This window comes from Dunckerocampus dactyliophorus, chromosome 5, assembly GCF_027744805.1.
Source record: "Dunckerocampus dactyliophorus isolate RoL2022-P2 chromosome 5, RoL_Ddac_1.1, whole genome shotgun sequence".
Classification (NCBI taxonomy): Eukaryota; Metazoa; Chordata; class Actinopteri; order Syngnathiformes; family Syngnathidae; genus Dunckerocampus; species Dunckerocampus dactyliophorus.
This window is the reverse complement of record NC_072823.1, coordinates 291,714-822,242: the sequence shown is the minus strand read 5'-3', so window position 1 is coordinate 822,242 and position 530,529 is coordinate 291,714. Positions and strand designations below refer to the sequence as shown.

The 530,529-nt window shown below is 44.4% G+C and overlaps 17 protein-coding genes and 1 pseudogene across 58 annotated transcripts; 5 read left to right on the top strand and 13 right to left on the bottom strand.

Annotated features, from left to right (window-relative positions):
• Window positions 1-95,121: 95,121 nt before the first annotated feature.
• Window positions 95,122-185,807, bottom strand: cntn1a (contactin 1a). 3 transcript variants are annotated; one of them, XM_054775482.1, is made up of 25 exons: window positions 182,231-185,804; window positions 180,526-180,765; window positions 139,339-139,480; window positions 137,925-137,963; window positions 127,467-127,593; window positions 125,745-125,926; window positions 125,563-125,658; window positions 124,114-124,320; window positions 122,172-122,271; window positions 119,958-120,139; window positions 119,760-119,884; window positions 119,446-119,563; window positions 116,445-116,592; window positions 115,570-115,697; window positions 114,266-114,438; window positions 111,302-111,425; window positions 109,833-109,994; window positions 109,617-109,766; window positions 106,904-106,974; window positions 105,812-106,046; window positions 104,357-104,460; window positions 102,287-102,476; window positions 102,084-102,196; window positions 101,087-101,243; window positions 95,126-99,623 (listed from the first exon to the last, which is right to left on the bottom strand). In XM_054775482.1, the coding sequence occupies exons 3-25, from the start codon at window positions 139,391-139,393 to the stop codon at window positions 99,547-99,549; spliced, it is 3,063 nt and encodes a 1,020-aa protein (XP_054631457.1). In that variant the 5' UTR covers window positions 139,394-139,480; window positions 180,526-180,765; window positions 182,231-185,804; the 3' UTR covers window positions 95,126-99,546. The 3 variants fall into 3 exon arrangements, with proteins under 3 accessions (XP_054631458.1, XP_054631457.1, XP_054631456.1); XM_054775481.1 differs by lacking the exon at window positions 180,526-180,765; XM_054775483.1 differs by lacking the exons at window positions 101,087-101,243; window positions 102,084-102,196; window positions 102,287-102,476; window positions 180,526-180,765 and having other exon boundaries at window positions 95,122-99,623; window positions 182,231-185,807.
• A 1,189-nt stretch (window positions 185,808-186,996) lies between these two features.
• On the bottom strand, window positions 186,997-297,361 carry LOC129180975 (neuronal cell adhesion molecule-like). 22 transcript variants are annotated; one of them, XM_054775469.1, is made up of 31 exons: window positions 297,165-297,361; window positions 296,404-296,520; window positions 252,475-252,531; window positions 231,104-231,258; window positions 229,182-229,287; window positions 227,298-227,491; window positions 226,895-227,017; window positions 224,791-224,961; window positions 224,552-224,608; window positions 219,392-219,503; window positions 219,128-219,312; window positions 218,933-219,067; window positions 217,489-217,632; window positions 217,297-217,408; window positions 217,031-217,197; window positions 215,011-215,158; window positions 213,991-214,118; window positions 212,376-212,405; window positions 211,828-211,929; window positions 210,440-210,640; window positions 210,301-210,371; window positions 210,011-210,236; window positions 209,817-209,932; window positions 209,544-209,748; window positions 207,489-207,611; window positions 206,812-206,988; window positions 205,398-205,517; window positions 203,629-203,787; window positions 200,803-200,934; window positions 199,969-200,047; window positions 186,997-190,849 (listed from the first exon to the last, which is right to left on the bottom strand). In XM_054775469.1, exons 4-31 carry the CDS (start codon window positions 231,195-231,197, stop codon window positions 190,603-190,605), a joined length of 3,864 nt encoding a protein of 1,287 aa, XP_054631444.1. In that variant the 5' UTR covers window positions 231,198-231,258; window positions 252,475-252,531; window positions 296,404-296,520; window positions 297,165-297,361; the 3' UTR covers window positions 186,997-190,602. The 22 variants fall into 22 exon arrangements, with proteins under 22 accessions (XP_054631444.1, XP_054631433.1, XP_054631443.1 ...); XM_054775458.1 differs by having other exon boundaries at window positions 296,404-297,361; XM_054775468.1 differs by lacking the exon at window positions 252,475-252,531.
• On the bottom strand, window positions 254,049-256,864 carry LOC129180978 (tigger transposable element-derived protein 4-like). The gene has a single exon (XM_054775485.1). It carries the CDS (start codon window positions 256,189-256,191, stop codon window positions 254,626-254,628), a length of 1,566 nt encoding a protein of 521 aa, XP_054631460.1. The 5' UTR covers window positions 256,192-256,864; the 3' UTR covers window positions 254,049-254,625.
• A 349-nt stretch (window positions 297,362-297,710) lies between the features above and the next one.
• On the bottom strand, window positions 297,711-326,922 carry LOC129181311 (calcium-independent phospholipase A2-gamma-like). Of its 3 annotated transcripts, none has more exons than XM_054776359.1 (10): window positions 326,753-326,919; window positions 325,427-326,569; window positions 322,076-322,225; window positions 320,709-320,860; window positions 315,071-315,165; window positions 314,393-314,564; window positions 312,571-312,628; window positions 312,240-312,434; window positions 301,001-301,196; window positions 297,711-299,957 (listed from the first exon to the last, which is right to left on the bottom strand). In XM_054776359.1, the coding sequence occupies exons 2-10, from the start codon at window positions 326,510-326,512 to the stop codon at window positions 299,695-299,697; spliced, it is 2,367 nt and encodes a 788-aa protein (XP_054632334.1). In that variant the 5' UTR covers window positions 326,513-326,569; window positions 326,753-326,919; the 3' UTR covers window positions 297,711-299,694. The 3 variants fall into 3 exon arrangements, with proteins under 3 accessions (XP_054632334.1, XP_054632336.1, XP_054632335.1); XM_054776361.1 differs by having other exon boundaries at window positions 325,427-326,427; window positions 326,753-326,918; XM_054776360.1 differs by lacking the exons at window positions 297,711-299,957; window positions 301,001-301,196 and adding an exon at window positions 304,665-304,991 and having other exon boundaries at window positions 326,753-326,922.
• A 209-nt stretch (window positions 326,923-327,131) lies between these two features.
• dnajb9a (DnaJ heat shock protein family (Hsp40) member B9a) lies at window positions 327,132-330,173 on the top strand. Its single transcript, XM_054776362.1, has 3 exons — window positions 327,132-327,536; window positions 327,844-328,067; window positions 329,227-330,173. Exons 2-3 carry the CDS (start codon window positions 327,851-327,853, stop codon window positions 329,646-329,648), a joined length of 639 nt encoding a protein of 212 aa, XP_054632337.1. The 5' UTR covers window positions 327,132-327,536; window positions 327,844-327,850; the 3' UTR covers window positions 329,649-330,173.
• A 644-nt stretch (window positions 330,174-330,817) lies between these two features.
• On the top strand, window positions 330,818-348,735 carry dnm1l (dynamin 1-like). 3 transcript variants are annotated; one of them, XM_054775388.1, is made up of 18 exons: window positions 330,818-331,052; window positions 333,544-333,688; window positions 336,722-336,768; window positions 336,868-336,939; window positions 337,405-337,491; window positions 337,563-337,725; window positions 338,318-338,438; window positions 338,500-338,655; window positions 338,727-338,933; window positions 339,010-339,130; window positions 339,210-339,365; window positions 339,628-339,717; window positions 339,778-339,870; window positions 339,961-340,014; window positions 340,157-340,330; window positions 341,120-341,229; window positions 341,391-341,550; window positions 348,667-348,735. In XM_054775388.1, the coding sequence occupies exons 1-18, from the start codon at window positions 330,951-330,953 to the stop codon at window positions 348,697-348,699; spliced, it is 2,091 nt and encodes a 696-aa protein (XP_054631363.1). In that variant the 5' UTR covers window positions 330,818-330,950; the 3' UTR covers window positions 348,700-348,735. The 3 variants fall into 3 exon arrangements, with proteins under 3 accessions (XP_054631363.1, XP_054631361.1, XP_054631362.1); XM_054775386.1 differs by lacking the exon at window positions 348,667-348,735 and adding an exon at window positions 341,903-342,233 and having other exon boundaries at window positions 330,820-331,052; XM_054775387.1 differs by lacking the exon at window positions 348,667-348,735 and adding an exon at window positions 341,903-342,233 and having other exon boundaries at window positions 330,821-331,052; window positions 338,524-338,655.
• tnnt2d (troponin T2d, cardiac) lies at window positions 342,277-349,691 on the bottom strand. The gene is made up of 13 exons (XM_054775391.1): window positions 349,617-349,691; window positions 349,216-349,282; window positions 349,053-349,078; window positions 349,009-349,011; window positions 347,689-347,710; window positions 347,552-347,612; window positions 347,367-347,483; window positions 347,226-347,303; window positions 347,035-347,145; window positions 344,671-344,783; window positions 344,501-344,591; window positions 342,518-342,555; window positions 342,277-342,445 (listed from the first exon to the last, which is right to left on the bottom strand). The coding sequence occupies exons 1-13, from the start codon at window positions 349,684-349,686 to the stop codon at window positions 342,400-342,402; spliced, it is 843 nt and encodes a 280-aa protein (XP_054631366.1). The 5' UTR covers window positions 349,687-349,691; the 3' UTR covers window positions 342,277-342,399.
• Window positions 349,692-353,977: 4,286 nt separating this feature from the next.
• On the bottom strand, window positions 353,978-380,232 carry cald1b (caldesmon 1b). 5 transcript variants are annotated; one of them, XM_054775380.1, is made up of 16 exons: window positions 380,118-380,231; window positions 368,919-369,017; window positions 366,487-366,612; window positions 366,123-366,420; window positions 362,252-362,953; window positions 362,129-362,164; window positions 361,475-361,530; window positions 361,104-361,353; window positions 360,916-361,041; window positions 359,619-359,662; window positions 359,463-359,535; window positions 358,480-358,596; window positions 358,282-358,410; window positions 357,176-357,232; window positions 356,959-356,996; window positions 353,978-354,524 (listed from the first exon to the last, which is right to left on the bottom strand). In XM_054775380.1, the coding sequence occupies exons 2-15, from the start codon at window positions 368,990-368,992 to the stop codon at window positions 356,961-356,963; spliced, it is 2,124 nt and encodes a 707-aa protein (XP_054631355.1). In that variant the 5' UTR covers window positions 368,993-369,017; window positions 380,118-380,231; the 3' UTR covers window positions 353,978-354,524; window positions 356,959-356,960. The 5 variants fall into 5 exon arrangements, with proteins under 5 accessions (XP_054631355.1, XP_054631357.1, XP_054631356.1 ...); XM_054775382.1 differs by having other exon boundaries at window positions 361,104-361,350; window positions 380,118-380,167; XM_054775381.1 differs by lacking the exon at window positions 380,118-380,231 and adding an exon at window positions 377,011-377,097.
• On the bottom strand, window positions 377,034-387,451 carry bpgm (2,3-bisphosphoglycerate mutase). 2 transcript variants are annotated; one of them, XM_054775390.1, is made up of 4 exons: window positions 387,316-387,451; window positions 386,088-386,704; window positions 383,502-383,684; window positions 377,034-377,120 (listed from the first exon to the last, which is right to left on the bottom strand). In XM_054775390.1, the coding sequence occupies exons 2-3, from the start codon at window positions 386,686-386,688 to the stop codon at window positions 383,509-383,511; spliced, it is 777 nt and encodes a 258-aa protein (XP_054631365.1). In that variant the 5' UTR covers window positions 386,689-386,704; window positions 387,316-387,451; the 3' UTR covers window positions 377,034-377,120; window positions 383,502-383,508. The 2 variants fall into 2 exon arrangements, with proteins under 2 accessions (XP_054631365.1, XP_054631364.1); XM_054775389.1 differs by lacking the exon at window positions 377,034-377,120 and having other exon boundaries at window positions 380,331-383,684.
• Window positions 387,452-388,332: 881 nt separating this feature from the next.
• On the bottom strand, window positions 388,333-392,207 carry LOC129181328 (troponin I, slow skeletal muscle-like). Of its 2 annotated transcripts, XM_054776398.1 has the most exons (4): window positions 392,076-392,207; window positions 389,062-389,151; window positions 388,726-388,899; window positions 388,333-388,660 (listed from the first exon to the last, which is right to left on the bottom strand). In XM_054776398.1, the coding sequence occupies exons 1-4, from the start codon at window positions 392,199-392,201 to the stop codon at window positions 388,574-388,576; spliced, it is 477 nt and encodes a 158-aa protein (XP_054632373.1). In that variant the 5' UTR covers window positions 392,202-392,207; the 3' UTR covers window positions 388,333-388,573. The 2 variants fall into 2 exon arrangements, with proteins under 2 accessions (XP_054632373.1, XP_054632372.1); XM_054776397.1 differs by lacking the exon at window positions 389,062-389,151 and having other exon boundaries at window positions 392,076-392,193.
• A 5,366-nt stretch (window positions 392,208-397,573) lies between these two features.
• Window positions 397,574-409,045, bottom strand: LOC129181571 (troponin I, slow skeletal muscle-like; annotated as a pseudogene).
• Window positions 409,046-418,425: 9,380 nt separating this feature from the next.
• LOC129181944 (interleukin-17 receptor A) lies at window positions 418,426-425,810 on the top strand. Its single transcript, XM_054777744.1, has 10 exons — window positions 418,426-418,560; window positions 418,645-418,895; window positions 421,630-421,748; window positions 421,822-421,942; window positions 423,160-423,207; window positions 423,280-423,434; window positions 423,901-423,975; window positions 424,063-424,135; window positions 424,879-424,974; window positions 425,076-425,810. Exons 2-10 carry the CDS (start codon window positions 418,706-418,708, stop codon window positions 425,792-425,794), a joined length of 1,596 nt encoding a protein of 531 aa, XP_054633719.1. The 5' UTR covers window positions 418,426-418,560; window positions 418,645-418,705; the 3' UTR covers window positions 425,795-425,810.
• Window positions 425,811-426,145: 335 nt separating this feature from the next.
• On the top strand, window positions 426,146-438,788 carry zgc:136858 (uncharacterized protein LOC678543 homolog). 7 transcript variants are annotated; one of them, XM_054777740.1, is made up of 19 exons: window positions 426,146-426,258; window positions 426,553-426,613; window positions 426,680-426,794; window positions 426,974-427,148; window positions 427,233-427,344; window positions 429,237-429,343; window positions 429,390-429,528; window positions 429,606-429,726; window positions 431,816-431,901; window positions 432,086-432,201; window positions 432,273-432,350; window positions 432,419-432,482; window positions 432,558-432,652; window positions 435,011-435,139; window positions 436,548-436,662; window positions 436,737-436,874; window positions 436,941-437,107; window positions 437,168-437,250; window positions 437,315-438,785. In XM_054777740.1, exons 2-19 carry the CDS (start codon window positions 426,556-426,558, stop codon window positions 437,508-437,510), a joined length of 2,094 nt encoding a protein of 697 aa, XP_054633715.1. In that variant the 5' UTR covers window positions 426,146-426,258; window positions 426,553-426,555; the 3' UTR covers window positions 437,511-438,785. The 7 variants fall into 7 exon arrangements, with proteins under 7 accessions (XP_054633715.1, XP_054633716.1, XP_054633717.1 ...); XM_054777741.1 differs by having other exon boundaries at window positions 432,291-432,350; window positions 437,315-438,783; XM_054777742.1 differs by having other exon boundaries at window positions 429,402-429,528; window positions 432,291-432,350; window positions 437,315-438,782.
• A 4,345-nt stretch (window positions 438,789-443,133) lies between these two features.
• cnot4a (CCR4-NOT transcription complex, subunit 4a) lies at window positions 443,134-461,251 on the top strand. 3 transcript variants are annotated; one of them, XM_054777366.1, is made up of 13 exons: window positions 443,134-443,381; window positions 444,325-444,560; window positions 445,158-445,355; window positions 449,043-449,129; window positions 450,699-450,800; window positions 450,877-451,002; window positions 451,177-451,301; window positions 451,386-451,592; window positions 453,536-453,593; window positions 453,666-453,921; window positions 457,008-457,547; window positions 457,669-457,893; window positions 458,903-461,251. In XM_054777366.1, the coding sequence occupies exons 2-13, from the start codon at window positions 444,387-444,389 to the stop codon at window positions 459,241-459,243; spliced, it is 2,439 nt and encodes an 812-aa protein (XP_054633341.1). In that variant the 5' UTR covers window positions 443,134-443,381; window positions 444,325-444,386; the 3' UTR covers window positions 459,244-461,251. The 3 variants fall into 3 exon arrangements, with proteins under 3 accessions (XP_054633341.1, XP_054633340.1, XP_054633342.1); XM_054777365.1 differs by having other exon boundaries at window positions 457,005-457,547; XM_054777367.1 differs by having other exon boundaries at window positions 457,044-457,547; window positions 458,903-461,250.
• A 7,504-nt stretch (window positions 461,252-468,755) lies between these two features.
• LOC129181813 (potassium voltage-gated channel subfamily A member 1-like) lies at window positions 468,756-478,245 on the bottom strand. Its single transcript, XM_054777453.1, has 2 exons — window positions 477,977-478,245; window positions 468,756-477,639 (listed from the first exon to the last, which is right to left on the bottom strand). The coding sequence occupies exon 2, from the start codon at window positions 477,438-477,440 to the stop codon at window positions 475,962-475,964; it is 1,479 nt and encodes a 492-aa protein (XP_054633428.1). The 5' UTR covers window positions 477,441-477,639; window positions 477,977-478,245; the 3' UTR covers window positions 468,756-475,961.
• Window positions 478,246-482,357: 4,112 nt separating this feature from the next.
• Window positions 482,358-483,785, bottom strand: LOC129181358 (shaker-related potassium channel tsha2-like). The gene has a single exon (XM_054776473.1). The coding sequence runs from the start codon at window positions 483,783-483,785 to the stop codon at window positions 482,358-482,360; it is 1,428 nt and encodes a 475-aa protein (XP_054632448.1).
• An 18,776-nt stretch (window positions 483,786-502,561) lies between these two features.
• Window positions 502,562-503,497, bottom strand: LOC129181074 (galanin receptor 2a). Its single transcript, XM_054775753.1, has one exon. It carries the CDS (start codon window positions 503,495-503,497, stop codon window positions 502,562-502,564), a length of 936 nt encoding a protein of 311 aa, XP_054631728.1.
• Window positions 503,498-507,714: 4,217 nt separating this feature from the next.
• On the bottom strand, window positions 507,715-510,034 carry LOC129181548 (parathyroid hormone-related protein-like). Its single transcript, XM_054776893.1, has 3 exons — window positions 509,749-510,034; window positions 509,530-509,649; window positions 507,715-509,196 (listed from the first exon to the last, which is right to left on the bottom strand). Exons 2-3 carry the CDS (start codon window positions 509,631-509,633, stop codon window positions 508,812-508,814), a joined length of 489 nt encoding a protein of 162 aa, XP_054632868.1. The 5' UTR covers window positions 509,634-509,649; window positions 509,749-510,034; the 3' UTR covers window positions 507,715-508,811.
• Window positions 510,035-530,529: the final 20,495 nt, after the last annotated feature.

The window sequence follows — 530,529 nt, the reverse complement described above, 5'->3', positions numbered from 1 at the left end:
AAGACCTCACAGAACATTGTTGGGGCAGCCCTCCCCTCACTGCAAGACATTTATAAAACTAGAGTCCTACGAAGAACACACAACCTCATCAAGGACAGCACACATCCACAACACTCATTATTCACACTCCTACCGTCAGGCAGACGCTACAGGAGTTTGAAGTCCAGGACCACAAGGCTGGCAAACAGCTTTTACCCACAGGCCATCAGGCTTCTCAACGAAGCACTCGCACACGCCGCACGCAACACACACTCATAGCACTTTATTTATTTATTTGTATTATTTATTTGTATTAATGTCTCTTCTGTTGTCTGTTAGAACCATGATAATAACAAGCCTACTAGTGCTGTACAACTTTTATCCGCAGTCCGCAGTGCCCTCTACTGGTCAACATTATTATTTTTTTTCCCTTTTTTTTCCTCTACTGGTCAACATTCAAACTGGACGCCAACCTGTCTATAGAGGCCACCTGTCTATAGCAGCCACTTTTGCAGACTCCCTCTAGTGGCCGCTATAGACAAGTTTGACTGTATTTATTATTTACTTGTATTAGTCCTCTGATTAATGTATGTATTTATTATTATTATTTATTGTTATTAGTCCTGTTATTCATGTATGTATTCATTATTTTTTATTTAATTTGAACGCACTTCAAGGCCAAGTTTGAAGCCAAACACGACGCTTTAATTTGGAAGCACGTTGTCATGAGCTGCAGCAGCATGGGCATGTCCACCATGACCTGACCTTGATTGTTATGGCTGACAGGGAGTTGAAAATACAGTAATTGGCTGAACAGCAACTTACTGCATATTTATAACGTGGTGGACACCACGGGTGTCAGCGGTAACGAGCCATCGCTGCAGCAAATCGCCAATCAGCAAACCCACATTTCAGAGAAAATCCTCATCCACTCCCGTCTCCCCTCAAACTGCAATAATTGCCCCACCCTTGCTATGATTGTCTCCACCGTGGAAACCCCTCTGATGAGCAGGAAGCCCCCGCTAACGAGTCGTAATTGTTAACAAATTGGCCTCCCAGCCGACGGCGGGCTGGAGCGCAGCTCATCAGCCGGCTACCGGGCATCCTGTCCCAGGAGGACGCCCATAATCCGATTTTCTGGCCTTTCATTTTTGCTTGACGGCCCGGAGGTGAGCCAGACGTAGAGCTACATCACACAGATCCATTCCACACCGTGGATGTACAAAAACATCCTCATCCTCAAGAATCAACAAGGAGTGGAGCTTTGTGCTGTTGCTAGGTGATTGCCAGCCCAAATTGGAGCCCGTTTGGCAGATGTCCAAATGCTGATGCTGTACGCTGGACTCACCAAAGTCTTTGGAAGTCAAGCAGCCCAAAGAATCCCCAACCCGAAATGAAAAAAGGGACAAGCCCATATTTCTATTTCACTTCAAGTTTTGGGGAATTTTCCAAGATTCCTTTTTTCCCCAAGATTGTGCTGTAGAGTGCACCGCACTCATTCGATGACATGCAAGAGAGGAATCATGTTGACCACAGCAGCACACATGGGAACTATGGACATCATCAATATGCATGATGTTTTTTCATTGTAATTTTCTTGTTAAAATCTCCCCTTGTTCTCATGGATCTTGTGTATCGTCTCGTCTCGTGACACCCCTACTAAATCAGGTAACTATGGTCAAATGGAAAATGAGTGTCATTTTTCAGAATGTTATGACGAATAACGTGACTTATTATTTGCCCTTAAGTGCCATCATTATGCTCAAATGTTACCCAAAGCATTAAGTGGACCATATTCAAATCATATCCGGTGGCAGAAGGGATTGACTTTGCGTCACTTGGCATGAAATGTTAGTTTTATGATCCTGGTCAACCTATTTTGAATGGAAATGTAAGCATGCAACTTCAAAGCGATTCCATGCGATTTTACTGAAGTGGATAAATACACTTGATGATGTAAGATTATGTTTCATTTTTAATGAGAACATATCATTTATATGTCATGCTAAAAGAGGATAAATCTGAGGTCCAGTATCGTTTGCCATAACTTGGCTGCTTATGGGAAAAAGGTGAAAAAGCCTCGTGGAACGAACAGAATGGAGAACTTTCTGGCTCTGTGTGCGCTACAAGGCTCTATGCAATAGAGATTTCAGTCTTCCCCAAAAGCTCCAGCGGGTCATTGCTTGTAGACAATGTGCTCTCCGGCCACAAAAAGACAAGAGACGGGAATGTGCTGACCCTAACCCGATATCAGTTATTGGCGGGGAAAGTCTTGGTGGCGCAGAGGAATGAGCGTTACGCTGTGACGGGGCAATCGGTGACCCCTGAGATTAAGATGCTCATCAGTCACCCAAATGGTTCATCTCATCATCTGCCGAGCGAGACCGATACAGGAGCCTCTGCCTACGGTCAAAGCCCAGTGACGGATGCTCTTTGGAACGTCATGAGAAGGCATCAAAGCTCCTGACGGCCATAGATCTTACACGCACACAGATGGAATTCATGGAGCAGTATTTTGGTTTGGAGTTTTTTCTGCTTTTACTTTTCCTTGTTAAGGGTCGCCATGAAAGGTTTTGACTTCTTTCTCACCCCCGACCCCCAAGCGAGTCAGCGCTTTTCTCCCTGTCACTCACACACACACACTGTATTTTATTTTTGTTATTATTATTTTATTTAAGCATTTTATTGTTGCACTATCATATTGACTTATTTCATTTTATTATTATTATTATTTTGTATTATTTTAGTGTTTTGCATTAAAAATACAAGGTCTTTTTCAAAATATTATTCTATTATATAATTGTATTGTAAATGATTTGTGAGAACTTCTATAGCAACGTAGAAGTTGCGTGAGTGACTCACGCCGCACCTGCCTCTCTGTCCTGGCAGCTCAGTACAACATGGCTACAGAGAGCCTATGCCAGGAAATGTAAGGAGAAGAACACAAAGACCTGATAGTCACCGCATGTACACCATTTATTGTACCATTCAATGGTCTTTTTTCTGACCGATACAGATAACTTTCTGCTTCTCAAGATACCGACAACTAATCACTTTTTTATATCTACTTTTCAAATGTAGATGGAAGTGTAGTTAGAGCACATGTGATGATAAGAAGGACTGCAACAAATAAGGATTTGTTGATGTGTCCTAATGAAATATGATGACATCACTACTACCAGGAGAACCAGAGGATAGAGGGGGAGGAGCCACCTGCTGTGTGCTTGATGTCCCCCCCCCGGTGGTGCAGTAGTGCACGCTGCTGGCTCTTGTGCAACAGGCTAAATGTTCCGGTCCCGGCCACAGCTCCAACACAAGCCCAAATAAACAGCTTAGTTTAGCTTCTTTTTACACTTGCATGAATGTGATGAGCACCTAAGCATTGTTCAATACATACTTGTACAGGTTACCATGGTGACAGTTTCCAGACCATTTCCATGGTTTGATATGGAAACGTGTTGGATTTTTGTTTTGTTTTCTTTTGTTATACAGTAGTTAACTTCTTTTTACACTTGCATGGCCATTATGAACACTTAAACATGCCTGTAAGGTTTACCGTGGTGACAGTTTGACCCTGGAACAGACTATTTCCATGGTTTGATATACAGTATATAAGCATCGTTTGCTTTTTGTATTGCTTTCATTGTTTTACTCTATTGTGCTTAACTTCTTTTTACACTTGTGTGACAGGAATGTTGAAATGCGACTTCAGACTTGTGTGCAGCGTTGACGATAGTGAGAGTTTTACCCTGGAACAGACTCCTTCCATGGTTTTATATGAGACAGAGCCGTTAGGCAGGGACATTTGTGCTTTTTAGGATTCCGAAAGCAACTTTTCCATCGACTAACAAGCGAGACCACAGCAGAGGAGACCGACTTGGATGAGGAAAGGTACGTCAATATCAAATGGAACGGATGCAAAGCTCAGGATTAGAACAGAAAAGACATATTTATCTCAACACTGGCTTTCCGTAACCTCGGCAACAAGACAAGGAAGCCCCTTGAAGAGCAGGAAATGTCATAAATAAGACGACGTGGGAAGGTGAGTGAGGAATAGCAAGCATTCCCACCGATCTGCGTACGTAAACGCTTTTAATCGGCCGCGTCGGGCAGGTGGAGGACTCCACAGTAAATACTAAAATCCTGCTCACGTCCTGACCCCATCACCCGTGCCCCGCCTTCCGGGTAGCTGCGAGTCATTCAACAAGCCCCCCCCCCCCCCGAGTAGATCAGCACCGGATGGCAGCTCTGACAGGAGTTGGTCCGGCTGCGTCCGCACACAAGCTCACAGGTGGCGCCTTCAAAGAGGACGCGGTGCATCTTTAATTCATGTGGGAACACGAGCGGAGATGGAAATAGAGCAGCACTGCATAACAACACACCTGATACACCTTGCACCACTGCTTTTTCTTTGGCTTTTTATCCACAGATGGGTACGTGTGATGATAACCATAGCACAGGAAATGGAACTCATTGCAAATAGAAACGCACCTCAGCAATATCATTTTGTAAAATAATTGTAAAATGCATTTCCATGTACACATGACTAGTTCCCTAACATAAATACACTGACTAGCAGGGCTGTGTCAAGCGCTCACCAGATTAAAACGTCTCCTTCAGAAATAAAATGTCTTGTGGGACGATAATGAAGAAATAAAGGAATCACACAATCAATGGAAATGAGATGGATAATCAATATCTTGCCATGTGCATGTGTGTCTGGCAGAAAGGAGTTCACTCTGTGCATCGCTTTCAGCACCTTGGCACGTTTGTTCCATAGAACAACAGCATGAACGGAGTGAGCCCTTTTGTCAGTCATACAGCCTCAGTGGGTGAAGGCGGGGCCGCCAGCATACACACAGCGTGCAGAAGAGTGTAACGTAGCAGAAATAAAATTAGTAAATTGCAGTATATTGTCATATGTTCTTGTGTATCTCGTGAACTGTCTTGTGACACTAATGTATATTTAACAGCGCTACCTCATTTCTTTCTTTCATTACGTGAAATGTTTTCGTGTAATTAACGCATGTGCACCAGAGCGAGCACGCCTTTGTTGATCTGTTCATAAGCAGAGTTGAGCACACAGCACAGTGAAGCACAGTGAAGCACAGGGGAGCACAGTGAAGCACAGTGGAGCACAGTGAAGCACAGGGGAGCACAGTGGAGAACAGGGGAGCACAGGGGAGCACAGTGGAGAACAGGGGAGCACAGGGGAGCACAGTGAAGCACAGTGAAGCACAGTGAAGCACAGTGGAGCACAGTGGAGAACAGTGGAGCATAGTGGAACACAGTGAAGCACAATGGAGCACAGGGGAGCACAGGGGAGCATAGTGGAACACAGTGAAGCACAATGGAGCACAGGGGAGCACAGGGGAGCACAGTGAAGCACAGGGGAGCACAGTGAAGCACAGTGAAGCACAGTGAAGCACAGTGGAGCACAGTGAAGCACAGGGGAGCACAGTGAAGCACAGTGGAGCACAGTGGAGAACAGTGGAGCACATTGGAGCATAGTGGAGCACAGTGAAGCACAATGGAGCACAGGGGAGCACAGAGGAGCACAGTGAAGCACAGGGGAGCACAGTGGAGAACAGGGGAGCACAGGGGAGCGTTCCCACACCGTCACAGAGTCTCTAACACTTTGCTAACTTCATTCTGACTTGAACACATCAACAGCAGTACAATTCCAACACCATGTTATGTACAGTATGTTCTGCATCTCTAGTCCCTTCATCCTGTCATTACAACAACACCGGACCCATTCATGGACACATCACAAAAACGGCTTCATAATGTGTGTGTGTGTGTGTGTGTGTGTAAATAAACAGCAAGTTAAAAAAAAAACATGAAGTTGATATTCTTATTGCTCACTTCGTAACTCTTAATTCGGATTTGCAAGGTTTAGGTATGCTGGAAAATACAGTGAAAAGAAGTACATTTTTTTTTTTTTCACCTGTCCTGTCCAGCCTTTAAAGCAGATAGAATTGTAGATCTAAATGCTGTCAAGTGCTCAACAGATTTACTCTGCCAGGGAGAAGTGTGATATACACTTCCCCTGTCATACAAAATTTATTCGACCTTGATGCTTGTTATAAAGCACATTTGGAGCGACCGGACCGGAGCAGGAGGGGACAGAGAAGAAGAGAAAAGGAAACAGGGGGGGGGACGAGAGGGGGACAAAAACAAAAAAAGAGAGACAAGAGACAAGGACAACAGCAGCAACAACAACAATAGTGACAGAACAACAGAAACATACAGAACGACATCAGCAAATAAATGTCTGTGACAACTATAAAGACGAACAAGGACATAAGGACAAAACAATATCAACAACCACAATGACGAAGCTGTCAATGACAATCAGACATAATAGTAGTCATGAAATGATGAACTATGATAGTGATCACAATGACAATACCGCATTGAAACAGTCACACATAATTGTAGTAATGAAATGATTATCCATGATAGTGAACAGAATGAAAAGTACTGTAATGCACATCATTGTAAAAAAAATAACCAAATATATATATATATATCTATATATATCTATATATATATAGTCATACTGCTGATATCACCGTCGCTGTAATAAAACCAACAACATAATAACACCCTGGTTAACTCAGTGAGTAATGTGGGGAAGTACGTATGTACTGTGAGTGTGCATATGTACAGGTATCTCTGTATGTGAGGAAGACTTCATATATATGTAAAGGTGCAGAAATGTGTGGGCGTGTAATTGTCACTGAGAATGCATGAAAGGAAAGGGGCCGCCTCCACCTCCCAGAGAGCCCCGCCCCAAATAGCCAGGCCGGGCCCCGGCCGCCAGAAGGTCACCAGGCCCATAGGGGCAGGCAGCACAAAGATCAGCGCCCCAAGAGCCAGCCCAGAGGGCCCCCCCCCCCGGGAAGACCAGCAAGGGGCCGAAGAGAGGTAATCCCAGCCAAGGACAGGGCGCCAGCGGGCCGGCGGACTGCCAACCCCTGAGACCAGCGAGAGATCACACCCCACAAAGGCAGACGGGTACCGGGGGCCACAAACCGGCAGGCCCAGAGACGCCTCCACAACCGGAAAGAAGCCCGCCCGCGCCGGAAGCGCCAATTCCCGCCCACCGCCCCCCCACACCCCCAGGGAGCGGAGCCCGGCCCGCCCCGGGCCAACCCCCGCCCGACCCCCGACACAGGGCCGCCCCGCCAAGGGATGCAGGAGGCACACCCTCCACCCACCCGGCGGAGGCACGGGCAGCAGAGATGTATCACCCAGCACCCGACCCCACGGAGCAAACCCCTGTATGCCCCCCCCCCCGCCCCCCCAAAAATAAATAAGTAAAATAAATAAATAAATAAAAGTGCACACACGCACGCACATACACACTCCTACGCACATACACACCCCTACGCCCCTACGCGCACACTCATACACACACCTACTTACTCAAGCGCGCACACACACACACACACACACACACACACACAAACACAGTGGTCGACTGCCCGACACTCGGAAGCCCCACCCTATCCCCCGTTGGTAACCCAAGGAGCAGCGGAGCCGGGGACCCCGGGGTCCCAGACATACGATCCAGAACCCAGGCGCGGAGAGCGCCGACCGCCGGGGAGCAGGAAGACACCAGGCCACACTCTCCCAACGGTGGGACGCCGCCAGCAAGGCAGACAGGGGAGCCAGCGAGGAGGAAAGCGGGAAACTGAGCAGGCAGGCGGGAAAACGGGCGAGCAGCCAGGCGAACCACCACAAAGCGCCAACCGACACCCGCGGGCCAGCAAACCCCGAAGAGGGAGCGGGAGCACCACACCCCAAGCCGCAGGGAGGCCAAGCACCAGAGCCGAGAAGGCGAGACCAGCAGCAGACCAGCCGACGGCCCCCACAAACCACCAGAAGCCAGACCAGCCACACGCCACCAGAGCCGACAGCGCACCACCCGCGAACCGGAGCCCCACCCCCGACAAGCCCACAGACAGACCGGGGGAGGCGAGGACACAGACAGCGGCCCGGCAGAGCACAAAGCGCACCGGCGACAAACGCCCAAGCGCCCGGCAGAGCACAACCCCCCCCAGCGGGCCCGGCCCCAGGGCACCCGCCCCCCCACCCCCACCCCGCCACCCAGGCACACAGTACCCGCAAGCATGACCAAGCCCCAACCCACCAGCCGGCCCGGAGCCCCAGCAGCCGCCACAGCGCAGCAACCACCAGCCGCCACGGCGGCACACGGGCCACCCGCAGCACCGGCACCGCCCCCCGGAGACCGCCGAACCCGCCCCAAGAGCGCAGAGGCGCCCGCAGCACGTGTCAGTCCAGGGGAAGCACCGCAAGCCGCCCCCCCCGGCGCAAGCCCCGGCATCGACAGGCCCCAGAGGGCCACCCCAGGGAAGGGCAGGCAAACCAGACAAGGGCACCCCACAGGCCAGGCCGCCCCGGGCGAGCCACCGCAACGGCCAGGCCCCCGGCCACACCGCCGACCCTGGCGGGCAGACGCCGAGGTGCACGAGGCACCCCAATCCAGCCCGCCCCACCCGTGTATGTGATAAGGTGTGATTGTGTCTATAATGCAATTAAAAAAATTAATAAATAAATAAAATAAAATAAAAGAGGATGGTGTATCTGTGTGCATGTATATGGTGTGTATGTGGATGACAGCTAATGGTGCAATTAAAATCGGGGGACAGCTGCCGCTCGGAGGGCCCCTCACCTGACCAGCCCCCCCAAACCCTAAGTGTCTACTCTGCGATTAAAATTGGGGGGCAACAGGTCAGTGGCACGGCAGGAGCAAAGGAGCCCCGCAAGGCAGCTCCCCTCCCCAATCACGCCCGACCAGAGGCCACCCCCCAAAGTCCTATAAATATGTGAGGTGGTGCAGTGGCACAGGAAGGACGGGGGCCCCACACCCCAACGCCGCCCAAACCGAGCAGGGGGGGACCAAGGACACACCACAGGCCCTACCCGGCCCGCCAGGATGCCCAGTCCGGCCCACCCAACCCCCAGAGGCGATACCCCCAGCGCCCCCCAACACCGGAGCCCCACCGGAGGTAGCGTCCGCAGCGCCACCCCCAAACCGCCAAACACCACGGACCAGCCACACGCCCCAAGGCAGATCCGACCGCCACCAGGACAGCAGGAACCGCGCCCACGCGCCCCCCGCATACCACCACGGCCGGCAAGGGAGCTACACCACGACGACCACAAGAGCACCGGACCCCACACGGAGCGGAGCACGGCCACACCCACGAAGCACGCAGGCCAGAGGCGCCAGGGAGGGACAGAGAAGCAAGCACCGCACGACCGGGCCCACGAAAGGAGCGGCCCCCGCCCGGCGCCCAAGCAGATGCCCCCGCCCGCCCCGCCCCCCGCCACGCCGTAGACCGGCCACCGCCTCACTCCCCGCCCATCCACCAACACGCCAAGGGAGAAGCCCCGAAGGGAGGGAGACAACCGCCGGCCCGGAAGCAAGAGACCAGCCAGACACCAGCAGGCAGCAGGGACCGCCCGCCAGCCCCCTGCCAGCCCCACCCCCAAGCCCCCGGCCAAAGCCACCCCCCGACCGCCCCACCCCGGAGCAAGCATCCCCCCGCCGATCCCGGGAAGCACCACGCAGATGGACACCACGCCGCCCGCTCCCACGCGCACCAAACGGCCCCCACACGGCCCACCCACCAAGCCACAGCGGCCCCGTCCCTGAAGGGAGAAAGCAAGGGATCCCCCCCACCCCAGCACCACGCACCCCCCACCCCGAGCCCAAACCGCACATCCGCGACCCCCACCTCCGCGCCCCCAGTCACCCGGGGGACAGCCACAGGCGCCGGAGGATAACAGGCAGCTCCCACCTATCACACATACACCACACACATAAATCGGTAAAATAAAATACTGTAAAATAAATAAAATAAAGTAAAAAAAATAATAAAAAAGGGGCAACCCAAACCACCCTCCCACCCAGGGGAGATAGCCCCGCAGGGGCAGCTGGGCTCAGGTACCTGCGCCCCCACCAGGGGGAGAGGCCGGCCCCCACACCCCACACCGGACGGCCCCACGCAGCAGCCGAGCAGGAGGGCCCAGGGCAGACCCCGCCCCACCCCCAGAGGCAAAGGAGGCGAGGGAGAGCCAGCGCCACCAGCTGCACACGGGCCCCTCCAGCAGCAGTAGGCGCCCGGCACCCGCAGGATGCAGCACCCCGCCCACCCACCACCCCGGAGGTCAACCAACGCCGCCCCCTGGGCGGCCCCCCCGACCCCGCCGCCGCCCCATCACCCGACCCGGACCCCTCCCCACCCCCACCCACCAGCCCCCCCAGGCAGGCAGCCCAGCAAAGAAGACCCGGAACACCAAGCCCGCCACCGCCCGCCCCCGAGGTACCAGGCCCACCCAGCGACCAGGACCACACCCAATGCCAGATGAACGAGACCCCCAGGGGCAGAGACAGATGCCCTCACCCCCTAGAGAGTCAGGTCAGGGAATTAATTATTGGTGCTGAAATTGAAATTGAAACTGAAATTCTGACAAAGAAGTACATTAATCATGCATTACGTGATGTCTTTGAACGCAACTCCTCATTGCTCATAATAACACGCTATAAAGTGTGATTCAAATGTTCTTGTGATGAGTGGAGATGGGGTTGGGACCCCAGAAGCAGAGGCAGGGAGCCTTAGACGTAGTTCAACGCTTTAATGCAAGTGTGCAGGCAAAATTCCAGAATAACAGAAAGCGATGGTGCAGAAAAAAAGGCAGAACGAGGAATCACCATGAAAATAGTCCAAGAAACACAATAGCAGGAGCTGGCTGGGTAGCTGGGTAACAGCTGGGCTAGCCTGGTTAAAAGTAGAAGCTAGGCGATGACTGGTAGCGTGGTAGGAGTCCACGTTGGGGCAGGTAGCGGTTGTCAGAGCCAAAGAACCAGCAGCGTCCAGCTGTAAGCAGTCAGCTTAAATGGATGGCGAGTAATCAGTTACAGGTGTGCCCAGCGTCCCCGCCTCCAGCCCGCTCAAGGTGTGACTGCAAGGGAAAAACACTGGCCAGGAGAAGGCAGGAACTAGAGCAACATAGAGCACGAAGACAGATCACTGACGAACGTGACAGTTCTGCTACAATGAAAGAGACTCGTGTTAGACTTGGTAGATTTGTACACTTGTGTGGTGTCTTTTAGCATGATTGACATGTTGAGTTCATTTGGAGCTGTAAATACATCCAAATATATCCAGGATCATCCTGGCCTGTCATTTAGCTTCCTCTTCATGAAATACAGTCAAAATGGTCATACTTCTGACAGTTTATAATGGGGATTAATCATGATTAAGTCATTGTAAAACTCATTAATCTGACTAAAAAGTGTAATCATTTGATAGATTGACTTTAAAATAATTATAACAATAATAATAATAACAACAACAGCCATAGCATGCCACTACATAAAAATGAGTAGTTTTGTTTTATTTTGTTGTACTGTGTTTTACTACACACATGCTAGTTAAAGGTTTGTGACCGGAATTAATGAAGTGAAATTAATTAATCAAACAAGTTTTAAAATCTGAACAACCTAGAAGGCAACCAAGCCGCGTCTGTCACAAGGGGTGGAGCCACGGGTGTCGTGGCGGATCCCAACGCAGAGACAGGAGTCCAAAATAAGATACAAAAAGGTTTAATAACAGAAGGTGACCCGATAAAGGGAAAAATACAAACAAGGCAAAAGTATCAACAGAAAACGCTGTCAGCAAAAGGCTGACAGGAAATAACTATGATACAACAAAGAATTACTACAGGCAAACCTGAGCCGGAACAACAGTAGGTATACAAGTCCATAAGCACGACGAAGAGCGGTAACGAAGTGGAGCCAGAAAGCAGGAAAGCAGGTAAGGAGGCGGACAAAGCGGAACAGGTAACAGGGGGTAGCAAGGAGCACAATCTGGCACTGGCTCCTCATTGCCGCTGGGTATATGAAGGGTGCTTGATGAGATTGACAGCAGGTGTGTGCTGGGAACTCCACCCGCACCGGGTTGGAACCCTCTACCCCTTTTACGGGAGTCCAAAAAAGCCTCCACAGTGTATGCTGGCTGACCATCGATCATGCGCGGCAGGGGCGGCGCCTCGGCCGGCGGGCACAGCTGACTGGAGGAAACTGGTTTGGTGCAGGAGACGTGAAACACCGGATGTGATGGTGGGAGCTTGAGCCTGACGGAGGGGGAGCTGATGATGGCCTCGATGGGGAAGGGTCCCACAAACTTAGGAGCTAGCTTCCTGCTGGTTCCTGCTAGTGGCAAATCCCTAGCCGACAACCACACCTCCTGGCCCACCTGATAGTGCGGTGCCGGAACCCTATGGCTATCTGCCAGGCGTTGATTACGTGCCGCTGTCCTCTTAAGTGCCGCAATAGTCTCCCGCCAGACTCTTCGGGTGCGGCGCAGGTGGGCCTGAACGGATGGAACTGCAACATCCGACTCCTGTGAAGGGAATAGCGGAGGCTGGTAACCGTAGGCAACCTTGAACGGTGACATACCTGTGGCCGAGCTTATAAGGGTGTTGTGGGCATATTCTACCCAGGGGAGGTGGGAGGACCATGTTGCCGGATGCCGGTGGCAAACACATCGTAACGCCGCCCCTAGGTCCTGGTTGGCCCGCTCTGTCTGTCCGTTGGTCTGAGGGTGATGTCCCGAAGATAGGCTGACAGATGCTCCCAAAGTCTTGCAAAAGGCCATCCACACTCGGGACGTGAATTGAGGGCCCCTGTCGGAGACAATGTCCAGTGGTATGCCATGAATACGGAACACGTGTCTCACCAATAGCTGCGCTGTTTCCAGGGAAGAAGGCAGGCTTGGCAGGGCAATGGAGAAGCGGTCCACTAAGCTCAAAACAGTCTTGCCTCGAGAGGCGGGTAGTCCGGTAACAAAGTCCAGACCAATGTGGGACCAAGGGTGGGATGGGATGGGTAGTGTCAGAAGCAGTCCAGTAGGAGCACGGTGAGGAGTCTTGCTTCTGGCACAGACAGAGCAGACTGACCCCAGGATGACAAGCCACCTTGGACGAGTGCCCCCACTGTATGACCTCAGACCTAAGATCATGGGGAACGAATAGTCTTCCTTGTGGACAGCCTTGAGGTGGTTCCATTCCGTTGGTGGCCTTGGAAACCCTTTTGTCCACCTCCCACTGGACTGCCCCCAACACCCGAGCCACAGGTATTATGGTTTCCGGTGCAGCCTCCTCCTCCGTGGTACCAAAAGTCCTGGACAGCGCGTCGGGTTTGATATTGCGTGAACCGGGTCTGTAGGTAATGGAGAAGTTGAATTTGGTGAGAAAAAGAGACCACCGGGCTTGACGGGCATTGAGTCTTCGGGCAGTCCTGATGTAAGCAAGGTTCTTGTGATCGGTTATGACCATGAATGGAAGAGCCGCACCCTCCAACCAATGACGCCATTCCCGCAGCGCGAGAACGATGGCCAGCAGCTCTCTATTGCCCACATCATAGTTACCCTCTGCTTTTGTGAGGCGACACGAGAAGAATGCACACGGGTGACCCTTTTGGTCGATTGGGGACCACTGCGACATGACAGCTCCCACTCCCGTATCCGATGCGTCGACCTCCACAAGAAACTGTAAAGCAGAATTGGGATGAATTAATACGAGTGCGGTTGTGAATAAACTCTTAAGATGCTTCAACGCCTCCTCCGCCTTGGGGTTCCATACAAAAGGTATTTCAGAAGATGTAAGCCTGGTCAGAGGTTCAACCTTGCTGCTAAAGTTACAAATAAATCGTTTGTAGAAGTTAGCAAAGCCCAAGAACCTCTGCAAATGCTTCTTTGTTGTAGGAGTCGGCCATTCGACCACCGCCTGGATCTTAGCGGGATCGGCACGTATCTGGCCCTTCTCCACTACATACCCCAGGAAGGACACGGAGGTGGTGTGAAACTCGCATTTCTTTGCTTTGACATATAGCCGATTCTCGAGTCGCTGGAGTCTCGACTCAGACTGTCCAGGAGTTCATTGATGCCCTGGTTCAGATCTGGGAGGAGATCCCCCAGGACACCATCCGTAGTCTCATTAGGAGCATCCCCCCACGTTGTCAGGCATGCGTACAAGCACGTGGGGGCCACACAAACTACTGAGAATCATTTTGAGTTGCTACAATGACATTTTAGCTAAATGGACCAGTGTGCTGCATCATTTTTTCACTTTCATTTTTGGGGTGTCTTTGATTTCCCCCCTCTATAGGGTGATCATTTTCGTTTCTATCAAATCATGTGGCATCATTTTGTTACTAATACATCACCCACTTATTATCAGGAAAGATATTCAAGATAATTTATCCCCCAGTTTAGATCTGATGTGTTGTCGAAGTGTTCCTTATGAGCGCTTGTCTTCAATCAAATGTGAGCTGAATGAAAGTGTTGAGTTCATAATTGCAATGTAAACGTGATCTGACGAAGGTATTTATGAGACAACACAAAAGGATTTATAGCAAGAGTGGGCGGGGCGGAGGCATATGTTAGCGTCACGGGCCATTTGTCAAGGAGGAGAGCCTCCACTCGTGTGACGGTCCGGCAGCGGGGGTTTCATTAAGGATTTATATGACGTATCATCATCATTCACGACGATTAAGCTCATGTTTTTTGTGTCTCTCGCCCTGATTGGCTGTTGCTTAACAGCAGAAGACAACAGGAGATGTTTGCTGCTCCTCCTGCAAGCTTTCACTCTTCTGTGGTGCAAAACAAAAGTCATTAGGATACAGCCAGGTGAGACCTCTGCCAGCCAACGGCAGTCGTTTGGGTGGAATCGCCAGTGGTGAGCAACGACGGTCATGCACCTGAAGCCATCATGTTTGTGCGTCCTGTGGACGGGGGAGACAGATGGTTTGAAAGAGGAGTGAGGGAGGCCATCTATGTCAAGGATAGGAAACCATCTCTGAACAGAGGGGGAGGTCTGCGACACCATGCTGACCTTCCATCCCATCCTAGAAGAGTCCATCATTTAGCCTCCAACAAATAAACGCCACACAGCCACCTTGGTTTCAGGCACGTCCAAGACCGTCCTTACTCAGCAGGGCGATTTTAAACATAACGACTGGCGTTCAGGAGACGCCTTATAAGAGGGGGGAATACTGTTACGATGGTGTTTGTCGCTCTGCTGCCGCCTTCTGTCTGTTTGCTCTCTGTGCAGCTTCAGCTGGTGTGGGTGGAGTTCCCAGCACACACCTGCTGTCAATCTCATCAAACTAAATACTTTGGATCCGAAACCACCCCCTCAGACTAGAGCTGTCCTATCTAGTGCTGCAGCACAAACTGATGGCGGCCACACGTCTTCTAAGACAGCAATTCTCAACTGGTGGGTTGCACGCCAAAAGGGGGTTGCAGAGTCATTGTCATTGGGTCACAGGTCTTTGCAATGGCCCGATGTCCGTGAATGCACCTCTTGCTACGTCACCACGAGGTTCAAACTGAAGATATTTGAGAAGTTTGAGTAGAAAAATGTCCACCATTTTGATTGCTGCTTGTCACTGGGGGGTGACCTTGGGCTCCGCTGCCAAAGCAGCTGGGAACCACTGAACTAAAACAAGCTGAATATTCCAGGTGCCGTGGAGTCAATGACCAGCCACACCCTCATGATGCCCTGCGCCAACGTACCCGTGCACCCTGTTCAGTAAATGCAAATGAAGCACGGCGCCCCTGAATGTGCACCTGAGAACCCCTGTGTTGTTCCGCGTCTTCACTGTGCTGCTCGTCATATCGCTCGTCATTGATTTCATACGCCCTCTCAGAGTGCTCATCAATAACTCATCAATACACGTTATTGTGCTCGCGAAGAGGAAGACCCCCACCCCAGTCATTCAGGATTACCTTGAGGCTTGATTGACAGCTGCTGGTGACATCACGTCAGTCAGTCAGTGTGTGAATGACGTGACTGGCGTGACATGATTCACCCCCCAGGTTATCATATTTTACATTTCAATACGGAGCAGGAAAGGAAAAGTGCACTTTTTTAGGAAAGTTGCCCATCATCCACAATCACGAACACACGTCTTTCTCTTTTCCGAAGATGTTGTTGGCGCTATTTGGAGGGTTTTTTCCAGGAGGCTTTCTAGGCGGAATAGGCGTGTCCCATTACGGGCATTCTTAGCTGCCTCTTTTGTTCTGTTTTTATATCTTTAGCACACAACAGAGGGAAACCAGAGTGACGTGTGTTCATGGCTCACAGAAGGATTGTGGATGATTGGCAAAATTCCCCAAAACGTGCACTTTAATATTGCATAAAATCACTAACCAATCAATAACAATAATTGATACCAGGCAAAAACTTTAGCTCAGCCAATAAAGAACTCGTCATCAAGTTCACACGATAGAAACTGAATCACCGCCTACACTGACACGTATTATCACCTTCAGTGACTAGCGGTGGCCGACTTCTTTTTACACTTCCTGATCCTGGGGGATGCCCTGCTGGGGGTCCCTTGGTAGGTTGAGCATCGGGCTGCCAGGGTGTGGGGTTTCCACAGGTCTCCTACACTCTTGGGGGGCCAGGGTGGTGTGGGCTGAGCCCTCGGATCCCTCTGGAGTGTGGGGGCGGTGTGGCACTCCCAGGGGGAACTAGCACTGCCTCTCAGCCACCATGGATTATGTGACTTCATGTCCATCCGTTTTCTGCCACTTGTCACCACTAGGGTGGCGGGGGTATGCTGGAGCCTATCCCAGCTGACTTTGGCCAAGAGGCAGGTTACACACTGGACTGGGATACTTACTATTACAAATATTATTGTTATTAGCATCGTTTCTGTCTTTACTATTACATTATTATGACAGTAAACGTAGGCGCAATAACACAGACACTTTAACTATAGTTACTGCATTGTTCCCCCCTCCCTTCTCTCTCCCTGTCCATCCCTCCAGGTTGTCCAACTAGGTTACATATCCGGTCCTGAGGTTCTTCAATGGTTTCGCACAACCACACCCCTACTGTTGACTATGTGGCCCATCCAGCACTACAGAATCAGAATCTGATGCCTTCTCTTCCCTAATATCCCCTGCTCAGACTCTGATCACAGTTATTGATGTGCCCTAACGCCATCTTGTCTCTCTTGTTTGTCTGTGGTCCTTCTATCCATGTTCTGCTTGGTTGTCTTACAACATTAGCCAAGCAACTGGAACAGGAGGTGTAAAGCAAAACCATCACACACTTCACTCATCCTGCATGGACAGGACAGCTTCAAGAAACAGGCCAATAATGACAGACAGGTCTTTAATGACTCATTTGATGACTAATTCCATCGCGGTAGTGCAACATCTTGAGGCAATAAGGAAAGCAAATAAAAAAGCGCTGACACAACACATTTAAATGACCATCATGCTATCTTTACATGCTAATAAAAGGCATGAAAGTGAAACAAAAAGGGCTTTTTTTCCTTTTTGCAGCAAGGCTGGAACTTGGAAGTTAGATGCTTTGTTGTGTATGAACCTTCTTCTGGGGTGCATGCAGAGCGCAGCCTCGTACTTATTTCTCCTTCTTCTATCAAACCGTGTGGAGAATCCTCACATGTGACATCACCAGATAGGTCTCCGTTTACCAGCAAAGGTGAACAGGGTCACTTGTGTGATGCGGAGTGCGTAGAAAAACAGTATATAATGGTTCCCAAGATGCAGAAGACAAAAGTTGTTGTAGGTCAGGCTTTAATAGTCTCTGTTACAAGTAAGAACAAAAAACAACGGTGCAATAAGAAAAATCAAAAGGGCACCGCAACAAAAATGGAATAACTGTACCAGGCTTGAAGGAGCTACGGGACATGTAGCAGAACTGCTCGGGAGATGACCTTGGAAGCGTGGTGTAGCATAGTGATCCTGAGGAATAGCTGAGTGCCGAAAACAGCAACAGGTGAGTATAAGTAGGTTTGTTAATTGATGAGCAGCTGCAGCACATCCCGCAGCTCCGCCCAAGGCAGGAGTGACCAGGGTCTAAGTGCAAGACATCAGCATAAGTAAATGCAAAACAGAGTAACAGTAAACAATGACCCAAACATACCAGTAGTGTCACAGCAAGGTGTGACAACTTGAGCGGGAACCCATCCTTCAGGCCACACCACCCAAACGTGTTACTCACAAGATTGGGTCCTCCTGGACTTTTAAGAAAAGTACAATGAAAATATGACTTTTATTTAATTGTGTCACCAAACAACGCAGGTGCATTTTGAAATGTTTATTGTCCCACAAGTGGAGACTAAATTACGTTGTCAACATTTCTGGACACCAAATAAACCACTTAAGTCAAGATAATATACAATAAATAATATTAATGCTGCAAGATGCAGCGTGAGAAGAGCCACACATTGTGTGCTGATAATACAAGTGGCAAAGGATCACAGGCTTGTTTCTCAGCCAGATTAGTGTGGAATGACGAGGATGCCCGTGGGGCAGGAATCTTATTTGCCGTCCTGCTGATAAAACAAGAGCAGATGACAAGCAGGAGAGAGGGAACACAAGCACGAGAGGAAGATGTGTGTGATTTCACATGCCGGTGCTGCCTTGGCACTCCAATTTATGGCATGGGCGCTGATATTTTGTGATAAAACACACTGCTTCATATTGTCTAGCACAACACAGCCTTGCAGTGTCTGCAGCCACTTGGCTAACAGGCTAAAGCTGAATGGTTTCCATTTAGCATCCTGGCAACGTTTGACTCATTTTGACAAGTGACAGCACAAGCTAACCAAGCAAAATGAATACCACCTTCTTTTTAACCTTCTTGTGACCAATGAGAAGTCCTGTCCAGCCAAACAATGCTTCTAAAAACAGGAAATAGAAAAGTTTGCAAAATGCAACAGTAACCTTTAAAGGAAAAGTGCACTTTTTTGGGAATGTTGCCCATCATCCCCAATCCTTATGTGAGACACGAACACACGTCCTTCTCTTTCCTGTGCCTTCTAAAGATATAAAAACAGGTAAAAAGAGGCAGCTAAGAATGCATGTAATGGGACACACCTATTCCACCTATGAAAACACCTCCAAAAATCTCCAGCAAAGTTTAGTGGTTTTCTATCCATGCTGTGAGTGTGTAGTAAAGCTACATTCATCATAACGTGGAATACTTGGAGTATTTTGGGAACTCTGATTTCACATAGCAACATAGAAAAGAACGCTACACCTAGCATCAAAAACAACAACACAGCTCCAATATGTAGCATTACCTTTGGCTAATGTGTGGTGAAGCTAGTCGCTAGCAGGCTAGTAGCTAGCCGCTGTGGTGTGGTGAGGTGTCACTACGCCAGTAAGGTAGTTCTTGGTTAGCTCTTAATGTTCATAAGAATAAGGAGAAGAACCCTGGATAGTCAACTGTCATACAATTCCACACTTGATGTGCTTCCTTTCACCTCGGAAATCTTAACCTTCCCTCACTAACCACGCCGCCACTATCCTTATCCATAGCCTGCAACTCCCTCCTTTCTGGTCTCCCCCAGAAGTACCTCCATAAACTTCCACTGGTCCAGAACTCTGCTGCCCGGATTTTGACCAGAACGCCTTCATTTGGTCACATCACCGCCATCCTACAGAAACTTGACTGGGTCCCGGTCCAGCAGAGAATGGACTATGAACTCCTTCTGCATACCTGCAAGGCCATACCGAACCTCAGCCCTCCGCACCTGACTAACCTCCTCCACATCGCCACCCCAGCTCGCTCCCTCACATCCTCCTCCTCCATTCACCTCACTGTGCCCTCTGGTTGCCGCAGCACCTTGGCGGCTGAAAGCTCAGCTCCCAGTCATGACCATCCAAAATATGGACTCACTCCCCATCTTCATATTGCATACTCACTTTGACCCGTCTATGTTGTTTTATCTTTATCATGTGCAGCGTCCTTGGGTATTCACCAATGAATGTATGATTATTACTAATAACAATGTCACTGCAGCTTGGTTCATAAGCAGCTCACATGATGGAAGTGGAGCCTTGTTGGCGCTTTTGGAGCTTTTTTCAGAAGGCTTTCAAGGCGGAATAGGTGTGTCCAAATGAATTGCTTCCTCCGAAGCGCGAGACGAGCACACACGACATTTTATGTCGTACAGCGGATTGTATTCTCGTGCTGTTATGACTTTTGCCACAACCTCATTTTCCCCAAATTACAACTTTAGGTTTTTTTTCTTTAATATTTCAACTTTATGCTACTAAAATGATATTATTCCGGATATTATGACATCATCATCATATAACAAGGACTTTTTCTTGTTAGATTACAACTTTTTATGTAAAATAGTTGAGGTAATATTACTAATATTTTTTCTATTTCTGCTGTTTTTTTTTTTTTCTTCCATCCATGTTCTATGCTGCTTCTCCTCATTAGGGTCGCGGGGGCATGCTGGAGCCTATCCCAGCTGACTGGGGTGATAGGCGGGGTACACCCTGGACTGGTGTCCAGCCAATGGCAGTGCATTACTCACATGGGGGTGTCAAAAAGTTGATACCTGAAATATCTAGATGGTCAGCGGGGTGACTGGAGAGTGACCAAGGGTGCCACGTAGCGCTGCCACTGGCGCTGTGGGCCAAAAAATAAATAAATGACAAGACAGTCATTTAATGAGCACGTGCAGGAGCGCTACGTCTCCGCCCATGCAGGCGTTCCTCTAGCTTGGTGCGATGCAAAGTGGCAAAATGAGACGAATGCAAGGAACACCATACCTCCTTTCCTTGATCACCAATGGTTGATTTGTGAACATTGCCCCCCGCCCGGGTTCAATCTGTGCTATGAGGCGGAAACTATTCCCAGAAGGCGGCCGGGGGGGGTGTTAATTCATCTGTGTATAAACTGGCAGGGCAAAGCACCCCAACCTTCTCTTCGCCAAAGTAAACACGGGGGAACACTGACCTGTCTTGTCCCCAAACCTTGAGAGGGAGTCCATGAAACCCCCAGCGAGACCATCCCACGGCGCTTTGTAGTGTTTGTGTGTCCCCCCCCCATGGTCCGACATCCATCCAACACTCCAAAGTGACTTATGCCCTCGGTGGATGGCGGCAGGTCTCCACTGATGGGGCTCACCCCCACAGACAACACGTCGGCCCAACAAAGGCCTGCAGATTTGTTGCCCCCGTGAGCGATGAGGACGCCCCACGGGCTGCGACATGAGCGCCATCACGCAGGAGGAATCAATAAAAGACACATGATCCCATTGAAAGAGCAACGGTTATGTGGCGACTTTTCATCCACTTTATTTTTCAAGCTGCTGCTGGACTTCACTCGTGTTTTCATTTGAGTCAGTCTTGTTTCTAACGGGACGGGAATGTTGTCAACTCCTGTTTCCAAGCAATGCAGCGTGTCTCAGTCACATGAAGGGGTTAACTTTTCCAAGTATCTTCCTTGTGATTTGCTGTTCATAAGTGACCATGAAGCCCCAAGCCGCGTCTTCTAGACTGCAACTCCCTCTCCTACACTGTCCATGTCCCTTTTCTAGTTTACTGCCTCCTTTCTGCTCTTTACACATTCGCTATCTGCAGCTGTGAGAAAACACACAGCATGCTTACCTTGCGTTCTTTCATGAGCTTCTCCTCTGGAGTTCACCATCTTGTATGTGCCTTGCAACCTTAAACAACTTCAGAAAAAAGACAAAAAAAAACATACACAGCAACATCAACATCAATGGTGACACTTTGCTGGAAACTGAAAACATTTGCTGCATGCTTTGGATGGGAAAATTAGCACCATCTGCTGGACAAATATATCTTTTCAAAAAATGAAAATGTGAACGCCAACAGGCAAACTTAACAAAAGAAAGCATTGCTTTATGTTAGGATAACTGTGGGAAGAAAAATGACATTTTTAACGGTTTTCAAGAAGACATTTGTTCGTCATGAGGAACTAATGCGCCCATTTTTGTGTAGCTTTACCATTTGTGACTCATTTGAGGAACACACATGACAAATATGAGTATCCTCTGGATTATGAATACACTCAAAATAGCCCAAATAGCTTGAAAATAAAAAGAAACTTAAACGGTTAGTTTTGTTGGGACAGTGTGTGTGTGTGTGTGTGTGTGTATGCGTGTGCGTGTGTGTGTGTGTGTAAAAACACCAATCGAATAAATCCCAGTGAAGCCTCACTTAAGTCTGCTTAAAAGTGGGACACAAAGAGGAACAGCCGTATGGGAAAAGTGGCCTTTCTTGGAGGAGGTAATCATGCTCCAGCTGCTCTGTGCATGCAAATTGCTTTATTCGTCCCAACTCAGCAATTCCTCCCCCGTCCCTGTGCAGAGTCATCACTACTTTTGCTACACGTAGACAAGACACAGGAGAGGTAGTCAGTAAAGCAAACGTATCCCTGAGGCACATGCACACGCAGCCAGCATCCTCGCCCCGTTCTGCACCTCGCGTTGCTGGCAAAGACTGAAGGAAGGAAGGAAGACGTGTTTAATGCATCTTGTCCCACTGCCTGGAGTGCGGCCACAATGTCAATGAAAGTGATCTAAGAGGCGGACGTGCGATGGTGGAGATGGATGGGCTTGACGCTCATTCTGATATGAATCTAATCTGTTGACTCGGGGTTAGATTTGCCGTGGGTCTTCTGCCAGCACCTTGCAGCTGTGCTAACACAAGCATTGGCATTTTTAGCCACATGGAAAGCACCCATTGCAATGCTGGATCATTGATATCATGATGCATAGGTTGAGATTTCCATCATTGTGATATCAAACATCTCGATTATGAAATATTTAACCACAAATAATTCCCTTCTTTTACTTATTTGGCTCTGACAGGACAGATATCATCACTATTTAAGTCCACCACCATAGTGCCCGTACCCAAGAAGAGCAACGTGACCTGCTTGAATGACTATCGCCCTATAGCACTCACTCCTATTGTTATGAAGTGCTTTGAAAGAATAGTCATCAAAAAGAACATCCCGGCAACTGTGGACCTTCTACAGTTTGCATATCACCAGAACCGGTCCACGGATGATGCAGTCAACACTGCCATTCACACAGCCCTTTCTCACCTACAGGGCCAGAACACATACGTCAGAATGCTATTTATAGACTATAGCTCTGCTTTTAACACAGTCAGCCCCCACAAACTCACAAATAAGCTCCTTACACTTGGCCTGCCACCCTCCCTCTGTAACTGGGTGTTTAACTTTCTCACAGGCAGACCCCAGTCAGTCAGAGTCCACAATCGCACATCCAGCTGAGGAATTGTGAGCACTGGGACCCCACAGGGGTGTGTGCTGAGTCTGCTCCTCTACACGCTCTTCACCTACGATTGCGTGGCCTCCCAGAACAACACCAGCATCATTAAATTTGCGGATGACACTACAGTCATCGGCCTGATCACTGGTGGTGTTGAAACATCATACAGAAGAGAGGTGGCGGACCTCATAGCTTGGTGTCGTGATAACAATCTCCTTCTCAATACAGATAAGACCAAAGAGATGATCATCGACCCAAGAACAAGGGAAAAGGAGCCGCATAAACCCCTCTTTATTGATGAGACTGAGGTGGAGAGGGTGAAAACCTTCAAGTTCCTTGGCACACACATCAGCGAGGACCTCACCTGGTCTCACAACACCCAACAAATTCTGAAGAAGTCCCAAAGGAGACTGTACTTCCTGAGAAGACTGAGGAAATTTGGCATGTCCACCACAATCCTGAGTTGCTTCTACAGATGCACTATGGAAAGTGTCCTTACCGCCTCCATCACTGTTTGGTACGGTAACTGTACAACACGTGATAGGAAGGCACTCCAGCGGGTGATCAAGACCTCACAGAACATTGTTGGGGCAGCCCTCCCCTTACTGCAAGACATTTATAAAACTAGAGTCCTACGCAGAACACACAACCTCATCAAGGACAGCACACATCCACAACACTCATTATTCACACTCCTACCGTCAGGCAGACGCTACAGGAGTTTGAAGTCCAGGACCACAAGGCTGGCAAACAGCTTTTACCCACAGGCCATCAGGCTTCTCAACGAAGCACTCACACACGCCGCACGCAACACACGCACACACTCATAGCACTTTATTTATTTATTTATTTATTTATTTATTTATTTGTATTATTTATTTATTTATTTATTTATTTGTATTATTTATTTGTATTAATGTCTCTTCTGTTGTTGTTGCTTAATTTATTGGTATTTATGTTTCTTATGTTCTTATTCTTTCTTGTGTTTTCTTTCTTTTCTTGGGAGAATGAACAGAATAAGAATTTCATTGCATAGTAGAACTGCTGTTTTACCATGCACATGACAATAAAACTCTTGAATCTTGAACCACATGAATTTCGATAAATAACTGGACAAATTGAGCTCTTCTATAACATATGACTGGTAGTGTGTATATATCGAGTCATGGAAAAAAATGATGGGATCTCCCTGATTAATCCATTGTAATGTCTGGTACAAATAAATGTACATTTGTTTGGACAAATATGATGATGATAACAAATATATATCATAATAAGGGCTGATATCTTGCAACTTCCATGCTTTCCTTGATAGTAACCAAAATCATTCAAGTTCTTACATGAATAGCTCTAGCATTGTACTGCCCAACAGTGGAACTCGTATGAGATATTTTTGTTGTCATTGTTATATTTGTCCAAGCAAAGGTACCTTTAGTTAAAAAACAAGATAAATAAACAAGAAACTGAAGAAACAAGGGTGGTCTAATCATTTTTTCCATGACTGTATGTGTGTGTGTCTGTGTGTGTGTATGCATGTACAGTATGTGTGTTTATATATTATTATTATTATTAATATTGTTTTTTTCCTGATGTGGGCTGGGAATCCCAGGATGGTTTGTGATGGAGGGCTGGTGGTTCTGCTGCATCAGAGCAGCTGCTTTATGTTTTATGGCAGTCAACCATTCCAGCCAAATCCATGGAAAAAGGTTTGGTCAGCTGCTTCAAATCCCCAATATAACGGCGTTAAAGTGGAGATAATAAAATGAGCTCATTGTAGCCCAGAGGCTCATTGGTCCTTTGCATGGATTTCTATGACTTTTTTGAATAGCTGTGATCATCCCACACCTTCACATTTAGTCCCCTTTGCACTTTTTCCAAAACATCTTCGGAGGAGCAGGTAGCATCAGGTGGCCTGTGGAACACTTTGACCTTTCATGGCGCTGTAGAGTCCAGGCCATCAGTGCAGTCCCGTGTACGTTACTGGGAAGAGTCAACACGTTAGCCAAAGCGTTATTTCCCCTTGTTCAGTGCATAGCGTGTCTCTTACGTGACGGTGATTGACACGCGTAGAATGTTGCCTTCATTAGGCAGGCCAGAAGAACGCCCCCGTGACCCCACGCCGACCCCTCCAACACAATTACAAACCACAGGCCCGGCTTTTATTGATGGCCGTCACCGGCGTGAGCCGTCCGCTCTCATTGGCTATCGCAGCCGCCTGTCGGACACGTGCTGAATGATGGACGTGCACGCATGACGAGTGAAACAAAAGTGGCTTATTGATTTGGGATTTGGATACTTGAGGCTCCGCACACTCTTTGAATAAACAAGTCATCGTACATCACGGGAGCAACAGAAAATAACGCTTTTTAAACACTGGAAAAAAAGAACTGCCTGCTACTTCTTCTTCTTTTGTTTCCTTCAGCGTGTTGCCAATACGCCAGCGCTCTATTGATTTTTTTTTAATGCCTCATCTTGTAAAATGAAAACTGAAATTGCTCTACTCCCCCTACACACACCTACACACACACACACACATCTACACACACACACACCTACACACACACACACACACACACCTACACACACACACACCTACACACACACACACACACGTCCATCTTTCTTTCAGGTTGAAAGAAAGAGTGGACCTAGATGTTTATTGTTTCCACAGCAAGCACACGTCTGCAATCCAAATGGATGCAGGGGATATTTTCTACCTCTGCCCCCCCACTTTAATAAGCTTTTGTCACCATGCTCAGTAATGGAGGGTGCTGCTCCATAAAAGTGGCCCATGTGATTAGTAAATTGTGCTTAATTAGATGGATGGTGGGGCCACTGGCAGTGAATGATGGGGGGGCGGGGGGTGTCAGCCTAGGCTTATAAAGGCAGAGTGCTCTGTCGTCACCTTGAACAGACTCTCATTAAGGGCCATTAAAATTGATCAGACCAAGACAAAGCTCTGTTCAAGCCTCCACACACCTTCAACACTTCAGTTAAAATAAAATACTCTTTCACATTAAATCCACATAAAATGCATTTGCAAGCAACAGGTGGCGCTGGAGAGTCCATTTTAGCCAAACTGAAGCATATAATAATAATAATAATAATAATAATAATAATAACATAAAAACAATACAAATACAATAACCACATTTATTATTATTATACAAATAATAGTTAATATGAAAGTAAAGTATGAATAATACAAATAAAATATAAGAAAAATAATAAAGAATAATAGTAAAAATAAAACAAAAAAAATAATAATAATACAATATAAAATAATAAAAAGTAAATTTTAATTGTAATTATAAAATTAAAAAACTATTTAAAATAAACAAAATATAATCATGAAAAAATTTATAATAAATAATGAAAATAAAAATTCTAATAAAAATAATATATAAAAATATAATTATAAAATAATAATAATATGAAGCAGGATTCACATCGTTTTCTTGTAATCAAGATTCAAGAGATTCAAGATTCAAGAGTTTTATTGTCCTGTGCACAGTAAAACAGCAGTTCTACTATGCAATGAAATTCTTATTCTGTTCATTTTCCCAAGAAAAGAAAGAAAACACAAGAAAGAATAAGAACATAAGAAACATAAATACCAATAAATTAAGCAACAACAACAGAAGAGACATTAATACAAGTAAATAATACAAATAAATAAATAAATACATAAAGTGCTATGAGTGTGTGAGTGTGTTGCGTGCGCCGTGTGCGAGTGCTTCGTTGAGAAGCCTGATGGCCTGTGGGTAAAAGCTGTTTGCCAGCCTTGTGGTCCTGGACTTCAAACTCCTGTAGCGTCTGCCTGACGGTAGGAGTGTGAATAATGAGTGTTGTGGATGTGTGCTGTCCTTGATGAGGTTGTGTGTTCTGCGTAGGACTCTAGTTTTATAAATGTCTTGCAGTGAGGGGAGGGCTGCCCCAACAATGTTCTGTGAGGTCTTGATCACCCGCTGGAGTGCCTTCCTATCACGTGTTGTACAGTTACCGTACCAAACAGTGATGGAGGCGGTAAGGACACTTTCCATAGTGCATCTGTAGAAGCAACTCAGGATTGTGGTGGACATGCCAAATTTCCTCAGTCTTCTCAGGAAGTACAGTCTCCTTTGGGACTTCTTCATAATTTGTTGGGTGTTGTGAGACCAGGTGAGGTCCTCGCTGATGTGTGTGCCAAGGAACTTGAAGGTTTTCACCCTCTCCACCTCAGTCTCATCAATAAACAGGGGTCTATGTGGCTCCTTTTCCCTTGTTCTTGGGTCGATGATCATCTCTTTAGTCTTATCTGTATTGAGAAGGAGATTGTTATCACGACACCAAGCTATGAGGTCCGCCACCTCTCTTCTGTATGATGTTTCAACACCACCAGTGATCAGGCCGATGACTGTAGTGTCATCCGCAAATTTAATGATGCTGGTGTTGTTCTGGGAGGCCACGCAATCGTAGGTGAAGAGCGTGTAGAGGAGCGGACTCAGCACACACCCCTGTGGGGTCCCAGTGCTCACAATTCTTGAGCTGGATGTGCGATTGTGGACTCTGACTGGGGTCTGCCTGTGAGAAAGTTAAACACCCAGTTACAGAGGGAGGGAGACAGGCCAAGTGTGAGGAGCTTATTTGTGAGTTTGTGGGGGCAGACTGTATTAAAAGCAGAGCTATTGTATTGTATTGTATGTACTTTATTTATCCCACAGCGGGGAAATTTACTTGTTACAGCAGCAAGCAAGCAAGACAAGTAAAGAGAACAGTAAAGTAAAGTAAAGTAAAGTAAAGCATCGTGACTACAACATGGTTCAGGTGGTGCAGGTGTTGTAGAGCCTGACAGCGATCGGTATGAAGGACCTGCGGAACCTCTCCTTCTTACACCGTGGGTGTAACAGTCTGCTGCTGAAGGAGCTGCTAAGGGAACCCACAGTGTCATGTAGCGGGTGAGAGGTGTTGTCCATGATGGATGTCAGCTTAGCCAACATCCTTCTCTCCCCCACTTCCTCCACGGAGTCCAGAGGACCGTCCAGGACAGAGCTCGCTCTCCTGATCAGTCTATAGTCTATAAATAGCATTCTGACATATGTGTCCTGGCCCTGTAGGTGAGAAAGGGCTGTGTGGATGGCAGTGTTGACTGCATCATCTGTGGACCGGTTCTGGCGATATGCAAACTGTAGAGGGTCCACAGTTGCCGCCGGGATGCTCTTTTTGATGTGGGTCATGACTATTCTTTCAAAGCACTTCATAACAATAGGAGTGAGTGCTATAGGGCGATAGTCATTCAAGCAGGTCACGTTGCTCTTCTTGGGTACGGGCACTATGGTGGTGGACTTAAAGCAGGTCGGTACAGATGCTTGTGCAAGCGACAGGTTAAATATGTCAGCAAGCACATCAGCTAGCTCTGATGAGCAAACCCGAAGTGCACGTCCTGAGATGTTGTCTGGCCCTGCTGCTTTTCGTGGGTTTGTTTTGTTCAGAACCCTGCGCACATCAGCTGATGTCACCATGAGAGGTGAGTCCTGTGTGCTCCCCAAGTCCAGCCACCCTCTCTGCTCATCAGGAGTTTGGGTGTCAAAGCGGGCATAGAACTCGTTCAGCTCATCTGGAAGTGTGGTTTGGCTGGACGTGGCTACGCTACTCTGCTGTCGATAGTCTGTGATGTGCTGGAGCCCCGCCCACATGCGCCGAGGGTCTGAGGTGGAATAGTAGCCCTCCAGCTTCTGTCTGTACTGTCTTTTGGCCTCCCGTATGGACCTCCTCAGGTCATATCTGGCCTTTTTGTAGTCATCAGCGGTGCCCATGACAAATGCAGTCGAACGAGCACGTAGCTTAGCCCTTACATCACAGTTCATCCACTGTTTTTGGTTAGGGTATTTTCTGTAATACTTGGTGGTGGTAACAGTCTCTATACATGTGCTAATGTAGCCAGTAACAGCAGAAGCATATTCATCCAAATCAACAGTACAATCTTCCCTCCCCGCTGCAGTTTTAAACACATCCCAGTTTGTGCAGCCAAAGCAGTCCTGAAGTACTTGATCAGTTTCTTCATTCCACACTTTAACTGCTGTACTTACAGGGGGAGCTTGTTTAAGACGTTGTCTGTATGTTGGATAAAGGAATATAGAGATGTGGTCAGCCTTTCCAAAGTGGGGTCTTGGAACAGCCTTCAAAGCACCTTTCATGTTGCAGTAGACTTGGTCCAGGATGTTATTTTCCCTTCTGGGAAAGCTCACATGCTGGTAATATTTGGGGAGGACAGTCCTGAGGTTACAGTGGTTGAAATCGACAGATATAATAAATACAGCGTCCGGGTGTTTGGTCTCATGTTTATCAATGATGTCATGCAGGAGGCCTAGTGCGTTAGCTGTGTTAGCTCGTGGTGGGATGTAAACAGCAGTTAAATACACAGCGCTAAACTCACGAGGCAAATAAAAAGGTCTGCATTTCACCATCAGCAGCTCAATGTCCTGCGAGCAGTGCTTTTCCATCGTCTGTACGTCTGTGCACCACCGTTTGTTTACGTAAACACAGACGCCGCCACCTCTGTGTTTACCAGACGCTAAAGTCCGATCTCCCCGGTAAGCAGCAAATGATTCCAACTGGATCGCCGAGTCCGGTATATCCTCCGTCAGCCAGGTTTCTGTGAAGGTGAGGACACAGCATTCCCTGATCTCACGTTGAGCTGTAATCCTTGCTCGTAGTTCGTCCATCTTGTTTTCAAGAGAGCGGACGTTGGCTAGCAGCAGGCTTGGTAGCGGTGGCCTAGTCGCTCTAGCTTTTAGCCTAGCATGCAGGCCGGCTCGCTTGCCTCGTTTACGCCTCGGATGCTTTGCTCGCCGGGTATTCAGCTCACCGGGTCCGCAGGCTGCTGCGTTCTCCCGGCGCAGAAGAAAGGCAAAGTCTGAGAGGCTAAATGAAAGTTCATGGTGAACCCTGCCGATGTTCAAAAGTGTCTCTCTGTTGTAATGTACTGCGTGAGTGCGTTGAATGTCCAAAATGAACAATAAAATAGCAAAAAATAGAAAAACACGGGAGAGTGTCACAGAGATGTCTCCCACGGAGGGCGCCATCTTGGATGATTCAAGTCCACTGAACAGCTTTAAATGGTACAAAAGGTAAGTGGTGAAGTGGCAGAGGTTAAAAAAGAAGGTAAGGTTACCGAAAGGTGAAAAAGAATGTGTATTTCAGAATGATACTGTCTCAGGGACCACAAAATGGCTCAACAATTTAAAGCTGTTGTGCAGAAATGGAGGTTGATCAAGCCTTGGCAGTCCTACAGGTGTTCCCAGTTCTGGAGTACTTACTGCCTCCTCTGTCTGCATAAAAACAGTGTTGGGAACACATGGTGGTAGGCTACTACACCCTGGTCAACATCAGTTGAGCAGCATTGTACTGCAGAAAGTCATGTGTTGCTCCAAGAATGGCAGGAAACAAGGCAATGAACAACGGAAGAGAGACACCATCTGAACACTTCAACATGGAGCTTTGGCCTCCACACAAATTGAAGTGCTCTAAAACTTTTGACCGGTAGTTTACATATACAATTGCCTGGGGTCCCGAGATTTCCAGGTGCCCCCAAACGTCTCATAAAAAGTGATTATTGATTTGTTTCTTCAATCCCAACTGCATACTATACAGTTTTAGTCTTCATTCACATGCTGAAACTACATCAAAATGCGTACTCTTCCATAAGTGCTTGGACCGCTGGCCCTCCCTTCAACACGGCTAAGAAGCAATGTGAATTCAGATGCTAATTGCACCCCCCCCACGGAGCATCAGGGGTTAACCTAAAAGGCAAGGCCAAAGCATCACCGAGGGAATGCCAGTTTGCACCAAAAGCTTTGCTAATCCATTTAAGAGACACTCTCTCATGGATTAGCCAAAGATGTGACCAGCGTCCTGCACAAGAGGGAAAAAGTCAACAGGATCAAGCAAAGCTCATTTACGTTAATCCTGCACTCCTTTTTTGTAGCAATTCAGCTGAGATGTGTCCAACAGTGGACTTTCTTTCTGCTTCATTACGGAAGTGAAGTCGCTGGATGAGCGCTTCACGGAGATGCCAGAGCCTGACAATCGCAGCCGAGTGATAGATGACCGTCTGGAAGGGGGCGAGTCTACATGTGGTTGGGAACACGGCAACGGTATGGGAGGGGGCAGCCCTTCAACTCAGAAGTGGAGGTAACGGAGCTTGCGTCGGCCCCGATTAGACCCAAAGCGCTCTTGGCAAATGAATTCCAAAAGCGTATTTGTTTGAAAAGCCATCCGAGACGCTAAGAGATAATGAAACGATCCGTAGACACGGCGAGGCGCTCCCATTGTTGCCACAATTAAATCAGTCCTTTGCTTACAGGAAGAACAATCAGTGTTTGGTGTCTACAGAATTGCTCTCAGTCACACGTTGTTGGACTCGTGCAAGACTGAAAGGGCAGCAGAAGGCTGAAAAAAAAACAACAATAGATGGGGGTGGGAGGTGGTGGTGGGTGGGGGGTTGTGAATGGACGAGATTGAAGATGAACTGGGGAGTGAGAGGTGGATGGCTGCACGGACGGATGAGGAAGATGGTTTAGAAGCTGCAGGTACACTACATGCCCATTTGTATTCCCCCCCATGGGGCGAGGCAGCATTTGGAGGATCAAAATCAAATCTGAATCTGATATCTGCTAATCCATGACATACACAAGCGCCCCCAAACAAAACACACCCACAGTGAATAAAAGCCAAATGAAAACTAGCCTGGGTTTTCATCATGAATCTGCTCTAGAACTTCCTCCCAAAACTGAATTGTACGAAAAGCCTATCCACTTTTACAGTAATACAAATCCATTTCTCACACCCAAAATATCAGCACAAAATACATTTTAGAGAGAATATAATAAATAAATAAATAAAGTGCTATGAGTGTGTGCGTGTGTTGCGTGTGGCGTGTGCGAGTGCTTCGTTGAGAAGCCTGATGGCCTGTGGGTAAAAGCTGTTTGCCAGCCTTGTGGTCCTGGACTTCAAACTCCTGGAGCGTCTGCCTGACGGTAGGAGTGTGAATAATGAGTGTTGTGGATGTGTGCTGTCCTTGATGAGGTTGTGTGTTCTTCGTAGGACTCTAGTTTTATAAATGTCTTGCAGTGAGGGGAGGGCTGCCCCAACAATGTTCTGTGAGGTCTTGATCACCCGCTGGAGTGCCTTCCTATCACGTGTTGTACAGTTACCGTACCAAACAGTGATGGAGGCGGTAAGGACACTTTCCATAGTGCATCTGTAGAAGCAACTCAGGATTGTGGTGGACATGCCAAATTTCCTCAGTCTTCTCAGGAAGTACAGTCTCCTTTGGGACTTCTTCAGAATTTGTTGGGTGTTGTGAGACCAGGTGAGGTCCTCGCTGATGATCATCTCTTTGGTCTTATCTTTCGTCTTATCCGCAAATTTAATGATGCTGCTGTTGTTCTGGGAGGCCACGCAATCGTAGGTGAAGAGCGTGCAGAGGACTCAGCACACACCCCTGTGGGGTCCCAGTGCTCACAATTCTTGAGCTGGATGTGCGATTGTGGACTCTGACTGGGGTCTGCCTGTGAGAAAGTTAAACACCCAGTTACAGAGGGAGGGTGACAGGCCAAGTGTGAGGAGCTTATCTGTGAGTTTGTGGGGGCTGACTGTGTTAAAAGCAGAGCTATAGTCTATAAATAGCAGACAGTGAGCAGCTGCAGACCAATAAACTTGTATTTTGCCGTTTAATAAATGAAATAGAAAAATCCAATTGCTTCCAGAAGTGTGTTGATTGGGAAATCTTTGAAGGTGTACTGACGTGTACCATGTTTGACTCCCAATGCTACAAACGCACTACGGTGAGTTTGAACGGTTTTGTTTCTTTGTTGAAACCAGAAATGAATGCTGTGGCTGGAATGTGAGACGGGCTGGAACACCGAGCGTGGACCCTCAGGGTGCTGCCACGCCGCCAAACTGACTGCGGGAACCGGAGTGGAGGTGTATGCATGTATGTGGTGCTGTGTGTGTGTGTGTGTGTGTCACTCGCCACCGATGACGGAGCCACTCAGTCACAATATCATGCAGTGTACCCCAGGGGTCAATACTGGGGCCAAAACTGCTCAACCTATACATTAATGACATGTAAAGTTACGAAAGACCGAAAGCTAGTATTACTGCATTTTGTTGTGGAGGAAGTACGCAAGAGCTAATAAAGTCACAGATGATAAAAACCCAAGTAAAACTAAAATAACGCTATTTGGTAATAGCAGACAGGATGTCTACGTGCAAGTACAAATGGACGGCGTGGACATTTACAGAGTGAAGGAAAACACTTTCCTAACCGTTATAAGAGACGACAAAATCAGCTGGTAATGCCACATTCAAAATACACATGCCAAGAAAGCTACATTTGTTCTGGACCAAAAATCACTACGTACTCTTAATTGTTCTCTGGTTTTACCAAATCTAACTTACCAGTGCTGTGTGGAGATAACCAGAAAAGTACACTTCACTCGCTACCTGTACTACACAAAACATCCGTTAGGATAATCCATAATGCCGCTTCTAGAGAACATACCGTACAAAGCCTTTATTCCTAAAATCACTATTATTACAATTCACTGATCTGGTAAACCTTCAAACAGCTAAAATTATGCATAAAGCAAACAATAACCTGCTACCCAAAAACATAACACAATTCTTCAACAGAATCTGTTCATCCTTTTCATGGACACAATTTCTAGGCGTAGCCAAGGCGTCGAGGGAGTCCAGTTCGGGGGCCTTAGAATCTGGTCTCTGCTATCTGCAGGTGATGTGGTCCTGATGGCCTCATGGGGCTGTGACCTTCAGCGTTTACTGGGGGGGTTTGCATCTGAGTGTGAAGCTTCTGGGATGAGACTCAGCACCTCCAAATGTGAGGCCATGGTTCTCAGTGGGAAAAGGGGGGGTTGGGAATGAGGTCCTGCCCCAGGTGGGGGGGTTCAAATATCTCGGGGTCTTGTTCACCAGTCAGGAAAGGTTGGAACGTGAGGTTGACAGGCGGATCGGTGCAGCGTCTGCAGGAATGGGGTCGCTGTACCGGACCGTCGTGGTGAAGAGAGAGCTGAGCCACTTTACCCCCCACCTATGTTCCCACCCTCACCTATGGTCATGAGCTTTGGGTCGTGACTGAAAGAAGGAGATGGTGGATACAAGCGGCTGAAATGAGTTTCCTCCGTAGGGTAGCTGGACTCCCCCTAAGAGATAGGGGGAGGGGCTCAGAGTAGAGCCGCTGGTGGCAGACCTCACAATAGCCTCACAATAGCTCTGCGTTACTTTCTGTCCTGTTGTATCGCTGCACGCTGCCACCTGTCCATTGTTGTGTATGTGTTGTGCTCCACAGTGTTTACATGCGCAAGAGAAGACCACTTCCCAGCAAAGCAAAGCAAAGCAAAGCAAAGCATGATGAGAAGCAGTTAAGATAGTTGTTGTTTATTCTACACAAGTATTGATACTTCTTACCTACTTGTTGCAAGTTAAGTTTCTGTGTGATGATTTTAGCAGTCTTTTATGACACCTTATGTTTAGTAATGACCGATTTGTGGTGGGTCGATGAGCTCATTATGAGTCCACTTATAGCTAATGATCAGCTTCTGCCAAATAAAGAGCTAGTGCTTCCTCACCGACTCGTGAGCTGCACAATATTTAAAGAATTTGTAGGAGTTCTGAAGTATACAAGATGTCATGAGATGAGATTAGAACATGGCCAGAAATTAGCCACACCGCTGTGTAAGCCGCAGGGTTGAAAGTATGGTACACTTGTAGCATGTACATATTGTTTCTGCAGTCATTCTCCAGCTTCGATGGATGCATAGCATATATACAGTATATATATTGATGCAAGGTGTGGCTAGCAGTTACCATAGCAACACAAATGCCACCTAGCTGCCCTGTGTACCGCGTTGAGACATTTTGAAAGGTTAATAAAGAAAACTGCTGGCTGCATTTCATCCACGAGGCCATCTAAAGCGCATGTAAGGCATGAGATTGTTGTGCTTGTCAGTCGTTTGCGTAAACAGTGTTAAATATGGACATTCAGATTGGATATCGGCAGCACTGTTGAATGGAAGAGAGGGAATGTTTGGAAGAAATACGCTTCCACATGTCAGCCGGTAGCCTGAGATGTCACCACCACAAACAGGCTGTCCAATGACTTCACACCCGATCTTTTGTTTCTGATAATATTATCCCAGACTTGTTCCTATTGATCGTATGGCTGTCTCGAGTTAGCACACAGCCTACAACTTCCCATTCCTTGCCATTGCCCCTGCAAAAAGGCCACGTTTAATGCTTCCCCCAGACTACCACTGCTGCTGCTGTTTCCATTAGCCGTTTAACAGCCCCTAAAAGGAGGGATTTATTTCAGCAAATTAACTCCGGTACAACACGACTGCAGCATGGATCATAAAGTTTAAGTCAATACAAGAAGGGGATGGCGTGGTTAGAGGAGAAAAACCCGACCTGACTTATTCCTGCCAACTCTATCCAGGCTGCTGAGCTGCGCCTGATAGAATGATGTTATTCTTCATGCTCCTCCAACGAGGATCCTCCCCGCCCGCCGTCCCACGCTGGCCATTTGCTCATCAGCCTATTACCTTGAATAGACATTGGAATAATTGGCTATTTCACAGATGTAAGGCTTGGGCTGGCAGAGGGTAAAGGCCAGGCAACCAGCCTGTCGGCGTCCTGCAGGCGACTCATCCATCAGTTATCATCCGGCACAAGGAAACCCACCGCAGCCCTGAGCCAACACGGGTTAAAGAGCACTTTTTTAGCCTTGTTTACACTTGCACGCACTTTGTCCCCACAGTGGTGTGCACTTTTGAGTGCCAGTGAGTAAATTGGTGGTGTGAAGGTGTGAAGGATGCGTAAACTGTGCGGGGCTGCGTGCCAGTCCTGGAAGAGAATCTGTAAATAAATAAATGACATAAAGAAATGGCTACAGCGAAATGCAAGTAGTGTAAACGCTGCTTTACCGTGCTAAGACTGAAGTGTTGGCTCTGAAAGCCTTCAGTGGATGTGGAAAACATTTGCTCCTAAAGACCAAAGTCACACCTTCATTTTGCATACACCCTAGTTTTTGTATGATAAAATAACATATTATTATTGAATTATTTTCTGATATAATAATAATAATTTTATATCTAATATTTTTTTTATTATTCTTGAATTGACAGTATTTTGCAAAACTTCTAAAAAACATGTTTTTAAAGACGACGCATTGTGTTATTAGTATCAACAGTTGACCTGTTTTTCCTTACGTTATGCCTTTTGCTCTGTTTTTTAACATTTTTGCTGTTTCTTTTCCATCCATCTTCTACTGCTTATCCAAGGTGGGATTGCAGGGTCAGCAGCCTAAGCTGGGAAGCCCAGACTTCTTTCTCCCAGGCCAGTTGAGAGACATAGTCTCTCCAACGTGTCCTGGGTCTTCCCCAAGGCCTCCTATTGGTCGGATGTACCCTGAACACCTCCCCAGGGAGGAATCCTGACCAGATGCCCGAGCCACCTCCTCTGGCTCCTCTCAATGTAGAGGAGCAGCGCTTCTACTCCGAGCTTCTCCCGGATGACAGTGCTTCTCACCTTATCTCTGAGGCAGAGTCCAGCCACCCTACGGAGAAATCTCATTTCGGCCGCTTGTACCCGCCATCTTGTCCTTTCGATAACTAGCTGTTTCTTTTTACATTTTATTTCTACAGCGTGCCACAGGCGATGACAAAGAAGCCCCGTGCTGCTGACGGCCCCTGGGAGCTCTTTGGACACCCCAGCGTTTGTTGTTCTTCATCGGCTGTTCTTCAGTCAACACTGCGAGCAAACACAACCCTCATCAACCATGTTTAGCCTCCAGTCGTGAGTGAACAACGGTAATCAAAGAGCAAAGGGGCTGTTACTGTAGCTGGAACTAATCCATGCGCTACAAGTCAATTGATCCGAAATTGAAGGCATTTGTAGAGGTGGGGGCACACACAGGAAATGATGTACCACCAGCCGACCAATCATAGCCACAGCATGAACATTTTTAAGGGGGGGTACAAGTCACCCTACACAGAGAGACGGAACTCCCAACGGAAATGCAATAAAATGCAGACCTGAGAGCAGCGAAGCAGTGCCATGTGGGAAATGTGCATACATGTTAGCAGGCCTGCCACACCGCAAGTAGAAGGATCAATCTTCCGTGAAACGTTACTGCATTCATTCCCCACGTCCAACATCGTGGAAGTGAATTTCATGCAAGCATTGCTCCATACTGCACCGTCCTTTGCATTCAATGCGTACGATGCAAAGGCTTTGTTTGAATATGAAGTGAAGTGCAATATGAATGCACTTCACTCAAAAAATGACAGTTGGGTGTGCGGTATTCCTGGCACCTTGTCAAAATCAGTTTTTGATTAAAACGACTAAAAAAACAAATACTCCCACCTTTTCCACTCAGCCAAACCAATGGGGTTTGCATGTGGCTAACACTTGTCCTGAAGACAATATTTTATTTTGAGCAGCTTGCAATTGATTTAGGTGGTCAATCAATTCCCTATGAAGTCATTTTGATCCATCCCACAGCTGAACACACAAGATCACACATGATACACACAAGTACATCAAGCACTTACCTTCTGTTATGTTGCTATTAATAGCGGCTAACATGTTTTCACAGCGTTTAGAATGTTACGTACGTGTTGCGTCTATGGGCGATAAAGGTTTTATGTTGGGGAATTCTTTAAAAACGGGTTGTGGGCTTTCTGAGCTCTGCAATATGTATGCTGTGGCTGACACACTCATCTAACTCTTGGACTTTATCAATTGTCAAGCTTCTGCTGAAGGTAGAGAGAAGAAAACCGCATGACAGGTGGCGTCTAAATGTAGCCTCGGTGGACAGAATGAGCCGGTTGGCAGGCTGTAGGATTGCTTCCTCCTGAATGCCAACCAAACAGCTCATCTGGAGAAGGTTTCTTATTATTCTTCATTCTCATTCACTGTGATGTTGCTTTGCATGTGATAACTTCAACCCGAGACACGTTTTCACAGCACATCGGGCACATCGGCTTATGCACCTTGGTCTTGCTGGACTTTAGCTGAACATGGAGGAAAGTACTTCATTGCGCTCAAACAGGTTGATTCCCTATTTCATTGCACCAACTGATGCTAAAACATGCTGAAGACGCCTTGAGGCTTGGCACACATTTTGGTATGCCAGCCAGTAATTGGTGGTCAGCAGGTGTGATGGATGTGGAAACTGTGCATTTTGAAATGTTAAAAATGTGTGAACTTGTCCCCAAGGCAACGCAGGCTGTGTGCAAACAATGCCGGAGGTGCGTATCAATGGGTTAACGAGTCAGGGGGGAATTCACATCATTTCTGCAACCTCCTGGAGCTTCCGTGTGAACTTCATTGTGGTAAATTCTTCTTTTCCACCTCCAAGGCACTCAAAGCGCTTTGATGCTGTTAGCACGTTTACCTACTAGTGACACAGCACCAGGAGCAACTGGGGGTTCAGTATCTTGCCCAAGGACACTTGGAGACGATCGCGGGAGGACGGAAGATCGAACCCGCAACCCTGAGATTGGGAGACGACCACCTGAGCCATGCCGAAGAAGATGCGGAATGGAGAGGCGACGGTTTTGTGGCTTCCTTTCCAACAAAACGAGGTACAAGTCATGTTCAGTGTTCACTTGGCTAATCATCTGTCATTATTTTCTGCATGTAAAACTACAATGATGGTCTGTAAAATGTGTTTTGCGTTAACATTTTTGGGATGCATGTGATTGACATGATCTTCTATGGAACATTTGCTTTGGTTAGAGTCCGTTTTGGTTTGAGTCGGACCTTCTGGAACTAATTCATCTATTTTCCTTCCCATAGCCATTTTTATGATTGGAAATGCTTAATTTGAATAAGAATTTGCTTATACATGCATGTTTTGGCTAATTATATTCAACCACAAAAAAACGTGATCGAGTATAGTGTATATACATATACATAACCTTCTCTTTGCTGCAATGAGAGCTTCTTCTCTGGAGTTCAACATCTTGTAGGTTCATGAAGCTAGGGGTGATGCTTGCAATAACGTGGCGTCACGCAGGACAAAGCGTGTCCAAATTATGGCACGACTTCTTCATGGATGCGGGGAGAGGTGGTGGCAACGCAACCTCGAGACGGTACTTCCTGTAACTTCGGTGTAAAATACTTGTGCCAGAGCGTGCCATTCCTTGCCAATGTGCACCACTTTCAGTGACAACCTGTGTGCCAAGTGTGCATTTTACTGTGTGCAAACAGCGTGCAAACTAGTGTTCACGCTTTTCCAGCGTACCACCCAAATAACACACATTGCCACAGTGAAAATGCCTGCAAGTGTCAAGGTGGCATTAACCCCACAAAGGCACAACACGATGAACTGAAAATGCTTTATTTCACCCAAAAAATGCAGTTTTAGCTCGGTGTGGGCCAGCTACCGGTTTAAAGGCATCATATGAAAAAGTCCCACTTTCAAAACCACGACATGTTTCCATCATACTGTTCCTGCAGTATGAGAGAAGGTGGGGGTCGTGTGCAGTTTCATGAGATTAGAATGCCAGCATAAATTAGCAGCATCGCTGTATAAGCCGCAGGGTTCAAAGCACAAGAAAAAAGTAGCGGTGTATATGTATGGTGGAAATTAGGATATTCATTCAAATTTAAAGCTAAAATCTAAAAAATAAAACATATGTTTTGCAAAACATTTGTTCGGTCTAGCAGTTTTAACAGAGTGGAAACCTAACCGTAACCCCGGTTCTTTGATTCCTCCAACGGTGAAATAATTTTGAGTCCAAAAATCAGTTTACTAATTGACTGTATTTGTAGTAAATACAAGTAATTGTAATGCCAGCACTGGAGAGAACGGCCAACCACTCAGCCAAGGTCCAGTAAAACATAAAAAAAATAAAGCAATCACACAAACTTACACACAAACAAAAAGACAAACAACATATATACCAGTACATTTAAAAGTGAACATCCAAATAACTAGAACTCCCACTTAATTGCCATGTGCAGAGGCTCTCTCAGGCCATTCTTATTTTACAACATTTCTTGTTTGTCGGTGTGGAAACGGGCCGCATGCTATCCATAAAAGGCAACGACTTTCTCTCTGCACTCGCTCCATCTCGCTCTCGCAGTAAAAAATAAAAAGAAATGGGGAGAGTAAAGATGGTGGAGAGGCGCCTTGTGATTGGCTGGCAAGCTGGCCGGCCGGGGTCCCTGCTGACAGCTGGTGATAGGTGTCATCTATCACCTATGAAAAGGCCGGAGGGCTCACCACACCAATCACACAAGCGCCAGATGTTATAGGCGAAGCACCGCACACGTCGCCACAAAAACACCCTCGCACATAAACAACACACAAACATGGAAACGCACGCACACGCACGCTATTGTTATTCACACAACAATCGGTAAAACACAACAGCTCCACTTGCAAAGTCACCGAGGACAGGAGAAGACCAGACAAAGAAAGCCATAAAAGGAAGGACCACCGCGCTCACCAGCAATTAAAGATACAGCTTCTCATGTCCCCCGCCCCCGCCCCTCCACACCCCGAGGGAGCAGACATTATGAGTGCACCTGTCAAGCACCCGCGTGTCTCTTCACCGCCTCATCGGATGCACACGCGAGCAGTAACTCTCGATTAGTCGATGCAGGAAGCTGCAGCTTTTTAAGATGAAAACACTTTACAGATGCCATATTCGACTTGGCGATTTTCCAACTATGTCTCAACCGTCCTGCCGGTGAATGCTGGAAGCATGTAGCTTTAAGCCCAGGTCACCACCAGTCCAACGGGCTCCTACTAGCACACAGCTGGTACACATGTGTGACGTGCTGATGTTAAAGAGACGTCTCGGTGCATGCCTATCGCACATTTTGCTGGTATGACATTTTTTCATATGTTTTCATCCGTCTGTGTGTCGTGCTCCACACGTGCACCCCCATACGTGATTAGTGCAGCCAACACACCTTCAGATATCTCCTACATGCTCCATGTGCGTGGAGTACATCGGTGGTGTGTCGCCCGCACGGTGAGAGCGATCCACCACATGAATAGTGGGGCATATTGTTTTATATGCTTTATTTTAGGGGTGCTCCCATCGATGAGTATTGGCCAGTTCCCTTTAAAAAGCAAGTATCGGCATATCACCTTCACCAATCACCTCCGCCCCCATTTCATTATCCAGCCTATAGCGACCGTCTCCCGCCTACGTTCCCTCCACAAAGCCAAAACAACAACAACATGTCTGCCGTGTGGGACTTCCTGTCGTTGTCAGGGTGATGGAAGTTTTGTACTCTGCAAAACATGCCACGGAAAATGTCTCAGCGGGGTGGCACCTTAAAAAGCTTTCGTTTGGTGCGCCATTTGTGGGGCGGGCACTTGGCACGATGTGGTGATTTTTTGGATCTCGCAATGTGATCATCGGGCGGGGGCGGCTAATTAGCCAAAACGCGGGACACGCGCCCGTGTGTTCGTGGCAGTCGGAGGTCTTAGGCGGATAGCACGAGAAGTGGTTGGACTAGTCAGACTGGACGGCTGGCCGTCATCGGTGGTGGAGGACACCGGGTTTGGCGACTCCCCGGGGGTCCTGCTGGGGCGCTTGCATCCAAAGTCTTTTTAAAGAATCCTCTCAGTTTCACCTGTGATGTTGAAAAAGTAAGTGAATATGTTTTTGTCATTATTCCCCTTTCATATCATGCAGTATAGCCCAGGGGACGTGAGCCCCCCCATGACCACACGAGGCGCTCGCAAGCCTGCTCTTCATTCAGGTTTTCAGTGAATAATGTGAGAACGTAAAACAAGCATATCCACTTTGTTTGGCTTGAAATCAGCTATGAAAAGAAATGTTGCAAAAAACAGTCATTTTCTTGGTCTTGGCCATTTCCGTTTTGTAAAAGTAACAGCTCTCACAAGACCAAACCTTGTAAAAGTAAAAGTAAAAGTAAAAGTAAAAGTAAAAGTAGCAGCTCTCACAAGACCAAACCTTGTAAAAGTAAAAGTAAAAGTAAAAGTAAAAGTAGCAGCTCTCACAAGACCAAACCTTGGCACCCTTGTTTCTGCAGTTTCTCGTTCATTTGAATGTCAGATTCAACTAAAGGTGCCTTTGTTTGGACCAATATAATATAATATAATATAATATAATATAATATAATATAATATACAGTAGTACCTCGCATAACATAAACCTCCTTTTACGTAAATTCCACTGAACATAAAGAATTTATGTAAAGTTTTTGCTTCGTATTACAGAAGAAATTCAATATAACATAAAGCGTCAAGTTGGTGCAAGTTCAAAATTGATTTGTTTAGCGCTTGGTGACGCCTTCTGACACTTCACGCTCTCATTGGCTGATTATCGGGGCACCGCCTCCGCTCTCATCTCATTGGCTGACTCCCTTCAATCTCCTTCCTCTTCGTAGTCCTCCTGAAACTAACTTAAACAATTAAGTTAAGTTACAAATTAAAATTTTGCACACAGCATTATCGTGTAGTGCGTGTGCGTTTGTCTGTGAGACCAGCTGACTCTTAGACTCTTTAAGGCTAGTCCTCCTCCTCCTCCTCTCTACTTGTGTTCTCCTGAACGGTAGGATTGTTTTTCAGTTTTATTCATTTACAGTAATCTTATTTATTAGCTTATTTTATATTGGAATGTTACTCTACTATGTTTATGCTAATGTTTTCTTATATTTTCCCACCATATTTGGTGGACTTTGAATATTTTGAAGGGCCAAAGAGGTGAGTTTGGGAAGATCTTGGAATGGATTAGGCTATTTACATGTATTTTACGCTTCGTATAACATAAAAACCCTATAACATAAAGGTTCTCGGAATGGATTATTTACGTTGTAGGGGCGTCTACTGTATAATATAACGATGACAACAAACATACAGTAGGTCACACAGTAAGACTTACATTGTTGTCAGTACAATGCTAGAGCTATTCATGGAAGAACTTAAGTGATTTTGGTTATCATAAAAAAAAACCAAACAGGGAAGTTGCTAAATATCAGCTCTTATGAGCTATACAGTGTTTCTTATTATATTTGTCCAAAGAAATGCACCTTTAGTTGGACCAGGCATTCAAATGGATCAATATACTCAACTGAAAGGTGGTCTCATCATTTTTTCCCATGACTTTCCGTTCAGAAATTGAAAAATAGAATAACAAATATCACAGCACGTGAAGTCACGGAAGCTCTGTGGTAAGAAATTGTAAGTGGAGAAAGTGACGTAGGTGTTGCGCATGTGCAGACCAATCATGTTTCCTGTACGGATCTTACGTGGTCGCTTTGCACAAAGTACAGCTCGCACGTACTTCTTGCAACCTTCATATGAAGCCCGCATGGAATGCAAGGTCAGTACTTTTATTGCAAGTATTTTATTGCAACGTTGGTCTTCCAACTTCCATGCATCAGCTGTACCGATGAAGCGAGCGGCCTCAGGGTTGGTGCGTGGTACGCACGTTCACTTCCAGGTTGTACGTCGGGTGTGTGCTGATCTTACTCCTTCATGGTCACCACAACTACGCTCTCCAAAAAAACAACAAAAAAACGCAGCAATTTGGGGAAGAAAAAAAAAATTGCATAGCCAAAACATTATACATCTGGTTGTGACATAGGCTTTAACGCTAACAAGCTTTAACGCTAACGAGCTTCAACGCTAATGACCTGCGCTTGTGGCCTACAGAGTGTGTGTCTCCAATAAGTGCAATTGTGTAATTTAAACACAAACTCTGCACTTGTCCAACATAATAGATGCCATGTATCAAATACTACGTAGTAACACGAAGGAGTGGGGCAGGAGGACGCCAATGTTAGCAACGCTAGCACAGCTGGAATGCTAAGGAGCCAACATTCCAAGTGAAGCTGCCAAATTTAAAATGCAAAGTGGTGAGGGACGAGTTAAAAAATAAATAAAAGGGGGCTTTTAATGAATGGATCACGATCGGATGTGTTGTGTGGTTCATGTGATCATTTGATACGACACACATTCCCCTTGTGGTTTGCTTCCAAACAAGCCTGCAAATGAAAAGTGTCATCAAAATCCCAACCCATAATTTGATTGATGCCTTGCTTGTTTAATATGCGGCTCGCAAGATGGCTTCTGGTTGTTAGCAAAGCTGAACGGCGGCCTGGTTGTTCCTGCCGCCGTGTCTCTGAAGTGTAGAGGAGGGGTGTCAAGGTAATGGACCTCTTCATGCTGCGTGTTCCTGGCATGGCTGCAAGGAATGAAGGCCGATCCAATTCCTGCCTCTACATTGCCTGCGCCCCCTCCCCCCGGACATCCTTTACAGGGTAACAGACTCGGTAGTGGACTCGCTAACGTTGATTTATCAAGATGGACAGCGATGGCTGCATCAAGAGCAGGTCTGCTGTTGGTGCATTAAGAACATTCACTCCTGATCAAAATCTTAAGACCAGTTGAAAAATGTCTAGAATGATCATTTGGATCTTAATGAGGTTAAGTGAAGTAGAGCTACAAGATGCAAAAACAAGAAGGGGGAGTGAGACAAAAAAAATGTGGAACTTGTAATTTAAATTTAAAAAACACAACTGAACGATGTTGTTTATCAGCTGATCAAAAGTTTAAGACCATCTCTCCAAAAATAATAGAAAACTCTCCAAACCAGAACAAAAAATGTTGTCAGTAGGATTCAGTAATGAGGAGCTCCACCGTTCTTGTTCATCACTTCCAAAATGGCTTTGGGCATGCTTGATGCCAGTGTTTCCAGGAGGCTAGTGGGAACATTGCTCCTCATTCACGAACATCTTCTTAAAAGTCTTCTTAAGAAGTGTACTTAAGAAGGCGGGGGTTGGAAACTGCACCACATTCACGACACGTTCTTAAGTAGGGATAATCGTTGGCACCGGTGTTCTTAGGTTGATGAATGCCAACTGGGATGCCCGTGCATGTGAGGCCTAATTTGCATAGGTCACCGCCTATTATTTCCTATATAAGGTCAAAAATGTGCCGTGCGCAACAGGCAGCTGGAGGCGGAGATGGCAACGCGCAAGGGCAAGACTGAGGAGCAGCTGGACAACAAACAGAAGAAAACGTTCAATTCTACTGAAATAGAGGTGCTTTTACAAGGAGTGAGCGAACACAAGACCACCTTATTTTCACGTGTATCCACCGGTCATCAGGCCATCCAAAAAGAGTCGGCATGGAGCACCATTGCAGGAAACATAAATGTCGTTTCCACGGAGAAACGCACCACCGCAGAGGTTAAAAAGAAGTGGTTTGACTTAAAATAGACTAAAAAAAAAGATTGGACTGCACCGGAGGGATCTGGAGGAAACGGGAGGCGGGCCATCAATCAGAAACCAAACCATTTCGGAAACTCTAGAAAATATTTACACGATCATGATGGAAAAATAAAGTCAAAATACATAGTTTGTGTGTGACAATGTATTTTTTCTGTGGTTACATTTGATTAGACGCTGCCTAATTAATACAGCAGCCCCGTGCTCTGGCTCAAGACGTGGCTGGGGGCGCATGTCGTTATCTGGGGGTGCTACGTGCGCAATAGGCACACCACGTTTCATTGGGATGTTATTCTGATGATCCTGCACACCTGCAAGAACAGAGAGGGAAGCCTGAAGCCTGAAGCAAATAAATCTAATGGTCCCTTTACATTCTCTCTCTGTGCAGCGCACGTCCAGCCAGCTACTTTTTTTTTGATGAATTGGGATGTGAATATATATTTATCCATGGAGTATATTTTACTTGTTTTGACGATAAATCATTGTTGGGATATTTTATTTGCACTACATTTTTTGGGATCAGGTTGCAAAATCCATCATGAGGGCGATTGCCATTGAAAGTGCAAGCTTTGCTTGTGCGTAAGAGTCCTCCTGAGCGTTCGTAGAATTTGTTCTTAGATCTAAGAACTGGGAGTTAAGAACACGTTTCGTGAATGCCAAAAATCTTCGTCGGAAGGCTTTAAGAACAGATTTGTGCGTAAGAACATTTCGTGAATGAGGCCCATTGCTCCAAGTGATGAAGATGGCTTCACCAAGGGCATCAACTGTCTGGAACTGATGGCCATTTTTATCAACCGCCCTTGCCATCCATCCCCAAATGTTCTCTATGGGATTTAAATGAGGGGAACATGCAGGATGGTCCAAAAGAGTGATGTTATTCTCCCTGAAGAAGTCCTTGGTGAAGCCAGCATTGTGAACTGCAGCGTTGTCCTGTTGAAGAACCCAGCTGTTACCACACAGACGAGGGCCCTCGGCCATGAGGGACGCCCACCGCAACATCTGCATCCGTTTGACGACCCCGCACCACCTGAAGCTCCGGTGTTCCACTGAATGAAAAAGCACCCCAGATCATGATGGACCCCCCTCCACATCATCTCATGTGGAATCTCCTTGTCATGCCAGTAACGTTGGAAGCCATCTGGACCGTCAAGGTCACATTTTTTCTCATCAGAGAATAAAACTTTGTTCCACCTTTCAATGTCCCATGTTTGACTTTGCCCCATATACTTTGTCCCATGACTTACACTTTTGTGGCGTTTTTTGTTTTTTAAAGCCTTTTCCGGCAGATGGCGTCTGATAGTTATTGTGCTGCAGTTGGCACCAGTGAGGACCTTCATGTCAAGATTCAAGAGAGTTTTATTGTCATGTGCATAGTAAAACAGCAGTTCTACTATGCAATGAAATTCTTATTCTGTTCATTCTCCCAAGAAAAGAAAGAAAACACAAGAAAGAATAAGAACATAAGAAACATGTATGTATGTACTTTATTTATCCCACAGCGGGGAAATTTACTTGTTACAGCAGCAAGCAAGACAAAGAGAACAGTGTAAAGAAAGCATAGTGACTACAACATGGTTCAGGTGCTGCAGGTGCTGCAGAGCCTGACAGTAAACATAAATACCAATAAATTAAGCAACAACAACAGAAGAGACATTAATACAAATACATAAATTAATTAATTAATAAATGCTAAATAATAATATAATAAATGTGTGCTGTCCTTGATGAGGTTGTGTGTTCTTCGAAGGACTCTAGTTTTATAAATGTCTTGCAGTGAGGGGAGGGCTGCCCCAACAATGTTCTGTGAGGTCTTGATCACCCGCTGGAGTGCCTTCCTATCACGTGTTGTACAGTTACCGTACCAAACAGTGATGGAGGCGGTAAGGACACTTTCCAGAGTGCATCTGTAGAAGCAACTCAGGATTGTGGTGGACATGCCAAATTTCCTCAGTCTTCTCAGGAAGTACAGTCTCCTTTGGGACTTCTTCATAATTTGTTGGGTGTTGTGAGACCAGGTGAGGTCCTCGCTGATGTGTGTGCCAAGGAACTTGAAGGTTTTCACCCTCTCCACCTCAGTCTCATCAATAAACAGGGGTCTATGCGGCTCCTTTTCCCTTGTTCTTGGGTCGATGATCATCTCTTTAGTCTTATCTGTATTGAGAAGGAGATTGTTATCACGACGCCAAGCTATGAGGTCCTCCACCTCTCTTCTGTATGATGTTTCAACACCACCAGTGATCAGTCTGATGACTGTAGTGTCATCCGCAAATTTAATGATGCTGGTGTTGTTCTGGGAGGCCATGCAATCGTAGGTGAAGAGCGTGTAGAGGAGCGGACTCAGCACACACCCCTGTGGGGTCCCAGTGCTCACAATTCTTGAGCTGGATGTGCGATTGTGGACTCTGACTGACTGGGGTCTGCCTGTGAGAAAGTTAAACACCCAGTTACAGAGGGAGGGTGACAGGCCAAGTGTGAGGAGCTTATTTGTGAGTTTGTGGGGGCTGACTGTATTAAAAGCAGATCTTCAGTCTATAAATATCATTCTGACGTATGTGTTCTGGCCCTGTAGGTGAGAAAGGGCTGTGTGGATGGCAGTGTTGACTGAATCATCAGTGGACCGGTTCTGGCGATATGCAAACTGTAGAGGGTCCACAGTTGCCGCCGGGATGCTCTTTTTGATGTGGGTCATGACTATTCTTTCAAAGCACTTCATAACAATAGGAGTGAGTGCTATAGGGCGATAGTCATTCAAGCAGGTCACGTTGCTCTTCTTGGGTACGGGCACTATGGTGGTGGACTTAAAGCAGGTCGGTACAGATGCTTGTGCAAGCGACAGGTTAAATATGTCAGCAAGCACATCAGCTAGCTCTGATGAGCAAACCCGAAGTGCACGTCCTGAGATGTTGTCTGGCCCTGCTGCTTTTCGTGGGTTTGTTTTGTTCAGAACCCTGCGCACATCAGCTGATGTCACCATGAGAGGTGAGTCCTGTGTGCTCCCCAGGTTCAGCCACCCTCTCTGCTCATCAGGAGTTTGGGTGTCAAAGCGGGCATAGAACTCGTTCAGCTCATCTGGAAGTGTGGTTTGGCTGGACGTGGCTACGCTACTCCGCTGTCGATAGTCTGTGATGTGCTGGAGCCCCGCCCACATGCGCCGAGGGTCTGAGGTGGAATATTAGCCCTCCAGCTTCATACAGTACCCACATACAGTACAGTACATCTGTACATGAGGCTCCGTAACACAGCAGCACATGTTGGTACAGCAGCCTGAACAAACATTTGACTGGCACCTTAAGCAGCATCGTCATGCCATCGTTGTATGCCACCTGAAGCTTATGTATACTGCTTTTTCTATAGTGCTGCCACAAGTGGGCAGTATACATAGAAGTACAATATGCTTTTAACAGATACTGAGCACATAGAAAACTTACAAACAAGGCTATTAGCTTGTGCATTTGCGTACAACATTGTCTATAAAAACTAAGAAGATTTCTCTTTTTCAATGTGGTGTTGTTGTGGAGCTGCATAAGCAAGGCCTCTCGCAGCGTGCCATTGCTGCTGAGGTTGGGAGCAGGAAATCAGTCATTCTTAGTTTTGGAAAGATCCTGAGCATTATGGAACAAAAAAGTCAATTGGTAGACCCAAAAACATCATACCTGCGCTGAGCCGGAGGATCCCATTGGCTGTCCATCAAGACACAGGGTGGTCTTCCACCCACATGACAGATGCACTATGGAAAGTGTCCTTACCGCCTCCATCACTGTTTGGTACGGTAACTGTACAACACGTGATAGGAAGGCACTCCAGCGGGTGATCAAGACCTCACAGAACATTGTTGGGGCAGCCCTCCCCTCACTGCAAGACATTTATAAAACTAGAGTCCTACGCAGAACACACAACCTCATCAAGGACAGCACACATCCACAACACTCATTATTCACACTCCTACCGTCAGGCAGACGCTACAGGAGTTTGAAGTCCAGGACCACAAGGCTGGCAAACAGCTTTTACCCACAGGCCATCAGGCTTCTCAACGAAGCACTCGCACACGCCGCACGCAACACACGCACACACTCATAGCACTTTATTTATTTATTTATTTATTTATTTGTATTATTTATCTGTATTAATGTCTCTTCTGTTGTTGTTGCTTAATTTATTGATATTTATGTTTCTTATGTTCTTATTCTTTCTTATGTTTTCTTTCTTTTCTTGGGAGAATGAACAGAATAAGATTTTCATTGCATGGTAGAACTGCTGTTTTACTATGCACAGGACAATAAAACTCTCTTGAATCTTGAATCTTGAATGTGGAGGCTAGCATGCTGTGGAAACAGCATCATGTGTGCTGACCAACCTGTTCAAAGCTCAGGCAGGTTCTTTTCTAGTTTGTGGCAACACTGGCACCTTAACCAACACAGCAAGAGCTAGCATCTATGTTCTATGGACCATATACAGTATGTGTCTGAAATACAGTTGATGATGATGATTTAGCCATCAGGCTATATTTATTTATTTATTCATTCATTCACACAATGGCAGCTTTTTTTTAAGAATACAAGTCAGGGAAGCTCTTACAGTTTTTATCATTTCTTTTTTATCCTTTCAGTACTTGGTTTTATGATTTGGTTTTAGTCTTCTGTGTTGCACTGAGAGGTTTTGTACAATGACAAAGTTGAAGGATGATTTTGATTGAAAATATTGCTAAAATGTACTCGCAGCTCCCGATGACATACTTCTACCTCTGCTTTTTGCCAGTGGAGGGGTGTTCCATGATGTGTTTTTATATCTTGGGAACACACGTTGAGAGCAGCCTGTTTTGGGAATGGCTGTCCTGTCCTACGCACATTTGCCACTGGTTCTGTGCTGTTTGCAAAAATCGTTGCTAAAAAACAAAAACTTAATTAGAAAGTCAATTTGTTGAAAGACATGGAGACATGGCACCCCTAACCCTTAACCCCCACCCCTACTTGGCTGGAAACCCAAATATGAGCACACAAGCAAGTAAAGAGAAGATGTGATTCATGCTAAATATTTATGGAATGCAATCAGATGAAGGTAATTTGTTGAGTAGAAGGCTGGAGCTTACTTACCCCCCAGGGTTAAGTCAACTACACCCAATCTGTCGATGCAAAACATTGGCTTTTGATTTGGGCTTTCATGGCAGAGCAAGCATCTTCCTGGTCAAAGAAAACCAGACACAATCAAGTGTCTTGTTCTTCTTCGTGTTCACGAATTCCCTCCACAATGGCTTCCCGTGGTGAATGTATCTATCATCTCAGCTGCACTGGCTGACTCGTTTCCACAATGGCTGATAAGGATTCGCCATTGACCCTTTCAGTGAAGGCCAAGACCAGACGGTAGGTGTCGGCCATTGGAAGATGGACCTTTGTGTGAAGGCCTGATGCTGTCTTGGTAGAAGACCAAGGGTGAGCTGAAGTCTAGGTCACAAACGGTCGTACGGACTCCGATGGCCGGTCTACATGGAAGAAAGGCAAAAAGCAGGAGAGCAAGTGTGTGTTGTGCTGATTGTGGAGCCGTGGAACGGCCACAGAGGTCCTTTGTCATGTCAAACTAACTACGAGCGCCGTGTTATTTTTTCAGGTTGCCAGACTTACACTTATGTCTTGGTGCGTCGTCCGTACAACCAACGTGTGTCTTTCCTACATTTTGCTTGTGTCTGGTTTGGTCAAAATGTCAATTTTTTTCGTACATCGCACTTGTGGTCTCCATATGTGCGTCGTGCGCCACACGTGCACCTCGCATACATAATTATTGCAGCCAACGCACGTTCAGATATTTCTTATGTGGTCCGTGCGTGGGGGGTAAGTAGCTGGTGTGTTGCCCGTATGGTGAGAGTGCATCCTTCACATGACAAGTGGGGCGTATAAAGCTGCAGGGCTTTGTTTTATCAATGTAGATTTGTTTTTTAAAGGCCCGTACAAGACAGCTGTGATGTGTCAGCACGACATGACCACGCTCCCCCACGACTTATTTCCACCTTGTCAAGCACTGCTTAAGTCTGGGGAACAACAACAGTACACACCACCCACATTGTTCCCGCATGGGTGGGTGCACCAACACTTCCTGCATCTGTGAAGCCGTCGTGGCGTTATTTGGTCGCGCTGCTTAGCTTCATTCATTGCAGTTTCCTCCCACATTCCAAAAACATGCATGTTAGCTTCATTGGAGACTCTAAATGGTCCATAGGTATGAATGTGAGTGTTTGTCTATATGTGCCCTGCCATTGGCTGGACACCAGTCCAGGGTGTACCCCGCCTGTCGCCCCAAGTCAGCTGGGATAGGCTCCAGCATGCCCCCGTGACCCTAATGTGGATAAGTGGCATATAAAGTGGATGTTAAGGTTAACAGACCTCTGCTTAGATTTTTTTGTGGCATAAGTGCTTTGCAAAAAGAGTGATGTTAAATGTTCTTTTGTTTTCATTATTTTGTGCATGTAAAACTATAACTTTTGTCTATAAAATGTGTTTTTTAAAATTTTTGGGTGTGTAACGGTTTAATTACTTTGGTTGGAGACCGTTTTGGTTTGAGTCGGGCCTTCTGGAAAATATTCACCATGTTAACCAAAACAGCACTGGTGTGAAATCTGAAGAAATGGAAAAAGGAAACTCTGCATGACCAGCACAATATGAACAAAGTGTTACTTAGCATAAAAGATGGCATTGCTATCATCCTGATCGTCCTGGCGTACGGTGTGATCTACTGTGAAGGACCTGTGCAGTACTACAAGTACAAGCCTGGACAATAAGAATGAAAAGATACGCTTCAGCCAATCAAGCGTAAAGCAGACACATGACATCATGGGCCATCACTTTGAGCATCATCAGCCAAAGGAAGCATTTTACTGAGAAGATTTGCATGCATTTGCTGGGGAAAGGACAAAGAAGAGGCGACCCACATCACTTATCTCAAAGGAGGAGAAAATTCATTAACAGCTTGTGGCAGCAAAGGGGGGCAGGATTAACAATCCCTTTATGCTGAAATGTAATTGAAAATATGCCCCCCCCCAGTCTCATTTCCCACACAAAAGGGATTGGCTGCGCTTCCTGCTACGTCGAGGTTAGCGGCGCCAGAGACGTAATTCCATTGTGAAACGCGTGCAGACGTCGGCCTGCGACGATAATCAATAAATGAATTAACCACACCATCAATAAAAACAGGATCATTTACTGACATGTGCATGCGTGTTTGTTTTCTCAGGCTGGATGACACAATTCAAGACAATGTAGAGTAAAACCTCCCTGTCTGATCTGTCCAAAAACCAAATGTACAAAAACCACAGCAGTTTTTACCAAAAAATAACAAATTGGACGAATCCGTTCCAGACCACCAAATATATGAACAAAACTAAAATAATAATTCAATTCTGGCTGATCGGCCATGTGTACGCCACTCGAGTTCTTCAAAATGCTGGCATCACAGCTCTCTTTGGCCCCATGGTGGGTTATTTAGAAGTCGCATTCAATAAAAGAAGTGCAAAAAAACCAAGAAATTACCAGGGGTGTCACGAGACACACAGATCACGAGATGAGATGATCACCGAGATTGGGTCTATAAGGAGACGACTTGAGATTTTAACTTTATTTTTAGAAAAAAGTACAATGAAGAAATATATGCCAATATACTGCAATATCATTTCCACTACGTTACACTCTTCTGCACTCTGTGTGTATGCTAGCAGCCCCGCCTCCACCCACCGAGACAAAGAGACTGTATGACTAAGAAAAGGGCTCGCTCCGTTCATGCCGTTGTTCTATGGAACAAATGCATCAAGATGGTGAAACCAATGCACCGAGTGAACCCTCTTCCTGCCTGTTTGGAGGAAACGGGAGATACATGCACACGACAATATGCTGATTATCCACTTCATTTTCATTTGCATTTGCATTCATTTATTTATTGACTATCGTCCCTGGCCTAGTGCCCATGAGATCTTGTGACACCCTTAAAGATTAGACAAAATGTATGTAATGCAGGCTAGCACGTCTTCCACAGCACATCCCATAGGGGGCGCCACACGTGTGATTTATATGTGCAGAAAATGCAGTTAAAGCCAAGCTGGTGTATCACCGGCTGCATGTGAACAGCAGACAATAAAATCAATGAGACTTTAATGAAAGCAAGAAAGGCCAGCAGGTAGAAGAGATATTTATTTTCTTCTTCTTCCTTCATTGGGACTTATGATAGCAATCCAAAATTTGCTTGAAGTGGCCATCCGGCGCACGGGAGCGGTGCCAATGACCTCCATAACGACACACAGAGGAAAATAATGACTCCATTCTACAATTGTTATGATCGATATTTAATAGACGGAGAGGCTCGAGCCTTCAGGATGGCCGTCTGGTTATCTCACAGGCTGGGCTCGTTCTTTACCCGGCTGGCGATAAGGCGCACGCCGACCGACGTGCGACCATTGTTTCTGTCAATGCACGCCGCTGATTCGGTGATAAGGATTTTACCGGTTTGCTAAAGAGGCGACTAAATAGAGGGGGTGGAGCCAGTGAAGCAAAAGCGCTTGTGCGTGTATTTATTGGTCCATGAATCAATACGGCTTTTCTTATAGGCTGCTATGGAGGCCGGGCATCTATCACTTCCACCTGCAGCCTGGGCGCCTTGGCAAGGTCGCTGCTGATAGCCTTGCGTAGCTGTGTGTGGCTGTGTGTGTGTGTGTGTGTGTGTGTGCATGCGTGAATGAAGGGGGATGACAGCCAAGCGATATCAGGAATATAACTCATAAGTCACGGTATGTGCCACAACCCTGATTAGAAGCGGTGATTTAGTGTATCCTCGTCTTTGGGCTCATAAACATCCCACCTCAGGACGCCGCATATGGCGCCTGTTTCGTGTTGTTTTTTTGCACCATTGGCTCTAAAAAGGCATCTCTGTTTTATTACACATCCTTAAGCATTTTTTTTACGTGTTAATATTTTAGAATTGCATTTTTTTACCTTTTACACTTATTTTACAAGAAGCTTTTTGGGTGACTGAATAATTAACTGAAGGCAATAAATCACTGGCCAATTTGTCCACTGATTGAGAAATGGATGTAGCCTGGCTAACTTTTCTAACGGGATGTCAGCCTCAACACACACGAATCCTTCCATTTCTATGCCGCTTGTCCTCACTCGGTATGCTGGAGCCTATCACCTACATACACATTCATGCTATCATTATAAGGCGTTTGTGCTAAATGTCCCCGTGAAGGCCTCACAGAGCCTCATTAAAGACTAATGGCAGCTTGGATCAAAATGATTTGCGTACGTGATATTTAATGAGGAGGATAAAAGCGGTGGCAGTCATCCATTTGCCAGCATAAACAAGCGCTAATGCCCTCCACACAGAATTTTTAAGCACTGGAAAGTGACCTATTTATTTCATGTATTGCTATTTTTAACTTCTGTGTACGACCCATTTCAATTCTTTGACTTTTCGTGCTGGTTTTCACCTTTGGGAATTTTCTAGGATCGCAGGTCCTTTGGGAATCGATGGCAAAGGATTGTGGGAGCATAAAAGACCTCCTCCATCTCTGGAAAAACCCTCCATTGTTTGATGTTGATGCCAGAAAAGCTAGCAGTTATCCAAGGCTGCCTTCGCATTTGTCACAAATCTGCTAGTGTGGTTCATGTGGTCACGTGTGAACGCCATCATCAGAACCCTGGTGTGCACCAAACCAGCACACCTCATGAGAAATGGGAATTGCGGTTCTGTTCACCTGACGCTGCACGGACCATGCAGAAATGAGAAATATGTACGAGTAAACGTGTTGCTCTGCTCCCTCCCTCTGTGTGCGTGGGACACCAGCACCCTTTCAAAGTCTATTTTACAAGCTCTTCCTGAAATCCAAGATGGTAAAAACAGCAGAATAGACAAATAACTACACTGCAAAACACTGCATCCTGTCCCATCCCAAGTCTTGTTCACTCCCAAAATGGTGACAAGCAACATTGCAGAAGTGAACACGCCATTTCTGCAAATACTGCATGATGCCTCACGTAGTTCATACTTGACACCATGTGCTTGACCACGCATTTAAAAACAAATGTAAAATGTGCTTGAATACGTATGTTTTGAGAGATTAGTGTACACCTTCTTTAATGATATCGGACCGATACCAACACTGTATCAGGACACGCCTAAAACAAACAATATCTCGACACAGTAGACCACATTTAGGTTTGGAACACTTTACCAATTACGAATTGTAATACGTCACAAAAGCTGTGAAATCAAGCCTCTATGCAAACGTTCTTTACTGCACAGCCTTTGGTCACATGACAAAAATACCAGTATGACCTTAAGCAACGTGCAAATGTTTTACATTTGTGTCTCAGACCAGAAGTGTGAGCTGCCTTAAAGGTAACTAAAGGTAACTAAAGGCTGCCTTATCCGCTCCAATGAGCCGTGCGGAAATCTGCCCGAGAGACCGTGTGTGACTTTATACTCTTTATACAGCTGCTCCCAAACTGCAGGGGGCGGTGTGTCGAAAACACGCATCTACCATCGTACCAAACTAGAGCGGAAGAAGTTGGCCATTTTTTACTTGACTTCCAACATGGCGACTCTTGACAAGGAATTGTGTTGTATTTCTTTGCTGAGAAGGTGGTCCATCGTCCTTTCAGCGGGAGTGAGTGTCGTTCTTCCCACCACAGGGACTTGATGGACTTGGTGGACCCTGGCAGGAGAACGTCCCTACAAAAGGCATGCCCAACACGGCAAAAGAAAATAAAACCAAACAACTTGGCTTAAAAACAGCTGGTTCCAGTCTTTTTTTCTTCTTAAACAACTGTGTGTCAGGGTAGGCTGCCTCATAACTGCTGCTATTTCTGGACTTCAGCTGCAAGGATCTCCTGCTCGTCTGCCATTTTGTTTTCCCGCGTGTCTCCGTCCGTGTAGTTAGAAAAATTTGGAGGTGCGTGGCACTGGTCATCTCATATTCTCCTTGTACGACTTTACAACCACAAGACAAGCGACAACAAACAACGTTCTCTGCCGTCGTATATTTCACTTTGGTGGAGGTGCGTTCACTATCGCATCAGTCTGCCACCGCCGCCGGCGAGGCACTTCCTCCCCCGACTTCCCTGCCTGGTGCTGTAATTAACTGTCAAGTCGGACGTGGAGGAGAGGCCTGGTGTCAGAGTGTCGGGTTTTGCTTAATTACGAACCTTGGAGGTGTTTGAAGGGAACAAAGAGCGACGCACCCCGGCAACAACTGCGACATGCTGAAACACTGTCTCTGATTAACTTCAATTAACTAAGCTGGGAGGGTGGAAGTGGGGTAACCCTGTGTTTTTCTATGCTAATGTGCTCCCCTGGCTGCCGGATAATAGAAACCTTTGTAAGCTGCATCAGGAAATCAGAGGCTGGTGTTTGTTTCACCTCCTCTTTGCATAGCAGTGAAATGAAGCCTCAGCATGCGATATCATCACTGAGGATATTATACACGTATCTGTCAGTGATATCACTTCATTATACAGCTGTGTGCTCTTATCCTACACATCATCAACTCAGGTAGCTTCCAATTGAAAATACATATACATATATATTATATATACATATATATATATATATATACATATATATATATACAGTATGTCACAAAAGTGAGTACACCCTTCACATTTCTGCAAATATTTTATTATATCTTTTCATGGGACAACACTGAAGAAATGAAACTTTGCTACAATGTAAAGTAGTCAGTGTACAGCTTGTATAACAGTGTAAATTTACTGTTCCCTTCAAAATAACTCAATACACAGACCTTAATGTCTAAACTGCAGGCAACAAAAGTGAATACACCCCAAGTGAAAATGTCCAAATTGGGCCAAAAGTGTCAATATTTTGTGTGGCCACCATTATTTTCCAGCACTGCCTTAACCCTCTTGGGCATGGAGTTCACCAGAGCTTCACAGGTTGCCACTGGAATCCTCTTCCACTCCTCCATGACGACATCACGGAGCTGGTGGATGTTAGAGACCTTGTGCTCCTTCACCTTCAGTTTGAGGATGCCCCACAGATGCTCAATAGGATTTAGGTCCGGAGACATGCTTGGCCAGTCCATCACATTCACCCTTAACTTCTTTAGCAAAGCAGTGGTTGTCTTGGAGGTGTGTTTGGGGTCGTTGTCATGTTGGAATACTGCCCTGCGGCCCAGTTTCCGAAGGGAGGGGATCATGCTCTGCTTCAGGATGTCACAGTACATGTTGGCATTCATGGTTCCCTCAATGAACTGTAGCTCCCCAGTGCCGGCAGCACTCATGCAGCCCCAGACCATGACACTCCCACCACCATGTTTGACTGTAAGGTAAAACACACTCGTCTTTGTACTCCCCACCTGGTTTCCGCCACACACGCTTGACACCATCTGAACCAAATAAGTTTATCTTGGTCTCATCAGACCACAGGACATGGTTCCAGTAATCCATGTCTTTAGTCTGCTTATCTTCAGCAAACTGTTTGCGGGCTTTCTTATGCATCATCTTTAGAAGAGGCTTCTTTCTGGGATGACAGCCATGCAGACCAATTTGATGCAGAGTGCGACGTATGGTCTGAGCACTGACAGGTTGACCACCCATCCCTTCAACCTCTGCATATATATATATATATATATATATATATATATATATATATATATATATATATATATATATATATATACATATACATATATACATATACATATATATATATACATATACATATATATATATATATACACATATACATATATATATATATACATATACATATATATATATATATATATATATATATATATATATATATATACACACACACACATATACATACATATACACACGTATATATATATATATACTGCTCAAAATAATTAGAGGAACACTTGGAAAACACATCAGATCTAAACTGGGGGAAAAATGACCTTGAATATGTTTCCTGATAATAAGTGGGTGATGTATTAGTAACAAAATGATGCCACATCATTTGATAGAAATGAAAATGATCACCCTATAGAGGGGGGAAATCAAAGACACCCCAAAAATGAAAGTGAAAAAATGATGCAGCACACTGGTCCATTTAGCTAAAATGTCATTGTAGCAACTCAAAATGATTCTCAGTAGTTTGTGTGGCCCCCACGTGCTTGTACGCATGCCTGACAACGTGGGGGCATGCTCCTAATGAGACTACGGATGGTGTCCTGGGGGATATATATATATATATATATATATATATATATATATATATACATACAGTATATACGCATACACACACACACACACACCACACACACACACACACACACACAAAATAGTAAGAGTTACGTTTAACAAACGCAAAAGTAATGCCGCATTTAAAAAAAAAAGAACATAGCAACAGTAAAACATGGTGGTGGTAGTGTGATGGTCTGGGGCTGTTTTGCTGCTTCGGGACCTGGAAGATTTACTGTGATAAATTGAACCATGAATTCTGCTGTCCACCAAAAAATTCTGAAGGAGAATGTCTGGCCAGCTTTGCCTTCCGGCTCAGCTCTCTCTTCACCACGACAGTGAGGTACAGCGACCGCATTACTGCAGATGCCGCGCCAACCTGCCTGTCGACCTCACGCTCCAACCTTCCCTCAGTCATGAACAAGACCTCGAGATACTTGAACTCCTCCCCTGAGCCAAGGCATCGTTCCCAACCCGGAGGGAGCAATCCACCCTTTTCCCACTGAGAACCATGGCCTCGGATTTGGAGGTGCCGAGTCTCACCACAGAAGCTTCACACTCAACTCAAACCCCCAGTAAACACTGAAGGTCACAGCCCCATGAGTCCATCAGGACCACGTGGTGTGCAAATAGCAGAGACCAGATCCTAAAGCCCCCAAAGTGGACCCCCTTGGTGCTGTGGCTCTGCCTACTAATTGTGTCCATGAAAGTGATGAACAGAGTGGGTGACAAAGCGGGAACAGGTGGACTTCCTGCTGGCCATGTGCACCAAATGCACATTTCATCTTTTTTAAAAACATCCCATGTGAGAGGAGCTAAAAGAAAGCTGGCAAGAACCTTGTTGGTTTGCTGCCATCACACGCTGGCAGATGGCATGGATTAGCGTAGATGAAAGCAATCTCATCCACGATTCCAGAATCTCATCTCCCTTCCGGTCCAAGTCATCACAGCCCAGCAGAAGTGGCTGGACAACAGTGCATTGTCTCCTCCGCCATGGCAGCCCAAACTAATCAACTCTGGTCTAACCCTTCACGCACCCACGTATTCTGACCTCGTACCATCTCACAGCGCCCCCCAGCCTGATAACCCCCACTGATACTGTAGTCCTCCTCCATGGCAACCTGCCGCAATCTCATTTCTAACTAATGAAAGCCGTCCTCCATGGCATCATCATGATGATGAACAGGAAATGAATAATGGACAGGCGGACCGTGAAGCAAAGCTTGGCTGAGGAGACTGAATGATTGACGTTATTATAGACTGATTAAGGAAGTCCAACACGAAAAGGTCAAATGTGGCGCTGAAAGGACAGTAAGTGCAGCGGACGGGTCAACTAATAGAAAATGTATCCATCTTCATGTTCCTGCGCTTCCCAAACGAGGAGCCGTGCAGTAGCTAACAAATTAATGTACCCAACCACGTGGACGGAGATGAAATCAAAAGGTTCCATTTGGACAAAATCATCATCAACGGGCCCGTGTCCTACCTTCTATTAGCAACATTTCCAGGGTGTTGAAGACAGGCCCGTTTGCAATGTTCTGACTTGTTCTCTAAATTAAAGTTGCACTGATGTCAACTACAATACCACAGCTGATGCAGTGTTCATGTTTTAGCTAACTGCTGCGGTTTTAGGCTGAGTTAGCGTTTTACTTTACTTCTACCGAATTAGCTACTGCAAGTGTTGGAATCAACTGCTACTGAATGACCTCATGGTGCTAATGTTTTACTTAATGGCTTATGTTTTAGCTGAACTACGAGCTATTTTGGCTAAGGCTATGTTTTATATAACTGTACGCACATTCCACTTTCAGGTTCTACGTTGGGCTGCTGGTGATCTTTACTCCTTCATGGTCACCACAACTACCTTCTTCACAAGCAAAAATAAAAGCAGCAATTTGGGGAACGCCACAAATCACACGGCCAAAAAATTGTAAGTCCGGTCGTGACCTCGGCTTTACTGTGTTTAGCTAAATTGTGTTTTACTTAACGGATGCCGTTTTAACTATTGTTTCAACAACTTATAGACTCAAGGCTAAAGTTTTAGCTAACTGCTATTGTTTTAGCTAGTGCTAGTATTTTACCTTACGTTTGACCTGAACTACAATTTCTTTGGGGGAGCGGGGGGTTTCTAGTGCTAGCGTTTGACCTAACTTCGACCATTTTAGCTAGTCCAGGGTGTTTTAACGTACTGCTCGTCTATTAGCTAAATGCTAGTGTTCTAATTAGGGTTGTGTTTTATTAAATTGCCAGTATTTTTACCTGAGTGGTTCTCAACTGGTTTGGCTGCGAGACCCACCATCGCCCCTCAAATTGTGGACATTTTTTGGACACCAACCTCTCAAATGTCTTAAGTTTCTAGGGACTGCTGCCTCGGCACGCACCTTGGGGCGGCGTAGGAAACAAGAGCACAAGGTGCATTCACAGACATCGGGTCATTACAGTATGAATAGTTTTGCTCAGGCAAAGCAGTTCTGCAACCCACCAGTTGAGGAAACCCTGTTTTAGCCGACTGCTCTCCATGATAAGGACATGCACATGTGTCACGGCAAATTAGATGCAGTCATCTACACCCCCCCATGGCCAGAGATGCAGCCTGTTGCATTTCAACATAAGGAGACCTCCCACTGGTACACATAAAAGGCACAGCAATGACAGCATTATTTCTCCCAGGATTTCAAAATGTTCCTGTTTTAAGTCTGTCTGAGCGGCGTCTGCTCGCCATCTCAGGTTGGAAAGCCACACCTCTGATTACCTGCTAATTAAGAGAGGAGGAAGACTCCATGGATGGGAAATGAAGCAACAGGATGTGTGCATCTGTAATGACGCTACGCAAAGTTGGATCACTCTAAAAACAAAAAACAAAAACAAAAACAAAAACTGAAGAAGTCCCGTTTCTGGTGTGGCTGGAGAAGCGTTGGCAGGATGATTGTGTTCATTGATTTCATTGGACGTGAAGAAGGGATGGCTTCCTTAGGCCAACAAAGACGATTGGAGATAAATGCTTGACTGAAGGCCATTCTCCCAGCAGTGGGATGGAATGATGTCGTGATGCCGTCATCCTGCCGTATCTCTTGTGCTACATGAGGCCCTGTGACACACACACACACACACACACTCACACACACACACACGTCCTCTCCATCACCAAACATCATCACCATATTTCGCAGGGCAGCCATTTCCCTCCAGGTCACATTTAAGGTACCCCCGGCTGGGAGAAAAAAATCTAACATTTTGTGGTGTTTCTGCAAACACATTGATCAACTACCTACAGGAACGACAGCAGACAGCATGAGCATGAATGTGATAATTAATAGAGCCATTTATCCACCCAGCAAGGATGAACCATCTTCATCTTTGAAGCCTGAACATGTAGCCCCTCCCTTAATAAACAGCAACACTCGTGGGCATCCCGTTCTGGGTTAGCATCTTGTCAAACAAGTGTTGCTGGTCGTGTCATGACTTGCACCGGTTGGCCCTCCCTTAGCACTACAAACGAGCAGCAAGCGCTGCTGCTAACTGGCCGCCTCCTCAGTTGGACTCGTACTTACGGCCGCCACCGTTAAAAAGCAAAAAAATAAAAAAAATGGAAAAGATATCAAATGAAATACAAATACTAACTTATACCGCAACCTTCAGCCAAAGCATCCGCATTAATGCTCTCCTCCTCCCCCCTCTCCCTCTCGCTTCCTATCAACCAAACGTCGGTGGTCGTTAAAAACATATCCATCTCAATTAGCGCAGTGCATTAAGACGATCCCGCGTGAGGAATTCTGTATTCAGACATCTCCTTTCAGACGTAGGACAGAAAAAAACAGCAAAGCTGGCATGGGTAGGTAATGAGCCTCGATCTCTGCAGATGGTAAATAGGCTCCACCCGCCACTGATAGCCTCATTAAAAAGGATTCTAACATAACATGCATATCGCTAACTCCTATTTGCTGCCCCGGGCACACTTTTCCACAGCGGATGACTTCATTCTGTTGCAGGGATGGCGTTGGAGTTCAAAGTATTGCTTTGTCTGCCATTTGTTTGCTGGCAGGATTAGCAGCTTTTGCTGTTACGGTCCACTTGCATTGTGGACAGGGTGTAGACACGGTGGGAGTAGAACATCATGGCCGCGCACCTTCATCATCCAAAAACCCGAATCACTCGGCCTCAGCAGCAGAGATCTACATGAGTTCTATTGGAGTGCGTTTTTTCAAGAGCACCAAAAGGGGGTGTCCTAACTATTTCCACCCAGGGTGCGATATAGACAGATTGCTAGAGAGATAGATAGACGGATACGCACACACTGAATACACGTTCCAGATGTATTTTAGCTTAGTGCTACAGGTGACAGAGCAAATGAGTCTAATCTAATAATCATGTCATGAACATGATCCATTTCTTTGGACTAAATAAGGAGGACCAATAAAAACCAAATCTGTTTTGACTGCTTTGTCTTTTGAACAGGGATGCTCTGATCAGGTTTTCTGATGCTGATCATCCACGAGTGATGATTACGTCACGTACGTATCTCACGTACGGTTATTCACCAGTTATGTCCAGAAATTGGAAAAAAATGAAAAATAAATATCATGGCAAAGTGACATAGGTCTCGTGCATGTGCAGAACCAATCATGTTTCCGGAAAGGATCGTATTTGTACAACGTACAGCTCGCGTGTAGTTCTCGCAACCAAGCCCGCATGGAACGCGAGATCAGTACTTTTATTGCAAGTTTGACGGACGGTCTTCCAACTTACGTACGTCGCCTCCACCAATGAAGCGAACGGCCTCGGATTTGGTACGTCAGGTGCACGGTGATGTACTCCTTCATGGTCACCACGACTCGGTTCTCCAGCAGCACCAGGTTATGGGAGGCTTTAGCGCTCTGTTGCGTTTTGAGACAGCCGGCAGGTAAACCAGCTGGATCGGATTCCTCCACAGGTGGTATCTGCAAATTCTGTTAACGTGAGCTATGGCTATATGAGCATTACCTGCTACAGCGTCATGCACGTGCACGTGCACGGCCGATGCAAATTAGACGATGGCGACAGATTGCAGTCCTGTGGGAATCGCCGTACCGTATGTGAACCTGTTGTCGGGGAAGCTTTATTTGTCTGGTGGAAAGTCCACAGTGCACCCCACAGCTCACCCAAACTCTGCTGGGATAGGCTCCAGCTTAGCCATGACCCTAATGAGGGACAAGCTGTACAGAATGGGTTTTGGGTTTTGATTTTTATTTGTCATGAAAGCATGTGATGGATGGAGCCTGGCGCTGCACTGTCACCCTCTTTTTTTTTTATCTACACGTGAAGGCCGATCCCTTGGGGTCCACCAATAATCAAGCAGATGCCCACTCTCTAATCCTGCACGTTACTACGGGCCCTCATCCTGTCACAGTTCATGACAGATAAAACATTGTTTGTGGAATAGTTTGCCTGTGTGAGTGTGGAAAATGTGTGTTTTTAATGTTTATGAGGTCTCCCTTCTGTTCTTTGATGGATACGTACTGTGACTGTGTGACTGGCTTGATTGCCGACTTCACCTTGACAGAGACAGCAGAGCAATGGACGTATCCCGTCACTGCAAGATCAAAGAGGTCCAAACTGTCTGGAGGAAGAACATGACCTCCAAATGCTTTTGGAGGAGCTGCTGATAAAAAATTGTGCCATCAATACCAGATTTCAACATGGACATGGAAGGTTCTTTTGCTAGCTCACTGCTTTGATGCTCATGGCAAGCCTCTCCAAGTGGACATGCAAAGCACGGGTCAAGCAACATCTCCTCAAACCCAGAAGGCCTTTGCTGGAATAAACGTCCGTCTTAAGGAACGACGGCAGGTTGTGTCAATGAACGAGTCCTTCAGAACTTGTGAGTTGTTTTTTTTCTACCGCATACAGCATTGGGACTCATGCGTACTTCGTGAATACGTTCACCGACTCATCCCTGCATGCTACTGTGAGCTGAAGCCACGCAGTAAACCAGGTAACATGTCATCACCTGCACCTGCATTTCTACACAAGTATTAACCCCATCCGCTCCTTGCCTCAAATCAACTAACCCGACCTGCACCGTGACCATGACTCCAGTCTCATAGACCCGTGGGTGCTCGACAAAGACCGCGGTTTTGGCTTGGAAGAACTACAGAACCCTGACCTCAACCTCATGAAACACCACTGAGATGAAGAAGAACAGAGATGGAGAACCAGCAAACCCAATCGTATGTCCCACATCAGGAATGTTGTTCTGAATAAATGGACAAACCATCCCATGGCCGTGGAAAGCCTTTTATCAGTACAACGCATCTCAGCTGTCACGTGACAGCGATGGGAAAACTCAGTGGTCAGCCGTGTTCCCCCCTGAACTCTTAAAGACTTTCCTCAGCCGGGCCGTGCAAGCTTGTCTGCACCTTATTGTCACCTAATAAAACCTTAAGTGAGCAAAAATGTCTTTCATAAAGCGTGACGGTTCACCAGCTTTATTATCCTGCTGCTCGACCACGTTCAGGCAGGAGACTTTCATTGGCACTCCATCAGTCTCATCACGCGGCCAATAAAACTTTACATGCCCCATCAAACCAACTATTTATCCCAAAAGTACTTACGCCACTCACACCTTTAGGAACCATGAACGAGTACGTCCACTTCCTTCACTCTCTTTGCCGCCACATTTCAACATGACTGCAATATTGCTAGAGGTCACACAGAAGTGCAGTTTCTTGACAGAAATACTTATTAAGATACTACTTAAAGCAGGGGTGCCTAAACATGTCCCAGTGAGGACCACTTTGATATTTTGGAAAGCAACACATGTACACACGCTAACCACTTCTACACCCCTGATGAACATGTGAAGAGCAGATGGAAACGTGAAGAAAGTACATTTGGCACTGTTGGATCTTAAGGAGGTTCCAAGCAGAGCTTCAACGTGCAGAAAGAAGAAAAGGGAGTGAAACAACAAAGAAGCGTTCAAGTGAAACAGGCTGATGAAAGGTTTAAGAGCGTAGCGAGCGAGAAGTCAAATGTGTAAAAAGGAGTGAGTCATGAGTCGCTGTGCCATTCTTGTTGATGAGCTGAAAGGTGGCTCTGGGCACGCTTGATGCCAGTGTTTCCAGGAGGCTAGTGGGGATGTTGCTCCAGGTGCTGAAGATGGCTTCACCGTCTGGAACTCATGTCTATTTTTGTAAATCCATCCCCAAATGTTCTCCATTGGGTTTGGATGAGGATGGTCCAAAAGAGGCAGCTTATTGCGGCGTTGTTGTTGAAAAAGCCAGTCATCACCACACAGACCAGGGATGCCCCCTGCCACATCGCCACATAGCCACCTGCCGTTTGACGCCCCCGCGCAACCTGGCACATGGCGTCTGATGGTTGTCTGAGTGCGCTCGGCACCGGTAACAACCCTCATCTGGGCCGAGGATGGTCCCGTGTCTTGACGGACAGCCAATGGGACCTCCGGCTCATTTTTTTGGGTCTACCTCTTGACTTTTTGGTTCCACGAGCCTCAGGATGTGTGAAGAAGTTTGGAATGACTGTCTTACTGCGTCCAACCTCAGCAGCAATGGCGCGCTGCGAGAGAGAGGCCTTGCAATCAAAGAGAGAAAGCTTTGTTGCCGTCGCCATCAAGAGATGATGACAGTGTGAACACCTGACACTAAATCACATTCAATCCACATTTTAATGAACATTTTGCTCCTAACGGCTGTGCTCGTCAACTTGGATGATCAGCCTGTTTCACTTGAACGCTTCTTTGTTGTTTCACTCCCTTTTCTTCTTTCTGCACGTTCTCCTGCTCTTCACATGTTCATCAGGAGTGAATATATTTCAAGAAAAAAGTGCATCTCAGCTTTGTGATAAAGTGTAGTGTTGGTGGTGAAAAAGCCAATTGACATCAACTTCACTCTTTGCTCTTTTTCTCCCCATTTTTGCTGTTCTTGAACATTTCATAAATATTTCTACTTTCTTCTTAAATAATCTTTGTACATTTTTCCTAATTACAACTTTTTTCTCTCAATATTTTGACTTTATTCTTATTCTTTATTCTGCTGATTTTCCCCAATCTGTTTTTCGTTTTTAGTCTTGTTAAATGATATTTCATGAACGGGCTGCAAATGGCCCCTGTGCCGCACTTTGGACACCCCTGCCTTAAGTGCTGGTTAGATGAGAAGAAAGCTCATGAAGAAGTCCTCGTCTTTAACGCACGAGCCAACACTGCGAGGACTAATATTGCTTACCTGGCCCATCTCATCGACCAAAGGTTACGCCGCAGTCAGAACAATAGATCAGAAGCGTTATCAATAAATAATTACATTTAAATGTCTCCTAATGAGTCGACTTTGCTGACTGGGCCGACGTTTATGACCTCAGATGAAGCCGCTTGCACAAAGCATCCATAACCCAGAATGTCATAAAAAAATAGAGGGTTAATGGCTCTCAGCGGTCTGACTGCCATGCTGGCAGCATCCTCCATTACACCCTGACCACGTGCTAGCATATTCAAACACGCACATCTTTGCTTTTAGCCGTCCTCTGGTTTGCTTTGCATGGACGTGCTGTTGTTCAACTCGCCTTGCAGAAACCATCTTGGTCTTCATTGCACAGCAAATGAGTGGATTATATGCCCATCCTTAATCCCCACCAGGAATGTGTGATGTAAACGATAGCTGAGAGCAGCGATATCAATTTGGCCTACGGTATTTTAATTGTGTCACGATAATGCATGTTGAAGACACAACTTGGACGTGTCCCGCACAGTTGACAAGTCGCAATGTCATTTAGCGCTGTCGCTAGCTCCTCTGAGTTACTAACCCTCGGTGATATGGCAAAAGTAAACTACATTTCTTTCTAGTATCATTAGCACTAAAAGACCACGAGTAATAGCTAAGGCTAACACAGAGAAGGCATGCTAACCGCTACGCAAGCTTGAATGGAAGGTAGCCAAATGACAAAAGAAGCAGTATTCAGCAAATTTTACCACAAGTGCAACAACGTTGCTATGAACAGGATGTTAGCAAGTAAAGTGCGGCCTGGGGGCCATTGGTGGCCCATGTCTGATCTTTTATTGGCCTGCAGCACATTCGAAAAATATAGAATAAAGAAAACAGCAGCAAAAATGGAAAGTCAAAGTTTGAAGAGTATAAAGCTGTAATCCAACCAAAAAGGTTGGAATTTGATGAAAATACAGTCGTGATATTATGAATAATAATAATAACAACAACAACAACAACATATGTCATTTTAGTAGCATGATGTTGACATATCAAAGAGAAAAAGACATTTTATGAAGTTGTTCTATTAGGAGGGAAAAAAAACAAAGTTGCCAATTTTGGAAAATGATGATGTGGAGTTAAGAATGAAGTCAAAACTTTAATGGGAATAAAATCAGGAATACAAGAAAGAAAGTTTGCAAAAAAAACGTTAGAAAACAGCAGAAATGAGAAAAACAGCTGGAATTTTCTGAGAATCCAGTTCAAATATGAAAGAAATATGAGGAAAAAAGTTGTATTCTAATGAAAGAAAAGTGCCAATTTTAAGAGATGCAGGTTTTTGTTCTTGAAATATATAAGTTGTTAGCGTGTGACAGCGTTCTTATGAGCACTGTGCTTCTCTTCATACCTCACCAACAGGACTCCTCCTCCACCACACCCCCCCCCCCCCGTTCTTATGAGCTACAGTACGTTTGTCATCATCATCATCATCATCATCATCATCGTTCTATTTGTCCAAACAAATGTACCTTTAGTTGTAGCAGGCATTCCAATAGATCCATCACCTGAAGAAACAAGTCATTTATCCATGACTGTATTCTGTCCAGGCTGACTCCCCCCATAGCACACCCATCCCTGGTCCCGGGACACCACAGTTCACGCCAGCCGTTAGGAAATGGGTGTTATCAGGCCAATGTTGCGAAAGTTTCTTCCATCTTAGGCTCCTGTTTCTGTCCCATGCTGACCTTGAGAAAGCCAATCATCAGTTCCAGCATCGATGACTGCAAGGCCCCCCTATATTGGACTCAATCAATCCCTTCCTGCACGCCTCAAAACATGTCCACATTACCCCCCCATTCTCTTCTCTACGCTGGCTGCCAGTTCCATTTAGGGTGGATTTTAAGGTGCTTGTGTTTGTGTTGAAGGCCATCCCTGGTGCTGCTCCATCATCTCCACCTGACCTGCTAACTGTTTACCAGCCAGTCAGGGCTCTGCGCTCCTCTGAGCAGGTAACTCTCGTGGCCCCCAGGTCCGGATATAAGCAACGGGGAGATCGCTTCTTTGCCGTGTTGGCTCCTAGGCTCTACAACGCTAGGTCTACACTCTACAACTCAACTAAATCACAGCTGAAGTGAAACCATCCATGAAACATCCAGGGAGCAGACATAGAGTTGGTAGACAGCTACAAATTCCTGGGTGTTCACCTTACCAACAAGCTGGACTGGTCCGTCAACACCCACGCCCTCTACAAGAAGGGCCAGAGTCGCCTCCACCTGCTGAGGAGACTGAGGTCCTTTGGTGTGTGCAGGACTCTCTTACGGACCTTTTATGACTCTGTGGTGGCCTCAGCCATCTTCTATGCTGTGGGCTGCTGGAGAGGGGGCAGCACGGACAGGGACAGGAGCAGGATCAATAGGCTGATCAGGAGAGCGAGCTCTGTCCTGGACGGTCCTCTGGACTCCGTGGAGGAAGTGGGGGAGAGAAGGATGTTGGCTAAGCTGACATCCATCATGGACAACACCTCTCACCCGCTACATGACACTGTGGGTTCCCTTAGCAGCTCCTTCAGCAGCAGACTGTTACACCCACGGTGTAAGAAGGAGAGGTTCCGCAGGTCCTTCATACCGACCGCTGTCAGGCTCTACAACACCTGCACCACCTGAACCATGTTGTAGTCACTATGTATTCTTTACTTGCGTATCTTGCTTGCTGCTGTAACAAGTGAATTTCCCCGCTGTGGGATAAATAAAGTACTACTACAAATACAAATACAAATACAAATACCTCTTCAAAGTGGCTTTTCACACGTACCGTCGTTAGTGTTTGGAATGAGGTTGCGTCTACGGACCTGATTTCTCTTTTCAGGACTGATGTGTTGCATTGTGTCAGGTGTCAGGCTGCTGGTAAAGCGCTATGCAAGTAAATAAATACATGTGGGATGATTTCCTAAATATCAAAGAGGCAAAAGGTGAACCCTTTTATTTGGACGCCCTTGATGGAGAGAGAAAATGATAGAAAAACTACACTTCAAGGACACTTCAAGGGCACATGCTGGAAAACCACCATGATCCAGTATGATTACGTTACATTCCATGCTTTTATTTTGTCAAACAATACATTGTGATGTATATCTTGATCACAAGAGGCTGCAGTATGGAGGGATTGTATGCCATGTGGCCCCCACCAGGTGAAAATAAAATGTGTATCTCTGCCAGTACAGATGGAAAGGATTCATGTCAAAATCATTGATTTCAATTTGTCCTTCCGCTGGCACAATCACAAAGCCTTTGTTTTGTGTGCCCCCACCATAAATATGACAACTCTACCAGCAGCTTGACGTGAAGCCTGTCAAGAATCCTACAGTAACAAGGGACTTTTTGACTGTTGTGAAAGGACCAGGTCCTGGGCATGACCTTAAATGGCATCCGGCGATGAGGTTATGCGAGTGACTGGAGGAGCGTGACTCTACCTCTTAATGACCGCACGTGTCCAGGAACATTCTGGCCCGGAATGTTAGCACCTGTCTAGGGCCCCAGCCAGGGGTGACTGGCGAAGATAGGAATGAAAGGTAACCATTCGCTATCATATACAACATGTATACCTGCTGATTATGACGCCATAACATACCATTGTTCTTAATAAAAAGAAAAAGATAAATATGGCCATTATGGGCAGACATAGGAGGGTTACATGACGTAAAGGAGGAACTGTATAGTACGATTGTGCTATGCAGTTGTGTATAATATGGTCAACCTCGCCTTGCTAAAGGAGGTTATGTTTATATGTATAAGCCATGGTTATTGCAAGATGGCTATGCTCACCGGAAGGAAACATTTACTTCTTTTATCTGTTATGCTTGCTTAAAGTGCAGTTATGAGAAACCACATTTATGAACACATAAGTTAGATGAACCTTCACCTAGTTATAGTGTGATGCATTGTTAGGGACCTGCACATACACAAACACACACACACAAGTTATTTTGAGGAAGTGCTGCTCGCTGTGGGAAACAGCGACGCATGCATTTCACATATGTTTGATATCACTGCGGGGTGGGAAAGTGACCTTTTTCCACGACCTTTTGTGTTCCAGGAAGAGCTGAAACACATTAATGTTCTGAGACAGTTGGTGCAGTGACACCACGGTTCCAGGAAATGCTGGACCAAGTTGTTGTGAGAAAGTTGGTACAATGACGCCAAAGGGTGGAAAGGTATCAAAACCGCACCCAAGAAAGTTTGGGGCTTTTCTCTTTGTGAGTTGCCAGGATACGTACGGCTGCATCTTCCCAATTGGCTACAACTGTGACTTTGTTCTGCAAACGAAAAGAGTAATCCGCTCTCTCGTCAGAAGAAACACAGACCTAGCAACCAGCAAGGAGCAGGATAGAGAGGTGAAGGTGCCTGGGGACATCGGAGATAGCCGCACATAGATGCAGCTCCTTTTCTTCCTTTTCCATGTGCAACTTAGAGTCTTGCAGGAGACCGAGGAAGATTTACCAAGTGCACATTGATGAGTCTCACCTTTGGGATAAGGATTTTCCCCCCAGCAGTGGACTTGACCAAGGATTACTTTGGACTTTTACTTCTTTATCTGGATGTTGTTGTGGTATGATTGTTGCTCATTTTGGGATGAAACTGAGAGGGTGGTAGCGACCCACCCCTCCTTTTAAACCACTTTGGACATTTCTGTTGGAACATGTTTACAATTTTTGTTCATATGTAACTGGAGCTCAACAATGTTTTAAGACAAAGTAATGTATGATTTTTTAGATTTTACTGCTTTTTGCCCTTGCCAAACTTTCTTATTCAATTTCCTTCATTCACCTTTTCTGTTGTTTTTACGTCTTGTGAGATAAAAAGAGTAAACTGTTTGTATAAGAAACTTCCTCTTAGGTTGTTCCGGTCACACCTTTGTTATGATAAACAGGTCCTTCTGATCGCTAACAGATTGGTAAAATTTCCCAGGTCGATACCAAATACGACAAACCACTATGGAGGAAAGCGACTAAAAGTAGAGGGTCTAGCACTGGGCGCAATCGAAATACGGTTACTCCATTGTGCTTGGACTGGATGTAAACGGGGCTTCCTCTACATATGTTGTGAAAACCTGGGTGAGTTTCCTCCAACCTGACTTAAAAGCATCCTTTTTCACACAGGAGGCTTCAACCCTTTAAACAGAGAAGTCAGAGAGGTAGGTGTGCCTGCTCAGCACACGAAGGGTTAAGGGTCTTGCACCACCTGGTAACAAGGGTTTTAACGAGCCAAGCGGAAACACGCTGCTTCATCCAAATGTTTGACATAAAGGTGTCAGGAAAACACTCCTTCAGCTACGCACTTGCCTTCTCCATTATTCATCAAGGTGTGTGTGTGTGTGTGTGTGTGTGTGTGTGTGTGTGTGTGTGTGTGCTATAAGACATGCAGCGGGTGCAGCACTGCACAGCATGAGTCCACACTGGCAGCACCCAAAGCAGACAAGGGCAAACATACAGTGTGCACGTGTACGTAGAAAGTGTGTGTTCCAAAGCGGGGGGGCGGGGGGGGTGATGCCGTCACGCAGGCAAACGTTGAAAGGGAAATGAAAAGACGACGGGATGAATGCAGCTCATTTCTGCGCCACCATTGCTGCACTCATTTGCACGGTGACCTGGGAAACATGCCGTCGTCTTTCGCCTGTCAAACGTCATCCCTGGGGGGGCGGGGGGGGGCAAACCCAGAAGATTCTGTCACATTGAGAGGCTCACGCAAGCGCGCCACCTTTTTCCTCGATTGAGATTCTTGACCATCCGACCTTCCACCGTCTATGCCAGGGGTGTCAAACTCCCTTTGGTCTGCGGGCCGAATACAGCTTAATTTGAGATCAAGCGGGCCGGACCAGTAAACTCATTGCAAAATTACATAGAACTAACAATAAGCCCACTTTTTTCCTTTGTATTAGTCACTAATACTAATAATTAGTGCAAAGAATGAGTAAATTATCAAAATGTTTATTAACAGAATTTTCCTTTTACATTATGAACAATATATTATGAACAAGAGAATAACATAAGAACATAAATAAAGTATGTGCAATTTTAACAACCCTTTTACACAGTTAAACATATATTTAAGTGTGTTGTACATAAAACTGATCACAGAAATAGTAACAATGTTCCAAAAACATTTAGTACCAGCCTTGTGGAACTTAAAAACACTGTTTTTCAACATCTGGAAAGCAATTTGAACAAATGAATAACTTTCACAGAAATTATTCGTCTTGCTTGGAATTTGCCCCTGAAACTTGACATCGTTTATCCTGCACAAGTGCATCAATATGAGGCATCATGTCCTGAGAAGCAGCCAATTTCAGAATCTCATTCAAATGCTTATGTGTGAGCTTTGAGCGCAGCTTTGTTTTATTAATGTTCATTAGTGAGAAAACTTGCTCACAAAGGTAGGTTGTCCCAAACATGGACAATGTTTTAGCAGCTAGTGCTGTCAATGTGGGATAGCCTGGTAGGAGGTACTTGTAAAACGTGTCCAAGCTTACAGAGGCAAATCTGTCCTTCAGTTCTACATCACACTGCAAATCAATGATTTCAAGTTGCATGGCAACGGGCAAATCAGAAGCTTTGACTGTGAATGGTGAGCGAAAAACTGCAAAATCTGTTTCGAGTTCGCTAAAAACCTGAAATCTTTTCTCAAACTCCATCAACAGCCCTGAAATCTTCTCTTTGTACCGTTTCACGTCAGAATTAACGCTTGCTGCGCACATATCTTTTAAACAGGGAAAATGAGCAGGGTCACCGCTTGCCACCTGCGTCTCCCATAACCCGAGCTTTAACTTGAATGCACGTATGCTGTCATAATACTGTGTTACGATTTTTTTGCGTCCCTGCAACATTTTGTTAAGAATATTCAAGTGCTCAGTGATGTCAACCATAAATGCAAGGTCCTGCAGCCACAGATGGCACTGTAATTCCTTAACAGGTTTACCTTTTTTCTCCATGAATTGTCCGATTTCATCACGTAAATCAAAGAAGCGCTTTAGCACAGCACCTCTGCTTAACCATCGTACGTTCGTGTGATAAGGCACACCATGGATAATGTTACAGTCACTGAGAAAGCTGTCAAATTGACGATGATTGAGACCTCTGGCTCGGATGAAATTAACAGTTCGGACAACCACCTCCATGACGTGATCCATTCTTAGCGATTTGCTGCATAATGCCTCCTGATGCAAAATGCAATGAAATGTCCAAAAATTACCTCCCCCATTTGCGGCTTGTACTTTATCTCTGAACTTTGTTACAACACCTGCCTTTTTACCGATCATTGACGGCGCACCATCAGTAGCCAGGCTTACGGCGCGTGACCAGTCCGCTCCGACTCTGTCCAGCGCTCCAACGACGGAGCTGAAAATGTCCTCAGCTGTTGTGGTGTCGATCATCGGCACCAGCTCGAGAAACTCCTCTGTGACATTCAAAGTCTTGTCAACTCCACGAATGAATATGGCCAGTTGAGCGACGTCCGTGATATCAGTACTCTCATCAATCGCAACAGAAAATGCCACAAATGACCCCACTTTGCGTTTTAGTTGGTGGTCCAAATCTGCAGAGAGTTCCGAAATCCTGTCTGCCACGGTATTTCTTGTCAAGCTTATATTGGCGAAAGCATGTCGCTTCTCAGGACACACAATTTCAGCAGCCGTCAGCAAGCAGTTTTTGATGAACTCTCCATCACTGTACGGCTTTGATGCCATTGCTATTTGGCTCGCAATTAGGTAGCTGGCTTTCACCGCAGCATCACTGGCTTCTCGGCTCCGGGTGAAAACAGATTGCTGTTTCTTCAGACGCGCCATCATTTCATTTACCTTCTGTTTTCTCAATTCTCCATGCAAACTGTTGTATTTTTCACCATGCTGAGTTTCGTAATGGCGCCGAATATTGTATTCTTTAAGCACCGAAACTTGCTGCTGGCACACCAGGCACACGGGTTTCCCATTCACCTCCGTGAACATATAAGAACATGTCCATTTTTCTTGAAAAGTCCGACATTCTGTGTCTACTTTTCTCCTTTTTGACAAAGACATTTTGCTGATGAGGGTGCGAGGCAAACGGAAAAGTAGATAATGCAATTGTCGCCAATAGACGCTGTACAGACGTTCAATTTTACCAGGTTAAGGTGGTCCTAGTTCCGCCGCAGTTTTGCTTTCATGTTGTCTGCACGTACTAAAACACTGCGCCCCCTAGCGGATAATACAAGAACTACAAATTTTAAAGAAAATTAATATTTTTTTTTTATACAATGCAGCTTTCTTCCCCGGGCCGTACCAAACCACCAGACGGGCCGGATCCGGCCCGCGGGCCGTATGTTTGACACCCCTGGTCTATGCCATCATTCTCGTAACCTAAAAGGGACTTTTCAGGGGGTGGAAATTATGAAAATAATCTTTTATTCTGAAGGGGATTTTTATGCAGCAGAGTGTATTCATATTCATATAGGTGGCAACATCTTCAAACCCACTGTCACAGAAGACCAACAATGTTTGCTAGTAGTCCTGCCATCCCTTACGAGATTCATTCAACAACCAGCTCACCGCTCAGTCTCATTTTCGTGGTGTACGGCTCAGCCAAAGCAGAGGAAACAAACGCTTGTCCAGGTAGGTGGTGGACTTGGTCGAGTATATTTTTCATGCAAATAGTAGTCATGCCAAAACATCGTGTTGCTGCTGGATGTTAATAGTGTCCCAGTCATACTGTACATTTCTTTTCCAAAAGAGGAAGGTTTAGGACAACAATGGATGAAGAGAACGAGAGACAGATGAACGCCCACCTGGACTTCTGTCCTATGCAGTGATCATTTCACTGATGACTTCTTCAAAGGAGCACCTTTATAAGCAGCATTTGGCTTGAAAGTACAGTATAAATGTATTTTGAAAAAGGATGCTATTCCACCGGTACAAAGGAAAAAACATCAAACCAAGAAAAACGACCACTACGTTAAATTTGGTACAATAGAGAATAATTCATGTCTTGTTTACATAACGTCTTCTAAACACAATTCCACAATAGCAACAAGGCCACAACACATTAAAGATGTGATATAAACTGACCATTTATGCTCATTGATAAGCGGATTTAAAACAATTGAAGGCTGAGCAACTCCAGAGTAGTTTACAACACATACTGTACATAGATTATAGCCATCTAATTGATCTTATGTATCATGTAATATGAAAAACTAAGACAGGAACAACATCAAATTAAAAGCACTAAATGAATACAGAGCCAGCATCCACCAGTACCAGCCTGGACTTTGTCAGAGAGGTGGATATGATATATGATATATCTCATTGTTCTACATAGACGACAGAAAGAAAGAGTTTATCAAGATGATTGCAGTTTTGGGCTTTTTCCCTGCAAAACTGCGCGGCAGCTGGAGTTGTTTCACGTTTATCACTTCCAAACTTTTCATAGTCTTTAAGGTTACTGCCGACAGACGAGCTCCAACAAACAAACATAAAAACTATGAAGCCATAAAATCATCACTGCTTTCCACCACGGAGATAAAGCGGTGGGGGGGGTTTCAGGAAGAAATCCAACGCTACTCCTGAGGATTGGTTAACCTTTAGGCAACAAAGACGTGTCTGCAGCAGCGTGATTACGGGAGGCAACATCAATGATTACCTGACATCTCCCTTCCCATGACAATAGCTCCTCCAGATTTATGAACACTATAGAACATCCTAAGAACGTGATGAGGTCACACCTCCCACCACCACTCCAAGCAGAGTCTGGCTTTGGATGGATGATAGAATGTTACATCTGCACTTTTACTTTCCAAAGAAAAGCGAGATGCCAACCTCTAAAAATTCTAATCAGGGAGGATTTGGTCTGTCCCCAAAGAAAGCAGCATTGCCAGATTCCCCGTTTCCATCCTACATGAACAACTTTTGTTTGCCTGGCCACTGCTGAAACTTCCACTTGGCATCTTTCAGAGCCTTTACAAGAAAAAAAAACATTGTATAGCTTCTCCACTACAACCAATTTAGCAACCAATTTCGGGCAGGCTTGACTTGGTGGTGTAAATGTGGAGCTTGCCAAGACATGCCGACAGAAATGAAGTGTTTGTGCTGCACTGAGTGGCATACAGTGTCACCATGGATGGAGAGGCTTGGTTTGTATGGCGAGGAGGACACTGCTCCAAGAGACTGCATCACAACAAACAAAGAATTGTTAGCGCTAACAAACCCTGCAGTGAGAGAAACCTTTTTTCCACCTACCCAAAATAAAGACACCACAGACCAGCTGGACCACTTGGACCACCAAGTCACCATGATAGTGATTGCGATACATGGCGCACATATCACATGATATCACAACACAGTCCATCTATCCGTGTAGAAATAAAACATACTTGACACATCATTTGGTTGGCTATTCCTAGTTGTTCATATGCTTCTTCTTGTTTGTCAGTCAGCACACATCGGTGCCCAATCACATCGTTTTGGACGTTACCTCTCGGTAGCGGCATGAGGCGCTGCGTCGCTACTCCAGAAAAATATTTCTTGGTGTTAGCGGCTACGATAACAACGTCGCTGTAGCTGCCTTTATATACAGCTCACTTGTGTAAACACAACATCGGCCTTATTTGGAGGGGTTTTTTTTTTAGGGCTTTATAGGCAAAATAAGCGTCCCATTAAATGCCTCGTTAGCTCCCACATGCTAGCTGTTTCTCTCTTTAGAGCACACAGGAAAGGGAAAGGCGTGTGTGGTCATGTTTGACATAAGGATTGTGGACAATGGGCAAAATTCCAAAAGTGCACTTTTCCATTCGAGTGAGTGAATGCTCTCAAAGGGCTTGTAAATGTTGACAAATGCCATCTCCAGTATGAAATGTAAAGATATGAACAGACAAGTACCGCAGTAGGTTTGACAAGAGCCTAATTGCTGCAGTGAAATGCAAATATGAGCCCCGTAATGGCAACACGATGGGATGTTTCTTCTTGCAATGCAATCAAAGTGTTGCATTTCTGCCCCCGAGCTCAACTTCCATCTTTTTACTGAAAAAAGTCCAGTGTGTGCGAATGGAGAAGTAATAGGAGGTAAATGATGGCTGCCTTAGCCACTTTGCTATTTAGTGCAAATACCAGCGAGGCATGCTGACGGTGTCATGTGCTGTTTAGCTTTCTCCTTCTTGCAGATAATCACACAGTTCAACTTGAGGGCCGTGGAGCTTTTCGCTGGAGTTGTGTGGTACAGAATCAGTACTTTCAGAAAGTCACTGACCGACGTCCGACAGTACCTGGGTGGTGTCCCACCCTCTGCAGGAGCACTCACAGTGACAGGACGAGGGATTTAAAAGATAGATTGAATAACAACTTGCCTCTCCCTGGAGAGTTAACAGACTAATGAAAGGGGAAAGCGCAGATCAGACAAAGCTAATTCTGCCATGGCTCGTTGGCTTCGGAGATGTGCCGTAATTTTCCCCACAGACGCAGATTATGTTTAATGGCTTCTCATCCGCTGATGAAACCATCCCATTCCCAAGCGCAGCAGGTCCGAAATGAGTGAACCATTATTACAAGACATGGGGAGGCGGGTGCGCGTGTGTACACATCGCTGTGGGGTGTCGGGCCTTTGTATCGTGACGGAACACATGCTGAAAGAACAAACGGCGATCTTGCTGGTTAGCAGACAAGAAGGGAGCCTGATTGCACTTCGGTCACTGCAGTCCCAGGCAAACCCCTGCTTACTCCTCCAACCGGGAATGGATGCAAATGATTAGAGTGGGTAAATATGCTTGGCTTTGGCCAATTATTTTTTGTCGTTCACCCCAGGGGTCAGACATCCTCCTCCCCCGATCATGTTTATTTATTTCTCTGTACAAACCAATGTATGAGCTGCTGGTAACAGCATTCTGCACACAATCACCTGGTGATGACAACAGATGAAGGCTGCAGGCTTGTGTGTTGTTCAAGCAAGAATACCACACATACTGCACAATAAATAGAAACTCATCCATCCATCCATCCATCCATCCTCCGCTGCTTATCCAGGTCCGGGTCGCGGGGGCAGCAGTCTCAGTAGGGAAGTCCAGACTTCCCGGTCCCCGGCCACTTCCTCCAGTCCCACCGGGAGCACACCAAGGCGTTCCAAGGCCAGCTGGGAGACATAATCCCTCCAGCGTGTCCTAGGTCTGCCCCAGAGCCTCCTCCCAGCTGGGCATGCCCGGAACACCTCACCAGGGAGATGTCCAGACTAGATGCCTGAGCCCCCTCAACTGGCTCCTCTCCATGTGAAGGAGCAGCGGCTCTACTCTGAGCCCCTCCCCCATCTCTTATAGGGGAGTCCAGCTACCCTACGGAGGAAACTCATTTCAGCCGCTTGTATCCACCATCTCCTTTTTTCGGTCACGACCCAAAGCTCATGACCATAGGTGAGGGTGGGAACATAGATGGGGGGTAAAGTGAGAGCTTTGCCTTCCGGCTCAGCTCTCTCTTCACCACGACGGTCCCGTACAGCGAACTCACGCTCCAACCTTCCCTCACTGGTGAACAAGACCCCCGAGATACTTGAACCCCCCACCTGGGGCAGGGCCTCATTCCCAACCCCTCCTTTTCCCACTGAGAACCATGGCCTCACAGTTGGAGGTGCTGATCTCATCCCAGAAGCTTCACACTCAGATGCAAACCCCCCCAGTAAACACTGAAGGTCACAGCCCCATGAGGCCATCAGGACCACATCGTCTGCAGATAGCAGAGATGAGATCCTAAGGCCCCCGAACTGGACTCCCTCGATGCGTTGGCTGCACCTAGAAATTGTGTCCATGAAAATGATGAACAGAACGGGTGACAAAGGGCAGATAGATACAAACGAATAGAAAGGAACTGGATAATTTTGCGGACATGTGCATGCATGTTTGTTTTCCTCCTCTCACTCTACCAAACAGGCTGCATGATAATAGAGTTCACTCTGTGCATCTGTCTCAACACCTGGGCGTGTTCGTTCTCCAGCGGAATGAACCCTTCTGTCGCCCTCTGTCTCAGTGGGGAGAGGCGGGGCGCTAGCGAGTGTGCACGACATGCTTCCGGTGTATGTTCTGTGTTATGTGATGGAATGTAAAAAACACCATCTGATGTGCAGTTTTTGCTAAAAGAGACAGAGCCCATTTTATTTGTTTACTAGCAATATTTTGTAGGACAATTATCCAGTAAAATGTGTCATCGTCGTGCTGAGATGATATTGTCCATCCATCCATTTTCTATGCTGCTTATCCTCATTAGGGTCGCGGGGGCACGCTGGAGCCTATTCCAGCTGACTTGGGGCGAAAGGTGGGGTACACCCTGGACTAGTGTCCAGCCAATGGCAGGGCACATATAGACAAACACTCACATTCATACCTATGGACCATTTAGAGTCTCCAATGAAGCTAACATGCATGTTTTTGGAATGTGGGAGGAAACCAGAGTACCCGGAAAACCCCCCCACACACGGGGAGAACATGCAAACTCCACACAGAAATGCCCAAGGGAGAATCCAACCCAGGTCTTCCCATCTCCAGACTGTTACTGTGTTGGCCAACATGCTAACCACTAGACCACCGTGCAGCTATATTAGATGATATTGTGAGATGCTGAATTTCATCACACAAGCAGCCAAATTCTTGAACAATTTGTTTTACACCCATCCTTAATATGTTGAAGAACAGCACTGGATTGGCCGGCTAAGAGTGTTGCCACCCTGACAGTGTGAGCAGTCCGAGTTGCTGTCTGCTAACCCCGAGCACCGCCGCTTCTAGCCTGAGGCGCATCAATCAGTGGGCCATCCGGCATGGGATGCTTACGAAACCGCCATCAGACAGAGGCTGAGAGTGTACAAACAACCCAGCGGGCCCCGAGGAGTGCATCCTGGAGACGAGTGCTCTACACAGAGTAAACAGACTCGTAAAATCCACATAGAAGAGCCAATTATGCCAGGAACCTGACATCTCCTCGTAAAAGCTACAGCAGGTCGTAACTATCGGACAGAGCGTGAAATACGGCCAGTTGTTATCACCGCCCATTTGTGGCGATTAAAAGCCACCCCGGAGACCTGTGGTGCTGGGTAAGGAGGGCATTGTGAACGCCTCGCCTCATCATATGGCACAGCTCGGTGAGGCCTCCGCGGGGAGCTCCCAGTGCCAGGCAGCAATCCGCCCTGCGAACCCCTGATTTATCACCAGCCGTCCGGCAGCTAATGCACCAAGGCTCTCCAGGTTGGCCCGCATTAATAGAAAGCGGCTTTATTATCATCCGCGCTGGCATCCAAGACTGAGAAGCGTGTATTATTCATAAGATCCCCCACATTCCCTCATCCAAACATGAGCTACATTATGCAGAGTGCAAATGCAGGTGTGATTCATGGCCTTTTTCTTGTGTACAAACACGCACATTGATAAGATGGAGACATCTTTCCAATCAGATGCAAAGGGAAAGGAAAAAAACACGCAGGGGAAAGTGGAATAAAAATTCAATGAGCAAAATGATGAATCACGCCGCCTCGTCCTCAAAAAGGTAGCTGACTCGAGACAAAGAATAGCGAATGATGGAAGCGCCCATATTCACAAAGGGCGACATCCCCATTGGCTCGGCTCTTTGTGCATTTTCATGCACAATGCAACACTGACTGATGTGCAACGTCTTCCCGTTTGTTCTGGCGTGCATTAGTGCAAGCCACTTCCACCAGCCTGCAAACAATGAAGAGTAAATCTGCTTGAAGCGGCCATTGATGCAGCATGTGTACAAGGGAATACGACGCAGGACAAACACACACTCACTCATTGTCTTCACTTATTTGTCATCCAAAAAAACACACCTGCAATTGTTCTCATCAGTAATCTGCCAGCGTCTGAGGCTCTGCTGGTCCAACGCTATTGATTCCACGGTGCAGCAGCACTCAGCGGCCATTTGTAGTGATGAGGGAAGACAATGGCAGCCAAATCATCGCCAGCATTCATTAGACGGCTAAGAGGAAGAAACCAACTAGTGAGAGTCTATTGGAACTTAATCAACAGCTGCAGACTAATGGGAGGAAAGCAAATTTTTCTCCAGGTTCCTCTAGGGGGTGAAAAGGGGCCGGCGGAAGCTTTTTCAAAAAACTAAAAATCATTCATCTTTAAGTGTGTGCCATCACCAGTCTCAATTATGGCTTTATGTGGAGAAACACAGCAATTCATTTGTTGAAGCCATCCAACTACAGGCAGGGCTACGCACCAGGGTCGTCACTACAGGATAGGAACGACCTGCATGTGTCGTCATGCTAACAACCACCATGCACGAAGGAAAAGAACCCCCAATATATGACACATATTACGTATGCTCATTCACCATTTATGTTCATGAATTGAAAAACAGAATAATAAATATCACGGCACGTGACGTCGCAGAAGCTCTGTGGTAAAAAATTGCAAGAGGAGGAAGTGACATAGGTCTTGCGCATGTGCAGAACCAATCATGTTTCCGGTACGAATCTTACGTGGTTGGTAGGCACAACGTACGGCTCGTGCGTAGTTCTTGCAACCTTCATACAAAGCCCGCATGGAACGAGAGGTATAATGGTGCACTAAAAAGTCAATTTGGTTCGGTTCAGTTTCTTGAAGCGCTCAGTACCACACTTGTTTATTGAGGTGATGGATCCATTGTAATGCCTGGTACAACTAAAGGTACATTTGTTTGGATTATAGAAATATAAGTCATCATAAGAGCTCATAGCTAGCAACTTCCATGCTTTTCCTGAGAATCAAAATCACTCCCAGAACAACACCAGCATCATTAAATTTGCGGATGACACTACAGTCATCGGACTGATCACTGGTGGTGTTGAAACATCATACAGAAGAGAGGTGGCGGACCTCATAGCTTGGTGTCGTGATAACAATCTCCTTCTCAATACAGATAAGACTAAAGAGATGATCATCGACCCAAGAACAAGGGAAAAGGAGCCGCCTAGACCCCTGTTTATTGATGAGACTGAGGTGGAGAGGGTGAAAACCTTCAAGTTCCTTGGCACACACATCAGCGAGGACCTCACCTGGTCTCACAACACCCAACAAATGATGAAGAAGTCCCAAAGGAGACTGTACTTCCTGAGAAGACTGAGGAAATTTGGCATGTCCACCACAATCCTGACTTGCTTCTACAGATGCACTATGGAAAGTGTCCTTACCGCCTCCATCACTGTTTGGTACGGTAACTGTACAACACGTGATAGGAAGGCACTCCAGCGGGTGATCAAGACCTCACAGAACATTGTTGGGGCAGCCCTCCCCTCACTGCAAGACATTTATAAAACTAGAGTCCTACGAAGAACACACAACCTCATCAAGGACAGCACACATCCACAACACTCATTATTCACACTCCTACCGTCAGGCAGACGCTACAGGAGTTTGAAGTCCAGGACCACAAGGCTGGCAAACAGCTTTTACCCACAGGCCATCAGGCTTCTCAACGAAGCACTCGCACACGCCGCACGCAACACACGCACACACTCATAGCACTTTATTATTTATTTGTATTAATGCCTCTTCTGTTGTTGTGGTTTAATTTATTGGTATTTATGTTTCTTATGTTCTTAATCTTTCTTGTGTTTTCTTTCTTTTCTTGGGAGAATGAACAGAATAAGAATTCCATTGCATAGTAGAACTGCTGTTTTACTATGCACATGACAATAAAACTCTTGAATCTTGAATCTTAAGTTATTATAGCATTGTACTGCCAAAAAATGGAACTCTTATGAGCTATTTTGTTGTCATTGTTATATTTGTCCAAACAGAAACAACAAAAAAGGTACCTTTAGTTGTATCAGGCATTAAAATGAACAAGAAACAAGGGTGTCTAATTATGTTTTCCATGACTGCACTTAAAGCCAGCGCTCTCAACAACTGAATAAGGACGTAATCTCATGGCTATAAAAACTCCAATACCAAATGTGACTGCTTTGGCCCAATCAGAGCTGCTTGCTAGAGGTTGTTTACATGCTGAAGTTACTGGATGAGTGTTTCCACTAAGCTGCTTTTCTTTCTTGCAGATGTAACATCCACTGCCACATGATGCTGCTCTAAGTGCACCAACATGTTAGACGTGTTTCCTGCAGCATACCCGATATCCGTGGAACAATTTTGACACACGACTGTGGATTTATCCACTGGCCTTTATCCATCCGTACTTTTAACAGGGAAGCCTAAGTGTTCCCAAGCAGGAGACCGTCGTGAGATGGGAGGGTCTTCCAGCTCAGGCTTCTGGCTTGCATTTGCCGTGATGCCATTTGTCACGCATGCGAGCTACTAGCGTTCCTCCCCTTCAGTCAGTAGTGTCCGACACTCTGAGGCGTCCATGCGGAAACTCGCCAAGGACTTTAGTTCCGTGCAAAGCGCTGAGATGACTCTCGTAATAAATTTAATAGCATAAAATATAACCGAAACAGTACGAACATGCAGAAAATAAACTGTTCAATACATCCATGTGAACCGTTACACCCCTACTTGGAACGCAAGGTCAGTACATTTTGGGGTTTCAAGTGTGTGCGACTGCATGTGAGCCATGCAAATGCACAGAATGGTCAAGCAGAGTCAACAAATGTATTCATATTGGACAGCAACCTGCAGTAATTCACAAATAATGTGGGGGGTGTATGTGTTTTTCCAAGCGCTCCCTGAGCAGCCAAGGGTTATTAAAAGCTACAAGAGGATGCTGACCACTACACTTTGCACCAAACAAGACCCAAAGGAAGCATCTGTGATTTGAAAAGTGTCTGGCTGAGGAAACAGACAAAGAGGGGCTGTAAAAAAGGGAAAAGACTGCAAAACAAATAAAAAAGGTAATGACTGAGCTTGGCCTTTTATTGCTTCCTAGATGAAGAAAGGAATCTATGCCCCGGCTTTACCGAGGACGCTTGCTCGTCCATAATACCACGCTAATGTATTGGTGGAAGGGGGACTACTTTGTGGCTAAGATTAAACAGTGGTTAACTTCCTTTTACACTTGCATCTTACTTTAGAAGAGTACAGTAAGTAGCCATACAACTGTATATATTCAAAGCTTTTTCTCATGGCATGATGCCTTTTGCTCTGTTTTTCCAGAGTTGCACAGTAACATTTTTTTTGCAAACTGATACCAGCTTTGTGCTTCTCAAGGCAGATATGATACCAATAATCAATCACTTTTTATATCCACTTTTTATGTACATGGAAGTGTAGTTAGTGCACACGTGGAGGTAAGAAGAACTGGAACAACTCATGAAGTTTCATGACATTAGCCAGCGTGACGCCACGGAGGTCTCTTGCAAACCTTTTGCACTTTTCAAACGTTTCAGGTGGCTCATAAGGTTTTTTGTGTGCGGGATGTTTTTTTTGGTACCATGCCTTCCTCTGAAAGTGAATGAGAAAAAAGGAGCACTTGATTTGCTCAGCCGTGCAGTATGGGTCATCTCACCTCATTGGGGCATTTTTTTTTACATTAATTGATAATCTGAGATATTTTTATGATCTTGAATTCACTCTTTTATTTTATTTATTGTTTTATGTCGCATGGCATGACTGAGCAACCACAACTCTCAGACAATTTAGCTTGTTGGTGTCCTTCGCAGCAAGCAAACAATGTTAATTAAAGAAGGAAGGGGAGTGTTACTGCATCTGGAAGTACTTCATGCGTGACACCAGTCAGTAAACCTGAGATCAGGAGGAAAGGTGTTGGCGAACGAGACGCATACACAGGAAATAATGGAGCACACGCCGGCCAATCGCAGTCTTAATCAACAGCGTCGCAGCATTTTTTTTGGAAGTGCACATCATGCTTTGCACAGAAACTGAACGTGGCAACAAAATGCGTACCCGAGAGCGGCGAAGTTTATTAATGTGTAAAATGTGTTGGGTGGTCTGCTAAAGGGTTTGATGGTGAAGGTTCATACTGGCCCCTTTTAACGCTAATTGTACAATTTCCTTTGTTTTCACTTCATGATGCCCTCCACTGTGAGGTGTATAAAATAGGATTTTGGTATACTTGCCTACACGCTTGACCTTCAGGACTGATTGACTCCCAATACAACCACACTTTTTCACCAGTTATCCTTAACTTTTTTTGAGTATTACACTTATGACAATATTACACTTTTATCATGCTTCTATATGACAGGGATGCTTTTGAGAACCTAAGAGTAAAACATTTGTCTAATTAGCTCTAATAATAATAATAATAATAATAATAATTCAAGATTCAAGAGAGTTTTATTGTCATGTGCATAGTAAAACAGCAGTTATACCATGCAATGAAAATCTTATTCTGTTCATTCTCCCAAGAAAAGAAAGAAAACACAAGAAAGAATAAGAACATAAGAAACATAAACACATAAACATAAATACCAATAAATTAAACAACAAACCCACCCACCCAAACAAATAAAGTGCTATGAGTGTGTGCGTGTGTTGCGTGCGCCGTGTGCGAGTGCTTCGTTGAGAAGCCTGATGGCCTGTGGGTAAAAGCTGTTTGCCAGCCTTGTGGTCCTGGACTTCAAACTCCTGTAGCGTCTGCCTGACGGTAGGAGTGTGAATAATGAGTGTTGTGGATGTGTGCTGTCCTTGATGAGGTTGTGTGTTCTGCGTAGGACTCTAGTTTTATAAATGTCTTGCAGTGAGGGGAGGGCTGCCCCAACAATGTTCTGTGAGGTCTTGATCACCCGCTGGAGTGCCTTCCTATCACGTCTTGTACAGTTACCGTACCAAACAGTGATGGAGGCGGTAAGGACACTTTCCATAGTGCATCTGTAGAAGCAACTCAGGATTGTGGTGGACATGCCAAATTTCCTCAGTCTTCTCAGGAAGTACAGTCTCCTTTGGGACTTCTTCAGAATTTGTTGGGTGTTGTGAGACCAGGTGAGGTCCTCGCTGATGTGTGTGCCAAGGAACTTGAAGGTTTTCACCCTCTCCACCTCAGTCTCATCAATAAACAGGGGTCTATGCGGCTCCTTTTCCCTTGTTCTTGGGTCAATGATCATCTCTTTAGTCTTATCTGTATTGAGAAGGAGATTGTTATCACGACACCAAGCTATGAGGTCCGCCACCTCTCTTCTGTATGATGTTTCAACACCACCAGTGATCAGGCCGATGACTGTAGTGTCATCCGCAAATTTAATGATGCTGGTGTTGTTCTGGGAGGCCACGCAATCGTAGGTGAAGAGCGTGTAGAGGAGTGGACTCAGCACACACCCCTGTGGGGTCCCAGTGCTCACAATTCTTGAGCTGGATGTGCGATTGTGGACTCTGACTGACTGGGGTCTGCCCGTGAGAAAGTTAAACACCCAGTTACAGAGGGAGGGTGACAGGCCAAGTGTAAGGAGCTTATCTGTGAGTTTGTGGGGGCTGACTGTATTAAAAGCAGAGCTATAGTCTATAAATAGCATTCTGACGTATGTGTTCTGGCCCTGTAGGTGAGAAAGGGCTGTGTGGATAGCAGTGTTGACTGAATCATCAGTGGACCGGTTCTGGTGATATGCAAACTGTAGAGGGTCCACAGTTGCCGGGATGCTCTTTTTGATGTGGGTCATGACTATTCTTTCAAAGCACTTCATAACAATAGGAGTGAGTGCTATAGGGCGATAGTCATTCAAGCAGGTCACGTTGCTCTTCTTGGGTACGGGCACTATGGTGGTGGACTTAAAGCAGGTCGGTACAGATGCTTGTGCAAGCGACAGGTTAAATATGTCAGCAAGCACATCAGCTAGCTCTGATGAGCAAACCCAAAGTGCACGTCCTGAGATGTTGTCTGGCCCTGCTGCTTTTCGTGGGTTTGTTTTGTTTAGAACCCTGCGCACATCAGCTGATGTCACCATGAGAGGTGAGTCCTGTGTGCTCCCCAGGTTCAGCCACCCTCTCTGCTCATCAGGAGTTTGGGTGTCAAAGCGGGCATAGAACTCGTTCAGCTCATCTGGAAGTGTGGTTTGGCTGGACGTGGCTACGCTACTCCGCTGTCGATAGTCTGTGATGTGCTGGAGCCCCGCCCACATGCGCCGAGGGTCTGAGGTGGAATAGTAGCATGTAATAATAACAACAACAACAACAACAACAACAACAATGCAACTAAAATGTCAATTACTGACCTCCTCAAAGCAACACTTTCCTCTTCCCAAATATTCAACTTGCACCTGAAAATATTGCATTTGTCAGTAAATACAGTATGTCCTTGTTGGACAGCACCTTGCATCTAGTGTGGCTTTGCTGCCATCTGCTGGTCACATACATGACAGCACACTGCAGTGAGTGCACGCTAGACTCACGTCGGTGGAAATCCACCTGCATCTCTACTTCCTCTCCAACACAGTGGACTGGAAACACATGAAAGAAATGACAAGTTTATTCTCAGATCCAATGTGGAACTCCGAGGCCAGACGGAGGTTTTGACTCAGTAGTACCACTGGCAGAATGTGTTCCAATAGAGCTGGCCCTCACTTGCTGATTATACACGCACACACGCACGCAGAGCAAGCAGGAAATGAAGGTGAGTGGGAAATGGTGAACGCAGAACTCTTCTCGGGCTTAATACTTCAGGCGCATTCACACTTGTCATTGTTGGTTGGGTTTAAAAGGAACTCTGGTACGTGGGCTCCACTTGTACGGATCTTGTGGTCACACACACACACACACACACACACACACACACAGTACATATATATTACAAATGCAAGGCAGAGGAAGCACTGTACTTGTGAATGTAGTATTCTACATTGGCCACTAGGTGTCAGTGTTCAGTGAGATAGGCACCAGACTCCTCACTAAGGTTCCCTAGGGAACACATTTACTGTGACACTGCACAAGCAGGAGTTTTATGTCCATCCTACATGGCTTATTTGGTCTTACTCTGTCTGTAAACGTGTGCCTGAATACAGTGCACCTTGCTGGGCCACAGCGTTGGCTCCTCCCCCTCTATCCTCTGGTTCTCCTGGTAGTAGTGATGTCATCATATTTCATTAGGACTAATCAACAAATCCTCATTTGTTGTAGTGCTTCTTACCTCCAGGTGTGCCCTAACTACATTTACATCTACATTTTCAAAAGTAGACATAAAATAAGTTATCACTTATCTGTACCGTATCAGTCTTGAGAAGCAGAAAGTTATCGATATGAAAAAAATGATGGCGGTTGTGTTTTTGTAGAATGAAACATGAGAAGGGACTCGGGGGTGTTAAGTGTCGTCATGTTGTGCTTTTGGCAGGGCGCCAAAGGCACCTGGTTTATTACGCAGGCTCACCCCCTCCTTATTCAGAACGTCTCTTCTTATACGACAGGCTCCGTCTGCATGTCATTCATCCCTAATCCTAATCCTAATCTCCTCATTCCAATGATGCTGCACTTCCCCTAAAAAAGGTACTCCGGATATACTCCACACCACACTCAGGTACAGTTACAGGCGCCCCCACTCAAGTGAGCAATGTGACCCCCACCTGAAACAAGCCATCACCACACAACTCAGTGGAATGAGGTCACCCCAAGACACATTTGGTACGTTGCACACCCGCCTGCACATTCCATAAAAGCATTACAATTACTGACCCAACGTCCCATGATCATGTCCCTAACACCCCCTCCTTTATGATTAGGGAACATGCACAGGAGCAAGCAAAGGTCCCACAATGCTCCTTGCTTCACGAGCACAGCGGTCTGGAGCCGGGCCGTGTTCTTTTTCACAGCTCGTGCCTGAAACAACACATCTCCATGCCAACACTCCGGTAGCGCACATCCACTGATTTCACTGCTGATGTCAGCATAAACGTGATTGGCCAAAGCAGCCTCATGCTGGAAGAACAAACACATGGCCAAACCAGTGTCCATCAAAGCGGGGGTAAGCGGAGGTTAAGCACGGACGCGTGCGTCTTCTCATTGTGATTTGAGCTTCCAGTAGCTCGCTAGCCACATGCTACAAAGCATGTGCATTACAGTCTAGCTTCTCATGGAAAACACCCCAACTTGGATGGGACCCATTCTGCTGAAAGCAAAATGACTTTTCTACCCACCTTGTATGTTCCCATAAAGTACCACTTGTCCCGTTTCAGTTTATGACGAAAAGCTTGCAAGAAAATCACATTTTGGTCAATTTCATGGCAGCAGGAAAGTGCTGACTCAAATCTCTCCTGTCGCGTTTCCACAAAAAAGGCTCCAATGTATTTACTTGTTATTATTTTCTGGATAAATGCTTGATTTACACTTTATGAGTAAACACATTCTTACATGCGCTTCAGTGTGATGAACAAACGCCTCCCCGTTTCTAGCTGGTGAGGCTGCTTTTCCCCACACAGTTTAGCATCTTTGGGGGTGTTGTGCTGAGCAGGACGTGACGTGATGCTGACACGTGACACGGACCGTGCTTCAAACTGTGTGGTCTTCAAAGCGTTGTTGGGCAGCACACGAGTAACACACTCCACCTTGCGCAGAAACGTGATGGGAAGCAATCCTTCCCCAAAGGGTATCCAGCAGAAAAACAGAGCAGTAGAAGCCCTGAAGGGAATATCACGGACGCTACGCCATATTTTTCATTTGGAATCAGTGTCTGAATTTTGACCAAAAAAAAGGGAGAATTAACCTGCAAATAATGTGAAGTTCACATTGTGTGTCAAGGCGGAGGGCAGCTCGTTTGCATGTAAACTTCCTCCATTGACTTTTACCTTGAAGGAGGCGTACAGCCATGCTGCCATTAGTTATACAAAGTCAATACAAGTTTTGTGGTTGACTTTGGCGTAAGACATTGAAAGGCAAAAGTATATGCAGTATTGTGGCCACTAGGTGTCAGTAATGTTCCATTATTGAGACATGACATTAACCTCAAGGAAAAGTCAAAAAAAAAGGAAAAATCATCCTCTTTTCTGTGCATTCTAAAGATATACTAGCAAAATGCTGTGTGTGTGTGTGTGTGTGTGTGTGTGTGTGTGTGTGTGTGTGTGTGTGTGTGTGTGCGTGTGTGTGTGTGCGTGTGTGTGTGTGTGTGTGTGTGCGTGTGTAGATTTGGAGTGGAAATAGGAACGAGTGCGCCAGGCAGTCCCTCTGACACTCGAAGGCCAAATGGCAGAGAAGTAAATTCCCAGTAAATAACAACAGAAACAGCAGAACCACTGCAGAAACACATCTGAGGAGCACAGCAACAAATCATACTTCTGCTCAGTAAACATAAGAAGAAGAAGAAGAAGAAGAAGAAGAAGAAGAAGAATTACAAGAATAGCGATGCGTGATTGTGAGACGTGTTTGCAATATTTGGGTATGTTATGTTCTGTAGTTCCACGAGAGGATGAAAGTATGGGAAAGAGCTCTCAGGATGACAGTTAGAGACATGTCAATGAAAAAGCAGGTGCCCCCGGGGGCCCTTGGTGGCCGATGGCGCCTTTTATTATTATGATTATGATTATTATGATTATAGACTGAACATTTTGACACAGCCACAGTGAAAATACAAAGAGTGGAAATAACATCATGCAAAAACAAAAATGACTTTATATATTTTTGAAATGATTGAAAACATTTATCTTGATCAAATCCAATCCCAAGATGAGGTGTAGGTGTGTTTTTGTTTATATAATATTAATAATGACAGCACATAGCTTGACCTCCATCTCTGTGCAGTATATAACACTGTACACTGTGTACAAATACACATCTCATCTAAGTCATGTTGAGTGAAAAAGTCTTACCTGTGATGCTGGGACTTGCTCCGTGTTTCTCCTCATGTCCCTCTGATGGAATAAAAAATAGACTTACAAGTTTTCCATCCATAAAGGTTTCCTCCTGGTTGAAACATCTCACCTGGTAGGAGCCAAAGAGCCGCAGCGCATTGCTGTTCATCGGCATGAAACACTGCTGGAGCCTCCAGAGATCACCCCGCTGCTGATGCACACCCTCCAACCCAGGTGCGTCCCTCTCCTCCGGGGCTCCGCCGGTCGGCGACCGGAGCTCGTCCGCTCGTGCCGCTCGCGTGGCATCCTCGCCGGGTAAGAGCAGCCCGCATCCTCGCTGACACCCCTGGAGAAAATCCGTGTCCTGCTGTTTCGCCCCCATGAGGGATTTTGTCGGAAACACGTCCCGGAACAATCTGCGCGCACAGTGGCGACCCTACACGGAAGTCGGGAGAAGAACGTCGAGTTTGGACACGTGATCTGAAAAGTTTGCACGGTCTCCAATCTGCGCGTTGCTAACTTTTTACCTTGCCTCATCAATTAACCTCCGAATTCCCCCTTATAAAAATGAAAAATGAGTCTAAAGATGTGTGAAGTTTTGCAGTTCGACATTCATTGAACATTGCTTGGTTTTCATGTATTGGACTTACGTCATTGAAATGACGATGGGATAACGTTCACGTGAACTGCAGGAAGACCTGTCACAGGTGTTGAGCCACACCATCCATCTAGAGTCGAGCGTTACGACGCTGTGCCACGTTGGGGCCACTTCAAGCGTACACAGTAGGACATCCATCTTCTATACCCATGCTGGAGCCTACCATTCACACCTACACACCTATTGTCCTATGTCCCAATTAACCTCACCTGCATGTTTTTGGAAACCGGAGTACCCGGAGAAAACACACACACACGAGGAGAACATGTTACTTGGGTTCATCGAACCCAGATCTCCCCGATCTCCAGGCTGTTACTGTGTTGGCCAACGTGCTAACCCCTAGACCACCGGATGCATGTAATTTGCAATGGACTGGTTAACCACGTTCATCAGTCAACCACGTACAGTAACAGATCCAAGTGTGGATTACCTTCTCAAAATCATGCAAATCATTCATTCATTTAAACGCATTCAGTTATCATGTCAAGAAATGCAATCATAATTTGAAAGAAATTGTTAATAGTTCATTGAAGTCATTTGCCGTATGTATTTATTTGAAACCCTGATGGGTGACATAGCAATGTAGAGGACTAAATCAGATGTGGAAATGGTCTTTTGAACAATCAAATAATAAAATCCTGACAATAAATGATGGATAAATGATGGAAACTTTTCTGTTGTTCCCACGTGGCTGCGTTTATGATCGGCCATCGTTTCAAGAGGCAAACGTTCCAGACGAGCCTCAAATGAGTGAAGTCTCAAAAGGACGGTTGAACGGAGGGACAGTTTGACGTACTGCGGTCGCTTGTTTGTGTCTGCGTGTCAACTGGGCTTTGTTGCAGACTTCCAAAGATACAAGAACACAACCGGCACATCTGCCTGTCTCACACGACATGCAGAACAGTCCTGAAATAGGAAAAGGTGTTCACGTGGCATACGTGTGTATTATTTGTCATTTTCACACAGCCTTTTGGTCTTGAAATGAATGTCATGCCACGGCAACAGGTGGCGCACTAACGCTAAAAGTTGGCATTTCTGGAAAACGGAAGAAAAGAACAGTCGTGGTAGGTGGAGGAAGAAGGTGAATAATACAGCATGTGTATTGTATATTTATATTGTATGTATTATTGTATATTTATATGTATTATTGTATATTTATATTTATATGTATTATTGTATATTTATATTTATATGTATTATTGTATATTTATATTTATTATTGTATATTTATATTTGTATGTATTATTGTATATTTATATTTGTATGTATTATTGTATATTTATATTTATATGTATTATTGTATATTTATATTTGTATGTATTATTGTATATTTATATGTATTATTGTATATTTATATTTATATGTATTATTGTATATTTATATTTATATGTATTATTGTATATTTATATTTATATGTATTATTGTATATTTATATTTATTATTGTATATTTATATTTGTATGTATTATTGTATATTTATATTTATATGTATTATTGTATATTTATATTTATTATTGTATATTTATATTTATATGTATTATTGTATATTTATATTTGTATGTATTATTGTATATTTATATTTGTATGTATTATTGTATATTTATATTTATATGTATTATTGTATATTTATATTTATATGTATTATTGTATATTTATATTTGTATGTATTATTGTATATTTATATTTATATGTATTATTGTATATTTATATTTATATGTATTATTGTATATTTATATTTGTATGTATTATTGTATATTTATATTTATATGTATTATTGTATATTTATATTTTCTGTGTGGAGTTTGCATGTTCTCCCCGTGTGTGTGTGTGTGTGTGTGTGTGTGTGTGTGTGGGGGGGGGGTTCTGGGTACTCCAGTTTCCTCCCACATTCCAAAAACATGCATGTTAGCTTCATTGGGGACTCTAAATGGTCCATAGGTATGAATGGGAGTGTGAATGGTTGGTTGTCTATATGTGTCCTGCTCTAAAACAAACGTTTTACAACCCTCCGATTTGTGTGGAGGAAAAAGGGTTAAGATGGTGTCTCTCTTCCGTTCTTTTCCTTTTTCTTGCCATTTTTGCAGCAACAGATGACTTTCCGCAGTACCACTGGTCTGTATTAAAAATCTGGATAGCGCATTGGTCAATGACTTGTGAAGCCACACGGCCGACATATTACCACTCACAAGAACCACATCTCGGACAATGACTTATGTCAGAACTTGTGAACACGCGGTCGACAGTCCGGGCTTTTGGCCGTGTGGTCAGCGCTCTCGCCTCCCATTGCAAAGGTCCTACGTTCGAGTCCCATCGCGGGCAGTGCGAAAAAGGGCGGGTTACACAAATGTAGTCTGCTACGTACGAGATGTGAGTGGTAAGATGGCCTCTCTGTGGCGTCAGCTTGCACAGGCACGTGCGACGTATGGTCTATCCCAGGGGTCAGCAAAGTGGTACCTAGGGGCACCAGGTAGCCCCCCACGACCACATGAGGTGCCCTAAGCCTGCTTTTCATTCAGGTTTCCAGTTAATAATGAAAGAACAGTAGAAAGAAATGCATTCTGAAATACAACATGTGAGTTGTGGACACCAGCATTTTGTTCATGTTCTGGTAAAACAAGCATATTCGCTTTGTTTGGGTTTAAAATAAGCTCTGAAAAGAAATGTTACAAAAATGAGTAGCTCTTGGCCATTTGCATTTTGTAAAAGTAGCTCTCACAAGGACAAACCTTGGTGACCCCTGATCAATCCAGATTTTTAGTACAGATCAGTGAGCACGACAGAGTGTTGGGGTTCCAAGCACTGGTTGTTCATTGGTGGTGCAAATTTGTCATCGTAACGCACAACAACAACAAGCGCACACACGCTAACGTTAGCTTAAAGGGGATACTGTAGCACTGTTCTCCACTTTGACGCAGCATTGCACTTTCTTGCTGCCCTCAGTGCGTCTCTTTTGCTGGGAAGTAAATACAGGACATCCTCATTTTTAAACTGAAGTCAGGCAAAAAAACAAAAGCAGTCTTGCAATCGTTTACTAGACTTTTATTGTTCCTGTCCAGCCAACAAGCCGTTGCACTTTCCATCCCTCATACTTTTCTGGAAAAAAAACAAAAACAAAATGTCTCCTTCTTGGCTGAATGAAGCTTCTGGCAACTAAAGCACAGATGAGGATTAGTTCTCCTCTCTGTGACGTAAAGGGATGCCACGCAGGATGGAATGTATAGCATGCACGTCGGACTGCGGCGAGGTGCAGCTTCCTGTGAAAAAACAACAACTTTCAAGGCAAGTCATGCAATTGGCAACCCTTTCTTTTGCTGCTGCACGGAGGGGAAACCAGGAGAAGCACTTTGTGGTGGATGCTCACAACATACAGCAAGAAGCATCAAGACGCAACATTTTGGTCCTCCGGTTGAGGGACGCCTGTGTTGAAATGATGACAAACAACAGCAGACCACAGCCTTGGCATGAAAACCAAAAACAACACAATGAGCTCTTAGCTGCTGACTCTCTCTCTCTCTCTCTCTTTCTCTCTTGTAGGAAGGAGAAGAAGAAGAACACATGGTAGTCCACCGTTATACGAGCTAGGCATGTTGCTTTATTACGGACAGATGGGCGTGGGTGGCGTTTCCACCAAGCAGCACGCTTCCATAAACATTTGGCATTTGCCAAATTATCCAACCTTTTCTTGGGAGGGGCAGTGTGGTCGTGTTTGCTGACGTGGGGCGGAGCTAGACCACGTAAAGACGAGAGCGGGTAGAGAACAACAAAAGGTACAAGAGCGTGTACTTTCTTGGTCCCACTGCAGATGGTCACCCTGGATCTCCCGGTAGGGTTTACCGTACCAAACCGTACCGAGGTGATCCCAACTCGACTGCACTGCTTGGTGGAAACACCAGCTGATACCACCCTGATACAGCCAAAGCAAAAATGCTTTCAACCCCTTTCACTTCTTCCCCCGACATTACATGTTGATGGGAGCGTTTGGGGGGTGGGGGCTTTTACAGGCTGCATGAAAGGGGCTTTTGCAAGTGGTCGTCCATTCCTGTTAAGACTGATTTGATTTATGCCGAAGAAGCGAGTGTCTCTGTGTGGCGTTATCACCATCCTGTATCTCTGCTCCATAGCAAACACCAAATGATACCACCAAGACACGCTTTCTCTTTGTCTCATACACAGAACCCATCACTACTGTAGTATTACTATGAATTACAAATACTTTCAACACAACAAGAGTGTGTGTGAAAGGAAAAGTGCACTTTTTTGGGAATGTTGTCCATCATCCACAGTCCTTCTGTGAGACACGAACACACGTCTTTCTCTTTTCTGTGCCTTCTAAACATATAAAACAGATAAAAAAGAGGCAGCTATGAATGCAGCTAATGGGACGCACCTATTCTGCCTAGAAAGCCTTCTAATAAAACCTCCAAAAAGCGCCAACAATTTGCATCATGTGAGCTGCACAGGAAGCACATTGCTCCTCATTCACGAACATCTTCTTAAAAGTCTTCTTAAGAAGTGTACTTAAGAAGGCGCGGGATGGAAACTGCGCCACATTCACGACACGTTCTTAAGTAGGGATAATCGTTGGCACCGGTGTTCTTAGGTTGATGAAGCCCTAATTTGCATAGGTCACCGCCTATTATTTCCTATACAAGGTCAAAAATGTGCCGTGCGCAACAGGCAGCTGGAGGCGGAGATGGCAACGCGCAAGGGCAAGACTGAGGAGCAGCTGGACAACAAACAGAAGAAAAACGTCAATTCTACTGAAATAGAGGTGCTTTTACAAGGAGTGAGCGAACACAAGACCACCTTATTTTCACGTGTATCCACCGGTCATCAGGCCATCCAAAAAGAGTCGGCATGGAGCACCATTGCAGGAAACATAAATGCCGTTTCCACGGAGAAACGCGCCACCGCAGAGGTTAAAAAGAAGTGTTTTGACTTAAAATAGACTAAAAAAAAAGATTGGACTGCACCGGAGGGATCTGGAGGAAACGGGAGGTGGGCCATCAATCAGAAACCAAACCATTTCGGAAACTCTAGAAAATATTTACACAATCATGATGGAAAAATAAAGTCAAAATACATAGTTTGTGTGTGACAATGTATTTTTTCTGTGGTTACATTTGATTAGACGCTGCCTAATTAATACAGCAGCCCCGTGCTCTGGCTCAAGACGTGGCTGGGGGCGCATGTCGTTATCTGGGGGTGCTACGTGCGCAATAGGCACACCACGTTTCATTGCGATGTTATTCTGATGATCCTGCACACCTGCAAGAACAGAGAGGGAAGCCTGAAGCCTGAAGCAAATAAATCTAATGGTCCCTTTACATTCTCTCTCTGTGCAGCGCACGTCCAGCCAGCTACTTTTTTTTTGATGAATTGGGATGTGAATATATATTTATCCATGGAGTATATTTTACTTGTTTTGACGATAAATCATTGTTGGGATATTTTATTTGCACTACATTTTTTGGGATCAGGTTGCAAAATCCATCATGAGGGCGATTGCCATTGAAAGTGCAAGCTTTGCTTGTGCGTAAGAGTCCTCCTGAGCGTTCGTAGAATTTGTTCTTAGATCTAAGAACTGGGAGTTAAGAACACGTTTCGTGAATGCCAAAAATCTTCGTCGGAAGGCTTTAAGAACAGATTTGTGCGTAAGAACGTTTCGTGAATGAGGCCCATTATTCTTATTAACATTGTTACGCCCAAGAACTACCTTACTGGCGTAGTGACACCTCGCCACACCACAGCGGCTAGCTACTTCCCTGCTAGCCACTAGCTTCACCACACACTAGCCAAAGGTAATGCTACATATTGGAGCTTGTTTTTGTTTTTGATGCTAGGTGTAGCGTTCCTTTCTATGTTGCTATGTGAAATCAAAGTTCCCAAAATACTCCAAGTATTCCAAATTATGATGAATGTAGCTTGACTACACACTTACAGCATGGATAGAAAACCACTAAACCTTGCTGGAGCTTTTTGGAGGTGCTTTCATTGCAGCCTTTCTAGGCCAAACAGGAAAAATGAATTAGCTGCCTCTTTTTAGCTGTTTTTATATCTTTAGAATGCACAGAAATGAGAAAGACATGTGGATGATGGGCAAAAATCCACAAAAAGTGCACTTTTCTTTTAACCGTCACACCCCTGTCCCGGCATTCCCTTAGACATGCTTTGACCCGCCTCTGTTACTACCTCAAAAGGCAGGAAATTGCCAGGTCAGCTTCATTCCTTCATTCTGTGTCAGTGTTGTTTCTACAAAATAAACCTTATCAGCCACCTGAAACGCGAGAAAAGTGCAAAACGTTTGCCAGAGACCTCTGTGGCGTCACACCGGCTGCTCGCCGCATGTGCCTGAATCCAGTGCACCTTGCTGGGCCACAGCAGGTGGCTCCTCCCCCTCTCCTGGTAGTAGTGATGTCATCATATTTCATCAGTTGTTCCAGTCCTTCTTACCTCCACGTGTGCACTAACTACACTTACATCTACATTTAAAAAGTAGATATAAAAAAGTTATCGTTTATCGGTACCATGTCGGTATCAGGAAGCAGAAGGTTATTGGTTTCAGTATTGTTTTTGTAAAGAAAAAGATACGGTGCATCTCTAGTCCAAACGCTGTGGTCCAAGGCAAAGCATTTAGGCTTCACAGAGTGTCATAAATGAAAGTCCCACCAGGTGCCCTGCCAGGTCATCCATGGTCCAAGAGGCTAATTCAGTCCAAGCATCTGCTTTTGTGCTGCTTGTGCGTCCCCATTTGGTCATTTGACAGCATTTTTATTGTGTTTGCTTGGCAGTGTGGACGCTGTCAGCCTTTGCTTGTGGGTGAGTGAGGCTGGAAGGCTTCGCTTCTGATTCCATCCATTCATAGGTTGAGGCTTTCTTTTGCTGCTGCCGTCTGAAGGTCACAGCTACACTAAGTACACTTGAGGGATACAAGTTTGGGGTTCTTCCACCATCAGGCAGTAGAAATTGATCAGGACTTTTGCTTTGGCTGTATCTACTTAGCAGAGGCTGTGCTACACGTGCGGAAGAAAAGAGAATAAGAAGAAAGAGAAGTCAATGAATCAATGATGAATACTCATAAACGCGTACACGTATCCTTCACAGGCAGATGTGAGCATGTGGGGTTTGTTTGTATCAAAAGCTCTGAAAAGGAAAAGACAAGCCTGTGGTGATTGTGAAGGATAAGTGCAGACATAAGATTTACATAAGGCATTTTTGAATAGTTGACCCCCTGGGTAAAAAGAAGGGATGCCCGCTCCTGTCTACTTCCACTAAGTTCTTCCAGAGCTGGGAGGAGTCGGAACAGGGAACAGAGTGGAACCAAACGATTGTGGAAAGACTCCCGGTAGTCCTTGGAGGGTGAAGCCCATCGAGTGTCCTTCACGTCCCAGGGTGAAGAGAAAGACGCTGCTACATTCAGAGGTTCAGGCAGAGAAGAGCCGCCAGGAGCAGGCCCATTGTGCTGAGCGGCTGGGCGGCCACCACGCTTCCTCCTGGGAGACACACAGCGTGCATGAGTCCACTTCACAACAGCATCGCTGACACACGCTAATCACTTTTACTTCACAGCAGCGCTGCTCAGCTCTTTTGCTTCCAAAAAGAGCATTGTTAGCCCTGAAGTGGCTGCTGTGGTGGGAAGGCAACGTCTGTGCTTGCTGCCACGGCCACAAGCCTTGCAAATCATCTTCAGGAAAACTGGACAATACATCCTAGTTCAACGTTCATCACCTCTTACCATTAATTGATCAATTCATGGTTGAATATGCCCCATTATTAGTTTAAAAAATACTTTTTTAATTAAAAAAAAAACCCAACAAAATATAAAACAATACAAAAAAATGTAAATATTAAACCATTAAAATCAAATAAAAATAACACATATAAAACAAAAATAAAATAAAAATAATAAAAACAACTTAAAAAACAATCATTACAAAAGTGTAAATAAAAACATGTAATACTTGCATATTTTAGCACATTCCATTTATCCTAGACTAGATTAAGCATCAGCAATAAAAATGTCGAAATGAAGCAACTAAATGAACTAAAATACAAATACAAGTAAAAAGAAGCATTCTAATTGTGAATGTGGTACTGTATTCTACTTTGGCCACTAGGTGTCAGTGTTCAGCGAGACAAGCGCTAGACTCCTCACTAAGGTTCCGTAGGGAACACATTTACTGTGACACTGCTGGAGCAGGAGTTCTATTTGCGTCTTAAATGGCTTATTTACTCTTACGTTGTCTACTATATTGGCTAATGCGACTGTAAAGCCATTTAAAGCTGGAAGGATGCTGTCCAGAAAAACAACAACAAGGAACTGCTAACGTGTGAGTCTATGTTATCTTATTTTATGTCTAATATGTTTTATTTTCTCTTATTGTGTCTACTATATTGGGTAATACAATTAGAGGTGACTATAGGGGTGTTATGTCATGTCTTCAGGGCTCTAATAATGCTAAAAAATGTATTTAGAAGATCAGAAACAGGTTTTCTGTGCCACAGCTACGAGAATATTCTATTTATCAAGACTGAATCCTAGCGTGGTGGGGTCTGGTGCCAGTTCACCACCATGAACGAGGGACTTTTTGGGCTTGTTTTTTGGTTTCTGTCTTTCTCTCCATCATGCAGTACACTTGTATAAATGTATAATGTTGGTTACCACTGTGTTATTGACAAAAACAATAGTAGGTTTTATTTGGTTATGTGGTCTTCAAGGCCACAATTTCTGCGAAAAATTAGTGATTCCGAATGTCGTCGCTGAGGGGGGGCATGGTGTGTCCCACTGCCCAACCAGTTCACAACCACTGCTCTACATTATGTACAAAGAATTCTAATGGGTCTTTTTGTTTAGTGTGATATCCTCACTCATTTAGGGGGGTGTTTGGCCCCCCCACAAGGACTGTTGTTTTTTTGTCTCACCAAAATGAGACAACTCGAGGTCCTTTTGCTGTACCTGTGATGAAGATCTGTGACACGGCCCCGTCTCCACCCTCCGTATACGCTCGGACCTCCACCACGTAGGTCTCGTCTTCGTAGAGGGGAAGCTCGATGTGCCGCCTGTTGGTCATGTACAGCGTGCCCGTGGAGTGGCCCTGCGGCCTGTACAGCACCTGCGCAGCATCAGCAAGTAGAAAGCGGCTTCACCCTTGGCGTACTTTGTGGAACACAAGGAGCACCTTGGTGGTCAGCGTGCAGGAAGGATGTGTAAAGGGGGCAGGGCTGCGTGCCGCTGGGCAAAGAAAACTTTGAAATGCTCAAAATCTGTGGCACGCATAATTTCCGTGAACTAGTTTTTGGAACGTGACCCATGTGCCTTTCCACCGCCTCGTGGGAAAAGTCAGGGGGGTAATTCTGAAGTAATTTCTGTTGCGTCTTGGCTCTTCTTTGTGATTTTATAATGCCCGAAGCCAGAAATTCTCTCTCCCACACTGTCCATGCCTCTTTTTTTTAAGTCTAGTTTCCTGCCTCCTTCCTGCTCTTTGCACATTCTCTATCTGCAGACTTACCTTTTTCTGCATGAGCATCTACTCTTGTAGGTCGCTTGCAAATCGAAGAATCAATGAAGCTATGGGGACCAAATAATGCCATGACTGCTTCACGGATGCAGGAAGTAAAGGAAGTACCCACGCAGGAACAACACTACTGTTGTGTTCGAGGCATAAACATGACCTGACAAGGTGTAAATAAGTCGTGCGGGAGCGTGCTCATTTCATGCCAATGCGCACCATTTGTGGTCACCACAACAGAACACAAACAGTGTACAAACTAGTCTTCAGGCGTTTCAGGCGTGCCACATATAAATAAAGAAAGAAATGCCACATATGGCCACGGCACGGCGTGGGACTATGTCTAGGCTAAATGCGTGCGTGTAAACGCCGCTTAAGGCTTCCTATGCAACATCAGCAAGTACGAGACATTTGTCAAACTGCGTCAAGGAGGACTGCACTCACTTTGTAGCCTTCGACCGGGGACTCGTTGGCCAGCGTCTCCACTTGCTCCCACATGATGTTGACCGACTTGCCCTTGAACTTTTTACCGATTATTGTCGGGGCTTGACTGGGAGCTGCAGAAAGGAAGACCTTAAATATGCTGTGCACACACAGCATGCTGCAATTTACTCAGAAGTTACACGGCAGTAGAATTGAGCGCTTACGAGCTCTCCTGGTATGGATCTCCAGGCGATCGCTGGCCGGCCCGTATCCCGCCGAGTTGTAGCCCCGGACCTCAACAAGGTAAAGAGAGTCCGGCTTCATTCCATCCAGTCTGGTTTGGTTTTCCCTGCCGGAGACCACCACCCTGTGGCCCCCCCCTTCACTGTCCTCCAACTTTCTCCAATACTTCACCTGACAGCACACAATACAAGTGTCTACTCAGGTAAGTTATCTTTGTAAGGTAAGTTATCTTCATCAGGTAAGTTATCTTCATCAGGTAAGTTATCTTCGTAAGGTAAGTTATCTTCATCAGGTAAGTTATCTTCATCAGGTAAGTTATCTTCGTAAGGTAAGTTATCTTCATCAGGTAAGTTATCTTCATAAGGTAAGTTATCTTTGTAAGGTAAGTTATCTTCATCAGGTAAGTTATCTTCGTAAGGTAAGTTATCTTTATCAGGTAAGTTATCTTTGTAAGGTAAGTTATCTTTGTAAGGTAAGTTATCTTCATCAGGTAAGTTATCTTCGTAAGGTAAGTTATCTTCATCAGGTAAGTTATCTTCATCAGGTAAGTTATCTTCGTAAGGTAAGTTATCTTCATCAGGTAAGTTATCTTCATAAGGTAAGTTATCTTTGTAAGGTAAGTTATCTTCATCAGGTAAGTTATCTTCGTAAGGTAAGTTATCTTCATAAGGTAAGTCATCTTCATCAGGTAAGTTATCTTCATCAGGTAAGTTGTCACACTACAGGAAAAGGTTACCCACCGTGAAACACATAACGGCTTATTGAAATATGTTGCGATACTACGGTATAAACAAAAAACAAAACGAAAGGCAAAAGGTATAAACCTTTTTGTCACTCAAGTGTAAAATTTACCACTGAAAACACAACATAAGTCTTGGCAAAATAAAAGAGCAAATGTTAAACCATAGCCTTAAAGGCAAATACTTGTCACAAGTGTAAAAAGAAGTTAACCCCCGTAAAACACGTAACACCATAATGTGATTTACTCGTGTGTCCTATGCAAAGAAAAAGCAGACGGGTGAGAGTGCATCCATCACGTGAAGAGTGGGGCATATAAAGCTGCAGGGCTTTGTTTTCTATGCTTTATTGATCTGTATTTGTATTGATCAATGTATATTTCTACTATTTTTCCTCTTCGCTATGTCTCTATTGTAATACGTATGGAAATATATATTTCTATGTGATTCCTGTTGCAATGCATACAGTATTGTTATTTACGTCACATGACGTACACGCCTGTGGTGCGTCTGTGCATGTGCTGCATGAGGTCACGCTTGGTGAATAAAGACCATCAAGTCTTTTAATAACAACCCCCACCATATGACACCTATCACATGTGCTTATTGACCATTTATGTTCAGAAGTTGAAAAAAACTAAAACTAAAACATCACAGCACGTAATGGTGCAGAAGCTCTGTGGTAAAAACTGTGAGTGGAGGAAGTTTGACGGATGTTCCGTGCGTTGGCTGTACCGATGAAGCGACAGCCGTGCGTCCCGGCAGCATCACATTTCGTGCACGTTCCGCTTACAAGTTGTACGTTGGGTGGGCAGTGATCTTTCTCAACACCACAACTACGTTCTCCACCGGCAAAAAAAACCCCCAGCGATTTGGGGGAACGTCCCAAATCACATAGCCAAAAAAAAACGCATGTCTGTTTGTGACCGCATCTATAATTCAACATTTTGTGATATTTTTCCCTTTCAAAATGAAAATTAAAAGAAAATAGGGGGAGGAGCTCAGAGCTGAGCCACTGCTCCTTCACATGGAGAGGAGCGGGTTGAGGTGTCTTGGGCATCTAGTCCCGACGCCCCCCTGGTGAGGTGTTCACAGATAAGCAGAAGAATATGGATGGATGGCGGAAAAGAAAATGTTGCCCCCTATTGGTGGAAATTCATGAGAAATGATTTTTCTGTGCATCATTTCCCAGTCAGTTGGTTGCTGGTTCGATCTTACATCAGTTAGCTTCATCCTTTCAGAAATCACACACACTTTCTACTGAGGCTGCTTCATCTCCATCCTTTTCTAACGCTCGTAACGCCATGCACTGACCTGGTATCCATCGATGTTGCTCTGCGGGATGGGGAACCACCAAACGATGGCTTCTGTTGCTGAGAGAACTTTGCCGTTGACACTTCCAGGGGCATCAGAGGGTGCTAAAATAAAAGGGAAAGGTAAAATGATGTGGATGAAGGGCTAAAACGATGTCACTGATGGGCTGCTTTTGGCCAAATAAGACGTTCAGCAGCCAGTGTTCTCTCAGCGTTGCCGTGGTAACCTGACTCAGTGGAAGTTAATAACCGAATTATCAGGCTGCGGTTCAGCATGCACTTCTCTTGATAATCCCCCCCACCCAAAAAAGGGGGCTGACTTTCAAGAGGGTATTAAAATTCCACACGCATGACAGGAGGTCTCACTCCACGCTGAGAAGCTGACAGTTTGACATTGTTCTATGACACAGGTGTCAAACTTGAGGCCTGGGGGCCAGGTAGGGCCTGCCATATCTTTCTATGTCGCCTGTGAAAGCCTGGACATAACGCACGTCAAAAAGACACTTTTCAAAAAAAGTTTATTGTTGTTTTTGTTCAAATGTTTCATATGTTTATATTAATAAAAATATTTTTTTGAATGTGTATATAAACTTACATTTTTATTTTTTATGTTTCTTAAAATATATTTTACATCCATCTTCTATACCGCTTCTCCTCATTAGGGTCACGTGGGCATGCTGGAGCCTATCCCAGCTGACTTGGGGCGACAGGCGGGGTACACCCTGGACTGGTGTCCAGCCAATGGCAGGGCACATATAGACAAACACTCACATTCATACCTATGGACCATTTAGAGTCTCCAATGAAGCTAGCATGCATGTTTTTGGAATGTGGGAGGAAACTGGAGTACCCAGAACCCCCCCCCCCCCCCCCCCCTCCCCACACACACACACACACACACACACGGGGAGAACATGCAAACTCCACACAGAAATGCCCAATGGAGAATCCAACCCAGTTACTGTGTTGGCCAACATGCTAACCACGAGACCACCGTGCGACCTAAAATATATTTTGTACTATTTCATTATTTTTAATATTGTGAAAAACATTTTTTGTTGTCAAAAGCAATTAAAAATTATTTTTTCATTATTTATGCATATATGACTTAAAATAAAAATGTAAATATATTTTAAATCGTATTTAATTTTGTTTTACTTTTTTAATTGTTACATTTGGTATTATTTTGAATGTTGTGAAAAACTTTATATATAAATTTTTTAAACTTTATATTGAGAAAAAATGTGATACTTAAAAAAACAAAGAGACTTCATCTTCCTTGCTAAATGTATTTGTTGTCCACTCCAACTTAAAATGATGATTTTTCATTATTTACTCATGAATAATGAATATAATGTAAGGTGGCTCCCTGAGGGGAACCATAACTGCCATGCTTGACACCCCTGATGTGTGCCATCGTTCCAACATGACATTCCTCAGCACCAGCACCGCTTACCGTCTTGAGCGGAGTATACCACCGCTGGCAGACTGTAGGGCCCCTCCCCTTTGACGTTGAACGCTTTGATTTTGACGTCAAACTCCATCCAAGGGGGGACGGAGGGATCTTTGTGGACGTAGCGGTTGGCCTGGGGATCCGAAACGGTCACCTGTGTCCACTCGAAGCCACCTCTGGGTTTGAAGGCCACGATGTAGCCAAAATCTGGACCGTAGTAGTACTGCTCCTGGACGGGCTGGGGGAGACGATAACGACATTCAACGCAATTTAAGAACAATACACAATGTGTGTGTGGTACGGTCATGACTGATGATGTCAGTATTTGGCGGCCTCTCGTGGAGAAGCGGAAGATTGCAACTGCAAACCTTTTCAACGTCTCCATTTGGACAAAGTTAGCATGCCTCAGCAACCTCAGGTTAGATATATAGTTTACAGAGAGCTTGTGCTTTTTATTTGGCTTTTTGCAACTTTTTTTGCATCACCACAACCAAAACTGCAAATTGGAACAAATGAAAAGGAACATGATTTATGTTTTAAATGATGTTGTTATCAGGCAGGGAGAGGGTTCGCCCTGTTCTCCATAGAACAACAGCTTGAACAGAGTGAGCCCTTTTGTCAGTCATCCAGTCTCTGTCTCGATGTCTCACAACACCTCGAATTTATACGATAACAAATATTGTATCTTTTATACTTCGGTTGGCCATAAAGCTGTTGTATTTTATTTTTACAACGTTCTTTATGATCTTTTCATGATTAGCAATCATCCCTTTGATATTCACATTTGATTTTCTATGTCTGCATTATTCAAATGCATTCCTTCACCCGCTTTTTGTCTTTGAAGGATTCAGAATTGAACTTTTGTCTATGAATCATCAACTCTAAGCATTTTATTCTGATACTTACTTCGGAGTTAAATTGCTTCGTTTTGGAATATAACTTATATTTGTTTCTAAGTTTTAAGTTCTGCTTCCCTTTTCCAGCCAAGATGTTTTAGTTGATGAGGAGGAGGAAGGAGGTTTTGTTTCTTTACAAAAAGAAAGCACGTGTGTCCAACATTAGACCTTCGTGCCACAAAGCCAATTCCAACCTTACCGTCCACGTGATGGTCAGCTCCCTGCTGGCCCCTCCGCCCCCGCCCACATCCGAAGGCGCCACCACAGGAACTGCAAGGAGAAAGCAGCGGTGGGACACCAGAAGAAGGCAGCAAACGCCACAGCTGGCAACAAGTTCTTCCAGGCTCCTCCTGCAGCAAGCTTCCTCTTCACCACTTCCCACACCTTCATCTCCGTGTGCCACCGAGGGAAGTCCTAGCTAGCTTCGTGTCTCAGTGACTTTCCTCACATGCTTGACGTTCAGCACACGCTTTCTCCAACGCGCTCTTTTGCCGACGTTCACACGCTCTCGTTGGCGTCTGGTGGAGCCTGAGCTGCTGGCATGCTCATCATCATCATCATCATCATCACCAAACGCAAATTCTATGTTCGTCATGAACCAATCGATTCAAACTCGAAGATTTGAACCACATCGGAACTCACGGCTACTGCGTGAACTCCCTCACCAACCGTTAGCTAAACTCATCAAGGAACGCAAGTCAGGCTTCATTCACAGTCCAAATGTTACTCTACTAATATATTACTCTCTACTAGTACTACACGTGTACTAGTACTACAAGTGTACTAGTACTACATGTGGACTAGTACTACACGTGGACGAGCACTACAAGTGTAATAGTACTACATGTGAACTAGCACTACAAGTGTACTAGTACTACATGTGGACTAGTACTACACGTGTACTAGCACTACACGTGTACTAGTACTACATGTGGACTAGTACTACACGTGTACTAGCACTACACGTGTACTAGTACTACATGTGGACTAGTACTACACGTGTACTAGCACTACACGTGTACTAGTACTACAAGTGTACTAGTACTACATGTGGACTAGTACTACACGTGGACTAGCACTACAAGTGTACTAGTACTACACGTGTACTAGTACTACACGTGGACTAGCACTACAAGTGTACTAGTACTACACGTGTACTAGTACTACACGTGGACTAGCACTACAAGTGTACTAGTACTACATGTGGACTAGTACTACACGTGTACTAGCACTACACGTGTACTAGTACTACATGTGGACTAGTACTACACGTGTACTAGCACTACACGTGTACTAGTACTACATGTGGACTAGTACTACACGTGTACTAGTACTACACGTGGATGAGCACTACAAGTGTACTAGTACTACATGTGGACTAGTACTACAAGTGTACTAGTACTACATGTGGACTAGTACTACACGTGTACTAGTACTACATGTGGACTAGTACTACACGTGGACGAGCACTACAAGTGTACTAGTACTACATGTGGACTAGTACTACACGTGGACTAGCACTACACGTGTAATAGTACTACATGTGGACTAGTACTACACGTGGACTAGCACTACAAGTGTACTAGTACTACACGTGTACTAGCACTACACGTGTACTAGTACTACATGTGGACTAGTACTACAAGTGTACTAGCACTACATGTGGATTAGTACAACACGTGTACTCGCACTACAAGTGTACTAGTACTACACGTGTACTAGCACTACACGTGTATTTTATTGTGTACTACTTGTACATGTATTATTGTGTACTATTTGTACACGTGTATTATTGTGTACTATTTGTACATGTATTATTGTGTACTATTTGTACACGTGTATTATTGTGTACTATTTGTACACGTGTATTATTGTGTACTATTTGTACACGTGTATTATTGTGTACTATTCGTACATGTATTATTGTGTACTATTTGTACACGTGTATTATTGTGTACTATTTGTACACGTGTATTATTGTGTACTATTTGTACACGTGTATTATTGTGTACTATTTGTACATGTATTATTGTGTACTATTTGTACACGTGTATTATTGTGTACTATTTGTACACGTGTATTATTGTGTACTATTTGTACATGTATTATTGTGTACTATTTGTACACGTGTATTATTGTGTACTATTTGTACACGTATTATTGTGTACTATTTGTACACGTGTATTATTGTGTACTATTTGTACACGTGTATTATTGTGTACTATTTGTACATGTATTATTGTGTACTATTTGTACACGTGTATTATTGTGTACTATTTGTACACGTGTATTATTGTGTACTATTTGTACACGTGTGTTATTGTGTACTATTTGTACATGTGTACTACTTGTATTACTAGTAGAAATGTAAGTACTGCATAGAAAGAGCCACACATCTCCTCCTTGCCCCAAGTTTCACTGATTCATGGGTTGACAAAGACTTGAGTTCCACTAACTCGCCAGTGCTCGATGAAGTGGCCAACTGGCTCATGAGTGATCAATGAAGACTCGTGTGTTCACTGATTCACAGGTGCTCAACGTCAGCTCAAGTTGCACTGGCTCACGGGTGCTCGAAGACTTGAGTTTCACTGATTCACGAGTGCTCGACGAAGATTTGAATTTCACTGACTCATGAGCGCTTGATGAAGACTCAAGTTTTGCTGACTCGCGGGTGCTGGATGCAGACTTGAGTAGCACTGATTCACGGGGTGACAAAGACTTGCGTTTCACTGACTTGCCGGAGGTTGGCAAAGACTCAAGCTTTACCGACTCATGGGTGCGCACGTGGGAGTTTCTGTGATGAGTGACTCAAGTACCGAATGAGTGGAGCGAGTGACTCGTGAGAGCTTGAGTCGGTGAAAGGAAAGGAGTTTCCCATCAAGGTCGTGACTTGTACTGACTGGTGGTCTTACTTGAGGGCAGGGTTTTCTCCTTCGGCGAGGGACTGCTGGGGTCCCCCGTGCCCAGGGTGTTGGTGGCGATCACCCTGAACTCGTACCCGGTCCAGGGCACCAAGTCCACCACGGCGGCCGTCTCGGCGTTGCCTTCGACATCCGACGGAGCTGCAAAGACGAGGCGGACGTAGCTGAAGATGCTGGTCCTTGAAGGCGTTTATTTGCTGCTCTCACCTGTGCTGGCGTTCCTCCACACTTCCTGCGAGAAGGCATCCCGGTACTGGACGGTATATTTGGAGATGGGGCTGTGGTTGTCTGCTCCGCGGCTCCACTGCAGCGTTACGCTCCTGTCACTCTTGTCCATCACTCGCACCCCCGCTGGGGCGCCGGGGGGCCCTGGGGTGAGCAGCAGAAGAAGACATGATGAGTGAGTGTTGCTTGATGGATAAGAAAATATCAGGCTTCCTCCCCACATGGACGTGCAAGCTTCCAGTACGTCCCCATTAGCATGATTCCAATGAAAAGCATCCCCATGAGGACAATGAGGACACTGAACACACCAGACATGTTCAATGTCTACAAATAGGCCTCCACTGAACCACTCACAGTCTGTACAGCATCACATGCGACTCTTCCCACTAGCCTCCTGGGAACACTCGCATCAAGCACACCAGAGCCACGTTGGAAGTGATGGACAAGAACGGTGGAGATACTCATTACGGAGTCCTGCTGAGAACACTTTTAGTTCCGGTCTAGACTTTTTGGTTCTATTTTGAGCGATGGTCTTCAACTTTTGATAAACAGCCTATTTCCTTTGAATTGTTGTTTTCAATAATCATTTTTGTCTCACCCCCCCTTCTTGTTCTTGCATATTGTAGCTCTCCTTAAAACCTCATGAAGATCCACATGTGCAACATGATCATTCTAGACATGTTTCAAGCGTACGTGCACACACATAAAAGATAACATTTATATGTAAAACAAAAATAAAACCAATAAAATAAAAATGTAGTTACGATTATATAAAAATTCTTTTAACATCACAAGATTTTAAACATATTTAAAAGAGTCGAGCGCCCGTGATTAGCGTGGTTAGCATCCCAACAGGCTTGTTGGTTATTTCTTTAGTTTGTAAAAGTTCCAAGCACTGATTTGGAAGCTGACCCACAGCTGCACCTTCTCCATGCAGTGTTTCTCTTGGATTCTCCTCCCACTGGAACATAAAAAGGTCTTTATAGCAAAGCTGAGACTGAGTTCGGATGGATCAGCCTCAGTCCAAAGCCACAGTCTCAGAAAGGAAGTCACAGACATGAACCAAAACCATTCGGTGGTCAAATCTGGACAGCCCTGGACGCTGGCATCTGGACTGAAATTGTACTTCACAAAGATCTGGAACAATCGTTTCATGCAAGAGGTGAACCCCGATGCACTGTTGGACATCCTGGTAGCATGTGGACACCAAGTTCGGTGACAAGATCATCAGTGTGTCTTCATGCTGCTTCCTCTGCTTGCTTTCACTTACAAACTACTAAAACACAGCAATCGCAACAAGACGCCTTATAAGGAGTCAAGCTTAATCCGAGGGGAGACTGAGGGCAGCAAGAAAATGGAGACTGCGGAGTCCTGTGTAATACTGCATAGCTAAAGCTAACGTTAGCCTACGTCTTCCATGATTCTTTTGCTGGGAGCTAATTTGAACCCACCTCGTACAACCAGGCTCGCCGAGGCGGTGATGTTGTCCACGGGCGTCTGCGCGGTGCAGGTGTAAACCCCGGCATGCTTCAACTGGGCGCTCTGGATCATCAGTTCGCCATTTGAGCTTCCGTTCTGCACAAAACAACAACACACAACACAGAGATGGCAAAGGGATCGAAGCGTGACTCGGGAAGTAGCTTGCATCATCCAGTAACCCAAGGTTCAAATCCCGCTTCCTCCATCCCAGCCAATGCTGTTGTGCCCTTGGGCAAAAACACTTTGACCCTGCAGCACACAGAAATGCTTTTAGAATGTTACGAGAATAAAGTTCAAATATGGCAAGGAAGTCATAATTATGAGAAGAAAAGGCACAAGCAAAAAGCTGAAATGCTTGGAAAATGTAAAGAAGACACAACAGCAGAAATGGAAGGAAGAGCCGTCATTTTGCAAGAAAAAAGGTCATACTCAAACGAGAAAAAGGTCGCCATTTTATGAGAATAAACTTTTAATATTATGAGGAAAAAGTAGCACAGAGTTGACATGTTTGTTTTTAAAGTCATAGTATTACGAGAAACAAACCAAACTAAATAAAGTCTTCATTTCTGGAAAATTTGAGGTTGGGAAAAAGTTCTAATCTTATGGGAATAAAGTCAGAATGATGAGAATTTACAAGCATTCTACATTCTAAGGCAACCCGAACAGTCCAGTTGCCATTGATTGAATGCTTTGAGTTGGGGAAAAAGCACTAATATGATGTAAATATTATGGGAATAAGATGAAAATATGATGTAAATATTATGGGAATTAGATGAAAATATGACGTAAATATGATGGGAATTCGATGAAAATATGATGTAAATATGATGGGAATTAGATGAAAATAGAGAGACAAGAGTCACTGCAATTCCATGTGATGATGTTTCACTTGGTTTTTATCAGTTTCACTGCATCTGTTTGGATTGTCTTGAAGTTAAGTTATTCTTGGTATGACTTGAATTCTACTTTTCATGATCTTCTGTGTTTATTGATGACTTTGAGACACGATGCTGTGCAGCACTGTGGTTGTTTCAAATCTTTGAAGAAATTTGAGGAGAGATTTCATGTGAATGCAGAAGCTGAAGTACAAATGTGTTGCGAGACGACCACGCTGCGGCCATGCCACCCTGCACTGATCAGCAGAACGTTCCACGTACCGGTAATGTTAAATGTAACGTGAGTTTCCACCAACAGGGGGCGACATCGCAATTGCTCATTCATTCCAAATGGGAATGATCACCATTTAAAAAAAAAAGGCCTGTTGACAGCCTAAAGGTCCTCAGTGAGCGCAACATTTTGATGTTGGAACGGTTTGAAGCGCTAGAGAAATGTGGGAGGAGTTAGCGGAACAGCTGAGAATGCAAAAATAGAGAATGGAATGTGTAACGTCACTTCTGGTGTACAAGCTGCTGCAGCTAATATGTGCTCACCTTCTGGTGTCACCACACCTTTGTGTGTCCTGACTATCCCATGTGACCTGTAGATGGGTGTGGCTTCAATACCAGTTCTATAGTCCAGAAATGAGAGAAAATATGTTGAAGGCTGGACTCCCCAACTTAGACTGCTGCCCCCCCAAACCACACCCAAATAAGTGGGAGACAATGAATGGATGGATGGATAGATGGTTGGATGGGTGGATGGATGGATGATTGGATGGATGGATGGATGGATGGATGGATGGATGGATGGATGGATGGATAGATGGATGGATGGGTGGGTGGATGAATGGTTGGATGGATGGATGGGTGGGTGGATGGATGGGTGGGCGGGTGGATGGATGAATGGTTGGATGGATGATTGGACGGATGGATGGATGGATGGGTGGGTGGGTGGGTGGATGATTGGATGGCTGGATGGATGATTGGATGGATGGATGAATGAATGGATGGATGGATGGATGATTGGACGGATGGATGGATGGATGGGTGGGTGGGTGGATGGATGAATGGTTGGATGGATGATTGGACGGATGGATGAATGGATGGATGGATGGATGGATGGATGGATGGATGGGTGGGTGGATGGATGGATGGTTGGATGGATGGGTGGGTGGATGGATGAATGGGTGGGTGGATGATTGGATGGATGGATGGATGGATGGATGGATGGTTGGATGGGTGGGTGGATGATTGGATAGATGGTTGGTTGGATAGATGGTTGGCTGGGTGGGTGGATGGATGGGTAGATGAATGGATGGTTGGATGGATGTTTGGATGGATGAATGAATGAATCGATGGTTGGATGGATGGATGAATGCTTGGATGGATGGATGATTGGATGGGTGGGTGGATGAATGGATGGTTGGATGAATGGTTGGATGGATGATTGGATGGGTGGTTGGGTGGATGATTGGATGGATGGATGGTTGGATGGATGGTTGGGTGATTAGATGGTTGGATGGATGATTGGATGGATGGATGAATGGGTGGGTGGATGATTGGATGGTTGGATGGATGATTGGATGATGGATGAATGGGTGGGTGGATGATTGGATGGATGGATGGTTGGATGGATGGTCGGATGGAAGGATGGCTGGTTGGATGGATGGTTGGATGGCTGGTTGGATGGATGGATGGAACATTTGGAGTACTGACAGAGTCAAGTTCCATTGGCTCGGATGGATGAATGTGTACGTTTTAGGTGTAGTAAATAAAGTTGACTTGTTCTTCTGAATGCCGTTACAGTCGCTTCATCTTTCAATGAGTATCACACCAAGGCGTGATGACTGAGCTGCACTCCTTTCAGGCGTCAAACACCTCAATCTGCATCCTTCCTAAAACGCTGATCAAATAAAGCATTTTCCGAGGGGAACGCTGGCTTTATGGCAGCCAATCAAATGCCAGATCGTGTGCTGCACTCTGCACCAAGAGCTTTGGAATAAAAGCATAAAAGGCGTCGTTAGCTCATGGAGATCATTCATATTTGACTTTTCTCACCGGGGGGCGTTCGTAGTGTTGCCTGTCCTTGTCAAGGTCAATGACGCGGCCGTCCAAGGACCAGATGAAGGTGATGTCCAGCAAGGCGTCATGTGACGCGGCGCACTGCATCCTGGCATTTTCGCCCACCTTGACGTCAGCGTTGGAGGGGGCCAAGGTGATCTTGGTGGAGTCTGGGGATGGTGGGGGCAAGAAAAAGGAGATGGGGGGGTGTTACACACCAGGCCAGTGCAGTAAAGAATGAAGGATGGCTACGTTTACGACGTTCACATCTACAGCAAAGGCAGTAAACCAGATTGGGTCAAGCGCAGGAGGGGGGGACCCATTTCTTGGAAAAAGCATGTCAGGCAAAGAAATCGAGACTTTACGGTGGAAAACCACATCAGATGAAATGAAATGCATGCTTGCCGTGTCAGCACGTCTCAGCGCTGGTGGATGTAGAACGCTTGAATGATAACTGATTTATCTCATTTATCTCAATCAAATCAAACATAAAAAGCTTTCAAAAGATTCTTATTCTGAAATGCTTCATCCAATTTCCTGTGTGGCACCCTGGGAGGGTCTGGTCACTGACACAAGTGGAACGGTTGGATGGCAAAAGAGATTTTTGAAACGTCTCTCACACCACAGGTCATGGCACATAGACTGTTTGCAGATTTACTCTTATTCTGAAATCCTGCGTCAGTGCATGTACTAAATGACATAAGTGGAATTGTTGAATGACGCCAGGGAGTTGCCTGAAATCAGAAGCAATGATTGACACATATGCAGACTTAAGGGGCTCTTATTCTGAAATTTGACATCTTTTCGGTGAAACTTCCTGTGTGCCATCATGGGAGGGTCTTGTACCCTGCAGAAGTGAAATGGGTGAATCATACCACACGTCTGTTAGAAAAGGCTTTTATTCTGAAATGCTACTGCATCACATGCCAAAGAGAGTCTTTCATGAGTTCAGAGCAAGATGAGCGAGTATTCCTGTCATGGTGGAAGCATGGCAGCTGGAGAAACGCTGGCCTTCTTGCAGTAGGCGCAGCGGTCCACAAGGGGGCAGAAAGGAGCTGCTCTCCAGTGAAGCTGATCATTCATCCTGAGAGGTGAGAGGAGCAGCATGACCGCATCACATCCATCTACTCCAAGGCAGCTAAACCCCGCACTCAACATGAAGCCCGTCAGAGCGGCCAGAAGTTGACGTATGGCCGCAAGCGGGATGATTGCCCCCACCGGGGCCGACATCTGTCCAACCGTCGGACTTCCAGACGGGAAGGCATGCGTGTTATCGCGTTAGGATGATCTCATTGACTCACCTGTTACCAACAGGGAGCCCGTGCTGTTGGCCTTGCCGCGGTCGTTCTCCGCAAAGCAGGTGTACCTGCCCTCGTCCGCACGAGTCACGTTCAGGATCTCCAGGCTGCCGTCCTCCCAGATGAAAACCCTGAAAGAAAAACACCGTTGCTAGTCACGCCGCATGTCCAGCACAACCGGCTGAGAGTCAGAGTCCACTGGCGCGGGGGTGGACGAGCTGACATTAACTGAAATCATGCAAATTCATTTATCACAGCGAGTCTGTAACCAATGAGCTGCGATAAACGAGGGATTACTGTATTGGTGATTGAAAGAGGAGCACGTCCACAGTGTTTCATGGATATTAAGCGGGGGGGTGGTAGAAGTGTGTGCTTGTTGTCAAATGAAGTCATAAAAAAGGAGCATGTGAGGATGAAAGTGAGCTGAAGGCTATAAAAAAGCTTTTCTTTGCCTACTTCAGCCTCATGCGTGAAAGCAGCATATGAAGAAGCATACGCTGCGTAGCCGTTTAGCCGCTGCTGCTCCCTCCTTCCAAGCCTTTTAAACCCCTCTGTGGGGGTGGGGAGAAGGCTGGGGGTCTCCGAGCAGCCCCCCCAGATTAGGCTTGTTTTGTCAGCGAGGGGTTTACCCATCCAGTCATCCCGGGCTGATGAGTTGGGGAATGAGCTTAACGTCAGGAAAGGCGCCGCACACGAATCAACAACGCGTTTGTAGCACATTGAGGAGATTTAGATGATCCGCAGCTTATTCAGAGCCCTAAAATCACACATTACGCTAGCAGGGATTCTCACGTGCTGATCCTTTGGCCCACTTGCTGTAGACCCGCGCTGCCCCACAACAAACCTAAGAAGGACGCCACGATCACAGCCTCGCTCACCTGCTCGAATTTCTCAGCAGCTCCGTTTCTTTGCTCCACGACACGCTCGGCCTGGGGGCGGCTTTGGGTCGACATTCAATCACCACCCGCCCGTTTCTTGGAGCCAGGACGTGCTTGACGGGGTTGTGTTCAAATGTGGGAGCGCAGTCTGGTTGGGACAAGAGGAGGGGGTATTGATTATCATGCAAGCTAGCATGAATTATTGATGCACTGCTAAACACGCTAAGACCCACACCTCCATGGAGGCTTATTATAGGCTGGTGGGGGAACCTCAGGCCCAGGAGAGCACCCGACAGGCTCATGTGTCTCCAAGAAGAATGCTATTGTGTATCTGGTCCACTTTCAACATGGACGTTCTCATTCAGCAGCATGAAAAACTTTGAGTGGGCGTGTAGACACCACCAGGCTACGTTCACACGACTTCTTTTTTAAATTGGATTTTTTATGTGGTTGTTCACATTACCACAAAAATGTCACCTGTAAATGTGGAAAGTCACGTGCGTGCGCAAAAGCACGGCGTCACACGCATTCCCGTGTGTTTACGGAAATAAAGATTGCTGCAGTGTGCACGGCGATGATGTGCCATAGCGCTGACCTCATTTACCATCCCATGCTTTGTGCAATACACCTAAAGTGTCTGGCAAATATGAAAAACTAGTGCACGGTATTTCAAATCACAGCATAAGGAATCAAGACATCACGGTTGACCTTTTGTGGACTCGCTGTTTCACAGCATTTTTAAGTGCAATTTGCATGGATTTGTTTTTTAACAGCGTATGAACGTGCATTGTGTTGTGCGTCTTTGTTGTGTATTACAGCGATCTATCTATGGGTGCTCTGGTGTACGTGTCTGTTATTGTATTTACCACCACTACCAGTAGAGGGGGTTGTATACTCACGTGAGAGTTCCACCTGGTCTCAGTGCTGTACCGGCATACTAGGAACCCGCGGTAGACAATAGCTGGATAAAGATAGAGCCTAAATATAGAGCCTAATTTTGGGTCTAAATATAGAGCCTGATTGGCTAAGAGAGAACCTGCCCATTGTGTTCTGGGTCCTGATTGGCTGTAGACCATTGTCAAACAATCTCCTTCGTGCCGTTTCCTGTTGAGGTCATTAGTCTCTAGCAAACTAGCTAACTGCATGAGCTGCTTGCTAACCGCCAATGAACAATAGAAGAAGAAGCTAACAGACTAAATGAATCTTCAGTTCATGGAGGAGGACGATGACAGAAGCAATATGTTTTAACTAGGATACAAAAACAGCACCAGGACGAGGCACGGTCACAGGAGTGAAACGTGCACGAGTCACTTCATCATTTCTTGTGTCCAACCTGCTCGGTTGATCCTTCAAATTCAGAGGCAAGTTTGAACTTTGAAAGTGTTTAAAATGTGAGAAAGTGTTCATGCCTGCCTGAGAAAAGTGTATACAGTGTATGGGGGGGTTTACAGCTTTAGAACACATAGAATCATTGAGAACAAATAAAGTTGGCTACTTCGCTGATTTCACTTATTGCAGGTTATTTTGCGAACCTATCCCCCATGATAAACGAGGGAAGGCTGTGTGTGAAGTAGCAAAAGTATCAATATTTTGGTTTGAGAATCAACTTTGGAGCATGAAGAGCTGGTATCAGAAGTATCGATCAGTACATCACTGGAGTGCTCTCCTTGACGCGTTTGTGGCAATTTCAAGGATTTTGTGCAACAGGAGTCAATATCTCCTGAAAGAAATGATTCTGTGTAGGAGATGAAGAAGGAAGCAGGTGAGTACGTCTGCCCCAAGCAGCGTGTGGGTGGATGTCGAGGCAGGGGTGGTCAGACATGGAAACGTGAAGAAAGTACATTTGGCACTGTTGGATCTTAAGGAGGTTCCAAGCAGAGCTTCAACGTGCAGAAAGAAGAAAAGGGAGTGAAACAACAAAGAAGCGTTCAAGTGAAACAGGCTGATGAAAGGTTTAAGAGCGTAGCGAGCGAGAAGTCAAATGTGTAAAAAGGAGTGAGTCATGAGTCGCTGTGCCATTCTTGTTGATGAGCTGAAAGGTGGCTCTGGGCACGCTTGATGCCAGTGTTTCCAGGAGGCTAGTGGGGATGTTGCTCCAGGTGCTGAAGATGGCTTCACCGTCTGGAACTCATGTCCATTTTTGTAAATCCATCCCCAAATGTTCTCCATTGGGTTTGGATGAGGATGGTCCAAAAGAGGCAGCTTATTGCGGCGTTGTTGTTGAAAAAGCCAGTCATCACCACACAGACCAGGGATGCCCCCTGCCACATCGCCACATAGCCACCTGCCGTTTGACGCCCCCGCGCAACCTGGCACATGGCGTCTGATGGTTGTCTGAGTGCGCTCGGCACCGGTAACAACCCTCATCTGGGCCGAGGATGGTCCCGTGTCTTGACGGACAGCCAATGGGACCTCCGGCTCATTTTTTTGGGTCTACCTCTTGACTTTTTGGTTCCACGAGCCTCAGGATGTGTGAAGAAGTTTGGAATGACTGTCTTACTGCGTCCAACCTCAGCAGCAATGGCGCGCTGCGAGAGAGAGGCCTTGCAATCAAAGAGAGAAAGCTTTGTTGCCGTCGCCATCAAGAGATGATGACAGTGTGAACACCTGACACTAAATCACATTCAATCCACATTTTAATGAACATTTTGCTCCTAACGGCTGTGCTCGTCAACTTGGATGATCAGCCTGTTTCACTTGAACGCTTCTTTGTTGTTTCACTCCCTTTTCTTCTTTCTGCACATTGAAGCTCTGCTTGGAACCTCCTTAAGATCCAACAGTGCCAAATGTACTTTCTTCACGTTGTTCTCCTGCTCAGGAAGGTGCTGTGGTTTCATTTGGAAAATGCTTAAAGAGGTCACGTTCACACTTGCACAGTCCAAAAAGAAGCAGAGTTCATTTGCACTTTAGGAGCTGTTGTGCGTCCATGAGGCATTTCCTGAGCTGGACGTGGTGATGAAAAGTGACATTAACAAAGCTGACAGTGCGACGTTTGACTCACCAAACACACGCAGCTCGGCGTTGGCAAAGACAACTCCATGGTGATTCTCTGCCACGCACTGATACATCCCCGAATCCTCGAAGGTCAGGCTGCTGAACCTCATCTCCTTCCTGTCCAACTGTAGAGAACAACACTTCCATGTAGTGCCAACTGTTTTACTGGCCTTACTTCAGGGGTGTCCCAAGTGTGCTGTTCACTTGGACTTGATGGTTTACGCCTTCTGCTGACGTCACTGCCAGGCGAAGGCCAATGAGTGGCTGTTTGTGTGGCGTACAAGTAAAGTACTGCAAGTAGAAATAATCAGTCAACGTTACCGGCTCTCCGTTCTTCATCCAGCGGACACGTGGTTTGGGTTTGCCTTTGGCCGCGCAGAACATGGTGTAGTCGCTGCCCAGGTCTTTCTCCACGCTCCGGATGTGCTCCACCCACTCAGGAAAAGCTGGAAAATGCGGACGAGAAGGCGTGACCCGAGTTCAAGACGAGGTCAAACAGCAGCATCGGCACCGGATTACCTTCGACGGACAAGAGAGCGCTGTGGTAATCCTTTCCCTTTGAGTTGACCGCCTCGCACTGATACCGACCGCCGTCTTCTACCTGCACGTTGTACAGGTGCAGGTGGGCCCCCGCCGTCCGCACCTCGTGGTTGGGGGGCAGGTCACCATCCAACTTCTTCCAGCGGATCTCCGGCACAGGGCTGGACAAGACACAATAACGGACGCGCTTCATATTCCATAATTATGCATTAGCTACCGCATGACGGACAGAAACATGCTCGTGAGAAGCTACATGTTATTTGACTTGACTTGACTTGCCACCTTTTCTAGCACTTGCATTGCATATTGCAGTACTTGTCTTCTTTTGCTCAAGCAGCGCATGCGACACATCACATGATATTAGTTTGAGGGAAGATCTGCTGCCTGTGCTGGTATCGCTTGGTATTGGCTGAAGTATATCGGTAAGAAAGCCAATATCAAGCACTCCAGTCACAAGCCATAAACATATTCAAAATAAAACTCCTACCTGCGTTCTGCACACAATGATGGGCCTAGTAATAATAATAATAATGATAATAATAATAATACATATACTGTACTTTGTGTAAAATATACTTTGTTCAATTCCATTTAACAGACTAGAAAAGCTCTCAGAGAGTGCAGACCTCCGCCAAGCGCCATAGTTCCTCCCATATTATTGTGATTTACAGCATAAATCTTAGTCCTACATTTGTTTCATCTACATATTTAGATTCCTAGCCCATGAAAACATAGCATTAGCAGTTGGATTCATATTAGTTCAGGAGTTATTCACAAAAATGGCATTTCCGTCATGGCGATTTTCTTCTGGATCTACAGGAGCTCCATAGCTTTTGAAGATGCAACAAATCCAGATTCCACAGTGTCTTGGCATGATATCATGGTTATATTATAATGGCATGATATCATGGTTATATTACAATGGCATGATATCATGGTTATATTATAATGGCATGATATCATGGTTATATTACAATGGCATGATATCATGGTTATATTATAATGGCATGATATCATGGTTATATCATAATGTCATGATATCATGGTTATATTATAATGGCATGATATCATGGTTATATTACAATGGCATGATATCATGGTTATATTATAATGGCATGATATCATGGTTATATCATAATGGCATGATATCATGGTTGTATCATAATGGCATGATATCATGGTTGTATTATAATAGCATGATATCATGGTTATATTATAATGGCATGATACCATGGTTATATTACAATGGCATGATATCATGGTTATATCATAATGGCATGATATCATGGTTGTATTATAATGGCATGATATCATAGTTATATTATAATGGCATGATATCATGGTTATATTACAATGACATGATATCAAGGTTATATTACAATGGCATGATATCATGGTTATATTATAATGGCATGATATCATGGTTATATTACAATGACATGATATCATTGTTATATTATAATGGCATGATATCATGGTTATATTACAATGACATGATATCATGGTTATATTATAATGGCATGATATCATGGTTATATCATAATGGCATGATATCATGGTTATATTATAATGGCATGATATCATGGTTATATTACAATGACATGATATCATGGTTATATTATAATGGCATGATATCGTGGTTGTATCGTAATGGCATGATATCATGGTTATATCATAATGGGATGATATCATGGTGCTTGTTGCATGTTTAGAGCTTCACTTGTTGTCTCCCAATTATGACAATTCTAAAGCTCCCCTATTTTCACATTGATTCCATAATCTGGATGAGTCTTTGATATTTTCTACAACCTGACTGTTTTGTGTGGAGTTCTATGCACAAATGCTGAAAACGGTCCTCTCTCGCAATGTTAAAGAATCCTTTCAAAAATTCCTGGATCCAGACGGTGATCCAAAATGTCATCAGCTCTTCCACATCACTTTTCCCGCAATTCCTGAAAACTGCATCCAAATGGCACAATCCCGATGCACGTATCACAGTGGGGTCTGGAGCCAGTGAACTGTGATGAAGGAGGGGTGAGCGTACGTATACTTGCGCTCATCATGATAAAAGGTGAACATCATCACCTAGAAGTCCTGTGGATGTTTTGTCCAAAACAGAGCGCTATTTGGACTTGCTCTTAGGTCCCCCCACCGGCGCTCATGGCCCAACAAGACAAGGTACTGCTCACTTACTTCCCCAAAGCGAAGCATTCCAAAGTCACGTTGTGCCCCACCAGAGTTGTTGTGTCTGGGAACTTGACCCTGAGGTCAGCCGGGTACTTCTTGTTGGGACCTATGAGGGTGCAAACAACAGCATACTTCAAATAATCACCCAAAAGACCAGTGGAAGGATACCACGGATACATGAATACGCAGCGTACGTGTTGGAATCCCAGCCTTTTATTTCCTAAATGTGGCAACTCATTTTATAGAACAAGTTTAACGTTAATAATGATGTGGAGTAGAAGAGAAAAGTGGGAAGGAAAACCAAGCTCTACTTGAACACGTGCTCATTTATGAACAACAACACAGCAGCAACAGAACCAATGTTGTAGCAGCGCCAAGAAGCAAAGTGCATGGTCAGCATGAACAGCGCTGCTGAGTTGACACGTGTAACACGCGTGACTTTTACACCAACAGCTGAGTGGCAACATTTTGAAGTGCAAGCAGAGCTAGATAAAGCTCCTCACAGCTGTTGATGTAAACTTTTTAACCCGTCAGTGTTATTTGCTTTTGTAGACTTTGTGAGGCATTACCGTATTTTCTGGACTATAAGTTACACTCTTTGTTCCGTACTTTGGCTGGTCCTGTCACTTATATTCAGGTGCCACTTTTAAACCACATAATTGATATTTTTATGTTTAAACGTTGATTCATACTGACAGCCACAAACCACGGAGTGAACATCATCATCGACGGCCATAAGAGGGCGCCGTTGGTTGGTGACGACCGCAGTGATCGGTATCAGCCTCCTGGATGGATACGAATCAGCCATAAATCCTAAGACGAATGCATCGTAGAGACATGCAAGGCTCGCAATCGCTTGGCAGTCCGTCTCTTAAACAACGGGAGAGCTTGGGCTGCCTGCGAAACGAATGTCAAGCATGATCCATAGCTTAGCATGACTGATGTAATTAGCATTAGCACGCTAGCTAGTCACCAGGAAACACATCAGCGAAACATACGTACATTATAGCCATCTAATTCATCTGATTTCTGATGTATTGTGTAAAACTAAGACAGGAACAACATCAAATTAAAAGCACAACATGAATACAGAGCCACCACCCACCAGTAACAGCCTGGACTTTGTGTTTCACAGAACAAATATGCACATTAGCACTCAAGAAGCGCATCAAATCTTACCTTTATGCATTCCCACATAGTATCAGCATTTGGGAGCAAATATGAGGTGAAAGAAAAATGCTAAAAATACAGTATAGTAGTCTATTTGTACAGCGTAGGACATGGTGCGTTCAAGGACCATCACACAACTACTTCAACATGCAAAAACTGGGAGATGTTTCAGTGTATGTTATTTTGTTGAATAAAATAATGGTCATATTTCCAGAAGTGACATCCCTTTACATACAATTTGATGTAGTTCCAAATTATAAGTACAAATTATTTGAAGTGTATTTTGTTGTTTTTGTTCTCATTGCGCCTGAACATTTCCCACGGCCTGGAGGTTGGGAACCCCTGCCTTATAGCATGCTGGGGGTTACACATTTGAAAATAGCGTAACAATGGATACAATTGGCTTCTTTATTTTAGAACGTAAGATTTGTGTCTCAACAAATGGAACTGTTGAATGGAATCATGTGCAGACAAGAATGGAAGGATTTCATGCCCAGCATGAACGACAGTATTCACAGGCAGAGCAGTGAAGTGCAATGAGATCGGGAGCTTGGTGAACTTGCTTGTTCGACTGGCCTATTCAGCCTGTTTTGTGTGCTGTTGCGTAACTGAATAACTTGCCTTTCCACATGAAAAGTTTGTCCTTGGTCCTGAATGCTGTAAAACTCATCTCTAAATAAATGCCACTTATAGTCCAGAAAATACGGTCATTGGAGGATTTAGGTCAAAAAGACAAGCAAGCGGGCAGACACCAGGAGGGCAAATGTGCGGTACTGACGTTCGCTGTGGGGCACCAGGGGGATGTAGTTGGAGAAGACGCTCTTGGAGATGGAGGCGCTGGACGCGATGCACGAGTAGTTTCCGCTGTCTGAGGCCTCCACTTTGGAGATGTAAAGGTTGCCCGTTATCTGCGAGACGAAGCGCCTTTTATCCAGCGGGATGAAGATGGGGAACTCGTTGAGGATCCATCGGAACGACAGGTCGGCTGCACAGACAGGAGAAACACCGTCTGTCAGTCATCAGCCTGATGTAAAGGACCCGCATGCAACGTGACGTCAATACATGCAAAGCGCTGGTGCAGATTAACTGCATGATTCATTTATTGACCTTTTACATTCAAATGGTATCATTCTGCTAGCTGGGGGTGGGATAATAGAGAGAAAGATAGAATTATAGCTAGCCATGCTAATGGGGGCTTAGACTAAATCCATTCAGTTTAAATGGCTAGGAGGTGGAAAAGCATTCAAACAACCCTTAAAAAATGATTACTGCACCGCACAGTAAGCATCTTCCATGGGGGGGTGCCCAATTTAGTTCCACAGAGGTACCGCACAGAACTGTAGCAAAGCGGGGGGGCCGCTTTGATGCATTTTTGTGCATGAAAAAGGCTAAAAGGTGAGTTTATGCTCTGCGATGGGACCAAATGTACAAGCAAGTGACATCACAGCCACTACAGTGCAGGACATTCAGTCATATACTGTATCAGCGCTGTTTCGTGCTGGGACATGGCCTCCTGTTAGCCACAAATATGCATACTTCATCAAGCTTTGCATATGTTTTACAAGCCTAACACTGTCTAAAGTACAAATGTAAGGCATTGGGAAGATGCATTCAAAGACATGATGATACGTAGTGTTGACTGCTGTTACGTTGATGAAACCATAGCTGTGGCAGGAAGTTAAAAACGGAACCTCCTCTACAAGGAACTCTTATATATGTCTTATATACGTGTTCCACTAGTCCCTCCTTTATGGCAGTGAATTGGTTCCAGACCCCACCGCCATAAGCAAATTTATATGAACATTTTTATAGTTATGGCATAGAAAACCTGTTTACGATCTTCCTAAATGAGGTTTTTAACATGATTAGAGCCCTCAAGACATGAAATAACACCCCTATAGTCACCTTTACATTTGCATTACTCAGTACAGTAGACATAATCAGAGAAAATAAGACATATTAGAATAAAGAAGACAACAGAGACGTTAGCAGATGGCTTACAGGAGTTGTTGGTAAACAGGTTTTCTATGCACTGACTACCAAAATATTGTGTTTATAAATGAGGAATCCTACTGGGCAGAACGTGTCATTGGTGTGGAGCCAATGACCGTCCCAAGGTGAGGGACTACTGCAGTGATTTTGACAACATGCAGGGGGCCAAAAATAGACCCTGGGCCACACTTTGGACATCCCTGCCTTCCATCCTCGCCGTCTCCATCCTGCTCACCTGGATGATGTAGAGGAGGGGCACAGAGAAGGACTGCCCCTTGACCTTCTTTCACATGCACAGACTCCCTTTCCTCTGATGAGAAAAGGTCCAAATCTAAGAAGATGAAGTTGAAATCTATGAGTTTTCTATTCCAGCGAGACTGCAGTATGCGTCCCATGAGGCTCCACAACATCGCTTACATCCAAACTGGACCCAAGCCTCTCGACTGACGACTGTCCCATACGTGTTGCTGGCCAAGCAGGAGTACTTCCCCTCGTGTTGGTTTTTAACGGGCTCGTTGATGATCAGGTTGCCTTCCGACAAAGCGTAGTGGTTGTGTTTGGCCGTGCTCGGGTCGATTTCTACGCCATCCAGCATCCATCTACCGGGAAAAGCAGCTGAGGGGTCAGGACGTGAGTGCTTTCAAAAGCATGATAAGGCAGACATACTGGAATTACACAAATGCACTAATACACTCATCTTACCACATTTAAAGGTCCCCAATTCTACAAAAGTGACTTTTTATTGATGAATATGTGACCCTGGAGGCTGGTTATGGGCACCAAATGGTTCTGTTGTTTGCTTTCTTCCTTTTAGGAATGGATTGGATGTCTTTCATGTGCTGTTGGCTGGTTAGGAGTTCATTTAGCAATCATTTAGGTAGAAGTTCCTACTTCCCAACACAATCTAGGAACACTGTCCATCCATCCATCCATCCTCCTCTGTTTATCCGGGTCCGGGTCGCGGGGGCAGCAGTCTCAGTCGGGAAGCCCAGACTTCCCGGTCCTCCAGTCCCACCGGGAGGACACCAAGGCGTTCCAAGGCCAGCTGGGAGACATAATCCCTCCAGCGTGTCCTCGGTCTGCCACGGGGCTTCTCATGCCCGGAACACCTCACCAGGGAGGTGTCCTGACTAGATGCCCGAGGCCCCTCAACTGGCTCCTCTCCATGTCAAGGAGCAGCGGCTCTACTCTGAGCCCCTCCCCCATCTCTTATAGGGGAGTCCAGCTACCCTACGGAGGAAACTCATTTCAGACGCTTGTATCCACCATCTCCTTCTTTCGGTCATGACCCAAAGCTCATGACCATAGGTGAGGGTGGGAACATAGGTGGGGGGTAAAGTGGCTCAGCTCTCTCTTCACCACGACGGTCCGGTACAGCGACCTCATTACTGCAGACGTTGCACCGATCCGCCTGTCGACCTCACGTTCCAACCTTCCCTCACTGGTGAACAAGACCCCGAGATAATTGAACCCCCCCACCTGGGGCAGGACTTCATTCCCAACCCCCCCTTTTCCCACTGAGAACCATGGCCTCACATTTGGAGGTGCTGAGTCTCATCCCAGAAGCTTCACACTCAGATGCAAACCCCCCCAGGAAACGCTGAAGGTCACAGCCCCATGAGGCCATCAGGACCACATCACCTGCAGATAGCAGAGATGAGATCCTAAGGCCCCCGAACTGGACTCCCTCGACGCCTTGGCTGCACCTAGAAATTGTGTCCATGAAAAGGATGAACAGAACGGGTGACAAAGGGCAGCCTTGGCGGAGGCCAACGTTCACCAGGAACAGGCTGGACTTCCTGCTGGCAATGCCAACCAGGCTCCTGCTCCGGTTCTACAAGGACCCAATGGCACGTAGCAGCGCCACCAGTCCCGTACTCCCGGAGGACCAACAGTGATCTGTAAAAAGTGGCTAAAGTACGCAGTAGCGCTTCTCTGGGACTCTGACTTCTGGATAAGAAGGGTGCTGCTATTCTTTGTGATGCCATGATGCATATCAGATGGTCACATGATCCCTGTAGATTGTGTCAAGGTCAACAGACTCATCCTCCGCCTTATTAAACAGCGTAATCATCTTTGCTACATGGAGGAGCAGAGCGTGAATGATGGTGTTGTGTTTACAGGGGGAACATATGTTACTTGTATGTGGCAGGTGGACTGGCCCGTGCACGGCAGCTCATGGTGATTTTGTCGTCGGGCGACTCCTCGGGGTAGATGGTGTCCACCGGCTGCTCCTCAAACACCGGCCCGTAACCTGTGGCTTCATCTGCAGGCAGCAAGCAAAGCGGGTCCCACAAGGTAAACAAGAGAAGAAGAAAAAGCATCAAACGTGACAGATGGCTTCACGCAGAACACGTAGGGTGCAAAAGAACACCACGTCTGGACACAAACCCAAGCTTAGAGGGAAGCAGGAGGAGCACAAGAGTCCATGTTTGTCCACGTCATTTCACCAATGATTGGTCAACTCCTAATCACACATCCACGATGAAGTACCTGCCGACCCTACTAGCGTCTACTAGTACCTGCTGACCCTACTGGCGTCTACTAGTACCTGGCACCCCTACTAGCGTCTACTAGTACCTGGTGGCCCTACTAGCGTCTACTAGTACCTGCTGACCCTACTGGCGTCTACTAGTACCTGGCACCCCTACTAGCGTCTACTAGTACCTGCTGACCCTACTGGCATCTACTAGTACCTGATGGCCCTAGTAGCGTCTACTAGTACCTGGTGGCCCGACTGGCGTCTACTAGTACCTGGTGGCCCTACTAGCGTCTACTAGCACCTGGTGGCACTACTAGTGTCTGTTAGCACCCGGTGCCCCACTGGCATCTACTAGCACCTGGCAGTCCTACTGCTGGCCCTACTTGCGTCTACTAGTACTTGGCAGCTCGTAGGGCCCCAGTAGGGCCGGCAGGTATTGTATTGTATTGTATGTACTTTATTTATCCCACAGCGGGGAAATTTACTTGTTACAGCAGCAAGCAAGCAAGACAAGTAAAGAGAACAGTAAAGTAAAGTAAAGTAAAGCATCGTGACTACAACATGGTTCAGGTGGTGCAGGTGTTGTAGAGCCTGACAGCGGTCGGTATGAAGGACCTGCGGAACCTCTCCTTCTTACACCGTGGGTGTAACAGTCTGCTGCTGAAGGAGCTGCTAAGGGAACCCACAGTGTCATGTAGCGGGTGAGAGGTGTTGTCCATGATGGATGTCAGCTTAGCCAACATCCTTCTCTCCCCCACTTCCTCCACGGAGTCCAGAGGACCGTCCAGGACAGAGCTCGCTCTCCTGATCAGTCTATTTATCCTGCTCCTGTCCCTGTCCGTGCTGCCCCCTCTCCAGCAGCCCACAGCATAGAAGATGGCTGAGGCCACCACAGAGTCATAAAAGGTCCGTAAAAGAGTCCTGCACACACCAAAGGACCTCAGTCTCCTCAGCAGGTGGAGGCGACTCTGGCCCTTCTTGTAGAGGGCGTGGGTGTTGACGGACCAGTCCAGCTTGTTGTTAAGGTGAACACCCAGGAATTTGTAGCTGTCTACCAACTCTATGTCCGCTCCCTGGATGTTCACCAGTGTGAAGTGAGATGTTTTCCTCTGGAAGTTAATGATCATCTCCTTTGTCTTGCTGGTGTTGAGTTGTAGCTGGTTAAGCTCACTCCAGCTGACAAAGTCCCTGATGACCGTCCTGTATTCCAGATCGTTCCCCTCTGAAACACAACCCACAATGGCTGTGTTGTCGGAGAACTTCTGGATGTGACACTGTGTGGAGTTGTGTGTGAAGTCCGAGGTGTAGAGGGTGAAGAGGAAAGGGGAGAGCACCGTACCCTGAGAGGCACCTGTGCTGCAGAGTACTCGTAGACACTAGTAGGGCCGGCAGGTACTATAGCCTTGCAACATTACAAATATTCTTTTGTAGTAACACTGCTGTGTAGTACATGATGTCTCCTGTGTGTGTATTTTGCTCCAGGGTACTGCAGTGAGAGTAAAGTTACTACGTCATGAAGGACTTATCCACGCCTTGAGATGCTACCACATGAAGCATTCTGCCACGTATTCCTCGGGTAGGGTGTTTTTCACATGACTGTAGTGTCTATGATATCGGTGGCGCCCCCTATGGGTTGATGTCCAAATGCTCGCATACGTGTCCTCAGATATCCTTGAGGTGTGAGCATCATTGGACAAATGCTCAGTGATGAGTTCCACACGCTCCAACGTTCTGCTTGATGTCGGCCATGTTTTTCAACCAGCTTGTTCAAATGTTACACACGAGTGCTCGTCACTCCACTCAAGGCACGGGTGTCAAACTCAAGGTTTGACAGATTCACCTCACCATATGTGGCCCGCAAAAGCCTGCAAATCATGCACATCAAAGACACACGTATTTGAATATTTTACTCAATATATCAGTTTATTATATAGATCATATTTTATATATTATCTATGATTTTTAGATTATTTTCATTATTATTTATAATATTGTAAAAATATTTTACTAAATGTTTTGTACTTTTGCTAAATATACAGTATTTATAATAGATTACGTAAAGAGATCATTAAAAAATATTTTTTCCAACAAAAAGACATTCGTTCTTGCTAAATGTATTTTTTTGTAAATTTTGACAGAAAAGTTAACATTTTTTGTGTCAAATCCAATTTAAAACGACTATTTTTATGAGATATTTATCAAACATATGGATTATTGCAATATTAAAGCAATAATAATAATGATTACTACTAGAATAGTGATAAGAATAATGGTTCTTATGCATATAATGAGAATATAATCATATGAATTTCTCTTGGAGATGAATTAATTGTCAATCTCATAAATGAATATCAATTATTGTTATTATTTCAAAAATATTCTAACTAGAATGCTGGAAGTGTCCTGCTGAGTGATGTGGTCCATGGTTTGGCGCCCCCGCCTTGAGGTGTTGTGGTCATTCAGCAACATACTTTAAAGGTGCGGTGTTTGTTTTGGCATCCTTTGCCAAACTTTGGGGTTCAGTAACAGCACCACCGTGTGGTGTATCTGTTAGGAAAATAATAGCACAGGTGACACGGTGGGGCTGCATGCTTTCACTAGTTTTTATCCTTTTGCGTGCAGCGCTTCAGGAGTAGAAGAGTAGCGATGTCACATGGCAACATGTGCTGTTCTTCATGTGAAATAAGCTCTTCATTTCTCTGCCAAACATCAGCAGGAGTTCTTCTCCAGCTTGGTCACATGACACGTATATGCTGCACACCATGTTTGCCATCGTAGATGGTCTACTTGGTGGCACCCTGGGGATGACGTGCACTATTTCGAGGGGGTGTGACACTGTCCACTGTCCACTTCCTGTCGCTTACTGCTTACTCGCAATGTCCCTTGCTGCAAACGAGGCGATGTGGGCTGAGAAAGCCAGGAAAGTCTTCCTGGCACACGGCAGGAAGAAAAGGAGATGGATTTTGATCAAGCGCAGCCATGGACGACCCTCCTCCTCCTGCAGGGAATCAATAATTTGCAGGTAGAAGAAGAGGAGAGCCATGAGCACTGCTGCCGTTCCAACTCTTTTACTGCAATGTGGGATGTGACAGATGGCGGTGGGGGTTGAGGTGGGGGTTGCGGGGCCTGCTGGTGTCTCCAGGCCTTACGGGCCTCCTGCATGGTCCATCTCCAACTTGCGTCTGAGTCACCTCTGTCCTCTCTGTAACCCACACAGCCCCCCCATTTGCACATTCATACTGTATGCTTGCCTGCAACACCACAGTGACAACCTGCACTCATTATGGATCCACTACTCAGGCACATACGGACATGCTGTACATAGCTAGCACGCTACGTAGCTGGGTAGCTGGGTAGGTAGGTAGGTAGGTAGGTGGGTGGGTAGCTGGGTAGGTAGGTGGGTAGGTAGGTGGGTAGTGGGGTAGGTGGGTGGGTAGGTGGGTAGGTAGGTAGGTAGGTAGAGGGGTAGGTAAGTAGAGAGGTAGGTAGGTGGGGTAGGTACGTAGGTGGGTAGGTCGGTAGAGGTGTAGGTAGGTAGAGGGATAGGTAGGTAGGTCGTGGGGTAGGTAGGTAGAGGGGTAGGTAGGTAGAGGGATAGGTAGGTAGGTCGTGGGGTAGGTAGGTAGAGGGGTAGGTAGGTGGGGTAGGTATGTAGGTAGGTAGGTGGGTAGGTAGGTCGGTAGGTAGGTAGAGGGGTAGGTAGGTAGGTCGTGGGGTAGGTAGGTAGAGGCGTAGGTAGGTGGGGTAGGTACGTAGGTGGGTAGTGGGGTAGGTGGGTGGGTAGGTGAGGTAGGTAGGTAGGTCGTGGGGTAGGTAGGTAGAGGGGTAGGTAGGTAGGTCGTGGGGTAGGTGGGTGGAGGGGTAGGTAGGTGGGGTATGTACGTAGGTGGGTAGTGGGGTAGGTGGGTGGGTAGGTGAGGTAGGTAGGTAGGTCGTGGGGTAGGTAGGTAGAGGGGTAGGTAGGTAGGTCGTGGGGTAGGTGGGTGGAGGGGTAGGTAGGTGGGGTATGTACGTAGGTGGGTAGTGGGGTAGGTGGGTGGGTAGGTGAGGTAGGTAGGTAGGTCGTGGGGTAGGTAGGTAGAGGGGTAGGTAGGTAGAGGAGTAGGTAGGTAGAGGGGTAGGTAGGTAGGTAGGTAGATAGGTAGGTGGGGTAGTTAGAGGGGTAGGTAGGTAGGTAGAGGGGTAGGTGGGGCACAATCAACCCAAAAAGGGCAAATGTCCTCCGCTAGTCTCTTTTAATGGACTAGATAGAGGGGTAGGTAGGTAGAGAAGTAGGTAGGTGGGGTAGGTAGAGGGTTAGGTAGGTAGAAGGTTAGGTAGGTAGAGGAGTAGGTAGAGGGGTAGGTAGAGGAGTAAGTAGGTAGAGGAGTAGGTAGGTAGAGGGGTAGGTAGGTAGAGGAGTAGGTAGAGGGGTAGGTAGGTAGAGGGGTAGGTAGGTAGATAGGTAGGTGGGGTAGTTAGAGGGGTAGGTAGGTAGGTAGAGGGGTAGGTGGGGGAGGTAGAAGGGTAGGTAGAGGGGTAGGTGGGGTAGGTAGGTAGGTAGGTGGGGTAGGTAGGTAGGTAGGTAAGTGGGGTAGGTAGGTAGGTAGAGGGGTAGGTAGGTAGGTAGGTAGGTGGGGTAGGTAGAGGGGTAGGTAGATAGAGGGGTAGGTAGGTAGAGGAGTAGGTAGGTCAGTCGGTGTGACTGTCCATGTAAAACTGCTGAAGTGAGTCCCACAATGAGTCCTCCCCAAATATTACCAGCATGTGAGCTTTCCCACAAGGGAAAATAACATCCTGGACCAAGTCTACAGCAACATGAAAGGTGCTTTGAAGGCTGTTCCAAGACCCCACTTTGGAAAGGCTGACCACATCTCTATATTCCTTTATCCAACATACAGACAACTTCTTAAAAAAGCTCCCCCTGTACGTACAGCAGTTAAAGTATGGAATGAAGAAACTGATCAAGTACTTCAGGACTGCTTTGGCTGCACAAACTGGGATGTGTTTAAAACTGCAGCGGGGAGGGAAGATTGTACTGTTGATTTGGATGAATATGCTTCTGCTGTTACTGGCTACATTAGCACATGCATAGAGACTGTTACCACCACCAAGTATTACAGAAAATACCCTAACCAAAAACAGTGGATGAACTGTGATGTAAGGGCTAAGCTACGTGCTCGTTCGACTGCATTTGTCATGGGCACCGCTGATGACTACAAAAAGGCCAGATATGACCTGAGGAGGTCCATACGAGAGGCCAAAAGACAGTACAGACAGAAGCTGGAGGGCTACTATTCCACCTCAGACCCTCGGCGCATGTGGGCGGGGCTCCAGCACATCACAGACTATCGACAGCAGAGTAGCGTAGCCACGTCCAGCCAAACCACACTTCCTGATAAGTTGAATGAGTTCTATGCCCGCTTTGACACCCAAACTCCTGATGAGCAGAGAGGGTGGCTGAACCTGGGGAGCACACAGGACTCACCTCTCATGGTGACATCAGCTGATGTGCGCAGGGTTCTAAACAAAACAAACCCACGAAAAGCAGCAGGGCCAGACAACATCTCAGGACGTGCACTTCGGGTTTGCTCATCAGAGCTAGCGGATGTGCTATATTTAATATGCTATATTTAACCTGTCGCTTGCACAAGCATCTGTACCGACCTGCTTTAAGTCCACCACCATAGTGCCCGTACCCAAGAAGAGCAACGTGACCTGCTTGAATGACTATCGCCCTATAGCACTCACTCCTATTGTTATGAAGTGCTTTGAAAGATTAGTCATGACCCACATCAAAAAGAGCATCCCGGCGGCAACCGTGGACCCCTCTACAGTTTGCATATCGCCAGAACCGGTCCACGGATGATGCAGTCAACACTGCCATCCACACAGCCCTTTCTCACCTACAGGGCCAGGACACATACGTCAGAATGCTATTTATAGACTATAGCTCTGCTTTTAATACAGTCTGCCCCCACAAACTCACAGATAAGCTCCTTACACTTGGCCTGTCTCCCTCCCTCTGTAACTGGGTGTTTAACTTTCTCACAGGCAGGCCCCAGTCAGTCAGAGTCCACAATCGCACATCCAGCTCAAGAATTGTGAGCACTGGGACCCCAGAGGGGTGTGTGCTGAGTCCGCTCCTCTACACGCTCTTCACCTACGATTGCGTGGCCTCCCAGAACAACACCAGCATCATTAAATTTGCGGATGACACTACAGTCATCGGACTGATCACTGGTGGTGTTGAAACATCATACAGAAGAGAGGTGGCGGACCTCATAGCTTGGTGTCGTGATAACAATCTCCTTCTCAATACAGATAAGACTAAAGAGATGATCATCGACCCAAGAACAAGGGAAAAGGAGCCGCATAGACCCCTGTTTATTGATGAGACTGAGGTGGAGAGGGTGAAAACCTTCAAGTTCCTTGGCACACACATCAGCGAGGACCTCACCTGGTCTCACAACACCCAACAAATTCTGAAGAAGTCCCAAAGGAGACTGTACTTCCTGAGAAGACTGAGGAAATTTGGCATGTCCACCACAATCCTGAGTTGCTTCTACAGATGCACTATGGAAAGTGTCCTTACCGCCTCCATCACTGTTTGGTACGGTAACTGTACAACACGTGATAGGAAGGCACTCCAGCGGGTGATCAAGACCTCACAGAACATTGTTGGGGCAGCCCTCCCCTCACTGCAAGACATTTATAAATCTAGAGTCCTACGAAGAACACACAACCTCATCAAGGACAGCACACATCCACAACACTCATTATTCACACTCCTACCGTCAGGCAGACGCTACAGGAGTTTGAAGTCCAGGACCACAAGGCGGGCAAACAGCTTTTACCCACAGGCCATCAGGCTTCTCAACGAAGCACTCGCACACGCCGCACGCAACACACGCACACACTCATAGCACTTTATTTATTTATTTATTTGTATTATTTACTTGTATTAATGTCTCGTCTGTTGTTGTTGCTTAATTTATTGGTATATATGTTTGTGTGTTTATGTTTCTTATGTTCTTATTCTTTCATTTGTTTTCTTTCTTTTCTTGGGAGAATAAACAGAATAAGATTTTCATTGCATGGTATAACTGCTGTTGTACTATGCACATGACAATAAAACTCTCTTGAATCTTGAACAATGAATGAGTAATTTCTGTCTGTGAATGGATCGATAACTTCTTGGAGATAATCATCAAGTGAAATATTGATGAGTTTGGTATGATCTATGTTGTTGTTGATGATGATTATGAGCGATGTTGTTTTCATACTATTACTATCATAATGTAGTTTAAGTTGGCGTTGATGTTTGTGTGAGCCAGTCAATCAAGATGATTCAAAAGGATGCAGCTGCAACCTCAACCTCAACGCACAATCAACCCAAAAAGGGCAAATGTCCTCCGCTAGTCTCTTTTAATGGACTAGCTGATCAGGCATCTCACTGTTTTGGCAACACTGGACTGTGAAAGTGTGCATGTGTGGAACAAGCGAGGGCTTATTTGGAATACAGAGAGTGAATCTTCTTCGCCTACGCTAAAAAGAGTAGAGAGCAATGAGCAGCTACTCTCACTTGTATAACTACAAACGTACAATTTTGGGAGAAATTGCGTGTGAATGCTGGCGATGCGACTGTCAGCATGCTAACACACCTAGCATAATAGCGCTTGTGAACATGCTAAGTACCTATGTAAGGTAATACCTGTGAAAATAGCCAAAAATGCTAAGATTTGAAAAACGCTAGCATGGTAACTGTTAGCATGCTGACACCCAGCAAGATAATGCTGTCTATGCAAGTTTTTACCTTTGAAAATGGAAAAAAGGATAGCATGCTAATGTTAACATGCTAACAATGCCAACTGTTATCATGATAACACCGAACATGAAAGCAGTAAGTGTCTATGTAAGTTTATGCCTTTGAAAATAGCAACAAAGTGAACATGTTAAAGTTAGCATGCTAGCAGTGCTAACAGCTAGCATGTTAGCATTGTTTGAGCACTGCTGCCACCAAGCTAGAAGCTTGTGGAGCATTCAAGCATTAACACAGTGGAGCCGATGCACACGAAAGCACCCCTACTGTGTTGCTGTGCGATTACACTACATGGTGGAGCTCTTACTCGACCTCAAAGTTTGACAATATTGGTTGGATTGACTTGAAATTTCTCACACGGCCCGTTGCGCTCTACAAATCACAGCACAGCGGCTGGGAGTCACTGACAAAATAAAAGTCCTCCACATTTGGATTTGCACAAAACAATAACTTGTGGCAGCCGCGCCTTCCACCATGACAAGGTCGCTTTTTCATTCAACACCTGCTGATGAACTGGAGCTCTTAGGGGATGAAGGGGAGCGCATTTTTGCATTGGATGAGAAGACGAGGTATGGACAGACAGACGGGTGGGCGTTCGGTGATAAACATCTCACTCATAGCGCTGCCGTGCGTCTCAGCAGGGGGGGCACCTACACAACGTGGATGACGCTGACTGTGTCATCCACTATAAATACGCCTTCTTCCTGCAAAACCACAGAATATGCAGCAGTTCTCGCACACACTGAAACACCGGCTGATGCCGACTGCAGGGAAACAAACTGGGAAAATGCTTTGCCATGCTACAAGAGAGGGCACAAAGCTCCATGAGCTTCAGAAATGGGTTGGAAAAGGCAGCAGTGAACTTTAAAAGCACCTGGAGACACCAGACTTGGAACGAAACCACCGTCTCATTGAGGTCTTGTTTTGCAGGTGCGTGCTTATGTGTCCAACGTGGCCCTAGATGGCGCAAGAAGTCACAAATATAAACGCTGAATGTGAGAAGATCTCAGTCACTCTTGTGGCCTTGACCTTGAATTTACAGCAGGAGTTGTCCTCTGAAGGCCAAAGCATCATCAAGCTGTCATCTCTGCTTCACCATAAATCATCTTTATGCTACACTTATGTTGTGTTAATTTTACTGACTTGCCTTGGAAGAGGAAATATCCACTCAGCGGCTCTTTAGCTCAGATTCAAGATTCAAGATTCAAGAGTTGTATTGTCATATGCATAGTAAAACAGGCAGTTCTACTATGCAATGAAATTCTTATTCTGTTCATTCTCCCAAGAAAACGTACAAGAACACCTGTTGGGTTGCAGCGGTCGGCAAACTGTGGCCCGTGGGCAACATCAGGCCCGCCAAGCGTCCTGATCTGGTCCACCAGGCATTTCCAACATGGAAGCTGTGGGCAGCAACATGGCTTGCAGTGCTATTGTGGCACGCTTCTGTCGCCAAAATAGTCAGATGCAGTCTGTAGCTTGTACAAACAACACAGCACAACAACACGCACGACGCAAGTCACCTACCTGCCGCACCATGTGGGCGTACAAACAAATATCCCCTCCCAATACCCATGCCAAACAAAAACACCAATATATGCCCGCCGCAAGGCATGCTGGGAAGCTTGTGATACTCTTTCTTTGCCGCATTTTTGCAACATGTGTGGAGGACACACTTGTCAACGAGGTAAACAAGGAGGTGCTAACATGCCCTCGATAGCCAATGTTTTACTGCTCATAGCTCATATTGTTGTATGTATTGTATGTACTTTATTTATCCCACAGCGGGGAAATTTACTTGTTACAGCAGCAAGCAAGCAAGACAAGTAAAGAGAACAGTAAAGTAAAGTAAAGTAAAGCATCGTGACTACAACATGGTTCAGGTGGTTCAGGTGTTGTAGAGCCTGACAGAGGTCGGTATGAAGGACCTGCGGAACCTCTCCTTCTTACACCGTGGGTGTAACAGTCTGCTGCTGAAGGAGCTGCTAAGGGAACCCACAGTGTCATGTAGCGGGTGAGAGGTGTTGTCCATGATGGATGTCAGCTTAGCCAACATCCTTCTCTCCCCCACTTCCTCCACGGAGTCCAGAGGACCGTCCAGGACAGAGCTCGCTCTCCTGATCAGCCTGATCAGTTGTTGCAGCTGGACTCCCCAGCATGCCTTGCGGGCATTCGGAAGTAACAGTTTTAGGCTACGCGTGATGTTTCTGATTTATGTGACGTGTGGTGTTTTGGTTTAACCCAATGTGGCCCGCAAGTGAGAAGGTTGTCCCACCCCTGTTTTAGAGTAAGAAAGGCAGCGAGTGAGTCCACTTACCTCCATAAAAGTCAGCTTCCTCCCCAAGCATGGTGCTATCTGCAACAGCCAGCAAAGACGTCCTGTTAGTCCTGCACGGTTCAAGCACAGCAGCTCCAGCACAGGCTGGTCCAACCTCACAGGTGGGACTCTTTCTTATAAGTCCCCTTAAAGGTCACAGAACAACTCATGGCATGAATATGCAGCAAGAACGGGCGCTGTGTGCCGCATGCTAAGTGATACCACGTCACAATATGTACGTGGCAGGACAGTAACGGCAGATTATGCTACGCTGGGTCACATGATGTGTGTTGTACGATGTCACGGGACGTATACGTGACATGATGCAAACTTCCATCCATCCATCTTCTATGCCGCTTGTCCTCACTGGGGTCGTGGGTATGCTGGAGCCTATCCCAGCTGTCTTTGGGCGGCAGCGTTACATTTGGTTCCATTCAAGCACGTCACGCTGCGCTGCCTTATGCGTGTTGTGATGTTACGTTAGAGCAGGCAAACCCGTGTTCCAAACCGTACGCTCCAGTCTGTCACGTGCTGTTATGATGTGTCGTATGTCACACGGTGCATGTGACTTGTTGTTCTTTGTGTTACGGTAAGTGGTGCTATTATTTTGTTGGGTGGCTAACATCACGTTACCTGAGGCCGAGTGACGTTACGTTATGTCACGTGACCTTGTGGTGTGTTATTTGGCAGTACGTTACATGACGTCATGTGACGGTACTTTGTGCTGTGATGCTGTGTAACATTGTGTTATGTTAGGTTCCGTACGGGGCATAGATACTCCCAACCACGAACAATGAAGTTAGTGCATTCATTGACACCAACGTGACATGTAGGGTGTGATTTGGATGGCTAGAAGAACTCCAGGTAACACTGGTAGTGTGTGTGTGTGTGTGTGTGTGTGTGTGTGTGTGCGCGCGCTTAGCTTTTGTTCAACATCAACATCAACCTCCACCCACCACGATACGTCAAGCCAATGTTCTTTAGGCGCACTAACAACCCCCCCGGCTGCTGCTGTGTGGATGCATCGGCCCTTTAGACGAGACCATGTGTGGGTAAGCTACGGCCCGTGAGACATTTACGGTTAAGCTTTTGAATCCGGCCAGCCCGACGTTGGTGAATGATTGTTCTAGGATTAAAATAGGAAGAGGATTTGCGGTGCTGTTTTGAAACGAGCCTTCTACTGTCTTCTATTGTCTAAATCATTCCAAAGGCTTCTGAAGCAAGAGACTCCGGTACATTCGGGTCGTCACGGTAACCATAGGGACCACGTCACAGCAGCTCCAGGAAGATGAGGCTTTGCAAAGTCACACTACTCTGCCAGAGCAGTGAGAATGCTTTGCAGCCATCCAGGCCGTGATAGTGAAGCAGCTGAGATTGGGATGATTGTCAAAAGGCACACTATCTCGCCACTGACCTGCAGGGTGCCTGCAGAGCAGCAGGAGATGAAGGAGCAGGCGGAGGGGCAGCATCGTGTCCACGTCAACCACAAGCGCCTGAAAGGGGGGCTTCAGCTAGATACTCAGCTGAAGGAACATTAGCAGGACTGCCTGGTTCTCCTGAAGGAGACACAAGAGAAGGAAGGTAAAGAGTTAAAAGTTCAATCTTCTAATCCTACACTGGAATGAAGGTCATCTGGATATTGCTGCAGTCAAAAGCAGGATATAGTTCCATCACTTTTCCTTTTTCAGCAGATAACAAATGAACACATTAGCAAGAAAAATAATCATTTCAAATAATTCATTGAATTTATTTAATCATTTTGTTTTGTCAAAGAAGCTGAGATTGCAGGTGAAAACAATGTGATCAACCTCCTTTTTGAAGAAAGATTACAGTTTCCTGTATGTTCCTGATCCAGGGGCTCTATGATGTTCTCCCAAGCCCATCTCATCTGTGCACCTGGGGCAAAACAGAAACACCTGCATGGCCGCGGTGTTCCAAGGTAGGAACACCGGAACACTGCTACTGCTATCGATGGAGACGCGAGCGAGTCCTAACATCCTTGGCTGAGGCAATCAGCGAGGGCATCCGGTTCAGTCGATGCACCTGAGCTACTGCCAGAGCTGTTCAGTCGGTCAAGGAAGGAGAAAGGCCGCAGAAAACCCCAAAGAACTGCTCTGCTTGTTTGCTAGTCTCGGTCTGAGAAAGGGTGATGGATTTGTGTTGTTCATTTCCCAGGACTTCACCGTATTTTGTTATTGTTATCTGCTGACCTTGTCTACCATATGCTTGTTATGTTATGTATTATCAGGAAGACAGGACACTCATATAACCAAACTAGGCTGCCTGGCGCCTGTTTTGTTAAAACAGTACCTCTGTGTGCGAACGCCACCCCGCTCTCACGCCCGCACAAACAGACTTGGGTAAAGAGGCGTGAGCGAAAGCACCTAGACAGAGTCTGCTGCGGGTTTCGTACGGACGCCCAGCCGGTTGATGCACACTCTGCCGGGGTTGTAGGCTCTCCAACCCAGCGCGTCGCGGTAAGAGCTACATTCACAGTGCATAGCCAATGTTTGAAACTGTAACTGTTTAGGTGCGTTGAATAAAGACGCTGTGTTCAGCCATACCCAGTTAATTGTGGTTTGTTCTTCCCCGAGCTGATCTCCAACGAATCCTGATAAAATAAAAAGGTGTTTCACTACAACAGCTGACCTGGAAAGGCAGCTGAAAATTCCACAACACTTCACCCAGTCCACACTGAGACCGGAGAGCAGTGGGGGCAGGAGAATGCCACTTGGACAGCGGCCGAGATCTGATCTGGATGAGGGTGTCTGTTGTAAGACCCCAAACACTGATGATGTGTCCAAGATGTGAAAAGAACATACATTGCAAGAATGTATTCATAAAACGACTACAGGCTAAATACTCTACTGTAAGTCAGAACACTGCATTTCCATTAGTTCTACTTTTTCAAACAAATAACATTCACAGATTTGAAAGAAAAATGTCTGTTTCAAATGTCCTTCCCCAAGACTCTAGAATGTAACTTGTTTCTTTTTAATGACCAATTGGCACACGTTTACAATCACATGTTTGAAGGCCAAAGCATGTAAAGCATCTACTTGGCCCCATGAGCGTGTCTTCACCACTTCTTCAAGATTCAAGAGATTCAAGAGAGTTTTATTGTCATGTGCATAGTAAAACAGCAGTAATACCATGCAATGAAAATCTTATCCTGTTCATTCTCCCAAGAAAAGAAAGAAAACACTTCTTCTGGCATCGCCAGCATAAAAGCCGACTGTCATGTGTGTGTGCTTATACATTTGTAGTTGTTCACATTTTTACAGCGAACAGCGTTTGCCTGGCATGCCCATATAAGGACGTCCGGGTTGTGTTGATGCAGAGCCATCCAAAGCTGCTGTCAGGGCTCACTTCCACATGACCTCATGACCTGACACGTTGGCATGGTTTAACACGAGAATACCACATTGTCACCGCATTTGTAGGTCAGAAAAAGGGGAAAGCATAATAGGTCCCCTTGAAACTAAATGAAAATAAGAATAATCACAGCAACCCCCGTCCAAAATGATGGATTGGCCAGTCTTGGAGGATCCTCATTTAGTTGTTTCATTGTGTAGTAGTAGTAGTAGTAGTAGTAGTAGTAGTACTTTATTAATCCCACAGCAGGGAAATTCATCTGTTACAGCAGCAAGCAAGATACACAAGTATGTACACAAGTAAAGAATGCATAGTCATAGACAATGCATGCAATGCATAGACATAGTGAATACAAATGGACCTGCGGAACCTCTCCTTCTTACACCGTGGGTGTAACAGTCTGCTGCTGAAGGAGCTGCTAAGGGAACCCACAGTGTCATGTAGCGGGTGAGAGGTGTTGTCCATGATGGATGTCAGCTTAGCCAACATCCTTCTCTCCCCCACTTCCTCCACGGAGTCCAGAGGACCGTCCAGGACAGAGCTCGCTCTCCTGATCAGTCTATTGATCCTGCTCCTGTCCCTGTCCGTGCTGCCCCCTCTCCAGCAGCCCACAGCATAGAAGATGGCTGAGGCCACCACAGAGTCATAGAAGGTCCGTAAGAGAGTCATGTAGACAAACATGACACAAAACCAGCTTTCTGGCTTTCAGAAGTTAAGAAAAAAAGGTGGTAATCAGTAACAGTTACTTTTTTAAAATATGGAATCACTTCATTGTGAGGAAGAAATGATGGAATCCTAAAACAACAAGCAAAAGAACACTTGAATTGGGTCTGACATCAGAACAGCTGGCAGACTTCATGAGGGACCAACAGTACTCTTCATCAACCCGGCTCCAACTATTTTCCTCAATTTCAGTTGGACTGAGACCCAGACTATTTGCAGGTCATGACCATAACCATGACCTTGACCTTATGCATCTTTCTTCAAGGAATGTTTTGACACTTTTTCCTGTACGGCAAGATGCGTTATCATCTTGGGAACTGAATTGATCATCCCCAGACATGCTTTTCATTGATGGGATGAGAACTGTGAGGGTATTTATAGAAGATGTATGACAGCCCCCCCACGCCCCCAGCGCTCTGCCTGACATGCAGCCTCGTATCTTCAATGACTGTGGAAATGTGCACGTTTCCTTCAGGCAGTCGTCTTCATAAAGCTCATTGGAACCAAGGTTCCGGCATCATGATCACCGTGCCCAATGCTGATTCATGATCCATCACTGATTATGACTTTCATCCAGTCATCCACAGTCTGCCATTGCTGTTCCTGAGCTCAATGGAACTTGGTTTTTCCGTTCAGGTGTTGATGATGGCTGTGGTTTACTTTTTCCTTTTGGTGATTTCTTACTGTTTGCTCACAAATGTTGACTCCAGTTGTTCTGCTGTGTATGTTCTGTTTTCAAGACATACTTGTACTGCTGGCCAGTAACGGAAGCACGTCCAGATCAGGAGAACGTTCTGGTAATCCACGTTGTTGTCATTGTTCAGAACCAATATACTTCAGAGCCCCTCCTCCCTCAAACTGCAAACGTGTCCTGTTTTGCTTCTCAAGATTCCACAACATGATTTTGTTTTCTCAAACAACTGAATGATCATCTTTCAAGACTGGTGAGCCCATCACTTTTGCCAGGGATGTCATCATGTTCAGGGAAATAAAACGTCAGAATAAAACGTAGAACAAGTAGAGTTTTGGACTGGAGAGCAACAATGTGTTATAACAATATTAGCTTGACATTAGTAAATTTCCCCGCTGTGGGATAAATAAAGTACATACATTTCAATGACAGCATGGAGATTTTAGAGCTGATGATGGATATGTTGGCTCCTTTCCAAGACAGGACGGCACAGTGAAACAAAGACGCTACCCTTCCCTCCACGCTAAGTCACTAGCATCTTCACACTAACTGCTTCCTGTCAGCCTCCCAGGCTCAAAGCACTCGTACCATCATGACTGACATGTGGACCCTCGCCAAGACACGTTAAGCAGCAGCAAAGCAGCCTCCTCACACAGGAACAGCAAACCAAAACCACCCTGCCAGCCATCTCAGCCATCATGTCTCCCGTGATTAGACGAGACAAGACGATACGATACGATACGATACGATACGATACGATACGATACGATACGATACGATGCGATGCGATATAAGATGGGCTGCACGGTGGTCTAGTGGTTAGCATGTTGGCCAACACAGTAACAGTCTGGAGATGGGAAGACCTGGGTTGGATTCTCCCTTGGGCATTTCTGTGTGGAGTTTGCATGTTCTCCCCGTGTGTGTGGGGGGGTTTCTGGGTACTCCGGTTTCCTCCCACATTCCAAAAACATGCATGTTAGCTTCATTGGAGACTCTAAATGGTCCATAGGTATGAATGTGAGTGTTTGTCTATATGTGCCCTGCCATTGGCTGGACACCAGTCCAGGGTGTACCCCGCCTGTCGCCCAAAATCAGCTGGGATGCCCCCGTGACCATAATGAGGAGAAGCGGCATAGAAGATGGATGGATGATATAATATAATATCAGTCGCTATGGCACAAAAAAACAACAATAAACTACAAATAAAACACTTAAAAACAGTAAAAACGCTGCAGAAAATAATTTAAAAACATTTTTTAAATACCGATATTCCTTTTAAGCCCTACCGAGTGATGGTGACAGTTGTGTTTGGTGAAGGAACGTTTGCTATTTTGACCTTCAACCTTCACTCCAAATCAGCAGACCAGCTGACCCCAGAAGTTTGAAAATGACAGCAAGGAAAACCGTGATAAGCGGCGCTGAAAATAAACATAATCTGAACACCATGAAGTCCTGCGTCGTCATGGCAACTACACACACAGTCTAAAGACAAGCGTGAAGGTCATGTGACCTCATCATGTCCATCCATGTGCTGGAGTGGCGTGTATCCTAGCAACAGCATCCATCCAAAAAAAGCAAACGTTTCAATCCTGTTGTCGTAGCATCACCACCTGCAGCGACCCCCCGCCTGTCCGTGCAATCATGACAGCCCCTCCCTTCAAAGCTGTGCTCCGACTCCCTCCTTGGCTTCCTTCGTCTCCGCCATGGGAGGAAGCGTGTCTCTCGTGCCAGCCATGAATCACAGATGAGCGTAATGGATGCACTTAGGAGATGAGGGGACATGACAAGCAGCCTAGTGTCAGCGTGAGGACACTTGGCAAGGCGGCCGATCCCGTCCATCGCATCAGGACGCTGCCAGTCACTTGATACGCTGGAAGAAGGCAGGCGGCATTTTTCTAATCACGCCCGTCATCATAAACTAACTCAACGCGCCTGAAAGTGACATCCTGTCAAATATGGCCACACCCACCAAGCATTACCCCCCCCCCCCCCCCACACACACACACACACACACACCCACACACACCCACACACACACACACACACACACACACACACACACACACACCATTCCAGTCAATTTCCTGTTAGTTGGGAGTAACGATGTGGAAAATCATGTGGGACAGAAATCCTTTGCCAATTTGTGCTTTGATTTTTGCGGCTTCACTTGAAGGTTTTCCAAAAACGAGGAGTGAATACCGCAAATCATCGCTGTTTCGTGGTTGAATACGGGCTATTATCAGTCCAACAACAGGAAGCGCATTTGACGTACTTTTTGTAGAAATGAAGGACTGTCATGCATAATCAAGTCTAATCCAACCATCATGGATACATTCTAAACAGTTGTTTTTTAACACCGGAGTTAGCTAGTTTTTCATCACTGACATTTTGGACTCGTCACCTGCAGTCTTCTTCAGAGCCTCGCAGTCGTTCCTCCTTTATGGAACTTCTAATATACTATTAAGAAATAGAACATTTTCATCGTTCGGGTATAGAAAATATGCTTTTTAATATTGTTAGATCCCTGTAGACACGACAGAGCACCCCTACCGTCACCTTTACACTGCTGTTGTTCTTTGGTTAAACCACATTGCTAATGTGCACGAGAGACGGCCGCCGCTTTAAACACAGCATGCTAGCGAGCTAACTAGTTAGCCTCATATGGATTTATTCTAAACATAAGGGCCCTGTCACACCAGGACGATTTAGGCAGCGCATGCCTGACGTGATCATTTTGATGGCATACTTCGAACTGCTGATGGGTTTTTTTTTCAATTTTGGGCGTATACATAGCATATTCATTCAACGAGTTCGACGTAAACATGACGTATTAGTAACTTATATAGAACGTTTCTCTAACTTATAGACAACTTATGCCAACGAATGCGTAGCGTGTTGCCAGTGTTCACAATTTATGCCCAAGGCTTGTCACACCTTGACGAATTAGCCAGCTTACGCCAATGTATGAAAAATTTGGCCAATACGCTGGCGTACATTGTAGTACATCTAAGTCGTCCAAAAATTTTGTGCATGCATAAAACTTTTCCACGTATGTCAATGTATGATTCATACGTGAGACCCCTGATGTAGGCTGCATACGCTACCACTCATGGATTTGTGACTCGCTAAGGCATTAATAAAGTTGATAGAAATCAAAACACTGGTCAAGCTGCAAACTTACCTGCAAATGCAAACACGACAGCCTCGATCTCCATCTCCCCTCGCCAAGAAGACAGTTCTGTTGACATATTACGACTTGTGCGTAACTTACAAATAACGTTTGTGAACGGGCGTCAACGATGGCATAACTTATTGCCCGCGTATGCGGGACGTATGAATCATACGTTGACATACGTCAAAATGTTTTATGCAGGCACAACATTTTTGGACGACTTAGACATACTATGACGTATGCCGGCGTGCTTCCGCGTGCTGTTAACATATGCAAAACTTACCCATAACTTATTCGATGTACGCCAGCGTATTGGCCACATTTTTCATACGTTGGCGGAAGCTGGCTAAATAATAGTAAAATAATAGTTTACAGGGACGTCCTAAGAAACGAACTGGGGAAGATGGCAAAAACGTACCACTTCCACATGGAATGGGAGATCTTCCATTCACTCTATCATGTCGGACAAGCCATGGCGACTTCCTGCAGTGTGAAGGTAATGTAATGTAAGGTAGTATGTCATCAATGTAATGTTACTGACTACATATAACTTCCATCCATCCATTTTCTATACCGCTTCTTCCTCATTAGGGTCGCGGGGGCATGCTGGAGCCTATCCCAGCTGACTTCGGGCGACAGGCGGGGTACACCCTGGACTGGTCGCCAGCCAATCGCAGGGCACATATAGACAAACAACCATTCACACTCACATTCATACCTATGGACAATTTTGAGTCGTCAATTAACCTCACCTGCATGTTTTTGGAATGTGGGAGGAAGCCGGAGTACCCGGAGAAAACCCACACACACACGGGGAGAACATGCAAACTCCACACAGAAATGCCCAGGGGAGAATCTTCCCGATCTCCAAGCTGTTACTGTGTTGGCCAACGTGCTAACCACTAGACCACCGTGCGGCCTTACATATAACTTCTCTTTCAATATTTTTGACTAATAATAGTTTATAGTCAATCACAAAACTGCCATCATTTACTCATTCATTCATTCATTAACCGATATGTAGCGAGGGATGACTGCATCTCAATCCCTAACACAGGCTACTGTGCAACCATAACCCACGCTAAGTTAAAACTCAACTCTGCCCCCATTCGGCTCCCCTAGCACTGGAACACTTTTACAGCATCACAGATTAGCATGACTCTTATTGTCTGACTTATTGGCTCTTTCGGGGTGTTATTTCATGTCTAGAGGCCTCTAATCATGTTAAAAAGCGTATTTAGAAGGTCATGAACAGGTTTTCTGTGCTCTAACTACCAAAATATTCCATTTACAGATAGGGAATCCGACTTTGTGGAAATTCACTTATCACGGTTGGGTCTAGAACCAATGAAACACCATAAACAAGGTGTAACTATTTTCCAGTCACCGCTAATCTAATGAATCACTCGGGGGGGAGACATCTGCTGTGGCCCAGCATGGTGTACTGTATTCAGACGCATGCTCTGAGCAGCCACTGTGACGCCATGGAGGTACCATGGCAAACCTTTTGCACTTTTCAAACATTTCAGGTGGCTGATAAGGTTTTCTGTGTGCTGCATGTTGTCCCCCCCCTCTCATCACGGAGCATTTGGTACAACTAGCATGCAATGTCCTCTACAGAAAGTTAATGTTTGTTCACAAGTGAGCTCAGGGGAAGTTAGGATAGGCCGTCAACGTCACAGGCAGGAGGAACAAAGGAGCGCTTGATTAGCTCACCCGTGCAGTACAGTAACCCCCCCCCATTGGAGCTTTCTTTAGATGAGGGAGTATCTGAGCTATTTTTCAAGTTATTGGCTTTGTGGGAATGATGCCATCATTGCCTCATATCTTATTTCGTTATTGTGCCCCCGACTAAAAATGATAACAAATGACTTTGTTGTTTTAATGGGGGGTGTGGGGGCCAAGTCTGAACATCCCTTCACTGACCACCCCCATCATTGCTTCTTGTTACCATGACCCCCTAACCTTCTTATGTTGCTAGGATATGTGAGCCCCCCCAGTAATGTGTGTGATATAACAGGGTAAGATTCTTCATCGGCTCAGCATATCCTGCTTCATAAAGGGGGAGGGGGCCACTGAAGATGGGTTCAAAAGCAAGACCCTGCCCCCACCTCACCCCCATTTCTCCAGTGCTACTTTCACATCCACACTAACATCTGATTTAGAATAATCCCTGGCGAGAAGAAGCCAGGATGGGGTTAAGGCGAGATTGGTCCTAATCAGACTCACTTCTCCCTCGGTACCACACCAACACAACACACCAACACAACCGACACGACACACTGAAACACACAACCTGCACGACACACTGAAACACACAACCTGCACGACACACTGAAACACACAACCTGCACGACACACTGAAACACACAACCTGCACGACACACTGAAACACACAACCTGCACGACACACTGAAACACACAACCTGCACGACACACTGAAACACACAACCTGCACGACACACTGAAACACACAACCTGCACGACACACTGAAACACACAACCTGCACGACACACTGAAACATACAACCTACATGACACACTGAAACACACAACCTGCACGACACACTGAAACACACAACCTGCACGACACACTGAAACATACAACCTACATGACACACTGAAACACACAACCTGCACGACACACTGAAACACACAACCTGCACGACACACTGAAACACACAACCTGCACGACACACTGAAACATACAACCTACACGACACACTGAAACACACAACCTGCACGACACACTGAAACACACAACCTGCACGACACACTGAAACACACAACCTGCACGACACACTGAAACACACAACCTACACGACACACTGAAACACACAACCTGCACGACACACTGAAACACACAACCTGCACGACACACTGAAACACACAACCCACATGACACACTGAAACACACAACCTACATGACACACTGAAACACACAACCTGCACGACACACTGAAACACACAACCTGCACGACACACTGAAACACACAACCTGCACGACACACTGAAACATACAACCTACATGACACACTGAAACACACAACCTGCACGACACACTGAAACACACAACCTGCACGACACACTGAAACACACAACCTGCACGACACACTGAACCTACAGAAGCTGAGGCTCCGGGGAAAGGAGCAATTTCCATTTGGGTTAGGTTAGAAGCCCGCCTGTCCATCTCATGTTCCATCCTTCCCGCACTCGTGAACAGAACCCCGAGGTGCTTCAACTCCTCCCCTTGGGGCAGGATCTCCTCCCCGACCAGGAGATGGCCCTCCAGCCTTTTCTGGGTGGAAACCACGGCCTCGGACTTGGAGGTGCTGATTCTCATCGCAGCGGCTTCACTCTCAGCTCCAACATCTCAGCTGGCATCATAGACATAAAAATAAAGTAGGTATTGAACCCAGCAGAAGAACTTCAGCTTTGAATGGATGATTTACAAAAGCTGCCCAATCCAGCCTTTGCTTGATGAAAACACAAACACAAACACCAGCATGAAGACGAAGCCAACCACACCAAAGTATACACCAAGTATCTTTTTCTCTTTTTAATCTTTGGTCTGGCCCACCAGGTCCAGGGCTGTGAAGGCAGCTCTTCCAATCTCCTTCCTAGAACACCCAGGATTAGCTTTCATGTTGGCCTTTCTTTCACCACAAAGTAGTGCCAACGCTCCAAGTCTGCCTGGTGAATTATTGATGACAACAGTATTGATTCCAAAATGAAGCAGAGATGGAGGGAAGAGCTTCTGTGGGCTGGGAAAGAAGCTCTCCTCCGTCTGCAGTCCTATGGAGCTTGACATCAACGAACAGCCACTGAATGAGCATTCCGTGCCATCTGGGAGGGAGCTGCAGTTAGCTATGCAGGCTTTGTTGTGTCGATGGACCAGTAGTGTTTTGGTGTTTCACGTTTCAAAGAAAGACGACACTGTTCTACATTTTCCTTTTCAGTGAATAACGTCAGAATGCAGGCACAATCCAACCTCGTCAGATGTCTCTACTCTCTACTGCAGCCTTCTTTGGTGCTTCCAGCAAAACCAACCTGAAAGCTCCTAACTGGAGACAAACTCTTCAAGATGTACTTGACCATCAAAGACGCACTGCATCGCTTCCAGCCTCTTAAGGTTGCAAAATATCACTTTCACTTTTGCCCATTAGCCTCTGATGAGTAAAGATGAAAGCAGTGGTACGGAACAATCTGACTGATGTATGACGCCGTTGCCACAGCAACCTCAGATCCTCTGCAGTCAAACATATTGGTGGACCAGCCAGGACACCTGTCATGTTGCTGAGCGTTTACGATGCTTTTACCTCGGTTTCCATCCGCCCTAGCTTTTGTTGAAAATGTTCACTAGAAATGTTTTTCACATCCTCATGTGCACGGAAAAGCAGCATTTCTCGATCAAATGATAAAAAAACGTTATCCATATTTGCATTTGAAAAAGAAAAAATGAACCTTTGTCAAAATTGACAACAAATACTTTTAGCAAGAATGAATCTTTGATTTAAAAAATCACTTAATATACTTACATAAGTAAATAGAATATGCAATATAATATCATATGTATACTGTACATAAGTAAATAGAATATGCAATATAATATCATATATTTACATAAGCAAATAGAATATGCAATATAATATCATATGTATACATAAGCAAATAGAATATGCAATATAGTATCATATATATACATAAGTAAATATATTAAGTGAAAAAAAAATATTGTTACCAGACCGCCGTGCGCATGCATGATAGAGTGTGTGAGGAGGGCACAGGTCGCGGGGAGACGTGCACTCTATGACACCAAGTACTGGGATCGCCACATGTGCCCCACGAAGATGTTTCTGGAGAGACATATTTAATAAGCAACAGTGACGTCATACTTGGTAATTACCTTCCCTCCGTATGACGATTTGCCACTTTAACAACCACACACGTCATTATTGCATCCACGGTCGGCACTGATGAACAAATGTTGATGAAAAGTGACGATGGAAACAAACCACAAACACTTTCAGCGCAGAGCAGAACCCTGCTTTTCACAAAACATCCCTGTTAGCACGGCATTAAAAGGTGTTTTGTGGTAACATTTTTGGCTTTATGGAATGGATGAACTGGATTCCCCGTGATCCCTCGCCATGTCATGGCTGGAATATTCCCATTCCATGTCAATTTTTGCTATAACTTTGCCTTGGCTTGTATTCGCCTGCTTGTTTAGCGTCCAAAACAGCGTCCAGTTTGTTAACGCCACCATCTTGGATCACACACGCAAGACGAAATCTCGCGATGCTTGCACGTGATGGAGCAATGCATTGTGGGTCGTGAGCGCCATTTTAGGGCAACAGTGGTTGTTTCTATGAGCGTTGTAGAGACATACACCACGTAACAAACACACAACAGAGAAAGGCCATGGACCGTACGAGACAACACCTCCCAGTTTTAGGGCTTAAAGAGAAGAGCGTGGTCATTTCAGAGGTATGTAGATGTGACGGGAGTGCTCCACGTGTACACATCTACTCCGCTTGGGTCTCGTCTGACATCCAGAACACTCATTTCTGCTTCCAACAACAAAACATAAGCATTCAGAGTTAGCTAGGCGTGTTCACACAGTCAAACATAGCACACGTCACCACACACCTTATAAGGCATCCTCACCGACACTTCCACCACGTCACTGCCGCCAGCGCTTGGTTTTTGATCATTTCCTACATCAAAGTCAAGGTACGTGTTTATTGGCTCCACAGCGTTCACATTTACTTTGGTATATTCATGCAAACTGTGGTTCATTGTGTCTTATTTTCTTCTCTGATGGTTTTCTGGGTTGCTTTCTAACAAAACGAGGTAAAAGTGACATTAAATGTTCACTTGTCCATTCATTTGTCATTATTTTTGCATCATTTTCTGCATGTAACACTAGAATTATTGTATATAAAATGTGCTTTGTGTTAACATTTTTTGTTGTCTGGAAGGGATGAATTGGATTTACATGATTTTTGATGGGAACCTTTGCTTTGGTTAGAGTCCGTTTTGGTTTGAGTCTGACCTTCTGGAACAGGTTAATGACATTAACCAAGGCACCAGTGTAATAATGAATGATGGCTGTTCACTGGTTGACTATGGCCTATTATTAGTCCAAAAGTACAAAAAGACACGTTCTATATAGTACTATGGTCACCAGGCATCAGTCATGCTGTGATATTACATTACCTTTCACAATGCATGGCTACTGAGCTAGTAGAGCTGAGCTGACATGCCAAGGCTCAGACGGACACAACACGGCTGACACTGAGTGGGAAAAAAGGTTCTCCTCTCATTCCGTGTGGAAGTGGTAAGTATTTGTCTCCCTTGTCCTCCTTGAGGCACTTTCTTAAGTTTAGAATAAGTAAATTGGAGAGGATAAGGAGTTAGCTCACTTGCTTGCTATGCTAGCGCCAGCCGTCTGTTATGTCCCTGCAGTGATCCCGTAGACTGAACAATGGATGACACTACAGTCATCAGCCTGATCACTGGTGGTGTTGAAACATCATACAGAAGAGAGGTGGCGGACCTCATAGCTTGGTGTCGTGATAACAATCTCCTTCTCAATACAGATAAGACTAAAGAGATGATCATCGACCCAAGAACAAGGGAAAAGGAGCCGCATAGACCCCTGTTTATTGATGAGACTGAGGTGGAGAGGGTGAAAACCTTCAAGTTCCTTGGCACACACATCAGCGAGGACCTCACCTGGTCTCACAACACCCAACAAATTCTGAAGAAGTCCCAAAGGAGACTGTACTTCCTGAGAAGACTGAGGAAATTTGGCATGTCCACCACAATCCTGAGTTGCTTCTACAGATGCACTATGGAAAGTGTCCTTACCGCCTCCATCACTGTTTGGTACGGTAACTGTACAACACGTGATAGGAAGGCACTCCAGCGGGTGATCAAGACCTCACAGAACATTGTTGGGGCAGCCCTCCCCTCACTGCAAGACATTTATAAAACTAGAGTCCTACGCCGAACACACAACCTCATCAAGGACAGCACACATCCACAACACTCATTATTCACACTCCTACCGTCAGGCAGACGCTACAGGAGTTTGAAGTCCAGGACCACAAGGCTGGCAAACAGCTTTTACCCACAGGCCATCAGGCTTCTCAACGAAGCACTCACACACGCCGCACGCAACACAAGCACACACTCATAGCTTTATTATTTACTTATTTATTTATTCATTTATTTGTATTATTTACTTGTATTAATGTCTCTTCTGTTGTTGTTGCTTAATTTATTGGTATTTATGTTTCTTATGTTATCATTCTTTCTTGTGTTTTCTTTCTTTTCTTGGGAGAATGAACAGAATAAGAATTTCATTGCTCAGTATAACTGCTGTTTTACTATGCATATGACAATAAAACCCTTGAAGATTGCATTTACTAACATTGACTCATATACTGTGGAAATTCATTTACAACCAATTAAGAACAAAGGAGGGATTACTGTGGATTTATGGTGTGTTCAGAGACCACCAACACGTCAAAGCCTGGTGATAAAACATGTATGCTGGACATTTGAGCTGTATTATCAAATATACCCACCTACAGTGAATGAGGTGTGTTTTCTGTGGAAAAAGGCCTACTTATGGAATTTTAAAAATGAGCTGTTTGTACCAAAAGTCCATGAATTTGCAGGGTTGCACATGCTTGAAAGCAATGAGGTCACATGGCGTCCTGTGCTTACCTTACCAATGCAAGGCTGCCATGCCCGTGGCTACGAGGCAAGATGAGCTACTTAGCAGCACCTCCCCCTGGCCCCCACCCACCCATTCCCACCCTGCCAAGTGTCCTAAATACTGCACTCCATTGTCTGTCCCTGTAAGATGAGCAATGGCCTGGGACGGACGGACGGACGGATGGATGGATGGATGGATGGACGGATCGACTGATGGACGGATGGACGGATGTCTAGCAGGAGGTAGAACTAAAAAGGCCAATCCCCCCAGGAGGACAGGGAGCCATGCAAATGGGAACTGAAGACGCCTCCCACAGTCAGGGGTCTTTTGTCCTCCTTGTCCCAGGCTGTTGTTTAATCTTTTAAGCCGCCTCTTGTCCCCTCCGACACACACCAACACAAACACACACGTCATCATAAGACGTTCCCCCCCCCCCACATAAGCCAAGCAGTGGTCCAGACACACAATCAGCATTTTCTACTTGGTCAAAGTTCACCAAGTTAGTTTTCATTCAATCAGGCCAAACTTATTGAGGAGGGGGGGGTTTCTGAAGTGTATCATGTTTTCTCAGAGCATCCAATGGATGGCAACTGGTTGTCTTAGAAGATGTTTGCAGGCTTCTTCAGTTCATGCTCAAACTAGATAGGACAGCTCTGGTCTGAGATCCAATCTATTTATCCTCTGAGGGGGTCCGGACAGGAACGGTTCTCTTCAGTGGTGTCGTAGACCATCATGCACCGAGCTCACAGACCAGCATGGCAGATCTCCTAATCTAATAATACAAAGTGACTCCTGCGGCTTGGAAACAGTATAGACGTACAATGTTCTCTTTACATTTGGTGGGTGTGGCTTATATTCAGGTGCGCTCCATTACGGTATTTGTTTTCCTGTAGCATGTCAACATGAATGTACATCCTGGAATGACACCTGCCAGGTGCATTTCAGAGCGTATTGTTGAAGAAATGAGATGGGGTGATGCCGCACCGATAAAACTCAGCCGTGGGCCGCAAATGGACCCCGGGCCACAGTTTGGACATACTCGTGATTCATTGATAAGATTGATTTCCTGGGATTCCCCACTAAACTACCACGAGAAGACGTCTACGTGTGCACTTGAACCACTGCAGGCTAAGAACAGATCAGATCAGATGAGTTGATTAGCAGCAAAATTTTAACACGCATGCAGAGCTAGATGAAGCTGCTGGATGCCTCAAATGCAGCTACTGCCATCTTTCGCTATCAACAGTACACCAGGAGGTTGCCTACATGAGACATGGGGGGTTATTTGGGTGACATAGGTTCATTGAACAGAGACATTCATTAGAGCATTTGGAGTAGAAGCTATTTGTATTTGTATTTGTATTTGTATTACTACTTTATTTATCCCACAGTGGGGAAATTCACTTGTTACAGCAGCAAGCAAGATACGCAAGTAAAGAATACATAGTGACTACAACATGGTTCAGGTGGTTCAGGTGTTGTAGAGCCTGACAGCGGTCGGTATGAAGGACCTGCGGAACCTCTCCTTCTTACACCGTGGGTGTAACAGTCTGCTGCTGAAGGAGCTGCTAAGGGAACCCACAGTGTCATGTAGCGGGTGAGAGGTGTTGTCCATGATGGATGTCAGCTTAGCCAACATCCTTCTCTCCCCCACTTCCTCCACGGAGTCCAGAGGACCGTCCAGGACAGAGCTCGCTCTCCTGATCAGCCTATTGATCCTGCTCCTGTCCCTGTCCGTGCTGCCCCCTCTCCAGCAGCCCACAGCATAGAAGATGGCTGAGGCCACCACAGAGTCATAAAAGGTCCGTAAAAGAGTCCTGCACACACCAAAGGACCTCAGTCTCCTCAGCAGGTGGAGGCGACTCTGGTCCTTCTTGTAGAGGGCGTGGGTGTTGACGGACCAGTCCAGCTTGTTGTTAAGGTGAACACCCAGGAATTGCAGAAGATAGCACTGTTTAGCATTAGCACAGCAAGCTTATGTTAGCTTCTTGGGCTGCCAGTCCAAAGAAAAAACAATCCTGGTGTAATTATGAAGGCAGAGGCAGTAAATTGTGTTTATTTGACATTTTAGGCCCTCGTATGGCAGAGTGAGGCTAACATAAGGACAAGAGTCGAGCTTAGGATGAAGGAGTGTTTGTAAACAAACTAGCAAGTAGCACATGTAGAACATCCAGGCTAAAATCATCATCATTCAACTCTTTCAACACCGTTTCACTTTTTTCCCAACTCATTTGCCTAATTTGTCATTTGCTGTGACCTACTAATCTAAAAAGCTCCTCCTGAGTAAAGCCCCCCCAGCAAAGAAAGCTGTCTGTGATATTAGTATATTCCTCCACCAATGACAAATGATGCCATCAACAACTCAAATGGAGGCCAGAAACGCACCCGCCAACATCCATGAGTGAACAATGCATGAACAGCAACGTCATCGCAGCACATGCGGCCGTGATGAGCATTTTATTAGGCACGGTGGGCATAAAGGCCAAAGCGTTGGCATGAATAAAACACGTGTGACATCATGCACGGCAGTAAACTACGTGAAATTCAACCATCAATATCTCATGGCTGCTTCAGCTGCTCTAACGTGAACATGCGAGCATGAAAGCATCAGACGAGACCCTGAAAGTATCACGCTGGGTTATTGTGATATACAACATCATGAACACCTCATCAACGTCCAGCCTGAAACAAGCAAGGAATGGAAATTGACCTTTCACCCCAGCTAGCTATGGTCGCCTGGGTCGGCCATGTTGGGTCATGCCCACAGCATCATCAATTATTTTTGTACTAAAATAAATATAAATAACTACATCAAATATGAATGCATTCATTAAAACATATTTCATCCAATTGAACTCATTCACTCCCAGCCATGGACAACCCCTTCGGTAGCGGCCATTTTAGACAATCTTTCAAGGCACACACATCATTGTGTCGTATGGCTACAGACACATGGAAGCTACCAAAGCAAACATTACACTCCCATCTTTGTTTGTTTGTTTGTTTCTACCTTTCTCTGTTCTTTAGTAATCAGCAGGAGAACGTACGTACGTTTCCAGAAAATATCAGTTCCCAACTAAAAAATGGAGTAAACCATCTTTTTGTGAAAAAGGTGACATCTCAAATATCTAAACAACTATACCAACATAAGCAACACAAAAAACATCCAAGTAACCATTTATTTACAAATACAGCACCATCAACTATTTTCACATGTGAAACTGAGCTGCGTGTACGCGTGCGTTAAATGCGTAACCTTCCGCACGCGGCACTCCTCCACGCTGTCTCACTTCCTCCTTCCTGTCATGCGTGACTTTTCCATCTCTGATCCCTGCCGAGCTCTCGTCCAATGCACTTCTGCCACCTTGTGGCCGTTTTAATGCTTGAAAGTTGCTTTGAGGTGACATGCATTAGTGGGGAGTTGCATCATCATCACCTCTTGTTGCTTCTCGCACAAAAATCCCCATAAAACTCGTAAAAATACAGTCAAACTTGTCTATAGCGGCCACTAGAGGGAGTCTGCAAAAGTGCCCGCTATAGACAGGTTGGCGTCCAGTTTGAATGTTGACCAGTAGAGGAAAAAAAAGGGAAAAAAATAATAATGTTGACCAGTAGAGGGCACTGCGGACTGCGGATAAAAGTTGTACAGCACTACTAGGCTTGTTATTATCATGGTTCATGGTTCATGGTTTTAATCCTGAACATGCATGAGTCAAACAGTAGCACATCACATAGTACAATTCACAATTTTGCATGTCCAAAAAGGAGTAGGAAGAAGCAAAGCTTATTTAATCCTACCCCTCATCAGTTTCACATCAGTTGCAATACATTTATTCACCTCTTGTTCTTCCAAGTGTACTTTGTAGGTCTACATGACAATGTAGTGCAATCATAGCCAAGGTTTTTACTGACTAAAAGGAAGCTAGAGGCTTAATAATAACTGATAGAATATATCCACGACCCACAGAACAAAGCTGTGCTAGTAATGTCTTACGCTTGTTTTTAATATTTTACTTTTTATACGGCAGAGTGTCATTACAGCTTTAGTTCATCAGGAAGTGACGGGAAGTGACGGTGGGCGTCCCGAGCAGGAGAGCTAGGCTCAGTGCTAGCTGTGAGTTTGGAGAGAGTTGGGAAGTGTGTTTATGTTGGCGTGGATGTAAAGTCCTGCAGTGTTCTCCGCTGTTAATAAAGCCATTAAAGTGCATCGGCGACGTGAGTCTCTCCTTCCCCACAACAAGCGGCATTACAGTATTGACCAGTGCACACCAGGAAATAAACGGTGTCATTTCTTACAGGCATTGGCTGGACAGCTATGTAGTGGGGCTTGTTCCCAGCCTACTTTGCGGTAATGTTTTGGTGCAAATGCTCTTAAAGTTACATGTTTGACCAGGAAATAGCAAGCTCAAAAGAAGACGGCTTTTTTATGAGGAACAACTGACAGTTTGTGTGGATCTTGTGAATGATTGTGACTGAGCTAGGACTCAGTAATTAAAGTCTACACACGACGGCTTCATTGATTGAAAAACTAAACTTTTTCGTGCATGAAGCTTTAGACTTCTTCAAAATACATACAATTATTATATTTGTACCCCTCTGCAGGGTTTCTGATCCTATTTGGCATGAAAAAGCCAAAAATCACAACCATTTTCAGCTAAAATGTCAGGAACCTTTGCCTCATTGGACATAAAGATAATAATCCCGCAACCGTAGAAAATCACCCAAAACTTTTGATACAATAGGGATAGAACAACATAATGGGTATGAAATTGAATCATTTTTAATGTTCTATTTGCAGAAACAATTCAAGTATACATTTGAAAAAAAAACAAAAAACAGATCATGTCCACAAAATTATCCAAATTACAAAAATATTGTGGTCATGTCGCAATTAGACATCACAGTCACTTGTTCAGAGTTTGCTTCTTGAAGCTGTCAAATGGCTCACGGTTGTATTCCACAGCTTGAAGCAGGTACCCTCTCTGTTGACAATCTGTAGTCATGATGTTTGCAAAATCGCTCATCATCTTGATTCCCCGCTCAGCAATGTCATTCGCTACTTTCACATTCCAGACATACTCCAGTGCCTTGTTGCAACCATCACGGCCTGACCATGTGGACACAGGTCGCAGGAGCCACTCGATGCCAAGGGTGTCAAGCAGAAGATGACTCTCTGGGCCAATCAGATCCGGTACAGTCGTCTTGGCTGTAACCTGAGGGAACACAGGTCTCCCTCTCCTGAAACTATCTGGCTTCTCAGTGGCGTGCAGCTTAGTGGCAACGTCCTGTTTATCACCATCACTGAGCCTGGTGCTGAAGAGAGCAAATGGCACAACCTCTTGTGTCAAGTACCACCTGTGGTTCTGAAGTTTCTGAAGCACCGCTTCTGCAATTTCTGGGTCGCTTCTCTTGAACTTGAGCATGTCCTTCCTGAATTGCAGATCATTCACGGAGCATCAGCAGCAAACGTTGCAGTCATCCACATTGGCGTGTAGAACAGAGACAGAAAGACATTGAGGCGTTCCAGCTTTGCCACAGTGTCATCATCATAGTGCATCTGTTCTGCAAACATGTACATTTTCATGGAGTAGATATTCCTGGCCAACCATCTGGCCTGATGGATGGCTCCAGGATGACTCCAGTGGATGCCACGAGGAGAGGTCCCACCAAGCAGTATGACTGTCAGCTCTGACATCTCACGATAATCTGCTCTTGGAGACTTCTGAGAAGTCAGTATTCCCTGGAGCAGCTCCCCACACTCCTTCTTCTTCTCCTTCAGCCATCCTTGTCTGATGGACAGGTTCTTGGGGTTGTCTGTTGTAAGATCTGTCCATGCATCCTTGAATGCTTTGAACCATGGATTGTCTGGACTCTTGACCTTTCCGAACAGCTTCTCCCAGGCAGCCCCAACTACAACCTCTAGGATGTGATGTCTACATGCTAAGTAAAAGACCTTTCTATCCAACTGTTGCTCCAGTAGTTTAGCAGCTCCCTTGTGTACACCACTGTTGCTAGACGTTGTATCAAACACAAAGGCAGTCACCACACCTGCAAGCCCCCATGCCTCCAGTAAATCCATGGAGGCTTCTGTCTGAGCCATTCCTGTTGAGCTGTCTATCATCGGTACTCCCAGAAGCTCAGGTGGACCTGAGACAAGCACAGCCAAAGTCTCTGACATGGTCCCAGGGTCACTTCCCAGGACATCTTTCAACATCTTGCCATCCCAGTGGAGAGCAGCGTACTGGGGAGGGTCCTCTCTGAAGGCTGTCATGTATTCTTCACTAATGTGGTACCTCGTCAGCATCCTGTTCCTTCTTGTTGTTGAGGTTGAGATTGGGTTTTGAGAAATAACTGTGCAGTGGTTATATGCTAACAAACACAACAGATTGTAACATTTCATGCACAAACCGTCCTATATTTGTAAGTATAATTAAGAAAATTACATAAGACTGACTGTGCAGCACGTTTCAGTTTCTCCTGTTGAGTTTACTCTGATTTTGTACTCTGTCAACACCCCAAAATGCAGACTTTTTCATTTTTTTTTCACTAAATATCATAAGAAATACTCCTGCAAATGTTTCTATGCATTCCATTGTATCAGTCAGAGTGTAATTACTTTCTATAACCTGCAAATTTATTATTGAAAACATAGGTGGAAATAAGCCTCCGAATGCTGTGAAACCAGCACTTCGGAAAAGGTGTATACATGAGAGCTTCTTGCTTCATGAGGCAAAGGTTCCCAATGTTTTAGAAAATAATGGTTGTGATATTCTGCTTTTTCATGCCAAATAGCACCAGAAACCGTGCAGGGGGATATAAATATAGGAATTGTATGTATTTTGAAGAAGTCTAATGAAGCTTCTACTTGAGTTGGTAATTTGGCCGCTATATGCAGTCAGATATTGACCAAGGGAGACAAAATGGGTGGCCGCTGGCCGCGTTGGACAGGTGACTGCTATACACAGGGTCTATAACATGTACATTTGCTGGGGGGGATTTTTCAGTGGCTGCTATAGGCAGGTGGCCAATCCATAAAGGTGGCCGCTAAGACAGGTTTGACTGTATGTTGTTGGGGTTTCTAAAAAGGTATAAATAACTCTTGGGTATTGAATGCATTAATATTAACAGTATCAATGATGCATTTTATGGCCCATAAAAAGACCCATAAATAAGCAAGCACTGATTGTATTTGGTAGATGGTCATCAATATGAATGAATTGAAGTGATTTGTTTGACAGCCTGAGGTATACTGAGCTAGCAGGGGTGATTTACAACACAGCCAAGCTAATACACAACAAGAGGACAAAAAATTTTGAAAATATCGAATGTGGAAAAATGGTATGTTAAACAATACAAAGACAAACGCGTTCCAATAAAGGAGTCATCTGAAGAATGACAACACATGACTTTGTTTACGTTTCAGACAAACATTCCCTCAAATGACCGACATATTGAAAGCATCAATATTTTCATTTGAGTATCGATTTTAGAGCTTGAAGAGCTGGTATTGGAAGTATCAATTTGTCAGTATCGATCTGCACATCACTTTTGAAACCAATAGGCTTCGCTACACATCTTAAAATAAAGTTGGTCAGTCATGGGAGTGCAGCTTTAATCATTTTGTTTTTCTTCAGTCAACAGCAGAGCTTATGGAAAACTTTAGCGTCTAACTCGCAGCAAAAATAGTATGGAATACAGGAAATGACACATTAGCACGGTCTTATGGCCGTCTTATGGCAGCAAGTGCAAACTCACCTGCTTCAAATACGCCTGCAGGAACGACGGGAAACCACATGTGCATGGAGGTACGCTCTAAGGCTCATTTCAGAGCATACTCGGCATGTTCCTGCTCCCCCCCTGGGAGCCAGGTCTTCATACTGCATGTAGGCCTTCCCCCCCCTGGGAGCCAGGTCTTCATACTACATGTAGGCCTGCCCCCCCCTGGGAGCAAGGTCTTCATACTGCATGTAGGTCAGCTGTGGCATTGAAGGCTGCTCTTTTAGGACGCCACTGAAGTCAGCCGCTGGTGTCCTGCAGCATCGGTGCACAGCAACAATGTTGGCAACAAAAGACAAACATGGTGTTGCTCTCTTAAAAAAAAAAAGCAAAAGAAGTTGGGCGTCTCAGTTGGGGGGGGGGGGGGGTCAGCAGGGATGTTGCTGTGACTGCCTTGTTGCATCTGGGAGGGGGTCATTAAATAGGCCAATGTTCACGCCTACTGAGCACACAACGTATAGCAAACACTGTACGTCCAACAAGAGCAATTTATGAAGCTCATGTTGACTTCCTGCAAAGCAGCTACGTTATTCTGATGTCCCACAAAGACACACAAAACCATCAAATACATCCTCTTATCAAATGCTTCACACCACTGACTTTTAGACGCAAATAACACGAAGTCATTTAGCAGGTTTATGACATCAAATGTTCAATCCCATCAATGCAACAGTAAAAGCTGGATGTATATTTCATAAAATGCGCTTTCACTGCAGTGAATTCCATCTCCAGCCTTCATGCGGCTTCAATTGGAAGTGTGATGAGCTGAAGTAGAAAAGTCATATCAGGCACACTAGTTTACTAGTTTACACTGCAGCCTGGAAAGGCAGGCTGGCCCACAGCAGGGGGGGTTCTTTTTATGGCCCCGCGGCATATTCTAAAAATGACCAAACAAGAAAACTAAAAAACAACAAACAACTGCAGCAAAAATGGAAAAATCAGCAGTAATTTGACAAGAACAATTCAAAATATAAAGAGAAAAATGTTAAGTTATCATTTGACAAGAATAATGTTGCAAGATTATCAGCAACATGAACGTCACTTTAGGAGCATAACGTTCAAATATTAAAGACAAAATTGTTATTTTTTTAAAGTCGTAACATTACGAGAAACAAACATTTCTGGGAATTTAGGCTGGAGAAAAAGTGAATGAAATACGATAGGAATAAAGTGAAAATATGATGGGAATAAATTCATCATTGCAAGAAACAAATGTACAAGACGAAAGGTAAAATAGTTGGAAAATAACAGTAGAAATGGAAGAAAAGACATTTTAAAGTCAAAATATTAAGAGAAAAAAGAGAAAAACTCTGAATATTAGGAGTCAAAATAACGAGCACAGACTTGAAATATGAAAGAAAATATGTTTTTTGTTAAAAGTTGGAACATGATGAGAAACAAACAAAACAAAAGAAAGTCGTCATTTTTGGAAAATTGGGTTGCAATAAAAGTTCAAATATGATGGGAATAAATTTGGGGCTGGAATTTTCAAGTCAAATTATGAAGGGAAAAAGGTTCCCAAAAACCAAAAGCAGAAATGGAAGAACCAGCAGAATAACGTGGAAATACGATGGGAATAACCTTAGGGCAAAAGAATGTATGACAATTATTTCACAAAACAGTAGAAATATTTGAAAAAACAACACAAATGTGAAAAAGGGTCCATGACAAAGCTGACAGGAACGACACGCAGCAGACGTCGTTAGCATGTCTCCATGTCTTTCCTAAATATCAACCTTTCATTTGTCCCTCTGTGGGCCTCGCTGGAGGAAACGTGAGGCTTTGTCAGTGTACTGTACGACACGCCACGTGTCCTTCTGATGATGCATGTGCGACTCACTGAGCCACACACTCGCTATATTAAGCAAAGCAGTATCATTATCAACTCCATTACTCATCATCTTCAGAATCAAGCCTCTTCCCATCAAAATGTAGGTTTTCATACAAAGATGAAGTACATATTTTTGTAAAAAAAGGTTTAAAATCAAGGAAATATACAGAAATAGAGTAGACCCTTGCTCTTTACGCAGGTTACATCCTGGGACCACCAGCAATTGGTGACATAAACCTCCAAACCCTCCTCCAATGGCAGATCAACATTTGCAATAAAAGTGATAGTTGTACTTATTTGATGACTTCCAGCTCCAGAACCCCACCCTTCTCTCTTCAATTATCATTGTTCACTCATGACATGATCCAGGTTTATGCCTCACTTACTTATTCACCACTTTTACAGTGGAGGTGCACGTCATCGGTGTCCCTCAACTATGACAGACAAAATGAGGAAAAATAAATCCAGAAAATCACATTTTAGAATTTATTTGCAAATGATGGTGGAAAGTAAGTATTTGGTCAATAAGGAAAGTTCATGTCAATACTTTGTGGGCAATGACAGAGGCCAAACGTTTTCAGGAAGTCTTCTCAAGGTTTCCACACACTGTTGCTGGTGTTTTGGCCCATTCCTCCACGCAGATCTCCTCTTGAGCAGTGATGTTTTGGGGCTGTCGCTGCGCAACACGGACTTTCAACTCCCTCCAAAGATTTTTGATGGGGTTGAGATCTGGAGACTGGCCAGGCCACTCCAGGACCTTGAAATGGTTCTTACGAGGCCACTCCTTGGTTGAGTTTGGGATCATGATCATGCTGAAAGACCAGCCACGTTTCACCTTCAATGCCCTTGCTGATGGAATGAGGTTTTCACTCAAAATGGCACGGTACATGGCCCCATTCATCCTTTCCTTCACACGGATCAGTCGTCCTGGTCCCTCTGGTCCCAGCTCCCTGCAGGTCATTCACTACGTCCCCCCATGTGGTTCTGGGATTCTTGCTCACCGTTCTCGTGATCGTTTTGACACCACAGGGTGAGATCTTGCGTGGAGCCTCAGATGGAGGGAGATTATCCGTGGTCTCGTATGTCCTCCACTTTCTAATGATGGATCTCTTCACACCAAGCTGCTTACCTAATACAGGTTCAGTCTTCCCAGCCTGGTGCAGGTCTACACTTTTGTTTCTGGTGTCCTTGGACAGCTCTTTGGTCTTGGCCATAGTGGAGTTTGGGGTGGTGGAGAGGTGTCTTTTATACTGATAATGAGTTGAAATATGTGCCATGACTACACATAACAAGTGGAGGACAGAGAAGCCTCTTCAAGAAGAACTTACAGGTCTGTGAGGACCAGGAATCATGCTTGTTGGTAGGTGACCAAATACTTACTTTCCACCATCATTTGCAAATACATTCTTTAAAAATCAGACAATGTGATGTTCTGGATTGTTGGTTCTCATTTGGTCTCATAGTTGAGGGACACCTATGATGAAAATTGGAGACCTCTCATCTTTTAAGTGGGAGAACGTGTGCAATTGGTGGCTGCCTAGTGTACGTCCCTAGCAGGCGGCTTAGGTGTGGACATGTGGACATGGAGAGCACTCGTGTGTGTCTTTTTCGTTTGGGCCTTTTGTCCAATGGATGATGATGATGATGATGATGATGATGATGATGATGCACTTTCTAAGGTCTAAGTACTTGTGAGCAACACTGGAAGCCAGTGATGGTCCATGTCCAGACAGGATGCCGTTAGCGCAGGAGACACAGGAAGACAACTGTCATGGCTGCCAATCAGCAGCGTGCTCCCATCACTTCAAGCAAATGCATTCTTTTCTACATCAAGGGTGGGGGGATACAGTGGAACCTCCAAAGTCAAACCCAACCCACTGAAATAATGTGTGGTGCTCCTCAAGGCTCTGTGTTTGGTGCCAAGCTAACCCAATCCATGAGTTCCTAAGCAACTCAAATGTCTGCTGATTAGTTACTTGGAAACAACAACATCTACGTGGACCAGGGGTGTCCCAAGGTTTTCCAGCCAGGGCCACATAGCGAAGGATGAAAGGATGAATTCTTTGTCGATATGCTCACAACTTCCGTATGTTTCATCGCAGCTTTGCCGTATAGCTGAAAAAACATATTATCAGTTTCACTTTTGCTGGTGGTTTAATATTTCAACTTTCTTCTGAAATAATCTTCTATTTTATTTTGTAGCATTTTTCCAAAAACATTATTCCAAAAACAATACAACCTTTATTTTCTTAGTTTTTCATAACATTATGACTTTAAAGAACATAACTTGTTTTCTTTTGAACATTTCAACTCTAAATGGTATTATTTTCCTCCTAAGATTATTCAATGATAAACTATTATTATAAAACTGCACCTTTTAGTCTTCATATTTTGACTTATGGCTGGTTTTCCCATTTCTGCTGTTGTTGTTTTGAATTTTCCAACTATTTCAATGTTCTTCTTGTCAGTGTTCCTCCTGTCCTTTGGACTTTATTTTCATAACATAAAGTCTAATTGTCCTGATTGTCTAAAAATGACAACTTTGTTTTGTTTTGTTTTGTTTGCCATAATATTATGACTTATAGCAAAAAATAACATCTTTTTTCTTTCATCTTTCCTTGGTGCCTCTAAAATGACGTTATTTTTCCTGATAATATGAGATTCTCCTAAAGTTGTAGCAGTCTCCTACGATTACAACTTATTCCTGTTGACATTATTCTTGTAAAAATACTGCAGATGTTTTCCATTTGTTGTTTTTTAGTCTCCTTGTTAAATGATACTTTTGGAATGTGCCGCAGGCCAGTAAAAAAAACAGCGGTGGGCTGCAAATGGCCCCCGATCTGCACTTTGGACACCCCCGATATAGCTAGCTAACGAGATAGAGATGTAATTAAAGCAAAAAAACACCTTCAAATGAAAATATGGGTAAGATTAAGATAAATAATAACAATGCAAGTGCATGTCTTGGTGTGATTTGTGGTGATAACTTCTGTTGAAGACAAACGTGCTGCTAAGTGTGACGTCTGCTGGTGATGGCGTATTTGCAGCAACTCCTTCCTTCTTGGTCGTGAACGAGCAACGATGCTCCTTTCTGATTTGATGGAGGACATCAATGTATTTGCTTTGCTAACGTAGCCTTCATGAAAGTCATTTCAAGGTCGATGGATGCTGGGAGGGAATGGAAACATGCTATGATCCTGCCCGTGAATGAGTCATTAGGTAAGTGAGGAGATGTAATTGAGGTCACGTGACGCTGCTGCTGCTGACAGGATGTGCATTTAGAAGCTTTTAACCGACGCACATTTGTCTAGCAGACGTTTCTGCAGCACATTAAGAAGTTTAGAGGCTCAGATGGATCCTCCTGAATTGAAAGAGCAGCAGATAATGTCCTCCTGTGCTTCCACACGCGCCCCCAATATGCAAATCCAAGGCTTCCGCACTCATTTTGTCAAATCAATACAGCGTTCCCTCGTTTATGGCGGGGGACAGGTTCCCAAAATAGACTGCAATAAGTGAAACCTGCAAAGTAGCCAACTGCATTTGTTTCCAATGATGTTTATAAGTTGTAAGGCATACACCTCATAGACTTACTAACATTTCATCACATTCTCTCGTTTAAACACTCAAAAAAGTTCAAACCTTCCTTTGAATTTTAACGATCAACCTACAGGTAGAACACGACTAATTATCAAGTGACTCGTGCATATTTCACTCCTCTGGTAGTGCCTGTTCGTCCTGGCGCCGTTCGGCTGCACTTTAGTGTTTTTAGATCCTTGTTAAAACATATTGCTGCAGTACCCCTCCCCTCCTGAACCAAATATTCATTTATTGGCGCAGTCATTGATCAATGGCGCCCTAAAGCAGCGTGACTTCTACATTCTATCAGCACGTCCACTAACCCGATGGTTAGCATCCTCCTCTGCCTTTTGGGTGCACGATGTTTTACAAACATACAAAGACCGCAAGCTAGCTAGCAAGAAAGTTAGCGATGACACAGGAGACACGGCAGGTCGGCACGAATGAGACTGATTGGCTGTAGGCCATTGCCAATCAGGACGCAGAAGACAATGGGCAGTGCAGACCGATGTGAGAGGGAAGAGATAGACTCTCAACTTCCCACAATGCAGTTCTTCTTAAAGAACTAGGCTCGGCCTTTAACAGCTGGAAAAAAAAACGTAAAACTCCATGAAACGAGTCCACAAGTCCATGACGAGTCCATGACGAGTCCATGACAGCACGAGGGAACACTGTACATAGAAACAGAAACACTGCATCTATGTTGTTCACTTCGAGCATGAAATGAAAGGAAAGGACGCGTGCAGGTGATGATAACAGTGACACTGCCCCTCCCCTTGCCATCTATGGTGTGTTCATGTGTGTGTGTGTGTGTGTGTGTGTGTGTGTTGTTGTTGGAAGCCACCTCCAGATGCCCAACTTCTGCAGCCTGACCTTCCACTTCACCAACTGCAATATGACAGCTAGCTAGCGTTAGCTTCCAGCTCATTCAGACCGACTAGTCAATGATCCTCTATATGGCAGGAGGGCTCCGCTGTTTTTGATGACCTACTGCAGAAACACAAGTCAAAGAACCTCCATATCAACTGAGAGCTCAGGACCTGCTTCAGAAATGCCAGTCAAAGATCCTCGATATGACAGAACAGCTCTGCTGTTTTTAAGGATTTACCACAAGTCAAAGATCCTCTATATAACAGGAGGGCTCTGCTGTTTTTAAGGATCTAACGCAAAAACGTGAGTCAAAGTTCATCTATATGACAGGAGCGCTCTGCTGTTTTTGATGACCTACTGCAAAAACACAAGTCAAGTCAACTCCTACAGAACCATGACGCTCAGGACCGACTTCAAAGATCCTCGAGATGACAGGAGCACTCTGCTATTTTTGAGCACTAACTACAAAAAGTCCAGTCAAAGATCTTCTATGTAACAGGAGTACTCTTCAGTTTTTGATGACTTACTTCAAAAAGGCCATTCAAAGATCCTCTATATTCCCAGAACGCTCAGGACCGACTTCAGAAACATGAGTCAAAGATCCTCTATGTAGGAGGATTGCTCTGCTGTTTTTAAGGACCACTGGCAAAAAGACCATTCAAAGATCCTCAATACAACAAGAGCACTCTGCTCTTTTTGAGGATCAACATTAAAAAGCCTGGTCAAAGATCCTGTATGTGGCAGGAGTGCTGTGCTGTCTTTAAGGAACTACTGCAAAACGTCCAGTCAAAGATGGTGTATGCGACAGGAGGTATTGGCTGTGCCAGAAAGTGTTTGTTGGGAAATGTGCAGCCAGGAATGAACAGGAAGGGTTTGCTTATTTTTGGGAGCCTTCTCGCTTGTGAAAAGCCCCATCAATAACCAAGAATCAAGAATCATGAATTAGCAGATTGCAACAAAAGCTGCACGCTGAGAGCCAGGAGAGAGAAAGCAAACGAGCGAGCAGGACTGAATAAGTCCGCCACAGCCCGTCCATCCCAGCGTTTGTCGGAATGCTGCGGGTTCTGACGCTAAAAGACGATACTGCAGACGGAAAGATGGACTTCTGTTGGTGGAGATTCTGTCAGAAGCTGTTAGCGCTGTTGTCACACGTGACGCAGGCGGTCACGTCGCTTGGAGGCGGCGTCACGCAAGCCAGCGCTCCTTGGAGAGAAACCTGACCCGCTTGTCCCGCTTGGAACGCTGAAGAAAGGCCACACTAACGCTCCCTTTGCTTGGGATCCAGACATGTGCTGCCCATGGCTCCCAGCTCCAAGCAGCCACCAACGCCTTCATTGTGGAGACATTGGAGAAATGAAGGAAGACATCCAAATGTGTATCGATTCCCCCCCCAATATCCCTTTTTCCCAGCACTAGCTTTGTCCTAGGGTGTGTGCCATTCATTTTATCCTCTGTTTTGTCTTCCATGCTATGTTTGTTTCAGCTTTAAGAGAAGATAGATATTTTATTGCTGGCCAGGCCATTGCCGTAAGTCTTGTCCATGGCGGTCCTCCACCAGGATTCATTGCACCAACACTGTATTCTTGTCTAGTTGGTGGCAGTTCTTCAGTAAAGCCTGTCTTGGAAGACATTGCTGATACAGACCGCTATGAGAAGGTTAAAAAGGTAAATTTATTGTAAACATACACTCAGTTGCCAATTTATTAGGTCTACCTCGCTAAAAGTAATGTAGCCTAATCCAACAGTCCTGCAATAAATCCTACGTTCATGAAGGTTTTAATGTTCAGGTTTTGTTCAAACTGTTTTAGAGAGGTGTTGATTCAACTCTGTGATCATTTTGGAGGATGTAGTTTGGGCTGTCAGTGTTATTCTGACATTTGTTATTTTGTCTGCCCCATTCATTTCAGTGTTGGGAGGCTAAATAAGCAAAACACCTCTCAGTATAATGCAATCCAGTATAATAAACTATTTGCACACATTACAACAAGTACATTTTCAAAATTGAGACATATTACACATACAAAAACAAAATTTTAACCACAACGATAAATTCTGTGTAGTCTTTCTTCTGGTTCTTCTAAAAATGATTGCTAGCTTGCACATTTGGGATTAAATTGGATTTGAAATTGTTTGGCGAGTCTGAACAGATTCATTTCAGATTGTCAAAGACAAAACATTTCACATTTTTTGCCATCCTAGATTTCATCCTAACTTGTGCTGGCATCTTGGATTTTCTAGCTTTTATTCTGCATTGATGAAGCAAGTCATCCCTTTCCCCCTGCTAGCCTAACAATATATGATTATCAACACAATTTGAAACGGACATTTTTGTCTTCTTGTGTCTCATTTGTGTAGATTTAAGGAGGGGCTGAAGACCCTTGGTGTTCTGGATGCGATCAGAATGCACCCAGACAGTTTTAGACCCTTAATGTGTCACGAACCATCCCCACTCACTGCTGACTTAATGGATCACCTGTTCCACATCCGGCTGTCTGCAGTGGGAAGCAACAAAAGAAGGCAGAGGAACGTGTTGTTCCATTTTGGAGGGACTACCTGCAGGATGTTGAAGGTAATTATTTGCTAGATATGTTAGATATGGCACCGTCTCATGCTTTTGTCACGTTTACAAATTGTACATACAGTATACTGGGCTAGGAGAAAATACATGGACTACTAATTGCAATGAACATTCATTATTCTCAGAGGTTGAATCAAAAGGATTTTGGTTTTTCCCTAACCTTTGCTAATGCCACCATTTGGCCAAGTTGTCAACTTTTGTTCCCATGTTGGGTCTCTCTTTCAGTCTTTCATTTTTTTTCCATTTATCCTTTTTTTTTTGTTTTTGTTTTTTAAGTTTTTTACTCATTTTCCCTTCCTCTATCTTTACTCTTTGCTTCCTTTCTTTTTGCAATCTGTCTCCTCTAGAATTGATTGTCTTTCCATTATATACCTTTTAAATAATTTTATATGCTATTTTTGTAGTTCTAGTAACTTTTCCTTTTTTCTTTCCTCTCCTTAAGTTCTTTTCATCTATCACTTTCATTTCTCTCTTTTCTTTGTCTTACATTCCTTTTGGAGCTTTCTATATGGTACTTTTTACTTTCTGGTATAATTGCTGTAAATTCTCATTGTTGTCTTTGGTGTTTGCTTGCTTGTTTTTCTGTGTGTTAGAGCAAGAGACACTGCAACGGGTGCAAGTGTCATCCCTCCGGTTGGCTTCTCCCCTCAACCATCAGTTGATTTCTTGCATGATCAGCCTGTCAGCTCCAGACGCTGTTTGGCAATGGCAACACCTGCATCCAGTTGCTGCTGCTTGACACATACGAGGATTTCAGGGAGAGTATGGACTTTGCATTAGGTAAGACACAGGGTTTTGGTAGAGAATAATATATGGACTGTGAACATTCAAGCTTAGCCATTTGCAGAAAAATCTTGCATTTGATGCTATTACAGGTAACTATTCCAGTTTGAAAAAAAACAAACAAACACATTTTCAGTAGTGAGCCCAAACTTTTTTTTTTCCAATAACCAATGCATTCACAGGCTGTATAGAATACCTTTTTTTCTGTCACATTCTTTTTTGATCAACTAACTAAAATCGAGGAAAAGGCTTCTTGAGACGTCATCTGTACTTCTGTGAAGAAGGTGTCGGACGTTTCGCTCCTCATCCGAAGAGCTTCGTCAGCGAACTAACAAGTGCTGGTAGCTTAGGCCTTAAATACAGTAAGAGTGGGCGGAATTGGTGTGCCAACACCCTCCTCCTATTGGTTCGTTACACTAAGCCTGGGCGGAGTAGTGGTATAATCCTATCCTGTTATTAACACCAGAACAATAGATGCTAACAAGCCAGTATCAGAGTCGTTCATACCAAATTCAGGGAGCGACACTTCCCTTTTATCGGAGGTGGTAATAACAGGATAGGATTATACCACTACCACAGACCAACTAACTAAAACTTTCAATATATGTGACGAGTGGAGTGGTTGGGAGGTTATTTTTATTTTTATTTTTTTTAGGGTATAGAAGCCCAGTGGTGCAAAAAAAGCTAAATGTTGGTTACATTATTCAGTCTGTTGTGAGATAAACTGTTTAGCTTAGCACTTTGCATAAAAGTACTATATGCAGCCATTTACCATGTATCTGTTAGAGTACAATCCACAGTGTTCTAGTACTCAAGCATCCTTGTTACTGTTCACGAATAAAATTCGCCAGGCCTAAAAATAATTGTATGCCGTGGTTACCATCATCACTCAGTGGGTCTACTGTCTCTTGAATTCTGTTCAGAACTGTTTGATTTGCATTAAAGTTGTTTACTGGAACAACAATATTGTTTTCAGTCTCTAACTGTAGAGGGGTGTCTTCACTGATTTCCAAGGTATCATTTCCTGCTAAAATGTCCTGAATTGCACCAGCAATTGCACTGTTAAGAACCCCTTTCTGCCACAGTTGGAGAGGTGTTTGTCCTCCTTGTGTGGATAATCCATGATTGTTCCACTGATTTCGGAATTCTGCAGCCGCCCTCTGAACTCTTGGCAAGTAGATGTAGTGCAGACAAAACAGATGGAGTTCATCTGTAGAATCCAGTATGCCCTCATTTTCCATGAAGGTGAAGAGGTTACTGAAGTGGAATGAGACAACTCTGTTTTTTAAGAGAGTATGATGGTGTATGTGTGAGAGTATGATAGTGTTTTTAAGAGAGTATGATGGTGTATGTGTGAGAGTATGATAGTGTATGTGTGAGAGTATGATGGTGTATGTGTGAGAGTATGATGGTGTATGTGTGAGAGTATGATAGTGTTTTTAAGAGAGTATGATAGTGTATGTGTGAGAGTATGATAGTGTTTTTAAGAGAGTATGATAGTGTATGTGTGAGAGTATGATGGTGTATGTGTGAGAGTATGATGGTGTTTTTAAGAGAGTATGATGGTGTATGTGTGAGAGTATGATGGTGTTTTTAAGAGAGTATGATAGTGTATGTGTGAGAGTATGATAGTGTTTTTAAGAGAGTATGATAGTGTATGTGTGAGAGTATGATAGTGTTTTTAAGAGAGTATGATAGTGTATGTGTGAGAGTATGATGGTGTATGTGTGAGAGTATGATGGTGTTTTTAAGAGAGTATGATGGTGTATGTGTGAGAGTATGATAGTGTTTTTAAGAGAGTATGATGGTGTATGTGTGAGAGTATGATGGTGTATGTGTGAGAGTATGATAGTGTTTTTAAGAGAGTATGATAGTGTATGTGTGAGAGTATGATAGTGTATGTGTGAGAGTATGATAGTGTTTTTAAGAGAGTATGATGGTGTATGTGTGAGAGTATGATGGTGTATGTGTGAGAGTATGATGGTGTATGTGTGAGAGTATGATAGTGTATGTGAGAGAGTATGATGGTGTATGTGTGAGAGTATGATAGTGTATGTGAGAGAGTATGATGGTGTATGTGTGAGAGTATGATAGTGTTTTTAAGAGAGTATGATGGTGTATGTGTGAGAGTATGATGGTGTATGTGTGAGAGTATGATAGTGTTTTTAAGAGAGTATGATGGTGTATGTGTGAGAGTATGATGGTGTATGTGTGAGAGTATGATAGTGTTTTTAAGAGAGTATGATGGTGTATGTGTGCGAGTATGATGGTGTATGTGTGAGAGTATGATAGTGTATGTGAGAGAGTATGATGGTGTATGTGTGAGAGTATGATAGTGTATGTGAGAGAGTATGATGGTGTATGTGTGAGAGTATGATGGTGTATGTGTGAGAGTATGATAGTGTTTTTAAGAGAGTATGATGGTGTATGTGTGAGAGTATGATGGTGTATGTGTGAGAGTATGATAGTGTTTTTAAGAGAGTATGATGGTGTATGTGTGAGAGTATGATGGTGTATGTGTGAGAGTATGATAGTGTATGTGTGAGAGTATGATGGTGTATGTGTGAGAGTATGATGGTGTATGTGTGAGAGTATGATAGTGTTTTTAAGAGAGTATGATAGTGTATGTGTGAGAGTATGATAGTGTTTTTAAGAGAGTATGATAGTGTATGTGTGAGAGTATGATGGTGTATGTGTGAGAGTATGATGGTGTTTTTAAGAGAGTATGATGGTGTATGTGTGAGAGTATGATGGTGTTTTTAAGAGAGTATGATAGTGTATGTGTGAGAGTATGATGGTGTTTTTAAGAGAGTATGATAGTGTATGTGTGAGAGTATGATAGTGTTTTTAAGAGAGTATGATAGTGTATGTGTGAGAGTATGATAGTGTATGTGTGAGAGTATGATGGTGTATGTGTGAGAGTATGATGGTGTATGTGTGAGAGTATGATAGTGTTTTTAAGAGAGTATGATGGTGTATGTGTGAGAGTAAGATAGTGTATGTGTGAGAGTATGATAGTGTATGTGTGAGAGTATGATAGTGTTTTTAAGAGAGTATGATAGTGTATGTGTGAGAGTATGATGGTGTATGTGTGAGAGTATGATAGTGTATGTGTGAGAGTATGATGGTGTATGTGTGAGAGTATGATGGTGTATGTGAGAGAGTATGATGGTGTATGTGTGAGAGTATGATAGTGTATGTGTGAGAGTATGATGGTGTATGTGTGAGAGTATGATGGTGTATGTGAGAGAGTATGATGGTGTATGTGTGAGAGTATGATAGTGTTTGTGTGAGAGTATGATAGTGTATGTGTGAGAGTATGATGGTGTATGTGTGAGAGTATGATGGTGTATGTGAGAGAGTATGATGGTGTATGTGTGAGAGTATGATAGTGTTTGTGTGAGAGTATGATAGTGTTTTTAAGAGAGTATGATGGTGTATGTGTGAGAGTATGATAGTGTTTTTAAGAGAGTATGATTTATGGCCCAGACAATACTGTGTGTGAGAGAGTATGATTATGCATGTAAGAGGGTATAGTAGTGTTTGTGTGAGAGTATAGTGGTGTACATGTGAGATTATGATATTGCGTGTGAAACCAAGTATGAATTATCTCTCAAAGGGCCTTTCATACACAAATGCACATGTACACGTACACACACACACACACACACACACATGTACACGTACACGTACACACACACACACACACATGTACACGTACACGTACACGTATACGTGACCATTTTACTTTGCTTTCACCAGCAAGCGTGCGTTTGGAATACAGGAAGTGAACAAGTGTATTGCAATCGATGTACAACGGATGGCGGTGGGGGTAAATAAGCTTTGCTTCTTCTTCAATGCACCCAGGAAGGAAGTTCCCAAAATACTCCAAGTATTCCACGTTATGATGAATGTAGCTTTACTACACACTCACAGCATGGATAGAAAACCACTAAACCTTGCTGGAGCTTTTTGGAGGTCTTTTAACAGGTGGAACAGGTGTGTCCCATTACGTGCATTCATTAGCTGCCTCTTTTCACCTGTTTTTATATCTTTAGAAGGCACAGGAAAGAGAAAGACGTGTGTTCGTGTCTCACATAAGGATTGTGGCTGAAAGGGGCGGTCCTTATGAGGAGTAAAAGGGTGGTCCTTCCAGAGGCGGTGCAGGTAAAGCAACAGGCAGTTTGAGGCTTGCTGAGGCCCCCCAGCGCTCTTCTTCCCGTCTCTGCCAAGCATAATAGGATTTCTTAAGCTTTAAATGCACTTCACTCACTCTGTTGCTCCACCAGGAAGCTCAACTGTTGATCCACAAACAATTTAGCCGTCCAGCTGTCCGCAGAGCGAGAAAAGAGGACGCCCCTGAACGTACAATGAGGCTTCCCGGGAGGTCGGCCTCCTCAGTATTCACTCAGCGTGCCATGGCGAGGCCTTTGGGCGCCGTCCTCCACGAGAACTCTGTCGGTAAATTCTCACACATAAATTTCGGCCACATGAAGGTTGAGGGTCAGCAAGGACATTTCTGATTCTTCTGCAAATCCAGCTAGGATGCTTTGATGGCTGCCAGCAAACCAGAAGGGTTCACCATAACAGCATACGTGAAATGACAGCGTTATCGTGCATGGCAGCCTTGAATGCTGATCAAGCGGGCGCTTTGCTCTCTTCTTGTCTTGCACACATGCTGGCATAGCAACAGGCCGTTGTTCAAAGGCCTGGGGGGTGGCTCTCAGCCCACTAAGGCTTCTTCGCCACCTAATTGGGCATCCATCTCGTTCTTTATCCCCGTGGCAGAAAGATTGGGAGCGTGCGGTAAAGCTTGCACAATCCTGCCATGAACACAGACTGAAGGGGATTATCTCCACAACAATGCAGGATATTAGCAGGAATATCAATCTCATCTTTTCAAGGCAGGCTAAATAATGTCTTTTGCGTATGTCAGTCATGTCAGGGAGCAGTGAACCATGCATGATATGATGATATGCACTAACACAACCTGGACATCTTCACCAATGCCTTTCCCATTGCCAACAGAAAATATACACAACACCTGAGAAAAAGGAGCAGAGTGAGGATGGATCATTCTCACTTTGGGCACTTTCACTCTTTCACTTGGGTGTGCAGCAATCCCTCATTTATTGCTGTTAACTAGACTCTTCATGTTTTTCATCAGTTTACAGACGGCACGAGACCTTCCAAACTTTGGACATGTTCAAGGTTTCCAATGTCCAAAGAAATTGGTGGTTCACATGTGTTTACTTTTTTATGCTTTTTTTTACTGTTTGCAACGAGACACGGGCAGAAACTTACCGCTTTGTAGACTTTCATGACTGTTAGGCAGGCAGAACGGTGATCGCACTCCAAAATAATACTACACTCATCCCTTGTTTATCACTGAATTGGTTCCACACCCCACCACTCATAAATGGAATATACAGTAGTTATAGCATAGAAAACCTGTTTACCACCTTCGAAATACACTTTAACATGATTAGAGCCCTCTAGACATGACATATAGTCTATTACCCAATATAGTAGACATAATGAGAGAAAATAAAACATAAATAAGACATAGAAAACATGTTTACCACCTTCTAAATATGCTTTTCAACATTGTTAGAGCCCTCTAGACATGACATAACACCCCTATAGTCACCTTTACACTCCTTTTCCCCAATATAGTAGACATAATAAGAGAAAATAAAACATAAATAAGACATGTGTCAGTACTTGCAACCCCCTGAAACTTGTCTCCATGGATTTTATGTACCTTTATGCTTCATATTCATCTGCATCTTTACAGGTTTCCTTCAGGAAGGACGAGGTTATTATTACGAACGTCCATTTCCTTATGAAGACAGTTTGATTGGAGAACCTTTTTGTCACACAGCTTCAAATCTAGAAGTATGTTAGATGGGAATATCTGAGATATCATGTCCCAAACTATAAATATCTTACACCACATGTGCTCCCCCAACCCCCAAAAAAAGAACCTCATTTCATCACGCCATAAAAACATTAGTGAGGTGGTTAACTGCTTCCAGACCTGACTGTGAAAAACACATTTTGTAAAGTAACAGTTCCGCATGTCCAAACAGGAGCAGGAATATTAATATTAATAATATTAGCCCCCATCCGTTCCACATGACTTGCAATCCGCTTGTTCAATGTTCAAGCGACTTAGTGATGGTAATGCATGGATGACAGCTGATGAGATCATCAACAGAGACGCACTTTGATCCTGAGTGAGTCCAGACAACGTACTACCACAAATGAAGGGGTAGTTGTACGTGCACGGTGGTTCAGGTGTCGTCTTCCGTCTCCTTTATAAACATCAACTGCTCCTACCGTCTCCTGAAATGGCTCATTTTAGTGCATCGTGTGAGTTCCTTACGTCATCCGTGCCACAACTTGAAGGTTTTTAGTGTAGTCTGTGCATGAAAGTGTTTTAGCTTTCATTTGTTCCTAAGATCATATTTCTCCTCTCTTGTTGAGAAGAATTGTTTTACGTTTTTGGGCATGTTATTGTTTGCTTTATGCATCATTTTAGCTGTTTGATAGTTTACCAGATCCACAATAGAAATAAAGGGTTTGTATGTTTGCAGGTCTGCCCCGGGATCTTCTCCTGGACGGGCATGCCTGGTACACCTCACCAGGGAGGTGTCCGGGTGGCATGTGGACTAGATGCCAGAGCCCCCTCAACTGGCTCCTCTCCATGTCAAGGAGCAGCGGCTCTACTCTGAGCCCCTCCCCTATCTCTTATAGGGGGAGTCCAGCCACCCTACGGAGGAAACTCATTTCAGCCGCTTGTATCCACCATCTCCTTCTTTCGGTCACGACCCAAAGCTCATGACCATAGGTGAGGGTGGGAACATAGATGGGGGGGGTAAAGTGAGAGCTTTGACCTTCCGGCTCAGCTCTTCACCACGACGGTCCCGTACAGCGACCTCAGGAGCCAACCTTCCCTCACTCAACAAGACCCAGAGATACTTGAAGTCCCTCACCTGGGGCAGGACCTCATTCCCAACCCCCCCTTTTCCCACTGAGAACCATGGCCTCACATTTGGAGGTGCTGAGTCTCATCCCAGAAGCTTCACACTCAGATGCAAAGCTGCATCTGTGGGCCCAGTCCCTGAACCCCAGAGGTGCCAGTACACACCACACAGGCTCGTCCTGCAGGCAACAAGCGCACCCCCAAAAAAATCCTCAAGCTGCGATGGCTTGGATCGTTAAGGCTGACTGTTGTAACGCATCAAGCAGCTCCAACAGCAACAACACGCCCCATCTCCCTTCAACCCCCATCGCTCACCATCAGAAGCCATCAAGCTAAATAGAGTTTGGTCTGTTTACAGAGACGACCCCAGCAGAGAGATCTTGACCTCCTTCTTGGATAAAAGCAGGCATCTTGGGCTGAAAAAGGTTGGTGGCCATAATTTGGAACCTGCAGCAAGCCCTCACACTCCAGCTGTCCTATCTAGTCTAGGGATGGTACCGGTATTAACGATTAGCCGTGGTGAAACTTGCGACAGCTAGTATTACCATTTCAAACTACAATGAAGGTAAGACCAGGATTGATAACGTCACGGACCAGTGACATGGCTCATTTCCTGGAGAAGCCGCCGTTAGTTACGTTGTGCATCTCTCTGTGGAAAATGGTGCCCACGGCCCACAATGCGTGCCCTTTGGAGCCCTACAAGCAGCAAGCACTCAGAAGAGGGCACGCATGTGCAGTTTGCAATGTTGGCCTTGGCCGGGGAAGCATATTGTGTGTGTGTGTGTGTGTGTGTGTGTGTGTGTTAGACCTCAATGTGTGTATCAGTACTTTTTAAACATTTTTAGTCCAATAGTTACAATAATCACAGTATGAAATGTTCACACCGTGACATCCATAATCTAGTCTGATGAGAGCTGTCCTACCTAGTCATTGAGCATGAACTGATGACACCTGCTCGGATGAGGGGCCCAACGTCTTTTAAGACGACCCGAATGGTCCAACGTCCATCCATTCAATCCATTTTGTGGGTTTCATTTTGAAAATCACTAAAGCACCAAAACGGAGCAGTGAATGGAAGCATGACCTTCAAGCTGAGGTGCGTCCTGAACCACAGCGATGGCGTACCATTGCACCCCTACTGAGCAGTTTTCTTTGCAGGCCAGTTTCAAGCACACAACTGTGGTGTGACCGTCGGCATTGAGTAAGCGGCAGCGCTTGAATGACAAAGTGCAAACGGGTGTGAACAGAGGAGACCTCTGTGTGCTGTGTTGCAGCCAAAGACGTCATGTCACTCTGCCTCCCAACTGTACCATGGGTGCATCTCGCTATTGATTGCCAACCGCACCCTCCATCTATAGCGAGGACGCCAGCATCGGGACAGAGTGGGGACATTTGCAAGCGCGTCGAGCACGAGGACAGCGGCCAAGCGGCGCGTGCCGTGTCTGATGGGGCGCACGAGTCAAGCCTGCCGCACCCCCACTCTCAATTCCACCTCACGTTTGATGGAAAAAAACTTCAGATCCAAGCAAACGCAGCGTGAACAGAACGGCATCATCACATGCGGCTGTAGGCAACCTCTTCATGTATTTTTGTATGAACTCCACAAGATGGCAGTCGCTGCACTTAAAGTATTATGAACAGCTTTATCTAGCTCCGTGTGCGCTTTAAAACGCTGGCAGAGCAGTGTGCTCCTTACATGCCATGACAACACTGGTTCTGTTGCTGCAACGTACTTGTCGGTGGTCAAAGGCGGCTACGTTTTCTTTTCCACTTTCTCATGCACTCCAAATCATGGTTCAAGTTGAAATGTTATGAAGTTTTAAAAGGACACACTCGCTCCTGCAGCCAATAAGGTCAACAAAAGCCCCCGCTTCAATCAGAAAATCAAGCTGGATATGACAAATACCACATTAGGGTTTGGGCCATTTACTATTACTATAACTATTACTATTACTATTACTATTACTTACATTTACATACGGTAATCCCTCATTTATGGCAGTTAATTGGTTCTGGATCCGGCCGTGATGAATGAATTTCATCGATACAGGAACCAATGTTAATAAATGGAATATTACATTGTGATCCTGACGTAGCACTCATTTTTTTAATGACATGCAATCGACCCACGTTAGGTTGGAGATACTCCAAGGAGGAACTTTCCCAATGCTAACATGTGAGTCACTATTGCTTATTGTGTTTATTATATTGGGTAATACTGTAGGAGTGTAAAGGTGACTATAGGGGTGTTATTTCATGTCTAGAGGTCTCTAATCATGTTACAAAGTGTATTTAGAAGGTGGTGAACAGGTGTTCTATGCTCTAACTACCAAAATATTCCATGTATTAAGAATGAATCCTACTTGGGTATGGAACCAATTAAGCAGCATAAACAAGGATGACCATCCACCACTTTACATGACATTTAGCTAGTTTACAAGCGGCTATTTCATACTCGTGTATCCGCCATGTTGTCAATGATGAGATGTTTGTCATGTGAAATACGTGCCTTGTCTTAATGGAGGTTGGGAAACACCGCCATCGATGACTCAGCTATTCCTCAGCCAGATGAGGATTTCGCAATCCAAAGCACAAAAGCATCTTTATTTGTCTCTGCAGCTCAGGCTTTGGCTCCAGGGATGAGAAGGACATGCGGAAAGCCAGGGAATCACCTAAAAGCACTCTGGGATTGTCCTGACTTGGCGTGGAAAACATCCAAATGTTTTGAATAGAAACTGTCCCCTGTCCCCTGAAAAAAGATCATTTGTTATGGCAGTAACAGAGAAGCTTCATAATGCATCAACACCCTGCAGCAGCCAACTTATTACAACATTCACAGACCCCTTTAACCTACTTTCGTAGGTTTAGTCTGTCCTCGGGGCGCACTCGCTTGCCACAGACGAGGATGCATTAGCAGCAGCGGCAGCAGTCGGACCTGCAACATTCATAACCCGACAGGCGGATGTGGAATCTCTTTTGACAGAACGCCGCATTTTGGTTTCTCCTTCATCCATCACACAACAAAGTGACCCAATAAAGGCTGGAATGATGCTCAGTGCAGACACACAAGACCTCCGCCAAGGCCAAACAACCTAAACTTTCAGCATCAAACTGACTCCCCTGGACTCCCCGGCTGATGGGGGTGTCATACAACCTCATGTCAAAACATCCCAACTATGCCTTTAACGGCTTCACAAGGAACTCATGCTAAAAGCTAGCACACAAAATGTAAACACCAGCCTCTTTCATGGCAGCGCAACCTTTCAATCACACTTTAACACTTCAGTGTATTCTTTCTATCTGTCAGCCACATACACTATATGTATATGTATATATATACAGTATACATATGTATAATGTCAGTCTTTTCCTAATACAATCAAATAATAGTCATAATGAATCAATACAAATCCTGTATCGCACCAAAAGTCTTTGGCCGATGCTCCACCCTTCCAAAAACGGACATTCTAGCTGTTGCACTGAGCAGCTTGTGCTAGATCATCACATCGCTGCTTATTTTCATGACCTATAACATCCTAGCACTACAATTTATATTTGACATCCTCCACAAGGCATGTTAGTACATGCGGGTTAGGGTTAGCTAGTACGTGGCTTACTGTGTCCAGCACTACACTATAGGCTACAAAATATTAGAGTAATAAACTTTACGACACTTTGTATCGAACGATGTGCATTGTAAGAATGATCAACTCCAATAATAGTCTTTTTTTAACCTCCACTACCATGTCACCTGGCCTGTCTGCATGTGTTGGTGTGAGTCGGACATGTCACATGTCACGTGACACATCACCTGCAGTGTAGCATCTGCAGTATTCACACTTCCATCAACGTGCCAACATGCCAAGTGTGACCCCACCAGCAGCTGAGCGAGGCTACTTTTCGTAGGCAACAGCGCATAGTAACGACACACGTCGCCACGCACGTCACACAACGTGCACGGATGTGCATCGTGCCGCATCAGCACCAGCCCAGCCCCAGCAGATAAAAGAAATATGTTTCCCTCCTGCTTGCAGGTGCCCCCATCCATGCACCATTTGACGTCTTGTAGCATTCTGCAATGCGGACGAGCGGCGTGCAAAGCTGACACGCAAACAACACTGAACGACACCCCCGACACCCCCTCCGAGCTGAATCACGGCTTCCCGACATGGAAATACTCATCATGAGAACAATCCGAGTGTGTGCACTCCTACCTTCCGTTGGGCTCGTCCTCCACACGATGCTCACATCTGATCCACACCCGCCGCCAAGAAGAGCTGCGGAAGAAACTGGCGAAGAACCGCTCGCTGCTCTCGCTTTGGGTGTCAGGGAGGCGCAGTGACAGGCGGCGCCGCCAGAGGGAGCCGTCACTCCGAGTGTGGCGTTGGTGGTCATTAGCATGGACAGCAAATCTCAATTAAAAAGTCAATCTGTGCGCTGTGAATTCGATGAGTTGGTCCAAGAGCATCTTCCAGGCTGCTATCATCCACGTCCCGCAGATGTTTCCTGTTTTAATAGGCTATCTTTGCATTTTAGATCATATTCCTGCTGCTTGCGCATGTTGGCCGCCATTTTGTCACCAGCTCACCTGAGATCCGGGTGACCGGATTTATCCGAACGTCAATAACACCGATACCAAAGGTAAGTCCAGTATCGAATGGCTATTTAATGTACTATTTGGCTTCTGTGCTTATTTTCACAAAGTGTTTGAGACTTTATTTTTTATGACATTATTCTTAAAATTACAAGTTTCACAGTTTTTTTTTGTTTTGTTGTTAAATGAAATCATCAATGCTGGCTGTGCGTTTACTTGCTATCAGATCGATACCATACATTATAGTAGTAGTACTTTATTAATCCCACAGCGGGGAAATTGACTTGTTACAGCAGCAAGCAAGATACGCAAGTAAAGAATACATAGTGACTACAACATGGTTCAGGTGGTGCAGGTGGTAGAGCCTGACAGCGGTCGGTATGAAGGACCTGCGGAACCTCTCCTTCTCACACCGTGGGTGTAACATACTTTGCAGTATCGCCCACCCACTGTGTGTGTTGCATGTAAACTCCTCCATTTCCTGCTTCTAAAAATAGTAAAAAATATCCATCCATCCATCTTCTATGCCGCTTATCGTCACTACGATCGCGGGTATGCTGGAGCCTATCCCAGCGGTACAGCCAATGGAGGGCACATCTAGACAAAAAGCATTCCCTCTCGCTACAAGTGACAAATAAGTCAAAGATCAAAAAGGACGTCTTGTGTGCTTCTTTTTAAAAAGCTCACATTTTCTCTTCACTTTTGAAAAAACAAAGAATAAAATAATAAAGTTCATCGTCATCAGACACGTCCATGCCGAGGTCGTGGCTGAGTTGTATCAACAACGTCTTCCTTTATTTCAACCTTGTTACTCAAATGATATTTTTCCTCATTTTACAAGTTTATTCTCATGAAAATTGAAACTTTTTTCTCGTTAGAAAACTCTTTTTTTCTCGTAATATTTTGCCTTTACACTGGTTACATTTCTGCTGTTGGTGCATTTTCTATAATTTTCCAAATATTTCACCTTTCTTCTTGTATATTTGCTTCCCCTAATATTTGGACTTTATTCCCCAACCTAAGTTTCCAAAAATTACAACTTTATTCATTGTTTTTTTGAAGTAAAAACCCTTTTTTCTTCTACTAAAATGGCATTTTCCGTCATGCTGTTCCGTTATTCTTGTGAAATGTGGGTTGTTTTCCTCGCTGGATTGCAACTCCTTTCTTCATATTTTGACTTTTGATTGATTTTCCCATTTTTGCTGTTGTTTTTTTAAGTTCCCTCGTTAAACGACATTGTTAGACTGTGCTGCGGGCTGATAAAATCACAGCCGTGGGCCGCAAGTGGCCCCCGGGGCCGCACTTTGAACCAGCTACATTACTTTACAAATACATTTGATGTTGTTTGATGGCGTATTGTTGTCTTTGATCTGACATGTTCCTTTTGCTGACGGCGTTCAGTGCAGCGTTCCCTCGCTCCATCGCGCTTCACCTTTTGTGGACTCGCTGTTTCGCTGACTTTTTTTGGTGCAACTTAAGTGTTTTTTTTTGTTTTTTGTTTTTTTTTTACAGCGTATGACCGCTGGCCCTTTAAGTAGAATTGCATTGTGGGAAGTAGAGCGCTGTGGTCGTGTGCTTGAAGGCGTCAAACGTGTCCTCCGAGGGGTCGAAGATCAAACTTTGTCCAAAAGTATCAAAGAAAGAAAAAGGTACACCAACTTCCAGGGAACGAGTTGGAAGGAACCAAGAGAACCCAGACAGCTTCAGGGCGAGGTGAGGCAATGACGTGACAACCAGCGAGTCCGAGTCTCCCGGCAAGGCTTCAGAAGGCCTCGTTGCTGCAGGACTGCTGAGACGCAGCAGAGGGCAGCAGAGCGCAAATCATGACAGATTGTGTTTTTTGTCTCAAGCGTTGAGATTTCCCACTTGGATTGGTCGGTCCTCAAACGCACCGGAGCTGCTGTGAGATGGAAAGCTGCATGTGATTGCACGTGTTTGAGGTGAGCGTGTACATGTGTGAGGGAACAATGGCAATTGAAGAGAGAAGGGGAGGGTTCCGGAGCTGAAGCTACTTTTAACGTCAACATCAAGCTAGCTGGGGGGTTTGGAGGGGTGGAATCAATGACTCCCCCCGTTTTTCATCATCAGCTGGCGGTCCTGCGTGTCCAGTGGCCACGATGGCGGATGAAAGGATGAGTCATGTGATTACCATGAAGATAAACAGCCAAGCTTGCCACTGCCGAGCTTCTAAAACGTACATTCTGCTTAAAATAAGCTTTTCTAGCGGGCGGGCAGCACCGTGCACACATCATTACCGCCACTAGGTGGCAGTGAAGGCGAGAGGTGGAAAACCACATCATTTAGATCACATTCACGCTTTCATCTTTTATTCAGATGGTTGCTGTTTGGGCCCAAAGAGTTCCTTTTTCCTGAAATAATCTTTGTACATTTTGATTCCATAATATTGTAGGACTTAAGGACTTCCTCCCCCCAGCCTCATTTTCCACAAATTACAACTCATTTTTAATATTTCACCCTAAGCGACTAAAATGACATTACTTTTCCTCATAATCACTTTCCAGATATTTTATAGTCTAAATATTTGAATATTGATTTGTTTTAAGAAATATTTGTAATCATATTTGTAAGTGTTCTTTCCAGTTTATGGCTTCATCCCCATAAATACTTTAAATACTAAATAATACTTAAGATACTTTACATTTCTTATAATCCTTAAAAAATAAATATATTTCATCCCACGCCACTAAAATGACATTATTTTAATCAGCTTTCTTCTGAAATAGTCTTGCTAAATGTTCTTTATTCCTGTAATATTTTAACTTCTTTCCAAAAAACACAACTTTGCTGTTGTTGTCATAGTAGTGCACCTTTAAATCATAACAATAAAATAAAAATAACATTATAACACAAAATAACATCAATTCTACTCAAATAACTCAAAGTTTCCACAATTTCATGTGTTCATTGCAATGAAATTGTGACTTTTTTTCTCTAAATACTTTGACTTTATTCTGGTAAAACGACAGCTGCTTTTTCCTTTCCTGCGGGGGTGTTTTTGATCATCCCGTGATGGTGACTTTATTTTGCTAACTTTCTAACTTCTTCCGTAACCTCGTTGTCATGATGTGTGCTGCTCTGCTGCCCCCTGGTGTCAACTCTTTGCAGCACACCTGCAGTCAGCCAGCCAGCGTCCCTTCTTCAGCTGCAGCAGACTCAGCGCCGGCCGTCCTGTTAGCCTCGAGTATCAGCAGCGCTCTACACTATGGAATCACAGGAGTGCCAAAATTAAAAGGGAACACGTGTGGTAATACAAAAAGAATCAATAATACAGAAATATACAAATGTGGAAGTACAAAGAGTTTCAATAATAAAAAAAATATTCCTGTGGGACCCGCAGCTGTGGGCTGTAGACCCGCCTGACCCGCCTGCTGGCAGGATGACCCGCCCACAGTCATTCTGCCCGTATTTGCATGGTATTACCAAATGCTATGACAATATGCAATACGAAAACGCAATTGAAAAAGACAAATACAAAACAGGAAAAACAACGGCAAATTTGAAAAACAAAGACAATACAGAAAAAAATAAGAGGAAATGGTAAAGAAATATGACTATATTTGTATATTTTTTGTATTGTTGATTCTCTTTGTATTTCCACACGTACTCCCTTTTAATTTTGGCACTCCTGTGATTCCATACTACTTTAGCCTTTTACTCGCTAATACTGCTAGCATATTACCTGCAGCATCTTTAGTTTTATGTTGTACTTTGTAGTTTTGTTGTGTATTTTTGGTACGTTTTCCCACTACGTGGTCACCTTTTATTATTAATAAAACTTTTTTCGACTCTGCATTTGGTATCCAAAACCGGCACGACCGAACCCTAACACTCATTTTCCCCAAATGACAACTTTATTTGTTGTTTTGCGTGTTTTAATATCACGACTTTTAATTTTGTTTGAATATTTCAACTTTCTGGTTTCTGTGTTTTGTTTTTCACAACATTAGACTCTTAGATGAAAATAAGATAAGATAAGATAATGGAGAGCTGGCGGCACGGTGGTCTAGTGGTTAGCATGTTGGCCAACACAGTAACAGTCTGGAGATGGAAGACCTGGGTTGGATTCTCCCTTGGGCATTTCTGTGTGGAGTTTGCATGTTCTCCCCGTGTGTGGGGGGGTTTCCTCCCACATCCCAAAAACATGCATGCTTGCTTCATTGGAGACTCTAAATGGTCCATAGGTATGAATGTGAGTGTTTGTCTATATGTGCCCTGCCATTGGCTGGACACCAGTCCAGGGTGTACCCCGCCTGTCGCCCCAAGTCAGCTGGGATAGGCTCCAGCATAGCCGCTACCCTAGTGAGGAGAAGATGATGGATGGATGGTAGAGGATCTCCAGGCATGCAAATAAAGGCATCATAGCTGGCAGATGAAAGCTTGTTTATTCTTGGAGTTTGATTCCATTCGTGCATGAAAAGAAAGAACACGCTGAGGTTTTGTTGTTAGTCCAAACGTGCATCCTAAATAGAAAAGAATGTGAAATATAGAATGTGAAATATAGAAAGGGTTTGTCTCACATCCAACTTGTGTACACGATGCACAGCAAGACAGGAAGTTCGTGTTTCTAAAGACAGAAGAAGAAGAAGATCATCTCTGTACTGTACAGGACGCTGTCATCATGGTGCTATGAGCACGTTGCAGCATGCACACCCACGGGGGGGGGGGGCTGTCTGTCCAGCCCCTCCAGAATATTTGCCCCAATCCCCAAAGACTTTATTATGCAAAAAAAGAACAAGTCAAACTTGATGCAAGTTAAGCAAAAACAAACAAAGCTCATCCCGTTAAAGGTGTCGTTAGTACCGGTCACTCATCCTGCGTGCGGCGCTTCCGTCCAGGCTGGGCCGCGCAGGCTTTTATAAGTAATGCAGAGCAGTCGCATGTATCGCAAAGCGGGACCTCCGCCAAGGCCAAAGCGCTTGGCAAGTTACGAGTGTCTTGGAAAGCAGCAGTGAATGCATCATGGACATCAGGGACATCAGGGACACACGATGGCAGCGCTCATCATCCCACACGTTTCATGAGCGCCGCTTCAAGGAATGATTTCCCTCCAAAGAGAAGGCTAATAACGCCTGCTGGGTGTGCAACCTTCCTGTCAGCCTTTCATCAAGCACAGCCTGCTTTGTGCTTGCGCCAACACAATACTGGATCGGCACCTTTAGCCAGATTTGCACCAAAACGGATGCTCCGCCTCTTCCGAAAGCGCACCAAAAATGAGTTTGCTGGCTTCACGCACTATCCCGCTAACCACAAAGCACCGTGAAAGCTGCAAATGTCCTACGAGTTGGAGTCCAAGATGCTATTGTTTAAAAGCAGCACAGTGACCCCTCCTTTATGGCGCCTCTTACCCCCCCCCGTGAGAAGAGAACTTTTGCAAGGTAGCATTCCTTATCTAGAAATGGAAGATTTTTGGTAGAAAACCCGTTTACAACCTTCTAAATACGCATTTTAACATGATTAGAGCCCTCGAGACATGAAATAACACCCCTATAGTCACCTTTACACTCCTATTACCCAATATAGTAGAAACAATAAGAGAAAATAAGACAAAAATAAGACTCACACGTTAGCAGTGGGAGAGTTCCTTCTTGTTGTTGTTTTTACTTCCTGTCTCTGCACAGTACTTCCTGTGGTGGCTGTGGTCTCATCGGTGTAACGTTACTGACACCTAGTGGCCAGTGTGGATTACTACACGACATCGTCACTTCATTAGCATCCAAAGTGGCGTAAAAATGCGTCCGTCATCAATGATGCCTTCATGTACTTTTGTAAAAGCATGAAGAAGTGAGGGATTGCATACCTACAAAAGACCACCGGGGGCCAGTATCGCACCACAAAAACCTTCCTTTTCCCCCACACCCTTTACAAGTCTGTTGGGCGGAGTCATTTGACTTGATTTTCGGTTTTGTTTCATCATGTCGGACTTTGGAAGGAATTATTCAGTCCGAGCTTGTCTAATGTGAAGATGGGGTGTCGTGTGTGAAATGAAGGCTCACCCAGTCATTCCAATCAAGCTCCATCAGCACAGATCACATGCAGGTGGGAAGGGGGGGCACATGACATGCCATGCAGCGTCTATACTTAGCATCTCTAGCATGCTCCCATTGCGTTACGTACGCCGCGTACTACAGTAGTATGCTAACGTCTCGCTTTGTTGTTTCAGTGACGACAAAAAGGCCATCAAAAGTTCAATAAAAATCATCAAGTGCCTTATTTTTGCTGGGTAAGCGAGAAAGGCTACACTCTGCTAGCCAAAACGTAACAGCTTCCTCCTCGGTTTGGTTGAAACGTGAGCTAGCTTTCCAAGTGCAGGTCGACATAGCTAACGGGCAAATGAATTAGCAAGCTAACTAGGTAAACATTATGCTTTTGGCTTTGTGGAAGAGTTTGTGAGTAATGCTGCTAACTACAGTAGCTCGCTGCCTAACTAACTTTTACATTGAATAAACCTTTGGTTAACTAGCTAACCGACCAACAAAGTCGTGTTTTGCGTTTTGATGATTTGACAAAAATAGTAAAAGTAAGGTTAGCCAAGGTTAACCAAGAATGCTCCTCTCCAAGGTTTTACAAGAAACTGTTGTAACCCTGCTAACCAACTAGCTGATAACTAACTAGCCAAACCACCAGCTCTTGCCTTGTACTTTTTACGTTGGCACTCAATTAGCGAGAAAAGGTCCTCACGCTAAGGTTCTCTAGTAAGGTGTTTGCGTGATATTTTTAGCTATTGTGCTACCCAGCTAGCTTGCTAGCTAACTGACTAAGAAACAAACCACTAAAGCCACCCATGACGCTTTTATGGGATTAGCAGTCACGTCACTTTACAACATTTATTGGAAAAAAATGTGTTGTTTTTGCATAGTCCTGCTAGCAACTAATAAATGGCTAGCTAACTAGCTTGCTCCCTAACTCACTTTTAGATTTAACTGACTTCGAGTGGACTAACCAAGCTACAAACTGATGCCTGAGGTTTTGATGATTTACCAAACAATAGCAAAAGTAGGACATAAAGTGAGAGCAGTAAACAGTTCTGTGCAAAGTTAGATCACAAATCTTGTGCTAGCTAGCTAACCAGCTTATTAACCAATAAAGTCATCTACACTTTTGTGGGATTAACAGTAACGTCACTTTACATGTTGTGGAAAATAAATGTAGTTTTGGCGTAGCTCAGCTAGCAACTAATAAATGGCTAGCTAACTAGCATGCTACTTAACGCACTTTCAGTGAACTAACCAAGCTACAAACGGATACCTGACATTTTGATGATTTACCAAAAATAGTAAACATAGGATATAAAGTTTTCCCACAAGTGGTTGTGTAGTTTTTGCATAATCCTGCCAACTGACGAGCTGATAAATCACTACTTAACTAAGTAACCAACCAACACGCACCAACTCTTACCATGTAGAGCGTGAAATAACGCCGTTATGAGGTTCTGTGGAAAGCTAGCTCACAAATCCTACTAGCGTGGTGCTAGCTAACCAGCTGACTAACCAAGAAAGTTGTCCATTGTGCTTGTGTGGGATTTGCATTAACGTCGCTTTACAACAGAGCAAGCGATAACTAGCTAGTTAGCTAGCTAGCTCACGAAGCAAGCGAGCGAGGAAGTCTGAGTCTCGGAGGTAATAAAAGTGGATGCTTTGTGTTTTTTCTGCGGTATCGGGAGCTCCATTCCACTCAATAAGCAAATGCAGTTTGGATTGTGTTGGTAAAAAGTGGTCAATATGACAATATTAGCCAATCACGTTGAAGCAAACATGTGATGTCAGCACACTACTGTGGATTGGAAGCTTGTGTTGTGTTGTTGCGGTTATTTGGTGCCAGCTACTGCCTGGTGGTGATGTAATACCTCATGTTTACTGTTCGAACGGAGTAAGAAGGCGTTATTGGAGTGTTCATGAAATGAATCTCGTTTCGGAGTTTGCCCTTTCTTGTTCCCAAAGACAAGATGGCCGTCCTCGGTCGGGCGTGTGCGCCTCACACGAAAGAGTTCAAGGAGTTCATGGGGTTAATCGGGGACGGCGCCTCCGAGCTCTGGGGGCACTCGGCGGCGTCCCGGCTGGCACTCTGTCCGCTATACTGGCCGATAAAGGAGCCGTCCTCGTTGAACTGTCCGTCTCCTCCTTCCCCGTAGTCCACTAAACTGTCGTCACTGTCGTCCCGCTTAACCGTCCCGCTCGATGGCGTGCGGCTCCCTTTTAATGGTTTATGGTCCTCATTGTCGCTGAAGGAGAAAACATGCAGTTAGCGGTGAGATGGACGCCACCAGGACGTTAGCCATGACTCTTTTTGGTCGTTTTTTTTCCTCATGGAGCGCCTGCCAATCACTGCTCTTAGACTTGGAAGGGGCTTCGCTCCATGAGCAAAAAAACCCCAAAACACATCTTTGGTACGAATGACTGGTTTCAGTCAGGCAGACGGGGAACAAACATCAAGCAGATGAACGTCTGGAGTCTGGATTCCCCGTGAAACCAACGTAGACGTGACGTGTCTGCAGCACACACACACACACACACACACACACACACACACACACACACACACACCCCCAAAAAGGCCTGATGGGAATGAGAAGCTGTAAAGAACGCAGCATGGTGCATGAATGATCCATGAAGAGCAAACAGCGTCCCCTCCCAATGATTCTATGTGATTTCAATCTGTAAACCTCGTTTTCTCAGACACGCGTGAACTTTTCCTCACGTCTGTCACGTTGAAACACAACATTCATTGACAGCGTCGCCTTCTGCCTTCGGCCAGCACGTGCGACCGCCAGCAGCAGCGATCATACGACGGGAGAGTGATTGACTTGGTCTACAGCCAATCACAACACAGAACACAATCTCCCTTAGCCAATCAGGACTCATGTTCCTGTAGATTGGCTTCAACAATTGGTTGGGAAGAGCTGGTAATGGTTGGTAATGGCTGGTAATGGTTGGTAATGGCTGGTAATGGTTGGTAATGGCTGGTAATGGTTGGTAATGGCTGGTAATGACTGGTAATGGTTGGTAATGGCTGGTAATGGTTGGTAATGGTTGGTAATGGTTGGTAATGGCTGGTAATGGTTGGTAATGGCCGGTAATGGTTGGTAATGGCTGGTAATGGTTGGTAATGGCCGGTAATGGTTGGTAATGGCTGGTAATGGTTGGTAATGGTTGGTAATGGCTGGTAATGGTTGGTAATGGCTGGTAATGGTTGGTAATGGTTGGTAATGGTTGGTAATGGCTGGTAATGGTTGGTAATGGCTGGTAATGGTTGGTAATGGCTGGTAATGGTTGGTAATGGTTGGTCATGGCCGTAATGGTTGGTCATGGCCGGTAATGGTTGGTAATGGTTGGTAATGGCTGGTAATGGTTGGTAATGGCTGGTAATGGTTGGTAATGGTTGGTAATGGTTGGTAATGGCTGGTAATGGTTGGTAATGGTTGGTAATGGCTGGTAATGGTTGGTAATGGCTGGTAATGGTTGGTAATGGTTGTTAATGGCTGGTAATGGTTGTTAATGGCTGGTAATGGTTGGTAATGGCCGGTAATGGCTGGTAATGGCTGGTAATGGTTGGTAATGGTTGGTAATGGTTGTTAATGGCTGGTAATGGTTGGTAATGTTTGGTAATGGTTGGTAATGGTTGGTAATGGCTGGTAATGGCTGGTAATGGTTGTTAATGGCTGGTAATGGCTGGTAATGGTTGGTAATGTTTGGTAATGGTTGGTAATGATTGGTAATGGTTGGTAATGGTTGGTAATGGCCGGTAATGGCTAGTAATGGCTGGTAATGGCTGGTAATGGTTGGTAATGGTTGGTAATGGTTGGTAATGGCCGGTAATGGTTGGTAATGGCTGGTAATGGCTGGTAATGGTTGGTAATGGCTGGTAATGGTTGGTAATGGTTGGTAATGGTTGGTAATGGCTGGTAATGGTTGGTAATGGTTGTTAATGGCTGGTAATGGTTGTTAATGGCTGGTAATGGTTGGTAATGGTTGGTAATGGTTGGTAATGGCCGGTAATGGTTGGTAATGGCTGGTAATGGTTGGTAATGGTTGGTAATGGTTGGTAATGGCTGGTAATGGTTGGTAATGGCTGGTAATGGTTGGTAATGGTTGGTAATCGTTGGTAATGGTTGGTAATGGTTGGTAATGGCTGGTAATGGTTGGTAATGGCTGGTAATGGTTGGTAATGACTGGTAATGGTTGGTAATGGTTGGTAATGGCCGGTAATGGCTGGTCATGGTTGGTAATGGCTGGTAATGGTTGGTAATGGTTGGTAATGGCCGGTAATGGCCGGTCATGGTTGGTAATGGCTGGTAATGGTTGGTAATGGTTAGTAATAGTTCCCCAACCTGACTGAGCTCCAAGGTTCAAAGATGTTTTCTTTCATATTTCAACGCTGACCTGATTTTTACTCATAAGAAGAAAACATTTGTATTTGTCTTCTTGTCTCTTCATGTTCTCACTCTGTTGACGTACAAATTCCTCCTCTTTTGGGTGCGTTTCTGCCGTTGCTTTCCAGCTGAGGATGACTTCACCCCCATCCAACATCTGGACGTGACTTTGCCAGCATGTCAGCTGCTGCTTGATTTGGGATGACTTCCTTCCAATCTATCTTCAAACCAAATACAACTTTATTTTCATAATATTACAACTTCCTTTCAAACAAGTCAACTTTATGCTAATAAAATGTCAGAATATTCCCAGTCCACTAGAATAGGGTTTTATTTTGGTGAAATGACTTCTCATTTTCAACTTTCGTCTTGTAAAAGGTCACCTGGTCATATTTGGACGTCCTCGCTTTTTTGGAAAGCTCATTTTCCCAAAAAGACAACTTGACTCCTTGTTTTTGTCTGTCAACTTTCACTTTTATGCTACAAAGATGACGTAATTTACCACCTTCGTCTCATCACGGTAGAATTCTTTATTCTTGGAAAATGACTGCTGATTTTTTCCATTTTGGCTGCTGTTATTTTGTTTTTTTTACTTTTCTTGTTGAATAATTTTACAATTTTAGAACTTTATTTTTCTCACCACTAAATATGATGGGAATAACATATGATGGGAATAACATATGATGGGAATAAATATGATGGGAATAACATATGATGGGAATAAATATGATGGAAATAAGTATGATGGGAATAACATATGATGGGAATAAATATGATGGGAATAAGTATGATGGGAATAACATATGATGGGAATAAGTATGATGGGAATAACGTATGATGGGAATAACATATGATGGGAATACATATGATGGGAATAAATATGATGGGAATAAGTATGATGGGAATAACGTATGATGGGAATAACGTATGATGGGAATAACATATGATGGGAATAAGTATGATGGGAATAACGTATGATGGGAATAACGTATGATGGGAATAACATATGATGGGAATACATATGATGGGAATAAATATGATGGGAATAACATATGATGGGAATAAATATGATGGGAATAACATATGATGGGAATAACATATGATGGGAATACATATGATGGAAATAAGTATGATGGGAATAACATATGATGGGAATAACATATGATGGGAATAAGTATGATGGGAATAACGTATGATGGGAATAACGTATGATGGGAATAACATATGATGGGAATACATATGATGGGAATAAATATGATGGGAATAACATATGATGGGAATAACATATGATGGGAATAACATATGATGGGAATAAGTATGATGGGAATAACGTATGATGGGAATAAGTATGATGGGAATAACGTATGATGGGAATAACGTATGATGGGAATAACATATGATGGGAATACATATGATGGGAATAAATATGATGGGAATAACATATGATGGGAATAACATATGATGGGAATAAATATGATGGGAATAACATATGATGGGAATAACATATGATGGGAATAAGTATGATGGGAATAACGTATGATGGGAATAACGTATGATGGGAATAACATATGATGGGAATAACATATGATGGGAATAAATATGATGGGAATAAGTATGATGGGAATAACATATGATGGGAATAACATATGATGGGAATAAGTATGATGGGAATAACGTATGATGGGAATAAGTATGATGGGAATAACGTATGATGGGAATAACGTATGATGGGAATAACATATGATGGGAATACATATGATGGGAATAACATATGATGGGAATAACATATGATGGGAATAAATATGATGGGAATAACATATGATGGGAATAAGTATGATGGGAATAACGTATGATGGGAATAACATATGATGGGAATAACATATGATGGGAATAAATATGATGGGAATAACATATGATGGGAATAACATATGATGGGAATAAGTATGATGGGAATAACATATGATGGGAATAACATATGATGGGAATAAATATGATGGAAATAAGTATGATGGGAATAACATATGATGGGAATAACATATGATGGGAATAAGTATGATGGGAATAACATATGATGGGAATAAATATGATGGGAATAAGTATGATGGGAATAACATATGATGGGAATAAATATGATGGGAATAAATATGATGGGAATAACATATGATGGGAATAACATATGATGGGAATAAATATGATGGGAATAACATATGATGGGAATAACATATGATGGGAATAACATATGATGGGAATAAGTATGATGGGAATAACATATGATGGGAATAAATATGATGGGAATAACATATGATGGGAATAAATATGATGGGAATAAGTATGATGGGAATAACATATGATGAGAATAAGTATGATGGGAATAACATATGATGGGAATAACGTATGATGGGAATAACATATGATGGGAATACATATGATGGGAATAAATATGATGGGAATAACATATGATGGGAATAACATATGATGGGAATAAGTATGATGGGAATAACATATGATGGGAATAAATATGATGGGAATAACATATGATGGGAATAAATATGATGGGAATAAGTATGATGGGAATAACATATGATGGGAATAAGTATGATGGGAATAACATATGATGGGAATAAATATGATGGGAATAACATATGATGGGAATAAATATGATGGGAATAAGTATGATGGGAATAACATATGATGGGAATAACATATGATGGGAATAAGTATGATGGGAATAACATATGATGGGAATAAATATGATGGGAATAACATATGATGGGAATAAATATGATGGAAATAAGTATGATGGGAATAACATATGATGGGAATAACATATGATGGGAATAAGTATGATGGGAATAACATATGATGGGAATAAATATGATGGGAATAAGTATGATGGGAATAACATATGATGGGAATAAATATGATGGGAATAAATATGATGGGAATAACATATGATGGGAATAACATATGATGGGAATAAATATGATGGGAATAACATATGATGGGAATAAATATGATGGGAATAACATATGATGGGAATAACATATGATGGGAATAAATATGATGGGAATAAGTATGATGGGAATAACATATGATGGGAATAACATATGATGGGAATAACATATGATGGGAATAAATATGATGGGAATAAATATGATGGGAATAACATATGATGGGAATAAGTATGATGGGAATAACATATGATGGGAATAAGTATGATGGGAATAAGTATGATGGGAATAACATATGATGGGAATAAGTATGATGGGAATAAGTATGATGGGAATAACATATGATGGGAATAACATATGATGGGAATAAATATGATGGGAATAAGTATGATGGGAATAAAGTCATAATACTGAGGAAAAAAGCACAAAGATGATTTAAGAAGAAAGTGAAATTGAAATTGCGTAAAAAAGGATGAAAGAGTGAAGTTGATATGAAGAATATGTTTTTCATGTGTTCATGTCCACATGCAGTACAGGAAGTACAGGAAATAACAGTACTGCCCACATCCTTTCATGCTGCACTCCGAGGCCCCCACTGGGGGTGCAATTGTGGGCGGGTGTCAAGTGGGGAGACGAGGTTATTTCCTGCAGGTGAACAGTGGTTACGTCTCAAGGGGAGGTTATTTCCTGTGTTCATGCTGAGGGAGGGGTGAGGTGTGTGAAGTTCTGGACACTGAGACAGCTTGATGACCACATGCTGAACGGGATGATAGCCTAGCATGCTTTGAAAGCCAGCACCTTGATGCTTTTTCTCCACAGTGACCCCCCCCACACATGTAAATATTATATTACACAGCCTTACCTCTCCCAAGGCTTGGACCGATCACACGCCAAACATTCCTAGCGACAGGCTCCTAAAAACGTCTCATTTCTATTGAGGAAATAACCCAAACCGCCGCCTTCACCCCGATGGAAGAGCAGAGCGTGACGAGCAGCGTTGCCAGACGTACAATCATCATCACATTTGTAGGATCATTTCACCCCTTTCAAAAATCCCACAATGCAGCATCTCCTTGTGCCGACCGGGCTTTTTATTCAAGTGACCTTTTTGGGGTAATGTTGCCCTTCATCCACAATCCGTCCGTGAGACATCAACACATCTTTCATGTGCACTAAAAAGAGCAAAAAGGGGCTGCTAATGAATGCACGTAACGGGACACACCTGTTCCGTCCAACAAGGTTTAGTGGTTTTCTATCCATGCTGTGAGTGTGTAGTAAAGCTACATTCATCATAACGTGGAATACTTGGAGTATTTTGGGAACTTTGATTTCACATAGCAACATAGAAAGGAACGCTACACCTAGCATCAAAAACAACAACACAGCTCCAATATGTAGCATTACCTTTGGCTAATGTGTGGTGAAGCTAGTCGCTAGCAGACTAGTAGCTAGCCGCTGTGGTGTGGTGAGGTGTCACTACGCCAGCAAGGTAGTTCTTGGGTGTAACAATGTTAATGAGAATAATAATAACAATGTGCTTCATATGCAGCTCACATGATGCAAATGGAACCTTGTTGGCGCTTTTTGGAGGTGGAATAGGTGCGTCCTATCACGTGCATTCTTAGCTGCCTCTTTGTATCTGTTTTTATATGTTTAGAAGGCACAGAAAAGAGAAAGACATGTGTTCATGTCTCACATCAGGATTGTGGATGATGGGCAACATTCCCCAAGGACGTGAAAGGTAAACGTGCATTGTCAGCAATACTGTCCACAGTGTGGACTCATATTTTACTGTACTGGATGGTCCACAGCGACACAAGTCTACCTTGAAAGGTACCAACACTTCCCTAACAATACCATCATTTCAAGCCATTTCCCGTCTGGCAACCCTGATCGGGCCTGGGGGGTGGGGTGTCACGAGATGCAGCAATACACGAGGTCGAGATTTTAACATGACTTTTAAGAAAAGTACAATGAAAGAAATAGTAAAACTATGTTACACTCACCCACCCAGAGGGATGGGCTCACTCCCTTCATGCCCTTGTTCTATGGAACAAATGTGCTGAAAGCAATGCACAGAGTGGACCCTCTTCCTGCCGCATGTTAATAAACCACTTCATTTGCATTTCTTGCGTCATTCATTCATTCATTCATTCATCATTATCCCAGGCCTCGTGGCCACTCTGAAGAAGAAATCTTGTCAGGTTTAGATGTTGTGACACCCCCTGGTTATAATATTTGAACTATCGGGACTGATTATTCTTCCATTCTCATAAAAGTATGACTTCTTTCTCATTCCCTCATTACGTTAGCATGTGCACGTGAGGTTCCTTCATGTTCACGGCAGGGATATGAACATATGACGACATGGAATGAAAACATGACCATGGGTATGCGTGTGTTTCCTGAACGTGGGCCCACATGATGGAAGACAAAGGATATGAAAAGTAAAAGCAGGAGTTAGCGTTAGCTGGGAGTCCCAGCACGCTAACACAGTAAAACCACAACGCACGTAGAAAACACTCAAGCCATATGGACATGTGTCATGTGCTTCACAGGATGCTAACGGCATAGTGAGTGCTACGTGTAACGCTACACGTATTTATGATGGACACAGGAGGTGGGATGGGGCCCACAGGTGCGCGTCATAACCAGCCATTGGTCAGGAGAGATGGGGGCGGGGCTACTATAATAATACTACTACACGTCAACCAATAAGGAACTTGACTTTAGTCCAAATAAAAGACTCATTCACACGCTTCAAACTCTTCCACGTCTGCATCACACGCATCTCATCTCATCTCATCTCATCTCATCTCATCTCATCTCTCACTGAAGGTTTGTATTTATTATCACCTGCTTGCACTTTTCATTTCAAAATCAAAGCATTTTCTTTCCTTAAAGCAAGTGTGTCCATCGTCCACAATCCTTACATGAGACATCAACACGCATGACTTTCTCCTTTCCGTGCCTTCTAAAGATATAAAAACAGATAAAAAGAGGTGGCTAATTACACATGATGGGACACACCTGGGAAAACCTCCAAAAATCTCCAACAATTGGCATCATGTGAGCTGCATATGAAGCACGTTGTTATTATTATTCTCATTAACATTGTTACACCCAAGAACTACCTTACTGGCGTAGTGACACCTCACCACACCACAGCGGCTAGCTACTAGCCTGCTAGCGACTAGCTTCACCACACACTAGCCAAAGGTAATGCTACATATTGGAGCTGTGTTGTTGTTTTTGATGCTAGGTGTAGCGTTCCTTTCTATGTTGCTATGTGAAATCAAAGTTCCCAAAATACTCCAAGTATTCCACGTTATGATGAATGTAGCTTTACTACACACTCACAGCATGGATAGAAAACCACTAAACTTTGCTGGAGCTTTTTGGAGGTGTTTTCATAGGTGGAATAGGTGTGTCCCATTACGTGCATTCATTAGCTGCCTCTTTTTACCTGTTTTTATATCTTTAGAATGCACGAAAAAGAAAAAATGGTGTGTTCATGTCTCACTTAAGGATTGTGGATGATGGGTAACATTCCCAAAAAAGTGCACTTTTCCTTTAAGCATACCCAAAATGAGCTGAGGTACGTCCTGAATGACAATCATGGCGTAACGTTCCCCCCCGAGTGCATGTGACCGGCTTGAGTAGCTTATTAGAGGAAGAGGAGGAGCGTTGGGTGACTTTTGTGTTGCAAGCAAATTCTTGGAATGCGTTTGTGCCTTTTTGTCAAGAAACAACTTTTGTCCTGAGAAGCTAAAGAATGCCGCTTCTGACACGAAAAAGTCCCATCAAAGAGTCAGGTGTGTGCCATCCAGGACGTCCCAAATCCCAGAACAAGCACACATCCTGTGTTTTACTTCCCGTTGTTGTTGCTCAGCGTTTGTTGATGTCACTTGGAGTTGGTGAAAAGACAGGCAGAGTGTCCAGGAAAGACTTGATGGGTCTACAAGGGCTCTGGGGTGGCGGTCAAGGTCGCTACTGACCCTGGAGTGCTTTTACTCTCACCTGTATTCCCCAAAGGTACAGTCCTCATCCTTCATGGGCTGGAACTCTGGATCTGTGTGAGCGTCCTCCTTCTCTTTGACTGCACGGAAAACACCACGCAAAGTTAGACAACGTCCCACAACCACAACATGAAGTTGGGGGGCATGAAGTTGAAATATGACCAAAAACAAGAGCTCATTTTTTTGAAGATGTCATTTTATGAGAAACAAATGAAACAATGAATAAAGTTCCAAGTTTGGGAACATTTGGTTGGAGAAAAAGTTGTAATGTTTCAAGAATAAAGTCCACATATTAAGAGGAAAAAATGTACAAGACGAAAGTAAGGACAGCAGGAATGGGAAAAAAACAGCCGCAACTTCATGAGAATAAAGTCAAAATATTAAGAAAGAAAAGTCACATTCTGAAAGTAGCACTGAGGTCGAAATAGGAAAGAAAAAATATCTTTTTTTTTAAAATGTCATAATAAATTTGACTACAAAAAAATACAGTTGTGATTTTTACACAATTGGGTTAGGTTGTGGTAGGTATGTGAATGAAGTGAAAATATTCCCCCCAAATACGTACAAAGATTCTTGAAGAAAAAAATGGAAATATTTGGAATATAAAGAAAAACCAACAGGAAAAATGGGAAAAAGTGTCTTTTTCTTCCCCATTCTTTCAACTCCCTTCTTACATGATGGAAATGTCACTCATCTCCATCATATTTCACTTCATACATTTTTCCACAACCTTATTTTCCAGCTTTATTTTGTCTCGTTTGTTTCAAAAAAGAAGCTGTTTGCTCGTAAAATGAGATGATTATTTGTCATCATAGTCTAGCAGAGTTCCTTCTACCTGGATATTTGCCTCCCTTGTTCCTCTGGATGAAGCAGATGATGAGGAGGATGAGGATGAGGAGGGCGATGGCACACATAAGGCCAATGAACCAACCCTGCGTGGCGATGTCCACCTGTCTGCTGGCCACGGCTGAGGGAGAAGAAGAAGACGGTGTGTGAGTGGAATGTGAATGAGGAGCATCTGTGCTGCTTCTAGCAGGTTCCTCAATGCAAGTGTTGCTTTAGTCCGTACTCGGCGCTGCGTCACGATTGGTTAACTTAGGAGTTAGAAGCGACACGACACACACACACACACACACACATTCACTGTAGGGACACGTGAACATGAATACAGTAGATCCACGCTCTTCACGAGGGTCACGTTCCACGCCGACCAGCGGATGGCGAAAATGCACGCGTAATTGATACGCACATCAAAACAATGCTAGTTTGATGTTGACCTTCTCCTCCCAATTGGACCATTGTTCCATCCAGTCAGAAACGTACTGGACCACTGATGATGGAAGAAGATGGCAGTGGGAGTCACCGTGCAGCCTTTAGCCCTTCGCCACGTCTCCACAATCCACACTGAGCATCACACATGAACCTCACCTTGCTGCAAGTTTCAAGGCTGGATTGTCATATATTCAGCTATGGTGTGTTCAAGGACTGGCAGATACAGGGGGAAATCTTATTACTTTACTAAAACCCCAAGAATAAAACATTAGTGACCAAACATCCGCAGATGTGCAGGGTGGTGAATGGTGAAGGTGCGGGATCCACTGTACATGTTGTACGCATCTACGTGAGCGCTACCGCTTCTAGACTGCCCCGCTGAGCGACCACGACCATCGCACCCACGCCCACCCGGCATGCCTTCCAACCAGGCTGCGTTCACACTCGTCACCTTGGCTTGGGCTAAAAGGAAGTGTGCTGGTACGGCTCGTCCGCTCCCTTGAAGCACCAAACACCGCTGGTAGAAGGACGCAAGTCAACCCGAATGTGAGCGCTACACGGACATGCGGCAAAACAAAGCGTGAAGAATGTGTGCGGCTGTAACAGCGCTCTTTACGAGCAGACGTCACCACAGGATGTCCAAGGTGCGGCCAGGGGCCATTTGCACTTTTCTATCAGCTCGCAGCACATTCCAAATAAAGAATTTTACAAGAAAAAAGTCAAAATATTAAACGAGGAAAAGGCTTCTTGAGACGTCATCTGTACTTCTGTGAAGAAGGTGTCGGACGTTTCGCTCTTCATCCGAAGAGCTTCGTCAGCGAACTAATAAGTGCTGGTAGCTTAGGCCTTAAATACAGTAAGAGTGGGCGAAGTGTGGGTACCCGCGGTGGGCTTTTAACAAATGTCAAAAGAAGAGAGTAGGGAAAGAAACCCAAAAGCCCACAGAAGCAAAAAGGAGAGGAACTCCAGAGGATCTTATGGCAACACAAAATTCCTACCTATTTCAAACCAGTAAATACCCTGAGACAAAAACTAGTGCATCCTAAAGACAAGGCTCCAAACCAGAAACAAAGCAATGTGGTCTATTCCATCCACTGTAAAGATGAGGAATGCAAAGAGCACTACATTGGGGAAACTAAGCAAATGCTCCAAAAAAGGCTTTATCAACATCGCAGGGACAATGCTAGTGGTCCTCAATCAGCAGTACATCTACACCTTAAAGCTACCAATCACTCTTTTGAGGACAGCGAGGTAAAGATTTTGGCCAAAGAAAACAGATGGTTTGAAAGAGGAGTAAAGGAAGCTATTTTTGTCAAACAACAGAACCCATCATTGAATCGGAATGGTGGTTTGAGGTTTAATTTGGACCCTGTGTTCAGCAGGTTACTGAGACCAAAACCCACAGCTCTTAGTCTTGCAAATGAGGTGGAGCCAGGGCCGAGCCAGAACAATAGATGCTAACGAGCCAATATCAGAGTCGTTCATACCCAATTCAGGGAGCGACACTTCCCTTTGATCGGAGGTGTGAATGGAAGGAGAGGGTTAGACCACAACTCCTCCCAGTCTTAGGGTAAGGAACCAATAGGAGGAGGGCACTGGCACACCAATTCCGCCCACTCTTACTGTATTTAAGGCCTAGGCTACCAGCACTCGATTGAAGTAGAAAGTTGAAATATTTGGAAAATTAAACCAAAATAAAGTGAAAAAAGATGAAAGTGTCACACTCTGTCTCCTGTCCTGTGCTCTTATTTTGGCGGGCTGTGCCTTCTCCAGGGCCTGGTGGCCGTGCAGCTGCAGTCAATGAACATTTGTGGCGGTGAAAAGGCGCTGGTTCACTGTTGCTGTTGCTCGTCGCACTCTCACCGGTGCTGCTACCTACGCACTCTCCATACTTGTTGTGCCGACCTTGGACTGACCTAAATTGTTTTTGTCCACAGAGCCTCCACTCTGTCGCCTTTTGTTCTCGTGCTTTTGATTATCTGCAGCATTAAAGGTTCTTTATCTTTGCATACTGGGGGTCAAACACTCGACAGCCGCGACCGACTCGTGACAGAAAGAGTGAAGCTGATGTGACTTTTTGGGCTCCATGACTAAGCTGAGATGAAATCCAGCTTGTAGAAGAGACGTCGTTCGTGTCCTTTCATCTGTGGCCCTCACTGCAGGACAAAGTTAGGACACCCCCGGCTGGTAAATATTAAAATAAGGGTCAGGGTCTGGTCTGGAACGGAACACCTCTTTGGTCACATGACAAAGTCAGCCGTATGAACGCAAAGTGAAGCGGACCACAGAGTTTGTTGGGTTTTTTCTTTTTGAACGCAGCAAAGCGGGAGTGTGAAGGCAGCCTAACGCAACGTGCAAAGCTCCAAGGGCCCAGCAGAGCGAGCCTCACCTGGCACCGTCACCGTGAGCTCCTCAGAGCGGCGGGGCTCTCGGTCGGCCGCACCTTTGGCCACCAAGCGCACCCTATAGGAGACACCCTCCTTGAGGCCCCTCAGCACAAAGCTGTGAGAGGCGTTCACCGCCTCTTTCTGCCACACCTGGTCTTCACCTGCGGGAGGGACCACCCATTCAACACAACACATGGCTGGGACACCGCATCCTGTCTGTCCTGGAGCTTCATCATGACATGATGGCATCTTGAATCATCCGTCTCCATGCTCATGCGGTATACCGTACGCCCCGCAGCCACTTCATTAGGTACGCCTGCACAATCTCATCTTGAACACTCTCGTTGGACTGCCAAGCCACCGCACGCACTTCACAAACACTGCTCGTGCAAAATAACACTCACCACAACAGAACAATAACACCTTCCTAAAAAAAACTACACAAAATTTGAAAAACACAGCAAAAAGAACCCTAACCCTAACCCTAACCCTAAGAATATGAAGACAAAGAGCTGAGAAGCTGTGATCAGTAACTGATAAAAACACAAAGCTTTGTCCTTTTGTACAAAGAATATACTCAAACTAAACAATTGGAACAATTTTTCCTTTTTGTTTTTTTTAAGTAAAATATTTCAAAATATATATGAAAGTGGGCCCCTGCATTTTTAGATTTTTCCGGATCTGGCCCTCCACAGACAAAGACTGGACGCCCCAGATGATAGTATGTATGATATTATTACAAACGTAATAATCATTTAAAAAAAGACAAAAACTCATTAAAACACAAAGCCTTGTCCCGAAATATACTTTTACAAAAAATATACAGGGGAAAAGTACAAGAGATTTTCACAAATAAAGAATATTCCATTTTCACCAAAACAAAAAACTTTTTTTGTACAAAAACCCATTTTTTTTCTTCCAATAAAATGTTTCAAAATGCATCAAAGTGGGGCCTTGCATCCTCTTTCTATTCTTCAGTATCCAGCCCTTGGGGAAGTAATAATGTTGGAAAAATAAAAAATACAAAAAGTCAAAAATAGTGTGAAGACCAAAAAATCGAGCTGTTTTTTTTTCCATTTCTGTTGTTGTTTTATTTTTAATCTTCCAACTGTTTGAACTTCCTTCTTGTAAATCTTCTTCTGGTAATTATGACTTTATTCCCAGAATAGTTTGATTTTATTCTCATAACTTTTGACACAACCTAATTTTCCAAAAAATGCGGTTTTAGTTGTTTATCAAAAATATTACAACCTAAAAAAAAAGTTCCTTAATACTTTATTTGATGACTAATTTGTTGTCTTAATTTTTTGACTTTATTCTCATAAAATTACTGCTGATTTTTCCATTTTTGCTTTTGTTTTTTATGATTGATTTTTCTTGTTGAATGCTATTTTTAGACTGTGCCAGAGGCCACTGTATACCGTAGATATATGACTTGTAGATCAATGGTGGTGCTGCGTAAGATCATCACTTAGCAAGATGCTGTCAGTGGGATCCCTGCATTACATTTCATTCACATTATTCTTGCCAAGGCTGAATTTTTGGGTGTTTTTAGCTCTTCCAGATTGCACAGGTGTACCTAATGTTGTGGCTTGATGGCGGGGTGGGAGGGGCCACAGAGCAACAAGATGGGTGTTTCCTACCCACCTCCAGTCAGAATCAATAAGCATCCAAATCATGGACATGCTGTGAAGCTGCGGCAAGACAAGAAGCCATCAATGTCATCAGCTCAGGTGGATGCTACGTGAGGAATAATGGTGACGTTGCTTACTGTTGTCCGCTATGTACTCTAAAGAAATGCTTTTCTCCGGGCCCCGGTACTCCCAAGTGATCAGGGCCCCGTCCTCGCCCACGGAGGAATTAACGCTCCCGAAAGGACTCGCCGCCGGGGCTGAATGACACAAAAGAGAAGACAAGCATGAAGTGGACGGGCAGCCGCATGGCTTTTCTTTGCATTCGTCCATCAGGGAAGCAGACGTGATGCGCCAAGGTGGGGGAGGGGCGGCCAATTCCTGCAAACGGCAGGAGGACAAGTGAAGGCAACGCAAGGACACAAAAAGACGATGAGCGGGCATGATAGCGAGGGGGCAAACGCAGCCTTGCCATGCCGGGGTCTGCCTTTATCTTTGCAAGGGGAGGTGGAGCGCATGCGTCGCCAGCGATACCACTCTGGCCCGTGCCCACGTCGTCTTCCACATCGGTCGCGAGCGCTTGGAGAGGAGGCGGAGGCGGGACCGTGAGATGAGACGCATGCTTGCAAACACAAATTCACACGCACGCACGGTCCTGCTGCTTTAAAGATGCCTAGTCTGCAAACAAGTCATACGTGTCCACCACTCCGTCACTTTGCAAGCTCTGGAAAGGCTTCGCTACATGTCTGAAAATAATAATGTAAAAAATACTACAACAAAAAAACTAAAAACAATACTGTATATGACAGTATATTGCAATCTACTCATTTCATTTCTACTACGTTACACTTTTCTGCACTCTGTGTGTTTATGCTAGCGGCCCCGCCCTCCCCACCCAGACAAAGAGACTGCATGACTGACAAAAGGGCTCACTCCGTTCATGCCGTTGTTCTATGGAACAAAGAAAAGCAATGCACAGAGCGAACCGTCTTCCTGCCAGACATGCATGCACATGGAGACAAATTGTGTGATTCATTCATTCATTCAATCATTCATGTGTTTCTTATCATCCAGGCCTAGCACCCACGAGGTATTTTAATGCTGAGCACCAAGTCTTGTCACGTGTTCATCTTGTGACACGCCCACCTTCCATAGCGTTTCATGAAACTGAGCAGCGTTGGGGCAGTCTGCTGCGGGTGAGGTCATGCCTGGGGGGCTGCCGTCTGGGCATTATTTTTGTAATATTTGGGGTGGCATGGCTCAGGTGGTGGAGTGGTCATCTCCCACTTCGTATGGAAGTGTTCTTGGGCAAGATACTGAACGGTGCAGCGTCATCAGGAGGTAAATGTGCTAACAGCGCCAAAGAGCTTTGAGGGCCTTGGAGGTGGAAAACCGTTTAGCAGTTGTGTGTGGGACAAGGGAGGCGGTGCTCTATGTGAGTGCAGTTTGACCCTTCAAATGAGCATCACGGCTTGTCTTGAAATGAAAGCCTTGCGATAAAACAGAGATAACGCAAACATTCTCATCCTGGATGTGATGTTGTTTCTTCCTTACCTTCATCCGTGACGGTGACCGCTTCCTGTGTAACGGCCGGGCCCGCCCCTATGTGCGTTTTGGCATTCAAGTAAAACTTGTAGCGCGTGCTGGACTTGAGGTTGAGCAAAGTGACCGAGGTGTCATTGGCGGCCAGGGCCAGCTCCTCCTCTGGACCCAGCTCATTGGAGCTATTGACTAGGGATGGCGGGTGGGTGCAAGTTGAGAGGGAATGAGGTATAAGTTGAATAGAGGAGGGGGGAATGGATGGATAATGGAAATTTGGAAATGAAGCGGGGGGGGGGGTTCAGGTACAGGAAGCGGGAATGACAAAAAGGTGATGTGTTAATTGGCGTACTTAGCCTCAATGAATGATTTATTCATCCTCTATCATTTACTAGGAGTGCACTACTCAGATGCAACCACAAGAGGCGCTGATGATTCAGCCTCAAGGATGCCAACCCTCCCGATTTCCCGGGAGGTCCAGGTGACATAAACCAGCGCACTTCCTGACAGTACAGTCCTTACATCCTTCACACTCCCCATGAAGGCTATGTCAGACGTCGTACTGATTTCCTGTGAAATGGGGAGGGCTGGCGTCCCTTGCAGTCTGGTTTGCTTTGTGGTCTTCAAGAAGGACAAGATGACTTTTGTGACAGTCCAAGACATGAGACTACATCCAGACTCCTCACCCTCACCTGGCTGGTATTTGAGGGTGTAGCCCATCAGGACTCCATTGCGCTCACGAGGAGGCTTCCAGTCCAGGCTCAGGGAGTCCACGTTGGCGTTGGTGACAGTCAGGGAGGAAGGAGCTCCAGGAACTGCAGTCAAAGGATGCACGGCAGTGAGTGTCATGCGTAGCTGACATGGATGAATGTTGACAAGGGTTATGCTGCACATATCACATGTCAGTCAATTTCACATTCAGCTCAAACAACAAAACTTTTATATTGATGAGACAAGTGATCAATGACTCAGGGTCAGTCAGTCAGAGAGCTGTGGGAGAAATTTCAAATCCATCCACTCTGTGCGGGGCTGTTTAACTCATTCAATCCCAGCCATTTTTCAAAAGACAAGCCCTCCAGTAGGGTGGCCATTTTAGACACACTGAATATTGTGTTGGACGGCTGAAGAAACATGGAACCCACTGGAAGAAAGACTTGAGTCCTGTCTCTCAACAGAAAAAAATAGTTTGTTTCTACCTTTTTGCGTTCTTTAGTAATCAGAAGTAGAACATATGTTTCAGGAAAATATCAGTTCCCAACTAAAACAGGGAGAAAATCAGCTTTTTGTGAAAGGATACATTTCAAATATTACAAATATTTTGTGCTTTTATGACTGCTGCAATATCTAAACAACTACACCAACATAAACCACACCAAAAAGGGGGGGTTGTTTTACATGTATTTACAAATACAGCACCGTCAACTACTTACAGTTTTCACATTTGGAACTAATCTGTGTGTGTGCACGTGCGTGCATGTGCGTGCATGTGTTACAATGTCCCTACAATGCGTAACCTTCTGAAGGTTCCACTCCTCCACGCTCTCTCACTTCCTCCTCGCAGCCAAGGTGTTAACACATGCAGAGCTCTTATCAAATGCACTTCTGCCACCTTGTGGCCGTTTTTATGGCTTACAACTGCAAGAAACCTGACCTCCGTTATCGTGCATTTGCATCATCACCTCTGTTTGCCTCTCGTGCAGAAAAAGGTCAAGATATAAATACATCTTTGGTATTGGCCGAGTTAATAACAGCGCCACCATGTGGTGTCTAATCATTATAGCACAGGCAACACAGTAGGAGTGCATGGTTGACACGTTTTCACCCTTTTGTGTGCCACGCTTCAGACGTGGAGGAGTTACACAAATGTAAAGTAACACAATGGAGCCCTAACATAAAGATAAACACCAAATGTAATCCTAATCCTTTCTGGAATACAGTAATCCCTCGCCACTTTGCTCTTTGAATTGCGCAGCAACACACAATCACCCTTTTTCCAAAACGTATGAATGAACAAATCATGCTGATTTGTTGTTGAATATAGTCCAAAAACGTACTGATTTTATCACCTAAATGAAGCATTGTCAAGCATAAAAATGTCTCAATGAAGTAAAATACAAATATAAGGCATTCAGAAGGCACATTCAAACAGGCTGTGATAATATGTAGCATTGTACACTGGCCCCTAGGTGCCAGTCATGTTACTGACACACAAGCACCAGCCTTGATCACCACAACAGGCTTTTATTGCAGGCACAATAAGGCTACTGTTGCTCTGAACCCCTGACGTCACTTCCTGTCCACCCCAACTCAGTAATACAAGTTTAAAGGTGATTATAAGGGTGTTATGTCATGTCTAGAGGGCTCTGATAATGTTAAAAAGTGGATTTAGAAGGCGGTAAACAGGTTTTCTGTTTCTAACTATGCAATAAGGAATTCTACTTAGCAGAAATTCACTTATCATGGCCGGGTGTGGAAGCAATGAACCCGCATAAATGAGGGATTACTGTGTTTCATCTTCTCGTGGCGGGGGCGGGTTGATGTTGTCAAGTGCAGTGACGAGCAGGCATCTAACTTGTTTATTATTATTTGTATTGTTTTGACAAAAAACAGCTACTACTTATTCCTGAGGTGACAAAGAGGGTTCTAGAGATGAATTGTGTGAGCGATGGACACAGCCAGGCATTAACTGGGGTACGGCGTCCATCGGAGCGGACACCCTGATTTGAGGAAATCCTGCCTCGCCTTACCTCCTTCTGGCGTCTCAAACTGCTGGGTGGCACTCGGGGGCCCCTCCCCCTTGCCGTTGTAGACCCTGACGTTGAAGGAGTAGAGGCTAAACGGGTGCAGGCCAGGCAGCTTGGCGTGGCTGTGGTTCCTGCTGAAGGTCAGGATCTGCTTCTCCGTGTGATGGCCGTTATGTTTGTGGAGGCTGCGCTCTCTCCAGTAGTACACCTGTGCCAAGTACCCGTTAGTGGTGCAGACTGGTGCTGGCCAGTACGGGACGGGTGATAGTGGACTACCTGATATCCTTTCAGGTATCCACGTATCAGTTTGGGAGGCACAGGCTCCCAGTGGACCTCTGCCAGGGTGCTGTTCAACACATATGCCCGCACCGAGTCTGGAGCAGCAACGGGTACTGTCACAGGGGAACAGGAGAGTCCAGTAAGTGAAGAAACAAACAAACAGGCGAGAGAAGTCGTGGCGTTGAACTTACGATCTTCACCAGAGTAGCCGTGAGCAACGGCAGGCTCAGGTGCCGCGCCGTAGTCATTCACCGCTTGAACTTTGATCTCGTACGGAGCGAACGTAGGTGTTCCAGACACCACAAACTTGGAGTTGTTTGCTACGGTCACAGCGGTCCACTCGCTGTCCAGCAGCTTCTGCCTCCACATGACTCGATAGTGCAGTCCTGGTCCGTTGGCCTGCAGGCCTGACAGAGGCTGGAGAATATGGAGTATCACCAAAAAGCTCCAAACGTAAAATAAAAGTACCGCCGAAACGTACCTTCCATGAGATGACAAGATTGTCATGTTCTGTTCCAAATCCATGCACATCTGCTGGATTCTCATCTGGAGCTTTAAGAAGACAAACATCACACCAAAGTCCCTGCTGGCACCGCGTCAAAGATCCTCCACACTCCTACCTGCAGCCTCCGTCTTGTACGTCTTGGAGGGCAGACTGGGCCGGCTGACCCCCATGGAATTGACGGCTAAGACTCTGAAGGTGTAGTGGACGTAAGGAGACAGCTTGAGGTGGGCTGTGGTCTTGCTTCCTGACACCTCCGTCAGATTGTGCCAGTGACCTCGGTGGTGATGGAGGGTGTCCTCGAACTGGATCACAAACTCTACGGAGAAACAAATGTAATATTCATATACGATATCCATCACATGCCTGGAGGACTGGACTATAGATGAGAGGCTTTGTGGCCCACTGAGCTTAACTGACGCAACCCGTCACGTGAGCTGAAAACCTGATGTGAGTTGAAAAGGTTCAACGTGATCTGGCAGGATTGTGAGACCCTCCCCTTGTGAGACTGAACTACATACAAGAGGACCGATTGCAGCAATCCAGGCTGGTTCGCTCGCGTTGGGTGGCTCTCTGCAACGCTGTGGACTGCTTCAAGGATTGGACTTCACCTCGACTTGGTCTGCCTAACAAGAGAGGACTCTCTTTCTCTAGGATCAGCGTGGCCCACAGAAGAAAGCTACCTTCAGAGAATGATTGTTGAAATGTATAAACATGTGGAACCATCACACCAGGACTGAGGACAGAACCAGCAACCAGCAACCAAGCTACCTCGTCAGCCTATTCACCCTGGAGAACGAGTGGAACGTTAGTCATGGAAAATGCAAGATGATCCTCCACCTGTAGAGGGAGCCAAATAATTTGTCATTCATTTTCAACGGAAAAATGTACAACAGTAAATAGGAAATTACAGTAAATGTGTGCATTTTCACAAAAATCCTGAGAGGTAGCCAACGCGCCCTGAATGAGCGGAACATTTTGACGTGGGATTGGTTTGAGGGGGAATAATGAGAAGAAGTAGAAGAAGAAATAGATGCAAAAGATGTCGAATTTGATCAGGAATGAGGAATGGATGCAAGTGGGCTTCCGGTACATCCGGGTGGGATTGAATTCAATCGTGTTTCTCACCATTGACACTCGCTACTTTCTTTGGCCCCATGGCGGGTTATTTCACAGCCATACTCAATAAAAAATGCACGGTTAGTGGGTCAACGACACCTATATGGGGTGCTTTGTTTGGCCACATGGAGCGATACAGCGCACGTAACAAGCAGCCTAGTCTGATGAAAAGAAAGACTGGACTGTGCCGTTATGCTGTGTGTTGGGAAGGTGTGTCATGTGGGCACTTGTGCTCGTATCTTGGGTCAACTCATTAGTGGGGTAAAAAACAACATCCTGGAGGTCCACGCCTCCATGCAAACATCAGCTAAGGCAGCTCCTGTGGGTCAGATCATTCAGAAATGCTCCCATCTTCATTCACACATACTGTATCTTCCCAATACATACTTTGAACAGGACTGTTATGCTCATCCCCGGGAATCCACGTGAGTTGAACGCTCCTCTTTTTCTGGTCGGTCAGCTCGAGGTCAGTCGGAGGTTCGGGTCGCTCTGATGGAGATAGAGCGCAGGCGTCAGCGCCAAGATGGACGGCAAAAACACGGTGATGTCACATGTACGGTGCACGTGCAATGAGAAGATACCACAGAAGACGCACAAATACTTGCGTGTACTATTAGACTTCATGCAGTACCTCGTGCATATGAACAGACTCGTACTCGGCAGGAAATCACACAACTGATGCTTGAAGTGCTAATGTTGCATGCATGCTTGGAATAAACCAGCCATGAGAACATGTGGCATTTTCTCCAGTGGCTGCTTCATCCAATCCTCCAACAGCCTTCACTTCTCTACTTGGCTGCACTTCACACACAACAATACACAAAAAACAACTGAATTTGAGAGTGCATCAGAGGGCATCGTCAGGACGCAGCATGCTTCACGTCACAGATGAAAGCGGCACACTGAAGAGATGATGTGCGCGCTTCGGCTTTTACCGTTGACAACAGACAGCGTGGGGGTGACCTCTGCCAGGTTGGCGGGCAGGGGTGAAAGTCATAATTCAGTTGTGAGTCAGCCATATTACAACAACCAGAAGTACATGTCAATCAAATGGCAACGCTGACCTTCAAAGGCATGAGAGCCTCTACTTCATATACATATACAGTATATGATGGTATACTGTGTCTACATACACCATATCCATGTCAAATCTACAGTATGTTGTATACATACACTATACAGTATATACAAGTACATATACAGTATATGACTTATCGATCTTACACTGTATACATACAGTACATAGACTTTATATGCATATATATTCCAGTAGTGTATTTTCAGGTCTCATTTACTGCTACATATGAGGGAGCTATCACCAGAGGAGTGTCATGGCGCCGCTCCTAATGTACAGGAGAAGAGGGAGGGGGCAGTGTTTACAAAGTACATCTGCACAAGCTGAAATTTGTCTCATTTTGGAAGTGTGTGAATACAATGAAAACGTAGCTGTTCAATAAATGTCAGAATGTTGTGGAAGAAGACGTGACGGGACGCCTGGATGTATCCCTGTGGAAAAAAACTTCATTTTTGTATTCACTAATGAATGGAACTAGAGTAAAAGTCACACGTGTGTATTTAGAATGAATGATGAAAGGATGAGACTGCGTTTAGTAAAGCAACACATGTAGATATGCTAACAACTTCATCTCAGCATGAAGCATTGTATTCATATCTACTCTCTTCTCATATCCCGATACTATCCGCTCCGCCCCCATTGTAGCAGCCAGCCTATTGTGACTGTCCCCCGCCCACTTTGTTTTCATAATTGAAGTCATTCTAAAAATAATTTTAAAATGACAACTTTAGTTTGTTTTGTTTGTTTCTCATAACATGACCACTTTAAACAATAATTGTCTTTTTTCTTGAATATTTCAGCTTTATACCACTAAAATGGTAATAATGTAATAATAATAATGTTTCCTCATAATATTACAAGCTTATTCTTGTAAAATTACTTTTTGTGCTTAGAGTACAACTTTTTCTCTTAATATTTTCAATTTTCTCTTAATTTTCTTCTGAAATTACTGCAACTTTGTCAGTTTTTACTGTTTTTGTTGTTTATTTGTAACTTTCTTGTTAAATTATATTTTCAGAATATGCCGCAGACATAAAAAAAAAACAGCCACAGCCCTGATAGAGTTGGCGAGTGGCTGACAGCAGCTACGACATGACTAGCGTCCTGATGAAACAACACCACAGTCCAAAATAGCACAATTGTCAAATCATTATAGTTGCACATTACTTACAGACACATTAGGAAGTATTCCATGAGAAAAAGTGTCTGGTATGCTCTGTATCATTCAATGTGTGTGCCTAACTGCGTCACAAGCACAACTCAATGCACTACTGTGACCACGAGGTGTCGCCAAAAACCCAACCACCACCCCACTTCAACTTGTTCCATGTATGTATATATACAGTACTGTATATGTGTACAGTATTCAGAGATACTGTATATCCCACCCGACTATCGGTTGCAGGACCAACCAAACTATGAAATAACGTGAAAAACCAGGAGTGAGCGCAACGGAGTGCAGGGCGCAAGCGTACCAACAACAGTGAGCTCGGCACTGGCGGAGTCGTGATCCAGAGTTGTGTTCATGATGCATGTGTACACGCCAGCGTCGCCCTCCGTCACGCCGGTAATGGTGAGGCTGTCGGAGTCGACGATGAATCTGCTTTAAGACAAAACCAAGGAAAAAAACAGGTGTGTTTGCTTTAAGGTGGAAAGAAATGTCTGTGCATTTCTATGATGCGTACATAACAAGGTGGCGCTGTGTTTTTTAGACCATTTTTAGACCATTTGGACTGATCTTTCAAGGCACACATCATCTTGTGTTGTACGGTATTACACACACGGAACCTATCAAAGGAAAGATGAGACTCCCTCTTTCAGCAGAAAAAGAAAGTTAGTGTCTACCTTTTCCCGTTCTTTAGTAATCAGCAGGAGAACATAGGGAAGTTTCAGGAACATTTCAGTTCCCAACTAAAACAGGGTGAAAACCAGCTTTTGTGACAGCTGAACTATCTACAAAAAAAACATCAAAATTACCATTTATTTACAAACATAGCACCATCAACTATTTACAACTTTCACATTTGGAACTGAACTACGCGTGTGCACGCGCGTGTTAAAATTTCCCTACAATGCGTAACCTTCTTCACGCCACACTCCTCCATGCTCTCTCACTTCCTCCTTGCTGTCATGTGACTCTTCCATTCAAATTCACATGCTGAGCTCTCATCAAATGCACTTCTGCCACCTTGTGGCCGTTTTTATGGCTTACAACTGCTCTAAAAGTGACATATTAGTGTGCAAATGTGTCATAACCTCCTTTTGCCTCCGGCACAAAAAAGGTAAACCATGTATAAACACATCTTTGGTACTGAGTGAGTCCTTCCTCTGCTATTTTCCCAGTGAATTCTGCCTAGCAACAAGGAGACACAATGTGAATAATTAGCATGAATGAATGCTGTGTGAGTGTTGACAGCACATTAGGCAGGAAGAGAGCGCGTTTGCTACCGTGTGAAACCTAAAACCTCCATGTGAAGCAGCAGCCGAGCTCTGACCTCTCATCGTCGGGCAGCTCTCCATGGTCTTTGAGCCAGGTCATGGTGGGCACCAGCGACGGGTCATGCTTCACTTTGCACTCAAACACCACCGACCTGCCCCGCTGGACCACTCGGTACTCCGGCTGCTTCAGGATGCGAGTCGCTTCTGACGGGAGCACAAGACAGCGTTGGGTCAGCTTAGAACTTGATATGATACGCTGTGATCACCAGACACTTTATTAGGTACGCGATCTCATCAGCTCTAATACAAACATTCTGCATTTCTTATATCACCTTAGTGTATACATAATCATATAATCATATAATCACCACCTACTCACACAGAGAAACAAAGCGGCAAGAACAAGCCTCATTATGTGGCAAGTGCACCACCTCGGGAAAAAGTGCCAGCCAGGCACGAGTCTGCTACCCCCGTGCCCCCCTGCATCTACGTTTTGCTGGATGCAACAGCTCCTTGAGCAGCAGGAACTTTGGCACGTCAGTCAGGTGAGATGAGTCAGGGATGCGGTTTGTTTGGCCCCCCGTACTCTTGTTTCGCACAGGTGGCTCGAATGTCCTGGACCAGCAGAGTCGAGGGTCCTCACACCAAACGTTAAAACAAAGACAAAACCCTTCATAGCGAACTGAGGGACGAACCAGACGCACCGGCTTATATTATGCCACACAATTCAAGAACAAAATGGTGTAAAATATGCCGATAACATCAACTGTCGACGTTAATTCGTAGCACAATTATCATCTGGCAAAATTTCTGGCCTTTGTCTGGCTCCATGATAGACCAAATGACCTTCACTGGATGAGTTCACAGTGATCTCATGACACCCCCAGTAATTATTAATAAAAATGAGCAATGAAAAAAGGGGTGGATTCCACGGGGCCCAGAATTCCTGGCGGCACCCCCGCTACTACGACATGATATGAAAAAATCACCTTCATTTCAACAAAAACATATTTGACATGGTTTTTCAAGAGAACATCTTTCAGGAGACTTTGGATGTGAGATGGAGTACACTGGTGGAGCTCTAGCAGGACCTCCAGGTGTCCCATAGGTGGGCTCCAAGTGAGAGAGCAGCGATTGAACTGACAAACGCTGCTCATCTCAGCCCATCAGCTCAATTATTCTCCGGGTTATTAGCGTTAGCATTCTGACTGCCGCGTGCGTACGGGCGAGGGTTGTCCTTCCTTTCGGCTGCGTTACGATCACACTCGCCATCCTCCGGCAGGTATTTGTTCTTCAAGTGGCGTACTAAATGAACGTTCCACCCCCGCCAGACAGTTTTCATGGCAAGTGCTGGCAGGTAAGTTCCACACGGCAGACATGTTTGTCTTGTTTTGGCACGCCTGCGCAGCGTGAAGGAACGTGGGCGCAGGATGCTACCCGAGACACGACACGCCACGCAGGAATCGCTGCAGACTGCATTAGTGCGAGCCACAGGTGATCGACGTCCAAAGGCATTTATCGCCATATGTTGAGCTACGCTATTTATGTTTATGTTGTGTTAAAGGGATACTTGGGGTGTGTGGACATGAAGCCGTATGACCCCCCCCACCAGCAGTGTAGTACATCCACACCCCCACATGGGGGAACACACACGTAAACATCTTCATCACATACACAAGAATGGAGAGGCGAGATGGCGGAAGGCAAATATAATAATATAATATAATATAATATAATATAATATAATATAATATAATATAATATAATATAATATAATATAATATAATATAATATAATAATATAATAATAATAATATAATACATGCAGAGGCATTTGTGAGGTCTGCTTTTTTGAGGAGGCGTTTTTGTGACGCAAATGTATCACTCTTTTCAACAACGTTGTTTTGGGAGGCCAAACTTTACTTCAATGACTTGGCTTCGTTCTTCATCACCGACTTGCAACCACAACTGGACTCAGGAGACCATGTGGGGGCGAGGGGGGGGTATGAAAATAAAAACTATGCCTTTAAGAAGTAGCAATATACAAAATGTTTCATGATGAGAGGTAGCTGCTCACCTTTGACCTCCAGGTGGACGTGATTCTCGTAAATGCCGAGGGAGTTTTGGGCCACGCAGGTATACTTCCCGCTATTTCTGGCCTGAGCGACGTGGATTTCTAAAGTTCCGTTGTCGTGCACGTTGTGCGTCTCAGCATCGAGGGTCCCGAAACGGCTGTCCTTGAACCTGACGCACACACACGCACGCACACGCACGCACAGAAAGAGCGAAGCTCGTTGGAGCTTTTATCCAGGACGAGAATGTTGGTGAAGCTGAGGAAGTCACCATGTGATCCGGGGGACAGGCGAGCCAAAGGACGTGCAGTCCATCAGGGCCGGGTGGTTCTTGATGACCTGGTAGACTGTGTTGGCCGGCGTCAGCACTCTGGGCGGCTCGGCTGGAGTCAGTGAGGCGTTATTGCGACATGAAACGCAGAACGGCACCAAGGTGTGGTGTCGTGTTGTGCTGTGGACTCACATAGGACGTTGACAAAGGCGTTGGCCAGCAGGTACCCGTGTTCATTGGAGATGTTACACTGGTACACGGCGCTGGATCCCATCTGCACGTCACTGAAGATGATGGTATCGTCCTCCACTTTACGGCTCGGGTCCTTCGGGGAATCTGATCATGGATGCAGAGCTCAGAGGTCATGTGACCACGGCACCTTTACAACTTCAACACTTTTTATTTCATGAGGAACTTCTCATGAATTCTACTCTTTTGATTGATTCACAAATGGAAATATAGTTGACATTTACTTTGTTATGAATTTCTATGAGCTCAATGACGAACGAGAGTACGTGTTCATGTTGACATGATGCATCTTCCAGTCCTTCTCACCTCCACGTGTGCACTAACTACACAAATAAGTCATCATTTATCAGTATCATATCAGCCTTGACAAGCAGAAAGTTATCGGTATCGGTGTGGAAAAAAGATATCGCGCATCTTTCATAAAAATATGTAAATGATCACCACATTATATTTGAACCAATGAGCATTGTTTACGTTTTTTTTATTTTAGACTTTATCACGTAAACATAAGAGAACATGTGCTTTAGAATCAATTTGACTGTCAAATAAAATCCAAAATGTAAGAAAATATATTTACAAAATAATATATCACATGCAATACAATATTTACAGTATGAATTCATGTTATTTTTTAAATGATATATTACATAACAATCATAAAACAAAATAATGAAATATTATATAAAGAAATAAGACACAATTAAGCAAAATTAGTAGTAGTGCATTGAAGAATGCTATTTCATACATACTGTATTTTATGTCATATTTACTGATTCATATGGCTAGAATCATAACACAAGGTAAAGATACATAAGATCAAATATGAAAAAAAACGAATAAAATAAAATGACTTTAAATTCAATTCAGTTCAATTATGTTGACTTGAACCATTTTTTAAAATGATGACTATGATTAGCAGTATTCTATAGAGTCATACAGTATATATTATGGTATTTACTGTAAAATATGATATAATAATTCCCTTTAGTCATTAAAATGGGTGTAAAATGTTAGAAAAAATAAATCAATGACATGTAACACAATATGAATTCATATGACGTTATTTTGGATATATTTGACGATACATAATGATAAAGCAACATAAAGTCAAGTCAATATAGTGTAAAAGGTAAATATGTGATATGGAATTGTTTGTCGTAAAGCACCTTGAAGATGAGAAATATTCAGCACCTGTTATTGCATAGCAGCAGACTACGTATGAATGAAAGCTTCCTATTGGACTGCTAGAAGCTGATTTGGTCCATCAGTCAGGCGGTTCTACTGGCCCTTTGTGAGCGAGGAGGGTCCGACATGCCTTGAAAAAGGTGAAGACCCAGCCTGGCCTGATGTCAACTCCATGAAATACCCACGATCAGCGTTCACTCACTCTCTACGGGGATGCCATTCATGGCCCACTGGATGTCGGGCTTGGGTGTACCGCTGGCCCTGCATGTCAGCACGCCGTTCTCTCCTGGCGCCAGGACCAGGTTCTCGGGAGCACTGCTGAGCCAATATGGAGCGGCTGGAAACAGAAGAAGAAGAATGAACGTCCTTGCGAGGGTGAGGGAGACGGAGGACACACCTTTGACGGTGACGTGGACGGTGTGGTGCGCCGTGCCGTGCCGGTTTCTGGCGGTGCAGCGATATTCCCCCGCGTCCGCTTCCGACACGTTGACCACCCGCAGCGTTTTCTGGTAGTGCAGGAAGGACGCTCGCGTGGCTGGGAGCTCGCCGCTCACTTTGGCCCAGGAGATGTCAGGAGTGGGCCTGGATGTCAGGTGATTGGAGGAGAAGCAGCTGAGGAGTGACCAAGATGAAGGTGTTCTATGGAGGAAGGCTCCCTTACAGTCCTTCTGCGATGCACTCCATCTCCAGCACCTGGCCATGGAGCACCATCTTGGAGCTGGAGGGAACGGACGGGACGACAAACGTGGGCCTCCTCTCATCTACTGGCTCCTCTGTGGTCACACCCAGATATGGAATTATTATCATCACCCAACACCGACACCTAGTGGCCAATGTAGAATACTACATTCTCAATTACAATGCTGCTTCTGCTTTGTATTTGTATTTTACTGGATTTAGTTTGAATATTTAGACATTTTGATGCTTGAAAATGTCCAATTTAGGCTAAGAATGAGTACACTTGCTTAAATATGTTTTTTTTTCCAAAACTCTTATTCATTCATTTTTGCTCAGGTGAAACTAGCTGACCTGAAACGCTGGAAAACGGAAACATTCTTTTGTTTCTTTTTATGAGTACTCAGGGACTGGAGTAGCTGTCACGAGCACCTCCGTGCTCGTTTGATATCCGTGGTGCATTTTATGCCGCACACTTTATCACGGATGGTTTGCTATCGGGTGGGGGCCACCACAGAAATGGATGCACACAAATGAGATAAACCAGGACGATGCTTGTGATGAAGGGATAATGCGCGCCGTGTCGTCCTTTTAAAAGAAGAAATTGCTGTCCCATACGTGCAGTAATGAGTTGGCTCTTTTTATCTGTTTTTATATCTTTAAAACACACGTGTGCTCATGTCTCGCATAAGGATCATTTCTCATTGATTCGTATGATGTGAAAATGATGAATTACCGCGTATGCATCCATAACACAACAATCAGTGAAGTTGTTTGATTGGAAAGAGTGGGAATAAGAAAGGGCAAATGGATGAACTAGAAAGGATTTGTGGTATCCAGACACCAGGGGGTGCTACATGTCACCACTCGGTGCACCAGGCGGCCAGGAAGATGCTTTCAGTGTGAGAGGTGAGGAGGGGTTAGTAAGCGGATCCCTCAGGCTGCGTTCACACTTGCTTTGCTAATCTCATCCGGACCAAAACAAACAAACAAAAAAGATACTCGCTGCACACTTTGGTGCTGTTAGCTTAGTGCTCATGCCGGTATTTTTGTCATGTGACCAAAGGCTGCACAGTAAAGAACGTTTACATAAAGTACAGACTTACTGGACACCTTTCCTCGCATTACGCAAGTCAAATACTCACATCTTTCTTACTTTCACACGTACACGTCAGCACGTATCACGTATCACACATCACGTATCACACATCACGTATCACGTATCACACATCATGTATCACGTATCACGTATCACACATCATGTATCACGTATCACGTATCACGCATCACGTATCACGTATCACACATCACGTATCACACATCACGTATCACGTATCACACATCACATATCACACATCATGTATCACGTATCACACATCATGTATCACGTATCACACATCACGTATCACGTATCATGTATCACACATCACGTATCACGTATCACGTATCACACATCACGTATCACACATCACGTATCACACATCACGTATCACGTATCACGTATCACACATCACGTATCACACATCACGTATCACACTTCACGTATCACACATCACGTATCACGTATCACACATCACACATCATGTATCACGTATCACGTATCACACATCACGTATCATGTATCACACATCACGTATCACGTATCACGTATCACACATCACGTATCACACATCACGTATCACGTATCACACATCACGTGTCACACATCACGTATCACGTATCACACATCACGTATCACACATCACACATCACGTATCACACATCACGTATCACACATCACGTATCACGTATCACACATCACGTATCACACATCACACATCATGTATCACACATCACGTATCACACATCACGTATCACACATCACGTATCACGTATCACGTATCACACATCACGTATCATGTATCACACATCACGTATCACGTATCACGTATCACACATCACGTATCACACATCACGTATCACACATCACGTATCACGTATCACACATCACGTGTCACACATCACGTATCACGTATCACACATCATGTATCACACATCACGTATCACACATCACGTATCACACATCACGTATCACACATCACACATCACGTATCACACATCACGTATCACACATCACGTATCACACATCACGTATCACACATCACACATCACGTATCACACATCACGTATCACACATCACGTATCACATATCACACATCACGTATCACACATCACACATCACGTATCACGTATCACGTATCACGTATCACACATCACGTATCACACATCACGTATCACGTATCACACATCACGTATCACACATCACGTATCACACATCATGTATCACATATCACGTATCACACATCACACATCACGTATCACACATCACGTATCACATATCACACATCACGTATCACGTATCACGTATCACGTATCAAACATCACGTATCACACATCACGTATCACACATCACACATCACGTATCACACATCACGTATCACACATCACGTATCACATATCACACATCACGTATCACGTATCACACATCACGTATCACACATCACACATCACGTATCACACATCACGTATCACGTATCACACATCACGTATCACACATCACGTATCACGTATCACGTATCACGTATCACATATCACGTATCACACATCACGTATCACATATCACGTATCACACATCACACATCACGTATCACACATCACGTATCACACATCACGTATCACATATCACACATCACGTATCACGTATCACACATCACGTATCACACATCACGTATCACGTATCACGTATCACACATCACATATCACACATCATGTATCACGTATCACACATCATGTATCACGTATCACACATCACGTATCACGTATCATGTATCACACATCACGTATCACGTATCACGTATCACACATCACGTATCACACATCACGTATCACACATCACGTATCACGTATCACGTATCACACATCACGTATCACACATCACGTATCACACTTCACGTATCACACATCACGTATCACGTATCACACATCACACATCATGTATCACGTATCACGTATCACACATCACGTATCATGTATCACACATCACGTATCACGTATCACGTATCACACATCACGTATCACACATCACGTATCACGTATCACACATCACGTGTCACACATCACGTATCACGTATCACACATCACGTATCACACATCACACATCACGTATCACACATCACGTATCACACATCACGTATCACGTATCACACATCACGTATCACACATCACACATCATGTATCACACATCACGTATCACACATCACGTATCACACATCACGTATCACACATCACGTATCATGTATCACACATCACGTATCACGTATCACGTATCACACATCACGTATCACACATCACGTATCACACATCACGTATCACGTATCACACATCACGTGTCACACATCACGTATCACGTATCACACATCATGTATCACACATCACGTATCACACATCACGTATCACACATCACGTATCACACATCACACATCACGTATCACACATCACGTATCACACATCACGTATCACACATCACGTATCACATATCACACATCACGTATCACACATCACACATCACGTATCACGTATCACGTATCACGTATCACACATCACGTATCACACATCACGTATCACGTATCACACATCACGTATCACACATCACGTATCACACATCATGTATCACATATCACGTATCACACATCACACATCACGTATCACACATCACGTATCACATATCACACATCACGTATCACGTATCACGTATCACGTATCAAACATCACGTATCACACATCACGTATCACACATCACACATCACGTATCACACATCACGTATCACACATCACGTATCACATATCACACATCACGTATCACGTATCACACATCACGTATCACACATCACACATCACGTATCACACATCACGTATCACGTATCACACATCACGTATCACACATCACGTATCACGTATCACGTATCACGTATCACATATCACGTATCACACATCACGTATCACATATCACGTATCACACATCACACATCACGTATCACACATCACGTATCACACATCACGTATCACATATCACACATCACGTATCACGTATCACACATCACGTATCACACATCACGTATCACGTATCACGTATCACATATCACGTATCACACATCACGTATCACATATCACGTATCACACATCACACATCACGTATCACACATCACGTATCACACATCACGTATCACATATCACACATCACGTATCACGTATCACACATCACGTATCACACATCACGTATCACGTATCACGTATCACACATCATGTATCACGTATCACGTATCACGTATCACACATCACGTATCACACATCACGTATCACACATCACGTATCACACATCACACATCACGTATCACACATCACGTATCACGTATCACACATCACGTATCACACATCACACATCACGTATCACGTATCACGTATCACGTATCACGTATCACACATCACGTATCACACATCATGTATCACGTATCACACATCACGTATCACGTATCACACATCACGTATCACACATCACGTATCACGTATCACACATCACGTATCACACATCACGTATCACGTATCACACATCACGTATCACACATCACGTATCACGTATCACACATCACGTATCACACATCACGTATCACGTATCACACATCACGTATCACACATCACGTATCACGTATCACACATCACGTATCACACATCACGTATCACGTATCACACATCACGTATCACACATCACGTATCACGTATCACGTATCACGTAAGTGAAAGTTCAAATATAAAAATGAATGATGCGTTTTTTGGGCGACGTGACAAAGCTGAAGTTGTTAGCATGTCTGCATGTGTTGCTTCACTAAGTATCATCTTTCACTTTCCACCACACGGCCCCCCCAGGAGGGATCAGGCTAGCGTTCACATTTAAGCTAAGTGCACCCGCGTTCGTCCACGTGCAAGCGGCTGCCGAGCGTCTCTCATCATTTTAAGTGAACCGCGTGTGAAGGCAGCCTCGGAGAAAGGTGGGAAAAAGGTGGAGCGTGGGGGGGGGGGGGGGGTGTTGTGGGGGCGGGGGGGCGTAACTCACCACGAAATAAATCAGTGTCATTGTAAAAAGCTGCCATTGTGTCATTGATTGCATCCACTGTAACACAACAAAACACACAATGAAACATACGTCTGACAAGAACAAGGCAGCACATGAGGAGGACCCCCACGTGCCCCCTGACGGCAGGCGCTTGTGACAAGACGTCTTTTCAAGTGGGCTGGGAGGACGGGAGTCACGGGTGAGGAGTGACGCCCCGGCCTTGGGAATAAAAGACTTACGGGTGAGGACCTTGACGGTGATGGGCTGCTTCTGCTGGATGGTCTGCGTGTGCGGGAAGCGGGCGTAGCAGATGTAGTCGTTGCGGGAGTCCTCACGCAGCACGTTGGAGAAGTACAGGTCCCCGTTCAGGGACTGCGACACCCGGTTGCTCTGAGGCAACCTTTGGAAGTCTGGCAGGGAGACACAGGACATCATGACATCGACGCCCACCACACCAACGTAGCCTATTAGTAGTGCAAATACTCTATCGAAGCACATTTACATCCTAAATGAAGCATGTTCAAGCATAAACGTATTGAAATGAAGTCAAATACAAATACAAGACATTGAAACACCTTGTGATGGTATGATATTAGCTAATAGGAGTGCAAAGGTGACTATAGGGGTGTTACTTCATGTCTAGAGGGCTCAAATTATGTTTAAAACTGTAGTTAGAAGGTCATAAACAGGTTTTCTAAGTCTTATATGTCTTATTTTCTCTTATTATGTCTAGTATATTGGGTAATAGGAGTGTAAATGTGACTCTATAGGGGTGTTATTTCATGTCCAGAGGGCTCTAATCATGTTAAAAATTGCATTTAGAAGGTTGTAAAACTGGTATTCTATGTCTTACTTCTGTCTTATTTTTTCTTATTAGGTGTCAATAGGGGTGTTATTTCATGTCTAGAGTGCTCTAATCATGTTAAAAAGTGTATTTAGAAGGTGCTAAACAGCTTGTCTATGTCTTATATGTCTTCTATTCTCTTATTATGTCTACTACACTGCTCAAAAAAATGAGAGGAACACTTGGAAAACACATCTGATCTAAACTGGGAAATGATATTGAATATGTTTCCTGATAATAAGTGGGTGATGTATTAGTAACAAAATGATGCCACATCATTTGATAGAAATGAAAATGATCACACTATAGAGGGGGGAAATCAAAGACACCCCAAAAATGAAAGTGAAAAAATGATGCAGCACACTGGTCCATTTTGCTAAAATGTCATTGTAGCAACTCAAAATGATTCTCAGTAGTTTGTGTGGCCCCCACGTGCTTGTACGCATGCCTGACAACGTGGGGGCATGCTCCTAATGACACTACGGATGGTGTCCTGGGGGATCTCCTCCCAGATCTGGACCTGGGCATCAGTGACCAGTGGCCTGCTGGAGGTCATTTTGTAGGGCTCTGGCAGTGCTCATCCTGTTCCTCCTTGCACAAAGGAGCAGATACCGATCCTGCTGAGGGTTGAAGGACCTTCTACGGCCCTGTCCAGCTCTCCTGGAGTAACTACCTGTCTCCTGGAATCTCCTCCATGCGTCCAGGTACCGCAGTGATGCCCTGGTCCAGATTTGGGAGGAGATCCCCCAGGACACCATCCGTAGTCTCATTAGGAGCATGCCCCCACGTTGTCAGGCATGCGTACAAGCACGTGGGGGCTACACAAACTACTGAGAATCATTTTGAGTTGCTACAATGACATTTTTGCTAAATGGACCAGTGTGCTGCATCATTTTTTCACTTTCATTTTTGGGGTGTCTTTGATTTCCCCCCTCTATAGGGTGATCATTTTCATTTCTATCAAATGATGTGGCATCATTTTGTTACTAATACATCACCCACTTATTATCAGGAAACATATTCAACATCATTTTCCCCCCAGTTTAGATCTGATGTGTTTTCCAAGTGTTCCTCTCATTTTTTTGAGCAGTATATATTGGGTAATAGGAGTGTAAAGGTGATTATAGGGGTGTTATTTCATGTCTAGAGGGCTCTAATCATGTTAAAAAGTGTATTTAGAGGGTGGTAAACAGGTTTTCTATGCTCTAACTAGCAAAATATTCCATTTCTAAAGAAGGAATCAGTGGTACTTTACAGAAATCCATTTATCACGGTCGGGTGTGGAACAGGGATTTCTGTATTTGAGTCTTCAAATTTGGGGATATTAGCCCCGTTCCAGTGATCTCCGTATGAACTCTTTGTGGTTTTGCTCAAGGCTGGTCTACCAAGTGTTGTTTAGCACAGATGATTCCAAATATTGTAAATGAGAGGTTCCATGATAGTTTTAGGATGTAAAAATAAACTGCTGAGGTTTGGCATCCGCGTGTCAATGAGCTCACTGTTGTCCATCCAGAAGACGATGGGAGGGGGGAAGCCAGCAGGGGGTCGACATGGCAACTTCAAGGACACGCCCTCCTGGATGATGATTGGCTTGATCTTTTCTTTGGACCACAGGGGCGACCCTGCATTGGTTGAAGATGCAGAAGGAATTAAAGCAGAAGATGCTGCTGCTGCTGATACACGTGACGCTCGTGTGGCTGAAAGGGGAGGGAATTGTATCGTTGGAGAAATTTCAAGGGGAAACTGCTGCTTGTGTTTCATGCCACCTTCTCCATGCAACCTTTTACCTTTCAGGAGCACTCGTAAGATGGAAAATTCAACTTCCAAAACAGATATTGATGGCCTTAGTAAGAAAGTGAAAGGGAAGAAAAGCTAGCAGTGGCAACGGAGGCCACAACTTACTGGGCTGTCGCACCACAATGTTGTTGGAAATGGCGGTTCCGTGCTTGTTCCTGGCCGTGCACTGGTACACGCCCTCGTAATGCTCCGCCCTCTCTCTGCTGATGTCCACCACCAGCGTGCCCGAGTGCGGCTTCATGTGCACGTTGGCGTGCTGCTCCACATCAAAGTGGCTTCCGTTTCTGGTCCAGGAGAAACTGTGGAGGTAGTCGCTCATCACTGCTGATACTTCCCACTCAATGCACAACACAGCGTAGCGTGCTCCCTCGCTACATCGCTACATCGCGCTTCACCTTTCAAGTCCTCTCTGTTTCAACGTTTTTTTTTAACAGCGTATGAGCATGCACTGTGCCCTGCATCCTGATTGGCTGTAGAGTATACTCAATCAATCAATCTCTCTCGTCTCCTGTTGTGGTCATGGCCACCAAACGAGCTAACCGGGTGAGCTGCTTGCTAACCGCCAATAAACAACAGAAGAAGAAGAAGCAGCTAACCGACAGGAGCGATAAGGATGCACTAAGGCGACAGTGAAGCGGCGCCAGGACAAGGAGGAGTGAAATACACGTGAGCTGCTTAATAACTTCTAATAACCTCGATGGTTGACCATTCAAATGCAAAGGAAATGTGAACTTTGAGCGTTTCAACAAGAGGGACATGTGAGGACATGTTCATGCCTGTCTGAGAAAAGTGCATCAAGTGTCTGGTGGGGGCTTTACAGCCTTAATACGTATAGAATCATCACAGACAAATAAAGTTGGCTACTTTGCCAATTTCACTTATTGTGGGCTATTTTGTGAACCTATCCCCCACAATCAAGGAGGGAAACTATACCGTAGACCATGACCACTTCCACTCTATTTCACTAAGATGCCGGGGGTGTCCAAACCAGCGAGGACCACATTGTGAAAAATGAGAGGCTGCTGTTTGGCAAAGCAAGGCGTGTTCTGTAGCTATGCTAACAACTTCCACCGAGCTCATCTCAGCTTTGTCATCTCGCTGAAAAAACATTCTTCATATCTAATTCACTTTTATTTATTTTCAAAGTATTTCAACTTTCTTCTTCAATGATCTTTGTGAATTTTCTTCTCGTAACATTTTGACTTGTTTTCCAAAATAATAGGCTAATAATAGGCTAATTTTCTGAAAATGACAACTTTATTTTGATGTGCTTGTTTGTCATAATATTACAACTTGAAGAAAGAAAACGTTTCAGCTGCGTGCTACTAACATGTTCTCATCATATGATTATTATTAGGTAATAATTATAATAATATTACCACTTGATTCTTGTGCAGCTCAGACTTTTTTCTTTTCTTTTCTAATATTCTTCTTGTAATTATGACTTTCTTCCCATAATATTGTGACTTTACGCTGTAAATATTAAAACTTTATTTGTTGTTTTGTTTGTTCCAACTTCAAAAAAAAGTAGCATCTTTTTTAAATTGATTTCACTATCATGCTATTAAAATGAATCATTTCTCCTCATGAGATTACAACTTTTGGTCTCTTAATATGCTGACCTTATTCTTTAAAAAGCTTTGGACACCCCCGGGTTATGCTGGAATTACAGCCAGCACATGTAGTTCACCTAAACCCCAAAGGGGAGGGGGTGTCGGTGAGTCATTAGTAAATTAGTCGTTAGATATCAAAGTTACAGTAACGTTTGCACTTTAAGGTCAGGCACAAAACTGCTGAGTCAGCGTCAAAAGCGCTGACGAGTGGATTGTAAACAGCAGCAGGCGAAGTGGATGTGTTAAAGCGCATGCAGAGACAGATAAAGCTGCTGGATGCGCTTGGCTTTAACCACAAGTGCTTTTTGACCTGGTGCTAATTTGAGAGGCCGGTGGTTTAGAACTGAAGCATTTCTGGTGAGTGGTGTCGCTCTACCTGGGATGGGGCTTCCCTTTTGCTTCACAGTGGATGACGATGCTCTCCCGGGGGTCGATGATGTAATCTTTGGGGGACTGGTGGGTTATGGTGGGCGGCTGCGGCACTGAAAGCGACCAGAGAGAGCATGAATGTTCAAGCTCGACTTTTGGTTGCAAAGACACACGCAACTCTCTGAATCAAGCTGTGCAACGGCAAAAACACAAAACAAAAAACCATGCAGGACATGCTGGGCTGCTTTTCTTTGACTGTACCTACGCTGGGGGGTGGGAAGGAACCCAGCAAAAGCATGCTGACCACATACAGACCTGGAACGGCAAGCAATAAAGCATGCAACACCACAGCAAACCCAGCAGTAAATCAATGAAAACACTTCCAAGTCATGCGTTTGGGACTTACATTTGTCCAGAACTTCCCCAAACAGAAAGAGCAAAAACATCACAATAAAGAGAAGCATTTATTAGTTGGAAAACCGATGAGGTTAAACATTGTGTGATGTCAAACAGCATCTTGTTGAAGGGAATATGAGCACGTGGTTAGCATGTTAGCATGCTGTGAACATGCATGTCATGTTATCTTTTTAAGTATGTGCCCTGCTGTCCAGGGTTTACTGCCCAACGCCAGCTGGGATAGGCTCCAGCATACCTGTGACCCTCATAAGAACAAGCGCTATAGAAAATGGATGGATGAATTAAATAATAAGAATAAGAATAATAATAAACTAGAGAAGCACTTGGAGAGCGCAGACCTCCACCAAGCGCCGTAGTCCCCCCCCCCCACACACACACACTGTGATTCACACCAATTATTTTAGCAATAATGCTACATTTTCTGGACCATTCTTTGATGATTGTTACCACCCGCTGGGAACTTGTCCTGTGTTGTTTTTCCAGGTGCTCTGACCATTTTTCGTGGAGTTAAATGCACAAATGCCGAAAATGCTCCAATCTCCCAATGTTAAAGAATCCTTTCAAAAAAACTCCTGCATCCAGACGGCAATCCAGACCACCCCCAAAATGTCATCAGTTCTTCCGTTTCCCATTTCCCACAATTCCTGAAAATTTCATCCGAAGCCATTCAGAACTTTTCAAGTTATTTGAAACAAACGCTGGATGATCTTAACCTCCGCACTGCGCTTGGTGGAGGTCATACAAGTTGAAGTAAAGAATAATAATAATAATAATAATAATATGTATAGTTAATGTATAATGTAATCATGTAATATCATTATTTTAATGTTTTTATTGTATTTATACCGTTTTTATTTTTATTCTACTCACATTCTAAAATGTCCTTTAGTCACATGATTGCATTCAATGTTTTCATTGGTTTACTTGATTTAGTTTTCATTTATTTCTCCATCCATCCATCCATTTTCTATACCGCTTCTTCCTCATTAGGGTCGCGGGGGCATGCTGGAGCCTATCCCAGCTGACTTGGGGCGACAGGCGGGGTACACCCTGGACTGGTCGCCAGCCAATGGCAGGGCACATATAGACAAACACTCACATTCATACCTATGGACCATTTAGAGTCGCCAATTAACCTCACCTGCATGTTTTTGGAATGTGGGAGGAAACCGGAGTACCCAGAGAAAACCCCCCCACACACGGGGAGAACATGCAAACTCCACACAGAAATGCCCAAGGGAGAATCCAACCCAGGTCTTCCCATCTCCAAGCTGTTACTGTGTTGGCCAACATGCTAACCACTAGACCACCGTGCGGCCCTCATTTATTTCTCATTTCATGAAATTCATCTTTTTCAATCAAGTGTTCTTTTATTTATTCTTTACTTTTGGGTTTGTTCACAGTTTTAGATTTTGTATTTTGTTTTCTGCTGCGTGCAGGTGTGCCTAATGAAGCGGCCAGTGAGGAGTATTTTGTCAACACTCGGCCTGTATGTCTGTGATGTTGTCTTACGGTCTAGTGGGACGTCCAGAGCGCTGGCGAGGTGTCCCAGCAAGACCAGCATCAGCGAGCGAGCCCCGCCCATCATCCTCCTCCTCGCCATCATCAGGGTCTGCCCCCTCTGTGCCGGGTCACACGGTGAGAGGACACGTGCACGTTGCCTCACGCTGGAAAGACAGAAAGACAACACGTGAGCAGAGCAGGTTCTCCATCAGCACTGCTGTGCTTCATCTGCAGGAGATGCAGGATGCAGATGGACGCTCGTGCACCCCCAGCAGCGATCAATGCCAGACATTTTGTTTTTTTTTTACTCCCCTTTATCACTGCCTCGCTGCCATGAGGCCTCGCTGCCGTATCAACCCCAAATGACCTTCACATTCAGACACGATCAGCCCACACGACCGATCGGGTCTCTCAGGAATCACGTTTGGACTTTCTAATTCAATCTTTGAGGCGTCACCACTGAACAAAACGTTCCTGGTTTGGTATCGAAATGCAATCGTACTTCGAACATTTGGTCCCGCCCACACAGCAAAATACTGGAAAAGATCTAGTCTGGAGTCACCCTGGGGCGGATGTAATTAGCACCCGGTCAAAAAAACATTGGCACTAGCAGCTGTGGCTGTAGGCAACATCCCGATGCGTTTTTTAGCATCTGTATCTACCTCTACATGCACTTTAAAAGGATGCTTGTGCTACCCGGCTGTTACACTTGCCGTCCTGTTGTTTACAATGAACAAAAAACCCCAAGGAAACATTGGCACTAGCAGCTGTGGCTGTAGGCAACTTCCCAACTTCCTGTTCTGTGTTCACCCAGCATCTGTATCTACCTCTACATGCACTTTAAAAGGATGTACAAATGAACCATTTGAGTGCCGCCAACACAGAGTGCTACCAATTCCTGAAGACGACGTTGCCCCTCTCCCGGCTTCTCGAGTGCCAGTCAAGCCAGCATTTTCCATTGGCCCACTCTGCCAGGTGCCCGCCGGGGTCACGTACATTGGCATATACAGCTGTGGATGTGCAACCCCCGATGGAGTGATTTACCTCAAAAAATGGCAGTAGATGCATTTGACGTGTATGCAGAATCTTTATCTACTGTAGCTCTGCATGCGTTTGAAAATGTTGGTTGGCATTGCAAAGCTCCTTTTCAAATCAGAAAGGTCCCTATTTCCCAGAAGGCAGCATGAAAGTCTCACATTGAAAGGCTTCAATGTTTCACTACGAAGTCAAACAGGATGAGAAGTTCGTATTATTTGCACGGCTGGTGAGCAACACAAACGTGAGTGGCTTTCTGCCACAGGAGGATTGGGAGACTCATTTAGTCTTTTATCTCCAAAGCGCATGTTGAACTTGGTGGTCATCGTGCTAGCGACTGCAAGACGTGAAGCGGCGCCGGCCCCGTTTAAGGCCAGATGGTGGGAGCCGTGTCTGGAACGAGAAGCCCCCGACAGCCAAACAAGCGAGCCCCCACTCAGGTCCTCCTTTGGGGAACAGACTTATTTGTTAGTGCTGCTCTCCGTGAGTCTGGGACCACACAACGCAGGAGCTCCATTGACTGTAGCACAACAATGTCAAGTTAAAAACAAAAAGAACCTCAGCGCACGTCACTGGAGAACAGCTGTTTGGCAAAACCTGATTGTATATGTTAAATATGTACACTTTATGAGACAAACACAAGTTACATTACAATTCATGTACTGTAGATGCTGCAATGCTCTTGTCCTTCTTGACATAGACCCTATACATCCTATATGTCCTAAATGTACCTATACATCCTATATGTCCTAAATGTACCTATACTTATACATCCTATATGTCCTAAATGTACCTATACATCCTATATCCTATACATCCTATATGTCCTAAATGTACCTATACTTATACATCCTATATGTCCTAAATGTACCTATACATCCTATATGTCCTAAATGTACCTATACTTATACATCCTATATGTCCTAAATGTACCTATACATCCTATATCCTATACATCCTATATGTCCTAAATGTACCTATACTTATACATCCTATATGTCCTAAATGTACCTATACATCCTATATGTCTTAAATGTACCTATACTTATACATCCTATATGTCCTAAATGTACCTATACTTATACATCCTATATGTCCTAAATGTACCTACCTATACATCCTATATGTCCTAAATGTACCTATACTTATACATCCTATATGTCCTAAATGTACCTATACCTATACATCCTATATGTCCTAAATGTACCTATACTTATACATCCTATATGTCCTAAATGTACCTATACATCCTATATGTCCTAAATGTACCTATACTTATACATCCTATATGTCCTAAATGTACCTATACATCCTATATGTCCTAAATGTACCTATACTTATACATCCTATATGTCCTAAATGTACCTATACTTATACATCCTATCTGTCCTAAATGTACCTATACTTATACATCCTATATGTCCTAAATGTACCTATACTTATACATCCTATATGTCCTAAATGTACCTACCTATACATGCTATATGTCAGCGATATGTACCTCCAGTGTATATATATATATATATATACACAGTATATATATATACTATATTTCCTGTAGGTACGTAAGGTTTGCGTTCAACAATATGAGAGCACTTCTGGGCATGAGTGACGAACGATTGCGAAAGCGTCGTTGTTGTTTCTACCATCATGCGTTGCCAATTCACACCCCTGAAAGAATTGCTTTTGAGGCCACATGGACAGGAAGTGAGGGCCAGGATGGGTCTGATGGAGGTAAATGGAATTGTTGGGCACTGGCGGAAAATACTGCAAAATAAAAGGCTAGCTATCTGAGGTGCTAGGTAGTCCTGATGCAAGGCGAGCACAATGGGTGATGTGATAAAAATAACGATTACGACGAAAGCCTCTCAAGCCGAGCACCCTATTTAACTCCCGTAATGAGGTCTGCCGTGCAATCACCGCCTCGTGGGCCCCCCAGGGCCGCCACGGAGCCCCAACGGAGGCCCTCCACATGGCTTTTCAAAGTGCCGGTGATGGCTCCATTCAGGAAGGAGACACAGGAGGGGTTTATTTCCATCAAAGCCATCAAAGCAGTGCAGGTTGTTCTAGAAGGAGGAATAAAAACTTGCTTGGACATGAAAGCTGGCGATGCGTCTCAGCACGAAGGCGGCCCATCGCCAACGTGTGACGTCTATCTGGCAGCTACACCGCAGTCTTCTCATTGGCTTTTAGAACTGGGGGTGGGATGCAAATAATTGCTGCGGTTAACACATGAATTGTTGTTGGGGGGTGGGGGTGGCGCACTGTACAGTAGCAGCCCATCAAGTGGGATCCGTCATTCATCCCTGGTAAATATGTTGTTTGTTGATTTGTCAATGAAGGCAACCCCCCCCCACGGCCTGTTCAACAGCTCCTTGGACAAAACTTTGGCTCATTGGAAAAATGACAATAAAATTCAGTGGAAACAGAATTTTTTATGATCCCTTTTCTCTCACCAAAAGTGCTGTTTTTATCAAATTAATAACACACCCTTTCAAATGCTTTTTTCTATGTTTCCCCACAAAAAAACAAGCTTCATATCACCAGAAGGGATGAAACTTTGGCTCATGAGAAAAATGGCAGTAAAATTCAGTGGAGGTAGAAAGTCAAAAGGAATTTCTTCCCCGTGCTTTTTCCTATATTTTCACCACAAACAGCACTGCAGCAACAATTCCTGGGATCCCTATTCTCTCACAAAAAACGTTGGTTGGGTCAAATCAATATCACATTCTTTCACATGCATTTTCACCACATAAGAGAAACAACACAAGGGATTCCACTTTGGCTTATTAGGAAAGGTGGTGGTAAAATTCAGTGGAAATAAAAAGTCAACATGAACTTCTGGGATCCCTTTTCTCTCACCAATAACTTTGGTTTTATCAGATCAATAACGTTTTTCTAAATAATTTTTCCTATATTTTCAACACAAAAAAACAAGGCTATGCATTACCAGAAAGGATGAAACTTTGACTCATCAGAAAAATTGCAGTATAAAGGAATATCGGGGTTCCCTTTTCTCTCGCCACAAAAATTTGGTTTGGCAACAAAAACAACAGCGCACATCACCAGAAGAGTACCACCTGCACAATAAAGCATGGGTCCCGCGTGCTTAATGTAATGCAGCGAAAAAGATGGAGGGATTCCAAATCCTCAATCTCTAAGGTACATCCTCCTTCACAGACACTCTCCCGTTACATAAAGCATCTTTATGTATGGAATGTCCTCCTGGAACCCTCACAGAACCTTCAAATCATGTTCATATATGAAAAATGTAAACATTTCAGTAGAGATGATTATTTTGGACCCTGGGCTAAGAAGGATTATGTCCGTGTCCATTATCAGGAATTACTGGACTCCCTGGGGGAAACTGTGTATTTTTAAAACATTCTAAATTGTGGCATCCTTCACTTGTCCATCGGGCAAAATAGGGCATATTTTTATGTAAGATCAAAGCACACACACGCACTCTTAGCTCAATCTAGCATAGATGGTGATGGCGTCTGCTACAATTGGTTTGGTCCACCTCCTCTCAAGGGTACCACGCATTGGCAAAACTTCTTCCCCATTCGTGCCAAAACACTCCAGGATTTGCCTCCCCTTCCCAGCGCCTCGGACAATAATTGCTGCCAGCGCTGCTACTTTTTTGTAGGCTGCACTTTAGCATGCGGAGGGAAAGAACGCGGTTTGACGGTATTGAAGGGTGTTGAAGGCCGGAATCCCTGCCCGCTAAAGCAAAGTCATGTCGTCTCTTTGTTCAAGACAACTTTACTGTCACTGTTACAGGAACAATGACAAGCATTTGTCATTTTTTACCATCATCGCATGAGCCAGCCTTCTATGGTTTCACATTGTGGAGTCTGAGCTGCACAAACACAACGCAGTCTTGTAAAAGTCATCAACTAAAACCAATTGGCAGCAAATCCTTCCGAGGCAGCGAGGGAGGAAGGACTATCCATGCCTGCTCAAAATGTATACTAGAGCTGCATGATATCTTTTTTGTTCCAACCCACACCGATAACCTTCTGCCTTCTCAAGACTGATGTGATACCGATAACTGATAACTTTTTTAGATCTACTTTTTTAACATTTACATGTAAGTGTAGTTAGTGCACACGTGGGGGTGAGAAGGACTGCAACAAAATGAAATATGATGACATCACTACTATCAGGAGAACCAGAGTATAGAGGGGGAGGAGCCACCTGCTGCGGCCCAGCAAGGTGCACTGTATTCGGGTACACGCTACGAGCAGCCGGTGTGACGCCACGGAGGTCTCTGGCAAACCTTTTGCACTTTTCAAACGTTTCAGGTGGCTGATAAAGTTTTTTTCTGTGTTCCATGTTTTTTGTTTTGTCATTGAGGAGCATTTGGTACAACGTCCTTCCTCTTAAAGTGAATGTTTGGTCACAAGTGAGTCCTGGGGGAGTTAGGACAGGTTGTTAACGTCCCAGGCAGGAGCGCTTGGTTTGCTCACCTGCACAGGACGGGTAATCTCGCCTCATTGGAGCCTTTTTTTTAAATGATCGGTTATCAGAGCTACTTTTAATGTTTCGGATTTATCAGTATGACATCATAATTCCCCCATATTTGTCCAATAATTATTGGGCACCCCTACTTAATACCGTGCAAAAAACCCAAAAAACTACCATAGGCGGATAGTTGAGGTAAAATCAGTAAATCCTCATCAGGTGCACTGCAAAAATATCAAAAGGAATTCTTTTTGACTTCCTAGTAGGGCAGTAACGTTACATGATATCATGTTAAGGTCACGCTTCATTTTGGGTTCAGTAAAGAAACAAAATGCTTTTCAGCTTTCATGCCTTTTAAAATGAAACATACACATGTAAACGGTAATTGTAGAAATAAATACGCTCTCAAATGAACTCATAAAACTTATGACTTAATCATCTTATTCTTCTTCGGGAATTCATCCTAAAAAGAAATAAATATAAAAAGTTTATTTTTAGTCATAAGTGTGTAACGGTAAGAATTGTGTTTGTGATTATTTTATTTGAAGTAAAGCTCCTTATTGGCTGGCACCCATATAGAAGCAGAATATAGAAGCAGATAGAATAGAGCAGAGGTTAAGGTGAGGTGTGACACAGTGTGGAAGGTGTTAGCAGTGGAATCCTAGCATATTGAAGTGAGATAAAGACACCAATAATAAAGACATGCCCCCCACCCCCTCCAGGCATTAGTCATGTCCTTAGTAAGCGGGATGTGAAAGTTCGGGCCCCCACCTGCAGTGGTCAGCACAAAGGAGGAGTTTGCCAGCAGCGGAAGGCTTAGCGTCTCCCAATATGGAGAGCTGACCACAAGCTTAGCACGGCAACAAAACCCAATCAAAGTCAAGGGGAAACACCAACCAGCAGCAAATGAGTTCCTGGGAGGTCATGGAGGCGGGGTTAACAATGAAGACAACAGGGGGGTTCCAGCAAACACTTTCAATAGTGCTGATACAGTCCAGTCTGGAAGAGATGCTTTGTGTGACCGAATGTGTCCACAGCATCACATACTACATACTGCATCACATACTACACACTGCATCACATACTACATACTGCATCACATACTACACACTGCATCACATACTACATACTGCATCACATACTACACACTGCATCACATACTACATACTGCATCACATACTACACACTGCATCACATACTACACACTGCATCACATACTACATACTGCATCACATACTACACACTGCATCACATACTACATACTGCATCACATACTACAGACTGCATCACATACTACATACTGCATCACATACTACACACTGCATCACATACTACACACTGCATCACATACTACATACTGCATCACATACTACACACTGCATCACATACTACATACTGCATCACATACTACACACTGCATCACATACTACATACTGCATCACATACTACACACTGCATCACATACTACACACTGCATCACATACTACATACTGCATCACATACTACACACTGCATCACATACTACACACTGCATCACATACTACATACTGCATCACATACTACAGACTGCATCACTTACTACATACTGCATCACATACTACACACTGCATCACATACTACATACTGCATCACTTACTACATACTGCATCACTTACTACATACTGCATCACATACTACATACTGCATCACTTACTACATACTGCATCACATACTACATACTGCATCACATACTACAGACTGCATCACTTACTACATACTGCATCACTTACTACATACTGCATCACATACTACACACTGCATCACATACTACATACTGCATCACATACTACATACTGCATCACTTACTACATACTGCATCACTTACTACATACTGCATCACATACTACATACTGCATCACATACTACAGACTGCATCACATACTACAGACTGCATCACTTACTACATACTGCATCACATACTACATACTGCATCACTTACTACATACTGCATCACATACTACATACTGCATCACATACTACATCACATACTACATACTGCATCACATCACATACTACATCACATACTACACAGTGCATCACATACTTCATACTGCATCTAATACTGCATCACATACTACATACTGCATCACATACTACATACTGCATCACATACTACATCACATACTACATACTGCATCACATCACATACTACATCACATACTACACAGTGCATCACATACTACATCATATACTATATACTGCATCACATACTTTATACTGTATGAGATACTGCATCAGTAATGTTGGAACAATGTGTGTTATCTGGCTGCCAACATTGTAAGCCAGATGCTGAGAAAATCCTGTGCAGGTGAAGATGTACTATGTAATGTAGTGTACTGTAATGTAGTGCAGTGAAGTGTCATGTAATGTAGTGTAATGTAGTGCAGTGAAGAGTAATGTGATGTAGTGTGGTGTAATGTAATGTAGTGTAATGTAGTGCAGTGTAGTGTAATGTAATGTAGTGTAGTGTAATGTAATGTAGTGTAATGTAGTGCAGTGTAGTGTAGTGTAATGTCGTGTAGTGTAATGTAATGTAGTGTAATGTAGTGCAGTGTAGTGTAGTGTAATGTAGTGTAGTGTAATGTAATGTAGTGTAATATAGTGCAGTGTAGTGTAGTGTAATGTCGTGTAGTGTAATGTAATGTAGTGTAATGTAGTGCAGTGTAGTGTAGTGTAATGTCGTGTAGTGTAATGTAATGTAGTGTAATGTAGTGCAGTGTAGTGTAATGTAATGTCGTGTAGTGTAATGTAGTGTAGTGTAATGTAATGTAGTGTAGTGTAGTGTAATGTAATGTCGTGTAGTGTAATGTAGTGTAGTGTAATGTAATTTAGTGTAATGTAGTGCAGTGTAGTGTAATGTAATGTCGTGTAGTGTAATGTAGTGTAGTGTAATGTAATGTCGTGTAGTGTAATGTAATGTAGTGCAGTGTAGTATGTCGTGTAGTGAAGTGTGTCGTGTAGTATGTAGTGTAGTGTAGTGTAATGTAGTGTAGTTAAGTGTAGCATTTAGTGTAGTGAAGTGTGTAGTGAAGAATGTAGTGTAGTGTAGTGTAGTGTAGTGTAGTGTAGTGCAGTGGTCGCCAACCTTTTTTGACCCACGGACCGCCTTGTGTTCCCACAAATCTCCCGAGGTCCGGAGGTGTTCGTACATGATAGCAATCTAATGTATCTTATTTATTATGTATTGTGTAAAACTAAGACATGAATAACATCAAATTAAAAGCACAAAATGAAAACCGACCCACCATCCACCAGTTCAAGTTCCTGCCAAGTTTTTCCAGAGAGATGATTACATGGCTGTTTGACGTGTTCTAAAAGGCAGTGTGCTAGCATGAATTAACTTGAGACAAATGTGCACATTAGCACTCAATAAGTCATCCAAACTTACCTTCATGCATTCCCACATAGTATCAGCATTTGACACCAAATATGAGGTGAAATAAAAATGGTACAAATACAGTAGTAGTCTATCTGTGTAGCATGAGATAAAGTTAGCACACCCACAATGGACATGCGTCAAGTGAGACGGATGTACCAGAGAGAATCTGGCCACTTCTCAAAATAAAACAGAAAAACATGAAATAATGGAAATTATTTTTTCTTTCTGTGCTGCCCGGTACCAAATGACTCAGGAGGGTTGGGGTCCACTGGTGTAGTGTATAGTGTAATGAAGTGTAGTGTAATGTAGTGAAGTGTAGTGTAATGTACTGTAGTGTAGTGTAATGTAATGTAGTGTAGAGTAATGTAATGTAGTGTAGTGTAGTGTGTCGTGTAGTGAAGAGTAATGTAATGTAGTGTAATGTAGTGTAGTGTGTAATGTAGTGAAGTGTAATGTAATGTAGCATAGTGTGTTGTGTAGTGTAATGTAGTGAAGTGTAGTGTAATGTAGTGTAGTGTAGCATGTTGTGTCATGTAATGTAGTGTAGTATAATGTAGTGAAGTGTAGTGTAATGTAATGTAATGTAGCATAGTGTGTTGTGTAGTGTAATGTAGTGTAGTGTAGTGTAGTATGTTGTGTCGTGTAATGCATTGTAGTGTGCAGTGTGGTGTAATGTACTTAAGTGTCATGTAATGTAGTGTAGTGTAGTGTGTAGTTTAATGTAGTGAAGTGTAGTGTAGTCTAATGTAGTGTAGTGTAATGTAGTGTAGTGTGTAGTGTAATGTAGTGAAGTGCAGTGTAATGTAGTGAAGTGTCATGTAATGTAGTGAGGTGTAGTGTGTTGTGTTGTGTAGTGTAATGTAGTGTAGTGTAATGTAATGTAGTGTAGTGTAGTGTGTTGTGTAGTATAATGTAGTGAAGTGTAGTATAATGTAATGTAGTGTAGTGTGTTGTGTAGTGTAATGTAGTGTAGTGTAGTGTAGTGTAGTGTTGTGTCGTGTAATGTAGTATAGTGTAGTGTGCAGTGTAGTGTAATGTAGTGTAGTGTAGTGTGTACTGTAATGTAGTGAAGTGTAGTGTAATGTAATGTAGTGTCGTGTGTTGTGTAGTTTAATGTGGTGTAGTGAAGTGAAGTGTAGTGTCGTGTAATGTAGTGTAGTGTAGTGTGTTGTGTAGTGTAATGTAGTGTAGTGTGTACTGTAATGTAGTGAAGTGTAGTGTAATGTAATGTAGTGTAGTGTTTTGTGTAGTGTAATGTAGTGTAGTGTAGTGTAGTGTCGTGTAATGTAGTGTAGTGTAGTGTGCAGTGTAGTGTAATGTAGTGTAGTGTAGTGTGTACTGTAATGTAGTGAAGTGTAGTGTAATGTAATGTAGTGTCGTGTGTTGTGTAGTGTAATGTGGTGTAGTGAAGTGAAGTGTAGTGTCGTGTAATGTAGTGTAGTGTAGTGTAATGTAGTGTAGTGTACAGTGTAATGTAGTGAAGTGTAGTGTAATGTAATGTAATGTAGTGTAGTGAAGTGTAGTGTCGTGTAATGTAGTGTAGTGTAGTGTGTAGTATAATGTAGTGTAGTGTAGTGTGCTGTGTAGTGTAATGTAGTGTAGTGTAGTGAAGTGTAGTGTCCTGTAATGTAGTGTAGTGTAGAGTGTAGTGTAATGTAATGAAGTGTAGTGTAATGTAGTGAAGTGTAGTGTAGTGTAATGTAATGTAGTGTAGTGTGTTGTGTAGTGTCATGTAGTGTAGCGTAGTGTAGTGTAATATAGTGAAGTTTAGTGTAATGTAATGTAGTGTAGTGTGTTGTGTAGTGTAATGTAATGTAATGTAGTGTAGTGAAGTGTAGTGTAGTGTAGTGTGTAGTGTAATGTAGTGTAGTGTAGTGTGCTGTGTAGTGTAATGTAGTGTAGTGTAGTGAAGTGTAGTGTCCTGTAATGTAGTGTAGTGTAGAGTGTAGTGTAATGTAGTGTAGTGTAGTGTAGTGTAATGTAATGTAGTGTAGTGTGTTGTGTAGTGTCATGTAGTATAGTGTAGTGTAATGTAGTGAAGTTTAGTGTAATGTAATGTAGTGTAGTGTAGTGTGTTGTGTAGTGTAATGTAGTGTAGTGTAGTGAAGTGAAGTGTAGTGTCTTGTAATGTAGTGTAGTGTAGTGTGTTGTGTAGTGTCATGTAGTGTAGTGTAATGTAATGTAGTGTCGTGTAGTGTGTTGTGTAGTGTAATGTAGTGTAGTGTAGTGTCGTGTCGTGTAATGTAGTGTAGTGTAGTGTGCAGTGTAGTGTAATGTAGTATAGTGTAGTGTGTACTGTAATGTAGTGAAGTGTAGTGTAATGTAATGTAGTGTTGTGTGTTGTGTAGTGTAATGTGGTGTAGTGAAGTGTAGTGTCGTGTAATGTAGTGTAGTGTAGTGTGTAGTGTAATGTAGTGTAGTGTAGTGTGCTGTGTAGTGTAATGTTGTGTAGTGTAGTGTGCTGTGTAGTGTAATGTAGTGTAGTGTAGTGAAGTGTAGTGTCCTGTAACGTAGTGTAGTGTATAGTGTAGTGTAATGTAATGTAGTGTAGTGTGTTGTGTAGTGTCATGTAGTGTAGTGTAATGTAATGTAGTGTAGTGTAGTGTGTTGTGTAGTGTAATGTAGTGTAGTGTAGTGAAGTGAAGTGTAGTGTCTTGTAATGTAGTGTAGTGTAGTGTGTTGTGTAGTGTCATGTAGTGTAGTGTAATGTAATGTAGTGTCGTGTAGTGTGTTGTGTAGTGTAATGTAGTGTAGTGTCGTGTAATGTAGTATAGTGTAGTGTGCAGTGTAGTGTAATGTAGTGTAGTGTAGTGTGTACTGTAATGTAGTGAAGTGTAGTGTCATGTAATGTAGTGTAGTGTGTTGTGTAATGTAATGTGGTGTAGTGAAGTGAAGTGTAGTGTCGTGTAATGTAGTGTAGTGTAGTGTGTTGTGTAGTGTAATGTAGTGTAGTGTGTAGTGTAATGTAGTGAAGTGTAGTGTCCTGTAATGTAGTGTAGTGTAGAGTGTAGTGTAATGTAGTGAAGTGTAGTGTAATGTAGTGAAGTGTAATGTAGTGTAGTGTAGTGTAATGTAGTGAAGTGTAGTGTAGTGTAATGTAATGTAGTGTAGTGTAGTGTAATGTAGTGAAGTTTAGTGTAATGTAATGTAGTGTAGTGTAGTGTGTTGTGTAGTGTAATGTAGTGTAGTGTAGTGAAGTGTAGTGTCCTGTAATGTAGTGTAGTGTAGTTTGTTGTGCAGTGTAATGTAGTGTAGTGTAATGTAATGTAGTGTAGTGTAGTGTGTTGTGTAGTGTAATGTAGTGTAGTGTAGTGTAGTGTGTTGTGTAGTGTAATGTAGTGAAGTGTAGTGTAGTGTGTTGTGTAGTGTAATGTAGTGTAGTGTAGTGTCGTGTAATGTAGTATAGTGTAGTGTGCAGTGTAGTGTAATGTAGTGTAGTGTAGTGTGTACTGTAATGTAGTGAAGTGTAGTGTCATGTAGTAATGTAGTGTAGTGTGTTGTGTAGTGTAATGTGGTGTAGTGAAGTGAAGTGTAGTGTAGTGTAATGTAGTGAAGTGTAGTGTCCTGTAATGTAGTGTAGTGTAGAGTGTAGTGTAATGTAGTGAAGTGTAGTGTCCTGTAATGTAGTGTAGTGTAGTGTGTAGTGTAATGTAGTGAAGTGTAGTGTCCTGTAATGTAGTGTAGTGTAGAGTGTAGTGTAATGTAATGTAGTGTAGTGTAGTGTGTTGTGTAGTGTAATGTAGTGAAGTGTATTGTAATGTAATGTAGTGTAGTGTGTTGTGTAGTGTAATGTAGTGTAGTGTAGTGTGTTGTGTAGTGTAATGTAGTGAAGTGTAGTGTAGTGTGTTGTGTAGTGTAATGTAGTGTAGTGTAGTGTAGTGTCGTGTAATGTAGTATAGTGTAGTGTGCAGTGTAGTGTAATGTAGTGTAGTGTAGTGTGTACTGTAATGTAGTGAAGTGTAGTGTCATGTAGTAATGTAGTGTAGTGTGTTGTGTAGTGTAATGTGGTGTAGTGAAGTGAAGTGTAGTGTCGTGTAATGTAGTGTAGTGTAGTGTGTTGTGTAGTGTAATGTAGTGTAGTGTGTAGTGTAATGTAGTGAAGTGTAGTGTCCTGTAATGTAGTGTAGTATAGAGTGTAGTGTAATGTAGTGAAGTGTAGTGTAGTGTAATGTAATGTAGTGTAGTGAAGTGTAATGTAGTGAAGTGTAGTGTAGTGTAATGTAGTGAAGTTTAGTGTAATGTAATGTAGTGTAGTGTAGTGTGTTGTGTAGTGTAATGTAGTGTAGTGTAGTGAAGTGAAGTGTAGTGTCCTGTAATGTAGTGTAGTGTAGTGTGTTGTGTAGTGTAATGTAGTGTAGTGTAATGTAATGTAGTGTTGTGTGTTGTGTAGTGTAATGTAGTGTAGTGTAGTGTAGTGTGTTGTGTAGTGTAATGTAGTGAAGTGTAGTGTAATGTAATGTAGTGTAGTGTGTTGTGTAGTGTAATGTAGTGTAGTGTGTTGTGTAGTGTAATGTAGTATAGTGTAGTGTGCAGTGTAGTGTAATGTAGTGCAGTGTAGTGTAGTGTAGTGTAGTGTAGTGTCGTGTAATGTAGTATAGTGTAGTGTAATGTAGTGTATTATGAAGTGCACAATGCATGCCTCCTGCTGCTTCCCTCCCCACCCCCTGGGTCCCCCTCCCTTCCCTCCACCTGTGTCTGCTGGGAAAGGACATCATCATCATCATCATCATCATCATCATCATCGTCATCATCACACACGAGGGTCCTCATCAAAAACCATCACCCCTCTCTCCTGTCATATAGATGATCTTTGACTGGCAACTTTGCAGAAGGTACTTAAAAACAGCAGAGCACTCCTGTCATATAGATGATCTTTGACTCACATTTTTACAGTAGGTCCTTAAAAACAGTAAAAGTCTTCTGTCATATAGAGGATCTTTGACTGGCGTTTTTGCAGTATCGGTCTTTAAAAACAGTAAAAGTCCCCTGTCACAGAGAGGATCTTTGACTCCTTGTGCAGTAGGTTCTTAAAAACAGCAGAGGCGGGTCCTGACCCCCGATCCACAGCCCCCAGTCTACAATGAGGCCTCAGTGGCAGAAAACTCAATCAAAGGGAGGCTCTCCATCTCCAAAGCCTCCATTGTCTCCCAAAGGCGTCCCCACACAGCATGCTGGTCTTACATGGAACACTGTAAGAGGACTTGCTCATTACCGCCCGTCCCCGGCTCCACTTCGTCTCTTTTGTCCGGCTGACAGAATAATCCAGCTAGAGTTCACGTTGATGGAAAAGGAGAAAACACGTAGGAAAATGGAAGAAGGAGCTGTCACCTGGTGACCACTTTACATGACTGATAGACACCACGGCACAATGTGAGCGTGCGTGCGTGCGTGCGTGGGTGCGTGCGCGTTCCAATTAACACATAAAGAAAGCACCATACAGTCACCCCCACCCACACCCTCCTCCTTCGGCCATTGAGATGCTGCAGGTGAATACAAATCATTTCCCCTCCGCTGCTTTCCAAAAGAAGCACACCATCCAATTTCACTCACACAGGACCCAAACAATGGTGCTTTCAAAGTGTGGGAAAAATCCAAATCACGCCGTTTGCACAGTGAAGGACACAAAGCACACTTCTTTGAAAATACTAAGTAACTCATATCATATCTCATAGAACTTATTTGCTTGCTTTGTCCACTGAAAAGAACCTCTTCTAGCACGCCTCACGCCGGCAAAACAATACATACCATAGCTTTAAATCAGGGGGGTCCGATGTGCAGCCCCCGCCGCATTCCAACAATATCATTCAACAGCAAAACAACAGCAGCAAAAATGGAAAAATCTGCAGTAATTTGACAAGAATAAAGTAAATATATAAAAAAAAAAGTCATCCTTTAATGAGAAAAGGTGGTCATTTCTGAGAATAACGTCGTAACATCAGGAGGAAAAACAACATCACTTTGGTAGCATAGCGTTGACATTTGAAAGAAAAAAGGCCTTATTTGGTCATTTCTTTCATCTGGGAATTATTTTTCCTCATGATTTTATTCCCATCATATTTTGACTTTATTCTCAGAATATTATAACTTTTGCCATTTCCAAAAATACAACCTGAGTTGTTGTTTGGTTTGTGTCTCATAATATTGCGACTTTTAAAAAATCACTATTTTTTTCTTTCGTAATTCTTTCTTTTTATTTTTCCACTTATTTCAACTTTCTTCTTGTCAATTGTTTTCTTGTAATTATGGCTTTATTTCCATAATATTTTCTCTTTTTCCACAACCTAATTCTCTAAAAAAAATACTTTATTTGTTGTTTTGTTTGTGTCTCATGATGTATCTATTTTTTTAATATCTTATTTTTCTTTAATATTTCAAGTTATGCTACATTCAAATGATACATCATCTGTACTTCTGTGAAGAAGGTGTCGGACGTTTCGCTCCTCATCCGAAGAGCTTCGTCAGCGAACTAATAAGTGCTGGTAGCTTAGGCCTTAAATACAGTAAGAGTGGGCGGAATTGGTGTGCCAACACCCTCCTCCTATTGGTTCGTTACACTAAGCCTGGGCGGAGTAGTGGTATAATCCTATCCTGTTATTAACACCTCCGATAAAAGGGAAGTTTCGTTGGGTATGAACGACTCTGATATTGGCTCGTTAGCATCTATTGTTCTGGCTCGGCCCTGGCTCCACCTCATTTGCAAGACTAAGAGCTGTGGGTTTTGGTCTCAGTAACCTGCTGAACACAGGGTCCAAATTAAACCTCAAACCACCATTCCGATTCAATGATGGGTTCTGTTGTTTGACAAAAATAGCTTCCTTTACTCCTCTTTCAAACCATCTGTTTTCTTTGGCCAAAATCTTTAAATCGCTGTCCTCAAAAGAGTGATTGGTAGCTTTCAGGTGTAGATGTACTGCTGATTGAGGACCACTAGAATTGTCCCTGCGATGTTGATAAAGCCTTTTTTGGAGCATTTGCTTAGTTTCCCCAATGTAGTGCTCTTTGCATTCCTCATCTTTACAGTGGATGGAATAGACCACATTGCTTTGTTTCTGGTTTGGAGCCTTGTCTTTAGGATGCACTCATTTTTGTCTCAGGGTATTTACTGGTTTGAAATAGGTAGGAATTTTGTGTTGCCATAAGATCCTCTGGAGTTTTTCGGAGACCCCCGCTACATAAGGGACTACCACTCCTCTCCTTTTTGCTTCTGTGGGCTTTTGGGTTTCTTTCCCTACTCTCTTCTTTTGACATTTGTTAAAAGCCCACCGCGGGTACCCACAGGTTGAGAGCGCTCTCTGGACATGTTGTGTCTCCTTTTTCTTTCCCTCAGCACTAGTTGGTATTTGTTCCGCTCTATGTTGGAGGGTCCTAATAACCCCTAGTTTATGTTGTAGTGGATGGTTTGATTCAAAAAGCAGGTATTGGTCAGTGTGTGTGGCCTTTCTAAAAAGGCTTTATCAACATCGCAGGGACAATGCTAGTGGTCCTCAATCAGCAGTACATCTACACCTTAAAGCTACCAATCACTCTTTTGAGGACAGCGAGGTAAAGATTTTGGCCAAAGAAAACAGATGGTTTGAAAGAGGAGTAAAGGAAGCTATTTTTGTCAAACAACAGAACCCATCATTGAATCGGAATGGTGGTTTGAGGTTTAATTTGGACCCTGTGTTCAGCAGGTTACTGAGACCAAAACCCACAGCTCTTAGTCTTGCAAATGAGGTAGAGCCAGGGCCGAGCCAGAACAATAGATGCTAACAAGCCAGTATCAGAGTCGTTCATACCCAATTCAGGGAGCGACACCTCCCTTTTATCGGAGGTGTTAATAACAGGATAGGATTATACCACTACTCCGCCCAGGCTTAGTGTAAGGAACCAATAGGAGGAGGGTGTTGGCACACCAATTCCGCCCACACTTACTGTATTTAAGGCCTAGGCTACAAGCACTTGTTAGTTCGCTGACGAAGCTCTTTGGATGAGGAGTGAAACGTCCGACACCTTCTTCACAGAAGTACAGATGACGTCTCAAGAAGCCTTTTCCTCGATGGACAACTCCTGTACGACTGAGAGCCTACACAGATTCAAATGATACAATTTTTCCTCATAATATTTTCACTTTATTTTTACTTTAACTAGCGTTAAGGTTAACTAACTAACTAACTAACCTTAACTAGTGCTTCTGTTTTCCATTCTGCCTGAATGAGTTTATTTACGACTACTTTAAGAAACAGCACAGCCTTGTGTTGCCATTAAAAAGCTCCAATTAAGAAGTTCAATGAAAAAACCTTTCGGCAGGCACCCACGTGGCGTGCATGACTGAAATTAAAATGCTGAGTGAGCGAGCTTCCTCGTGGAGGTAAACATTCCTCACGCTGTTGCGGACAATCCAAACGAATGTGACAAAACTGTTGAGCGGCACAAACAGCGAGCCTCTTTCAGCCGCGGATTGGTAGACGTCCATCCATCCCACGGGTGCAGCTGATGAAATTGAAATGTTTTGTGTCTTCTTTTGTGGCGTTAATAAAAATAACAACAGGAGTTTTGCAGTTATTTGCTTTTCTAGAGCAAACATCGGGTGGGAGCGTTTACGGTCTAGTCGCAATCTTTCACACTCACTTCTCAGCAGCTTTCTCACGTGGAATCAGAAAAGACGACATGATATCAGGAAGCGAATGAATGAATGAATGAATGGATGACGTGTTCTAGGAGAGGTAATACCAAGATGAAGGACCTGCAGCATGAACTTTCTCCTCCACCCTCCTTGAAGACGGAGGACACCCGAGGGGCCCTCCGTCGACATCGCCGGCGTCACTCAGCTCAGGCACTCATGCGCTTGTTTGCTCTGACACGCCGGTGGCGTCTCTGCCAAGCAAGCACGCATCGCCTTCTTCTCAACACAAATACCACCACACCACACGCATCTGAGCGACGCCTGGCTCGTCTCACGGAGACGTCCCGCAGACATGTTGACGGGCACCCGGGGCCCTCTGCCAACGTACCGGTCCACCTGCTCACTAGCGGAACCTTCAGTAGATCTCTGATTGGGAACCACTGACATCACACCTCCGATGGCTTCAAGCCATAAACCAAACCTGGTCTCGCCTCAGCTGCCTCGGGCACCTCCTGTCAGCTACGACACGCAAGCGGTATGAAGATGGCTTCCAAGTTTAGCCTGGTGGAGCACAAAGGAGCCAGAAGAAAATGTCCTGTATGAGACAGGGGTGTCCAAAGTGCGGCAGCCACATTCTAAATACATCATTTAACAGAAAACTAAAACAAACAGCTAACGTGGACAAACCAGCACTAGTTTGACAAGAATAAAGTCCAAATATTATGAGACACTTAAAAGTGAACTTTTTTTTGTGAAAATATGATGGCAATAAAGTTAGAATTTGCACCAAGACAGTTGAAATAGTCATAGTATGTGGAAAAATAATGTTTTAGTAGCACACAGTTGGAATATTGAAGATGTTATTTCAGTTGGAAGATCATGAAAAACAAACTCAATAAAGTTGAGATTTTTGGAAAAGTGAAAATATGATGGGAGTACAATAAAACTGGAAAAAGATGTTATTTTATAACGAACAAATAAAACAACAAATAATGTTCTAATTTTAAAACATTAGGTTGGAGTTATGAGAATGAAGTCAAAATATTCTGGGAGTATTAAAGTCATAATTATGAGATGAAAGTTTACAAGAAAAAGTAAACAACAAGAGCAGAAATGAAAAAAAAACTACTTTAATTTTCGGAGAATAAAGTCAAAATATTAAGGGGAAAAAAGGTGTGATCTCACAACAAAAAATGTGAATTGTACAAGAATAACCTGTTAATGCTGAAAGTCTTAAGATTATAAAAACTAACTAAACAAAATATAGTTGACAAAAAGAGCAAAGAGTGACGTTGATATTAATAATAGTCTTTTTCAGCAAGCATCAGTTCCGTTGTCTAAGTCGCTACTTTTTTCTTCAACTTTGAACCGTGCGGCTAATTTATGGTTCCATTCTCATCTCTTCGGAACTATTACTAATTGTTTAATTTCGGTGCCGCTCATGGCAAATAAAGAGCTGACTGGTCCCGGGATGGACTCGTGACACATGCCGCTCATAAACGCACACATCGGGTTTTTCCTGGGAATGTAGTGGGAGTGGCTTACACACCAGAATCCACGTCATACGACACCTCTTTCTTGAACTACGTACAACTTGTTACCAAAGTGGCATCCTTTCATGTTTCACTATGCAGCCCTCGCCGTAAGAAGTTTTGGAGCACAGATGAACGTTGTGGTCCAAGTCCTTCATCGTCCAGGGCTTGGCGAGCTATCATGTTGCTCATATGTCATCTGACTCCAGCTGCTCGCTGCTTACTTCTCCCAGCCATGCAGCATCCAAACAAACAGCGACTACGGATCTAAACACCAAACCTCTGCAGCCTCGTCTCCTATTGGACCACCGCAGATCCAAATGTGGCCACAATGTCCCGTTTCACGCCTGGCTGGCTTTCAAACAGCACAGTCAGAGCCCCGTGCAAGCCGGCCCATTGGAAAGTGTAGACTCAGCCTCTGTGGCCGGAAGCTGTGCTGCTATTGAAGCGCCCGTCCACACATAACATGCAGCGACAAAAGAGAAAGTGAGAGAATGACACAACAAAGCCCACAGACAGGCTAAGAAGCGTTCAAACGGAGCCAAAGGACGACCAGAACGGTGGCCACGGATGCGATCCAAGCCGTCACATCCTTCTCATTCCGCGCTCAGCTGTGCGTGCCGCCTCCCGGGCTCGTCCCGAGGTGCCATCCTGTCGTCACACTCGGCCGCGTCTTGGACATTTACGCCACTCGCTCACCTCCGCTCGTGGAGAATTAGCTCTGCCTCCTGGAGAATCCCACACGTGCTTCAAGTGCATGGATGGTTCCAATCTTTACTGCTTCATCCTGAAACTGGCATCTACCTACCTGCTATCACTAACTACTCATCACCGCTATCATAGCAGTGTCACCCATAACTAGTCATCATCTAGCTGATATCACACCAATGTCAAAACCCATTGAAAGTTATTTTCGATCTGGTATCATATCAGTATTATTTATCGTTGGTATCACAGCAGTCACTGGTGTCGCATCAATATCACCCATCATGTGTAACACAGTATCACCTATCATGCCTCGTTATCTAATCTCTATCACATCATTATTGACAACCACAGGTATCACACTGGGCGGCACGGTGGTCTAGTGGTTAGCATGTTGGCCAACACAGTAACAGTCTGGAGATGGAAGACCTGGGTTGGATTCTCCCTTGGGCATTTCTGTGTGGAGTTTGCATGTTCTCCCCGTGTGTGGGGGGGTTTCCTCCCACATCCCAAAAACATGCATGTTAGCTTCATTGGAGACTCTAAATGGTCCATAGGTATGAATGTGAGTGGTTGTCTATATGTGCCCTGCCATTGGCTGGACACCAGTCCAGGGTGCACCCCGCCTGTCGCCCCAAGTCAGCTGGGATAGGCTCCAGCATGCCCCTGCGAACCCTAATGAGGATGAAGCGGTATAGAAAATGGATGGATGGAAGGTATCATATTATCAGTCCTCCCTGATTACTGATATCACACCAGTATTGCTCATCACTGGTATCATATCATATCCGTATTAACCACCACTAGTCTATCTGGTATCATGTGACTGATATCATATCATATCATGTATGATATCATTCTCTGATATCATACATCCGTATTACCGACCACTAGTCCTTATCTATCTGGTATCATGTGACTGATATCATACATCCGTATTACCAACCACTAGTCCTTATCTATCTGTTATCATGTGACTGATATCATACATCCGTATTATCGACCACTAGTCCTTATCTATCTGGTATCATTTGACTGATATCATACATCCGTATTACCGACCACTAGTCCTTATCTATCTGGTATCATATCAGTATTGCTAATTAATGGTAGTATTTGTCATCACTGGTATCTAGTCAGTATCGCCCACGACTAGTCTGATATCATACCAAGAAAGACCAATAAAAGGTCTTATCGATCTGGTATCATATGGGTATTATCCATCACTGGTGTCAAATCTGCAGTCCACATCACCAGCCCTAAAGTAATTACGATCATATCAGTATCGCCCATCACAGGTGTCATACCAATACACAACACAAGTCATGATCTATCTGCTATGATATCAGTAACTGCAGTCAGAAGTATTATGTACAGTGTGGAGCCTGTTGATATGATATCAGCACATCAGCATCATGGAGGAAGTAGTTTGGAGCAGACGAGAGGAGACCTTTGCCAGCGACGCCACACAGACTGATGCTTGTGCGATGGCACGCGGTGAGAGGGGGTTAGGTGGGGGGCACACGCCGCTGAAGGGAACAGTCGCTTCCGAAAGGCCGCCGTGTTTTGGAAAATGATGATGTTGCAGAGTGACACAAAAACAACAACAAAAACGTACCAGAAAAGTCGTCCTCTGAGCCGTGTGGCAGCCGTCCACCACTCGGTCTCCTTCAGCCTGCAGAAAAAGCAGCATCACGCAGGTATCAGCCTGTCTCCATGCAACTCCCTCATTCACCATGTCATCAACAGCAACAAGCCATAGCAACCACGCTGACAAACACTACACGCATATGTCTGATATCATTTAGCCCAGTTTCATTCTTTTGTCAATATTGAATGAATACCACAGCGTCTGATATCATTGTACACCTGATTTAAATAATGTATGATTATTTGATGAATACCACAATTTCTGATAAGTTTTTTCCATGATGGAATGTGTCTGGCACATTGATCCATGTATCATTATTATTATTATTATTATTATTATTATTATTATTATTATTATTATTATTATTATTATTATGTTATAAAGACCTCATTGTCGATACACATTTTTTCATGAACTCATTCATCTATTATTGTTTAATATCAGTATGTGATATCATTTACGTTGATGTCAGGTTTATATTCCGTATTTATTTACTTGTTACGTAATAATGTCAGTATTTTACTCCTGTATTTATTTCTTCTTGCATTAGCGAATGAGCCACAGTTGTCCTTCGCATACTGCGTTTTTTTGGAAATGAATGAATGAATAAATGATGGCTGCTTGGTGGTAGACTTTGGTGTATCATTGGTCCAAACCTACAGTATGTACTGTAAATCCAAGTGATATGTAGCATTGTGCTCACTAGGTGGCAGTAATGACACAAAACATTGAGACGTTAGCTTACAAGGCATTAGCTTAACACTGCGTGAAGCCGTGAAGTCAGCCATGGCTTGTCCCACATGATAGAGTGACAAAAAAGTTATACTCCCATCCTGTGTGGAAGTGGTACATTTGTCTTGCTCAGCAGCTGGCAGTAGAAATGTGGTGTAACCAATGAATAACAGGAGTGTAAAGTGACTATAGTGGTGGTACAATCTTGTTAAAAAACATATTTAGAAGTCACAAACAGGTTTTCTATGCTCTAACTATCACGGTGGGGCCTGGAACCAGTGAAGCGCTGTAAACAAGGGACGACTGTATGACACTTTCTTATTCTTCCCTCTCCTAAATGAGAGGATTTACGGTACAGTACGTGCTTCCCTCCATTGCCACCATCATCACTTGTCTCCTCCACTGACCTTTCCCTTCCTGCCCGGTGTTTTATTTTTCAAGTTGAAGAGCAAGAAGCCATGCGGGCCACGTGACGTGTCGTTGAAGGTCTGCAAGATAGATGATAGCGTGTAAGCTTTGACCTTCACCCTCCGAATAAGTCCTGGAAGTCGTGACAAAACATCACTCCAACCTCACGCTAGTCGACACATCAAATGATAAGATGGACATCAGTCCAATGTACTTCTTATCCACCTTACTATGATTGCAATAAAAAGCCAGTGTGTTTTTAACGCTGCACTAAAGAGGAATGCCGCCACACGACCACAGGACAGCACCCAGGGGAGTTGCAGTACACCCTGCCCAACTGAGGGGGTGCTCTCGTGCTGCGGGGGAAGGCTGATAAACATTATCAACAGGTTCGTCAGGCGGTGCCCACGTTTTTTCCAGCGAGGGCTAAGAAGTTATACATATTTCAAAAATATGTAGATAGGTAATAAAATATATATATACAGTACCTGTATATACAGTCAAACTTGTCTATAGCGGCCACTAGAGGGAGTCTGCAAAAGTGGCCGCTACAGACATGTGGCCTCTATAGACAGGTTGGCGTCCAATTTGAATATTGACCAGTAGAGGAAAAAAAAAAAAAAGGGGGAAAAAATAATAATAATAATGTTGACCAGTAGAGGGCACTGTGGGACTGCGGATAAAAGTTGTAAAGCACTACTAGGCTTGTTATTCTTTTAGTAATGTCTTGTTATGTTTGTTTTTAATACAGTATTTTGTTTTTGAATTTGGATTTGGTTGGCTGAAAATTCTAGTTTTGTATAAAAAAAAGTTTTAATATCATCTTTACATTTAAAACATTATTCCAGTACATGTTTCTTGTTTCAAATATGTTTATTATTTTTGAACAAATTTCAATTGCAAGAGAACAAAATTAAAGTTTTCTCAAATGATGAATATGAAGAATGAATATGAATCTATCATCTGTGAGTGCTGATCTTAAACTTTCTTGAAAAAATCAAACATCAATGTCTGCCTTGCCGCCTGCTTTTGACGCTGACACTCCCTCTGTACTGCCTCCTCCAAGTCGGTGCACCTATCCAGCATCTCAATGCATCCCTTGCTGACCGCCAATGTTTTCATCTGTTCAAGGCTCCTGAATGCTTCTGAAAAACTAATCAGATTTGGCTCCTGTTGGCTGGGTTGGGGTTTGTCTGTGTTCTCTAGCCGTCGTTGGTAGTCCTCCAGAGTCGTAGCCTGATTCTGATCGGTAGTCGCCAGCAATTCATCAGCCCCCACCAACTCTTCTAATGACATTTTCAACTCCTTCTGGCACACGGCATCCAATTCATCTCCTGGCTCCTCTGCTTTCACCTGCTCTGCCCCTGCCTCGAAGTCCTGAGGGCCGACACCACACTTGGTAAAGCACTTCTGGATGGTCTCAGGGCTGGTGTCCTTCCACGCTCTGTCAACCCAGTAGATGGCCTTGAGGATGTCTGTGTTTCTCATGAGTTCTGGTGCTGTCAGGCTCGGCTCCTGTTCCATCTGATGTATGATGCTTCTCAGCTGCCGCTTGCGGAACTTTAGCTTTGCTGCTTGGATGATGCCCTGGTCCATTGGCTGGGTGATAGAGGTGGTGTTCGGTGGTAGAAATATGAGCTTGATGTTTGACAGCTGCAGGTGAGGGTGACATGGAGCATCATCCAGGAGCATCAGAATCTTCCTACTTTGCCGCTGCATCTTCTTGTTGAGATTCGTCATGAACAGCTCAAAGAGATTGCTGGTCATCCATGCCTTCTTGTTAGCGTGATAGTCGACAAGCAGATCCTTCCGGTCGATCTTCCCAAAGCAATGCGGCTTGATTGCTTTTCCGATCACCATGGCTGGCTCTTTCTCCCCGAGGGCGTTTGCGCAAAGCATCAGGGTGATGCGCTCCTTTGACTGCTTCCCGCCGGAGCAGTCTGTTCCTTTAAAATGCAGGGTGGAGTCGATGGATGCCTTGTAGAACAGCCCTGTCTCGTCCATGTTGTATATGTCACGAAAGGCATAGCCGTCACATAGATCCCGCAGCTTCTGCTTCCAGTCGTCAACTACTGCGGTCTCCACGCCCCCACTCTCTCCATTCATCTTCCCAAAGATAACGTTGTGACGCCGACGAAAGGCGTCTAACCAACCATTGGATGCCTTGAATTCATCGAGTTGGAGCTGGGTTGCTATCTCCTTTGCCTTCTCCTGCAGAAGCGGTCCACTCACAGGGAGCTGCCGAGCCGTACTGTCCTTAAACCACTCGTAGAGGATGGCATTGAGCTCATCATTTGCTGTCTTCCTGACCTTCCTCTTGCGGTCAAGTGGCATGTTGCTTTGAAACTCCTCAATCCACTCCTGCTTGCGCTTGAGAATATTCAGAATTTGAGTCCTCCCGCATCGATGACCCTGGGTAGACAGCTTCACGGCGATGGCACGGGCACTCAACTTGTCCTTGTCATGCATCCTGATGAGCTCAATCTTCTTCTCAAGCGAGAGTTGATTCCGACCTCCATGCGACTTCACAGCCTTAGAAGCCATTGAATAATTAGCTTGCTAACTATGAATGGGTGTGTATGTTGTGATTCCACTTGTTCTAACAGTGAATGGAATAATGGCTCAATAGCGCCCTCTCTCACTCGTGGGCTATATACAGTATACCTGTACGGCAGAGTGTCATTACAGCTTTAGTTCATCGGGAAGTGACGGGAAGTGACGGCGGGCGTCCCGAGCAGGAGAGCTAGGCTCAGTGCTAGCTGTGAGTTTGGAGAGAGTTGGGAAGTGTGTTTATGTTGGCGTGGATGTAAAGTCCTGCAGTGTTCTCCGCTGTTAATAAAGCCATTAAAGTGCATCGGCGACGTGAGTCTCTCCTTCCCCACAACAAGCGGCATTACAGTATTGACCAGTGCACACCAGGAAATAAACGGTGTCACTTGTTACAGGCATTGGCTGGACAGCTATGTAGTGGGGCTTGTTCCCAGCCTACTTTGCGGTAATGTTTTGGTGCAAATGCTCTTAAAGTTACATGTTTGACCATGAAATAGCAAGCTCAAAAGAAGACGGCTTTTTTATGTGGAACAACTGACAGTTTGTGTGGATCTTGTGAATGATTGTGACTGAGCTAGGACTCAGTAATTAAAGTCTACACACGACGGCTTCATTGATTGAAAAACTAAACTTTTTCGTGCATGAAGCTTCTACTTGAGTTGGTAATTTGGCCGCTATATGCGGTCAGATATTGACCAAGGGAGACAAAATGGGTGGCCGCTGTCCGCGTTGGACAGATGACTGCTATACACAGGGTCTATAACATGTACATTTGCTGAGGGGGATTTTTCAGTGGCTGCTATAGGCAGGTGGCTGTTCTATAAAGGTGGCCGCTAAGACAGGTTTGACTGTATATATATATATATATATATATATATATATATATATATATATATACACACTGTGTATATATGTATATGTAACCTGTTGATAATGTTTATCAGTCCTCCCCCGCAGCACGAGAGCACCCCCTCAGGTGGGCAGGGTGTACTGCAACTCCCCTGGGTGCTGTCCTGTGGTCGTGTATACAAGTATATACAGACCCTTTCCAAAAAATTAGAATGTCATGGAAAAGTTGTTCAATTTCCATAATTCCATTCAAAAAGTTAAACTTTCATAGATTATAGATTCAGGGCCCACAATTTAAACGATTTCAAGTATTTATGTGTTTATTTTCACATAATTTGGGCTTCCAGCTCATTAAACCCACGAAATTGCTTCAGTTTGGTTCAATTGTCTCAGTTGGGTTCAATATGGGGAAGACTGCAGACATGACAACTGGCCAGAAGACCATCATTGAAAAGCCACAAAAGTTCATAGCTAAGGAGGCTGGTTGTTCACAGAGTGCTGTGTCCAAGCATATCAATGGAAAGTCTAGAGGAAGGGCAAAATGTGGCAGGAGAAGATGCACCAGCAAAAGAGATGACCGTGGGCTTCAGCGGATTATCAAACAGGGAAGATTCAAGAATCTGGCAGAGATCCAGAAAGAGTGGAATGAGGCGGGAATCACAGCTTCAAAAACCACCACATTCAGACGCATCCGGGAGATGGGCTACAACTGTCGGGTTCCTCGGGTCAAGCCACTTCTGAACCTGAGCCAACGTAGGAAGCGTCTCCACTGGGCCAAGGAGAAGAAGGACTGGACTGTTGGCCCGTGGTCCAAGGTCCTCTTTTCCCATGAAAGTAAAGTGTGCCTTTCATTTGGGAATCAAGGTCCAAGGGTTTGGAGGAAGACGGGTGAGGAACAGAACCCAAGCTGCCTGAGGTCCAGTGTGAAATATCCACAGTCCGTCATGATTTGGGGTGCAATGTCCGGTGCAGGTGTTGGTAAGCTCTGCTTTCTTAAATCCAAGGTCACCGCAACAGTCTACCAGAATGTTTTAGAGGACTTCATGATTTATTCTGCTGAGGATCTGTATGGAGATGCAGATTTCATCTTCCAGCAGGACCTGGCCCCTGCCCATACCGCCAGAAGCACCAAAACCTGGTTTGATGCCCATGCCATCACAGTGCTTGACTGGCCAGCCAACTCACCGGACCTAAACCCCATTGAGAATCTATGGGGTATTCTCAAGAGGAAAATGAGGGGCACCAGACCCAACAACAAAGAAGAGCTGACAGCAAGCATCAAGGAAATCTGGGCTTCCATAACTCCCAGGCAATGCCACAGGCTGATTGCTTCAATGCCACGTGGCATCGAGGCAGTGATTAAGGCAAAGGGATTCCCAACCAAGTATTGAAGATTGACATATCATTTTGAAGATATATATATATATATATATATATATATATATATATATATATAAAACTTTTTTCTCCCAAAAATGCAGCTGTTTTTTTCATTTTCTACTGTCGTTGGTTCACTATTTCGACTTTCTTCTTGTAAATTTTCCTCTCGTAATTATTTTACTTTATTCCCATAACATTATGAATTTTTCTGCAACCTAATTTTCCAAAAATTACACCTTTATTTGTTGTTTAGTCTGTTTCTTATGACTTAAAAAAAAGATTTTCTTTAATATGTATGCTCCTATAATGAGGCATTTTTCCCAACATTAAGGTTGTAAAATTCAACCTTTTTTTTACTTTATTCATGTAAAATTACTGCGGAATTTTTATTTATTTATTTATTTTTACTTTTCTCATTAGATGATATTTTTACATGTTGGACACCCCTGGGTTGACTAAAAGAGGAGATGTAGTCAAAAAAGAATGCAATCTTTTCCTGTTAGCATTTTTTACAATTTGTATGCTAAAAGCATCAAATGTTGATGATGGAATCTACGGCTGAGTAACTCCAGGACTCCCCTTGGACATGTGAAGTGTTGTGTCTTTCAAGTCAATTGTTTGGGTCGCATTTGAAGTATTTAAGCACACAAAGCAACTGTAGTTGAATGCTTTAGTGGCTTTTTCCCAGGAAAAGGTTGAAAGCCACGCACCCGCTCCACTCAATACGTGCTATTGTTGCTCTGTCTTGTATTTACAGCCGCCAAAAATCAATAAAACGAACTTAGCAACAAAAGCAGACACCATTTCAAACCAGCGTTGCAAGGAAAGCCAATCCCAGCTGACACTGGGAAAATGGGGGCAGGCTATACATAAGATTGATGGCCACCCCGTCCCAGCCTGACAAATAATGCAAGCAATTTAGCCTCCTTTAACTGGAACACTCACAGCGCTAGTAGCTCCAGACCTCTGCCAAGGCTTAAACATTTGTCACCTGTCAAATATGCAGAGAATATCCATCTTAACAGACGTGTGATCACTTTTTATTCAGACTGATACCGATAACGTTGTGCTTCTCGAGGCCGATATGGTACCCATAACTTTTTAAAAAGTAGATGTTAGTGTCGTAGGTGCACACGTGGAGGTAGGAAGGACTGGAACAACTGATGAAATATGATGACATCACTACTACCAGGAGAACCACAGTATGGAGGGGGAGGAGCCACCTGCTGCAGCCCAGAAAGGTGCACTGTTTGCAGCCGCTGTGACACCACGGAGGTCTCTGACAAACCATTGAAACTTTTCAAACACTTCAGTGCTGGCGTTTCAGGTGGCTGCTAAGGTTTTTTGTGTGCTCCATGGAGTCCTTCCCCCCCACTGCTGAGTATTTGCTAAACTAGCACATGAAACACCTTCCTTGGACAGCGAAGGCTTGTTTGCAGGTGAGGTCAGGAGAAGTTACGACAGGCTGTTAACGTCACAGGCAGGAGGTAAAAGGAGCGCTTGATTTGCTCACCCTAATCTTGCCTCATTGGGGTGTTTTTAAATGATCAGTTATCAGATTTATAATTCCCACATATCGGCTCAATAAGTATCGGTCCCATACTGTGCAGCCCTACGTGTGAACAAATGAAAGCACAAGGTTCCACATCAGAGGAACAGATCGGAAGCTGCTGTGATGCGATGTGACAGCACAAATGGAACATGAGCACACACCTGCACCACATTCAAAACGATGAAACAGACATACTGTACAACCTTGCCTTTTATGCACATTGGCCTGTTTTCCCCACACAGGGGCCCCCCTTCATAGACGTAACAAACCTAAGTATAAAACAAAAGGTTCAAGGGAGTATTGCTGCTGTACTGATACACGTTTGCGATATTCCCACATGAAATGAAGATGAAATGGAGACATCCCTGCTGAACAAGCGCCACATAGCGATCGCTTCTCTAATGAGCAGCCGTAGGGTTTTTCCTTTGGGGTGTGTTGGTTTGACATGCGTGACTGTGCCCCTGATGCCCCTGAGGGTTTAATTTTAGCCCGGTGATTAATGAGCTAATGTTTTAATTTGAAGAAATGAAAAGTTCAACCTGAAAGGTTACATTGTACAGTTTGTCTGCTCCAGTCCACCTGCAGCAGTACCACTAACTCACGTACCGCCATAAACCATCACTGTTTGGTACGGTAACTGTACAACACGTGATAGGAAGGCACTCCAGCGGGTGATCAAGACCTCACAGAACATTGTTGGGGCAGCCCTCCCCTCACTGCAAGACATTTATAAAACTAGAGTCCTACGCAGAACACACAACCTCATCAAGGACAGCACACATCCACAACACTCATTATTCACACTCCTACCGTCAGGCAGACGCTACAGGAGTTTGAAGTCCAGGACCACAAGGCTGGCAAACAGCTTTTACCCACAGGCCATCAGGCTTCTCAACGAAGCACTCACACACGCCACACACAACACACACACACACTCATAGCACTTTATTTATTTATTTATTTGTATTAATGTCTCTTCTGTTTATGTTTCTTATGTTCTTATTCTTTCTTGTGTTTTCTTTCTTTTCTTGGGAGAATGAACAGGATAAGATTTTCATTGCATGGTGCAACTGCCTGTTTTACTGTGCACATGACAATAAAACTCTCTTGAATCTCTTGAAACACACAAATGCATGTTCAGTCGCCAAAAGATGCAAAACAAGCTCACAGCTGCAAAAATCCCAACAACACTGCAAATTCCTTGCTTTGGGGGAGGCCAGTAAACGCAGCAACAGAGTTATCAATCTCACTCAGCAAATTCAGTGAACGGCTGCATTATTCCAGGTCATGTGACATGTCCTCCACATGTCAGGTGACTTTGGCCTGAGACGAATGAAAAATAAACAAATAACCACATCACCTTTTATTTGGTCGGTACAATAACTCCACACAGCCAGAGGTCAGCTGACATAATCCCCAGCGGCTCGTGTACTCCTGGATCGCGTCGGCTGTGACTGGGTGACAGGGGAGAGGGAGAAGAGCGGATTCCCTCTCAAAACACCGCCCCTCCCCCTTTTGCCACACCCCCTCAACCCATCCTCCCCGCCTGGTTTCCCTCCCCTGAGCCTATCACAGTGGGATTAAAAGAAGCTTTTGTCTGGCTACAATGCCAGGTTAAACATTTGCTGCTATCGCATCAACACATGCCATTCTTTCTTTGGACACTGAAGATTCCAATTTTTCTGCAAGAGCATGAAAGCAACATTATTAGAGAGGCTGGCAGTGGTGCTCCTGTTGCGCGGCGTGCGCAGGAAAGCAGTTTGTAATGGATCCCAAGATGCAGAAGACAAAAGAGGTTGGAGGACAGGCTTTAATAGTCTCTGTTACCGGTCAGAACAAAAAACAACGGTGCAATAAGAAAACTCAAAAGGGCACCGCGACAAAAAGAGAGAAACTGTACCAGGCTGGAAGGAGCTACGGGACATGTAGCAGGACTGCTCCGGAGAAGGACTTGGAAGCGTGGTGTAGCCTAGTGATCCGGAGGAATAGCTGAGTGCCGGAAACAGCAACAGGTGAGTATAAGTAGGTTAGTAAATGATGAGCAGCTGCAGCACATCCCGCAGCTCCGCCCCAGGCAGGAGGGACCAGGGTCTGAATGCAAAACATCAGCCTGAGTAAATGCACCAAAACAGTGACAGTCAACAATGACCCAAACATACCAGTATAGTCACAGCAAGGTGTGACAGTATTCCCCCCCTCCGTCAATGGACGCCCCCTGGCGGACTACCGGGCTTGTTAGGGAACCTGCGATAGAAGTCAGAAATAAGTGTTTTGTCAAGAATGAGCGACCGGGAAATCCATGACCGGTCCTCTGGACCGTAACCCTCCCAGTCGATCAGAAACTGCACACCCCTGCCCCGCCTCCTGGCATCCAGGATGGTCTTCACTGAGTAAGCCGGATGGCCCTCTATCTGTTGCGCGGGAGGAGGGGGCGCAGGTGGGGGATTCAAGGCGGAGGACGCCACCGGCTTAAGGCGGGAGACGTGAAACACTGGGTGGCACTTGAGGGATGCTGGCAGTTTAAGGCGTGCTGTGACGGGGTTGATCATCCGCTCCACTTCGTAGGGCCCGATGAATCTTGGGGCCAGTTTCTTTGACTCCCCCCCCAGGGTGATCTCCTGGGCAGATAGCCAAACCCTCTGACCGGACTTGTAGTTTGGGGCTGGTTTACGACGGCGGTTAGCCAGTCTTTGGTTGCGTCTGGCGGTGCGTAGTAGTGCGTCCCTAGTGTTGCGCCAGACGCGGTGGGCGCGGCGGAGGAACGCTGCCACTGAGGGGGTTGTACAGCCCGCCTCCTGGGATGGAAAAAGTGGGGGTTGATAGCCGTGGACAACATGGAAAGGGGAAAGGCCTGTGGAGGAACAGACGAGTGTATTATGTGCATATTCGACCCATGGAAGGTAGCTGGACCAGGAAGACGGGCGCTGGTGACACACGCACCTCAGTGCCGCCCCCAAATCTTGGTTGGCCCGTTCCGACTGTCCATTCGACTGGGGGTGATGGCCGGATGATAAACTGGCTGTGGCGCCCAGCGACTTGCAGAAGGCTTTCCAGGTAGCTGACGAGAATTGTGGGCCTCTATCGGAGACCACGTCCTGGGGGATCCCGTGAAGGCGAACCACGTGTTGGACCAACAACTTGGCGGTCTCCAATGAGGAGGGAAGCTTACGGAGGGGGATAAAGTGCGTCCATTTGGAAAACCTGTCCACTATCGTCAGAATGACTGTAAATCCTCTGGAAGAAGGTAAGCCAGTGACGAAGTCTACTGCAACATGAGTCCATGGTCGGGAGGGAATGGGGAGGGGTTGGAGCAATCCCGCAGGGGCCTGATGAGAGGGCTTGCTCCTGGCACAACTGGTACAGGCCGCAACGAAGCTTCGTGTGTCCGCTTGAAAGGTCGGCCACCAGAAACGCTGGGCCAGAAGGAAAGCCGTCCGCTTGGCTCCCGGATGACAGGCAATCTTGGAGGCGTGGGCCCACATCAGCACCTCGGAACGAAGCGCCGCCGGCACAAACAGTCGGTTGGGAGGGCAACCTGCTGGGGGAGGGGAACCCTTGCAAGCCTCTGCGACGCGTCTTTCTACCTCCCATCGGAGGGCCCCCAGGATCCGGGACTGGGGGAGGATGGTCTCCGGAGAGGAGTCCTCTACGGCGGGCGCAAACATCCTCGATAGTGCATCGGGCTTCCCGTTGCGTGACCCTGGGCGAAAGGTGATGCAGAAGTTGAATCTGGTTAAGAAGAGTGCCCACCGTGCCTGTCGGGGGTTCAAGCGGTGGGCAGCGCGGATGTAGGCCAGGTTCTGGTGGTCCGTGTAGATGGTGAATGGCTGCGTAGCGCCCTCCAGCCAATGTCTCCATTCCTGAAGGGCTAGTATCACCGCCAGGAGCTCCCGGTTGCCGATGTCATAGTTCCTCTCTGCTGGGGACAGGCGTCGGGAGAAGAAGGCGCAGGGGTGCAGTTTCTGATCAATGCTGGAGTGCTGGGAGAGCACGGCCCCTACCCCTGAGTCGGACGCATCTACCTCAACAAAAAAAGGGATAGAAGGATTAGGATGTATCAACACCGGAGCAGAAGTAAACGCTGCCTTAAGACGTTTGAAAGCCCGGTCCGCCTCCAGCGACCACACAAAGGGTAGCTTGGAGGATGTAAGCTTATTCAGAGGTTCTGCTACCTTACTAAAGTTCCGTATAAAACGGCGGTAAAAATTAGCAAACCCCAGGAACCTCTGCAACAGCTTCCTTGATATAGGAGTGGGCCACTCGACCACTGCCTGGATCTTGGCAGGATCAGGCTTAAGTTGACCCTTCTCCACAATAAATCCCAGAAAAGATACTGAGGGTGCATGGAACGTACACTTCTGGGGCTTAACAAATAACTGGTTCTCCAGGAGTCTTTGAAGGACCATTCGCACCTGCTGAATGTGTAAGGACATGGAAGGGGAAAAAATTAAGATGTCGTCCAAGTAAACGAATACGAAACGGCCAATAAAGTCCCGTAAAATGTCGTTAATAAGGCACTGGAAGACGGCCGGGGCATTGGTAAGCCCAAACGGCATCACCAAATACTCAAAATGCCCGAGTGGTGTATTAAAGGCCGTCTTCCATTCATCCCCCTCTCTCACGCGCACCAAATGATAGGCGTTGCGCAGATCTAATTTTGTGAAAATTACGGCGTCATGCAGTGAAGTAAAAGCAGAATTGAGAAGGGGAAGGGGGTACTTATTCCTAACTGTGATCTTATTGAGGGCGCGGAAGTCGATGCATGGCCGCAACGACCCGTCTTTCTTTTTAACAAAAAAAAATCCGGCCGCGAGAGGGGAGGAAGAAGGGCGGATATGGCCAGCGGCCAGGGCGGTGGAAATGTACTCCTCCAGGGCTCGGTGTTCGGGTTGAGAGATATTGTACAACCGGGACGAAGGTAGTGGTGAACCAGGTAATAAGTCTATGGTACAGTCATATGGGCGGTGAGGTGGAAGTGTCATGGCTCGGTCAATAGAAAAGACATCGCTAATGGAGTGGTACTCCCTAGGAACCAAGGACAGGTCAGGAGGGGTAACAGGTAGAGACTTAACCGGAGGAGCGGGAGAAGATGCGGTGCGAAGGCAGTGACTATGGCAGAATGTACTCCAATTCGAAATCATTAATGTTTTCCAGTCTATGCCGGGACCATGCTGGCGAAGCCATGGTAGCCCGAGTACAAGCGGTGCTGAGCGCGAAGGCATGAGAAAGAAATTAATAACCTCGCGATGGTTACCCGAAAGAAGCAACGATAGGGTGCGGGTTTGATGGGTGATATTAGCCAGGAGACGTCCATCGAGCGAACGGACATTCTTGTGATTCATTAGCTCTATAGTGGGAATATTCCAAGTCTTTACCAAATCACAGTCAATAAAATTCTCGTCCGCTCCTGAGTCAATAAACGCACTAACCGGGCATGCTCCCCCTGACCATGATAGCATACCTTCCACCTGAAGTCGACCCACCATAGCCGAAGGAGCAGCAGACGCTGGTGACACCGATGGCAACTGTTGAGGAATGTCCCCGGTGGAAGAGGAGCGCTGTCTGGCGGGTCGAACCGGGCAGCGGGAGATGAGGTGTGCTGCGCTCCCGCAATACAGGCACAGCCGCAGACGTAGCCGTCGACTCCTCTCAGCTGAAGAAAGGCGACTGCCTCCCAGCTGCATGGGTACAGCGACATCCTCTGGTGGCAATCCACAACTGGAGGAGGGGGGAAGGAGCGGTGCAGGGAGGCCCCCTGGAGGTGGAAGAGGGAGCTGACGTGTCGATTCGGAAGGCTCCGCCCTCCGCTGAGCGCTGCGTTCCCGTAAACGGTTGTCCAGGCGAATGGACAGCATGATGAGCTCCTCCAACGTCTGGGTCTCGTCCCGGGAGGCCAGCTCATCCTGTAGGCGCGAGCTGAGGCTTGCCCGGTACGCGCTTCTTAGTGCCTTGTCATTCCAGCCGCTTTCTGCCGCCAAAATGCGGAAGGAGATGGAGTGATCCGCCACTGACGAGGAGCCTTGACGTATCACGAGAAGGCGGCTTCCTGCTTCTCGTTCTCTCAACGGGTGATCAAAGACACTCCGAAGTTCAGTGACGAAGAGAGGCATACTGGAACACACTTCCGGCTTGGAGTCGCACACCGCCATTGCCCATCTGGCCGCCCGGCCGGAGAGTAAGCTGAGCATGTACGCCACCCTGGCTGCATCTGTTGTGTAGGTGTGTGGCTGCTGTGAAAAGACCAGGGAGCACTGGTGAATGAAGAGCTGGCACTGTCCAAAATCCCCTTCATAGCGCATTGGATGGGGAATGCTGGGCTCCCGTGATGAATAAGTGGCCGGTACGGCGATGTCCGTGCCTCCGGCGGCGAGCGGCGTGTGGTCGGCAGAGACGGCGGGAGGTGCACCTGCCAGCTGGGCGTGCAGCTCCCGGACGAGTGTGGTTAGCTCGTTAAGGGTTTGCTCGTGGTGGCTGATACGCTGGCCATGAGCTCGGAGCGCCATTCTCACACTTTCATCCTCCGCGGGATCCATAGTATTGACTCAGCTATTCTGTTGCGCGGCGTGCGCAGGAAAGCAGTTTGTAATGGATCCCAAGATGCAGAAGACAAAAGAGGTTGGAGGACAGGCTTTAATAGTCTCTGTTACCGGTCAGAACAAAAAACAACGGTGCAATAAGAAAACTCAAAAGGGCACCGCGACAAAAAGAGAGAAACTGTACCAGGCTGGAAGGAGCTACGGGACATGTAGCAGGACTGCTCCGGAGAAGGACTTGGAAGCGTGGTGTAGCCTAGTGATCCGGAGGAATAGCTGAGTGCCGGAAACAGCAACAGGTGAGTATAAGTAGGTTAGTAAATGATGAGCAGCTGCAGCACATCCCGCAGCTCCGCCCCAGGCAGGAGGGACCAGGGTCTGAATGCAAAACATCAGCCTGAGTAAATGCACCAAAACAGTGACAGTCAACAATGACCCAAACATACCAGTATAGTCACAGCAAGGTGTGACAGCTCCATGACTAAAAAAGGCCTCCAGCTACGTCCTAACGACTTCCTTTCCCATCCAGTCAGACACAGGTGGTGAAAGTGCTCACCTCCACCCAGCAGATGTCCCCGTGCAATCCAATCCCCCCCCGAAAAAGGCTCATTTATTGCCTATTCCGCCCGGGTGTTACTGCAACCCACTATAAAAGAATAGACGTGCAAAAAGGCCTTTTGAGGCGTGTTAGCTATGGTTGCAAAGTGCAACAATGGTGGAGGCCATCCTTTCAAAGAGTCACCACACTGAGGGCCCAACCCTAAATAACGCTCCTCTTACTACAAAAGCACAGAAAATGGAACATCACCCCCCTAAAGCACATCGGCCATCACCGCAGCAACAATTTACACTCATTATTGGAAAAGAAAGCTGCTTTTTACACATTCACTGGAAGACCTGGAAGAAAATGCATACAAAGCAAAGAGTGAGGCTGCACTGGCGTCATATGAAGAGAGTGTATGATATGCTGCTTGCTGCTACCAAGAATCAACAAACAAAAACTTACTCCACATGCTCTCCCTGCTCTCACCCAGGGAGAAGAAAAAGGAAGACGGCGGACTCAAAATGTACACAAAAATCTACAAATAGACGACTATGTTAGCATCATGAGAGTGCATGATATGCTATTAAAAATGGACAAATCGGGGGGCCATATTGGTGTGACTGGATTACAGGAGGAGAAGATAAAGGAAATGTGCAAAGTTTATTGAAGACAGTGCATGATATGCTGCATGCCATCACCCAGCAATACAAAAAAACACATACAGGACCCGAAACGAGAACAAAAGTGGACAAATAGAGGGGCTTTGCTGGCAACATGTGAACTAGGAGAGTGCATGATATGCTGCTTGCTGCGACTAAAAAGACCGAGACAAATGGACAATTGGGGGCACCATGTGGTCATGTCAACAAATATGGAAGGCCGTATTTTCCAGACTACAAGTCACCCTTTCCTCCATGGTGGGGCTGGTCCTGGGACTTACACTCCGGAGTGCCTTGAATGTGTTATTCTTTTTTTCACACCGACAGCCACAAGAGGGCGCTCTAGGCTTGTATGCTAGGATCTGCTACTCCGATCGCCCCTGTACCACTGAAAATGTACAACGTAAACATCAACGTATGAAAAGAACATCATATTGTGCAGCAATCTATTCATGCTAGGTGGTTTAGGCTAAAGTTGTCTGAATGGCTGTTAATACGTTACGTTAACGTGCCAACTACTCACCTTACATTAATCCATCCTGTTGTTATGTGCCACTTGTAGTCCACTGCGACTTATGTTTGGAGTTTTACTTCTTCTGTGTGCATTTTTGGCTGGTGCAATTTATACTGCGGAGCAATTTATAGTCCGGAATATACGGTACATGTTTTATTCAAGACAGTGCATGATATGCTGCTTGCCACTACTAGGCAAGACAAAGAACAACACATAGAGTAGGACCCTAAACGGGCACACAAGTGGACAAACGGAGGCATCCACTTTTCTTGCTTCATATTTCTCCAGCGGCTTGACTACAAGTGAGCTGTTAGGCGTTCATGTGCCCCCACGTGCCATGATGATGTCTACGCTACCACAACAAGTCCCCCAAAATGATGAGAAGCATGAGCGCTTTTTCCTATCAGCACCTTAAGCTTCCTCAGCAAGTAAGAAGTGGAACGTATGGTAAATAAGCGCGTTCATAGGCCCTGCAGATGATGGATAGCGGAGAGGAGTATGGATTATGGATTACGAGGTGAAATGAGTCAAAGGGCAATATTTGGTGGAAGCCAGCGGCGTGAAGGAGCAAGTCTAATGGCAATTATTTCTGCACACTGACTCTGTTGAGCACCAGACACCGGGCCATCCCTGCCGGCCCATTGCTCCGTCAAACTCACACTGGGACGGGACGGGTGCCCTCCCCGCTCTTTGTTGGGACTTCAATAAAAGGACAATCATTCAATGGCATCTTCTAACATGGGGGACGTTCACGCCAAGGACGAGGATGGAGACTCCTTGTGTGTGTAGCATGACCATGCCCATGCTTTCATGTGGATATTGGAGATAGTCCATGATATACTGTTGCTCTTACCCAGGAAGAAGAAAAAAAAAAGACAAGGGACACAAAATGTGCAAAAAACTCTACAAATAGAGGGTCTATGCTAGCATCAGGAGAGTGCATGACATGCTGCTTGCTGCTACTCAAAACAAATGGACAAATCAGCATCCCATGTTGGTGTGACTGAACTATTGCACTATTGCATGTTTATTCAAGACAGCGCATGATATGCTGCTTGTCAGTACCCAGCCAGAAAAAAAGAAGACATAGGACCCAAAACAGCCACAAAAGTGTACAAACAGAGGGCCTACGCTCGCATCATGTGATTGAGGAGAATACATGATATGCTGCTGACTGCTACTAAAAAAGATAGAGACAAATATGCTAATGGGGTCGCCATGTTGTCACGTCAACAAAATATCAAAGGAGAATATACAAGAGGTGACATGTTTTATTCAGGACAGTGCATGATATGCTGCTTGCCATTACCCAGCAAGACAAAAAAGAACCCATAGGGCCGTACACGGGCACAAAAGTGTACAAATAGAGGGCCTACGCCAGCATCATGCAAAATAAGAGAGTGCATGATATGCTGCTTACTGCTACTAAAAAAAGATAGACACAAATGGACCAAAGGGGTCGCCATGTTGTCACGTCAACAAAATGTGGACAGAGAATACAAGCGAGACGACATGTTTTATTTGAGGCATGATATGCTGCGGACTGCTACCTGGAAGGAGTGAAAAATAAGATCTCAGACGTGAATGTTGGCACAAGTCTGTGGGAAAATAGAAGCGCAACAGCCGTGATAATAAGATGGCATGGTATGCTGCTCGCTGTATTGAAACAAAAAGGTAGACAAAGCTCAGGACAAATCGGGGCGCCATGTTGGCGATCAAATTACAAAAGAAGATTTTAAAAAATGTGCGATGACTGATTAAAGACTGTGCATGATATGCTGATTGTGAGCGGACTGGAATAAAATGCTGGAAGAAGTCGATGGAATTCATGCTAGCTAGCTTCACAGCATGACAGACATTTTGATGCAGCCGTCACGGATATAAGCTTTTTCATTCAAGACAGTGCATGATATGCTGCTTGCTACATTGGATGGAAGAGTGGTGGTGCTGGTGATGTTCGCAGCTGCGTGATGCCTGGTAGCCCATGAGGACCATGAGCTTGCCACGAGTACAACTGTGCCCTGCAGCAGCAGCTGTCCTGTCAATTTCATCCTGTTTACTCTTCCAGCTCCGCTCATTTCAGCACAACAGCGAGGAGAAGTTGGAGCAGCACCTCATCGCCAACTCTGCTGATGTGTTGAGCCTCGCAAAAAAAAAAAAAAAGAGCCACATCAACGACGCTGAACGTGTGCAAAGCGGTCGGGATCTTGGGGGAATTGACATGAATTACAGCAAGAGGCCCGTTGGGACGAGCTCGACCTCTCCTCTGGTTTTTAAAAGCAAACATGGCCTTTGCGCCCCGCCCACGCACAAAGACGTGGTAAATAATGGCGGGCGAGCGGTTTCCATGGTGCCAAGGAGGCTCAGTGACGGGGCAGCAGTGTTAACATGTTCACAGACAAGAGAGGATGATGGACGCAAGGCGAGAAGCACAGAAGAAGGGAGAGCGTGAGAGAAGGAGGCAGTAAAAAAAGGACAAAAGGTGGAAGATTTACCACACACGCAGCAGACCATCCCTTAAGTTGAGGACCTGTGGTGTCCTATTTCTTTTTCACTGCAAGACCCCCCCACGCTATCGGGTAACCCACAATAGTCCAACTTCACAGGAGCAACAGCACAATCTACAACATCCAACACAACAGCTGGATCCAAAACAGCAGCCCTTTAGACTGCTGTTCATTTAACATGTCCTTTATGCCAGACACTGCATGATATGCTGCTTGCTGGTACTATGGGAGAACAAAATATGAAGACTTTGGTCTTCACATTGATTGCATAATTCTGGGAATGCCATGCTGGCATCATGTGATCAAGCTGTTAGTCATACTGTCATTGTTTATGGAAGATACTGCATGATATGCTGCTTGCTAGTACTGTTAAAGAACAAAAATATGAAAACATTGGACCTCAAATTTAAATCTGGAGATGCCATCCTGACATCATGTGATCAAGCTGTGGGCAGTCATGTTATTGTTTGTGCAAGACACTGCAGGACATGCTGCTTGCTATGACTCGGCTAGAACACAAAGAACACAAAGAACAAATCTACAGCTAAATAGATGCCATACGTGAAGTAAGACATGATAACGCATGATATGCTGCTTGCTAGTACTGTTGAAGAACATTGGATCCCAAATTGAATGCATAAACCTGGGGATGCCATCCTGACATCATGTGATCGAGCTGTAGATAGCAACACTATCATCATTTATGCAAGACAGTGCATGATATGCTGCGTGCTACACAGAAGAACCAATCTATGGATAAAGAGATGCATTATGTGAGGTACGACATGATGACGCATGATAGGCTGCATGCTCCTACGTGCAGGAAAAGGCAAGGAATGCTTGGGGGGGCGTGCGTGTGACGTGCTGGTTTTGGAGGCGTAGACCGGCCGCTGAGGTTCTTTGTCACGTCAAAGTGGCAAAACGTCCATTTTGCCGCACGTGGCACTTGCGGACGCCGGCCAACGCAGGTTCAGATATTTGCTACATCTTCCATGCGCTGAGATCTTAGTCCTTAAGGTCACCACAACTACGATCTCCATGAAACAAAAAAACTGCAGCTCTGGGGGAACACCGAAAATGACATGGCCAAAAAAAAGAAAAAAGTGGACGTCCGTTCTTAAGTTGCGTCGGGGCTTCCTAGAAATCCCGTGAGGGATACGAATAATAATCAGCACAAAACGGCAAACGCTGTGAAATAAATAAGTGGAGCACCATCTGAAGGCAGGAGGCACCGGGGGCCATCAAAGGTTGAAAAAAGGCCTCCTCCTCCCCGACATGCTCGCTCCAGCTTGAGCGGCCATATGCATCCGCATAAGGTGGAGGCGGGCTTGCGCCGCGCCAGGCTTCCCCACCAGGACTCATTTCCACATCTCGTCCGGGCGAGAGCGCGATCGATGCTGCACAGGACGTGCGATCGATGCGCTTCGTTATCGCTGCTGCGAAGCACGTGCACGTTGAGCTTTGTTTCACACTGAAATTCATCGCTTTCATTTGCATCCACAATCCAGGATGAGCGCTGGTAGCAGCAGGAGGGGGACTCGTCTTCACGCCCGCCCACACCTGCCTCGCCTGCACGCACAAGCTCTTTACATCTGCGTACGTAAAGCCGCACGCCGGCGCTGAGATAAATGAAAACAAGTTTGGAATAAAGGCAAAGCAGCAGGTGCAGCGTCTGTGGAAACACAAATGCCAGCAAAGCAGCTGGCAGTGCGCTAACGCAGCACAACATGCGTCAAGGAGGCTTTCCACGGCTGCAATGGCAGCATTAAACGCACCACGCACCTGGCATCACACACACACAACTCACACGGCACAGCTTCAAAGATGACATGAGTGACAGCATACCATGCATTCTCACTGATATCTGCATCATATCAAGTCCCAATAAGGTGACACCCTCAGAAACTGCAACACTGAGGGTGTAATGCCCCAAAGCAACACAAATATGCCCCCTAGTGGCCGTGGGCGGCATCGGGCTGGCTGTCCACTATTTGGACTCAACTGTAAGCCTGGTATCTCCAAGAACTTTTAGTGGAGACCAACAAACACTGTCCACCAACACAGAAATAAGCGCCCCCATTCGAGACACTGCATGATATGCGGCTGGAAGAAAAGGAATTCAAATTTACACAAATATGCCGGCATCACTTCATGTATGGACTAGAACTATGTGTTGGTAGTTGCACTTGAACGTAAGCTCCTTTATTCAAGACACTGCATGATATGCTGCATGACATAATGTATGAATAAAATGTACACATAATGTAGCTGATGACCAACGGGGCGGGGCTAGCGCCATGTGATTAGACTGTGCTGAAATAGGTGTCTAGTCAAGACACTGCATGATATGCAAAGCAATAACCATGCAAATGTGCCCCCTAGTGGCGGTGAGCAGCACATGTTGTCAAGTTGTCACATGATGCTAAGTCCTTGCAGGCAAGCATGGCTAGCATCTAGCGCTAGCCTGACGACCAGACTCCCATTCCATGTGTTCATCCGTCATCTTCCATGATGGTTGACTTTTACCAGAAAAGGAACGTACCAACTCCCCGCAGCAGACTGGTCCAAACGTTACCCTTCCTAGAACTCTTGGATTTGGTGCATTTCCCTTCCGGGTGGTGTAACTGCAATTTCTTTGGCTTTTCGTTCACGTGTTTTCCACGTGTCGGCCGCCGTAGTAATGAATCGTTGAAGTCATTTCACTTTGTCGTAAGTCTGGACGAGCTTTGGAAAGCGGAAGACGACGACTCATTGGCTTGCGTTCTTTCTTCTTCTATAGTTTGGTAAGTCACGCGGCTCCGTAGGTGTGCCTTGTGTATTACATCCTTTTCCCGTCTGGATGCGGCTACTTCCTGATCCGGCACAATGTGGACGCAACACGCAGAAAAGCCCTGGAACATTTCTGTGTGGACAGGGTCCAAGAACCCAAACACACATGGACCGTTGGTGGCTTCTATTCCTGAGCCGGTAATGAAGTCCTTCATCCTTCCCTCGCTGTCCTCCTTTGCTCCTAATAAACCTCCTCCTTCACTTCCTGACAGCACAGACATGCAAGCGTTTGCGTGCTTGGGCTGAGAAAAACTTTGTGGACAGAAAGAAAAATGAAGAATTCTCAGAGATAGAAAGTTTGTGTGTCTTTTAATTAGAGCAGCACTCTCTCTCTCCCTCTCTCTCTCTCTCTCTGACACACAAAAACACAAAACCCACAGCCGATCCGAGCCGAGCACACCTGCCACAAGGCAGATTGGATTTACACTGCATCAATAATTCGGCTGCAGAAGGCACACATCCCCGCAGCACAGGTTGCCTTTGAGAAAGCGATAGTGTTAATAATTGGAGGGTAGAATCAGCTCTGCAGCAGCGGCACCGCTGCACCGCTACACCTGCCTGTCCCATTCGAGCATGTCAACTACAGCCATTACCACACAGACGATGTTTTCCATCAATCCGTCTCTTGTCATGAAATCAGCAAATGCTAAAATGTGACGCAGAATCATCTGGAATGCAATGGCACTCTGTGCCACCATGAGCAGCGTTAGCTGTGGCTAGCTAGTTCCCATACTGAGGAGAAGGTTAGATTTTACTGCTCAGCATCGTAAACATGCTGAGATGATTCATATCAAACACAATGATACATCTTATCAAATACTTTACCGATGTTCGCACGGTTCGCTCACTAACACGCTAAAAGGATAGCATAGCTTATATCAGTTTAGTTTTGCATGACATCACTTGACTTTACTTGACCTTAATCATGTCGGACGCTTAAGTTTTCTTGCTAATAAGATGCAAGGATAGTTCATTTTAGTTTAGCTTAGCATGTCATCATTCCTGTGCTACCAAGCTACCAGTTGGACTGTATTGTAAGTCACATTTGGAGTCTGAAGACCAGAAGCTAGGTGGATAACTCTAGCTAGCTAGCTAGCTAACTTGCTAACAGACTTAAAGAATAGCTTCATTTAGCTTGGTTTATATTAGTTTCTTATTTTACCAGGACATTCGCGTATTCAATTGAACTTCCTACTTGAACTGTGTGTTAGCATGCTAACATGCTTAGCTTGATTTAGCTTAGCTTTATCGCTATTAGCAGATCTTAAAAATAGTAAAAGTGGTCCCAAGTGAGGGAATAAGTATATGAGAATAGGAATGTAGGACTCCAGGCCAAGGTAGAACATCCATAAATGTTGTTGAGTCGCATTGAAAAGGCAAACACTTAACGGATTCCAATGCGCTCCTGCTTATTGATCACAGGAGCCATTAGCACATTATTGGAAATCCTTCCAGCAAATTCCCTTCAAATGTTGTGAAAACGGATGTGGGGAGGACACTCCATAAACCGCGTCGGAGGCCACAATCCATATTTTTATTGCCCAAAGTAGAGAAAGTGCTGTCTTTTCCTTTCTTCACTTGGATGTGAAATATGCAGAGGGGGGCGGGATGTAACCATGAGTCTTTTCTTTGCCCCAATCGGCATCATTACTGCTTTGCTGTTGCTGATGAAATACTGATGAATACTTGGGTGCCGCTGCACTGTGGCACAAAGGAAAGTGGGTTTTGCAGGACAGGAGACACAACATTGTGATGGACGCAGCACAGCTCCCCTCATGCCACTCCTTGGCAGGCTTGTTCCTGCCCACATTCTGCCACTAAATGTGTTTATCCTGCGTGGCTGACGCTCTCCCTGTGACACGCGTGACAAACACGACACTAAAACAATACAACTCCTCCAAAACTACTTCCAAAACTGGCCCATTTCTTCATACGCTTCCAAATAAACGTTAAGACACCCCTACAAATCAGTCGGGTTCTTGAAGGGATGATGCTGAGGTATGGGTCATTCTACAGTCTCTAGGGTGGCTTTCCAATCAACATCACAGCACTTGTCTTCACAGGATGACTTCCTTATATCCTGGAATGGAATGGGGGCTTTTTTTCAAGCCCATCTGAGCTGTTAGGCGTACAACGCGGTCACCTCCGTTTCCCCAAGCTCATCACATGATCCATGCGTGTCCTTGACGTGACTGAGGACCGCATGACATCTCAAAGAGCCCTTAAATCCTTAAGAGTGATGCGTTCAAGGCCTCTCTTGACTTGAGTGCTCAGTGTGTGGCTCTGGATCCTGCTAGGAGGCGGGGCTACCAGGAATCCACTCGCTTCCGTTTAGTGGTCGTCGGTTTTTCACTTTCACAAACTGCCAAAAAAAATCAGTTGAAATGAGACAATCGGAATGTGGATGTCCTGTATTTACCAGGAGACTGGGGCACCCCAACAGCAAAGTGGAGTAGGGCTGGCCGATATCACCTCAAATCAGTATCACGATACATTGAGCAGTTTTACCTCGACAACGATAAATGCACGATAAATCCCCGACCACCACGATATATCTTTGCCATCTGAAAATAATTGCAGATAATGCAAATTAACTGCTTTTCGGTGATTTACTCTGTTGCCCAAATGGCACACATTTTCAATGAAATACAATGCACATAATGGAACGCACCAATCCCGCCTATAAAGCCTTGTGAATAAACCTCCAAAAAGCGCCAACAACGCTGCATTTCCATCAGTTTTCATACTCACTTTACAGTTGGTGTTCTTTGCTCAACATCATCTTTGTGGAAGCCAAAATAAACGTCCCACAAATATGAATGTACGGTACACACCCTGGCATACTGTTCTACATCCTGTACACACGTGTACTAAGCTACACATGCAGCCACGTCACATGACTGGCATCACGTCTCATGCGATTACATTACTCATGGCCACAAGAACAACCACCTTGATACTGTATCAAGCCAACCACGTCAGCTCATACTTTCCAATAATAAGAACAGCATTTATAAATAGTGGGACTCATTTTTCTAACAATTCTATTCAATTCCATTGTGATGTTATCATCATGATCATTTCACTTGTTCTTGTAGCCATGTGACCATCTGTTCCTGACATCAAATAAAGCCTGGAGTCCCACAGAGACGCTTTTATCATGTTTTGATTACTTGGGTCTTTATTTGTGAATTGTCCATTTTGATCATTGGCCATGACGTACAGGCTTTAAAAATCCATATATTTCAAGCCAAGTCTTTGTGGTATCAGTTTTTAGGATCATTTGGAGCAGAAAACTAAGTATTTTTAGTGCGTGACTGGGAAAGCAGGAAGTACGTCACAGAGAGCAGTCATCTTCTCCGCAGCGCTCCAGCATCCACCTGTTAGCATAGCTAGTGAGCTACGCCAGCGAGTGCAGCTTGTACGGCTTACGTGTCATCGCACGTCAACGCGAAGGCTGTAGGGGACTTGTAGATTGAAATACGGATGCGCCAACATGTTCCTCTACTTTGATTGACAGCCGCTTCTCCATTTGAACCATCCGCCGTTCCCTCATCGTCCGTTTCCCCTCTTGTTCGGGCTGGATGGGTGGAGTCACGTGACTCCACACGCTGTACCTGGTCTTAAAGGGGAATGAACATAGCATACCAGCACGCACAGTCAAAACAGACAAAAAAAAAGACTTGTATTTTCTTTTTTATCCAAACACTGAATTTACCAACATGGACAAAAAGATGTTGGTTATCGTGGTAAATTTCGGTAATGGTAACTTTGGGGTTTATCGCAGCATGATAGCGATGAGCGTATGTGGTTACTGTTGTCATTTGTATCCACGTACCAACAAGTGATGCTGGCTGCTACGTTTGTCTTCTTTATTGTACTATTCTTATACTATTTTTTATGCTGGTATTCTGAGTGGACAGCAAAGTAAGAATTTCTGTGTACTTCACTGTGCACATGACAATAAACACTTTGACCCGAGCTGAGTAGATCCCATGCAGTGGAAAAGGAGCAGGGGGGTCGTCTATGCCACATAAGAGTCCAGCTTGGAGAGAAACTCTTCAGGTACGAAGCCCAGCCAATCATTTCACTGCACTGCACTGCACAGGTTGCAAGACAAACTTACACAGTTGGTACGTCTTGGTGCGTCATCTGTACGCCAAACGTGCGTCTTTCCTACGTTTAGCCGGTGCCAGGTTTGGTAAAAATGTCACATTTTTCCATACGTCGCACTTGCAGACTCCGTATGTGTCGTGTGCCACACGTGCACGCCGCGTACACGGGCATCTACATGCTGGCCCAGCCTTTTAATGAGGACCCCCAACATATGACACCTATCATGTGTGCTCATTGACCATTTATGGTCCTAAACAGAATAATAAATATCACGGCACGTGACGTCGCAGAAGCTCTGTGGTAAAAAATTGCAAGAGGAGGAAGTGAGGTCGGTCTTGTGCATGTGCAGAACCAATCATGTTTCCCGTACGGATCTTACGTGGTTGGTGCGCACGACATACAGCTCACGCGTAGTTCTTGCAACCTTCATACGAAGCCCGCATGGAACGCGAGGTCAGAACTTCTATTGCAAGTTTGACGGATGTTGGCTGTACGGATGAAGTGACGTCCCAGCAGCCTCAGATTACACGCGTGGTACGCACGCGCCACTTAGTTTGCACGTTGCGTGCGTGGAGATCTCACTCCTTCGTGTTCACCACAACTACGTTCTCCACCAGCAAAAAACCCCCAAAAACACAACAATTTGGGGAACACCACAAATGACACGGCCAAAAAGTCGTATGTCGGGTTGTGCCACAGTGGCGCAGGTAGAAGTCCATTTGAACAATTTGGGAATAAGCCTCAAACAGGCAGGTGTTCAGAATATATCATTAAAAGGAGCCTAGCCAACATTTATGGCAGCACTTCCTCTTCCATTGCAGCCTTCTGCTTTTCCTTCCACGGCATGCCAGTGAAAAGGCTGGGCACAGTGGTCGGCATCCTGATCCCGGAGTGCCTTTCACATGGAAAACAGTCTGGGTTGGAAATAATACAGCATCTGCTTTATGGCATGGAAGAAATGCATTGTCACCAAGTGGCAGTGAAAGAGCCATTGAAGGCCAGCCAAGATTCTTCACCCCCAGGAAGGGGGGGTCGTGCTCCAGTCAGCTTGGGGGCTAACCCCGTGTCTCCAACAGACGAGGGCAAACAAGACTCAAGAGAGAAAACAAGTTGATATGCTCTGAGAGCAGAAGACAAACAATCCCGAATGAGCCTTAGCAGCCAACCTTAGGGAATCTGTGCTGGACACTGGAGGTGTTGCTTCCACAGCACGCTGGAGCACATCCACACCGTCAGACAGAACCAGCAGCTTACAATTTGTTGACTAAAATGATATCAGTTTAGTGAGTACAGTTATGATACCGATAAATCTGATAGCTCAGATAACTGATAAACGCTCCAATGAGACAAGATTACCTGTACCGTGTGGGTGAGCAAATCAAGCGCTCCAAAAAACCTTATCAGCCGCCTGAAACATTTGAAAAGTGCAAAAGGTTTGCCAGAGACGTCCGTGGTGTCACAGCGGCTGCTCGGAGCGTGTGCCCCAATACAGTGCGCCTTGCTGGGCCACGCCAGGTGACTCCTCCCCCTCTATAAAATGATCTATTAAAATGTTGGGGTGTTGGGAGTAATTGATTTGGTTAGCTGACGTTTCGGTTAAGAGTTGGCTCTTCTGGACGGCATGACCGCCGCTAACCAAGGTTCCACTGTACAGAGGGTAATGGAGGAGCCATTTCTGCCTTGTTGGTGAGCCCCGTGTTAGTGTGGAAGTGGCAGGGCACGGGCAGCTTGGCAGGAAGTACGCCCACTCGTAACCGTCACACTTAGCATCCATCCAGCCTGACGCCATAGACCGCCATTCAGGACAAGGATTCACTCACTCATGCTTTGACAACATGTCAGCATTCGAGCACGTCATCAAAAATCCACTTTGATTGGCACAAGCGTCCATGCCGCAACAGACCGCAAACGCTCCAAAGACACCTTTTTTTCTACCCTTTCGCGTCAGCGGCATACCTCCGATTCTGCTAACTTTAGCATGACAAAACACAAATACGCTGAGGTGACTCCGGCTTCCATTGACAAGAGACGTGGCGGAAAATAATGGAGGAGGTGTTTGCGAGCAGAGGAGGGTCGGCACGCAATTGTCCACTGTTATGTAAAAAAGGCACTTTTATAGCAACTGACCATGTCTGATGTGGATAAAGAAGCGGCGTGTCAGTCAAATTGGAGAGCGATGAGACGCCATTATGCTTCATTTGACACAAGGGGACGGACTTCAGGCTCTTCTTTCCTGAAACTGCCCATTTGGAGGAAATGGACTCAGCAGCATGGAATCGCAGAGCTGGCCAATAAAAAGGGAATTTACTGTTAAACACGGAATCCTGTGGAAAGTGACATCCTGTGAATGAATTGATGTCATCATGAGGAGAAAGAACCGTCGTGTGGGGACGTATTTCCCCGACGAATCACTCAATCGTGGCGGAATCTCGTCACACACACACACTAACCCCCCCGCCCCCCCCAACTAAACATGTCGGGCTAAAACACTGAAAGATGGTGGGAAAACTTGGAGACTCATCTCTTATGGAGCGTGAACGGGAAGCTAGCGGGTTTAGCATTAGGGATGTCTCAATCTGACCTTCAGGATCGGGATCGGCTGCTGATCCGTTGTATTTTGAACACTGGATAATATCGTCTTCCGCCACGAGATCGGCTGTCAAATGTGGCCCGGTGTGGCCATGCAGACATGTCCGCGGTGTACCGAGGTGAAGTTAATTTCACGCTGGACATTGCATATTGGGCGCCGTGGTTACAGCGCTAGCTTCCCCTCACTGTGCCGGACTGCTGTGTCACAGTGCGGGGAGCTCTCACGGGAAGTGCTGCCCTAACCGCTGGTTGTTTACACTGGGGACCGCCAAGAAATTACTATTGCGTTGAACAGAGTAGGCCCTACGGAATCGCGGATGGAATCACAAAATTGGCCAATAAAAATGGAATCTACTGTTAAACGCGGAATCTCGTGGAAAGTGACATGTGAATGAAATGGTGTCATTGTGAGAAAAGGGAAAGTTCGTGTGAGGACGTAATCTCATCACCTTGGAATGTGAGTTTTGCTTTTACGGAAGGACAACAAAAGAAAAAAGACGAGAGGCACGCTTATTCTTGCACCCAGCTCGCCACTTCCTGCCTTCAAAATAACAGCGCTGTTTGCCACATCCTGTCTAATTGTGTAAACAGAATAAGGGTATCTTACATGAATAATGCTTCCTCCGTAACCACAAGCACGGGCATTACAGCTTGTTGAAGACTGAGTAGCAACATGTGGGGCTGACGTCCCATGAGAAACGTTCGCCAGGTTACATCCACGTCTCCATCGCTGGACAAAATGGGCCACTGATGTATTGCATCAAAAAATGTAAGCATTTTTGCATTTTATTCATGGACGTTTTATTTACTAGCCCAAAAAGGACACACTCTATGCTGGTAAAATAAGTGGAAAAATTTTAAATGGAAAAAACTGAATAAAAAAAATAAAACCGATTTCCTGAGGCCCTGCTACCAGATGCCATATGCCACATACAATGCAGTCACATGAAGGAGCGGGACGGGAGGGCACATACTGTATGTTAGCAGCACTAGCTTAGCTATGTGGCGCTACAGTGCTAACATTACATTTTAATGTCATGCTAGGTTAGCATATCAACTGTAAAAAAGTAAAACTAAGTAGTAAAACTAAAAAAGTAAAACTAAATGATCAAACGTACGGCTCCCACCTTTGGATCTGACTGATGATTGGCGGAGCTCCAAGCTTAGTTTAAAGATGTGTAGCGAAGCCTGATTTTTTTGTTTTACAAAGCTGTGGGTGTATATCCCGTTCATTCAGGCATCATAATAACGACCAACAACCTAACAAACAATGGAGAACGTCTCGTCTCCCAAGACATGTTGCAAATAGAACAGCATTCTAATGTCATTTGGCATAAAACGGGACTTAAAGTTAAGAGGAGCTTGTGAGCCGCAGGCATCCAGCAAGTACGTTGATGTGCAGAAGCAACAGAAAGCAGCCATGTTTCAAAGCTGCATGGAACCTCTCCTTTGAGGGACGCCACATCCTGGTCTTTAACCCAACCCTGACCCTCTTGTCACATCTTGCTTAAGATCAGCAGTGGTCTCCTGTTGAGGGGTCATTCCTTCCCCAGAGGGACTGCCAAGGACTAGAAGCACCACAGTAAAGTTGAGGTAAAGTTGGGCCAAAAGGGGGGTGGGGTTCATCTGGCTGCTATTTGCCCCCCACAGACACAGTTTTAATTTGACTTCAAAGCACGGGGGGATTACGAGTGGTTTAGGAAAAACTCGGCATGAAATCATTTTTTTTGTAGTCATTATCACCCCACAACACGCTGGCGTCTGAGCGCCACCCTGCTGGGACGAGGAGCGATGAGACGCTTGGGTGACTCTCAGAGTGCGATGCCCGATCTGAGGGTAATTTAGCTGTCAGCTCCGCCGGCTGCCCCCGATAACCTCATCTGACATTGTCCCTTCTTACAGTCGCTTTGCACCGATTTCATCACCGCCCCCCACCCCCTCCCTCTCCTTTCCACTCGCTGCAGATTATGGGAGTGTAGCTATCAGTCTCTCCCAGGGTTGGGGTTTGGATTGCAGCACCAGAGTAATCCTGGGGAGTTGGACTTGGGATTCCTGAAGGCTTAATTTGAGTTTTTATTTCACAGCTAAAGGCAGTGGAGAATCCAATCAGCTGGACCTGCCTGGAGTTCCCTTATTTTGCTCTGATTGCACCCGTATCTGCCAGCGACGACTAGAATGAATGTTAATGGTCTGTCTGAAGCCCGGATCAAACTGCAAACAAAAAATGCTCCTGCTAGTTTGGCGCCTTTGTGTTTGAGGGGGGAAAACATTTGGAATGGCATCCATTGCACAACTGCAGGGGGACATCCTCATTAGACGGTCCACTTTAGAAACTCCTGCTGGCAGCAACTTGACAATTTCACCGTCAGCTGAAAGCAAAACGTCTCACCGACGTCCGTGACGGGCTTAATGAGGGATGCTTTTTTACAGCACAGCCATCTTTGCCACACAGCCTCTTTAAGGAACGACTGCATAAAACACCTGTCAAAGATCCTCGATATGACAGCAGCACTCTGCTCTTTTTAAGAATGTGGAGCCTGCAGTGGTGTGGCGTCAGGGCCATCAGGGCCTTCTGTGCTGGCCTAACCACTACCAGAAGCACTGACTGACATTTACAGTACAACTTCAATGGTAGCGCATGTTCTCTTATTCCCAACAGTCTCTTATGTTAATTTCATAGGATGTTTCTTGAGATGGTTTCTCAGCTTTTGTGTTGCCATGTCAATGTAATCTGCCCAGGGCCTTCACAATCAGGAGTGCTGGCCCTTGTCGCAAACACACTATATTAGCAATATATTGGGGTTTTGTTTTTGTTTTTTTACCAATCAATACAATTTCAGATTTGCCTCTCACGGCCAGCTAGCTGGCCCTCAGCATTTTTCCATCCTCTGATTGGTGGATCAGAGCAAAACTGTTCAGTGAGCAGAGTTCATGAAGAGTGTTTGTGTTTATGTCATATTGTTTTAATATTGTTTGTTTGTTTTCTTCTTTCTTGAATGAAATACTTTTATCAACAACAATCCCACAAGGGATGACTGACGAAGAGAAATTGTATTTTATTTGAAAGGTTTCATATTTTTGTCATGTTGTTCGATAAATATTGATTCTCAACCGCTCCGGGTGATGCTGTGGCGGAGCTCACAGAGCCTTTCCCACCAGGAAATGGCGGGGCGTTGCAGATGCCTGCAGGAGAAGAGTGCGCCAAAAACAGAAAGACAGCATCTCACTTGCGAGGTGTTCAAATTCAAACTGCACTTAAAAGTCTTTGCTTTAAAAACAAAAGAAAGATATTAGAAAAATGATAGTTGAAAAAAAATCCACAATTAAGGGATGATGGGGGGTCCCGCAGCCTGACCAGTTGAGACATGACACGACTGCTCTGCTGCTTTGAAGTAAAATCGCTGGCCAAGGTTCGTGAGGCCATGAAGAAAATAATAATATCTTCCGAAAAGAGACGGCATGTGTTAGCTGGTTTTATGCTCTTAAAAGCGTGGGTTTGGACTGGATAGATTTTGGCGTTATCTTTTTCCCATTGGGAGTCCCAATCAAGTGGGTTTAATTGCTGAGTGGGTTGAAAGGAAGATCACATTGAGCTTTTGGCAGCTCCTCCTCGTGTTTCCAGGAGTTGCTGATTGTCATGCTGCAGCCAGCAATTAGCCCGTTCCCAACTGGCTGTATGCATCCTTCTTTACACAAGCACCCTCGTCAGGATTTAACGGCGCTTTTGTCTTCATTAAGTGCTCTGCTTTCCTAGTTTGCGTCTTGTTTACAACTGCTTTTAGTGATGCAGCCGCTCTTAACACACAAACAGTACTCTTGCAATGAGAAGGTTCAACTTGGCTGTGGGAGAACTAAAGCTCAGGTAGTTCCAAAGCACGCTAAGATGGGGAGCATCGTCAGTGAACCACTCAGCTGTTTAAATCCTCTGGTGCCAAGAGAGATGCTATAAGTGGTTGGAATCAATCCCAAAGCATTCTTAGCGTAACAGCACTTCTTCATCATCATCTAAAAGCCTGCATGGGTGAGTCTCCCATACATCATCAAACGGCTAAACCAGGGGTGCCCTCACTAAAAAGGAAAGGGTGATGTTTAGAAAGCAAGACGTATGTAGTTCATCTTAGCTTTGTCATATATTATTCATATCTAATTCACATTCATGTTAAAAGTCATCATGTTGGAGGTGTACAGTATTACCTTTGTCATTACAGTACATTTATGTCCAGGTCATTCCAATCATTTTTTTTTTATTTGCCCAGGCGTTGACTATTTTAATGATTTCAATTTCATTCGTCAGCGTTAGAAATAAAGAGTGTTTGTTTGGAGGCTGCAATGTCATCATTTTTGATGCCAATAATCATTCAAGGCATTTACTATATTATTCATGTTTGGTTATTTGGATCCTTTTTAATAGTATAATCAAGAAATTGTCCCCTTTTGGATTGTTTGGACGTTATGTGACTTAGAACCTTCCATAAACCTTTCATATTGTTGTTATCATTTTTCTCTAATCATTTATTTTACCATTTTTTGTTGTAGTTGTTAGTTTGTTTTTACTTATCTATATCTATATCTATATCTATATCTATCTATATCTATTTAACTTGAGAGTCCAGTGTTCTTTTCTTTATAAATGTTTTATGTAGATCATTTTTCTTTTTACATGCTTTCAGTATCCCTTTTGTCACGCATGAGCCATCCTTAATTCTTTGTATATATGATGAGTTTATTCTCATAAAATTGTGACTTTTCTTCTTGTTGGCATATGACTTTTTTCTGTTAATATTTTGACTTTATTCTCATAACCGTATAACGTTTTCCACAACCTCATTTTCCAAAAATGACAGCTTTATTCTTGGTTTTGTTGTTTCTCGTAATATTATGACGTCCTTTTGCTTTTAACATTTCAACTCTATGCTACTACAATGACGGTGTTTTTCCTCATCATGTGATGACGTTATTCTCGTAAAAATAAGACTATTCCTCGTTAGATTACTTTTACTCATTTATTCCTGTAAAATTGGTACTGATTGTTCAATTTTGGTTGTTGTTTTTGTTTAGCTTCTTGTGAAAGTATATTTTTAGAACGTAAAGCAGGCCAACAAATGTCTCCTGGGCCACACTTTGGACACCCGTGCTGCAAAGAGCGTTTACATTAAAAATGCAATCCGGACTTCCCAAGCAGGCGCCTAAAAGGCCTGCATGGAGGCGTCCTCTGCCTCGCCCTTTCAATATCGTGTCCTCTCATGGCGAGATGGCAGCCATTGTGCCTTTTTTTTAGCCCCGCAACACCCAAAAGCAGCCAACCTTGAAGTCCCAAGCATCGGGTGGACTTCACATGGGAGTCTTTTGCCAATGTAAGCAACACCATTCACCCGCTACACAAAAGGTGGAATTGTGTGTCCAAAAAAATGTTAAAAACTTGAAACCACTTCATTCTGCTGCAGGGAGGTCGAGAAATACGATTAGCAACGCCATGGCTAATAGCATTTTAAAATGGACAAAACGATAAAACTAATTGCAGGCTAAAGGATGTGTACCAACGCAACAGAACAAAAACAATGCTGCTGGCTGGAAACAACGCTGAAGGTGATGCTGATACATGAAGCTTCCATTTATCCATCCTCAATCCCAACCGCCCCCTCCTCCAGCAGGAATTATCTCTGTGACATCTACATCCTTCCATCCTCCTAAAGATGCTCGCTCAGGGAAGACAGCGGCAAAAGTGACCACCAGGAGATTACCGTGATTGCTCTTCCATAGCTTGCATTTGATCTTAAATTGCTCTGGCGCACACACACACACACAGCACAGACCACTTGATGGGGGTCCCTATATGGGGGTGGGGGGTGTTCACCATAAATCATATTCATGGGCATCTCTGAGGCGCAGCAGAGAACAATCACGTCCTTGTTGTAAAAGGAGGATGATACAGTCAACATCCTTTTCATCTTGAAAGACACAATAAATACAAAGTCATTCTTGTATGATTGCTCATTTGTTAACAATACTTAACAAGATAGGGAGTCCTCATTTTTTTCACACCACTGTAAATTGTGACATGTGTGGCTCCCCGTATGGGTTGTGGTCAACATAGACGCAATAAGGCCTGTCACCATTACTAATTTTGCTGGACGATAATCGTCAGACAAATTATGGCCGATAAACGATACCATTGTCAACCTTATTTTGAGAACATTTTTTTCATGTACGTAATGATAACAAACGGCATCGTGATGCCAGTACACCGTATCAATAGACATCAACTTTGAAACATTTTTCAGGAGTATTTAACATTGCAGTTGGAACGTTGAGAGCTTTTAAATGAAATTATTTCAACAACAACATAATAAAATAACCCAACAATACAACCAAACCCCAATGAAAAGAAGTGTCTCTTTTTTGCACTTAAATAAAACTGATTCACAATCACAATAGTTGTGATTGTGAATCAGTGTCCCAGGAGAAATAACTTAGAAATACTGTGACGTTGACGTTGTGTGTCAGCTCGTTTGCATATCCACACATATACGCTCTTTCATTGCTCGTTCATGTTTATTTCTCATGTGGCGAATCGATGTGTTGATGGTGGTGACAGGCCTAGATGGAATACATGTCCACATTTCTTACTTTAGGACAATAAGTCCCACCTGTGCCCATGCAAATATGTATCGCTTATGGCAGCCGTGTTTTTCAACCAATCAAATTGCTCACCTTTCACACACACGTGCTCGTCATTGCGCTAAAGGTGTGTGCCAAATGTTGTGGTAAAGTTACATTAGGTGTGATGTCGAGCTGTGTGAGGAATTTGAAGCCAATTGTACTCATGGAGCTGAATAACAGCACCACCGTGTGGTGTAACATAGGGGTGCATGCTGTGACAAGCTCTCACCCCTCTGTGCGCAGCGCTTCAGGAAGAGAAGAACTGCTTACTCAGACAAATGTGGCACATTTGGAGATGCTTATACCAAAAACCTCCAGCAGGGGCAGCATTTTGGGCTAAATTGACTGATCTCTCGTTGATAGGGTAACACGTAAAAGAACCATTGGGAATGTTTAAAGATGGGCACCGAATGTCAGACTTTTATTCCTGAGGCCCAGCCAAAGATGATTGGAGATAGATGATACATTTGTCCCCCCCAAAACACGACACATCCGGACTAAACAAACCCCAGCCGGAGTCGTCTTTGTATGTGGTGCTTTTGATAGCTCACAAGACGCACCGATTCATCTCCTGCTGAATGGCAGAATCTCCTATCTAGACTGGGATTTGTTGATCCCATTCTTTTGTCTCCCCCTTGAGATTTTTTTCCCAAGATTCCTGTGGCGGCTTTGAGGGTTAGGGGGGCAGTGAGGGGGATGAAAATGAGAGAGAGGAAAGAAAAGCCCATTGGTTTCACCAGCATCTCGAGCCAAGCTGTCATCTCTCTGGGATTAAGGGCCCTTCAGCGGTGGCTGCCGAGGCGCTAACATGGTGTCTTACCCTGGGATGGGGCGTGGGAGGGGTGCAGGGAGGGGGCGGCGGCGTGGGGGCATTAGCAGGGACTGGCCTAAATAAGATCTTGAGGTCAGGGAGTCTTCTGAAGCATGGAAAGCCACGTTTGTGTTTTTATGTCAACTTTATTCATGAGTGTCTCCCACTTTCTCCTTTGCTGTTACATCATGTGCCGAGGCGACTAGTTAATGTACGCCCCCACCCCCACCCCCACCTCTTCCCAACTGATACAGGATGCAAGGCTAGAAACCAGCCTGTAAGAGTGTGGAAGCTTGGGCGGATTTCTTGGCAGGCCAGCGTTCTAACCAGAAAAAGCATTTGCTGAGGCATTAGCCTACAAAAGGAAGGAGTGGGATGTGCAGATCTTCTTTTTTTCAGCTTTATGCAAATAGAAGGAAGCCTTGAGAAAGCATCCAAGCACACATTTCTAAATTCCCTGTAATTTTGCCGTGTGTAGCCCCTTGCCAGGAAAGTACAACCCAACTCTTGCTCACAACAAGATGGCACTCATTGGCACTTTGTGTGGGGTTACCACGGGGTCATCGTCCATCCAGAGTTGGCCAGACCATGGGAGGCCTGCCTCTGGAGTGCTCTTCAGAAAGCATTATATTCAAATGGAAGCTCAGACACCCCAGTTTGTACTGTCCTCAGGCTTGGGGGAAAGAACAGATGCTCAAGCAGAAGAGAAAAAAAACAAGCTCTCTTTGTTCTCCGTATAGAATTAGGTACATGATCAACCCCCCCTAACGCTCTTCCCTTGCTACCTTCTAGCTACTGCCAAAAGAGCAAAACACATATTTATTTACTCTGGTCTGAATCAGTGGATAAGTTTGGAAACTTGGGTTTAGGAAGTTTAGGTTTAGATTTAATAAGGGTTGGCTCTGGTTTCTCATCAAAAACAAAACTGTACAAGGTGGTCCGGTTGGTGAGATCTACACCTGAGGACATATCTGGACAAATGAACCAGACTGCAGGAAAACTGAACCAGAAGCTGCTGAAAACAGACCAGTGCAAACTGAGCTCATTAAGGGTCCCTCAATTCCTAACGAGGGTTAGGGTTAGGTTTCTCAGAAAATAATCAAACTACACAAGGTGGTCCGGTTGGGTTGGTCTGCACCCGACCAAATGAACCACACCGCAGAGAAACCTCCACCAAGCAATAATCTTTGAGAACATCTCAACACGTAACTCCAGTCGCTCATATCTCGGTCTTAAAGTGGAGGTCGACTCAAGAGATGAGATTTAGTGGGGGTGGCAAAAACCCACAAGATCGCATTCTATTGTCTCCGCTTGAAAGCAGACCTGCTGTCACTGCAATGTAATTAGTCTGGACAGAAAAAGAACATCATGGATGCTTTGCTCTCACGAAGACTGTGATCACCTGACATGGGTGATGAGAATGAGGTTGCCAGGGCAACCTGTCGGTATTGAGCGTGATGTAAAAGACTGGGGGTCATCCACAGGACCAATACACCGTCTATCAAAGGAGGAGCTGATCAAACAAGGGTGTGTCTTCTTTTTAACACCATTTCCTTCTTGGAGTTTGTTACTCACGTTAAATCATACACTGGTACAATCTTCCAAATGATCCAAACAACATGATTTCCTCAAGGATCAATAAAGTATCTACCTAACAAGCCATAACACACTTTTGGCCTTTGTGGATGACAAACTATTAATGAATCAGCTAGCTAATCAGTAGTTCTTCAGCTGAGTTCAAATGAGACCTGCAAAGGTCCCTTTTCAACAATTGAAAATTTGCCTCAGAGGCCCAAAATCTAGCCTTGATGCTGGACTTTAAACCGTTTAAAAGTGATTTAGTAGGCCCAGCTGGGCACACGCCTAGTTGTGTGTGCAGCTTTACTGCTACTGAGTTGTGTTTGTCTCTGATACAATTCTTGTCTTGTGTGCTTCATGTCTTTGTGACATATTCACTGTAACTCTGCACTTGTTCAACGTAATAGATACCATACTGTATATACCATACACATACTGGGACACAAACATTCAGCCTCATTTGCACTTGCACACACTTTGTCCCCGCAGTGGTACACAACTTTGCAATGAGTATATTGGCGGTAAACAGGTGTGAAGTATGTGTAAGTATGTGTAAAAGGTGCAGGGCTGCGTGCCAGCGCACAAAGAACATTTTGAAATCTACAACATTTGTGGCACGCATCACCATGACAAATCGCAAGACAATGCTGAGGCTAAACGTGTGCAAATGTGAACGCTGCTTTAGCAACACTAGCAAAGCTATGTGAGCTACAGTGCTAACATTACACTCATTTTAATAGAGACCGCATGCTAGGTTAGCCTATTCACTGAAGAAAAACTAAATGATCAAACTTAACAGCTGCCACATCTGTAGCTGACTGACAGACAAAGCTCCAGGTTTTGTTTTAAGATGTGTAGCGAAGCCTGTTTTTTGGGGGGGGGGATTTTACAAGGCCGTGGTGGGCATATACAGGAGGTGGGCTCATCTAGCTAGGGGCGGGGCCATGACGAAGGAGGTTTTTCCTTCATGACTTTGACAAAAGTCGGACCTTCAATAGCTATTGTGGCGCTAACAAGTGAGCAAAATGTTTCTCACGTTTGGTCCTCATCAACGCACTCTTAGGACACATACTACTGATATATTAAAATGTCATTTTGCATAATAGGGGACCTCTAAAATGTACCACATAAATCACCTAGAAATCAATGTTTATGAGTCAGCTGTCACCATCCTCTCCAGATAACACGGTTCGAGCATGTAAACATCAACAGTTGCAGCTGTGCGGAGGCAGAAATTGCAGGAAGGTGTCAATCCCCATCAGACCTGCTGCCTAACTGAGTGTGAAACTCTAATGGCGCCCACCAGCTTGCATTCAGTGCGTGCATGAGATGAACATGCAGACCCTTCTTTGCATGTACTCATCTGCCCTTGCATAGATTTGTCCAAACTACAACCACAGCCAATGCTCAGGCAGCCGTGAACAAGCACGAGGGGGAGGGCGGTCTCTCTTCCCTCAGTGCTCCTCTAATGAGGCCCCGATCGTGTCCCAAAATGAGACTGCTACAAGTGACCAGGGGATGACAGTGCAGCTGGAACACAGGAACACCCAGATCGACAGTGACACTAATAGATCAGCAAGGGCCTCCTCATCAGTCCCCAGAGATTCAGGCCCAACACAGCAGAAGAGCAAAAAGGCTGCTAGATGGTGTCCATTCAGGACAAGTGGACTCGTCAAACGTCTATCGGTCAGCCAGACGCAGCCACCTATGATAGCACTTCGGTTAATTGTGCCTGTGGAATTATGCATGAAGGGAAATGACTGCAGAGCCTGGACGACGAGGGTTTATACAATATCAGTTTTTTTCTCAACTGTGCAGTGCAAGCATTACTGTTTGGATTCTAATCCCACAAGGATTTAGTGGGTACATGTTTTTTATTGGTAAAATCAAGGGTGTCCAAACTTTGTCCAGTGAGGATCGCTATCTCACCAAAATATCACATCTAACATCTTAGCTTTGTGTTACAGGTGACAAAGAAAATTAGTGTTCAGCAACCCCTCCTTCAGTGGTTAGCATGTTGGCCAACACAGTAACAGTCTGGAGATCAGGAAGACCTGGGTTGGATTCTCCGTTGGGTATTTCTGTGTGGAGTTTGCATGTTCTCCCCGTGTGTGGGGGGGTTTTCTGGGTACTTCGGTTTCCTCCCACATTCCAAAAACATGCATGTTAGCTTCATTGGAGACTCTAAATGGTCCATAGGTATGAATGTGAGTGTTTGTCTATATGTGCTGCCATTGGCTGGACACCAGTCCAGGGTGTACCCCACCTGTTGCCCCAAGTCAGCTGGGATAGGCTCCAGCATACCGCGTGACCCTAATGAGGATAAGCGGCATAGAAAGTGGATGGATGGATAATCCCTCATTTATGGCGGTGAATTGGTTCCAGACCAGACCGTGATAAGTGAATTTCGACAAAGTGGATTCCTTATTTATAAACAGCATATTTTCATAGTTAGAGCATAGAAAACCTGTTTATGACCTTCTACATATGCTTTTTAACATGATTAGAGCCCTCTAGATGAAATAACCCCCCGACAGACACCTTTACGCTCCTATTACCCAACATAGTAGGCATAATAAGAGAATAGAAGACTTGTTCTTTTTTACTTCCCGCTGTGTACAACACTTGCGAGAATTGCTTTCCTCATTGCGTAGAGTACCGTGGCTCGAAAGTAGGGGTGCTCGCACTCTTTCAGTCTGTGAACTACTTGACCAAGTGCCAAAAATCTACCTTTTACTGTAAACATAGGAAATCTATTTACAAACCTGTAAATGTATGATACAGTTCCTATATTTCTAAATATCTATCTATTTATGTACATTGTATATCAGGGGTGCACACACTTTTTTTGCATGCAACTTACAAGTCGACATGGTCTCACTATAAAACAGATATTGTAACGTATGTATAAAATCTAAGCGGTGAACTTTGAAACTGCTATACTAAATATAATGATTAGTATTTCACATCCACACTTTCAAAGTGTGCAGGAAATCAAAGTAGTTGACATCATTCCTCAATATTTGCGAACATAACCTGAGTAGCATGACACACACTTCAAAGTATTATGTCCAGTTAGCATCTGCTATCAAAACATTACAGATACATCCAAGAATCTTACCACTTGCTTAGTTCCCTAATCATCCTAGTCATCCGGGAGAAGCCTGGAGTAGAAGCTCTGCTCCTCCGCATTGAGAGGAGCCAGATGAGGCGGCTCGGGCAACCGGTCAGGATGCCTCTCGGACGCGTCCCTGGGGAGGTGCTCAAGGCACATTCAACCAGTAGAAGGCCGGGGACAGGAAAGTCTGGGCTTCCCTGCGTAGGCTGCTGCCTTCGCTACCCGACTGTGGTATAGTGGTAGAAGATGGATGGATGTAGATAGCTGAGAAACGTACTAAACAGCTGATCAGTACTGGACCAGCTTTTAGGTACTTTCCTTCTGGTACCTGAGACACGTCATCCACTGACCTTTGAGTGGAAGGACACAACGAAGCCCAAGCCAGAAGATGAGGGGTTACCATTCCAAAACATTCTGGAAGAGGACTGTACTGTTGAACCAACAAATCATCACATAACTTTCCTCTGAGTTCCCCTGAGAGATGATGTCATCCACGTCACCGCCAGTGACTCTCCTCTATGAGACACTTTGTCTCGGCCTGAGGTTGGGGGGGGTCCCCAGGCCACAGACGGGCTGCTTACAGAAGAAGGCAGTCTGCATGCCATCGCCAACCCACGGACTGAAATTGGTGGCATTTTCCCCTCCAACACCCAAGCTTTTCCCACAGCCCCCACAGGCACACGGCACCAGTGTTAGGTTTTCAGGCCATCGGTGGGGTGAAGTGACGGGTGCACTGACAATAACCCCAACGTGTGTCCTGATAATCCCTGGTTTATGCAAATCTCCCCCACTGAACGGTGAAAGTTACGATGTAGGTCACCATCTACTTCTTGGTGTCTGATATCAGCTGAAGCCACCACCAAGCAAAGCACCAGCAAACATACATCTTTATTTCTACGACACCAGTAACGTCTTACGCAGAATAACAGTAGTTTGCTGGGGGTGCACAAACATGACAAGAAAGTGTGTCAGTGCGTCGAGAGAGCAGCCGGAACAATGACGGGGGGGGGTCATTAGCATTGTCATGAATGTGTCTATTTGAGCAAGCGGTGAAAGTGTGTGGCCCCTCACCGTGTGTGTGTGAGTAAGGTGGATGAGCGGGAAGATGCGAGAAAAGAGGAGGGTGTATGATCGTGAGGGCGCCCCCACACTCAAACCCCACCCTTTTTGACCAGACAGAGGGATGAGAGATGGGGGGGGGGCTTAGACTGGGAAAATGCAGTTGTTTGGTAAGGTTTGTTGTTGGTGGACCTCGAGGGGGGAGGATGTGTTGACGTGGACGGGTGGCGATATGAACATGAGGGGGAATTAAAAACGTGGACTAGCAAATCAGCTTAGAAAAAAGGGACGTGAGGGATTTGTGTGCAGAGGCTTTGCTGTCAACAAACAAACGTCATCACAATACAGTTTATGTCTCAATCTGACACGCTACCACAGCAACACAACATGCAAGCAAACACGCAACGCACACGCCATCACAGGTGTGTCATCATTACACAAATGCTCTGTGGCTCATTGACAATTAGCTTCATGTTAGCCATGTTTTCCAAACAACCTTAGTCAGTCCCCTAAAGGTGTCCACCAAATTCCACAGTGGGTGTTTCGTAGAGCGCATCAAGCTGTGGGAGAACTTTCAAGTCATTCTCACCTATGGGGGGTCAAACTTTGAGGATTAAAAGGAAAAGTGCGCTTTTTTTGGAATTTTTTCCCATCACCCACAATCCTTATGTGAGACATGAACACACGTCTTTCTCTTTTCTGTGCCTTCTAAACATATAAAAACAGATAAAAAGAGGCAGCTGAGAATGCACGTCATGGGAAACACCAGCAAGGCTCCATTTGCATCATGTGAGCTGCTTATGAAGCACATTGTTATTATTATTGTGTGCATATCAACATGCTGATTAGTGACAGGTGGGCCTTAGACTGCCCACAATAAAAGGCCACTCTGAAATGTGCAGTTTTGTTTTCCCTGCCATCTGGCCTGAACAGTATAAACTGGGATTCATCCATGAAGAGACGTGCCAGACCCCATCGAATGTGAGCATTTGCCCACTCAAGTCGGTAACGATGACAAACTGGAGTCAGGTCGAGACCCCAATGATGACGACGAGCAAGCAGACGAGCTTCACTGGGACGGTTTCTGACAGTTTTTGGAGAAATTCTTTGGTTAAGCAAACCGATTGTTTCAGCAGCTGTCCGAGTGGCTGGTCTCAGACCATCTTGGAGGTGAACATGCTGGATGTGGAGGTCCTGGGATGGTGTGGTTACACGTGGTCTACAGTCGTGAGGCTGGTTGAATGTGCTGCCAAATCCTCTGAGACGCCTTTGGAGACGGCTTATAGAGAAATAGAGAAATGAACATTCAACACACGAGCAACAGCTCTGGTTGACATTCCTGCTGTCAGATGCCAACTGCACGCTCCCTCAAATCTTACCACATCTGTGGCATTGTGCTGTGTGATAAAACTGCACATTTCAGAGTGGCCTTTTATTGTGGGCAGTCTAAGGCCCACCTGTCACTAATCAGCATGTTGATATGCACACCTGTGAGGTGGGATGGATGATCTCAGCAAAAGAGAAGTGCTCACTATCACACATTTAGACACATTTGTCAACAATATTGGTGAGAAATGCTGATATTGTGGATGTGGAAAAAGTTTTACATCTTTGAGTTCATCTCATCAAAAATGGGAGCAAAAACAAAAGTGTTGCGTTTATATTTGTGTTGAGTGTATGTCAAATCAATCCACCCAAGGAGGCAGTTCCCAAAATACTAAAAGAATTACATGTTACCATGAATGCACCTGTTGCTAACGCAGACAAACAAAGGTTTGCGTTTCACGGCCACACATCCATGGTGCTTTCAGGGACCGCCGAACAACGTGTGAAATCTCACCGCTTGAGATGTGAAAATTGTGGTACAGTACATGTACGCTGCACCTATTTATAAATTATGATCCACTTAGGGCAGAGGTAGGGAACCTGCGGCTCGGGAGCCAGATGTGGCTCTTTTGTTGGCTGCATGCGGCTGTCAGACGTTTCTTAACATGATCAAAAACATTTTAAAGTAAAACGTTACAGAAATCACAGTGTTAAAAATAACCTTCAAAACATCCAACATTCTTATGCATTTCAATCCATCCATCCAATTTCTACCGCAATGCGGGTGGCCAGAGCCAATGTCAGCTGTCCTTAGGATATTTTACGGGTCAGACACCAAAACTTGATTATTGCTGTATAACTTGGGAGCCTAGCCGGGTCATCAAGAAGTAAACATCCCTCCTTTTAATCAAAGTCAGCTAGCTAATTCTTCTTTTTGACAAAGAAGATGGTGAAAAGAAAGATACGGAGTAAGGCGCAAAACCTTGCAGCACCAGAAGTCACATTCATGGTAAAAAGTATTTTATTTATTTATTATTGATTAGCTTCGGTATAAAAAGAATGAATTCATCGGCTTGGCATATTGTAAAATTGTTGGTTTAGTTGTTCATTTAGTTGCATATGATGTGGCTCTCATAAGAATACATTTTAATACATGGCTCTCCCAGCCCCTGACTTAGGGTGTCCTTTCTCAAGTATTTTTGGAGTCTTTGTTTTTAACCAAAAAATCCACAGATTTGCTGAATCACCAATGAATGGCAGTGGCAGTGTGCATGAAAGTCGTGTTTACTTAGCCGAGCACACAATGTAAACAATAACATATGCTGTGCACTTGCTCTCTACAGCCAAAAGACGCCACGAATGAAATGAAAGTCAACATGGTGAAAGGCGAGGAGGAGAGCTCCGCATGTCATCGGTCGCTTTTGCAGCAGCAGCAGCAGCAGCAGCAGCAGCAGCAGCAGCAGCAGCAGCAGCATGCTCAGGCAAAGAAAGCTGCTGCACAAACTCTTTGACAGTCGAACACCGTCCATGCAAAATCAAATCACTTGTGAAGACAAGATGAAGAGCGGGTGGGTGGACTCACCTTCTTCGTCTTCCTTGACGGGAGTCTTCATTCAGCGTGTCCACTCGTGGCGATGCTCTGCTTCCTCCTCTCTGGATAGAATCCCTCTCCTGCCTTCCTGCTCGGCTCTCCTCCCTACTACACACACGCACACAAACACGCACAGGCGCATTCAAACTCACACTGGCGGGAGCGCGCATGTGGCTCTCTCGGGTGCGCGCTCATGGTGAAGATTAGAAAAAAAATATCATCCAAATATTAATTTATCTGCCTGCAGACTCGTTAGATGGTCAACTGCTGGACGAGTTTGGGAATTTGATTTGAAAAAACGACACCTCAAAAAATTGAAAAGTTCTGTTTTTGTAATGAGCAGAAATATAGTTACTGTGCTATAAAATCACCGTTTTCATGAAGTATACTGTTAGATTTACGCCCTATCGATAAAATATACATTCTTTAAAAGCGGTCTTGTTGTTTGTCCGTGGGTTAGCTAGCTGGCTACTTTCGGTTTGGACTTCTGGTTCCTGGATGACGAAAGACAACGTACTATGTTTAATAGGAGAGCAGGGAGAATGCTTCAATCACACCTGAACACGCCAAAAAGCCAATACAAATTTCAATAAGTAAAGTGAAACAAATAGTGGACTGTCATATCTTTATTTGTTAGCGAATTGGCTCTGAGATGTGCGAGTCACGAACGAGTCGTTTAAAATCGCGATTTTTGTTGTTACTGAATCGGGACTCATGGGTATCGGTGTCCGTTAGCTCGTTAACTTACTCACCTCCGCTCCCATCACGGGCGCCATGAAATTGTAAAAATAAAAAACAAAAAAATGGATATGTAGTGACAAACACACACATACGTAATGAGCATACGTCTGTAAGCCGCCTTGCTTCGCACTGCCCGCACACAGGACCTTCGTAATTGGAGGCGAGAGCGGTGACCTTACGGCCAAAGCCCGAACTGTCGACCGCGTGTTCAGCGCAGCTCTAAGGCAGAGGGAGCGAGGTTTACCAACGTACACTTGCACAGCCTCACAGGCTGGCATCCGCTACACGTCAACGTCCCCGCCATATTGGATGTGTCAAGGCTGCGCTGTAATTGAATACAAGTATTCTACAAAGAAACGGAAGTTAACGCCTCTAATTTATACATTCACACGCGCACTAACATACTTGGGGACGGTTAGGCACCAAAAACAAAGTATATCATCTTCTCAGATGGCAAACATAAGTACTTGTATACAGGATATATACTGTAGTTTTAATGCCATATACTTTTTCATTTTCCTTGAGTCAAGAGAATTCAAGCAGAATTCAACCAGATGTTGTGCAATTGCTCCTCATGACATCACTCAATGATGGGTTTTATTTCCATACTCAACACTACACACACAAACGCTGTTCTTTTCATGGGCACAGACAGCGGAAGAATGGAGCTGTTGAAAAATATTTGGCATGACTGCACTACTGCAGTACTGGTCCTTGACGAGCCTGCATGGCACAGTAATGATGCAGTCCAGTACCTGCCTACTCAAAGACACTAAAGAGTGAAGTACACATCCAAACAGGCTCGTAAAATTAAGCTAATACAAAAGTAGAACATCTATATTTACAGTTTGAGGTCCACTCTGTTTTTCTTTTGTGCATGAAATGTGGAATATTCTGCCTATTTACATATTTGTCCATTTTCAAGAAGCTGCAATTCATACATGCAAATTTATATAAAGCTTACATGAATTTCCATTACTTTTTTAACATTCTTTACAGCAGGGGTGTCAAAGGCTTTTCTACCAGTGAGGGCCACATCGTGAAAAATGAAAGGATGATATTTAGTAAAGTACCACATGTACTGTAGATATGCTAACATCTATATATTCATCTCAACTTTGTCACATAGATTGTCACATATTCATATCAACTTCACTCTTTTGGACCTTTTCTTCTCATTTTTGATTTGTTGAATTTTCCAAATATATTTCATTTCCAAATATTTCAACTTTCTTCTTGAATAATCTTTTTTTTTCTCGTAATATTCTGCCTTTATTCCCAACGTATAATGTTCCCAAAGTCGCAACCTTAGTTGGTTTTGTTTGCAACTTATATTTCAACTTTTTAAAAAAGTAACATATTTTTCTTTAATAATTGGGACTCAATGCTACTAAAATGACATCTTTTTTCTTCATAATATTACAACTTTCTTCTCCTCAAATTCCAGATGTTTATTGTATAGATATGCTAAGTTATATTTATTTCAAGAAAAAAGTGAATCTCAGCTCTTTTTTCCCCATTTGTGCTGTTTTTTCCAAGTATTCAATTTCTTCTTTTCTTTTCCATATTATAACTTTATTTTGTGTGTTTCTCATATTACAATTGAAATATATATATATTTCTTGAACATTTCAACTAAAATGACATTATTTTTGCCCATAAAATTAAGTTCATTCACAAAAATGTGACTTTTTTTGCCTTGTTAGATTACAATTTTTTTCTTTTAATATTTTGATTTAATTCTCGTAAAATTACAGCAGTCTTGTAATGACGTAGGACTTTATTCCCATGTTTTTACTTTATTCTCATAACATAACTTTTTCCACAACCAAATTTTCCAAAAATTACAACTTTTTATGTTTTGTTTGTCATAATATTCTTTGTTAATTTTCTTGAATATTTCAACTTTGTGCTACTAAGCTATGCTAAGATGTCCAATTGTCCTAATAATGTTATTCTCATAAAATTAGGCTTTCTTGTTAGATTACAACTATTCTTTCTTAATATTTTAACTTTGTTCATATAAAATTACTACTAATTTTTCAATTTTTTCTGTCTTGTTTTAATTTTCTTTGTTGAATGATATTTTTAGAATGTGCCGCAGACACAAACGGCCCCTGGACCGCAATTTGGACACCCCTGCTTTACAGTCTTGTCCTGTACAGTGTTGCAGGTGAACCAGATTTTTTTAAAAGTAAATATTAAAATAGAAACAAACGAAAAAGAAAAGTTTATTTTTTTATTTTAAAAAGTGCTGGCAAAATCTTTTTTGAAATGAAATAAAAAATGAATTGGGGCTGGAGTAGAAAAGGTCCAGTTAAACAGGAAAACAGCACCACAGGACCGGTCAAGTCAATCCCAAAACAATGATTGAAAACCGATGTGATTATTTTCAAAACAAGCGGCTCTTTGAATGTCGCTGTGAAAGGTAAAGGGTGTGCTTGTATTACCTTAAGAAGCGGGAGTATTATTTGAATAAACCAAAGCTTTCAATGTTCACACAGTGTTGTCGAGGGCCACGTGGGGTGCTTGGCACGGCGTCTAGAGCTTGAAGGAGCTATACATGTCACCCGCGGTCCTGATCCACTCTGCCAGTCTCCGGCCCGAGCCTTTCTCTCTGGTGAGGATGCAGGCCGCCTTCCTCAGCTTGTGCTCGTTCCTCTCCAGGTAGCGGACGCCCTCGGCCTGCAGTAGGCTCAGTTTCTCCTGGCGGTTGTCATCGATGGAGATGTCTTCGCTCACGTAGGGGTTGAAGCGGAAGTACGTGTCGGCGGGCAGGAAGCCGTCCAGCATGGCGTGGACCTCTGCAGCACAACATGGGAGAAGGTGGGGCTATTTTGCATGCGTTTTTAAATTCAGGTGAGATTTTTATGCATATTGAAGAGAAATATGTGAAAGTGTCAGGCATCTGGAGTAAGCTTCTTCATGATATGCTGCTGCTACTTGGCCGAGCCCAGGAGGACAACATGTGTACAACAGAGTACGTTGCCAGACGTAAATAGCGTCTGGCACCCTTTTGGAGACTTTTATACTTTCATCATTAAGATGCACTGAAAGAGGTTGTGATGATATGTAGTGTTGTACACTGGCCACTAGGTGTCAGTAATGTTGGCTGAGACATACAAGCACCAGAACAACAGGCTTTTATTGCGGCTTTGAATGATCTCACAACAGGCACAATGATTCCCAACAAGTGCCACCGTTGCTGCTGTAAGCCACGCCCAGATAAAACTCAACCTCACTTCCTGTCCACCCCCAAACAAAACAGCTTTACAGCAACAAACGCAAGCACAAGTCTTATTTAGGTCTTATTATGTGAACAATATTGGGTAATAGCAGCGTAAAGGTGACTATAGGGGTGTTATTTCATGTCTAGAGGGCTCTAATAATGCTCAAAAGTGTATTTAGAAGGTAGTAAACAGGTTTTCTATGTCTTATTTTCTCTTATTATGTGAACTATAATGGGTAATAGGAGCGTAAAGGTGACTATGGGCGTATTATGTTATGTTTAGAGGGCTCTAATCATGTTAGAAAGTGTATTTAGAAGGTGTTATACCCTAAGTTTACTTGTCTTATGTGTCTTATTTTCTCTTATGTCTACTATATTGGTAACAGGAGTGCAAAGGTGACTATATTTCATGTCTAGAGGGCTCTAATGATGTTCGAAAGTGTATTTAGAAGGTGGTAAACAGGTTTTCTATGCTCCAACTACCACAATATTCCATTTCTAAGGAATCCTACTTTGCGGAAAGGGGGGTGTTAGTCCATGAGTATTTACGTGGGTACTTTCTGCTGTTGATACAGGTTGTTTATGAGACCCCCCCTCCCTCCCCAATAGTAGCAGTACCTTCAGTGTCAGTGGCGCTGCTGATGACGTTGTTGATTTTCGTCTTGAGGCTGGTATAGGGGGCGCTGTTCTTTCCCGTAGCTTCCAAACGTCCCGTGCCCAGCGAGACCACACACTCCAGGGGGGTGTCGGGCCACACACACTTGCACTCGTGGATGGCCAGCGCTGTGGGGTTGTTAATGAGCAGCCCTCCGTCCTGCACACAACAAGATGATGTGATGGGCATGTGCAGGTTTGCAGAGTGGACAGGAGACATGCTTAAGGAGATCAATATGGCGGCAGACCACAAAGCACAAAGTCAAACTCTTCTCTTCTTCTTCTTGCCTTTGCTCAAACTTCCCGTCAGCGCCACTTTGATATCGAACAAGCGCCCAGGAGTGCTTTTGCTTTGGATCCATATCCCTCCCAAGGCAATGGGGGAGGGGGGAGGGGGGGGGGGGTGCTGATGAATAGGCATGAGGCTTGCAGGGCTGCAGGGTTGGAAACAGGATCAAACACGCAGGGGCCAGCCCTCATTAAAGAGGCCAGGCTGGGGGGCTGGGAGTGGCGGGCCCCTCCCCCAAGTGTCTTGGGAGGGGTTGATGAGAGCTTGTTTATGTGACTGTGGTGGTTAATTGCAAGTTTATGCCCACAGTATTGCTGTTCAATCGTCATGTCTCTCACAGCATATGGGCCATGCATGCATTGGGGGCAGCCTGGGGGTGGGCGGCCACAACATGGATGCATCCTGTCGTGCTGCACAGTGTGACCGACAAAATAATAGATGACACCAGGACAAAAGTCCACCAATCATCTGGGAAGGTGGTCCAGACGTGCGACCCCCCCAATGGAACAAATTCACAGCAACACATACACAAGCACAAGTCTTATTTATGTCTTATTTTCTCTTATTATGTCTACTGTATTGGGTAATAGGAGTGTAAAGGTGACTATGGGGGTGTTATTTCATGTCTAGAGGCCTCTAATCATGTTAAAAAGTGTATTTGGGTGGTAAACAAGTGTTCTATGCTCTAACTACCAAAATAATCCATTTCTAAATAAGGAATCCTGCACTCGCAGCCTAAAGATACGACGTTTTGAAAATTTTTATACCATATTGTGCTTTTTTTCCTCAAAAAGTGACAACTCACTGTCTTAAAACAACCTTTTTTTCCTTGTCAAATTCTGACTACGTCCTCGTAGCATAAAGTTATGACTTATTTGGGGGTTCTTCGAATGTTTGTCATACAATGCTTTTTTTTCCTCAAAAAAGGACAACTCCACGCTCTTAAAACTGCATTTTTGTTCTCATAGTAGTGCTTTTTATCTTGTGACGTTGTGTCTTATATTTCCAGCACATGTTTTCTCGTACTTCTTCATTCTCTTCAAATTTCAAAACAGTGTTTTTACACATTCTGACTTTTTGGCCAATGAGATCATTAGACGTGTACAACGCTCCAGCTTGCCTCCATTCCAGGGCTGCTGCTCAGTGAAGTGAGTCGCGGGCCACTAATTAAGAAACTTCTGAGAAGTTCTTCCTCTGAGGGACTGGTGTGTACCAACTTTATCCGAGGTATCTACTACGCTTCTGTGCAGCCTTCACGGGCAAACAACAGCGTTAATGAGAGGATGAAGCGAGAGTGAGGACATGCTGGCAGGGGCATCACGGCCCGCGGACACATTCTCAATCAGCCTGTCCTGAAAGACAAGTTAAGGAGCAAACCGCGGGTCACTTAGGACAAACCGTCTTTGCTTTCACCGGGGATGAATTCAAGTCAAAAGCACAATGCAAGGCCGAGGTCAGTTGCACTCAGGATACAGGATTCAGCGTGAAGAAGCACCACATAGACCAGGGGTGTCCAAAGTGTGGCCCGGGGTCATTAGTGGTACGTGGCACCATTCTAAAACTATAATTTAAACAAGAAAATTAATAAATAAATAGCAAAAATGGAAAATCATCAGTAATTTTACAGGAATCAAGTCAAAATACTCAAGGAAAAACGTTGTGATCCAACAAGAAAAGGTTGTAATATTTTAAGGATAACTGCCATCATTTTAGCTGCATAAAGTTGAAATATTGAAGATAAAATACATTTTTTTTAAGTATTTTTATTATGGGAAACAAACGCAACAACAAATAACATTTTTGGAAAATGAATGTCATATTATGGGAATAAAGTTAAAATATTATAGAAATAAAGTCATAATTACGAGAAGAGAGTTCACAAGAACAAAGTTGGAACTGTTGGAAAAATGTGAGAAAACAACGATCAAAATGGAAAAAACAGCTGTAATTTATTGAGAATAAAGCCAAAATACTAAGAAAAAATGAGAAAAAAAGTCAAAATTTTATGAGAATAAAAATGTCATTTTAGCAACACAGTTGAAATTTTAAAGAAAAAAATGTTATTTTCTTGTACAGTCTTAATATTATGAGAAACAAAACAAAACAAAAGTTGTAATTTGTGGAAAACTGGGTTAGAAAAAAGTCAAAATATTATGGAAATAAAGTTTAATTGCGAAAAAAATTACGATTACGATTATTTAACTAGATTAGGTTCATTGTGTCTTCTTCTAAAATGAGTGTTCAATTTCTTATGTTCACGTCATTTAAGATGCAAGTTGGAATATTTGGGAAAAAAACAGCAAAAAACGAAAAAAAAGAGCAAAGCAAAGCTGAGATGAAATATGCCTCACTTCTTAGCGTCCTTTCATATGTGAGTATGTGGCCCTTGGTGGAAAAGGACATGAGAGTGCTAGAGAGCATGAAGCTGTCACTGATGGATCTTTAAAAGGAGAGTTGGTTGGTGATTTTACATCAGAGGATCGTTCATGGTTTACACAATAACGGCCGTGTGCCCACTCATTTTCAGTGGATAGTAAATCTGTGTCCCTATGCAAGCTGCACACGGACTACTCTAAAGTAGATCCAAGTCTATCTCCTGTCCTCACGGTGCTTTCTGAAGGTTCCCTGCCGAGCTCAGCTGAAAAGGAGGCGTTATCATCAGGATCAGTAAAAGTCATTTCACGGCCGAGCGTACGTCAGACGCCATTAGCCACAAACTCCATCCTCTTCTTTAAGGCTTTTCAGCTCGCTATCTCTCCCCCTCCTGTGGGCACAGCTTAATGCTGCACCCTAGCGCTGAGACGACCTCTCCAATCAAAAAGCCATATTTCCAGGTAAGGACCTGAGGGTTCCTGAGCACTTCCAGGGGTGCCACTGAGCAAAGCACGCAACGCCACACACCTCAGTTGGACATTATCCTCAGAATGCCCCCCCCTTTGGGAGCAATAAAATCAAAGCCATGATGAATGAGCTGGGCTGGTGTGACGGTCCTCTGGACTCCGTGGAGGAAGTGGGGGAGAGAAGGATGTTGGCTAAGCTGACATCCATCATGGACACCACCTCTCACCCGCTACATGACACTGTTGTTTCCCTGAGCAGCTCCTTCAGCAGCAGACTGTTACACCCACGGTGTAAGAAGGAGAGGTTCCGCAGGTCCTTCATACTGACCGCTGTCAGGCTCTACAACACCTGCACCACCTGAACCATGTTGTAGTCAATATGCATTCTCTACACTGTACTCTTTACTTGTGTATCTTGCTTGCTGCTGTAACAAGTGAATTTCCCCGCTGTGGGATAAATAAAGTACAAATACATACCATACATACATGCATCTGGTGCTCTGTTCAAATCCCGGCTGGAGTCATTCCACTTGGCCTCTGGCTATGTTGTCCATGAAGGCAGCACTCGGCGGTGACTTAGCAGCAGGCTATGCTAGCTATTCACAAGTCCCGAATGCCCGCTCATTCATTTCATCCAAGAAGAGCACATGTGTTATGTTGAGAAGAAAAAGGGCCACATGCTGGTGGAAAGGATGACAAGGTCGTCAGTGTTGGAAGCGGTGCCACTTAGGACTTCCAGGTCAGAGGTCTTCATGGCAAATTGGGCCATTCCTCCTTTCCTTTGGGATCTTCCGCAAAAGGTCACGGCGAGGTTCAAATGATCTCCCTGGGTTGACAAAAGAGGCGGGACTCATCAGGGTTGAGCGGGACAGAAGCCTCAGGCAGGGAAAGCAACGATGGAGACACACATGACCACAACAATTCATCCTCATCTGCCTGCACACATCTGCCATGACGAGATTTACTCCAACTACACTCGCTTGAGGTTTTGTGTACATATTAGTTGACTAAACATCATTTTCATTTCCACCGTCTGCTGGTTCATCTCCTAGGCAATTTCATTCTAATTTCCCAGCTGCAATCAAGGAGAAGAGGCAGAAGACCCACTTGCATATTAATATATACCGACCCATACAAGGCGGGAATGTCTGATTTATTATTGTTATTATTATCATCATTGCGTCGGCCAAGCGCAGCATGGAGGTTATGTTTTTGCCGGCGTTTATCTGTTTGTTTGTTTATGTTCAAAATAACTGAAAAGGTCCAAAGGGAAATTGCATGAAATTTTCAGGAGTTGTGAGATATTGGAGGATGGAAGCACTGATGACATTTTGGGGGTGATCCAGATCACCGTCTGGATCCTGGAAAACAAGTTTCCAGCAGGTTCTACAAAATATCAAAGACTGATCCAGATCATGGAATCATTCCAGGTACTACAAGTATGATCCTGAATATGAAACATGGAATTTTTTTGGAATTTCCATCACAGGAAGACAACAAATGAAGCTATAAACATGCAACACACACCTTTGTGTTTGTGTTCCAACAAATTTGTTGCATCTTTGAAAGCATCAGCCATTTTTGTCATATTGATATCACTATGAATCCAACAGCTAATGTTATGTTTTCATGGTCAAGGAATCTAAATATGGAGATCAAATACATGTAGGAATAATATTTATGCTGTAAATCGCAATATGGGGGAACTATTTGGTGCTTGGCAGCGGTCTGCACGCCCCAAGTGCTTTTCTATTGTTATTATTATTATTATTATTATTATGGGTACATGATAATTATTGGGCCAATATGAGGGAATTATGATGTCACGCCTATCAATCCAATAACATTAAAATAGCTATGATCATTTAAAAAAACGCTCCAATGAGGCGAGATTACCCGTACTGTGGGGGTGCTTCTTTTTCCTCCTGCCTGTGACGCTAACGGCCTGTCCTAACTTCCCCTGAGCCCACTTGGAAACAAACATTCACTTTACAAGGAAAACATTTGGAGTGCTAGTTGTACCAGATGCTTCACGATGAAGGGAAGAAAACCATGAAGCACACAAAAAACCTTATCAGCCACCTGAAACATTTGAAAAGTGCAAAAGGTTTGCCAGAGACCTCCATAGTGGCACAATGGCTGCTCGGAGCGTGTGCCTGAATACAGTGCACCTTGCTGGGCCACAGCAGGTGGCTCCTCCCCCTCTAGCCTCTGGTTCTCCTGATAGTAGTGATGTGGTAGTACTCATGTTATCATATTTCATGAGTTGTTCCCGTCCTTCTGACCTCCACGTGTGCACTAACTACACTTACATCTGCAACATCTAAAAAGCAGATATAAAAAAAGTCATCAGTACCATAGCCGCCCAGAGAAGCTCAGTATTGGTTTGGAAAAAATATGGGCTCCTCTAGCTCCCTCTGGTGGACAGAGGCAGCATTGCAGCGCCGTCCAGCCATGCATTTTCTAACACAATACAGTAGACGCCCCTACAACGTAAATAATCCGTTCCGAGAACCTTTATGTTATAGGGAGTTTATGTTATACGAAGCGTAAAATACATGTAAACAGCCTAATCCGTTCCAAGATCTTCCCAAACTCACCTCTTTGGCACTTGAAAATATTCAAAGTCCACCAAATATGGTGGGAAAATATAAGAAAATGTTAGCATAAACATAGTAGAGTAACATATCAATATAAAATAAGGTAATAAGATTACTGTAAATGAATAAAACTGAAAAACAAAAACAATCCTACCGTTCACGAGATGTCTTGATCAGGAGCGCAAGTGGAGGCAGGAAGGAGGAGGAGGACTAGCCTGAATCGAAACGCGACTCCAAGAGTCTAAGTGTCAGCTGGTCTCACAGACAAACGCACACCCACACTACACGATAATGCTGTGTGCAAAATTTTTATTTGTAACTTAACTTAATTGTTTAAGTTAGTTTCAGGGCGACTACGGAGTGGAAGTAGGTTGAAGAAAGAAGCCTGTCTCTCACACAAACTCACGTACGTGCTGGATAACTCAGCCAATGAGATGAGAGCGGAGGCGGTGCCCCGATAATCAGCCAATGAGAGTGTGATGTGTCAGAAGGTGTCACCAAGTGTTAGTCTGAACTTGCACCGACTTGAGGCATTAATAAAGTTTATTGAAAAAAAAAAAAACTTGCACTGACTTGACGCTTTGTTATATGGAATTTCTTCTGTAATACGAAGCAAAAACTTTACATAAATTCTTTATGTTCAGTGGAATTTATATAAAAGGAGGTTTATGTTATGCGAGGTACTACTGTATATCGTGCATCTCAAATTTTTCATGGTACTGTATCTCAGGGGAACAGCAATGGAAGGTATAGTTGGGGGGAGTCAGCGTACATGTCGTACAGCAGTATACTGTAGATGTAGTCAGAACACACAGCCATTATTGTGAAAACATCTGGCAACATGAGTGAGCAGCAAGATCACCGTTTTGTGTCTACAGTCCCATCAAGGGGGTGGTAGCGTGCATGAGTGTTGCCGGTACTGGGGGAGCTGCGGTTCACTGAGGGGAACCATGAATTCCAACACGTACTGTGAAATTGCAAAGCACATCATGACCACTGCCTAGGAAAACTAACTCTTGGACATAACTTAAGAGTAGTCAGTGTACAGCCTGTATTGACTGAAAATGCAGGCACTATTGTTCTCTCTAGCACTGTCAAATTCTCAGTAAAGGGCTCGCTGAGCGCGGTGGTGGGCCAACCATCCAATGCCTCCCGTTTAAAAAGGATGGCTAAGGTGGGCACAGAACCACGTCGCCCATTCCGCCCCATGGCCTCCAGAACACCACGGCAACAAGGCCCCTTCTCGTTGTTCCACGCACTGTCAAAGGTCTGAAGTCATCCACGCCTGCGTCCTTTGGCAAAGGGATGATTGAGGGCGCTTTCATGTGGAACATGCGTACCCTTCCTCCTCTTCCTCATACCCTTCATCCCCTTGTTCTACCTCACAAAGACGTCTTTGCCGGGTGAGGAGCAGATAAAAACAAATGGTTTCCCTGAGCTCACTTGGAAACCAACATTCACCTTACATTTTGCGTGCTCGTTGTAGCAGATGCTCCGTGATGAGGGCGCAAAAAAACCTTATAAAAAACCTCATCAGCCACCTGAAATGTTTGGAAAGTGCAAAAGGTTTGCCAGAGACCTCTGGTGTCACACCGGCAGCTCGGAGCGTGTGCCTGAATACAGTGCACCTTGCTGGGCCACAGCAGGTGGCTCCTCCCCCTCTATACTCTGGTTCTCCTGATAGTAGTGATGTCATCATATTTCATTAGGACTAATCAACAAACTACACTTACATCTGAATTAAAAAAGTAGATGCATCTAAATTAAAAAAGTAAATATATTGTATATCGGTCTTGAGAAGCAGAAGGTTATCAGTATCTGTTTGAAAAAAAGACATGGTGGATCTCGAATATTGACATGTACGTCCCTCACATGGTCTGCAGAGATGTCAACAAACAATGTGAACTTTCTTGGGACATTCGGGCATGCATTGGCCCACGGAGCAAACAAAAGGGGGGATTGTTTGGGTCCTGAATTGAGTGGAAAAGCGCGTGGGCGGGAAAGAGTGAGATGACTCTCTGTCACACGGGAATGCTGACATCACGGAGACGTTTCGGCCACGTCACTCCATGAAAGATGACTTGATGTCCTTTTGGGTTGTCTGACAAGACAGGGTGGTCAGTGAAGAAAGTTCCACCTGGGGGCATTGATAGTCTACTGCACACACGGTGAGTTCAGGTTGGCTTGGTAGCACAGGCTGCAAACAGCAGAGAGCTGCTGTCATATAGAGGATCTCTGACTAGTGCTGTTTGCAGTAGGTCCTTCTAAACTACACTCCACTCCACTCCTGGCATATAGAGGATCTTTGACTAACGTTTTTGTAGTAGGTCTTCAAAAACAGCATACCTTCCTGTCGTATAGAGGATCTTTGACTCATGCTTTTGTAGTAGGTCCTCAAAGACAGCATACCTTCCTGTCATATAGAGGATCTTTGACTCATGTTTTTGTAGTAGGTCCTCAAAGACAGCATACCTTCCTGTCATATAGAGGATCTTTGACTCATGCTTTTGTAGTAGGTCCTCAAAGACAGCATACCTTCCTGTCATATAGAGGATCTTTGACTCATGTTTTTGTAGTAGGTCCTCAAAGACAGCATACCTTCCTGTCATATAGAGGATCTTTGACTCATGTTTTTGTAGTAGGTCCTCAAAGACAGCATACCTTCCTGTCATATAGAGGATCTTTGACTCATGTTTTTGTAGTAGGTCCTCAAAGACAGCATACCATCCTGTCATATAGAGGATCTTTGACTCATGTTTTTATAGTAGGTCCTCAAAAACAATAGAGAGGCTCTCCGCTGCTCCTTAAAAACTACAGTCCACTGCTGTCATATAGAGGATCTTTGACTAGCATTTTTTTCCAGTTGGTCTTTAAAAACTGTGGAACTCTCCTGTCATGTAGAAGATCTTGACTACCATTTTTGCAGTGGGGCCAGAAAAACAGCATACCTACCTGTTATATAGAGGATCTTAGTCTGATGTTTTTGGACTGGATCCTTAATAATAGCAGGCCTGCCTGTCATATAATTTTTGACTTGTGCTGCTTTTGCAGTTGGTCCTGAAGAACTATAGTCCACTCCCGTCAAATAGAGGATCTTTGACTTGTTTTTTTGTAGCAGGTCTTCAAAAACAGCCCACCTTCTAGTCATATAGAGGATCTTCTGCTTTAATGTACGCCTTAATTACTGTCATTCCAACTATGGATTTGGTGAAGTAGCATATGATAGCATTTCCTTGGGGATATGAGGACATGTTTTGGGGGCCAGAAGCTCACACACAAAAGACACAAAGTGGTGTAGTGTGTTAAGTCCAGTATGTTAAATAAATCTCCTGCCAAACCAACAAAGTGTGAAGGAGACCTTTCATAATGACACTGTTTGTCTTATCGTCCCAGTGAGGCGGGTGAAGCACTCAAACGTGTGTGTGTGTATGTGTGTGTGTGTGTGTGAGAGAGAGATGAGGGAAGTGCAGTGTTTGGCTAATTTATGCGTCTGCAAGACGACAGGCGGGGGGAAATCTCCCCCAACGCAGGTAGTCTTATCATCAGCCAGTCTCTTTCATTCTCTTTCCCCATCCACTGGCACCATGAATATGGCTTCCAATTAAGGGGAGGGAGCGTGCTGCCACCAGATACTGCTTTTGATGCGCGCGCACACACACGCACACACACACATGCCTTCATGTGTGCACACAACATCTGCACTCTGAATGTCAAACCAAGGAGATGGTGACACCATGAAACACAGGTGCATTTGCTCAGACGTCTCACTCTGACTAAGCACTTACTCAGAGAGTAAAAAGGCAGCATTAGGTATTGATCACTCATATGGCAGCGCTGGGGTTTTGTTATGACGGATAATGCATAGCTTGCTCAGCAAGGATGGATTTAAGTGCATCTCCTCTGGCAAAAGAAAACAAACAATGAGAGGCAGGAAACAGCCACTCCCTGCCTACTGCGTGTCATGCAAAGTGCTTCTGTTCCGTCTGTTTTTAATAAACGCATGACTCTAACACAAGCTTTAGCACAGGGGTGTCCTGACATTTCCCCAGTGAGGACCACATACTGTAGTGATGCATCTTTGCCACTTTTGGTATTTTGAAAAGCAACACATGTAAATATGTCATGTCATTTCCGGTGTATAAGATGCTGCTTTGAACACTGCATCTTATACAGACGTGCGGCTAATCTATGGCTAAATTATAATCTGCTGACAGCTCCTTTACTTCAGAACTACTACTACCTGCTTAAATACCGTGGCACTCATGGGTCAGCGAGGAAGCGGTAGCTGGGCAGGAGCCAATCAGGAGCTACCAGTGCACTCACAACGAGCCTGTTTACTCGTTGAACGGTGCAGGAGGTCCGTATATATCAGTATAATAACATAACAGTCTGACTCACAGTGTCCTGTCACGAAGAACACCAAACTCAAAAGGTGCACCTAAGAAGTATACAAACATGTAGGAACAGGAATTGAAAAGAAAAATAAACAACTCTTTCAAAGCCCACGATGCATTAATTGCAATGCTGTCAGCCTCCCTCTAGCTCCCTCTGGTGGACAGAGGCAGCATTGCAGCGCCGTCCATCCATGCATTTTCTAACACAATACAGTAGACGCCCCTACAACGTAAATAATCCGTTCCGAGAACCTTTATGTTATAGGGAGTTTATGTTATACGAAGCGTAAAATACATGTAAATAGCCTAATCTGGAGCAAGTGGAGGCAGGAAGGAGGAGGAGGACTAGCCTGAGTCGAAACGCGACTCCAAGAATCTAAGAGTCATCTGGTCCCACAGACAAACGCACACCCACACTACACGATAATGCTGTGTGCAAAATTTTTATTTGTAACTTAACTTAATTGTTTAAGTTAGTTTCAGGGCGACTACGAAGTGGAAGTAGGTTGAAGAAAGAAGCCTGTCTCTCACACAAACTCACGTACGTGCTGGATAACTCAGCCAATGAGATGAGAGCGTAGGCGGTGCCCCGATAATCAGCAGCGGTGAGCGTGATGCGTCAGAAGGCGTCACCAAGTGTTAGTCTGAACTTGCACCGACTTGAGGCATTAATAAAGTTGATTGAAAAAAAAAAAAAAGACTTGCATTGACTTGGCGCTTTATGTTATATTGAATTTCTTCTGTAATACAAAGCAAAAACTTTACATAAATTCTTTATGTTCAGTGGAATTTATGTAAAAGGAGGTTTATGTTATGCGAGGTATTACTGTATATATTTTTCCTGAATATTTTGACTTTATTCTTGTAAAATATCATTCTATATACAGTATATTATATATATATATATAGTATTATATATATCTAAATTTTTTAATATAAGTTTTCTTTATAAATGATATTTTTCAAATGTGCCGTGAGCCAATACAAATGCAGCTGCAGGCTGCAAATTGGTCCCGGCAGCGCTTTGGACTGCTTTAGCATTACTGGTCTCTTCACATCCTGCAAGGTAGGAGTGCCTACCTGGTGGAGGTCACTCCCCAAGGGGAATTCCTGGAAATACCCTGGAGCCGCAGATGTGGCACGGATAGCCTGCCAGAGCTGGTGCTGGCAGCCCCCCAGGTAGTGGGAGCGCACCCCTGGCAGCAGGTTGTAGTTCCTGAACACATAGGCCTTCAGTGGTGTGCCCCTGTTCACGATGGTGCTCACTGCTGCCACCTATGTGTCAATAAAATGATATCCTAGCGTGAGGCAGCATGTTCAGCATCTTTAACGCACGTTCATATCTTGGAATTAATACAACGTAAGACCAAAATGTCCATTTTTATTTGTATGTATCCTGGATTAAACTCACTTTCGGACATTCCGGGTTTCTCGAAGTCTCCACAAGGAGGTGTGAGCCCATTTTTTCTCTGTGAAAGAAGAAAAAGAGTCAATGCTGAGGACGTCACATTTGATACCGTTGTTATATGCATCACAAATCATTCCTTCCTATGAGTATATCACAGTAAAACAATTAAATTAATACATACATAAAAGAAAGAAGGAAATGTATTTGTGGCATATTATTTCAAAAAGAAGACCACGATAACCATGTGTGTAAAGTAAAAAAAAAAGAAAAGAACATATCAAATAATAAGACCCACTTTTGGGTCCCGACCCACCAGTTGGCAGGACAGCTCTGTTGGTTTTGCAAACCTTCTAGTCTGGTAAAAATGTTTTTCAAGGAAAAATTTTTTGGAATGTTGCCCATCATCCGCAATCCTTTTGTGAGACATGAACACACAATTTTTTTCTTTTCTGTGCCTTCTAAAGATATAAAAACAGGTAAAAAGAGGCAGCTAATGAATGCACGTAATGGGACACAGCTATTCCTCCTATTAAAATACCTCCAAAAAGCTCCAACGGCACACTGATTTCACACAGCAACGCCACAGAAACCAACACCCACACCAAGTAACAGTAATAGTAATAATCCACAATATGCAGCCTTACCTTTTGGTCATGTCTGAGGCATTGTGAGCGTGACGCTGATACACTACGGGCGAGTGTGTGGTGAAGCTTGTCGCTAGCCGGCTAACAGCTAGCAGGTGTGTTATGAATATGTGTCAATACACCAGCAGATCGGCATAACAATGTTAATAATAATAATAATAATAACAATGTCGCTATAGCGTAGTTACATGCACCTCACATTATTTGCAAATGGCGCTTTTTGGAGACTTCTTCAGACGACTTTAGAGGAGGAATAAGTACACTAAGTCCCCAACTTACGAACACAATTGGTTCCAGAGGACCATTCTTAAGTCAAATTCAAAAGGTAATATTACCTATGATATAGGTACTACATGTATGTGTATACATATACAATATATGTGTATGTATGTAAATCTGAGTTTGGATGCAGTAGTAATATTAAACCAGGATAATTAATGAAAAAAACAATAATAAAAATGATACAATAATACGTAATGATAAATGTTATTTACCTTTGAAGAGTGGTTGAGCATACGTCATTGGTGGTGTGGTTATTGAAAAAAGGACATATGGTGGTTTTGGTTAGACTCTTCTAAAAGAGGTAGTGTTCTGTGGGTGGTGTAGAATTAAGCAGGCCTATTAACTCTTCATAAACTTTAATCACACGTTCTGTCCGGATTGTATCATACAGCTACAATTTAGCTTTCCATTTCTCCTTTACACTCTCTCCCCACCGTCTGCCTCTCTGTTGGTCCCATTAGCAGTGTCACAGTGCCCTCTACTGGTCAAGCATGTACAGTAGCAGTATAAATACTGATTGAGCGACTACAAGGCAAAATAAAATAAAATATAGACCAGTCGGCTTGTGTTCGTATCCGTGAATGTTCGCTAGTCGGATGTTCGTAAGTTGGGGACTTAGTGTATGTACCATACGTGCAGTAATGGGCTGGCTCTTTTTATCTGTTCTTATATCTTTAAAAGGCACAGAAAAGAGAACATGTGTTCATGTCTCACATAAGGATTGTGGGCAACATTCCAAAAAAAGGTGGGCTTTTCCTTTGAGGACCTTCCGCAAATCTGCTACCAAAATGTTAGTAAGTTTTGAACTGCTCTGATATCATTCACAGGCCGTATTTGGCACGCGGGCCGCCAGTTGACGGGCCCTGCCCTACTGCCTCAACATCACGAGGGGCACTGACTTGAGGATGCTCTCCCAGGCTTCGCTGTCGTAGAAAGCGTGGCTCCACCCCATCTTCACCGTGCCAACGATCACATTTTGCTTGAAAACGTCCGGGCCCAGCTTGCGGTACAGGTTGTCGCACTGGTCGGTCGGCATCTGGAAGACGCCCAGCATGAACCCCAGGATAGCACCTGCAATGTGGACATGAAAAGAGAAATCTATGAGCAGCAAGTGCGCAACCCCGTCGGGAGCGCTGAACAAGCCTGTTGATAACTAAAGTGAATAGTGTACGAATAGCATGAGTGGGGGAACGCGGGTGATGAAAACGTGAGCAGATGTGGCCCAGATGGATTGCATAATCCTGAAATAATTTTCCCTAAATGGGAACATTAAGATCTGAGGGACCTGCGAGGAATAAACACAACAACATCATGTTGGTGATTAAAGGCCAATCTGGTGGATAAACTGAGTCATGCAACAATGCTGCATCTGGCAACAGAGCTGAGCATGGAGCACTCCCTGGTGGTCATTTACAGAGTGCAAAAACCTGCTCCTCAGCCAAGCATTTTGACTTAAGGGAGAATGTGTGCTGATCTGCGCGGTCCTAACATGGTGAAGATGTGCTAAGTGCTGCAAGCCATGGCCGTGCTGGAACATACATGCACACACAACACCGTGGCACCGGAAAACAACTCACCTGTGCTGACACCACAAATATAATCAAACAGTTTGTAAATGGGCTTGCCACTCAGGGTTTCCAATTTGTGCAACGTCTGAAGGGCAAGAAGTCCCCTGAAAGTACAGAAGAGGACATAAATTATAAACAAGTACAACGCAAATGCGCCATTTAACAACTCTACTTCATTACAGCTGCCGGGTGTGTGGAGTGGACTACAACTGCAAATAACCACCGCAGTCTCTACGCATCCCTGGGTCACAAACCATCAACAGCTGGTAGCTGCATCTAAAGCAGGGGTCACCAACGTTTTTCCTTGTGAGAGCTACTTTTACAAAATGAAAATGGCCAAGAGCTACTCATTTTTTTTAAAATTTATTTTCAGATCTTATTTTAAACCCAAACAAAGCGAATATGCTTGTTTTACCAGAACATGAACAAAATGCTGGTGTCCACAACTCACATTTTGTATTTCAGAATGCATTTCTTTCTACTGTTCTTTCATTATTAACTGAAAACCTGAATGAAAAGCAGGATTGCGGGCACCTCATGTGGTCGTGGGGGCCCGCGGGCACCACGTTGGTGACCCCTGATCTAAAGTATCACAAGCAGTCAGCATCCAGCTGCTTTATCTAGCTCTGAATGCACGTGCAAATGCTGCTACAGGGCTGTTTGGTCCTGACCGCTATATCAGTTCCTTTGCTGCTGTGTTGTGCAAGATACTTGTTCATCAATGAAACTTGTGTTCAAACAGAGCTAGGTTTTCCTCTCCACTTTCTCATGCACTCCAAATCATTATTAAAGTTCAAAGATTAAGTTGTTATTAATGATGAGTTTTCATACATATTTTGGAAATAACAGCCTCTGTACAATTATTACCTGCTTCAGATTACCGTCCCAAACTTATGGCATTATTATTATTTATGAACTATGACATCATACCGATAAATACGATAACATTAGAAATAGCTCTGTTAACCAATCATATCAAAGAAATGCTCCAATGAGGCCGGATTACCCGTACTGCGCGGTTAAGCAAATCAAGCGCACCTTCTCTAACCTGCCTGTGACCTTAACGGCCTGTCCTAACTTCCCCCGAGCTCTCTTATTAAGACATTTCGCGAGCTAGTAGTAGTACCAAATGCTGCGTGATGAGGGGAGAACAAAAAAACCCATGGGGCACACAAAAAACCTTTTCAGCCATCTGAAATGTTTGAACAGCGCAAAAGGTTTTCCAGAGACCTCCCTGGCGTCACAGCAGCTGCTCAGAGAGTGTGCCCGAATACAGTGCACCTTGCTGGGCCACAGCAGGTGGCTCCTTCCCCTCTATACTCTGGTTCTCCTGATAGTAGTGATCATATTTCATTAGGACAAGTCAACAAATCCTCATTTGTTGCAGTCCTTCTTACCTCCAGGTGTGCACCAACTACACTTACATCTACATTTTGAAAAAGTAGAAAAAAAAAAAAAGTTTATCGGTCTTGAGAAGCAGAAAGTTATAAGTATCGGTTTGAGAAAAAAATAAAAATAAAAATAAAAATATATATATATAGTGCATCTGTAGTATATAGCACCATCACGGTTCAAACATCGCTCTCTTTTTCAAAAATGTATTAATTAATAAATGATTGCTCTTTTGTGGTTGACTACATACTTTTATCAGTTTTTTTTAAAAAGCATATTTAAGCAAACATTAAATTGGCATTAAAATGTTCTAAAAGAAGTAAAAACAAAAAGACTTTAAGGCAACAGAAGACTTTGATGAAGTAGGTGTCACTTGTAACACGTGCCACGCCTGATCACCTACGACAAGCTTTTATTATTTTATCAATATTTATCTCACAACGGGCAAATCAATAACATAATAATAAAAATAGTCATCATCATAATAACAAAACGGGCTACTGTTGTGGCTGTACTCCAGCTAAAACTAAAATGAACCCCCAACGTCACTTCCTGTCCACATGTCTGGAAGATACTTAGTGAAACACATACAAGCACAAGTTTTATTTGCCACTGGTGATGTGTACTATATTGGGTAATAGGATGTAAATGTGACCAATAGGAGTGTTGGTTCATGTCTAGAGGTAGGCCTGCACAATAACAAATTTTGCTGGTCGATAATTGTGCTATAAATTATCAACGATGATCAATAATTTCAACCTTTTTTTAGACTATATTATCATTAAGTTCATCATTCAATGATCACTGTGTCATGGCACATTTGAGCCACTAGATGGTACTCAAGTGCAGCACAGAAGATGCCTACTGTAGCACTTATGAATCACCGGGCGTCACCATTTCACATACCCTGGGTATCGCGGCCCAGCGCTATACATTCACTTTGCCGATCAAATGCCCCAGCAAGCGCCAACCGCCGGCATGATTGCCCCACAGCACATCCACACTGCAACTGTGGCATTCGGCTTACAAACTATCGCTTTTGTGCTTTCATTCACATTAGCGTTTGCTTGCTAACTGCTAGCTAGTGTGTCGCTTAGTGTATTCAATCACTACGCAGCTAGCCCCCGCCTCCACATGCTGTGACAAAGATGCTGAATAGCTGACAGGAGGCTCACTCTTTCCCTTCATTTGGCTAAACAACCAATGCGCTCAGACACAAGCAGAGTGAAACTCTTGTCATCCAGCCTGTGTGCTGCAGCAAGACCAGGAAACACAGGCATCAAAATGATCTACCTTGTTTTTTTTCTATCGTTCAACTAATCGTTTTATCAATTATCTTGACAGGCCTTTTTAGAGGGCTCTAATATTGGCAAAAATTTTATTTAAAAAGTCATAAGTAAGTCAAACCTGTCTTAGCGGCCACCTTTATAGAACAGCCACCTGCCTATAGCAGCCACTGAAAAATCCCCAGCAGCAAATTTACATTTTATAGACCATGTGTACAGCAGTCACCTGTCTAACGCGGCCAGCGGCCACCCATTTTGTCTCCCTTGGTCAATATCTGACTGCATATAGCAGCCAAATTACCAACTCAAGTAGAAGCTTCATGCACAAAAAAGTTTGGTTTTTCAATCAATGAAGCCGTCGTGTGTAGACTTTAATTAGAGTCCTAGCTCAGTCACAATCATTCACAAGATCCACACAAACTGTCAGTTGTTCCACATGAAAAAGCCGTCTTCTTTTGAGCTTGCTATTTCCTGGTCAAACATGTAACTTTAAGAGCATTTGCACCAAAACATTACCGCAAAGTAGGCTGGGAACAGGACGTGCTCCCAGCGACGCTACAATAAAAAAACAAACATACGCTAGCATGCTGTCAGGATTGTGTGCTTCGGTACTGCCATCTCTCTGTCTTCCCTTGCAGCACATCCCTGACACTCCTGATGAGCTGATCATCCTCACCTGTGCCTTATTAAGGAGTGCTATTTAAGCTGTGTGCAATGCTAGGTTCAGTGCCAGATTGTCCCTTTGCTACACCCTGTTCAGCGCCTTCCAGCTTGTTCTTGTGCATTGTGTTTTGGCTTTCTGACCCACACTCGGCTCTCTTGTAAGTACCTACCTGCTTGATGTTCTCAGCAGTAGCTGTATTTTTGGTACTTCTGCTAGTTTTTGTTAGCAGCTCTTTTTGTTACTTGTCTGTATTTTTCCCTGCTCAGCTCTCCTTGCTAGCAGTGTTTTTTGTTACTACTTCCCGCGACTAGGTCCGGAGGTATTTTTGTTGTACTTTGTTTCTTGTGTTGTTTTTGTACCTTTTTGTTATCCATTTTTGTATTAAAGACCTTTTCTGTTTCACGTAGTCGACTCTGCATTTTGGATTCCTGTATCACGGCCTTGGCCGTTCGTAACACATGCATGCGGCAGCGGAAGCAAAACTGAGTTCGGTTGTACTTAACGTGATTACATTCTAAAATACTTCAATTATTTTTCATCAATCCATCCATCCATTTTCTATACCGCTTCATCCTCATTAGGGTCGCGGGGGCATGCTGGAGCCTATCCCAGCTGACTTCGACAGGCGACAGGCGGGGTACACCCTGGACTGGTCGCCAGCCAATCGCAGGGCACATATAGACAAACAACCATTCACACTCACATTCATACCTATGGACCATTTAGAGTCTCCAATTAACCTCACTTGCATGTTTTTGGAATGTGGGAGGAAGCCGGAGTATCCGGAGAGAGTGCTAACCACTGGACCACCGTGCGGCCCTTTTTCATCAATCCTCATCCACAAATCCATCAAAGTCTTCATTCTGTATTCGACACAAACAAAGCCGTCTTCTTTTCCTTTCGCTACTAGTCTGTTAACTTGTCAGTGTTATTCAGCTCCGAAGCAAAGAAGGAAACTTCTCCTGTTGCTTCTGCCAACTTTATTTATTGAACGCGGCCACCAGACAGCAGCTCAGAACACACACACATCTCTCAGCATCGTCTCTCCTTCCTGCTTGCCCACAAGGCAAAGGTTAAACAAGCCCCACTACATAGCTGTCCAGCCAATGCCTGTAAGAAATGACACCGTTTATTTCCTGGTGTGCACTGGTCAATACTGTAATGCCGCTTGTTGTGGGGAAGGAGAGACTCACGTCGCCGATGCACTTTAATGGCTTTATTAACAGCGGAGAACACTGCAGGACTTTACATCCACGCCAACATAAACACACTTCCCAACTCTCTCCAAACTCACAGCTAGCACTGAGCCTAGCTCTCCTGCTCGGGACGCCCACCGTCACTTCCCGTCACTTCCTGATGAACTAAAGCTGTAATAACACTCTGCCGTATAAAAAGTAAAATATTAAAAACAAGCGTAAGACATTACTAGCACAGCTTTGTTCTGTGGGTCGTGGATATATTCTATCAGTTATTATTAAGCCTCTAGCTTCCTTTTAGTAAGTAAAAACCTTGGCTACGATTGCACTCCATTGTCATGTACACCTACAAAGTACACTTGGAAGAACAAGAGGTGAATGAATGTATTGCAACTGATGTGAAACTGATGAGGGGTAGGATTAAATAAGCTTTGATCTTCCTACTCCTTTTTGGACATGCAAAATTGTGAATTGTACTATGTGATGTGCTACTGTTTGACTCATGCATGTTCAGGATTAAAACCATGAACCATGATAATAACAAGCCTAGTAGTGCTGTACAACTTTTATCCGCAGTCCGCAGTGCCCTCTACTGGTCAACATTATTATTATTTTTTCCCTTTTTTTTCCTTTTCTGGTCAACATTCAAACTGTCTATAGCGGCCACTTTTGCAGACTCCCTCTAGTGGCCGCTATAGACAAGTTTGACTGTATTTTATTCTCTAACTATTCTAATTCGAACTATAAAATATTCTGATTATTAATATTGAACCCAACTTTGCAAAAATTCACTTATGGCGGTCGGGTCTGGAACCAATTAACCGCTATAAACGAGGGATTACTGTACATACAGTATACATTGTGTAAAAATGCTAAATAGATATATTTTGTGTGTATGTGCTATTCGTATCAACATTTCAGCTTTTTCTTTTAAATTTTGCATTTTTGTCCTGTTTTTCTTGTTTAGGTTTATGAGTTATGTGCTGCAAGTTTTGGACACGCCTGAGGTAACTAATGCATGAGAGCATTCGGGGTAGATATCCTGTTTCAGGAAGTTGCGCCAAAATCCCATCTCCTGAAAGGAAGTATTAGGATCCTGAAATGTGTACCGTAAACCTCCTCCATCGATGGACAGGATCCGTATGCCTCGGCCTTTAACTGGCTTATGGTAGCCCACCAGAGCAAGCGCTTCTCTCACTGCTTCCCTCAGCCTGGGGTCGCTTGCTTGTTGGAGACGCAGCAGGCAGGGGATTACTTTCTCCTGAGGAACACAGGAACACATTCAGTCTGCTGTTTTCTAGCCAATGTGGAAGACACATGCAAGTAGAACCCTTCATATTATTCATATAAGGTAACAGTCAGTCACAAAGCATACCTGCTCTTGTGTTATAGGGCGTATAGTACATACAAACTGTTGTGTTATAGGGCGTATAGTACATTCAAACTGTTGTTATAGAACGTATAGTACATTCAAACTGTTGTGTTATAGGGCGTATAGTACATTCAAACTGTTGTGTTATAGAGCGTATAGTACATTCAAACTGTTGTGTTTTAGAACGTATAGTACAGTCAAACTGTTGTGTTATAGAGCATATAGTACATTCAAACTGTTGTGTTATAGAGCGTATAGTACATTCAAACTGTTGTGTTTTAGAACGTATAGTACAGTCAAACTGTTGTGTTATAGAGCATATAGTACATTCAAACTGTTGTTATAGGGCGTATAGTACATTCAAACTGTTGTGTTATAGACGTATAGTACATTCAAACTGTTGTTATAGAGCGTATAGTACATTCAAACTGTTGTTATAGAACGTGTAGTACATTCAACTGTTGTTATAGGGCATATAGTACATTCAAACTGTTGTGTTATAGGGCGTATCGTACATTCAAACTGTTGTTATAGAACGTATAGTACAGTCAAACTGTTGTTATAGGGCGTATAGTACATTTAAACTGTTGTGTTATAGAGCGTATAGGACATTCAAACTGTTGTTATAGAACCTATAGTACAGTCAAACTGTTGTGTTATAGAGCGTATAGTACATTCAAACTGTTGTTATAGTACGTATAGTACATCCAAACTGTTGTTATAGAGCATATAGTACATTCAAACTGTTGTGTTATAGAGCGTATAGTACATTCAAACTGTTGTTATAGTACGTATAGTACATTCAAACTGTTGTGTTATAGAGCGTATAGTACATTCAAACACGACAAGAAGTGCAGGTGACAGTGCCAGCCACTTCTCGATGTGGAAGTCAACAGGTTTTAGTGTCTGTACGTCACAGGGGATTAGTACCTTTGCTTCCTTTGGCAAAAGTGGAACTACGTTAGGTTCTGACTGTTAAGATTGTGACAGAAATAAAGGCCGTGCATGCATGCTGGCCCAGAAGACCAAAGTGCTCCATGTCCACATACAGTTTGCCAGCAGCAAGTCAGGTAGAGAAAGTAGGGTGGCAAGGAGATAACTCACCTTGACAGCAACCCCACAAGTCTCAGGAAACTCCAGGAGATGGTAGCTGAGGTCCTCCACTCTGCTGATGAAGACCCTCACGTCCGTGGCCCTGTGGAGTGCTTGCACCAGAGCACGGGTTCGATTGTCCACGCTCACCCTGGCAATGATCTGGACAGCAGAAAATCAACAATAAGACACATACGGAAGTAATAACACTCATGGTGGCTTTAGTGCAGGAACCTACGGCTCTGGGACAAATAAAACCAGAGGTTAGAGGTTTGAAAATGATGAAAAACATTGAACCCACAAATGCTCATCATACATTCTATTAAACTATTGCTTGATTCTACTTTTTTTGAGTGAATTTAATTTGTCCCTCAGACAACTTCATCAAAAACAAATGGCTCCTGATAGGGAACACACAAGCAAATCGTCCCAAAGTAATAGTATATATATATTAAATGACGGCATTGTATGTGTAATAATTAATACAATATAGATTGATGAGATTAATACAATAGAACAAACAACAGAGTCATCTAATTTTTCTCCAACTCCTTTCAAGAAAAGATTTGATTAGGGGAGGCTTTTTTCTGTACAAATGTTTTTTACCACAGTATTCAAGAATATTTATTTGCAATATTACATTTCACCATTATGTATAATTGAATAAAATACAATATAGATTACTCTACATTGTACATTTTATTCAGGGAAGGTCATTTTTACAAATATATATATATATATATATTTATATATATTAAATGAAGATATATACAGTCTAATCAGAACCAGCACTTTCTATGCAGCTTCAGAGATGCCACATCAGACAGAAATTTACCATAATTCCAACATTTGATGCCCTTTGTGATTTTCAACTTTGTCGTCATCTTTTTGTTTCTGCTTCAAATGCCTGACAAAGTGTGTGATACAACGTGAGGAGATATGAGGCGCGGTGACGACATCAATGGGGTGCGGATTGTGTTCAAGTCACCACACCATAAAGGCTTGGCCATATAGAGAAGCCCGTCTAAAAATACATAAATTCCTAGAATGCATGCAGGGCTGAACACACACGTGAACAATGTGCGCTCACTTGGGATCCTGCTACTTATATATACACACTATATATACATACACATACATACTGTATGTGTATGTATATATATATATATATATATATATATATATATATATATATATATATATATATATATATACACACATACACACACACACACACACACACACACACACACACACACATATATACACAGACCCTTTCCAAAAAATTAGAATGTCATGGAAAAGTTGTTTAATTTCCATAATTAAATTCAAAAAGTTAAACTTTCATAGATTATAGATTCAGGGCCCACAATTTCAACGATTTCAAGTATTTATTTGTTTATTTTTACATAATTTGGGCTTCCAGCTCATTAAACCCACAAAAACAGGAATTCAAAAAATTAGAATATTGTGAAGAAATCAGCCCAAATTTTGCCGGGCATGAATGTTTTAAACTGAGTGTCACACACTAATCATCTACTAAACTCAAATCACCTACACAGGCTTCCCCAGGTGTCATTAAATTGCTTCAGTTTGGTTCAATTGTCTCAGTTGGGTTCAATATGGGGAAGACTGCAGACATGACAACTGGCCAGAAGACCATCATTGAAAAGCCACAAAAGTTCATAGCTAAGGAGGCTGGTTGTTCAGAGTGCTGTGTCCAAGCATATCAATGGAAAGTCTAGAGGAAGGGCAAAATGTGGCAGGAGAAGATGCACCAGCAAAAGAGATGACCGTGGGCTTCAGCGGATTATCAAACAGGGAAGATTCAAGAATCTGGCAGAGATCCAGAAAGAGTGGAATGAGGCGGGAGTCACAGCTTCAAAAACCAGCACATTCAGACGCATCCGGGAGATGGGCTACAACTGTCAGGTTCCTCGGGTCAAGCCACTTCTGAACCTGAGCCAACGTAGGAAGCGTCTCCACTGGGCCAAGGAGAAGAAGGACTGGACTGTTGGCCCGTGGTCCAAGGTCCTCTTTTCCGATGAAAGTAAAGTGTGCCTTTCATTTGGGAATCAAGGTCCAAGGGTTTGGAGGAAGACGGGTGAGGAACAGAACCCAAGCTGCCTGAGGTCCAGTGTGGAATATCCACAGTCCGTCATGATTTGGGGTGCAATGTCCGGTGCAGGTGTTGGTAAGCTCTGCTTTCTTAAATCCAAGGTCACCGTAACAGTCTACCAGAATGTTTTAGAGGACTTCATGATTCCTTCTGCTGAGGATCTGTATGGAGATGCAGATTTCATCTTCCAGCAGGACCTGGCCCCTGCCCATACCGCCAGAAGCACCAAAACCTGGTTTGATGCCCATGCCATCACAGTGCTTGACTGGCCAGCCAACTCACCGGACCTAAACCCCATTGAGAATCTATGGGGTATTCTCAAGAAGAAAATGAGGGGCACCAGACCCAACAACAAAGAGCTGACAGCAAGCATCAAGGAAATCTGGGCTTCCATAACTCCCAGGCAATGCCACAGGCTGATTGCTTCAATGCCACGTGGCATCGAGGCAGTGATTAAGGCAAAGGGATTCCCAACCAAGTATTGAAGATTGACATATCGTTTTGAAAGTACCATATTTTGATTGATTTGATGTGATCCTAACTTCTTTCTTTTTTTTCCTGCAAAAACTGAGAAGTAAATGGTGATTTCTTCACAGTATTCTAATTTTTTGAATTCCTGTTTTCGTGGGTTTTATGAGCTGGAAGCCCAAATTACGTAAAAATAAACAAATAAACACTTGAAATCGTTTAAATTGTGGGCCCTGAATCTATAATCTATGGAAGTTTTACTTTTTGAATGGAATTATGGAAATTAAACAACTTTTCCATGATATTCTAATTTTTTGGAAACGGTCTGTATATGTATATATATATATATATACACACACACACACACACACACACTGTATATACACATATATATATATATATATATATACACACACACATACTGTATATATACACATATATATAGTATATACATTTTGGGAGGGAAGGGGGTAATTATCAGGCCAATATGAGGGAATTATGACATCATACTGATAAATCTGATAAAAATAAAAAAAGGTGAGTCCTTACCTCTAAATGTAAAAAGGTATGTCTAAAAGAGTTATCCATTCTCAGTACCGTATCGGTCTTTAGAAGCAGAAAGTAACTTGTATTGGTTTGAAAAAAAAGATACTGTGCATCTTTTATCATTAGAATTATCATGCAGCCCTAACATACTGTATGTTTCTATATTTATATACAGCAGGTGCTTCGTAGCAATGGAAAGCAGTTTGATTTCCACATTTTTGCTGACCCACCTTTTCCCTTTGGAGCAGAAGTTTCTTGGCCTTCTCCTCTGTCGCCGCCTTGTGCTCTTTACTGATGCCGACCTCCACCTGCTTCACTGCCGCTTCATCCCCAAGCTTGTTGGCTTCATCTGTCGCACTTTTGGACTCCCCCGTCCTGAACTTTGGCACCAAGGGGGCGATGTAGTTGCCCACAAAAGCTTGCACGGTGGGAGCGGAATAGGACAGGTAGTGGCCCAAACCTTTCTTGGGGGATGTGGGAGCAGCAGGAGGAGGAGGTGGTTTATTACGCAAGAGGTCATTTGATTGTTGATGTGGAGATGCGGCAGATTTATCGACATGGTCTTTCTTCTCCACAGTTTTTGTACCGAAGTAGGAATTAATGTGATGGGCCAAGTAGTTGTAGGTTTCATCCAGGTTGACTGAAAAGTTGCTGGGGTGGAAAAGCGCTTTCTCATTAGATGATTGTTTAGGCTCCTCTGCTCCGACAGCCGGAGCGACACGCCTCAGCTTTTTCTCCTTCACTTCCTGCACCTCTACAGTGGCAGTGGCTTGTGCGGCGTTGTGAGGCTGCGAAGAGAAGGCAGTGGAAGTGGCCTCCAAAGTAGCTGCAGATGTTGGACTAGAAGGAGTGCTAGCTGCATGCTTGGGGGCGGCAGAAACAGGACTGTGTGTTTTTTCCGCAGTCGGCACCACACTTGGCCCAGCCTTGTGGGGTTTGAGTCTGACGATCTTGGAGAGAAGGTCCGTTTGCATCACAGCTTTAGAAACTGTGTCCAGCGTATTTCTCACTCGTGACATGTGTTGGCTGAGGCCTGCAGACCAACGCGGTGCCGAGGTGTTCAAAAACAAGCCGCTGGTGTGGAGCCCCGGCTTCTGTCTAAGTTGGTAAACCCTGCAGAGCCATGCCTTTCGAGCTCGGACCCCCCGTGAGTGGAAGATGTGCTCCTGGTTGAGGGAGACAGTCTTGCCGCAATGAGGATGTTGCACATTGATTGAGCGGTGGAAGGTACCTGAGAAGGGAAATGGGGAGCATGCTGATTTGCATGAATGAAACGTTCTGTTTAGTTTAACCCAGGGACACCATTTGTGACTCATCCTTTAAGAGTTCATTCCATCCAAAGGAACTATAGCTCTACACTCCTGTCCATGAACCTGGAGATGGTCAACAGAAAATGGGGTGGGGGAGGGGATTCACCGAAATTCGCTGGAAAAAAGATTAAACTAAACACAAAAACACAAATAATGACAATGGCAAGATGAAAATGGTGGTATTCTGCAGCTAGCTAACCGGCTAGCAACCTCACACAGTCTGAACGAAACAACATAAAACCATACCGCTGCTTCAAAATCGTCGCATCAAGATGGGCAGAAAGCTTTTCAGATGCTCTTCTTGAACCGCCATTCGACGATACAACTTAGTAAATGATGACAACGTGGAGCAACATGTCGGAGCTCAGGCTTGATTTCCACACATTGCTCATACTGTCATGACGTCCGCCGAACAAGAAAAACAACAGTCACGTGACAAGAAATGACGGTATGCTATTGGTTGTTATTCGTTTGACCTCTAACATGGGGCGTGCTGATTGGTTGAAAACCCGGAAACATTAAGAAGCCACTTGATTCAGTATTTAGGTCAAAGCAATATTTACAGTACAGTATCTATGCGACTTTTTACCACAAGGCAACCACAGTTTTAATTTTTATTTTTTCTTGAATGAAAGCACCAATATATGGAGCCCCGGACACAAAAAGTTCGTTCTTTTTTTTTTTACCCATCGCATTTTTTCTCCATGTCCCCTCCGGAGCTCCGTAGCAAAGCAAAATGACAGTAAAACGATTTGAAAAATACCTTCATGAAATGAAAGGTACTTCAAAGCCATAAACAAACAACCGGGTTACTCTTGTAGTGTTGTAGTACTTACCAAAAGGGGCAGTAATGTGTACACATGGCCGGTCGCCATGCTGTCCACGTCGACGGCCAACGAAGAAGAAGTGATCGCAACGATGGCGCCATGTTCCGTCGGTTACATTTCAAGCTAATATCGTCATGTTTAACTCTGGTCATTAAATATCTATTACACTCCAGCATCTTGGCTTGCACTTTGGCTAATTAAAGGTGAGTTGGAGAGACGTGTGGGCAGACGTTGGGCAGACGATAATAGCCATGTTGTATCGATAAGGCTGCTAGCTGTGGTTTTAGTATTGACAGGCATGTTACGTCAATTGGGCTGCCTGCTAGCTACAATTTTAATCTTGGAATTTGCATTAGCAGTGAATAAACCTGAAGCCAACCAAATGTTAGCCATTTAATAGAGCAGACTGTACATAAATGGATACTGCGATAAGAGTTTAAATGATTCTGCATTGTTTTTGTTTGGTGTGCATCCCTGCTTACAAGTTTTGCATGTTTTTGTGCATGACAGGTGAGCAATGGCCAATGCACAGTCAGCTTTAAAGTTAGCCGTGTGCCTCCTCATGATAACAGAGCAGCTTCTAGCTAAGAAGGATTACTACGACATACTGGGACTGTCTAAAGATGCCACTGAGCGGCAAATAAAGAAAGCTTTTCACAGGCTTGCCATGAGGTATCACCCCGATAAGAACAACAGTCCGGATGCAGAAACCAGATTCAGGGAAATTGCAGAAGGTACAGTTGAAATTTGAATCTGTGGTTTTAAAAACCCGTCATTTTGCTTCCTAGCATTCGTGTACAGTAATCATGGCCAGTTACTAGGGGTGTCACGAGACAAGACGATGTACGAGATTGGGTCCAAGAGGACGAAATGAGATTTTAACATTAATTTTAAGAAAAGTACAATGAAAAAATAAGACTGGACAAAGATTTTTTTTTTATTTGACTGAGTTACAAAACAATGCAGGTGTGTTTTGAAATGTTTATTGTCCCACAAATTGACGCTAAACAATATTATTGGCAATATTTCCATTGATATGTCGTCTTTCACTGTTGTAAAGTTGTGGAATTGGTGTTTGTGACATGTATTTTCTCACACGAAATTCATACTGTCAAACGTTTGCAGCATTTCATGAAATGCTGGCTATTCAACTGCATTAAAGGGCAGCATTTATTTTGCGGTGACGTTCTATGAATGCACACAATTTTGCGCTGTTGCATTTCTATTTTACATTGCCAACCAAACGTCTCAAGGAGTGTTGACTGTCGGAACAAAAGGGTTTGGATCCTGATGTGTAGGGTTTTTTTTTTTTCCTCAGATGGGACAACTGGGTAGAGTGGATGTGTTCGAGGTGGGCAAGTTTGTTTTGTTGCCTTTTATGTTGCCACTACTTCTGAATAAATTCAGCATATTTGCTTGCTCTTGTTGACAGGCTCACCTTGGTAGTTATTCGTATTCCCACGCGGGAGCTGCGGCATTTGGCTTTATAAGCATCTTTTTCCCTCCTAACCTTTATGATGTTACCTTACATTGCTCCTCACAAAGCTACACAGAGACAAAGCGACTGTGACTACAAGAGGTCTCACTCTATTCGCTGTTGTTCTATGAAGCGTCTGGGTGCACTGAGTGAACCCTCTTCCTGCCTGTTTGGAGGCGAGGGACGAGGGAAACAGGCACATGAAACTATATGGAGGCCGACAAAATGATCCAGTTCATTTTCATGTATTAATTGATGATGACTACATGATTAATTCATTATTTTTTTCTGATTGAGAAATCTTGCCACGTTTTAGTCTCGCGATATCTTGTGACACCCCTACTAGTTCCAATACATCCCTCAGGTTAGTACGTCCTCTTGCAGTGTAATTGTTCATGATGCTTTCTTTCTTGCAGCTTACGAAGCGCTATCAGATGCCACCAGAAGAAGGGAGTATGACCAGTTTGGCGGTAGCGCTTCATTTTTCACCAGAGCCGCGCAGCAGGGACAGAGATGGGCTGCCCACCAGTCTTTCAGCTTCAAATTCGACGACATATTCAAGGACTTTGACATCTACAGCCACAACAGGCACGCCCGCCACAGAAGACACTTAGACGAACACTCCCAGCAAGAGCCCCACGGCCGACACAAGAGACATTTTCAAGGGACGGGTTTCTTTGACGACGTGTTGGACGACGTAGAGAGAATGTTCACCTTGCACAGACACCCCAAACAGACTGAAAACGTGTTTCACAGCACGTCCAAGCAGCACTGTAGGACAGTGACGCAGCGCAGAGGAAATATGGTGACCACATACACAGACTGCACTGCATCCTAAGATGCAACATTTCAATATGCCTTGCTGGCATACAATATATTTGTGACGATACCCAGTGGGTTGGGTTAATAGTCATTTTTTCCCCATTTTCTGCTAAGCTGACTTCAGTTCTGCCAAAGAGACTAAAGCAATCAGAGCTCCTGTAACCAATTAAATATGTTCCAGAGTTCTTGCCCCTTGTCAGCTGACATTTTGTTGACTGACACTGCTATTTTTAAATGTGGTTTGCATTTAGTTTAAAATACTTCTAAATATTGACAATGTAATTGTGCCTTCAATGTAGAAACTCACTGTACAAAATCTACACATAAGATATACTGATTTCCTACCATACTGTTTGTACAGTATGCTTCTTCATTCCTGACGCTGTTATTTCAGTGTGTAGTGTGCAATATTGGTTACTTTTCCCTATTTGATCTAAACTATCAAATTGAAGCACTTTCATGTTGTACAAAATTGTGGCTGACACCTGCGTTTGCTCTTTAAGAATGTGTTTTGAGAAATAAAAAGATTGAATAGCTGCTATTTATACATGGGAACACTTGTTTTTTTTAAATGAATACTTAGATGATAATGGAGTTTTTAAAATTTAAAAAATTAAATTAATCACTAAAACAGTTCAATAAAATACCCACATTTTGAAATGTGAAATATCTGAAATAATTTGTTGAGAAAAAGTAAAGTTAACCAAATAGCCCCTGTTATTTAAATATAGTAACAGTTACTTGTTTTGGGCTGGTTTTTTTTTTTGTTTACTGAAAACCCATTCAATTAAGTCAAGAAGCGCATGTTTACGGAGCTTTTTCTGGCAAAACAGAGTAAAAATGCAGTTAAATAAAAATGAACATCTGTATTGAATTAAATACCCTAAATATTACAAATTATGAAATTACCTAAAGTATTTTTCTTAAATTATTGTTGTATTTACATGGTAAGCGGTCTTTCTTTTACATAATTGCATATAATTTCCATTTTTGCTTCTATACAAATATTTTGACCGCTTCCTTGGTTACGGTTGCGTAGGCGCCTTTTCTGTTAATGCATCGTCACGTGCGACTCTATATGACGTCACTAACCGAAAATGTAGTTCATTTGAAAAGACATCTCAAAGAGAATCCCATTGGACGTCAGTTTCTTGCACTTTGTCTCCCACAATGCAACACTGCGCAATTGTTGTGCGCAGTTGTTAGCCTTGTCAAAGAGACGTGAAGGGACTGGGAGAGCTAGCTAGCATTATCCGCGTGAGGCAGCCTAAGGAAAACTGTCCCCTTTTTTGGCAGGTCTGGACCGGCTTCGGAGCTCATGGAGGCCCTCATACCTGTCATAAACAAGCTGCAAGATGTTTTTAACATGGTGGGCGCGGACATAATTCATCTGCCGCAGATAGTTGTTGTGGGGACTCAGGTGAGACGTGTCACATTGATAGCAAGTTAGTTAGCCGGCGCCAACTTCTTTTGGGTTTGTCATATTGCCGTTACATTGACGGTGGTTCAGCGGAATTAACTTCAGATCAAACTAACAAATGAGTGAGCTCAATGTGTTGTCGCTCAAACTGTTAGTTGTAGCTTTTTGTTGCAGCAAATCCTTCATGATCTAGAGCGCTCTCATTTGACATAACTTCGGGTGTTTAAAGTCCGGCCCGGGGGCCATTTGTGGTCCCCAGCGTGTACTTTTTATGGCCCACTGTATAATGTGAACATAAAATTAACATCAGAACAATTACAAACTATTATCTTTATCAGATAGGCTGTTTAATGTAATGGTACTTTCCGGTTTTTGCATATTTTCACCCACATTGCATTGGTTTTTAGCCTACACTTAAAGTAAAAGATAGGTGAAGAATGTCATGTAAATTTAGATATGTGAAAGCTGGGACACCACGAGTGTAACTGAAGAAATAATAGCTCAATGTTGCAATGTGTAAAGTTGGCTACGTGGCTCCTTTTGTACAGTAGTTGTGTGTCCCAACAACACAAGCCCACAAAACATTTGAAAATATTTAGTGTATATATCATAAAAACTATTTCTAGCCAAACAGTACACTACTATTGTCCAAAGTAAACATGCAGCCTGCACACTATGTAGCGGCTAATTGGTTTATGGTGGCAGGTTTTGTCTAACGTGTTTACTTTCACTGGCCAGCTAATCCGATGTGGCCGTCTCCGCCGTTTTGGCAAGCATCAGCGGGACAAACCAGGCCTCAGGAGGTTTTTCCTTTGCTAGCTAAAGTCCTTAAGTGTAAGCCTAGGTCACAACCGGTCGTACGGGCTCCTATGGTCGGTCTACACACAAATGCAATAAAAAAACGCAATAAGTGCACGGAGGGTGTGCATGTCACACTGATTTTGAGCCGTAGACCGCCTGCAAAGGTTCTTTGTCATGTCAAACAATCTCAATGGACTCTTGGGGTTTTTTTTAAGTTGCAAGACAAATGTATGCGCTTTGTACGTGTTGTTGCGTCATCCGTACGGCCAACATGTGTCTTTTGTACGTTTTGCTGGTGTCGGGTTCGGGAAAAATGTCAACTTTTCTATGCGTCGCACTTAGTTAGTGCAGCCAACACACGTTCAGGTATTTCTTACGTGTGTTCCCCATCCGGTGAGAGTGATCAACCACACCGAAACTGGGACATATAAAGCTGCAGGGGTTTGTTTTATATGCTTTATTTTTATCTGTATTTGTATTTATCAATATATACTAGTTTTTTTCCTCTCTTTGCTATGACTCTATTGTAATCTGTATGCAATTATATATTTATGTTGTTCACGTGAGTGGATATATCTGTGCATGTGCTGCATGAGGTCACGCTTGGTGAATAAAGACCATCTACATGCTGGCTGAGTCTTTTAATAAGAACACCCAATATAGTACACATATTTACGCATGCTTATTGACCATTTTTAGGCCTGTCACGATAATCGATTAGTCAAACGATATAAAAAATCGAAGTTGATAATTATGCAGCCTCTATAAATTGAATGTGCTTGCATGTGTGTTTCCTCTGCTCGTTTCTCTGTACCACACAGGCTGGATGATGAGAAGGTTCACTCTGCATCTGTGTTGGTTCTACAGTGGAAGGAAGGGAGTGAGTGAACCCTCTGTCCCCTCATTCAGCCACTTAGTGATACAGAGTGCTAGCAACAAGTTATCCTCGTGAGCCAGCATGCGCTAACGTGAATGAAGGCACAGAAGTGATGGTTTCTAATCCATTGGCTGTGTTTCGAAAGTAGTGACGAGTAAGACGGGGAACACGACCAACTTGTACGCATACATGAAACACAATCATCCCAACTGCGAACAGAAAGTACCCCTGGAGGTGTAGCAGAGCTTTTGTCCTGAGAGCCAACGCTTGCTGAGGCGTTTGGTAGGCAAAACAAATCTAAACGAAATGGCACACGCTCACTACATTGCAAAACAAATGCAGCTGTTCAATACGGTTACATGGCATCAATTTTATTCCATATAATTCATGACAAAATGGCCTCAAAAGAGTATCGACCAGCAAAATTTGTTCTCGTGACAGGCCTGACCATTTATGCTCATAAATTTGAAAAAATCAATAAAGATCACGTCACAGAAGCTCTGTGGTAAAAAAGTTGTGAGTGGAGAAAAGGACTCGCGCATGTGCAGAAGCAGAACCATTCACGTTTCCGGCACAGATCTTACGTGGTTAGTACGCACAACGTACAGTTCGCGCAAAGTTCTTGCAACCTTCATACAAAGCCTGCAAGGAACACAAGGTCAGAACTGTTACTGCAAGTTTGACGGACAGTTACATTCTCTACAAACAAAAAAAAAAAAGCGTAGCCAAAAAAGTGTACATGCAGTGATTCATATCTGATCACATTGCATTGTTCTGCCATCATCACTTTTCTGTTTGGCTTTTTTCTTCTAGAGCAGCGGCAAGAGTTCTGTATTAGAGAGCCTTGTCGGCAGGGACGTACTTCCACGTGGCACGGGCATCGTGACCCGCCGGCCCCTGATCCTACAGCTAGTCCACATCGACCCCGAAGACCGGCGGAAGAGCAGCGAAGAGAATGGTAACATACTAACTTTTTAACCGTTGAAGTTCTTAAAGATCATCTTCTCATTCATCTGTACGACGCCATCGTAGACTGCCAGTACTGCTTCACTGTTTGGAGTCATTACAATAGTAGAATGAAACCCCTGCAGTCAAACGCCCCGCAGGTCACACAAATAGGAATTCAACCAAAATTATCGGGGGAAAAGTCTGCCTCTAAAGTTGGACAGGACTTTTGCATTTGCATCCGCATCATCCATGGCATTATGCGAGATGTTAAATATACCTTGCCAGACCTCAGTCGAAGGGACACAAGATGGCTGCTGCTAGCATAGCATGCTAACTAGTTAGCCTCTCCAATTTACTATTCAGTTCGCTGACGAAGCTCTTCGGATGAGGAGCGAAACGTCCAACACCTTCTTCACAGAAGTACAGATGACGTCTCAAGAAGCCTTTTCCTTGATATTCTAAACATAAGAAAGTGTTTCAGACGGACAAAGCAGAATTTTACCACTTGCACACAACATGAGAGAAGAACGTTTTTTTCACTCCGTCTCAGTCACGTAATAAAGACAGAACAAGTCCCTACTTTCATCCCCGTGGTTCTCCTACCTGCTTTAAATACAGACCCTTTCCAAAAAATTTGAATGTCATGGAAAAGTTGTTTAATTTCCATAATTCCATTCAAAAAGTTAAACTTTCATAGATTATAGATTCAGGGCCCACAGTTTAAACGATTTCAAGTATTTATTTGTTTATTTTTACATAATTTGGGCTTCCAGCTCATTAAACCCACGAAAAAAGGAATTCAAAAAATTAGAATACTGTGAAGAAATCAGCCCAAATTTTGCCGGGCATGAATGTTTTAAACTGAGTGTCACACACTAATCATCTACTAAACTCAAATCACCTACACAGGCTTCCCCAGGTGTCATTAAATTGCTTCAGTTTGGTTCAATTGTCTCAGTTGGGTTCAATATGGGGAAGACTGCAGACATGACAACTGGCCAGAAGACCATCATTGAAAAGCCACAAAAGTTCATAGCTAAGGAGGCTGGTTGTTCACAGAGTGCTGTGTCCAAGCATATCAATGGAAAGTCTAGAGGAAGGGCAAAATGTGGCAGGAGAAGATGCACCAGCAAAAGAGATGACCGTGGGCTTCAGCGGATTATCAAACAGGGAAGATTCAAGAATCTGGCAGAGATCCAGAAAGAGTGGAATGAGGCGGGAATCACAGCTTCAAAAACCACCATATTCAGACGCATCCGGGAGATGGGCTACAACTGTCAGGTTCCTCGGGTCAAGCCACTTCTGAACCTGAGCCAACGTAGGAAGCGTCTGCACTGGGCCAAGGAGAAGAAGGACTGGACTGTTGGCCCGTGGTCCAAGGTCCTCTTTTCCGATGAAAGTAAAGTGTGCCTTTTCATTTGGGAATCAAGGTCCAAGGGTTTGGAGGAAGACGGGTGAGGAACAGAACCCAAGCTGCCTGAGGTCCAGTGTGGAATATCCACAGTCCGTCATGATTTGGGGTGCAATGTCCGGTGCAGGTGTTGGTAAGCTCTGCTTTCTTAAATCCAAGGTCACCGCAACAGTCTACCAGAATGTTTTAGAGGACTTCATGATTCCTTCTGCTGAGGATCTGTATGGAGATGCAAATTTAATCTTCCAGCAGGACCTGGCCCCTGCCCATACCGCCAGAAGCACCAAAACCTGGTTTGATGCCCATGCCATCACAGTGCTTGACTGGCCAGCCAACTCACCGGACCTAAACCCCATTGAGAATCTATGGGGTATTCTCAAGAAGAAAATGAGGGGCACCAGACCCAACAACAAAGAAGAGCTGACAGCAAGTATCAAGGAGTTCCATAACTCCCAGGCAATGCCACAGGCTGATTGCTTCAATGCTACGTGGCATCGAGGCAGTGATTAAGGCAAAGGGATTCCCAACCAAGTATTGAAGATTGACATATCGTTTTGAAAGTACCATATTTTGATTGATTTGATTTGATCCTAATTTCTTTCTTTTTTTCTGCAAAAACTGAGAAGTAAATGGTGATTTCTTCACAGTATTCTAATTTTTTGAATTCCTGTTTTCGTGGGTTTAATGAGCTGGAAGCCCAAATTACGTAAAAATAAACAAATAAACACTTGAAATCGTTTATAGATTCAGGGCCCACAATTTAATCTATGAAAGTTTAACTTTTTGAATGGAATTATGGAAATTAAACAACTTTTCCATGACATTCAAATTTTTTGGAAAGGGTCTGTGTTTTCCCAGGCTAGTCTGGAAGGAATCATCTTTATCCTTGATGTTGGTTGTGTTTGTGGGCGTGTCTTCAGTTTTTCATGATTTTCATTTTCACTTCCATGGTGATGGTTTTCCTTTTCTTTGGCGCACTGCCGCTTGGGAGATATAATAAAGTGTAAAAGGTGATGTTCTTGAGTGAATGTCGTGAACAAGTCTTCGTTGTGTTTCTTACTGAATTCAAGAAAAATGGCCACTTTTACAGAGGTCTCCTTTTCCTTCTCATTTGCTTTATGGTGTTTACATAACCTCCCTGAGTCTTCCACCCCCTCTCTGCACCATTCCACCCTTCATTTTTGTGGCCTGCGACACCCCGCCCTCCCACAGTTTTTGCCCCCACTTCCAACTGGTTAAGTAATATCGTTACCACAAATGAGGTTTGCATTTGTGTTCCAAGAAATCACTCAGTGAAGCAACATCCTGCAAACAGCTTGGATGCCCTGAAGTGGCAGCTTCCCCTGAGATGATGGACAGTCTGTCTGTGTGCTTGTGCTGTTCTTAGGGCACGTTACCTTTTATTACACGCGTTTCTTCTTCATGCTTCAGGGTTTGACGTGCTTCCATCACAATTCCCATTGTGGAAAATGTCGTTTTCTTTCCCTGCATTTTATGGAAAAGATTCTCCTCTCTTTTGGAGCCTTCCATTTTAGCCACCACCAGAGAATTTCTCTGAAAACATAGACGAGTGATCTTTTGGCCACGTGTTTGTGTAATGACTTACACAAACACGACTTTATTTGTCTGCAGGCGTCGATGGCGAGGAGTGGGGCAAATTTTTGCACACCAAAAACAAGGTAAAATTCAATACAAGTGCAAGTTTATACTGGAAGTCCTCACCACCTCTTATAAGTATGTTGCAGATGCTTTCACATTTTTTTGCTGTGTTTTTTTAGATTTACACAAATTTTCAGGAGATTCGTCAAGAAATTGAAGCAGAAACAGAAAGAATATCTGGCACTAACAAGGTATGCCCCCAAAAACTACAGTGTTCTCTTTGGTCCCAACTAGTGGATTTACTCAAATAATGCTTGGGCACGTTTTATCTACTCAACTGCAGAGCGTGCTAGGCAGTGGCGGTCAGGAATGCATGATAATAACATTTAATGACCTTATATATGTAAAAATGCTAGAAGATACATCAAATGACACAGCATTACGAAATATTTTGAAAAAGATATCTGTACAATAACTATGTACTGTATATATAATATGTAGGGGTGCATGACAATTATCGGGCTGGAAATCCAATAACATAAAAAATAGCCCATGCTTGTTCCAGTCCTCCTTATCTCCACGTGTGCACAGCTACAGCTAAATCTAAATGATAAAAGTTATCAGTTATTGGTATTGGTTTGGAAGATACGGTGCATCTCTAACATGTTGTAGCCTCAGACTTTTTCACAGAAACTGATGGGGCTGTCTGGTTGCAGGGTATCAGTGATGAACCCATTCACCTGAAGGTCTTCTCACCTCATGTTGTCAATCTCACACTGGTGGATCTGCCCGGCATCACAAAGGTGAGCGGTGCTGAACGCATGTCTCACAGAATGCAAACATGTTCTTACACGGTGCGTGTATGTTGGCACAGGTGCCTGTGGGAGACCAGCCCAAGGACATCGAGGTCCTGATCCGAGAACTGATTGTGAAGTACATATCCAACCCCAACTCCATAATCCTGGCTGTGACGGCTGCCAACACGGACATGGCGACGTCGGAGGCCCTGAAGGTGGCCCGGGAGGTTGACCCTGACGGTAAATGCCCTGCTTCTTTGTTTGCTTTTTGCTTTCTCAAGGGTTAATTTGTCAGAAATGAAACTTGGATATAACTAATCTGCAAGTAATTGATGCACCCATAAAAAGACACACGGCTTGCTCCCACACCCCCAAAACCCTCCTGCTCGCTTGATATTGACGTTCTCCTCCAATTTGGGATCGACATTTGAAATGAAAGTGAGTGTTTATTAGACCAGATTAAACCAGATTCTGCTCCAGAACCCTCCCCTTCTCTCTTCGTTTGCCATTGGTCAATCCAGGTTAAATATGCCTCACACACTCCTGAAACACCTTTCAAATATAAACTGCTTAAATACTCAGCATTAATCAAAGGTAATGGAAGATGATTCATCAACACTTGGAATCGGAGCCACGGTGGAGACTCCAGATCAAAATTTTACGTTCATCAGCTGATCCAAATGCACAGCCTTTAAAAGGCAAAACGTGGCTTTAAAAATAAGAAATGTTGTTATATAAATTTGTAGGAATGCTGAATCGTATGCACGGATCCATTGTACTCCCTTTTGTGAGATACTGTGTCTCTTAATTGTTGTCCCTGTGGTGTGCCCAGGCAGGAGGACGCTAGCAGTGGTCACCAAGCTGGATCTGATGGACGCAGGAACAGACGCCATGGATATACTGATGGGCCGAGTCATTCCCGTGAAGCTGGGCATTATTGGAGTCGTCAACAGGTCACTTTGCCTTGTCAGTACGTCACCCTGTTGTGTGCTTGTGGTCACACTATGTTGGTAGTTGTGTGCTCATGACTTTTCACAGGAGCCAGCTGGATATCAATCAGAAGAAGTCTGTTGCGGATGCTATACGCGATGAATACGCTTTTCTACAGAAGAAGTACCCCTCCCTTGCAAACAGAAGTGGAACCAAATATCTAGCCAGGACACTGAATAGGTAGGACGGTACTCTCATGACGTTGTCATATTGTATAACATGTATGACTTGGTTTGCATATGTTGCCTTAGACTGCTCATGCACCACATCAGAGACTGCCTCCCTGAGCTCAAAACCAGGATCAACGTGCTGGCAGCCCAGTACCAGTCACTCCTCAACAGCTACGGAGAGCCGGTGGAGGATAAAAGCGCCACATTGCTGCAGCTCATCACCAAGTTCGCCGCAGAGTACTGCAAGACTATCGAGGGCACGGCCAAGAACATCGAGACGGCCGAACTGTGAGTGTCGTCACGACCACTTTGCCACTCACTGCAAAGCATTTTAAATGACCTTTCTGCCTCCGACCTCTTGAAGCTGTGGCGGCGCCAGGATCTGTTATATATTTCACGAGACGTTCGGCCGCACATTGGAGTCCGTCGATCCCTTGGGGGGCCTGACGACCATTGACGTGCTGACTGCAATCAGAAATGCAACGGTGGGTTCCTGCAACTCCCAGGATCATTAGAGGTTCAGTGGTGTGACTTTTCTTATTTTTTTTACCTTTTTGTTTCCAGGGGCCGAGGCCTGCTTTATTTGTACCCGAGGTGTCCTTTGAGTTGCTGGTCAAGAGGCAAGTGAAGCGTCTGGAGGAGCCCAGTCTGCGCTGCGTGGAGCTGGTTCACGAGGAGATGCAGAGGATCATCCAGCACTGCAGCATCTACAGCACACAGGTGACCACACATTAACAGATGCAACCTCTGCCAGGGATTTCTGCAAAATAAATCAGAAAACCACTACAGGCAAGATCTTGATTAAGGAAGAAAGGTGAAGTAGAAGCTTCATCCTGGATCCAAGGCAACAAAAGGCCATAAGAACTCATATGAGACCAAGAAATGATGCCATCTGATGATGTAATTTGGGAAAAAAGGGTTCTGCATTGTTTCTATGTAATGCTGTGAACTGTTGAGAAAATGTAAAGATTTTTCTTTGCAGGAGCTGCTGAGATTTCCAAAGCTCCATGACGCCATCGTAGAAGTGGTCACCTCCCTGTTGAGGAAGAGACTGCCAGTCACCAATGAAATGGTACAAACGTAGCCACCATTATACTTTGTAGGACTCAACTAGTTTATTTTGTTTTGAAAGGTTCACAACCTGGTAGCGATCGAGCTGGCATACATCAACACCAAGCACCCCGACTTTGCTGATGCCTGTGGCCTCATGAACCATAATATTGAGGTACAAGCCTGGCACTGGTACACTCATCACGTGTTAATTGCATTGATCAGAGATATAAAATCGTCTTTACGTGCATTTACACACACACAGGAGCAGAGACGCAACAGGATGAGGGACCTGCCCTCTGCCGTCCCCCGAGACAAGGTACAACAAATCACGCATTTGCAAGCTTGCTACAGCAGCACATTCTAATAAGATCCAGTACAAGAGCTGTACCAAAATATTAGAAATCTCTTTCTTAGAACCTTCAGTGAGCGTGTCTCTTGTATGTCATCTGACCTGCTAGGCGGCAGCAGGTGGCGCTCAGGGCAGCTCTTCAAGCGAGCAGACGGAAGGTGGGACGGGGAACTGGAGGGGAATGCTGAAAAGGGGAGAGGACGGTGCCGGTGACAGGGTGGTGCCCCAGACCCCCCTCCTCAGCAGCCCACAAAAGGGCCACGCTGTTAATTTACTAGATGTGGTAAGTCACGACTTTACTTTTTGTGTTATGTGTTTGTTACCCCAGCCTATTGTCGCTGGTGCTGCCCACTGCTGGACACCAGCAGGTACTAAAGGGTGGTAAGTAATACGGGAGCTCCTCGTGGTTACAAACGTGCACCCATAAATGAATTAAAGTGTAATTTTGGTCCGTAAACATGAGACTGACCAGCAGAAGAAGTTACTGGTGATTAGTTCCTTTATACAGTTCATTATGTTTTCCAAGCGGCAGTGCGCCAAAGAAAATCACCATGGAAGTGAAAATGAACATCACAAAAAGAAGAGAGGAGACACGCCCACCAACATTAGCCGCTCTTTTGGTCCCAAATACCCCTGAAGGATGAATATGATTGAATGCTATAAGGATCATGGTTTCTGTGCGCTGTTATAAGGAGATCTGGGAGGGGAAGACTAGACTGGGGCAATATTTTAAGAAGGTAGAAAGGCCTGCAAGACAAGCAAAGGCATAAAAGTACGACGTTCTCTTGTTCTGACTCTTTCCTTTCCTGTTTGCATGAGTGTGTCTTCTGTGCATATTCATGTGTTGTATGTACACGGTGATGACTTAGGAGTTCGTTTAGCTGTCATTCAGGTATAAGTGCACTAAAACTACTTCCATCACAGTGTAGGAACACAAGGCATTGGTTCCCAGAAGACCACCTGTTGGGAGATGGCTGGGGGGGGAGGATGAGAAAAGCATTTTAGGGGCAGCATTTCATGATTAAAAATAGTTTTAGGTTACGTCATCATACCCGTTCTTGTTCTCCCCCAGCCTGTTCCAGTATCCAGAAAGTTGTCCGCTCGGGAGCAGCGAGACTGTGAGGTCATTGAGAGACTCATCAAGTCCTATTTTCTTATCGTACGGAAGAACATCCAGGACAGGTACATAATGACAGCCGTGCTTGCCACCACATGATCTGTACTCCACTAAGCCCATCATGTGGTTGGCACCTGGGCTTCAGAATCCATGCATAGAATTGAGTTCCCACACAAACTACAGCATGGTTCACGGACTTGTCTTGACTCACTCCCCTCTCCCTCAGCGTGCCCAAGGCGGTGATGCACTTCCTGGTGAACCACGTGAAAGACTGCCTGCAGAGTGAGCTAGTGGGCCAGCTGTATAAGGCCGTGCTGTTGGATGACCTGCTGACAGAATCGGAGGACATGGCACAGCGACGCAACGAGGCGGCCGAGATGCTCCAGGTAAACACTCGATGCACTTTTTTTTGTTATTAGGAAACCATTGGCGACCATATTAGGAAGCTGGAAGGAGAGCTGCAGTACAGTTCATCCTGCATTTCCATTGAACAGCACAATAACTCTATTAAATTATTACCTCTATTAAACACCTGCTACTCTCTGCAGTTAAGTCGTGAAATGCCCGCTGCCACTGTTTGAGAAAGCACAGTATCATATTTGAGAAAGCTCTTCTTTTTTTTCTTAATGTGTACCCCCCACACTCACCTTTATGTGCATGTTGACATAGCAACCAGCAAACACACACACACACACACACACACACACATTACAGTAATCCTCTAATTGGTGTATTCAGGCGCTGCAGAAAGCCAGCCAGGTGATAGCAGAGATCAGAGAAACACACTTATGGTGAGCCACCCCACACGGATCACCCACCACCCACCCAGAGGTCTTTCACAGCCCTCAGAGCCATCTGAGGCCAAACGTACAGTCAGTATAAACCACGTCATCTCCCCTCACTCCAAAAAAATGGAAAATTCTATTTTTCTTCTGCACAAACAGTAGGGATGATATTATGTTATCATGCGTGTTTAGCCTGGCTAAGGAATGTCTGCTGTTTGTGTGGAATCCAATTAAAGATAGACAGAAAATAAAAGCTTTGTCGTGTCGTCATCAAGTGCTTTGTTGAGATTTATTTCCCATGGGTAATGCTAGGAATGACCATAAATGAAAAACAAGCCTGCGTGCTGCTTAGAAGTGCTTTATTGATCTGAAATATGGATGCTTGTCCAGCGAGCCAGCGGCGCATCCAGGTGGTGTCTTGCTGTCACCTTCCTGGGGGGTCGGTTCACTTTACCTCAGCCGGGCTCCCATCTTGCCCTTGCCACGACCTTTGGTACTAAAACAACACAGGAGGATGATGCAGATATCAGACAATTTACGCATGAAATGGTGTTTGACGCAGCTTTACCTCTGGTGATCCTGGACTCGAACAAGCAGCAGGTTAATCTGGAAGCACAATAAACGTACTTAGTATCGACTTTCATGACAAATGCAGTAGGGCGCCACTTTTCATTGGGGTTACGCTGCAGGACCACAAGCAAATGCCAGAAAGAAAAGTAAGCAATTCCAAAGAATCCTCCTGTTAGCTTGACAATGACGTTCTCATGAATGAGAATGGAAGATGGAGTCGCGGTGTAGCCTTGAGCGTGCTTGTCAGGCTAGCACTAGAGCAGGGTTGGGGAAAAGTTTTTGACTCGTTGGGTTAAAATAATTTCAAACAACATACTCACGGTGCAACAAAGTGAAAATAAACAACACATCCACAGCAAGTTAATGCATCACATAAGTCAGCTACTGCTACTACTAAGTGGGAGGAACAACAACTAAACGCTAAACAGAACACGTAACTTAAGACTGTTATTTCCAAATGCCCGCAAGGCATGCGGGGTGGTCCAGCTGCAACAATATCAACTATGAAACTTAGTTTACTTCTTTGACGACCTCCGCAACATATGTTACAATCAAGCAAAATGTTGAGAGAAAGAGTACCACAAGCTACCCAGCATGCCTTGCGGCAGAAATATATGGGTGTTTTTTTGGCATGGGTATTTTGTGTCGGTAGGTAGGTTATTTTGTGCGTCGTGTGTATTTTGGATTGTTTTTTGTGTGAGTTACAGGTTGCATCTGACAGTTTTTTTGGTTGGTGGGCCTGAAGTGGCCCACAGCCCACAGTTTTCCCACCACTGCCTGCGCTAGAGGCTAGCAGGCAAGAGAAGTCACGTCTGCATGATCCCCATGCTTGCCTGTAAGGACTTAGCATCACATATGAACTTGTCTTCACCTCAAGTGTTGCGAGTTCTCAGGAAGTCTTGACTGTGGACGCTAGCGCTAACGTAGCCAAATACACCTTTGCATCTCAGCACACAGCTAGCTTTGTTCAGTGTTCAATGACAGAGGAGGGAAAAACATTATCGATGAATCATAACATAAACATGTAAAAAGTGTGGTCCCTTTTGAACAGTGTAGTACGGTGTATCTCACTGGTGTCCAAACGTTTTCCGGCAAGGGCCTCACACTGAAAAATGGAAGCATGGAAGGGCCACGTTGATATTTAGTAAAGCAACACATAGACATATGCTGAGAAGCTACAGTATATGTAGCGCAAGAAAAAACTGCCTTTCACCTTTTGGAATACAGGTGAAATGCGACTAAAAATGAGATTTTTTTTCTTAATATTTTGACTTTATTCCCATTAAATGATCACTGCTTTTTCCATTTCTGCATGTTTCATTTCAGCTTTCCTCTTGTAAATTTTGTTCTCGCAATTCCCGTAATATTTTCTTTAAAAAAAAAAAAGAAAGTATTTTTTTCTTTATTTCAGCATTGTTACTAAAATATTTCTTATTCTTATTTTATTCTCGTAAAATTGCAACTTTTTTTCTTATTAGAAAACAATTTATTTCTCTTAATATTTTGACTTTACTCTGGTAAAATTTCTGCTGGTGAATTACATTTTTAGATTGTGCTGCAGGCCGTTTATATCACAGCTGCAGGCTGCACTTTGGACACCCCTAGTGTATCTGTATTATGTATTGATACATTATTACCCACTTGGGGCGAATTAGATGTTTTCTGTGGGAAAAAAATGCATAATTTTTTTGACAAAAAAATCAGCGCAAAAATTTGGGGATCCACTGTACATAAGCAGTCATTCTATCCTACCCGGCAACAGTGGATTTAATAATAGAAATGCAGCGCCCCATTCCATCTGGAATGTTTACTTTTGGTTTTTGAACAGGCTAATGAAAGTGTAGTTTACCAGCTTTTCCACTAGGAGGAGCAACTGCACTCAAATTGTGGTGTGATTCCATCAACAAAAACAAAAACAGCCGATGTCCAGTGGGATACGTTGTTGCGATCGTCTATAGGCATGCTCAGTGGGAGGACTTACGTCTAGCTTTTGTTTTTTAAATTTTTCGCTCAGGTCGTACTTTTCCATCTCCAATTCCATCAGCCACTGCCACAGCTCATTAGCTTTCTCCCTGCAAAGACACACACCGTATGGTTAGCAGCACGCAGCCATCCTTCTGGTTTCCACGGGGAGATCCGTGTTTGTCGTACTTGAGTTTGTCATCACTCAGGTGGTCGATGTTGAGCGGCTTCCTGCGCTCGGCCAGGATCTTCTTCTTCTTCTCTCTCTCCGTTTGCTTCTTGCCTCCTCTTCTGTTCTCACTCTGTTTGTTTGGGGAAAGTGATGGTGAAAAAGATGAATGCATTTTCATGGGTTTATCACTGTGCTTGTTTTCTAGAGATGTAGATGTCAGTTCTCCCTTGTAGCAACAATAGTAAAGCTTAGTGCTTTGAAATGCCTCTGACAAAAATAAGTATTCAAGAATGAGTTACTGTACTCTACACTGACACAGTAGTAAATCATGTGAGGTTTTTTTTTCCTTTACAGTGACAAACATTTAGTATGATTTTTGTATGAAAAATAATAATCCAAAAATGTTTGTTCTTTTTTATATATACATATTAATTTCATGACAAATATTCAGCAGTATTTTGTATGAAAATATTTTATTAAAACATGTTAATTATTTTTATTTACACCTACAAATATTTAGTCGTATTTTGTATGAAATAATTATTTAAAAATGTCAGTTTGTATTTTTTTTATTTAAACCTACAAATATTCAGTAGTATTTTGTATGAAATAATTATTAAAAAATGTTAGTTTGTATTTTTCTTTTACACCTACAAATATTTAGTAGTATTTTGTATGAAATAATTCAGAAATGTTATTTTTCATTTACACAGACAAATATTAAGGAGTGTTTTGTATGGAAAAAAATAAATGTTTTTGACAATCATTAAAAAAAATACCAATTACCCTGACAAATATGTAGCTTAACTTAGTAAAACATATATATACAGTCAAACCTGTCTTAGCGGCCACTTTTATAGAAGGGCCACCTGCCTATAGCAGCCACTGAAAAATCCCCCCCAGCAAATTTACATGTTATAGACCCTGTGTATAGCAGTCACCTGTCTAACGCAGCCAGCAGCCACCCATTTTGTCTCCCTTGGTCAATATCTGACTGCATATAGCGGCCAAATTACCAACTCAAGTAGAAGCTTCATGCACGAAAAAGTTTTGTTTTTCAATCAATGAAGCCGTCGTGTGTAGACTTTAATTACTGAGTCCTAGCTCAGTCACAATCATTCACAAGATCCACACAAACTGTCAGTTGTTCCACATAAAAAAAAACGTCGTCTTTTGAGCTTGCTATTTCCTGGTCAAACATGTAACTTTAAGAGCATTTGCACCAAAACATTACCGCAAAGTAGGCTGGGAACAGGACGTGCTCCCAGCGACGCTACAATAAAAAAAAAAAACATATGCTAGCATGCATGCGGCAGCGGGAGCAAAACTGAGTTCAGTTGTACTTAACTGAAGTATTATCAGTTATTATTAAGCCTCTAGCTTCCTTTTAGTAAGTAAAAACCTTGGCTATGATTGCACTACATTGTCATGTAGACCTACAAAGTACACTTGGAAGAACAAGAGGTGAATAAATGTATTGCAACTGATGTGAAACTGATGAGGGGTAGGATTAAATAAGCTTTGCTTCTTCCTACTCCATTTTGGACATGCAAAATTGTGAATTGTACTATGTGATGTGCTACTGTTTGACTCATATGCATGTTCAGGATTAGAACCATGATAATAACAAGCCTAGTAGTGCTGTACAACCTTTATCAGCAGTTCTCCAGTGCCATCTACTGGTCAACATTATTATTATTATTTTCCCTTTTTTTTTCTTTTTTTCCTCTACTGGTCAACATTCAAACTGGACGCCAACCTGTCTATAGAGGCCACCTGTCTATAGCGGCCACTTTTGCAGACTCCCTCTAGTGGCCGCTATAGACAAGTTTGACTATATATATATATATATATATATGTATATATATGTATGTATATATATAATATACACACACACATACATACAGTCATAGAAAAAATGCTAAGACCATTCTTGTTTCTTGAGGTGATGGATCCATTGTCATGCCTGTGCTACAGCTAAAGGTACATTTGTTTGGCTGATAAGAAATATAGGTCATCATAAGATATGATATCTAGCAACTTCCATGCTTTTCCTGATAATAACCAAAATGACTTCAGTTCTTACATCAATGTTACAATATACGGTAGCATTGTTTGGGACTCTTGTTGTCATAGAGATTTGTCCAAACAAAGGTACCTTCAGTTGTATCGAGCACTTGAATGAACGAGAAACTCAAGAAACAAGGGTGCTCTCATCATTTTGTCTGTACGGGATCTGGAATTGTGGAATACTCCAAAGGATGAATACATGTTTAATCATGTGGTGAAGATGTTAGGATCGGGTTGTGAGCTGCACATGCTGCATTCGTCATACTGTAGGTTGTGTAGAATGGATGGATGGATGGATGGAGGGCAGTGACCTTCTGTCCAGCGCCGTACTGCTGGGTCATGTTGGAGAGGACCTTCTTCTTCTTGGCGTCTTCATCCAGCTTCTTGCGCTGCTCCTCCAGCTCCCTGCGTTCCTTCTCCTCCTGGTGCAATGCATGAATGCAGTCAAACGCTTGAGGGAATATTTCACACTCCATATTTGCGGTACAGAGACGTCACGTACGGCCAGCCTGGCCTGCCTCTCCTTCTCCCTCTCGGCTCGGATCCTTTGCTGCTCTGCTCTCTCCGCGCGACGCTTCTCCTGAAAGCAAAGCGGCGGCGTTGTCATGGCGCCCACTGACTCCGCCCAACTGTTCACACTCACTATTCTGTTGACCAGGGCGATCAGCTCCTCTTCCTCCTTCTTCCTCTGGATGAAGTGAGCCTCGATCAGAGACTGAAGCTCCGACAGATCTTTCTCTTGGCGCTTCCTGTGGATGTCCTGCAGGCGCGCACACACAGCGTATTTATGGATGTCATTGATATGATCAATAAATCCTCAAGACTCACGTCAAAGTCCACTTTCTCGCCACCGTCGGGGATCTTTGGGGCGCCGATGTTTGACATGAATCTGTGGAAGAGGCGTTTGATAACCAGCCTGGTCGTCAAGACATGACTGCCGTGAAATGAGAGCCAACAAAACTTACTTGGGCTTTGGTTTAGACTCATCTTCCGTTGGGGAGAAAAGACAAACTGTTATTCATCAACGGAAAACATGACAAATGTACAAAACCATTTCTCTCACACGTCACGCAGGATTCCCGTAAAACTGCAGTGGCGCAAATAAAAGGCCTCCACTCTTAATAGACACCCTGACACCCCCTCCACGGCAACACGCCCCTGTGCTCCCTCGCCAGGGTCACCTGCGTCCATTTTTAGGTGTTTTGGGACACAACGTGCCTTCAGGTTAGTCTGCCTCTGTCCAGCCGCCCCGAAGCAATTTCATCTCATTTGAAATGCATTGGAGAATATCTTCATAAATACAGTATATATCATAAATACAGTATATATCATAAGTACAGTATACATCATAAATACAGTATTTATCATAAATACAGTATAAATCATAAATACAGTAGCGGGGCATTGTCCTATTGGCATGAAGTCAACACCCACTTTTTTATTTTACACTTGTCAGTTTTTATTTATTGTATTTATTTTTTACACTTGTATTCATTATTTTTTACATTTAAGTCTTTTTTTTCAATTATTTCAGTCATTTTTATTTTTTTACATGTTCAAAGTCATTATTTAATTTATTTTTATTATTTTTTTTACACTTGTCATTTTTTAATTTATTTTTATACTTAAGTCATTTTTCTTTCTAATTTAATGTAATTTTTTTACATGTTGGAAGTCATTTTTATTTTCATTGATTTTTTTACGCTTATTGAAGTCATTTTGATTTATTGCTATTTTTGTCATTTTTAAAATGTATGTTTTTTTTTACACCCCATTTTTATTTTAATATTTATTTATTGCTTCATTAATTTCTTTTATTTGTGTTTTGTTCTACTTACTTTTATGTAAGTCAAACCAAGCAAATGTCTTTTTTTTTTTTTTAAAAGGCCCGTCATCTTTTGAAACATGAATACACAAATGACACGTCTGACGTGCGTTCACAGGACGAGAACATAAGCCAGCCAGGATGTAAATGACATCTGCGACCCACCAGTTGGACACCACTGGTATGTATAATATTGTATGATATAATATTCATCAAATGCATTGGTTCGTTTTTTGTTAGGACACCCTTCATCTATTTTCCCTATCTAGTTTTCCACTGCTGAATGTGCATGACCCACTCTGCAAAAAAAAAAAAAAAAGTGAGTTGAAGGTCATAAAGTAGCAGAAATGTTTGAGTTGGCATCATGGGGGTCCCGTGACAAACGTTGCCCCTGAAAGACGAAGTCGGCCATGTTTGGAAAGATGCTAGCAAACTTGAAGCACAAAAGAGCTTATCTTACCTGCTGCTTCAATGAGTCGCATGTGGTGCATGCATTTATCTAACACACAATCTTCTTACCTTCTTCCTCCCTTTGTGGCAAACACAAAAGAACAATGTCAACCAATGAATAACATCATCCATACATGCTTTTATTTATGTCAAAAGCTGCATGACTAAGAATGCTCATGAATAGGAAAAATGAAAGCGAGGACTAGCGGGGACATACTGGGTTTCCTCGTCCACCATTTCCTCTGTGTCGGACATCTTCTGCAAGCGTTGTCCAAAAAGTACCCCTGGAGTGTGAAACAACATTAGCAAAGCAATGTGTCTTCAAGGAGACACAATGACACACGTGGCATCTTCCTGCTCGCTGGGAACGTAACAAATACCAAAAGTGGTAGCACTGATGCACACTTTTATTAGACAATAATATTGATCATAATAATAATGTGTATTTTAATGTGTCAGTTGCAGTCCTTTGCCGTCTCACGTGATCAAATGTCAATTTGCAAATGGAGAATTATACCATGAAAAAAGCATGAAAAAACCCACTATGTACGAATGTTACATCATTGTTATGCATTTTAGCTTTAAAGAAAAACAAATGGGATGCATGGCCTTCATTACCTGTGAGCTTCACTGACTTGCGCCTCCTTGAGCTCCTTGAGCCAGCAGAGTGAAGGATACATAAAGTCATCCTGTCCTTCCTTTGCACTCATGTGACTCAAAGCACCCAATGGCTGCTCAGCACCAAGGAGACCACGCCCCTTGCTGTAGGACACATAAGGATTGTGGCTGATGGGCAAAATTCCAAAGAAAAGTGCGCTTTTCCTTGAACACAGGGTGGCCACCTATGTTCACATCCTAGCCATTCTGTTTTTGGTTTTTTTAGAAAATTCTGAACATTTTTCAACTAAAGACGTGAATATAGAGTATTTGCTTTGTTGAAGTTCTATCTTTTATTATTTCCATCAGTACAGTGAAGAGCTGTGCTGGTTTAAGATGGATTTCTTATTCCATATTTTCTAGTTATTTGTCCAGTAAGACTTGAAAATCTAGCTTTAAAAATACAGCATCATTATTTCATTCCCCAGGTTTTAAAGTTGTTTTTGCTCTGTTGGAACTTATCAGAGATATTATTGCAGTATGGCATTTTAGTATTTGTAATTTTAATATTAATTTTGTTTATATTATACACCATTTTATTTTTTGATGTGATTATTTTCTCATAATAGTCAAGTGTGTGAAGTCTGAATGTGCGTCTTTGGTGAGACATAGTATTTTGTAATACAGTAATCCCTCACTATGTCATGTTTTTTCGAATAATAATTCATAAATGATTAACCCTTAAGATCAACAATGGCCTATTGTTAGTCAGAATATGTAGACATTTCTATGTTTCTCCAGACCAATCTTCTTCTTCTTCTTTTCCTTTGGGCTTTTCCCTTCAGGGGTCGCCACAGCGAATCAATTGCCTCCATCTAACCCTGTCTTCTGCATCCTCTTCTCTCACACCAACTACCTCCATGTCCTCCTTCACTACATCCATAAACCTCCTCTTTGGTCTTCCTCTAGGCCTCCTGGCATCCTTCTACCTATATATTCCCTATCTCTCCTCTGGACATGTCCAAACCATCTCAGTCTGGCCTCTCTGACTTTATCTCCAAAACCTCTAACATGTGCTGTCCCTCTGATGTACTCATTCCTGATCCTATCCTTCCTGGTCACTCCCAGAGAGAACCTCAGCATCTTCATCTCTGCTACCTCCAGCTCTGTCTCCTGTCTTTTCCTCATGGACACTGTCTCTAGACCAAAAACCACCACAGTTTTGTACACCTTTCCTTTTATTTTAGCTGAAACTCTTCTAACACACATCACACCTGACACTTTTCTCCACCCGTACCATCCTGCCTGTACACGCTTCTCCACTTCTTTTCCACACTCTCCATTGCTCTGGACTGTTGACCCTAAGTACTTCAAATCCTCCACCTTCTTGATCTCTTCTCCCTGTAAGCTCAGTGTTCCACTTGGGTCCCTCTCATTCACACACATGTACTCTGTCTTACTGCGCGAACCTTCATTCCTCTCCTTTCCAGGGCAAACCTCCACCTCTCTAGCTTCTCCTCCACCTGTTCCCTGCTCTCACTGCAGATCGCAATGTCATCTGCAAACATCATAGTCCATGGAGATTCCTGTCTAACCTCGTCTGTCAGTCTGTCCACCACCATAGCGAACAAGAAGGGGCTCAGAGCTGATCCCTGATGCAGTCCCACCTCCACCTTGAACTCCTCTGTCACACCTACAGCACACCTCACCACTGTCTTCCAGTCCTCATACATGTCCTGTACCGCTCTAACATACTTCTCTGCCACTCCAGACTTCCTCATACAATAGCAGAGTTCCTCTCTGGGCACTCTGTCATAAGCTTTCTCCACATCTACAAAAACACAATGCAGCTCCGTCTGGCCTTCTCTGTACTTCTCTATCAACATCCTCAAAGCAAATACTGCGTCTGTAGTACTCTTTTTTTGGCATGAAACCATACTTGTGCCCTTAGTCTAGCTTCAACTACTCTTTCCCATAACTTCATTGTATGGCTCATCAGCTTTATTCCTCTGTAGTTGCCACAGGTCTTCACATCTCCCTTGTTCTTCAAAATCTCCTCCATTCCTCAGGGATCTTTTCATGATCTAAGATCCTGTTGAACAACCTAGTCAGAAACTCTACTGCCACCTCTTCTAGACACTTCCAAACCTCTACAGGTATATCATCAGGACCGACGGCCTTTCCACTCTTCATCCTCTTCAATGCCCTCCTCACTTCATCCTGACTAATCTTTGCTAATTCCTGGTCCACAAAAGTCACCTCTTCTAGTCTTTGTTCTCTCTCATTTTCCACATTCATCAGCTCTTCAAAGTATTCTTTCCATCTTCCCATCACACTACAGGCACTTGTCAATAGACTTCCATCCCTATCCTTAATCACCCTAACCTGCTGCACGTCCTTCCCATCTCTGTATCTCTGTCTTGCCAACCTGTATAGATCAGTCTCTCCCTCCTTACTATCCAACCTAGCATACAAGTCATCATAAGTGTCTTGTTTGGCCTTTGCTACCTCTACTTTCACCTTACGCTGCATCTCGCTGTACTCCTGTCTACTCTCCTTAGTCCTCTCAGTGTCCCACTTCTTCTTAGCTAACCTCTTTCTCTGTATACACTCCTGTACCTCCTCATTCCACCACCAAGTCTCCTTGTCTACTTTCCTTCCAGATGACACACCAAGTACTCTCCTGCCTGTCTCCCTGATCACATTAGCTGTAGTTGTCCAGTCATCTGGAAGCACCTCCTGACCACTCAGAGCCTGTCTTAACTCCTTCCTAAAAGTCATGCAATACTCTTCCTTTTTCAGCTTCCACCATTTGGTCCTCTGCTCTGTCTTTGTCCTCTTCATCTTCCTCACCACCAGAGTCATCCTCCCCACCACCATCCTATGCTGTTTGGCAACACTATGGCCTACCACTACTTTACAGTCACTGATCTCCTTCAGATGACAGCGTCTACACAAGATGTAGTCTAGCTGTGTGCTCCTACCTCCACTCTTATAGGTCACCCTATGTCCCTGCCTCTTCTGGAAGCAAGTATTCACTATAGCCATTTCCATCCTTTTTGCAAAGTCAACCACCATCTGTCCTTCTGCATTCCTCTCCTGGATACCAAACCTGCCCATCGCCTCCTCATCACCTCTGTTTCCTGCACCAACATGTCCATTGAAGTCTGCACCAATGACAGCTCTCTCTCTTCTAGGTATGCTCTGCATCACTTCATCCAAGTCCAACCAGAATTTCTCCTTCTCCTCCAGCTCACATCCTACCTGTGGAGCATACCCACTAACAACATTGACCATCACACCTTCCATTTCTAGCTTCAGACTCATCACTCTGACACTCTTTTTACCTCTAGGACATTCCTAACAAACTCCTCCTTCAAGGTAACTCCTACTCCATTTCTCTTCCTGTCTACACCATGATAGAACAACTTGAACCCTGCTCCTAAACGTCTAGCCTTGCTACCTTTCCACCTGGTCTCCTGGACACACAGTATGTCTACCTTCCTTCTCTGCATCATGTCGACCAACTCTCTACCTTTTCCTGTCATAGTTCCAACATTCAACGTCCCTACTCTCAGTCCCATACTCTTGGCGTTCCTCTTCTCTCTCTTCCTACGGACACACTTTCTTCCTTTCCTTCTTCCACCAACAGTAGTCCAATTTCCACCGGCACCCTGCAGGTCAACAGCACCGATGGCGGTCGTTGTTAACCGTGGCCTCGAACGATCCGGTATGGAAGTCATAGTTTTGATTGGCATGTTTGATTTGGCAAAAGTTTTACGTCGGATGCCCTTCCTGACACAACCGTCTGTATTTATCCGGGCTTGGGACGCCACAATAAGACACTGGCTTGTATCCTCTTGCGGCTACAGACCAATATGGTACCAATAACTCATCCCTTTTTATCTGCTATTTAAAAAGTAGATGTAAGTGTAGTTAGTGCACACGTGGAGGTAAGAATGACTGGAACAACTCATGAAATATGATGACATCACTACTACCAGAGAACCAGAGTATAGAGGGGGAGGAGCCACCTGCTGTGGCCCAGCAAGGTGCACTGTGTTCGGGCACATGCGCAAAGCAGCCGGTGTGACGCCACGGAGGTCTCTGGCAGACCTTTAGGTAGGACCTTTAAGTCCTGTAGGTGGCGCTAGTAGGCATTATCAGCGCCATCTGGCGGTTCCTGTTGGGCTCCAGTGCGAGCGGACCGTCATGACCAAAACAAATTTGTCACTATTGTTACCTAGCAAAAAATGTGAAAATAGTAAAAGTGTTATGTACGACGACTCTTCATCTGGGCTCACGTTTTTTTAACGACTCAACAAGCTAACAAATCAGCAGAGTACACATACAAAGTTTTCATGTGGACAAAAGACCAAAAATGCGTGGAAAAAGAATGATTTTAATAGCAGTGTTCATGTGGACATGGCTCCTCATGATAATAAGAAGAACACGCAGGCTAAAAGTGTCAACATGATCCCAGCTAAACAATGCATGTACACACGTTTCACTCCCTTTGGTCTTGGGCGTGTCAGGTACGTACGATACCGGTTTCATCATGGCTGCATCGCATCTTGCTGTAGAAAATCCCTCACATTTCACACAAACAAGACAGCTTTCACTCTTTTGGGTTGCAAAATGACAAGAATAACAACAATCAGATTCATTTAGCTCACTGATGCCAAACATCTCGCCAAGCGGTGGGTTTAAGCGGCCATAAAGCACAAAAAGGAAGATGAAACTGTCAAAGATTCTGATGAAGCTTCAGCATTCAAGACGCACTCTCACTCGGGTTTTTATTGGATGCAAAACCAATCCCGCTCAATGCAGGTTCCAGCTCTTCAAAGGTGCTCGTCCTGGTCACATGACCACGCAGGCGTCACGCTTGAAGGAGGCGGGGGTGTGCAGCTGCGGTGTCGGCAGACGAGGCTAGAGAGCGAATAGAATGAGGGAGACAGGTCAGCGTCAAATGCTCCACCCACGACTTACTTTCACTTTTATTCACTTCCTTTTTATTTCCACTGGTTTATTAGACTTTTATGGTTATTGAGTTATTTATTTACTGTAAAAGTCCTTTATTTATCTAATGACTACAGTGAAACCATTATTTATTTACTAAGCATCTATTGAAGGCATTTCTTTATTGATGATACTTTTATTGAGGTCGGTTTATTTCTGTTTGTTGAGTACGTTTACTTTTACTGAAGTTGTTTTTATCTGTTTTTGTTCATATAGAGGCATTTATTGAAGTCAAACCAAGCAAATGTTTTCTTTTAACTGGCCCGTGTTGTCTTTTGAAAGAGGGATTCCATGTCCAAAGTGCATTTTAGAGGAGTTTTATCAAGGAAACGAGGAAGGACAAATGATGCATGAATGAGATATTTCAGGTATGAGTGTGTGATAACGCAGCACAGCAAAGAGGAAGAATGACATGGCTTGTGTATCAGAGGTGTGAGCGGCATCCCTGCTGTCATAGAGGATCTTTGTGTGACTGAAAGGTGTAAGTGTGTCCTTTGCCCTTTCCTCCATTCCTCAGCCTTTCTATTTCGGATCCGGAGCGAGCACCTGAACCGGGACAGGTGTCTGGCTCATGCCGGAGCGCAGCAGTCAACATCTCAAGTGAGCGAAGCGGTCGCTCGGTGCTCCAAATGTTACGTTTGAGGCTCGGGAGAGAACGGAAGCGCTCAGGCTTCTGCCATTGCAGCTCAACTCTCGCTGGAGTGACCCCCTGACGCCACCTCCCGCCCCCAGTGAGTTGTCGGCTGTAATGTGAAAATGCGAGCAGCTGCACGGCACTATGCATCTATGCATAGCCTGGCACGGTGCACGCACGCTTTGTCTTTGGACCAGCAAGGTCAAGGTGACGGCTTGTTTTAAATATAGACGCGCACAAAGACAAACTGACAACGTGGAGTCCAAGATCTCCAAATCAGTTTTAATAGCATAAAGTTGACATAACAGGGAAGAAAGAAGGGTTTTTTAAGTCATAACATTATGAAAAACAACAAATAATGTTGTCATTTTTGGAAAGTTAGCTCTTGGAAAAAGTTGTAAAGATATTAGAATAAAGTGAAAATATTAGGAGAAAATGCTGTAACAAGAAAAAAAGTTGCAATTTTACGAGAACAAAGTCGCAATATGATGAGGAGAAATAATGTCATTTTAGATGCTTAGAGTTGAAATATTCAAGAAAATATTGTGAAACGCTTGGGGGAAAAGTTGGAATACACCCCTGATGAACATGTGAAGAGCAGATGGAAACGTGAAGAAAGTACATTTGGCACTGTTGGATCTTAAGGAGGTTCCAAGCAGAGCTTCAACGTGCAGAAAGAAGAAAAGGGAGTGAAACAACAAAGAAGCGTTCAAGTGAAACAGGCTGATGAAAGGTTTAAGAGCGTAGCGAGCGAGAAGTCAAATGTGTAAAAAGGAGTGAGTCATGAGTCGCTGTGCCATTCTTGTTGATGAGCTGAAAGGTGGCTCTGGGCACGCTTGATGCCAGTGTTTCCAGGAGGCTAGTGGGGATGTTGCTCCAGGTGCTGAAGATGGCTTCACCGTCTGGAACTCATGTCTATTTTTGTAAATCCATCCCCAAATGTTCTCCATTGGGTTTGGATGAGGATGGTCCAAAAGAGGCAGCTTATTGCGGCGTTGTTGTTGAAAAAGCCAGTCATCACCACACAGACCAGGGATGCCCCCTGCCACATCGCCACATAGCCACCTGCCGTTTGACGCCCCCGCGCAACCTGGCACATGGCGTCTGATGGTTGTCTGAGTGCGCTCGGCACCGGTAACAACCCTCATCTGGGCCGAGGATGGTCCCGTGTCTTGACGGACAGCCAATGGGACCTCCGGCTCATTTTTTTGGGTCTACCTCTTGACTTTTTGGTTCCACGAGCCTCAGGATGTGTGAAGAAGTTTGGAATGACTGTCTTACTGCGTCCAACCTCAGCAGCAATGGCGCGCTGCGAGAGAGAGGCCTTGCAATCAAAGAGAGAAAGCTTTGTTGCCGTCGCCATCAAGAGATGATGACAGTGTGAACACCTGACACTAAATCACATTCAATCCACATTTTAATGAACATTTTGCTCCTAACGGCTGTGCTCGTCAACTTGGATGATCAGCCTGTTTCACTTGAACGCTTCTTTGCGATAAATCGCTTATTCCAAAAATGTATTGTTTTCCGTCAAGTCATCAGCGCTGGCTCGGCAGCCTCATCCTTAGCGCTATCACAACATCGGTTGTGTTGCTGCTGTGTTGTACTAATACACATACTTGTTCATAAATGAAAAGAGGGTTTTCCCTTTCCCACTTTGTCATACACCCCTCACACGATTGGAGTCTGAAAAGGAACTTGTTGGCTTACTTTTAGTTGCCAAACTTGCTCTTCCATCCGACCGACGCCTGAAAAAGCAGCAAGGAATGAAAATGAGAGAAATCAGCGTTCATCAATACGTTCATCCTACGCAGATCTTCTCTGGGAACTTCTCAGATGGTGCAGGTGTTGTGTACTTTTAGGGTGGTTGGGAACCAGCAACATCACACTGGGGATTGGTGTGTGCGTGTGCGTGTGTCTGTGTTACCTTGGCTGACGTGGAGCTGTTCTTGGTTTCCCACATGCTGCGCTTGTTACCAACATCCTGTTAGTCCAAAAAGAGCCTTATTATTATATGCTATAATAATATATATTACAATATGCATTTGTTATATTATAGTCATTATTAGTGCTGTTATTATAGTCATATATTCTAATAGTATAATTATTATTACCATATAACAAGTATCATTCATCGTTCTTATGAATTTAAATACGTTCTAAATAATTATAATATATTATAACATGTATGCTTTATGTATACGAATAATGAGCGTTATTATATGAATAATATGTATTGTAGCAATATAGATATATATAATTGTAATATAATTATTAGTATGAATTAACAGCTCAATCAAAGTAAGATTCATAACTAATAATTATAATATGGATTGTTGTTATATAATAATCAGTGTTATAAATACTGACTATAATTCTCGTATTATCTAAGAATTATGATGAGTAATAACAGTCCACATAGTGCTAATAATAAAATAAGGTATTAGTAGTCAGAAAGATGGCTGCTGTTGATAAACATTCATGTTGAGTAAGAGTATTCAGTGATGATGGAATGCTGATAGTAATAATAATAATAATAATAATAATAATAATAATGAGGTGATGCATATTGTCATGATGATGAGTCAAAGTACAGCGTTTGCATTTGTGTCGCCCCCTGCTGGCCGTGCTGGGGGTTAGCAACGGGGGGCATTTCAAAGGTGGGCAGGAATATTTCTGGGAGTTTTTCTCCTTTCTTGTTGCCGAAGTGACAAAGTCGAGGCCGTGTCCTCCCAACAGGGGGAAATGTTGCCTCACAAAACAAACAAACAAAAAAAGCAAAGGGTTACTTTCTTGTTGGCTAAAGATATCGCTGGTAAATTTGACTGGGGGGCGGAGACGTGTCACATGCCGGCCGCCGCGCTGCTGCACGTGGTCGCGGTGGCAGCTGCATGCCCCTTTAAGACGACACGACCGCCCGTGAGAAATCTCTGATTTTCTGAGGCGTAAATGAGGCCGGCGTGTCCAGACTAACACGGGATTGGTGGATTGGCGAGGATGTTTGACACTGAGAGCGCCAAGCGTGGCACTTACTGCAGGCTTTGTTGTCGCCTCTGCCACCGGTGCGGCTGGTTGTGGCGCTGATGCTGCGGCTGGGGGCGTCTCCACCTGTGCGGCCTTTGCCGTCCGACTGTTGATGCGAGCTTTACGAGAAAGAACATCCTGGAGGGACAAGAACCGTATTTCTCATATTTCAGTCAGGAATCGGTCCATACGTCATCCATCGGTCACCTTATTGGCACACGTGTCCGAGACGTTGGCGCTCTCCCACATGTTCTTGATGCTTCGTGCGCCCCCTGGGGGGACGTCGGCCGTGACAGGCTTGGGGGATTTCACCTCCTTGTTGCCCTGTAGAAAGAAAAGCAAAAGTACAGTCGGGATACAGGGATCGATACCAAAATATTGATACCCCCCAGCCCCATACCAAGCTTTCCGGCACTGGTGTTGATTCTCATTTTACAATATCAACATTTGGACATAAAGTATTTGGGGGGGTTAATGTGTTTGAGGAAAGCACCTGGACTGAACCCTGCGACATCAGCTCGTTCAGGTGCAGCCCGGGGGCCATTTGTGGCTCAAGAAAAAGTTAAAATAGTTATTTGAAAAAAAAAACTTTTACAATTTGACAAGAATGAACTTGTCATATTATGAGGAAAAGTCACATCATTTTCGTTGCATAAAGTTCAAATATTAAAGAAAAAAGATATATTATTTTTGACAAATTATGAGGAACAAAAAAATACAGTTGTCATTTTTGGAAAATGAGGTTACCATGATTGATGGACAAGAAAAAGGTTGAAATAGTTGAGAAACAACAACAACAGCTTCAGTCCACATATGAGGAGAAAAAAAGTTGCAATTATATGAGAATAAACTTGTAATATGATGAGGAAAAATCATTATGGTAGCATAGAGCTGAAATATGAAAGTTATGAGGAACAAAAACAACAAAATAAGGTTGTAACTTTTGGAAAATGGAATCATGATAATAATTACAAGAATGATTTGGTCTTTTGAGAATAAGAAAATAACTTGAGGAAAACACCATGTCTTTGTGGCTTTGAGTTGCCATATTGAAGAAGAAGGATGTTTTTTTCAGTGGTAATCTTATAAGAAAGAAAACAACACTTCAGGTTGTCATGTTTGAAAATGTTTCACGTTACCACAACAAAGTCATCAGTTTGAGAAGAAAATGCTTTGCGTTGTGGGGGCACCTGGATGGCGGATGCGTATTGCTCGAGTCTGCTGCCCATTTTGGAGACGGGCGGGGAGTGTGACGCTCTCACGCTGGAACACAAGCACAAACACAGGATGACAGATGATGAACCCAACATGCTGATTATTTCCCATTTCTCTCCCAGGCGACTCGCCTTTTCTGAGCCCATTTGCTGAGGAATTCCGCCTTCTCCCCAATCTGCACAAAGAAAAAAAACAGCGTCAGCCCATCAAAGAGTCAAGAATCCACCGCTTAATCGGTCTGACCCGGACACGTATCATTGTGCTGATACTTCTTATGGGCCTGCACGCGGCACCCCTGCTGCTCATGCTTGGACCCATAGCTCAGCTGACGCAGGACAAAGTGTGCTAAGAACCCCCCCACATGCTACATACAGTACGTCTCCGTGGGGAGAAGAGACCTATTACGTCCTGCGTAACCACGGCAACGTCATTGACAAGTTGATTATTTCTGTTGGTTCAGGCAGCGACATGATCAAGAGCTCAATTTATTCGTCACACAGGACTTCACCCTCTCTCGGCTTGAAAAGGTTTTCGGTGAAATGTTTTGTTCTGTTTCGGCGTGGTCGCCATCGGAAGAAGCTGAGTGACGTCAGCTTTTCAGAGGATTCTCCATGAGGGTGCGATACGTTATTTTCCCCCATAAAATGACCACTTTTTCTTGTTCGGTGACGTTTTTTCCTCTTAATATTTAGACTTTATTCTCGTAAAATTAAAAGTTTTTTTCCATTTTTGCTGGGGTTTTTTTAATGTTCCAACCATTTCACTATACCCCTTGTAAATAATCGTCTCGTAATTATGATTTATTCCCAGAATATTTGGACTTTATTCTTGTAACGTCACTTTTTCTGCAACCTAATCTTTCCTTTAATCGTTGTTTGGTTTGTCTTTTGACTTTTCTCCAGGAACCAAAAATGTCCCTAATATTTCCACGTCATGCTCCGAAAATGATTTCCTCATATTATTACAATGTTATTTATGTCAAATTACAACTTTTTTCTGTTAATATATTGACAGTATTCTTGTCAAATGTTTTGTTCATTTTAAGAATGTGCAAACGGCCCTCGTGATGCGTTTTGGACACCCCTGACCTAACAGGTGGCACCCAATTTGCTTGCGGTGAATGAAATTAATTTCAAATCGGGAGACGTTTGGGGTAAACATCTGGAAAAATTGATTTTTTTCCATTTGGATCAGCATCAAAACGGCAGATCCAAGAGTTTTGTGATTGTTCTGAACTCCTGTTTCTATGCCGGTGTAGTCACAAGCAGAAGGACGACTCAGGTTTGCATGGATGTCTCTCAGCTTCCCACAGCTGAGGGAACGTTCCTCCTTCTTCAGCCGAGACTCAACCAACAGCGCCTCTGCAGGCTGCAGCAGGTAGTGCACCTTCAGTGCATCGTCTCCATTCCAAAGCTCCTAAGCAATGACCTTAGAAGACCCTTTGGGGCTGATGGTGAAGGAGGGCTTGACGGCTTCTTGCTCCAGCTGCTTCTTCTTCTCGGCAGCCTCGGCCCTCCTCTTCTCAATCTCCTCCCTCATCCTCTTCCTCTCTTCCTGTGGAAACAGAACCCGTTTAGAGGATCACAGGTCCAATTCAGCCTCGTGTTCCTCCTCACCTGTTCTTGAGCTTTCTTGTCCTCCAGCTCTTTCTTCCTCTGCCGCTCCTCCTCCTGCAGGACCTTCCTCCTTTCCTCCCGCTTCCTCTTCAGCTCTTCCAGCTCGGCCTCAGCGTCCTGCTGCTTCTGCTTCATCTTCTCCATCTCTTCGCTCTCGGCGTCATTTCGCCGCCGCTTGAGCTCCTGCAGCTTGCGCTCGGCTTCCAGGTGCTCCGACTCGTCCGACCCAGCGAAGGGAGCGCCGTCCCTGCTGGCCAAAAGATGGTACTGCACATGACTGACCAACGCGCATAAGCGTACGTGCAAATAAAGAATAACGCAACAAAATGACAACAACATGAAAAGTCCAAGTCATGTTTCTTCTTGATCACCTTGGTAGCTTGTCTGCTTTCTTTATGAGACCTCTGTTAACCTCGCCTGCTTCATTCTGCCAAAACAAGACAAAACCATGTGACTACCATACAAAAGTCACCAACATGTGGTTATCAGCACCAGCTACCATCTCCCTCGCTTGTTTGCTCCACTTTTACGAGAAAAGGCGCTCAAACGCTCGCTTTTCAACCTCTGGACAGGCTTTGCTACACTTCTTAAAATAAAGCCTGGAGCCTACAGACATGGGATCCCCTAGGGAACACATTTCCAGCAACACACACAAGTACAAGTCTTATTATGTCTTAGTCTCTCTTATTATGTCTACTATGTTGGGTAATGGAGTGTAAAGGTGACTATAGGGGTGTTATTTCATGTCTAGGGGTCTCTAATCGTGTTACAAAGTGTATTTAGAAGGTGATAAACGGGTTTTCTATGCTCTATGCCAAAATATTCCATTTGTAAATAAGAAGTCCCACATGATGTGTGACGTTTGGGTGTGGAAGCAATCAAGTGTGATAAATGAGGGCTGATGGTACATGTCAGTGAAAGTACGCTGGTGCTTCAGTGCTTCTTGGAGACACAAACACAGCTGATTAGCATTAAAGCTACGGCGCTTTGAAGAAAGTCGTGTATGACTAAAAGTTGATCTTGACCTTTTTTTGAAGGGCAGATCTTTTCAGCTTGTCGTCCTGTGGAAGGAAAGTAAACACAAAGAAAGACGCAGCATGAAGACATCACACACGGAGGAAGATCACGCAGATGACAAAATACCAAACCTCATCTTTCTTCTTCTTCTTCTCCGTCTCTCGCTTCTTCTTGCCTTTCTCTTCCTCCTCTTTCTTCCTCTTCTCCTCAGCTTCCCTTTTCCATTTCTCCTCCTCTTCCTTCTTCTTCCTCTCCTCCAGCTCTGTCTTCTTCTGCTTTTCTGCTTCCTCTTCCTCCTTCTTTTTCTTCTCGATTTCCTTCCGACGCCTTTCCTCCTCCTCTCTCCTCTTCTTCTCCTCCATCTCCTTCTTTACTTTTTGCTCCTCCTCCTCTCTCCTCTTCTTCTCCTCCATCTCCTTCTTTACTTTTTGCTCCTCCTCCTCTCTCCTCTTTTTCTCCTCCATCTCCTTTAGTTTTTGCTCCTCCTCTCTCTTCCGTTGCTCCTCCAGCTCTCGCTTCTGTTCTTTTATTCTCCTCCTCTCCTCCATTTCCCTTTCCTGCCTTTCTTCCTCATCCTTCCTCAGCCTTTGCCTTTGTTGTTCCTCCTCTTCTCTCTTCCTCATATCCTCCTCCTCTTCCTCCCCCTCTAGCTTTTCTTCCATTTGTCGTCTGTGTCTCTCCTCATCCTCCTCCATCCTCTGCTTTTCTTCCATCTTTTTCTGCCGCCGCTCTTCTTCTTCTTCTTCTTTCCGTTTCCTTTCGTCTTCATCCTTGGCAGCAGCCTCCTCTTCCTCATCTATGGGTGATGCTGTGGGAGTGTCCTCGCTCTCGTCCTACGAAAGGCGTTTTGTTGAAGGGAAAAAAAGAAGAAGAAGTCAAACCTCGCTTGTGGAAGTGAGCAACAAATGCAAACAGTATCCTATATCCTATATCTCCTAAAGGAAATAACTGCCGGGGTCTCTAATCAAAGCAGTGTCAGGGAAAAAAAAACCTTTTCTTTAACAGCTGTGGCTGTAGGCAACCCCCTGATGTGGTTGCTAACTCTGCTTGCGCTTTAAAAACCAGCAGTCTGTGTGAAAGTCGCTGGTGTTAAACATGTTGTACTGTTGCTTATAATCAAGCCATCAGCGCTATCGATGAATGCTGACTCAGCACTTTGCTTCCCAGCGCTATTACAACATCGGTTGTGTTGTGTTATTTACTGTAATTGTTCATAAATGGCCAAAGGGAGATTAGTTTCCCTTGCATACTTTCTCATCAAAGTAGAAAAATCCATCCATCTTCTGTGCCGCTTAGGGCATGCTGGAGCCTACCCCAGCTGACTTATGGGTGACAGGCGGGGTACACCCTGGACGGGTGTCCAGCCAATGGCAGCACATATAGACAAACACTCACACGCCAGTGAAGCTAACATGCATGTTTTTGGAATGTGGGAGGAAACCGGAGTACCCAGAAAACCCCCCCACACACACACGGGGAGAACAGAGATGCCCAACGGAGACTGGAACCCAGACCTTCCGCATCTCCTGACTGTGTGGCCAACATGCTGAGCAGCAAATGAGAAACCAAATATAGAAATAGAGCCTGTCCACGATTCATCAATAAACACATCCAAGAAGATCCAATAAAAGATCCAATAGAAGACCAAATTGGAAAAAATGGGCGTGCAAAATACTTTGATGGTAGGACTGATCATATGACATGGTTAGAAATCAGGGCTATAAAATATATGACTTTTTTAAATACACTCTCTTCAACACAATAGTACAGTCAAACTTGTCTATAGCGGCCACTAGAGGGAGTCTGCAAAAGTGGCTGCTATAGACAGGTCGGCGTCCAGTTTGAATGTTGACCAGTAGAGGGGAAAAAAAGGAAAAAAAAAGGGAAAAATAATAATAATAATAATGTTAACCAGTAGAGGGCACTGCGGACTGCGGATAAAAGTTGTACAGCACTACTAGGCTTGTTATTATCATGGTTCATGGTTTTAATCCTGAACATGCATGAGTCAAACAGTAGCACATCACATAGTACAATTCACAATTTTGCATGTCCAAAAAGGAGTAGGAAGATCAAAGCTTATTTAATCCTACCCCTCATCAGTTTCACATCAGTTGCAATACATTCATTCACCTCTTGTTCTTCCAAGTGTACTTTGTAGGTCTACATGACAATGTAGTGCAATCATAGCCAAGGTTTTTACTTACTAAAAGGAAGCTAGAGGCTTAATAATAACTGATAGAATATATCCACCACCCACAGAACAAAGCTGTGCTAGTAATGTCTTACGCTTGTTTTTAATATTTTACTTTTTATACGGCAGAGTGTCATTACAGCTTTAGTTCATCAGGAAGTGACGGGAAGTGACGGTGGGCGTCCCGAGCAGGAGAGCTAGGCTCAGTGCTAGCTGTGAGTTTGGAGAGAGTTGGGAAGTGTGTTTATGTTGGCGTGGATGTAAAGTCCTGCAGTGTTCTCCGCTGTTAATAAAGCCATTAAAGTGCATCGGCGACGTGAGTCTCTCCTTCCCCACAACAAGCGGCATTACAGTATTGACCAGGGCACACCAGGAAATAAACGGTGTCATTTCTTACAGGCATTGGCTGGACAGCTATGTAGTGGGGCTTGTTCCCAGCCTACTTTGCGGTAATGTTTTGGTGCAAATGCTCTTAAAGCTACATGTTTGACCAGGAAATAGCATGATTGTGACTGAGCTAGGACTCAGTAATTAAAGTCTACACACGACAGCTTCATTGATTGAAAACCAAACTTTTTCGTGCATGAAGCTTCTACTTGAGTCGGTAATTTGGCCGCTATATGCAGTCAGATATTGACCAAGGGAGACAAAATGGGTGGCTGCTGGCTGCGTTGGACAGGTGACTGCTATACACAGGGTCTATAACATGTACATTTGCTGCAGGGGATTTTTCAGTGGCTGCTATAGGCAGGTGGGCATTCTATTTAGGTGGCCACTAAGACAGGTTTCCTGTGGTCCCTTGTATAAACAACCAGCAGTTACAGCAGCAGGGGCGGAGCCAGAAATGTTTGATTAGGGTGGCCAAGGTGATACCATTACTCACATAGGGGTGGCAATAAGTTGATATCTGAAATGTGTCCGGAGAGAGGGCCGCCACATAGCTCCACCACTGTACGGCAGCACTTCCCGTGTGAGCTCCCCGCACCGTGACACAGCAGTCTGGGCACCGCTTTAGGGGAACTAACTTCACCACGGTACACCGTGGACATGCATGGTGGTGTTGCCTTTTCTTCTTCTTGCGGGAGTCAAGTGGCAAGCAGCTTTGAGGCGCATTACCGCACCTCCCGTGTTGGAGTGGCCCAGATCTACCAATGTGATACGGAAACCGGATTGGCCCGATCGCGTGGCAGAAGACGATATTATCTGATCTTGAAAATACAGCGTATTGGCAGCCAACCCGATCCTGAAGATCAGATTGGGACATCCCTACATTATATTTAGGGGTGCGTGATAATTATATGAGGAAATTAGTATAAATAATCATTAAAAAATGCAGCAATGAGGAGATATTACCCGTACTGTGCAGGTGAGCAAATCAAGTGCTCCTTTTTTCTTCTGCCTGGCGACGTTATCAGCCACCCGAAACACCAGCGCCGCTGCGTTTGAAAAGTGCAAAAGGTTTGCCTGAGAGCTCCATGGCGTCACACCCCCACCGCGTAGCATGTGCCCGAATCCAGTGCACCTTGCTGGGCCACGGCAGGTGGCTCCTCCCCCTCTATACTCTGGTTCTCTGGTAGTAGTGATGTCATCATATTTCATGAGTTGTTCCAGTCCTTCTTACCTCCACGTGTGCACTAACTACACTTACGTCTACATTTGAAAAAGCAGCTATAAAAAAGGTATTGGTATCATATGGGTTTGAGAAGCAGAAAGTTATCGTATCAGTTTGAGAAAAAGATACGGTGCGTTCGTAATTCTATTGAATTATGATGATGATTTGGCTGATGGAGTCACATGCCGACTCTCACCTCCTTCCTCCAAGAGTTGGTCTGCACCACGTCCTCTTGGACAGGGTTCTCCTCCTTTCCCTCTTTTGTGTGTCCCTGCCCGCCTCCGCCGACGGAGGAGCGGCTTTCCAGCGAGCCGTCGATGCCGTTGGTGGTGCCTAAACTGGAGTCCAACTCTTTCTGTCTTTCAATGGCCTCCTGCATCCTCTTCTGCCGGCGCTCCTCCCTCTTGGCCAAGCGCTCCAGCAGGGCTTGGTCGTCGGCGGCGGCTGCGATGCTGATGCTGATGCTGATGCTGGAGGTCTCGCTCTCCGTCACGCTGGAAGGACGGCTTGTTTGTCAGATAGGGCGAAAGCTTTCCACGTTCAGATTTCACCTTTCCTACTTGTTAACGGTGATCACATCGCCGCTTCCGGACTCTTCCAGTTCCCTTATCTTCTTCCTCTCCTCCCTCGCACGTCTCCTTTGCTCCCGAGCCGCCTCTTCATCATCGTCATTTGTGTAGCCCATCCTGAGAAGTTACACACACTTCAAGTTTGGTTTTACTTTGTTATCCTCCACACCAGGGGAGCCCAACGTGTGGCATTAAATGTCATGTGACAAGAAAACAGCAAAATCAGCAGTAAGATTAAAGTCAAAATATAAAGACAAAAAAGTTGTGGTCTAATGATGATATAGTCCTAACAAGACTTTTATCCTAAAAGACTGATCCGCTCGAACGAGCTTGACTTGCTTTGCCCAGGTGACAGCAGCGCTTTCTCCAAGCCCCTCCCCCAAAACGATGTTTTCCTCAGCACACTGCAACGAGCTGGGAGGGTCGGTGGTGTAGCTCCTGTTTACACTTTTTTGCAGTGTTGCCCGTCATCCGCAATCCTGACGTGAGGCGTGAACATGTGTTCGAAAGATATAAAAAGAGGTAAAAAGAGGCAGATAACAATGCATGTAATGGAAGACAACCCAACAAGGCTTGCATCATGTGAGCTGCACATAAAGCACATTGTTATCATTATTTTTATTAACAACATTAATGCCCAAGAACTACCTTACTGGGGTAGTGATCTACCTGCTGCACAGATCACTGCTACACCTGGAGGACAGCGGGAGCGCTGTGAGGGTCATGTTTTTTGACTTCTCCAGTGCCTTCAACACCATCCAGCCGGCACTACTCAGAGTGAAGATGGAGAGTGTGGGAGTAGACCAACACCTGACTGCATGGGTTATAGACTACCTCACCAACAGACCACAGTATGTGAGGCTCCGTCACTGTGTGTCTGACATGGTACTCTGCAGCACAGGTGCCCCTCAGGGTACGGTGCTCTCCCCTTTCCTCTTCACCCTCTACACCTCGGACTTCACACACAACTCCACACAGTGTCACATCCAGAAGTTCTCCGATGACACAGCCATTGTTGGTTGTGTTTCAGAGGGGAATGATCTGGAATACAGGACGGTCATCAGGGACTTTGTCAGCTGGAGTGAGCTTAACCAGCTGCAACTCAACACCAGCAAGACAAAGGAGATGATCATTAACTTCCAGAGGAAAACATCTCACTTTACACCGGTGAACATCCAGGGAGCGGACATAGAGTTGGTAGACAGCTACAAATTCCTGGGTGTTCATCTTAACAACAAACTGGACTGGTCCGTCAACACCCACGCCCTCTACAAGAAGGGCCAGAGTCGCCTCCACCTGCTGAGGAGACTGAGGTCCTTTGGTGTGTGCAGGACTCTTTTACGGACCTTTTATGACTCTGTGGTGGCCTCAGCCATCTTCTATGCTGTGGGCTGCTGGAGAGGGGGCAGCACGGACAGGGACAGGAGCAGGATCAATAGGCTGATCAGGAGAGCGAGCTCTGTCCTGGACGGTCCTCTGGACTCCGTGGAGGAAGTGGGGGAGAGAAGGATGTTGGCTAAGCTGACATCCATCATGGACAACACCTCTCACCCGCTACATGACACTGTGGGTTCCCTTAGCAGCTCCTTCAGCAGCAGACTGTTACACCCACGGTGTAAGAAGGAGAGGTTCCGCAGGTCCTTCATACCGACCGCTGTCAGGCTCTACAACACCTGAACCACCTGAACCATGTTGTAGTCACTATGTATTCTTTACTTGTGTATCTTGCTTGCTGCTGTAACAAGTGAATTTCCCCGCTGTGGGATAAATAAAGTACTACTACTACTACTACTAGTGACACTTGTATTCATTAGCTGCCTCTTTTTACCTGTTTTTATATCTTTAGACAGCACAGGAAAGACGTGTGTTCATGTCTCACATAGGGATTATGGATGATGGGCAACATTCCAAAAAAAGAGCACTTTCCCTTTAAAGTGCCAGCCATGGCAGCCATGCCAGCCATCCAATGAAATGAAAATATTAAGAGAAAAAAGTTGCATTCTAACCAGAATGAACTTGTAACATGATGAGGAAAACTATGTCATTTCAGTAGCATGAAGTTGAAATGTAAAAGTTCAAACATGGAAACAAAATAAAGTTGTAATGTTTGGAAAACTGGGCTGGGGAAAAAGTTAGAATGTTACGACAATCAAGTCTGAATATTATGAGAAGAAAGTTCACAAAGATTATTTAAGAAGAATATTTGAAAAGACAGTTAAAAATGAAAGAAAACCAACAGCAAACGTGAAAAAAGATGCAAGAGTGAAGTTGCCATGAATAATATGTCATTTCAGAGAACTTGTTAGCATATCTACTGTACGTGTGCTGCTTTACGAAACATCAACCTCTGTGGCCCTCGCTGGAGGAAGAGCTTTGGACACGTGCGTTCTACGCCAGCGTTTGCGGTGCGGAGCACGACTCACTTCTCAGCGTCAAGGCGCATCTGCTCCCTCCTCTGTCTCCTCAGTTCCATGCGGCGGTCAAAGTCGTCATCCATGACGCCCAAAAGATTTGTTTTCGCTCTGGGAGACAAAATAACAGCTGTCAAAAGTCGACTTTAGTTGGAAATCACACAAAAATACTGCATGTGGGGTGACAGGTCAGCATAGTGTGCAACACCTCATTTGGGGGGTGTTCCGGGTACTTTGGCATTCCATAACAGGCGTGTTCTGTTCACTGACTTTATTCCCATAATATCATGACTTTACAGTATTCCCATAATATTATGACTTTATTCCCATAATATCATGACTTTATTCCCATCATATTATGACTTTATTCCCATAATATCATGACTTTATTCCCATATTATCATGACTTTATTCCCATATCATGACTTTATTCCCATAATATCATGACTTTATTCCCATCATATTATGACTTTATTCACATAATATCATGACTTTATTCCCATAATATCATGACTTTATTCCCATCATATTATGACTTTATTCACATAATATCATGACTTTATTCCCATATCATGACTTTATTCCCATAATATCATGACTTTATTCACATAATATTATGACTTTATTCCCATATCATGACTTTATTCCCATAATATTATGACTTTATTCCCATAATATCATGACTTTATTCCCATATTATCATGACTTTATTCCCATATCATGACTTTATTCCCATAATATCATGACTTTATTCCCATCATATTATGACTTTATTCACATAATATCATGACTTTATTCCCATATCATTACTTTATTCCCATAATATCATGACTTTATTCCCATCATATTATGACTTTATTCACATAATATCATGACTTTATTCCCATAATATCATGACTTTATTCCCATCATATTATGACTTTATTCACATAATATCATGACTTTATTCCCATATCATGACTTTATTCCCATAATATCATGACTTTATTCACATAATATCATGACTTTATTCCCATATCATGACTTTATTCCCATAATATTATGACTTTATTCCCATAATATCATGACTTTATTCCCATCATATTTTGACTTTATTCCCATAATATCATGACTTTATTCCCATCATATTATGACTTTATTCCCATAATATCATGACTTTATTCCCATATCATGACTTTATTCCCATAATATCATGACTTTATTCACATAATATCATGACTTTATTCCCATATCATGACTTTATTCCCATAATATTATGACTTTATTCCCATAATATCATGACTTTATTCCCATCATATTATGACTTTATTCCCATAATATCATGACTTTATTCCCATCATATTATGACTTTATTCCCATAATATCATGACTTTATTCCCATATCATGACTTTATTCCCATAATATCATGACTTTATTCACATAATATCATGACTTTATTCCCATATCATGACTTTATTCCCATAATATTATAACTTTATTCCCATAATATCATTACTTTATTCCCATAATATCATGACTTTATTCCCATAGTATCACCACTTTATTCTCATAATGTTTTGACTTTATTTCCATAATATGTTTTTCTTTAAAATAAGATTTTATTCCACTAAAATGATTTTTTACTACTACTTTATGCTAATAAAGTTATGCCTTTTTCTCATTAGATGACAGCTTTTTTCTCTTAATATTTGGACAATTTTTGCTGTTTTTGTTTTGTGTTGTTTTTTAATTTGAGAGAAGCAAACAGCCCCCGGGCGGTACTTTGGACACCCCTGCTGTGCAATGTAAATTGTCCACAGGTGTGAGCGTGAAGTCAGCTGGGATAGGCTCCAGCTTACCCACAGAAAATGACCAGATGGCTGGAAATGAATATGTATGAAAAAGATGATGTGAAATGAGCCCAAAATGGCTCCACAACATCCTTCTCAATGTTGGTGAGAGCAGCTTTGTGTCCGACTGTGAATGGCAGTTGGAATATGAAGACGAGTTGACAGAAGAACGCGTGTGGTCCAGACAGAGTAAAAGCCGTGACTATGAGAAAAGGCAAGTAGCGTAGCAGCAGCCCGCCTTCTCTTCATCAGTCATCAGGCAGTCTGCTTTCTGTCTGCATCCTTGCGCCGCACAAACAATTCCTGCTGCTGCTTTTAACCACTTCAAATACCACAAAAGGCAAAGCTGATCCTTCTCCCTCCTCCTCCTCCTCCTCCTCCTCCTCCATTTCCCAAGTGTCACAGTACATGGAAGGTTCTTTCACGCATGTCCAAATGCAGCGTGTGATGAGACACGTGCCAGTCATCAATGAGTCGTTCGTGACATTTTACTGAATCAAATCCACTCTCATGTCCCCTTCCTGCCCGAGCTCCATCAAAGACTAGACTGTCACTGACTCATGGGTACTTCGCTTTTCACTGAATCGTTGGTGCTTGATGACGACTGGACTTTCATTGACTCAGGGGGACGAGGAGTTGCACGAGGTTGACTCACAAGTACTTAATGAAGATTTGAGATTGACTGACTCACGGGTGCTCAACGATGACTCGGTTTTGGGGATTCTCGGGTTCTCGACAAAGATTTGGGTTTCGCTGACTCACAGGTGCTCGACAAAGACTCAAGTTTTAATGACTCAAGGGTGCTCGATGATGACTCGAGTTTCACAGACTTTCAGGTGTTTGACAAAGATTTGGGTTTCACTGACTCACGGGTGCGCAACAAAGACTTTAGGTTCAGTGACTCGCAGGTGCTTGACAAAGATTTGGGTTTCACTGACTCATAGTGCCTGATGAAGACTTGAGTTGCACTGACTCACGGGTCCTCAACCAAGACTCGATTTACATGACTCATAGGTGCTCAAAAATGACCAAAGTTTCAGTGACTCACAGGTGCTAGACAAAGATTCGGGTCTCACCGACTCATGGTGCCCAATGAAGACTCACGGGTGCTCAACAAACATGCAAGTTCCATCAACTTCACGGGTACTCGACAAAGACTCAAGTTTCATTGACTCACAGGTGATCGACATGCATTCAAGTTTGACTGACTGACTAGACAAAGACTCGAGTTGCACTGACTCCTGACTCCTGTGTGTTGGCGAACACGATTCACTTCAGTGAGTGACTTGTACGAATTGGAGTCACTTCCCATCACTACAGCGAATATACTGCAGCTTTTTCTATCACCTGCTGCTTCTTACCTTTCTACTTGATCAATAACGAGTCATCCGCCATGTGTGCGTCCTCAGAGAACGCAACAAATTCCGCCTCGCCGAGAGGATGAAGGAATATGAAAGCAAAACAAAGAGTGAAATGAAAATAAGCCCTGGGAGTTATTTGATGATGTGATCTCCTGCATGTGTGATGACAGGAGAGTCAGGCCAGAATGGGACCCGAGTCGTGCAACACGAGCGCATTTTGTACAAACTAACTCATTCCTTCCCTCGACACACACCCGGATAGAAGATTCACCAGAAAAAAGTGGTCATAGAAGATGAGTGGTCTTATATTTGGGATGGAGAGATCTACTGTAGACCCCAAAATAGACCAGCACATTTCTCCTAGAAAAGAGAAAGTGAAAAAGACGGGTGGTCTGATGTTTGGGGTCTAGTGTAGTTGTAGTTACACATGCAAACCAACAGGTGCGACCCCTCCCCTGAGCGAGTCAGAGCTTTTCTTCCTGCCACTCACACCAGTGACTTGGAGGGACTTGAATGAGGATGCCCACTTCATCTCATTTCCCCCAAGGTGGAAACCGAAAAAAGATGGGGTCTTATACTTGGGGGGGGGGGGGGGGGGGTTGGAGACATTTATAAATGCAAACCAGCAGGTGGCGTCAAATGCCTTCTCTGCAGAGCTTTTCTTCCTGTCACTCACACACACACGCTGCAGCCTTATTGCAATCTCCCAACTATTTCACTGCTATTGAAAACATGATTAAGAAGAAAAAAAGATGTATTTTCTCTTCCATTTTGTCTCCAAAGCTATCCCGGTCTTATCACGAAGATTTGTCTCGTCTTCGGGTCGATACGGTATATGATATCACTTCCTCGTGAATCAGTAGTGTTCCCACGCCGGCACACAACAATATCATAGAAAGTTAAAGTGACAGAAGGCTGTTTTTGCTGAGGGGGATGATACAAGGCATCAAGTGAGCGACCTTCAGGCTGAGAGTTCCCAGACTTGTCACGGCCGTGATCCTCTGCCGCTTGTGTTGGCGATGCTCCAGCAGCCGCTTTGGATTTCCAACATTTAACAAGTCATCAGTGTGTCTTGCCGCGCACACGCAAACGCACACACGCTGCACAATCCACCTCTATCGCTACGCCCCAGCAACTTTGGATGAGTCCTGTCTGGGCCTCCTGCATGCGCGCATGTGACGGCCTTCATCCAGTTAGTGGGTGTTATTTCCTGCTTTCATGTCATCAAAAACTACAGCAATAATCCCTTCTCATCCATTTTACAAGAGGAAAAATAACGTTTATAACGTAATTTAGTAGCATCAAGGTGAAATACATGTGAAAAAAGGTATGCTTTTTTCTACAAACAAACAAAAGAAAACAACAAAAAAGTGGTACACTTTGGAAAATTAGGTTGCAGAAAAAGTTCTAATGTTACGAGAGCAAAGTCCAAATAGTATGGGAATAAAGTCGTAATCACAATAAGAACATTTACAAGAAGAAACTTTTCATAGTTTTTACTTTTTCAATGAAAAAAACAACAACGGAAAAAACAGTAGTCGTAATTGATAAGAATAAAGTCGTGTTCTACGGAGAAAAAAGTGAACATTTCATGAGAATAAACTCGTTTTATTATGAGGAAAAATAACATCATTTTAGGAGCATAGAGTTGATACATTGAAATGTAAAAATATGTTGGCTTTGCATTTTATTTTTTTTTACATTTGGAATGTTGTAAGAAACAAACAAAACAAATAAAGTTGTACTTTTTGGAGAATTAGGTTGTGGAAAAACTTATAATCTTATGAGAATAAAGTCAAATATTATTATCATCCATCCATTTTCTATACCGCTTCATCCTCATTAGGGTTCGCAGGGGCATGCTGGAGCCTATCCCAGCTGACTTGGGGCGACAGGCGGGGTGCACCCTGGACTGGTGTCCAGCCAATGGCAGGGCACATATAGACAACCACTCCCATTCATACCTATGGACCATTTAGAGTCTCCAATGAAGCTAACATGCATGTTTTTGGAATGTGGGAGGAAACCCCCCCCACACACGGGGAGAACATGCAAACTCCACACAGAAATGCCCAAGGGAGAATCCAACCCAGGTCTTCCCATCTCCAGACTGTTACTGTGTTGGCCAACATGCTAACCACTAGACCACCGTGCGACCCTATATTATTATTATAAAAACAACTGAAAAAAAACTGCTGTAATTTTATGAGCCTAAACTTAAAATATGATTATTATTATTTTTTTATAAGAATAAAATTGACAAGAATGTCACGGTGTGGCTTACGCCAAAAAAGATTGGAACCCGTGATGCAGACTGACACAGCGCTAGTAAGAATACTATTTATTACACAAGGTAATAAATACAGTCGATACAAAAATAATTACAAAAGATAACTAAGGAACACAGGGCTTGAGCCAAAAACAACAAGGAACGAAAAACACTGCTAGGCAGGAAAAAGGCAACGACAAAAGGATAACTAAAGAACACAGGGCATGAGCCAAAAACTACAAGTAACGAAAAACTGTAACCTCAGGACTGTCCTCCCCAAATATTACCAGCATGTGAGCTTTCCCACAAGGGAAAATAACATCCTGGACCAAGTCTACAGCAACATGAAAGGTGCTTTGAAGGCTGTTCCAAGACCCCACTTTGGAAAGGCTGACCACATCTCCATATTCCTTTATCCAACATACAGACAACTTCTTAAAAAAGCTCCCCCTGTAAGTACAGCAGTTAAAGTGTGGAATGAAGAAACTGATCAAGTACTTCAGGACTGCTTTGGCTGCACAAACTGGGATGTGTTTAAAACTGCAGCGGGGAGGGAAGATTGTACTGTTGATTTGGATGAATATGCTTCTGCTGTTACTGGCTACATTAGCACATGCATAGAGACTGTTACCACCACCAAGTATTACAGGAAATACCCTAACCAAAAACAGTGGATGAACTGTGATGTAAGGGCTAAGCTACGTGCTCGTTCGACTGCATTTGTCATGGGCACCGCTGAGGACTACAAAAAGGCCAGATATGACCTGAGGAGGTCCATACGGGAGGCCAAAAGACAGTACAGACAGAAGCTGGAGGGCTACTATTCCACCTCAGACCCTCGGCGCATGTGGGCGGGGCTCCAGCACATCACAGACTATCGACAGCAGAGTAGCGTAGCCACGTCCAGCCATTCCACACTTCCAGATGAGCTGAACGAGTTCTATGCCCGCTTTGACACCCAAACTCCTGATGAGCAGAGAGGGTGGCTGAACCTGGGGAGCACACAGGACTCACCTCTCATGGTGACATCAGCTGATGTGCGCAGGGTTCTGAACAAAACAAACCCACGAAAAGCAGCAGGCCCAGACAACATCTCAGGACGTGCACTTCGGGTTTGCTCATCAGAGCTAGCTGATGTGCTTGCTGACATATTTAACCTGTCACTTGCACAAGCATCTGTACCGACCTGCTTTAAGTCCACCACCATAGTGCCCGTACCCAAGAAGAGCAACGTGACCTGCTTGAATGACTATCGCCCTATAGCACTCACTCCTATTGTTATGAAGTGCTTTGAAAGAATAGTCATGACCCACATCAAAAAGAGCATCCCGGCGGCAACTGTGGACCCTCTACAGTTTGCATATCGCCAGAACCGGTCCACGGATGATGCAGTCAACACTGCCATCCACACAGCCCTTTCTCACCTATAGGGCCAGGACACATACGTCAGAATGCTATTTATAGACTATAGCTCTGCTTTTAATACAGTCTGCCCCCACAAACTCACAAATAAGCTCCTCACACTTGGCCTGTCTCCCTCCCTCTGTAACTGGGTGTTTAACTTTCTCACAGGCAGACCCCAGTCAGTCAGAGTCCACAACCGCACATCCAGCTCAAGAATTGTGAGGACTGGGACCCCACAGGGGTGTGTGCTGAGTCCACTCCTCTACACGCTCTTCACCTACGATTGCGTGGCCTCCCAGAACAACACCAGCATCATTAAATTTGCGGATGACACTACAGTCATCGGACTGATCACTGGTGGTGTTGAAACATCATACAGAAGAGAGGTGGCGGACCTCATAGCTTGGTGTCGTGATAACAATCTCCTTCTCAATACAGATAAGACTAAAGAGATGATCATCGACCCAAGAACAAGGGAAAAGGAGCCGCATAGACCCCTGTTTATTGATGAGACTGAGGTGGAGAGGGTGAAAACCTTCAAGTTCCTTGGCACACACATCAGCGAGGACCTCACCTGGTCTCACAACACCCAACAAATTATGAAGAAGTCCCAAAGGAGGCTGTACTTCCTGAGAAGACTGAGGAAATTTGGCATGTCCACCACAATCCTGAGTTGCTTCTACAGATGCACTATCGAAAGTGTCCTTACCGCCTCCATCACTGTTTGGTACGGTAACTGTACAACACGTGATAGGAAGGCACTCCAGCGGGTGATCAAGACCTCACAGAACATTGTTGGGGCAGCCCTCCCCTCACTGCAAGACATTTATAAAACTAGAGTCCTACGCAGAACACACAACCTCATCAAGGACAGCACACATCCACAACACTCATTATTCACACTCCTACCGTCAGGCAGACGCTACAGGAGTTTGAAGTCCAGGACCACAAGGCTGGCAAACAGCTTTTACCCACAGGCCATCAGGCTCCTCAACGAAGCACTCGCACACGCCGCACGCAACACACGCACACACTCATAGCACTTTATTTATTTATTTATTTATTTATTTGTATTATTTGCTTGTATTAATGTCTCTTCTGTTGTTGTTGCTTAATTTATTGGTATATATGTTTATGTGTTTATGTTTCTTATGTTCTTATTCTTTCTTGTGTTTCCTTTCTTTTCTTGGGAGAATGAACAGAATAAGATTTTCATTGCATGGTATAACTGCTGTTTTACCATGCACATGACAATAAAACTCTTGAACTTGAAAACTCTTGAACTTGATATATGGAGAGCAGCAGACTGATCGCAGGTGTTCCTAATTTCTCATCAGAGCAGCCATGACACTGCAGGGACAAAGCAGAGGCGGCAGCAGAGTGCAAAATCAACACAGAACATGACAAAGAACAGAGTTACTTAGGAAATTTAAAAAACAACAACAGCAGAAATGGAAAACACAGCAGTAATTTTATGAAAATAAAGTCAAAATATTAACAGAATAAAGTTGTGTACTAATGAGAAAATTGTACGAAAATAAACTTGTTCTATTATTATGAAAAGTATTTTCATTTTAGTAGCATAAAAGTGAAATACAAGTGTTGTTTGTGTACACCACTGTAGGGTCAGCTGGCAATGAGATGATACTGGAAGTTTACTCATTCCAGTACATTAAAAGTACGTCGCCTCTCTTGCTTGTGTCACAAACACCTCCCATGCCGGCGCCATTAATAATCCCCAAAGTCGCATTGACGTGAAATCTCTCACCCAGCTGTACAAAACGCCTGCTGTGACCGTAGTGTGCTTCGTTTTGGTCCACACATGCAGGAGCCTGACCAGCACGTGTTTGTCCAATAGGAGCAAGATTGGTTGAAAAACATGCAAAATGCTAGCAGGGACACGGGCGGGAGTTGACACTTGTTGAGAATTGGTCTAATGAAATAAAGCTTTGAGGATACGTGTGTTCCACGTGTGCTAGCATGTCCTCCAAAGCAAAGCCACCACACACCAAAGAAGGCACCAATGATGTCTTTTAAAGTCTCATTTCTTTGCCATCAACCAGACATCGGGTTTGCCAAATGTGCGACGTCATCTGCCTTGAAAAGTGCAAGACTTTGACGAGATGTGAAAGTGCAGTAGAGTACGTGTGGTGCGTGTACTTGGAGGTTGAAGGATGGAGTTATGGATGAGGAGTAGCCAGAGAAGCGTTTACAATCCATCCGTCCTCGGCATGACCAAACATGGTCGCCTGTGAAAAAGATCCCTGACCAGGAGATCAAATGCTAACAGTTTACATGCCACGACATCCTGCTGCCGTTCAAATGTTTGTGTACAGTTTTGCGTTTGCTATTTTTGCATCTGGGGAACTTTCCCCCTTTCCTCTTCATTTCCACGTGAAACACTAGCGAGCGTCCTCATAAAAGATGAGCGAAGCCACATGTGAGTGTCAAGACGACACGTAGCTGCGGCACACCCCATCATTATCATCATCATCATCATCATCATCTGGCCTCCTTTTAAGGAAGCGAGCACGCAGCCTCGTTGTGAGCCGACAGTCTCCCGCTTTGGCAAAGTACCGGGCCGAGCGTGGGGAGCACAAACGTAAACTCCTGCAAATGTCTGCCGCCGCACAACCTGACGATCCTAAAAATAACTTCACATTGCCATCACTCAACATTCCAGACCTCACTTCTCTTAAGTCATGACCCCCCCGGGGGACAGGCTTTGAAATACTATTGATAATCGGTCATTTTTTCCCTCTATTTATCTCTACCAGCATCGTGAAAATGACACAAGCAGACCTGCCGACCTTGAAGGCGTTTTATAAGTATGGTGCCTCTCATGCGCTCATGAAGCGCACGTTCCAGCAAGAAAAACACTTCAGGCATCAAATGCAAATGTTAGTCAAAGACAACACAACTCAACACTTGATGCACTTTTTAAATGAAACTTTTTATGATTAAGGAGAAAACATCCAAAGCTAGGGCCATGTAGATTTGGATTGTTTTCTTTAATAAAAAGTTTCATTTAAAAAGTGCATTTTGTGTTGAGTCGTGTTGTCATTGACTAATATTTACATTTGCTTGATGATCTGAAACATTTCAGAGTGACAAACATGCAAAAAAAGAAGAAATCAGGAAGAGGCAAAGACTTTTTCACACCCCTGCTTACACAAAAACATGGGGGTTTAGTTTGAAGAGAGATGCTCAAGGAAGCCAAAGGCATCAACTCCCCCTGGTCATAAACACAGCTTTCTGCTTGGTGTGACGGCCTCCTTTGCCGTCATTACCATAAAAGGAATGGAGGCGTGGCATGTCCTCCACTGGAGCATAACTCATCTACAGCCTCTCCTTTTCTGTTTTAAATGTCAGTATTACATCCAGTATGCTGCGTTACATACAGTAGATACCACAACTCATTCATTTATATCAATGAATAAACTGTCTTTTTGTTGTAAATGATTGTTATCATCAGTAAGATGGTCAATAAAAACAAAGAATATGAGTGAAAAGTACAAGGTTCATTGATTACGCAGGGGTCAGCCTTGTACAGCGTCCCAAATACAGGCGCCATCCATCAAGAAATCAATTAGAATATTTTTGAAAAGATCATTTCTTTCAGTAGTTCAACTCAAAAAGTGAAACTCCTAAAGTTCACCACGTCTTCATGTATGTCTTTAATTATTTGGATTTTCACATCATACAAACACAAATGTAGGATCTCATTAGATGTGAAAAACTGTCCAAAAAAGGTGAATATTGTAAACGACCGGTTCCTACCCAAATCTGCGGGTGTTTTTTTGTTAATTGCCTCACAGCAGATTCTAAAAATATAACTTAGCAAGATATCAGCAACAGTGAAAAAAGTAGCAGTCATTTGACAAAAGTCAAGTCCAAATATTAAGAGAAAAAAGTTGTGTTTTAACGAGAAAGAGTTGTTATTTTACCAGGGCGATGTCATCATATTATGAGGGGGAAATCATGTCATTTTACAAGCAGAAAGGAGAACTATTAAAGAAAAAAGATGTTGAAATGTGCACTTTTTTAGGGGAATGTTGTCCATCATCCACAATCCTTACGTGAGACATGAACACACTCATCTTTCTCTTTTGTGTGCCTTCTAAAGATATAAAAACAGATACAAAGAGGCAGCTCATTAATAGACGTAATGGGACACACCTATTCCGCTTCCAAAAGCCCGCTATCAAAACTCCTTCGTTCCCAAACCTTTAATTGGTGTCTCAGTCGGAACTGAACTCCTGAAATGAAATGACTTCTGCCCCACGCTTTCATTTGCTGACATGCGCCTGCATCCACAAATCATTCTTGAGATGAAGACAGACTTACCTGACAGGCAGAAGTCGGCTGTTTGCAGCTTGAAAACAGGAGCAGAGAGCAAGCAGAGGCTTTTATGTCCAACGTGGAGCCCCGCCTGCCTCAGAGCATTCCTGCCTGCGTCCTTTTACGCACTTCATCTCAGTCCCCCTCAATGCTACTCTGCTTTTGTAGAACACGTATGACTGAGCTGGATGGAAGTTGGGAACAATCACAGCACAAGTCTGACTTTTTCATCCGACATCTTTATTTCTGTCCCAAAAAGCTAACATTTAGTCTGGGATTCTACTTGACATCAGTGACAAAGCTAACAGTGACGCCTGCTTTTTACAACAAGTGTTGACATATCAAGTCTTCATGGCACAGCTGCCGTTTCTTGGAGTGCATCAACTGTACGGCCGCTATCTCTTCAATTGCCGCGCTTCACTTTTTCTATATTTCCTACTCAGTTGTGGAGAACATGTTTGTTTGAATGCCTCGTTAGCCAGCGTCCATGACACAAGTTCAAAGCAAGCAGCAGAAGTTTAAAGCAGGGGTGTCTAAACCTTTTCCTCGAGCGGGGGCCACATGGTGAAAAATCAAAGGAGGCAAAGCTGCCCCTTTCATATTTTGTAAAAAACAAAAAAATGCATCTCAGCTTTGCCACAAAGGTGACAAAGCCTATTGTCAGTATTATCACTCTTCACTCTTTCCCCCCCATTTTTGCTGTTTTTTTTTTTAATTTTCCAAATATTTAATACTTTTTGTAATATGACTTTATTCCCAGAATATTTGGACTTTTTTCCCAGCCTCATAAAAAAATACAACTTTATTTTGGATTGTTTGTTTGTCATAATATTACAACATTTACAAAATAACATTGTTCTTTAATATTGCAACTCCATCCATCCATCCATTTTCTATACCGCTTCTCCTCTTTAGGGTCGCGGGGGCATGCTGGAGCCTATTCCAGCTGACTTGGGGCAACAGGCGGGGTACACCCTGGACTGGTGTCCAGCCAATGGCAGGGCACATATAGACAAACACTCACATTCATACCTATGGACCATTTAGAGTCTCCAATGAAGCTAACATGCATGTTTTTGGGATGTGGGAGGAAACCCCCCCCCCCCACACACACGGGGAGAACATGCAAACTCCACACAGAAATGCCCAAGGGAGAATCCAACCCAGGTCTTCCTGATCTCCAGACTGTTACTGTGTTGGCCAACATGCTAACCACTAGACCACCGTGCAGCCCTATTGCAACTCTATGCTACTAAAATAACATATTTCTCTTCATAATTACACACATTTTTCTTGTAAAGTTGCAACTTTTTTTCGTGTTAACATATGATTTTTTTCTCATAAAGTTACCTCTATTTTTTCCAGTGAGACATAATCCCTCCAGCGTGTCCTCGGTCTGCCCCGGGGCTTCTAATGCCCGGAACACCTCACCAGGGAGGTGTCCAGACTAGATGCCAGAGCCCCCTCAACTGGCTCCTCTCCATGTCAAGGAGCAGCGGCTCTACTCTGAGCCCCTCCCCCTATCTCTTAGGGGGAGTCCAGCTACCCTACGGAGAAAACTCATTTCAGCCGCTTGTATCCACCATCTCCTTCTTTCGGTCACGACCCAAAGCTCATGACCATAGGTGAGGGTGGGAACATAGGTGGGGGGTAAAGTGGCTCAGCTCTCTCTTCACCACGACGGTCCGGTACAGCAACCTCATTACTGCAGACGTTGCACCGATCCGCCTGTCGACCTCACGTTCCAACCTTTCCTCACTGGTGAACAAGACCCCGAGATAATTGAACCCCCCCACCTGGGGCAGGACTTCATTCCCAACCCCCCCTTTTCCCACTGAGAACCATGGCCTCACATTTGGAGGTGCTGAGTCTCATCCCAGAAGCTTCACACTCAGATGCAAACCCCCCCAGGAAACGCTGAAGGTCACAGCCCCATGAGGCCATCAGGACCACATCACCTGCAGATAGCAGAGATGAGATCCTAAGGCCCCCGAACTGGACTCCCTTGACGCCTTGGCTGCACCTAGAAATTGTGTCCATGAAAAGGATGAACAGAACGGGTGACAAAGGGCAGCCTTGGCGGAGGCCAACGTTCACCAGGAACAGGCTGGACTTCCTGCTGGCAATGCCAACCAGGCTCCTGCTCCGGTTCTACAAGGACCCAATGGCACGTAGCAGCGCCACCAGTCCCGTACTCCCTTTTTTTTTTTAGTTTTCTTGTTAAGTTCTATTTTTAGAATGTGCTACGTGCCAATAAAAATAATAATAAAATGAAAAGAACGTCTTTTTTCTTTAATATTTCAACTTTATGCTAGTAAAATGACGTTATTTTTCCTCATAAAATTACCACATTATTCTCGTCAAATTGCATCTTTCTTGTTTAGAATTAGAATTTTTTTCTCTTAATATTTTGATGTTATTCTTGTAAAATTACATTTTTACTGTTTTTTTTTTAACTTCTCTTGTTAAAATATATTCTTAGAATGTGCCGCGGGCCAAACAAAAACAAAAACAAAAAAACAGCCGCACGCCACAGATAGCCCCCGAGCCACATTTTGGACACCCCTGCTTTGAACACACAAAACACATTCACTGACAGCACAGCACTGCTGGAAGACAAAATGCGAAGATGCACCCCTGCCTTGAAGCATTTTCCAACAAATAAGTGCAATAAAAAGAGCAAAATGACCTCTGAAGGCAAACACAGTGGACAGCATAGAAAAGGAGAACAGCTCTGCTCTGAAATATGAAAAATAACACTCAAGTTCTGATGGAGGCCAGTTGAAATGATTATGATATTGGCATAAAATCAGAGATACGGGCTTTTCAGCTCCACACAGCAGTCATTCCCAGCACTTTCCTTTGGAACTCTCCCATCAATGTCAGCTTTACAGGTGCCACGTGTCCTCTGTGAGCAGTCGACGTTGTGAAAAGACGCCTACCGCAGTCACGGTATGGTATCATTACAGCCACCATTTTTTCCCCCTGGGGAGTCTGTTTGAGGTGTGGCGTTCATTTACTCCAGTGGGCTATTTGAGATTTCACAGGCAAGCAAACATGTTTGAAACTAATGAAAAGCCATTTGACTTCCTCATGCTGATTATCTGAGGCATAAAAGTATTTGTCAGTGTGACAACTCATTTTAAATGAAATCTAGTCCACTATATTTCTACAATGATTGACACTCTGGGGGAATAAAAGCAGTGCCACATTCAACATAAAAGAAATGCTTATGTAGTATATAAATCACATGCAGGCTTGGAGACAAACCAGTAGGGACAGATATGTCCGTGGACACAGTAGCAGGTCAGACACCTTTACAGTAAGCACACATTAAGACTGTTAGGAGGTCTCCAGTGGTGACACTAAAGTAACTTTCCAAGGTCTTACATGCATTTCAAGTGGTGGCCTTGGCTTTTCCCTGATCCTCCACCTTTCGAATGGCTGCCTGGATCTTCTCCTGGTCTCCCAGCAGCCGGCGAGCCTTCACGGGCCGCAGCTCTTTGTCCAGTTCCAGCAGCACCGGAATCCCTGTGGGTAATGTCACGCCGGCGATATCCTCATCCGATATTCCTGGTGTCATCGTATAAAGAGAGGAATAGAAACAAAGTCTTTAGTAACCTTGCAACGTTAACTGTCATACAAGTGTAAAAATAAGTAAACACCTTACAACGCAGTCTGGACTTCTGTGACGATTGACACAAAGGCATCATTTCCAGCGTCTAGTGCCACAGGTGTCTCATTTTAGCTCTCGCAAGTGTAAAAGGAAGTTCACCACTGTCTACAGTTAAATCACCCATAGACAGCGCTCTGGTTTGGCTGTTGTTTTCACCTCTAAACAATTCAGTGCTATTTATTGGTTGTATCATCAGTAGGACACACCTGGGCAACAAAACACACCTGTCAGTCACATGTTCCTGTACTTAGGTACATTTTTGGCTTGGTACTTTGTCCTTCTTCCCCACTCCATTTCAAACCCATTCTTAAGTTAAGCATCATTAATAAATTGGAGGCTAACTAGTTAGCTTGCTATGCTTAAAGCGGCGTCTGTGTTGTGTCCCTGCAGAGATCTCGTAGCCTGCGTGTAAGAGTTGCACAACATGGCATGAACAAAGCCAGCAGCAATGCATAATGTGAGTTATGTCTCATTAGCGCTTATCATGTCTACTATGTTGGGTAATAAATTTGACTATGGGGTGTTGGTTCATGTCTATGGGCTCTAATAATGTTAAAAAACGTTTTTAGAAGGTCGCAAACAGGTTTTCGATAACTAATTGCGAAAATATTCCATTTATTAATACTCATCACATCATCGGGCCAAGAACCAATTAACCGCCATAAACGAGGGGCGACTGCACTAAATGTCATGACATCATGACAACCGAACCAGAAGTACAGTGCAAACTGTGGCTAGGAATGGTTCACTCGCTGACACCACGGCAATGGGAGCTTTAGGGCAGCTTCTTCTGCGGCATGGGCGTCCCCGTGGTCTTTCAGGGCACCGTTGTGCCGATGCTGGCGTTTCAGGTGATAAAAAGTCAAAATTATGAGATACAAACTGCACGTGACAGAGGCGGCACAGGCGGATATCTCATCATTTTGACTTTTTAATCTCAGAATTTCAACTTTTTATCTCATAATTTTTTTATAGTTATAGCCAGTCATACATGAAAAATGGGTGTGTTCAAACAAAAGGTGCTACCTTCCAAGTTGTGCATCCAATCCAGATGTAAATATCTAAAAATAAAAGCTCTCTGCTCTCATATTCATCTTTTATTATACAAAAGGGACTAAATATTTTTAATATTCCCTCACATTTTTTTTGGAGAAAAGAAGTGGTCAAACACTTGCTTTTCAAGTTCCTGACAGGCTTCACTACACATTTTAAAATAAAGCCTCAGTTACAGATGTGAAAGGTCTAAGTTTTTATTTTTTTCTACAGTGAAAATGCTATCCTAGCATAATGTTTAAATGTCATTTTAGCACATTAGCATCACATAGCTATGCTAGTGTTGCTAAAGTTTGTGTCCTCTTGTCCCCCTCCTTCATATTTCTATGCTGTATGTGACACATGACATCTACTGTATTATGTTGGACAAGTGCAAAGTTACAGTGTGTGAAGTGTACAATAGCGCTTCTTGGAAACAAACACCCTGTGGGAGACAAACAACAGCTCATTATCATTGAAGTGACACACACACACACACACACACACGCACGCACGCACACACACACGCGCACACACACACACACCCCGTGTTCCCAGTAGGGCTTATTTCCATCCATCCATCCATTTTCTATACCGCTTCTCCTCTTTAGGGTCGCGGGGGCACGCTGGAGCCTATTCCAGCTGACTTGGGGCAAAAGGTGGGGTACACCCTGGACTGGTGTCCAGCCAATGGCAGGGCACATATAGACAAACACTCACATTCATACCTATGGACCATTTAGAGTCTCCAATGAAGCTAACATGCATGTTTTTGGAATGTGGGAGGAAACTGGAGTACCCAGAAAACCCCCCCACACACGGGGAGAACATCCAAACTCCACACAGAAATGCCCAAGGGAGAATCCAACCCAAGTCTTCCCATCTCCAGACTGTTAATGTGTTGGCCAACATGCTAACCACTAGACCACCGTGCAGCCCCGACTTATTTTCTAAACGGTCTAAATTCCAGCATCATAGCTGAATTTTGGACAACTCATAAATAAATGGAATAAAACACGGGATGGGAGCGCTTTTGTGCGTGTGCGTGAATGAAGTGTAAAGTAAATGAGCGGCCTGCAGCCTCCAAATCCAGTATGATGAAAGGTCAGTGTGGGTGCTGCAGCCGCAGGCAAGTGTAACATAAACTAGCTGGCCTTTTTGGACAGGTTCAACCTGCCGTTTCTGTCTCAGGCGCCATCATGGGACAGGCTGCTACTGGCTGAATGGCACAAAAGCAAGTGCTGAGTGGTTAAACATGTGCAGTGTACCTTCCAGGTGTTTGAGCAGGGCTCTGCAGCTGTTTCCATGGGCAGAAATGAGCACCGTCCTGCCTTTCTGTATCTCTGGCACCACTGTGCTGTCCCAATATGGTAGCAGCCTGTCCAAAACCTCCTTCAAGCTCTCGGCATGGGGCAGCTTCTCCTTGTCCACATCGCACGTGGTGTACCTGCGATCATTGTAGATTTCGTGGAAGTACGGGTGCGTTTCCTCTATAAGCGGTGGAGTGATGTCATAGCCCCTCCTCCACAACTTCACTTTCTCCTCGCCGTGCTGCAGTGCCATTTCCGCCCGGTTCAAGCCTATCAGGGCGCCGTAGTGGCGCTCGTTGAGCCTCCATGACTTGACCACGGGGATCCACTCCTGGCCCATGGCCTCCAGAACCAGCCAGGCTGTCTGGATGGAGCGGCTGAGGATGGAGGTGAAGACCATGTCGAACTTGTAGCCCATCTCTTTCAGGAGCCTGCCGCAGTCCCGGGCCTCCTTTACGCCATCCTCGCTCAGCTTCTGGTCCACCCAGCTGCAAAAACGGTTCTCCCGGTTCCATGCCCCCTCGCCATGCCTCAGCAGGAACAGTTTGTACGTGGACATCTGCTGCACCACAAACCTGCACATGAACAACCTATTTACAACTTATTTACAACTATATACAAATAAAATGTTTATTTCAAGCCACACAACAGAATATATATAAATAAATGTATCGTTATACATGTACGACATATACACAGAACATCATCAAAATACACATGTGAACAGAAGACAAGCTTATTCACACGCACCCCCTGAAGGCATGGGAAATGTGTCATGTAAGATGATATAACTTTGATAAGACATTTTCTATAGGAAATAATGACAATAAATCAGACATTAGCGGTAATTTGTTGTAGCTCGACGTGTCACAGCCAGTGGTCACAGCGCACCAGCGGGGACGGTGCAAGCTAAAGGTTAAAGGTTATCTCAGGCGATTTGGAAGTGAACGCTACTATAATTAGCATTGCACGTTCGAAAATGAAGCTACCTTCCATGTATTCATGTTATAACATGCAGTTACGTTTTCTTCCGTTACCATTGATTAATATCATAAATATGGCTACTGTCGCTAGCCCCTCCACTACATAAAAGGCGCCCCAAGCGTTTAAATAACAAACATTAATGGACGTCAGAAGCTTTATAGCGAACACCAAAATGCTGCATTAAGAGCGGATTGGGACTCACCCTACGTGGGTAAAGCCGGTCGGAATGTTACTGCAACGGTCACTTGTAATGTTGAAAATATTTGGCCAGCCATGAAAACGTCTGTGGGATTAATGGCGATTAACAGTTTTGGACCTCCAATCGGAATGGACGTCCTCGCACATGGGCGGTGCCATTGCTGACGTCTGCCCATATATGGAGAAGCACTCGACGCCGGGGCACATTCACCAACAAAGAAGAACACGAGAAAAGAGCGGGTACCTATCAACTGTGAATTGAACAGTAAAATTAATTTAAGGTGCTTCTTGTTAAATTAATTTGCGAGTCTTAAGGTGTGTGTTGTTGGATGTCACGGTACGTTGAGACGTAAGTATGACCAAATGATTTGTATGTTTATGTGCTACCCTGTCATGATTGATAGTATTTGGGGGAGCAATGGGGAGTTTAAACATAGAGGAATTAAAAAAAGGAGATGCTATAAAGTGGGTGTTTTTACATATTAGTATGAGCATACTTACTAATTTAGCAATACAGGATGTTTATTATTGTTGTTGTAGTAGTAAACATTTATCTCTCACTCTAGTAAAAAAATAGTATCATATATTGGGTGGCACCTAACTGCGGTGAAGTTAGATTCAAACTTCCGGGCTCAATAACTCCCAAGCGAATGGTTTTACTTAGCAAACCATACCTCCAACCGCTGCCGGCTTCTCATAGAGATCAATATAAGTCAGACTGCACAGAAGACGGCTGTTTTTGACAAAACCCTCTTGCATGGTTTGTAGCTGTTTGTCTGTGTTGCCACGGTTGGAAAGAGTTATGGTTTGCCGTGTTACAACCATTTGCTTGGGAGTTATTGATCCCGGAAGTTTGAATTTGTGAATATGTTTCGAACTTTACCGCAGTTGATGCCTATAAGTCCACTATGTTAAACGTAGCCTTTCCTAAAGTAAGTGGAGTGGATACTAGAAATAAAGACTGACACAGACACAAATAGTCACCTTTTTTATCATGACATCATACGGCAGGACTCATAATTATGTTTTACTTAAGATGTGTGCTGCACATCTCACTACTTGAGGGGACATCTTACTAAAACTACAAAGCGTATGATCTTTGCTATAAAATTCAAACGTTACCCGAATGAATTGTACCTTATGCAGCTAAAGTACGTCATAATGGATGCATCCCATTGAAAATGTCTACAGAGATTGGTTACATGAGTTGATCTGTTGATCCGACTAATCATCTCCATCTGCAAATGTGTTGGCCGAGACGTCTACTGGCCAGCGTCAAACAGCTTCTTCCTGCCCTCCATACCCGACATGGCGTCCACGTTCTTACGCCAGTCAGTCACTTCCTCTTTCTGCAGTGAAAGATCATTCAATCATGTTATTTGAGTCTGCCACAGAAACAAAATAACTTCCTCACCTTCTCCTCCTCTTTCTTCACAGTTTTCAGGTTGGCCTTGAAGTCCACAGACTCTTTGACCTTGGAGCCAAGCAGCGCTCCCAGCATGGCGTCTGCAGACACCCTCACTCTCTTCAGGTTTGGCCTCTTCATCTTACCCTTGAGCTCGTAGATCTTCTGAGACAGGTCTCGCACCTTTTATTCAGAAATTACACTTGTCAAGACATCTGCAGTAAATGTAAAAAAAAGCATAAAGCTTTATTGATATAAATGAGTGTTCACAGCACCACACTCCCATCGTCTCCAAATTGAGCATTAAAACTGGAAAAATGGATTTTAAAATGCAACACAACATACCTCAATGTCACTTTTGGCCACTTTTAAAGCAATGTCGTAACGTTCCTCGTCCACAACATCGATCTTCTGGTGTAGCTCTTTGCAAAGATTCTGTTGACATTATTATTATTATTATTATTATTATTATTATTATTATTATTATTATTATTATTATAGGGCTGTCAAAGAGCGTGCGTTAACGGTGGTAACAAATTTATTTTGTTAATTAGGTGGACATTTTTAGCGTAATTAACACATGCAGATCATGTCAAGCCACACATTTGTGTTATGACGGCAGACTCAGGGACAATAGCGTTCCCACACACCTCACACAGACTCTGACGCTCTTCTGTAACTTATTCCGACCTGAACACATCAACAGCAATTCCAACACCACATACGTATCTCCAACTCACAAACATGTCTCTAGTCCGACACTTCCTCATTGTCACTAGACTACACGGGGGGGCATTCAGGGACACTCCAAACATCACAAAAATGTCTTTATTTTGTGTTAATATCTGGTCTAAATAAAGAGAAATACAAAAAAACAATAAGTGTGTATTCTTATCACTCACTAACATAACTCTTATTGCGGTACAATTTGCTGCATTTAAGTATGCTCGGAAATCCCAGAAAACACAACTACACTCAAAACATGTGAATGCAACTTCAGTTACATGGTGTCTTTGAACGCAACCCATCATGGCTCTGACTGACACCTTAACATGTGATTCAAATGTTGTGCTACTCCGAAAGAGACTAGCGTTAGGCAAATACTACAGTTTCAGACTTGTGGGCTATCCTTCAGCTTGATTTGAATTTTCTGCTAATATATATATATATATATATATATATATATATATATATATATATATATATATATATATATATATATATATATATATATATACATATATACATATATACATATACATATACATATACAGTCAAACCTGTCTATAGCAGCCAATGAAGGGAAATGGCAAAAGTGGCCGCTATAGACAGGTTGGTGGCCATTTTGAATTTGTGCGCACACATATTAACACAAAAAGACTGGAGCAAAACCAAGAGACATCGGGGAAAACGCTCTGACACATCAACAGGTAGGTAAATCTAGGTAACAGCACCGGTGAGGAAACTAGTAATATCAATAACAACAATGAACCAGCGCCGCACATTCGACGGCGCTGGCCTTTTATCCGCCACTAATGTTAACTGACCGCAGCTGCGTGGCCACCAGGCATGAAGCGGCTGCCTCTTCCTCCCCGGAGAAGGCATAGCCTGCCAAATAAGAGCGCAGGACAGGGGACGCTCGCTCCTGTCCTGCAGAACGTCACAAATTTCCATTTTTGATTTTAAAAGCAAGAAATAAAAAATTTTGTGAACGAACCCGAGGATATGCAGTATGTGCAGGATACGCGTGAAGCAGTCATGAATGGGTGTGTGCGTGAACAATTGAGTGCGGAGGAGGTGCGAAGATTGTCGTAAACTAACAATACCATCACTCCTTTCTTATTGAATGGGCTTCTAATCTCTACTGTAATTAGTCGGCAATTAAGTGATATTTTAGATGTTTTATTCAGGTGTTTTGGCTATTTTAGAATCTATTAACGGCATTGCAAAGTGGGAAGATTACCGTTTTGGTTGTCATTTAATCTTTTCAGGGCGGCATTGCAAAGTAAGAAGACGGCTTTTTTATGTTGAACTATTTCTCAGTAATTAAAGTCTACACACAACGGCTTCATTGCTTAAAAAACGAAACTTTTTCGTGCATGAAGCCTCTGCTTGAGTCGGCATTTTGGCCGCTATATGCATTCAGATATTGTCCAAGGGATACAAAATGGGTGGCCGCTGGCCACGTTAGACAGGTGACTGCTATACACAGGGTCTATAACATGTAAATTTGCTGCGGGGGATTTTTCAGTGGCCGTTCTACACAGGTGGCCGCTAAGACAGGTTTGACTGTATATATCTATCCTGTCCTGTCATTTATCTTTCTGTTCATAAGATACCGTAAAAATTGGCATATTTTACACATAACTGCAATGGTGATTAATCACGATTAATTAATTTGAAAACTATTAATTTTTGATAACATTTTTCATTTGACAGTCCGAAATAATAATACATCATTTAGCATTTTGAGGTAACCAAAAACATGTTATATACTATCAAACTACCCCAGTCTTCTTGGTTACCTATTAGTGGCCCTACTAGCATCTACTAGTACCTACTGGTGGCCCAACTAGCGTTTACTAGTACCTTGCAGCCCTGCCAGCGTCTACTAATACCTAGCAGCCCTACTAATGGCCCTACTAGTGTCTACTAGTACCTGGCGGCCCTACAAGCGGCCCTATTGGTGTCTACTAGTATATGGTGGCCCTACTACAATAATTGCCGTAACAAACTAGTCTGTTTGGGCTGTACTGTATCGTTCTGTTGAACCAGACATGTTGCCGACTCGCTGTCAGCGCATTTGTTTGAGTGTGAAATAACCCGCCATGGGGCCAAAGAAAGCTGCGAGTGGCAGCAATTTAATCAAGAAGGTGAGAAACACTATTGAATTCAAGAAAGAACTCATCGCAAAGTACAAAGATGGCGTCCCCTCTCTTCTTGTCTGCTCCTCACCGTCTTCACCAGAGGTAAACGTCTTGTTAAATGTTAATTTATTCATCATTTATGTGTATTGGTATTATTTTCTGCATGTAAAAATAATTATTCTCTATAAAGTGTGTTTCTTGTTAATATTTTGGATGTCTGGAACAGAGTGATCGGATTGAGGTTATTTCCTATGAGAAAAGTTTCCTCGGCTTTTGTACGTTTTGGTTTACGTCAGACCTTCTGGAATGAATTAACAAAAACCAAAGAGAACATCCTTTCAATCTTTAGTTGTTGTGAAATTGCAGTTTCCAAATAAGACATGATTCCAGTTTTTGGGGGGTGTATTTGGGTACCGGTAGTTATTTGCGTTGAATGCTACTGGCACACTGGCCCAGCTAAACATGAGTAGACTTATTTGCCCTTCCTCATACCTGCAGATCCTGCGCTGACATGCCAGACATCTCTAATGCCGGGACTCTCTCAGACAGGGTTCTCTCCCGCTCATCCCTTCTTATTTGCTTGTCGTTCTCCAGCATCACCATGGCCTTCTTGATCATTTTGGTCTGATGCACAGATGACATATTGGACGCAAATGATGCCCTGTCAGTCAAGGCATGGCCCAATGACTGCTTTCCGCATGAGAGTCATGCTGTAGATATTACCTTCAGAAACAGTCTGCGAGATGCAGAGATTTTTGGTCTCTGGAGAAGAAAATGTATAGATGAGTAGTCAAGTCATCAATTTCTTGCAATACGCAAAGAGTAATTTATCAACCTAATTGGACATTTTGACTAATTCATAACACATTTGTTTATTTTTGGCAATAGAGTGCACTCACCGAAGGCCTGAGCATGTAAAAGGAAGGTGACATTGAGAGACAACAAGCATGTTTGTTACATTTTTGACATTTTACAGTCCAAATGCGAGCCGTGTTACAATGAAACATAATGAGACTCACGCGTCAGACATGCTTTCAGCTCTTTGGGTTCTTCTGTGACGGGAGAAAGCACAAGAAACCTCTCAAGAGCATGGATGACATAGGCTGGAGGTCAGACATTCACCTTAGTCACTGTAGACCCTTTAACAACACTTCCAGTATGTAAAAGGAGTACAAAACAAACTACATAGAGGAATCATCTGCAGATGATATCTCAGGAAAAGCACGTGTGATAAACACTGTTGCAAATAAAATCAAGGACATTCCAGTTAAACTCTTCCATATCATATCATGTCATTCATTTTTCTTCTTACCTTACTTACTTACAATACTTGACAAAGTACTGGCAGGCTCCTTTTTCTCAGATGAGGCACACCGAAAACAAGGGTGGATATATAGATTCCAGCGTCCTTGTGAGTGGTTCTCCAAAATAGACCCTCTGTCCTCACCATTCTCGCCCTGAGGTGTGAAAATGTCCACCTGTGATGCTTTCTTAAGGGCCCCCGGTGTCCTGCAGGAGTCATTGGATGGCTGGAAGGAGCTGTAGTGCCACGTAGTGGGCAGGAATTGAAGTGCTCCGTCATGAATGGGCATGTTTAAGTGGGTAAAGCTAATGTCAAATCAAACACAAACAAGCTGCAATTGTACTGCTTAACTTGATTAATATTAATAATGAACATACCTTTTGCACCCATTTAAAAATTGTGTTAAGTGGGAGTGTCACAAGATCTCGTGCCACAATATCTCACCAAATTAAAATGTGACAAGACTTCTCATTCAGAAAAAAAATGTCTGGTGGGCGCTAGGCCTGGGAGAATCAGAAATATGTGAATGAATCGCACAATAAATGAAAATGAAGTGGATAATCGAAATATTGCCATGTGCATGCGTGTCTGGCAGAGAGGGGGCTCACTCACTGGCATGCTTGTTCCATAGAACAACGGCATACACAGAGTGCAGATGAGTGTAACTTAGTAGAAATTAAATTAGTAGAATAGTAGAAAATCTCATCTCGTCTTGTCCTTGTAGACCCAATCTCATGTGTCATCTCGTGTCATTGAGTGTCTTGTGACGCTCCCAGTATTCAACTACATCACATTTCATTTTGCCTAGCTTTCTCTTAAATGTGCATCATTTTTTTTTCTCAGAATGACTTTTTACATCGTATTTTTTTCTTTTTATCTCGTAAATTTGTTTTTTTTGCTCATAATTGCGACTTGCTTATTGCATAATTGTGACTTTATTTCGTAATTTTTACTTTTTATCCCATAATTATGCCTTTTTAATCTCATAATTTCGACTTTTTATCTCATGACTTTTTATCACGTAAGTCGGATTTTTAAGATCACGGTTATGACTTTTTCTCAATTAGGATTTTTTCTAATAATTATGACTTTCGATCTCGTAATTTAAACTTTTAATTTGCTAATGTCGACTATTTATCTCGTAATTCTGATTTGCCTTTGGAGTTGGCGGTAAGATAAAAGTGTTGGTCAAGGCCTCGCTGTGATGGTTTAGAATCCTTTGCTGCCATCTACAGGCCGTGGTGGAGAACTACAACAGCTACACTAACAGTGGTAGGAATTGAAGTTTTTTATTGTGGTTGCAGCTTGCACGGCATCATACTGAGAGCAGTTTATTTAGCTCCGTTGGCTAAATAAGGTAAAATAACGGATTCGATTTGAAGTAGCGCTTTTCTAGGCACCCAAAGCGCTTCACAATAAAGTGAAGCCATTATTCATTCATTCACTCAGTCTCATACTGGTGGTGGTTAGCTAACCCGGGGTAGACTGACGGAATCGTGGCTGCCAATTCGCGCCTACAGGGGGTGCATTAGGTGCGGAAAATACTACCGACAATAAAAGCAAAGGAAGAAATAGAAGGACAGGTGCAAGTAGTCTGCGTCATTGCTGTTGTGTGGGAGTCAAATGTTTCATGTGTCTGTCAAAAGGCCGTGACGCTCCCGTGCCCTTTGGTAAACAACAATATTCCACTATGCACCTTGGGCCACATACATGACCATCATCATTGTCAGGCTGCTCTATTTTGGTCCGTCTGGTTAAGCTTTACAGATATGTATATGTTATCTATTACGTAATAGTAGCATAATATTCATATGGAACATCATTTTACATAATCACTTTTTATCACTTAAAATGATGCAAGGTCACCCAATTATTTATTTATATTACAACTATTCACTTTACTCAAGCTGTTGTACTTCAAGGTGATGATGTGTTACGCGCTACCATACAGTAAACAAGACAGACATCACAGTGTTTGCAATATTTTAATCAGGATCAGGGTTTTCCTCGTTCATAGAAAGCACCACCACCACCACCACCCTGTAAAAGAAATGCAACCATGTTATCAGCATTGTCTGCAGCAAATGCCACTGTTACTGCATGTGTGCATGCATGCACGATATGCTGATTGCAGCCAAGTGGTGCGACGTAACACTTGTTTGTTGTCAGCCAACGATAGAAATTTGGCCGAGTTTAGCTACTAATGTTAGCTAACATTGATTGTACAGCCCAGTGGTGTCCAAAGTGCAGGTCAGGGGCCATTTACAGCTGCTTTTTTATTGGCCCAAAAAATAAAATTAAACAAGAAAACAATAGCAAGAAATGGGGAAAAAAAAGTCATTTTACGAGAATAAAGACAAAATACTAGGAAAATAAACCTAAACAACCCTAACTCTTCTTTCAAGTTGCAATATTAATTGGTTAGTAAAGTTGCAATCTGATTTAAGGTGGGTAAAAGCTATACTATTATGATAATAAAGTCTAAATATTATGGGAATAAAGACATAATATTAACAGAAAAAAATGTAGGGGAAAGTTAATATTTGTAAAAAAAAAAAATACTGTAAAATTAAAAACTGTAAAAAGGAACAAAAACTGATAACAGAAAACTGAGATGCAAGTGTTTTTTTCTTTGCATATAAAAAAGGTCTCATCTTATCTGCATGGGTTGGTTTCTAAAATGTAAAAGTTTGGACACCCCTATTGTAGCCTATCAGAACAACATCATGACTTCAAACTGTTGATCGCCTTGCTGAAATGTAGTTTTCCTCAATTTTGATCAAGTTTCATTTGTAATTGTGACGTCTATAGACTATTGTTCAACCTATTTTTTTTAACTCTTCTTGGCAAACATTTTTTTGAGTGTTTGAACTACTACCTGACCACACTTTGTGCTCAAAAGACTAGAATAGTTTATTGATACACCCCATTCAAACTCGGACCAGTGAGTGGTATGGATTTGTTGAAATAAACACATTAAAAGTGCTGACAGACGTTCGCAAAATAAGCTATCTGGCTAGCCGCTGAAGCACAAGGCGGTTGCTTAGCAATAATGCCACGCAAAAAGCCATATGATTCTCACGGGGAAGCTTCGAGTTGAGGTGAAACCCCGGAAAGAGAACCATACAAATTGGCGGTCAACTGGGAGCATCCCGAGCCACCAGAAGCCAGGGAAGCAAGCCCATTCAAGCCGTTGGAACCCAGTGACAACTCATTCTATAACGTCTTAAACTGATCGAGGCAAATGCAAATCCAGGACCTACAGAAGGGAACACGGTGAGAACTAAGTGCACACATTGGAAAACTCAAAGCTAGCCTCTCTGAGCAACAGAAGGAGATACAGCAAGTCCTAAGAACACAGGATGACAACCTCAAGGTGAGCTTCTATCAAATATCTGAACAGGTCAAAATACTTACGGCGGAAAACAGAGCACTGCGGAACGATATCAAGGGACTACAGGATGATAACGCTGCCTTGCGTGCCACTCTTGACGAAGAGAAAGAAGCAAAGGAAAAAATAGAGCAATGAAGAATACAGTTGAGGAGATGGATTGAATGCATGAATGAACCATGTGATCTTGATGGGGCGCCGATTTATACCTAGAGCAGTTGTGAAGAGACAAGACGCAGATGAAATGGATGTTGCTTCAACGGAGTGACCAATTGGCAACTTCCTACAGTCTAAGGAGGTGGATGTAGATACCCACACCACCAACACTTGCATCTCGTAGTACGACCGAAATGACAGCGTTTGAAGTTCACAAACAGGAAATACAAGATTGCGCTGCTGAAACGGAAGGAAACTGAAAGGTACAAATGTCTACATAAATGAGCATCTGACAAAACACAACGCTGACATCACCAAGAAAGCACACAACTTGAGGAAGCAGGGAAAGATTCAAGGTCCTTTGGAGCTCCAAGCGCAAAATCTACATCATGCCAAATGGCGGACCAAAAGAGGCTGGAATGCTTGTTGTCAAAGACATGGAGGACTTGGATAAATGCTAAATATCTCATCACCATGACAACAAGGAACATGGAGGACACAACACACAAGAAGGGTGCAGGCAGAAGGATTACATCTTTTAACAGTGATAACATCACCAGCACGTTCCACAGAAAGTACTTGAATTAGAAAGCAGTTTATCTGTTTTCAATGACTCACAATATGACTAAAGTGTGAGTGACAACTGAGATGAGTGTCCTGAGCTACAGTAGCTCTCTGTCCAGTTCCAGTTGTTTGTGTTTGTGAGTTTCTCTTGGAGATGTATAAAGTATCTATGTAGCCATCTAGCTAGGCTATCCATCCATCCATCCATCTTTGGAAACCATTGCTTTGACTACACAGATCATTGATCAATGCATCACAACCCTTTAGCTCCTATTGTAGCACATCATCATTTTCGTATGGAATTTCAATTTGGTTTCTATTTCAAAATTGGTCAAAGGTACATGTTGAATACAGGAAGTGTGCAAACAAATGTATTTGCAGTTGATGTGAAACGGAAAGGTTCCAATGTAACCTTTATGCAAGTTCTAAATCAGATTAAAGCATGACCAGATATGCTAGGTGGTGCTAAATTTTGATGAAGTTATGACATTTCACTGATGTCATTCAGCTGTATTGTGTTTTTGGTATTGTATGGGATATTGTGGGGGATGCATACAGGAACTATGATGGCTTTTGTTATTGGCCGGCGTCAAACAGCTTCTTCCTGCCCTCCATTCCGGACATGGCCTCCACGTTCTTTCGCCAGTCGGTCACTTCTTCCCGCTGAAGGAGACAAAGCGGATCTGAAACATCACATCATTGTGACTTATCGGTGCGGATTATCCACTTTGAACGTTACTTTTTCCTCCTCCTTCTTGACAGTCTTCAGGTTGGCCTTGAAATCAGCCTTCATCAGTTTGGACGTGTCCGAGTAAGCGCCCAGCATGTCCTCTGTACTTTTCTTCACCCTCTTTAAGCTGGGTCGCTTGATCCCCTTCAACTCCACAATCTTCTGTCTCAGCGACACGATCTGCATGGAGCAACGCAACCAATCACCTCAGCGGAAGAAGACCGGAGCAGGTCAGACGGGGAAGCTGCAGCAATGTGTCTTTCTAAACTTAACCGGAGATGATCTGCATCTCACTAAGTGGGTCACCAAAGTGCTTGAGAAGAACCCGGCTGCAGTTTTTAAATTAGCAGTGCTGCACAAAATGGTGAAAATGTGTCAAACATGGATCCCTACTGTACTGCCTGTGCTATTATGGTTATGGCAAATACACCTCATAGCGGTGCTGTTATTAAAACCCAGTTTGAACCTCATGAGTTGAATTAACTTGAAATTTCTCACACAGCTCAACACACTCGACAATAGACCCACTGTAACTTCAGGATGTTTAGCTGAATCGGCGCGAAATTTGGTACACACCTTGAGGAGACTGATGAGCATGTGTGCACAATTTGAGCAAGATCGGTTGAAAAACATGGCCGCCATCACGCAAAACATCTTTGCAAGGCACGGGCAACTAGTCATTGCTCATTTGTCAAATGATGATAAAACGCTGAGGATAGGGGTGTTACATGTATACTAGTGTGTCTTCCAAAGCATTTTCACCACAATCTGAAGGGAGCGCCACCATTTTTTCAGTCTATAAGTTAGCAAATGCTGGAGCAGTGGTCGGGAGCCTTTTTTGCTACCAGAGCCATGAAAGCCACATATTTTAAAAAGTATTTCCATGAGAGCCATGTAACATTTGTTAACATTGAATACAATAAAATGTGTGCATTTTTAAGCCAGACCAACAATTTTAGAATATAATACATCTCTGAGTTTATTCTTTTGAATAACGTTTTTATACTGAAGCTAACCAATAATCAATAAAACACTTCTTACCATTAATGCGACCGTACTCCGTATCTTTCTTTCTTTTTGCCATCTTGGTCATCAAAAGGGTTGGCACAGCAGAATTAGCTAGCGGATTATTTGATCAAAGGAGGCAAGTCCAGCTCAGACCATCCTCCAGACCGGGGGTCGGCAACCCGCAGCTCTTTTATCCTTCTGTTGTGGCTCCAGCTGTTTAGTAACTACGCCGTCTCCTCTGACGCCGTCACGAGTCGTTCAAAGTTCTGTGTTGGAGATGAGTGTGTGCTGTGCAACTCTCTGCCGAAGTGCTACCAGGCAGTGTTTTCTGGTAAGTCAACTCCATGTGAAACTGTGACACTGGTCAACTACTTATCTTGTTAGCCGCCTTTGTTGCTAACGAACGACGCGACAGAGAGCGGTACTGGAACTCAGTGATGTGTTACAACACCTTTTGTCATGTTCTGTGTTGATTTTGCACTCTGCTGCCGCCTCTGTTTTGTCCTTGCAGTGTCATGGCTGCTCTGAGTAATTAGGGACACCTGCGATCAATCTGCTGCTCCCCATATATACCTCTGCTCAGCCACTACCGAGTTGCCAGTTATTCCCTTGCCATCCCTGCTTCCTGTTCCTCATTCCTTGGCTCCCAACTGGTCTCCTTAGCTCGTGTATTTACTGCCATTGTGTATTGTTACTGCCTCTACCTGTTCTGCACTTTTTTCCCTGCAGCTCCTTTTGTTTCAGTGAGTACCCTTTTTCCTGCCTTGCAGTGTTTTTCGTTTCCTGTAGTTTTTTGGCTCATGCCCTGTGTTCTTTAGTTATCTTTTTGTCGTTGCCTTTTTCCTGCCTAGCAGTGTTTTTCGTTCCTTGTAGTTTTTGGCTCAAGCCATGTGTTCCTTAGTTGTCTTTTTGTAGTTATTTTTGTTTTGTTGTAATTATTACCTTGTGTAATAAATAGAATTCTTACTAGCGCTGTGTCAGTCTGCATCACGGGTTCCAATCTTTTTGTTGGCGTAAGCCACTTCGTGACAGAATAACTGGCCAATTATGGAACCCGCAGAATTAGAGCACCTGCGCTCCACCCTGTCCCATCAAGGACAGCTGGTGGGTAATAATGAGAAGTCCTTACGCGAGATGATGGACGCCATTACGGCTCTCGCTACTAGTGTCGGTTCTATTGACCAGCGTTTGGAACAAGCACTCGCTGTGGGACCTCTTAGCTCCTCTCCTCCTGCTGTTCCTGTCGCTCCACCGGTGAGCAACATTGCTACCGACGCTATATCACCTACGACACGTGAACCTAGCATACCCCACCCTCCTCGTTTTTCGGGTGAGTCCATGTCCTGCAACCAGTTTCTTCACCAATGCTCGCTGGTTTTTGACCAACAACCCTCCACATACGCTACTGACTCTGCCAGGGTAGCATTTGTTATGAGCCTATTAACCGACGAAGCTGCTGCCTGGGCTGTGGCAATCAGCAACGCTAAACCCGCCGCGCGCTTGTCTTACCCCTATTTTTTGTCTGAAATGCGGAAGGTTTTTGATCACCCTGCGAGGGGAAGTGAAGCAGGGGATCGCTTGCTCGACATGAGGCAAAAGGGACGTACCGTAGCCGCCTTTTCAGTAAGCTTCCGGGTTTTGGCCGCCGAGAGCGGGTATGATGATGCCGCGTTGCGCGGAATTTTTCGCAAGGCTTTGCAACCGCGACTCAAGGATGAGCTAGCGGTACGTGAGACTCCTAAAACTTGGGACGAACTCATCGATCTCACTATTCGCCTGGATAATCGTTTGAGGGAGCGTGACCGGGAGTTGCTCGAGGGAGACAAACCAGCCGGGGATTCACGCACCTCACGCAGCAGGATCTATACGCCACTACAGGACCCCGGCAAGCGCAGATGGGATTTTTCACCGAGTCACGCCGGCTCCGACAATGGAGAGGTGCCTATGCAGCTGGGAGGACGACGCCTCACATCCGCTGAGAGGGCTCGCCGTCGCCGCTTCCACCTCTGCCTCTACTGCGGGGAACCTAATCACCATACAGCCAGATGCCCGGTGCACCCAACCCGCCGCCCCACACCCTGCTCTGACGGCGAGGAGCTACCTGTGAAGACCAAGACGTCTTTCGGGGCTAAAGAAGGCAAACCTTCCACTGAGTGTGAGTATGAAAGGACTCACACGGACTGTCAGTATGACACACAAAGACTACAAATTGAGGGTATAATCTCTGTAAGGGGGGTAGAGACAATATAATGGCTTTGGTGCACTCTGGTGCTGATGATAGCTTTATCAACACTAATCTAGCCAAGGAATTGAACATTAAATTCATTGAGCTACCTGTTCCTAAGGAAGTGCACTCGCTTGAGGGGCTTCAACTCGCCACCGTCACTCACCAGACTGAATCCATTTCGTTGCAATTATCGGGCAATCACGTAGAGGAGATCAGATTCTTTATCATTCCCTCACAAGCCGCTCCCGTAGTTCTTGGCCTCATGTGGCTCAAACTCCATAATCCCTCAATTGACTGGAATAATAACCGCATATCTAATTGGAGTAACTTTTGTCATAGCAACTGCCTACGTGCCGCCATGATCAAAACTTCCGTCATGGCTAAAAGTTTGGAAGAGATCGATTTGTCTAATGTACCCTCCTGCTACCACGATCTCAATCCAGTTTTTAGCAAAGACCTAGCCCAGGCTCTTCCTCCGCACCGACCCTACGATTGTGCTATTAATCTCCTGCCTAACGCCACTCTTCCTAGTTCCCGATTATACAACATTTCCGGTCCCGAGTTTGCGTCCCTTAAGGAATACATTTCTTCATCTCTCGCAGCAGGTCTCATCTGTCCATCCACGTCACCACTGGGGGCGGGATTTTTTTTTGTTGAGAAGAAAGATAAATCTCTCCGTCCCTGTATTGACTATCGGGGACTCAATGACATCACCGTACGTAACAGTTACCCAATCCCATTGATGGATTCGGCTTTCTCCACTCTGCACAATGCTAAGTTTTTCACCAAACTCGATCTTAGATGTGCTTATCACCTGGTACGGATTCGGGAGGGAGACGAGTGGAAAACAGCATTCAATACGCCCCTGGGGCACTTCTAATACCTTGTTATGCCCTTCGGAATAACCAACGCTCCAGCTGTCTTTCAAAACCTCATTAATGATGTTCTTAACGACCTTATCAATAAGAATTGCTTTGTGTACCTCGATGATATTTTGATTTTCTGTCATGATTTGCAGGAACACATACGACAAGTCCGTCAAGTCCTACTTCGATTATTGGAAAATAGACTTTACGTCAAAGTTGAGAAGTGTGAATTCCACGCCAATTCTGTGTCCTTTTTGGGTTACATTGTGGAGAGTGGCAAGCTTCGAGCCGATCCCGCCAAGATTCAGGCGGTGGTCGATTGGCCATCTCCGACAGCAAGGAAGCCTTTACAGAGGTTCTTGGGGTTCGCCAACTTCTATGGGAGGTTTATCCGGAATTTCAGTGCTATTGCCGAACCTCTGACAAGGCTAACATCTGTTAACAAACCATTTGTATGGTCCACTGAGGCCGAAAGAGCGTTTTGTAGACTTAAGCAGCTATTTACTTCAGCCCCTATACTGTCTCACCCTGACCCCTCTGCTCAATTTTTCGTTGAGGTTGACGCCTCGGATACAGGAGTGGGAGCGGTCCTGTCCCAGAGATCCCCGGCCGACCAGAGGCTCCACCCGTGTGCATTCTTCTCGCGTCGCCTTACCAAAGCAGAGAGAAACTACGACATGGGGAAGAGAGAGCTGCTGGCCATCGTTCTTGCGCTGAGGGAATGGAGGCATTGGCTGGAGGGCGCAGCCAAACCGTTTTCACTGACTACAAGAATCTAGCTTATATCAGATCAGCACACAGACTGAATTCACGCCAAGCACGCTGGTCGCTCTTCCTAACCAGATTTGACTTCACTATCACCTACAGGCCGGGGTCCCGCAACGTCAAACCTGATGCGCTCTCCAGGATCTACGGCCCGGCGGAGGCAGACAAGACTCCGGACACCATCGTGCCTGTGGCTCGGGTGTTGGGGGCTCTCCAGTGGGAGGTGGAGAGAAAGGTTTCGGAGGCCAACTCCGGGACTACCATTCCTGACGTTTGCCCGGAGGATAAGTTGTTCGTGCCCGACAGTCTCAGGTCAGAGGTGTTACAATAGGGACATAATTCTAAGTTGGCTTGCCATCCAGGAGTTGGACGCACCAGATTTATCCTGGCACAAAGATTTTGGTGGCCCTCCATGTTTTCAGACGCCAAAGCCTTTGTTGCCGCCTGCTCAGTCTGCGCCAGAAGCAAGTCTTCCCACCAGTCGCCGGCAGGACTGCTCCAACCTCTCCCAGTCCCGTCCCGCCCTTGGTCCCACATTGCACTGGACTTCATCACAGGCCTGCCGGCATCCCGAGGACACACGATCATATTGAATATTGTCGACAGATTCTCGAAAATGGCACACTTTATTGCACTTTCCAGGTTGCCGTCCTCTATGGAAACAGCCCGCCTGCTGGTCAAACATGTATTTCGTTTACACGGCATCCCTATGGACCTTGTGTCGGACCGTGGCCCTCAATTTGCATCTAAAGCATGGAAGGCTTTCTGCAAGACATTGGGAGCTTCGGTGAGCTTATCCTCAGGATACCATCCCCAGACCAACGGCCAGACTGAGCGGGCCAACCAGGACTTGGAGGCCGCTCTCAGGTGTGTCTGCCATCGTAACCCATCTTCGGGGTCCACCCACCTCCCCTGGGTCGAGTACGCCCACAATTCACTCGTCTGCACAGCCACAGGCATGTCACCCTTTAAAGCTGCCCTTGGATACCAACCACCGTTGTTTCCAGTTCAAGAAAGAGAAGTAGCTGTTCCCTCTGTCCATCAGTACATCTGCCGGGCCCGCCGGACTTGGCGTGAGACCAGAACAGCCCTATCCCGCACTACTACTCGCAACCGCAGGTTGGCAGATCGTCACAGGACCCCGGCCCCGAACTATCAACCCGGCCAAGAAGTATGGCTATCTTCCAAGGATTTACCCTTAGCCAACACCAATAGGAAACTGGCACCCAGATTTGTGGGACCATACACGATTGAATCCATCATCAGCCCAGCTGCCATCAGACTCAAGTTACCTGCATCACTCAAGATCCATCCCGTCTTCCGTGTGTCCCGTCTTAAACCTGTATCCTCCAGTCCACTGTGTCCTCCTGCTGAGCCTCCGCCTCCTCCGCGGATGATCGATGGCCTTCCAGCGTATACGGTAAGGGCCATTTTAGACTCGAGGAAGAGGGGTAGGGGGGTGCAGTACCTTGTCGACTGGGAGGGGTACGGACCGGAGGAGCGCTCATGGGTCTCCCGCTCCTGTATCCTGGACCCAACACTCATCAGCGACTTCCACTCTCTCCATCCCGACAAACCAGGTATGCCGCCAAGGGGCGACTTGTGGGGGGGGGGGTACTGTCGTGTTCTGTGTTGATTTTGCACTCTGCTGCCGCCTCTGTTTTGTCCTTGCAGTGTCATGGCTGCTCTGAGTAATTAGGGACACCTGCGATCAATCTGCTGCTCCCCATATATACCTCTGCTCAGCCACTACCGAGTTGCCAGTTATTCCCTTGCCATCCCTGCTTCCTGTTCCTCATTCCTTGGCTCCCAACTGGTCTCCTTAGCTCGTGTATTTACTGCCATTGTGTATTGTTACTGCCTCTACCTGTTCTGCACTTTTTTCCCTGCAGCTCCTTTTGTTTCAGTGAGTACCCTTTTTCCTGCCTTGCAGTGTTTTTCGTTTCCTGTAGTTTTTTGGCTCATGCCCTGTGTTCTTTAGTTATCTTTTTGTCGTTGCCTTTTTCCTGCCTAGCAGTGTTTTTCGTTCCTTGTAGTTTTTGGCTCAAGCCCTGTGTTCCTTAGTTGTCTTTTTGTAGTTATTTTTGTTTTGTTGTAATTATTACCTTGTGTAATAAATAGAATTCTTACTAGCGCTGTGTCAGTCTGCATCACGGGTTCCAATCTTTTTGTTGGCGTAAGCCACATCGTGACACCTTTAATGCGAATGCTGATTTGAAATTGGTGAGGAAGACTCGAGAAACATGACTCATTTCCAGGTGACAACATGGCTCATCAATCCGCTAGGAAGACAGAAAAGGAATGTGACAATACTCTTAAGGAAACAATGTATGTAGCATTTGGTGGTTAAATACTGTCCATTTTGGAGCTCAAATGGCTCTTTTGATGCTAGAAGTTGCCAATCCCTGCTCCACACCAAAGAGTTTCACCAGATATTGGTGTGGTTATTTTACATTTTTAAAGATGAAAGATTTCCTGTACCTCATTTTCGTTTTTGGCCACCTTCATTTCCATATCGTATCGTGCTTCATCGGCCACATCAATCTTGCGGTGCATCTCTCGGCACAGTTCCTGTCAAAGAAGCAGAGCATTGGTAACAACGCCTTGAGGCCACATGTGGACTTTGTGGTCTTGGTACCTTGAGGTCTTGGACTGACAGGTCTGAGAGCTCGGGTGAAGGGGAACATTCACGGATGACTCTCTCTCCACTTTCTTGGCTTCACTCTCATCCATAAGCATGGAAGCTGCCTTCTTCAGCAACATGGACTTCAATGGAAAAAGATGTTGAAGTATGACTTTTTTCTAAACATATCCATAGCCATGCTTTCCAAACTATAAGTGGCTCCGGAGTGTAAGTGGCGTCAGTCAAAAAATGTGTGATGAAGAGGAAGAAAACATGAGTGGCACTGGACCAGTGTTGTGAACAATAAACCGATATCTGGTTTGACAAGCGAGAGATGCTGCCGCATCGGTAGCAGCCTCCCGGATCGATAAGAATCAGCCATGAATCCTTAGATGAACCGTTTGTAGAGGTACGCACCGGGTATCGCAAGACGAGCAACCAGCTGACAGTCCGTCTCTTAAACCACGAGAGAGCCTGGGCTGCCGGTGAAAGGATTGTCGCGCATGACTGAAGACCATAAATGGACATAAATAGCATTAGCAGTGTGCTTGCTAGTCACCAGAAAAACATACAGTACATACATTATACCCATCTTATTGATCGTATTTATTATGTAAAACTGAACAGGAAGAACATCAAATGAATACACAGCCACCATCCACCAGTACCAGCCTGGAAAAATATGCACATTAGTGCTCAATAAGGTCATCAAATCTTATCTTTATGCATTCCCACATAGTGTCAGCATTTGGGAGCAAATGTGAGGAGAAAGAAAAAGGCTAAAAATACAGTATAGTAGTCTATCTGTGCAGCGAGGGACATGGTGCGTTCAAGGACTGGTGAACAATGAGGGACAAGTCATAGCTTGCATTACACGTGCAAAAACTGGGATTTCGAGCTACATTACTTTTTGAATAAAATAACAGCCCATATTTCGAAAATGTATGTCCTTTTAATATACATAAAATTTGACGTAGCTATTTACGCGGTGGCTGGGGACCCCCGCCTTACAGCATGCTGGGGGATATAATGTGCTGTTTTACACATTTGAAAATACTGTAAGAATACAACTTTTATACAATTGGATTCTTTATTTTATAATGTAAGATTCACGTCTACATCAACAAATGGAACCGCTGAATCATATCCAATTGTATCGTTTGGATACTGTATCGAATCGTTCTGCTTTTAAAATTAATTGATTTTGAATCGTATCTTAACCTGAGTATCAAAAAGAAAAATAGTTTTAAAAAAAAGTTAAAAATAACTGCCCACTTGGAAACAAACATTCACTTTCCAAGGAAGACATTTTGTATTTATCTAAGGGAAAAAAAAACCTTGGACCACAGCACAGGGGCCTGCCAAAGACCTCCGTGGCGTCATAGCGGCTGCTCGCCGCGTGTGCCTGAATCCAGTGCACCTTGCTGGGCCACAGCAGGTGGCTCCTCCCCCTCTATCCTCTGGTTCTCTGGTAGTAGTGATGTCATCATATTTCACGAGTTGTTCCAGTCCTTCTTACCTCCACGTGTGCACTAACTACACTTACATCTACATAAAAAATGTAGATATAAAAAGTTATCAGTTATCGTTACCATATCGGTCTTGAGAAGCAAAAAGTTATCGTGTCAGTGTGGAAAAAAAGATACCGTGCATCTCTACTTTTAATACCTGACATGAGCCTGGTGTGTTGAAAAGTATCAAACAGCTGTATTTTAACACTGAAACTTCATTTTTGAATTCACAAATGAATGAAAATATAGTGAAAAGCAGTTAGTCAGTGGCTCACGCTGCAGCTACAATCTCCAAGCTGGACATTAGGAATGTCCCAATGAAACAACACTCCGGTCTAAAATAGCACATTTCTCAGTCCACATCAAAATAACAACAAAATGCACCTGGTATGTTCTGTATTGTTCAATTTGTGTGCCTAACTGCGTCACAAGCTCAGCTCAATGAATTATTATGGCCACTAGGTGTCGCCAACAACAATGCAGCATGTTCCATTATTAACATTGTTACTCCCAAGAACTACGTTAGTGATTAGTGACACCTCGCCACACCACAGTGGCTAGCTACTAGCTGGCTAGCGACTAGCTTCACCGCACACTCGCTCACAATGCCTCAGGCCGCTAGCGAAAGCTAATGCTACATATTGGACCTTCCGCCACTGCTGTTTTTGTTTTTGATGCTCGGTGTAGTGTTCCCTTCTATGTTGCTATGTAAAATCAATGCACCCAGGATGGAAGTTCCCAAAACACCCCAAGTATTCCACGTTATGATGAATGTAGCTGTTACTACACACTCACAGCATGGATAGAAAACCACTAAACCTTGTTTAAATAGCAGCCTTTCTAGGCCCAATAGGTGTGTCCCATTACGTGCATTCATTAGCTGCCTTTTTTTACCCGTTTTTATGTCTTCAGAACGCACAGAAAAGAAAGACGTGTGTTCTTGTCTCGCATAAGGGTTGTGGATGATGGGCAACATTCCAAACAAAGTGAACTTTCGCTTTACGTTGAGAATACGTAAATTGGAGTGGCTAATTAGTTAGCTTGCTAGGTCGCTATGCTAGCGGCGGCCATCTTTTAGGTCGCCGTAACCTGTCAAATGTGATGTAAACAAAGAATAATAGGAGTGCAAAGGTGACTCGGGGTGTTATTTCATGTCCAGAGGGTTCTAATGTTAAAGTGTATTTCGAAGGTCATATAGGTTTTCTATGCTCTAACTATGAAAATATTACATTCAGGTGTGAAACCAATTAACCACCATAAGCACTCACCTTCAAGTGCAGTCGGCGTGAAGCGGAATATTTGGGTTCTCTCTGTGAAGCAGATGATGACAATTGATGCGCCACATTGAAAGGGATTGTTGTGTCATTGCCGAGAGACAAGCTTTAATACTCAGCAGATTGGAACGCAATCAAAGCACAAAACGTGCAGCTCTGCTAGGACACGGGTGCTATTTGGGGCGTCTCACTTGGTGCACTCCCACATTTACATGGATACAAGCAGCCAAGACAGGGAGCTAAAATGCAATGTTTCTGATCTCTCCCAAGCAGTTCCTACACTTGGCTTTTCAACCGTATTGGAAGGTTGCATTTCTTTTGCAATGTAGCAAGCGACACTGAACGCGCACCATTTTGCGATGATTCGTTGAATGTTTACTACGCTGGGAAGAAGGCTTTGCTTCACATCCACACGGGAACTGAGGCATCTGGCTTAGAAACGATTACTTTTGTGCCTCATTCATATTCGCGTCTGCCAGCTAACTGCTCGCACTCCGTGTACGTACAGTAGCCCCCGCCTCCACTACTGGGACAAAGAGGCTTAATAGCTGAGAAGATGCTCGCTCTCTTCCGTGTTCACTCCACATGGAGTCAATGAACACAGACACATCCAGAGTGAACCCTCTGGTCATCCAGCCCGTGTAGCACAGAGAGACGAGCAACATTCTCCTGGTTGTTGTACCTGACAATATACATCGCAAACGCCCTCGTTTTTGTATCGATTCGGATATCAATGAGCAATTTCGTCATGATTTAGCAGCAGTTATCGCACAATATTGCACGTAACAAACGTTTGTATCAGTCTGAGGAATGGCGTGCCCAAACAAAGCATTGCTGACTCACGAACCGTGCATTTTTTTAATGGAGTGCAACTGCTAAATGAGCCGCCATGGGGCCAAAGGAAGTTGCAAGTGCCAGCGGTTTGATAAAGAAGGTGAGGAACACTATTGAATTAAACAAAGAACTCATCGCAAAGCAGGAAGATGCCGCCCCCTCCCCTCATCCCTTGATGCTCCACTGTCTTTGCCAACAAGAGTCTGTCATAAAGGTCAAAGTGTCGTACTATGATTTCAACGAAAATTAGAACAGATTTTCAGTTCATATTTTGGGTTATCTAGAAAATATTAGCTGGATTTACATTCCATCCTATGGAGGCCTGGGTTTGTTTACCTGTGGGTTCTTGTCTGACATTTTGGAAGAACTGAATCATGAAAACTGAGGTTCTACTGTCCAGAACGTCTCTGCAAGAGTTTGGACAAAAGCAGTGAAGTGGATTCGATGTCATGCCATCGCTTACTCAGCATCCAATCAGATAAGGCTGTTGTCATCACTATGCTGCCCCCAGCCACTAGGGGACACTCTTGCACGTTAGCCTGGGATTGTTTTGAGTTAGCATTGTATTGTGTGCATTCTGCTCCCTTTCTTGTGTCGTTTCCAGCTACAGAAAATGACAAATTCAACTACTGAAATCTCACTTTAGCTTTAAATCTTGTCAGCATAGGAATAATTTGGGGTTAATAACTGCTTTAACCCCCGTGACCCCAGCAGGACAAGCAGCGTAGAACCTGAATGAACTGCATTAACCAGCGGCATTTCCTCAGTTCTTTCTTTGGCATTTGTGACAGCATCTCTCAGCATCCACATGCAACTTCACGCTACATTCATGAAAGTATTGTCAGAGAATTGTTAGTTGGACTCACCCGTCTTTGTGCAAATGTGACAGCAAAGAAGACAAAACAAATGAAAAATATGAATGAATGAATTGGCGCTTTAATACACAAAGCAAAGTAACAATACTTACCCTTCAGACATATCTGTGCTTTAGAGTCACTTGGGAGTGAAAGCAAATGCATAGGTTACTTTCATCAGTTTTGGATGTGAATAACATATTCTTACTTGTCGTGTGCTTCCAGGGTGAGATAATCCTCTCTATTGTTACAGAGGACTGTGCTATACTTGGCAGCATGCTACATGCTACGTGCTGCCATGCTTTCATCATCTAAAACTAGTGAGGAAAGTGTGACCAGGGTTGCTCACTTTTTCAGCTTGCGAGCTACTTTTAAAAAGACCTACCTCCAACTTTAACATAGAGAACAGATATTCTTATGAGTATTTTTGTACATGTAAATCAGGCATGTGATCTAAATCTTCCTATAAAACATATCACATGTATTGTATATAAAATCTAACCGCTACACTTTGAAACTACTACACCAAATAGTAGGGATCCCCCCCGATCCATTGGCCACCCATCAGTATCGGTGTTTCCGTGAAACATCAGTGCTGATAAATGCCGTTCAGAGTCGATCGCCCATGGCTCATACTATTGCAGCCCGCAGCCTGCAGCCATCCCTGCGTGCAGTGTAGCGTCTTGCTCTAACGCAAGGGGAAATCTTTTCACGCACCCCCGATTGCAAATACTATTGAGAAAGTGATAATATCTATTTATTTCTCTGTACAGGAAAATGCAAGGAAATAGAGCGCAGTGAAGCATACTAGTACATACAGTAATACATACAGTACTGAAGAGTCAGCTTGATAAATTAGTACACGTTGGCAGGTCTGCACTAATATTGAAAGTACTCCCTGCCTCTCACAGCCGAAACATGCTGTGAAAAACATCTGGTGGGGGTAGCATGTTAAAAAGCTTTCATTTATGAATGAAAGTTGCCCAACCCCCCTTTTTATGAATTATTCATGTTTATTAGTCATGACTAATTTTTTGGGCCCCATGACAGTCAAGGGACATTAGAATTGTCCTGACTTTTCCCTTTATACTATATATTTATATTACATGAATCCTGAAATAAGAGTTTAACAGGCAGAAGTGTAGAAAACGCATTTCTATAGTGGAGTTCAGGAAGCACAGCAAAGCCATCAAACGACTGATGGATATACTGTAGGCACCTTCTTTACACCTCACTGACAGGAGTTTATCCCTAATCACAAGAATAAAGATGAAAGTTGCCTCTCCATGCTTAGTTTGAGACAAATCCTCACCATCATTGCCACTGGCGAGCAACAGCAAATCAGGAAGGGAGCTTAATGTCATATGACATCTACAGTAGACGTTTATGCGACCAAGCCACACTATCTAATGGGCACCGGGAAGCTAAGTGTGCCAATGCCAGCTGTTGCATGCGTGCGGTGCCTTAAATCCAAACTGCAAGCTACTGTAGACGTCTGCAAGGATGTCCACTGTGTCCAATAAATATCACCTACTTACCCTGGAGGTCAAGCAGAGGAACCAAACACAGACAATATGGCTCTCAGGGGTAGATTTAGGTCTTCCTGCAAATATACCCCTCCCCGGCCCCACCCGAGGACTGGTACAACGCAATGGAACCGATTTTGATTTGCTCCCGAGGCGTGACACATTATCGCATGTCATTGTGCTGCAGCGCAAGGACACACTTTATATGTGCCCCCAAGGCACTAAGTGGCAGCTCAGTCATCACCTCTGACAGACAACCAGGTGCTCCGAGCACGCCGTCAGCGTGAGCGTTTGGCAGAACACGGCGTCACGCGCCACATGACACGTACAGCTCCTTCTGCAAAGCAGCTGTCAGTCACGGCATCACACGTGCATTCCCCGCACATTCATGGCTCAGCATTCACGTGCCCTCAAATTCACACATTTGTGGTTAAAAAAAACAAACTCTTTTTCAATTGTTTTCTCTTCTTTGATTGTGTTTTTTTCTCATTCAGCCTAAGTTGGTAATCATTTATAAGTCATTCAGGTGGAATGTAAACGTACCTGTAGCACTGTTTAAACAGCCCCACATTGGTACGGTTATGTCTCGATGCTTCACTGATAGTTTACGTTCCTCCAGCATTGAGATGTTGCACCATGAAAGCACCACAGTTGCTGTGAAACCCACATGAAACTTCTACAACACGTCTGCACTGTGACACCACGAGCATGTTGAACCGTAGCTCCTTCTTTATTGGCCCTGAATTTTAAAAGAGATATTGGATATTAGACATTATTCATATTACGCACATTTGCTTTCAGTTACAACAGGAAGCAAAGATGTGCCCTCTTTAATACACAAACCATGTATGCAGTCCTTGGCCTGTCTCCCTCCCTCTGTAACTGGGTGTTTAACTTTCTCACAGGCAGGCCCCAGTCAGTCAGAGTCCACAATCGCACATCCAGCTCAAGAATTGTGAGCACTGGGACCCCACAGGGGTGTGTGCTGAGTCCACTCCTCTACACGCTCTTCACCTACGATTGTGTGGCCTCCCAGAACAACACCAGCATCATTAAATTTGCGGATGACACTACAGTCATCGGACTGATCACTGGTGGTGTTGAAACATCATACAGAAGAGAGGTGGCGGACCTCATAGCTTGGTGTCGTGATAACAATCTCCTTCTCAATACAGATAAGACTAAAAAGATGATCATTGACCCAAGAACAAGGGAAAAGGAGCCGCATAGACCCCTGTTTATTGATGAGACTGAGGTGGAGAGGGTGAAAACCTTCAAGTTCCTTGGCACACACATCAGCGAGGACCTCACCTGGTCTCACAACACCCAACAAATTCTGAAGAAGTCCCAAAGGAGACTGTACTTCCTGAGAAGACTGAGGAAATTTGGCATGTCCACCACAATCCTGAGTTGCTTCTACAGATGCACTATCGAAAGTGTCCTTACCGCCTCCATCACTGTTTGGTACGGTAACTGTACAACACGTGATAGGAAGGCACTCCAGCGGGTGATCAAGACCTCACAGAACATTGTTGGGGCAGCCCTCCCCTCACTGCAAGACATTTATAAAACTAGAGTCCTACGCCGAACACACAACCTCATCAAGGACAGCACACATCCACAACACTCATTATTCACACTCCTACCGTCAGGCAGACGCTACAGGATTTTGAAGTCCAGGACCACAAGGCTGGCAAACAGCTTTTACCCACAGGCCATCAGGCTCCTCAACGAAGCACTCACACACGCCGCACGCAACACACGCACACACTCATAGCACTTTATTTATTTATTTATTTATTTATTTGTATTATTTACTTGTATTAATGTCTCTTCTGTTGTTGTGGCAAATTTAATGATGCTGGTGTTGTTCTGGGAGGCCACGCAATCATAGGTGAAGAGCGTGTAGAGGAGTGGACTCAGCACACACCCCTGTGGGGTCCCAGTGCTCACAATTCTTGAGCTGGATGTGCGGTTGTGGACTCTGACTGACTGGGGTCTGCCTGTGAGAAAGTTAAACACCCAGTTACAGAGGGAGGGAGACAGGCCAAGTGTGAGGAGCTTATTTGTGAGTTTGTGGGGGCAGACTGTATTAAAAGCAGAGCTATAGTCTATAAATAGCATTCTGACGTATGTGTCCTGGCCCTGTAGGTGAGAAAGGGCTGTGTGGATGGCAGTGTTGACTGCATCATCTGTGGACCGGTTCTGGCGATATGCAAACTGTAGAGGGTCCACAGTTGCCGCCGGGATGCTCTTTTTGATGTGGGTCATGACTATTCTTTCAAAGCACTTCATAACAATAGGAGTGAGTGCTATAGGGCGATAGTCATTCAAGCAGGTCACGTTGCTCTTCTTGGGTACGGGCACTATGGTGGTGGACTTAAAGCAGGTCGGTACAGATGCTTGTGCAAGCGACAGGTTAAATATGTCAGCAAGCACATCAGCTATCTCTGATGAGCAAACCCGAAGTGCACGTCCTGAGATGTTGTCTGGCCCTGCTGCTTTTCGTGGGTTTGTTTTGTTTAGAACCCTGCGCACATCAGCTGATGTCACAATGAGAGGTGAGTCCTGTGTGCTCCCCAGGTTCAGCCACCCTCTCTGCTCATCAGGAGTTTGGGTGTCAAAGCGGGCATAGAACTCGTTCAGCTCATCTGGAAGTGTGGTTTGGCTGGACGTGGCTACGCTACTCTGCTGTCGATAGTCTGTGATGTGCTGGAGCCCCGCCCACATGCGCCGAGGGTCTGAGGTGGAATAGTAGCCCTCCAGCTTCTGTCTGTACTGTCTTTTGGCCTCTCGTATGGACCTCCTCAGGTCATATCTGGCCTTTTTGTAGTCATCAGCGGTGCCCATGACAAATGCAGTCGAACGAGCACGTAGCTTAGCCCTTACATCACAGTTCATCCACTGTTTTTGGTTAGGGTATTTTCTGTAATACTTGGTGGTGGTAACAGTCTCTATGCATGTGCTAATGTAGCCAGTAACAGCAGAAGCATATTCATCCAAATCAACAGTACAATCTTCCCTCCCCGCTGCAGATCTAAACACATCCCAGTTTGTGCAGCCAAAGCAGTCCTGAAGTACTTGATCAGTTTCTTCATTCCACACTTTAACTGCTGTACTTACAGGGGGAGCTTGTTTGAGAAGTTGTCTGTATGTTGGATAAAGGAATATGGAGATGTGGTCAGCCTTTCCAAAGTGGGGTCTTGGAACAGCCTTCAAAGCACCTTTCATGTTGCTGTAGACTTGGTCCAGGATGTTATTTTCCCTTGTGGGAAAGCTCACATGCTGGTAATATTTGGGGAGGACAGTCCTGAGGTTACAGTGGTTGAAATCGACAGATATAATAAATACAGCGTCCAGGTGTTTGGTCTCGTGTTTATCAATGATGTCATGCAGGAGGCCTAGTGCGTTAGCAGTGTTAGCTCGTGGTGGGATGTAAACAGCAGTTAAATACACAGCGCTAAACTCACGAGGCAAATAAAAAGGTCTGCATTTCACCATCAGCAGCTCAATGTCCTGCGAGCAGTGCTTTTCCATCGTCTGTACGTCTGTGCACCACCGTTTGTTTACGTAAACACAGACGCCGCCACCTCTGTGTTTACCAGACGCTAAAGTCCGATCTCCTCGGTAAGCAGCAAATGATTCCAATTGGATCGCCGAGTCCGGTATATCCTCCGTCAGCCAGGTTTCTGTGAAGGTGAGGACACAGCATTCCCTGATCTCACGTTGAGCTGTAATCCTTGCTCTTAGTTCGTCCATCTTGTTTTCAAGAGAGCGGACGTTGGCTAGCAGCAGGCTTGGTAGCGGTGGCCTCGTCGCTCTAGCTTTTAGCCTAGCATGCAGGCCGGCTCGCTTGCCTCGTTTACGCCTCGGATGCTTTGCTCGCCGGGTATTCAGCTCACCAGGTCCGCAGGCTGCTGCGTTCTCCCGGCGCAGAAGAAAGGCAAAGTCTGAGAGGCTAAATGAAAGTTCATGGTGAACCCTGCCGATGTTCAAAAGTGTCTCTCTGTTGTAATGTACTGCGTGAGTGTGTTGAATGTCCAAAATGAACAATAAAATAGCAAAAAATAGAAAAAACACGGGAGAGTGTCACAGAGACGTCTGCCACGGAGGGCGCCATCTTTGATCATATATATATCAATATATCAATATATATATATATATATATATATATATATATATATATATATATATATATATATATATATATATATATATAGTTGTTAAAATAATAATAAAATAATGATTTTTACTGTAGTTGTTATTGTTTGTTTGTAAATTGTTTGCTCTGACGTTTTGGCTGCAAAAGCAGTCAAATAGAATAAGTACCTTGCTCATTCCATGCATCTTCATCTCCAAGGGTGGATCTGAAATGAACTCCAAAAAAGTTCTGAAATGAACTTTTTTGGAGAAATGGAACGATGGCAGCGAGGATTCCCCCCCCCCCAGGGAAAGTCAACGAGGGCAACTCAGAGTGCTGTTGGAATGCAGTCGATTATACATTGTTGACTATTTGACAAAATAACCAGTGAGGTTCTGTCTGCATTCTTGGTTGTGTAATTAGTCCAAGGAAATGTTTCATGGTGCAGGGAGCCTCAGGTTTGCTCCATTTTCTGCATGTGAGAAGAATATGGTCTGAACTGACTGAGCATTTGTGGTTGTGTTCATTGTGTCCTGCAGACAACAAAGAAGAGCAAAAAGTGTGCAGCTGCAATGTTCAGGATCACGAGGAACCGGAGCCCATCCACATGAAGGTAGAAGAACAGGACCTCCAAGACAAGTTCTCACAGCTTCATCATTGCCGGGAGGAGGCCAGAATCTGAACATCACATTTTTATTAAAGTCAGCTCAAGAGGAAAACTATTCAGTGGTTCCGAACTTTTCCCAGTGGAGGCCGCATACATAAATCAATAGAAGGATGGGGGGCCACTTTCATACGTTTTGGGTATTACGTGTGCTGAAAGCAATCCGCTGTAGGTCACTAAATCCTTAATGACCTGAAGAAAACATCAACCTCCCAGCTTTTTGTTCCTGCTGACAAAAGCAAATAGGTGGAAAATGTCATCATATACTGCATATCATGAATAACCAATTAGCACGTATGCTTTACTTGGCCATGTAGGAAAGCATCGATGCTCAGCAAGCGCACCAAACACAAATGATCCCAAAACACACAAACACCATAAAACTGCTGCAAATGAAAAATGCAATCGTTTAAACGCTGCAGGATTGAAAACGTGCAAAAGAAAAACGCTGCAAATGGCAAAACCTCACTCCAAACCCCAAAATCACCCGCATGAGGGAAATGCTGCAAGTTCACACAACAAAAGGGAAGTTAGCAGGCTAGACCTGAGGGACATCAGTCTTTTTAAGCCATGAGTGGGATGCCCAGAAGAAAGATGGCGGAATGAAAAGGTACATTATTACAGGTACAAGGTAAGGTACAAGTATTCTTTACTTGCATATCTTGCTTGCTGCTGTAACAAGTGAATTTCCCCGCTGTGGGATAAATAAAGTACAAATACAAATACATGTTTTTGTGAAAGACTTGCCCCAAGTGGAGGAGTTTAGGTACCTTGGGGTCTTATTCACGAGTGAGGGAAGGATGGAACACGAGATCGATAAGCGAATTGGTGCGGCGTCTGCAGTGATGCAGACTCTACATCGGTCTGTTGTGGTGAAGAGAGAGCTAAGCCAAAAGGCAAAGCTCTCAATTTACTGGTCGATCTACGTTCCTACCCTCACCTGTGGTCATGAGCTTTGAGTAATGACCGAAAGGACAAGATCGCAGGTACAAGCGGCCGAAATGAGTTTTCTCCGTAGGGTGGCTGGGCTCTCCCTTAAAGATAAGGTGAGAAGCGCTGTCATCCAGGAGAGACTCGGAGTAGAACTGCTACTCCTCCACATTGAGAGGAGCCAGATGAGGTGGCCCGGGCATCTGGTCAGGATGCCTCCCAGACACCTCCCTGGGGAGGTGTTCAGGGCAAGTCCGACCGGTAGGAGGCCTCGAGGAAGACCCAGGACACGTTGGAGAGACTATGTTTCCCAACTGGCCTGGGAACGCCTCGGGATCCGCCGGGAGGAGCTGGACGAAGTGGCCGGGGAGAGGAAAATCTGGGCCTCCCTGCTTAGGCTGTTGCCCCCGCGACCCGATCTCGGATAAGCGGTAGAAGATGGATGGATGGATGAAGTAATCCCTCATTGTTGGCACTTAATCGCTTCCAGACCCGACAGAGATGTAGGATTCAATTTTAATCAATGGAATATGGCGTAGAAAACACTAATATGATCTTCTAAATGTTTTTTTAACATTATTAGAGCCCTCAACACATGAAATAACACCCCTATACTGTAGTTATCTTCACGTCTAGTATAATAGATATATTTGTATTTGTATTTGTATTAGTACTTTATTTATCCCAAAGCAGGGAAATTCACTTGTTACAGCAGCAAGCAAGATACGCAAGTAAAGAATACATAGTGACTACAACATGGTTCAGGTGGTGCAGGTGTTGTAGAGCCTGACAGCGGTCGGTATGAAGGACCTGCGGAACCTCTCCTTCTTACACCGTGGGTGTAACAGTCTGCTGCTGAAGGAGCTGCTAAGGGAACCCACAGTGTCATGTAGCGGGTGAGAGGTGTTGTCCATGATGGATGTCAGCTTAGCCAACATCCTTCTCTCCCCCACTTCCTCCACTTCCATAATCAGACAAAATAAGACGTAAATAAGATACCATAGACTCACATGTTAGCATGTCCTTGTTTTTTTTCTGTACTCTCAGCGTACTTCCGTCATGACAGTACGGCCACTGGGAATGGCTTTACATCGTATTACCCACCATACTGGAGTAGACAGCGTAAGAGTAGGTAAGCCGAGTAAGGCAACTGATTCTGAGTTGACTGGACAACGTGTGATTGATTGTGAATGTATTTGAATGGATTGACAGCCCTGCTTTTCTGATGTCTTCCAGTATGTCTGCTAAATGCAGGCTAATGCAGGAGCTGCTGGAGGTACCGTATCTGCAAAGGTGGTGTTTCTCTAACGGAAGTGTGGGATCAATATTACAGCGCTCTTGAGCAACATTTCCTGTCAAGGCAGTGTTTCGCATGAGGATGGAAACTGATAAAGACCTTCTCGTCAAGCACGTGATAACATCATTAGTTCAGCGTGACAAGAAATCACTCTGGTCACCGCCAAGGTTGTCTGCACTCAACTTCCTCGTTACTTCTGCCTGCAAGCATCACAATGATCTGCGGGACACTTTTTTGGTCATTTTTGACAAGTGGACTTGCATCTTCATCTTTTCTTGGCACTCTAAACCAAAGACTAAACTGCAACCAAGCGGTGAGGAAGAGATTGCTTTCTTCGTAATGTCCTGATATTGTTTGTTGGAGCCCTAAAACTTCATTTCTCTGGCTTTTTTTCCAGGGTCTTGACAGCTGCAAAATGAGTATGTCAGCCTTGTAAAGCCTGCACACATGATTCTCTTATGAATCAACACGTTGATATATGGTATACTGTATGTCCCACATCAGACAACTGCTCAGTCAAACACGCGGTGGTACCCAGGCAGCGAGCCCCCACTGGCCCTGAGTGGGGGTCAGAGTATTTGGAAGTGCGTCTGAACAACCATCTGCCTGTCCCTGTTATGAACGTGACATGGACCCTGAGGTCAGATGGTGAGTAACACTTCACGACATCATCCCTCATTCATTGGTTCCACACCCGACCGCGATGCATGAATTTCTGCAAAGTAGGATTCCTTATTTATAAATGGAATATTTTGGTAGGGAGAGCACAGAAAACCTGTTTAGTGCCTTCTAAATACGCTTTTTCACATGATTACAGCCCTCCAGACATGAAATGACACCCCTACAGCAGGGATGTAAATGTCTTTGTGGGCATCGATACCATTCAGCGCTTACATTTGTCCGTGTAGACACCGGTCTCACATGATAGATGAAAGAAGCCGATTGTATCAAAGTGTCATTCTTCCAGTGTTTTCTAACGTGTAAGAGAGCATCATATCCCCAAGCGTGCTGGCAGGCAGGGGTCCCCACTGGACCATTCAGGAACAAAAATACAACATTTAAAAAACACTTGAAAAAATACAATCATTTGTAAGTAACTACTCAAATTTTATGTGAAGGGATATCAATTGTTTTATTGAGAAAATAATATACAGTTAGAAATCCCACAGCTTTTGCATGTTGAATGCGAGCTACGGAGTGTCCCACTTTGTGGGACAGTTCTTGTACGTGCCTTCTGACTTTGTCCCACGCTGCACAGATAGACTGCAATGCTGCATTTTTAGCCTTTTTCTTTCACCTCATGTTTGCTCCCAAATGCTGATACAATGTGGGAATGCATAAAGTAAGATTTGACGACCTTGTTGAGTGCTAATATGCATATTTGTGGCACACAACCTCTCTGATGGTGATTCAGTCTTCATTTCGTGCTTTTAATTTGATGTTCTTCCTGTCTTAGTTTTACACAATACATAATAAATTAGATGGCTATAATGTACTTATGTTTTGCTGACGTGTTGAATATTTTTCTTGATGACTAGCTAGCGCGCTGCTAATGCTACTTAGAGACATTCTTCCGTCATGCTAAGCTACGGCGCATATACGACAGTCGTTTTGCGGGCAGCCCGGGCTCTCACGTTGCTAGTCTTGCATGTCTCTACAATCCATTCATCTCAGGATTTATGGCTGATTCTTATCCATCCACGACACTGATATCAATGCAGCCACATCTCTCTTATCAAAGCAGATATCCGGTCGCATCGGTTTATCCTTCACAACCCTTCCCTATAGTCACCTTTACACTCACCTTATACCCAATATAGCCGACATAATAATAGAAAATAAGACATCCTAGACATGAATAATATAACACGTTAGCACTGACAGCCGCTACGGTGGCTGTTGTCTCATCAATGTGACGTTACCTGTCATATAATAGGGTATTATTATATGAGTAGTGCTTTATGAAAGTTTGTACTGTGATACGTCATACTCCAGTTGATTGACAGGTCCCGCCTATAAGGGGGAGTTCCAGGAAGTGACTGTTAGAGTGAGCACACTGCATGTTTTACGGCTCTGCCACATTGTTCTAAAAAGTTGCATAAAACGTGAAGCTTGTCTGCTGACTATCATTACATTACCGACACCTAGAGACCAGTGTAGAATGTTACTCTGCTGCCTCGGATTGTGGTTCAGGAGAGGCTCATGATGCACGTCACCGGCGTTATTAACAAGCCTAGAACACAAGCAGTGAACATCACGCAGGAGCTTCTGTCGGCCACTCTCTACAATGCTAACCTGCTGCTAGCACTCGCCTAACAGTCAACGCTTGCTAGCCCGCCTTGATCATTTGTTCATTCATTCATTTAGGAAAAATGTCGACGTAGTGAGGGACGACTGTATATTAATAAACCACGCTGTTTTGTGGTTCAGTACAGCCTATTAGTAAAAACATGCATATTGAAGCAAATCTGACATGTTTTATCCTAAATGAATCATTTTCATGCATAAAAATGGCTAAATGATGTAAACGTGCAAATATAAGACAACATACAGTATATTCACAAGGCGCATTCAAAAACGTTGTGATATGTAGTATTGTACACTAGAAACTAGGTGTCAGTAATGGTACTGTAATGTTGGCTGAGACACACAAGCACCAGATTTGATCACCGCAACAACAGGCACAATAACCCCTCAGATGGGCTACTGTTGCAGCCGTAGAAGGTCACAAAAAGCTTTTCTATGTCTTATTTTCTCTTATTATGTTTACTATCAGGGCAGCACGGTGGTCTAGTGGTTAGCATGTTGGCCAACACAGTAACAGTCTGGAGATGGAAGACCTGGGTTGGATTCTCCCTTGGGCATTTCTGTGTGGAGTTTGCATGTTCTCCCCGTGTGTGGGGGGGTTTCCTCCCACATTCCAAAAACATGCATGTTAGCTTCATTGGCGACTCTAAATGGTCGATAGGGATGAATGTGAGTGTTTGTCTATATGTGCCCTGCCATTGGCTGGACACCAGTCCAGGGTGTACCCCGCCTGTCAGCTGGGATAGGCTTCAGCATGCCCCTGTGACCATAATGAGGATGAAGCGGTATAGAAAATGGATGGATGGATGTTTACTATATTGGGTAATAGGAGTGTAAAGGTGACTATAAGGGTGTTATTTCATGTCTAGAGGGCTCTAATCATGTTAAAAAAGCGTATTTAGGAGGTGGGATACAGGTTTTCTATGTTCTAACTATCATATTCCATTTTTAAATCACTTACTTTGTGGACATTCACTTATTACAGTTGGATCAGGAACAAATGAACTGTCATAAACAAGGGAAATTCTTCCATGAAGCATTTCTCATGTTTCCATATCTTTTTCCCTTTCCCCAGCAAGTATTTTGACACTCCAGGGGTCAGAGTTGCACATTGTGGATAAAAGCACAAAGCAAAGTCTGTGTGTGCACTTCACTTACAGCATCGGCCAGCAGCTCAAGTTCAACTCCAGCAAGGTAAAGATTCAAAGGCATTTTACCCGAACGAACCCATCAGAGCACTCTATTTGTTTTTGTGCTTGCTGCCTAGTGGACATTTTCATTGGATGGGGTGGTGGTGGAGGCGGGACATTCATACCAGCTGTCAGCTTTTAACTTGCCACAACCCAAAGTCGGAGATTACAGGATCACGAAGCAAGTTACCATCCCAGGTGAGTTATCACCACTAGAGGGTGCTCATCTGTGCGAGAGATGACCTTCATGTCTTTTCAAGGACAGAGAGTTAACCGTGCCTGATTGTGAGTGGTACACCTTGTTAGTGGTGCCAACCTTTCTGTTTACATTTTACATCCTGTAGCTGGTAAAGTCGGGCCTGCAAAATCAAATGAAGGCAGTCGGGTCTTCATGCAGTGAGTATTCAGAAGCTCTAGAAGCTTTCCAAAAGACACATGTAGTGACTTTCTGTGTACTCTTTGGAGACTGACATGAAAGCACGTATCCCTTCATAGCCCTTCTCAACCAGCAGCAGGTCCCGTCGTCTGTTTTTCACTTTTACTGTACTTTCATTTTTAATTTTCTTGTTTCATTTTACAGTGGAGCCTTGGTTAACATCATGAATTCGTTCCAGAAGGTCCGACTCAAACCAAAACGGATTCAACCAAAGTAAATGTTCCCATAGAAAATCATGTAAATCCAATTCATCCGTGCCAGACACCCAAAAATGTTAACACAAAACCCATTTTAGAGACAATAATTATAGTTTTACGTGCAGGAAATGATGCAAAAATAATGACAAATGAATGGACAAGTTAACCTTTAACATCACTTTAACCTTGTTTTGTTGGAAAAAAACCCACAAAACTATCAATGAACAAAATAAGACAAAATAAATACATTATTCCGCTGCAACACAATGTGCAAAAATGTAAAAAACATCTTCTACCGCTTCTCTGGGGAAGCAGCCTAAGCAGGGAAGCCCAGACTTCCCTTCACCCGGCTACTTCATCCAGCTCCTCCCGGCAGGTCTATGTCGAGAGACATAGTCTCTCCAACGTGTCCGGGAGGCATCCTTTCCAAATGCTCGAGCCACCTCATCTGGCTGCCCTCAGACATAAAAGTGGAAGTGTGCCAGCCAGGATGCTTTGTAAGGTGTGGTGACGTGTGCTATGTTTACCTCTGGTAACTTTGAATGCTTCTGTTTTGTTGTTGGAAGCACAAATGAGTGTTATGGATGTCAAATGAGACGGGCACAAACGCCAAGTGCCACCCTGCCCAAGCACCGCCGCATTGATAGACTGTTCGGCGGGAAGCGGAGTAGATGTGTATGCATGGATGTGTGTGCACGCAGCCAATGACGGTTGTCTACTGACATGCATGATGAATTGATTCCAAAAACATCTAATCCTGTGATATTTGCTGTCAACGCCAGGATGTGGTGACAAGAGAATCCAAAACTCCCAGATGTGCTTGGAAAATGGTACTTTGTTTTCTTTCTTGTGAAATCCTGTAAGACCACTTCCACACCGTAGTGTTTTCTCTCTTTATTCAGGTAGTCTTTGGCACCCTGAAGTGACAGCTGTGTTGTTGGTTGGGAAACGTGGCCTGTTGTCTGTTGTGGTGGGATTTCAAGCAGACGGGTATTCCGACATGTACCAAGTCTCCATTGACAACCAGGGCGTCTATTTATCCAGGAATGTTTCCAGGGTAACCAGCATGTCAAACTCTATAACTACTTTGTAAAACCTCCTTTTGCAGCGCACACTGTTGTGTTGCACGAGGGTGTCCAAAGGTTTTCAAAGGACGCAACTTTGCAACTTAGATGTAGAGTAAAGCAACACATGTACAGTAGATACTACTACTACTACTACTACTACTACTACTACTACTACAACTTCCATGTACAGGACAGCATTTCTTCTCAGCTTTGTCATGCAGCTGAAAAGAATCTTATTCCGAGCAACCTCTCTCTTTGTTCCTTTTTTTTCACATTTTTGCTGGGTTTTTTCATCTTTCGTATCATCAGACGTGCGTCCGCATGTTGTGGTCACACGGGGGAAGAGAGGGGCTGAGCTGAGAGCAATATGAGTAGAAATGTGAGGGTTGTGTGACTCACTGGAACACTGAGGAAAGACGCTATCCACCAGTATTCATGATTTCATTTTGCAAATAGGCGAACAGAACCTCTCTGAATGTGACGTTTGCCGTGGATGTGTCACAGCTCTTATCGTGCAACCTGACCATAACGGTGAGTTTTGACCCCTCCCACTCCACCAAAAACACACAAATTTACTATCTAAGCTTTGTGTTTGGGTTTTTTTTTTTCTTCCCCAAGATAAAGCCGTTTTTCATCAGATGCCAGAAGCAGTCTTGCCGTCCGGAGCAAAGGGACATCAACTACTGCTCATGTAAGTACTGCAATCGCTTCATGATGCAAGCCCTATGCGGTGTGTCCTACAGCCAGGCTTCATATGCTTTCAGTGCTCCAGTGAACGCCTCTGTTCAATAAAACACAAAGTCTCCTGCACTTGTCACACTTGTTTACGATCAGCTCATCTTCATGCTGACGCAGCAGTTTGCTCCCTACCTCCATTGCAACATTGGTTCTGTTGCTGCTGTGTTGTGCAAAATATGTGTTCATAAATGACCACATGGTCAAAGAGAGCAAAGTTTTCCTTTTCACTTTCTCATGCACTCCAAATCATGATCAAAGTTTAGAAGTACATCATGAGTTTTTAGGTTTTAGGCAAAAGAGCCTCTCTTATCGTGTTGCTCTTATTGCTTGCTTGCTCTTTGCACTTTGTGTAAACAAACCCTCAGCTCCAATCACAGCATTTACAATAGCGCATTGAAATGTTTGTATAGTATGTTTGGTTTGCCAAAAATGTCATTATGGACTTTTTTTATTCGTCAAAAATATCATTATGGACTTTTTATTTGTCAAAAATGCTATTATGGACATTTTTATTTCCCAAAAATGTCATTATGGACTTTTTATTTGTCCAAAATGTTGTCAACAAATGTTTTTATTTGCCAAAAATGTCAATCCGGACTTATTTGTTTCCAGAAATTATTAATTTTAACCTTTGTATTAGCCAACGATGGACATTTCTGTTTAGATGATTGAAATAATAATCCCTTGTCTTTGTAGATTATCCAGTACGGACTGTGATGATTAAGGGCACGGTTGTGTTGGTGTTGGTTGGTGTTTGCTGTGCTTGCCTGCTGTGGCAAGCATCTTCTAAAGGTCGTATGTTTGCCTCCATCTTGCACTTGGTGCTGTCATCACATGATGGCTTCCTGCTCTAATCGTAACAATAAGATGGTGTGACGGCATTCTTCCTACAGGTGACATCACCACATCACCATCTGCTGCAGAGGAGCATCCTGAATGCTTTCAGGTGCAAGGAAGAAGAAAAGTTGTCATCATCTATTCCCTGGACCACCCCTTGTACAAAAACATCATTCTCAAGCTGTGTGCCTTCCTCACAGCCAGATGCGGCACGGAGGTGGTCCTGGATCTGCTGGATTCCACCAGACTGGGAATACTGGGTCGTATTCAGTGGCTGGACTGGCAGAGGGAACAAATGGAAAGCTCCTCAGCTAAGATCCTCCTCCTGTGCTCAGCAGGAGTGCAAGCCAAGTGGAGAGCCATGTGTGGAGAGAAGCCGGTTCTCCTGAGGGAGGACCAGCGCTCACCCATGGGTGACATGCTCACTCCAGCTCTTAGCCTCATCCTGCCCCGTTTGGTACGGTACGCTTCCTTGGAGAAGTACATCGTGGCTTACTTTGAAGACGTTTGCTCTCCGGAGGATGTTCCCTCGCCTTTCAGTGTCACGGTTCGATACAAGCTTATGAAGCAATTCGAGGAGCTCTTCTTCAGAATCCTGGATGCTGAGCAGCACAGGCCGGGTAGAGTTCAGCACATCGAAGGTCTTGCAGAGGACAAGTACCACCGTGGTCCTTCTGGTGGAGCTTTGCTGGAGGCCATAGAAGCCTTCAGGGAATACCAGCTGGAGCACCCGCACTGGTTTGAAGAGGAGTTTGTGAACGACTGCTATCTTTAGCACACATTGTACGTATTATGCGTAGACCATATATCCTTTAATCACATGACAACGTAGGGAAATGCAACCTGGATTACATGCATTCAAATACATGTATATGTTTAGTGCCAAAATGCCAAAAATGTCATGATGGACTTGTTTTATTAGCACAGAATGTTTTTTTATTTGCCAAAAATGTGTTGATAAACTTTTTCATTTGTAAAAAAATTCATTATGAGCTTTTTATTGACAAAATTAGTATTTCTGAGATGTTTGTTGTTACTTTGTCATATTTCATTGGACTTATGAGCAGAAGTAGAGCTATTCTTGATTGTATAGTGGTTTTATGTTTGTTTAGTTAGGCCAAGCGAGTCCCTTCTGGAGTGTCTGCAGTTGATGCTTGCTGGCCGTGTAAACAGTGCTTGGGGTCAAACTTCAGCTTTCCGGGCAAAGTATCCTGCATTTTTGTTGTTGCAGTGGAGAAGGTAAGACAAATTCTTGTCCATATACTTTTTGGGGGTAAAAAGGAGTGCTATTGGGGATCTGCAGCACTGGAATTTGGGTGCTACTTTGTAGAGAGTAGTCCCTGAAGATGGAGGCTGAGGTAAATTGGAGTGAAAGTAAAGGAACTCACGGCGGCTGACCTGCTGTGGTGCCACTGAGGACTGTTGGTTGGACCCTGCATCATCCGAAGGGACTACACTGCAGCTTGCTTGCCCTTTTTAAGCTTGCAATATGTCAAATATGAAAGAGAAGGTGACTTTTGATGTCGTGAATAGATCATGCTGAAGCGAGTGTGCACGCTGGTGCTTAGAAGAGGACTGTCAACATTAAACAGTGGTGAGTACCCCGGTACAGCAGTACAATGTACACACATGCAGTATCATGATGACGCTTCTTCTTTAGACAGCCTCTTCAGAGTTCACCCATCGGTGTCACAGGCGATAGCAGAAAAGCACCCCGTGGTGGCGCTAGAGAGCACCATCATCACGCACGGCATGCCGTACCCTCACAATGTCAGGTATGCAACGTGTGTTTTCTGCGATGGAAGAATGATCCTCATCATGAGTGCTTCAGTTTATTTACCACAATTGTCATTATGGACTTTTTTTATTTGCAAAAAATGTTTTTATGGGCTTTTTTGCCTGCCGAAAATGCCATTCTGGACGTTTGATCCTCTCATTGGGCGCATCATCACAGCACAGCGAAAGAGGTGGAGGCCATCGTGCGGGCTGAAGGCGCCACCCCTGCTACTGTTGGAGTGATTGAGGGCACAGTCCACATTGGACTGTCTTCAGAGGAGCTGGACTTCTTGGCCCGCTACGACGGCTCCATGAAGGTGTCTCGACGTGACCTGCCATATGTTACCAGCCAAGTGAGCCCGCAACACTTACAATACAAAACAATGCAAAGCTCAACATCTTCCTGCCGCTCTGATGGTGCGTGACGTGTCCTCCAGGGGCTCTCTGGGGGAACGACGGTGTCGGCCACCATGATAGCAGCACACCGGGCTGGCATCCCTGTGTTTGTCACTGGAGGCATTGGCGGAGTGCACAGAGATGGACAGAACAGTAAGAAAATGACACATACACATTGTGTTTGTTTATGTTTGTTTATTCTGCCAGAATGTACTCACCTGCAAAGATAAGTATTTGTGCAATATCTCACAAAAAAAGCCAGCTGAAATGCTAGTATGGATCAACACAATTGCTGGGATTCATTTACTGGTTGTCAGATATACTTGATTCAATGAAAGCATTGGTGTCCCTAAACCCCCAATTCAGTGGCACTCTGCTTAGCGTCATGAATCCATACAAGAAGGTCCAACTCTAACCAAATCATACTCTAACCCAATCCTTTTTTCCATAAGAAATCATGTAAATCAAATTAATCCGTCCCAGAAAGCCTTAAATGTTAACACAAAACATGTTTTTAAGAAGACTTGGAAATGCATTTAAATGAGGAATGAAAGAGAATAAGCATTTAAGGTTACTTTTACCTCCATTGCTGACAAAGAGTATTATCAGTACAGTATTATCATTATCATTATTATTAGTAGTAGTAGTAGTAGTATGTGGCAGCAAGATGAGATTGGTGACGTTTGAGCCAACCAGACGCTTTTTCATTCTAGTCTGTTACGAAGTTTTAAAAGAGTGGACGCTTCGAGCCGTCATCTTGCTCAATAAACTCTGAAGTTTATTGTAATCATCATTACACACAGTGGCCCGCCTCACTGTCTCTGATGTGTCTGCCTGAAACCATTCCCCCCGCAAGCTGTGTTCACTAGGAACCTCAATATTACCATCCAGTTGGAACTGATGCTTTGAAAACTGAGGTTGCACTCGACAGTCTTGCCATGTTTCCTTGCTGACGTGGGCAAACACAAAACAAGAGAAAGGACAGGGAGAGATGGCAGAAATACAATTTGACTTACGGTACTTATCCTCTTAAAGGAAAAGCGCACTTTTTTTACATTTTGCCCATTGAGGAAAAGGCTTCTTGAGACGTCATCTGTACTTCTGTGTAGAAGGTGGAATTGCCAAGGTGGCACACCAATTCCGCCCACTCTTACTGTATTTAAGGCCTAAGCTACCAGCACTTATGAGTTTGCTGACGAAGCTCTTCGGATGAGGAGCGAAACGTCCGACACCTTCTACACAGAAGTACAGATGACGTCTCAAGAAGCCTTTTCCTCGATGGACAACTCCTGTACGACTGAGAGCCTACACAGACACATTTTGCCCATTGTTCGCAATCCTTTTGTGAGACATGAACACACCATTTTTTCTTTTTTGTGCCTTCTAAAGATATAAAAACAGGTAAAAAGAGGCAGCTAATGAATGCACGTAATGGGACACACCTATTCCACCTATGAAAACACCTCCAAAAAGCTCCAACAGGGTTTAGTGGTTTTCTATCCATGCTGTGAGTGTGTAGTAAAGCTACATTCATCATAACGTGGAATACTTGGAGTATTTTGGGAACTTTGATTTCACATAGCAACATAGAAAGGAACGCTACACCTAGCATCAAAAACAACAACACAGCTCCAATATGTAGCATTACCTTTGGCTAATGTGTGGTGAAGCTAGTCGCTAGCAGGCTAGTAGCTAGCCGCTGTGGTGTGGTGAGGTGTCACTACGCCAGCAAGGTAGTTCTTGGGTGTAACAATGTTAATGAGAATAATAATAACAATGTGCTTCATATGCAGCTCACATGATGCCAATGGAACCTTGCTGGCGCTTTTTGGAGGTGGAATAGGTGCGTCCTATCACGTGCATTCTTAGCTGCCTCTTTGTATCTGTTTTTATATGTTTAGAAGGCACAGACCAGAGGAAGACGTGTGTTCATGTGGAACCACTAAACCAGCATGATTTATGAATATATTTTTGAAAAACTGAGATAAAGTGAAGCCACCAAATTCAAAATGCAAAGTAGGATTATTTTTGTCTTACTGGTGCAGGTCTGGATATCAGTGCTGACCTAACAGAGCTGGGCAGGACTCCCATCGCTGTGGTGTCTGCTGGCGTCAAGTCTATTCTGGACATCGGTCGCACCCTAGAGTTCCTGGTAAGATGTTATTGGTAAGGAATTCTTCTACGTGTATTCACTGCAGCTTTGTCATCAGGAGACGCAGGGTGTTTGTGTCGCCACCTATGGACCGTCAAAGGACTTCCCGGCCTTCTTCTCCCCGTTAAGCGGATTCACTTCCCCGCATCAAGTCTGCAATGCTGACAAAGCCGCACAACTCATCGGTAGGTCAACATGTTCACATCTGGAACTGCGAATGTGAACAAAGGCATTCACGTATCGTCACGATGTGTCCCGTCAGAGAGCGTTCTTCTGCTGGGCATCCGCAGCGGCGTCCTCATTGCCGTGCCCCTCCCACAGGAGCACGCAGCAGCTGGCCAGCAGATGGAGCAGGCGATCAAGACAGCAGTGGCTGAAAGCAGGTGGGAATGACTACCACGTGACCCAAAAACTATTTCAATGCCGGACGCTGTTGGTGGAGATTCATTTAACATTTAACATGACAGCAATCCCTCGTTTATGGCAGTTCATTGGTTCCAGACCCGACCGTGATGAGTCCATTTCCCCAAAGCACGATTCCTTACTTATAAAGAGAATATTTTGGTTGGGCAAAGGAAATCTCTATTTGACCTTCTAAATATGCTTTTTTTCTTGACATGAAATAACACCCCTATAGTCACTTTTACACACCTATTACCCAATATAGTAGACATAATAAGAGACAATAAGACATAACAGGGGCCGCATGGTGGTCTAGTGGTTAGCATGTTGGCCAACACATTAACAGTCTGGAGATGGGAAGACCTGGGTTGGATTCTCCCTTGGGCATTTCTGTGTGGAGTTTGCATGTTCTCCCCGTGTGTGGGGGGGTTTCCTCCCACATTCCAAAAACATGCATGTTAGCTTCATTGGAGACTCCAAATGGTCCATAGATATGAATGTGAGTGTTTGTCTATATGTGCCCTGCCATTGGCTGGACACCAGTCCAGGGTGTACCCCGCCTGTCGCCCCAAGTCAACTGGGATAGGCTCCAGCATGCCCCCGCGACCCTAATGAGGATGTAGCGGTGTAGAAAATGGATGGATGGATGGATGGAAGACATAACAGATATACAAAACCTTCTAAATATGCTTTTTAACATTATTAGAGCCCACTAGACATGAAATAACACCCCTATAGTCACTTTTACACTCCTATTACCCAATCTAGTAGACATAATAAGAGAAAATGAGACATATAAGACATAGAATACTTGTTTACCACCTTCTAAATACAGTTTAACATTATTAGAGCCCTCTAGACATGAAATAACACCCCTACTGTTACGCGAGAGTGCGCGGTGGACCACAAATTGCAGCAGCAAGGTGAGTGATGACAGTACTCTTAATAGTCTTAGGCGGGAGCCAACAGAAAGCGCTGGAGTCCGTGGGTAGCGGAACTCCAGGAAAAGGATGTCCACACAAAATAAACTATGCAGAAAGGCAGAACAAGGGGACAACTGGAGCACCCAGCTGTAGAGACGCCGAAACTTGGGAATGCCAGAGTGGAGATGCCGTGAATGCTCTGACCAGCAGCAAGGAAGGAACCGGCGTCTCACAGCTGCTCCTACTCAGGTATAAGTAGGAGGGAGGATGATTAACTGCCGGTGTGTCCAGTTGTCCCTGCTCCTGCTGTGCGCCCAGCTGTGGGAGAGAGAGAGAGAGAGATAGAGAGAGCGAGGCGCAGCAGCACATGACCGTCACACCTACAGTCACTTTTACACACCTATTACCAAAAATAGTAGACATAATAAGAGAAATTGATACATATAAGACATAGAATACTTGTTTACCACCTTCTAAATATGCTTTTCAACATTATTAGAGCCCTTTAGACATAAAATAACACCCCTATAGCCACTTTTACACTCCTATTACCCAATATAGTAGACATAATAAGAGAATAGAAGACATATTAGGCCTAATAAACCTGTTTACCACCTTCTAAATACACTTTTTAACATTAGAGCCCTCTAGAAAAGAAAAAACACCCCTATAGTCACTTTGACACTCCTATTACCCAATATAGTAGACATAAAGAGAAAATAAGACATAGAAAACATGTTGACCACCTTGTAAATATAGTTGTTAACATGATTAGAGCCCTCTGGACATGAAATAACACCACTATAGTCACCTTTACAGTTATGATTTGCGCACACCAGAGTTTGGATCCCAATGCAAAGAGGACAATGTTCAGTGAAAAAATGATTTAATAACAAAGGGTGTCCGCCATACACGCACGCACACGGCAATATATTGATTATCCACTTCATTTTCATGTATCGCGTGATTACGCTCTGGTCCCGGCCTGGTGCCCACCAACGAGAAATCTTGTCATGTTTAATCTTGTGACATGAGATCATGTGACACCTAGTTACCATGCTACCAAATTGTGGGTTATTTCAGGGTATTTGGTCTGCATTTTAACTGATAACTGTTGTCCTTCCTGTGCTTCCTTGTTTCCTGTCAGCGCTAGAAGCATCACAGGAAGAGACGTGACGCCGTACATCCTTCACAGGGTCAGTGAGCTTACCAAGGGAAAGTCCCTTCAAGCCAGTATCCTTATCCCCCAATAACAACACGTCTGATTAAAGCATCGACCAGTCCAGGGTGTACCCCGCCTGTCAGCTGGGATAGGCTCCAGCATACCCCTGCAACCCTAATGAGGAGAAGTGGTATAGAAAATGGATAGATGGATGATTAAAGCATGTTGCATTTCTTGAAGCAGCGATGCTTGCAGATATTGCTCTCATTCATAACAACGCTAAAGTGGGCAGTCAGATCGCCTGCGCTCTGGCAAAACTCCCCAAGAAAAGAAAGCCAACAAGTGCAACTCAGCAATACGGCTCCAACATTGTGAGTATTTGTAGCGGATATGCAGTACTTTTACTGGAAGCTTAGAGAGCGATATTAACAGCGGTGTGAAGCTATTCTTTCTGTGGCAGGTTGTCATCGGAGGCATAAATGTGGATTTTATTGCAAAAGGCAGAAGAAAAACACTTGAAGTAAGTTTTCCAAGGAAAGTATTTGGTTTGAAGGTAACGTTCTTAGATTCCTGTTGTCCTGCTGTGAGTTTGGACAGACAAACCCAGGAAGTGTTCGTCAGTCATATGGAGGTGTAGGACGCAACATCGCCGGTGGGTTTCTTCTTCTTTTCTCATGATGGCTTCTGAAGATGATGAACTTCATTTGTGCCTGTTCTTACTTTGAAGATTGTCTGAGTCGTTTGGGCCAGCAGCCGCTGTTCATCTCCGCAACTGGCGCTGATTCGCACAGCGATGCCGTCTTTAACCACTGCAAACATATGGTACCTGCCATCACACCCTCCTCATGAGGAAAATACAACATGACTGGACTAACAAGCTATTTTCTTTGGCCGAGTCACAGAACAACACAGGTGCATTTTGAAATCTTTATTCCATCCATCCATCTTCTACCGCTTACTCGAGATCGGGTCGTGGGGGCAGGGAGGCCCAGACTTACCTCTCCCCGGCCACTTCGTCCAGCTCCACCCGGCGGATCCCGAGGCCTTCCCAGGCCAGTTGGGAGACACAGTCTCTCCAACATGTCCTGGGTTTTCCCCTAGGCCTTCTACTGATTGGACGTGCCCTGAGTACCACCCCAGGGAGGCACCCTCGATGCTCGAGCCACCTCATCTGGCTCCTCTCAATTTCTCTCAAAAAGTTTCTCCCAGATGACAGTGCTTCTCACCTTATCTCTAAGGGAGAGACCAGCCACTCTGCGGACTAAACTCATTTGGGCCACTTGTACCCGCCATCTTGTCCTTTCAGTCACTACCCAGAGCTCGTGACTGTAGGTGAGGGTCGGAACGTAGATGGACTGGTTAAATTGAGAGCTTTGCCGAGTCCAAGTCCTCATCACTGCAGCTGCCGCACCAATCCGCCTGTCCATCTCGCCTTCCGTCCTTCCCTCACTCGTGAACAAGACCCCGAGGTACCTAAAGTCTTCCACTTGGGGCAGGATCCCATCCCTGACCCGGAGATGGAACTCCACCCTTTTCCAGGTGAGAGCCATGGACTCAGACTTGGAGGTGCTGATTCTCATCCTGGCCGCTTCACACGCGGCTGCAAACCGATCCAGTGAGAGTTGAAGCTCACGGCTCGATGAATCCGGCAGGACCACATCATCTGCATAAAGCAGACACTCAATCCTGCAGCCACCAGACGGGAAACCCCTCAGGCCCTGGCTGTGTCTAGAACTTCTGTCCATGAAAAGAATGAACAGAATCGGTGACAAAGGGCAGCCCTGGCGGAGTCCAACCTGTTTATTGTCCAACAAATTGATGCTAAATGATACCAAATAAACCAATATGCAATAATCTGGGATGCTCCGATCAGGTTTTTATGCTGCCGATACCGATGCCGATCATCCATGAGTGAAATCGTCCGATACCGATACGGCTCACATAAATGAAGTGTAAATGTTTAAACGTACTATTGGCTCTATCAAGGCTCGCCGAGGTTTTTTCTTGTGAGAGCTACTTTTACTCAATGAAAATGGACTCCAAGTTGTAACGCTACCAACGTGTACCATTGGGCCAAGCTGGCGAGGCCAAATGGGCACCACATGGTCTCCATGCACGCTACCGGGGCGCTACCATTGTCTCATGAGACAGAAGGACGCCTACTCATTTTCATAGCTTATTTCAAGCCAAACAAAGCCATGGTTTGGCTTGGTTTAGCAGAACATGAGCAAAATGCTGGTGTCCACAACTCACATTTTCTATTTCAGAACGCATTTCTTTCTCGTGTTCTAACTGAAAACCTGAATGACAAGCAGGCTGGTCGTGGGGGGCTCACGTTGGTGACCCCTGGGCTATGTGATATGAAAGGGGAACCATGGCAAAAACATATTTGACTTACTTGAAACTTAGAGGACCAGGCGCCTTCTTTAAGGAGACTTTGGGTGCGAGATCAGCTCGGTGGCGCTCCGGCAGGAAACCCCAGGCAGTCTGCACACAGTGTGACGTGTCCTCCACCACCGCCGACGGCCGGGCATCCAGTCCGAACAATCCGGCCACTTTTCGGGCTATCCACCTTAGACCGCCGACTGCCACGCACACATGGGCGCGTGCCCCGCCTTTTGGCTAATTAGCCGCCACCCGACCGACAATCACGTCGCGAGGCGCGAAAACGCACCACACCATGCCAAGTGCCCACCTCTGAATGCCGCACCAAATTAAAGCCTTTTAAGATATTTGTCGGATCGGTCACTATTGGCTGGATGCTGCAATGGGGAAGGAGGGGATCGGCGCTATATTTCCTTTAATATGTCATCTTTCACTGTGAAAAGCTGCAGACTTGGCATTGCTCCTGACGAGGCACCACTCTTTTGCTGTGTGAGAGACAAAGTGACTGTGTGACTGACAGGAGGTCTCACTCTGTTCTCTGTTGTTCTATGAAGCGTCTAGGTGCTGAACCAATGCATGAGTGAACTCTCTTCCTGCCTGTTTGGAGGCACGAGATGGGGAAAACAGACACGCATGCACAATTTCTGCACTATTTGTTTATTTATTATTGCAAGACCTTTTTTTTATGAACGAGAAATCTTGTCACGTTTTAATCTGGCGAGGTCTTGTGACACCCCAACTATTCACTCCACGTCTCATTATTATCCATACTGGATGTCTTCTTTTTCCTGGAAGAACACCAGCGCTGTGACGAGGTTGGAGGGTGAACGCACGGCTACGTACTGTGCGGTTATCGCGGAAAGCGGAGAACTCAGTCTGGGATTGGGTGACATGGACATTCACCAGCAGATCACAGAGCGATATGTAAGTCCCTCTCATTTCCCACACAAACATCCGGTACAGTAATCCCTCGCCACTTTCTGCTTTGAATTTTGTGGCTTCACGCTGTTTCGTGGTTGAATACTCACAAATATGCATATTTAAGCAAATGTTACCTATTCTTTCATCTAAGTGAAGCATTTTAAGCATAAAAAATGTCTACATGAAGTAAAATACAAATATAAGGCATTCAGAAGACCCATTGAAAGATGTTGTGATGATATGTGGTATTGTACACTGGCCACTAGATGTCAGTAATGTTACTGTAATGCTGGCTGAGACTAAGGATGGGTACCTTTCACATATCAGTATTAGTATCAGTATCAAACGGTACCAATTATTGGTAGATTTGTGTGTGTCATGTGGTAATAAATGTTAATTGGTTTAATAAAATCTTAAGATGTTTCAATGCAATATTTATTTTTGATATGTAAACGTCAACAAGCATCTAAAACAACATCCAACTGTTTGTGTTGTAGCATTTCAGGTTTGACATGAATACCCTGAACTGTGCTATGTTTTTTCTTAATAACGCACAAATGAAATCCATTTCAGGATAAGTTTTGGTTGTTGTTGGTCACCAACTTGAGCCTGTTTGCCTTTCAAGTGCTTGAGATCCAGACTTGATTGGCAGAACAACTGTTTTTTTGCAGCTTTGAATGTTCTAGCAACAGGCACAATAATCCCTAACATGGCCGACTGTCGTTACGGTTGTAACCCACGCCAAGATAAACTAAGATAACCTCAACTCTGAACCACCGACGTCACTTCCTGGCCTCACCACTGGAACACACTTACAGCAACTCTTTTCTATGTCTTATATGTCTTATTTTCTCTTATTATGTCTACTATATTGGGTAATAGGAGTGTAAAATTGACTATAGGGGTGTTATTTAATGTCTAGAGGGCTCTAATCATGTTAAAAAATGTGTATTTAGAAGGTGGTAAACAGGTTTTCTATGTTTTATATGTCTTATTTTTTCTTATTATGTCTGCTATTTGAGTAATGGGGTGTAAAGGTGAAGGGGTGTTATTTTGTGTCTGGAGGGCTATAACAATGTAAAAAAGTGTATTTAGAAGGTGGTAAATGGGTTTACTATGTCTTAATTTCTTTTCTTATGTCTACCATATTGGGTAATAGGAGTGTAAAGGTGACTATAGGGGTGTTATTTCACATCTAGAGGGCTCTAATAATTTTAAAAAACGTATTTGGAAGGTGGTAAAAAGGTTTTCTACCAAAATATTCTATTTATAAACAAGGAATCCTACTTTGCGGAAATTCAGTTATCATGGCTGTGTCTGGAACCAATGAACCACCATTAATGAGGGATTACTGTACAGTAACGTCTGCAATGTGACATTTGACCCATCTGCAAATACCGTCTCCCTGTAGGTGTCGCAGTTTGAGCAGCAGCTTCTATGGTCCACCCTCGTGTGCCTTGATGGAAACATCCCCATCTCCACCATCAGATACGTTTGCTCCATGGCCCAGCAACACAAGATCAACGGTAGCGCTTTAAGAGTGAAAGCCTGATGTTCCACTGCAGCTTTTCTTACATTTAGACGCTGTATCCCAACTCAGTTTGGTATGAGCCAACCGATTCCGAAAAAGCCGGCAAGCCTTTCCTGTCAGACGCCTGGAAGTCCTTGTCCTACGCCTCCCCAAATTTGGCGGAGTTGTGCACCATGAACAAAACACTTGGCCTCCAAACACCTGAAGGTAACATCTGCATCTTTGACGCAAGCGTGAGGACGAGACTGATGATGAGTTCTGGTGGGCTGGCAGTGCTCCCAAACTCGCCGGACCAGGTGTTGACTCTGGCGGTGGCGCTCTCACGCCCCCTACTGGAGTATCTCCACTGCCTGGTGGTGACCCTTGGGCCTGGTGGGGTGTTGGTGTGCGGAGAGCATCGAGCAGGCTCGGTCAACCTGAAGCCAAGGAAAGAGAATAAGGTGAGAGCTTCTGTTCGTGAATGGAGAAGATAAATGATGAATAACATGTTGTATTTGCAGAAGAGGAAGCTGTGTGCCGTCCACTACCCAGCACTGAGTGTGGCAGCACATGAGACAATCAACGTCTCAGGAGCAGGAGATAGGTAGACAGCAGTCACTCCGGAGGTTTTTAAGACAATAACACAGTCATCATCACACTGTGTGCAGTCTTGCAGGCGCTGTGATGGCAGGGATCGTCCAGGGCCGAGACACCGACACTTGTGTTGGCATGGGTCTCCTGGCCGCACGCTTGTCCATCGCGTCACCGCACCCCATCGCCCCCGTGCTGACGCCACACTCTGTGGATCCCCACCAGGCTCAGGGGCACAGCAGGTCCCAACCCAGATTCATGTGGATTGACTGAACGTGTCTGCGTTTTATACACAGAAAAAACAACAAGCTTTGCTTTGCATATGTCTGCTTCGTTTTTCTTCTGTTTATACATACATACAGTATGTATGTATGTATATATATATACTGTACATATATATATATACACAGTCAAACTTTTCTATAGCAGCCACTAGAGGGTGTCTGCAAAAGTGGCCGCTATAGACAGGTGGCCTCTATAGACAGGTTGCCGTCCAGTTTGAATGTTGACCAGTAGAGGAAAAAAAAGAAAAAAAAGGGAAAAAAAAAATTAATAATAATGTTGACCAGTAGAGGGCACTGTGGGACTGCGGATAAAAGTTGGACAGTACTACTAGGCTTGTTATTATCCACGCCACACAGAACAAAGCTGTGCTAGTAATGTCTTACGCTTGTTTTTAATATTTTACTTTTTATACGGCAGAGTGTCATTACAGCTTTAGTTCATCAGGAAGTGACGGGAAGTGACGGGAAGTGACGGTGGGCGTCCCGAGCAGGAGAGCTAGGCTCAGTGCTAGCTGTGAGTTTGGAGAAAGTTGGGAAGTGTGTTTATGTTGGCGTGGATGTAAAGTCCTGCAGTGTTCTCCGCTGTTAATAAAGCCATTAAAGTGCATTGGCGACGTGAGTCTCTCCTTCCCCACAACAAGCGGCATTACAGTATTGACCAGTGCACACCAGGAAATAAACGGTGTCATTTCTTACAGGCATTGGCTGGACAGCTATGTAGTGGGGCTTGTTTAACCTTTGCCTTGTGGGCAAGCAGGAAGGAGAGACGATGCTGAGAGATGTGTGTGTGTTCTGAGCTGCTGTCTGGTGGCCGCGTTCAATAAATAAAGTTGGCAGAAGCAACAGAAGAAGTTTGCTTCTTTGCTTCGGAGCTGAATAACACTGACAAGTTAACAGACTAGTAGCGAACGGAAAAGAAGACGGCTTTTTTGTGTCGAATACAGAAAATGAGGACTTTGATGGATTTGTGGATGAGGATTGATCAAAAATAACGTGAGTACATTCTAAAATACTTCAATTAAGTACAACCGAACTCAGTTTTGCTCCCGCTGCCGCATGCATGCTAGCGTATGTTTTTTTTATTGTAGCGTCGCTGGGAGCACGTCCTGTTCCCAGCCTACTTTGCGGTAATGTTTTGGTGCAAATGCTCTTAAAGTTACATGTTTGACCAGGAAATAGCAAGCTCAAAAGAAGACGGCTTTTTTATGTGGAACAACTGACAGTTTGTGTGGATCTTGTGAATGATTGTGACTGAGCTAGGACTCAGTAATTAAAGTCTACACACGACGGCTTCATTGATTGAAAAACCAAACCTTTTTGTGCATGAAGCTTCTACTTGAGTTGGTAATTTGGCCGCTATATGCGGTCAGATATTGACCAAGGGAGACAAAATGGGTGGCCGCTGGCTGCGTTGGACAGGTGACTGCTACTTGTATACACAAGGTCTATAACATGTACATTTGTCCCCCAGGACACCATCCGTAGTCTCATTAGGAGCATGCCCCGACGTTGTCAGGCATGCGTACAAGCACGTGGGGGCCACACAAACTACTGAGAATCATTTTGAGTTGCTACAATGACATACAATGACATTTTGGCAAAATGGACCAGTCTGCTGCATAATTTTTTCACTTTCATTTTTGGGGTGTCTTTTTTATACATCTATCTATATATATATATATATACATACATATACACACACATATACATATATATCTATATATATATATACATACATATATATATATATATATACATACATATATATATATATATATATATATACATATATATATATATATATATTATATGTTTATACATATAGGAAGAGTATATATATATACACATATATAAACTATATGTGTATACATATAGGAACAGGATGTATGTATATATGCATATATAAACTATGTGTCACGAAGTGGCTTACGCCAAAAAGTTGGAACCCTTTATGCAGACTGACACAGCGCTAGTAAGAAATACAATTTATTACACAAAGTAATAATGACCAAAATACAAAAAACAAAACAACAAAAAGATAAGGAACACAGGGCTTGAGCCAAAAACTACAAAGAACGAAAAACACTGCAAGGCAGGAAAAAGGTAACTACAAAAAGATAACTAAGGAACACAGGGCTTGAGCCAAAAACTACAAAGAACGAAAAACACTGAAAGGCAGGAAGAAGGTACTCACTGAACAAAAGGAGCTGCAGGAAAAAAGGTGCAGAACAGGTAGAGGCAGTAACAAATCACAGTGGCAGAAAATACGCGAGCAAAGGGGACCAGTTGGGAGCCAAGGGATGAGGAACAGGAAGCAGGGTTGGCAAGGGAATAACTGGCAACTAGGTAGGGGCTAGGCAGAGGTATATATGGGGAGCAGAAGATTGATCACAGGTGTCCCTGATTACTCAGTGCAGCCATGACACTGCAAGGACAAAACAGAGGCGGCAGCAGAGTGCAAAACAAACACAGAACATGACACTATGTTTATACATATAGGAACAGTATATGTATATACATATATAAACTATATGTTTATACATATAGGAACAGTATATATATATATATATACTATATATATATACGTGTATATATATATATATATATATATATATATATATATAAACTATATGTTTATACATACAGGAACAATATAACTATATATATATATATATATATATATATATATATATATATGTATATATATACATACTGTACATATATGAACTATATAATTATACATATAGGAACAATATATATATTCAGTCAAACCTGTTTTGGCGGCCACCTTTATAGAACGGCCACCTGCCTATAGCAGCCACTGAAAAATCCCCCACAGCAAATGTACATGTTATAGACCCTGTGTATAGCAGTCACCTGTCCAACGCAGCCAGCGGCCACCCATTTTGTCTCCCCTGGTCAATATCTGACTGCATATAGCGGCCAAATTACCGACTTAAGTAGAAGCTTCATGCATGAAAAAGTTTTGTTTTTCAATCAATGAAGCCGTCGTGTGTAGACTTTAATTACTGAGTCCTAGCTCAGTCACAATCATTCACAAGATCCACACAAACTGTCAGTTGTTCCACATAAAAAAGCCGTCTTCTTTTGAGCTTGCTATTTCATGGTCAAACATGTAACTTTAAGAGCATTTGCACCAAAACATTACCGCAAAGTAGGCTGGGAACAGGACGTGCTCCCAGCGACGCTACAATAAAAAAAACATACGCTAGCATGCATGCGGCAGCGGGAGCAAAACTGAATACGGTTGTACTTAATTGAAGTATTTTAGAATGTACTCACGTTATTTTTTATCAATCCTCATCCACAAATCCATCAAAGTCCTCATTTTCTGTATTCGACACAAAAAAGCCGTCTTCTTTTCCGTTTGCTACTAGTCTGTTAACTTGTCAGTGTTATTCAGCTCCGAAGCAAAGATGGAAACTTCTCCTGTTGCTTCTGCCAACTTTATTTATTGAACGCGGCCACCAGACAGCAGCTCAGAACACACACACATCTCTCAGCATCGTCTCTTTTTCCTGCTTGCCCACAAGGCAAAGGTTAAACAAGCCCCACTACATAGCTGTCCAGCCAATGCCTGTAAGAAATGACACCGTTTATTTCCTGGTGTGCACTGGTCAATACTGTAATGCCGCTTGTTGTGGGGAAGGAGAGACTCACGTCGCCGATGCACTTTAATGGCTTTATTAACAGCGGAGAACACTGCAGGACTTTACATCCACGCCAACATAAACACACTTCCCAACTCTCTCCAAACTCACAGCTAGCACTGAGCCTAGCTCTCCTGCTCGGGACGCCCACCGTCACTTCCCGGCACTTCCTGATGAACTAAAGCTGTAATGACACTCTGCCGTATAAAAAGTAAAATATTAAAAACAAGCGTAAGACATTACTAGCACAGCTTTGTTCTGTGGGTGGTGGATATATTCTATCAGTTATTATTAAGCCTCTAGCTTCCTTTTAGTGAGTAAAAACCTTGGCTATGATTGCACTACATTGTCATGTAGACCTACAAAGTACACTTGGAAGAACAAGAGGTGAATAAATGTATTGCAACTGATGTGAAACTGATGAGGGGTAGGATTAAATAAGCTTTGCTTCTTCTTCTTCTTCCTACTCCTTTTTGGACATGCAAAATTGTGAATTGTACTATGCGATGTGCTACTGTTTGACTCATGCATGTTCAGGATTAAAACCATGAACCATGATAATAACAAGCCTAGTAGTGCTGTACAACTTTTATCCGCAGTCCGCAGTGCCCTCTACTGGTCAACATTATTATTCCCCCCCCCCCCCCCCCCTTTTTTTTCCTTTTCTTTCCTCTACTGGTCAACATTCAAACTGGACACCAACCTGTCTATAGAGGCCACCTGTCTATAGCGGCCACTTTTGCAGACTCCCTCTAGTGGCCGCTATAGACAAGTTTGTAAATACATATACAAACTATTTGTTTATACATATAGGAACAATATATATATATACTTATAAACTATGTTTATACATATAGGAACAATATATATATACATATATAAACTATATGTTTATACATATAGGAACTCTCTATATATATATATATACTGTATATACATATATAAACTATATGTTTATACATAGGAAAAGACACGCCACCTTTCATCTCAAACGTGGCATCAAATGTACAGTCTGTACGATGCATCGATGCTAAATGAATTCTACATTTCAAATATTCACTAAAACAAAGCCAAATAATCATATATCACAATAAAGTGTATTGCAAGCATTAAATAGGTTTACATGAATTAATTGAATGAAACAAAAACAATCATTTCCTTTGTGTGTCACATAAACAAAAACACATTGTGTCATTTTATTCATGCATTGTGACTACATGGAGTGTATGGTTTCATGCTTTGTTTTAACATTAATATTGTCTGCAGCAACAAGGTTTGGTCACAAGTCACATTTTTAATTAAATCCATGTAATAATAACTACATTTATGTGTAATGGATACAATAATATATGTAAACAATTATTACATTTATAAAATGGAGAGATTTCTTTTGAACAGTGACGGTGATGATCAGATGATGATGATGATGATGAAAATACAACAAATAATTGTTAAGCATACTACAACAAATAAAAGTAGCAAATCTGCATACAAATAATAATTTATAATGACTGTACTGTCATAATAAATGGTTTAGTATATTTCAAATATACTTACATGTTTACACTTGCACGATTCCACATGCACAAAAATATGTAATCTACATAATATAATGCATAACATATATTCATATATTGTAACTAAATCATCATAAATAACATGCTTAGATATATAATAAAATAGTCATACAATAGAAAAGTAAATAAAGTTATCCCAGCCACAAAATGATAATAGATCTAAATATCTGTAAAACAGCTAGTGAAGTCATTTGGTATCGGATGTTATCTTATGTCTATGAACCCGAAAAAATGTATATTTACCGGTAGAACATGTAGAACGCTTCCATTTAGAAAAAATAACATTTAAAACTCAATCTCCCACAATGCACCACCCTCTCCGCGCAGACTCAGTGGCATAGGGTACTTGCTCCACTCCCTCCTCCCTCACTTTAATGCTAGCTAAGATGGTGGTTTCAGCATAAATTGTCTCCTCAACAGCCAAGAAAACACAGGGGCAAAAACACTTTATAGCCTTTTAATGACAACAGAGCAACACATCCACGGTTACACGGAGCGACCGCTTAGAGATATTTGGACATTTTCACATCTACATTGGCTCGCAGTCCCCGCCCAATTTCGGTGTGACTGTGTTGGAGTGTTGAGTGGAATCCTAAGCTAAATAGGGACAGGGTAAGTAACGCTAACGTAAGCCAACTTTGCTAACATTAGCTAGCATAGCCTCCAGCTTGCCTCTGATCGCCAAAGGACAGTCGTCCCAAATATTCACCCACCGACTGGCTGTCGAGTATCCCCAGGCCCAATATATATCTCCCGAGTTGACAAGGCCGCTGTCAGGCGTCTCAGTCGCGGGCAACTCGGCGTCCAGCTCCCCGTTAGCTCCGTAGGCCGCGTTAAGCTTGGCTCCGGCTGCTTTCATGTTAGCATGCTAGCCGCGCCGATGCTAGCGATCATCAAGCTAAGCTGTCAGTATGTTAGAGGGAAACGTCACGTAGTGTCATCCGTTTTTATAAAGTATTTACTGTCGCTGTCGTCGTAAAACTTCTGTGCACATGTTGAATGTAAACTGCCACACATGAAGTGACTTCTGATACAAAGGACAGCTTCTTTTATAGGAATCGCGGCTAATGTTAGCGTGTGGTGGTCAAATAACATCTGTCATAAGGTAGGACTCATAAGGCTGCACACTTTAGTTAATACACCAGCTAAACAATGCCTTGACAACTGCAGTGTGAAATGTATTTTATCCAAATGCGAAGCGTGTATCTCTTCCTTTTGGTTGTATTTTTACACCAATCTGCTGTGGACTCTGGTGAGCAGTGTTGTCGCACATTAAGTGGAGCAGGACTGCAAACAACACGTTATTTATACACAATCACTTACAGTTGTGTAACAGTAGAGCAGTCTTTGTAAATGCAGGGCTTCTGCTCTTGCTCTTTGTTGCATAAAATGGGATGCACGAACCATGAGGGGGAAGTTTAAAGCCAGGCTGTCCTGCCTTGGTTCTGTTTACAGTACACCCTTATTGTACCACATTGTAAACACTTTCAACATTACACGGCCCTCCTGTCCCACTTTTCCTCACTCTGTCTCCCCCCCCCCCTCCCCCACTTAGCTTTGTGCTCTGCAACCGCCCCCTCCGAAAACGCTCAGCCTCACGACCGCGGCCGCCGTAGGATGTCCCATAGCCCTGACATGAAGGACGACCCCATGGAGTGCCCCCTGTGCATGGAGCCGCTGGAGATCGACGACGTCAACTTCTTCCCCTGCACCTGCGGCTACCAGATCTGCCGCTTCTGTTGGCATCGCATACGCACAGACGAGAACGGCCTTTGCCCCGCCTGCAGAAAGGTGAGCAGGGGAATCCACGTTTTTGGCCGTGATGTCATCAAACGGAAGACAGCGGGACTCGGAAGGTCTGTCTGCTGTGGGGTGCTTGTCGATTTCTGATTTGATAGAATTTTGTATTTGTCCAATGGGAAACAATAGAAATAGTCTGTTCCAGAGTCAAACTGTTAAGATTCAAGATTCAAGAGATTCAAGAGAGTTTTATTGTCATGTGCATAGTAAAACAGCAGTTATACCATGCAATGAAAATCTTATCCTGTTCATTCTCCCAAGAAAAGAAAGAAAACACAAGAAAGAATAAGAACATAAGAAACATAAACACATAAACATATATAATTTATGTTGTTACCATGGTAAACCGTTATTAAATGTACGGTTCATGTTTTGACCCACATCCTGGCAGCTATGATCCATCAGCATTTGTCCACTCAGTCATGTTGTACTGAGCAGCCAGGTCAGAGACAGGCCAGTGCTTTCCACTTAAGCTCTGCACTCGTACTTCTTGGCGGTCCGTAGCATGGCACAGCCTCAGTGATCGTAAAAAGTCCAAGAGCAGACGAATGGTTGCGTATCATCCTAACTGGCTACTCTTTGGTGCAGCCGTACCCGGAGGACCCGGCTGTGTACAAGCCTCTGTCACAAGAGGAGATCCAGAGGATAAAGAACGAAAAGAAGCAGAAACAGAACGAAAAGAAGCAGAAGGTGACAGAGAACCGCAAGCACCTGGCCAGCGTCCGAGTGGTCCAGAGAAACCTGGTGTTTGTGGTGGGACTTTCGCAGCGGCTCGCCGACCTGGAGGTGAGCACACCGTCACCGACCACACAGTGTGACGCATACACCGCATGCTGGTTTTGTGGATCTGTGTGTCAACATGAAAGATCTAGCTTCTCGATCTGTTTTGGCCTTGTGTGTTTCGAGGTCCCATTTTATTCTATTTTGCACCATTTTATTTATTTATTTTTTTACCGTTTACTTTTCACCAATAATTTTTGAAAATGAATCGATTTTTTTTCACCAATTTCTCACAATTTTTTTTTCCAATTAATTTTTTACCAATGATTTTGATCAATTACACTTTTTTTTATTTTACCAATTTGTTTAACCATTTTTTACTAATTTATTTTTCACCAATTTATTTATTTTACTCTTATTTTTCACAAGTTTATTTTTTTTTACATTTTTTTCACTTTTTTTTAACATTTACTTTTCACCAATCAATTTTTTAAGTTAATATTTTAACACATTTATTTTTCACAGTGAATTAAAAAAATGTTTTTTTTCACAAATACCAATGTATTTTTTACCAATTTATTTTTAACCATTTATTTTTTACCTTTTCATTTTTCACCACTGTATTTGTTTTACTAATTTATTTTTCACCTACAGTGCCTATCATAAGTATTCACCCCCTTTGATGGTTTACCCTTTTGTTGCTTTCATAAATCAATCATGGTCAATAAAATTTAGCTTTTTTAACAAAAAATATTGGAAAAAAACTCTTTAATTTCAAAGTAAAAACAGATTTCTATAAAGTAATGTTAATGAAAGAAAATGATATCAATGAAAATAATTGTTTGCATAATTATTCATCCCCTTTTTAATTTAATGGTCTAATTCAATAGAGGTCCATCAAATTGTTGCCAATAGTCTCACAATGAGTGAAATGAAGATGACCTGAGTGGTGTGGGTGTGTTTCAAGTGATTGAGTTGTAAAACACCTGTGTCTGAATGGTCCAGAGATGGTTGATCAGTATTCCTGGCTACCATTACACCATGAAGACAGAAGAACACTCTAAGCAACTCAGGGAAAGGGTTATTGAGAAGTACAATTCAGGGGATGGTTACAAAAACATTTCCAAGGCACTGAACATCCCTCGGAGTTCAGTGAAATCAGTTGAAATGGTGGGAATATGGCACTTGTGTGAATCTGCCGAGATCAGGCCGCCCTCATGAACTGAGTGACCGTGCAAGTAGGAGACTAGTGAGAGAAGCCACCAAGACCCCTACAACTACTCTGAAGGAGTTCCAAGCTTCAGCTGCTGAGATGGGAGAGACTGTGCATGTAGCAACTGCTGCTTTATGGGAGAGTGGCAATGAGAAAGCCACTGTTGAAGAAAAGTCATATTAAAAGCGCGTGGAAGACTCCATGGTCAAGTGGAAGAAGGTTGTTTGGTCTGATGAGACCAAAATTGACAAGATCAGACAAGACGTCATGTTTGGCGGAAACCAAACACTCCACATCACCAAAAACACCACGTCCCCACTGTGAAGCATGGTGGTGGCAGCATCATGCTGTGGGGATGTTTCTCAGCAACTGGACCTGGAAGGCTTGGAAAGATAGAGGGCAGAATGAATGCTGCAAAATACACTGAAATCCTGGGGGACAATCTTTTTCAGTCTGCAAGAGAACTACGTCTTGGGAGAAGATTTATTTTCCAGCGAGACAATGATCCAAAACATACTGCAAAAGCTACACAGGAATGCGTCTGTGTAGGCTCTCAGTCGTACAGGAGTTGTCCAACGAAGGAAAGGCTTCTTGAGACGTCTCTGTACTTCTGTGAAGAAAGTGTCGAACGTTTCGTTCCTCATCCGAAGAGCTTCGTCCTCAAAATAGTGATTGGTTGCTTTAAGGTGTAGATGTACTGCTGATTTGAGGACCACTAGAATTATCCCAACACAAAATTGTTGCCATAAGATCCTCCTAGAGGATGTTATGGCAACACAAATTCCAACCTGTTTTAAACCAGTAAATACCCTGAGACAAAAACTAGTGCATCCTAAAGACAAGGCTCCAAACCAAAAACAGAGCAATGTGGTCTATTCCATCCACTGTAAAGATGAGGAATGCAAAGAGCACTACATTGGGGAAACTAAGCAAATGCTCCAAAACAGGCTTTATCAACATCGCAGGGACAATTCTAGCGGTCCTCAATCAGCAGTACATCTACACCTTAAAGCAACCAATCACTCTTTTGAGGACAGCGAGGTAAAGATTTTGGCCAAAGAAAACCGATGGTTTGAAAGAGGAGTAAAGGAAGCTATTTTTGTCAAACAACAGAACCCATCATTGAATCAGAATGGTGGTTTGAGGTTTAATTTGGACCCTGTGTTCAGCAGGTTACTGAGACCAAAACCCACAGCTCTTAGTCTTGCAAATGAGGTGGAGCCAGGGCCAAGCCAGAACAATAGATGCTCACAAGCCAGAATCAGAGTCGTTCATACCCAACTACAGGGAGCGACACTTCCCTTTGACCGGAGGTGCTAATGGAAGGAGAGGGTTAGACCACAACTCCTCCCAGTCTTAGGGTAAGGAACCAATAGGAGGAGGGCATTGGCACACCAATTTCGCCCACTCTTACTGTATTTAAGGCCTAGGCTACCAGCACTTATAAGTTCGCTGACGAAGCTCTTCGGATGAGGAGCGAAACGTCCAACACCTTCTTCACAGAAGTACAGATGACGTCTCAAGAAGCCTTTCCCTCGTTTTACACAGGAATGGTTAAAAAAGAGCCAGGTAAATGTTCTGGAGTGGCCGAGTCAAAGCCCAGACCTCAATCCCATAGAGAATTTGTGGCTGGATTTGAAAAGGGCTGTTCATGCCCGATACCCGCGCAACCTGACAGAGCTTGAGCAGTTTTGCAAAGAAGAATGGAGCAAAATTGCAGTGGGCAGATGTGTGAGACCAACAGTATCCACACAGACTCACTGCTGTGATTGCATCTACTAAATACTGACTTGAAAGGGTGAATCATTATGCAAACAATTATTTTCATTGATAGCATTTTCTTTCATTAACTTTACTTTATAGAAATCTGCTTTCACTTTGACATTAAAGAGTTTTTTTTCTAATTTTTTTGTTAAAAAAGCTAAAATCTATTAACCATGATTGATTTATGAAAGCCATAAAAGGGTAAACCATCAAAGGGGGTGAATACTTCTGATAGGCACTGTATTTAATTTAATTTTTTTACCTATTTTTCACCAGTTTATTTTTTAGATGTATTTTTTAAAATATTTTTTCATCAGTAGGGCTCGCAGGTCCCACAGTCGTATATTGGAAGTGCTGGAATTGAGAACACATTGTGTGTGTGTGCGTGTTTGTGTGTCCAAGAGTGAGTGTACTTTATACACTTTGTAACTCTGCACTTGCTAGGTTACCATATTTGCATGAAAAAAACCCAAAAGATCCAACTTAGATCTCTCATGCTTGCAGCTGACTGACTGATAGCTGGCAGAGCTGCAATTTAAGATGTGTAGCAAAGCTTTGCGTGGTGGGAATATACACGGGGTGGGCTCATCGAGCTGCAGGTGGGTCAGAGGTGGTATCATGTCCATGACGAAGCGATCAAGTGTGAAAGATGATAGATTTTCATCACATTTGGTGCTCATAAACAAGCTCCAGGGACACATAGTACTGTTAGATCATCGTTAAAAAGTTTCATTTGCTGCTAATTCTAAAAAGGAGTGTGTTTGTCTTACACGCAGGTCTTAAAGCGACCAGAGTATTTTGGAAGGTTTGGGAAGATCCATAAAGTGGTCATCAACAATAGTACATCCTATGCAGGTTCACAGGTGAGTTTACAGACGTACGTTTGCGTTCTAAGGCTGTTCCTTAGGTACTAAACTCTGGAAGGCGCTAGCAAGGTTTTGTTTAGAAGGTGTTCATAAGTGCACATTGCGTGCACACATCACAGTCTTGCCCAACACGTCTTCAGTTTAGCACGTTACCAAGTCGTGCTTTCTCAGGAGATTCGTTTGCGCAATGCGCCCTCTTCCATTGCTCTGGGCCATTTGCTGGTGGCAACATCCCGTTTTGGTTTGCTTGGATTTTTATCAGAGATGCCCGATACTTTTTTGTTTTCAAGCTAATACCAAGAACTTTTTATTGTATGTCCTTTTTGTATTTCGATTTAAGTGTAGTTTGTGCACGCCTGGAGGTAAGACCTGAGGATTTGACCAAGTGTACCTATTGATTTGTGCCAATGAAATATGACATGACTGCTACCAGGGAACCAGAGTATACAAGGGGCGGAGCCACCTGCTGTGGCCCAGAAAGGTTCCTAACTTATCGGTACGATGTCAGAATTTGCTCATATTGGCCCCATCATGATCCTTTGCTCACAAACACATTATAATGGGACTGTCTGCATATCTTGTTGCTTCTTAACACACGCCATTCGTGTAACAGTGGGCATCGCACACTTGGGCTCAGTCCCACGACCACACAACCCCGCTGCGTTAGCCAATTGACTAAAAGCGCAAGCTCCCAACCCACTGACCGGCGCGGCTCTTAAGGTGTAGGGGAGTTAACGCAGGGCTGTTATATTAACCTGCTATATGTAACACCAGGGTGGCAAATTCTATAAATATCATTTGAAAAGCAAAAATAGACATTTCAGGAATTTTACAAACATAAAATCAAAATATTCAGAAAAAAAAGTTGTAATCAACCTCAAGGTTTTTTTTTTTTTTTCAAGTTGCAATATTGTGAGAAAGAAACCAGCAAAAAAAAGGTTGTATTTTTTTGGAAATTAGGTTGTAGAAAAAGTCACAATGTTACAAGAATAACGTCAGAATATTTTGAGAAGAAAATAAGAAAGTTGAAATAGTTGTCTTATTTAAAAAGACAACGGGAGAAATGGAAAAAGCAGCTGTAATTTTACGAGTGTAATCCCAAAACATAAAGAGAATAAAAGTTATGAGCATAAACTCGTAACATAAGGAAAAATAAATGAAATACGAACGAAAAAGATGTTATTTTAAAATTTGTAATGTTATGAGAAACAAACAAAAGAAAAGATGCCACTTATGTAAAATCAGTTTGGGGGAGCAAAGAGCCAAGATGACACTAATAATGTACTTTTTCACCTGAATCACAAAGCTGAGATGCAGTTTTTTCTTGAAATATAAATAATTGTATAAAATATGTTCAGGATGTTTCCCTTGCAGGAAAGTGTTTGGACACCCCCGCTTTAAAAGCATCAGACACACATTTCTTCGGACACAAACCAAAAAGGCCAATTTTACCCGTCCACACACAAACACTGACTGCGTCATGGCGCTCTATTCAAATTAGCCGACAACCTCATCTCAGAAGCTGTCTGTTTGATGAGTTTATTCTTTCTCCTTCCCATGGTTCAGGGGCCGAGCGCCAGCGCCTATGTCACCTACGTCCGCTCTGAAGATGCCCTCAGGGCGATACAGTGTGTGAACAACGTGGTGGTAGATGGCAGAACACTCAAGGTAAGGCCTCATGCTCAGGCACGTGGCCACGCGCTGAAATGTGTTGTTGAATTTGCCGCCCTCCTTCCTCTTGCAGGCTTCTTTAGGCACAACAAAGTACTGCAGTTACTTCCTCAAAAGTATGCAGTGTCCTAAACCAGATTGTATGTATCTACATGAACTTGGCGATGAAGCAGCTAGCTTTACTAAAGAAGAAATGCAGGTAAAACTCATGTTATTACCCCTCCATGTTTTATGTATGTACTTTATTTATCCCACAGCGGGGAAATTTACTATTTATGTGTGTGTGCTCTCCTGCGTCTCCTCCACAGCTCCTCCTTTACTACTTGCTCCTTTGCATGAATTTTATTCAAGGCCTTTTACGTCTCGTTTTCAGGCAGGAAAACACCAAGAGTATGAGCAAAAACTCCTCCAAGACCTGTATAAATTGAACCCTAGCTTTCTACAACCTCCAGCATGTGGAACAGAAAAGTCAAAGAGTAAATCAGGCTTAACACAAAGGTTGGTTGGTGTGTTCTTTTAATTGTCTGCGTGCTCTCTTGCCTTCATCAATTTGACTTCCTTGTTTCTCTTGTTGTGCCACAGAAGTAACAATAGCAATGGTAAAGATGGCTGGCCAACGTTGTCGGGGCATAGCAAACTGGCCAATGGCCTTTCAGAGGACCGAAAGTCCCCACCGCTGCTAGACTATCTAGATCAGGAGGGTCTGACCTCAGACGGTCTAGATACAGAGCTTGGCCCCGGCCCGTGCACTGCCCTATCACCCTTCTCCTCAAACTGTAACAACAGCAGGTAGGTCAGGTTGTGCCACATCCCTTGCCACTTTGTGCTTCTAATTTGGCGGCTTCACTTTATCACAGTTGTTCAAAAATATATTCATAAATCACGCTGTTTTTGTGTCTGGATACAGCCTATTGGGCAAGTAACACAGCTCTACAATCACTTCCAAGTCTGGATAAACAGAATTCTGGACAAAAAACCTTCTTCCTATCATGATTGCAACGTTGGTAAAAAGAAAAGTTCAAGACCCATCATCCACAATCCTTATGTGAGACGCGAACACACGTCTTTCTTTTCTGTGCATTCTAAAGATATAACAACAGGTAAAAAGAGGCAGGTAATGAATGCATGTGATGGATGGGACACCTATTCCACCTATGAAAGCACCTCCAAAAAGCTCCAACAAGGTTTAGTGGTTTTCTATCCATGCTGTGAGTGTGTAGTAACAGCTACATTCATCATAACGTGGAGTACTATGAGTATTTTGGGAACTTCCTTCATGGGTGCATTTAGTTCACATAGCAACATAGAAAGGAACGCTACGCCTAGCGTCACAAACAAAAAAGCTCCAGTATGTAGCGTTACCTTTCTACTGCTAGTGGCCTGAGGCATTGTGAACGAGCATGCGGTGAAGCTACCCGCTGTGGTATGGCAAGGTGTCACCACGCCAGTAACGTAGTTCTTGGGGGGAACAATGTTAATTAGAATAATAAGAACAATGTGGTCAATATGCAAGTCGCATGATGGAAATGGGGCCTTGTTGGAGCTTTTTGGAGGTTTAGGAATAGTTATGTCCCATTACGTGCATTCTTAGCTGCCTCTTTTTATCTGTTTTTATATCTTTAGAACGCACAGAAAAGAGAAAGATGTGTTCATGCCTCACATAAGGATTGTGGATGATGGACAACATTCCAAAAAAAGTGCACTTTTCCTGTAAGAAATAGAATTAGTTACCGTAACCTTTGACAGTTAGATTTTTTTTGTTGTATAAGATTTTTCATGGCCTTGCACCACCACCTCTCAGAGACTTGGTGAAATCATGTGATGAAGCAGCTGTTAGGTCCCCCTGAGCCTCCGCTAGAGGACACTTTTATGTCAATTTCAGATCCACTTCATTTGGTCAAAGCTGTTTTTCAGTTAGAGCAGCAGAGATGTGGAATTCTCTACCATCGTTTCAAACTTAATAAAGGAAAGGTTAAAGGATCTCCAGGTGTCTGCTCCGTAAATATATTGGTCTGTTTCTGCTGCCAGTTTTCTTAATGTGGGTTGTTTTGGTCATCCATGTTTTAGATTTTGTACATGGTCATTTTAATTGTGATTTTAATTGTATTCTCTGTCATGGAATGTGTTTGTGGTCATTTTGCCTTTGACCAGGGACAACAGTTGGAAATGAGCTTGTAGCTATCGCTGGTCTGTGCAATACATGTGTTGTGCAATGTCCCTGTCAAATAAATACAAATAAAATAAATATTAGTCCAAAAAGATGCATGTTTAAGCAAATTGTATGTATTTTTGGCCTAAATGAAGCATTTTCAAGCATAAAAATGTCCAAGTGAACTAAGGCATTTAGAAGACTCATCAAAAGATGTGATGATACTGTACAGTATGTAGTATTCTGCATACTGACAACAGCCACAGCAGGAAGTACTGTACAGAAGAGAAAGTTAAACAAGAAGGAACTCCCCTAATGCTAACGTGTCAGTCTATATTATGTCTTATTCATGTTGTATATGTCTTATTTTTGCTTATTTCATGTCAACAGGGGTCCAGTAGTGTAGAAACCATATTTAGAAGGTAGTAAACAGGTTAGCTACGAATAAATAAGGAATCCTACTTGGCAGAAATTCATTTGCCACGGTCGGTTCTTGAACCAATTAACCAAGATCAATGAGGGATTACTGTATTAAGTTTCTCTTGTATGATTAATACACTCAATGTCAATGTTGCACTTGCAGTCCCAGTGACAAGCCTTCAGAGTCCATGGGTTTGGTGAATGGAGAGACTTTACAACAGGTACTGCCATTTATTTTCACCAACGTGAATAAGAAAAGCCACCAAGCGCAATTGCTCTTTTTCCCACCCCAGATACCCACAAGTGACTCCCCATCCCCTCCCCCGGGTTTAACCAAGCCCAGCCTGGCGGTGCCCATCAGCATGTCAGACCTCACGGCCCGCTCACCCTTTGAGGGCGCGGCGGCCGAGTCGCAGTCGCTCTTCTCGGACAACAGCAACTTCAGACACCCCAACCCCCTCCCCAGTGGTCTGCCCCCATTTCCCGGCAACCCCCGCGGCAATCCAGACTGGCCCATGACGCCTGAACCGCAGAGCCTCTTCACGTCAGGTAAAGGAAAAATGTTCAAACAATACCTTTCATGTCCTCTGTGCTCAAATAAATACCACAAAACAACAACACAACACTAGAAAACATAATAAACCCTCTACCAGTTCAAGTCCTGTTACTAGTCATAAGGTTATGTCGCCGAAGCAGAGGAAGGTCATTCATGGATTGAATGCTTGCTGCCACAGTAATATTTATCTTGGTTATTCCTGAAGATGCTCCATATTGGCTTGCTTACCGATTTAGCGATATTGTCCAGCACTTCATTACCAATACTGATATTGGCGCAGCTCTTCCCTCAAACTAATGTCATGTAATGAACATATGATATTCTTTGTTTATTTTTTTTTTTTTTTTTACTGTGAAGAGACTAGGGGTGCCGAAAAACAAGTATCGGATTTGATCGGCCTGCATCTAAAATCACTAAAACTTGAATCTGACCAACCTCATTGCGCATTTGAAGCGGCATCGCATGGGAACTTCCCACAATAAGATAGTCATTCCCTATAACAGTAAAGAGTCTGCGGTGAGTAATGTCTGGTGTAAAGAAAGGACGCTCCGATCAGGGTTTTATGCTCCAGATTCCAACACCAATCATGCATCGGCCGATCTCATGGATTAACTGTAGATTTTTCAATTTATTTATGATGAGTGGTATTGGCCAAGGACACAGTTGGAGATTCCAAGGGCCCCTGGCATATAGGTAATAATGAAAAAATAAACTTTTAGGTGGATTCTTTTTTTTTGTTTGTTTTTTGTCTATTTGTGTGAAACAATTTTTGTACTATTGGACACAAACCTGAATTTAATTTGATGCATGTTTTGCAGTAATGCTAGAGATTAGGGTCGGCCGGTATGGACCTTAGCATGTATCACCATACTTTTGGGCTGTATCACGATATGGTGATGTAATTACATTCAGCAGGGTCTTGTATAAAAGCTACAAAGCTTAACCCATTTCATGAAAAATAATGACGTGAAAAGTCAGCGTACCTATGGCACTGTGTAGAGTCTATTCCAGTTGTTGCTTTCACAACATTAGATCCACTGTCAGTAGTTCCACACGCATTCCCGCAGAACGCCTTCAACTGGCTTGCCATGTTTTCACCTTTCACCTGTGTGTTCCTCTGGAATAAAACTTGTCTGGAGGCGGGACGACTTAGTAGTCAAGTCGCTGGTTACGTTGTGGACCGTGAGGCTTGTATATGGATGAGTCGCTCAGCAACTCCACATGTCTGTACCACAGATATCTGCTCTGGCGAAACCAAACCACGTACATGTTGCAGAGGTACCTCCCTGTCTATAGTGTCGGCTTCTCCTCCACCTTCAGCCATGCTCATTTTCTCTCTCTTTGCTCTGCTTTGTCCACCACGGCTGGACCAGGCTGTGGTAGAGCTGAGGCGGCAACGCAGTATGCTGTGCAGTCGCAGGAAAAACACGTCATCAACTCTGCTTTTTTCCGTTTTAAGTGATCATTTATGCCAGTTTACGGGTGTATACAAAAATGATCGGCCAACCCTACTAGGGATAGTCCGATCGACCGGCCACCGATCATTATTGGCTGATTTCCGAAACATGTGATTGGCGTATGCCAATAAACTCCTTTCAAAACTGATCACAAAAAACGATCGGCGTGTGGCGGCAAATCCGACGTGTCTACTGTGTCACATGTAGTTGCCAACAAAATGATGCGTCTCGTGTTGAGCTTGACACAGGCTATGCCAATCCATACCGGCATGTTTGATGACTCTCTTATCAAACCTATGGCCTTTGGACTGTTCCTGGCACCTATATTTACATGCTTTGCCTAGCTGTCACTATAAATACGCTGTCAGAAAACCTGTTTATGACTTTCTCAATACACTTTGTAACATTATTAGAGGCCTGTAGACATGAAATAACACCCTTATAGTCACCTTTACACTCCTATTATTATTCGTTTACACCACATTGCAACTGTTAGGCTGCAGGAACTTGAGACAGCTGCCATCTAGCCAGTTGGCCGCCATTTATTTCTTCTAAATTTCAGAAGCCAAACACTTACCACTTCCACACAGAATGGGAGGAAAACTTTTTGCACTCTTATGTGTGACATGCCACGGCTGACTTAATGACTTCAAGCAGTAATATCTCGGTAATATCATTTAAGCTAATGTCTGATTGTTTTTTGTTATTACTGCTGCCTAGTGAGCACAATACTGCAAATCACTTGTATTTACATGTTTTGGCTAATAATAAACCATAGTCTACCACCAAACAGTGATCGGTGATTCATTCATTTCTGAAAAAAACGCACTATAGTGATGGTGCCATAATCGACATTTCGAAGGACAACAACATTCAAGGCTGCAATATCGATATCAGAAGTGAAGAAGCTGTATCGTACACCACAAATTGCCAATGCATGCATTTCACAAATGCACACAGTTTGTGCAAAATAAGAACAATACAGTGCTATATTTATTGTATTATTATTTTGCCTGAACAAAGTCGTTATTAAAAACATTGTGACCAGTAGTCAACTATTATAACATGTTCTCTTACTGTCAACAGCTGTTGTAGCCAATCCAGGCATATTTGCTGTGATGCTTTTGCTCACGTTGCCCAATATGCACTGTCCTAATGAAATAAATAACATAACACAAACATCCATATAAGAACAAAGGAAAGTGCAAAGTACAAATGTCTGGACCAATACAATCAGTGCAATGATCCCCCCCGCTTCTTATCTTTGTGATTCTTCCTGAAGTGTGATTCTAGAGCGGTATAGAAGGAAGACCCTTTACTCCCTCCTCGCATACCCAAATTACATATTTACAGTCCGAAGGCCAAACTTGTTCAAAATTCCACACTGCAGACATACTTGGCACTGAGCTAGCAAGCTTTGTTGCTTCGTGGCACATGACACGGTTTGGTAGGGGCTCACTCGTGCGCCGATATCAATATCAGCAGAAACATCAATACCGATATGATCTGATATATTATTTGTCAGCATCCCTAGTTCTAACCCGACTCAAGGATTGGAAACGGTGAATCATGCTGCTTATTCTGTGACTGTCAGTTATTTTATTTTCTCTATACTTCAGTAGCACCTCCAGTAACGTCCATCTTTGATCTGGCGACAGACACGATACCGGTGTCGTCCTCCACAGACTGGCAGGCAGCTTTCGGCTTCGGCTCGTCCAGCAAACAGCAGGACGACGACCTGGGCTTCGACCCCTTTGACGTCACCCGCAAAGCCCTGGCCGACCTGATAGAGAAGGAGCTGTCGGTGCAGGACCAGAACCCCTCCTCCCCGGGGCCTCTCCCCCAGGGGAACAATCACGGGCCCGGCCTCCTGCCCCCCAACGGCAGCGCCGGTGCACCTCACCACTTCCCCAGTGGGGTGCCACGCCTCCCCCCACAGCTCCACCACAGAGCCATCTACAGCTCCTTCAGTTTCCCCGGCACTCAGAGCAGCCAGGCCAGTCAGCAGCAGCCGTCCGCCAGGCACCCCTGGATGGGCGTCCCTTCGCGGAATAACCTCACACACTTGAACCACTCAGCCAGTGCTGCCTCACACAGTAATTTCCTGGACCTGAATCTGCCTGCTCAGCACAGCACAGGTCTGGGAGGGATCCCCATCTCAGGTAGCATGTGCTGTAGAATCTTGACTGCATGTTCCTTAACCACATCGTTGTCATTCCGTGTAGTTCCTTAACTTGCCACCAGTGCGTGATCAAACCCCAACATGTTTTACCCCTCTTGCAGAAAACAGCAGCTCTATAGAAGGCCTAAATGTGAAAGAGTGGCAAGATGGCCTCAGAGCTCTCCTGCCCAACATCAATATCAACTTTGGGGGCCTTCCAAACTCCTCTTCCTCCTCTTCCTCCTCATCCTCTAACAGTGTTAACCACATCGGTGGGCCAGCAGGCATTTCACACAGCCTGAGCTGGGACAGTGCAGCCAGCTGGATGGACCCTGCCATCATCACAGGTACCTGATGATCGAGCTGCTATTCATTATTATCGCTACTCAAACAGAACCAGCTCACATTTGCATTGTAGTATACTACGGTTTCATGGGGTGTCCCCATCCCATATGGTTTTCAGCCAATAACAGTATCGATTACATCAGTCTGCAAATAAAATCTCCAATATTGGCACCCTGATACAAGCAGTGCATTCCAGACGTGGCACCAGCACTTGTATCCAAGAGCAGACTTCTATTCAGCATGCAGGACCCACGTGAGCACAACAGCGTGTGCTGGCGTGATTAGTTAGGGGTGTCACGGGGTCTCGTGAGATTAAAATGTGACAGGGTTTCTTCTGGTGAGCACTAGGCCTGGGACAATAATACCCCCACAACCCCCACTCAATAAATGAAAATGAACTCAATAATTTTGTCTGTTTTCCTCATCTTCCGCCTCCAAACAGGCAGGAAGAGAGTTCACTCTGTGCATTGCTTTCAGCACCATAGCACATGTTTTCCATAGAACAACGGCATTAATGGAGTGAGCCCTTTTGTCAGTCTCTGTGGGTGGAGGCAGGGCCGCTAGCATACACACAGCGTGAAGAAGAGTGTCACATAGAAATTAAATTTAGTAGATTGAGTACAATGAATCTTTGACATGTTTAGTTTGGGAGGGGGCAGGTTAGTGTTTGTGATGAGATTCCGCCACGGCGGAGTGGTTTGTTGGGGAAGTACTTCCCCACGTGAACGTTGTTTCCTCTCACGGTGACAGCATTTCATTCACAGTATGTCACTTATGTCTGCCAGATTGTTTGTTTAACAGTCAACGCCATTTTATTGGCCAATTCCATTAACGTGCAAATCATAGGGCCCTATGTTCATGTCAGTGTTTTTTGACCCGTCACTAATGAGGGACTAGGGGTTATTTGTGTTTGGAGATCAGGCACCCGGCGACTATAGGAGACTTGGCGTGTAATTGAATAGAGACATGAATTGTGGCATTAACGTGAGCATGTCCCTCCCGCACATGCAGGTATCCCGGCATCAGCAGGCAACAGTTTAGACTGCCTCCAGGACGACAACCCGCCACACTGGCTCAAGTCCCTGCAGGCGCTCACAGAGATGGACGCTCCAGCCAGCTCAGCGGTGCCCACCCCCCAGCCCCTGCACAGCGGCATCCTCGACGCCCACATCCCCCTCCACCACAGAGCAGCAGCAGCCGCCGCCGCCGGCTGGACCCCCTACCTGCCCCTCGCCACAGCCAACCCCACCAGCCAGTTCCACTCCCCACCGCCAGGCTTCCAGACCGCTTTCAGACCCCCGGTACAGCCCGCAACAGAGCTGCTACAGAGTGCCGCCGTGGACCGCCACTGAATACAGACTCCATCCATCTAGCCCACTACCATGTTACACCCACCCACCATGTACCCCCCCCAGCCCTTCCAAAGCCAAACACGTCAATCTGCAGCGTATAAAAAAATGATGATCATGCTTTCTTATTTTTCTCCTTTCTTTTTGTCTCCTCAAGGCCTTTTTTGTTTTTTTGTTTTCTTTGTGACACACCGTACCCTCCGTCTGCTACCATCACCACTCCTTAGACCTAGATACAGGGGGGCGGGGTCTGTTGCGTAGCTTACCCATAACGGAGAGCACACGCCACAGCATAGCACTGACCACCCGGCGGTGACATTTGAAACTGACAAAGGATCAATTAAGCTTTGGTGAGGTCCTCTTTTTAAACGTAACTAACCATTTAAGCCTGTTGGACCGCAGAAGCCGCCATGGAGGAACCCAGCTGTGAATGAAGGGCTCTCACAGTCCCGGAGAAAATATTTGGGGGAGGGAAGACGACGCAAACAGGGGGTTTGGGATTGGAGCGCTCTGCACGGGCTCCCTGTTAGGCGGGGGCAAGGGCCCATTCCAGAAACCTCGTGGCCCACATTCCCTATAGTGCAGGGCTCCCACCGGCTCCCGTCCCGCCGGAGGGAACGTTTTTGCTGAACCTCTGTATCAGAGGATAGAGCAAGTGCCTGAGCACGGCAGGGCGGGGAGCCGGTCCTCGTGGGAGTTGGTGGCACGCAATCCCGAGCACGAGGATAGGACTTGTTACTCACAGTGCCACCGTGTGGTACCGGCAGTAGCGAGTCCGACCGTGCACAGCCACCACGTCAACACAGGAGAAACTAGACAGGAGGATAAGCAAGTAACTGGCGAAGCGTGCTGACCCGCGAGGGCTTCACTGAGGCCTTAAACGCAGATCCAGGAGAGTGACAGGCAGAGGCGGGGTCTCATGTGCAAGTTGCAAGACTGCTGCAAGCCATGCAATATTGTGTGTGACTTTGCCAAGTGTGTTTGTGCGTGTGCGTGTGTGTCAGTCACAAAGGAAGGTGCTGCAATACAACCTAAAAGTACTGTAGGAGTGACGCTTGCAGCCTTTTTCTCTTTTCTTTGCTTTCCAGTTTGACCTCCTGCCACCCACCGCCTTCTTTTTCAAGTCTTAATTTCTGATCTGTATCGTCTACCCGCCCCCACCCACCTCCCCCCGCCCATCCCTTGCTGTTCCCTGTTTAACAGTATTGACACAAAGATGATCAAATTCAACTGGGACAAAATGGTCATGAAATGGGTTTTTAACGTAACGTCACGAGGAGGAGGAAGAGGGAAAAGATAAGTTGAGGCGCTTAAAAGGAAGTGAAATATCCTCTGCAGGGCTGGAAAAATGAACCTTAAATAAAACTGAAAAGTCAGACCAGGTCTGTTGTCCGCTATTGTGATTAATAAATAAACCTCCCCAACACGCTCCATTTAATTCTCTTCCAATTACCTGTTATGTGTTTCACTATTGTCCGCTAGGGGGAAACACGACACCCAATTCTGCCTGCAAAGTGAGCAGTCCTCACAACGACCAGCAGAGGGCGACTACAGCGGTAACATCCTCACCTTCACACTTCCATTTGTCTACTATTTTTTGTACGTTGCACAAGATCTTAAAGCAGTATACTAAATGTGCAACCGTGGACAAAAGTATGTGGACTTAGCAAATCCATTTTGGGAAGATATTTTGAACAATTGCATGCTTCCAACGTGGAACGGGTGTTGATCTGGATGCATGAACAAAACACTTCCTGTAGAAGTTCCTCTAAACCTGTTCCAGCTATGTGATAGGCTGGTGTACCCAATACTTTTGACCATACAGTCAACTGAAGGGTGATTTGACTTTTCAGGTTCATGACTGCTGTAACTGGAGGCTGACCTTTTGAGGACGACGCCATACTCATACAGGCCACATTTGCCCCCTCGGGGTTTGCTTTTTTTTTTCTTTTTTGTTGGCTATCGGTGCTGAGGCGGCACCAGCAGAGGAATAATGTGAGAATTCAGGGACAATGAGTCAGCAAGCAGCAGCAACGCTGTAGGAGGAGGTGGTCTAGCTTACAGTGGAAAGCTTTGTGATGATCGTGCATGCCTATCTATGTACGTATATATCTATGTAGATATATGCACACAGTATATATGCAGTATGTTCAAATAGTAGACAAACACACACCGCCCCCCAATAGTGATTCCCTGCATGGACTTCCCTCTAAAGGCAAGCTGGACCAAGTGAGCATCAGTGGTGCTCGGGTAGATTTTACTGATTGATTGCTTTGCTGACACGGCATACCAGCGCTCATTGTTGCTGGAGCTAATGCAATGGGAAATAACGTCAAGCGAACTCATCTGTCCCAGACCTTCTTAAAAGCTTTATGAACTCCACAGGGAATGGTTTGAAGTAACATTTGAACAGTGCAAAGAGCCGTTAATCACGGCCACAATAAAACTCCCAATTCCATGACAGGCGTGCACCGGAAAGGTGTTTTGTTGAGCAATAGTGGCACCTAGTGGACTTTTATAGGTGGTCACGAAGCTCTTCGGATGAGGAGCGAAACGTCCGACACCTTCTTCACAGAAATACAGATTACGTCTCAAGAAGCCTTTTCCTCGATGGACAACTCCTGTACGACTGAGAGCCTACACATACGCTTTTATAGGTAGTGGTTGTGACATTTGGTGCAGTTTCTCTGCCAATATGTAAGAAATTGTTGTACTCGGCATACAATTTGACTCTTGGAAACATTTGTATGCTTCACTGTTGCATTTCACTGGTGTCACTTTGGAGTGTCACTACAGATAAATAAATATATATATAATCAGTTTCTTAATAGTATTTCAAATCGGGCAGGGGCGCAAAAACATTTTTGTCCTCCAATGGGGGCATGACAAAATAGAGAAGCACTGGTATTCAGTAACCCCTCGCCACGTAGCACTTTGGATTTTGCATCTTCACAAGTTTTTCAAAAATATAAATCATTGCTGTTTCCTGGTTGAATCTGGCCGCCTACTAGACAAAAAATATGCATACTTCAGCAAGTTTTTACATTTTTTTTCTTGCCTAAATGAAGCATTTACTATCATAAAAACGTAAATGAAATGAAATACATCTATAAGGCATGGAGATGCATTCAAAGAGGTTGTGATGACACTGTGTAGTATTGCACACTGGTCACCAGGTGTCAGTAATGTTACATCGATGAGACAGTAGCCGCCACAGGAAGTACTGTACAGAATAGGAAGTTAAAGAACAGCAGCAAGGAGCTCTGCCAATGTTGTGTTATTTACCCTTATTATGTCTGCTATTTTGGGTAATGTGATATGGTTGAATTGATTTGGAACGTGCAGGTTACATTGGGATATTTTGTTAAATCTGAAATAACGTAACAAAATGATGAGGATGTTTTTCTGCCATACTTTGGTGTGCAAGTATTGACGGTGTCGTTATCTATGTCCACCTCCTTTGAGTGTAGAAATTATCAGGTTGCTTCTCCTCTTTTCTGGACTGCCTGGCATTTGACGTGGGTATAATAATGGAGGCCCGTCAGGATCACATTGTTCGTTTGTGCATTCTGATCCATCTCATCAATTGCATTTTTCATTTGCTCAATGGACTTTTTCCTTTGCTACTTTATCTTCTTTAAGAGTGGTGTGCAAGGCAGCGTTATCATCCTGTAGTACCTTGATAGCCATCCTGTAGTAGTTTGATATCCATTCTGTGGTGCCTTGATATTGTGCAGGGATCTATTTTCCACCCTAAGGTTTTTGACTGCATCATGGATCTCAGAGACACTCCTCTTGAAGGTGGCTTTCTGTGATTGTACATTTCCAATCTGAGTTTGTAGGCCTCTTAGATCCTGCCTTATTAGTGCTCCAGTTTCCTGCTGTTGCTCTTTCGTGACATCCTTGAGGGCACCACATAATATCAATTCCTTGTCATTGAACAGTATATTTATTTCGCCCTTTTTTTGATTGTCATCATCATCTTCAGCAGTTACCCGATTAGCTTGGCTTGCTAGCAGCTGTCAGCACTTGTAACTTGTTCATTTTAAGCAATCTGTACTTCCTTGCCGGTTCGAGTTCAGGTTGAGGGTCCAGCAAGCTGTTGTGATCTTGTGTTCCCAAAGTCTATTCAGGAAAGCACCGCAAGACTTAAAAAAAAAAAAACCTCCAGTGGAGACAGCAGAGCTCTTGCCATGAGCGCTCTTACCGGTCAATAAAGAAAAATAGGAATGTAAAGGTGACTATAACGGTGTTATTTCATGATGTCTACAGGGCTCTAATCATTTTTAAAAAATGTGTTGAGAAGTCTTATTACAAAAATATTGCATTTATCAGACTATAATAGAGGTGCCAAAGCCAGTAGTTATCAGTGTTGTGGTGAATTCAACTTTTTCTACTAAGGTAATAATGAGGTTGGGTTTATTTTTAAAATGTGTAGCATGACAATGAAAAGCACTCTTAAAGGGACACTGCAGTGTGATGAGTTCATGGACTTGGCTGCAGTGGGACTATACGGGTCCTTACGTAACTCTCGAGTACAGTCTTTGGGTCCCTCATCTTCCACCAGCAGGAAGAAAAAGCAAGCCCTCATTTCCGTTGTGGTGCGTGTCTGTGAGAGCGCTTTGCACATGCTGGATGTCGGTGCCTGCATGGGAAACCTGCAGGGACCGCTCTCAGCACAAAGCACTCTCTCCATTTGTCAGCCTTTGACAGAGCAGCCTCCACTGCAAAAAGTTCACCCTTATTTAGCCGCCGCCTCCCCCTCCTCACAACAACCAAACATCTACTAATTCATTCGTTCATCTTTTTACACTCCCTTACTACAAAGCCACATCAAAACGTCTGGAATCAAGTTGGAAAACACAAGAATGTTAAGAGAATAAAGTAGGAATATTGTGAGGGGGGAAATAGTCAAGAAGTTATGAGAATCAATTTGGAATACAGGGTTCCCTCGCTGCATCGCATTTCACCTTTGGCGGACTCGCTGTTTCGCAAATTTTTTTGTACAATTTTAGTGCTTTTTTTAAATGTATTTAATGAACGCTGTTACAGGCCAAGCCTGGCCCTTTAAGAAGAATTGCATTGTGAGAAGTTGAGTGTTGTAGTTCTGCACTTTAGCAGAGGTTGCTGTCTCTCTCTTCTGTCTGCAACCCCCTCTGTCTTCTGCGTCCTGATTGGCTGTCGACCATTGTCAGTCTCCTTTGTGCCGTTTCCTGTCATCGCTGGCAAACTAGCTAACCCTGTCAGCTGCTTTCTAGCCAATAAACAATAGAAGAATAAGAAGAAGCGAACCAGCTGTAGGGGGAAAATGTCAAGAAATTATGAGAATAAAATCAGAATATTATGGAAAAAAAGGTTGTAATAATGACAAAGATTAGTAGAATAAGGGTTAGGGTTAGAGGTTAGGGTTTGGCTCAGGAGGTAGAGCAGCTCGTCCCAACACCGTCAGGTTGGCGGTTGGTTGGTCGATCCTCGCTACACCCGCCTTGCCTCCAGTGCTGCCCACGCTGGTGTATGAATGTTTGGTGGTGGTCGGAGAGTTTCCGTCAGACTACCCCAGGGCAGCCATGTCTACAGATGTAGATTACCACCAGTGTGTGACTGAGTAGTGAATGAGTAATGAAAAGCGCTACTGAAATCCAGTTCATTATTCTTTGATGTCATCTAGCCATTCTCTCTTGGGTCTGCCACGTTTGTTGTTGCCTCCAGTGATGCCAAAGACCACTGATTTGACTCGTCTGTGGTCTGGTATTCTGCAGATGTGACCAAAAATCGCCAGCTTTCTCCGCATGACAGTTTGTACTGTGTTTCTCTTTACGCCGTCCATTATGCTCACCCTCTGCTGCACTTCATTGTCAGCGAGTCAGTCCAGGTTTAGAGAATAAAGTCATCAAATGTTAAGAGAAAAAAACGAGTGTAAAGTGACGACAATGATGGCATAAGGTTATGAGAATAACCTTTCCAAAATATTCCACAGAAAAAAGTATTACCAGAAAAAAGTTGATGCAGGAATAAAATATTATAAGATAGTTATTGGGCCGCACGGTGGTCTAGTGGTTAGCATGTTGGCCAACACAGGAACAGCCTGGAGATCAGGAAGACCTGGGTTGGATTTTCCCCTGGGCATTTCTGTGTGGAGTTTGCATGTTCTCCCCGTGTGCGCGTGGGTTTTCTCCGGGTACTCCGGCTTCCTCCCACATTCCAAAAACATGCAGGTTAGGTTAATTGGCGAGTCTAAATTGTCCATAGGTATGAATGTGAGTGTGAATGCTTGTTTGTCTATATGTGCCCTGCGATTGGCTGGCGACCAGTCCAGGGTGTACCCCGCCTGTCGCCTGTCGAAGTCAGCTGGGATAGGCTCCAGCATGCCCCCGTCACCCTAATGAGGATGAAGCGGTATAGAAAATGGATGGATGGAGATAGTTATTTTGGCGCTTCCGGTGTGGGCGGGCTTCTTTCCGGTTGTGTGGGCGTCTCTGGGCCTGCCGGTTTGTGGCCCCCGGTACTCGTCTGTCTTTGTGGGGTGTGATTTCTCGCTGGTCTCGGGGGTTGGCAGTCCTCCGGCCCGCCGGCGCCCTGTCCTTGGCTGGGATTACCTCTCGTCGGCCTCTTGCTGGTCTTCCCGGAGGGGAGGGCTCTCTGGGCTGGCTCTTGGGGCACTGATCTTTGTGCTGCCTGCCCCTGTGGGCCTGGTGGCCTTCAGGCGGCGGGGGCTCGGCCTGGCTATTTGGGGCGGGGCTCTCTGGGAGGTGGAGGCGGCCCCTTTCCTTTCATGCATTCTCAGTGACAATTACACGCCCACACATTCTTGCACCTTTACATATATATGAAGTCTTCCTCACATACAGAGATACCTGTACATATGCACACTCACAGTACATACGTACTTCCCCACATTACTCACTGAGTTAACCAGGGTGTTATTATGTTGTTGGTTTTATTACAGCGACGGTGATATCAGCAGTATGACTATAGTTTATTTTACAAAGATATGTATTACAGTAATTATCATTCTGTTGACTATCATAGTTCATCATTTCATGACTACTATTATGTGTGATTGTCATTCACAGCGTTGTCATTGTGGTTGTTGATATTGTTTTGTCCTTTGTCCTTATGTCCTTGTTCGTCTTGATAGTTGTCACAGACATTTATTTGCTGATGTCGTTCTGTATGTTTCTGTTATTCTGTTGTTGTTGTCACAATTGTTGTTGCTGCTGTTGTCCTTGTCTCTTGTCTCTCTTTATTTTTTTGTCCTCCTCTCATCCCCGCACTCCTGACCCCTGTTTTCTTTTCTCTTCTTCTCTGTCCCCTCCTGCTCCGATCCGGTCGCTCCAAATTTGCTGAATAACAAGCATCAAAGTCAAATAAATTTTGTATAACAGGGGAATTGTATATCACACTTCTCCCTGGCAGAGTAAATCTGTTGAGCACTTAACGGCATTTAGATCTACAATTCTATCTGCTTTAAAGGCTGGACAGGACGGGTAAAAAAAAAAAAGGAAATACGAGGCATGTCTGTCCTCTAAAAACAAAAATGCTGACTCATGATGTACATGAGAAGTGAAAAAACGGATAGGATGCTGCCGTACATTTGCACCTATGAAGGCACACCTGCAAAACCTGAAGAAGCCAACAGCTGCTTCATGCTGATGGAAGGAAAGAGGCGCTGAACGCGCTGGAGGCGTGTCCATGTGACAGCACCTCTGATCAGGGATCAGCCACACACGGCCTTCATTTACATGACATTACCATCAACTTTATTATTAGCTATTTGATCACATTTCTAAATAAATTCAGTCAAAACTCTTTTAGCACCCCCCCAGTTTTCCTATGATTTGGTTTCCATGAAAATTTTAACCACAATTAAGTCCAGGTGGCATCTGGACTAGCCCCCTCAACTGGCTCCTCTCCACGTCAAGGAGCAGCGGCTCTACTCTGAGCCCCTCCCCCTATGTCTTATAGGGGAGTCCAGCTACCCTACGGAGGAAACTCATTTCAGACGCTTGTATCCACCATCTCCTTCTTTCGGTCACGACCCAAAGCTCATGACCATAGGTGAGGGTGGGAACATAGGTGGGGGGTAAAGTGGCTCAGCTCTCTCTTCACCACGACGGTCCGGTACAGCGACCTCATTACTGCAGACGTTGCACCGATCCGCCTGTCGACCTCACGTTCCAACCTTCCCTCACTGGTGAACAAGACCCCGAGATATTTGAACCCCCCCACCTGGGGCAGGACTTCATTCCCAACCCCCCCTTTTCCCACTGAGAACCATGGCCTCACATTTGGAGGTGCTGAGTCTCATCCCAGAAGCTTCTCAGATGCAAACTCCCCCAGGAAACGCTGAAGGTCACAGCCCCATGAGGCCATCAGGACCACGTCACCTGCAGATAGCAGAGATGAGATCCTAAGGCCCCCGAACTGGACTCCCTCGACGCCTTGGCTGCACCTAGAAATTGTGTCCATGAAAAGGATGAACAGAACGGGTGACAAAGGGCAGCCTTGGCGGAGGCCAACGTTCACCAGGAACAGGCTGGACTTCCTGCTGGCAATGCCAACCAGGCTCCTGCTCCGGTTCTACAAGGACCCAATGGCACGTAGCATCGCCACCAGTCCCGTACTCCCGGAGCACCCCCACAGGACACCACGGGGGACACGGTCCGATGCCTTTTTCCAAGTCCACAAAGCACATGTAGACTGGTTGGGTGAACTCCCAAGAACCCTTGCAAGGGTGTAGAGCTGGTCCAGTGTTCTGCCCCCAGAACAAAAACCACATTACACCTCCTGTAGCTGAGGTTGGACTAACGGTCGTACCCTTCTTTCTCTCCAGCACCGTGGAATAGACTTTCCCAGGGAGGCTGAAGTGTGATCACACCATCTGTGAAAGGGGGGCCACCACCCTGGTCTGCCAATCCAGAGGTACCGTTCCCCATGTCCACAAAATGTTGACGAGACAAGTTGGTCCCTCAGCATTTCAGGAAGATTTTGTTTGAAATTGGAATGCCTCACAGTTTGGAATTTGAACTTGTGTTGTTGTACAACTCAGCCAACATTGCACAACAGAGAATTTGAGGAAATGCTGAGGAAGAAGTGCTGGAGAGGAAGAAGAGGTTGCGGCTTCGTGTGGAGGTCATGCGGAGCAGAGAGAGAGATGGTCGCCATCTGCTCTGCAAAATGTTTTCCGCTTTGGCAGCACAAGAGGGAATGAATCATTGTGCCACCTCAAAGTGTGCCCACATACTCTGCCTCTGCCGTGCTGCAGGACTGCTCTCAGGGGCGCTCCCCTCCTCAAAAGCATTCCAAATATATGCGAGGCAAACCATGTGACCAAAGTTGCTGTGAAGATTTCAGCTGCTAATGAGCGCCCAGCGACATGATCAATAAGACGACAGCTTTTTCATCTTACGCGGCAGAGAATTGATCCTTCTTCACGCGGATGACACGACAAAAGTCCCCATCAGCAGTGTAGTACATCAACAGTGACTTACCCCCCCCCAGTTGGTCCCGTGAGTCCGGTTCTGGTTTGACATCCGGGACGAGAAAGTAGTTCCGCTTCGTTGCTGGGTCATTTAAGTAAAGTGTTTGCCTTCTCAAAACAATATGTGTTCAAAAGAGTAGGACATTTGCATCACAAAAATGCCTCCTCGACGTCACAAAACGCTCGGCGTTCTATTTGTCTCCCGCCGTGTCCCTGCGCACTGTCGCCTGTCCATTCTTGTGCATGCGATGAAGATGCTCACATCTTCTTCCGCTGTGGAACACACACGTAAACAAGATGGCCGTGGCGCTTAAAGGAAAACAACATCCATCATCCACAATCCTTATGTGAAACATGAACACATTTCTTTCCCTTTCCAGCGCGTTCTAAGGAGAGAAAATGACCTAGCATGAGCCAGCTAACAATGCACGTCATGGGAGGTACCTACAGGACGCATTGATTTGACATAGCCTATATAGCTAAAGCTACTTCCGTCAACACCAGCAGCATAGAAACAGCAAGGACACGTCCAATGTGGATGTGTTCATGTTTCACATAAGGATTGTGGACCAGAACTGGATTCACAGGACCAATTGGGGTGTAAGTCACTGTTGATGTACTACACTGCTGATGGGGATGTCATACAACCTCTTGTCAAAAAATGTGAACTATCCCTTTAATGTCATTGACTTTTTTTTTTTACATGGTAACCACAGTAACCACATTACACGTCGGGTGCACGGCTCGCAGCCCCACACATTCGTACCTCAGATGACACTCTGGCAAAGCAGAGACATGAGACATTTATTTTTTATGGCTTTGACTTGGACTTGTGACCAAAGACTTGAGACTTGCAAAAAAACTACCTGTGAACATCTCTGGTGTGCACATACTGGAGTTAAATTAAAGGTACATTTAAAAACTAACAGATATAAAAGGTTCTTGGTTTTGAGAAGCAGGATGTTATCGGCTTAGGGAAAACATGTACTGGGCATCCCCAATTCCAACCTTTCTTGGTTTCAGATTACATTTTGTTGTTTTTGCCTTTCTGGTACCAGCATTCAAATGTGACCTTTCTCTGCCAACCTTACAACCTCTCTCTCATCCCATTGCAACTTGTTCTTTGTAACATTAATAGCTTGTTTCTCAGAACTTTAGGACTTTAGCCACGTAACATTACGGTTGCTTTTTCTCATAACATTCCAGCTTTTTTTTTTCTGGTAAGCTTCCAACCTCGGACTGCTTCTGTGGTTCCTTTCACGTTCCTTCCGTCGCCTCAGAAACAATGAGACACCATCCGATCCTTGAAAATTTATTGGAGTAAATAGAAGATGAAGTTATCAGTGATGGAATTAAAAAAGAAAGAAAGGAATGAGTACCCTTGCATAGATCACAGACCATGCCTTTTTGTTGTCGTACGCTGAAGCATAATCCTCGGGAAACATGACGATGGCGCTTTGATACAATCGCTTTGCTTGAAAGATGAAAAGAAGAGTTCCAAAGTTCTTTTTTTTGTTGTTGTTTGTTTGTTTTCTGCTCCAAAGTAGCCCGGCTTCTGCTGGACAGAAAGTGAGAGAAACCCAACAGTCAAGAACAAAGCAGGGCACAGCTTGGAGGGAGTTCAGTTTGAGGAACTAGCCCTTAAACGTCCTCGTTCGTGTTCCTCGGCCTGGAGGCCAGCAAAACCCTGTGATCAGGTCACGACTCCAGCAGGGGGCACAAAGGAGCAAGGGGTTTCTTTCAAAAACTAAAACCACAAACTCAAAAACCATGTCTCGAAATGGATGTGCAGTCTCGAAAGGCAAAGCTCATGCAGTCTTCTGTCGACCATGCAGCGTGTTCCTCCGTACAGATAAACTACAGCAGCTTCAGCGGCTGGAAATATGCAGAAAATCATTTTTACAAAAGAAATAAAGTATCCCTTTGCAAGGGTTGAATGGAGGCAACTGTTGTTTCACCATTTGTCCAATCAGCTTCTTCAGTTTGAACATTTTACACGTGGAGTCTCCCTGTTTATATCCTGGTGGGCGTGTTGGTGGATTACAGGTCAGATGGGAACCTATTTAACATCCGAATGCTCCAGGCAGCCACTCAGGTCAAAACTGAGCATAGTGGAGTACAGTATGCAGATTGTGGCACAGTCATTGGAGGCTCTGCAGGCAGCGTTAACAGCTGCTGTGAAGGCCTCACTGTGGAACTGCCCTCCTCCAACTGGACCACCATCACCTGTCTTTAACAAATCAATGGCAAGCCCCAAGCAGTACTCCCAGGCGATGATGTTGAAAATCGAATTAGATCTGCCTCAGGCTCCTCCAAAGCCCTCAGCATACACACCGAGGTAGCAGTCTACCAAGACATCTGTGTCGCCACACTACTCTACGGCTGTGAAGCTGGAGAACTTTCACATCAAGGGTCTCCTTGGTCTAACGTGGCGTGATCGTGTGCCACACACAGAAGTCCTGGATAGAGGTGGTACCGAGAGCACGGAGGCCACCTTTCTTCAGGACCAACAAACACAGGCCGCCACACTGTCAGAATGGCAGATGACAGACCTCCACGACAACTGCTGTACGGTCCACCACATCACGGCCAGCCATCTGCAGGACCAGCTGAAGATAACACTCCAGGTGTGGGATACAGCACACACAGGAGACTTTAGGGGAGGAACGAGGCAGGGGAAAGGAAACGCCACAGGAGGAAGATGGTCCCTGGAGCCGAGACCACAACAAACACTAACTTCATACACCCCCACTGCAATAGACCCTGCATCTCTCGTACTGGACTTTCAGTCAGCTCAAAACTCAGCAGTAGAAGGAGTAGAAGTCATCATCGGACACGATGGACGATGGACTACGCTAAGAAACTAGGAAGGCCCTCCCTAAACAAAGGTGTGCGCCGTCATCGATCGTCCCCCAACGATTGTCTCATTCCACGGGGAGCGTGGCCACTAATGAGTTGTTTAGCCACCAGGCAGGCGAACAAGCACCCCCGGGGGGCGCCCCCACCACACTTGACACATAAAAGCGTCCTGGGTGAAAGGTGAAAGCTCTTCAACAAACAAGAAGTCCAGTTGCCTCCGTCCAACCTTTTCGGACTACCATGACCCGAATGAGCAACAATCTACGTCTTTTTCATTCATCACATCTTGAGCGTCATCAACTGAACAAGGTGAAGAAAAGCACATTTTAGTATACTTGTTACATTTGGTTGCAGTCATAGATACTTGTGTTACTTTGCCTTACTTTCTTGAATAAATAGGCCGCTTCAGCAGGCCTCGGTCCTTGCCAGAAGTGCACGGCGGGCCGTAAATCTACGAGAACATGTCGGAGCTTGACGTGGTGAAGCATGAGGACAGCCTTTGACCCCGCGGCGCCGCCGCCACCAGTAATCACGTAAGAGGATAAAGACGGAAAATAATCTTTGTGTTGTTGTATTGCTGTTCAGAGTTTGTCATGTTTGTGGGTATGGAATGCGTAGCACCGTTCAAACAGCAGCAGCAGCAATGCCAAGCCAGAGCAGCTCACGTCCGAGGCAAACATGATAGAATGACATCATCGCTAGTTCGCAGCTGTGCGACGTGGACCTCGTCATTGAGTCTCTTCAGCGGATCAAAACAATGGATCAAAACAAACGAGAGCAAACGAGAGCAGAAAGAAGGAAGCTAATAATAACAAAAGTCATGCTGCCCAAGAGCACCGTGAAGGGCGGCCACTGCAGCAAGACTCTGACATTCAAATAACACTGCAGTCAAACTCCTTCCTTTTTATGTTAAGACCTTGTTGGGACAGCGCAGGGCTACTTTGCACAGAATGTTTGTCTTCATTATTATTCTCTTCAGCCAAATAATGACTTCACATGGATGTCATTGTGTTCCAGCCACGCCGCAGACAACCTGTCTAGAACGCTTCCATACTCAAATTAAAAACCTCAAAAATACTAAATAAATAGAAATACATCAGTATATATGTCACATGTTTTAATTATAGCTATATAATATTGATATTATTTCTTTCTATTTTATTTCTAGATATATATAATTCAAACATTTCTGATAAATGGGACATTTCCTAGCCTGGATGCAGGAAGCCAATGTGGAACCAGTTACAAATAAGATACTTTTAAACCGATAAAATATGAATTAAATGTAAAGACCTCAATGAATGAACATAAAAGGAAAAGTAAGTCTAAATGCATCTTCAATCCCATATCTGGAACAATTCCAATACAAATAAAATCTGAAAGAAAAATATGATTGAAATAATATAATGATAGCATAAATAAACATATGAATATATTAGAATTCATTAGATTACATTTCTGTTCATTATCACGTTTTTGACCAACCTGCAATGAGCTTATCTGCAAAATAAAAATAAATAAATAAAAAGTAGACAAATGTAAAAACTTCCCCCCAAAAAATCAATGATTGGAAATAATAAAATAATACATTTATGAATAAATATATATTTCCTAAGAATTGGTTTCCAATGCCACATGTTCCACCTTAAACTGTGATATTTATATTTGTTTTAAAAAATCCACAATGTATTGGCATTTAACAAAAAAAGATAACTTCATATTGAATACATTCAATAAAAAGATGTCCTTTCAAATAATTTATTGAATTCATTTGTTAAAGTTCCAGACCAGCTACAGTGACCCTGTCTGCAACACTTAGAAGGTAAAATAATATCAAATAAATCATAAATAATCAATGATTAAAAAAATAGTGATTTAAAACATAAAAAGTGACGATATAAAAATGAAAGCGCAATAATAAAATACTGAAAATGAAAGTTACATAAACAATTCTTACTACATAAAGCAAGCAGAATAATTGAATAGCTGTGCAAATTGTGCACTGTTGTGTTCACCATAATGCCCGAGCGCTGCAGTGAGTGATGTCACGCGTGTGCGTGCGTGTGTGTTGTGTTAAAGAAAGCTGCGTATTTAAAAGAGTCCCTCAGGAAGGAGAGTTCAAACAATCTTTCTACAAATCAACATTCTGATTGTGCGAAGCTTCATCAGTGGAACCAAAAAAAAGAAAAAGAAAGAGATGGAGCGTGATGGTGATACACTTTCTTTCTCTCTCTCTCTCTCTCTCTCTCTCTCTCTCTCTCTCTCTCTCTCTCTCTCTCCTTAAGTGCTCGTGTAAAGGCGGTGCTGCTTTGGGACGCTCACATTCAATATTGCACCACTGCAGTTTTTGAGCGTTATGGCTCGGTTTAGCGCGACGGCGTTGGAAGGAAGCCCTGCATTGAAGCTTGCATGCGCCTCTGCAGCAGCTTTGCAATGACCTCACTGAGGTAGAGACCCTGAAAAGGATGCACACACAAAAAAAGCCAGGCATGAATAAATGATGGCCAAAAGCTGTAAATATTCCCTTTTGATTTGGATTGGTAAACGTGGAAAGTACATTACGTTGCTGCTGCTTCATTAAGCGGCGAGGGCATGAAAACCAGCTTGTGCGTGAGAGCCGGGATGGGTTTTTTTTTGTTTGTTTTTTTTTCACCCACTCGTGGCTCATAGTATTATTAATACGTATTACTAACGTCTCAACCCGCTCTGTACGACTTCGCACATCCCTTTTTACGACTTGAGAGGCACTTCCACTGGTCCTGGTGGTGAGTGGAATAAAGGCACTAGCAACTCATATCCGTCCCAATCATCACAACAAGTCCCGTTTGTGGAAAAGGAAGCACGGCTAACTGTCTCATGCACTGCGCTATTGTAACTTACTTATGATTAAATGTTATTTAGTCTCGTTAAGTACTTGTTAAATTCTGGGTTTGGATATATCTGAATGCAATGCAAGGATTGGATTCCTCTAGTTTTCCCTGACCGAGGACCAAAAGGACACTGCAGAGTGCCTGAGTTGCAACAAGCTTGCTTACTCATTGTCATGCATTAATAAATAAGCCAGGATACAAAGAGTACCTCGTGTCCGTAGACCATAATGCAGGTTACTTTTGTTCATCATGCTATGATCTCATGTATGACGCGTCCCAGTCGGAGTGAACATTCAATCATCTAAATATGTCAAATCAAACCCTCATCTATATGTGTGAAAACGTGGGCTGTCCCAGCGACCCGCGATGGGCAAGTGCCGTGCGTGTCGTTGCATGCGTCGGAACGGAAAGTCAAGTCATCATGAGCCTGTGGTCGCGGCCCACGGGATCACTTGGTGATCTGCACGACTCCACTGCGGATGTCCGGGGAGGGGGGAGGGCAATCGTTTACATCCAGATGGGTCTTCCTCCTATAAGGTGCTTTTTAGATCCTTCCGACAGAGGGGGGAGAAAGGGGAGGAAGTGGGCGATGGGTGGGAGCTTCGTCTTTTTCAAGCCGCATGGCTGCAGAAGCTTTGTTGTCCATGCATGATATTGCCTGATAAGACAAGAGTGTGCTTTGCATCCTAACACCTACTTGTGTAATACATGAGGTTATCAGTATGCTTTTTGGGGGGGGGGGTTACGTACTTGCAGGGTTAGAAGAATTCATTAGCCTATCTAACTACTCTTAACAGCTTCTATGGAGACGAGGCCTCACCAAAGCCTGAGGCTGCGTTCACACTTGTGGTTCGGTACTCTGGGCCCGACCAAACCCATCGATGCATTTTCTGTACCGCTTGTCCTCACTAGGGCGGCGGGTATGCTGGAGCCCCGATCCCAGCCGACTGTAGGCGAGAGGCGGGGTACACCCTGGACTGGTCACCAGCCAATCACAGGGCAGGTCCGGACCAAACATTAAAAAAAAAGAAACGTGGTGTGCACTTTGGCGTCACTGGTATTTTTCTCATGTGACCAAAGGCTGTGCAGCAAAGGAAATAAGCTATAAAGTAAAGACGGGATTGGGCAGCTCTCCTGACATATTATGCAACCAAATCATCATCTGCCGGGTTGAATATTATTTTCATATTCACATAGATTTCATGGAAACTCATCAAATATACTTTTAGCAGCGCCGTCGTCACACAGACATTTGCTTTGACATGTCTGTCATTTCTGCATGCTGGTCCGTGTCTTTGGTCCGTGTCGCGTTCACAGTGAACCGAACCACACCAGCGTTCACTTGCAAGCGGTCAACTTGTTTGCTTCTGATGACTGGGTTCGCTTTTGGCCAAACGAACCGCACTAGAAAGCGTGAATGCACCAGAGTTCATTTTAACCGAACCACACGTGAGAAGTGTGAACGCACCCTTAACCAAGCTAACCGGTGGTGCTTTCCCCAGTCCCGCTGCCTAAACATCGGTGAGCAACTTGCTCTTGTTCACACAGTTCTGGTTGGCTATAGTGCAGTTGCCAGTTCTCAGGTTGGCCTCCCTAAAGTTATCGATGCTGTTGTTGAGGTCGCCGTCGATCTCCATGTACTCAGACTTGCTGACGACAGATGAACTGCGGCGGCTGGAGTTGGTGTCGGACGGGATGTTGGGGTTGCTGACGTTGAGAAGTTGCGCCTGCTCCTCGCCCTCCGTCTCTCGGTGGTAGAAGTAGTTGAAGTTAGACACGATGACGGGAACGGGGAGGGCAATGGTCAAAACGCCGGCGATGGCGCACAGAGACCCCACGATCTTGCCCCCGATGGTGACCGGCACCATGTCCCCATAGCCCACGGTGGTCATGGATACCACCGCCCACCAGAAGGCGTCCGGGATACTGCCAAACTGGGAATCCTGCTCCTCGGCCTCGGCAAAGTAGACAGCGCTGGAAAACAAGATGACCCCGATGAAGAGGAAGAAGATGAGCAGTCCCAGCTCTCGCATGCTGGCCTTGAGGGTCTGCCCCAAGATCTGCAGTCCTTTGGAGTGTCGGGACAGCTTGAAGATCCGGAACACCCTGACCAGACGGATCACCCTGAGAATGGCCAGAGACGTCGCCTGCTCCCCGACCCCCTCGGTGTCTGAGTCTTCGGCCAGCTCGGTGCCCAGCGTGATGAAGTAGGGGATGATGGCCACAATGTCAATAGTGTTCATCATGTTCTTGAAGAAGGCCGGTTTGCTGGGGCACGCCAGGAAGCGCACGATCAACTCAAAGGAGAACCAGATGATGCAGAGGGTCTCGATGATGAAGAAGGGGTCCGTGAGGATGTTGGGTTTGTAGTAGATGGTGGAGTTGCCCACGGTCTCTATGTGGCCCATGGGGTCGTCTTTCAGCTGCGGTAGAGTCTCCAAACAAAATATGACAATGGAAATCAGGATGACCATCACTGACACAATTGCGATCCCCCTGGCGGTGCCCGAGCTCTCCGGGTGCTCAAAGAGGAGCCAGATCTGACGCTGGAACTCCCTCTCTGGCAGGGGGCGCTCTTCCTCCCTAATGAAGCCCTCGTCTTCTCTGAACCTTTCCATGGCCTCCACCCCCAGCTCGTAGAACTTGATCTCTTCCGAGAACATATCCAAGGGGACGTTGACTGGTCTCCGCAACCGCCCCCCGGACTGGTAGTAGTAGAGGATGGCGTCGAAGCTGGGCCTGTTCCTGTCGAAGAAGTACTCGTTTCGCAGGGGGTCGAAGTAGCGCATGCGCTTTTTGGGGTTGCCCAGCAGCGTCTCGGGAAACTGTGATAGCGTCTTCAGCTGGGTTTCGAACCTGAGGCCGGCTATGTTGATGACCACCCTCTCGCAGCACTCGTGGTCGTTGTGGTCCGGGGGTGGGTAGGCGTCCTGGGGGTGGCCGGGCACGGCCGAAGTCTCGTCCACGTTGTCTCCTGATACCACCGTCATCTTGCGGCGGGGATGTGGGTTGGTCTGTGCTTCGGGGGGGGAAAGATTTGGACCTCCTCGGCTTCCTGTGCCCCTTAAGGTGCTGGGAACCCCCCCTGACCCCCAGGACACGAGGGGCTGGTTGGCTGAATTTGCCTCAGTGCGGCTCCACTGCGGTTCTCACTGACTTGACCATTGCTGCTCTCCAACACCGCTGCCTCTGCCACCCGGGAGAGAGAGAGAGAGAGAGAGAGAGAGGGAAGGAGGAGGGGGGAGGGGGGGGGGGGGGGGATAATGGGATCAAACAGCGAACACAGATAGATATTTGCCGGCTCAGCATTTTTTCCAGTTTACTTATTTATTTATCTACCTCACTCGCGCTGCAATTAGCAAGGCGCTATGCTAGTAAGGTTTTTTTGCTAATGCATCACGCGAGCACTGCAGTTGAAAGTTTCCAAGCTTTTGACGCATAACACATCATCATAACAAGCCGTTTATGTGCGCGCACGCACAGGCGTGGTGGCTTTCAAGAGCGCTACTTCTTGAGGACGCCTTACCTGGGGGTGACGTGGTGGTGGTGGCGGGGGGGGTCTCACAGGCTGTGATCCAAGCATCCATGTGGAATTCTTCACATGGTCCCATCCCAGCAACAAAACAATCACATGCTTGGCGGCGTCCGTGCGGCTTGGAGCCTCCGTCCCCGTGCACTGCGGGAAGGAGACTGTGCGTGTGTGCGCGCGCTTTAACGCTGCAATTCAAAAAGGGTAGGGTGGGGGGCGGCTACATTAAAGGAGCCATAAGAAAGCCCTTGACGTTATCCAGACATCAGCAGAAACCAGCGCGCGCGGGGAGGGGGGGGACAGCTGATGATGATGATGATGATGATGAGTGTTGTTTCCTCTGCAAGGTTTAGATGTGCGTTTTGCACGCATGCACAGCAGAGGATGGAACGGATGGATGGATGGATGAGGAAGAGGAGAGGGGGGCACTAGCAGTGGGAGGAGGAGTTGTAGCTTTCGACGCAATGCAGAGCGGCTCTTGAAAGCACCACCACCAAGTTGTGGATGCATGCGCCACACCACAGCCGGCAGTGTGAGGCGAAAATGCAACACAAAGACACACTACTGCTACACAAGTAGCGTTGCGTTGTATTGGAGGCTCTGACGCTGATAAACGTGAAGCAAAGATGTAATCTGTTATGATTAACATCACAGGATGCACATGATAATAGTAACATCATCATATACTGTATAATACACAACTACTGTATATAGCAAACCTTTCAGTCCTTGTGACCCCTGGCCCAAAAAAGGACAACAATCCCAATTGCTAAAGCCTTCATAGTTAACTGAATTGTGAATGTTGGCATTCTGCTAATAATATACAGTATGGTGTGTATGTACTGTATGTGTGTACACACTCCTGGTCCAAATGTTAAGAGCAGTTGAGAAATGTGAAGAATGTGCATTCTGCACTGTTGGATCTTAAGGAGGTTCTAAGCAGAGCTTCTAAGCGGAGCTTCAAAATGCTAAAAGAACAACTGGGTGGGAGACAAAAAAGCAGCATTCAAGTGAAACAGGTTGTTCATTAAAAGTGGAGGAGCAGAGAAAATGTGGATTGAATGTGATTTAGTGTCAGGTGTTCACACTGTCACCATCTCTTGATGGCAAAGGCAAAAAGGCTTTCTCTCTGTGAAGGCGGTGGGATTGTTGAGCCGCATAAGCAAGGCCAGCGTTGCTGCTGAGGTTGGATGTGGTAAGACGGTCATTCCAAACTTCTGAAAAACATCCTGAGGTTCGTGGAACAAAAAAGTCAAGCGGTAGACCTAAAAAAAAATGAGCTGGAGGATCCTATTGGCTGTCCGTCAAGACATGGGACCGTCCTCGGCCCAAATGAAGGTGGCTACTAGTGCCGAGCACTGTAGTATTGTACTGTAAGTTTAAGGGGGGTGGGGAGGTTAGTGACACTCTTTTTCTGATCAATCCATGCTTGTCAGTTTCAGAAGCCCCCATCCAGTCGGCGTTGAAAGGCATTTATCGGCATGTGCCGATCGTGCTTTTTCACGGAAATCGGCTGATTTTGATCGGTGGCCAATGGATGGGAGCATCCCTAGTTAGCAGGGTTTGTTGCGTAGGTGTTAGTGGTATTCATCCGCAGTTCTGTAATGGCACGCATTGTTATATTCTACTGTGTTTTTGCGTAATGTTGATGGATGCTATAATTGTGACACGGTAGCGGTTGTATTAAGAGGTGCAATTGGGTTCCTTAAGTCCCCACTGAAGGCCCAGGTATGAAATGCGAAATGCACCACCCACCACTGGTATATGCTTTTGCTAAGCTCCAAGTATCTTGCTTTGTTTACAACATTTCAATGCAAAAATGCAGCAAAATGTGCTCTTTTCAAACTTGGCACATATGACTTTCAAGATTCAAGATTCAAGATTCAAGAGAGTTTTATTGTCATGTGCATAGTACAACAGCAGTTATACCATGCAATGAAAATCTTATTCTGTTCATTCTCCCAAGAAAAGAAAGAAAGCAAATGAAAGAATAAGAACATAAGAAACATAAACACATAAACATATATACCAATAAATTAAGCAACAACAACAGAAGAGACATTAATACAAGTAAATAATACAAATAAATAAATAAATAAAGTGCTATGAGTGTGTGCGTGTGTTGCATGCGGCGTGTGCGAGTGCTTCGTTGAGGAGCCTGATGGCCTGTGGGTAAAAGCTGTTTGCCAGCCTTGTGGTCCTGGACTTCAAACTCCTGTAGCGTCTGCCTGACGGTAGGAGTGTGAATAATGAGTGTTGTGGATGTGTGCTGTCCTGGATTCCTCCATGAAGTTTCATGGAATCTTTTTAGTCGTTCTCTGCCCAATTCTGCTACTGAACAAACTGCAAGACAATTTCAATGTCATGTGCTGAGGTAACAAGAATAACCTTGTTACAAAACCAACTTCAACACATGGAAACGCTTAAAGGGCCACTTTAGTGGCAGCCAGCTCAAGAGAAAAAACACACGATGTTCTTGCTGATTGATCATTTATTTAAAAAAATATGAAATGAAGTTGAGGTACACCATTTAGAAAAATAAATATATCATATTTTAACAATTACATTGGGGAGCGTTCATTCTGAAAGTCTTTCTATTCAACTGCAATAAAACACAAAATGTCAGCTGCAAGGTCATGACGCGGCAGGGAAGCTACACCAAAAAGTAGAGAATATGTACAAAGCCATGTACAACACAATACTGTCATCGTCCCAGTCCATTGAGGCAAACTTCCAGAGAGAATGTTGGAGAACATCACTTCACTTGCAGTCTCGTTTGTATTGCAAGCGTCAGCGTGTCTTTCCTCCTGGAAGCAAACAGGAAATAAAACATAAAACCACGTCACCGTGGAAGCAGAGGGAAAAGGAAGACTTGGGAGACCTGAAAAGGTGGACTAGTTTATATGCCTGCACTGCAGTGCTGCTTACAGACACCCACAGGGTGGCGCTCTTCCCTCACTAGTAGGTCACGCTGCTACATGGAAAAAACCGTCTTTAACGCAGGAACGCCAGCAGAACAGCAAGCAAGGCAAAGGCAACTGAATGATTAACCCTTGTTTTCCTTCTACTTCTGGAGAAGAAGTGATTTGCATAGATAACTGAAAATGAATGTCTTGTTATTGAATTTCTACATAGGGTCATGAGATACAAGAGTTGCATCACAAAGTGATGCTCGGATTTGATTGGCAGTTCCAGAACATGTTTATTGTTGTGGATCCCCTTCTCTGTAGCTGGAGAAAGTCCAACGTAAACACCTGCCAGTTTTAAGTAATGCAAACTACAAGGACATTTCTTTTGAGTGTCAATAAAATTAGTGGCGCCCCCTAGGTTGAAATGCTTTGTAAAGCGTGCTCGCGTACACGTAATACAGATATTCTCATGTTTCATCGTTAGACAAATGACTTAAGGGCAATTAGTTGCTAAGTTGCAAAGACATTGAGCTTGATGGTGGCCATTTTTTCCACAAATCTTGCTCACTTTTTACACACGTGCTTATCAGACCGCTGATTTTGTTCGGCACCCGGACGTTTCAAGTCGATAGACTAATAACAGCGCCATCCTGTGGCGTACATCTTTTAACATATTTTCACCATTTTTGTGTGCAGCGCTTCAGGACTGCAAGAGTTACCTTTTATATACTAGAGATGCACGATATCCTTATTTCAAACTCACACTGATCACTTTCTGCTTCTCAAGACTGATATGGTAACATGGGACTGAAAACGATAACTTGTTTAGATCTCCTTTTTAAAATGTAGATGGAAGTGTCGTTTGTGCACACGTGGAGGCAAGAAGGACCGCAACAAATGAGGATTTGACCAAGTGTACCTGTTGTTTAGTCCTAATGAAATATGATGACATCACTACTACCAGGAGAACCAGACTATAAAGGGGGAGGAGCCACCTGCTGTGGCCCAACAAGGTGCACTGTATTCGGACACACGCTCCAAACAGCTGGTGTGACGCCACGGAGGTCTCTGGCAAATCTTTTGCAATTTTTCAAACGTTTCAGGTGGCTGATAAGGTTTTTTGTGTGCTCCATGGGTTTCCCCCTAATCGCGGAGCGTTTGGTACAACTAGCACGTGAGATGTCTTCCTCTGAAAGTGAATGCCCGTTTACAAGTGAGCTCAGGGGAAGTTGGGACAGGCCCTTAACGTCACAGGCAGTAGCAAAAAAGGAGCGCTTGATCTGCTCATCCGCATAGTAAGCCTATGGGTCATTTTTTCAAATTATCGGTTGTCTGAGCTATTTTTAAAGTTATCAGATTTTGTAATTCCCTCATATCGGCTTGATCGGATTGTTGTGCAGCCCTAATGTATAGCATCCGCAAGGTGTATGAGTTCACTTCACTCACCATATGAGCATCGGTACGTCCTTTCATACGTCGGTCAGCTTGCCAGTGTAGCTCTCAATCTGGGTCATGCTCGGGTAGGTCAGACTCTCCAGGTCCTCCTCCTGATATGACTCGGTTTTGGACAGAGACTGCTCGCTTCGACTCGAAGCGAATTCACCAGAAGACATCTGCGGCTGTCCACAAGTCACGTGAACATACTGCATGTTGTCCTCCTCGTCGTTCTCTCGATGGTAGAAGTAGTTAAAGTTGGACACGATGACGGGCACGGGCAAGGCTATGGTGAGGACCCCGGCGATGGCGCACAAGGAGCCGACGAATTTCCCCCCGATGGTGGAGGGGCACATGTCTCCGTATCCCACTGTCGTCATGGTGACCACCGCCCACCAGAAGGCGTCGGGGATGCTTGAGAATCCCGACTCAGGGTCTTCTGCTTCTGCGAAATATACTGAACTGGAGAAGAGAACCACCCCAATGATGAGAAAGAATATCAAGAGGCCCAGCTCCCTGAGGCTGGCGTGAAGGGTCTGCCCGAGGATCTGAAGGCCCTTGGAGTGTCTGGAGAGTTTAAAAATCCTAAAAACCCTGACCAGGCGGATGACCCTGAGGATGGCCAGAGAGGCAGCTTGCTGGCTGCTGCCTTGGTGCTCAGCGAGGTCCAAGCCCAGGGTGATGAAGTACGGAGCAATAGCCACCACATCGATGATGTTCATGATGTTTTTGAAGAACGCCGCCTTGCTGGGACATGACAGGAACCTCATGGTAAACTCAAAGGAGAACCACACAATGCAGAGTGTCTCCACCATGAAGAAGGGATCTGTGAAGGGACTGTGCATTCTCCCGTGGGAGCTCCCATTGTTGTGCGCGTCGTGCACCTGCACCGGCACCTCTCTGAACTCTGGTAACGTCTCTAAGCAAAATATGATGATGGATATCAGGATGACCATGACGGACACGATGGCGATGATCCGTGCGGGTCCTGAACTTTCCGGATACTCAAACAGCAGCCACAGCTGTCTCTGGAACTCGTTCTTGGGAAGTTGTCGGTCCTCCTCCCTCGTCAGACCCTCATCTTCTCGAAAAAGCTCAATAGTCTCCTCCTCGAGCTCATAGAACTTGATTTCCTCCAAGAAAATATCCACAGGGACACTCACTGGTCTCCGAAGCCTCCCCCCGGACTGGTAGTAGTACAGGATAGCATCAAAGCTGGGCCTGTTCCTGTCAAAGAAGTACTCGTTCCTCAGCGGGTCAAAGAATCGCATCCTTTTGCACGGATCCCCCAAGAGCGTGTTTGGGAACCGAGAGAGGGTCTTTAACTGGGTCTCGAAGCGCAGGCCGGAGATATTGATGACTGCCCTTTCGCTGCACTCCTGCTCCTCCAAGTCGACGGCATCTTGCAACAAAGGGGTAACGACCACGGTCTCGTCACGGTTCTCCTGGGACACCACGGTCATCTTTCACCCCTCCTGAGGGTTGGCACTCACCTCCAGGGAGCCTCCTTCTCACGCAGCCGCCTGAGATTCATGTAAAAGTCTGCGAAAGTCCCCCCCAAAAAAGTGGTGCTGCGGTTGATTTAGACGGTCCTTTTGTCAGATTAGAGCCCGGTGGTGTCAGACAGATAAGCTACGCCAATGGGCAGAGATGGCTATCATATTCACACCATTTTAAACTCCACCGCCCTCCCCAAGTTGGACGACCAGATGACACTTGCTGCTGCTGCCGCTGCCGCTCTCGTGCTTCACTTCACGGAGAAGAGCCACGTTTTCTGAGTAAACGCGCAAACTCCAAATGTGAAGGAAGAAAACAAACATGCTATCGCTGTCGTTGAGTTCCCTGTGAGATCTACAGACCCTCTTGACAAATGTGCTCCCTCCTCGTGCCAGTCCCTCATTCATGAAATCATGGCGCTATTCTCGTCCCAAGGGGAACCTCCAGGACCCTGCCGGTGTCCCCCCGCCTCCCAGAAACAAGATGACGGCCAGGATGAGCTTTATATAAAAATAACCTAAATGCTGCGAGACGTGACCCCGGCGGGCACCTAGCAAAGCGGGCCAATGGAAAATGCTGGCTTGACTGACACTCGAGAAGCCAGGAGAGGGGGAACGTCGTCTTCAAGACTTGGTGGCCAAAATAACACTCGGTGTTCGTGGCGCTCAAAGGGCTCATTTGTACAACGTGAACATGGAAGGGGGACTCCATGAAGACATGACCTGGCATTTAGGGTCAACTTTAAAAAAAACAAAGAAAAAAATCCAATCTGACATCCATACGTGATATCTTTCTGATATCCTCACAAAGGAGGGTTCTCTACGTTCTATTTAAAGCTTCTTCCATCCTCATCGCCTTCATATGGTTATGGATCCCGGTCAGCGTAGGCATGGATCGCAACAATAATAGCACCCGGGTGTCAATCAGTGCTGCTAAAAGCGTCCAGAAGTGTTTACACTCATCTCAACTGTTTACCTGTCATCACAATACTTCATATTGTAGAGACCATCCCCCCCCCCCGATAGAACAAAAGGGGCTTCCAGTTTCAGAGTCAAATGTCAGCGTCAGGACACGGCGCCGCCTGCCCGCTAATGTGCGAGGATATAAAGTTCAGCAGACCAGCGTCTGGGTCACGCGGACGGGGTCAGGCATTGAGCGTAGCCATGGAAACAAACAATAACAAACACGCTGAGGAATGGACACGTGACCTATAATCCTGTACGGGTTGGGGGGTTATATTGGGGAACCTCGCTCACACATTCATTGCAGTGTTTTGCTTTCATAGCCTTGTGGGATTGTGCTTCACACTTCATGACAGACTTTCACTGTACACACAATTAGTTAAATAATGCGCTCTAATGAGTCACACAGCCGATACTACATGCTTTTTCTTGATTAGCAGAAATGTGTGGCTGTGTATCAAACTAAGATGTGTGTAATATCTGGACCTTGTCATGGAGCTAAATAAAGACCACCGTGATCACCATGCACCCAACCTGGAAGTGGAACGTGCGTACCACGCACGAAATCTGAGGCTTCTGGGATGTACGGCCGTCACTTCAATGGCACAGCCAACGCACCTAATTTGTAAGACCGTCTGTCAAACTTAGTAATAAAGTTCTGACCTTGCGTTCTACAAGGGCTTCGTATGAAGGTTGCAAGAGCTACGTGTGAGCTGTACGTCGTGCGCACCAACCACGTGAGATCTGCACCAGAAACGCGAGACCTTCGTCACTTCCTCCGCTCAAAAGTTTTTACCACAGAGCTTCTGTGACATCACGTGCCGTGAGGTTTATTTTTTCAATTTATGAACATAAATGGTCAATAACCATACATAATGTGTGTCATATATTGGGGGTTCTTTTCCGTAGTGACGCTCATTAAAAGACTTTATTCACCAAGCGTGACCTCATGAAAGATCAAAGATGGCGCCCTCCGTGACAGACGTCTCTGTGACACTCTCCCCACATCAAAAAGAGCATCCCGGCGGCAACTGTGGACCCTCTACAGTTTGCATATCGCCAGAACCGGTCCACGGATGATGCAGTCAACACTGCCATCCACACAGCCCTTTCTCACCTACAGGGCCAGGACACATATGTCAGAATGCTATTTATAGACTATGGCTCTGCTTTTAATACAGTCAGCCCCCACAAACTCACAGATAAGCTCCTCACACTTGGCCTGTCTCCCTCCCTCTGTAACTGGGTGTTTAACTTTCTCACAGGCAGGCCCCAGTCAGTCAGAGTCCACAATCGCACATCCAGCTCAAGAATTGTGAGCACTGGGACCCCACAGGGGTGTGTGCTGAGTCCGCTCCTCTACACGCTCTTCACCTACGATTGCGTGGTCTCCCAGAACAACACTAGCATCATTAAATTTGCGGATGACACTACAGTCATCGGACTGATCACTGGTGGTGTTGAAACGTCATACAGAAGAGAGGTGGCGGACCTCATAGCTTGGTGTCGTGATAACAATCTCCTTCTCAATACAGATAAGACTAAAGAGATGATCATTGACCCAAGAACAAGGGAAAAGGAGCCGCATAGACCCCTGTTTATTGATGAGACTGAGGTGGAGAGGGTGAAAACCTTCAAGTTCCTTGGCACACACATCAGCGAGGACCTCACCTGGTCTCACAACACCCAACAAATTCTGAAGAAGTCCCAAAGGAGACTGTACTTCCTGAGAAGACTGAGGAAATTTGGCATGTCCACCACAATCCTGAGTTGCTTCTACAGATGCACTATGGAAAGTGTCCTTACCAACTCCATCACTGTTTGGTACGGTAACTGTACAACACGTGATAGGAAGGCACTCCAGCGGGTGATCAAGACCTCACAGAACATTGTTGGGGCAGCCCTCCCCTCACTGCAAGACATCTAGAGTCCTACGAAGAACACACAACCTCATCAAGGACAGCACACATCCACAACACTCATTATTCACACTCCTACCGTCAGGCAGACGCTACAGGAGTTTGAAGTCCAGGACCACAAGGCTGGCAAACAGCTTTTACCCACAGGCCATCAGGCTTCTCAACGAAGCACTCACACACGCCGCACGCAACACACGCACACACTCATAGCACTTTATTTATTTATTTATTTATTTGTATTATTTATTTGTATTAATGTCTCTTCTGTTGTTGTTGCTTAATTTATTGGTATTTATGTTTCTTATCTTCTTATTTTTCTTGTGTTTTCTTTCTTTTCTTGGGAGAATGAACAGAATAAGAATTTCATTGCATAGCATAACTGCTGTTTTACTATGCATATGACAATAAAACTCTTCAATCTTGAATCAATTGCAGGAAACAGGGGCATATACAGCAAAGCTGCAGGGCTTTGTTTTATATGCATGATTGGATCTGTATTTGGATTTATCAAAGTAGATTAGTTTTTTCCTCTCTTTGCTATGTCTCTATTGTAATATGTATGGAAACGCACACACACGCACACACTCATAGCACTTTATTTATTTATTTATTTATTTGCATTATTTACTTGTATTAATGTCTCTTCTGTTGTTGTTGCTTAATTTATTGGTATATATGTTTATGTGTTTATGTTTCTTATGTTCTTATTCTTTCTTGTGTTTTCTTTCTTTTCTTGGGAGAATGAACAGGATAAGATTTTCATTGCATGGTATAACTGCTGTTTTACTATGCACATGACAATAAAACTCTTGAATCTTGAAATATATATTTCTATGTGCTTCCTGTTGCAATGCATGTTGTTATTTACGTGAGCGGAGATGACATACACGCCTGTGGTGCATCTGTGCATGTGCTGCATGAGATTCAAGATTCAAGATTCAAGAGAGTTTTATTGTCATATGCATAGTAAAACAGTAGTTATACAATGCAATGAAAATCTTATTCTGTTCATTCTCCCAAGAAAAGAAAGAAAACACAAGAAAAAGAATAAGAACATAAGAAACATAAACACATAAACATGAGCACATGTGTTACGTGCTCATTGATTAGTGGTGAGTAGCTGTGCATTTTATACTTCAAATGTGCTGAACTTGGATTGTGTTGCAAGCGAACAACGGCAATTAAAGAGAGAAGGGGGGGCGTCCTGGAGCTCAATCTAATCCAATGATTACATACAGTATAAAAATACAGTTTATTGTGAATGTTGATCCAAAATCAGAGGACAACCACAATAAATGGATTAAATTGGATTTCTTTTTTTTTTAATCTTGTGAAAACCAATTTTCTAACTTGCTAACAAAAATGGACATACTTTCTCTCTCTTGTGTGTGTGTGAGTGACAAGAAGAAAAGCTCTCACTCGCTCGGGGAGAAATCATTTTGTGCCACTGAGAGGGGTCGTCTCACATCCAGGGGGCTCTCGAGGCATAAATAAATCGATAAATATACCATGGAGTAAATGATTGAAGTGGCATTTCCAAGCTTATATTTAACAGCGCTATAAAAGCCGTGCTGATGATGCTAATGTTCATCTCACACTGATCGGAAGCGTTGCTTTGCTGCATTCCACAAACCTCCATGCGTTGGGAAATAAAGATGCGCACGTGTTGCGTGCACTGACATGGTGTAATGACGCGCAACCTGGGCGATGCATGCCAGGATGCCTGCAGGGGGACCCCTCCCCTTCCCCCCGACCCCCACATGGTAACACAATATCAGTGATGCCTCATACTTTGTGTGATTGGTGATGGTGGGGGTACATGCGTGAGCATGTTAGCTGGTGTGAAGGACAAAGATGATATTTTGGATAAGTTGTGTTGGTAAGGTTGGTCTTTGTCTAATTCAGACAAATGATTTTCTATGGCGGCCATCACAGACGTGAGCTAAGCACAGCATGCAGTAACAACGCCTCCTCTCACCGACTCCTCTTGGCTTGCACATGAAAACCCCCCAACTTTGCACAAAGCTCGTGTGTGCATGTGCATTTGTTCAATGACCACATGTGGCGTATTTCAGTGCTCAACACTGAAGGCTTTTTTTCAACATCGTGTTTTTCCACGCCTGCTGCAGGCTTCTTTTTTTCACGTGTAGCGAAGCCTGTTTTATTTGTAGCCTTTTTTTAAACAAAACAAACAAAGGAGGGTTCCCTTCATGACATCAATCAAGCCTCTTCTGTCAAAAGTGGAGCAAACACATTTTTTTATCACGTTGGGTGTTCACAAGCACATACAATAAACCTTCATTTGTCATGGTTCATTGGTTCCACACCCAACTGTGATATGTGAGGTTCTGCAAAGTAGGATTTCTCATTTTTAAATGGAATATTTTCATAGTTAGACCATAGAAAACCTGTTTACCACCTCCTAAATATGTTTTTTAAACACTATTAGAGCCCTCTAGACATGAAATAACACCCCTATAGTCACCTTTACACTCCTATTCCCCAATATAGTAGACATAAGAAGAGAAAATTAGACATAAGACACATAAGACACTTGGATTACACACTATAGTAACATCCATCCATTTTCTATACCGCTTCTCCTCTTTAGGGTCGGGGAGGCATGCTGTAGCCTATCCCAGCTGACTTCGGCCGACAGGCGGGGTACACCCTGGACTGGTCGCCAGCCAATGGCAGGGCACATATAGACAAACAACCATTCACACTCACATTCATACTATAGTAACATAATAAGAGAAAATAACACAAAAGATAGACAAAACCTGTTTACCACCTTCTAATTACAGTTTTTAACATAATTAGAGCCCTCTAGACATGATATAACACCCCTACAGTCACCTTTTCACTTCTATTACCCAATATAGTAGACATAGTAAGAAGAAATAAGACATAAAAAACTGATTAGGACCTTCTCAATACGCTTTTTAACATACTTAGAGCCCTCTAGACATGAAATAACACCCCTATAGTCACCTTTACACTCATATTACCCAATCTAGTAGACATAATAAGAGAAAAGAAGACATTAAATAAGACTTGGCCTTGTGTGTGCCTGGAAGATGACGAGGGGGGCAGACAGGAAGTGACATCAGGGTTTCAGAGTTGAGTTTTAGCTTTGTGTGGGTTACGGCCGCAACAGTAGCCCATGTTATCAAAGATGGCGCCCTCCGTGGCAGACGTCTCTGTGACACTCTCCCGTTTTTTTCTATTTTTTGCTATTTTTTTGTTCATTTTGGGCATTCAACACACTCACGCAGTACATTACAACAGAGAGACACTTTTGAACATCGGCAGGGTTCACCATAACTTTCATTCAGCCTCTCAGACTTTGCCTTTCTTCTGCGCGGGAGAACGCAGCAGCCTGCGGACCTGGTGAGCTGAATACCCGGCGAGCAAAGCATCCGAGGCGTAAACGAGGCAAGCGGGCCGGCCTGCATGCTAGGCTAAAAGCTAGAGCGACGAGGCCACCGCTACCAAGCCTGCTGCTAGCCAACGTCCACTCTCTTGAAAACAAGATGGACGAACTAAGAGCAAGGATTACAGCTCAACGTGAGATCAGGGAATGCTGTGTCCTCACCTTCACTGCTTTGGCTGCACAAACTGGGATGTGTTTAAAACTGCAGCGGGGAGGGAAGATTGTACTGTTGATTTGGATGAATACGCGTCTGCTGTTACTGGCTACATTAGCACATGCATAGAGACTGTTACCACCACCAAGTATTATAGAAAATACCCTAACCAAAAACAGTGGATGAACTGTGATGTAAGGGCTAAGCTACGTGCTCGTTCGACTGCATTTGTCATGGGCACCGCTGATGACTACAAAAAGGCCAGATATGACCTGAGAAGGTCCATACGAGAGTACGAGAGAGTACAGACAGAAGCTGGAGGGCTACTATTCCACCTCAAACCCTCGGCGCATGTGGGCGGGGCTCCAGCACATCACAGACTATCGACAGCAGAGTAGCGTAGCCACGTCCAGCCAAACCACACTTCCAGATGAGCTGAATGAGTTCTATGCCTGCTTTGACACCCAAACTCCTGATGAGCAGAGAGGGTGGCTGGACTTGGGGAGCACACAGGACTCACCTCTCATGGTGACATCAGCTGATGTGCGCAGGGTTCTAAACAAAACAAACCCACGAAAAGCAGCAGGCCCAGACAACATCTCAGGACGTGCACTTCGGGTTTGCTCATCAGAGCTAGCTGATGTGCTTGCTGACATATTTAACCTGTCGCTTGCACTAGCATCTGTACCGACCTGCTTTAAGTCCACCACCATAGTGCCCGTACCCAAGAAGAGCAACGTGACCTGCTTGAATGACTATCGCCCTATAGCACTCACTCCTATTGTTATGAAGTGCTTTGAAAGAATAGTCATGACCCACATCAAAAAGAGCATCCCGGCGGCAACTGTGGACCCTCTACAGTTTGCATATCGCCGGTCCACGTATGATGCAGTCAACACTGCCATCCACACAGCCCTTTCTCACCTACAGGGCCAGGACACATACGTCAGAATGCTATTTATAGACTATAGCTCTGCTTTTAATACAGTCAGCCCCCACAAACTCACAAATAAGCTCCTCACACTTGGCCTGTCTCCCTCCCTCTGTAACTGGGTGTTTAACTTTCTAACAGGCAGACCCCAGTCAGTCAGAGTCCACAATCGCACATCCAGCTCAAGAATTGTGAGCACTGGGACCCCACAGGGGTGTGTGCTGAGTCCACTCCTCTACACACTCTTCACCTACGATTGCGTGGCCTCCCAGAACAACACCAGCATCATTAAAATTGCGGATGACACTACAGTCATCGGACTGATCACTGGTGGTGTTGAAACATCATACAGAAGAGAGGTGGCGGACCTCATAGCTTGGTGTCGTGATAACAATCTCCTTCTCAATACAGATAAGACTAAAGAGATGATCATCGACCCAAGAACAAGGGAAAAGGAGCCGCATAGACCCCTGTTTATTGATGAGACTGAGGTGGAGAGGGTGAAAACCTTCAAGTTCCTTGGCACACACATCAGCGAGGACCTCACCTGGTCTCACAACACCCAACAAATTCTGAAGAAGTCCCAAAGGAGACTGTACTTCCTGAGAAGACTGAGGAAATTTGGCATGTCCACCACAATCCTGAGTTGCTTCTACAGATGCACTATGGAAAGTGTCCTTACCGCCTCCATCACTGTTTGGTACGGTAACTGTACAACACGTGATAGGAAGGCACTCCAGCGGGTGAGCAAGACCTCACAGAACATTGTTGGGGCAGCCCTCCCCTCACTGCAAGACATTTATAAATCTAGAGTCCTACGAAGAACACACAACCTCATCAAGGACAGCACACATCCACAACACTCATTATTCACACTCCTACCGTCAGGCAGACGCTACAGGAGTTTGAAGTCCAGGACCACAAGGCTGGCAAACAGCTTTTACCCACAGGCCATCAGGCTTCTCAACCAAGCACTCGCACACGCCGCACGCAACACACGCACACACTCATAACCCTATTTATGTATTTATTTATTTATTCATTCACTCATTCATTGATTTGTATTAATGTCTCTTCTGTTGTTGTTGCTTAATTTATTGGTATTTATGTTTCTTATGTTCTTATTCTTTCTTGTGTTTTCTTTCTTTTCTTGGGAGAATGAACAGAATAAGATTTTCATAACTGCCTGTTTTACTATGCATATGACAATAAAACTCTTGAATCTTGAATCTTGATGTTAGGTATTTTTGTGCCTGTTGTGAGATCATTCAAAGCTGCAATAAAAGTCTGGTGCTTGTGTGTCTCAGCCAGCATTACAGTAACATTACTGACACCTAGTGGCCAGTGTACAATGCCACATATCTGTCTTCTGAATGTCTTATATTTGACTTCATGAAGCTGTTTGCATGCTTGAAAGTGCTTCAATTAAGCAAATAAAATGTCAAATTTGCATAAATATGCATAACAGGCTGTATTCCTGAAGCAGCATTATTTGTTAATTAGTACACTTTTTCAAAAGTATATTTGAGTAAAGTTGCAAAATTTGAAGCACGAAGTGGGAAAGGGATTACCGCACTAGCGGTAGAACATGGTTAGAATGTTGCTTTGGATAATAGGGAACCTTTTCAAACATACTCATCATCTGGTGACGCAAGAAAAGCCGAGGTGTTCTCCAGCGCCCTCTGGCTGTGTGGATGAGCACAATGTGACCTTCCCAAGGCAGCTGGCGTGCGGATGACGTGGAGAAAAGCAAAACAAGAGAGGTGAACACTGAGCTTCTGAACAAGCGAGACCTTGTGAGTGCCAGTGTAAACACGCCGCTGCTGCCCTCCAAAGAAAAATAAGCCCAAAGCGGAAAACCTGCACTTACTTCAGATGATTCTTGCAATTATTTGCACAGGCCTCAATGTTTTCATTCGGCGGCGGATTCTTCAGCAGCTTGCCAAGTGAAGGAAGCTGTCAGGGATGAGGCGCAAAGCGAGGAAAGGAGTGCAAGTCAGCACGTAAAATAACAAACAGCAGAAAGATAATAGCACATTTTTTCTGTCGTGTATGTTGATTCAAGATGTGTCATCTTTGCTCTTTTCCTCTATGAACTACACTCTTTTTTTTTTTTTTTAATAAACGCCAAAAAAGTAGTGTTTATGTACTTCATGCATGGCAGCTTTTTAGAAATGACCAGGGTGTAAATGCTGGCAAATACATTTAAAATGTGTTTATATTTGTAATAATCATAAAATCATCATGCAAGAATATTAGAGCATTTTTTTCCATTTTTCATAACTTATTTTTTATTGACTAAAAAAGTGAAGTTAATTAAAAAAGAGAGATTGTATACAGTGTTCCCTCGCTCCATCGCAGTTTACCTTTCGCGGACTGGCTGATTTGCAGGTTCTTTTTAGCGCCAATTTTACACATTTGCATGTTTTCTTACAGCGTATGAATGCTGTTATGGGCTGAGCCTGGCCCTTTAAGAAGAATTGCATTGTGGGAAGTTGAGCCCTGTAGTTCTGTGCTTTAGCACAAGGAGGCGCTGCCTCTCTCTCTTCTGTCTGCACCGCCCATTGTCTTCTGCGTCCTGATTGGCTGTAGGGCATTGTCAATAAATCTCTTTAGCGCCGTCTGCCGTTGTGGTCACGGGTAGCAAACTAGCTAACCATGTGAGCTGCTTGCTACCCGCCAGTACTGTAAACAACAGATGAAACAGAAGAAGCTGCCGTGTGGTTGCAAGTTTTCTCTCTGACAAAAGCCACAATGTCCACAAGACGTTGTGCACCCAAAAGGCAGAGGAAGCCAGCTGTCACACAAAAAGTTGGACCAGTGGACACGCTGAAGGAAGGCAGACGTTGCGTTTGTCGGGCGCCATTACGGAACGAATGAATCTTCGGTTGGTGGAGGGTGAAAAGGAGGAGCAATATGTTTTAGAGCTACAGCCTAACAGCATCAGGACGAAGAGGCACGGTCAGAGGAGTGAAACACACACAAGTCGCTTAATGGACACTTAAGACAGAAATGTAAGAAGATGTTCATGCCTGTCTGAGAAAAGTGCATCAAGTGTCTGGTGGGGGCTTTTACAGCCTTAAAACGTATTGAATCATCACAAACAAATACTTCGCGGACTTCACTTATTGCGGGCTATTTTGGGAACCTATCCCCGCGATAAACGAGGGAACACAGTATACACGCATGTGACCTGTGGCTGCCTTGTTGCAAACAGGATTCAAAATGCACAGGATTATTATTTTTTTAGCTAAAGAAAAAGACAGTGTGGGTTTGAACAGAGTAGATAACGATGATGATTTCAATCATTGTCAAACATGAATAATGAATTTTACATTTGATACATTTGATAAGACTTTTGGGGGGGGAAAGCTGCAATTTGGGATTTTAGCCCTAATGAAAGCAAATGTTGGCAATATATGGCATAGTACACATATAACCAAGTAAAATGTCATCAATTACCAGTATTTCAATCATCACTGTGGACTCCATGAGAAAATATTTGTTCTATAAAAATATTAGGGCATTTTTGGATTATTTCAGAATTGATTGTTTTTATTATTTGAAAAATAATTAGTTTTGGAAAAACCATGAATTTAAGGATTCCAAAGGCGTAGGATTAGGTTTGTTTTCAGTGGTCCAGTGATCCCTCACCACCTTGCGCTAATTTCTCAGCTTCTCTCTGTCACCGTTTTTCACAAATGTATTCCTTCATACTGTAAATCATGCTGTTTTAGGGTTGAATATGGCCTATTGTTTGTCAAAAAATATGCATATTTAAACAAATTGAATGTAACATAAACATAAAAATGGCAAAACGAATGTAAGGCATTCGGAAGCTGCTTTCAAAGATGTGATGATGGTCAGCAATGTTACATTGATGAGCTGGCAGCCACCACAGGAAGTACTGTACAAAATCAGAAGTCAACAACAAGGAGCTCTCCCAATGCTAACATGTGTGAGTCTACAGTATATCATGTCTTACATTCACTTATGAGGTCCACTATAGTAGGGAATAGGAGCGTAAAGGTGACTGTAGGGGTGTTATTTCATGTCTAGAGGGCTGTAATCATGTTACAAAGCGTATTTAGAAGGTGCTAAACAGGTTTTCTTTGCTCTAGCTATGAAACTATTCCATGAATAAATAAGGAATCCTACTTCCTTTATCAAATTCACTTATCACGTTCAGGTGTGGAAGCATTTAACTGCTTCGACTGCATCAAGAAAAGGCCAAGGTGGCTTGTAAATGAAGGTTGCAGAAAGTGTTTCAAACAAGACCTTCAGCCTCTCGTGTCTGAAGTGTGTGAACATGCGTAGGGTTCTTGTGATATTGGCCATAAATCCTGCATGTTTCAATGCTGATGGGAGATTGTGACCCATGATGGTTCATAAACATGCTACAAAAAGCGGACCTTTGACCCTCAGTCAGGGAGTCCCTGCCCTAAAAGGTGGAATAAAGTATCAGTGCTTTCTCCGTCTTCTCCTCCACATAACACCCAAAGTGGCAGTTTCCTCCCAGGCTGGTATCAAGAATGACATCATGGGCTAAAACAAGCCCAGGGTTCCATGGAGGCCAGAAAGCATAATCCGGGTCTAGGCGTGGGAATTCCAAGGAACCCTGCCTCGTCTTGGACGGCACTTCTCCCGAGTTTCGTCTTTCGCCGGGCGCCTCGTTAGCTACAGAGCCCGGCATCTACTTGGGATGACGGTGAGCTAAAAGTGGTGGCCATCAAAGGAGCAGCAGGACCTCAGAACCCGGGGTGTCCGCTTTCCAGGAGGCCCAAACCTTCACATGATGAAATTATAGACTTAAAGGGATGGTTTGTATTTTTTGACCTGAAGTTGTATGACACCCCCATCAGCAGTGTAGTGCATCAACCGTCACTTAGCCCCCCAACTTCCTCCCGTGAGCCCAGTCCCGGTTGTTTTTTGTTGTGGAGGAAAGTAGTTCCGGCTACTTGCTGGGGTATCTTACAGTAGTTTATAGTATTATAGGAATACCGTAAGGGCAAAACACACTACTCCAAAAAATAAAGGGAACACTCATTTCACACTCAGTCAAAACTGCTGCACCGTTATTCAAACTGTCCACTAAAAAAGCAACACAGATTGACAATCAATTTCACATGCCGTTGAGCAAATGGAACAGACAACAGATGGTGTCTTTTTCCACTTTCATTGTGAGTGTGACTCCAAATCCAGACCTGCATGGGTTCATACATTTGGTTTCACTTGATCCTTTTTGTGTGAATTGGTTGTCAGCACATTAAACTATGTGAAGACCAAAATATTGAATCAGAATATTTAATTCATTTAGATCTAGGATGTGATATTGTAGTCTTCCCTTTATTTTTTTCCAAGTATATTATGGGAATAAAGTCATAAAATTACGAAAATAACATTTGTGGAAATTATTTAAGACGAAAGGTGAAATATTTGGAACATTACAAAAACAACAGCAAAAATGCAGGAGAAAAAGAGCAAAGGGTGAAGTTTTTTCAGCTGTATAGCAAAGCTGAGATGAAATATTTAGAAGTGGTTAGCATAGCCACATGTGTTGCTTCCTAAATATCAAAGTGGCAAACTTGCATCCTTTCGTTTTTCACGATGTGAAAAGGTCTGGACACTCCTGCTATAATTATTCGCTATAAAATGAAACTTTTCCTTCATAGTTTTGAATTACATCATTTTCAAAGGGAAAAATCGCTTCGGTTTTTGTACATTTTGGTTTTCGTCGGACGTTTTCGAGTGGATTAATAATGAAAACTGAGGTTCCACGGTTCTGCAATGCAACGTACGAGCACAACATGCTTTTGTCACCATGAAAATGAGGACAATAATAAAAGAAATCAACCATTGGTTGTGTTGACAGTACTTGAAGCGGGTAAAATCAACCTATCTGGTCATTCCACAGGAAGGATTTGGCCGTGAGTTAGCATGTCTTTGTGGACGCTTGTATTTTCAGCTTTCCACACGGCGCTGTAACCCAACCCAGACCAGAAGCCAGTGACTTTGAGGGAGTCCTATAAATAAACGAGCCACACTTGGCGACACGACCGGCGGAATGATTTGCTCATGCAGCCCTCTGATCCCGGCCGTGCGCGTCACCGCCACAACTATTTTCTCCCACTCGCTTCCAGGAGTGTGTCAAGAATGTGCGGTCTCGCAGGAATTCACAGACTTGACTTCATGTCGTACGTAACGCACACTTTGCTCATGAAGGAGCTTTTGGTAGCCGTCGAGCTAGCTTGACTCACACGGACGTCTGTTGTGTTTGACAGTGTTGACGTTCAATTACTTTCAATTTGGTCCATTTACTTTACTGACAATTACTTTAATTACCTATTTACTTTAGTCATTTACTTAAAATTCAGCTATGGCGTGGCGGCAGGCGGTGTTTGACAAATCAAGGAAGGATTAAACGTTCAAATAATCACAGCTCTTGCTAGCTTTAGCCTGCTAACATTAGCGCACAGTTGGCTGCATTCAGTCATGCCACTTGAAACAAACACGTCATATAAATAGTGCAGCTTTGGAGTCGGTCTCATATATTCTTCTCGGCGTGCACCATGATTATCGGGCCGATATGAGGGGAATTATGACATCATACCGACAATGGACGCCACACACGGGAGGCAACGTCGCCTCTAGTCCTTTCATTTTCAATGAAACCTCCGCAACAGGGCGATTATCGCCAGTCACTGTCCAGCCAAGCGTCAAGCAAAATTTGTGCGTGTAAAATTTTGTGTTGTCTTGCAACGTGATCCCAGAAAGTTGAAACATGCTCAACTTTTCATCGCCGTCGCACAAACAAGGACCAATCAGCAGCACTGTTACCAACTTTTCAGGAAGAAAAGTAACTATTGGCTGTCCTAGAAATTGCTAGGCGGCGTCCTTGTCTAATTTGCATATCCTTTGCATATGATGGTGTAGGTGTAAAATGCCGTTGAAGAAAAGCATAACAAAAAAAGTGTGTAAAAACACTTTCATTAAAATGACTTCTGAGAACTTTTTTCAATGAGCATAACTGAACAGCGAATAGGAGACGATGCTTGTTTCTTCTATGGCTCACATTAACGTGACTCAGGGTGGTTCGTGAGTAGCACACTCTTCTGGTGATTATGTGTAATGGCAGATGGTTTCTCAATTACCTCCATTTAGCCCAAGAATTGTAAGATAATCCACTTCATTTTACAAATACACTCGCAACAATAAAATAGAAACACACCCTCCTCTTTTATCCAGGCAGTGTGCCGCAGAAGCTGACTGTACACCGCCAGCTTGTGCCTGCTGTTGCTCAGTGAGAATACAAAATGTATTCTCTTTTGAGTCCACAAATACCAGAAAACTCAACCCAAGGACGCCAGAAGAAGTTATTTTGGGTTGGAATGTCGCCAGATCTAGCTACAAAATCTATTCAGCTATTCAGTACTCTCTCGCAGGTAAACATGGAGAAAAAAATAACACTAGCCATGTCAGATTGCCTGGAGCTATTTGACATTTCTAAGAAAAGAATATCGAGATATAGGTTAAGAAAAAAGCAGCGGCAAGGGATCTCCCATGCTGGCAAGATCCGCTACTAGCAAGAGTTCATGATCAACAACGACCGCGTTTCCTCCTCTAAACTATGTTGATACCCCCTGACTCCCTCCAAATCTGACAGCCAATCAACGCCGTGGGAGACTCGTAATACGCCCTGGATGTGAGGGCGTCGCTCACCAGTGTCACTGGCCGCAGCTGCTCGTCACCCCCCGTGTGCACGTTGACGATGAGGTGCGCTCATCCCGGCCGTTTGACGTCTCCAGTGTGTGGAGTGAGATTACCTGTACTGTGCTGGTGAGCAAATCCAGTGCTCCTTTTTTCTCCTGCCGGGGACGTTAACGGCCTGTCATAACCTCCCCTGAGCTCACCTCACATGCTCGTTGTACCAAATGCTCCTCGATGAGGGGTAGAAAACCCATCAAGCACACAAAATCCTTAACAGCTGCCGCAGCGTTTGAAAAGTACAAAAGGTTTGCCAGAGACACTCTGTGACGTCACACCAGCGCGTGCCCGAATACAGTGCACCATGCTGGGCCACAGCAGGTGGCTCCTCCTCCTCTATTCTCTGGTTCTCCTGGTAGTAGCGATGCGGTAGTAGTCGTGTCATGATACTTCATCAACAAATCCTCATTTGTTCCAGTCCTTCTTACTTACACGTGTGCACTAACTACACTTACATCTACATTTTAAAAAAAGGAGATATAAAAAAGTTATCGGTACCATATCGATCTTAAGAAACAGAAAGTTATCAGTATCGGTTTGAAAGAAAAGATATTGTACATCTCCAATTTCATCTATATTGAACAACTTTGATCATTTTGTCAAGTACAGTGGTACCTCACTTAAAGCCTGCCCTGGTTAGCATGTTTTTTGGTTAACATCCAAAATTTTGCCTTGGTTTGCATTTAGCGTCCAAAATAGGATCCGGTTTGTATATGCCAGCATCTGGGATTGTGTGCCCAGCACAAAATTTTGCGATACTTGCATGTGAGAAACTAGGTAAAAGTGATTTAATTTGTCATTTGTAATTATTTGTGTCCGGCACAGATGAGTTGGATTTACATTATTTCTATGGGAAGACTTTCCTTGGTTAGAGTCCGTTTGATTTGAGTCGGACCTTCTGGAACAGCTTCATGACGTTGACCAAGGCACCGCTGTACAGCAACATTTAAGAAGAAGCTAGCTCGCAAGCTAAGCAGCAGCCAAGAAAAAAGTTTAGACACAGCTTCTCATTCACTAGCATGAGAATGTGTATCCAAACTTTTGACTGGCGCTGTGGTCTATTGTGTAGAAGTGTAACATAAGAGCTAAGATGGGCTGCTAATAATGGACTGCAGATAAAAGCCACAAAATGACAGGAATAAGCGTGATCGCACCCCTCGTGGCTGGAGCAGTGTGTTAGATTGACAGCTAGAACTTTCTCTGCGCCCTGACAGGACTTCAGGTTCCAGTACCAGCAACCCTGACTGCAGCGTACAGAACACGAATACGCCAGCAACATGAAATGTTCCGGGTCAACACTTAAGGCCCTTTTTATTCAACAATTTCCACACTTGGCACTCGAATGCAGTTTGTTTTAAGACTCCTCCATATCTCATCCACGGCGGTGATGTTCTCCAGATGAGGGTGCAGCCGCAGGCGGGCCAGCTACTGCTGCTGTACGGTACAGAGAAGGTCAAAAGTCATGGCGGGGAGGAGGCGCCGTGTCTCCTGTTACCGTGTGACACATCCTAACCCCGCCTTGATGTTCCCGTTCACAATCTTTCTGGGCGTCGTCTAAATGCACCTGTCGCACAGGCACCCCCACCCCCACCCCCCAACCCACGTATACGGCGAGACGAGCCCGTGGCTTGTTTTGAAAATCAACATTCATCTGTCATTGTTGTAAAAACAAAAGTATCTTTCATGGTGGAAAAAGAGCTAGTTTAAAGTGCTGCTTTAGCAGCACCATCATTATTCTTAACATCTACTTCAAAAACTACAAATCTACCCTTGTTGTGTACTTTTACATCCACTCTTACGACACGTGTGTGTATGTACACGTGTAAAACTTCTGTAGGACGTCCACTAGACTGCATAAAAATGGGTGGATTTAGCTTTGTTGTTTGGAATCTTGTTGTCGCCCCCTGCTGGACCTGATCAACAATGCATCATAGCCTCCCTGGAATCCTGTTAGGCCAGGAGCCACTTTTTTATTAGTTAAGAATAAAAATAAGCACACACAAACCCCCCAAAAAGTGGGATATAAAGAGCAAAAGATGAAATGTTGACACTAATAAGGAATAATAATGCAAAGCTTTGTCTTTAAACATACAGTATCTCCTCTCATCCCTCGTTTATGGCTTATGGTTCATTGGCTCCAGCAACTTCCACAAAGTCCCATTCCTTCTTTATCAGTGGAATATTTTCATAGGTAGGGCATACAAAACCTGTTTACCACCTTCTAAATACACTTTTTAACATGATTAGAGCCCTCTAGACGTGACATGACACCCCTATAGTCACCTTTACACTCCTATTACCCAAGATAGTAGAAACAATAAGAGAAAATAAGACATGTAAGACACAGCAAACCAGTTTGATGTTGATGATGATGTTGCCAAGGGAAGTCCTTTGGAAGCATCGTCAGAAGAGAAGTTGTGCTTTATCCCATAATCTGTTTGGAACAGAGAACATAGAGCTGAAGAACATGGGGATGAAGAACATGGGGATGAAGAACATGGGGGTGAAGAACATAGGGGTGAAGAGCATGGGGATGAAGAGCATGGGGATGAAGAGCATGGGGATGAAGAACATGGGGATGAAGAGCATGGGGATAAAGAGCATGGGGATGAAGAACATGGGGATGAAGAGCATGGGGATAAAGAGCATGGGGATGAAGAACATGGGGATGAAGAACATGTGGATGAAGAGCATGGGGATAAAGAGCATGGGGATGAAGAACATGGCGATGAAGAGCATGGCGATGAAGAACATGGGGATGAAGAACATGGGGATGAAGAACATGGGGATGAAGAGCATGGGGATGAAGAGCATGGGGATGAAGAACATGTGGATGAAGAGCATGGGGATGAAGAGCATGGGGATGAAGAACATGGGGATGAAGAGCATGGGGATGAAGAACATGGGGATGAAGAACATGGGGATGAAGAGCATGGGGATGAAGACCATGGGGATGAAGAACATGGGGATGAAGACCATGGGGATGAAGAACATGGGGGTGAAGAACATGGGGATGAAGAGCATGGGGATGAAGAACATGGGGATGAAGAACATGGGGATGAAGAGCATGGGGATGAAGACCATGGGGATGAAGAACATGGGGGTGAAGAACATAGGGGTGAAGAGCATGGGGATGAAGAGCATGGGGATGAAGAACATGGGGATGAAGAACATGGGGATGAAGAGCATGGGGATGAAGAACATGGGGATGAAGACCATGGGGATGAAGAGCATGGGGATGAAGAGCATGGGGATGAAGAACATGTGGATGAAGAGCATGGGGATGAAGAACATGGGGATGAAGAGCATGGGGATGAAGAGCATGGGGATGTAGAGCATGGGGATGAAGAACATGGAGATGAAGAGCATGGGGATGAAGAACATGGGGATGAAGAACATGTGGATGAAGAGCATGGGGATGAAGAGCATGGGGATGAAGAACATGTGGATGAAGAGCATGGGGATGAAGAACATGTGGATGAAGAGCATGGGGATGAAGATCATGGGTATGAAGAGCATCTTACATCTTGCGTTTGAAGGTTTTTTCGTATTGATCAACAGCAGCAAACAGCTTGATCACGGAGTGTGAGCTGAACTATCGGCGAACAAGGCGACGACCCGCGGCTGAACCCGGTTTCGACGACAGCTGAAGAGCCACGGTGCTCTCCTGTGGCGGTAGCGCTTGGACAGCAGCACGTAGAGGATTGGGTTGATGCACGGGTGCAGGTACTGGAGCAGCGTGCAAATGAAGTAGAAGAGCTCCCACGCCCGTCCGTGGCGGTAGAAGCCCAAGTAGACGCACAGCTCCAGCACGTAGCCTGGCAGCCAGCACGCTGAGAAGGTGGCCGCCGCCAAGAGGACCACGACCGAGGCCCGCCGAGTATTCCTGGCGCTGGATGCGGACATGACGGGACTCTTGTGGAGAAAGAGAGCCAGGCGGATGTAATTGAAGGCAATGACCAGCATGGGCACAAAGTAGAAGAGCACAAACTGGCTCAGCACCACCTGGTAGTGATGCTCGTGGATGGTGGGAAGGCAGAAGGTGAAGCTGACCAGGCTGGGACTCAGGCTCTCTTTGGTGGCAAACATTCTGAGAGGCAGGCTGGTGAGGAAGCTCAGAGCCCAGACCAGAACGAACATGAAGATGACCAGGTCCATGCCTGGAGGCTGGTAGGGCTTAGTGATGATCATGGCCCTCGCCACGGACACGGCGCACAGCGAGTAGGTGCTGGCTGCCAAGCCGAAGGCCGACAGGAACTGGTAGACCTTACAGGAGACGTCGCCCAGAGGCCAGGAGTGGCTGACGGCCGAGTGTAAGGTGAAGGGGATGAGCAGCAGGGTGAGGAAGTCCGCCAGGGACATGCTGAGCAGGAGGATGTCCAGGCGGTTCTTACGCAGCGTCTTGTACTTGGCGAACAAGGAGAAGACCAGCAGGTTGGCGCTCAGTCCAACGCCCAGGATCACACCGCAGGTGCAGGCGAACACCAGGCCGTACGTGTTGGGAACAAACATGTTACCCAATGCGTCCACGCTTCACCTGAAACATTTTGGTTTTCTTCAAAAACCCACAATATCCTTTACTTTCATCTCACGCTTCAAGATGACCGTGTACGCCTTTCTCTATACGCTACTTTGGTTTTTCATAGTATTCATATTTTAGCAAGATTTCTATTTCTTTCTATTTTTCACCTAAAAATATATAAATGTCGATATAAAACATTTTAGAATGTTTTTGGAAGAAAAGGAAGTAGTAATTGCCACAAAGGTGAAAAAGCTCTCGTTCTTCAGTCTTCTTAAATTTCTATGACGACCTTATTCCCATCATTTTAGAACTTCATCCCCAACAGAAATCTCCAAAACTGACAACTTTATTTTCTTACATTTTATTTTGTTTCTTATATCACGACTTCAAAAAAACTGCAGATTTTTTAATTTGTGCTACTAAAATGACATTATTTTCCTCATAATATGAGTTTATTCTTACAAAATCACGCCTGTTTTCTTGTTAGAGGTTTTTCTCTTAGCATTTTGACTTTATTCTTAGAAAATTCCAGCTATTTATTCCATTTCTGCTTTTCCAAATATTTTTGGAATTGTCCAACTATTTTTGGGTTCTCCTGCTATTTGGACTTGGTTCTTGTAATTGTCACTTTAGTCTCACAATATTTTCACTTGATTCTCGGGAACTTTAAAGCTTTCACAACCTAATTTTCCAATTTGCTTTCTTTGTGTCTTAAAATATTACGACGTTTATTAAAAAAATCTAATTTGTTTCTTTAATAATTAATGCAACAAAAATGGATTATTTTTCCTCATAATGTGTTTGTGTTTCTTCTCGTAAAATCGGGCCTTTTTTCTTGATAGAATTTGACTTTTTTGTCTTAATATTTTTTCGTTATTCTCAGTAAACTACAACTGTTCTTTTCCATTTCTGATGGGTTTTTTTCCAAATATTTCGACTTTTTCTTAAATTTTATTCCTGTAATTATCACTTTATTCTCACAATATTTTGACTTCATTCTCATAAAATTAAAATTTTATTAAAATTAAAATTAAATGAAAATGAAAATTAAAATTAAAATGAGTTTGAGTTTTTCTGATAATATTACGACCTAAACAAATAACATATATGATATATATGATATATATATATATATATGATGTATTAGTAATCTATGTGACTAAAAATGACATTATTTTTCATTCTCGTAAAATTGCACGTATTTTTCCTTAATACTTTGACTTTATTGTCAGAATGAATTTTCCAAATATTTCAACTTTGTTCTTTCTTCAGTTTTCTTTTCACAACATTATGACTTTTAAAAACATCTTTTTTTCGAGGACTTTTTTTTCTATTTCAACTTGATGCTACTAAAATGATTTTATTCTTTCTGGAAATGTTATGATGTTATCCTCACAAAATTACCACTTTTTCTCATTAGATGACAACTTTTTCATTTTAATATTTTGACTTTATTCTTGTGAAATTACTGCAGATTTTTGCATTTTTTACTATTGGTGTTGTGTTTTTTGTAAGTTCTTTTTGTCAAATGCTATTATTAGAAGGTGCTGGGCTGCACTTGGAGCCCCCTGGTCCCCCCAGGAAAGATTTGACATCTTAACGTAAGGATTTTTTGCAGCATCAGAAAATGTGCCTCAAGCTCGGTTTGTAGATTAACACATGAGTCAGAAGCAAAAGTGTGTGGCGTTTTGTGGCGTTATTTGGACATAGAGTGATGTCCGGTCATCCATTTGAAGTTCATGTCACTCACCATCATCGTCGCCATTCTCTCATTGAGTAGAACGTCTCCCGTCGTCTTCCATGTTCTTCTTCTGAGCTGGTGCCCGTTCCCGTTTAGGCGGCAGCGTCATCTCAGGCCCGAGCTGAGCGTGCGGTCGTTAAACGTGGGAGAGCAAACATCACTTGGGTCGCATTGCATTGGTTCCGGATGAGCGGCTTTAAAGAGGACGGCTGCCCGCCGGCTGTTAGCACGACCACCTTCTAGCAAGTCACATGATTGTTTTACTTTGAACGTGAATAATATTTGTGTTTTTTTGGGTTAGATGTTTTGTTTTTGACGTCTTTTCCACATGCAGCTTTGACTTGCCGCATGTGTTCAGGTGAAAAACATGCCATGCTGTCATTGATTAGTCATCACAGCTCCTCTTCCGCTGAGCTCTTTTGATTGATTTTCATTCTTTATCAGCTGTACTGCAGCGTTTACGACACCGTGGCAGCTAATGGCCCACGCTGCTGCTCTTAGCACATCATGGTGCTGGCGGTGACGCATTAACTGTCCCTCTACCTGTGTGTGTGTGTGTGTGTGTGTGTGTGTGTGTGTTTCTGTCAGCATCTTTCCAAAAGGCTCCCAAGGGGATGACAACAAGACAAGTCAACAAAAAGGTTTTCTATTTTCAATCAAAGCTGCTTAGATGTGCTGTTGTCCTTTTTATACACTCTTAACATGCAAGGATGCATTTCAAATAGAAAGGTGGTGTCTTACCGCAACACCATTCTCAAGCGTGGCGGACACGCTGCGTTGCAAAGTGCTGCATTTACACAAAATGTGATTTGACATCATTGGAAAGAGGGATGTCCCGATCCACATTTTTTGGCTTCCGTTCTGATGCGGCCCTTTTTTTTAATATGGTTATAAAAATATCTCTTGAAAGCATTAAAAATAATGCAAGCAAAGTATTGCTGAATGTACTTTTTGATTCCACAGCATGACCGACAATACTGTTTGGCTTTTGGAACAAACCCCTGGGAGTCAGGGCCCTCATCCAATAAAAGTCCATCGAATAAAAGAAAAATGGAAATGGAAAAAATGGGCGTGCACAATACTTTTAGGGTAAGAATAATCATTTGGCTAGCGATCAATTTGTGGTGTGATTTGGAATGTAGGATTCTCTTCAACGTAATAGTCATTTATTGACAACCGGTGGTTAGAGCTGCACTTTGGGTGTGAGCTCCCCGCACCATGACACAGCAGTCCGGGCACAGTGAGGGGGAACTACCGCTGTAGCTGCGGAGCCCAGTGTCCGACATCCAACGTGAAACTAACTTCACCACGGTACATGGCGGACAGTGATGGGAGTCGAGTGGCAACCGGCTTTGAGGAGCATTACGAGTGTCCCAACTAATGAGTGTTTTTTAGATGCGAGCTGTCTCTCAGTGAGCTAAAATTTGGGTTATGAGCTGCTATTTAATGGCAGGCATAGCCAAGGACAGCTATGTGGGGGCTTGTGTCAACGTGTCCATGGCTGAAGTCGAGAATGTATGTCAACAGCATTAGCAGCGTACTAGCGAGTCAGCGGGAAAGTCAATACATCAGCAAACATACGTGCATTATAGCCATTTTATTTCTGATGTATTGTGTAAAACTAAGACAGGAACAACATCAAATTAAAAGCACGACATGAATACAGAGCCACCACCCACCAGTAACAGCCTGGACTTTGTTTTTCACAGAACAAATATGCACGTTAGCACTCAAGAAGCGCATCAAATCTTACCTTTATGCATTCCCACATAGTATCAGCATTTGGGAGCAAATATGAGGTGAAAGAAAAATGATAAAAATACAGTATAGTAGTCTATCTGTACAGCGTGGGACAAAGTTACATGGTGCATTCAAGGCCCATCCAACAAAGTGGAACAAGTCTCTGCTCACATTAAACATGCAAAAACTGTGGGATTTTTAACTATATATTTTTTTTTAAATAAAATACTGGCCCATATTTCCAAAATTGATATCACTTGACATAAAATGTGTTGTAGTCATCGTAGTTGCGTATCAAATAATTGATCACCAAGAGGTTCACGTCCCTGCTTGTTATAGACAAAAAGTATTATTTCTATCTGTGATTAGATGTGATTAATTATGTGCTAACTATGGACGAAATGTGATTAATTGAGATTAAATATTTGTATTGATTGACAGCCCTGCTTTTTTTCCACAATTTTTTGGCACCAAATCCTATTCAACTAACAAGAAGTCATTCATTAAAAACAAATGACAATTACTTTGGCTAATTTATGTTTTTAATTAGACAGCGCATATTATTTTTTGATCAAACTTTTTTTTAAAGCAAAGTTTTCTCAAATAATCCCCAAAATATTTCCATATTTTTTGTAATTGTAGCAATCTTTTTGCACCCAAGAAGTCGACCAAAACAAAAGCAACTGTGACTAATTTATGTGTTTTTTCATTGAGCGCATTCATTGTTTTCATTAAACAGATTTTCTTTTTAAATCAAACCTTTCTGGAAGAACCCCCAAAATATATTTTTTTGTTGTGTGAATGTTTTTTTTCTAATTGTCGCACATTTTTTTGCACCCAAATCCTCCTAAACTACCAAGAAGTCACAAAACAGCAAAGAAGTGTTGCTATTCCATGTTTTTATTCAGTGAGAGCCATGTCACTTTCGTTCAACTGATTAAGAATGTTTTTTCCTCACGTAATGTTCTAAATATTTCTACTCTGTTCCAATCACGGCACCTCATTGGAGCCAATCCTAAGAAAGTAACTAAAACAGATTACATTGTGATTATTTTACTGGTGATCTGTGGAGTGATTTCTGAAAAACCAACATTTATCACGGTTTGAACCAAAAATAGTTGACCAGGGAAGTTACAGTATTTGTTGATCTGTTTCAGGTGTAAGTCAATTCTATCCATGAGATAGACTAATTTGATCACGAGACGAAAGGCAACCATACATCAGTGACGGTCATCCATGAGAAGCGGGGACATGACAAAGAAGGGCACCACAAAGGTTCCTTAAGACTACATTTTTAATGCGTGATGAATAATAATGGACATGAATGTACATTAATAAGCTTTCAGTGCACGTCAAGAACATGAAACGACGGTGACAGTCCCCGACTCGGACTGCGTTCTATAAAAATATAAACTATATGCCGTGATGAGTGTGGGTTGGACGAGGCATCCAATAAATTACATCCACAAGAGATCTTTGGTGGGCAAAGGCAAGCAGGACCGTGGAGACCAAACATCGACCACAAAAGAACATCCATGTCCGTGAAAGAAGTAAAGTGCATTATGGGATTCGGTCAGCAGCACCACAATACATTCACAAAATAAATATCGACTTTCAAAAAGGAAATAAATTATGGTGGCTTGTTCAAGGTGATGGTTGTGAAGGTTGTCCAAATAAATATGGAGCTGAGAGGTGTTGGTGGGTGTGAGTTTGCCCTCAAAAAATACAAACCAAATCTATCATACAAGCAAAAGGCCGCAAAAGGAGCCCCGGTTTGTGTCAGTGTCTTAGTGCAGCGCCGCTCTGGTGTGTCCACAAGTCTCTCAGCCTCGAGTTCGGGCCGAGCGCGCCCGCCTCCGCTTCTTGTCGCCATCTCGGCGCCGGCCCAGCCTGGCCTTTTTTTTCCTCTTGGTGGCGACCTTCAGCGGCTGGTCCTTGTAAGCCAGCACCTTGTTGGTCTCCTGTGGCAGGTTGGGGCCGTCCTGGTCCGGCCTCAACCTGTGGGGAAGGTTCTTGGTGGCCTCCGGGGGCTTCTGGAGGTGGAGGTCGTTCCCGCTGAAGTTGGGGGTCCTGTTTTGCACGGGCAGCGTCTGCTCGTCAGCCGTGTGCACCTCGTCCAGCAGCTCCTGCAGCCACAGGCGGCGCTTGAACTCCTGCATGCTGCGACCTTTGTCGTGCATCAGCTGGGCGTGGCTCACCGACCGCCTCCTGCCGGCAGAGAGTGACGGCGTCGGTTGCCGAAATAGACAAAAAGTCACGTCGCGGCTTTACTTTGGTTTGTTTTCAGCACTTAATGGAGCCTGACTGTGTCTGGATGCAGGGTGATAGACGTCATTGCAGATGCGGACAGTAGGGGGCAGCATAAACAAGTGTCTGATTGAGCTCAAGCCTACAAAAACGTTCATGCTTCTGCACTGATCCTCTCCGCACCCATGAATTACTTCAATCTCATTTATACTGGCCTACCTTTCGGCACTTTTTACACACTCCTTGCACACTTGAATGAAAACAACAAGGTTAATGATGCAAAAGGACACTCACATTCTGCTAGCGAGTGCATCGAGCGTCCTCCCGTAAGGCGACACCGGGGAACACAGCAAGAACACAGCCAGACTCCACTGATGAAGCAAGACTACGGAGCACATCCTTCCTCCCTCAGATCTGCAAAACAAACCTTTTGTTGTTACACGCTCTTCTCTTTTGTAGTGAAATGATCTGCCACGACTCCAACGGCCAAGCATGAAGAAGAAGCACACTTACACGCTGACTTTTCACCCGCCAAAGATCCTTAAAAGATGATCTTGTTGCTGCTGTAATCAGAAATGTGTGGGAGTGAGGTGGCCAGGTTACAACTTGTGTGCGTATCCATTGGTCTGAAGGCAGCCCGGGGAAATTCCCCTCCAGTCTTTTGCATTCATTTGCCTCCCAACAGTGCGGGGGCTATTTATTTCTCCCCAGGGTCCCAATAGAAAAAAAAAAGAGCAATAAAGATAGTCGCCCAGCAGCAGCAGCCGCGGCAGTAAGGCCAGTAGCAGGAGAGTGGAAGTCCAGCAGCAGCCCACCAGCTGCACTCCAGTCTGAGGTGGTCTCATGAAGAGCAGAGCATCTTCTGTGGTGGTCCGCAAACCAGCTTTTTCACTCTGACTCAGCCTGTGTGTGTCTGAGAGAAGAGGGGAGGGCGGGGGTGAGTGGTGGTTGGGGGGTGAGGTGGGAGGGGTGGGTGGGGGTGAGGGTGGGGGGGGGGCAGGGGGGGGCGACTCCAAACTTTGGGTTTGAAGATGCAGGCACCACCTCGTCTGCTACAATCCACCCTTTCCATTCACCTGCCGTGACAAGGAGGTTGACTTTCTCTCATCTTTCTTCAGCGGTTATGGCCTGCAGCTTAAAGGCCGCAGGTTAGATTCTCTTCATCAGAATATGGATGAGCATCTCAGGCCAAATGAAGATTGAAGATGCCACGCTGTCATTCTCCCAAGCAGGATTTAAGGGCCGGAATCTCTCAGTTTAGCGGTGGATCTACGTTCCTACCCTCACCTGTGGTCACGAGCTTTGGGTAAAATAAGTTTTAGGCTGCAGCCTAAGCAGGGAAGCCCAGACGTCCCTCTCCTCGGCTACTAGGTCCAGCTCCTCCCAGCGGATCCAGAGGCGTTCCCAGAGCAGTTGAGACATAGTCTCTCCGACATGTACTGGGTCTTCCCTGAGGCCTCCTATCGGTCCGACGTGCCACAGGGAGGCATCCTGACCAGATGCCTGAGCACCCTCATCTGGCTCCTCTTCTACTCCCAGTTTCTCCTGGATGACAGTGCTTCTCACCTTATCTCTAATGGGGGGGCCCAGCCACTCCACAGAACTCATGTCGGCAGCTTGTACCTGTGGACAACCAAAAGTCCCCATTGGGGTTTGATTCCCCATGGCAGGTATCTCTGTAAGTTGCAGGTGTGTTTTAGCAAGGCACGCAAGTTTGGCAACCTTAGACATCATGGATAAGTCGGGACCCAGTTTTGGGGACATGGGTGGGTGTCCGATGCCAGGCAGCCAAGGTTCCTCTGATCACGGCACCTAAATCAACCCCACCACTCATTTTGTTGGCCAACCTTTTGCCGACCTGTGGTCAAAGGTACCCAGGTATCGGGTAGTCGTTTATAGGCCCAGTGTCAAGCCCGCCACGTATCCTGCTGAGCGACTTTGGATGTGTAGTGAAGAAAGGCCATGTGAGGTTTAATCCTCTGGAGGTCCTGATTAGCCCAAGATACTCAGGGCTGGGCTAAAGATGAGACCTCTGAAACCCAGGATCCATTCCCCACACCTGCAATTTGGATGTGGCACGACTCGAGCAGCAGTGGGCAAAAAAAGCAACCAAAGGTTTGATTCCTCAGATTGGCATGACGATCTTGCCTGGGGTAAACGTGCTGGGGTGTAACCTCATCTGGGTAGTTAAGACCCAGAGACCCTTGTAGAGCAGCAAGTCCAGCCAGCACCGCACAGGACGTTGAACAGCTCACTGATGGAGTCTGCTTGTTGTCTTTGTGACGTAAATTCTGTGTGTGCACGTACAGGACACCATAGGGTGAGTCCTGAATGACAGGTGTGCAACCACGGGGGTCACCATGTGTTACTGTACGGGGGGGGGGGTGTTTAGTCCAAAGTACACAGCGAGGCCTCAACCACATTCCCAGGGGAGAATGACCCCAACCTCAGAGAAACCCAACCCACAGCCTCTCACTGCTCAGCATTCACTTTCAACGTCCCCCCCCCCCCCCCCCCCCCCACACACACACACACACACACACACACCACCAGCCTACAACCCACCGACACTCTTGTACCTCAGCAAACCAGCTCACCACCAAACGGTACCAGTGGGCTCTGAGGTTCATCTCTCCCCTCCACGCCGGAAAGGAACGTGGAAGACGTGAGGTCTGACTTAGAAGACCAAAACATTGTAGATTCATGGACAATAGAACACCTTACTAGCGCACCATTCTTTTGATTTCATGCACAATATTCCCTAAAGTCTCTGACCACTTCATTGGGAACACGCCGCACATGGCGTGAGGGTCAATACGAGATGATGATGCTCGTTTGTGCTCTCAAGCAGCTAAACAACATCACCTTATCTGCATCATGGAACATTCCAGAACATCAAATCAAATGGGACCATTTTTAGCTAATTTGAAAATATTTTTGTTAGAATGTTGCAATTGAAATGCTTGAATAGGCTGCTAATAATGTTTTTAAAATGGATCAGTAGCACATTACTTGAGTTGTTATTATTGTTATTATTATTATTGTTGTTGTTGTTATTGTGAATAATATTAATTTATAGAAAAATTGAATTTTAATATATATTATGCAATAAATAAATAATATATGTATACATTTAATATCACGTAAATAAAAATTGACGATTAATTTACCCTGATAATGTAGAAATGAATGTGGGTATATACAGTACAGTCAAACCTGTCTTAGCGGTCACCTTTATAGAACAGCCACCTGCCTATAGCAGCCACTGACAAATCCCCCACAGCAAATTTACATGTTATAGACCCTGTGTATAGCAGTCACCTGTCTAACGCGGCCAGCGGCCACCCATTTTGTCTCCCTTGGTCAATATCTGACTGCATATAGCGGCCAAATTACCAACTCAAGTAGAAGCTTCATGCATGAAAAAGGTTCGTTTTTCAATCAATGAAGCCGTCGTGTGTAGACTTTAATTACTGAGTCCTAGCTCAGTCACAATCATTCACAAGATCCACACAGTCAGTTGTTCCACATGAAAAAGCCGTCTTCTTTTGAGCTTGCTATTTCCTGGTCAAACATGTAACTTTAAGAGCATTTGCACCAAAACATTACCGCAAAGTAGGCTGGGAACAGGACGTGCTCCCAGCGACGCTACAATAAAAAAAACATACGCTAGCATGCATGCGGCAGCGGGAGAAAAACTGAGTTGGGTTGTACTTAATTTAAGTATTTTAGAATGTACTCACGTTATTTTTCATCAATCCTCATCCACAAATCCATCAAAGTCCTCATCTTCTGTATTCGACACAAAAAAGCCGTCTTCTTTTCCGTTGTCAGTGTTATTCAGCTCCGAAGCAAAGATGGAAACTTCTCCTGTTGCTTCTGCCAACTTTATTTCTTGAACGCGGCCACCAGACAGCAGCTCAGAACACACACACATCTCTCAGCATCGTCTCTCCTTCCTGCTTGCCCACAAGGCAAAGGTTAAACAAGCCCCACTACATAGCTGTCCAGCCAATGCCTGTAAGAAATGACACCGTTTATTTCCTGGTGTGCACTGGTCAATACTGTAATGCCGCTTGTTGTGGGGAAGGAGAGACTCACGTCGCCGATGCACTTTAATGGCTTTATTAACAGCGGAGAACACTGCAGGACTTTACATCCACGCCAACATAAACACACTTCCCAACTCTCTCCAAACTCACAGCTAGCACTGAGGCTAGCTCTCCTGTGCGGGACGCCCACCGTCACTTCCCGTCACTTCCTGATGAACTAAAGCTGTAATGACACTCTGCCGGATAAAAAGTAAAATATTAAAAGCAAGCGTAAGACATTACTAGCACAGCTTTGTTCTGTGGGTCGTGGATATATTCTATCAGTTATTATTAAGCCTCTAGCTTTCTTTTAGTAAGTAAAAACCTTGGCTATGATTGCACTACATTGTCATGTAGACCTACAAAGTACACTTGGAAGAACAAGAGGTGAATAAATGTATTGCAACTGATGTGAAACTGATGAGGGGTAGGATTAAATAAGCTTTGCTTCTTCCTACTCCTTTTTGGACATGCAAAATTGTGAATTGTACTATGTGATGTGCTACTGTTTGACTCATGCATGTTCAGGATTAGAACCATGATAATAACAAGCCTAGTGGTGCTGTACAACTTTTATCCGCAGTCCGCAGTGCCCTCTACTGGTCAACATTATTATTATTTTTTTCCCTCTACTGGTCAACATTCAAACTGGACACCAACCTGTCTATAGAGGCCGCCTGTCTATAGCGGCCACTTTTGCAGACTCCCTCTAGTGGCCGCTATAGACAGGTTTGACTGTATTTGTTTACATAAATTAAAATAAATAAGATATAATACACATGAAAATAAATATTTTTTAACATATTACATAATGCTAATAATTAATAGGGGCGTCACAAGGCACCCAACTCACAAGACGAGACGAAACACAAGATCGGGTTTACGAGAACGAGACAAGAGGAGATTTTAACTCTACTTTGCACAATGAAAAATGTATGACAATACACTGGAATCTGCTAATGTTATGCTCGTCTGCAGTCTGTGTGTATGCTAGCGGCCCCGCCTCCACCCACCGAGGCAAAGAGACTGTATGACTGACAAAAGGGCTCGCTCTCCTCATGCCGCTGTTCTATGGAACAAACACGCCAAGGTGCTGAAAACATTTATTTTTTTCTGAACAAAAAATCTGTCCAAGTTTTAATCTCGCAAGATCTTGTGACACGGGATCTTGCAACATCTCGACTTAATACCCAGTTTTAAAAAAATGATCAGCAGCAAATGACTGTAGTAGTGTTAAGATTATTATTAGTATCATTGTTATTGTTATTATTAATGTTACTATTATTACTATTATTGTTTTTGTCAATAATATAAATGTTAATAAATGTTGATATACAGTATATATATAATTTTAATATATTACATAATAAATCAAAAATAATTTACATTGATAATTTAGAAATGAATGTGTGTACAGTATATGTATATTTATTTTTATAAATTGTATAATAACTAATTGATCATATATATATATATATATATACTGTATGATATAAATGCATACAAATAAATACTTTTCTAACATATTGAATGAACTTTTAGTGAACATTAAGAATTGAAAAATGAGCTGCACGGTGGCCTAGCGGTTAGGGTTAGGGTTAGGGTTGGCCACACAGTCAGGAGTTCTGGAAAATCCGGGTTCATATAGCACTCAGCATAAATCAATTTCAAAATGTAGAATGGATCCATGTGACAGTATCGGATGATCAGTATTGGAATCTGCAGCATAAAACCCAATCGGAGCATCCCGAGTGTGTGTTTTAGTTCAGTACTTATGTTTTGTTTTCAAATGCACATATTCACAATCAAAATGAAACCATATCATCATCCTTCACATAACCTCATTTGGCATCTTTTATTGTGAAGGCAGTATTGATTTATGATCATCAATCCCGCCCATAGCTGAGAAAGCAGTGATGCTTGGGCGTCGCCCGTACGACATGACGACGGAACATTCCCATCATGTCTTAAATTTTTTGGGAAAGCAGCATCATGACAGCCCGGAGAACTGGACCCCCAGCCTTTCCTGTCCCAGTCACAGCATGGAACCTTCCTGAGTGAATGACCGCTTTTAGTGTTGCTCGCCAAGCGATGTGTTGTTTTGTTTGGTGTGTCATGGTGACCACCACCTACTTCATGCTCCCTGGCATTAATATGACTAATAAGCATTTTTCATATCTGCAGCGTGAAGTGAAAGACTCTGCGGCAGGCTAATATCTACCGCAGCTTTCTTGATTGGTCCAATTACAGCTCGTCTGCTTTTCAGCGGAATTGGCCTTCGAATGAAAGGTGCCAGTTTACGTGCAACTGGATCCAACACGAGCAGTCTGGAGAGCATTTGAGGTCGGTGCGCAGCTGGTGGCAGATTGTTCTGGTCCACATAAATGTTCTGTGATTTACGGTCATGACCCACTGGAACAGCTTGTACGCTTGTATGGAACTCTGCCGCCGTTTTTGCTTCCTTTTTTTACCACCTTTCACCATCTTCACCAGCACCTGGTTAGCAGGATATAAAATTGCACCATTTTTCAGTGGGTTTTTTTCTACTTATTTAGCACCTTTTTCATTTTCACCCATGCAGTCCAACATTGGGCACACCTGCGCAAATGAAAGGAGATCCCACATAAGACGTGCATAAAAAATTGTGCCGTACTCATTTAATAGTGACAGCAGTTTGCAGGGGTGTAAAGCTGCACAGCATCTCACTGAGCGCTCAGTCTAATGGCTTCTTAAAAGGTTTTTAGAAAAAGCTTGAACTTTATGGATTATTTTGAGTCGTTTGATTATTTCTTCCCACCTTTCGCAGGTTTGAGTCGTGACCAAAAGAAGGAGATGGTGGATACAAGCGGCTGAAATGAGTTTCCTCTGTAGGGCGGCTGGACTCCCCCTAAGAGAAAGGGGGAGGAGGTCAGAATAGAGCCGCTGCTCCTTCACATGGAGAGGATCAGTTGAGGTGGCATCTAGTCCGGATTCCAGTAAATGCGTGAGCAAGTGTGAAAAAGATTTGAATTTGCAATTTTTTTGGCCCGGTTTTACTACTCCTTCTGTTGTGCAGGCTGGTGGTTATCAGACATTGCTGGTGGGAGCGAGCGTACCCTGGGCTGTCAGTTTGTTGATTCCTTTCGGTCATTTGGTTATTCTTGTTATGCTGGGTGGTGGTTAGCATTAATAAGTGGCGAGAGGATCCGTGGCTTTTATGTATGCTGCACGTGATATTCCTTTATCCAACATACAGACAACTTCTCAAACAAGCTCCCCCTGTAAGTACAGCAGTTAAAGTGTGGAATGAAGAAACTGATCAAGTACTTCAGGACTGCTTTGGCTGCACAAACTGGGATGTGTTTAAAACTGCAGCGGGGAGGGAAGATTGTACTGTTGATTTGGATGAATATGCTTCTGCTGTTACTGGCTACATTAGCACATGCATAGAGACTGTTACCACCACCAAGTATTACAGAAAATACCCTAACCAAAAACAGTGGATGAACTGTGATGTAAGGGCTAAGCTACGTGCTCGTTCGACTGCATTTGTCATGGGCACCGCTGATGACTACAAAAAGGCCAGATATGACCTGAGGAGGTCCATACGGGAGGCCAAAAGACAGTACAGACAGAAGCTGGAGGGCTACTATTCCACCTCAGACCCTCGGCGCATGTGGGCGGGGCTCCAGCACATCACAGACTATCGACAGCGGAGTAGCGTAGCCACGTCCAGCCAAACCACACTTCCAGATGAGCTGAATGAGTTCGATGCCCGCTTTGACACCCAAACTCCTGATGAGCAGAGAGGGTGGCTGGACTTGGGGAGCACACAGGACTCACCTCTCATGGTGACATCAGCTGATGTGCGCAGGGTTCTAAACAAAACAAAGCCACGAAAAGCAGCAGGCCCAGACAGCATCTCAGGACGTGCACTTCGGGTTTGCTCATCAGAGCTAGCTGATGTGCTTGCTGACATATTTAACCTGTCGCTTGCACAAGCATCTGTACCGACCTGCTTTAAGTCCACCACCATAGTGCCCGTACCCAAGAAGAGCAACGTGACCTGCTTGAATGACTATCGCCCTATAGCACTCACTCCTATTGTTATGAAGTGCTTTGAAAGAATAGTCATGACCCACATCAAAAAGAGCATCCCGGCAACTGTGGACCCTCTACAGTTTGCATATTGCCAGAACCGGTCCACGGATGATGCAGTCAACACTGCCATCCACACAGCCCTTTCTCACCTACAGGGCCAGGACACATACTGTATGTCAGAATGCTATTTATAGACTATAGCTCTGCTTTGAACACAGTCAGCCCCCACAAACTCACAGATAAGCTCCTCACACTTGGCCTGTCACCCTCCCTCTGTAACTGGGTGTTTACCTTTCTCACAGGCAGACCCCAGTCAGTCAGAGTCCACAATCGCACATCCAGCTCAAGAATTGTGAGCACTGGGACCCCACAGGGTGTGTGCTGAGTCCGCTCCTCTACACGCTCTTCACCTACGATTGCGTGGCCTCCCAGAACAACACCAGCATCATTAAATTTGCGGATGACACTACAGTCATCGGACTGATCACTGGTGGTGTTGAAACATCATACAGAAGAGAGGTGGCGGACCTCATAGCTTGGTGTCGTGATAACAATCTCCTTCTCAATACAGATAAGACCAAAGAGATGATCATCGACCCAAGAACAAGGGAAAAGGAGCCGCATAGACCCCTGTTTATTGATGAGACTGAGGTGGAGAGGGTGAAAACCTTCAAGTTCCTTGGCACACACATCAGCGAGGACCTCACCTGGTCTCACAACACCCAACAAATTCTGAAGAAGTCCCAAAGGAGACTGTACTTCCTGAGAAGACTGAGGAAATTTGGCATGTCCACCACAATCCTGAGTTGCTTCTACAGATGCACTATGGAAAGTGTCCTTACCGCCTCCATCACTGTTTGGTACGGTAACTGTACAACACGTGATAGGAAGGCACTCCAGTGGGTGATCAAGACCTCACAGAACACTGCAAGACATTTATAAAACTAGAGTCCTACAAAGAACACACAACCTCATCAAGGACAGCACACATCCACAACACTCATTATTCACACTCCTACCGTCAGGCAGACGCTACAGGAGTTTGAAGTCCAGGACCACAAGGCTGGCAAACAGCTTTTACCCACAGGCCATCAGGCTTCTCAACGAAGCACTCGCACACGCCGCACACAACACACGCACACACTCATAGCACTTTATTATTTATTTATTTATTTGTATTATTTATTTGTTTTCATGTCTCTTCTGTTGTTGTTGCTTAATTTATTGGTATTTATGTTTCTTATGTTCTTATTCTTTTTCTTGTGTTTTCTTTCTTTTCTTGGGAGAATGAACAGAATAAGAATTTCATTGCATGGTATAACTGCTGTTTTACTATGCATATGACAATAAAACTCTTCAATCTTGAACGTGAACACACTGGTTCACACAAACTGGACGTTAGGTGTCAAGTGTGCCCAAACACGCCACCGTTTGTCCTTTCAGTTAAAAAAATGTGATGCATCAGCACATATTTCCATAAAGTTGTATTGTAAGTATAATTGCTGTGCCTCCATGTAGTAATACTGCACTAAGCACTAATTGTCCATAAAAATACCACACACACACTGAACAGGATGCTTTTCATGAAGAAGTCCATTGAAACGTGCTTACTGTTTCTATTGTGTAACCTGCATGTTCATGACTGCTGGAGTGGCTGCAGGCTCACTGGGGAACTCCTTACACCATTTTCTCATCATTCAATTGGGCGGAAAGGGATTTTCAATACATTCTGGAAGCCCCCCTGCTGTGTCCATAACTCACTTTTCTTCTGTTTCCAGTGAGAGAATGGGGGGTTTGGGTGTGTGTGTGTGTAGGGGGGGGAGAATACCATTTCCTGGCAGACGGTGGTTTATGAAAGGGAAGCCAAAAAAGCTGCATGTAACTCATGCTAGATTGCCACCTTTCATCCATTCATCTATTGATCCATCCCTTTATATATTCAGCCATTCATTGATTATATTCATTCATTCAATCATCCATGCATCCATCCATCAATCCATTCATTCATTCATCCATCATTGTTTGCCACCTGAACACAGAATAGTAAACCTACATCTCTTTCATCCATTCATCCATTCATTCATTTATTGATCCATTCATCCATCCATTCCTTTATCTATTCATCCAAACATATTTAGATATTCATCCATTCATATTCATTTATTCATCCAGCCATTTAGTCATTCATCCACTCATTCATCCATCCATTTATCCATCCATCCATCCATCCATCCACTCACTCATGCCGCGTGCTCGCCATGTGCAGTTCTTCTCACACGCGTCCAGCTTGCAGCACCCCTCCCACCCTGAACACCGAGCGCTGTTTGCATGGCTGACGTGAGGAAAAAGCCTTGTTGTGTCTTTTTGACTTTCATCCCCTCAGCACAACACAGCACGTCTGCGGGCGGACACACGAGTGGGGGACGTTTCCTTTGCTAAAGGTGTTTGTTGGCATGAAGTTCAGGTCTGTGACTTGAAAAAGGACTTCATGGTTATTTGAACAGCTCCGTGTTTTTGTGGGCAGCTGGAAGAGTTTTGTGCTCATCACTCACGGCGAGCAATCGTAACTGTCACGGCTGGAACGCCTCGTCTGTACCCACCCTCCTCGCTTGGCCTCCCTCTCTGCTGCCATGATATGGCGGTGGTGTGATTGATCGTTTGTCACGTGGGGGATGAGAGGTTCTGTTCTTGCCTTTTCTTGGAATACAAACGCCACATGCACGCTGCTCAAAATCCTTCGCGTTCTTCTTTTATTCTCATTTTGACATAGAAAACACTCAGTAGTAATAAGTTTACTTTAGAGAGCCATTTCATTTCGGTGAGAATCTGGATAAAGGTGTGAATTAAGGAATTTAAGGGTAAGGGTAAAGGGTACTCCGGTTTCCTCCCACATTCCAAAAACGTGCATGTTAGCTTCATTGGAGACTCTAAATGGTCCATAGGTATGAATGTGAGTGTTTGTCTATATGTGCCCTGCCATTGGCTGGACACCAGTCCAGGGTGTACCCCGCCTGCCCCCTGTCAGCTGGGATAGGCTCCAGCATGCCCACGATGGATGGATGGATAATTATCAGGGAAGTTTGACGTCATACCGATAAATCAGATAACATAAAAATTGCTTTTTAATTTTTAAAGACCTGGGGGTCATTTTCAATTGACAGCACATTTTTTCATGCCCCATTGCAAAAATAAAATAAATGGATGAGAAATGAGAAATATGATTAGATATTCCACTAGGAGGCTGGTACGTCCTAAGACAGGGCACCCTATAACCAGAAGATACTGTATGCTGTTACATTGTTTGCTTTCCACAACATCAACAAATGATGCTCTCAAAACAATGTTCTAATGGCCAAATCGTGCAATCTAGGGCCAAAAACTATCAAAGTTAACTATTAAGTCCTATTATAACTATTAATTCGTGGGTGTTCACCTTAACAACAAGCTGGACTGGTCCGTCAACACCCACGCCCTCTACAAGAAGGGCCAGAGTCGCCTCCACCTGCTGAGGAGACTGAGGTCCTTTGGTGTGTGCAGGACTCTTTTACGGACCTTTTATGACTCTGTGGTGTCCTCAGCCATCTTCTATGCTGTGGGCTGCTGGAGAGGGGGCAGCACGGACAGGGACAGGAGCAGGATCAATAGGCTGATCAGGAGAGCGAGCTCTGTCCTGAGGGTCCTCTGGACTCCGTGGAGGAAGTGGGGGAGAGAAGGATGTTGGCTAAGCTGACATCCATCATGGACAACACCTCTCACCCGCTACATGACACTGTTGTTTCCCTGAGCAGCTCCTTCAGCAGCAGACTGTTACACCCACGGTGTAAGAAGGAGAGGTTCCGCAGGTCCTTCATACCGACCGCTGTCAGGCTCTACAACACCTGCACCACCTGAACCATGTTGTAGTGCTTTACTTTACTGTTCTCTTTACTTGTCTTGCTTGCTTGCTGCTGTAACAAGTAAATTTCCCCGCTGTGGGATCAATAAAGTACATACAATACAATACCTGTGAAATGTTATTGCCCGGGATTTGGTTTGCAGCACATGAATGAGGCATCTTCTCTGCTCCGACTCTTGCCACATCGAATATGGAGGCGACGTTGACATACGGCTCAGCGCCCGATGCGGCGTCCACATATATATGTCTGTGAGCTACCCCGCTCACCGTTAGCGGTGTTTTGACAACCCGCCACATCCTGTCGCCCCAAACGCGGTTAAGCAAAGTATACTGCGTGTTGACTGCCATGGCGACAGCAGTGTTGCTTGTGGCGCTGTAAGGACCATATCAGTTTTTATTATTAGGAAAAAAACAGATACCGATATTGACCGATATGACATGTTTATGCCAATTTTCGGACATCCCTAGTAATACCTACAGTATGACGCACGGCCCCAGGAAGAAGCCATTACATTTTGGTGAGAATCTGGATAAAGGCGTGGATACAGGAATTGATACCAGATGAGAATTCACTTGCAGAGAAACGACACTCAGCTGAGTTTGAAGAGCAAAGAGAATTCAAAGGAGTCGAGCCTTGATAATAAACTTCTACGAGCCAGCTGACATATATTGGGAATATAAAGTGAGATATATGAGGAAGATAATGGTCTTGGGTGGAAAGTGATGCTGTAGTTTGTGGTGATGAAGCTTGTATTTGTAGCGATATCGAGTGTGGTCTGAAGAAATGTCCAGCACACAGTTTTAGTTTTAGTGCACTGAGGTTTCTTGTCGCTGCATGCGTGCTGGAAAGTGAGCATCCACGTTTTAACATGCGTACATCCTGTGCATTATCTAACTCCTGTTCATGGTTAGCCAAACACAGCCTCCCCCTCTTACGCCTTTAGTGAATGGGAGCGCACCTCCGAGACGTGTGCGTCTGTGCTTGTGCTGCTGCTGCGTGATATATGATCATCCTCCTCCAACTTCTTATTTACAACACAGCTTTTTCAACGTTAACCATAAATGTCAGGCTCGTGGAGAGTCGGGGAGGTCCTACCAGGACAAAAGCCTGTTGTCCAGACTGGGCCTGGAGTGCAGGTACATTCAATCATTATTTTTCAGACAGGAAATATCTGCCAATGCACATTTTGCCTGTGAAATATGTTTCTAAGATGAAATGATTCCAGCTTGGCAGAACCCCGCTCACGTCTCAACAGGAGTTTTAAATCTGATTCAAGCCTCTTTTGTAGTTTTTGTTTTCCTTTTAATCCACAGCACCCCCTACATGTTCACCTTTTTATTGTTGATATTACACACTTCAAATATGTGCTTACGTTTGTATGTGAATGGACAGACACTTTAATATTGTGCATGTGAATGGACAGACACTTTTATTATATGTATGCGAATGGACAGACAAGTGCATGTGAATGGACAGACATGTTTGTTATATGTATGCGAATAGACAGACAGATTTTTCACATTGTGTGTACATTGTGAATGGATAGACAGATTTTTACGTTCTGTATATGTGAAAGGACAGACTGACACTGGTATTATGTTTTCATGTGACAGGACAGACATGTTTACATGTGCGAATGGACAGTCAGATGCTTGCAACAAGTAATTTACATCATGTGTGTATGTGAATGGACAGTCATTTACATAACAGGTGTACGTGAATGGACCAGAGGACCACAATAATAATGTAAATGTGAATGGATGGACATGCTTTTATTTTGTGTGCATGTGACTTTAATGTATTTTTGTATGAGAATGGAGAAACAGGCACTCACATTATACAGTATATGTACTGTATGTAAATGGACAGACATTTTTGTAACGTGTGTGTATGTGAATGTACCGGCAAACACTGACTTAGGAGGAGTATGGAGCCAGTAGAGACTGTAGTGAGTAAAAGCTCAATAAAAATCAACATTTTTGCTTCATAATGGACCTCGCCACCGTCTGGTGCCCCCACCTCTGCTTTACCTGACCTCAAAGGGAGGACCCCCGCCAGCTGGATGTCTGGTGCACCCACACCCCCATACACTGCCACCACCGATGCCTCCGACCCATCACCCAACACATTAGCATAAACCTCAGCCAGGCTGCCAAGCTACACACGCACACACGCACACACTGCCCGCTCATGCAAAGACAGCTCTGTCTGACGGGGGTGGGGGGTGGGAGGTCAGCTTCTGGATTATGATGCCATTTTACACGAGACATAAAAAGCCACGCTGGTGTTTTATGCCTTTGTGGCTTGCGGTGATGCGGTGGCACGGCCCGTGGAACACTTTGACAGCACCCCCCCACACACACACCCCCGCCGTCAGTGTGAAGTGTTGAGAACATGCCACAAGGCAGCGTGCGCGCCGTCTCCTACACGCTTGACAGGCGCTGAGGTTTTTCACACGGTCTCGATGAGGAGAAGAAATTTCAAAAGGAAAAAAAACCAAAAAGCTGAGCAATCGATGGCGGGCTGATTGAGGAGGCCACACGCGCGGGCGCCGTTGCGCTAATGGCGGCTGCCTCGCTCTGTTTGTTTACACAAGTTAAGAGCAGGCTCAAATCATTAATGAGCGCTTTGCGTCCAGCGTGTAACCACAGCTAAGCCAGTGGGTCAACAAGGTTGGCCAGACTAACCACCACCGTGTGTGTGTGTGTGTGCGCACGTGTGTGTCTGCGTGCGTGTGTCTGCTTGGAAAAATAAAGCAGAAAGTTGAGTCATATTATCAGAATTTCCCTTGTTTTCTTTTGAACATGCTCTTACATCACCCATAAACATTTCTATCTTTGACTGCGCTATATAAACACAGTAAATACCTCTATCTATGTCTATATATCTATATCTATATAATAGGGGTGCACGATTTGAGGGAATTATGGCATCATAATGATAAATCCCATAACAATAAAAATAGCTCCGATAACCAATAATTTAAAAAAACGCTCCATTGAGGCGAGACAACTTGCACTGTGCGGGTGTGCAAATCAAGCGCTCCTTTTTTCTCCTGTCTGTGACGTTAACGCCCTGTCGTAACTTCCCCTGAGCTCACTTTCACTGTTTTAAAGACATTGTGCGTGCCAGTTCTACCAAATGCTCGATGATGAGGAGGGGAAAAAACAAAAACATCAAGCAAACATAAAACCTTGCCAGCCCCTTGAAACGCCACATTGCTACCCCGCCTGGGGCATGTTGTGCTGCGTCGTTTGAAAAGTGCAAAAGGATTTTGCCAGAGACCTCCGTACATGTATACATCTAACCACCACTTGCCCTGATACACATACCGCTTTGTTTCGACGGCAAAAAAGGGGGAATATACCTGAGACATTTCAGTGAATACCTAAACTGTGGAGAAAAGCTTCACTTGAACTTTCCACATGGTTGTAATGCACGCCGAGTGCCAAGTGCACTTCAGCGGCTCCGAGCTGATCCATTTACTTGAAATGAGCTTGTCTCTGCTGCTTTCCTGCCAATTACAGTACAGCAACTTAGGCTTCTATTTATTTATCCATAGCTCATTTGAAATGGGCTGCAGGCTCGTCCTCCCCCAGTCGTCCCAGGAACGTGCTGTCGGAGTTTGGCAGCGGGGACGCCCAAGCTGGACACAGCTTGGGACGCATTTATCCCGCGTCCAACACGGGCCACCCGCTTCGGCGACTGGCGTTTTTGTGCTTCTGGAAAACACTGAACACTTTTTAAAGCATGAGTAAAAAGTCATATTAAGGCCTGCCAGCAAATAGAAAGACTGAGAATAAACCAGTATCCATCCATCCATCCATCCATCCATCCATCCATCCATCCATCCATCCATCCATCCATCCATCCATTTTCTTCTGCTTATCCAGGGCTCGGTTGTGGTGGCAGCAGTCTCAGTCGGGAAGTCCAGACTTCCTGGTCCCCAGCCACCTCCTCCAGCTCCACTGGATGGACACCAAGTCGTTCCCAGGCCAGTTGTGAGACTTGATCCCTTCAGTGTGTCCTAGGTCTGACCCAGGGCCTCCTCCCGGCTGGGTATGTCCAGAACACCTCCCCAGGGAGGCATCCGGGAGGCATCCAGACTAGATGTCTGAGCCACTTCAACCGGCTTCTCTTCATGTGAAGGAGCAGATCCACCTGTCGACCTCACGCTCCTACTTTCCCCACTCGTGAGCAAGACACCGAGATACATCAACTCGCTCCCAACCTGGAGAGTGCAACCCACCCTTTTCCCACTGAGAACCATGGCCTCGGATTTGGAGGTGTCACCTCGGAAGCTTCACACTCATCTGCAAACCGCCCCAATAAACACTGAAGGTCACATTCTGATGAGTCCATAAGGACCACATCGTCTGCAAAAAGCAGAGATGAGATCCTAAGACCCCCAAACCGGAACCCCCTGATGCCTTGGCTGTGTCCATGAAAATGATGAACAGACCAGGTGACAAAGGGCAGCCCAACGTTCACCAGGAAACAGGCTGGACTTACCACAGCGAGGGACACGGTCGAATGCCTTTTCCAAGTCCACAAAGCACATGTAGACCAGTTGGGCGAACTCCCATGTACTCTCCAGTACCCTTGCAAGGGTGTAGAGCTGGTGCTGTGTTCTGCGACCAGAACAAAAACAACATTGCACCTCCTGTAGCTGAGGTTGGACTAACGGTCGTACCCTTCTTTCTCTCCAGGACTCTGGAATAGACTTTCCCAGGGAGGCTGAGGAGTGTGATCCCCTATAGTTGGAACACACCCTTCGGTCAGCCTTCTTGAAAAGGGGGACCACCAATCCAGAGGTACTGTTCCCCACTTCCACAAAATGTTGACGAGACATGTCAACAAAGACAGTCCCTCAACATCCAGAGCCTTGAGGAATTCAGGGAGAAACTCATCCCCTACTTGAGCTTTAACACTGAGGAGTTTTTTTTAGACACCACAGCCACTTTGATGGACCTGTCCATGTTTGTGTCCTCAGACTCTGCTTCCTCTATGGAAGGTCAGTGGAATTGAGAAGGGTCTCAAAGTATTCCTTCCAACCCCAGATGATATCCTTGGTTGAGGTCAGTAGGCCTCCGTCATGGACCGGGCACTGCTTCCTTATACTGAGGCGTCGAATGGTTTGCCAGAACCTCCTCTAGGCCGACTGAAAATTGTGCTCCATGGCCTCGTCGAGGTCCTCCCACACCCCAGGTTTTGCCCCAACAACCGCCAGAGCTGCATGGCACTTGGTCTGCCGGCACCTGTCAGCTGCAACCAGAATAATTCCTCTAACCAAATATAAATAAAACAATTGTGTTCTTTCATAATTTCTTGCCATCTGAAACATGTAGAGCATTAAAAACATCAGCTGGGATTGGTTTCAACAGATGCTTTGTTTTTATTGGACAAATATATTGGAGTGTTTGTGGCTCAGACATTGTCATGTGTGGGCTCTTTTGTTTTGAAATGTCGGCCTGTCGTCGTCACTTTGCCATGTTCTCACGTTGACCTCTCGGTTGACGAAAGAGGTGGCGTAACACTATACTATTTGTCAGGACGGCCAATACGGTGAAAAATATCCCCACCCATATGAGCGCAGCTCTAAAATAAGCTTTTCTTGCATGAATTGAAAACACATGCCGTGCTGAATGATGTCAATGTTCAAATGTGTTAATTCACTAATGAACAGTGAGTCCATTAGACATTGGATTACACACTCCGGGCAGGAGATAAATCAACACTGAGTGTAAGTCAAACATGGGCTCGAGCCAGGCGGCTTGTTTTCTGTCCGCCTGCGGTTTTCCAACAGTCCACGTCCATGAAGGCGGATTTTGCTCACAACAAATGTCTCCAATCTGCATCCCGTCGCAAGTGAAGCGAGCGAGGGAAGTGTTTGTTTTGTGTGGCGCGCGCCTTCTCACAGGCCTTGTTTTCATTGCCAAGTGCATGGAGAAAAAAGAGGGATTACACTTTTAAAGTTGCTTTTGTGAGCGTTGTAAATAAAGCGCCTGTGATTCAGACAGCTGATCCCCTTTCTTGTGTGGGTGGCTTTTGGAAACACTGAGCCACGCTGACTCTGTTTATGTTACGCTGTCCCCAAGGAGAGGGGAGCCTTGTGGTTCCAATGGATTGCTTGGGGGGTGTTGCGGGGCGGTTGCAGAGCTGTTGTGGACCCTTTAAAGTTCAGTGTTAATGGTGGGAGTGAAGTGGCTGTGTAGGTGTGATGTGTTCGCTTCAACCCGTCGCTGGCATGACTGCCCCTGTTCATGAAAGGGGAACAGTTGGAAGGGGGCGAGGGTGGCCAAGAATAATGTTGTGTTTTAAATGCATCACTCATCACCTTTTAACACACCTCACCTCATTGTTGACCTTGTGGAAGCCAGAGATAAATCCTGGATTCACTTTACGATCCCCGTTCACGTGTGACAGCTTTGGTTCTGTTGAGACAGGCCGCCGTGCCGTTGCTCTGGGCTGGAAGGAAACGCGCACGCTTGAAAGAAGCAAAACGATGACAAGGACCACATTGTTTCGCCGATGAAGTGCAGAATAGATGAACTGGAGCAGGGCACACGCATGAACAACATGATTGTGGCAGGGCTTCCACAACAAGATGATGTCCATTCAACAGAGCAACTTTCTGCAATACAAACGCACCGGAATGGGAAGGTACATTCAAGAAACTAAAGAAGCACTTGAGCTCCACCAAGCGCCAAAGTTCCCCCCATTGTGATTCACACCAAAATAATAATCCTTCATTTTTTGGATGATATTTTGTGCAAACTGCTGGAAACTTGTGCTGTATTTTTTTTCCAAGCGCTCTGATCATTTTTTGTGGAGTTATATGCACAAATGCCGTAAATGGTCTTATCTCGCAATGTTTAAGAATCCTTAAAAAAATGTCCTGGATCCAGACAGTGATCAGGATCACCCCCAAATGTAATCAGTTCTTCCATGTCCCATTTCCAACCATACCTGGAAAGCTCATCCAAATCCATTCAGAACTTTTCAAGTTATTTTGAACACAAACAGACAGACAAAAAAGAGGGAAAAATAAACGTTTATGTATAATTTTAAAAGAAAAAATAGTATTTCTTTGAGGAGAAAAAGTTGTATCGTTTGAGAAAAAGTAATTTTTTTATGATTAAAAAAAAGTTTAAAAAAAAAAATCTTTTGAATTGTGACTTTCTTGAAAAAGTTTTATTTTTTGGGAGAAAAAATATTTCTGTAAGAAAATAAATTGTAGATCCGGCTCACCATCCGCTGGCAGGCTCTCCTCTCTCTGGCGCAGAGGCTCGCTGAAGTGGTCATGAAGCTCCTTGGTGGCAGGGCACCAGGAGCGGACGAGATCTGCCTGGAGCTCCTTAAGGACCTCCACGAAAAGGACACCGAGGATGCTCCTCTCCTTTCCATCATGGACAACCAGCCTCGACTCCTGACAGAAGAGCAGTTTCAGTGGCAGATTCTATCACTGTCCTGCCATTCCTGCCCCACACCAACACAACAGAGGGGGAGCGGTAAAAACACACACAGGACAGCTATTGAGGCGATGTCGTATCGTGTCATTGCATTATTCAGCTTGAATGAAATTCCAACTGAAGCGTACATACGTATATTCCTGGCTCACGTGCATGCGGCCTGTTAAATATAACAGAGTGTAGAAATGGAACTTCCCCTCTTGGGACGAATGAAGCTTTGTATTTCTGCTCCTTCTTCTTCTTCTGTCTCGGTTCATCATGCAGAAGTCGAGCGGCCAACTTAGCATTCAGATGGAAAAGTCAACAAGGGAGGTGATTGCAGTCAAAAGGTATGACAAAGTGCAAAGAATAGAGCCACAGACACTTTATGAATTTCCCACAATACATGATGCAAAAACTTTATTGCTTCTTGTGCAGCCCTGAAGTCTGTCAGCTTGAGCAACCTGATATGCGTCACAGTAGATGAGCATAAAAGATGGCAATGAATTTATGGGAATACCTCCACAGCACTGCCTATTAGTTCCCGATCAGAGCGTTTGGAGCTAAAGCAGACGTGTGTGTGTGTGTGTGTGTGTGCGTGTGTGTGCGTGCGTGTGTGTGTGTGTGTGTGTGTGTGTGCGTGTGTGGGCGAGCCAGCATGCCTGAGGTCCTCTCCTACGCATGAATAAGGACTTCCTTCCTCGCAGACAGAGTCAAACACCTGATCACTTAGCATAATAAGGCCCTCTGTGTTCTTTCGCTGCACATCAGTCAAGCTGTTCAACAGGGCCGGATGTTTCCCGCCCGCCCTCTGCCTTTCCGAGGCATGTTTGTGTGTAAGAAGATACCGTGGGTGACGAGCGTGTCCAGAAAGAAATACACGCGCCACTTCAAAAATTACAACTTTTCACTCCAACGGCAATAAAGTTTGGCTTCTTCCAAACACGGCAAGCCAAGATACACCGGGGCAAAATGTGCATTTTTATGATGTGCACAACCTCTTATTTTTCCTCCTTAAGTGTCTTTTTTTGAAGTAATTGAGTTAGACTGGCTAGTCATAACTGACTTAGCAACACACGGTGAGTTCTCAGCCAATGAAACCACTTGACAGCAGCATCAGGTGACGAGCCAAAGAGGGCGAAACGGGCCGGTGGTGGCGCAGGTGTCAGTTACATGGACCGCCACTGCATTATGCAAACGTGACCGACAGTCGTATGGGACCAAAATCATCTCCCCGAACGCAGCAACACACTACCGTGGGACCTCTGAGACTCCTCGGTGAAAAATAGATTAGTGGGGGGAAAAACACTGAAAATGAATTGATGAAAAATGAATTGCTCATAAATAAATTACTGAAAAAATTGTTGGTCAAAAATAAATGATACACCTGACTTTTATCCAGCCTAATTCTCCCGAAAATGGAAACTTTATTGTTTGCTGAATTTTTTTTCATAGTCTTATGACTAGAGGCGATATTAGATGCTGCATACTGTTTGATATCGGTATTCTTACAGATATCCAACATACTGACATTGTCAAGCACTTTATTACCAATACCAATATCAGCTGATACCTAAACAACCACGTTGGCCAGTGCTTCATTACTGATACCGACATCCACCGAAACCGATATAACAACGTGCGCCATGTCTCCATTACTGATATCAACTGATATTCATATAGCGACGTTGTACAGCTCTTGTTTACCGATATGGATATAACCAAAATCAATACAACGATGTGGTTCAATGCTTTACTTATATCGATATCAACCAA

What these genes read in the sequence shown, in the direction of transcription:
- dnajb9a (XM_054776362.1), top strand. Translation starts at nt 327,851, where the DNA reads ATGGCCAATGCACAGTCAGCTTTAAAGTTAGCCGTGTGCCTCCTCATG. An exon ending in ATTCAGGGAAATTGCAGAAG is followed by an intron (nt 328,068 to 329,226) that starts GTACAGTTGAAA and finishes TCTTTCTTGCAG; the next exon opens with CTTACGAAGCGCTATCAGAT.
- tnnt2d (XM_054775391.1), bottom strand. Translation starts at nt 349,686, where the DNA reads ATGACTTTATGTATCCTTCACTCTGCTGGCTCAAGGAGCTCAAGGAGG. An exon ending in ATGGTGGACGAGGAAACCCA is followed by an intron (nt 349,079 to 349,215) that starts GTATGTCCCCGC and finishes TTTGCCACAAAG; the next exon opens with GGAGGAAGAAGGTAAGAAGA. An exon ending in GCGAGAAAGTGGACTTTGAC is followed by an intron (nt 347,484 to 347,551) that starts GTGAGTCTTGAG and finishes GCGCGCCTGCAG; the next exon opens with GACATCCACAGGAAGCGCCA.
- LOC129181358 (XM_054776473.1), bottom strand. Translation starts at nt 483,785, where the DNA reads ATGACCGTGGTGTCCCAGGAGAACCGTGACGAGACCGTGGTCGTTACC.
- LOC129181074 (XM_054775753.1), bottom strand. Translation starts at nt 503,497, where the DNA reads ATGTTTGTTCCCAACACGTACGGCCTGGTGTTCGCCTGCACCTGCGGT.
- bpgm (XM_054775390.1), bottom strand. Translation starts at nt 386,688, where the DNA reads ATGTCCACGTACAAACTGTTCCTGCTGAGGCATGGCGAGGGGGCATGG. An exon ending in CCTGCTCAAACACCTGGAAG is followed by an intron (nt 383,685 to 386,087) that starts GTACACTGCACA and finishes CGATGACACCAG; the next exon opens with GAATATCGGATGAGGATATC.
- LOC129180975 (XM_054775458.1), bottom strand. Translation starts at nt 296,582, where the DNA reads ATGCGCGCTCCCGCCAGTGTGAGTTTGAATGCGCCTGTGCGTGTTTGT. An exon ending in GATACCTGAAAGGATATCAG is followed by an intron (nt 209,749 to 209,816) that starts GTAGTCCACTAT and finishes TACTTGGCACAG; the next exon opens with GTGTACTACTGGAGAGAGCG. An exon ending in GCTCACGGTGACGGTGCCAG is followed by an intron (nt 200,935 to 203,628) that starts GTGAGGCTCGCT and finishes CTTCTCCCTCAG; the next exon opens with CCGTGGCCAGCAGACAGGTG.
- cnot4a (XM_054777365.1), top strand. Translation starts at nt 444,387, where the DNA reads ATGTCCCATAGCCCTGACATGAAGGACGACCCCATGGAGTGCCCCCTG. An exon ending in CATCCTATGCAGGTTCACAG is followed by an intron (nt 449,130 to 450,698) that starts GTGAGTTTACAG and finishes CCCATGGTTCAG; the next exon opens with GGGCCGAGCGCCAGCGCCTA. An exon ending in GGGAGGGATCCCCATCTCAG is followed by an intron (nt 457,548 to 457,668) that starts GTAGCATGTGCT and finishes CCCCTCTTGCAG; the next exon opens with AAAACAGCAGCTCTATAGAA.
- cntn1a (XM_054775482.1), bottom strand. Translation starts at nt 139,393, where the DNA reads ATGCTGCCCCTCCGCCTGCTCCTTCATCTCCTGCTGCTCTGCAGGCAC. An exon ending in AACACTACGAACGCCCCCCG is followed by an intron (nt 111,426 to 114,265) that starts GTGAGAAAAGTC and finishes TGTTTTGTGCAG; the next exon opens with AACGGAAGCTCAAATGGCGA. An exon ending in CCCCGGTCGAAGGCTACAAA is followed by an intron (nt 101,244 to 102,083) that starts GTGAGTGCAGTC and finishes GATGCTGCGCAG; the next exon opens with GTGCTGTACAGGCCGCAGGG.
- LOC129181813 (XM_054777453.1), bottom strand. Translation starts at nt 477,440, where the DNA reads ATGACGGTGGTATCAGGAGACAACGTGGACGAGACTTCGGCCGTGCCC.
- LOC129181944 (XM_054777744.1), top strand. Translation starts at nt 418,706, where the DNA reads ATGAATCAACACGTTGATATATGGTATACTGTATGTCCCACATCAGAC. An exon ending in ATGGACCCTGAGGTCAGATG is followed by an intron (nt 418,896 to 421,629) that starts GTGAGTAACACT and finishes CCCTTTCCCCAG; the next exon opens with CAAGTATTTTGACACTCCAG. An exon ending in GAAGCAAGTTACCATCCCAG is followed by an intron (nt 421,943 to 423,159) that starts GTGAGTTATCAC and finishes TGTCAACGCCAG; the next exon opens with GATGTGGTGACAAGAGAATC.
- LOC129181311 (XM_054776359.1), bottom strand. Translation starts at nt 326,512, where the DNA reads ATGAGTCACAAATGGTGTCCCTGGGTTAAACTAAACAGAACGTTTCAT. An exon ending in TGGGGAGTGACCTCCACCAG is followed by an intron (nt 301,197 to 312,239) that starts GTAGGCACTCCT and finishes TGTTGTGTGCAG; the next exon opens with GACGGAGGGCTGCTCATTAA. An exon ending in CAGCGCCACTGACACTGAAG is followed by an intron (nt 299,958 to 301,000) that starts GTACTGCTACTA and finishes GTTGTGCTGCAG; the next exon opens with AGGTCCACGCCATGCTGGAC.
- LOC129181328 (XM_054776398.1), bottom strand. Translation starts at nt 392,201, where the DNA reads ATGATCAAGAAGGCCATGGTGATGCTGGAGAACGACAAGCAAATAAGA. An exon ending in TGTCAGCGCAGGATCTGCAG is followed by an intron (nt 389,152 to 392,075) that starts GTATGAGGAAGG and finishes TAATGTCAACAG; the next exon opens with AATCTTTGCAAAGAGCTACA. An exon ending in TGGCCAAAAGTGACATTGAG is followed by an intron (nt 388,900 to 389,061) that starts GTATGTTGTGTT and finishes TCTGAATAAAAG; the next exon opens with GTGCGAGACCTGTCTCAGAA.
- cald1b (XM_054775380.1), bottom strand. Translation starts at nt 368,992, where the DNA reads ATGGATGACGACTTTGACCGCCGCATGGAACTGAGGAGACAGAGGAGG. An exon ending in GATCTGCCCTTCAAAAAAAG is followed by an intron (nt 361,531 to 362,128) that starts GTCAAGATCAAC and finishes TTGTTTTGGCAG; the next exon opens with AATGAAGCAGGCGAGGTTAA. An exon ending in AGGCGACAACAAAGCCTGCA is followed by an intron (nt 357,233 to 358,281) that starts GTAAGTGCCACG and finishes TTGGACTAACAG; the next exon opens with GATGTTGGTAACAAGCGCAG.
- LOC129181548 (XM_054776893.1), bottom strand. Translation starts at nt 509,633, where the DNA reads ATGTGCTCCGTAGTCTTGCTTCATCAGTGGAGTCTGGCTGTGTTCTTG. An exon ending in GATGCACTCGCTAGCAGAAT is followed by an intron (nt 509,197 to 509,529) that starts GTGAGTGTCCTT and finishes CTCTGCCGGCAG; the next exon opens with GAGGCGGTCGGTGAGCCACG.
- LOC129180978 (XM_054775485.1), bottom strand. Translation starts at nt 256,191, where the DNA reads ATGGCTTCTAAGGCTGTGAAGTCGCATGGAGGTCGGAATCAACTCTCG.
- dnm1l (XM_054775386.1), top strand. Translation starts at nt 330,951, where the DNA reads ATGGAGGCCCTCATACCTGTCATAAACAAGCTGCAAGATGTTTTTAAC. An exon ending in GAAGAGCAGCGAAGAGAATG is followed by an intron (nt 333,689 to 336,721) that starts GTAACATACTAA and finishes ATTTGTCTGCAG; the next exon opens with GCGTCGATGGCGAGGAGTGG. An exon ending in AACATCGAGACGGCCGAACT is followed by an intron (nt 338,934 to 339,009) that starts GTGAGTGTCGTC and finishes GACCTCTTGAAG; the next exon opens with CTGTGGCGGCGCCAGGATCT.
- zgc:136858 (XM_054777737.1), top strand. Translation starts at nt 426,556, where the DNA reads ATGCTGAAGCGAGTGTGCACGCTGGTGCTTAGAAGAGGACTGTCAACA. An exon ending in ACAGCAGTGGCTGAAAGCAG is followed by an intron (nt 429,727 to 431,815) that starts GTGGGAATGACT and finishes GTTTCCTGTCAG; the next exon opens with CGCTAGAAGCATCACAGGAA. An exon ending in AGCAATACGGCTCCAACATT is followed by an intron (nt 432,202 to 432,272) that starts GTGAGTATTTGT and finishes AGCGGTGTGAAG; the next exon opens with CTATTCTTTCTGTGGCAGGT.